Raw genomic sequence first — 552,048 nt, forward strand, 5'->3', positions numbered from 1 at the left:
CTCATTCATCCAATCTTAGTCTTGACCACACATAAAATTCTTTCCCAAATACTCCTCTTCAAAAATTTTCTACAACTTTTTTTTTAAAACATTCAGATTTTTCCCTAAGCTTTCTCTCTCTAAAAAACCAGTCTCCTCTTAGAACAAAATTACTTTTCCCCCCTCAATAAAAATGTATCCCATTCCTCAATCTTTATCAAAAACACATCTTACTGCCCCTTCATAGAGAGTTGCTCTCCTTATCATTTCTAGCAGGCTTATCTACATTTAGCAGAATTTTAGTCCTTAGAAACCTTAGTTTCTAATGAAAACTAAGTAGTAACTAATCACGAACCATCTGTTAAGCTAGAATTCTTTAGACTCTTGAGTTTATAAATATGTCAACATCTTTAGCAACGTGTTTTTCACACTACACCTCTCAATAAAGCATAAGACATGTTTACTAGCAGAGCCACGTATCTTTAGTTTCTCTGTAATAAAAAGCCAAAAGCAGATAAACCTATATTTAGTAACTAGTGTTTCAGTATTTATCTTATTTGGAAAAGACTTAGAAATCCAATGAATTCAACCCAATTAATCATTTGATAGCAAAACTTCAAAGTTTCAGGTCACCAAAGATTTTGAAAGCTATTCAAAAGTTTACCTATAAACCTTTTTATTTATTTAATCTATTTGCTCTGAACTGATTAGCCACGAAAACTTAGTGAGACAGACAAAACGAACCATCATTTTAAGTCATTTTTGCTGACAAATTGCAGCAGATGTAACATGAGCTTATTTGACCTTTAGTAAACCTTGGCAAAACAAGTTTCATATTTAATACTGATAATTCTAAAGACATGTGTATTTTAATTAAACCAACAACCTTGGCTTAGCTTTAGTATCAAATATGTTGTCCCTACGTTCGCTAAGAGGGCAATCTGTTCCTCACGGTCAATTTTACCTGGGGCTCTTGTGGGGAAATCTGAAGTGGGAAGTCCAGGGGAGGCCCCGGGCCCCTACATGCTGATGTGGGAGGTTCTTCAGCTTGGACCCCAGGAGGAGGTAGCCTGACAGCTTGGGTGCCTTTTGCTCCTTGAGAGTGAAGGTAGGAGGAGCAGGAACCCATGGCGTCGCAGACACGGATGACAGTATAGGAGCCAACTGTGTAGGCCCCCCAGGTGGTGGGGTTGGGGGGAGGCAGGGGTGATGCTAGCAAGATGGGAGATGGAGTCAAAGTTTGGACTAACGTTCCTTTATTTCTGTCCCCACCTCTCCCTCCTGCAAAACAGGCTCTCTGGTTGCTTTTCGGGCCTCTGCACCTTTACTGGGAGTACGTCCTGCTGGACTTCCTTTGGGAGCAGAGGAGCAACCCCATGTTCCTGGGCAAAGGCTCAGAAAGAACACGGAAGAAGCCGCTATGACCACATGAGGCCAGAGCACCTCTGTTAGCACGTGTCCTGCCTTAAGCGTTGGGGCTTCGCTGACTGAGCCAGAGGGCTCCCCACACGAGGGACGAGAGCCGAGTCAACAGCCGCCAGTTGGAGACAGCCCGACGTGAGGAAGAAGGGCAGGGAGCCTTCGGGGGCGACGTCCCCGCCTGACCTCCCCGCAGGCCGTGGTTACAGCAGAGCAGCTCCCTGGGAGGCCTGGGACCAGCTGGAGGCTGCGGGCGGGAGACACCCCTCGGCAGACCCGGAGAGGGGCCCCGACGGGTGCCCACTTGCCCCCACCCAGAGCCACCAGGCCTCTCACGCTGGCTCTCCTTCGAAGAGGAGCCTGGCACCGTCTCTCTGGAGCCATGTCCCTTAGCAGTGACGCCACCGGTTGACTCAGAAGGCCCCAAGTGGCCGGGCCTCAGGCCTACCCAGTGCCCAGCCGGCAGCTGACCCCGGGGCACCCCTCTGCCCCCCCTCGAGGCCCGCACCTGAGGCAGGGGCGGGAGGCCGAGCCCCACAGCCAAACCAAGCATCTGTAGGCCCCTGGGACCCGCCTTGGAGCCACAGCCACGCCACCAGCTCGGGCAAGCGGCGGTGGCCTGGCGTGTGGCCGAGGACAACTGCTGCCCCCAGTCCGGGACCAGGTGAGGCCTGGCGTCGCCGTCACAGCCAGCCGCTCCTTCCTGGGGAGACCCAGGGGGGGGTGCACGTGATGGGGGCAGAGCCACCAAAGTCTATTACCGAGACCCGAGTTCGGCTGCTCAGCACTCAAAAGCCAACACTCGGGAGAAAAGTGTTGGTTGGAAAGAAAACGTTTCCTTACTCAAGAGGCTGAGCAGCCTGAGAAGGTGGAGGACTAATGTCCAGGAGCGTCTCCCAAGTCCTGGGCCAAGCCCAGAGGCACGGGGGTGCCGAGGGCCAGCAGGTTGACAGAGCCTTCTCGGTCTCGGGCAGACTTGCTGGCATCAGGGAAGGCTATTATCTAGCGGGGTCAAGCTGGATCTTCTGGAAACATCGGGCTCCCTGTTGGCCTCGGCTCTGTGTTCTGTTGAAATCTCCAAGAAGCTGTAATTACTCGGGCTCTAGGCTCCAAGTCAAGCGAGGCACAGGTGGGGGGTTAGAGGCGGGCAGCCTGCAGCTGCTTGGTGCACCGTTGCGTCCTCTTTCACTCTCCAAAGTGTCCTAGTCTGGGCCATGAGTGTCATTGTCACCTCAATGATAAAGCCGCATCTGAGATCTGCTGCAAGAAGCGTCGTGATCCCTTAGCAATGTCTGCTATAAGGGAGGGGCCCTGGAGAATTTTCTAATTTTGGCAATTCTTGCTGAAGACCAAGAGTGACGCTTAATCCCTACTTGTCCTGTATGAAGGAGAAGATGCTCCTATGCCAGTGCTGGCGCGAAAGGAAGCCCCAAAGGGGGATTTTCCCTAAAGTCTCCCCTAATGCGGTTCTTCTTGTAGGGCAGAGATTCTCATTTTAGTCTTGGGAACCAGTTACAAGAGTCACATATCAGAAAAATGTCAGTGTCATCTGGATTCTGTGATTTTTTTTTTTCCTAAGATTTTGTGTATTTGAGAGAGAGAAGACTATATCTAACCAGTGTGCGCACACTTGGGGAGTTGGAGCCGATTTTTTATAAAGGGTAGTTTGTTGAATTTGTATTTTTACAGGCTGCTCCAAAGTACTTCTGAATGTGGTCAAGGTGTTATTTATCATGATCTAATGAATTAGTGGCTTTTATGTTTATATACTGATTATCATGCCCTGTATGCGTAGGGCCGGGGGAGGACGGTCAGATCCCAGTTTGCAGCCTCCGTGGAGGCCTGTTACCACTGCTACTCCTTTAGAATCCGGATCACCCTGTTTCTATGTAGCTTAAAGCAGAAATTGGCCAATACTCGGTTATTTGTGCACTTTAAATGACTCAGCAGAATCATTACACGTCCGCAGTTGTTTATTTGTTTGTTCGTGGAGCCAGTGTTGGATTTGGAGTGGGTCAGTGATGGAGCGGCTTTCGCACTTGAAGACAAACGCTCTGCTGGTGGAATGGGGTTGAGAGGATGTAATAAATATCAAGACACTTCTCTTCAGTGATAATTAAGCATTTCTCAAAGGGAAGAGTCTTTGAGACAGTGGGCAGTTTTTTTCCTACACACGTGGAAATCCAAGGGGGATTAGTGGGACCGATTCAGGGCCTGTGCTTGCCCACATAAGTCTTCAGTATAAAAAGGACAAAACCCTAGCACTGCTGAAGGCAAACTGTCCAAAAGAAGATTCCACTTGGCCTCAGGGCCAAGCATTGGCATTGCTGAATCTTGGGCTTTCTGGGCCATCCATATCCTCTCCCACCATGGGAATCAGCACAGCAGATGGTGGTGCAGATTGGAACAGAGAAACGGAAGCATTTTCATTTTGTTTTCAGGGCCTCCATCAACCAGCAAGTGAAGTGAATGTGAAGCCCCAGAGCCTTGGCTGGCTCAAAATTAGGAGCCCAGGAGGAGATGTCTGAATGTCTTATGTGTGGAGAATGTCTTTACTGTCTCTTTTCCTTCTTTCCTTTTTTTTTTCTTTTTTCTTTTTTTTTTTTTTTTTGTTTTTTTTTGTGTTGTTTTTTTTTTGTTGTTATTGGTGGTGGTGGTGGTGGTGGTGGTGTTTTTAGCAAAAGATAGAGGAAGGCATTTTTCAGGCTGTGGGCTGAGGCCAAATCGTTCAATATCTATCCTCCACCCCTTCATCTCAGTTGAGCAAGGGCTACACATTTCTTGAAGATTGACACCCCCAGTTTTATGCTGGGGATTAAAGGCCCTGACCAGTGGGATCTACTCAGGTGTCTACTGTATCTTCATTGCTCCCATGCCTGTCCCTGACCTCCAGCAATCTCACCTAGTGCTCATCTCCGTGTAGGCTCTGCATCATCTTCTTTTTATTTTTTCATTTAACAAATATTTATTATGCTCTCATATGTACCTGGATAATAGGAATAAAGTAATAAAGTTCAGGTCTTTATAAAGTTGACATTCCAGTGAGAGAGATGGGTAATAAATAACATTTGATCATCTGCATTTTTAGATGTCTAAAAAAATGTTAATCCAACGTAAATTATAACATTTGAGAAACTACCAATGTGAACATTTTGTGATCATTTTCTAGATAATTCTCCGTACATCAGTCACACACACACACACACACACACACCCAAAGCACACCCAGGGTCAAACACATACACACAAACACTTCTTTTTAAATTCCAGTATAATTAACATAGTGTTATACTAGGTTCAGATGTACAATATAGTGACTTAAGAATTCTGTACATTACTCCGTGTTCATCATCATAAGGGTATTTAAAAAAAAAAAGTTTTATTTTGGGTAGTCCGGGTGGCTCGGCTGTTTAGCACCGCCTTCAGCCCAGGGCCTGGCCCTGGAGACTTGGGATTGAATCCCACATAGGCTCCCTGCAGGCTCCCTTTAAAAAAAAAAAAATTTATTTATTTATTTATAAGAGACACAGAGAGAGAGAGAGGCAGAGACACAGGCAGAGGGAGAAGCAGGCTCCCTGTGGGGAGCCCAATGCAGGACTCAATCGCAGGACCCCAGGATCACCCCCTGGGTCAAAGGCAGACATTCAACCCCTGAGCCACCGAGGCATCCCTATAAGGGTGCTCTTAATCCCCTTCACCTATTTTACCCCTCCTCTCTGGTAGACATCAGTTTGTTCTCTATAGTTAAGAGTCTATTTTTTGGTTTGTCTCTTTAAATTTGTTCATTTCTTTCTAAATTTCACGTATGAGTGAAATCACATAATATTTGTCTTTCTCTGACTTATTTCCCTAGCATTATACCCTTTAGATCCATCTATGTTGTTGCAATTGGCAAGATTTCATTTTTTTTAAATAGCTGAGTATATATTCCAATATATATGCACTCGCACACGCATACAAACACACACTCACCACATGTCACATCTTCATCTTCTTTATCCATCCATCCATCCATCCATCCATCCATCAGTGGACTCTTGGGCTGCTCGCATAATTTGGCTATTATAAATGATGCTACAATAAACATAGGGATACCTAGATCTTTTTGAAATAGCATTTTCATATTCTTAGGTAAATACCCAGTAATGGAATTACTAGAGCATATGGTAATTCTTTTTTTAACTTTTTTTAAATTTTTTTTAAGAGAGAAAGAGACATGTGTGAGCATGTACACAAATCAGTGGGAATGGGAGTTGGGAGGGTGAGCAGAGGGAGAGAGAATCTTAAGCAGGTTCAATGTCCAGGATGGAGCCCAACAGGGAGCTAGATCTCACGACCTGAGATCATGACCTGAGCCAAAATTAAGAGGCAGGTGCTTAACTGACCGAGCCTCCCAGGTGCCTCACTGTTTTCAATCTTTGAGGAACCCCCATACTGCACCAGTGGCGGCACCAGTTTGCACTCCCACTGACAGCGCACAAGAGCTACTTTTTCTCCACATCCTTGCCAACATTTGTTTTGTTTTGTTTTGGATTTTAGCCTTTCTGACAGGTGGAGGTGGTATGTCGTTGTGGTTTTGATTTGCATTTCCCTGGTGATGACTGATGGTGAGCATCTTCTCATGTGTCTATTGGCCACCTGGATGTCTTCTTTGGAGAAATGTCTGTTCATGTCTTCTGCCCATTTTTAATATTGGATTATTTGTGTTTTTGTGTTGAGTTGTATAAGTTCTTTATATATTTTACATACTAACCCCTTATCAGACATATCATTTGCAATATCTCCTCCTATTCAGTAGGTTGTCTTTTTGTCTTGTTGACTCTGCTGTGCAGAAGCATTTTATTTTGATGTAGGCCCAATAGTTTACGTTTTTATTTCCCTTGCCTCAGATGACCTATCTAGAAAAATGTTTCTATGACCAATATCAGAGAAATTACTGTCTCTGCTCTCTTCCAAGATTTTCATGGTTTCAGGTCTCACATTTAGGTCCTTATTCCATTCTGAGTTTATTTTCGTATGTGTATGGTGTAAGAAAATGATCCAGTTTCATTCTTTTGTATGTGGTTATCCAGTTTTCCCAGCACTGTTTGTTGAAGAGACTGTTACTACATTGCATGTTTTTGCCTCTGGTGTCAAAAATTAATTGGCTTTGGGATGCCTGGGTGGCTCAGTGGTTGTGCGCCTGCCTTCGGCCCAGGGCATAATCCTGGAGTTCCAGGATCGAGTCCCGTATCAGGCTCCCTGCTTCTCTCTCTGCCTGTGTCTCTGTCTCACTCTCTGTGTCTCTCATGAATAAACAAATAAAATCTTTAAAAAAAAAAAAGATTAATTGGCCACATATTTGTGGGTTTATTTCTGGGCTCTATATTCTGCTCCATTAATCTATGTGTCTATTTTTTGTGCCAGTACCATACTATTTTGATTAACACAGATTTGTAGTATATCTTGAAACCTGGGATTGTGATGCCTGTAGCTTTGCTTTTCTTTTTCAAGATTGCTTTGGCTATTTGAGGTCTTTTATGGTCCCATAGAAGTTTTAGGATTATTCTAGTTCTGTGAAAAATGTTGTTGGTATATTGACAAGGATTGCATTACATTTGTAGATTGCTTTGGTTAGTATGGCCATTTTAACAATATTTGTTCTCCTAATCCATGAACATAAACTATCTTTCCATTTGTTTGTGTCATCTTCGGTTTCTTTCATCAGTGTTTTATAGTTTTTGGCGTACAGGTCTTTCACCTCCTTTAAAAAAAATTCTATTTATTTATTTGAGAGAGAGAGACAGCGAGCAAGAGAGAGCATGGGGGGAGGGGAAAAGGAGAGGTAGGCTTCCCACTGAGCAGGGAGCCCAACGTAGAATCCTGGGATCATAACATGAGCCAAAGGCAGATGCTTAACTGACTAAGGCACCCTGGTCTTTCACCTCCTAGGCTAAGTTTATTCCTAGCTATTTTATTCTTTCTGGTGCAATTATAAACTGGATTTTTTCTTAATTTCTCTTTCTGCTACTTCATTATTAGCATATAGAAATGTCATGGAGTTCTGTATATTGATTTTTATATCTTGTGACCTTACTGAATTCATTTATCAGTTCTAGCAGTTTTTGGGTGGAATCTTTGAGATTTTTCTAAATAGAATATCATGTCATATGCAAATAGTGACAGGGTTTATTTTATTTTATTTATTTATTTGAGGGGGGTGTGGAGAGAGAGAGCAAAAGCAGGGGGAGCAGCAGAAAGAGAGGGAGAAGCAGGCTCTCTGCTGAGCAGGGAGCCTGACCTGTGTCTCACTCCCAGGACTCTGGGATCATGACCTGAGCTGAAGGCACTTAACCCACTGAGCCACCCAGGGCCCATAGTAACAGTTATATTTCTTCCTTACCAATTTGGATGGATGCCTTTTATTTCATTTTCTTGTCTGATTGCTGTGGCTAAGACTTCTACTGTATGTGGAATAAAAGTGGTACGAGTGGGCATTCTTTTTTTTTTTTTTTTTTTTTTTAACGAGTGGGCATCCTTTTCTTGTTCCTGATCTTAGGGGAAAAGCTTTCAGTGATGTGATTGCACGTGATGTTAGCTGTAGGTTTCTCATAGATGGCCTTTATTATGCTGAGATATGTTGCCTCTAAACCTACTTTGTTGAGGGTTTATCATGAATAGATTCTGTATTTTGACAGATGCTTTTTCTGCACCATTAAAATAATCATATGGCTTTTATTCTTTCTCTGATTGATGCGCTGTTGATTGATTTTTCAAATATAGAACCACCCTTGCATCCCAGGAATAAATCCTACTTAATTCTGGTGAATAATTCTTTTAATGTATTGTTGGATTCAGTTTACTCATATCTTGTTGAGGATTTTTGCATCAACGTTCATCAGAGATATGATATTGGTCTATACTTCTTACTTTTTTTTTTTCTTTTGGTAGTGTCTATCTGATTTTGGTATCCTGGTAATGCTGGCCTTATAGAATGAATTTGGAAGCTTTTCTTCCTTTTCTATTTTTTGGAATAATTTCAGAAGAATAGGTTTTAACTCTTTTTTTACATGTTTGGTACAATTGACCTGTGAAGCCACCTGGTTCTGGACTTCTGTTTGTTGGAAGTTTTTGGTTATTGATTCAATTTCAATGCTGGTAGTTGGTCTGATCAAATTTTCTATTTCTTCCTGGTTCAGTTTTGGAAGATTATATGTTTCCCAGAATTCATCCACATTTTTCCTTGTTGGCTGATTTGTTGGCCTATAGTATTTCATAATACTGTCTTAACATCATTGTATTTCTGAGGTATCCTTGCTATTTCTTTTCTTTTGTCTCTGATTTTGTTTTTTGGGGACTTCTCTCTCTCTCTCTCTCTCTCTCGATTAGTCTGGCTAAAGGTTTATCAAATTTATTGATTGCTTCAAAGAATCAGCTCTTGGCTTTATTGATCTGCCCTATTGGCTTTAAGTTTCTATTTTGTTTCTGCTTTAATCTTTATTATTTCCTTCCTTCTCATTTTTTAAGTTTATTTATTTAAGTAATCTTTACACCCAACATAGGGCTCAGACTCACAACCCCAAGATCAAAAGTCTCATGTTCTTTGACTGAGCTAGCCAGACACCCTGAGTTTTGGTTTTTAATTTTTCATTTTTCTACATTGGTGGAGATTTTTCTTTTTTCTTGAGGAAGGCCTATAGTACTATAAACTTCTCTCTCAAATGATGGGTATTTGCCGTTTCTAATGGATGAGTAATAAAGAAGATGTGGTATATATATACATATATATAGCCCATATACAATGGGCTATTACTCAGCCACTAGAGTCTTGCTTTTTTTAACCCATTCTGTCACCCTATATCTTTTGATTGTAGCATGTAGTCCATTTACATTCAAAGTTACTATTGATAGGTATGTACTTACTGCCATTTTGTTGCTTCTTTTATGATTGTGTTTATAGTTCTTCTCTGTTCCTTCCTTCTCTTGCTCTCTTCTCTCACAGTTTGCTGGCTTTCTTTAGTGATATATTTGGATTCCTTTCTCTTTGTTTTTTTTTTTTTTTTTTTTTTGTATGTCTATTACTGGTTTTGGACTTGTGGTTACCATTAGGTATATCTATAACATCTTACACATATAGCAGTATGTATTAGGTTGATGGTTGCTTAAACTTAAACCCATTCTTTAATTTTTTCCTCCCACCCCTCACATTTTAGGTATAGTGTCATTCTTTACATCCTTTTATTTTGTGAATCCCTTGACCAATTTTTATAGATACACTTAATCTTACTGCTTTGTGCTTCCTATTTTTCTTTCTCCTGTGGTCTTTTCTTTCCACTCAGAGTCTCCTTGAACATTTCTTGTGGGGCTGGGTTAGTGGTCACCACTAACCTTTAGTTTTTGTTTGTGTAGGAAACTCTTCTCTCTTTCTACTGTGGATGATAACTGCTGGATAGAGTATTCTTGGTTCCGGGTTCTTTTTTTTCTCTCAGCACTTTGAATATATCCTGTCACTCCTTTCTGACCCAAAGTTTCTGCTGAGAAATCATCTGATAGCCTTATGGGGCTTCCCTTGTATGTAACTGTTTTCTTTTCTCTTGCTGCTTTTACAATTCTTTCCTTATTACTATTTTTGCCATTTTGATTACTATGTTTCTGGTGTGGACCTCCTTGGGTTACTTTTGGTAGGGGATTTTCTGTGCCTTTTGGATTTCGATTTCTGGTTCCTTGTTCAAATTCAGGAAGTTATTATTTCTTCAAATCTTCTGCCTGATTTTCTCTTTTCTGGGATCCCTCTGTGAACATGTTATTAGGCTTGATGGGCGTGCTGAGTTCTCTTAGTCTATTTTCATGTAGTAGTAGTAGTAGTAGTAGTAGTAGTAGTAGTAGTAGTATTTGTATTTTCTGTCTCCTGATCAGCTTGATTCCTCTCCATTACCCTGTCCTCCAGGTCATTGATCTGACTTTTTGCTTCCTTGAGTCTGCTATTTATTCCATTTAGTGTATTTCTAATTTCCATTATTGAGTTCTTCATCTGATTGGTTCTTTTTTTATCTCTCTGTTGAGGATCTCACTGATGTCTTCCACTCTTTTATCAAGTCTAGTATCTTTATTTCAATTACTTCATATTCTCTAATGGGCATAATATTTATCTCTGTTCTGCTTAGCTCTCTGGCTATGATTTTGTCCTGTTCTTTCATTTTGGACATTTACTCTATCTCCTCATTTTGAGTAATTCTCTGCATCTGTTTCTATGTGTCAGGAAAGCAAGCCATGCCTTCTGTTCTTGAAGGTAGTGGTGTTGGGGCCCCTGCGTGGCTCAGTCAGTTAAGCATCTGCCTTTGGCTCGTCATGATCCCAGAGTCCTGGGATTGAGCCCTGTGTCAGGCTCCCTACTCAGCAGAGAGCCTGCTTCTCCCTCTCCCTCTGCTGCTCCCCTGTTTGTTCTCTCTCTGTCTCTCTCAAATAAATAACTAAAAATCTTTTTTTTTTTTTTAAGTAGTGGTCTTATGGAGAAGTGATCCTGTAGTGCCCTGCAGTGCAATGTCCTCTGTTCACCAGAACCTGGCACTTCAAGGGTGTCTCCTGTGAGTGTTGTACGTGTCCTACTATAGTGGCTGAGCTGCTTTTGCTTTCAGTCATCTGCAATGGCTCTCTTTACCTGAGGGGAAGGTTTGATCCCTGTGCTGTTAATGGGTCAGTCTGGGGCCACCTTGGGCTTGAGTTGGGTCAGACTAGGTGTTTGCCAGAGCTGCAGTAGCACCAAACTGCAGAAACTTTTGCTGGAAGATAGGGCTTGCAGTCAGATCAATTGTCTGCTCCCAGCCCAATACTGGGGCCACAGTGGGTTTGGTGTGTGGTCATCTTCTCTTTTCCCTGGAGCAGAAGTCTCTTTGGATGGTGTTGGCCCCGGTTGGTGTTGCTTACAAACTGCCAGGCCTGTATTACTGCTTTGTATGGGCTGCAGGCAAGGCTGGATTGGAAGGGGTGGGTCTGCAGAACACAGATGTAGGGCATGGTGCCAGCAACATCTACAACATTCTGCTGTGCGAATTGGTGTATAGCTGCTTCAGAAAACTTCTGCTGAAGTTGAATTGGAGGGAGTGGGTTCAAGAAGAGCACGGTGGTGGGCGTGCCATTGGCTAGTTAGGTGGAGGTTGATCACCTGCACTGTTTCCCACAGATGTCAGTGTGTCTAGGATGGAGAGAAGGGGAAGGAAGGGACACCCACCAGCTCTTTTGTTCTTAGAGAAATCTCCCATGATAATTCCCTTCTAGCACATGCTCTGAAACTAGTAAATAAATCTCCTTTCCATATATCCCATGCATTTTTCCAAATGCTTCTATGCTGCTGAGCTCCACAGGCTTTTGGTTGTGTTGTCTCTTTAAGGGCGAGGAGTCTGTTTCCTCTTGGCCTCCGGGCTCTTCCAGAGCCACGCCTGCTGATTATTTTAAAGTTCCAGGTGTTAAGCCCCACTGATTGTAAGAATTTGTAAGGTTAATCCCCTCTGCTTTTCAAAGCCAGATGTTCTGGGGATTCATCTTCCCGATTCCCTCAGCCTGGGATGCCTGCTCCTGCCTGCGGTGTCCTCCCTCCCCAGGACAGTCTCTTGGGCCAGTTTGGTTCTTGACCATGGCTTTGCCCTTCCTACCTTTTCTACTGTGGCCTCTCGACATGTAGCTGTGGAGAGTCCGTTCCACCCGTCTTCCTGTTGTTTTCTGGGTTATTTACACTGATGTGAGTGTTATCTAGATATACCCATGGGACCAGGTCAACTTAGGATCCTCCTACTCCACCCTCTTCCTCTAAAGTCTCCACACATTTATATCAATAAGATGAACTCTACACTTATAACAATTCAAGAAATTATTAAGGAAGTCTTTCCATACTAGCAAGTACTAATAGAAATCACCTTCTCGAATATCTGCGTAGTATTTTAGTAAATGTATTGATTATAGTTTACTTAACCCGCTCTAACAGCCTTTATGTTATTTTTCTTCCTTCTCTCCTGTTCCCGCCTGAAACGCAATTCCATTCATTAACAGACATTCATATGACTTGAGCCCTCACTTGCCTCAGCCATCTGCTCAAATATCAGTAATGTGTCCCTAGGCAGCCTGTGGAGTACACTGTTTATCCCTCTTTCCCTGTTTTATTTTCCTTTATTTTGTTTATTTTTTTGTTTTTAATTTTCCTTTAAAGCACAAACCTGAAGGAATGAGGATTGAAACCATACTCCTTCTTCTTGTTAATGAATGGAAGGGCATTTCCAACTGGAAAAATACAAAAAAAAAAAATTTTTTTTTGAAAGGCCACAGAGGGGGTTGGGGAGCAGCAGAAATCAGGCAGCAGAGCCCTGACTCTTGGCCCAAGGTTTCTTTTGCCCCAAACACACCTCCTTTTTAAAAGGAGAACGTTTATCTTTACCAATTAATACTTTGTTGTCTTTGTATTAGGATCAAAATAGTGTTTATGAAGCTTTACTGAACATATGAATCACCTGGGGATCTTGTTAAAATGCAGCATCACATTCAGTAGATTTGGGGTGAGATCAGAGATACTGCATTTCTAACGAGATCCTAGATGTTGCCCGTGTTGGAGGAGCAAGAATCTAGAAGTTCCCAGATGGCTAACTAAGGTTTTAGAAAGATACCCCAAACTCCATCTGCACTGCCAGCCTTGGGCCAATTGTTTGTTCTATCATCAAAGCTTCACCAAGAAAAATTCCCTTTAGTTTCTAAATTTTTTTTTTTTATTTATTTATGATAGGCACACAGTGAGAGAGAGAGAGGCAGAGACACAGGCAGAGGGAGAAGCAGGCTCCATGCACCGGAAGCCCGACGTGGGATTCGATCCCGGGTCTCCAGGATCGCGCCCTGGGCCAAAGGCAGGCGCCAAACCGCTGCGCCACCCAGGGATCCCCCTCCCTTTAGTTTCTATTGCTCTCCCCATCCTCAGAGCCAAGGCCAGGCTTCCACATATGTGATACCAGCCCTACTTTCTTTTTATCTTCCCCATTGCTGCTTGGACTGTATTACCTGTTCTACTCCCAAGCCAAGCCTGGTTTCTTCCTGTTTAATGCTCTGGGTTTCTGTCCCTGGATCAGTATGTGGCCCCATGTGTCCTCCTTAAATATGCCCATTGACAGCAATATTTTTTTCTACAGCCATGGGTCTCAACCCTCAGATCACAGTAGAATTACTTGTGGAGGTTGTAAAAAATATTGATACCAGGGTCACGTACTAAGCCAGTAGATAAGTTTCTACACATAAATATTTTAACAGTCCCCAGTGACTGTCATATGTAGCCAGGGTTAAGAACCACTACGTTCTAAATGGATTACAAATACCATCAGTAGCTGAGGTCTCTCACCTGAACTTCCTAGATGTACTTCGTTTTCAGCAGCTTTATTGAGGAGTGATAAGTACACAATAAGCAACATATATTTCAAGTTTGGTAAGTTATCATGGCCTTCTGTTATCCCCTTCCTCCTTTGCCCCCACCTCCTGGCCCTGGGTAACCACTGACCTATTCTCTGCTACTGTTGAATTGTTTGGACTTTGTAAAATAGTCTATAAATGTTTATATAGTCTATAGTTTATATTTTCAATAAATGGAATCCCATAGTATCTACTTTATTCTGTTTCCTTTTAGTCAGAATAGTTATTTTGAGATCCATCTGTTTTGTTGTGTGTATCAATAGATCATGTCTTTTTATTGCTGCGTAGTGTTCCAGCACATGGATATATTGCAATCTGTTTATCCATCCATCTGTTTATGGACATTTGTGTTGTTTCCAGTCTAGAGCTGTTTTAGATAAAACTTCAAACTTTCATGTACAAGTCTCTGTACAGACATGTGGTTTGATTTCTCATGGGTAAAATCTAGGAGTGGAATGTCTGGGTTGCATGGTAGTTGTATGTTTATCTTTTAAAGCGACTGTCAAACTGCTTTCTAAAGTAGTTAGAATATTTTATATTCTTCTATAGCAGTGCGCGAGAGATCTTGCCTAACACGGCATCAGTCTTAGGTGGAGTGTGAGACCAAGAGAGGCATTGAGGACAAAACTGTGGCTTGGAGACATTAAATAATTCCCCTCAAATCAAACAGCTGGTAAGTGGTGGAGCCTGTGAACACACTTTGTGCAAATCCAGAGCTAAAGCTCACAAGATCTTTTGTACTCTTAGGCCACTTTTGTAGCATGAGAGGAACTGAGTGGGTGCCCAGCAGAGCTCAGCAAAGCCATTCCTACTTCTTCCTCATGTGTGCTAAAGATAGGAAAGTCTTGGTCTCCTGTGTTTTCTAGTTCTTCCTGAAGGACACTAAGGGCCGTGACAGCATCATGCATTCCTATTTTGACAGAGACCATCCCTCTGTCCATGAGTTCCTGTCTTCATCAGTTGGCCCCATTCCATCCAAGCACCAGAGATAAAACATCTCTCATGCAACCTACTAATGGCCACTATCTCTAAGAGACAGTTCAGAGCAGAGGTGAGCACCGTGCCTTGCTCAGAAGCCCTTTCAGGTGAAAGGGGCTCCCATTTTGGCTGAAATATCATTGTGAGCATTCTGAGTATAATGGAAGCTTTTGGACACGTATTTTTGTTGTTGTTGAGAAAGCCATTTTCAAAGAATATTCCTTTCTTCCTCCTATTTTTCCTGAAAAGAAAAAAAGGGGAAACTACTCCCACCATTTGCTACTGTATTTGGAACAATTTCAGCAGCAAGAGTTCCTGTATAAAAGCCAGTAATACAGTCAGGTTGATTGATTTTGGTTGTTACTTATATTCTAAGAATGTATCAACTAGTTAATATTTTAAGGAAGAGAGAAAATTGGAAAATTGGAAAATCTGCATGCTACATGATTACGAAAGGCTTACCAGGCAACATTTTGAATGTACTAATTGCTATTGAATTATACACTTTAAAATAATTTTGCTATGTGAATTCAACCTCAACGGAAAAATGTTTAATGGTACTCAATGCTTTTTCTAGGAGATAATTTCAAAATCTTAACATACAAAAAAGTAGCTAGAATTAAGTCTGTGTAGAAGATCTGTTTTAGTACATCCTCCTGTGTCATAACCAGAGGGGGATTGCCCCCACCAAAGGCCCTTCTCAAAAAACTTGCCTTGGCAGACATTTTTATACTACAGAATCTGTTCTTAACCCAAGTGATTCAACCAGAAATAATCATTTGACTCAAGAGTAGCTCATTCATAGGAAGATGATTTGGGCCCATTATGTTCTCTTGAGATTTTCAACTAATATACCCAGAAACCGAGATAAGCTGTACTGAGGACTAGACTTTTGAAATCTTCTGGGTCAGAGCTAAAGTTAAGGCAAATTATGTATAAGCTAAGATGCGAGGGTTTGGAAGTTATGACTAAGCAGAAAAACGAGAGGGAAAAGGAAAGGGAGATGGGAGGGGAGGAGAAAGATGGGAAGAAGGAGGAGAGAGAAGGCAAGGAGGAAGGAAGAGAGATGCCGTGATTTTGAAGATTTTCCTGGCTCTATTTTGTGGGAGGGATGGTGGCACTTAAGTCCCTGTGCCCATGAGATTACACTTTACATCTTTATTGTTGAGGGTATAACTGATTCTAAAAGTCAAAAACATTGGTAAAGACAGGCTGAAGTTTCTCTTCATGATTTCTAAAATTGAATTAATTGCTGTATGAGCACTTTGCATTTCTCATGCACTTTAAGAGGAAATTAAGCAATCCCAAAGGGAATTCTTGAACTCTCTTTGGTCGGCCAAGGAGGGCTTGTCTTGGCTCTTGGTATTTTGTAAAAGCACTGGGTTCACTAGTCCTGGTTCTTTTTCTTTCTTTCTTTCTTTCTTTCTTTCTTTCTTTCTTTCTTTCTTTCTTTCTTTTCTTTCTTTCTTTCTTTCTTTCTTTCTTTCTTCTTTCTTTTTTTCTTCTTTCTTTCTTTCTTTCTTTCTTTTTTTTAAGATTTTATTTATTCATGAGAGACACACAGAGAGAGAGAGAGAGAGAGAGAGAGGCAGAGACACAGGCAGAGGGAGAAGCAGGCTCCATGCAGGGAGCCCAATGTGGGGCTCGATCCTGGGTCTCCAGGATCACACCCTGGTTTAACTCTGCTAAACCGCTGAGCCACCCAGGCTGCCCACTAGTCCTGGTTCTTTCACTGAATGTCTCACTTTTCTCATTTGTCAGATGAGGTTAATAATAGCAGATTTAGTATTTCATAGAATCCATATGATCAAAAGACAATGAATTAAAAGCACATTGTAAATTGTAAATTGGTATTACAATGTAGAGGAATTGTAAAATATGACCATGGTAATGAGTGTATTGGGTGCAGGCACTCTTTTTTTTTTTTTTTTTTAAGATTTTATTTATTTATTCATGAAAGAGAGAGAGAGAGAGGCAGAGACACAGGCAGAGGGAGAAGCAGGCTCTCTGCAGGGAGCCCGACGTGGGAGTGGGACTAGATCCCTGGACCCCAGGATCACACCCTGGGCTGCAGGCAGCGCTAAACCGCTGCGCCACCCGGGCTGCCCATGGGTGCAGGCACTCTTGAGGAGTGTGTGGATTTCTCTGAGCATAACTTGTATTCATTAAAGCTCACTTATTGTCAAAGTTAATGATGTATTTAACATCCTCCATTATGAATCTCTCTAGAGGACTAACTAGTTTGAGATTGATGGTATTTTTCTGGTCTTGTCAGCAGCTAGCAAGATGTTTTGCACATTTTTTCCTATTGCACATTACAACCCCAGGACTTATTTATTTTATAACTACAAGTTTGTACCTTTTGACCACCTTTACCATTTCTGCCCCTACCCCCACCCCACCAACTCCCAATCTGTTAAATGTATCTTGGAGTTGAATAGTAATGGCTGTGACAAGTAGCGCGTTTACTTTCCCAGCATAACAATAACCCCGGGGAGAAAGGCTGGTTATAACTAGCAGCCCAGTCCAGGTTCCATATAGAAAACGTGCCAAGGGCAGCCCATGTGGCCCAGCGGTTTAGCGCCAACTTCGGCCCAGAGCATAATCCTGGAGACCCAGGATCGAGTCCCACGTTGGGTTCCCTGCCGGGAGCCTGCTTCTCCCTCCTCCTGTGTCTCTGCCTGTCTCTCTCATTTTCTCTCTCTCTCTCTCTCTCTCTCTCTCTCTCTCTGTCTCATGAATAAATAATAAAATCTTAAAAAAAAAAGAAAAGAAAAGAAAACATGCCAAGATCAATATAAAACTCCCTTGTGTGGACTGACCTGAGGTCACGATTTCCAGAAAACCATGGGGAGTGGGACTGAGAGTGGGCACAGAGGACATGTGAACTTCAACTTTGTCTGCAGTCACTGAAATGACTGCAAAGAAGTACCAACCGGAGCGATCCATGTAGACTAAGGATGACTCCCCGTCTTCAGCAGGATGCCTGAGGTCTTCCGTGAACTAAATGAAGCCTCCCATGACCTGATGATGCCCGAATCCATTCTTCTACTGCATTTCCCCCACTTCAGCCTCCTTTCCGGCATTCTAAAAAGTAAATGCTGATAATTCCTCCATGAAATCTCTCCTTCCCCTCCTCATCCCCTTGTTGGACTCCGCCTTCAAGGAATTGGAATATCAAGTGAAATGGGATAAGCATCATTCGTTCATCTGGTGTTTGCTGAGTATTGACTTATTCTTTAAGGCACATCTCAGATGACACTTCCTAATCCCCATCACCCCACGACCAACCCCCTTTCTCTAGGGTTCTGTAGTAGAAAGAACCTGATGCTGTTTCTCTCATTGTATTCACCAGTGAAGTAACTATCTATTTACATATCTGGCTCGACCCCCAGAAAGTCAACTCACTCAGGGGTTTTTGTCCCTAACATTTTCTCTGTACTGAAAATAGGACTTGACACAGTGAAGTGCGCCACATGTATTTGTGGAATGATTGTGGGAACACATACTAAACAAACCATGATTTTAACATTGTGTGATAGTAGTAGAAGTATCTCTGTTGAAGTATCTGTGGCACAATCTTAAAAAAAACTGACTTGATGTCTTGTCATGACTATTTACCCTAAATCTCCTAGAAAAATGAGTCTCTAGTTTCTTAATTAAAAAAAAAAAAAATTCAGCACTGCTACTTACGTCATTCTCTTCACGGTGCTTTCACACTCCCTCTCTCATCTGTCCCACAATGTCCCTGTGAAGTAGGAGCCCTCCTTGCAGTGAGCGAAGCCCAGAGCAGTTCCATAAGGTGACGTGACTTGCTGAGGTTATAAAGGTTGGCTACACAGGAATCAGGATTAGAATCTGGGATTAGTGCCACCTCTCTAAAAAGATACTCATCATTTAGAGATCAGTTTTATTGATGTCTCAAGGCTGATAAGCAGGATATGTAGGAGGGAAAAAAAATGTCCAGGGGCTACCCTCCAGGGGCACAATCCAAGGAGAAAAGAGTTGGGGGCGTGGAGAGAGCTGATGTCACGCTGCCATGCCATGCTTTCTCTAGTCCTATTACCCCTCTGTTGTCCTCCACGAAAGAATTAAAAGATGCTTTGATTATTCAGTGATGTGTTCCAGTTCAAATGCATTCATAGTCATAAATGTCAATGGATACCACAAAACCCTGGGGTAGGTGCTGTGGGAAACAAAAAGATGTGTTCTCTGCCATAGTGGATAATTAGACGAACAAAAGCGATATGGCAGGCATGGTTTACGTATTTATATACAAACTTGCTCATTGGGTAACCATTTATTAAGTACCCAGGCACTACATTCTAGGCAATGTTCTAGGTACTAGGGATGATGAAAAAGTGGTGAAAAGAAAAATTTATGCCCTTGTGGTACTTCCATTTTCCTGAAGAAGAATCAGGATAGATAAACATTTATCCACCCTAAGGAATCTGCCCAAGGAACAGCGATAATGGAGCAGAATTCAAACCTCAGCAGTCTGATTCCAGATCCTTGCTCTTAGCCGCCATCCTATTTGACCTAAAGCCTAAAATTCCTGAAATGGTTTCCAGGACCCAAGGACATCTTTGCAGAATTGGAAGCAAAATACGACTGACCACATCAGCAGTGAAATAGAGAAGTGAGAGCCCACCCCCGGAATTCACATCGTTTGTGATACTGTATCACCAGGTCTCCAGCTGGTGAAGTAACGAACATCAAATAATGAAATAGGAGATGTGCGATAGCTTGTGGCTGTTCCCGGGGACCTAGTCTGCTTATGATTATCAAATGATGCACGTTTGCTGTTTCACAACGATATCCCACTACTCTGGCCTGTGTGAATCTGCTGTTTGGGGAAAGCAGGGGACAAACTGGAGAAGAGAAAAAAGAGAATCCGCAGGATTTAGGAATACGGTGAGGAAGAGCTGGCTGTCGCTGCTGATGCTATAAAACCATTGCCTTGGTCTTGGGTGGCCTGCCTGGGTTCCAGACACTTGACTCCTCTGGAGTAGCTAATGCATGAGAGAAAACACAGCATCACTCCTCAGGCAAGGCTCCCGGAGAGTGACCACCATGGGGCGAGGAGGGGTCTTCGGTGAAGATTGTGCCGATCGCTCATGTTAAGAATGTGGACGCAGCTCAAGAATATTCGAGAAGAAACCTAGCAGTGACATAGCAATGGAGGGGATGGACATGCTGCTCCCTTTTGATAGGAAGATAAGCTGCCCAGTGTAGACCCTGGTGACAAGGGAGTAAGAACAAACAGAGGTACTGACCGAATGGTATTTAAAATGGGCATTGTTGACTGGAGGGCAGCCTTGTTTTCTTGGCTCAGGAGTAACGATTCAGCCATGTAGAGCCCAGGGGGAAAACAGATCTGAGCGCAGGACCCATGATCTTGGTGTGGCTTAGGTTTCAATTCAGGCAGGATTTGTGACTTCACTGCATGGTGCTAATGAAGCCCAGGGCACATTGACTCATCTCTGCTTGACATTTAATTTGCTTCATGACTCCTAGCATGTTCTGCTGAGTGTTGATACAGGTGTTTTCAGGATGGATAAGAGCATTCAAGAAGATGCCATATTGTGTAGAGAGGTGCTGATGCTGATACTGAAAAGAAAGCGCTAAAGACTTTAAGATCCATGTTCTAAATAAAAAAAAAAAAAAAAAAAAAAAAAAAGAGCCATGTTCTGAGCAAGTTTAAACTTTCAACTCTGCTAAATTCATGATTTTCTCAATCCTAACAGGCCATTTACCCAGCCAGGGTCCATCGTGCTTTTGGCCTCCTCAAGTTTAAGACGCCTGACAAAAATCCATAAAAGAAATATGAAGACTCAGGTAATTTCTGCCTCATGTATGTAAGAAGAGCACACCGTCTTTTCCTCAAAGCCTAGAAATTGAAGGCTTTTTGACTTACCAAGAATTAAAATAATAAGATGTGACTGGTCGATTGTATGGAAGGCTTACTTGGCAATAATGTGATAAAGTGTTTGCTCCCATCTCTGGGTTTTGGCGATGTTGGACAATGACCTATTGATAGGATGTAAATTTGCCAGGAAGTGGAAGAGAAAACAGAAGTGAAAAGAAGGCATCTACCCAACAAGTAGGTCTAATATTTGTTCAGCAAATGCCCTGGTAGAACCTGTGCTAGGCTTGGGGGAATATCCAGGACAATGATAGGCTCCAGAGTCTTCCAAATGTCATTTGCATCCTACCTCTGAGGCTCTGCGACGTTGTCAGGCTATCCTGATTGTCGTTGCTACCTAACGGAGTATCCTAAAATTTGATGCAAAGCAACAGCTCTTCCATTTTGCTACCGATTATGTGAGTCAGAACTTCCAGAAGGGCAAGTTCTTGAGAGGGCTCCCAGGAATATGCAGTCAGGTACCGGCTGGGCCTACAGTCACCTGCAAGACGGACCAGACTGAACCAGATACAAGAACAAGAGGCTCACCTAGACGTTGGCTGCCGGCTGGGACCTCAGCCACACTCCGGGGATGCTCCAGCATGAACCGGCTTCTGCTAGAGCAAGTGTTCCGACGGATGCAGGTGGTGGACACACACGTGGCATTTTATAGCAAAGGCACACAGAGCCATTTCAGCCATATCCTACCGGCATAAGCAGTCACAACCCCGAGCGAGGGCAGAGAATCAGACTCTGCCCTTTGACAGGGAATGGAAAGGTCACACTGTGGAAGCAGGAGACAGGGTTGCAGCCACCCTTCTAAGCTAAAATCTGCTGCAGTGGCCTTGAGAAAATGACCTCTCTGAAGCTCAGCTTCCCTGTCTGTGAAATGAAAATCACAATATCCTATAAAAGGCTGTTGTGACAACTAAAAGAAATAATCCTCCTAAGAGTCTTAGTTCTGGGCCCAAAACCCAGGAAGTGCTTCCTAAGTGTTTGCCGTTGACTGAGAAGCCTGGACATCGTGGCCCTTACGCCAGCCCCCACTTTACAGGCCCCGGATAGAAAATCCCAAATCCCATCCCATCTCTTTGTGATTATCCTCAACGCATAAGTGCCTCTAATCCCCTCTTGCGTATTCTGGAGGAGACTTTGCTCTCCTTCTTGGGGCCTGACCTCCCGTAATGTCAAAATCTTTGTCGAGTCCTTTTGTTCACTTTCTTGTCACTGCTCCTTGGGTCCCATCTTTGCTGGAGTAAACTGCTTATTGCCAACAGGCATCTCTGCAAAGGCTGCTGCGCACTTCTAACCCCCGTCTTCTTTCCCCAAGCTCCAAACCAGGCCCCTGGGCCCGTCACTCGCCCCATAGCTCATGCCTTCTCTCACCCTCTCCTCTATTTCCACAGCCAGCTATGCCTTCTCCTACCATTGTCTTCCCACCTTTTGTCTCAAAATGAAGACCCGTCTCTCCTGGTTTCAAAGGCTAAGTTCCCCAGTGGTGTACTCAGTCCTTTCTCTTTCCGTCTTTATGGGACCTCACTACGCTGATGATATCGTCTGGGTCTTCAACTGCAATCTCTAGGTTAGCACCTTCTCCCGATGTATTACATGCCGAAGCCTTTCCTAGTTTCCTAAATCAAAATCAACCAACCAACCACACCTTTCTTCAGTCTTGCTTTCCTTCACTGTGGACCTCACTGCCTACGAGTCAGCCTCATCACCGATCATTCTTCGCTCTCTGTAACTGTCTTCTGCCCTGACTTTTTGGAAACTGCTCTTGCAAAGAACTCCTAGGGCTTTTTGATTCTATTAAGCCACTGAGTTTGAAAGGGCGCCTGGGTTGGTTAGGCCTCAGACTCCTGATTTCGGCTCAGGTCATCATCTCGGGGTTGTGAGATCGAGCTCCGTGTTGGGCTCCACACCCCAGTGTGGAGCCTGCTTAAGATTCTCTCCTTCTCCCTCTGCCCCTCCCACACACGCCCAAAACAAATAGTGGCTTGTTACATAGAAATATGTAATACCGTTGTCAAATCAGGATCTTGATTCATGTGAAGATTGCAAAACTCAGTGTCTTTTCATGTTAGCAGGTAATGAGGAGCAAGACTAATGCATTCTTTGAAGGGTTTTTCTCTTATTTTAATTGCAGTATAGCTGACATAGAGCATTATATTAATTTCAGGTGTACGATAAAGTAGTTCAACAGTTCTACACATTACTCCATGTTCATCATCATACGTGTACTCTTAATCCACTTACTTCAACCCTTTAATTTCTATTTCATTTCTTTCTGCTCTAATGTTTATTTCCTTTCTCCTACTAGTTTTTTTTTTTTTAAGATTTTATTATTTATTTATGAGAGACACAGAAAGAGAGAGGCAGAGACACAGGCAGAGGGAGAAGCAGGCTACATGCAGGGAGCCCGACATGGGATTCGATCCCGGGCCTCCAGGATCACACCCTGGGCTGAAGGTGGTGCTAAACCGCTGAGCCACCCAGGCTGCCCTAGTTTGGGTTTTTTAAGCTTTCTACTTTTTTTTTTTTTTTTAAGCTCCTTTAGGTGTCAGGTTACATCACTGAAGAGTTTTCTTCCTCCTTGAGGCAGGCCTGTATTGCTATAAACTTCCCTCTTAGAACACAAAGAGATGGAAAAATATTCCATGCTCATGGATTGGCAGAATTAATATTGTGAAAATGTCAATGTTACCCAGGGCAATTTACACGTTTAATGCAATCCCTATCAAAATACCATGGACTTTCTTCAGAGAGTTAGAACAAATTATTTTAAGATTTGTGTGGAATCAGAAAAGACCCCGAATAGTCAGGGGAACTTTAAAAAAGAAAACCATAGCTGGGGGCATCACAATGCCAGATTTCAGGTTGTACTACAAAGCTGTGGTCATCAAGACAGTGTGGTACTGGCACAAAAACAGACACACAGATCAATGGAACAGAATAGAGAACCCAGAAGTGGACCCTGAACTTTATGGTCAACTAATATTTGATAAAGGAGGAAAGACTATCCACTGGAAGAAAGACAGTCTCTTCAATAAATGGTGCTGGGAAAATTGGACATCCACATGCAGAAGAATGAAACTAGACCACTCTCTTTCACCATACACAAAGATAAACTCAAAATGGATGAGAGATCTAAATGTGAGACAAGATTCCATCAAAATCCTAGAGGAGAACACAGGCAACACCCTTTTTGAACTTGGCCACAGTAATTTCTTGCAAGATACATCCATAAAGGCAAAAGAAACAAAAGCAAAAATGAACTATTGGGACTTCATCAAGATAAGAAGCTTTTGCACAGCAAAGGATACAGTCAACAAAACTAAAAGACAATCTACAGAATGGGAGAAGATATTTGCAAATGACATATCAGATAAAGGGCTAGTTTCCAAAATCTATAAAGAACTTATTAAACTCAACACCAAAGAAACAAACAATCCAATCATGAAATGGGCAAAAGACATGAAGAGGAATCTCACAGAGGAAGACATAGACATGGCCAACCTGCACATGAGAAAATGCTCCGCATCACTGGCCATCAGGGAAATACAAATCAAAACCACAGTGAGATCCCACCTCACACCAGTGAGAATGGGGGAAATTAACAAGGCAGGAAACAATAAATGTTGGAGAGGATGCGGAGAAAGGGGAACCCTCTTACACTGTTGGTGGGAATGGGAAATGGTGCAGCCACTCTGGAGAACTGTGTGGAGGTTCCTCAAAGAGTTAAAAATGGACCTGCCCTACGACCCAGCAATTGCACTGTTGGGGATTTACCCCAAAGATTCAGATGCAATGAAACGCCGGGACACCTGCACCCCGATGTTTCTAGCAGCAATGTCCACAATAGCCAAAATGTGGAAGGAGCCTCGGTGTCCATCGACAGATGATGGATAAAGAAGATGTGGTCTATGTATACAATGGAATATTCCTCAGCCATTAGAAATGACAAATACCCACCATTTGCTTCAACGTGGATGGAACTGGAGGGTATTATGCTGAGTGCAGTAAGTCAATCGAGAAGGACAAACAGTGTATGTTCTCATTCATTTGGGGAATATAAATAATAGTGAAAGGGAATATAAGGGAAGGGAGAAGAAATGTGTGGGAAATATCAGGAAGGGAGACAGAACATGAGAGACTCCTAACTCTGGGAAAAGAACTAGGGGTGGTGGAAGGGGAGGAGGGCGGGGGTGGGGGTGAATGGGTGACGGGCACTGAGGGGAGCACTTGACGGGATGAGCACTGGGTGTTATTCTGTATGTTGGTAAATTGAACACCAATAAAAATTAATTTATTATTATTATTATTTTTTAAATTAATTTATTAAAATAAAAAAGAAAGAACAGCTTTGCTGCATTTTGGACCATTGTATTTTCATGTTCATTTGTCTCTATGTATTTTTTTTTTACTTCCTATTTGATTCCTTGATTGACCTGTTAATTATTTAGTAGCATGTGATTTAACCTACATGTATTTGTGTTCTTTCCAGCTCTTTTCCTGTGGCTGACTTCTAGTTTCAGAGCATTGTGATCAGAAAATATGCAGGGTGTGACTTCAGTCTCTTTGAATTTGTTGAGACTTGTTTTGTGACTAACGTGTGGTCTGTTCTGGAGAATGTGCCACGTGTACTTGTAAAGAATGTGTATTCTGTGTTTTAGGATGGAGTGTTCTGGATATATCTGTTAGACTCATCTGACCCAATGTGTCATTGAAAGCCATTGCTTCCTTGTTGATTTTATGGGTCATCTATCCATTGATGTTAGTGGGTTGTTAAAGTCCCTTACTATTACTATGCTACTGCCAATAACGTCCTTTGTATTTGTTATTCCTTGTTTCATGTATTTGGTTGCTGTCTTCTTTGTCTCTTGTCACAGTCTTTGTTTTAAAGTCGATTTTGGGGATCCCTGGGTGGCTCAGTGGTTTAGCGCCTACTTTCGGCCCAGGCCATGATCCTGGAACCTGGGATCGAGTCCCACATTGGGATCCCTGCAGAGAGCCTGCTTCTCTCACTGCTTGTGTCTCTGCCTCTCTCTCTCTCTCTCTCTCTCTCTCTCTCTGTCTCTCATGAATAAATAAATAAAATCATTAAAAAATAATAATAAAGTTGATTTTGTCCAATATAGGTCTTGCTGCCCTGACTTTCTTTTCACTTCCAGTTGCATGACAAATGCTTGTCTATTCCTGCACTTTTGATCTGCCAGTGTCTTTAGGTCTGAAATTAGTCTCTTATAGGCAGATGAGTCTTCCCTATATCTTTTCTGTCACCGGATATCCTTTGATTGCAGCATGTAGCCCATTTACATTCAAAGTTACTATTGATAGGTACGTACTTACTGCCATTTTGTTACTTGTTTTATGGTTGTTTTTGTAGTTCCTCCCTGTTCCTTCCTTCTCTTGTTCTCTTCTCTCACAGTTTGCTGGCTTTCTTCCTACTTTTTTTTTTTCTCCTGTAGTCTTTCCTTTCCACTCAGAGTCCTTTTGAATATTTTTCCTGCTTTTAAAATTCTTTATGAGTAACTTTGGCATTTTACCCTATGTGTTTTGGTGTGGACCTCTTTGGGTTGATTTTGTTGAGGGCTCTTGTGCCTCTTGGATCTGGATTTCTGTTTCTATTCTCAGAATCAGGAGGTTCTTCTGGTATAATTTCTTCAAATAAATTTTCTTTCCCCTTTTCTTTCTCTTCTTTTCTCCTTCTGGATTCCCTATAACGCGAATGTGGTTATTAATAGTGTTGATGCTTTCCCTAAGTCTACTGTCATTTATTCTATTATGTCATTTATTCTATTTTGTGTATTTTTTATTTCAGTTATTGAGTTTTCCATCTCTGATAGGTTCTTTTTTAAGAACCTTGTCAAGTCTGGTGAAGATCTTTGTGATGATTAAATTCTTTATTAGGCATGTGACTTATCTCATTTCACTTACCTCTCTTGCTGTGATTTTGTCCTGTGGTTTGTTTGCTTGTTTTCATTTAGGATCCAGCCCTCTGTCCTCATTTTGTCTAACTCTGTATCAGTTTCTGCGTGTTAGGCAAGTCAGCTATGTCTCCTGCTCTTGAAAATAGTGGCCTTATGAAGAAGAGATCCTGTACCCCTCAAATGCAATGTTCTCTGTCAATCAGAAGCTGGCACTTCGGGGGTGTCTCCTCTGTGTGCTGCATGCTCCCTGCTATTGTGGCTGAGCTTCCTTTGTCTTTAGTCCAGGCATCTGTAATGGCTCTCTTTGCCTGTTGTGGGCAGTATTTTGTCTTTGTGTTAGTGGGCCAGTTTGGAGCCACCTGGGGCTTGAGTTGAGTCAGACCAGGTGTTTGCCCGAGATGCCATAGCACCAAACTGGTGCCAAAGCACCAGTGTTTTCTCTGTGTTGTCCCCTGAGAAGTTATTGTTGGTGGGAGGGGCTTATAGTCAGAATGGAAGACTAGCATAGCTCACTGCTGGGGCTGCAGTCAGACTGGGGTGTGTAGAGATCTTCCTCTCTTTCCAGGGCAGGAGTCATTTTGGAGTGGTGCTGGCCTCTACTGGGGCTGCTTACACACTGCCAGCACTGCTATAGATGATTCAGGACCAAGGGCAGGTTGGAGGGTGCAGATCTGCAGGAGAACATGGGGTGGGTTGCCTGGTGTTAGCGGGGTTTGCACAGGTCCATTATGGGAGGAGACTAGGGGACTAGACCTATCTGGAGGAGGCATATTTGTAGAAGAACATGGAGGCAGGGTGTTAGCAAGTTAGGTAGAATGCTGGCACTGTGTTGTTCCTGTGGGTGTCTGTGTGTCTTAAGTTGGGGGGCATGATGTCTTCCAGCCCCTTGTTCCTGGAGAAATCTCCTGAAGATCCCTTCCCCTGCAACACACACTCTGAGATTCGTAAACAAACCTCCTTCCTGTACACTCTAGGCCTTTTTCAAACTGCTACTTCTATTCTGTACCTTAAGAGGATGTTCGCTGTATTGTGTCTTGGGGTGGGGGAGCTCCATTTTCTCTTGCCTTCCTGGCTTTGAGCTGAGCCTGCTGATTTTTAAACTTCCAGATATTAGACCTCCTGATTGTAAAAACTTGGGAAATTATGCCCCTCTGGTTTTCAAAGGTTAAAGTTATGGGGATTCATCTTCCTCATGTGGGTTCCCTGTGCCTGAGGATCTGTTTCTTTCCCTTCTTGGTTCCTGCTGTGTCCCTCCCTCCTGCAGACAGTCCTGTGGGTTTATTAGCTCCCATGTTCTCCACCCTCCAACCCTCTTTCGTGTGGCCTCTTCTCTATATTTAGCTGTGGAGTTCATTCTGCCAATGTTTGGGTCATTTCTAGGTTATTTATACCGATGTGGGTGTCATCCAGCCATATCCATGGGATGTGATGTCAGTGAGTTTAGGTGAGTTTAGGGTCCTCCTACTCTGCTATCTTCACTGAACCTCCCAGGTGGTTTGACTTTTTTTGTTTGTTTAAGTGAAGGACCTGTACAGAATATCTAAAATAATTTTTTGTTTTTGCATCTGAAAGTCTTACATTAGAGAGCATTATGGGTAAAGGGAACGGAAGGCAGGATATTAAAGAAGACTCCATCACCTGGGAAGCTTTTCCAAAACACTGCTGCCTGTTTTCACCTTTCTTCCAGCAATTTCTTCTTTGTTCCCTGGCATAAAATTAGTCAGGGTTGTTTGAAGTCTCTCTCTACATCCTTGTTGAGATCTGGTCCAATCAATTTTTGTCAGGAAGAAACTGAGGTCTAGGTTGGACAAAGGAATTGCTTAAGGTCTCGAGCCTGCTGAATGCCAGGATTTTGTACTTGATTTTAATGTATGTATGTATTTATATGCATCTATTCATATGTATTTACTCGATTTTAACTGAGGTAATATTAAGAGCTTGATAGGGGTGACTGGGTGGTTCAGTTGGTTGAGCATCTGGCTCTTGGTTTTGGCTCAGGTCATGATCTCATGGATTGTGAGGCTCTGTACTCTGCAGGGAGTCTTCTTGAAGTTTTATCTCTCTGCCCCCTCCCCACGTGCACATGCTTGCACATGCACATATGCACTCTCTCTCTCTCTAAAATCTTAAAGTGTCATTAAAAATGGTTGAATTTATTTTTTCCATTTTCAAATTAAGATACAATTGACATGCCATAAAATGTACCTGCGTAAAGTATATAATTCAGTGGTCTTTAGTATATTCACAAGATTGTATATGTCACCTTATCTAATTCTAGAACATTTTCATTTTCATCACTCCAAAAGGAAACTCTGTACCCATCAGCAGTCACTTCTTATTTTTCCTTCCTCAACCCTGGTAGCTACTAATCTACTTTTTGTCTTTATAGATTATGTATTCTAAACATTTCATATGAATGGAATCACACAATATATGGCCTTTTTTTTTTAATGTGGCCTTTTATATGTGGATTCTTTCACTTAGCATGTTTTCAAGGTTCATCTTATAGTGTCAAAACTTTTTTTTTATGGCCAAATATGTCATTGTATGGATATATCAATTTGTTTATCCATTCAAAATTGATAGACATGAATAATGCCGCTATGAATGTTTATGTACATACAAGTTTCATGTAGACTTTTGTCATTTCTCTTAGGTGGAATTGCTGGGTTTATGATAATTTTATCCTTTTGAGGAATTCTCAAATTGTGTTCTAAATCAGCTGTGCCATTTTACATTTCCACCAACAATGTATGAGGGTTCCAATTTCTCCACATCCTTCTAGTATTTGTTATAGTCTTTTTGTCTATAGCTATCCTAGTGGGTCTAAAGTGATATTTCATTAGAGTTTTGATTTACACTTCCCTAATGACTATTGATTGGCCATTTGTGTATTTTCTTTGGAGGAATGTCTATTCAAATCCTTTGTTAATATTTTGAAACTGGATTGTCTTATTATTGAGTTGTAATAGTTCTTTATATTTTCTGGATAGCTGTCCCTGATCAGATATATAATTTGCAAATATTTTCTTCCATTCTAGGGGTTGTATTTTTATATAAATTTTTTAGTATCTGTGCTGTCAAAGCCAGAACATAGTTTTACATTAAAAAAAAAAGGCTTTATTATTTTTTTTTTTAGAGAGAGCACACACAGAGGAAGCAGTGGAGGGAGAAGTAGGCTCCTCATCAAGCAGGGAGTCCAATGAAGGGCTTGATCCGAGTAGCTTGGGATCATGATCTGAGCCAAAGGCAGACAGTTAACTGAGTCACCCAGGTGCCCCTTACATTCTTGATAGTGTCCTTGAAGCACAACAGTTTTAAAATTATGATAAACTCTAATTTATTGTGTGTGTGTGCGTGTACACGCACGCATAAATGTGTGTTTGTGGTGTCATATCTAAGAAATTACCTAACCCAAGGTCATGAAACTTTACCCCTATGTTATCTTCTAGATATTTTGCAGCTTTAGCTCTTAGACTTAGGTCTTTGTTCCATTCTGAGCTTATTTTGGTAAATAGGGTGAAGTAGGGTTCCAGGTTTATTCTTTTGCATGTGTATTTCCAGTTATGCTGGCACCATTGGTTAAAAAACTGTCCTTCCCCATTGAATGATCTTGGCACTCTTATTGAAAGTCAACTGACCATAGTTATATGGGTTTATATTTGGATTCTAGGTGCTATTCATTTATATGTTTATCCTTAGGCCAGTACCAGGCTGCTTTAATTATTGAAGGTTTGTAATAAATTCTGAAGTTAGGAAGCATGAGACTTCCAACTTTATTCTTTTTTTTTCTATTTTTTTATATAAATTTTTTATTGGTGTTCAATTTGCCAACATATAGAATAACACCCAGTGCTCATCCCATCAAGTGCCCCCCTCAGTGCCTGTCACCCAGTCACTCCCACCCCCTGCCCACCTCCCCTTCCACCACCCCTAGTTCGTTTCCCAGAGTTAGGAGTCTCTCATATTCTGTCTCCCTTTCTGATATTTCCCACTCATTTTTTCTCCTTTCCCCTTTATTCCCTTTCACTATTTTTTATATTCCCCAAATGAATGAGACCATATAATGATTGTCCTTCTTGATTGACTTATTTCACTCAGCATAGTACCCTCTAGTTCCATCCATGTCGAAGCAAATGGTGGGTATTTGTCGTTTCTAATGGCTGAGTAACATTCCATTGTATACATAGACCACATCTTCTTTATCCATCATCTTTCGATGGACACCGAGGCTCCTTCCACAGTTTGGCTATTGTGGCCATTGCTGCTATAAACATTGGGGTGCAGGTGTCCCAGTGTTTCACTGCATCTATATCTTTGGGGTAAATCCCCAGCAGTGCAATTGCTGGGTGGTAGGGCAGATATTTTTAACTCTTTGAGGAACCACCACACAGTTTTCCAGAGCAGCTACACCAGTTCACATTCCCACCAACAGTGCAGGAGGGTTCCCCTTTCCCCACATCCTCTCCAACATTTGCTGTTTCCTGCCTTGTTAATTTTCCCCATTCTCACTGGTGTGAGGTGGGATCTCATTGTGGTTTTGATTTGTATTTCCCTGATGGCAAGGGATGCGGAGCATTTTCTCATGTGCTTGTTGGCCATGTCTATGTCTTCCTCTGTGAGATTTCTGTTCATGTCTTTTGCCCATTTCATGATTGGATTGTTTATTCTTTTGTAGGATTCTTTTGGCAAACCCAAGTCGCTGAACTTCTGTATGAATTTTAACATATTGTCATTTTTTTTAAATTAAAAAAAGAGGCATGTGGAGTTTTAATGGGGATTGTGTTGAATCTGTAAATCAGTTTGAGAAAATCTGGCATTTTAATAATTTTAAGACTATCAATCCATGAACATGGGATATCTTTTTGTTTGTTCTTTTAACAGTATTTTGTGGTTTTCAGTGTACAAGTTTTATGCTCTTTTGTTAAATTTAGTCCTAAATATTCTTTTTGGTGCTATTGTAAAGGAAATTTAAAAAATTTTATTTGTTAAAAGGCTCATTGTTGGAGTATACACATGCAATTAACTTTTGTATACTGATATATCCTTCAGCCCTGCTGAAGTGGTTAATTAGTTTACTAGTTTTTTGGTTTTTTTTTTTTTTTTTTTTTGTCTAGATTCCTTAGGATTTTCTATATATAAGATAAAGTCAACTGGAAATATAGTTTTATTTCTTCCTTTCCAATCTGGATCCTTTTACTTCTTTTTCCTTATTATCCTAGTTAGAACCTTCAGTACCATGTGGAATAGAGGTAGCAAGAAAGAATATTTCTGATTTGTTCCTTATCTTAGGGGGAAAGCTTTGGCTTTTACCATTACGGATGAAGCTTTACTATGGGTTTTTCATAGATCCTTTTTATCAGGTTGAGGAAGGTCCTGTCTTCCCAGTTTATTGAGTGTTTATCATGTAGGACTGTTGGATTTTATGATATGCTTCTAAGGTGTTTGTTGAGATGATCATATTGTTATGTCACCCATTAATATGATGTATTACATCAGTTGATTATTATATGTTGATCTTGCATTCCTGAGAAACATCCATTTACCAGGGATTTATACTCCTTTTTACATGTTACTAGATTCTGCTTGCCGTCATTGTGTTGAGGGTTTTTGCATCTATAGTTCTCTTAAGGACTAGTGATCTTTTCTTGTGGTAATAGCTTATTTTTAATAGACCAAAGGTAGTCTGAAATGTAAATGCATTGCTCTGTTGAGGGATATTTGAATTGCCTTTTTTTTTTGGTTTTGTTTTGTTTTGGTAATAAGCAGTGCTAAAATAAACATCCTTTCACATATCTGTATACATATTCATTTTATTTCTTCAGACTTTTAAGTATATGGTTGCTTAGTCAAATGGTATGTTCATTATAAATGTTAATATTGCCAGATTACAGGGGACCCCTGGGTGGCTCAGCTGTTTAGCTCCTGCCTTTGGCCCAGGGCACGATCCTGGAGACTGGGGATTGAGTCCCTCGTCAGGCTCCCTGCATGGAGCCTGCTTCTCCCTCTGCCTGTGTCTCTGCCTCTCTCTCACTTTCTTTCTGTCTTTCATTAATAAATAAATAAAATCTTAAAAAAATATTGCCAGATTACCTTCCAAAAGTGTTATAGCAATTTACATCTTCCCAGAGAGATATGTGATTATTTCTCCATACTTTCTCCTGTGTATGATACCTTTTTACATTTTTTCCCGTGTCAAATACTTTTCATTACTTGCATTTTAATTTTTGTAACATGTACCAAGGTTGAACATTGTTCCCTATGATAGTTGCAATTTATATTTCTTCTATAAATTGCTCATTTATTTGCCTTGTCTGCTTTTTAAAATTGGGTTGCTTTTGTATAATGTATAGGAGCTTTTGTGCATTAGGGATAGTCACCCTTTATCAATGATGTTTTGCAATTATTTCCTCTATTTTTAATTAGGTAAGTGTATCAGTCTTTTCCTTTCTAGATTGCAGGTTTCTTTTTACAATTGTGACCTCATGCATCCCAAGGTTATATAAATATTGTGTATATTTTGTAAAAATATTAAAATTTCTATTGTCTAACAACTGACCACAAGTCCCTTTTAATTAAACAAGCTCAATAAACCAATCCAGAAAGATGCTTAGAAGGTGCTTGTGACAACTCTGCTTTGATGACAGAGGCAAAGAAATCCCAGGGCTTGGTTTTGAAGGGCTTGGCATTATTGCAAGGCTGAAGATCTCAGGAGGGCAGGCACATGGATGAACGGGTCCACTTCCTGGAGATCAGGACTCCTGTGGAGAGATCTAGCAAGAATTCTTAGGGTTCCTCAGATGACTCCCTTGGCCTCCCAACACTGCTTCCAAGCAGCTAGCCATGCAGGCTCTTGACCCAAAGTCATGATGAGATCACGTGTGTTGTGTTAAGCTGCAAAACCAAACCACCTTCAGAACCCACGCCTGCATTCCCTTTCTCTTTACTCCCTGAGTCCGTTTACTCTTTTCTATGCTATTTCTTAGTCCCCAACCCCTGGGTGGTAGCATCTGAAATAAGCTTGTAGAAACATGGAGCAGCAGTGCTGGGGAGGGGAGGGGGGGCTGGACAGCCTTCCTGACTGGCAGTTCTGTAATCCAAGTTCCAGAAGTTTATAGCGTGTGGTACTGGTTTTTTTCCATCCGAGTTGGAGGCTGCACATGTGTGGAGGACCTTGCAGACTCTTCTCTGATTATTTCATTTAGGGACTTATTTCATACAAGGACAACCCTCCCTTACTCACACATCTGATCCTGGATGGGCATAGCTGGCCCCTTTTCCTTTACCAGGAGGGGAGAGTGGCAGTAAAGGGATGGACTAAAGCCAGGAGGTCAAAGCTATAGCTGCTGGTGCTTTATATTTGTTTATATCTTATGTTACCACCACATGTATGAGATAAAGTCTAATGCTTGTACCATGTGGGTCGCATCTTTTAAATACAACAGCAGAGGAGATCTAGAAGGGTTCTCGGCAGGCTGTGCAGCACAGGGCTGGAGTAGCCAGCCTCGGAAATGAGCTAGAGCTGGACTTGAATCCTCCACCAACACCGCTAGGCCTGTGCTTCAGGAGGATACCTGGACTCACCTCAAAGTGGTGTGAGGAGTCGTAAGTGAGATAATGCATGTCAGGTGCTTGGCAGTGCTGCAGGGGCTCATAAATAAGGGCTCAAATTCAGCACCTTTTTATTTTGATTTTAATTTTAAGAAAATATAGCTTTCCTAAGTTCAGTGTATATTGCTTAAAAAGTAAAAACAAAACAAAACAAAAAACACCCTCCTCCCCCCAACACATAGAGCAAAAGGCCAACTCTGCTTGATTTCCCAGCCTAGCAATCCTTTTTTTTTTTTTTTTTTAAGATTTTATTTATTCATGAGAGACAGAGAGAGAGAGAGAGAGAGAGAGAGAGAGAGAGAGAGAGAGAGGCAGAGACAGAGGCAGAGGATGAAGCAGGAACCCTGCAGGAAGCCTGATGTGGGACTCAATCCCGGGACTCCAGGATCACGCCCTGGGCCAAAGGCAGGCGCTCAACTGCTGAACCACCCAAGTGTCCCCCCAGCCTAGGAATCCTTGAGGTCGTGCATTTCACGCATTAAACATTCTACCCGAAACAGGCCCTCTATGCACTATGAAATGGGTTTTCAGTGCTTTCTGTCTTTGTTGGGAATGTTCTGGTCCTTCAAGTAAGAAACCCAAGTTGAATTAGCTTAGACACAAAGGGTCATTAGGAAACTGTCCAAGGGGCCAGCGAACCTAAGGACAGAAAGGATTAGGCCCTCTTGGCCCAGCTGCCCTTTTATGCTCTTCCGAGATCATCCTCTCGCTCACTGAACACCGGCTTTCTCTACATCATGAAAAACAGCTGCTCGGGATTTTCAAGGTTTTCCTCTTGGAGCTCCAGCCGCTAGAGCAAGACCACCTTGAGTCGTAATCCCAAATGGCTGGAGCCAGCCCTAGATGAACGTAGTGGAGTCTGAGCCAGCGGTTTCAGGACGCAGCAACTTGTGGAGAGCTAAGGGGAAGGGGTGGGAGGGGGTGTTCGTAGCTCGCAGGCCCAGGACGGGGGGGGGGGGGGGGGGGGGGGGGTGGCAAGCAAACCCCTGGGGGTCCGCCAGACTTCTATGCTCTTCCCCGTGCCTCCTGAAACCAAAATGCTTCATCTCCGCTCCTGTGAAAATAACCTTCTAGAACTTTCAGGGTTTGGGCAAAAGCACCTGAACTTTAGATGAGCCAATTTTCGCTCTGGCAACTATTCCCTAAGTGCTGAGATGAAAACACCCGTGCCGGGGAGGAAGGTGCGGGCCGGTTACTGGGGCGGGCGTGCGATCAGCTGCACAAACTCCTGCAGATCAACTTCCAGTTCGGGTGGACTTTTACCCCCGCTCCCCCCCCCCCCCCCCCCCCCCCCAGAACAGAACCCTTCACATGAAGATGAAAGAACGTACTTGCAGATGTCGACTTAGTGGCAGCGCACAGGTCCAGGCCGTGGGGGGCTGCGGTGCGCTGCCTCCGTCCCCACTCACCTGTGTCTCATCCTGTGATCTCCACCAGGTGTGGGTAGCACCTGCCCCATTAGGGTCCTACTTCTTCCCTAAACTTTCGTACCACTTTAATCTCATCTGCTTTTCTTGGACACGCCAGATACCATTTGTCCTAGCTCAGTCCACAGAAAGCACAGAAGTCACAGGGGGTAAACCCCGTCCCCTTGCGGGCGTCTTGCGTACCTCCCCACCCTGGAGGCCAGGCTCTGGTGGGGAGCCATCAGCACCAGTAGCTCATAAACTCAAACCCTGTGAATGTGGATCAACATGTTTCTCATATAACTCGTTTGACTAGGAAACAAAAAAACCTGTGCCTCCGGTCCTGGGGGGAAAAACCAAACCAAACCAGAAGCATCCTTTATTTATCCTTTGTCTCAGAAACGGGGAGGGAAATGGATCCCTTTGACGTGGTTTTGTCAACCATAAAATTGATTTTTATTACATAACACGTACATGCATTTTTTTTTTTTTTTTTTTTTTTTTATCTAAAAGGCCAAAATATTATAGTTAAGGCCAAACTCCTCTTTGATCGTCCCCGTCCCACTTCCCGTCCGGGCAGATCCGAGTCTGGGATTCAGACTGTGTCCTTCCAGACTTCCTTGTCGCCGGCCCCAGAATCTCTGTTGGTTTAGTGTCCGCTCAGGCCGCTCCCAGGTTCCTTCTGTGCCTTGAACCCCTTAGTCTTCGCCTCCTCTTCGAGGGGCCTGTGTGCCGGAGGACGCTGGATTCCAGATTGGGGAAGCTGAGCCCTCCGCCCTAGCCCTCCTCCCCTGCTCACACAATGCCTTGGGACCAGGAGTGAGGAGCCAGGGGACTCCCCGGGGACTGTGCCACAGGCCTCAGCTGCCCCCCCCCCCCCCCCCCCCCGGTACTGCGGCCTCATGCATAGGCACTGAGGAGATTTTTTTTTCATTTGTTTTTATTGAAGTTTGATTTGCCAACAGAGTATAACCCCCCAGTGCTCATCCCATCAAGTGCCCTCCTCAGGGCCATCACCCAGTCACCCTATCCCCACCCCCCCACTTCGGCAACCCTTTGTGTTTCCCAGAGTTAGGGGTTTCTCATGGTTTGTATCCCTCTCTCTTTCCCCACTCAGTTCCCCTCCTTTCCCCTATAATCCCTTTCACTGTTTCTTACAGTTCCGGATGAGTGATGTTTCTACAAAGGCCCCCCAGAAGGTTCTTCCCACAGCATGAGCTCTGGGTCAGCTTAGGTAGTGACAGGGCTCTGAAGAGCACCTCCGTGTGCTCCTCCTGGTAGCTGCAGGGGGACAGTCAGGGCTCCTGTGGAGCTCCTGAGGAGGGGAGTGGATTGAGCGGGGGGACACCACAGAACCTGCTCTTCTGACCAAGGCTCCGACTGAGACAAGGCTTCGGTGGAAGTCCTGAGCTCTGATGAAGTTGATGTCGGCATTTTTCTCTTTGCCACTGCTTGGGCTGGTATTGTGCAGTGGGTGTACAGACGGTCTCCATCAACACCCGTGTGGCCACGTGCACAGCAAATGCCCCAGCCCACGGGGACGGCAGTTATTCACCTCCGTTGAGCGTCATCATTCCCGGAGAAGACCTAGAGTTGCCAGGTCTTTCGAAATTTTAGTAGAATCTGGAATTCTGGTATTTGGATGCATCTTCCACATTTTAAATGGTACATTAATAACTGCTTAATTATGGTACATTGTTAATAACTGATTAAAATCAAAATATTGTCCCCAAAATAACACAGCCGTGGCAAAAAGACTGTGGTTTGACGCAGCAAGTCTTATGGGTGCTATCACTGCTCTGTGAACTGTTCCTCCACAAATCTTTTTTGTGGCGTCTATGATGTGCCAGGCCATGGACTCACGCTGCAGGGCTGACGGGGACTTGCCGCCCCAAGCACTCCCTCCCTCTCTCCAGTCCAGCAGCAGTGGCGGGAACCTCCTTGGGTCGCCACTCTGAATAAAGGCTGCCTGTCCACGTACCCAATGGCTAGTTTTAATTAGCACAAGGCAAGAGATCCGGGTTTAAGAGGGTCATTTAGAGTCCCTGGCTTGGGGTGCATATGTGGGCGGCAGCTACACAAACACGGTGACTGGGGTAGGAGTAAAAGGCCTTTGGGACAAAGGGCCAGGCAGCCAATTTCCGACCTGCATGAAAATCACTGGGGGCAGATCCCGACGGATTCTTCTTTTTTGGTTTATTCGCTTATATGGGAGAGCAGATCCTCTAGTAGCTTTGGAGAAAAGGTGTGTGGGAGGCAAATTTGTGAGATCTCACTTTTCTAAAAATGTCTTCGTGATACTTCACACTTGGCCAAGAGTGAGCAGGTGAGAGATCTTTCTTTCAAATCTCAACATACTTGCCTCACTGATTTCCAACTTTCAGTGTTGCTACCGAGAAGTATAAAGCTTTTGGATTTCTAATCCTATGCGACCAGTTTGCTATTTTGGGGAGCTTCTCTTGGTCCTCGTGTTTCAAAATTTCAAGATGGCGTGCCTTGGGGGGGTCCATTTCTATTTATCGTGTTGGGTACCCCACCACCCTTTCATTCTGGAAACACGTGCTTCCTGATTTCTTCTCATTTTTTTGTTTTTTTCTCAAGTTCCTATTACTTGGATAATGAACGTCCTGGTCTGATCCTAATCTTCTATCTTTTCATTTCTGTTTTCTCTATTTTGGGGGTTATTCTCTTAATTCTAGCTTCTAACCCTTCTACTGAACTTTTAATTTGGGGAGTAGTTTCATGTTCTTCAAGCATTCTTTTCCAATAGCATTCTATCCTCGGTCTAAGGATGATTCATTTTTTTCTCTCGTCTCTCTGGAGGTAACGATTGTTTTCTGAAGCTTCCCTTAGTCTCTGATTCTTCCAAGTTGTTGGCTTCCGGCTTTCCATTCAGGTTGAGCAGAGGTCAGGTCACTCTTCATTACGCTGGAGACTAAAGAGCTGACGGGATTGCTGAGTGAGAGTTTCACCTTAGGGCCCTGGTCCTCAATACTGGAGGCAGGGTGGAATCACCTGGGGGGGCTTTAAAAAACACTGCCGCTCCAGAAATGCTCATTTTATTGGTTTAGAGTATGATCTGGCTGTAGGGGTTCTGAGAAGCTCTCTCCCGGTGCTATAACTGAGCAGCCCAGACTGAGAAGAACCACCCAAGGACGCTCCAGCTGAACCACTTCATTGATGATCTTTAGATCTTTTTGGCCCACGAGGCTCTCTAGGTACAACTCTTCATATTCTCCTGTATGCGCATGTTCATTGGATCCCATTTTTGGTCTGGTACCTTTACTGTCAACTGGGGTGGATGGTGTCTTCCAGTCTAGGGGCTATTTTCACCTTCTGAGGGTAAACTGATAGTCTTCTGCAGGGTTGCAGCTGTCCAGCTGAAAATAAAACGAAACAGGGAGGAATTTTATGGATCTAATGCCTTTTTAAACAGCTTTCCACTAGTAGTATTTTAGGCTCCTTTCCCTCCACATCACTTCCAAAGGACATGCCTCTGCCAGTCTTCGAGCCCTCAGAGTACTTCGCATGTCAGCTGAAGGGGTGGATCATTTCTCCCCTTGCAAAATTAGAATTCAGCTTTCTTCACTTAGGTGTCCAAAATTCTGGTGCTAGCAAGCTCTCTGCCAGTCTTCCCAGTGTCAAGGGGAGTTGGGACTTAAAAAACAAAAAAAAATCCTTTACTGTATTTTCAGTGGAGTGTTACAGGAGCATGCAAAATCCGATGTGTTCAACTGGTCACTCTTGCCCATAATAACAGCTACCGTTCTTTATGACACAAAGCTCACTTTCTTATATGAAGTTTTTCCATATTTTTTTCCAGAAATTAAAAAAAAAAAAAAAAAGAAAATAGGGATTCCTAGCGAAAACAATCAAAACATAATGAAACCATGGCCCTAGCAAGGATTCTGGTGCTTTATTGCTCTTGTTGTCGAATGAGGCCCAGAGGAGGGAAGAAGGAAGTCATAATGGTGGTTCTTGGTCACGGAGAAGGGAGCGTTCTGGGTCTTGGCGTCCAGAGGTAGACCCGGGCTCCTAAGGTTTGGCATTTGGATACTAACCAGCAGCTCCTGCACCTGTATAGTGCACGATCACATTTTAGTTGTCCCGTGTAGGGAAGTGTGAACTTTTAGCTTCTTTTGCAACATTAGCATATGCGATTGTGGCCTGGGATCTTGCAGGACCTCAACCAGCAGGAGCCGGGCTGCAGCTGCCCTCTTAGGTGGTAGAGGACGGCATCATGCACTGGGCCACCTGCCTGGCCTCCAAAGGCATTTGAATTTGCAACTTTGGGGATGTGGTTCGAGTTTTTAAAAGTAACAACAGCAGCAGCAATCCTATTCATGGCAGAAAAACCCTACTTAAGTCAGAAAGAATTAAAACATTTATTGGGCATAAATATATTACATATACACTACGATACAGTTAGGTATTACATAGAGCATAGTATTTGCAAAATCTATACATTAAAATTGATATGGCAGTTTTAATACAATGTATATGAAATAGTCTAAAATTTACAATACAGGAAAACATGATTATTTTTTTTTTTCTCCTAAAGTTGAAAAGCTTGGAATGTATGTCCAACAGTGAGGTAAAACATTTTGTCTTTCAATTTAAAGAACTGTGCAAGGATAACATTCAAACACATTCAATTAGGGCACTTTTCAATTTTGACAGGAATACTGAATTACTGTAGCCAACAAAACACAGTTAGAAAATGCCAACATTTCAAGTTGATAAGAACAAGGCAGATAATATCAAATCTTTTAAAAAAACTTTTCTTTTGAAACAATTTCTTTGAGGACAAAGGGCAGTTTGCTTCACATGACTGGAATTTCTTGTGCCAGGGAGGAGTCTGACATACAGAGCATCGGAAGCCAGCCACTCACTCATTCCTACACATCGCAAAAGGGCAAAGAAATAAGGTTAATATGACACTTTATTTTATTGTTCGTGCGTAACGGCAATATATATAGCTATGTATCAATGTCACATATACATATTTGTGATAGAAAACCATGCCAGATGGAGCAGTAATTTTTTGACTGAAGGGATTATAATGAATACCGACTCATGGAGAACAATAAAATAAAGTGCTGTCAGCTGGTATGTGACACACTTCAGCTTTCTGGTGGTTCAACAGGATGAAAATCTCAAAAATATGATAAAGTACTCCTAGCAATCGTGGCCTAACATATTATTGCATTTAAAACATTTCAACCAATTCTGAGAATTTCTTCATAGCAGCAGTTCTGAAGTGTTTCCAAAAAGGGACTCCCCCCCTGCATACAGAGATTTTGTACTCAGTTGAATCTTCATTGCTTAAAAATAATGCCTTTTCCCCACTTCCCACCCACCCCCCCTTCCCCGCCCCCCGCCAAACACCTGCACGAGATGGGTCTCAGAAAATGCAGATGCAATGTTATTAGTGGGTCAAAATGCATAATTAGGTAGAGGGCTGAGTTTTTGGAAGGCCAGAACTTTGGCAAAAATATATTTACCTTGATGCCATCACTTTGCAAGGCTAATTAAACTAATTATTATAGTCAATAACAAAATACAAAACTCTCTAGTACTTACTACATCAATATAGGCACACAGAATAATTCATTGATCTTAGCACTTTCTTTCAAGAGATGATTATGGTTTTTTGGGTACATGTAAACGTTTCAATCACTGATAATGGATTTTTTTTGTTTTTTTGGCATTTAATGCACTAGATGCTCTTATCTTTTAAAAACACAAGAAAGTGTCAGAAGATTGATAATACTACAGATGTTGCCAAGGAACAAACTGACCTAAAATTACAAAAGTATAAAACACACAAAAAAAATAACATGCTACAAGGGAAAATTAGTACATAAGTACATTTAAAAAATTTTACAATAAATAAAGATTGCACTGTAATTGGCATTTTAAAGTACTGTATGCAGAATATAGTATAAATAAACCAAAAACAAAATAATGTTGGTTTCCCCATGACTTTGGTATGGGAATATTATAAGCTAGTACAGGATACTGCATCTTAAGACAACATAGACCAAGCACAAAATTGCTATGATCAAGAAAAACCAAGTAGCAAAAATATACAAAAACAGAAGCAGGGGGATACACTGTGTCTGTTGCACCCTTTTGGAATATATTTGCACCTCCAACTCTTAAATGTCCCTGAGGTACGCGAACATTATGGACTTTATATAAATAATCCAATGACTTTGGGTTAAAATTGATTATCTCATGACTCAGAATAAACATGCAAGAGTAACACTTTGCACTCCAATAGCACCTGTTGATCAAGGATCTCAAAGCACTTACAAACATTAGAATCCCCATTTTATTTTATTTCATTTTATTTTTAATGCACGGGAAACTGAGGCACAGAGAGGTAAAGTGACGTGTTCAGGTCACGCAGCAAGTTAGTGACAGATCCAGGGAGAGAATCTAGGCTCCTTCACCCCCAAACATCATCCCTCTCCACACACACGGCCAGGTCATCCCCACAAAAGTAGGAACTACAAATTTAGAGGACTCTCTTTTGGGTTTTATCAGTTTTGATCTGCTGTTAGATCACCATGATGTGCACTGAATTAAGGGACTGAAATTCAATCACTTCGTTGATACCTCAAAGAACAGCCTAACGGCAAATCTTTCCAAAAACAATGAGCTGACATGTAAGAAGATTGCTCACAATTAGTGTAAATCATGGACAATGGGCAGAGGCACTAAACTGTCACCAGTTCTCGTCATATAACTCTGGTCAAACAACAACAGAATATAATAACTCTAGTGATTAGATTAGAAGTAGTTATACACAAAGACAAACACACAAGTTAAAGCAGCTTTTAAAATAGCCGAACAAGGAAACAACTAACTATTGCACAATGCCCTCTTAAAGTTACTGCTATGAATCGCTGGGGGAAAATCGACAATGCTCCATCATTTACAGGTGCATTTTGGTTACTTGATTTCTTAGGCAGCTCATAGTGTTAAAATCATAAGAGATACAGATGATTAAAACATTTTAGATTAAAGTACACATTTTGATCGGAAGGAGCTAAACACAGTTAAATAACTGAGTGACAGAAGGGCTGTTTAGGGCAGCCTTATCTGAGTGAACACATCTTCTGTACGTTGTTGCTGTTGTGGCTGTAGTTGTGTGGTAAATACTATGACAACACTGAAATCCTCGACCTGTAAGTACACACACTGTGATTCACGTTCACAGATACAGATGGTCAGGACAAAAGAAGTGACTGGTGAATATAAATTACTGAACCGTAACATGGAAAAAAAAAAAAAAAAGAGGCTTGCAAAAGACATCAGTGAGAACGGAATAAAGGCAAATCTGAAAATTTAAAAGAAAACATAAGAAAGCTAGCTTTTGGTATCTGGTTTGCTTTTCTTTTTTTTTTTTCTTTTTTTTTTTTAAAAAAAAAATCCAGTTTAATCTCTTCCTAGTTTTGCATTTCAAAAAGGTGCACCAAAACACTGATATTTTTTTTTCCTAGCTAAATCTGTAAAACAAGAGAAGTATATAAATCAAAGAACAGAAGGGCTTAAAAAGGGGAGTATCTGAATAAATGTGTGTATTAAAATGTGTAGCATTAATTAAATTCATACCTCTAGTTTTGTTGGGTTTGTTTACTTCATTAAGAAGTACTGTAATATAAAGGCAAATAAAATGGACAAAGTTGCGAAGCCAACCACAATGAGGGCTGCAAACTGTTCATCAGTAGGCATCATGCTCTTCATTTTGGGATCGTCTAAGCTCCCCGTGTCCCCTGTAAGCATGACCTCACTTCGTTGTAATACAAAAGCCGCAGAGGGGCTGAAAGCTCCGCTTAGCTCCTGAGAGGTGTCTAAACAGCGGCGGCACACACACACGCGGAACCTGTAGTCTGTGTTGGTCTGGAGGCCTGAGATTTGGAATGTTGCTTCTTCTCCCTTGTATACCTTCAGGGACAAACAAACAAAAGTCCTGGTCAATTCATTTGTAATGAATTTAGAGTATGATCTGAGGCATGACTTAACGTAATAATTTGTGGTCTCTAAAGTAATAATTTGGTAACACCGGGGGCCTGGTGGACCAGGCTTTATTCCATGCTGACCGTAACAACAAAAATTGTGTAGAAAGGCCTTTCTCCTAACGAAGGTGTGCCAACCCATTGTGAACCAACAGAATTCAGAATGCGGTGATACTGGGTATAAGTTATATACATCTAATGAAACACTTTAAACTACAGATTAGAAGATGACTTAATTCTCACAAAGGACTCATGATCTTGGTCCACAGAACACTTTTTTTTTTTTTTTTACACAGAACAATTAAAAACGGTTGTGCAAGCAATAAAATGCCAAGTTTCGGTGGGATGATTCTGACAGTTGCGTATACCATGGAACAGCACACCATGAAGATATCCCAAAGTACACACACTTCTTTCTATAGTTAGCTTGGCCTATTCTAGAAGTTCATGTAAGTGGAATCCTACTTCATGCCCACGCTTGTGCTTACAAGACTCATCCATGTTATGGATTCAGTAGTTGTTCCTTTTACTGTGGGGTAGTGTTCCATCACCGACCTGTACTTTGGGGTGTCCATTCTCTTTTTGTTGGACATTTGTATTTTTTTCCAGTTTGGAGCTTTTATATAATAAGACTGCTATGAGCATTTTTGTATAAATCTTTGAGGACTTCTGTTTTTTGAACAAATACCTAGGAGTAGGAGTACTGGGTCACAGGGAAAGTCTATATGTAATTTCCCAAAAATGGTTTTCCCAAGTGATTCTATCACTTTGTACTCCCGCCAGTGGAGTATGCGAGTTCAGGTTGCTCCACATCCTCATCAACATTTGTTACTGTCAGTCATTTACATTTTAGCCATTCCGATGGGTGATAATGCCATGTCATTTGCATTTGCCTGATGCTTAATGATGTTTCCAACCTTTTCACGTGCTTATTGGTCATTCATGGATCTTCTTTTGGAGGAGTATTTTCAAGTCTTTTGTTAATTTGTAGGAGCTCTTTTTGTAATCTAGATATGAGTCCTTTGTCAAGATATGCATTGCAAATATCTTCTCCCAGTTTTGTGGGAGATATTTGCCTAATTGTTTTCTTGAAAAAATGTTTTTTGATGCAGTCCAATTTATCACAAATTAACACAAATAATTTAATGGTCTATTCTGGTCATACAGAGTAAACACTTAAGAAAATCCTCCTACCCCCACCCTGCCCCATTAAAGTTCTGGGATAATTTCTTTCCCTTTGTTAACTCTGATATAATCACCATGAGGCCTACCATTACAGGGACTTGAAAACTACCAGTTTAGTTTCCATCACCCTTTGAGTTGACTGAAGCTAACGAGTCTATAAGGAAGGATGGGAGGTCTCATAAGGTTCTTGTGTCAAAGTGGTAAGTGAGATTCAAAGTTAGAGAAAATGATAACCACAGTAAAATTACATAAAAATTCATAGCTTAAATGAGAGTCAACGAATAAAGACAAGAAAATGGTACCTGGAATTCAATCAAATCAGTAAGAGATTTGGCTGATGAACAGTTAAAGTAAAACTGACTCCTTCCTGTATGAGTGGCCCTGAGCGTCTATAAAGCACTTAAGTCATGCCTCGTACCTAGTCACTGCAAGTAAAAGTAAGCCACTCTACTACTTAGAATTTTAAAACACCTCCAAGCATATTACTAAAACAGCAATTAAACGTGACAGGCATAAGCATTTTCAACCGCTACAGGCTGACGTGGTAAAGCTGTCAATTTTAAGCATTAATACAAATCCCCTAGGAAATACCAAGTATATCTCATCGTCTCAGTGTTGTCTGAAACACTCGCCAGCTATAAGGTGTTTTTAAAGCCTGGTGTGTAAACTTCTACCAAAGTGCACTGGCCATGCATTTAGTGTTGGGCAAAAGGGCCTCACAGTTTAGAAAGGGACCCAACTTCCAATGTTTAACTGATATTTAGCCTTTTTCTTAAGGTTTTTTCCCCTCTCTCCTTTTCAAACTTTACAAGTAGACTTTAAGTGTCTTATCATACTTTTGTTTTGTGCCAAAGTGCCAGAAAACCAACTGTCTGTTTCTTATGCTTACCCAGATTCAACTTTGCTTTTGCTGTTCCATTTGTAAGATTTTTAAGCATGCTCGCTGCTCCCCGAGTTACCCTATTTCTTTAAAGAGTGTAGCAAGAGCACTGGCAACTGGAGTCCTAGACAGAGCGAGGCTGGAGCAGCAACCAAGTATGAAAGAGTTGTAAGAAGACCCCCCACCCCGCGGTACTGAGACCACTCCTTCCTTACTGTTCCAAAGAGGAGTTAGTTGAATGCATGGTTTAATACAAGCTTGCTGCTATGGTGATTGCCCCCAGCCCACACCCTGCCAACTATACCACGATGGAACCATCTATGAATCATTTCCCGACACGTGAGTGGTCTCAAGAAAACAGTGGTATATATTTATTTTTCTTTAAAGAGCTCTTTTAACTGTGAATTTTTTTTTCTTTTAAAGATTTTATTTACTTATTCAGAGAGGCAGAGACACAGGCAGAGGGAGAAGCAGGTTCCCTGCCGGAAGCCCAATGTGGGACTTGATGCCAGGACCCTGGGATTACAACCTCAGCCAAAGGCTCAACCACTGAGCCACCCCAGGTGCCCTTGCTCTTTACTTTCTTAATCTAGATTTAATTTCTCAAGTTAAAATGCTCGAGTTGCTATTTTCTGAGAAAAGTCTTGTCTTGGAAATTGCTGGGACTGCTCCTGAAGGGAATGATTTTCAGCCCACGGGACCAGCACACCAGTTTGATAAAGATGATCCCTCCACCGTTGCCATCAGAGATTTGGGTTCTCATCTGCACTGTCTCAGAAAACAATGCTTTGTGATTCTACGGTGTAAGTTAGCACTGGGGTATTCATTAAGTTGGGGAGAAGCTGCCATCTATACCTCAAGCTGCAAGATTTCCTGCTCTACCTCCTTTCATTGATTCGTCTGGATGCCACACCTGAAATATTTGTCTGCACTTCTCAAAGGGTGAAAGACTGTAGCTGTTGGAGCTCTCCTCTGTGCAACCCTGGGGAACTGGGTCTGGTCTGACTGGGAGGCCCTGGGCAGATTCTTCTCAAGCATGGAAACTGGAATCAGGATCCCAGGTCTAAGTCCTTGCTCTGTTACTTTCTAGTTTGTGAACTGAGGGAACTAACGGCTCTGAGTCTTAGTTTTTCTCCTCTTTAACATGGGGATAGTAACAGTACCTAACCTAATCCTAAAGAGGGTCGAGGGTTAAATGAGAAACTGGACGTGAAGAGTGCTCTGTGAGGCAATACCCTGAAGGTAAGCCAACTTTGTGAAGTGTAATCCTCCTGATTAGAGATAAACTGAGGATTGGAGAGGCTGCTCATCTCTTAAGGACTTATGAGAAATAATGGCAGGGGTAGCCCCCCGATGAGATCCCGCTCCTAACTCAAACGCCTGCGCTCACCATTGGAACTCCCCGAGCTTTGCTTCTCCTACTGCCTTTGGTCGGTAGTGACACCACCACCCGACCTCCGCGCTAGTCCTAGTCTAACCACCACAGTCCGACCTGGGGTCCAGTTCTCTGCGCCTGGACCATCCCGGTTCCTGCTGTCTCAGAAGGAAGACACTGCCTTTCCTTTATGTGGTACGGAAGCAGTTCCTCTACTCTATTTGTGCCAAGCCAAGGCTTGGGCAGTGTTTCTGTGATGTGGCCTCTGAATTTCTGCCATCAAACAATGACCTTGTTGCAGAAAACCAGCTAAAAACCTATCCCCACAGACGTTCTGGAGACTTTTGGAAAGTGGGTGGCTATAGATGTTCACTTACGTCTATTTAAGTGAATCCTATGGTTTCCAGAATTTGCATCGCTAGAGCTTTTGAAGAAAGCTGGCCCAGTAGTGTATTTAATTTCTTAGGAACCCAATTCATGGAATCTTGAATGGTGACTGCATATATTCATTTTGATGGCTCTGCTCAACTCTAACTCCCTGGAATGAAGATCTCAGGAAGCGTATTTAGAGAGAAAAGGAATGCAACTTTTCTCATACCATTTGCTAAAAGCTTAATGAAGGAAACATGGATATCTAATTGCAAGGAACTTTCTTAATGACAAGTCCAATTAAAACTTTGGGTAAAGGAAAAACATTTGCAAATTAAACACTTTCTTGTAGTTTTAATTGGAACAGCTCCCCTCTTACGAGCAGTGCCAACACAAAAAATCTTTTTAAAAAAACACGACCCACATATTGAGTGTGGGCCTGTGGTCTATTAGCACCACAGATGGTGGCCTGGGCTAAGTAGATGCTCAGTGAATGTTCTCTAACTAGAACCCTCAACTACTTAAGAATGGATATTCTTATACCACAGGGCTTGAAAAGAGAGGATAATTACCAGAAACAAATGTACAAACCACAGAGGTAACCGAAAAGAGTGTTCAGTACAGGGGTGCAGCCATCATGGCAAAAAAAAAAAAAAAAAAAAAAAAAAAAAAAAAAAATTAAAAAATGGAATCATTAAGTTGTTCTCAGTGTGTTGGTAGAAAAAAAATTTCTAATATATTTTAGAAATAACAATGCTGTTTAAAGCCTTTTGGATTCTTAGGAAAAATGAAAACAAGTCCCAATAGCCCCCTCTTTCCCCGAGGATTCTGGTTCCTGAGGTTTGAGCTAATGGACTTGTTTTGGTGTAAACAGTCACAGGCAGGGGAATCACAAGACCACAAGTTCATCTGTCTGCCACACAGCTGGGCCTCCGCTGAAGTGACTTTTCACGGGACCCGGGCAGCTCTCCACTTCAGGATGGCAGGCCGTGGCCTGGTGTCCCTTTATTTTCATTCATTTTGACAGAGGCACCATTATGGGTTTTTCCTCCTGCCTCAACCCAATTTAAAAGGCATGGCTCCATGTAAGACTGTCTTTATTGAAGTAACCAATCATAATATCGCAAGAAGTGTATCAGCCATATTATTTTTATAAAGACTATTTTTCTGTTCTTGATTTGATGTACATTTTAAAGTAATTTTGACATGTTTATTCCAACCAGGAGGATTTACAGTAATACCCAGATAACTAAAATGAAGAATCTGCGACCCTGAATTCAGAACAACATCCTGTGTCGCTGGAATCCTTTCTCCCAGCGAGTCTTTGGGGAGGATCTCTGGAGGCCCGCATCGGGGCCAATGCCTGTGTCTCTATTAATGATGCCTCTCTCCTGGACTGCAAGGGGAGACATAACTGTACAGCCTCATCGCTCACGAAGCGTGTCCTCATTACTGACGGGGCTGAAGCTCACAGGGACCCTGAGATAGAGGATGAGTAGCCCAGCTTTTGCCACACAGCAGCCAAGGTTCAGTGAGGTGAATTAATTCTTCCAATATCACATGGCTGTGGGATACCCCCAGCTCAAGAGGGAACCCACCGACCTGCAATATTACCCCCTCTGCAGAAGGTACAGGTATGGGTGTTACTAACGTGCTTCTGGAGGGTCTGCTGTTTTCACCCCAATGGGCCTATCAGCTCTGAGAGCACTGACCACGCTCTTGTGTTATATGCCGGGCATCCCTCATAGTACGAGTACTTAACCGTTTCTCAATAAACCAGGGTCCTATGCCTGGGCTCCATGAAACTGAGTATGTATTTGTCTCATGAATTTTAAATGGATGTAGGAGCACTTTTCTGATGGCCTTCATCAGTTATTTTTAAAGGAACCTAAAAATCTCAGGAAGTTAAGAATCTGTAGAATGACAGCTTTTAAATACCTCTATGTTGATCTATTATTTTGCTCTGGGTTAGGACCCTTTATTCAGGCCAAAATTAAAAACAAAACCAAAAAAATATAAAAACCCAAAAACCACATTAGGGAATTGAATTGAAAGCCAATGAAAAATACGTTAAGCCCCAAGACTTTCAAATAGTTGTATTAAAAGAACTTTCCTCATGGCACCTAATGTGATGCCATAAAGAAGCAATTTAAGTCCCAATACTATATTCTAAAAAATGACACAAAATGAAAATTTATACAGAGATGCCATCAAATTAACTGTCAAGGCCCATAAATTTGCAGATGCTTTAAAGGTTTTCTTAATGCAACAAATCTTAGCACCAAGAATATTAACGACCTGCCACAAATCTTGTTTCCCTAATAATTTGTTAGTTTGTTGCTCTTTTCTCAGCTTCCTTAACTATTCTCTGTAAAAGTTCTTGCAGTGTGAACAGGGATATGAATGTGAATCCTCTTGCTTTACATTCTTACATACGGATCACACTCTGTTATATCTTGTGCAAAAAAAAAAAAAAAAAAAAAAAAAAGTCACCTGTATATACATACAATTTCCAGCCTTTTCCAGAATAGAATGCTCCATAATTAATAGCGTCTGAAAAGAAGTTTTAAGCTTCTTGGAAAAAAACATTTATTAATGGCAGAAAAGCCTAATTAATATATGTAAGCATTCTAACCTAGAGTACAATCGTGGGTGAGGACTCACTACTTTAATAAGAGATTGTTTTATAATTAAGGCCAGCTGCTCGCCTCATATTGTGATAATTGAACAAAAGAAAGCTAATAAGCTAGAACCAAGGTGAAGTTAAAGTCAATGTTTCAAGCAAAACATCAGAGAAAGCCTTGGTGCCGTATTTGCCTGTAAACCCAAGTCTGGGAAGCAGAAAAACGCCCCCCCCCCCCCCCTTACAGGGGATTTTTTTCCCCCACCGAAGTTACACCCTTGTAACCCCCCCCCCCCCCCCCCCCCGCTTACTCTTCTGTCACCACCACAGCTGTAAGTAACCCTGTTCCTTGAAACCGCCTCTTTCACGTATGCAAGAAGCAGCTACTGAGCGCCAGAGCTGAGAAAACACAAACGAGCACCGCCAGCCCGTGCGTGAGTGGCTGCTTCTGGCTGGTGCTGGGACCGAGCACACGGTGCTCCCTACGAGCGCGGGTACACGCTTGGCAATAATTACCTCCCATTTTCTTTTGCTTTGCTTCTACGTGTTCAGAGCCTGTTATCTCTGGACCATAATGATTTTAACCATTACTCTGCACCCATAATAGAAAGAGGCTTGATTCCCTATTTCATGTTCAGAACAAGTGAATGAAATACTCAAAACATCATGTTTAAGTTAATGCTTATTGAACAGGGAGAAGCACAGAAACGGAGTACAAAGAGTTCCTGACTCAACTCTGGCTTTTTATGTACCACTACCCAGCTTAATTGTTTCTTGGGAAATGTAGTAAACACACGGTTACGTAAAGAATGCTAATCCCCATCTACTGAGCCTGCCCCGAGGTACTATGTTCTCATCTATTTCCAACAAGAAACTCGTTTGTAACTACAATGAGAAATTCTGAGGTATACACATGGGATTATGTACCATATTAGGATTGATATGTCCATGGGTCTAAATATATAACATTAAGCAAACTAAAAACACTTTTAAAAAAACTAAAGATATTAAGCAATCTCTACTCCCAACATGGAGCTTGAACTCACGACCCTGAGATTGAGAAATCACATGCTCTCCAGACTAAGCCAGCCAGTGTTCCCAAACAGCTGATGAAAAAGAGCTGACCTGCTGATAAGATCTAAACTACTGAATGGATTTACCTGTTTTAGCAATGCTTGCAATGTATAGCTACTGATCAAATAATGCTGCTTTTTCAATGTCAAACATCAATCACTATCGTTTAAGCAGCAGAATATTTTTCTAAGAACAGGTGGAAAAGCATGGTGCGTGGATAGAACGTTTGTAAAATAACAATGACGAACATGCAATGAATGTACTGTTTGGACATGAATCATTCTTAGGTATGATAACCTTAGGTTAAACGATAGGCTGTGAGATCCTGTAACATTTTATCTTTTAACCATTATCACATTGCTGTGGAACAGGACAATGCTACTGGCATTAAGATGACTAAATCCAGTGGGAAAAACCCTCTGCTCGCTGAGCTGAGACCCATTTTTCTGGTGAGCTGAAACAAATACATGAAATTATTTACTCTGAAATGGGATATGCCTTATAGAATGAGATTGGGAAGTCAGACGATACACCAGTGTTTTGCTCTTACAGAGGAATGATGGAAACTGGATGACATCATCCACAGATGTTAATCAATACTTGGTAGATGTCATAGTTAAAAAAAATACAGGTTTTTTTTGCAAAGTGTAGCTAAAGTAATTCATTCTAGGTTTTGTTGTTGTTGTTGTTGTTTTTAAGATTGAGAGCACGAGTAGAGTGAGAGGCAGAGGGAGAAGCAGGCTCCCCACTAGCAGGGAGCCCGAAGTGAAGCTCAATCCTGAGAGCCCAGGATCATGACCTGAGCCCAAGGCAGACGCTTAACCAACTGAGCCACCCAGACGCCCCACAATTATATTCTTTTATCTGATTCTTTGTTAACAAAGTACATGAAGTGTACCAAAATTTTGTTTTATACATTTACAAGTATTCTTTATTATTAAGTAAGGAATGTGAGCCAGCAATGTAACAAAAACTCCGAATCAAATTATTTTCTACCTGTTTTGTATATCTGGAGCCTCTAGAGCTAAAGAGGCAGATCTTTACAAATTGCTAATGTTTCAGAAGACAGTTTCTGAGTTGGACACACACGCATGCCTCCATTAAAAGTTCTGGTAAGGAATGGGCCTCACCTTTTCTTAGGGTAAATGGTTCATATCCTGATTTCACAAAAATAGTTACTGAGTTCCTGGAAACACGACCAAACCAACAGAGTATCTGAACCTTTCATAGCCAGTGACTGGTAATGTGTAGTTTTGGAAGAATTAAGGACCAAAAAGTGTTGTGAAAAGTAATAAAAGCAAATTCTTTATCTGGCTCTATTCCCGTTACACTCTCTCTTGCATGGGTTTTTCATGTGATCTCTATAGCCTTGCCGACTCATATGATGGTTCTTGAGCCCTCACCTCACACCTACTGAATCAGAATCTGCATTTAACAGACTCCTGGGGATTCCCTGCATATTAAAGGGTGACAAACAGTGATGACCTGGAGCTGCTAAATCACAGGCCTCAAGAGCTGATAAGTCACAACCCTTCCTCTGTTATAACTCCTATAGAAAAGGCAGATGGGTGGGGGCCCTAGGGGGCTGAGGCAGTTAAGCATCTGACACTAGATCTCAGCTCAGGTCTTTTTTTTTTTTTTTTTTTTAAGGCTGGGGGCGGGGATGCAGAGAGAGAGAGAGAGAGAGAGAAAGAGAGAGAGAGAGAGAGAATGCCAAGCAGGCTCCATGCCCAGTGAGGAGCCCGTTCCCAAGACCCTGAGATCATGACCTGAGCTGAAATCAGAAGTCAGATGCTTCACCTACTGGGCCACCCAAGGGCCCCTTAGCTCAGGCCTTGATCTGAAGGTATGGGTTCTGGCCTAGCCTCTTGAAAAGAAAAAAAAGAAAAGGCAGGACACAGGCTTCAGTAGTTCAGTTGAAATTACTTCTCTATAGTCAAACCATTGGCCCCTTGGTTTTCAACTGCATAAAGATTTTGATATTTGTAAACATTACTGCCAATATCAAATACAACTATGGAATTTAAAGTTCTTTATAGGGTCATGCCTGAGAACTGAAGATTTAATACCTCCACAGACAAAATGTAAACGAGGGCATATAAATGAGTACACGTCACGCAGATTCTATGGCTGATTTTTAAGAAAAATGCCGCCCACCAGTCACTGAACTGTTCATGGCAAGAGGCAGAGGCTTGACTGATAAGCCGAACATGTGCCATACATACTGGTTCTTACCTGTTTGTACTCAGATTCTCTTCCAACCAATACCTGCAGAATGTAGTTGACAGGGTCACCTTTCATGGGTGGTACCGTCTCCCATAAAATTTCACATGAATTTCCTTCCAACTGTGTCACTCGAGGTGCTGAAATACAAACCCACAAGTCCAAGCTCAAAACTCAAAGCATCACAATAACCACCCATATTTTGGTGATATTAGAGGGGGAGTGCTTGTGTCCACTCAGACAGAGGGGCTTGCCCAGCCTCTTGTAACACCTGCACTGCACCCTTGACACAGAACTAGCAAGCTATTGGTGAAAAAATCCTGTGCTCTTTATCCTAGTAATAACTTCTTGACCTGGATTGCATTTTTGTTAGGTTTTCTTTTCTTTTCAGATTTTATTTATTCATGAGAGAGACACAGACGCAGAGACACAGGCAGAGGGAGAAGCAGGCTCCCCATGGGGAGCCCGATGTGGGACTCGATCCCAGTACCCTGGGATCACGCCCTGAGCTGAAGGCAGACGCTCAACCGTTTTTTTTTGTTACGTTTGTTATGTTTTCAATAATAATATTGAACATGTTCTATGATGAGGCCTTGAGCTGGAGACTTTTGGAGAATGCAAAAATGGGGACGTAAACTCTGCTTTCAAGGGAATTAAGATTGAGTTGAGGAACGGGGCAAGCAAGGTAGGAGACAAATGCAGAGAGAAACATCACGTAAAGGAGAGTAAGCTGGGGTGTACGAACAAAGTGGGAAGGAGAGTCTCATCTGTGTGTGAGTCTAAGGAAGGTTTGAGGAGCGTGTGACGTATGAGAGTAAGTCCAAGAGAATGGCCAGCATTGAGAGAAAGCCTTTAAAAAATCAAGTTATCTCATATTTATATATTTTTTTTAGTTTATTTTTCACCTGTTGGACTCATAATTCTGGCTTAGAGGAAAGTTGTATTAGTTGGTAGTAAAGCATTACAACGTTAAGGGAATTTTAAAAGATTTTCTCATAGCTTATGCTATACCTCTATAGCTTAATTCGATACCTGGTATTTTATTACTTTGTAACCAGAATGCCTAACTCCTTTCTGAACCCCCTTTACTCTTCACATTTTTTTAGAGGAGGTGGTTTCTGCTTGCAATTCTATACAACACTGTTTCAGAAAAATAAAGGTCTTTTTAAAAATAAGTTGCAGTTAGTTGGCCAAAACACCATGCAATTTACGGAAAAAAGATAAGGGATCTTTATCAGACAAAACGGTCTTCCAGCCAAGACAACAATTTCCTGAACCTAAGAGTAAGAAGATCTGATCAAGGGGCAGCGTTAGGAACTGCCCTTCTGAAGAAAACGTACGTGGAATTCAAGTGCTTTCAACTCTGTGCTCCAACGTCCACAAGCACACACTCAGAGGGGCACAGAATCACGGAGACCCTCAACGTGGCCAGCCGTCCTTGGGAAGGCGAGTCCATCAGCCCCAGTTGAGCGCGGAGGGGCTGGCGGGGAGGGCCTGGCCTGGAGAGACGGGCTCACCAGACCCAGGGGAGGCAGGGCCTGGGAACAGGGCCTTCTGCTCACTCCCTGTCCCCACGAAGGGGTGGAATGAACTGGGCACCGGCAGGCCTCCGGACAAATACTCAGGGAGCCGAGACCAGGCCACTGCTGCACTTTTTCGAAGGCCCCTCTGCACCGTAAGGGCTGGGGCCCGGGGCACAGGCTACGGAAGGGGCCGGGGTCGGGCACCAGAGTCATCCCAAGGCGGATCCCAACCTCGGTTCCTCCTGACAGTCCCTGGGCAGGGCGATCCTCAACCCCCCCACAAACCCCTCACGGTCCCACCCAAGGCGTGTCACTCCAGACTGTTCCTCTTCCTTAGCTGTGCCCTGGGGGGAGGAGCCTACCACCTGATTTGCAGTCCGTCTTCCCACGGACTTGAGGAAAGGCCTCCTGGGGAGGTGCCCTCCTTCCCGCAGAAGACCCGCCCGCAGCCTCTCTCCTGGTAGGTGGCTGGGCTTCAAGGGTGCTGACCGAGGGGAGTGTACGTAAGGTAATTTCCCGTCCGCCCACAGAAGAACTTGCCAGGGTTCACTGCCTACAAACCTTTGATGGCCGGGGGGACGCTCTTGGTCGTGCTGAACGTATAGGTTTCGGAGAAGGGCCCTTCCCCAGCCTCACTGGCGGCCTGGATTCTGAAGGAGTAGCACGTGAATTCCGTCAGTCTCTGCACCTTGTAGGTGTGGCTGGGTCCTCTGTAGATGGAAATAAACCTGGAGGAAGGAGCAGAAGCCATCAGCCGCCTGAACTTCCATTAGCGAAGAGAAGCTCGTCATCACTGTGAGCTCACCTTCGACTCGGGGTTAGGCCACGACAGTAACGCTACCTGGGCACCTGAGAAATGCGCTCTTGACCTGAATTTCCCAAATAACTGAGGCGTGGCCAGAAAATCCCTTAAATTTTAACCTCGATCTTTTGCAAGAGCGTCCAAAGCCCCTTCCCAAACCAGCAAGATGACATTAGAGACTACAGATCTTTGAGAAGACATTTTAGAAGGAGGAAAAAAGATGCTCTGCTCCGAATCATCCATCAGGCTAAAATGATGGAAAAGCCGGCACAGGTGAACTGGGCAGTGTATAAACTGGCAGCTTCTGGATCCTCCTCCTCCCGGAACCCGGACTCTTCCGGACTCTGCTAGTTGTGATCTCTAGGGGGCGTAAGCACGGAAGGCAGGTAGGTAGAAAGCAAGGCCTTCCGGCCTCAGGTCTCCCCCGGGGTCTTGAGAAATGTGCCCTTTTACAGTGAAACTGGATTACCTGGAACTAGCGTGTACTATCGTCGTTTGTCGTTTTACAGTTAAAGGTAGAACCTCTGGAAGTACCCCCCCCCCCCCTCCAGATTATCCAGGATTTCTGTAGGTTCGGGATTTGAGTCCTGCCAGCCTGGGGGCATTCTGAGAACCGCCGACAGGCCTGTCAATGCTCCCAGGTGCCAGAGTCTGAGGACAACGCGCCGTCTTCAGATACTGCTGGAAGTTGGTCAGATTGAATCATGACGGAAAATGTCTCGACTCTTAGGCTGACATGGCCGGGGGGGGGTGGGGAGGCAGCAACTATGAATCCATTTAGAAAACGTCTCTTGAACATCTGCTGTGTGCCAGGCCCTGTGGCTTCAAGGATGACTAAGAGCAAATCCCTGCGGGCTGGCTGGTCCTGTGCACGGTCAGGGCTGTCGGAAAGCAGCAGCGTTTCCCTGTGCCAGAGAAAGGTCCCTCTGGAGGGAGGGAGGCAGGGATGGAAGGAGGAATGGAGGGAGGGAAGGATGGAGGGATGGAGGGAGGGATGGAGGGAGGGAAGGAGAGATGGAGGGAGGGATGGATGGAGGGAGGGATGGAAGGAGGGAAGGATGGAAGGAGGGAAGGATGGAAGGAGGGAGGGATAGAGAGATGGATAGAGGGAGGGATGGATGGATGGAGGGAGGGATGGAAGGTTGGAGGGAGGGAGGGATGGAAGGATGGAGGGAGGGAGGGATGGATGGAAGGAGGGATGGAAGAGTCTAAAATTCAACAACTTTTTTAGAGAACTCGCAGAGCCCATCCTTATTTTAAAAAGGCACTCAGCAGCCTTCACAATTTGGGTCCCTGAGCCCCAGTCATGTCACTATTTAACACCCCCTCTGCTCTGCCGGGCAAGGAAGCACCTTCTACTGAGGGCTGAACACCAGCGATTTCCGGGAAAGCCAGAGTCCACTCCGACCCGGCGAATACCATGGCAACCTGCCCAGGGCCCGCCACGTCCCTCCGTGCCGAGGGCACCCGTGCTGATGCCCGAGGCAACAGCTCCTCGTTCACGTGGCCTCACCTGGGCCGGTCTCCGCCCAGAGCAACCGCCCTTGGTTACGCAGCACAGCGGAACCCCCGGTTTAAGTAGACAAACTTGCCATATGAGCCCGGGCCTCGGGCACATCTGGAGAGGACAGCGAGCACCAGCACCGCTTCCCCGCCACGCCCCGCTCTAGGGAGGCCGCGTCCTTTCGAAAATAAGGTCAACCCATCTGCGTGGACAGGAGCACTCACGGTCACAGAGAACTGTACGGAGGCAGTTCAGGACTCTAACTCGCCGGTGTCATCTAAGTTGGGCAAAGAGCATACACCTCAATTTTCTAATACATCAAAACCTGCTTATGGACTGGGCTGGGGTCCCCCCCTCCTTTAATTTATTGTTTGGCTCTTTTACTGCCACATTTCAAGTTTTTAAAAATTGAAACGCGGCACCCCAACGTATAGTATAGAAGGCACCATGGAAACAGGTGCTACAACGAAGGACCTTAAAAATCACCATGAGAGCACGGGGTTAAGTCTGGGGACAGCGCTACTGGCAAACGGGAGAGGCTGCGTCTGCTTTTAGGGAAAAAAGCTCAAGGTCGACATCTACGCCCTGGCTGTCCGGGCCGGTTCACTGGGCCCGTTGCGTTCAGGGAAGGTGGCTTTAGGCAGGCAGGGGAGGCCCACCCTGTCGCCGGGACTTCCCCTGGAGAGGAAGCTGGGGACGGGGCCAGGCAGCCTGGCGCGGCCAGCGGAGCAGCCGAGGGCAGGAGGGAAGGGGCAGCCCTTTCTCCCTCCCGTCCTTTCTAGAATGAGCACGTGTCTGACCGGTTCTCTAGTCTCACCCTCTGTCTACTTTGGCAACAAGAAGTCATGACTTGCTTGCTGCCCTGCTTTGTGACCTCTTAGAACAGGCGCGCAAGGAGCCCGGGGCCTGTCACTGTGCCAGCCAGGGACGGAGCCCTGTGTGAGAGGAGGGAGGCGATGGACGCCCAGGCTCTCTCCTGAGTGCAAGGGGCACGGCGGCCAGGGGAGACACCAGGAAGCCTCGCAGCTTTGGGAGGAACATTCCCGAACAGCTGGCGGGGCCAACCCCAGCCCCAACACCCGCTCGGAGAAGAGGCGGTGTCCTGCCCTCTTGAGGCCTGGTCCTGAGCTGGACACACGGGCCCAGGTCAGAGGGAGCCGACGGGCGGCCTAGGGCCACGGGGGCCACTGAAGACACGGACGGCAAGTGTGCAAAGGATTGAGAGGTTCATACGTTTATCATGTTAAGGTCTCCTGTGGCCGCCTCCTCCCCGAGGAGACGCGAGAGGTAGAGCGAAGGCAGGGAGTGCGAGGCGAGGCTGTGGGCGGGAGAGGAGGAAGGTGGGAAAGCGGTCACCACAGTCGGGCCTGGTCTCCGGCCTCTTTACTTTGAACAAAGGGCGATCCGGCCTAGGTCCGCTGACCCCAGCGACGTGCCGCGTCCCGCCAGCCCGCGAGCCACAGGATCCTTCACGGAAGCCCCGCGCCCTTCAGGCCTCCGGACAGCGCTTCCACCCCTAACAGCCGTCCCGCGCTTTTACTCCGACCCTCGGGGCTTCGAAGGGTTTCAATTTTGAGAACTCGAAGGGCTAACACTGGTCCCACGCTGCCTCCCCGGCCACCCGGGCGCCCCCCGCACCCTCATCGGCGCAGCGCACCCGCGCACCACGGCTTCGCCTGGTCCGTGTCCTCAGTTCCCTCCTCTGAGCGGTACCTTCTGATTCAAGCGAGGGCGACCACTGCCACCCAGAGAGCTCACACGCCAACACGGAAAGGACAGTCCCTCTTGTACCGCAGCCCTCTACTTATTTTCCATCATCCCAAGATGGCGGGAGAAGAAAGAATCTTCTTTCTTTGGAGCCAGTGATTTATGCCAGTTGCATGGTGGCCTCTGTAGGAGGCTCCGTAGGTTAACACCCTGTGGCTAGGACCACCCGGGGAGAGATTAAAAATTTTCATCAAATATTTGTTTTACAAAGACCAACTGAATTTTTTCTCCTAAATCTTTTTTTTTTTTTTTTTTTTTAAGCCACCTTCATTTTAAAACCCATTAATAAGTCAGCCAGAGGCCTCTGGTGATAGAATTAAACGCATGCTACGCGCCAAGACACAATGATCGAAGGCGACACGTTTTATATGGAATCAAGCACCTAGAGCACGTCTCTGCCATGGAAAGGGGACAGGAGCCATCCAGCTTTGCAGATTCCACCCCCCTCCACTGCCCGCCCCCCGCCCCGGGTCAGCGTCTGGGCTCCACAGGGCCTGGGATTCAGAGTCGCCACCAGGGGTCAACAGGCCCAGACCCAGATCACTTCAGCGTGCCTTGCCCCAAGCTTGGGGGAAAAAAATCAGCTGGGAATGGGGAGAATCTGGAGCAGCTGAGGTGCCTACATAATCAACAGACGGCCAAAAGTCTCTCCCCAAGACCTCAATCCCTTGACTTCTGAGGGTGAGAGGGTGGCCCAGGCAACAAGGGACCCACTCTGTGGAGATGTTCCGATGCTACAGAAACGCAATGAAATATGCGTAGCAGGTGGCACGGTTCCTGGACTATAGGAACTGCTCAGTGAAGTCACTGGGCACTTTCAGTGTCAGTTCAGGCTGAGGCATATGCAGCCACGGCACCCCTGTGGAGCCACAGCTCCTTACCAGTCACCCCGAGCTGGGGGCCTAGACTGGCACAGCCTCTGAGGGGTCTTCTGCTCTGTTCTCTACCCCTGCTGCCCATGGCCACGTACCTTGGGTGGCATCAGCCCCATGACCCAGGGCTCCTGGGAAGACCAAGTAAGAGGACTGCAGTGGGAACACCTGTAAAGCTGCCCCATCGGCTCAGGAACAGAAGGTACAGTGGGTATAAAGAATCTCTGCAGGCCACAGGCTTGAGTTTGAATTTAGGTTCAACAGCCTGGCGATCGTGGGCTCTACGGCAGCCATGTGAGCTGTCTCCATCTGCGTAGAATGGTGCGATGACGAACACTGTCCCCCCTCAGAGGCGGTTGTGAGAATCCAACAGGATAATGCAGGCAGGCAGCACTTGTTACGAAATGCCTACTCCTTGTCGTGATACTAATACTAATGTTATTAATGATGAGACACCAAGGTTGATGAGCAATTTACCCTGTTTTTCAATGTTGGAGAAGCCTGACGGATGCCCCCAGGATGGTATCCCTTACTTGCATCCCCTTAGGCTTTCCTGAGCCAGAGAGAAAGCTGTCCACGTGGGTACCTTCCGCCCCCCGCCACCACCGCCCCCCAACACAGTCCCGGTGAACCCAGGCGGCTGAAGGCACATGAAGATGGGGTTCTGTATCGGTGCAGCCCATTAATGGAACCTAGGGAAAGGACAAATGGGAAGAAATGCTCTCTCATACTAAAAATATTTACTCGGAAGGGGAAACATAAGTCAAAGGTCAGGTGGGTCACTGAAAGTTTACAGTCTAGATGAATTCTTTATGGCTCTGCCTCCAACTTGCTTCAGCCTTGACAGTAAACCCTTCTAACGTAGCGAGCACGCATGGATTTTTGTGTTGCCAATTTAATAGTTATTTTAAAAAAACTGTTCTACTACAAAGACGCATAAAAGCCTTGGCCACAAGGCACAGTCTGTTACCTTCACTACGGACTCGGACAAGCTGATTACTCTCCAGGCTGAGCTTCCAGACATTTGGGATAATAATAACCATCTTGTTCACCTGGCAGGAACGTTTATGAGATCCTAAATGAGAGGAGCAAGTAAATTCTACGATTTCTTATTAAATTTACGCTAGGAAGGCAGAAACAACAGATTCTTGACAGTTTCAAGAAATTGTAGGGGAAGGTCATACTTTTAACCTCGATATTTTAGGCTTTAACATATTATGAAAGATTCCTTTTTTGCAGTGAAGTGCAACTGAAGGAAGAAATTCAGACACGTTACGTCTTTGTTTATTTTAAACCACGTTCGAGTAAAATGATATATAAAGAACTGAATTTAAAAATCTATTTCCTCAAAAGTTTGGTTTAAAAAAAAAAAAGGAAAAGAAAAATCACCCAGGAATGCCCTGGATGGCCCATCACTTAAGTTCATAGTAGAAAATGAGGTAAGAGTAAGGTTTTTGTGTGTTTACTACCTTGTTGCTACCTTATAAGCCCGAGAGGCCCATTACAGGCTAACAGTAGCTCGTTAATATTAACGCCCCACAATGATCTACCTGTTGACCTAAACTGACCTCTAGTGTCCTAAAGGCTGAAGATGCACATTTCAAAAGTTGCTCTACAACACCACAAATCCACAGTAAGCTCAGTACAGCCCAGTCCCGAACTGTAACAGTCCTTAACATGACATGTCACTGCCTCCATTTTCTCTTGATCCCCCTGGACATGGGCCATGTGCATGGAGAGGAGAGAGGGACAATCTCCTACATTACTGAACCCATGTTTGGGAATGGAGAAGTTCAAAACAGGAATGGGCAGTATGTGTCCTCATTCCACCAAGAACACGGAGTCCCGTCATGTCTATGCAGAAGCAGATGGGAGCAGATGGCATCATGTGGGGACACCTGAAGCAGGGAAGGTGCATTTCCTAAACTAGCTTTGATGTCGGGGAGCATCTCCCCACGTTCTCAGCTGCGTATAGGCCTACTGGCTTGTGGGTGACCCGGCTGTAATACTTTTTCGTTAGAAAAGGGAGCATGCAACGAAACCTAAGAAATAAAATGTCAGTATAGGTACCGATGAGCACTCTACAAAGAATAATAGGTAATTCCTTTTTTCAATTTTTTTTGTTCAAACTGTACTTAGTTATCCATATATTAAAAAAGAGACTTATTTTTCAAAAAAAGGATCTCAGGATGAAGACCACCTGAGAACCCTGAAACCTCCCATTCTGCTTTCTTTTCAAGTAAGCATATGCAGGGAATCTCATCTTCAAGGATACTCTTCCCAGAGTCTTTCAAATTTCGGTTGTCTATTTCTATTTTAATGGGCTTGCCTCAATCTTACCTGACTTAGGAAAAAAATGCTGAGAAAATTGCTATCCAATTCCATTCTATTTATGTTGAAATAGATTAAAAAAAAATCTATTTTCAAATAGGGGAAAAAAAAAAAAACCCTGTAATCTGAATTTTTTACTTCTGGTCCAATTAAGATCTCTAACAGTTCATTCAGCATCACTTAGCTCTGCCCATACCTGACATTTCAGCCTGAAAACCGACCAAGCTAGCATTACTCTTTATTTTGTAGGCTTAATTTTTATGCTTTTCTAAGACATAGGATGCTCCCCCCCCCCCCCCCAATCCTTCAGGGACTGGAGACAGGCATCATTAGTTCCATTTTGCAGAGGTAGAAACTAAGGCAAAAAGAAGTTAAGGGACATGCCTCCAGCCATCTAGAAGCTCAGTAACAGATCAGGGATTACAGCAGAGATCTGATACCCCTGTGGAGAACCACAATTGCCTTCTGGTGATGGAAGGTTATATCACAGTGTCATTTACCCAACAAGGGTGATCATGTGCATCCGGACTATTCCAGAAAAGCAAACTAATACCGAGGGTCTCCGCAGGCCCTGAGCTAGTTGCCTGGCATCTTGTATCTATTCAGCAATATGCTCTGAGAAACAGAAGCAGGGGTTTGTTCTGTAACAGGCACACATTAAGAAAGTTCAATTCTCCTGTAGTGCTCATCCACTCTGGCGACTTTTATTAATCGCCTAGTGTGTATTTCTTCAGGGTTTCTTCCTATAGATTATTTTCTGTCCCTAACAGTAAACAGTCATATTGGGCACATTAACAAAGGCCCCCTCCCCCGCCCAATTTTGTCTGATGAGGGGAAAAGTGTCATGGGCACAAGGGCAGAGTTAAATGGAGAGCAACCGGTAATTATCCAGTCTTATTAGCGCCCTCTCTCCCATCCCTGTTTTGCTGGAAATGCATGGGCTGTAAAAGACATTGGCTATCTGGCTAAACCCGAACAACAGATTAGCCGTAAATGCATTCCTGGAACTTAAGTTCCTCTCATCTCGATGCTGTGTACAATTATCAGGAACATGGACCCATGAGGGTCAGGACGAGAATCAGCATCAACTCAAATTCTGTTAGGGCAGCATAACGTTTCATTTCAATAACACAGACAAATGCACCTTAAAAATCGTCAGTACAGCCTTACGATCTTAAAAGGCATGAGTTGATCTTGTTATTCTAATCCTTGTATTAGGTTAATGCAGCATTATGAAAATGTTTACTTTGGGTGTATACCCTTCTTGCATACACAGGAACTAAAGACATTCAGATCTTCTGTGCTAGACTGGCTAAGAATAATAGACTTAATCACTGTATGGTCACACTAGGATAATTTTTGTTTTTCTGCTGAAATTGAATAAAATCTCTTGTGCTGTATGCTCATTGTGTCCCATTAACTTATTTTCTCAGCAAGATAAGTTCCTTACAGGGAGTCACATACTTCAAAAGACTTGGCACATTATAGTCAATCAGGAAAAAAATGATGATTGAATGATTATATTCTAACTGCAAGGAATAAACTCAGCCATATAAATATAAAGCGCGGCTCTGAAGCTGCTACATCAATATGTAGTCAGTGACCTTGGGCTGGGAGCCTTGTGAGTCAAAAGCTTGAATACAGGGAAAACAAATGTCCTGCTCAAGGGGGAAAAAAATTTCAACACTGCAAGTCCAGGTGACTGAGATGAGTTCTAGGTTGACTTACCTTGAGGCAAGGATCCTTTTCGGGATCCCTTCTATTTTACATGAAATAGCCCCAAATTTAAAAAGAAATATCTGTGCTTTGGAGATTGTATCCTTGGTTTCCACCCAATCCTGAGTCTTTATCACTGGTCTCCAACCTAAAGGCTCTTTTGCAGAAGATGATAAGATTGGAACCCTTTTAAGATTCACACACCCTCTTATCTCCTCTGAGAAACCTTCTCTGCTCATTTAATTTTAAGCTTATAATCATAAGTTGAAATCATAATAATCATTAAAATTAAATTCAAGTCAACTTATCAAAAACAACCCATTTTTTTCATTTAGCTGGTAGAAGTTTTTGGGAGAAATCCTATCAGCATAGAAAATATTTCACTTTTTTATTCAAAAACTAGATAATGCAGACAAAAGCTCTCAATGTCTGGCACTTTGTAGGTGCTCGATAAATAGAACTGTCCTTTAGGAAGTTTGGAAATACATTTTTGGCCTAACGTTATACTTAGAAATCTCTGGCTCATTTCAGATTTTTTTGACTGAGAGGTGAATAAATACAGAAACAAAGCAGCACAGAGGTCACTTTTAAAGAAGTTAGTAGCTTTCCCATTCTTTTCTTATTTGCCCAAAGCAGAGACTGAGAAGTGAAGGAAAAATAGACCGTGTGCCCTAATCATTTACAAGAGACACCCTTTTGTAAAGGATTTTGCTCACACATGACCTACACAGATTCAGTGCTTTCATGTGAAAAAGGTAGGAAGGGACTCAGTTCACCTCCTAGTGTAGCCTCTGTTTTATGGATGAGGAGAAAGACCAATACTTCAGAGGCCAAATCAAGCCAATTTTAATTTCATCATTGCCAAGCACGGGGTTATTAGTTTTTGCTGTGCTTCTGTTGCAAAATGTTTTAAGACTAACATTACTTTCATAGCTGACCAGGACAGCTGCACAACTCCCACTTTGGCGGCTCTCCCTTTCAATGCCGAGTGCCGGTGCGGAAAAGAAATTAAACCCACAATTAAGTCTACCTCTGGTTCTCACCTCAGCCACAAGCAGGGCACGTAATATTTTTGCCACACACACGATAAGAACTTATTCGTAGTTAATGAAATCAATGCATATGCTGGGGAATGTGTGTACTCTTCCCAAAAGTCACAACTGGAAATCACTGTGGCAACAAGTTCAATGAAAAAATCTGCTCCTTGAATGAATGTAGGTACTTTCAACTGGACAAGGCAGGTCCAAGTCGCAAAGAACCTCGAGGAGACTAGCGGGGACAGAAACTATGCTAATCACGAGAATTCTAACATATCCAACTCAGATGATTTCTCCCTAATCCTTGTGAATTGAAGATCCAGAGTTAAAGGCAGGCTTGGATTTAAGGGCCAATCGATACAAGAGTTCAGTTTCAAGACACTAAGGAAGGTCATCTTCAAACTCAAATTAGGCCAAGTTTCATCCTCTTAAATCACAGGAAAATTGTTCCACAAATAGAACGAGAACTTATTATGTTCTATACTCCCATCACTTTAATAACTTTCTGAGAGCACCGACAAATCTAATTTAAAAAAGATAGATTTGGTCTCCAGATCATAAAATTAAGAAAAATAATGCTCCTAATGGTAAGTTTTCTTAAATTGCCATTTAAATTTAGGCAAGTCATTTATTTGATTAACAGTGCCATCTCTGGGCCTCCTCCCCCCCCCCCTTTTTTTTTAAATAGCATGAATTGATCACTGGATTCGGCACCCTTTTCTGTCTGACGTCTATTTTTATTTATACATCTCATGACAGCATACTCATTTGGATCAGCATTCACGGGCATCTGTACAGTTTTGCATCCGAGATGCCCCCCGCAGACACCCCGCCTGTGCAGGGCAGGGCTACAGCAGGGCGCAGAGCCTCTGCTCTCCCCGCATTCCTGGGGGTAATGACAGAGGCAACCGCACAAGAAACCAGGCAGGCCTCCCTGTGATCCCAATTCTGCTACCAGTGTGAATCGTTTCTGGGCTTTGCTTTTTCTAAAGCAGTACACTAACTAGAGGATGCCCTCTAATGGAGATTCTCTCTACCACCAAAGGGCAGCCAAAAACCCAGGGGAAAAAACCAGAAGGCTCCTTTACAAATTTCCCCAAATGCTAGGTTTAAATATTTATCCAGGATTTCTGTTAGTCCATAATTCTCGTTCTTGCCAGCCCTCTCCAGTCGAGGAGTCCCCTGCCAGTAAAATAATGAACATGCATCCAAAGGTACAGAGCACAGTGAGATGAATGATCTTGTCTACGAGCGAGAATGCATTTGATCTCTAATGGACCTACCAAAAGCAGCCTCATTTTCTCTGTGCTTTCCACACCAGGACTAATTTCAAATAGGACAATCACTTTTTGTTCTTTTATAGTCAAATGACTGGGCTTGAAACGTCCTTCAAAGTCAAGTTGAAATGTCACCTGTCTCAAAAGAGCCATTCCTGGTCTTTGCAACCAGATGGCCCCTGCCTCCTCCAGCCTCCCAGAGCACTTCTCTCCACGGGCATTAATGTTCTGAGACCACTTGTGGGTTGGGATTATGCTGCTGGAGGCAGGGGCTTGTTCTTCCTTGATCTTGGTCTCCACTGGAGGTCCCCCACTCAAACAGGGCCTTCCCCCCAGCAGGGCTCCATTGCACTGAAAGGAATCAAAGCAGCTGAGTCCAGAGTTAGGGGGTGAAGACTGGATGGGGGTTTCTGTGCTAACTACACCAGTTCCCTGTGTGAAGGAGCAAGAGGCTGTGCTGCACGAAGTGGGAAGATAGAAAGGGTTTTGTGTTTAGCAGATGGGCCACAGGGACGTAGAAGCAGGTACCTGCTCCGTCAGGGTGTCTCGGATTTTTGGTCACCCCCCCACCCCCGCCATACACACCCCCCCCACCTCCTTCACCTGATTCTCTGATTTGGACTTTTGGTCACAGAACATTCGGTCATCATTACCTTTTATTCTGCATCTGAATTATTCCTACATACAGTTCAGAGGCCCAGCTTCTGATAGGCCATTTTCAGAGGAAATGAAGTTAGGCTCAATAAATACTATGTGAAAGGTTGGATTTGATTTCTATGGCCAAGAGTATTTCCTGGGCGTGGAGTCTTATAAAGAACCTCCTGTTTGCTCTGGTTAATTTGATCTTGCATTACCCATAGTTACAGAGTACAATCCCCCTCTGTACATCACCACAGCTATTTCAGATTGGTAAACATGTTTGTCCTGATGGTCGCTGAATATTTAAAAAGCTAACATCTCTTCCTGAGTTTTATTTTTCCCTCCGTGCTTGTGACTAATAGAACGCTGTCACGTAGCATGGACTTAAATGTGACAGTTTTCTTTTTTGGGTCATTTCTCTCCATTACCTGGCTTGGCGAAAGGAAAAAAAAAACACATAAAGATTCTCACATGTCGACAAATCAGGGTCTTCAGAATGTCAGTCTGTAACATTTTCAACGGAGAACAGAGGGTACAAAGTGCAGGACCCCCATACATAGGAAATCTTTTTCAACCAGGAGGAAGAGTGTTTTATCAGAGGCCCAATGAACAGGTGAGGATGCTCTGCAAGCTGCAGCCACAGAACGTCCCGCATTCCCTGCTGCCGTCTCACCTCTTATTTCTGTCCTCCAGCTGCAGTGTGTACACCATGTCCTCGGCTGCGTGGGTCTTGGTGTTACTGTCTCCCCACTTCAGCTTCAGGCTCTGCGGCCCTGCTGCAGCACATTCCAGCCTCGGAGGCAAGGGTGGTAACGGCCGAGTCTTTGCCCTAATGAACTGACTAAACGGTCCAACTCCGATTTCATTTATGGCCTGAATTCTGATCCTGGGTAAAGGGAAAAAAAAAACAAACCACAAACATCGCAGGTGTAAGTAGCAGCGATTCCTCATTTGAAATAAATAAACGTTGTGTGGGGGTATTCCATGTATGTGCCCCTAGAACAATACCATGGAGTAAAGAGAAAAACAAGTAATTTGGGACAAATCAAGCCTATGGCGGCTTGGCAAACAGATTATATTCTCCCCTCAAAAAAATAGCAAAAAGAAAGCAATTACCAAGGTATCTCTTAGTTCTTTACTTAAAAAAAAAAAAAAAGAGTCTATTGTCAGAGGGAAGACATCCTAAAACATGCTATTATATTTCGTTCCAGTTCCCTGTTAATTAATTGCCTCCAAGTCAGTTTTAGGAGTGAGAAGGGCTACAAAGAATACGTGAAATAGGAAAGCAAAAAGAGTATCCTTCAGGGTTTAAAAACAAAGTACAACTCTTCAACAGCCTTCCTCTCTTCTTCCGTATGGTGTGGACAGTTTTCTCAATAACCTGACATTTCCACAGCTCCACTCACATGAAGACCACTCACTCTCAGGTCTGCCTCTCCTCCACCTTTTCATGCCCCACAGATAGGTCTCTAGGGGAAACCTTCACCCAGGCCCCAAAACACATGATCATAAAAAATAAAGTCAGAGATAAATTCTTAGGAAACATATCAATTTAAACTATTCCTATAATTTAGTTTGATGGGCTTTTCACTTATAGTGATTATTGCTCACACTCAACTAAAAAATACTACTTAGGTCCTATAATACCTAAAATTCATCTTGTAACCTCAAATTAGCATTAATTTTTCAACATGTACAGGTTACATAATTCAGCAAACCAGTCTAATCATATGCCTGCTGCTGGTGGAGAAGGAAGCAAAGGCGGGTTAATTACAGGTGAAGGGAAGCAAGTACAGTCCATGCAGCCATTAAACTGGGACAAAAGAAACGCAGGAGCCATTTAAAAACTCCAAAAAAGTCCATCCTGGCTGAAGGGTCTGGGGAAGAATGTAAACCACCACCAAATCAGCACAGCAGAGAGTTCACCAGTGTTTCCCCTCCACTGTCCCCAGACTGGACTCAATGCAGTCTGAAATCTGGGAGCAGACATCTGCACGAACTGAGGGCTCTAGCGGAAGGAAGCCTGGCTCAGGGAAAGGGCTTTCTGGATGCTCAGAGTACATGGGGAAAATCCCCCATTTTTTTCTTTTTCTTTTCTGGATTCTCTCACTCCCCAGCCCTTACACGATTCCTTCAGATTAACAGACGAAAGAAGAAAAAACACACGAGCCTATCAAATGGTATAGAAAAAGCACCTGGTGAAATGCAACTTCTATTCATAATAGAAAAATTCTCTGAAAATCAAGGGTAGAAGGGAATTTTCTCAACCTGAAAAGGGTGTCTATAGAAATACCTACCGGCAACATTGTATTGAATGATGAAAGACTAAATAATTTCTAAGACTGGGAACCATGTGAGGATGTCTACTCTCAACACTCCAACTCAACATCAGGTACTAGAAATCCCAGCCAGTGGCGGGAAAAATGGCATGGAGACAAGAAAGAAAGAAACTAATACTACAAGACACTGCTGAAAATCTTAAAGAAGAACCTAAATAGAGAGAGACATTATGTGTTCATGAATTGGAAGACTGCACAGAAAACAATGTTAATTCTTGCCAAATTGATCTATAGGTACAATGCAATTCTAATCAAATTCTAACAGGATTTTTCTTAGTAGATCCAGAGAAGTTGATTCTAAAAGTTATGTGGAAAGGCCAAAGAGCTAAAATTGCTAAACACAAAATTGAAAAGTAAGAAAAAGTTGAAAGAATCACACTGATTTAGGACTTACTATAAAGCTACAGTAATCAAGACAGTGTGGTACTAGTAAGAGACAGACACACAGATCAATATAAGAGAATACAGACTCCAGAAATAGATCCACACAAATATGAATGATTGATTTTTGACAAATGTGCAAAAGTAATTCAATGGGGGAAAGAATAGTCTTTCTAACGAATAGTGCTAGAACAACTGGATTAGCAATAGGAAAACAAAATTCGATCTAAAACCATGTATCTTATTCTAAACTTACTTCAGAGTGGATACAACATAGATCTAAACATAAAATATAAAATATAAAACTTTTAAGAAGAAAACAAACAGTATTTGTTACCTAAAATTAGGTAAAGGGTTTTTACCTATGATGTGAAAACCTGAAAACCAGAACAAAAAAAAACAAAAAAACAAAAAAAAAAAAACCTGGACTTCATCAAAATTTAAACCATTTGTACTGTTAGGAGAATGAAGGTAAGCTACAGACTGGGAGGAAATATGTGTAAATTATATAACTGACAAAAGCCCTGTATTCAAAATGTATAAAAACCTCTAAAAGTCAATAGTAAGAAAATAACCAACCCAATGAAAAAATGGGCAAAAGACTGGAACAGACACTCCGACCAAAGGGGATACACTTGATGGCAAATAAGCACATGGAAAGGTAGTTAACTCGCTGCGAGTCAGATGATGAGACTCAGAACTACGAGGTACCACTATATCCCTATTCAACTGATTTTAAAAAAACACCTGAGTACCATGCTGGCGAGGACGAGAACAACTGCAACTCTCACATGCTGCCAGTGAGAATGCAGATGGTGTAGCCACCTTGGAAAACAGTTGTAATATGAAACTCCTTATCAAGCTTAATACACACGTACATGACCCAGCAGCCCTGCTTCTTGGTCTTAAGAGAAATTACAACTTATGTTCGTATAAAACCTGCACACAAAAACGGTTTTGGCAGTTCTAGTCATACTCAGCCCAAACTAGAAAAATATCTGCCTCATTGTTTGGAATGTAGCAAATACTCATCTCTGATAAAGTATAGCAAGAATCCCATTAAAGAGAGTCTGTCTTTTCCCAGATTCTATTAAGCCTCTTTGGAAATCCTGCTTATCACTTTGGTGTGACCTTGGGGAAATTACCTAACACCTTTAAGTAATAGTTTCCTTATTGATACAATGGGTATAGTAATATCTTTGCTGCATTTAGGAACAAATCTGATTACTTAGTAAAGATAAGGTTTATGAAAAGCATTTTCAATTTTTTAAAATTTTATATTATATGACCAGAAAAGGATTCACGATGGCCAAAAGCACTTTGGTGAACCTAAAAGTGCTAATTTATGGAGTTGCCATTCTTATGACTTCTTTTGAGACTGTTATTCCTTTCGCAAGGGAAGAAGACGTGCTGAGCATCTGTGAGGAGTGCACTGCACTAGGCCTGCAAACGTGCGGCCTCATTTTACTTGATTACCTACAAACTCACTTTATAATTTGAGTAATTTGTCAACACCACCTATGTTTTCCAATCCTCCACATTAGGTGAAGGAACCAGCAACACCTAAAAGGATTAACTTCTCTGTAAAGCATCCTCAGAAGGTGAGGCGGAGACATGGTGCTGGGAGACAGATGGGGAAGCGTTAATGACCGCCCCAACGAGCAACACCGAGAACTGGCTCTGCTCACAGGACCGGGCTCTGGAGCAGGAGCTGGTACTTCCTCTTGCTTTCAGAGATGAGAAAACTGCAGTTAAACCCAAAGAGGTTAAATAACTCAACACAGTCATTCTTGGTGTTGAAGCCTAGATTTGCTATGTATGATAGTGACCCTAACTTCTAGGCTGAACCCATGAGGCAGGAATTACTCCATTTTACAAATGAAGAAACTGAGGCCTGGAGAGGCTCAGCCATGTGCACTGACCTACACAACAGATGGAGGTCAGATCTGCTGTGAACTTGGTCTTTTCTTAGGCTCCAAGTCTTTCCTTTATTCTGGGACATATATTCTCCTCCTAGCATAACTAGAACCACACACAGTTTCTAATCCAATCAAAAGGTAATTTTAATTCAGATCATGCTTTCGGTTCCACAACTGCTGTTTGCCAGTAAAGTGGGCATCTATAACAGTTAAAAAATGTGTTTTCACATTATTTAAACAACTTTTGGCCTCAGAGTCAACCACTTACATTTTAAAATATCTCAACTTTTTTATCTACATTTTTATACAACACATTTTGCTTCAGTAAAAATGCATAAGAAACATTTTTCTGTGTAGTTGACGCACTGAACTATGTTACTTAGTTCTAATGATAAGCTAAAACTTGAAACTGAAATACAACTGAGGAACTGATAAAATGAAAGGAGGCCACAGGGCACTTGGTTGACTCAGTCCAGTCAGCGTATAGCTCTTGACTTCAGGGTTGTAAGTTTGAGCCCTACACTGGGTGCAGAGATTACTTAAAAATAAAACTTAAAGAAAAGAAAAAAGAAATGAAGCCATGTCTTCTTGCATTCTGGTAAAAATATTACATACTCTGAGTCTAGGAAGCTGAGAAAGCTGAACAAGGACTATGATAGTTGCTGTTTGTTTGGGGGTCAAAATAACTTCCTAATTCAGGGAGAGGTCACTCAAGCCTAATGAGCAAAACAAACACTGACCTGAGGAACAATGCCAAGAATTCACTTCAGAAAAAAATCGACTTACAAGTTTTGTTAGATTTATTAAAGTCTACCCCAAACCCAAACTCGAGAAGTTTTCTCTTTAGCTCAAGTAACATGTTAATCTTGAAATTTAGATCGTATCAGATCTCCAGGTTTGGCTTTTTTTTTAATGCATTGTATCAGTTTCTGAAATCTTAAACTCTACAAATTAAGTATACAGGAAATGGAATTTAGCTCAACAATGAAGGGAAATGATATATAACTCTTGAGAAACTCTATCTTGGCCAGGCTGATGTGAAAAACCTCAAGTGCCTGGCAGTCTGCAATACCCATCAGTACATTGATAATACTGATCAAATATATTCACTAGGCTTCTTAATGAAGCATATTTTTATAGCTTTTGATTGAAAATCCACTATTAACATATCTACTACTACTACTAATTGTAGATACTAAGTATATTCCTGCTTCAGAAGATCATAGCCTTCCAGGGGCCCTGGGTGGCTCAGTCAGTTAAACGTGACTTCTGCTTTCAGCTCAGGTGGTGAGATCCAGCCCCGCGTCAGGCTCCACACTCAGCGTGGAGTCTGCTTGAGTTTCTTTCTCTTACTCCCTCTGCCCCCCTCCTTATGCTTGCTTGCTCTAAAATAAATCAATCTTTCTAAAAAACGATTATTTTATTTCTTATTTTTTTAAAGATTTTATTTATTCATGAGAGACAGAGAGGCAGAGACACAGGCAGAGGGAGAAGCAGGCTCCATGCAGGGAGCCCGATATGGGAACCGATCCTGGGACCCCAGGATCACGCCCTGAGCTGAAGGTAGGTGCTCAACCACTGAGCCACCCAGACGTCCCCCAAAAGTTTTTTTAAAAAAGAAAAGATCACAGCCTTCCACAATGCACTTTATTTACACACACACACACACACACACATGCTCAAATTTCTGACGCTCTGTATGTTAAAAGAAGAATGACTTCCCAAATGAAGCTTCCTCAACTAGGGAAGCTGACTTCTCAATCCTAGTTAGCCATCCCCGTACTCAGGGTGTCTCCAGTGTGAGGGTGAGGGGCAGTGAGGACAGCTGGGAAGAGTTGAGGGAGGAGAGGCCTAAGAGCAAAAGATGCACTTTTTATACCGTCCCCCCCTCAACCTACCATCTAATCATCTAGGACAAAAAATATGAAAGAAGGGAATAATCGTCAGATAACTTCCAAAGGAATATAAAATAATAGCTGAAAGACAGGAAGTCTCTGGGGGAAATGACGCAGTTGGGGCAATGGGACTCAGGAGAGGGCATCCTGGATGGCTCCTGAGGTACCCGTGCTGTCATCCAATGCCAGGCACTTAGACTTCCCTTTGACAGGAAACCAAACTTTCAAGGTCTCCTGCTGCTTAAGAAATAACACCAGATTTCCCCAGACCTATAATTTGGTCACAACCCACTTGGCGGCTCATTTCTTCCCCACCAATGTTAGCAACAGATCATTTATTGAGTGTGACTTACTGTGCGTCAGGTCCCACATGAGGTGCCTGGAATCTTATCTAAAAACACATCCTTCGAGGTAGCTGAAGTTATTATCCCCATTTTACAGATCAGAAAACTGAGGCACAGAGCGAATGTAACTAACTTGCCAAAGGTCACAGAGACAGTAAGTGAGAGACCCAGGACTGCAGTCAAGCTGTTTGACTCCAATCTGCTACTTTTGAACAACTTAGAATTTGTCTCCTAACGCAGCCCACCTCATCTTGTTATAATGAAATGATTTATGATTCATTTTTTGGCAGGCTAATGGAGTGCCTGACATACAGTAAGGACTCAATACATGTTATTTTCATCTCTGTTTTACCCAGCACAAGGGGCATAAATGGGCATAATGAACAAATCTACCTTCAGTTTTAGTTGTCGGGTAGCTCGGTATGAGTCAGACACATAATGAGGTTGTCAAAAAAAGTAATCTTAGGCAACTTTACTAACTGCTCAATGGAGAACATGTAAGGTGACAGTCTTGCTCTGCTGAGCCAGCCAACCAGACCCTTCCTGGAGGTGTGGACATCGCTCATTAAAGAGTCTGTCAAGAAACGGAACTCACCCAATGAAGAGGATGGAGGAGGTAATAGAAAACCCATGCTAGTGAAGACAGATGTGAATGAAGTGCGGATGGTTAAGTAGAGGACAGCTGACACGATAGGACAGTGACGTCTAGACCCCCTGGGTCCTACTAAACCACAGTCTACAGGAATGGGGCTCAGACTTCTGTGGATTGGGTGATGCTTACATACACCAACACCCAAGAATCACTGCTCTAAGGCAAAAGTTCTTAACCTTCAGCATGCAACAAAATCTCCTGCAGGGCAAATTAAAGCAGAGGGCCAGGCCTTACTCTTGGAGTTTCTGACTTAGCAGGTCTAGAGTAGAGCCTGACAATCTGCATTTCAGGAAGTTTCTAGGTGATGCTGCTGTTTGCTGCTGCTGGTCCAGGAATCACACTGTGATAACCACTGCACTAAAGGGAGGCTCTTGCAACTGAGCAGATGTTAAATATACAGAAGTTTGACAAAACATAATGGGAACACTATAACAACAGTTATTCACGGACTGCCTGGTGAGCAGACGCTGGAACCACACTGCCCGGTCACTGGAGACACTCAAGCCAGAGCACTGGGAGGGGTGACACCAGGAGATCTTTTCTCTCTGCTCACAGAGCCTAAAGAAAGCCACGTCTCTGTTTTCAATAATGTTTCCTTCTCCTGAAACCAAAACGCAAACACAATTCCAAACTCAGTTCTAAGCTCAAAAGTAATACCCTTAAAAACTGCATTGTAAATTCCAATCAAATTCCATACAGGGTGTCAGTAAGCCAGCGGGTTGTTTTTGTAAGCACCAATGGAAAAGCCACAAATCCACTGAAACCTCTTTCTGTGGCAGTGGGTGTGCTTACAGAGGGGCACATTTCTGTTCTGGCAAAAGAGAGAAAGACAAACTCAGCATGAGAACAAAGTGTAACTGCAGAAGTTTAAAAATAAACAAACAAACAAAAGAAACAAGTCCTTTCTCCAAACCCCATAGCCTGCTTGAAATGTTTCATTCCACACTTTTGTCTAGAACATCATGATCTGTTCACTTATCTTTTAACCAATTTATGGAACAGAAAAAGGTGAGGTAAAAGTTGATTGCACCAAAATTACACCCTTAGTTACTTGAAATACTCATTTTGTATTTCATTATAATTATTGCAATTGTGTGTTTGAAACGTACAGAGAACAAGACTGTGGGCTGGTCAGACTTCTACAAAAGAGCTCCCAATTATGTACTACAGAAACTAAAGTTCTTTAAAAAAAAGACCTTAAATATAAATAATGACCGTAATATCTTAAATAGAAGACATCTAATTTATTTATTGCTTGGCCAGCAATGACGGGGGGGGGGGGGGGGGGGGGGGGGGGCAGCAGGAACACACAGTTTACCTTTCCTAAAGCTATTCCATTCTCAACCAATCCATCTAAAATGGGATCATTGAAACTACCCTGTTCAGGTTGGAAAGTGACTTTCTACACTCAGCTCAATGTACCAGCCCTGCATATCAATACTGAATTGTTTATGTTACATCCATTAAATATTTCTAAAATAGTCCTGAAGTTTTATGACCCAAACCTAAACTCTTGCTTCCATAGTCCCTACATTACTAAAACAGCTCATCCTCTCTAAAATAGAATTACCCTGAGAGGGACTTTTAGACATTAAATCAACCACATCTCTGGGAGATATTTTTGGTAATTTCCATTGTAAATGCCATTTCATCATTATCTGTTCCTTCCTTCAAGTCTTTGAGCTCTGGATTTCTTTCTTGAAGTCACTGGACTGTGTGTGGAGTAAGAAGAGTCGGCATTACCCTATCATCATATCCTTCCATGAGCCCTGACATTTTAAAGTACGTCACCTTTCAGGTAGACACGATGTCTGAAAGGAGGAAAATTCTTGGGCTAACAACTTGCCCTAAGAGGCCTTTCCTGATTTCTGATCCAAACATTCAGAGGGCTGACCTGAGGGTCTGAGTTCACTCTGGAGTAGACATGGATGTGGATCAGAATGGACACAAAACCTTTTTGGGAGTCCCTGAACCAGTGTGGCTTCTTCTGAGGTCTTCCTCGGATTAGGGATTAGGTCAGGCAATATTCTGGATGGTGGGGGCTGCCATTTCCTTAATCATTCTTCCTCACGGTGAGGTTTCCTTAGAGTGTCATCACTGGGGAAATTCCCTGAGGTCAAGGTGTGGACTTAGTCATTCCTGGATTTCCTCAGCACCTGGTTAGAGTGCTCTAGACACAACAGGCACTTGGCATGCGGTCAGCAAACACGACTCAAGACTGGTTTTTTTGAGAATGGCTAAAGAGGCTAGAAATCAAAGAATGCCCTTGGCCTGCCTCTTCATCTAAGTAAGTCATAGCCCTCTTTATTTAGTGTCTATCTCAAGTCCCGCTTCAAAGCACCCTGACCACTCTAAACCTGGGTCTTCCTCTCTGAAATACCAACAGGATTCTGTACAGTTTTATTTTCAGCCTGTGATGTCACGATAACCTACTATCCTACGATGGCTATGTAAGTGTCCCTCAACCCTGTGAGTGCTCGGAGGGCAAAGACTGGGTCTGTTTTTATTTCACAGGCCCATGCCTTATGTAGTACTGTCCCCAGAAGAGGTTTTTTTTTTTTTTTTTTTTTTAATAATGAAAGAGTAAAAACAAACAAAAAACCCCATCATTGTTTTAGAAAAGTAAAGTAAGTCTAGTTGCAGAAGTCAAAAATGCATTTAATACACCTGACTACTGAGCATTGGGGCTTAGCCTAGCCAATTTAAACACGCTCAGAACATTTCCCTTAGCCTACAGTTGTGCAAAATCCTCTAATGCAAAGCCTATTTTATAACCAAGTATGGACTATCTCCTGTAGTGGACTGAGTAATGGACTGAAAGTGAAAACGAGAAAGACTGTGTGGGTACAGAATAGCTGTGGGTGCAATGGGTGCTGACTTTCCCGATCTTGGGGCTGACTGTGTGCGGAGGCTCGCTGCTGCTGCCTGACGTCCCAAGAGACAGGATCATACCACGCCACCGTAAGCCCAGGAAAAGATCCAAGCTCAAAATCTGAAGTGCGGCTCCTACTCCATGTGCACTGCTTTCCCACCACCCTGAATCAAGAGTGTCTGGAACAGATGCTCTGAAGGGGGCACACCTGAGTAACCACGAATCATACACTTTTCCTTTTGAGGGAGTGAAGGCAACTTGGAGACAGAGGAAAGTAATTTGCAATTTTAAGAGGCCATGTTGGAGAAGATGATGGGTGAGCAGAGGAAGGGGAGGTCACTAGCTCCTGGAGAAGAACTCCGGGCAGGGGATGCAGATGCTAACAGCTTTGCTCAGTAATGTGTAATCTAACTTTTTTCCTCTGGACCCTTGCAAAAACCTTGAGTAAAAGCTACAACACAAATGCTACGTAAGGCTGTGTCTGCTTCTGGGGAATCACAAGAATGGTGGAGCCCTGCTTCAGAGGTGTCCAAGTACATGCTGAGGACAGACGGTGTCCACAGAATGACATGAGTCACAGTAAAATACAAGGAGTGGCTGCTAAGAGACCAAGAGGGAAGAACTAATTTAAAGCAGTAGGTGAAATTCCCCCTCAAGGGTTAGGAAATGTATAGATTTGTAACTGACTCACAAAGGACAGAACAATACGAGTTTTAAAGATGTATCTGCATTGAGGACCCTTAAATTATATTAAGGAAAAATGATTTGAATTCACTCGTTTGGCCTTTAGAACCTGAAGGGTCTACAGCTCCAAGAACTGATGTGTTGGATGCAACTTTAGTTCTGTTTTCCTGCACTCACCGGTAGGTGGTTTCTGGAAGGAGGCCTTTCAAAACGTGGGTGGTGGTGTTGCCCACGGTGATGATAGTGTCTCCAAGATCAATATTGTAAGCAAGGATTTCAGATCCATTATTGCACGGCTCTTCCCAGTTCAGTACAAGGCACACAAAAGGTGAATCAGGGTAGGCATTGAGGGTCTCCTCTTCCAGGACAGAGAGAGTGGAGACAGGGTCAGGGGCAGATGCTGGCGTCTGGCAAAGGACAAGCTCACTATACGGTCCTGCTCCAGCTTGATTGACAGCCTAAAAAGATAACAGCAAGACAAAGTCCACATTACACCAATGCAAATTCTAATGCCCCGTGTTAGGTGCTGCTGCATCAATCTAACGCAACAGACAAAGTTACTTCTAGAACACAGTTAGAAATAAATTAAAGAAAATGCTCACTTTCACAATGACTTTCTTTTTTTTTTTTTAATTTTTATTTATTTATGATAGTCACAGAGAGATAGAGAGAGGCAGAGACACAGGCAGAGGGAGAAGCAGGCTCCATGCACCAGGAGCCCGACGTGGGATTCGATCCCGGGTCTCCAGGATCGCGCCCTGGGCCAAAGGCAGGCGCCAAACCGCTGCGCCACCCAAGGATCCCTCACAATGACTTTCAAAAAAAAAAGGCAATAACAACTTTTCTAAAGCAGAAGATAACATCACCATCATCACCATTTACGAAAAATAATTTTAAAATAACACTTTGTATTTGCACAGCCCACTTCAGGTTATACGTGGTCTTGTGATATCCTGTGACATCCACAAAACCTGTCTGGGGTAGACAGTAAATGGCAAGTATTCAACAGTTTTCCATGTGAATGATAAACTCCTCTCAGAAGTCAATTCTCGGTGCTTTCTGATTTTACCTGAGAGCTACAGCTGAGACCTTCGTTATTCACTGCTCTATCAAATATTTATTCACTTGGGCTCCAGGGCCATACTCTTGATTCTACTTACCTGCTGCTGCTTCTCAATCACCTTTGCCCGTTGCTACTTATCACCTCTCAACACTGGAGGCCGCCAGGGCTCAGGCCGTGGCCACCTCTTCCTTGTTTAATCTCTGCTCTATCTCCTTCTCTTGGGGACAAAATGTCACTCATATCATATCTCGGGGGTAAGTACCATATTATATCCTAATGCCATTTATATCCTACTCCCAAATTTATTTGTGTGGCTCTAGCCCGATACAATGTATTCACCAAGCACAGTACGGTACTGCTCATATCCCATCAGTGGCCTCCCACCATATTCAGAATAAACTTCAAAGTCCTCACAAAGCCCTCAAGACCTTATCTGATCGGCTCACCACCACCACCCTGCCATAAAAACCCACCGCCACTCTGACTTCATCACCTAATGTTCCCCCCTCACTTACTCTGCTCCAGCCACGCTGGCTTCCTTGCTGTTTCACAGGGACATCAAGTCTACTCCCAACTCAGGGCCTTTCCAGTTTGCTGCCCTTCTGTCCAGGAAACATTTTCCCTAGACATCTGCACAGCTCACTCAATCATCTCAAGGGCTGCCTTTCAGTGAGCCCTCTCCTACCACCGTATTTAAATTTGTAGCCACCCTACCCCTCTTCACCCTCCGTGATCCTCTTCATTTCCTATTTCTCTTCTTTGCTTTATTTTTCATCATAGTATTTATCACCACCATAGGATATACTTCATTTCTCCCAGATGAGAATGTACCCTCTATAAGGGCAAAGATGTCTGTTTGGCTCACTGCTATCTCCCCAGCAACTAGAACAGTACCTGATACAGAATATGTGCTCAATAAATGTTATTAAGTGTCTATTTTTTTCCCTTAGAAACAGAAAAACATTTAGCAGCCTCCTTACAAAAGTGAATGTACTCTAAAATCTAGTTCTCATTGAATTCATAAGAGGGGTTATGAGGACACATTATAAAATTAAAGCAGTCTGAACTCTTTAATCAAAGGTTTGAAACAGAAGTTGTAACATTATTTTTTAATGTTTTATTTAATTTTAAAAGATTTATTTATGAGAGAAAAAAAATGAAGAGGGGAAAGAGGGGGGTAGAGAGAGACGGAGAAGCAGACTCCCTGCTGCATAGGAAGCCTGATCAATCCCAGGACCCTGAGATCACCACCTGAGCCAAAGGCAAACGCTTAGCCGAGTGAGCCACCCGGGCTCCTCTATAACATTTATATATTACTGTTGATTTCAAAGAAGTTCAGAGCATTCATTTGCTAACAAATCACTCTTGAAACTCTACTGTAATATTTTGTCCTATCTAGTCCTATTTCATGACAATACCTAACTCTCTTTTTGGTAAAATTCTTTTTTTTTTTTTAAGATTTATGAAAGACACAGAATGAGAGAGAGAGAGAGAGAGAGAGAGAGAGAGAGAGGCAGAGACACAGGCAGAGGGAGAAGCAGGCTCCATGCAGGGAGCACGACCTGGGACTTGATCCCGGGTCTCCAGGAACACACCCTGGGCTGAAGGTGGCGCTAAACCTCTGGGCCACCGGGGCTGCCCTCTTTTTGGTAAAATTCTTAATGTCACGATTTATTTTAAGAGCATATATTTAGAGATTTTATTTTTTTTAAATACAAATTGATCACACATGGATAGAAAAATAAGACATCATGGAGCTCAATGTTCATATTAATTGAGGCTTTATATCACCATGTAATAGAAGGAAAAGAGATGGCTTTTAGAGTTGGAGCTTAGTTCAAATCTGGATTCTATTACTTATTAACTGTACAGTTAGCATGCACATACATATGTATGTATATTGTGTGATCTTAGGCAATTTACTATCTCAGAGCCTGTTTCCTCAGATATAAAATGGGGACAGATCCTAATCCATAGGATCATTGTAAAGATTAAATTGATCAACATGGAAGATCCTGGCCAACAGCCCAGCGCTTCCCTTCTGGGGAAGATCGAGAACAAAACAGCAACCACAAAATTATCATTGACATGACACTATTAACTACATACAGACCTGATTCCAACCTTCCCAGTTTCTTCAATAATGTTCTTTTTCTACTCCAGGATCCCACTTTCTTTTACTAGCTTTCTTTTATGGGAAATGTTTTCTTGATTTATACTATTTATCATCATCAGTTTCCAAAAAACAAAACAATTTGGAAGACTCTTTTAATAAAATAAATAAAAGTATGCCTATAATATACAACAGGCCTCACATGTGAATGGAACTGTTTTGGTCCTTGTTAATTAAAATACTCTTAAGGAAGAATATAAAATAGCAGAAGTTCTTGAGCAAAACAAATGCTTCACCCGAGTTTTATAAAAAACACAATGTGAGTATCACAGTGATTTAATTTTTAAGATGCCAAATATTCAAAGAGACTATTTGGGTTTAGCCTGACTTTGCAGTAAGTCAAATGAAAATAATTCATATCTGGTCCATATGTGCCAAGGAAATCAATACGGATTTGAGGAGACCTTTTTCCTGACAATACATTTTTTTTTTGCATAGCAATGGTGGTTCTTAAAAGAATGCCTTGGGGTACCTGGGTGGCTCAGTCAGTTAAGTGTTGATTTTGGCTCAGGTCATGATCTCAGGGTCTTGACATCAAATCCCCATGTTGGGTTCCTCACTCAGCAGAGTCTGCTTGAGATTCTTTCCCTCTTCCTCTGCTCCTGTGCTCGCTTTCTCCCTCTCCCTCTCTCTCTCTCTCTCTCTCTCTCTCTCTCTCTCTCAGCTCTAACAAGTAAATAAATCTTAAAGAAAAAAACTGTACTATATCCCTTCACAAGGTCTCATTCAATTTATGACAAACAAGTATGACATTTGAAAATACTTTTTACCTCTAAACTTTCAAAACAGAGAGGCAAGATGATTCTGCAGGCTCTCTTCTTACTCTGGTCAATGTATCTTTTGAAATCAGTTTGGGGGAGAGAGTGGGTGCTAAACGACAACATATACCCCGAAAGGAGGAAACGAAGTAGAAGAACATTTTAAGGGGATCAAAACTCGTAAAGTGTAGTGAAGTTCTTTCCTGTGGTGGCAGACAGTTCTTTATTTATATCCTGCCTTGTTCCAAAAACAGGAGTGTAGCACATATTTTGTAACCTTTTCCCAGTGACTCAGCACTGCTATTATAAAGATCAGATAATGTGCTGTGACCCTGACTCATTGACAAAGAGTTAATTATGTCCCAGGTGCTCCATTCAAGAAGGAAGGAAGGTGTATAACAAAAGAGTTTAATCAGAATGTTTATAATAAAGCAGGATTCAGAATTCAAGAGAGAAGCCTCGGTTGATCTGGAAAATTAATTTGGGAAGGGAATATTTTCTCCAATGAGACACCGATAGGCTGATGCACTTGTAATAAGCAATTTGATTCATCACTTAAATCGGGTAGAAACCTAAATCTGGCTTAAATCTAAACATGTGTGAAGACAGACGTCTCCAAGGTCAAGAACCATGTCTGACTAATCTTTGTATCTCTCCTCTTGATCATCCTTTGATTCTGGGATAAAGTTGTGCCCAAAAATGTTAATAAACAAACGGAAAGAAATGGACAGAGAACTCTGTTTTCTCAGGAAAATAAGGCTTTACAAAGGGGGAAAAATAACCAAATCAATAAAGTAAAAGTCAAGAGTAGAGTAAACTCATGACTACCTTCACTGTTAGGGGTTAGGCTAAGAGCCAACTGTTGTTGATGTTATTCCATTTGGACTCCCAAGTCAAAGCTTCCAGCTAACCGTCCTTGGGAATGGTCATTGAGAAGTGGGAGGTGGATCCCGTAATCTAATACAGACTAGTCCAAATCACTCTAATGTTTGTTTCTGGCTCCATTTAGCAACCAGCACATACATCTTCTGCCTTTTGTCATTTTTAAGCGTCTGCCCCACTGAACTGTGCATCTCAGGAGAACGCAGACAGAAGGAGCCTTCCCTAAGGAGCCGTGACACCTCTGCCTTGGATTTGGTCATTTATTCAGTGAATTCACAAGACATAAGTGTGGTGAGAAGCAGAAATTAATTTTAATAATGTATATATAAATAACATGTATAATAATAATATATATAAATAATATATAATTAATTATAAGACACCAAACTGAATTTGTTTTTATTTAAAAGCACTCTTTTTCCAGATCATCCCTCGATAGCCTCCATCACAAGTCGTTAAGTTCCCCAGAGTCTTTTGTGAACACCAGGGTCTACTAGTAACATCTAAGTAATGTCAACCTACCTGTAGTCTACAGCAATATTGTGCAGCGGGCAACAGATCCCTTATCTCAAAGCCGGTGTCCGTCCCGTGATAAATGAGTTCTAAGGATTCTTCATCTTCTCCCCATTCCAACCTGTACTCTGAGATGTCAGCACCAGAGCTTTCAGGACTCTGGAAAGCAAAAACTCAAGTAGTTAATTTCGTTGAGAAGAAAATCCTCTAACGTTTGTGTCCAACTACGTAACTGGGCAAAAAAGCCACATGCCCCTGGGTATTCAGATACAAAAGAAAGAAGCATGAAAGAGAAACTCAGGTCTGACAAGTGATAAAATTTCCACAACTCTAAGTGACATAAGCAAGTGCCAAGGGAGATTAATGTGTAAAAATCACCTACATGTGAATTTTAGCTTTGTAGGTTTCTCGTAACTTGCATTTGGGGGCAGACGAAGTACAAGAAACAGAAGCCGATGCAGAACACACGCCTGACTTACCTCCCAACCCACTAGGACACAGCCATCAGGTGTAAAAGAAATACAAGGTGCTTTGCATTGTCCAGGAGGCCCTGCAGCAGTGGTGATTTCTGAGACATCAGAATAGGGGCCGTACTGAAAGAGAAGAACACACACATGCCTGCATGGACACTGTGCACACACGTGTGTCCGTGTGCATATGTAAGGGCCAGGCTAACACCACCAGCAGAACGGATTGAAAAATATCACCTAATGGCTTTCACCTTCAATGGAATGTGCCCCGGCTTTTTCCCACATACATTCCCTGAGTGGTAAACGCCTATTATATACGTAATCTTTTTATTCCAAAAGATCAGGTTTACCAAACATTCTTCCTTTACTGTGACACCAGAAACAAAAACATGCTGATTTCTTTCACAGCACAGTATTCTGTTTTAACATTTCTCACAGGACGTCAAAGAAAACGAAGTCAGATGTACACCGCAGCTTAATTGTTAACACACAAAAATCTGCTTGAAACTGGTGGTTAACAAATTCTGAGCTAATTCTTCTAGTTATTGGTATTTTCTACTTAGAAATGAATGCTCCTGTTAACCTGTTCTCGGTACGACCCCACCGTCTCGACCATCTCCAGGTTTATGCTGCACTCCTCTGTTCTTCATAGGGCCTTGGGTGATCACACTATTCACAGGCAACCACCATCATTCTGAGAGAACCATAATCACCCATTTTAATAGTGGAATTTGGGATACCACACATAGTTGGGGCAAAGAATAAAAGAAAATAATTTCCAGGCTAATGAAGCGTGTGACTCTGTTTTTCCAAAATGGGGGGGAAAAACCCAAAACACAACAACGAAAAAAACCACTCAAATTTTCCAAGATAACTTGCAAAGATGCCGGGCAGCGGGGGCAGATGGGAGAGATGCTCTCTGGAATAGACCTCAGATGCTGACTACAGTCAGATCTATGGATAACTTTCAATGTAATGGGAATAAACCAAGGCCGCTGACAGTTTTTTAGATGATAAATTAGTGAAAGGAGACAGAAAGTAAAACTCAGAGCAACAGAGCTGCACATCCATCTTTGTTATGCCAGAGATGCCCTGACCAGCTGATGGGAAAGAGAGCAAAACCAGTACGACAGTTGCTGTGGCATCTGTGGTCATCCTCTTCCACACTATTTTTAATTATATAAACTTGGGTGCATAAGCTTCCTTCTCATTGAAACATTTTTGTTTAGTTTCACAGTCATTCCCCCCCCTCCCCCCCCCGGAAGGAGTCTGAAATTCCTTCCCAACTGGGACTTGGAAGAAAGTCAGCTCTTGCTAAAGGTTTGGGATCCCACTTTGGAGCCAATGTCTTCACACAGAGTGTGGCCAACAGGCAAGGGACTGGAGACTAACAGGTTTCCCTCTGCCAGGCTCACGCAGGGCTGCCGAAAGCGAGGAAAAGTCACTGCCAACTCTGTGCTATCAGTTGTGCTTTCTTATTTTTAAAAATTCCATCAAAAATAAAATAAAAATTCCATCAATTAATTTCCCCTACTTATTTGTATGGAACTCAAGCGTACGACCCCCAGGCACGCCTGGGGGGCTGAGGGTGCACTGGAGAGCCTGACCGTTGCTGGTTACCTTGCTCTTACCATGACTCTCCCCCAACCTACGTTACTGTGCAACTTAAAAATAAAGGCGTAACACAGACACAGACTTTCGGTCTCTGCTGGACCATCTCCACACCTCCCAGGGAAGCAGCAGAAGGCGGAGAAGCGTTTCTCCGTCTTTGCTTGAAACAAACACAAGAAGCTGGCCTCCCTGGCCTCTACCCCACTCGGGTTCTGAAAACAGACCTAAGATACTGCTGGGTCATTTAGACACACTAAAGGAGTCATTACGTGGTCCTCACCGCCTGGAACCGAGCAACACCGTCAACGAGCGAGTGCAAGATTATTTTTAAAGTGGCCAAAAGCTTCAAAAGGGTGATCTTACCGACGTTGAACCCTTTCTTAATAGGATGATAGGACAGGGCCTGGAACCGAGCAACACCGTCAACGAGCGAGTGCAAGATTATTTTTAAAGTGGCCAAAAGCTTCAAAAGGGTGATCTTACCGACGTTGAACCCTTTCTTAATAGGATGATAGGACAGGGCGCCTGGGTGGCTCAGCGGCAGAGCATCTGCCTTTGGCTCAGGTCATGATCCTGGAGTCCTGGGATCGAGCCCCCCATCGGGCTCCCTGCCCAGCGAGTCTGCTTCTCCCTCTAACCTCTGCTCCTCCCCCCTGCCCTTGCTCGTGGGCTTGCTCGCTCTCTAATAAAATCTTTAAAAAAAAATGATATAAGGGTAAAATGAGATTTCCAATGCTGGGTTCAACAGATTTTACACACGCTTCTTGCATGGGTGTCGAGGCTGGAGAGACACTGTCGCGGACTCCGGAGGGGGCTGGGAGGGGAGAGCCCCGGATCCCGAGTACGTACGGCGTACAAGCTTGCACTCACCCCGCCGTCGTTCAGAGCCCTCACCCGGAAGCGGTACACGGTCCCCGGGAGCAGGTTGCCGACGGTGCACTGGAGCTCCGGCCCGTGGTACACCTCGGAGGCCACGTCCTCGGGTTCAGTCATCTCCACGCTGTACTCCGAGACCTCGCAGCCACTTTCGGAGGCAGGAACATCTGGGAACGGAGGATGCTTTGCATCTTACAACACTTTCCTGCCTGCACCTGACCAGCTCGCACGTGGTTTCCCACCGAGTTTGGGGTGGGGAGTCCCCAGCACCTTTCTTACACAAGACCTCCCTCCTCCCCCAAAGAAAAGAGATAAAGAAGCTTCTGAATGCTATCATCCGTACTAGCCCAAGCAAGTACACTGAACTACAGGAACGAAATAATTTGAAAACAACAGAATCATTAGGCAAAGTTCTTTACACCCTTAAGGAGAGGAAGCTACCGAAGGAATAAGTTAAAACCAGAGGTCGCGTGCAATCAAGATAAACGACCCAAAGCTGGTACCGTATGACATTATTTTGTAGACCTACGTGGTGGGGAAAGCAGTCTGATAGACTGGTGCGCGCTTCTCTCTGCGACTTTCCATGCTGTGGACAGGAGACGCTCACACAGCCTCAGTTAATACTGCAAAGTGCCGGGACCCCCAGGACAAAAGACGAGGAGAACGAGACGTCACCGTTCGGACCTCCTCTCGCTCTCCTCTCTCAATTGCACACAACTTTGCTTTTATGACTAAAGTGGAAAAGTTCCTGAAGAAGACTGGCTGCTCTGAGCGCGCCTCTAGGAAGGTGCCCTCGGAAGGACAGGGGGTGCCCGTGTGCGGCCCCAACAGGAGTGGGAGGCCCAGAGGCGGTGCACAGGGGAACACAAACCCGGGCTGGCACACGCTCAACAGGACGTGGGCATCTTTAACCCAAGGCACCGGGGTTTAGGGGACACGGCCGACCTCCTAACAAGGCCTTAAATCTTAAACCTCAGTCTCCAACCGTCCGGTTGCCAACGTGGAGATCCGCTCACTCACCCCACTCTAAGTGGACTTCTTTGTGCTTCGGTCGACCCAGGACCCTCGGGGGCCGGCACTGACCGGGGGCGATGCTCAGCGTGCGTGCGGGGAGGCTCTCGGAGCACTGCGGGAGAAACAGCGGACAGGCGGCTCTCAGCTACCGGAACTCGCTGGGCCTCCCCGTGCCAGGCAAGGCTACCCTGTGACTCAACAGCCACCACAATGGGATCACACGTGGGATGTGGACACCTGAGTGTTCTCAACGAGACCCCTCGCGCGTGCGATGGTAAAAATGATCACGTCCGAGGTCGGAGTCACAGACGTGGTTGCGTATTCTGAGCACACACTTGCTTTCCCTTCAACTACAATCCGAGAGATCCTCTGTGAGGACAGAAGGGGACACGGCACAGCAGCGGGATGACGTTTTTAAGCGGTGTCGCGAGTGGCTGGCCATCCACATACAGAGCAGAAAGGCTAATAGGACTAATATTAATCAGCTGAGTCTGACGTTGAGCAGCAGGCTCTGCTAATAACAGTTGGCCTTTCCGCAGGACGTGGCCGCATGAGGCCAGTGATGCGGAAGCCGAGCATCTCTGAGATGGGAGGGGGGGTGCTATGTTGCTCAGCCACACGCATCCTGTGTCCCGAGGACTCGTCCTCCGTACAGCCAGGCAGCACAGCCTCTGTGCCGGGCCTCACCCCAGGAGGGGCCGGCTGACCATCCGTGGCTTTGAGGGGAGGCATCCTAGAGGGCGCTGGCTCTGGAGGCCGGTCCAGCGCTCCCTCCATGCGGGTAGCCTCGACATCACGGTGCCGCTATCCTTGCGGGGCGGGGACACGGAGGAAACACCAGACGGCACTGGAGGTACGCTGACCGCTGACTGCACAGCCAGGCGCCCCGGCCGCAAGGATCCCCGTGAAAAATAAATCCACACAAGCCACCATCTCTCAGTCGCTCTTAGTGTTAATGGTTTCAAACCACAGTGTTAAATATTCCTCCCAGGAAAACGGCTTTTTACTATCCTGCCTTTCACTCGCTTTCTGAATGTCAGGTAAAGCCACCAGACAACTATCTTGCTTCTAGGGCCCTCCCTGTAGGTCTATAAGGTTATTCTGAGCCCAGGACAACACCGTGTGATCGAAACCAAGGCCCCTGACATGTTAAGTGGGCTGCTCTAAGGTCAAATAAACAGCAGATGTTAAGGGACAGGCTGCTGCGTACAGCTGTGTAGGTTGGGCACTGTCACACGGCTTTTGTGATGACTTTCCAGCAGATGGCAGTAAAGTACCTTGGGGAAGGTGTGTCTCTCTCACAAAGGCTGCCAGAAGGGGTAGCAGCAGAGCCCTACAAGAGGTCACATCTTTTGACTCTAAAGTCTATGCTTTTCTATTTTTTTTGATTTTTTATAAATTTATTTTTTGTTTGTGTTCAATTTGTCAACATATAGAATAACACCCAGTGCTCATCCTGTCAAGTACCCTCCTCAGTGCCCGTCACCCAGTCACCCCCACCCCCCGCCCACCTCCCCTTCTACCACCCCTAGTTCGTTTCCCAGAGTTAGGAGTCTCTCATGTTCTGTCTCCCTTTCTGATATTTCCCACTTATTTTTTTCTGCCCTATGCTTTTCTATTGTTGCAATTACGGAGGCTCCTTAGCTAATGTGAATGCCAGGTGACATTCAATTTTCAGCTGTCACATGTGATCACACCAAAGTCTTCCAGGAAACAGCTAAGTGACAAATGTACCTGGCAACACGGTAATTCAGCGGAGAATATTCTGGGCCTATTTTTTTTTTTTTTTTTTTTTTTTGTCCTCTAAAGAACAATTTAAAAAACAGCCTAGTTTCCATTCCCTGATGCGATACCGTGGCAGGTGGCATTACCACAATACATGCTGAGACCGTAATTTCATTCTGATGTTATTGACTGGTTGTCTGGATTTGACCCAAGAAGCTTGCGTCTACACCGGAGCAGAACCAACCTGACTGTGTCCACCAGTACTGATGCAGCATGCTCGGAGTTTGTACAAAGTGCCTGGTTTCAGGTGGGTGAAGGTGTACTCTGTAGCCGATCCACTGTACGCCACTTCCCACTGACTCGCTGTAAAACAAGGCTCGTGCATGAGTTTATGCCTTCTGCGAAAATGTAATAGTATTGACTGTTACTGATGAGAAAATGCTCCAAGGGGATTCCATGAGAACCGACGTCTCCTATATGTGTGTGTGTGTGTGTGTGTATATATATATATATTTTTTCTTTTTAATAGCCAAGGGCCCTCTTTCCATTTCCTTCACAAAGTTAAATATTTAAAATAACATGGAGTCATTCTTACTACTTAGTACTGCCGGCCAGACTACTTAATACTGCCCTTATTACATCTCCTGGCTATGAGGTCTGGATGCTGGAAACTACACAAGGTCTGTAGGTGGCACAGGGTGGGGGGGTGGGGGGTGACAAGCAGCGACCGAGGACAGTGTCAAGCAAGCTGTGAAGTGGGAGGCAGCCTTGGGCCCAGCCAGGTAGGGGGCAGGTGGCAGGAGGTGCCTGGGCAGGCTGGGACACACTGCAGTCTCTCCCATGGCCCACGGTGGGTGCGGTCCCCCTGCTGTCCTCGCAGAGCTCTCTCCAGCACAGAGACACCGGAAGGTGACAACAACGAGGCACTTGGTGGCGTGGCCTGGTTATTGGACCACCCCTTGGGGTCAGAGAAGCCGGTGGGGCCGCGAGAGGGCTCCTGATGTCTGGGGAGGTTGCTGACATGGAGGTGGGGGGGTGGGGGGGGTGGGCATCAGGGGCCTCCTGCCTCACAAATCTGAGCAGCTGGGCGCTCTCCCCCTAGGGCTGGGAGCTCTCCCTCCAGGGCTAGGTGCTCTCCCCCACCCAGGGCTTGGTGCTCTCCCCCTAGGGCTGGGTGCTCTCCCTCCAGGGCTGGGTGCTCTCCCCCACCCTAGAGCTGGGCGCTCTCCCCCTAAGGCTGGGTGCTCCCCCCTAGGGCTGGGCGCTCTCCCTCCAGGGCTAGGTGCTCTCCCCCACCCAGGGCTAGGTGCTCTCCCCCACCCAGGGCTAGGTGCTCTCCCCCACCCAGGGCTAGGTGCTCTCCCCCACCCAGGGCTTGGTGCTCTCCCCCACCCAGGGCTTCGTGCTCTCCCCCTAAGGCTGGGCGCTCTCCCCCTAGGGCTAGGTGCTCTCCTCCCCTAGGGCTGGGTGCTCTCCTCCCCTAGGGCTGGGCGCTCTCCCCCTAGGGCTAGGTGCTCTCTTCCTAGGGCTATACAGCCAGGTGACTATTTCACAAAAGCCGTTTCTCCACGAAGTTGTTTTAGGGAACATATTTTTGCCCTATTCCATGATATTTTACTCAAGTAACTTTTCCTCAGCTGCTTCTTATGACATATTTAGAATGAAGTCACAGGCACCAGGGCCAAGGGGCGGTGGGTGGGTGGGTGTGCATGTGCGGGTGTGTGTGATTAAAAAGCATTATTCTGACCCTGCTGGTCAAAAACTTGTGATGGGGCAAATGGGAACAGGGACCAGCTGAGGAGACTGCATTAAGCACTCGCTTCCTGCGCCAGCAGAACTGTTCACTTTAAGTAGAGAACGGCGTCTGCTTCTGATCTATCAGAGATCCACGAACATTCCAAATACACTTAGGTTCTCACAAGCAGCCGCTGCATACACCTGATTTCTCTCCTAGGTAGGTTTTCTAACATAAAAAATGAAATCAGGATTTTAGCCCAGGATATGATTTTAAGATCAGAACAGCTGTGCTCATCTCAAAGCATTCTCCTGTTTTCAGTTTAAAATAGGAGCTGACTGACGTGAAAACCAAAGTACTCCAGGTGGCTACTGTGGGACAGAATAAAAGGCAAGCACACACCTGCACTTTGCCTGTTTGCAAAAGGCACTGTTAATGCTCTTTTTTTGCCATATGCCATAAGTCACTTTTTTTTTTAAGTGAGTGGTTAAAGGGATTATCGGAGTGGCAAAATATGTCATTTTAAAAGTTCTGATGATTATACTTTTTTCTATTAAAACCCAATGAATTTTATTGGAAAAAAGATTCAAGAATTATTAAAAAGGCACTATTTAGGGAATTCTATCTTTAACACTGTACTACTTTAATCCACATAGAGTGGCAAGTGATGACTACTCTGACTCAGATGTTACAAATACCGAAAGACACTTGCTAAACTTGTTATAAAAGCGTGACACTGTCACTAGCTCCCGATAATACTATGTTCCGTTTGCTCTCACTGTACATGGGAATTTATAGATTACCGAACTCCTTTGCTGTCTCCACCTCATCCTTCCTGCTGATTGCTTCTGACTCTCTCTGCTTATAAGAGTTTCCAGAGAAAGCATGCCAAGACAGGGGGTAAAAATGTAATTATTCTATTAATTAGGGCCTCTGGTTTAAAGAAATGACATGGAAAATTTAAAGACATGATAAAAATGTATATTTTAAGTATATCTGATCCCTGATGGTGTCTGTACAAGAGAAAACTAGATTAGAGTAAAACAATTTCCCAAAACTTCACCTTCAGAATTTCCATCAGTAATCTCCAGCAAGTACTTGAGTATTTCTGAACCACCGTTGTCCTTTGGAGGATCTGGAAAGTAAGCAAATGTCGTATTAGGTATGAAAGGGCGTTAGTTTTTATTGGCCGATATTAGAACACAGAGAGTCACATCACATTATACTGCCTTAATTCTGGATTTAGTAAGCAAAAGACAAAATTGTTACTGCACTATTCTTGAAAAACAAAAGAAACAAAAACGTCAAGAGACCCTGAATGCTATCAGATATTCCAAGTCCTGGAAATGTGAAAAGAGTTATTTAGTGGAACATGAGCAAAATTCAAAATATGAATTGATTTTTCTAGCAGTTAATAAATCTACTTCGAGAATTCTGTTTTCTGCTCTTTAACATTTAGTAATTCTTATATAAGATGAAATCTATATTCCTCTTATTTTTATTCTTTACCTCACTTAGGTTACCAGTGACCAGGTTCTTTTCAGACAGAGAGAGAAGGAAAGTACAAAGTTTACTGGCAAGGCAAGGAAAACATCAGAATGTAATAAATCTGTTCCAGCAGTTTGCTACTAAGCCTACGGTATATCCCAAGCGAACCTGACACGCAGCCGAAGTTGCGGATCAATCAGTACGTGCACCAAAGAGGCGTTTTGAGAAGGGGTGCTGGCTTATTACTGGAGCCCTGTGGACTCGGTATTTACTCCACTGCTAACTTCGTGCCTACAAGTTTCCTTTTGATGAGAAAAATACTCTGCATTCTAATTTTGCAAGACTACGCAGAATTTACCTTTCCTGTCTGCCACCCCTCTATTTTAGATACAGATTTAGGAACTTTACTTCCCTTCTTTCACTTGGTGTTTCCATTAATGTGTACACACTTCAGTAGGAAGATACTTAAAACAGTAATGATGAAGTTCAATATTCTACAATATAGCTAATGAAAGTACACATTTAGCATTTATAGGACTTTGTAGGATCTTCTGAGAAAAAAGCTTCACAATCTGGCAAAAAGCACACCTGGATTTTTAGTTTCTCTTAATCATATCCATCCTCCAAGGAAATAGATACTCTAGTAATTGTGCATCAAAATTATTAGGTAACTTGAAACAGCTTTATGTCTCGATGGTTGATCCCTCAGTAGCAATTTAATAATACTGTATTTAAAATAAATACTTATGTAAGTAATCTCTACACCTAACTGGAGGCGCAAACTCATGACCCCAAGATCAAGAGTCATCTGCTCTTCCGACTGAGCCAGCTGGGGGCCCAAAGAGTTGAATACTTTAAATTCCCATGATTTGGCTGCCAAGTAAAATCTTATTTTAAATTTATCCTTTTATTTTTTGCCTTTTGGGTAGCTATGATGACACTTGAGTGATAATTATATACATCATAACAGTTTTACATATAATTGTAAATGTTTATCAGCATTCTAATGGCATTCATTTCTTTTTTCTTTTAAGTTTTATTTGTTTGAGAGAGAGAAAGAGATAGAGAGCACGTGTGCATGCGTGTGGGGGAAGCGCAGAGGAAGAAGGAGAGAGAAAGTCAAGCAGCCTCCAGCTGAGTGCAGAGCCCAATGCCAGCCTCGATCTATGACCCCTGAGATCACGACCTGAGCAGAAACCAAGAGTGAGAGGCTTAACCAAATGTGCAACCAGGCACCCCTCTGCTGGCCTTGATTTCATTGAAGTAATCCATGATGCAGAGGTGAACCACAATAGCCTTCTAGTTAATTCCCCCAAACACCAGATTTCTGGTTCCATGCAAATAATAACAAAAACTAAAGTTTCCCTAGTTCCTAACTTAAACATTCTGTACGTCAAAATTTACTTATGATGACATACCTAAAGCTTCAAATTTATTTTCAATATTAATTTATAAATCAATTTTTTATGCTAAAAATAAGCATTGGTATTGGTAAGGGCAAGCTACTGAAGAAATGAATATATATTCAGCGATTGTATAGGAGGAAAAACACAACACGGTAGAAATCATAAAGCAAGTAAAATGCTCTTAGAATTGTCTGTTTTACCAGTTGGTGGAACTGTCTGGATGTTTCTCATACATATATTCCAAATCTGTAAAACTCCCACAAATAATACCTTTTATTTCTTATTTTGGTTTGTCACTACTGAAGTTAGTTTTTAAAAACCTGTCAAAAATAAGCAACAGCAACAATAGCAAAACATACCCCATTTGACACTAAAGCCATGAGATGTAACTGGTCCTTTAATGAGGGGTCTTGTGGGAGGCCCAGGCCGGTCAGGACTTGTCGTACACACCAGAACTTCGCTTGGACAACTTTTCCCTTCCACATTCGAAGCCGTCAGCTAGAACACAACCGAAAAAAAAAAATATTAACATGCTTTAGATATCAGGTGTTGAAGAAATGGGAACTTTTTAACACGGCAAGATCACGGCATCTGTAAACTCACACAGACAGACACGCACATACGTTTCCTCTGTCTCCGTCTCAAACAGCTGAGTTACAAGTGTTTCCTTCCTGAGGTACTTATTTTCTGTAGGGTTAGCTATTAGCAATTAAAAATACAGCAATAAAGGCAAGTTTCAGCTAAAGACATTTTGTACCGTTTCAAGAAGACATAAAAAACATAACCGGTTATGTTACTGCCTGGCTCTTGGGAAGGAGAATAAGGCGAGGGGAAAGCAGGTGGAAATGCCCTTATTCAAGAGTAGGGCAATGCCACCTTGTGGAGAAATGCTAGCGCTTCCCTATGGTCTCAGAGCCAGCTCCAAATAACAAGGGTTTGTTAAAAATCAGAAACTATCGTTTTCCTCACACACTTCACTTGATCACCTGATAGCTACTTATTTATTTATTTTTTTAGATTTTATTTATTTATTCATGAGAGAGAGAGAGAGAGAGACATAGGCAGAAGGAGAAGCAGGTTCCCTGCAGGGAGGCCGATGTGGGACTCAATCCCAGGACCCTGGGATCACGACCTGAGCCAAAGGCAGATGCTCAACCACTGATGATAGCTACTTACTGAAGGACCACTACACGCCCAACACCATTTGGCCCCCGGATCAGAGAGGGCTGGGTACAATCAGAAGACATGCTTCTCTCACCAACAGGCACACACACAGGGCTGTGTGCACATCAGTAAATAGAGCTTTTCTATCTTAACTCTAGTAAAGCGCAGTGAACTCTAACGGTTAACCCACAGGGTCCATTCGGAATGGTAAATGGCACAACGTAAGACAGCCTCTCTTCTATACCTCTCTTCTATACCAAAATGACGGACTTCTATACCAGCCTCTCTTCTATACCAAAATGACGGACTCACCCTGAATTTATACTGTGTGCTTCTCTTGAGATTTTTCACAGTACAGGTTAAATCCTCTCCAGTGTATTTCGGGTGGAAAAGGTTATCCTGCAAAGGCAAAGCCAGAAAGAAACATCAGTGTCATCGAATCCCGGGCATTACTAAATACCTCTGTGTTTAGGATTTTTCCATTGCCTCTTTCCAACACCACCAGCGGTCAGAGGTCTGGCAGGGCCTGCAGAGAAGAGTATCAGCGTCCACCGTGCTGTGCATAGCACTCTAGCTTGAAGTAAAAATTTGACTCTATCCCACTGTAATTTCTCCTGGGTGCACTGAAGTTTACTGTGAGGCTAATACTAATGTGAAGGAGAACAATGCTCTCCCCGTGAGAGGATGCAAATCTGCTTTGGGACAGAGCAGACTTCTCTGGTTACTCAATAAGCATCTTAAACAAAGGACGAAACCACCAAGCAGCTCTATGTGACAGAGCAGTATGTGCTTTCAAAAAAAAAAAATGTATTTAATGTTGTTATTAAAAAAAGCCTCATCTTTCGAGGTCTTTCACCGTCTAGCTGCAATGTGCTATTTAACAAACTGCGGCTGAGGTTTCTGACCACACAGTGTCCTCTTCTGGCCAAGGAGGAAAGGACACTTTGGATGGGACAGGCACGATCCTTCAAAGGGACAAATAAGCCACTAGAAGCTGTGCATCCAGGACTCATTCCACGTATTCTTGATCGCGCATCCCTCCATCTCTCCATCTCTCCATCTCTCCCTCCATCTCTCCATCAAGTTTTCCCGAGCGCCTTCTCTGCATCAGGACTCCCCCACATGTTCCCGGGGTTCAGCACCACCCAAGAACAGACAAAGCCTTGCCCACCTGGTAGTGGTGGACAGGTGGACACAGTGATCAGAAACATAAAACCTGCACAGAAACATGAAGCATGTGGTACGGGGTTAGTGCTACGACGAAAATGACCAAGCCGGTGAGAGGACACAGCAGCGGGTCTGCTGGGCTGCCGGTTACGTAAGGCAGTCACACGGGGCTCCCGGAGTTTAAACTACGTATAATTAAAAATTCAGTTCCTTGGGCCCACAGCCATACTTCAAGTGCTCAATTGTCACATGTGACTAGGTGCGACCTTCAATGGATAGCACAGACTACAGATCGTTTCCATCTTTGTGACAAGTTCTATTGGGTAGTGCTGTTTTACAGGGGGGTCAAGGAAGGGCTCTCCACAAGTGACCCGTGAGAGGAGACCTGAAGGAAAAGAGGGAAATGAGGCCCAGGTAAGTGGAAGGGCCTTCGAGCTACAGGGCACAGAAAGTGCAAAGGCCCTGAGGCCAGAAACAAGGACACGCAAGAAAGGTCTAATGGCACAGGACCCTGCAGGCATCCTGAGGGCTCTGGCTTTTATTCTGGAAGGGAGGGGAGGCCCAGAGATAGGAGAGTTCCGAGCAGAGCCCGGACACCCTCTATTCTACGTGACATTACCCAGGCTTCCTGTGGAGAACAAACTATGGTTAGTAAGGGAGAGGGGAGGGAAAATACTTAAAGAGAGCACCTCGATAATCCAAGGATGGGGTGATGGTGGCTTGGGAAAGGGTAGTAGCCTTAGATATTGAGAAACGGCCCGATGTCTGGTCTCCCAATTTCCTGGCTTCCCCAAGCAGGAGGACAGGAGTGTTGCTCCCTGAGGTGGGGAAGACGTGGGAAGCACCGGCTGCTGCTGGCGGTGGGAGCAGTAGAGATTAGGAGCTACTGTGGTTTTCATGGTGTTCTGTCCGTTACGATAATACCGACTTACACAGAACAGACGCACGCGTGTAGAATCTGCAAAGCTTACATTTTCATCCTCCTGGATTTCCAAGGTGTAGGTGACCACTTCCTCAGGTGAACAGCCTTCCGGTTTGTTCCACTGCAACGTGACCCATGTGACCCCAGCTCGAACAAGTCTTGGTGCAGAGGGCATCTGAGGAATGTTTCCTAATGTGTAACACACCACCTCCTGGCTATAACCACTGCAGAGAGAGACCCGGTAGGACACACAGTTAGGAACATGGGAGGGCTCTTGGCATTTTAAAAGAGGACGGATCGGCTTACCTACTGCCCCGCTTGCTCAGGTTGGAAAGTCTGGGGCACGACAGATTCAGCAAACCAAGGCAAGCATCCTTTATGTGACATTCCCTACCCCGACTCCCAATTTGCCTGACTGCTTGCCTTAGTCTGTGACGACAAAAGCACACGACACTGCGGGACCACATAGTTAGGAAGGTATTTCCCCTGCAAGCACCAAGGAGAAAGCATAACACCGCAAGGTCACTGAGCTATGACCCACGGCCACCAAGGGACCTTCAAATCAATGTGGGCACAAACAGTTGTCTGTTGACGAAACAGAGATCTTACAAATATATACGGTGCTGTATTTCCAGAAATCTATGCTGCTTCCAAGGCACTGACAAACCCCTGGAGCCTTTATCATCATGACTTTTCAACCAGCAGACTGAAAATGCACCACTGGCTATCACGGGTTGGGGGAAGAGGGGGCCATAAAACCCTGCGATACTCTTGAGGCTGGAAAAGAGCCGGAGGACCAATGATGTGCTGAACCTTTAAGATTTTCAATATGTGGTGATGAAAGAAAAAAGAATTTCCCCTTCATCGAGAGTTACCCAGGAAGGGCAAGTGAAATATGGTCTTTTCAAAGTGTCTTTAACCCCCGGGTACCCCCCTGGACACCTGTTTTGGCTTTCCTTCCGCAGCTCGGAGGCGAGCCGTGTACCCCAGGCAGTGTGGGTTTTCTCCAGTCCTGTGAGGCCTGTGTGCCCAGGGCTTGCCCACCAGGGCTGGCCCAGCACCCCTTCCTCTCGATCAGACAACCTCAAATGCAACTGCATGAGTCGCTTACTAAAGTGATGTAAGGACAAGGCAAGTGTTCTGAAAAAAAAAAATAAAGCCTCAATAGGGATTTCTTTCAAAATCTGAATTGCTACCTTCATCTGGGCCTCCAGGGACCCCTCGTGGGGTCTTTGCTTCACAGCTTGTGGGGCTGCACAGAGGCCACCTGAGACCCATTCTACCCTCCGATTAGCGGGCTTCCAAGGTGGCTGGGTGTGGGACACGTGGATTCACGCCTTCCAGCATCACCACATGAGAGCTGAACAGTGCGAGGGCAAGGGACCGTCATACCTGGTGCCAATGTCATTCCGAGCAGCCAGCCTGAACGTGTACCCCATTGCCGGACAGAGCTTTGTCAACTTGCAGTGCTTCTGACTCCCAAAGAAGCACTGTCTGAAGCCACTGTTTCTTTTTCCCTGAAAGAGAACAGGGAGACAATGCGCGTGATTTTTAAAAAATAAATGAATAAATGAGGTCGAAGGTGTTTGGAATATTGCTTCGTTTCCTGGTTTGGGTGAACAAAACCAAGAGGAGGAAAGCTCCTAGGGGGAGTGTTCGTTTGCACACGAAGGCCTTGACAACGCAGCGTCATCCTTAACGTGAAGGCACTACAGAAAAGTCCAAGACGGAGACCAGACCAGTCCCACATCATCCTTGTGGTCTTTCTGAAGTGGCTCTGGTAACAAAGTTAAAACAAAAAAACAAAAAAAAGGGCCTCTCAGGTATAAGGCAATGCTCAATTTCTAAGATCTCCCTCACTTGGGTCGGTCAAGTTGCCCAGTCTGACCAACCGAGAGTGAGCCTGCAGCCTTATCTCAGGGATGGCGAGTTCTGGAAAGGCAGAGTCATTGCTGAGTACCCGAGGCTCAGTCTAATGGGCTGAGTGAGCCTGAGAAAGCAAGGCCTCCCCCAGTCTCCTCCCTCCTTTCCCACTTTGCCCCATGTCCCTCGTCCCTGAACACATGCATCCATGCAATGGGGACCTGCTTGTTGGTTGGTCCCTGAACCCTGGTCACATGCCTGTGACTCAGTTGCCCTCCTCTGCTCCCCTCATGACCAGGCCTTGGACAATCAGGGAGCTCAGTCACTGCTGACGGACTTCAACATCCGGCAAGCGCGTGAAACGTCGGCTGAGTTCACCTCTGTGTATTAGCACTAACTCTTTAAGTTTCTTACCAGGCTGGATATATGTTTTTAATACCTTTCTAGCCTCATGTGATGCTTCAAATTCTTTGCAGTAAAAAGAAAATGCTCTGGAGGGTTGTGTTAATAGACCTACAAGTAAGAAAAAACCCCAGCTGCCCTGCACCCTGCTCAGGTGTAGGATCCTCACGTCGGCGGTGGGACACAACAAATATTTCACGCTCATAATCCCTGGTACTTTATCGATGCTCGTGCAAAGAAAACCACAGGCTAACCCTGAGTGAATCTTAGCAGTCTGGTCAGACGGCTGGGCCCTGGGCCTTCCGAAACATGTTTGAAGTTCTCGATTTATTTTATAAAGAGGGATGAAAGCACATTTTTCTCCTAGGCAAATTTAAGCATTTCCTTCCTTGAAGCGGGCCTCCGAATGCTTACCACTAAAACACGTTCCAGGTGAAGTTTAATTAAAAATAAAATAAACATACAACGAGCTTGAAGGGTCACAAGGGCGAACGGATTAAAAATCACCCCGGCACATTCATCCTCAGCCGAATACCCCGCCCTCCCCTCCACAGGCAAGGCGGTGCCCTTTCCAGGAAGGGAGCGGAAGTCCTTTTAATCTTTAAGATTCAAAGTTCACATGATCAAGGTTCCAGAGCCCACGCAGATGCAAACAGGAGAGCGTAACGGTCCCCTGCTGCTGCGTGCGCAGAGTCACCGGGCGGCTGGCCTGTCGTGCCCTCCTGCTTGCGTTAACCATGACTGTGGAGGCTGCTGCAGACTAGGTGTTCAGAGAAAACCATTGACACGTACATCTGCATAATCACACCCAGGGTCTGATTATGCTGTGTGCACGCCCCGCTATGCTCTGTACCCATCTCACGCTGTAGCGTGATCTACCTTCTTTCCTCTTCTATTTCGGAGCTCAGAGTAAACAGTGCAAGAAAGGCACATCCTGCCGCCACGGAAGCCTCATCCCTTCCAAACCCGACACTGGCTCCCCTTCAATGCCTCATTTTTCCTATTTCTTTGTTTGGTCTCCTTTGCCCATTTCTGGTGCTTAGAACTACAGCCAGTAAATAAAAGTCAGTCTGTTCCCTGCTAGGTTGATTTGCTTTAATATGGTAAAAACCGGACTGTCTGTGGCTTAAATGAGAAAAAAAGAATGGGGAAGATGGATGATGGGGACTAGACTTTTCTTTTAAAGGGGCCAAAGCACTGGGGCTCACGGGAGAATTGGGGGGAAGACGCACTCCATGACCTTCAAGACGTTTTTCCTATGTTGCTAACATTTTTCCCCTCCTACTTCAGTATCAAGAACAATTACTAAATAAGCTCCGACTTGTTTAGATAAAGCACGCCAAATTTTCCATTTTAATACCTGTCAAGATGTCCTACTATGCGCACAGTCCTTAACAACAGGTGGACAGGCTCAGAGTTGCTGGAACCTTAGAGCCAAGTTCCAGAAACAGTACCTGTGGAGTCTGGAGGGGTAAGAGTACAAAGAGCTCACAGCACGAAGGGAGCAAGCTTGTTGGTAAATGTTTAGAAGTCACTGAGAACAAAGTAAAAACAAGGGGAAGCGGGTTCAAACTACTTCAAGACACGAGAGAAGTTTGGAGTAAAAGGAAATACTCACGTGTGACATGGAGTTTAATATAAAAGGGTATCTGGGAAGGAAAAAGAATTGTTCACAAAAGTCCACGCGGCACAAAAGTGAACTACAGCTGCGAGGTCAGCAAAGGAAGGCAGGGGATGCCACGGGTGCCAGCGTCACCCTGGGCTTCTGGGGCAGGGGCAGGTGCGTGCAGAGCTCCGGGGCTTGGGCTCCGGGGTGAGAACATGTGATGCGGAGAATTGCTCTGTAAACCAAGGAGGCGGCCAGGTTGCAAACGGCTTTTCTAAAGGAAATATTATCCAGTTTTTCTTGTTGATAGAAAGGAGTAGGGTTTAAAAAAAAAAAAAAAAGGTAATGTTTTAGAAGAATGAAGGATTCTGATGAACTGATGGGGGCAGTAATGTGTTTATCCTTGTTTAGCAGAAACTGTATGTCATGATGTCTAAGCATCATGTCAGTGAAGTTTTACAGAAGGAAAATCCTAACTTCCGTATTTTTTAGGTAGCGTGGCTCCAAATGATTTTGAGAGATTATGATCTCTGGCAGGTACTCCCTTCTAGGAAGGCCTAATTTAAGCTACACAGGATTACTGAGATATACTAGCTTTCCTTGGAAACTTACTTTCTAATCATTTAAGGTCAGCCGTGCAAAGTTTCCTACTAAAACACGGTCCTAAGAGGAATGAGCATCTCTCGACGCTTTTTAGGTCTGCTGCCAATAGTGTGGTCAAGCGCAGCCGGCAGGGACACCCGTGGCCCCGGCCTTGTCCTGGGCAGCTGCCACGGGTAGGCCCCATGTGCTGTGTCATACAGAGGAGAGAGAAAGAGGGGGGTCCCCGGGCCTAGCTGTTGGTGGGTCTACAAGGGAAGGGCTGAGACGTGGATGCTCAGAAGCTCCCGACGTCTGCACGTGGGGCGGGGAGATGGGCAGCGCGCGGGCAGCCAGCATCAGAACCCCCGGGCATGAGCAAGAAGTTCCTGCCTCCCGAGGAATGAACCTTCACCCCAGTGAGACAAAGCGCAGAAAGGAGGCTCCGAGCGCACGCCCACCGTTGTTCTGGAACAGGGCCAGGCACGGGGCTCCCAGCCCAGGTTTCTATCGCCAGCGTCCACACACCACAGAGGGCAGATCTCAGGGCCCCCGGGCTGGTTTCCACCCCAGCACCCAGGCACCCCCAGATGCTTGCTTCTCCAGCAAAACTGGGCTCAAGGACCAGATTCAGCTTTCCTAAACGTGAGGAAACGTCGGGAGCACGAAGCCGCGGTGTGCTGCTACCTGCAAGGCACGCTGTCCCCCTCCTTTCAGCAGAGTCTCCTCCTCGCGGTCCCCTGGGCCCACGGGTCTGGCTCATCTGTCATCAGCCCATACCCACAGCAGCCTGGGCGCCCCAGATCCACACCCACGGCCCTGAGACAAAGGAGCTGGGTCCTGGCCAGGGCGCGGGTGCTGAGCTCCCGGTCACAAGCACCCCCCGCCCCCACCCCGGGAGGCAGCCAGCTGCGCAGACACAGGGCTTCTGAGCACATGGGTCCTCCCGGGCCCCAGCTGCTCACTTTTGCCTCCACCTCCCCTCAGCACAAAACCAGAAGCACGTTGCGTATTAGGTATGTTCTAGGCCCCAGGGACGGCCTCCTCTCCGTTCCAGCCAGCCGGGCTCCTTCAGGCAGCCCACCCCCAAAACACAACCCTCACTTTGCAGGAAGGTCGCCCACTTGGTTCCCAGCCCCGATAATAACCATCAGAGCCCTTCCAGTCCTGCAAGCTTCCTGCGGAGCGGTGAAGAGCGTCAGTGCTCGGTCACCTGCACCCGCCCCGTTGGACCGAGGAAGGGCAGGGACGGAGAAGGAACCACGGGGAAGCTTCGGGAACGGGGACTTCTGCGCGGCTGAACAGCAGAGACGGACCCTCCCTCAAACTCTGGGAGGAGTAGGGGGAAAGGAGATGCCTCCTTAAACAGGTGATTCTTTAAAATAAAACTCAGAGATAAATTATAAGTGTAAAAGGCCTCAAATATTCTTAAAGAACAGTTTCTATTTTCCTAACTTATTTTCTGCCCTTTTCCTATTCACTTAAGTATTTTCCCCTTTCTTTCTAATCTATAGTTTAGATTTTTGAAAAAAATTTCATAGCTCTTAAATCAACTCACAACGTATTTCCTAATCATCTTCTCCCCACCCCCCCCCGATAAACATTTTGCTGACCGCCTGCCTGCTGAGTTACCAAGGGAAGAGGACACAAGCTCCTGCTTTACAAGTGTGACACGTGGCAGGAGAACTGTTCATCCCGGGGGTTCCCTGTCCTTATCACTAAGGGAACAGGCGGGGATCTCTTCCATCTGTGAGCGGAGAAGGGCCTGCGTGTCCCCGGGCCGCACCCTGCTGGCTAGCAGGCGGTGTCGGTGCCGGGTCAAGGATGAGTCCCCGCCTACCTACCACTGCACCTCTGGGCACACAGTTGTTTTCCTGCTCCCAGAACACTTGGAAGAGGAGCAGGAGCAGGAGCAGGAGCAAGAGCTCTATCACTTTTCCAAGCCCACGACCTTGTACGTGATCACCACAGGCATAGTACCCAAGACGCTCTGTACGTGCCATACAAAGAGGAAGGATTTGTAATGGTTTCTCACGACTAAGAAAGTCCTTTCCCTTGAATTTGAGTGGGCGTGGACAGGCCTGTAATGGGCAGAGTAGAGGAGAAATGAAGCTGTGCGACTTGCAGACATGGGTATGAAGAGGTGATGAGGCTTCTGACTACCCCCCCGCCCCCAACACTCACCTTCTCAATTCTGACTCCCCCGGGGCTGCCGTGGTGTGAGGCAGCCCCCGCTGAGGTTCCGCCCAAGCCAGCAGTGACCGCTAGACTCGCGAGCGAAGAGTCCAAGAGTCCGGCCCCCGCCGATGAGCCTCCCCGCCCACGTGGAGCTCACGTGGAAGACACACAAGCCGTTCTCCCAGCACCCGGGTCCAAGTTCCCGGCCGAGAGTCCGTGAGCGTAAGAAAGTGATTGTTTTAAGCCATTAGGTTTTGAGGTCATCTGTGACGCAGTATCACACGCATCTATTTTGATGTCCATATATGTTGAAGAGTGTGACCTTTTCAGTAAACTTTTATAAATTCCTCTTGTGCTGTAAATACCTAGCAGGTAAGGGGGTGGACGTGTACGCGCTACACCTGAAGTGTTTGACGTCTGACTGAATAAAAGGTTCCATTTTCTACATGCACTCGGTACATGCCTTTTTTTTTTAAGATTTGATTTATTTATTCATGAGAGACACAGAGAGAGAGAGGCAGAGACAGAGGCAGAGGGAGAAGCAGGCTCCCTGCAGGGAGCCCGGTGTGGGACTCGATCCCAGGACCCCGGGGTCATGCCTTGAGCCGAAGGCAGGCACCGAACCGCTGAGCCACCCAGGTATCCCAAGTACATGCCTTTTTTCCTCAAAGCCAACAGAGTAAGGCCTCTGAAGAGATTTTAAGAATTTTTGTAGAAGCTAAAAAATGTAATCAGATTCCTAGATGATAAAACCAACCAAAACCGTCACGCACTTACTTCATCCAACGGAGGAACATGTAATAGCACTATCCTAAAAGCTGTAGAGAACCGTGGGAAGGTTTTTAAATACAGACACGCAACGGTCTTTGGGGGATTGTTCAGGTATGACATGGCTCAAGGCCACTGGAGTGAGCAAATTAAATAACCTTGCACAGGACCCTCCACGTGTATCCAGGTTTCCACCTCTCTGTGGTCTGTTACGAACACATAAAGGAATAAAGTTCCCGTGGAGAAATCAATTTACGGTGGGTCTGCTTATTTAAAGACTGCTATCCAAGTATATTAAAAGTATTTGATCCATTTCATAAAATGCAACTGATTTTTAAAGTTAAAAACATGTTTGAAAGCAAATGTGTTAGGGACGTCTGGGTGATCCTGGGGTCTTGCGATCAAGTCCCACATCGGGCTCCCCTTGAGGAGCCTGCTTCTCCCTCTGCCTGTGTCTCTGCCTCTTGTGAATCAATGAATAAAATGTTAAAAAAAAAAAAAAAAAAGCAATGTGTTAATTTGTAAAACTATGTAACTAAAAGGCTGAAAACAGAACTTGTTTCTCAGGTCGGTTCTCCTTCTTTATTAACTCATGGGTCTTCATCAAGCTGTCCTCAGTTCTTAGGAAGACGAATCCCCTAAATGGGTTGGTTTCCCATTAAGGACTTCATCGATCCACGGCCGGTTCTGTACAGAGAACTCGCGCATAATATTCAGGCTACGGTATTTTTCTGCCAAGAGTGATTCTGTAGACGGTGGGGAATGTGGTTGCTCTAACATTTCCAATTAGCCTGGCACTAACAACCCTGGGAGCTGGTATTCCCAACACTGGCACTAACAGATGAATTTGGCTGATATTTTCAATTGCCTTCTAATTAATAGGTTGGAAAGGACCCTTCCTGTTCCTCTTTATGACAGCTTCATTCCTGGCACAAGGAGGTCCGGATGGCCACCACCAGGGCGTTGGAACCCACGGTGAACCACCGCCCTCTGGTCATGGGAACTCTCCCCGCGGTGTCTTGATCTGTGGCCTCCTTCCATGGACCTTCTCTTACAGGTTCTTTTGCAGTCATGCCCGCTGCCTTCCGGGCTTGCTCTCACCAAGCCCAGAGCTGCCTGCTAACTAAGTTACACCAATTTGGTTATCGCGTGTCCTGTGCTCATGGCCCAGGGGCTGCTAGAGCCAGACGTGGGCTGAGTGACGCTGGGCCGGGCACTCTCTGTGACAGTCTACTTTAATCTGTCAAAAATGGCAATGATAAATCAAATAAAAAATAAAGTTGCACTCGCCAACTGAACTCCTGCCAGCCTCCAAGATTCCGTCTGCTAGTACGTCTATATTTAGAAGTTGTTCTAGCATTGGCCGACCCTAGGCAACATCAAAGATAAATGTTGGCTTGAGAAGTAAAAGAGCATGGATGCGTTCAGCATAACCATATAGAAGGAGGGGTTCCTAACAAGGCCGGGGGGGGGGGGCACTCCCCATCTGGGTGGATTCAAAGGTTCCTGGTGCCAAACCTCACTCTCCCCCTCGGTCACGGCTCTTTCCTTTTGAGCACTCTGGCACAGAGGAACTTTCAAAGGTAAGAAAAGGGGGTGGGATAGTTTGTGTTGCATGTTCCTAAATAAATACTGCATGCATTTTATCCTTTGGCATGCTGGTGTTTTGCTCTTGGTTTTTCTACACCCCCCCCCCGCCCCGCCCATTAGGGGGAGAGGCTGAGCTCCCTGAAATAGTCCCGGATAATCATCAGGTCCTTGGATTTCAAACAAACCAACACAATGTTCCTATACATCCCTCCAAATATGGGGGATCATCTGATGTCCAGTGCTTTGGTAAGACCAGAATGTTGAGACCGGCCCAGAGAAGGGAAAGGAAGGAACAAGGGAAGGCGACTGTGGAACAGGCTGCCGGCAGTATTTACGTGCGTGAACCAAGGCAGGGATGGACTCAGCCCACCACGGGTCACCGGCCACCTTCCAGCTGGCAGCCAACAAGCACGAAAAACAGGAGTTGATAAATTAGGTGCCATGGACCAAGATGGGTATGTGTCATCTCAAAGCAGCCAGAAGCTGCCCACAGAGTCTGCTACCCAAACACATCCTAACCCATCCTGTATACATGGGACAAATACATGGGACACAAGGCAGGGGAGAGATCAGCTTCCGGGGTACACAGGTCTGGGGCTGAGGTCCCTAAAACGGAGGGCTCCTTTGACCTCAGCTCTACCCTTGGTACCTGACCCTCCCTGAGTTCTCAAGCCCCTGCTGGCCTACGTCCCTCCGACAAGCTCTCGTGGAGGAAGCTGTTCCTCTGAAGCCACCCTCGAACGTGGCAGTGAAGGTCTGTGACGTGCCAACAGTTGGCCTCTCTGCGGGGGTGCTGATTGGGCTGGAGACACTCCTGTGAAGGATGCTGCATGATGGACAAAGCACGAAGGACCCTGGGACCCTGCTCGCCAGTCTCCGTGAGGCCGTCCCCCAAGAAGGACTAAAAGGGCACCGGGCCTGGCACAGGGCACCTTCCCTCACACTTTGGTCAGGCGTTGGAGACGGCCTGGGGGGTGCCACAGGCCTTCCCGGGTTTCTCGCTGGACCAGTGCTAGGCTACCTACGGCAGCGTGCATCTTGGAGGAGGAAGTGGGGGCCGTGTTCTCGGAGGAGGGCTCTCCTTCCGCACTGGGGGAGACCCAGGAAGTTACTCGGCTTGCTAAAGCTTCAGGACCTCTGACGACGACTGCTGTGCCACCAGAGGGGACATGGGCAAATTCACTCATGCCGAGGAGCACTCTGAAAGACTATCGATACGAACGATGCGACCCCTAAGCTAAAAAGCAATCTGTTTAGTCAACTGGGTACCCAGCACCTCCTGGGGGCCAGCTCAACCCCTAAATGAGCTAAGCAGACTCCTCCTGAACTAGGTGTCTGGGAAGCGACCCCCCACAGCCTGCTGTTGGCCCCCCGTGGTCTCTGCAAGAGGACCGTTGAGCATGGTCTGGCTTGCTCACGGGTCCCCAGGGCCTTCAGGGGGCCCTACCTACCACTGGCCTTTTCTGCTCTTCCTACTTCAAATGACAGTTTCCTCGACTTCCGTGGCATTTATGTCATTCTTCGTTGCCTGTGTTTTACAGCGGTGTTGGCTCCTTAGTCACTGCAACAGCCAGATGTGAAATTCCTATTCGGACTAGCTGAGTCACATGTGAGAAAGATTCTTGGGAACTGTACTAGTCACATTCCCACAAAGCTATTTTTCTGGTTCTCTCGTATGTCTCCTCCATGTCACGTCCGGAAGCCAAGCTAATGGCAAATTAACATCTATATATAGCGTGGACATCCGTGTTTGTTTAGTGCAAGCCAGAGACATTTAGGGTCCCTCTGTCAAAGTTCCACAGAAGAATGTCACAGTCTTCTCAGACAATCCCTTGTCGTGGCCGACTTCTCCTACCCCAGACCCTAATGCGTGTTTACATAGGTGGCATCTGCTATGGCCCGGGCTCACCCAACCCGCCTGGGAGGTACAGGCTCTGATTTCAAGAGGGGGAGCCGAGGCTTGGGGGCTAAGTGACTTGCTTGGCTGGTTACAGGCAAAGCCAAGACTATTAATCCAGGTCCCTTCAGGTGGACACCAGGGGACTGACACACAGCATCAATACTGAGTCTGTGTCACGCAATCACTGCAAGACCGTGGGAGACCTGCATTCGCTCTGAGGCACCAGCTGCAGTGGCACCCCCTAGACTTCGGTATGGCTCTCTAAGAGTAAGACTCTCGGTGGGTTTCCTTTACAGAACTTATGGTTCCTAAAATGGAAGAGAAAGTTCCTAACCTGACGTGAAGTTTGTTCTTTTATTCAAGTCCCCCCCCGCCCCCAAAAAGGCCAGATCACCATTCCTGAGAACCACACACTGGCCAGGCACTGAAGTGCAAGTCAAGGCAAGCTTCCTAATTCTTTTCTTCATAAAAGCTCCTCCCTGCCCTAGAGATATGTGTGTCCTCAATTCCTCCTTCCCAGCTGCTTCTAGGGAAAAACTCCTACCCCTAAGCAGACACCTCAGGGTCATCCAGTGGATAAGGCAGCAGGAGGAGCCAGGTCAGCTCAAGCCAGAGCCCAAGGAGGAGATATGGGCAGGTCAGGGCTGGCACCCGAAAGGGGTAGTGAGCTGCACGCCCTGGCTCCTCTTCCCAATCTCTGCCTTGTGGGCAAGAACATTCTACCTTGAGAAATCTAGCATCTAAGCCTTGTTTTGCTATTAAAAAGTTAAAAGAAAAACTTTTCTCCTGTTCATAATTGTGGATCAAACTAAACTGAATTCATGACAGTAAGTTTCTTGACGTCCCTTTAAAGCCAGCGCTACATGGAATACTCAGAGCTTGCAGAAGAGAGAAACCCTCGTGGGGCTTCGGCCTGCTTTCTGCCAGCCTTCAGAATGATGGTGACGGTGACTTGCAAACGACGATGCAAACATGAGGGTAAATGGGGGGGGGGGGGGGGGTGTAGGGACCACACCGGGAGCAGGTCGGGGTTAAGCTATAACGTCCAGGCTCGTCCAGTGCCTTGAACCACCTTGAAAGTGGCCTTCTGCCTTTTGATGGGAAGCTCCTGGAGGGGAGCACAGGGGTGGGGGACCTATAAAACTGCAAGGTCAGCCCTCAGGTCCCACAGCGGGGAACACTACTACTCCCCTCAGTTGCCACAGTGGGGACGGGGGCAGGCTAGTGCGTACCTTTCCTCGTTATGAAAACTGACCTGTTTCAGTGGAAGATGGAAACTGATGGCTGCAGCCGAGACGCCAGTGACACCTGTGTGTTCCATTTTTAGTGGCTCATTACAATCTCCCTGTCAGTCACTTCCCACACTGACTTAAAGCTTAAGGGCCTGTCTAGGTAAAATTATTAACAGAGGAGGAAAGTAGGCAGCTAGATCTCTTGCAGAACTATTAGTGAGTAATTTCCAAGTGAATTCTTGGACCGATGATGCGGCATCAATGACCATGAGTTTAGGAGAGAAAGTCCACTTCACTTCCCTCTAAGTGGTAACAGGCTTCTGTTTTCTCTTGCCCACTGGGGCCACATCTGCTCTTAGAGACGAGCAGGTTTTACTGGGATGGTGATTAAAAACTGAACAAAAGAATAAAATATCCTGGGAACTCCAACCAGTGCTGGAATACTATAAAAAGAAAAAAAAAATAGGAGGACACTTGCACAGGGATGGGGCCATCTCACTCCAAGCTGTGATTCTCAGAGCAGGTGTCAAGAGCAGGAACGGGGCAGAGAGCTACTCCCGAACAGAACCTTCTTCAGGACTCTGAGTCGTACCCATCCCCTTCTCAGGTAGGGATCTACTCCCCTGTGTACCTGACTGTCCTCCTGCCCTTTGAGTTTGTTTAGACAGCTCCTTGGACAACAGCATATGGGTGTGTGGCTGGGCCAGGTGCCCTGGGAGAGAAGAGCTCTGGCCCTGGAGAGGGTTGGCTGTGGGGAGGGGAGTGACTGCAGCAAAACCCTCCCTCCCATTCTGTTGCCCCACACCACACTCCACTGGGGTGGATTCTAGAAAGAGTCCCTGTTATACCAGGCATACTTGACTCGAGAGACTACCAGGAGGTTTTGCAGCGACAGCCTGAGTCTCACAGGTTCATGCCTCGTGGGGGTCGGATGTCGTTCTCTGTGCATTTGATTTTCTTCCTTTGTGAAGTCACGGCTTGAGTAGCATGGGAATACGGGATGCAAGATCCAACCCCAGTGAGCTGCCTCAGGAGGACTACGGATCCCTAACCTAGCCCCGAATTTAGAAACACAAACTGTTAGATTGTTCAGTTTAGAAACTTAACTTCTGAAATGATAGAACAGGCAGGAACGAATTGGTTACTATCGCTTCTATTTTTCCTGCCAGGAAACCCAATGATAACCATTTTAAAATCTTTTTTTGAGGGACTAAAAAGGAAGAAGCACAGTATCAAGCAAAGAGGCTACGGGATGGAAAAATCTGAGAAGCATGTGGTTAGGTTTGTTTTATTTATGGCTGTTTAAGAAAAACACAAGAGGACAGCATTCCATTATTTTTCCAGCTCTCAGAGTAAGAACATTACCTTCCCTAGGTCACGGATCCCTCACAGGACGGTGTACATAAAGTGTTGAGGCACTGAGGGTACGCTCCACAAACGCTGAAATATTTAATAAACGAACATACCAAACAGCAGTGAAAAGGATCCTAAAACATACTGTGATCACAAGGGACAATCTTAAGGAGTTTTGAGAGAGCATCGATGATGTAAACACACATGAGCTAATGGATAACCTGAGGACTGCATGGGGCAAGCTGCTCATATAAAACCTGGAACAGAACCCACAGCTCCTGATCGTGGTGTCCTTTCAAACATACTGTCCTCCCAGGGAGCTCACGGTACTGAAGGTCAGGGAGCAGTTACATAGACTTTGGGGTCCAGGAGTTTTTCAACGAAGTGAATATTAAGGCCCACGATACCAAAGGATTCCTATGTTAGCAAAATGCCCATAGCCGGGGAGAGTCCACTCACCTGGAGTCTTCGGTAAAGCTCAAGAGAGCTGACACCAGCGGAAGTTAGAAGGTGGGAGAGAAGATGAAGGGGAAGGGGAAGGCTGAAGAATTAAGATGGGAGCAAAGAAAGGATGGGAAGAGAGCAAGCAGGGAAAAGGCAGGAGAAGGCCCAAAATGAACCATTTGACATTGTGCGGTCACCAGCCTATAGTGGGTGCAACTGATTACACATGGTCATTAGACAAAGCTTCCCCATTTCATCCGAGGCTGTAGCTTATTTCCTCCACGCATCCTGCCAGGACACTTTCAATCCAAATTCAAAGGGAAAGAGGCCAACAACTGAGTCACCATTACCATTTCCTGTAGCACCTGGGTTTTCCTTGGAGGTTTCTCATTCAAATACTCAACTTCTCTGACCTTACTTAACTTACAAGGCCACAGGCCAAAACAAAACAAAACAAAACAAAAACATAGGACACACACCACACACACATGCAGAGCTCAGAGAGGAGATCTGAAAGGAAAAATGCTTCCTCTCTGGTGGTAAACTCTATCTTGATATAAAACCTCAAGATATGAGAAAGGTCAGTGCCAGGCAGGTCAGTGCCACAAACCAACACATGCTTAAAAACGTCTTCAGTCAACATTCACTTGTCCTTAGGAGGAAGAGGGGATGGTAAGATGGTGCCACGCGCTCACAGGGCAGCCAGGCTCCTCCTTTCCGACCTTCTGGACGGCCTATAGAAATCTCTTTCCACGAGGGCCAGAGGGGTGGGTTTGCTTTCCAGTCAAATCATCTTAAAATGAAACCCACCTAAATCTGTAAAATCTCCCGGTCAGGTGTAAGATGTCACCAATCTGCACGTAGGACCTAATCACAGGGATCCCCAGAACAATAGATCGTTGTCTTTGGTAACTTGGAACTCCAGCTTTCAGATGCAACCCAGATGGGAAAACACGCTAACGCAGAAAGTGATGAAGGGCCCCCTTTTTCACATCAAAATTTCACCCTGAGAGTTTCGTCCAATTTCATTTTACATTTGGTGAAAATATTTTTCTCCACACTCGACAAGTCACTTTTTGCCTAAGTCTGCATTCTGGATCTTTAAAATCTCCCTCGATTCAAGTCACAGAGACTAGTTAACTCCCATTTCCACATTCCAATCCCACATTTCCTTCTCTTGAAATCCTGTGTCTGTTTGCTCGCTCACAGAAAGACTAGCGCAAGGGCAAGTGAATGAATAGAATTAACATCTATAGGAATAAAAAGCACAGTTCCCTTTTAGAAACGAAAGGCTTCTTTCTGCACCCAGTTATTTCCTGCCTGCGATTCTGTGGGTGGTGTTAGCAAGGCCAGAAAGGCACAAGGTCACCCATTTAGCAGAGTGGGCTGGAGAATAAGGCAGCTTCACCACAGATACCACGCTAGGGCCCCTGGTGAGGGAAACAGCAGAGGGGGCGCCTGTTATAGGGCGGTCTAGTGGGCAGGGTGATCACACCCCCCCCCATGTTAGAGTGAGACCTCCGGGCAGGGCTCCAACCCCCCCTCCCCCCCAGAACGCCCGACAGTGCACCACCAAAGTACATCCGTGGCTTCAACTCGAAGAAACAAATTACACGCTGCCCAAGGCGTGTGCTTTACCTTATCAACGCCATCTATGCAGAATGGCCCTGAGCAGTCAAGATAACAAAGCGCTCGATTCTTCATACAAATTGATGGCTGGCCAGGCTCTGGGGACTCCCCAAGAGGTCAGACCTTGTCTTTTCTTTCAGTAGCATTTCTTGCAAATAAGCCAAGTAAATACATTTAATGCCACTTAATACAATTCATTACACTACTTTAGTCTGTCTTCCTTTTCCACGGTCAATACCATAGGTTTCCATTTTTTTTTCTACTTATGCTTTTTTTTCCTCCCCATGTGTTTAGCACATCTTAAAGAATAAAAAGGCATTTGTTCAGCAATTTTATTTTTGAAATGCTGTTTTAGATGGATGGATATGAAAATATGCTTACCTCATCCCATTCTAAAAGGTAGTTGGTGATTTTTGAACCATTATCAATTGGTGCCTAAAAATAGAAAAAAAATAAAGTAAGAAGAGATTAGAGAAAGCAGTTCACAGACAAAATTATGAGCTCTCAACTCGGCTCAAAGACAGTATCTATGCTAGTCCTGTGCTCTCCCCTCGGGCAGATAACCCTGGTGGCTCCAGTGTTTCCTTGGGAAACAGTATCCTACAAATGAATTTTAATATAATCCAACGGTAGAGAAAGCCCCACTAATAATAAATCATGCCCCACAAAGACCCAAACCTGCTTTCCCCTCCACCTCGACCTTTACACCCTCATGGTGCCCTACTTCCTTGGGGATAAGACTTTCAAGAGGTACTTAAAGAACAGAGGGAGAAAAAAGGCAGCTGAGAAATGTAGATGCTGCTTGGAGTCTGGTGGGTAAACCTGACCCAGCCAGGTTCAGGGTTAAGAGTATGTATTTTTTGTAACTTCCTCCATACTTTTTTTTTTTTTTAAGTGCTTAAGATTAGAAAGTCTTCTGTGCCTTTGAGATTTCCCTTAAAAAAAAAAAAAAAAAAAAAAAAAAAGATTCCCCCAGATTACCAGGAGCAATTAGCCCTTCACATGTTAGCAAAAAGAAGTTTCATCATTTGCTTTCCTCTTAGAAGCACGCAGAGATCTACTTCACCGAGAAAACAGGCCTTGGACTACGGGAAGGGGAGTGGAGAAGCCGGAGAAGAGTGCCTGGCAGGGTCAGCCCCGCCTCCTGGAAGGGGGTGCTGCCCTGGGGTCCCTCACTGCACGGGGGCAGTAAGATGGAGGGAGGGAGGGGGCAGCTGGAAGGCGCAGACCAGGGCTCCCACCCCACAATGTGACAGCTGGGCCCCTCCCCAGGAAGCAGCGGGAGCCCCACACACTGCGCTGTCCTGGCCCCTGGCAAAGGCAGCCGGGGCAGCAGAGCTGCGTCGAAAGCCCCGTTTGGCTGTTTGTCACATAAGGTCCTTTGTCCGTCACTCAATATCACTGTTTAATTTTGTGTTCCAAGAATAAATGGGTGTGATAAGTAATTGGGAGAATATATAAAAATCACCTACTCAACTGCTGGGCACCCGGGAAGCACCCGGGAAACAATAGCAGTTGTTTTATTTTTGTTAATAATAAATCATCATCAAGGGCCCAGTAAATACTAGTTACATTTGTGAAGAGACTCTTCTCCCTCCTTTCACCTTCTGGGTCGTATCACCTCGGAGTGTCAAGCCCAATTTCTGGGGAGTGCTCTATGTTCTACTGAACTGTAATTTCAGGCTTTTGTGGGCTCCCTTTGGTTTGGGAGATACCCCTGAAGTTCTAAATAATAGACACAAAGTTTTAGATGAGAACCCATTTCTGGAGTAAGAACTATGTTTATGGTGTTGATAAATTTCTCTAGAGAAACTGTTCTTTCAGCAGTTTCTTCTATGATATCCTGCCCCACCGCCAAGCTCTTAATTCCTTGAGGGTGGAAACCCTGGCTTTGGGATTTGTATTGCCCTCTCTCCTACTGCTGACTAACAAGGAGTTCGAAGATCTCGAGCTCTGTGTGCGTTTGTGGGTTCAAGGACAGGTGGGCAGTCGGAGCCCTGTCTTCCTGTCCTTGTGCCCCCGGCTGGAGCACTGTGATCACAAAATCCGTTCTAAAAGGACACTGAAATGCAAATGGAACAAAATCCAGAACTTTCAAGTTTGTACGTGACTTAATGGAACAAGAGTATGTTTCCGATTCACAATTCAATAAAGGGAGAAAGAAAATGTGAAATATTTTTCTCCTGATAAGCCAACTTTATCCTTGAAGTCGCTGGTCTGCCTAAGACCTGAATTACACCCGGGTTTTAAGCACAGTATGTATCAGTGATTCCCAACTTTAGGTTTATAAGACCCCGGGGTCCCTCGGGTAATCTTAAGATTTCTTAGATTTTCCAAAGTGAATTTTAATTCTTTCCTTTAGAAAAAAAAAAGATATGTTTATGTATGTATATGTGCAAATAGAGAACATGTTTTAAAATGGATGCGTATCTCCAAGGACTTAAACAATGATGACCAGTTGGGTGTTACAACTCTGAAAAGGTAGGGAATCACTGACCTGGATTATCCCTGGAAGCCAGGAAGGAAAATAAAATAGTTCAGATTCTAAGCCAGTCTAAGCTTTGCCTTTGCCAAGTAACACACTCCATGTTGGCCAGTGGCTATGAGAACGCAGCTGCCCACATGAGAGGGGTCTCCAGAAGCCCGTGCTTTACTGCTAACCACTGCTCTCAAGGGCTTCTATGGATGCCCGGGATAAATTCAACCTCCTGGACTAGGAACCAAAGAACAACATATATCTTCACCAATACTAGATCTCCCTAACCATCTTATTATTTTCACACATTAGTGTATTCCCCAAACCCCACAAATCTTTATCTCTGCCTCTAAAAATTTCACATCTTAAACTATATTTTAAAATATAAACATAGATGGGTGCCTGGGTGGCTCAGAGGTTGAGCATCTGCCTTCAGCTCTGATCATGACCCCAGGGTCCTGGGATGGAGTCCCACTTCGGGCTCCCTGCTCAGTGGGGAGACTGCTTCTCCCCCTCCCTCTGCCTGCCGCCACCCCCCCTCCCCCGCTTATGCTCTGTCAAATAAATAAAATCTTTTTATTTTTTTTAAATTTTTTAAATCTTTAAAAAATGTATAAACATAGAGAAATGATTATGATAGGTATTGATAACAAGATTCAATTCTTTTTGCGAACATACAAACTGTGACTAATAAGCTAAGGATACAGCGTAAGGACTGCTCTTTGGCAAGTTATTTGTAGCCAGTAAATTGTATTTTATGAAAACTACTATATATTTTAGACTTCAAAAAATTAGTAACCCTAAGTGATCTAAGGCCTAATCAGTAAAAGTTAGTGAAGCCTTAACATAGTTTAGAACACTAAACATTCTAGGCAGTTTTAAATATTGAACATTTCAGAGTTGCCACTGAAAGAAGCCAAAGGAGCCAAAACCTGACTTATTCTAAATCTCTTTATAAAACCTTTTTATTGAAATCTTCAAATGTTTGTTGAATAAACAAAACCACTGGAAAGTGATGAAATTCAGGTATCAAGTATATATGCACTTAATACTATACAGTATTGCTTATGAACCTAAAAGATTTACCTCTGCAGAGAGCTAAAACTTTTTGCACTCCTACCTCCTATCACTTTGCCCAATTTTTATAGACATATAAAAGACATGCATACATACATATCGACATATATTCAATATCACAACATTTTGTTTCACATAGTTACTATGTAGAAAAATCAAACATTATCACCAGACTGGAGTAGTGCTAAATAAAAACGTTTCCAACGGCTAGACTTCAGACTGTTCCCGGCACTGAGCTACCCACCTTCCACTGCAAGGTTAGTGAACTTTTGCTCCTGTGTGCCAGCTTAGGTGGGAAGGGACACTCAGGTGCACAGCTGTGGGTGGTGAAGCTAACTGGCTCGGAGCAGGATCCCTTTACGGAATTGTACATGGCATATACCCTGAAAACAAACAGATAAAGACAGTCAGTGGCAGTGGCCCATCCTAGAAGACCAGAGTTTTTTTTTTTTTTTAATTTTTTTTTTTTTTTTATTTATTTATCTATGATAGTCGCAGAGAGAGAGAGAGAGAGAGAGAGGCAGAGAAACAGGCTCCATGCACCGGGAGCCCGACGCGGGACCCGATCCCGGGTCTCCAGGATCGCGCCCTGGGCCAAAGGCAGGCGCCAAACCGCTGCGCCACCCAGGGATCCCCAAGACCAGAGTTTTTAGCTCAGGTTTACACCAGGGCTTTCCAAGGAAGAGAATTTATGTAGCACACACCATGGTTCTTTTCTTCTTATCTACTGGTCTTGTCCTGACCTAACTATGGCCAGCATCTCCAGGAGATAATCACCCGAGCAGGGAATGTGCCTCTCCTTCCACTAAGTGTCAGAACTCTCAGCCCCCAATTAAGACAGGCAAGGTCTACTGACTGGAAAACAATATGCTGAATGAGAAAATATCCTCAGGGTGCCCGACTCCTGACTCCTGGTTTTGGCTTAGGTTGAGCCCCATTGTCAGGCTCTGCACTCAGCTCAGAGTCGGCTAGTTTCTCTCTTCTTCTCCCTCTGCTCCTGCAGCACTCTTTGCCTCTCTGAAATAAATAAACGCAAGCAAGCAAGCAAGCTTATCCCCAAACTGGTCTTCAAATATACATTCTAAAACCATTGAGCCGGGCAGTGCTGGTGGCGCAGCAGTTTGGCGCCGCCTGCAGCCTGGGGTGTGATCCTGGAGACCCGGGACAGAGTCCCACATCGGGGGATCCCTGGGTGGCTCAGCGGTTTGGCGCCTGCCTTCAGCCTAGGGTGTGATCCTGGGGTCCCGGGATCGGGTCCCACATCGGGCTCCCTGCATGGAGCCTGCTTGTGTCTCTGCCTCTCTCTCTCTCTATGAATAAATAAATAAATAATTAAAAAAAAAAAAACCATTGAGCCACTCTCCAGTTGACTTGGTGGGAAGGAGGATGAAAAATAGTTAAGGGTTGGCTGAGAAGAGACAAGAAGCAGTGAAAGGAGTCTACAAACTGGAGAGAGAAGTATAAACCCTGGGGTAGAACAGATACCATCTTTAAACTTTTTCGAACATTGCAGATATTTAAGTAGGAATATAGATGTTTCACACACAGAAACATGCCTGCTACTGCCAAGTGTGCCTCGAACTCAAGAAAAACAATGTTCAGGTACAGTTTATCCATGTGAACGTTTTAGTTTTGCACCTGGCGCCGAGATTAAAGATGTGTACTCTGTGCATTAAAATGCCTGGCTCAGTGCTGAACATATGGGCCCGATTTCTCCAGAGAAGCTATGAAGGAAAAGCACGTAACACGCTATTATAAAACGATACTTCTTTCAAATAGCATAAAATAGGGTTATGTTGATTTTTATCTTCTTCCTTCCTTTCTGTTTCTCCATTTTTAAAAATACTGAGCATTTAAAAAAAAAAAAAACAACAACCTGAAAACCTACTCTTTTAAAAAGACAACACAGAAACTTTTGCTGCCTAAACAAGATGTAAGGATGAAGCTAATCGGAGTTGGTAAATATATCAAGCCCTTAACTCTTGAGGTCCCGCTAAAAAGATAGAAGAAAACTCAGAATCAAGAGAACAAGTAAACTTCCCAAAGCCACACAGCTAGAGAGTTGCCTCAAGTGAACAGTCACGGAAATCCAACCGCTATACTCCACGGCCTACTGTCCTTATTCTCTGAATACCCACAATCCATCTCCCCTCTCCCTACCCAACGAACATAAACAACAGCTAAAGATAACATTATGGAAAACAGGACCTAATTAGGATTTCTCCTCAAGGTCTGTCACAAGGGATTTAAAGAGGTCATGCACATTAAAAGTTCTAATGCCTATTTCTATCTTAAAAGGTAAGACACATATGTACTGGAAATTTGACTTGTTTGCCTTGTGGGAAGGCACAATGATGACATTTGGTCCAAACAAAGGATACTTATCAGGATGCTCTTCACCCAACCTGATAAAAGTCCCTTTTTTGCATTCACTGTAAGTAGGAACAGGAGAATATAAAAGCGAATGGTTGACTTGGCAAAGATCATTTCTTTGTATCAGGACAGGCTCACTAGGAATAAGTTACTTAAAATGAATCACAGAACATTCCAGACATGGGCAGAATTTCTGCCTAAACTTTAATAGATTGGCTGGATTCTATAGCTGGTGGCTCATAGGTTACATCTGGCCCAAGATATGCATGGGGGAGAGGGAAGAAATATAGTGTTTTAAAATATCACAGCCATCCCTGCATGAATGGAAGGACATAGGCAATGGTCAGTACAGAAAAATATAAGCAGACATTATGTACTCCTAATGAAAGACAACGCCATGATCTATAAAACCCTTGCCAGAAAAAAACTGAACCTATATCAGATTAAGCCTCTTTGCTACTATATAGAAAACACACAGAGAACCTATTAAGTCAAACTATAGGAATACAGTCAGCCTAATTCATACTGTGGAAAATTCTACAGGACCCCCCAAAAAAATTATTCCAAGAAATAAATTGCAAAGGGACAGGAAAGAAAGGGAGGGAAAACCTACAGATTAAAAGAAATTCATGAGATACCAGCCAAATAGAATATTCAGACCAAGTCTGAATTTCAATTACAACAATCTGAAGAAACAAAGCTTTCATTTTTAGGACAGTTGAAGAAATGGAAACAGTCCCTGAATTTTAAAGACATGAAGGAATGTATCCTTTTTGCTTATTTTGGATGGGCACGTGATGATGGTAATGTGGTGCGCAGATGAACTATTAGAATGTCTGGACTTCAACATAGCAGTGGGGGCAGGGAGGGTAGGTGAGTGCAGCAAGGAAATTAAGAGGTTGGGTGACGGGTCTATGAGAATCCATCAGTTACTGTCCACTTTTGACTGCATCTGAGATTTTCTGAAATAAAAAATTAAAGATCAAGCCAATGCTTAAAGTTCTGGAGAGCTCTCATTTAGAAAAATGAATGTCAGGTCTCTCTTAACAATTAGAAGTTCTAGTGACAGCTGCATACCTGTAAGGTGGTAACTAGATAAAGATGAGAGCAATGAGGAGGCGTGGGTCCTGTCCAATTCAGTCCTCATCACTTCCTACTGTCTCCTCAGCACTGAGATCGCTTCTCAGCTTCCCTTTACCTAGCTCTTCACCCACAGAGGTTCCTAGGAGGAATTTTACTGTTCAATCACTGGACCTTTGTTTACAAATTCAGACTATACTCAGGTAGACTGGGTCCTGCATGTTCACAAAACAAAAAACAAACAAACAAAAAAAAAACAGCACCAAAAATCTACATGGAAAACAGAGCAGGGGAAAAGAGGCAGGGACAGGGCCTACCAAAGGCTGGCTGACTGCAGTTCGTGATCTCGGGAGATCTGGACTCAGTCAAGTTCATTCTGGGTCTTTAAGAATCGATTCTTGGGAGTCACAAAGCCCACATTTATCAGGCTAGAGAAACCTAACAGCCAGGTTGGCAGGATGGCTACTGCTGGGATGAACGGAAAATCCTGGTGAAAGAATAAAAATTTGAGGTAGTTGAGGATGTACAGTTGTATGGGCCACAGAGGAGTTATTCTTCTTGTCTCACAACTCAGAGAATGTTAATAGTTTAAATCAGGAGTCAGCACTTTACACTTATAAAGTCTGTCCACAGAGGAAACGAGATCCGTCTTATATGGTGATGGAAAATGCTGCATATGATAGGTATCTAGAAGCTGATATAGTATCTAAGTATCCCACGATTATACCCGTCCATTAACGGTGGCCAGTAAATAGCAACTAATTACTCTGTTTTTACCACTAGCTTTTACAGAAAAGTCTCCAGAAATGTACTTTATTTTCAAGAATGTTGCAATACTCTTTTTTCAAAGGATGGTGATGTGTTTTCTCTAAATATCATCGTGTGATAGGAGGATCTGTGGAAGGGGATAAGTTTTTTAGGTTAAATAAATCAGGAGACACTTCAGTTCCTTCTGCATTTATCCCAGCAAAGAAGAATACATTTTTCTAATGATATGATTAATCTTGTGTTGGGTTTTCACATTTGTTTCAGTTTAAATATTGACTAAATGCTTATGAAACAGGTGCTCCAAGAATTTCAGAAATTTGCCTCCAACTTCCTCCAGCACATCTGTGACATAGTAGGAGCCAGTGTCTAGTCAGTAACACCTATTTCATAATTCTGTACCGAGACGGTCAACCATATTTTTGGAAATATTTCATCATGTAATTTTTCTGAGAAATGTTATTACGTACTATCATTTCTGGGCAACTTCTCTGCCAAACTGCTAATGCCAATGACTGGAAAACTGCTTCAAAGTTTGTCATGCATTTGCAATCCATTCCATCACTCAAACTCCTGATTACCCCATTGCTGTTCTTGATTCCCACAATAAAATAGTTACTTCAATGTCATTTTAATTCTAGAACTACCAATTAGAACAGGAAAATGGTATTTTTGTGTACTTATAAATAACTAGAGATAAATGAATATAAATGTTTATGTATATAAACTTATATTTAAGTCATAAAATAGTTACTTATGTATGACGTATGTGCGGGATTTTTCTCATTTCTCCCTTTTCTTCAACATGTGATCACACACACACAATCTTTCTGTCTCTCTCCATCTCTGTGTCTCTCTCTCATACACAGACAAGATTTTGTATTGGTGGCTTTATACAATCAGCAATACAATGCCCTATATGGAAGTGCTGAATAAATACACTTTAGTAATTGCAAATTGAATCTTTTTAAACATTCAACCAACATTAAAATGCAAAAAGCAATTTGTGTTAGAACTTGGTAACAAATAAAAAAGTGATGACTTTAATAAGAATCTAACCCAAGACCCAACACCTAAGTTTCTCAAATCAATGTAATAGGAGTTATTACTGTCCTCAGTCACAAGAAAAAAAAAAGATTGAATAGTTAGATGTGCAGAAATGAAACAAAAATTCATAGCAAAAAATGATCTTTAAAACCTAAAATATCTCAGTATACAATTTTCCATGTGGAATTTTGGCCTAAACGGCATGGTCAGTGCCAATCTAAACAGCCACAGATGCATGCACCTGTAGCACTGCCCTAAGGATGCCACTGGTCTCCTAGTCCAAGATTCCTAATCCCAGTGGGGTGATGGTAAGAGGTCACGAGCTATCTTGCCCAGAACTGATGCTAAGCACCAGACAGTCAATGACATAATCCATGATTGAGAGACTGCTACTTAAAAAAAAAAAGGTTTGTGTGTCTGATTGGTGACCGCAAGCAATGCTCACTAACGTGAGGGGGCGGGGGGAAACATTGAAAATGAAAAAAAGCACTGAATAAAGATATGGAACGATCAGAACGAAGGGGATGGAATCAGAGTAACAAATCTAAGGCAACTAGAAAAGTAAGAACAGAAGCCCTAGATGGGACTTTAGCACACGACTTGAGAAAGAAACCTTTCACTCTTCTGAAGAGTGATGAACGGAGGCTTCTGCAGGCCTTCATCCAAATGTGCAATATTAAGAACTAGAAGGAGAAGGTAGCCTGCTTGGAACTGCTGAAAGAAATATCTCGTTGTTTCCCCTCATTGGCTCTACAGACTTCCACCAGGGCAACGCGTTCTAAATTGGTAACACACAAATAAATAAAAATGGCAATGAACATAATTGCTTATTTCGTAGTCATGCAGTAATGGAATTCTTCTGCAGCTTCTATTATGGAAATTTAGTGAGAAAATTATTTCCACACAGCCTTTTGAGGCCTTAGAAGTGACTGTTAAATTTAAAATTTTATTTGAGGCTACTGTGTTTGATACGAGCTTAACATTCCTGGAACTAAGACTCTGCAAATGTGAACTCAACTGCATCATAAAAAGAGATTTTCCTCCTTTTTTTCAGTGCCAAGTATGACATATCTTTATCCCAATAAAACAGTAAGTGATGTGGTCTAGCCATACATAGGTTTTGAACCTATGTCATGAAGTCTTTTTTACCATCAGAGTATGGAAACACTGCCACGACTCTAGAAAAACAAACTAGAACAAAAACAACATTTATATACTTGCAGATTTAGAATCGGTTTGCATATACACTTCATTTGTTCTCACACCATCTTCCTGAGGCTAGTATCATTATCATCCTCATTTTGTAAGTGAGTAAACAAGGTCATTTAAGTTTAAATGGCCTGCCTAATAAGTACACGCCCTTACTAAGTGACTGAGCCATTAACCCCAAATTCCAAGCAATGTCCACTACGTGCCACTCTGCCTCACCAAAGCAATTCAAGGCAGAGGAAGCTAAATCTAAGCAGGAGTTACAAGCATTTTGATTCTTCTCTAGCTTGAAAAATGAAAGACTATATAAGGCAAGACAGTGAACAATCTACAGGAACTGTGGACCAGGCAAGGGAAAAATAAAATCTAGACTGTAGACATTTTTATTAAGAGAGAATTTTTTTTTTTTAAATACAAAAATAGATTACGACCAAAGACAGGAAGAATTTTCTATGTGGCAAGCTGAAGAAAGGGACCAAATACCAGTCGGTGGTGCCTTAGGCTGTTGTGTGGTGTCACATAGGTGTCATTCTTGAGTGAGGTCCTCAATGTGTCAGGGAAAAGTCTGGATCCAAAGCCTCTAGAGAGTAACTACACTTCATGTTCCTATTCCTCTTGGGGCATCCATTGATTATTCCTTTTATCTGCCCAGAAGTTCAAGATGCTCATAAGACACGGCAGCAAAAAAGAACCAAGGAGCCAATGTTGTCAGAATTTACCCTTTGTAAGAAGAGTTAAAAAGAAATGAAGGGAACAACAGACAGAATGGCAAATACAGGGCAGACTCTTTATGACATTTAGGTTTCTTTAAAAAGACATTGTTAGCTCATGAATGAGCAGGAAATTAATAAAGTAAACCTTTATAAAGCAATAACAATAAACTGTTAAAAGATGGAGAGAAAAGGAAACATATGTTAACAATGACTCATGGAGAACGTTTACACGGCTCCCTATATGGTGGTACATTTTCTGGTTCGTTGTTAAGTCAACCGTTAGAAAGAATACAGTATTTCTATTATCCCAGTATCACAGATTACACCAATCTTTTTGTTTGCGCAGACTGTGAAAAGTTCAATATGTTTGGGCTGAAGCTAACTGATTCAAAATCCAAATGTTTTGATTTAAACAGGAAGAGATAGTTGCAACAGAGTTCTTCTAAACAATAAAACAACCAGGCAGATAAGCACGTTGAGACTGAATATAAAACACCTTGCTCGTTTACATATTGTTTGAAACTTAGTTTGAAGCACTTATGTGGCTAATAGGGTTTTATAATCCGAACACATCCCTACTTCTCTGCCTTTGTCTCAGAGAAAACTGTGGCCTCGATTCTTTTTAAGTATAGTTAAAACAGTCCGTTCACAGCAAAACCAGACTAGAACTCACGCCTCCTCATAATCAATATATGCTCCTCCTATTAGGTTATGCTCTCTCCACGCCATCCCAAAGGAACCTCCGGAAAGGATAATAAAGAACGTGGGCTTGATATTTCAACTCTATTAGACAATTTGATACTCACATCCATAGATGAAGAATGACAGATGCCGCTGTTGTGTATTCATTTCAGATAAAATTACAACTTCTGGTCGCTTATAAACTAAATAAAATTTTAAGTTAAAATTTAAATTTTAAAAATGGCACAGGCCACATTCGGAAACCTGTTTATTTGTAAACGGATACGTGAATATAACTTTACATAATTAGATGAGCTCTGTAAAAGTTCATTATATTTACTTTCCTTGTCACAAGTCTATGGTTGGCTGGGTTTCTTCCTAAGATTAACTAGCTCTGCCTTTCATAGTAGTCACAGCAGGGATTCCAGAAAAATCAGAGTAGAGATTTCAGTCTACATATACGGATTTACTACAGACTACATAGATTATACGGATTTACTGTTTTGCCAAGTTGGGTTAATTCTTATCAGAGATAATTTGAAATTTGCAGTTCGTCTCATTTTAAAGCCTAATGTCTTTTAAGGTCCAAAGGTGTTCTTGCATTGTGGCAGGACTTATTCATTTTGAATAGAGTTTATGTGTATGGGTTAGAACAAACTTATAATCCATTGTTAACATATGTTTCCTTTTCTCTCCATCTTTTAACAGTTATAAAGTTATTGTTATAAAGTTTATTTTATAACATTTTTTTTTTTTGGGCGAACCTAAGGGAAACTTTATTTACTCTTCTTCCTAAAGTAATCTAATTTAAAAACCAGAGGTTAAGTGAGAGAAAAGAACACAAAACCTTCCCCAGACAGACAGACAGACAGAGATACAGAAAGGAGGGGCGGGGCTTTGGGTCAGATCTTCTCCATCTTGGAAATGAGGGCATCACAGATACATTAATATCAAAAAAATCTTTTCTTTTACAGAAAGGAAATATATTAAACCATACAGTCCAGCAGATCTTAGAAGATGATATAAAAGTTATTTTAAAAATAATTTCTAAAATTCAGTTCACCGTATCACCGATTTCTCTTTTACCAGAAGCTGTTCTGTGTACTCCTCAGTCACTGTGCCCTCAAGCACAGAACAGTAAGGAATGGCCAAGCTCCGGTACTTCAACTTTTGGTTAGCAAGTGCCCTTAACCAAAAGCTTTTTAAAAGGAGCACATGATTTATCTCAGCAATCCCAATTCTCCAACACAGGCCAGTGCTCATATCCTAACTTACCTCACATGATAATCAGTTGCTGGTCTGAGATCTTTCAGGTTACATTCTAATTCTTCTCCACTGCAAAGAAAAATCACTTATTAGGCAATGATACTAGTTACAACAGTGAAGACAGGTTTTGGATTTGGGTCTCACAGTCACGAAGGGCAACGATTCGAGAACTCTCATGTCCGATTCCACCACGAACCAGAAATAAACGTGCCTATTTGGTATATTACCCATTTGGACTACAAAATTAGGTTCCTTTTAACAATGCCATCTTAGATCGGGAAAATGGCCAGATTAACTCAGTAATGAGGTTCCAAAAGGTCTTATCAGTTCCTTAAGCTAAGTACATGAAAACAAATAAATAAGCAAGGAAATTAAAGAGATAAATGCAAGTGTAAAATAACTATACCAGCTGTCAACTGAAGGTAGCTCACACTCACCTTGGCAGGAACCCCACATGCTTCAACGTCTCAACTCCCTGGAAAAGACCTCAGTGTGCGTCCCTCACATCTCAATACTAATGGTTTTCAGATATAAACACATACAATACAAATCAATAGCTCTCTTACATACAGCGAAACCAGTTATATGATCAGATCTTGTAAACGAAACTCAACTTAATCATGAGGCAACGGCCAACATAAAATAAGGAATGTTCCATTAAAAGTTTTTAAAAGATGAGGGATGAGGGCATGAGTGTATTCTTTAAAAAAAAAAAAAGTCAGGGTCACAAAAGACAAGCACTGTGTTAGTGTTCCAAGTTAAAGGTGAAAGGCATATGACCACGAACTATAATATCTGACCCTGGACAGGATTCTATCCTAGAGGGGAAGACGTGATTAAATGGACGGTGAACTAGATGTATTTTGTCAATGTCAATTTAAGAAGCTGGTAACTGCATTGTGGCTATGTAAGAAAAGATCCTTATTCCTGGGAAATATACTGAAGTATTTAGCAGTAAAAGGCCTGACTATATACAACTAATGGGGGAAAAATACAGGTTGGTCGCAGAGCAGAAAGGCAGAGAATAACTGCAATAGTAAAACCAAATAGGATAAAAAGATACCAATAGGTGACATCTGGGTAAAGGATATACAGATATTCCTTGATTTCTGCAACATTTTATAAGTCTGAACTTATTTCAAATAAAAAGTTTCTGAAGTTGCAAACTGGAGGCCAACGTCCACACCGTGCCTACAGTTCGGACATCTGACCTGCACCGTATCTTTGCCTTTCTAAATTTGCTGAATGAGTCTGACATTAGTAAAGCTTACATAACAATTCACATTTTCAGTATTTCTTGGGGAAAAAAAAAATCCAAAGAAATCAGCAACTCTAGGCCTTATGGCAACAACCTATTTTCGGCTGCTCCTTTCAGAGGAGGACAGGAGTGCTCTTGGAGCACCGCATCCCCAACCTGCCTCCTTTCTTCCCTTCCGTCATCTGCCTCGCCCCTCCGGGCACTGGAGGCCAGCTCCTGCCACCCATGGTCATCCTGCGTCATTTCTTGGCGTGGCTGGGGCAGACGGTGCTCTGTATCTCTTCACCAACGGGGACTTCTCAGAATAGAACCGAATGGCTGTGAGCTGGCGTAGGGAGTTCGGATTTTACTCTCAGTACGACGGGGAGTCACCGCAGTGTCCTCCTGGGGGAGTGACCCGGGGCGCCCTGGTTTCTACAGTGTGGAAGCTCGGAGTAGACACCGAGGGAGCTGAGGGGACCCCTGCGGGAGTCCAGAGACCAGAGGGTAGTGCGCCTCCTCCTTAGTCTCTTACGTACCCTCACAGTCCCGAAGAAGACCTGTCCTGGAGCAAGTTAAGAACTCAGAACAGGGCCGGGGAGACCCCAGGTCGGCAGCACTGGTACGGCAGGGAGATGGGAGACAGGACCAGCCCCTGGCAGGGGAGGAGTTGGGGTGTGGAGCACACCAGCTGGGCTCTGGGGGGCCTCACACAGGGAGGTCAAACAACAGGGAGAGCAAGACCCATGTTCTGATCTCCTGCCTTACAGATCTGGGCGGTACCAGCCATACCAAAGGAGACACAGCTTGACCCTACGAATTTTTCATCACATTTAGGTCATGGCTATAAATCATTTAGATGGCTAATATCTGGAAGTCCGTGAGGCAGAAGGGATGATCCCTTACCCTGAGCTAAATTTACTTAAGAGCCTTGGAATGAAATGCTTTAAAGGACTCTTTCCTCAAGCCTAGAGAACTCTTGTGAAGGGTAAGAAATAGAATGAAATGGAAGGAAACCATTAATACAGAAGAATTTCAAAACACAAGACTAGAAAACGGTCTGGGTCTAAAACGCAGTAATCACGTTAAGTGCAAGACTGATGTAGATAAAAACTGGAGGTCGTTCTCACTTTTTACCCCGATAGGCATCAATGGAAATTTTTCTTTAGCACTGACACAAGCCAACATAACCAAGTGATAGCTCATCAACACCAACGAGCTCTATAAAAGTCATTTCTGATTGTAATTACTCTGGACAAAAATAACTCTTGACATTATAATTATCACTAATTCTTAAAAGGAACTATTTAAAGAAAATTTTGCAAAGCCTCTAAGTTTTTCCTGTTTCTGATTTTCCTTAATGACTCCAATGTCGCAGTTTAGCAGCAGAGAAAACACGTGGGAATATAAGCTACCTGTAAATTATCTTGTACTTTCCATCCCGTCCTTTGTCTGATAAGGCGACCTCATAACTGTAGGGGAAAGAAAGACCGCTGTGGGGTCCACACGGAAGTCCAACAGGGGGAGCCCAGGACAGCACAACTGCTCTCGCCTGAATATTAGAAACCTGAGGGGGCGGGAAAAAAAAACAAGAAAACACAGATAAAATTACTCAAATCCATTTTATAGACATTGGACACTACTTCTTCCAGTAACATTTTTGTGATGATGGGTAGTGGCATGAAAGTGGCTCGGGAGTTAACGTAAGGTAAACACTTTTAATTATAATGAACAAAGCATCATAAATAGTATCTCGTGTCTAAGTCCTGATGTCCAAAAGAGTTCCTGAAACACCTATCCTCGCAACGTAATTCATATTCTATCCTCCGGAAAGTAAAATCGTCAGTCTTGTTTGGAAGTCTTGTTTTTTTTTTTTTTTTTTAAAGGTAAGGAGTTGACTGTGAGACTGTAATGAAGTGAGGGCCATCGATCTGCGCGGGAGGAGCCGTACTGCACTCTGTGGTGGCCTCTTGGCCTCGCCAGCCAGTACTTTTCCGACCAGGCTCCTTGAAGGACTCCATTCCCAGAGAACCCAGTGGTGGGGGTATAGAACCCAGGCCCAGGCTGAAATGGGTGCTGAGGTGATGCTTCATCTCTCCCAGCTCCGTTTTTTCTTTTCTTGCTGGTGTAGCCTGTGTAAGACTTCATTAGAACAGCGGACTCCGGCACCTTCTAACACTCCAGCTTTCTTCCCCACTGAGGACCACGCTGAGGCACGTCCCAGTCCACCTGCCAGGCTGTTCCCAGCAGGCCTGGCTCCTGCCGCCGCCACCCCCTACCCACCTCCCCACCGTAACCTGCTCAGGAGGGGATCTGCGGTGGGCATCCTGCCCTTCCATCCCAGGCGCTCGCTCGACATGGTGCCTGCAGCAGCCCTGCCTTCCAGATCTACTATCTGCGCTCCCATCCTTGTTTTAGAGTCACGCATAGTCTAATTATTTACGTCAGCTGAACTTTGATGTTCTAATTTTTTAAAGGTTATTTTGCTGCTCTCTGGATACTGGTCAGAATAGCATATTAAGAAACAACAGTTAATAGAGATGCCAACGCTTCATGTTCACAAAGACTTTATTTAGTGGTAGATTGTTGTTAGTATTCTGTTAGTTTGTGGGTGGAGATACGTAAACTATCCAGTTTCCTTTTTTTTTTTTTCCCCATTTTTGTCACCTCCTGATCTATACAGAGCATTAAAATTTAATACAAAATAATTTTTAAAACATGAATAGCCTGGAATGTGAATACTGAATCTTTCTTTCCAGTTTGTCATTCATTCTGTTCTTTGCTGAAAGCCCTCATTTCTGCTCAGATCCCTCCGTATCATTTCTGCTCGTTATAGACATAGAATCATAATACATTTAACCAATTCTTTAGTCAAACTCCTACTCAACATTCAAGACCCCGGCTGGGCCTCACTTCCCCAAGGAACCTTCCCTGAAGTGTTTCGTCTACCACCCGCCCTCTGTTCCACAGCGACTTGCTGGTATCTCTTTCGTTACAAATCACGTTTATGGCAATCGTCTACCTTTCCAACAGGATGGTGGGACTCCCTAAGGCCAGGACTCAAAGGCAAATTTAACTATGAGTAATAGTTGCTTCATAAATGTTTGCTGAATGAAAGATAAAAATCAAAGGGAACAGGATAGTCTGCGTTTCTGATACAGGTGACATCGTGGATGGTAGACAGCACTACGCATCCCTTTAAAAAAAAAATCTGAGATACTGGTTCAGAATCAAAGTCCACCCTTTTTGCTGTGGCTCCACACTAACATCTCCCTCTAGCACCCTTTCAGGATGTCATTCCCTCTCACGTCCCCATACCTTAGCTTTTGACTTTCCTACTTTCCAACCGAGGACCTCTGCCTCAAAGAGCACCAACCCGGTGAAGAGAGACACATGCAGGAGAGACGGCCTCGCAGCGGACACACAGCACACAGACACCCACGGCAGCCTGAGACCAAGTCAGGAAAGGCCTCTGTGCATTCCTGCCTGAACCCCCGCTCAGAATCAACCACTGTTTGCTTTGTGCTCTGGCCACATTCTGCTGGTACCTACGCTGGGCAGTCACTTTGTGATATTGTCCTTATTTGGTTACTTGTGTGCTGCTTCTTGTGACTAGATTTCGAGGCAGCGTTTCTACAACGTACACAGGGCATCTGCTGAATTCTTGGACGCAGCATTAGTGGGCAATCTGGAGTTACTGGGTATTATATTTTATTTTTAACTTATAGATGTTTTGCTCTGAAGAGTTTAGTTTGCAATTAAACAGAAGGCTGGGTAGGTACTGAAAAACGTTCAGCCGAGGTGACAATTGGCTGCCGTGCGCCATTCCAAGAACACAGTGTGTTGTGACACAGATTCTATGAATGGTGGTGTGAAATAACATCATGTTTCAAAATAGCTCGGCAAACGCTAGCGCTTTAGATCCTGCACCAGCGTCCAGAGATTCGCATCTCTTTAAATTGCTTTTCAGTAGCTATTAACGACTTACACGTGGTTAAATTATTAACTGAATAGTGACGTACAGCACTTGAAGCCTCAACTCCAGCAACGCTCCTCCTTTTCTCCAGGCTCCCTGAGCAAGCCTGAAGGAGGCCACGGGTTCTCTGAGCACAGACCTCTGCGGTGCGCTCTTCCAGGCCAGGCCATCAGAGGTGCTCTGGGAACGTTCTGAGAACGCTGTGACTGTGTCGTTTTCGCTGTGACTGTGTCGTTTTCGAAGAACAGCAGCCTCAGCTTCTGGGAATGCGCTCCTAGAGCTAAGCAGCTGCCACCTCGATCACTCCTCCCTCCTGTGCTCCCGCTCCCTCCCTTTCACCGACTCCAGGCTCTCCCATTTCCTTTCTTTAGGCCCTGGGATCCCCTCAGAGAGGGACTGCTTTGTCTCTGGGAGAACTTGGAACTCACTTCCATTCCCAGGACGATTCCAGGAGATCACATGGTGCCCACACGGTGCCCTTGGAGAGAATGTCACGTAAAGGGGAGTCCTCAGCACGAGACACAGCCTCCAGGTGTGCAGCCCCAACAGGAGACTGGCGCTCTGGGCACTCTGGCTGGTGCAGGCCTACTTAAGAGTGAAAGCATTCCCACCCGAGCTTCACCTTCCAGGTCTTCCTCTCTCATTCTCTCTGGAGGAAACCTTCTCGCCAGCAGTGACCAATGAAGTAAAGAGGGACGGCGCATTGCAAGAATCGTCACGGCTGATACCCAGAAACAGAAGTCTAGAAGCCATGAAACCGACTTCCTGGTATTTAATTATCCTACTGTAAACTGAAGTCAATCTCCTTAACGATGATGATAAAAGTGGTGACTTCTAGTCACAAAATAGCTGGCCAAGATCCAAGCGGCCACTTGTTTTGGCAACAGAGATGGAAAAGGGTCCGCTGTGTGGGTTACCAGCGCAAGCCTGCGTAGAAATTAAACTGTCTTGAAGTACCTTGAAGGATTCATAACATCATCCTTTATTTCTAAATAACTACATACGGATTAGAAGTTGTTGTCGTCTACGTATTTATTAAATGCACACTCCCAACTGGAGGGACGGGGCTAGGTAAAAGCACATCCATGTGCATCCCCATTAGGAAGTAAATGACTCCCTGCATGAGCTTGTAGCTCTTTGATACACAGTCTTTAGCTCTTTTTCTCCTTGTCCCTTTTTCTCTCCTGTTCCTTCAGTATTTTAATACTTTCCTGCAAAATTTTACTATCTTAATTCTTGGACTGTATTATATGCAAATGATACTCATTACTTGCATCAAAAATACAATCTACTCTCATGAAACTACTAAAACGATTCCTCCCACGTTAAAAAAAAAATATTTCTATGTAAGTTCGTGGCTTCTAAATTTGGTCAGAACTTTGGAGTTAACTATGTGGGAGGCCTGCAGATCCAATTAGGGAGCACGTTAAGGAAATATTACCATGGAGATATTGGCTTCACTTCAAAAGTACCATCAAGAAAAACAATACCACGATGGAAAATTGAAAAGGAAAAGGTCAGAGATCATTATAAAACAAAAATGCTCAAATCTAGGATTTCACAATCCTCTGTTTCTGTAGCTCCTTAAGTGCTTGCTAAAGACCTCAAATCTTTTCAGGTATACAGCTGTTTATTTTTTCGAGGAATGGCTTCTTGGAGGGGCAGTTGTTTCTCTTAGGCCAGTTTACTCCCTTCTGGAACCGGCAAAGCAATTGTTTCCAGAAGCTAAACATTAGCGGATGGAAACAATGCAGGTTACGTTTATTTACATCCTGAAAATAAACAGCTCAGCAGTATGTGGGGGACAACATGTAGCACCATCACCCGGGCAGATTCAATCCTGCGGGGCTGGCGGCGGCACGTGCTGATAGAGGTTTAGTCCAAAACCGCTCGGAGTAACAGCCGCCTTGTTTCTGTGATGGAGCAGCGGCCAGGCCTGCGGATCGCGAGGCACCTAAGTCACCGCCTCAGGACAAATATCTCGTAACTTCATACCCTGATTTACTCAATGACCAAGCCAGCTGGATCTTTATAGTATCCAGGTTTTTGAAGAGTCAATGACTTGCTTAATTCAGGTGGCCCCGAAGTTCTAGAAAGATGCCTAGAACCCACACATCCTAAATATTGTTTCTATAGCAAAAACAAATCATCTACAGAATCTCAAAAGGGAAATATGTGCCTTGGGAGCCTGGGTGGCTCAGGCGGTTAAGTGTCTGCTTTCAGCTCAGGTCATGGTCCTGGGGTCCCGGGATTGAGTCCTGCATCAGGCTCCCTGCTCAGCAGCATGGCTTCTCCATGAGCCTCCCCTGTGATCATCGTCTCTCTCTCTCTCTCTCTCTCTCTCTCTCAAATAAATAAAAATCTTAAAAAAGAAAAGAAAAACATGTGCCGGGATCCCTGGGTGGCGCAACGGTTTGGCGCCTGCCTTTGGCCCAGGGCGCGATCCCGGAGACCCGGGATCGAATCCCACATAGGGCTCCCGGTGCATGGAGCCTGCTTCTCCCTCTGCCTGTGTCTCTGCCTCTCTCTCCCTCTCTGTGTGACTATCATAAATAAATAAAATAAAAATTTAAAAAAAAAAAAAAAGAAAAACATGTGCCTTTTATTTAGAGGTGTTATCAGATGTGGCTAAAAGAAAAAAGAAATTCCCCAAGTGCCCGACTGCTGCAGCTCTGCTCCTTTCCCTGGAAAGCAGCCGGACCCCCGTCCCATTCCGGGGTGGAGCAGGGAATTTCGCTTTCCCATCGTGATACCCTATAAACTACAGGGCAATACTCCATTCCAAGCCCTGTGCACACAGTACGTAACTCACATCTCACATAGTCCCCCGTGGCAGTTATCATCCCACCTTTCCAAAGTGAGGAAACCGAGGCCCGGGGAGCTTGACGGGGGGCCAAGACCACAGACGGTTATGGCCCCGAGGGCCAGACTGCAAAGCAAAGGCCCTTCCTCTCCGTGCTGCTGCCTCGAGCTCTGGCACCCGGCTGTCCCCACATTCCCCCAGGCTGGCTGGACCGCATCGGATGCCGGCCAGCCTTCAGGCATCTGTCGCCCTTGCCAGAACCTCGCTGCAGCCACTGCAGCCTGCCACACATCGACTCAGCAAATATTTGTTAGGGGCTCACTAAGTGCCAAGGACAGTGCTGGGTATTAGAGGCACAAAGATAAATAAGACACAGTCATGAATAGGAACTTCAGGCAGAGACAGGGGAGGAGAGGCAGGGAGGGAGAAAAAAAATGTGTGAACCACTAACCAGGCTAGGAAGGACGAGGGGGAGATCACCAGGCAGACAAGGTTATGTGGGGGCCAGGGGTAAGAACGACCCCCGAAATACGTCCACGTTGCGATCCCTAGAGCCTATGAATACACTGCCCTGCAAGGTAAAAGGGACTTTGCAGACGTGAGGAATGTGAGGACCTTGTGAGACAGGGACAGTCCTGGACATTTCGGGTAGGCTCCGAGAAGGAGCCACAAGCCAAAGAATGCAGGCGACCTCAGGAAGCAGCTAGAGAAGATGAGGAAACAGAGTCACCCCAGAGGCTCTGGAGAGAGCCCTCCCAACGCCCGGACTTTCTCCTCGTGAGGCCCACTGTGACTTTCTGGCCACTCGGATGACAATCTCGCCCATTCTACACCGCGTGCCCTATCTGTTCACATAAAAGCTAGACTATCGATCCTGCTCTAAAAGAGCCTACAGTTAAATGCCTAATACATGCTGAATCAGGAAAGGACTAGCGCACTTCAACAGTGCTTTAATCTTGCCAGAGCCACACGACTGTCGCTTCTGGGGTAAAGAAACGACAAGGAAAACACTGTGTGTGTTCACACGAGGGAAAGACAGGGCTGTGCAGTCTTGTGCTGACATCTGGGCCACTGCACTCACCTGTCTCTCTGCCCCCTCGCTCTGCCCACGACTCAGAGTGGTTTCCTCATTCTGCTGTGCCTTTCCCATGTCTCTGTTCCCCAGCCTTTTCTCACCTCTCCCCATGCTCACTCCTCCAGCCCCACGGCTGTCACCCCCTGCTCTGCTTGAACCCTAAGTCCAGGCCCTGTGCTCTGACCCCATCCGGCCCCTGTCCCCCTAACACTGCCCTGTCACGGCCCGCTGCGTTCACCCTCCCAGGTGCCCCGCTAGGGAAACTAACTCAACACGTCTAAAACTGTCATCCAAGTCATACAAAAGACACAGACACCAGCCCATCCTAGAGGAACCCACAGATTACCAGGAGACTCAGACCCGATGAGTATCGGGTATCACACACCTCCACACAGGCATGGTGAAGCTAGGATGGGACCAGAGCTCTAAGGACCATGTGGAGAATCCCACTCAAGGACAGGGGCAGCAATCCAGGGAGACTCCAAGGAAGCCACTCTTCAGGGGCGGCATCTAAGCCTAAAAGCCCAGCTACCTGGGACACCAAGTACCTGACAGGTTCTAAACCTTACTGACGTCTCTCCGTGGCTCCAGCATTCACCTTCCCCTTGCCACGCACGCGGGGGCCACCACCCAAATTCTGACTCCTCTGTAGCCTGTCACCAACACGACAGCACCAGCTTCCTGACGCTTGCCTTCCTGGGATCATCCTCTTCTCAATCCCGTGCATCTGTCAACTGTTTCATCATCCTGGAAGTAGAGCCCTGACCAGGTACCTTCTCTGCTCAAACACGCTCGACGGCCACCTGCTCCTTAACCAGCCTTCAATACAGATCCCACGGCTCAATGTCGACACCCCACAGGTTCCACTGCCCAACTTGATGTCCCACAGTCCCACCACTCAACGTCCACACTCCATAGGTCCTACCGCCCAACGTAGACGCCCCACAGGTCCCACCACCGACCAATGTTGACGCCCCACAGGTCCCACCACCGACCAATGTTGACGCCCCACTGGTCCCACCACCACCCAATATCGATGCCCCACAGGTCCCACCACCGACCAACGTCGATGTCCCACAGGTCCCACCGCCCAACGTCGACGCCCCATTCCTCTCCCCGTTCCCTACTGGACCTGTCCTCCAACATGCTTCATGCTTTCAGGTTTAGTCAAACTCAACTGTGCGTACCCTGAGGCATGTTAGAACTCTTCTGTTAAAAAGCCTCAGTGTTTTAAAACACACCAAGGATCAAGGTTTTCCAATTAGGCCAGAAAACATCCCAAGAACTTTGGCTCTCTGACCACACATGAAAGGCTGAGTCAACATTTTGAATTTTTCACTTGAATTTCAAAGCATGTGGCAACATCAAACTGAAAACCTCACAATATCACCACTCCTACCAATTTTTTTTCCCCTTGCCATTACACTTCAGTATTTTAGACTCCCCCCCCCCCCCAGCTAATATTTAAATACCTTTTTGAAATTTACCTGGAAAAATACTTGTGGAGTCACTGAGGTTTTCAAAAATTATTACTACATTTACACAGGCTAAAGGAAATCACCAAAAAAGAAAAACGTTCTGTAGATCTGTGGCGGGCGAGGGTGTGAGGGGGATGATATGTATCCTTGAAACTAGGGAAGAATATCTAATTGCGTTCAGAGTATCTAAACAGAGAAGACATTCTGGTGGATTCTGGATGAATAGAAGGCTGCTGTTCTATATTTTCATGCTCCATTAATAACAACACTGCTTCATAGTTTATAAATAATCGGCAATAGAAAGGGGCCCTTTTGTTTACCTCCCATGTGGTGAAAGAAAAGTACACTTGAAATGCTTAAGAATGTGTCATTTATGCTGAGAAATCCAGAAGACATACCTGTGGTTTCTCTATTCCTGAAAGAATGTCTTGCACCCTCTTTACTTCCAACTCATACTCTGTGTGGAAAAAGAGAAAAAAGAAGAACCGTTAATTCCAGTAGAAGGCAATAACGTCAAGTTCCTTCTCCAAGGCCTCCTCTCCAGAGCCATGAGGTCAGTTGCCAGTTACCGCGACCGTTTGGTACCAAGCACGGGATCATGAAAATTCAGGAATGGGCATAATGATGCAGGGGTGGGGACTTCACTGTGGTCGTGGTAACTCGCCACCCTACTGGTTTACACAGTCACAAAGTCGGCAAGAGTAACGCTGAGTTCCATCTAATAACGCAACAGGCAGCAGAAAATAAAAGGTCCAAGAAGAAAGGGGGAGACTGGAGCGGTTACACGCGGAGAGCAATGGAGAGATGAGGTTGAAGGACAGTGGCCAATTCATCCAGGGCTGTGAGTTCAGATTTTTTTAGTTCAACTTTTATTCTAAGTTTAAGTGGAGGGACTGACACGGTCTTTTTTTTTTTTTTTTTTTTTTGAAGTCTTAAAAGCTCTGTTTGGCTTCTCATGAATAATGGACATACAGGGAGTGGGAGAGAACACAGAGACATCAGTCAGAACATTGCTGCACTGGCCTGGGTAAAGCACAGAGCTTGCCTAGGCCAGGGATGGTAGCGAGGATGGGGAGGAGAGAACTGGTTTTAGAGGTAAAGGTGTTGAAGGACTGGGTAAGAAAATGACAAGAATCAAGGATGCTCCTCAGTGTTTGGCTTGATCAACTGGAAGGATGAGGATATCTTTTAAATAAGATGGGGAAGTTGGAAGTTTTGCAGTACAGCAGGAACTGTTTTAGAAATGGAAAAGGGAGAGTGCTTGAAGTAGAGAGGATGGGGAGTGAAGAATGGGTATTAAGAAAAGATAAAGACTCTAAACTTAGGACTACATTTTGTAGAGGAACCCCTTGACTTTCACAGCCTACTCGATGTAATCTAATTTTGATTTTTACAGATTTATTCAAATGGTAAACCTAATGATGTAGGACGTAAATGCTGGAGTTACATGATTGTCAAGACATAGGTCCTCACCCTCAAACAGTTCAAGTCTAGTGGGGGGAAAACGAAAGCAATGCCATGTGATAGGTGCTTTGGTCAAGGTGACCCAAGACAGATCCTTCTAGAAGACTTCCCGAGAACCAGCATCTCACTGCCCCTGTGGACAAACAGGCATTTGGAGGTGACGAGGGACGCAGAACTAGGGGGTGAGAGGTTAGTAGGCCTAGCTCCTCACAGGGCCGTTGAGACTCATTGCTCGGGTGTAATCTCAAAAGCCGCCTTTTCACAGAATCCTACCCTCAACCCCACCCTGTGCCCAGCCTCCACTCATTCTCATATCCTACTTATTTCCTTTCTATCCATTACCAAAATCTAAAATTTCTCTTGTTTATTGTCTTTCCTACGAAAATATGCACTTCAGGAAGGCAGTCATCCTACAGACTCAAAATAAATTTCCTTCTGTAAAGAACCAGATAGTGAATATTTTTGTTGCCTAAATGAGTGAGCCAAGCCTAAGTAAAGAATAATAAGACTTCAAGTTGGCACCACCCTAACCTTTAAAAGGATCAGTCCTTCATTTTTTCCTATTGCATTCTATTTAGTACAACCTGTTTACCTCTATTTTGGTGAGAAAAAGAAACAGGCTGGTGGCAAATTACAACTGCAAGAAATTTCACATTCAAAAGACCAAGTGACATCCTTATTTATAATCATGTATTCAGGTTACGATACAGGTAATAGTTTGTACCCCTAAGTCAAACATGTACATACGCTCATACTTTCGGGAAGCTTCTACTAAGGAAACTATAAATAAGTGTAACTGAGACGTTAACTGTCCACCAAAAAAAAATAAATAAAATAAAATAAGCACACTTGTAATAAACGAACTGGTTCAGGTGTTAAAAACAAAGTTTTCTCAATCTCTGGTTATTCTAGAGTTTGTAGGACCCCGTGGTTTCAAGCACTCACACACATAGGTGCATTCCTACAGCTCGCTGAAGGAGGTCACTGCTTCCTTCGGCCACCACGGACACAAGGCTAAGGAGCCAGGGGCCAGACACCATCCTTGAGGTGATAAAGGTTTAGGCTAGAATGGAGACAATCACCTATCCAACAAAGAAGGAGGGAAGAACTAAAGAGCTCGGCAAGAGAAGAATCCTCCGGACCATGTGGTAGATACAGGGCATGAGAGAAAGGCGTGAGAAAGGACGCCTCGTCCCACAAGAAACTGAAGGCCCTTCCCCCTTGCTTTGGGCCCACGGGCTAGCCTCTAGCCAGCTTTCAAGCACAGTCAAGGACAGATGCTCAGGCTTTTGACAGGAAAAGGAAAAATGAGAAAGGAGGTTGGATTAGAGGGGCTGGGGGGGGGGGGGGGCAGCGGGGCAGATTGGTTTAAGACAGAAAAGAACGGGTTTCAGGTAAGAGCCAGAAATCTAAGTGAAAGGTCCTGACTGGGATAAAAACAAGTGCCAAGGGGTGGTCACTCAGGACTGGCCTCGTCTGTCTTTGCTTAGAGCGACGAAGGCTGACCTTGCCGGAGCCCCCAGGACCAACGTGCGAGGTGGACGGCCCGTACCCCAGGGCCTGGCAGGCCCATCCTGTACACCGTGGGTGCTCACCTGGTGCGGAGGAGCGGGGCCGGGGGGACCGGGACTGCGGCCAGCCTGTGGGCCCAAAGCAAGCAGAACCTCCGACTGCATGGTGACAGACTCGCAGCACCTGGGGGCTGGGGGCCCAGGGAGAGCACGTGGCGGAGAGCGGTGGGCGTCCGCGCTGGCTGGCGTGCCCGGGGGGGGGGGGGGGGCAGGCGGTGCAAGAAGCCCTCCGGCCAGGTCCCCCAGCACGGCCTGTGTTGTTGGGCTGGTTTCTTTTATTTATTTATTTTTTTTCTCATCTGGGAGAGGAGCTGTCAAATAAATGGAGCAAAGGCCTTTGGATCTGGGAGAAGGTATGTGAGAAAAGGAAGAAAAAGTAGGCCATGAATGGAGCCAAATAAACAAAGGATTCTGAGAAGATCAAAAATAAAAAGGGCAGGGCGAGGGGAGGAAAGGTAGTGACAGGACAATCACTGCCCTATTATATCAGGAGAAATGCAGTTTCAAAGCCAGACCGGATTCTTTCTTTCGTGATTCTAAATTGTGAATACAGAAAAAGAAGAGAAAAATGCATTCACACCACATTTACTGAACGCTTTGCCATTTGCGCTGCCCCAGACGAAGAGAAAAGGGTAAATAAATGCCGGGCATACAGCTTGCACACACAAGAGTGAAAACAAAATCCGCTGAACTGAGCTAAAGTGACCGTTACTTACCCCATATAAAATAAACTCCTGTACAAATGCTAGCAGCCCGGAATGAAATGCCAAAATTCGCAAGTCTACCACCTAAACAAGCGACTTCCCTCGGGCCTCGGCCTACCTCTCCGAAGCAAGATTTAGCTACGCCTCGGAGAAGTCTGCGAATTACCACCCTTTCCGTTAAAGAGCTTTGGAGCTCAGCGACCCAGGATATTTCAGAGTTTGGATCCAGCTTTCGCCCTGCTTTCTTTTTCTCTGTGGCTCCGTCTCTCTCCCTCTCTTATGCTCATGCATACACAGACGGTGTTGTGAATACGGAAAAATAAATAGTAGCTAATGCTCTCACTAAAATTTACAAACAAAACCAAAAAGGAGAGTTCTGGTGATCTGCCTTCAGGAAATCTTTTGTATCAAGGTAAAAAGAAAATAGGTCTCATTTTTGTTTCTGTTTCTACCTCCTTAAAGAAAGAATCTGGTTTGCAACAACTGAACAGCAGATTGTCCTAGAAGAGGCAAAAAAAACAAAAAACAAAAATCAAAAAACAAAAAACAACCAAGGTTCTGGCACAAGGTTGTCAGATGAGGTTTTTTTCATTCTTCCCTCTGGTTTGCAGCAAGTCAGTAAATCCAGAGGCAAATCTTAGAGGCCAACTTTGTATTTCTTTCTCCTCACATTGAAGCTGCCATGAGCTAAGCAAACAGATTAAAATTATTTTCCACCTGCTTTAATTTTGTTGCCACCATGGCTGACGTGGACGGACATGACAACTCAGCTTTCACATCACTACCTTCATAATATTTGGAAGCCTTTTCCTTGTAATGAAGACTGCTGATCAGGAAAGAAGAATCATAGGGTACTCTGAGACACTGCCAGAGAATGGGCATTTGTCTTATAGATACAGACACCTCTGGGGGGTACGTAATTTCCTAAAAAAGAGTGAAGAGGGAAGCCCCTAGTTTAAACATGTCTCAATGAGTTGAGAACCACCCAATTTGCAAATGCCAAAGAAAAGGGGTGTGGGGGGGTTCAGCTCAGTGACTTACATTTTCCTTCTCCCAAAACCAAATCTCCTCCCAAGAAAATAAAGCATTTTTTAGCAAAGGGAACGTTAAAATAAAAATATACAAGCAAGCAAATACTTTAAAAAAAAGAAAGAAAAGAAAAGAATACCAAACAAAACAACAACCCACACACATAGAGGGAATATGTGTCATGTGAAATTTAAACTTTCCACAAATAATGGTTTTCATGTTTGCTCCAAAAAGAACTGTAAGTTCAGACTGTTTGAATAACAGTAAGGCCTAAACTAATTAAAATATCCCCCTTTATAAACACAATTTACTTCTTTGGTTTGCTTCACATTTTTTCCATCTTAGAAAAGAAATACAGCTAGACACTTAGCTGCTCGCTATAGAATGTACTTATGGTTGTAAGAGCCCCTTCATTCCAATGGGATGACATCAGCATTATTTCTCTGTAAACCTTCTGTCTCGTTCTCATCCGCACGGCTCATTTACAGATATGCCCGGCATAACATAATATGCTTTCTCAAATCTGCCAAAGAGCTGACTTTGCTACTATCTTTAATACATTATATACAATAAACTAGGGGCAAGGAAAATATGCAACTTCTGGTCATGCCCATTTTTGGGATAAGAGGCTTAAAAGCACTCAATACTCAATAAGGAACTAAATGAATGGAAATGAATACTTTTGGATAAAAAAGAAAAATATGACTAAGTAAGGAAGAGTTAAATATCCAATCACGGCCTACCAATGCTATCAAGAATGAGTGGGGATGAGGCAAGATGGTTTAAGAATGCTTGCTGAATTGCTTTTCTAATCAGAAAAAAAAAAATCTGCTATCTTCATTTTTACACTATTACCTATGCTGAGAAAAAAAAGAAGAATCAATAAATGCATACAAAAGTAACACTAATTACTGAAGAACTTCCATTTAGTGATTATAATCCAGAGTTAATGGTGTTAAAATCAAATATTAAAAATGTACAAAATCGCAAGGAATAAATTTGCATAATCTAGGACAATGCAGTTGGTCCCCAAGGACAAATATTCCAGAAATACCTTCGGGTATCAATCATCCTGATGCTAAAAATGCAAAAGCAGACATCTCTCTAGGCATTTCGCTGGTTAAGTGGTTGGTTACTCTACTGAAAATTCTGAAAGATAGCCAAGGGAATTTCAGGCTCTCAACACTAAAGAGAAAGCAGCAAGCGGGTGAACATACGTTGTGGGAAGCTGCCTTCCAGTCTAGGAAAGTATTTTCAAGAGAACTTGGGTTCCCAATAGATTCTGGAGCCTTAAGAGAAAGAGCAGAGGAGAAGTGAATTCCTTTTGCAGGTGGAGTGCCCGGCTGGACAGGAGGGGTGGCCAGAGAATGTAAATGGGACAAGGAGGGCTCATTTCCTCTGAGCTTTTGTCAATATTTCTGAAACTAAATAGTAAAGAATGATTTTCTTGCCTGGCCCAGGATTTGAGCAAAGTCCTATTGGGAATATTCACATGAATCCACTCGTAGGCAAAAATGGGTCTCTCTGGACAAAAGCTATCTAACACCTGTTACATAGTAGGAGGGGCAACACAGAAGGGTTAGGTCTGGGACTTGAATGAAAGGGAAAGCACCAGATAAAACAGCTTTGTTGACCCCCCAGGGTCAACTCAAAGTTTATTTCTCAACCACCTTCTTGGAATGCCAACTAAACTGGGTTGGTTCTCCCTGAAATACTAGGAAATTCTACATTCACTTCTGTCAAGTTCCTGAAGGAAAAAAATCCTTGTGTTTACTTCACAAAAATCACATTCATACACAGAACTGGAGAGACATAGCTAGTACTTTTAAGAACATCAAATTAAACAGGGATGAAAACCCCACAAAAATGGATAAAGTATTATATAGATATGCTTGCCAGGCAGGCTGGACTCTAGGCCAGTCCCATCCTTTCCCTCACTCTGTTGTGTTTGAGACATTTCACTGGCTAGCTGAGTCCTAACCTGTGCCAGATATAGCTCTTTTATTTTGGGGGAAGGCTCAACTCCATGATTATCCGGTAAGAGTTGGTACCCTCCCTGGGTGTGTAACAGGAAGGCAATCGCTTAAACACAGGATAGAACGACTTACAAAGGTAATTAAAGTTTATACACTACTTTCTGCATTGGCATCTGTAAATGTTTCCACAAAATGTTTTTTCATTAAAATCTGACATGTCACGTTGAAAACTTCTCAAGTGGCTTATTCAGAACCTTTGTAAGACTGTGTCAACTGACATGCAGAATCCAGAGAGAACAATTTTATAATACATTAAATCTGAAAGAGAACTTTAATATTTATGCCACCTATACAGCATGTTTTGAACACTGTTTACACCTACATTTTCTTAATTGGTGTCCCATATGACTAACAGATGTTTGGGGAGGAGGATGGATATTCAGGCAATGGCCAAAGAACCCAGTGAAGCTCATCAGCTGATATGGAGACCTAATTCAGAGCTAACTTCATGTACTATGACTCCAAATAATTCCCCAGAGTTTTAGCACATGGAAAAGTCATTACTACCAGTGGTACAACCAACCTCACCCAGGAAATCAGCAAAGGATGTGCCTGGGTATGTAATCAAATCCATATTAGACACCAGGCAGGTAACATCAATGAGTAAAAGAAGGTGGTCATATTGGGCAAAAGGGAAGGGTAAAGACTGTGGAAAACTGCAAAAGCCCTCACCCTATTTTACAGGGGAAGCTGCTACGTATGGCAGTTATCACCAGGCAGGATCATTGGTCTAAGTTGGACAGATATTGCCATTTTTCCAAAAAATCTAGAAATGGAAAAATTTTCATGACATTTGGATAAGCAAACCTTGCAAAACATTTTTAATATATAGAAAAGTGAAGGGGTTAGTACTGTGAACACGTGCACGCCCTTCACCTAGACTAATCTATTGCTAACATTTTGCTACGCTTGCACACTCACATTTTGTCTCTCCATATACAAACACACAGTTTTTGAGAACCACTTAAAGGAAGCTGATCTTATGACAAGATCTTAAGTTTACCCTAAAAGCTTCGGCACATCTTTCCTAAGAATTAGGACCTTCTCATACATAACCATGACAACGTCACAACCAAAAAATTTAACGCTGATAAAATAAAATCTAAAATACATCCCATATTCAAATATTCAAATTACCCCAATTATCCCAATATCTTTAGTGTTTTCTCCCCTAATCTAAGCTCCAATCAAGGAACACATGTTGGATTCATCTGTCAGGTTTCGTGAGTCTCCTTTAATCTAGAACAGAAGTCCCCATGTTTTTCTGTCTTCCTAAAGTTGGTATTTTTGAAAGTCTAGACCAGTTTTCTTCTAGCATGTAGTATTATCTGAACTGTGTGACTATTTCCTCATAATTAGATTCAAATTAAAAACTTTTGGCAAGAATCCTATATAGATGCACTTCCCATCCATTACGTGAGGAAGCACATAGTACCAGTTTGAATCTCTTGGTGATGTGCTACTCTGTGATCACGGGGTTACAGTGAGGTGTAACCGGTTTCCCCATGGTGAAAGCACATTATCCTCCTTTCGCTTAATGCTTAAACACTAATGATCTTTGCCAGAAGATATTATTACATGAATAATTGCAAGATGGTGATATTTCCAATTTGATCATTCTTTCAATGTTAACTAGTTCATTCTTCACTTTAAGTACTATGAGTTCATGGATTCTTTTTTTTCTTTTTAATTAAAAAAATTAGAATACTCCATTGCAACCACTCTTTCCAACGCTAAAAGTATACCAAAAGTACCCAGGGGGAGGCCCTTCAAGCTGTTTTCTATGCCCCTTTGTCCTTTTCTTTAGAATTCTGTTTTGTACACCTGTTAAATATTCTGGCTTAAGGTCACTTGGCCAATAGCACAAAAATGTGCAGACTGCTGGTTGGAGATTTTAGTAGCATAAAGTAGAATTTATCCAAATTATTTGGATTTGTCAAAAGCCACTATTAACCTAGGATTTTCTTATTTAAAAGTAACTATAAAGAAAAACATGCAAATATTTCTGGTTTCTAAATATTTTAGAAATTAAAGTTAAAACAAAGTAGCCCAATAACCCAAAAATGAGCCATCTTAAATGACATGTTAAAATACAACAAACTTGGGACCCCTGGGTGGCTCAGTGGTTGAGCACCTGCCTTTGGCTCAGGGCATGATCCCAGGGTCCTGGGATCGAGTCCCACATTGGGCTCCTTGTGGGGAGCCTGCTTCTCCCTCTGCCCATGTCTCTGCCTCTGTGTTTCTCATTAATAAATAAATAAAAATCTTAAAAAGCCAAAAGACACAGCAAACTTGAAACAACCATTGGGTAAAAGAAGAAATCAAAGGGGAAAAAATAATAAATTATCCCAAAAATGAAACACAACTAATTAAATATTATGGGATGCAGCAAAAGTAGTTATGAGAAGAAAGTTTACAGCAATAAACATGTATATTAAGAAGTTAGAAAGACCTCAAGTAAACAACTTTCAACTTCAGAAACTAGAAGAAGAACAAACTAAGCCCAAACTTAGCAGAAGGAAGGAAATATTAAGGATCAGAGCAGAAATAAGTGAAGCATGAATCAGAAAATAGAATCAATGGACTCACGAGCTAGTCTTCAAAAAAGATAGTTATTAAACCTTTAGCTAGACTAAGAAAAAAAGACTCAAAATTAGAAATTAAAAAATTACACGACACTACAGAAATACATAGTATCATAAGAGATTATTATGAACAATTACCAACAATTTACATAACCAAGAAGGAATGGATGGATTTCTAGAAACATACAACCATGGGGATCCCTGGGTGGCTCAGCAGTTTAGCACCTGCCTTTGGCCCAGGATGTGATCCTGGAGACTTGCGATCAAGTCCCACATTGGGCTCCCTGCATGGAGCCTGCTTCTTCTCTCACTGCCTGTGTCTCTGCTTGTGTCTCTCTCTGTGTCTCTCATGAATAAATAAAATCTTAAAAAAAAAAAAGAAAAGAAAAGAAACATATAACCTACCAAGACTGAATCAAGAACAAAAAAATCTGAACAGACCAATTATAAGAGATGAAATCAGTAATTAAAAAACTCCCAACATAGAAAACTGCAGGACCAGATGACTTCATTGGAGAACATTTAAAGAATTAATACCAGTCCACCTCAAACTTTTCCAAAATACTGAAGAGGAGGGAACGCTCTCAAACTTATTTTTAATACCAAAATCAGATAGATACTACAAGCAAACTGCAGGCCAATATCTCTAATGAATATAAATGCAAAAATTTTCAATATCAGCAAACCAAATTCAAGAACACATTAAAAGGTTTATACACCATGACCATGTGGGATTTATCCTTGAGATGTAAGAATGGTTCAATATACATGAGTCAATAAACATAACACATCAATAAAATGAAATATAAAAATTACACAATCATCTCAATACTTGCAGAAAAAGCATCTGATAAAATACAACATCCTTTCACAAAAAAAAAAAAAAAAAAGAAGAAGAAAAAAAAACTTAACAGATTGAGTACAGGACTATACCTCAACCTAATAAAGGCCATTCAAACATAACAAGCATTATACACAATGGAGAGAAATTCAAAGTAGTTTTTTTTTTTTAAGAATTAATTAATTAATTAATTAAAGATTTTTTTTTTTTTTTTTCATGAAAGACACACAAAGAGGGAGAAGGCAGAGATATAGGCAGAGGAAGAAGCAGGCTCCCCATGGAGAGCCCAATGCAGGACTTGATCCTGGGACTCTGGGATCACACCGTGAGTGGAAGGCAGATACTCACCACGGAGCCACCCAGGTGTCCCAGATTTTATTTATTTATTTGACAGAGAGAGGGAGAGAGGGAAAAGCAGGCTCCCTGATGAGCAGGGATCCTGATGAGGCGCTCGAGCCCAGGAATCTGGGATCATGACCTGAGCCAAAGGCAGACATCCAACTGACTGAGCCAACCAAGATACCCCCATAGTGTTTCTACTCAGCTCAGGAACAAAATAAGGCTGCCCATTTTCACCACTCCCATTCTATATAGTACTGGATGCCCAAGTTAGAGCAATTAGGCAAAACAAGGAAATAAAAGGCATGCAAGCTGAAATGGAAGAAGCAAAATTATCATTATCTGCTGATGATATGATCCTATACACAGAAAATTCTGTACAATCAGTCCAAAGCTGTTAGAATTAATCAACAATTTCAGCAAACTAGCAGGATACAAAATCAAAAGACGGAAATCAGCTGCATTTCTTTACACTAATGGGGAAACATCTGAAAAAGAAATACAATATTCCAATCATAATAGCATCAAAAACAAAATACTTAGGAATAAATCTGACCAAGGAAGTGAAAAATGTGTATAATGCAAACTACAAAATTTTGCTGAAAGAAATCAAAAGCAGAAATGACATCCCAGGGCAGCCCGGGTGGCTCAGTGGTTTAGCACCAGGTTTAGCACCAGTGGTTTAGCACCAGGGCGTGGATCCCGGAGTCCCAGGATCGAGTCCCATGTCGGGCTCCCTGCATAGAGCCTGCTTCTCCCTCTGCCTGTGTCTCTGCCCCCCCCCCCGCCGTGTCTCTCATAAATAAATAAATAAAATCTTAAAAAGAGAGAAAGAAATGACATCCCATATGCATAAATAAGAATTGATATTATTAAAATGGCCATACTACCCAAAGATCAACATTATCCCCAACAAAATACTAAAGGAGTTCCTCACAGAAAGAGAGAAACAATCCTCAAATTTGTGTGGAACCACAAAAGATCTCGAGTAGCTAAAGCAATCCTGAGGAAAAAAGAACAAAATTGGAGGTATAACACTTCCAAATTTCAAACTATACCACAAGGTCACAGTAATAAAAACAGAATGGCACTGTCACAAAAACAGATACATTGACCACTGGAACAATTGAGAGAGGCTAGAATTAAACTCTGGCATATATGATCAACTAATATTTATCAAGAATATCAAATGGAGAAAGGATAATCTTTTCATTCAACAAATGATGCTGGGAAACCTGGAAAAACATGATCTGAATAATGAAATTGGACCCCTACCTCAAACCACTCAAAAATTAACTCAAAATGGGAGTAGAATCTGGAACGAAGGAAAAAAAAAGGAATAAGCAAAAAGCAGAATCAGACCTATAAATGCAGAAAACTGATAGTTGTCAGAGAGGGGAGGGACTGGGCAAAACAGGAGAGAGGCAGTGGGAGATACAGGCTTCCAGTTATGGAATAAGTCTTAAGAATAATAGGCACAGTACAAGGAATACAGTCAATGATATTTTAATGGTGGTACGTAAGGGCAGATAGTAACTGTACTTGGGGTGAACATGGCATAGTCCCTAAACTTGTCCCATCACTATGGTGTACACTTGAAATTAATGTAACACTGTGTGTCTACCATACTCAAATAAAGAAATAAACAAACAATGGATGCTACAGCTTCTAGCTGGCTTCAAGGTACCGGGGATAGCATAATGGTCCCCAGAGAGGTCTACATGCTACTCCTTAGAGTGGGTGAATATGTTCAGTTACATGGTAAAGGAGAATTAAGGTAGCAGGAAAAATTAAGGTTTAAAATACAGGTCTTAAAAATAGGGAGATTATCCTAGATTATCCTGGTGGGCCCAATGTAATCACAAGGGTCTTTAAAAATAGAAGAAAGCAGAAGAGAACGTCGGAGAGATGCAATGTGAGAAGGACTTGATTGGCTATTGCTGGCTCTGAAGGAAGAGGAGAGGGGCCACGAGCCAAAAGACACAAGAAATAAGCTGTTCAAGGTTAGGAAATGGATTCTCTCCTAGAGCCTCCAGAAGGAAACACAGCCCTGCCAACACCTTGATTTTCCACCTGTCTTGGACTTCAGATGTACAGACCTATAAAATGATAAATTTATATATTAAAAAAAACACACACACACACCTCAAGGGCAGCCCCAGTGGCACAGCGATTTAGCACCGCCTGCAGCCCGGGGTGTGATTCTGGAGACCCGGGATCGAGTCCCATGTTGGGCTCCCTGCATGGAGCCTGCTTCTCCCTCTGCCGGTGTCTCTGCCTCCCTCTCTGGATGGATGGATGGATGGATAGATAGATAGATAGATAGATAGATAATATTTTTTTAAAAATCCTCGAAATGGATCAGAGGTCAAAACATAAGATGTGATACCATAAAGCTCCGAGAAGAAAACATAGGGAAGAAGCACATTGAAATTGGTCTCGGAAATAATTTGGGAGGCATGACATAAAAAACGTAAACAACAAAGGGGAAAAAAAAAATCAATAAATGGGACTACATCAACTCAAAAGCAAAAGAAATAACAAAATGAAAATACAACCTATGGAAGGAGAGAAAGTTTTGCAAATGATTTATCAAATAAGGGGTTAATATCCACAATATAAAAAAGAATTTAGTCAACTCAGTAACAACAACAAAAATCCGATTAAAAAATAGGAAGAGTTACGCAGACATTTCTCCAATGAGGACATCAAAATGGCCAAAAGACACATGAAAATATGCTCAGTGTCACTATTCCTCAGGTAAATAAAAATAAAAAACACAATGAGCTATTATCTCACACCTGTTAGAATGGCTATCTTCAAGAAGACAAGACAGCAACAGGTGCTGGCAAGGATGTGGTGAAAAGGAAATCCTTAATCAATGTTGATGGGAATGTAAACTGGGCCAACTACTATGGAAGACAATATGGAGAGATTCTTCAAAAAGTAAAAAATAGACTTCCCATATGATCCAGCAATTCCACCTCTGGGAATTTACCCAAAGGAAATGAAAACAGGATTCTGAAGAGATATATGCACTTTCATGTTTATCACAGCATGATTCACAATAGCCAAGATATGAAAACAACCCAAATGCCCATCAGTAGATGAACAGATTTAAAAAGATGTGGTGTATACGCTCCATGGGGGCATTACTAGTCCGTGAGAAAGAATGACATCTTTCCATTTGTGACAACATGGATAAACCCGGAGCACATTATGCTAAGCAAGAGGTAAGTCAGACAAACACCAGTACTATGTATCACTTACAGAGAAGCTAAAAGTTAAAAACCAAGAAAAAAAAATGAAGTAAAATGGTGGTACAAGGGGATTGGGAAAAGGGGAGTAGAAGGGGAGGAGAGTGGTTGAGGAGATAAAAGTGATGGTATTTAAGGGTACAAGCTTATAAAGTGTAATAATTAAGCCATAGGGATCTAATGCACAGTACAATGAAAACGGACAATATGTGCTATAATTATGTGACGTGATAAATATCACTAATTGGCCAAAGGTATTACAAAAGATAAACGTATCACAGTAACACACTATACACCTTAAACTTACACAATGTAACACACCAAACCCATAAATAACAAAGACATAATCCAGATTAAATACAAATCTCAAGCCATTATCTGATTTAGCAGGTTATAAATTCTGGAAAACGACTCCTTAGTCCCTGACCATAATAAACCTAAGGAAACGAGAACAAACACACTATAGCAAACTTGAACTCTGGAAAGTCAAATAAGAATCACGGTAAACTTTAAGTAAAAAAACACTGAACACATTTGGCTCTTCTCAGACTGTACAATTTCTGCTCTCAATTTAATCTGGCCACGTTTCACTTCTTGTTCTTCCTAATCAACATTTCCCTTTAAAAAACAGATAATCAAAAGAGACAGCACCATCTGCCCCAGTCCAGAAAAGAAGACGGACTATATTCTAAACACATCACAGAGGAATAAACTAAAATGGAAAGTTAGATTGGGCAGAAAAAGTCTACACGGAGCAGACAACGTCTACATGGAGGATGCTATCAGAGATTCTTCTCCAAGACTAGTATCACTCCTTGACGACCAGAAGCCCTCTACTCCTAAGGCTTTGTGATTTTACTCTCTCAAATATCTATGGCAGAGCAGATGTCTCACAAATCCAAGCTCAACATGAAAGAAGTTGTGCGTTATTTTCAAGCAAACTATATACTCTGTACCAAAGTCACATGCGCTGATCTTGGTGTCTCATTCTAAGTCTTTCATAAAATTAAATCACTTGGAATTTAACATATTTAGTTTTTGTACAAAATAAAGGATTCTTTTAAGCTATGCAGCTGGTGACTGTTGTTCAAATGGACCGGCCTAGTTAATCAAAGCAGGGCAGTCACAGGCCTTAATACAGAGAAGCCTTTTGCAGGTACGTGGAAAAATTCAGTTACAAGGTCTGAGAACTGCAATTATTACATTTATGCCCCAAACTAGCATTACAAGGGGCACTCCTTACGAGGCCCATTTTCATGTCTGCAGATGATCAGCCATGCTCCTCTGATCTCCATCTCCTAGTAGCTAAGGTTGTACAAGCCTTGGATTCTGGTGAGCTCATCAGGTCTGGGGAAAACCCATCATCAAGAGCAGCATTTTATTTGGGTCACAGAGCAAACTGGACAAGAAGTAAAGATGCACAAGAAAAAACAAGATAGCACAGAAGGAAAAAATAGAAGAGATCCGGCCAAAAAAAAGTAGAGCGGGGTGGGGGGGGGGGGGGGGGGACCGAAAACATTATGAAAGATAAAGAGATTCACAATATGGCTCTCAGCAAATACATCAAACTGACAACCCCTCATCTAGGCAATTTTATAATGATAAAATTCCTATTATGCAACACCAAAATATAAGAGGGTAATTTGTAACAGACACTCTTTTAAGTTACCCAAAGGCGGAAGAAGCAGCACATGAGTCTGTCCATCCCTTCCTGGTCTAGCTGATGCCTCCCTCCTGTCTCTGCTGAGAGATCAATTCTTCCAGGCAGTGTTGTCTTTATCCCCCAGGCACAACGGTGTTCTTTGTAGGATCTCCTCTCACATCCTGTCCTCCTCTCCAGGGCCCACTGTATGTTCTTATTCACAGTAAGCCCCTTCGCCTCTACAAAAAATGGTTAAGGGTGAGCTTCTTGAGCACAGGAGCCAGGTCTGTGCCCTGAGTCACTGATTCCCCAGGGCCTAGGCTCTGTGCTCAGCACTGGAACATTTACTGAACGAATGGCTGAATAAATGGAGAGAAGCACTACCTATAAATGCACATACTCTGCTTTTAATCTCTGCTTAATCTCTTAATCTCTGCTTTAAAAAAATCTCTGCTTAATCTTTTAAGTACACGATAGACATCATGATGGGGAGAGTTGCAAGGGGAAAACACTTGGATAGCTCATGACATTATTCCAGATAACATATTATGACCCAACTGTGTCAAACACCTGTAGATCTTCATTTTTACACAGGAAACCAGCATGCACATATTAAATAAATTCCGTAAGAATCCTAAATTTCTTGTGGTTTAGAAACATTTCTATAACTAAAGCTAAGTCTGCCGGACACACAACTCAACAAAGCCATCAAGCTTGCTGTGATGATAATGCAACTGAGTACATAACTAATCAAGCAACGGAGAATTCCTGGATCTCACTCTGGACAGTATCTTGGAAAAGAACGGAGCATTTTATCTACTCATGGTAACTTTTTAATTTGTTATGTACTAATCTAATTGCAGAAAATTAAATCAGAATGCACGAGGTTGTTTTTAGTGGCTAAAATGCCCTGGTTTTGTTTAGTCAAGTTAGTTGTTTTCCAGCTTTCCTGTTCCACAATAGTTTTTTTGTGTGTGTGTGCACAAATCCTGCATCTCTAAAGAACCATTTGAGATGACTCTATTATGTCTATTTAGCAATTAATTACTCAGCCACAGAGGCAAATGTGACCTGCAAAAGTATTTGCAAGTCTCCCTCTTTGCAATCTTAATGCATGCTTCCAATTGCCCTGACTACCCTTTCTCCTTTTCGCCTTGCAGTATGTGACCATCTGGTTGCCTTTCTTCCCATAATTAACAGTCCTCCGACTGCAATCCCAGTAAACGAAAAGCTCAGCAATTTCCATTAAGGGATCTCATTCTTTGCATTGCTCTCTATCCCAGGCCCACAAAGTCTTTGGCTTCGCTGCAGGCTCAGTCTTTACCAGCTTACCACCTGTATAGCAAGCAGTCTAGGAGTTAGATACTTTGAGTAAAATGGTGCCATTTGCTCAAACTTTAACGACGAAATGAGAGTCTATCTACCCTTAAGCAAAAAATTAATTTAGATTTGATGCTGTTGGCAGTAAGCAATTCAACTCACTGAAACTTCCCCCATAAAATCCCAGATAATCCTCTACAACTAAGAGTCAAGCAAAAAAATGTCCTAAGAGATAGGAACCAGAATGGTGTGTGCACAGAAGTTCCATCTAATGCCTACAGAGTAAAAGGTGCATCATTTCACTTGCAAATTAACCGTAAAGAAAGAAAACATCAGTGAGTCTTAAACATCAAGTACAGTCTAAGAATATTCGTTTGTAATTAGATAGGCCTCTATACGGTATTGTTATTAGCTGAACTGCGTTCCCTCTCAAATTCATATATTGAAGTCCTAACCCTCAGTATCTCAGAAAGTGACTATATCTGGAGACCGTGTTTTTTGCAGGGGTAACTAAGTTAAAATGAGGTCGTTAGGGTGTGCCCAAACCCAATCTGACTAATGTCATAACTTGTAAGAGGAAGAAATTTGGACATAGGCACATACAAAGGGAAGACAATATGAAGACACAGGGAGAAGACAGCTATCTAAAAGCCAAGGAGAGAGATCTGGAAAAGATCCTTCCCTCACAGCCATCGGAAAGAATCAACCCTGCCAAGACTCTGATCTTGGACTTCTAGACTCTAGCACTGTGGGAAGATTTCTGTTGGTGAAACTGCCTAGTTTGTGGTGCTCAGTTACAGCAGCCCTAGGAATCAAATACGTGTACCATATATTTGCAAATATAATAATTGGCATCAGTACCCATTTTCTAGATACAGACTCTGCCAACCAGAGATTTTAAGAATTTGAAGATCACACAGGCGAAATCAAAAAGAGCCCCCAGTATGAACCCTCGGTCTTCTGATTCTCAGTCTATTTTTTCTTGGGGAACCTCCAAAACCTCCTCTCATCCTGCCATCTACTACATCCAAAGGGAATAAGAGAAGGGTGGGGAGAACAATTTTACTTAGGATAGATAAATAAATCAGTTTGAAGGGACTGCTAGACTACTTGGTTCAGTACAAAATAATTACACTGAAAGTTAAAATGTGTTTATACTATGCTTCCATAAGAGGTCACATCCAATGACAGAGGCCAATTTAGAAATCCAAAAAGAAGCTACCAAAAATCATTTGTAAAGCAGATCCAAAAAAAAGACCACTTCTTATAATTCTACAGACTACTCCATGCCAATGCATCAGTAACATAGTATTTTCTCCCCTTCCCCTCCCCCCGCCCCCATGTATAGAAATGGATCATTCAGGATGTTTTGAGGCTAGAACGCTATTATGCAGTAATTGCTTCCAAAACACATGTTACAATATTTTTGCAGCTGACTGTGGCTTTAGAGAAGAAGCACAAACTGGTTCCAGAAGAACAGAGACTATGTTGGCCCATAAACTACAGCTGTTTGCTGTGCAGGGCCACCTGAAATATCTGTGTGTTGTTTTCTTCCCAACTAGCTAGTACAGAGTGTATCCAGACTACTCAACTTATTTATGGCTCCAGCTGCTTTGCTATATTTTCAGACACTCAGTATTAGCTCCAAAGGAGAGCAGCCATTTTTCTTAAGTCTTTCATCAGTAAGGATCAAGAAGTGGCTCAACTGTGTAGCAGATATGAAACCTGTTCTTAGATGAAGTAACAGCCATTAAAACATAAATTAACACAGTTGCGTAGTCATAGCAGAATGGAGCTCCCAATCTGACCTTCTTAAAACCACTGAGCAAAAAAAGCCCCAAATACCTTCCTTTGTGAACAGTGTGGCCCAGGCCTGTGTTCCTGAGAGGAACAGATGCTCTGTTGGAAGGCCCCCATCATAAGCCGGCACAAACAGAGAGGAACTGGACCTGGGGGTTGGGGGTGTGAGGGCAGTGGCCTATGATTAGGCTATGGGGTACTTGAAGGTGGCTGGCCTAGAAGGACTTTTCTGACTGCATGGAAAAGGAATTTCTAATGGAGTGAACACACTGAAAAAGAGCCAAAGAAATGGATTCAAGAGTTTCTTTCAGCAGCAAATGGTTGAACAACTTAGTTGTAATTACTGAAATGTGAACTACTCTTCATCATCTTGTAATTATTCTACGTTGGTCATGTTATTGCAAAGTAGTCTTCACTTCTACATCTCGGATGAAATGGAAAAGTCTTCATCTCTCGTCTCTATCTACTGAGCCTTAGAGAAGTACATTATTAACAGTGGTTACTACAGTGCAGTGGGGATAGAAATTGCATGACCGAATCACGAACGACATCACCTATTAAGGCTTATCACCTACAACAATTAAGGTATCACAGTCAACCAGGGTTTTTTTTTCCAGCAGGATAGAGTGAAATGAACTAGAGAAAACCCAAATAGGTTTTGTGCAGATTTAGGTTTACCGCTACCTAAGATTGTGAAATTATAAGCATTCCATCTGCTCACCAGCTGTGGTCCCTAATCCTCTTTAATAACTTCAGCTTGCACAACTCCATGAGAATCCGGGCGTCTTCCAAATTTTACTTTACATTAGTTGCCAGGACTGATTCTGAGACACCAGTATCCAGTGAAAGCAGCATACAGTTGATCTCGCTGGCAGGTGTTAATTTTCAGAGGAGTGAAAGGAAGTCGGAAGAGAGATTAAGGATAGGAAGACAAATTAAGAAGGTTCCAAGATCACCACATTGAGGTTTTAGGGTTCCGTGCTCTCTAGCAAAACCCAAAGGCTCAAATAAAGAATATTTGCCCAAAATATGAAATTAAAAATTCCCTGAAACTTTTAAGAGGTAACACCTAAAAAAAAAAAAAAGACCACATCCAGTTGTGTCTAGAATGAGGTTGTGTCTTTTGCAGTAGTCCTTTCCCCCACTGCAATCCCATAACCTCTGTTAATTACCAACCAGACACAGGATCAGGGTGCTGGAAACTGCTCCCCATTGTCACAAAACTCAGCTACTTTTCCGTTAAGGCTCTAACGGCACTAAAGGCACCTCTAGCCAGACTCTATGGAGTGGTCACCACAGCTCAATGTAGGAACAGAAAAAGTGTTCTAACCAAACAAAACATCCAAATTTTATTAAAGTCACAAGCATGACTCACGGTACTGTTTTATTTCTTTTAAGCACTGAAATACCTTTCCATCATCCCCCACCTTCAGAGTTATTGCCGAGAGCAGAAGGAATGATTCTGACTCCTGATCTTGGTGACAACATGGTTTTCAAGCAAACACAGGTTTATAATATCTCCTGTATCTTGAGTTCAGACTGCTAGAATCTTTTGAGCTGTAACTAAGGTCTCTGCTCCAGCCAAGTGGTAATGTGGACCTCAGTGACGGTATCATAAGGGCCAGGATTTTGCTTCTTATTCAGATGGGCTCTTCCAGAACAAGCATATCTCCTAGGCTACATATCACAGAGGCTTTCTTTCCTAGAATGCTATTACTGGGGGATAACACTCTAAAAGTCAACCGTGCTGCTCTCTCATTCTATTAACATCTGGAAGGTGATATATCCCCACTTTTATTTCTGGCCCAGACTGGAAGTCCACTTAAGAGCTTCCTCAAAGGAGCAGGGTAACCATGTGAGGAAGCCCTGGCTGAGAAAGCCAAGTGGGAGCAAGTGGGGCAAACAGCCCCTAACACTGGTACAGGGTGGTTAAAAAGTCAGGATCCTTGGGGGATACCTGAGTGGCTCAGCGGTTTGGCACCTGCCTTCAGCCCAGGGCATAATCCTGTAGACCCAGGATCCAGTCCCATGTTGGGCTCCTTGCATGGTGCCTGCTTTTCCCTCTGCCTGTGTCCCTGCCTCTCTCTCTCATGAGTAAATGAATAAAATCTTAAAAAAAAAAAAAAAAAAAAAAAAAAAAAAAAAAGCCAGGATCCACAGTGTTTCCCAACAGAAAAAAGTATTTTCATCTTATCTTTCTATAGAATAAGAGTGTATAAAACTACTGTGGGTGCCAAAGGTGCTAAGTAACACAAAAGAAGTTGTAACATCATTTTTTAAAAAGATTTTTTAGTAAAAGTGTTAAGAGAAACAGTCTACTAAAAGCTGTTGTCTGAAAAACACCCCCAAACTATGGAAGAAATCAACAGTTTCAAACCAAAGGTTGAATCAGTTTCCATATAAAAACTTTAACATTCTGAAATATATCTACTTCCATGCAGTCGGGAGTATCTGAATGAAGTTATAATTTTAACTTATGAATTACACGAAACTCAATGAAAATTGCGTAACACAAAGTCCAGATTCCACCAAAGGGTAAGAACTAATGACAGCAGAAATGATACTGGACTGCCCATGACTCTGAAACCCCCTCCAAACAGGGTAACTCTTAGTAAACGAAAATGGGGGAGAGGGGATATGGTGATGACAGTTTATGTATTTAGCAGGAGGGAAATAGAAGACTTCATTTATAGAAAAGGTCTTTATCTGTGGGGCTGAAATAGGCGTAGCTTAAAATTCTTACCTGGCAGTTCAGTTCCTCAAAAAAGCATTCAACGCTACATGCTGTGCAATTCTGGCATACGAACGTTCGTAATAAACTATCTGCTAACTCCTTCCAACTGCAATGGAATTCCATATTTTAACTCAAACCTTATAAAAATGAAAAATTTTAAATAAAAAACAAACTCAGCAATTCATATTATCCAAAAACAGGTCTGAAAGTCCCTTTGAATGAGCTCTGCATTTAAACTTCTGACAACTCCAATCCATTTCTAATACGTTCAGGGTGAACTCTGGGGGTGCATATAGACAACACACATGCCCATGAACAAACACGACGAGCTCAGCCAGTGGTAGGCGCCAGGAAGAATATTTTTGAAAGGGTGATGTGACGGGGTCATCCAACAAGGCCTCACTGGCTCTGAAGACTCCCGGAGTCTTGGGGGACTCCGGGAAGGATGAGGGGGACCTTCCAGACGCAAAGAACAAGAGAACTTTGGAAGCAGAGGGAATAGAAAAAAGGAAGGCTCTGCCATGTTAGAAAAACTAGAGGACAACCCTGTACGGCCTGAGCCCAGAGGGCTGGACTAGGCCCGGAAGCAGCTGAGGTAGCAGCCAGGTGAGACTGACTTCGGATTTGGGGTAAAAGGTCTGCACTTCACGTTCAATTCGAGAGGAAAACACAGAGGGTTTAAACAAGGTCTCCCTGGTTGCTGTGGTAAGAATGAACTGTAAGGGAACAAAAGTTAAAGCAGAGAGACTAGCTCGGGGAATAAAGACTCTATGGAAGTGTGTACACACACATACACGCACAGATATAAAAACAAGCCCTGTGGGCGCCTGGGTGGCTCAGTCAGTTGAGTGTCTTTGCCTCTGACACTGAGCCTTTGGCTCAGATCGGGTCCTTTGACTGGTTCCCTGCTCAGTGGGGAGCCTGCTTCTCCTCTGTCCCTCTTCCCCCGCCGGCCCCCACTTATGCTAGCACGTGTATGTGTCCTTTTTCTCTCCAAAAATAAACAAAATCTTTAAATAAATATAATATAATATAATATAATATAATATAATATAATATAATATAATATAATATAACATAACATAATATAATATAATATATCAAGTGCTGTACATGGGAAGTCTCTGTACTTTCTTCTCCATTTTGCCTATGAACCTAAAACTGCTCTTTAAAAAGTAAGCAAGGCCTACAGTAACACTGAAAATGTAGGAAAATGGTCACATTTGATAAAATGTGTTTTAGGGATCCAGAAACCTAGGACTTGTTTTGAAATCATCAATGTGATTTTCTAGACCCAAGTTTTAGTAGATGGGACTAATATCTTAAAGTTACGACTTAAGTGACAGAGAATACGCACTCAATACCCCATAGAAAAACACAGGTCTGTAGCATACTTGCTCTACAATCAAAAGAATCCACAACAGAAAGTTGTGGATCATGATAAGAATGCTTCACTGTGGTCTGAATGCTGCTGGTCAGAGACATATAGTAGTGTAGCCTGTAACATCACTTTGGACAGCAAGTAATACCAAAAGAAAGAAGTCATTCTCTACATTTAAGATTTCAACATATTTCCACGAATGTTGTGGCTCACAAAAAAAGCCAAATTCTACTAAATGGAAAATATATTTTGGTCTCCAGAGTTGTTCTCAAATAGTAAAACAACTTACCAGACATACTTAAATACTTTTTCCCAAAGTCCTTTATTTTTCTCATTTAAATTGGTTCCAAAAGGAACTGGCAGGGTATAGTATATGCTGTGAGTGAGTGATTGATATTCTTATGGAAAAAACACGTAAGTAGCTAAAACTAAAGGCTCATGACTATGGGCAGAGTTAAGTGGTTTAAATTGGACAGACTTAATGTTTTAAAATCATTAAAAGTGAGATTAGAGAAACTATTCCAAGCAGGTAACATGATGTGATTCCCTCAGCTTCTTTCCCCCTTTATTAATACCTTAAGAGCTGGTTACCCGACTAAACTAGCACATTTGATACAGCTTCAACCTGGCTACAGGCAAGACTGGGAGCTACATGACTGGTACTTTAATTTCTCGATTTCCTATCTGCAGACTGGCATGGCATCTGCACCTATTTTCTGTCATGTATCATCTTGGCAGATACTGGATAATCCAGCTGAGTTTTCCAGGTCTTGTCAAAACTTCATTCCTTCCCCCCCCCCACCCCGCCCAGCAGGATCTTCTTTTCTCTTCACTTAACCAATCCAGGCTCTGTACTTCATTATTCTCATTAACCTCTTGTTTTAGAACTCCTTATAACTGTCCAGGTCATTTTTGAAAACCTACAGCAGATACAGGGTCCTAATTTCCTCATCCAACAGTGATCTGCTTTAAACTCTACAGTTACACAGAAGACACGTAACGTTGATACATTATTTCCCACCAAGTCCCTGAAGCAGGTAAGAACCTTTACGGATTTAAAATACTATCTTATATGAAGTTTAAAACCCTCCATGTCCTTCCGTTCCAGGCAGGATGCCCACCAAAAGGGGAAAAAGGAAATCTGTGAGACACAAGTTTTATTACCCCAGGCAGTAATCTAAAACCCAGCAAGACAGACAAGGATGCACGACTTATAACCCCCATGACAACTCACTCTGCATTTAATTCTTCTTCAGAATTAAACCAAAAAAAAAAAAAAAAAAAAAAAAGAATTAAACCAATTAGGAGACCTCACCTACATAACAGTCACCACAAAAGGGACGTACGTAACTGATCTATAACATCAGCTATTCAGTCAATACCTAACAAGCACGAGTATGTGGAATCTCTTTAGGAGCATTCTATAACAGGTAGTCATTACCACCACAGAATGACTAGGAATTCTTTTAAAAGCTTGGTGAGTCTGATCGCACGCTAGGTGAAAACTATCTTAGTTTCTTTTTGTTTCTGTTTTGTTTTAAAGATTTTATTTATTTACTCATAAGAGACAGAGAGAGAGAGAGAGAGAGAGAGAGGGAGGCAGAGACACAGGCAGAGGGAGAAGCAGGCTCCATGCAGGGAGCCCAACATGGAACTCGATCCCGGGTCTCCAGGATCAGGCCCTGGGCTGAAGGCGGTGCTAAACCACTGGGCCACCGGGGCTGCCCTTAGTTTCCTTTTGTAAAAAAACAAGTTCCAAATAGGTTTCTTTCACTTCTTGGGAAATGCCACTAACTAATCATCTCTTAAAAGTAATTAATTATACAGGGGCACCTGGATGCCTCAATCGGCTAAACGTCTGCCTTTGACTCAGGTAATGGTCTCTGGGTCCTGGGAGTGAGCCCCGCATCAGGCTCTCCACTCAACAGGGAGTCTGCTTCTCCCTCCGCCCCTCCCCTGCAGGTACGTGTGAGTGTGTCTGCACTCTCTCTCCAGTAAATAAATCTTTAAAAAGAAAATAATTATCCAGACCCTGACCTTTAACTTCTATTAAATATGTCCTGAAAATACACAACCACCATTTTACATGTTTATACACACGTACAACCATGAGACTAATCACTTGTACTTTCAGAGTTAAAGTGAACAGTTGTTACAGCATTTAACTTGGTGACTCGACTTCACTAGCTTAACTTACTGTGCAGAAATTTCCCCAAAGCAACCTACCTTAGGGAGGAGGTAGCTCTGCTTAATGCTTCTTGGCCTATGTTACGAGAAATAGATACTCGGTACTGCTAGCGGCCATTTACATTAACTGTAGGTCACCAAAGAGGCTGTGGCTGGTGCTGAGAAAGGTGAGGGACGGCCTCAATCAGACCTGACAGCAGGCAGGCCAAGGGGCTGGCTCTGGCCAGGGTTTTAGCCTGATGAGATTGAAAGGAGCCTGGGGTAAGGCTGAAAACAGCCCCCAAAGGCTATCCACATCCCCATCTCTGGAACCAGGAATACTGCCTTTACACGGCCAAATCTTTGGAGATATGATTAAGGACTCAGAGATGTGACAATTACCCTGGATTACTTGAGTGGGCTTCATTCAAATAGTATCTATTTGTGTAAGGAGGCAGCAGAAAAAGATCTGACACACTGAGAGGAGAAGATGGGGCAGAGAGAGGTTGGAGGATGCTGGTCTTGAAGACGAGAGTGATGCGGCCACAAGCCAAGGCACGCGGCAACCAGTGGCTGGAAGAGCTAACCAACAGATTCTTCCCTAGAGCTTCTGGAGGGAGCTCGACCTGTCACCACCTTGGTTTCGGTCCAGTGACACTGGCTTCAGGCTTCTGACCTACAAAATGGTCCTCTCTAGATTCTCTCCAGAACTGTGGAGGTCAGGGAAGCGAATACCTAGGCTATCAGAGGTAGATGCTCCGTTGTACTAAGCTTCTTCACAGACAGCAGTAAATCAGTATGAAGACAGAACAAAGCAGAACTAAATAAACTGAGTTCATACTGTGTGCCAGGGCTGTGCTGGAGCTTAATCACAAACTTTCACTGAGTCCATTCTCCTACTGATACAGACCTGGAATTTGCTACTGAATCTTTGGGGTGTGACAGCAGACTTTCACTACACTGTATTATCCCAAATCTAGCACAGGGATAAAAAAAAAAAAAAAAAAAAGATGGAATATACTGACATCTATTCCTGCTCAAAAGCAGTTTCTTTGTCACAGAAACTGATGCCTATCTTTCTCTTTTGATTTTCCTTTTTTTTTTCCATCTTGTGCATTAAAATAATTCCAAAATGCTGAGGGAACATCTGCTCACAACAGTATAACAGAAAGAAAGACAAGATGCTTTCCAATGAGCCTGATGGCAAAATGTTCTTTTGGTAGCAGATACTATGTACAGCCCCATAAATCTAGGCCTGAAAATATTCCCTGTAGACCTCTGAAGTCGGATAAAACTGAAAAATTACACACAGGAGTTTCCACAAAACATTCAACTCTCTAATGCCTCAAATTTTGGGGAAAAAAAAAAGTAATTTTCCAGGAACAAAACCACCAACTAAATAAAGTATAATTAACATAATCGTTACCTATGATTACCACTTGTCTAGGGATGGTTTATTTTTCATTTTGGTGTCTCATTCACCAGCATTAATCAATAGGACTCTAGCCACTGTTTTCAAGTAAACATCCTGGGCACTGTGATCTTATTCCAGCTTATGCCTTGGTATCTTTCTAAAACCCATCAATAACTTGCCTTAAATGGGTAACTGATCCACTGCACCCCAAAAACATCACTTGTGGGGTGCCCGCATGACACAGTGCTAAACTATGAAGCGTCTGCCTTCGGTTCAGGTCATGATGAGGGGTCCTGGATTGAGCCCCAGGTTAGGCTCCCTGCTCAGCGGGGGGTCCGCTTCTCCCACTGGCCCTCCCCTCACCACGTGTACCCGCTCTCTCTCAAATAAATAAAATCTTAAGAAATCACTTGTCATATGCTGACTACAAAAACTAACCTATTCATTGGGCAAATCATCTGCATTCCTCAGGGTTCACGGTTTTCTCTTCCCAAGCCTCTTAGTCTTTCTTGACATTTAAAGAGGAAAATAACACTGAAAGAGCATCGCAATAGGAGAAAAATAGAACAGAGATACACCTCGCAGGATACTTAGGATTATCAACCACTGGGGATCTGGAACGCAATATGAGTTGAATCATAAAATTTCTTTTTTTTAAATCCTACAGTTTCTAATATTCAATTGTTTTTGGCCAAAAAACAAAACAAAACCAAAAACAAGAAACAAGTTTCCTATGGGCCTATTCAATATGATGAATGAACCCTGCAGATAGTTCTGAGCGTCACTCTAAGTATCAGGCTCTCCTCACACACCAAACCTCTACTGGAGCTATGAACACCAGCCACCTGGACACATCCTCCCTATCCTCCTCCCCAGGGCTGTTTACTCACTGGGGAGGAGATTGCCGAAGAACAACATGGACAAAGGGGGTGAGCAGGAAGGAACAGAAAAAATAAGGGGGCACAGATAACCAACCATGTGGATCACGCTCCTGTAAAAGAAGGGCCAGGAACTTATACTGAAGAGCTCTCTCTATCCCTTTCTTCCGATGAACTCAATGAGCCTGAAACCCAGTCTTAAGAGCAAGTCTTGAACTTTTATTCTTCAAAAGTAACAATCAAGTAGTGGAAAACATTCTTCTACTTCCTTGAAAGCAAAACGAAATGAAAACACCCCAGTAGTAAATGAACAAATGAATGAATTAAAAAGTTCTGGATTTTAAAAGGCCACTTAGAGTATTAGTGATGAATAAATAAGGCAGGTCAAGGAAGGCAGGTATACAGAGTAGGGGGAGAAAAGAATTCACAGAATTTTAAAATGCAAGGAATAAGTAAAGTAGGACAAAAAGAGAAGAATGTGTGAGAATCCTAATTTCTGGATATAAAACATCCCATGGATTATCCAGTTCAGGACACCAAACTTCTGAAAGCTTAAGTAGAGAGACTAATGTATAAAAGAGGACTGTGAGTATCTCCCATTCCAACTATGGGTAGCATGAACACAGAATGCTAATCAACTGGCCTTGAAATGATTTAGAAGAAATGATGCAGAAAACAGGCATATATGCACTGCAGAATCGTGCAAATCAGGAGAAAATCCTACTGATTCTACAAGGTATGGATCTTTACTACCTAAAATATAACCTTTCTTTGTGAAACACTAATACAGTAGTTACTTAACAAACCTAATAGAGACAGCTCTGCCCTCATGCATGATCTTCTAGACAGTGTTGAACCCACTAAATCCAGAGAAACTGATGGAGAATAACACTTCACAGACATGGAAACCTTCAAGGAGATGCCTCACTTCAAACTGAAAACTGCAATCAAATTGGAGCCATCCTTTCATGGGTGATACTGTGAACAGTAAATAATATTAATGGTGTTAGAGCATTTCAAAAAAAAAAAAAACTTGATCGCTGAAGAATTAAGGCATTAATAACCATTTCTCACTGAAGTAACACATGATTTTTAGCAGCTTTCAAGAGATGCTGATATATTATGAATTTCCTGGAGCAACAGTCCACCAAAATATAAATCTTCGTGAAAGACTAAATATTTTTTTTAATGTGCTTGGCAAAATACTTAAATAGTTTTGAGGAACTCAGTGAACCAAAATATGGCAATTTCTCCATTCCTCCCGGTTTTAAGGATCTTGCTGTTCCATATAATAATTTGTCTTTTCAAATAATAGGGGAAAATAGGTCAATGTAAGTTTGCTGTGTGAATTAAAACTAGCAGTAATAAATGCATTTCTGAAAATTCAACGACGACGACGACAACTGCTAGTAGACACAGCTCTTCCCTCCTTTTCCTCATCTTGCTTTCATAGTGTAGTTCTAACATGTCTAGAAAGTGAAATTTGGTCATTTAATAGAAATGCCATCCATACTACTTCCTACTATATACAAAGGTAAGTAAAAGAGAACTTTTTCCATTCAGAAAAAAAAAAAAAACCAAACTGCATTTCCAGTCACCTCAGTTACTAAAGTCACTTCAGTAACAGGACCTGATAGTAATTACACCATCTTCAATTAAAGCAGGTTACTTTGAACAAAATCACAGTAACTCAAGAAGAAGGGCTAGGAACTTATACTGAGTTAGTTAGAACTTATCCTTGTTAGTTTTTTAGCTAAAACCAAAAAAGGGGGGGAAACTGCTGAATTTCCAGCTTTTAAGCACATCCCAACTCTGAAAATATCACTTTAACTACATGTCACTATTCAAAAACCTAATACTTCAATCTAATGTACTGCTAACTCCTTTCAGATGTCTATGCAGAAGACTTCATTTCTAATTTGCTTATCAAATCAACATACCCTGGCAGGAGATGCTCTAAGCCAGCACAGGAGGAAGGCCTGTTAGGAAAGTCCAGATAGGAAAAGCGTTTTATTCACACGGAAATTTGTTCAAAGTGGAGCCGCCAATAAAAGGGCTCAAGGACCACAAAAGAGCAAACAGGCTTTCCCCTCTCCACCCTACTCTGCCGGAAAATGTTAACCTAGCAAGCAAGAGAAGTGGAAGGTACAGAAATAAAACCATGAATCCCCTCTGATTTTCTATCTCTTTGTTTTTCCTAAATTAATGTTATTCCACATTCCATCTAATCTTCCCTGTCTACTGCATTTTATTCCTTTCATTCTACTTGTTTTCCTACTTTTACCACTTCCTTTTATTTCACTGTTGCCATTCCCCCGAGATCCTTCTCATTTCAATCTGGCCTCCTTATTTTCCAGTCTTCCTAAACCATCACAATTCCCTTTTGTGCCTGGAACAAATCATCCCCACCACTTTGACCTGGTCTTTCCTGCCCCCTTTCTGAGCAGAACACCTACATGGAAAAGCCCCATTCTTCTGATGCAGCTGGAAAGGAGTGCCGATCTTGGCGGGAAGCAGAGTTAGTTTTTTGAAATGCAAATTCAGCACCAGAGGGGGGGAAAAAAAGAGGAAATCTTATAATCAACTACAGAGACATTTACACTGTTGACTTTGTAAATCCTCAATCAGAAGCACTAAGCTAGCATCACCATTGTTTCCCTTGGACCGGTCCTATTTCACATGTGTATTCCACTCTTCTTAACAGAATTTCAAGGTCTTATTAAAGCACCCCAAACTGGAACAGGGTGATACAGTCTGTGACACGGTGGTGTGTTGGGTTGGGCAAATTAAATTTAAACTAAAAGCCAAGGCTGCTCATGGCAAAAAAAGATGCTCTATATAATAAATGCACTTGCAATGTGACTACAACTGTCACACTATAATGAGCTGGGCCTCCAAAGCCCTCTTCATATAGCAGTTACAGGAGGGATACCAGAGGACCCTTCCACAGAAGGAGATCCAGTGACAGGATCGAGGCCGACATAACAGTTGGAAAGTTGCCAAAATTCCATCACAAAGGGGGAGACTATTTCAGATGGAGTATTAATAGAAACGGTTTCTGGTTCCACACAGCATGTGGTGGCCAGCCTCTGTGATGCCACCCTACCCCATGACGATCTTCTCCTGGTATTCATTACCTCTGGGCCTTCCACAATGTACCAACAGACACAATATATGACCAACAGGATATGAGCAATGGGATGTGGAAGTGATGGCTGAACGACTTCTGAGGTGTAAGGAAAAATTGTGAAAGATTATGAAACCTAGTGGGTTTCCTAGTTAGCTTACCCTCTTGGATTAACTAACTATGCTGCAGCAAGTAGTATCAGTGTTGGCAAAATAAATATAGGCCAGCTGTCGTTAGCCCGAATCATCTCCGGCTAACCTCCTTCCCTTTTTTGTCCAACACTAGCAAAAAGTGATTTGGAGCAGTCAATATGTTGAGCAAGTTCAAACATGGACTCAGGCTGGCCCAGCATGCTCTGCTCCTCAGTCTCAGAAGGAGGCAGGGGAATGATGAGGAGAAAGGACGGAACTGCCTTCTTGCTCAGGATTCTTCGGGTTGTTAGGAGTAGCAATGGTGAAGAGAATTTTGGGGGGACTGGATGCTCCACAGAATCCTCTTGAATCTCAAGTCCTTGGCAGTCAGTATTACTCAATGCTGACCCAGCCTGCAGGATGCTCGCCCTTCGGCACTCTGAGGGGTACGCTCCCAGGAAGCTGGGGTTCTGCTAACATGATGCACAGGAGGCAGTTCTCAGAAGCAGAAAAATGTCATGGTCTTTCTTCCCCCGTGCCCTGTAACGCTGTTAAAGCACATAGTGACGGAAATCGTGTGGACAGCTCGCGATAGTCTCTGAAGTAAGTGCTATTATTACCCCCATTTTAGACACACGAGAAGAAATTGAAGCTTTGGGAGATGAACTCTCTTGCTCAGAGGCACAGAGCTCACAAGCGGCAGAGCTGGGACAAAACCTAGACCGGCTTCTAAGTCTGGCACATTTGTGATGATGACCTCTGATCCCGGTAAAATCAGAATTCAACGTCACTAAATGAGAGAACAGCATATAAAAGTTCCAATTCAATAAAATTGAAGGTTATGTATGTACCAGAAACAAACCATATCATCACTTATACCTGCTGTTTAAAGGGCTCTTGGGAATGCCATGTATTTTGCCAACACGGGTTCTGATGTCATCTAAGTGCCTCTGCGACCAGTTCCCAATAAAGCAAAAAGGCAGAGAAAATAATATGGGTGTGCGGAGTTAAGTACTACATATGGTAGAAACTAATCAAAATTCTGCCCTCAGTCTTCGGGTGAACGTTCATTTCAAAAGAGAACTCAAAGAATGTTTTCACATGTTATCTGTCTTTTCCTATGCAAGGGAAAAATGTCAGCCTTCAAGTATGATTTAATGGGTTAAGACTTCTTAAATTGACATGGCAAAAATATCTCATCCTGTCTGTTCAGAGAATCATGTCGTTAACATCTTTAAAACATTCCAGACTGTGAGAACAATGCGGGGGGGGGGGGGGGGGGGGGGAGGGAGGGAGGGCAAAAGGCAAAGAGATAAGTGATGCGGCTCGATAAAGACACACCTACACACACTACTCATCAGCAACAACTTGGGCCACCCTAGTTTCCTCTTTGTGGAGCCACCAGTGGGCCTTTGCACTAGCAAAGTCAGTCAAACACCTCCGTAAGGGAAAAAAAAAAATCTGGCACCCTGGAATCCTAGCAGAAAAATGAGTTATTCGCCCTTTGATTTCTCCAGCTATGGCCTTGAGCGGATAATGCCCAGGTCGGAAAGCACATGTCAACAAGCAGCACATTCCTTCTGCAGACTTCTATCCCCGGGCTCGTCTCCTCTGCATCCCACACGTAGGCAGCTGTTGCAGGAAGTCTGCTCAGACCTCAAGCAGCACTGCTCAGAGGCCTCCAAGACCTGGACGGTGCTGGCTGGCCACATTTGAAATGGAAAAGAGGGTGTTAACTGCCCAGTTTCCTGCTAGAAAGAATGTCTCTTGCATTTTGAGCCAGGGGTCCACATAGCATCCTTCAAAAGAAAAAAAAAATAGAAGTTATTTGGGCTTGTTTGGACTATTTTCACTTTCAGACTGTACTTGGCAGAAAGATGGGGTGAATTCCACTGACCTGAGCTCACTTCTAATTTTTTTCGTGTTTTCTTGATATTTTTGCCATGCTTAGGATTCATCCACAGCTGCAGACAAGTGAAAACACACAGGATTTATCTGCAACTACAGACCTGAGAGATGAAGCCCTGATGGGAATCCATCTAGAGGGCTGCACGTTTTCAAGTGCAGTGGAGAAAGCACGTAGCACAGGAGGAAGGAACGAGCCCCCTGCCCTTCCACAACCAAACACCCTGCCTGAGCACACCTAGAGGGGTACGTGCTCTGGAGACAGAAGAGGTTGCAGGTGTAGGGAGCTATCAGCCACTTGCGAAGTGTGCGAGTCCCCTACGTAGCTTACACAGAAAAGCACCAGTGTTGTCTCTTACAGGGAGCCAAGACCAGAAGAGATTCCAGAACAAAATCTGCCTCGACTCCCAACATTCCAGACCTTATTAACATTAGGTTCCTCCTTCCAAACAAAGGGGACCACTGTGGCCCTCCGCAGGTGCATGCAGTCACCCCCTCCGGGGCCTGTGCCATCCAGCAGGAGGATAAACTCCAAGGCCTCCCTAATGTCCACAATCTCAGACCTCTAGAGGAAAACACCACCCCCAAACTTACTACTGTAACTCTCCTAGGCGGAATGAATAAGCTTTCCAGCTAAGTTTGGGTAAACAGACCCTGGGGGCAGGTTCTGCTTTCTGAGCAGGGATAGCAAAATATAAGAGATTAAAAAAAAAAAAAAAGTCGGGGAAGAGGAGGAATTAGGATACAAGACCCTGATAATAGGGGAAACTTGTTAAGGTCAGAAGGCAATTTGTGATGTCCAAAGGAGAAAAGCCTAAGAATAATGCTTTTGTCACCAGCTTCCAGTGTTACAATCAGAAATTATGACTCTCTGTGGTGGAATTTCATCTAAAGTATAACTGAATCTTTGGATTGTCAACAATTCCAAAGGGCAAAGGTCAAATGCCAAAAGTATGCTGTATCCTCATTTTCTTCTATATTTGGAATTCTTAGCATTTTGTCCCAATTCTTTTCCACACGACAGTAAAAATTCTAGAGGTCTCCACATCAGTTACTACCTCTAGGTTGGCGGCACACATGGAACTCTTGCACCAACAGTATAGGCTGAGGGCCCTACCGGTGTACCACAAAAGGCCTATGCTTCCGCTTAAATCAGGCATTTTAACTGAATGCCTCCTGGAGTCCCCTCCCTTTTAAAATCTCACTCACAAATTGTGTGGCATTCAAAGGGCCAGAGGCTCTCAAGTGTTACTGTCCTCACTCCCCATCTTTTAAGAGCCTAGGGAAACACAGAGAGCTGGGTTTGGGTCTGGGCAGACCATGAGTGTATGTGTATCTTACCAGCCCCTCCCTGGTGCTGAGGCCCAGATGAGGGCCTCACCTCAGGGGAAGCCTTATGGATGCTAACAAGGACCCAGGTCCCCTGCTCCAACCGTAGTGGCACCCACTCTACCTGCTTTCAGGTATATATGTGCCCAAATGTATAGGAGGGTGGTATGGGATAAGGATCTGTATTTAGATAAGGATCTACACAAGACTGATAAAGGAGGAGCTCCTCATGGGTAAGATTTTGAAAACCATTGACCCTAATTCACCAGTTCATCTTACTAAGGGAAAACTGAGGCCTAGGGAAACATAACTACCATCTCTCACAATTCTGCTAGGGTTTTAAGATGAACAAGTAATGAGTGAGAAAGATATCCTCACTCCTGGGGTAAACCCACAGATGAGGTAAAGGTCAGCAGACATAGACACAAAGTGGAGATTGTGATTCCACAATCAAACATGTACTCCCTTTCTTCCCCTGTCCTATCCCAGTATCCCAGACACAGACAGACAGACACAGACACACACACCCATAATTAAAGACACTGCTTAGGTCTCTTTCATTTTACTAGACAGTGGAACCTCACAAAGTTTTTATTTTTCACTCTGGACTCCCTTAGTCCTTTCCAAAACAGTATCAGCAGATAACCTTGTTCGCCTTTCTGAAGATGTATGTAATGGGACTACAATTCTGATCGAAAATTGCAGGATTTCAGTTTCAAACCCATAACCACTGGGTAACTTCCTTACTGTCATATGCTTAGGTTCTTACTGAGGATAAAAGGGAAGGAATGAAACTTCCCTCCCACCCAGTGACGCACACCAGTAAGTTCTTTAGTCTCCGTGATGAAAGATGACAGGACAATTTTAACTGGGTCTTGGCCACAGAATAGTCTCGAGGCCCATCAATTGGGCAATATTCTGCTGATGAGAACAAATTTTTCCATAGCCTATGATTCAGCAATTCCACTTTGGAGTATTCATCCAAAGAAAACAAAACCACTAATTTGAAAAGATATATGCAGCCCTGTGTTCACTGCAGCATTACCTATAGTAGCTACAACATGGAAGCAACCCAAATGTTCACTGACAGGTGAACAGAAGAGAGTATGTGGTGTGTACGTATGTACACACACACACACACACACACACACACAGAGGAACATTACTCAACCATAAAAAGGAATGAAATCTTGCCATTTGCAACAACATGAATGCCCCTAGAAGGTACCGTGTGAGTTAGATAGAAACGACAAATATTGTATTTTACTTATATGTGGAATCTTAAAAAAAAATACAAACAAATGAACAAATAAAACCAAACCAATACAGAGAATAGACTGGTGGTTGCCAGAGAGGAAGAGGGTTAGTTGATGAGGGAAATTGTTGAAGGGGATCGAGGTGCACAGACTTGCAGCTATAACATAGGTAAGTTACAGGGAGGCAATGTGTGGCATGGTGACTACAGCCAAGAATGTTGTATTGCAGGCACGTGGCTGGCTCAGTCAGTTAAGCGTCAGCCTTCACTGCAGGTCATGATCTCAGAGTCCTGGGATCAAGCCCCACATCAAGCTCATCCCTGCTCATTGGGGAGCCTGCTTCTTCTTCCTCCTCTGACCCTCCCCCCCTGCTCGTGCCCACACTCTCTCAAATAAATAAATAAATAATCTTTTTAAAAAAAAGATTAAAAAAAAAAAAGAACACCGTATTGCAAATTTGAGAATTGCTAAGAAAGTGAATCTTTAAAGTTCTCATGACAAGAAAATCTTTTTTTAACTTTATGTGGTGACAGACAGTGACCAGACTGACTGTCGTGACCATTTAGCAATGTACGCAAATGTCCAGGAATGCAGGGTGTAGCCTTCCAAGTGTTAGAAGGAAGGCGCTTCTGGCTTACAGGGGAAGGAGCTGCAGGAGGAGGGCTTGAAAGGGAAGAAAGAAGGCAGAGAGATCCCGGTTTAGAGAACGGGATGTCCTGGATGCAAGGTGATCCTACGACTACAGGAGGGAGACAGCAACAAGGGTGACCGTTATGTTGAGGTGTTAAGAACTGAACTAGGCTACTTTTAATATTTAATAAAGAGTTAAAATACCAATTTTACAGATGATGATACAGAGATTCAGGGAATACTAAAAGCAAATAGTTAGCAAGTGACAAAGCTGGATCTATTCTAGGCCAAGTATGCCTGCTAACAAAGTCCCACCACCCTATGCCCACAACACACCATTAACTCCAAGGTAATACAAAGAAACATGAAGCCTACATGTCCCTGAGGGTGACATGGGCCTCTGTCCTGCCTCGGCTGTTTTCCTGAAGGTAACAGTAAATGAAAGGAGGGGCTAGCTGCAGAGCAGTACCCTTAGAGGTACAGCAGCTCTTCCTAGGGACAGAAACGGTACAACAGCTCCGTGTGTGTGTTCAAACAGAAGACCTGTTCTAGAAAACAAACCAATTAAGAATACAGAATTCATTCCACAAATATTTGCTGTGTACCTACTGTGTACCAGACACAGTTTCAGTAGGTGAGAATGGTGAAGTAAAGTTCCTACCTCCTATCGTGCGCAACTTACTGAACCACAGCTACCCATAACCATCCTTAATTTTAGGACAGTAGTTCTTTATGTTGGCAGACATTATTCCCAGGGGAGGCCTGATTAAAACAACAAGTACCATGAAGCCAGATCAGGTGAAGAGATTCTGATTTAGTAAGTCTGAAAATGAGGTTTAGAGATCTACTTTGGTTTTTTTGTTTGTTTCTGAATCCAGAATGTGATTTTATTTCATTCTACTATATTTTCTTCAATTATATTCTTGTCTATACATTGATTCATTTGCTTATTCTTTAGTACTTTATTCTATCTTTAAAAAATAGCTGACTCATTTGTTTTGTTTTGTTTTGTTTTTTTAATATTTACAACTGAAGTTTGCACCTCCTAATCCTCTTTATGTATCCCACCCCCATGCCCCCTCTGGCAACCACCAGTTTCTTCTCTGTATTTAAGAGTCTATTTATTGTTTTTTAGATTCCACATACAAGTGAAATCATATGGTTATTTGTCTTTCTCTGATTTATTTTACTTAGCATAATGCCCTCCATGTTGTTCCAAGTGGCAAGATCTCATTCTTTTTTATGGCTGGGTAATATTCCATTTTATGGATTATATATACCACTCTTCTCTCTCTATCCATACATCTATCAATGGATATGTGGGCTGCTTCCATATCTTGGCTAATGTACATAGCACTGCAATAAATACAGGGGTATGTATTGTTCCGAATTAGTGTTTTTCTTTGGGTAAACAGTCACAAGTTTTAATTTTTTGAGGAACACCCATAGCGTTTTCCACAATGGCTGCACCAGTTTACACTTCCATAAGCAGTGCTTAAGGGTTCCTTTCTCTCTTTGTGCTCGCCAACACTTGCTATTTCTCGTCTTTTTGATATTAGTCATTCTGACTGGTATGAGTCCACATCTCACGGTTTTGATTTGTGTTTCCTAATGAGCATCTTTTCAGGCACCTGTTGGCCATCTTTATGTCTTCTTTGGAAAAAAAGTCCATGCAGGTCCTCTGCCTATTTTTTCATCAGATTGTTTTTGGGTGTTGAGTCATATAAGTTCTTTATATATTTTGGATATGAACCCTTTATCGGACGTATCCTTTGCAAATGTCTTCTATTCAGTAAATTGTCTTTTACTTTTTGTTCGCAAAAGCTTTTCATTTTTGTGTAGTCCCAATCGTTCATTTTTGTTTTTGTTTCTCTCTTGCCTGAGGAGACATGTTCATAAATACACTAAGGCCCAAATCCAACAGATTATTGCTTATGTCTTCTTTTTAAGAGTGTTATGGTTTAGGGTCTCACATTTAGGTCTTTAATCCATTTTTAATTTATTTTGTGTATGGTATAAGAAAGTGCTCCAGCTTCATTCTTTCTCATGTAACTGTCTAGTTTTCCCAGCACCATTTATAATTATACATTCCTCATTGTATATTCTTGTCTTCTTTGTCATAGATCAGCTGATCATAGGGATGCCTGGGTGGCTCAGTGGTTGGGCTTCTGCCTGTGGCTCAGGGTGTGATCCTGGAGTCCCGGGATCGAGTCCCACATCGGGCTCCTTGCATGGAGCCTGCTTCTCCCTCTGCCTGTGTCTCTGCCTCTCTCTCTCTCTCTCTCTCTCTCTGTGTGTGTGTGTCTTTCATGAATATAAAATCTTAAAAAGATTAATTGACCATAAGCATAGATTTATTTTTGCACTCTTTATTCTGTTGCACTGATCTATTTTTCTGCTAATACCAGACTGTTTTGATTATTATAGCATTGTAGTGTATCTTGAAATCTGGGTTTGTGATACATTCAGCTTTGTTGTTCTTTCTCAAGATTTCTCTATTTGAGATCCACACAAATGTTAGGATTATTTGTTCTCGTTTCTGTGAAAAATGTTATTGTTATTTTGATAGGGATTGCACTGAATCTGTATATGGGTAGTTTGAACATTTTAATTTTTAATTCTTCAATCTCTAAGTATAGAATATCTTTCCATTTCCATCAATTTCTTTTTTAGTGTCTTCTTCAATTCCTTCCATCAATGTCTTAGCTTTCAGAATAGAGGTCTTTTACCTCCTTGGAATGTGGTCTTCTCAGATTGGCAAGTTTTTTCAGTAATATGCATTTAAGGTGGCTTTACCTCTTTTCATGCTTTAACAGCATTAGGAAATATTCCATTGTCTGCATATACCACAGTTCGTTTACTTACTGGAGGACATCTAAGTTGCTTCCAAGTTTTGCCAATTATGAATACTGCTGCTGTAAACACTTCTGTGTCAGTTTTTGTCAGGACTTGAGTTTTCATTTTTGAAAATGAATCCTCAGTTTTTAAATCCAATGTGTAAACCTCTCAGATCCTTATGGAAATGAGGCAGAAAACATAATATTCTATCTGATTATTTCGTGGCTAAACCATATGGAGTGTTGTACTTAGAGTGGTTTTGAGGAGGTAAATAATGCAATGAGAAAAGAAGCAATAGACCAAGTTCAGACTAAATCTGAGAAAATAATTTTTTTCTAATTTTTCATTGTAAAACACACACTCTTCCCCACATTAACCGATCCACAGCCCCAAGAGTAATCAACAAAAACAAAGCCAAAAAAACACATGCCCTTTGGAGCTGATGTCTCATATACAGTGACCTTACTTCTTCCATCTCACACCTGGGCAGTGAATACTTTATTCAGCAGGCAAAGGTGGTGGTAAGCAAGAACGGATGCCTGAAACTAAGCAGACATGTATTCCTATTCCACAATGATAAATTTCACTACAGAACCAAGTAATTACATGTGGTTTTATGAGGTGTAATTATTTTCGGAGTTAAACTAGCCCTACACTTCTCAGAAAGGCTCTTTTACTTTGGATCTCCTCCCTGTCTGTCTATTTGGAGGGAGACAACAGGAAGTGGGCTAATGTGACAAAACCCATTCGGGTCCTGTTTTCCGAGGTTACGTAAAATGTCACATGGCACTTGTGACCAAAGGATATTTCTGCCACAAACTATTAATTTAAAAAAAGGGGGGGGGGGAGATACAATATTCTGCTCTTATTCAGAAAATGATCTGAGAAGGGCTCCCCAGTCATTGCTGGGAGAAAGACCAACGACATGACACTGGGATGGAAAAGAGGTGTTTTTCAGGCTCCGTCTCCATGGTTTACTCTGTATGGCAAGCATCTCTGCACATTACCTTGCAAATCTGAATCATTCGACTTTGGACTGCTTCTTGCTCGCCGCTCTGTCTTCTTGATTCCCGGCCCGCCTCCACTGCCACCTCCGCTGCCACCACCGCCACCAGCGCTGTGGCCCTTCCCGTAACCATTGTACACGGTTGTGCAGTTGCTCTTGTAGATAGAAGACGGAGGACTGTTGAGACGGTTCTGGCGGTCGATCTGGCGGTCTTTCAGTTTTTTGTGTGGAGGCTTGCTGTACTGGTCTTCCCGGGTAATGTAGCTCGACATTCCATACAGTGGTATAATTTCTGAAACAGACGATTAGGACAAATGCAGGCTCAGTTTACACTCTCAACAAGAAATCTTATGTGATCAAAAGACCTGGCTCCTGAAGGAAGACATTTAAAATACTACTGGAGTAAACAGTTTTCTAAATCCCATAGATATACAAAATACATGTTTTAAAATATTCCCATTGGGATCCCTGGGTGGCGCAGCGGTTTGGCGCCTGCCCTTGGCCCAGGGCGCGATCCTGGAGACCCGGGATCGAATCCCATGTCGGGCTCCCAGTGCATGGAGCCTGCTTCTCCCTCTGCCTGTGTCTCTGCCTCTCTCTCTCTCTCTGTGACTATCATAAATAAATTTAAAAAAAATTAAAAAAAAAAAAATAAATAAAATAAAATAAAATAAAATAAAATATTCCCATTCATTTTGAACCAATCAAGGGACAATTGTTAAAAAACCGTATTGTGTGAAAAAACAACTACATTGTGTGTTCATGAACATTCTAGAAATTATGGAAAATACTGAAGACAAGGTTACTGTCCATAAAGAGTTCATGATCTAGTTGAATTTATATATAAATTTGATTTTGCTATCAAAGCCATGGTCAAAATGTTTTTAGTTGCAATATGTATTTTCAAAAAATCAGAAAAAAACAAAATACCCCCATAAATGTGTCCTTAGAATCAAGATACTTAAAGGTATACTCATCCTTACAGACAAGATAGCATTTCTACTGAAAGGTGTATAGCAACCAGAATCTAAGGAGTTGGTTGTGGCATCTGAAAGAGGCAACATTTGAATAAAACTTACTAAGATGATGAGATAAAAAATTCCATTAAAAATAACCAAAGCTCATGGAATCAAGGGAAATGCTCAAGGAGAAACAGTAGGGGTAAACACAAGCCATCTCTGCAGCCTGGTGCCACACATAATAAGCTGTGGTCTCAAACTTCTATTTTGGACTAATTAAGAGGCAAGACAAAAACGGACTAGTAGAATGTCACCTGGCTTCCCTACGTAGAATGGGAGCCTACAAAACAAATTCATGATCTGAGCGGAAAACATTTATTTTAAATTAAAAATGTTAAATCAATTAAAAATATTTAGGCACTAATAAAAATGACAATATATAAGAGAAATTGGGTCCTTAAATGTTTATAAGAAAAAAAGGGCCTGACTAAATAGAATGACCAAATAAATTAGCATTCCAAACTAAATACTTTGGAGAGCAAAAAGGTAGCATTCCTAATCATGTTTCTGGACAAGAGATCTAAACCAGGACTGTTTTAAGCATACCAGGACCGTGCATACTGACGTTTCAATTATCAGTGGTAGAGCTCCACTTTTCTTTCTGTTCATATAGCTTAAGGAAGATCTTTAAAAAGCAAATCTTCACAAGGTAACAAATTTGCACTAAAACAAAAGTAAAAAAAACAAATGCAACCCGATTCAAAGAGCCTATGCCTAGGGCTCTGGGGTGGCTCAGTTGGTTAAGCATTGGACTACTGATTTCAGCTCAGGTCATGATCTCACAGTCATGAGATCATCAACCCCAAGTTAGGCTCCCCACTCAGAAGGGAGTCGGCTTAAGATTCTTTCCCTCTGTCCCTCCCCACCCCACTCACGCTCACTTTCTCGCTCTAATCTAAAATAATCTTTAAAAAAGAGACCATGCCCAATTAAATCATATCCAAATATACATAAAGGATGGCAAATGTTTTAAGTATCACGACGCATTACACTTGAGATTTAAGATATTCACCGTGGACACTAACATAATAATCTCTTAAAACATGTTGAAATTTTACTCCTATGGTGTGGGAAATTAAATGTTAATTTGTTTTTAGATATGCACATCGGGAAGTAAGGTAAGGAAATGTATAAATGGGTTTTTATCTATAAAGCAAACAAAAGGATTTTGTTTTTTGCTTTAATTTGAAATCAATGAGGCACTTTTATCTGTACATTAACGTACTGTGTTATTATAATGAAATTAAAGCAAAATATCCTATGAAACAAAGATGCTATTTGTTTCTTAATTCTAATGACCATTTAAACCATACTGTCTAAATTTGCAGAGGATAACATTTACAAAACATTAACTATGTGGCATCCTACTAACACACTGCTGACCTAATGGAGATCACACATTCTCCAGCAAGCAATTAGACAGTCACCAAGGCTTTTGGTCGTTAAGCTCAGACCAAATCAGAAAACTCTGCCAATACTCAAATATTTAATGGACATTGTGTCAAAGCATTGAATACTTTTTAAAAAATGACAGTTAATTTTTTTCAGATTTTATCCAAATGTTTTCAAGGCATCTCCTCACTACTCTGATATTTTAGGGTGTTATGTCACTAGGCAGGAAGATTACACTAATACAAAACTACTGATGCCATCATTTCTCCATGCCCCACCATAATAGCACTTGGTTCTTTTGAATTTTATATTAAATTTCTAAGTACTAAACAACCAACCAGCCAACCAAAACAACAAAAACAAATTCTATCCCTAAACTGGAATAGAAAATTCCACTTATAATAACCATCTCAAGTTTTTCTTTGGCTAATAAAATAATTATAATGTGAGATAAACACATAGGGAAATATATATGCATACACACACATATATAATTAGTAAGAGAAAGTGAAGTGATAACTTGCTATGGTGTAACAGCAATCCTTGTGTTCAAACCAATATAAAAAATGTCTGAAGTGATAAAATGCTTCAATTCATAGAAGAAAATCACTTTGCAAAGCCTTAGACAACTTAAACGTTAAAGTCTGATTTTTACCCTCACTTATCTGGTTTCTTAGACTTATCCTTTTTAGGCTAAACCAACACCAAGGACAAAACTAGAAAGACACAATGGCATGGATGCCTAGGCAACAATGTGCCACAGTTCTGCCTCAGGCCACTGTCACATTAAAATATGTAGTGGGAACAAGAACATGTGATACATCACTTATTTCTCACTACAGTAAGAAGTGGCTATCCCACTCCCTTTTCTTTGTGTGGTGGGTGCAACAGGGGGCAGAATTTTGGAAAATATAAAGAGCTGCAACCCACAAAGGAACCTTAGCAAGACATGCTTTGAGACAAAGAAAGCTAGGAATTTCTTGGGAGCTGACTACACAGCAGGTAGATCCCCTTCCAGCAGGCTCATTACAGAAGATACAAGGGGGGCTCTCTGGTTCTCCTAAGCTACTTCCATGTTGTGACCAGTTTCAACAGCTCCCAGTGCCAGCAATAATCTACTCACCTTGCTCACCGTATATTGTAGGGGGAATATGGTGCTGAGGAAAAAATTGAGGCGGCATATCTCCAGGTCCAGTAACAGGTGGGTAGTAAGCCGTGTGTGAGTTATGAATAAAATGGGGGTGGTGAGTCAGGTAGGGGGGTAGGTGATGGGTTGGAGACATGGCTGAGGGGTAGCTTGGAGGGTAACACTCAGGAGACTGGGGTGTGACCACCACCCGGCGGACTCCAGTATTGTCTTCGATCACCTAAAGAAAACAGCAGAAAGAAAGAGTGTTGTATGTATTATCAGCAAACATCCTGTGAAAAAATATATGTTACTTCCCTTAATATATTACTTCCCTTAATTTTCTCCCCTTATGGAGAAAAAAAAATTGGTGCATGTTGAATTCTGGTTCTCTAACTAGTTAAATGAGTTTTAGAAATAATACCATTTAACAAAATTTATGAAAATCAACTTTTCATCAACCACTTGATTCTGATTACACAAAACTTTTTGGAGAGATCAACGGCTTGATAGTAAATCTTGTGTGTCTCACAAACTTTTCCAAGAACACTTGGAAGACAACTTCTGAAGATTTCATCCAAGACAAGCAAATTTAATGTGTGATTTAGTTGATCTGAGGAATGACTTTGAATATAACTAATGGTTCAGTGGTTCTCCAGAAAGAAGAGATTTCTGAGGAACATAAATGTGCTTCACTGGGCAGAGCTTTCCAGATGGGCCTGATGACACTTGACCCATTTCTGCCTTAGCATGACAGTTCCATTCGTACAAGGGCTTCAGGAAATAAAGGGAAGATTAACTTCAGAGGCCATAGGAGTATCAAAGGTTCATTTAATCTGGAACCAAGGGGGTGCCAGGGTGGCTCAGTGGTTGAGCATCTGCCTTTGGCTCAGTTCATGATCCCGGAGTCCTGGGATCGAGTCCCACATCGGGCTCCGCACAGGGAACCTGCTTCTCCCTCTGCCTATGTCTCTGCCTCTCTGTGTCTCTCATGAATAAGTAAAATCTTAAAAAGAAAAAAAGAAAAAAAGAAAAAAAAACTGTGACCAAGGATACAGATGAAATGAGGGGATTCCAACTAATAAAAAACTTGAACAATATCAAATCAAGATGGGCACCTTTGCTCCCAAGATGTCCTGATGATGTAATGGGTGCTGTGAAGGGAGACACTAGGACGAGGGACCTACTCTGAACAGAGTGAGCCCATCAACACTCTACCCATGCTGTCTTCAAATGCTTTCTAATTCCCCCAAGGAAGGTAGCTAAGGCAGTACAGTAACAATGTTTCTTGCCTCTCTGGCCAACTCCATGCAACCTGCTCTAAAAACAAACATATTTGTTGAGATGTAAGATAAGAAATAATACAACAGAAACCATAATCAAGCGGGCAAGCTGAGGAACGCAGAGAGCAAGAGCAGAGAAAGGCAGAATCACAGGGATGCTTTAGGGATGTGAAAGAATTGGTGGTGCTGGGACAGCTTCAGGGAAAGGCCTCTGGGTCAGGGCCATGTCAGGAAGGGGACAATCGGGGCCTAAGAGTAGACCTAGAAGCTAAGGACACCAGCTGGTCTAATCAAGTATTTAAAACAATCAGGCACACACATTGGTAGGCAGCTTGTTTTTTGTTTTTTTTGTTTTTTTTTTTTTTAAGATTTTAAAAAATCTATTTATTCATGACAGACACAGAGAGTGAGAGGCAGAGACAGGGGCAGAGGGAGAAGCAGGGTCCATGCAGGGAGCCCGATGGCGGGACTCAATCCCAGGATCCCGGGATCATGACCTAAGCCAAAGGCAGATACTCAGCTACTGAGTTACCCAGACATCCCTATCTTTTTTTTTTTTAAGATTTTTAAAAATTTATTTATTCATGAAAAACAGAGAAGGAAGCTTGCTTTAAAAAAAAAAAAAAAGTAAAACCACCACCATCACCAAAAAACACTGCAAATCAAATTTGTATATTGAAATGGATATCTCATTACACCTCAGAAGGCTGATTATGGACCAAAAGAAAATGACTTAATCATGTCTAAAACTAATAAAAAAAATATTATAAGCTTGGTTTTTTTAAAATACCATTTAATACAAGATGTCAAGTTTATCAATGTTAGTCTGTGTGTGTGCAGACAAGACAGTCTCATATGAGTTCATAGCTATTCATCTTTATGTTAAGAAAACAAAAATCTTTATTAATGAACCAATTAACATAATAGTTTCAGAATTAACCATGTTAACAATTCATTAAGAAAGCAGTATTAACTCCTTAAAATTAAGAATCTGAGTCATACTCCTTACTAAAGCTCAAGACATGGTTTTTTATGTATTCTTTAATAAATGTAACCTCTTCGGGGTTTTGGCAAGCTAATCACATTAACCTTATTTATGAAGGCATGGCTGTTAATCTAAGGTAGATGTGAAATGATGCTTAAACTATGACATCAGAAATTCTAATGCAGAATATGCTAGTATCTTCTGTATTATCCAAATTGCAGGGCATGAAAATAACATTTGGTAGCATACTTTGTATAATTTTTGTATACATACAGATTTTTCTTACTATCTGATATAAATATGCATTATTCTATAGTGTCTTTTCTCCTCCCCCACCCTGCCACTGGCTAGTAAGAAAAAAGTAAGGTATATTCCAGATGTTCCTCTTTCATGGAGCTTTCGATTCAATCCTGTGCTAGATACTGGAAGGCCCACAGAAACCAAATATTTGTTTTCTTGAAACTTGCAACATTCATTATTTTCATTACTGTAAAACTTCCAATGATCAACCCACCACATAGACTCAGCCAATACAGTAAAAGAAGAACAGGGCCCTCACTAAGTATAAAGAACTCTGGGCTGGGAAACAGGAACAATTATAGTGAAAAGAAATTATTTTCATTTCATCATAATTTCTGACTTCTTAAAGCACTTCAAAAACGAGGTGAACAGAGAGCACTTACAAAGATAAGGATTCTACTAAGTGAAAAAAACAGATATAAGAGATGCATAGTTAAAACATCAGCTTTTACCACTACATTTTAAAAGTATTGCCACTAATTCAAAAAATTAATAAATCTGATGCATAAATTACTCTTAATACAGAAAAAAATAGGTTTCCTGTCAGAAAAAAAGCTTTTTAAAACCACAAATTGCCTACATACATGAAAACTGCTTGACAGCCCCATTTTTAATTATCTTAAATTATTCTGTGGTATTTATGAAAGACATCTATTTACATGTACATGAATAACGGGACTCTTACAGATGTCTGCTCCCTTACCAGTCAAGGCCTACCTCATCATCAAAACCAGTTTAAGAAATGAAACATTAATTCCAAAATAATCAGAAAAAATTTTAAAAATATGAATATTTTGTTCATTGTTCTTCCATAGCACAAACTGCAATATATTCAATTATCAAGTTTAGTTTTGAATCTACGTCTAAGGAAATTATGCCTATGATCCCCCAAAGAATAAGAAAGTCCAAGGAGCAAGAAAGATGTACAAAATAATAAGCAACTCAAGAAATCTTGGTAACAGTACTCTGTTTCAAAATTAGGTTCATAAAAAAATAGTACTAGAGAAGAATTCAGACATTTGAAAAAGTTCAGCCCAAAAATCCTGGGATGGTAAAATGTGCCTTCAGAAGTGACCACTGAAAAGACAGATTCATTTGCTTTTCTTTTTTTCAAGATTTTTTTTGAGAGAGAGAGTGTGAATGAGAGAGAACATGAGTGGGAAAGGGGCAGAGGGAGAGGGAGAAGCAGACTCCCCACTGACTTTGGATCATGACCTGAGTCGAAGGCAGATGCTTAACCCACTGAGCCATCCAGGTGCCCTGGATTCATTTGCTTCTTGGAGTGAATGAGATTGCGACAACATCCAGAGGCAGACAAATCACACCTGTATTCAATTATTTCCTAACGTAGACTACGAGCTAAGCACTGGATATTCAAAAGTGAGAAAAAAAATAGGTAGGACTCATCTATCTACTCTAAGAATCATATCAAGATAAATATCAGACTAAGTTCTGGTAAATGCTATTCAAAAATCAGTACATAGTATTGTTGTTGTTGTTGTTTCCCCCACAAATCACAACAAAGCATCCGTCATTTAGATTTTTTTTCCGGCTCTGACTCAACAAGAGTCACTCACATATCTTTTCTAGAGAAGCAGAAAGCCTTGGAAAAGATCACTGCACTAGTTTCTCAGTCACCCATTCTGAGCTGAATTGTGCACCAACACCCCCCACTCTTCATCAATTCATACACTGAAGTCCTAACTCCCCAGTAGCTCAGCATGTGACTACTTGGGAGATGGGGGCTTTAAAGAGGTAATTGAGGTAAAACAAGTTTCCGTGGCTGGGCCCTCATCCAATATGACTGGGGTTGCTGTAGGAGTAGCAAATCAGGAGAGACGCAGAGGGCAGGGGAAGACCATGTGGGAACACCAAGGGAAGCTGGCCACCTACAAGCCAAAGAGGAAGGCCTTACGAAACGTACAGCCTCCAGAATTGTGAGGGAATGACTTTCATTGTTGAAGCCACCCAGTCTGTGGCACCCCGTTATGGTAGCTCTAGTAAATAACACACCATCGATCAGAGCCTGATGGCAAATACAAGCTGGCTTGATTCTTGACCACGTCACTTACTCTGCTCAGTAAATATTCGGAGAAACTTCTATGTGCCTAGTGTTCTTACAAATCAGTGGTCTAGACACAAGGACCAGAGGCTGGAGGACAAGGTGTTCACAACAGGGAGAATCTTTGTCCTACATGTGGTGTCCTGAGTGTTTTTAGATGTAGGACCAAGAGAGCCATTGAAACAAAATGACATATCCTGGAGGCAAGAGCAAGAGAGTGGTAGGGGAGCAGCTTGGGGAGGGAGAAGAGAAAGAAACTCACAGGCCTGTGGTGCCAGCAGCTTGACATGGATGATCTCATTTAATGTCCTTAACTCCTACACAAGCAGGTATCGGCATCCCTTGTTGCACGCCAGGAAACCAAGTCACGGCATGATTAAAACATAGAGCTAGTTCAGCTGCAGAACCCAATTTTCATTCTGATCTGTACTCTGATCTGATCAGTTTTCATTGTGTGGAGAATTATACAGAAGTTAGGTATGCTGAGAAATAAATACCTAAATAACGAACCACAGGAAACAATACTTAGGTGATTAAGAGATGGGAGAGGATTCAAGGCAAACCAGTATTTACTGACAACTTGCTGCTCTGCTTTAATACCCTTTATCTGAAAATAAATAAATAAATAATAATAATAATAATAATAATAATACCTTTATAATAATAATAATAATAATAATAATAATAATAATAATAATAATACCTTTATCTGGAATAAGGCCACACACGGTAAGGCCCTGGGACAGTAACTGGTACTTGAGAGAAAAATCTTACCCAGCCATTACTACTAAGTTACGTAACACCTCATTAAGTCCTCCCAACAATCCTGTGACACATACCCAGTTATCCCCATTTTAGAGATTAAGAGGAACGAAGCTCAGGAAAGTTCAGTGAACTGGCCCAAGGTCAGAGAGCAGTGGGGGAAGGGAGGGAACAATTTTAAGTCCCAAGAACTAAAACAGATCTCTTAATAACACTTATGTGTTGGGTGTATTTTCCCATTGCCCACAGAGGAGGAAGGTAGTAATTCCCCTTACTGAAATAAAATGCTCCCCAGGAAACGTTTTTTAAAAGATTTATTCATTTAGTTGAGAGAGAGAGAGAACACAAGTGAGAACCCGGGGGTGGGGGGGGGGATCTCCAGCAGACTCCCTGCTGAGCATGGAGCCTGACATGAGGCTCCATCTCACCACCTTGAGACCAGGACCTGAGCCAAAATCAAGAGTGGGATGCTTAACCCACTGGGCCACCCACTGGGTGGTCCTCCACAAGAAATTTTAATTAACTCCTCAGTTCCAACAACTGTCTCCCTTCTACTTTTGGGTTGGAAGCGACAACAATCAAAAAGAAGAGCTTCAGTGGTAGGTAACAAAAGAAAAATTTTAAAAGGTTGTTCCAGAAGGCCAAGGATGATCCAGGAAGTGGGCAGAGCAGAATGCACGTGGACACGCATGAACCCACATGCATCCAGGTGCTGTGTGGGGCCGGCCAGCCGGCCTGCTGCAGGGTCAAGAGCGCTGAGCTGACTGCACACTGGAAACCCAGACCAGCTCGATCCCTAACTGCTGCCAACACACTTGAAATGGGTTCCCAGGCCGTTCCAGGAAGGGAAGAAGTCTCCGCTAGAACTGAGCACGCACGCAGTGAACAAGGAAAGAAAAAGGCCAGGCGACAGCAAACACTCACAGGGACAGAGGACCGAGCAAGCCACCCGCTCAGGCTCCCCCGACCAGATGGGTGCCCCCGCCTTCTGTCCCGTAGCACAGGCTACGGATCTGTCCCTTGCACCCACTGCAAGTCCCCCAAGGGCACCTGGACACACAGGGGGCTTGTGATGAAGGCTAAGGGAACAAAGAAGGGAGGGAAGAAGGAGGGTGGGTGGGTAGCTTCCCTGCTTAGATTTGATTTCCACCAAGCTTACTTACACATTCATTATCAAATGTTCTCCCTTAATTCAGGTAAGTCTCTGACAACCTATTCTAAAATTTCACTTAATCTAAACCCAGTTAATTCCAGACCTGTCATTCCTGACCTTCTTATTTTACCTAAGTGTGATTTTACCAAAAGACAGACACAGAAAAATGTACATTTCCAGTGTAAGCTCTACTTCAGTCCCAAATGCAGCTGAGGAATTTTATTCAATGCCAACCAGGAGTAGAAAAGCGTTAGCTCCCACATTTGCTTCTTGCACTGACTCTTCAGGCTGCATTTTCTAATAGAGTGAATAACACAAAAGAGTAAAAGCAGTAAAAATTGGTGGCAGCATTGAATGTATTTTCCAAATCTCTGGACTTGCTTCTTCCTATCTTCTTAAATTTAATGGATTACAACTGTGGCTGAAAACACCAAACACACAGGCTTGCTCCAGAGGTGACCAGTATAAAGAGATAACCTCATAAACAGTAATCACTCTTCTGCTGGCTTTGTAAATGCCAACACTTTCATACACAGAGAAACAAGCCAAGCTACTCAACGCTTATGTAAATCTTGAATCCGGAAAAAACACAATGAAGGCCCATATAAATGAAATCAACACGTAGTCCTTTACTACACACACTTAGCTCTTTTCTGGGTAACTACCCAGTGACTCATAACTAAGACTGCTGAGGGCTAGAGAGAAGGATGGAAACAGGTACCTTGTCTCTAGCATCTCTTTAACCCACCGACTTTGGTAAAGCATGTGACTGCTGTAGTTGGAAAGGACACTGGCAGTAATTTAAGACCTTCCAAAATAAAGAGGATGCCCAGCAAAGGTTTGAGAAACACCTCAGGAGCCGAAGAACCAAGGTCCTACCTGCTCCGTCCTACCACACTCAGCTGCCACAACGTGAGGATCCCACAGGGAGACAGAGGTCACTGCTTAGAAAGAGCTAAGCATCTTAAGACACTGCTAACAGGCAGGAGGCCTGCCTCTTCTCCGAGCAGAAATATAGCACTGTCACTGATGCTGAGGGCAAAATGGCAAATGGATTTATTTGGTGTAACAATTAAAGGTGACAGTAACAACTCCTGGCCTTTGTATATCATTTACTGGCTTATAAAGTGCTCAGCACAGAACTTAACTCTCATAACATTCAGCAAACCTCTAACCTCTCACATGGGCAACATCATAGTCCTCAAGGATTCAAGGGGAAGTACCTTTAGGAGCAATTAAGTTACTTAACCTAAGGCTAGCTAAGTACGTGTCAAGATTCATAACCAAGTTCTCTGGAAATGCTATGCCTTTTCCTATCATATTTTATTGTTTATCACCAACCTAAAAAGAACCACATTTGAAGATCAAAAATCAAATCTAATCCTCCCCCAATGTGCACACAAGCACACTGGACAAGTGAGAATAGTTACATCTACAGAGTTTCAATCAGTAACATCGACCAAATGAGTATTTCAGACTCAATGGAAATGCTATTTTAAGGACCAGAATATGTGTCAGAAGACAAAACAGTAAGTAGAGATCTGATGGTGCAATTTGTGCCAAACTGAGCTGCCTTTAACATATTAATAAAGATATCACTGTAGCCTGCAGGTAGTCAGTGTTTGTTAAGTCTCTGTGGATCTGCCCAGGAGAGCTAATCACATCTCTTCACTCCAGCATCTCAGACACACTCATGCTCATGGCAACACAGATTATTCTAGATTGGATCTTACGTATTCTAGATTGGATTTTACGTATTATATTTAAAAATGCCTTTCCAGTCTGTCAGTAGGCTCCATGGCACAAGGATTAAGACTCTGTTCTGATGGTACTCAGATCCTATTTATCACAGCAAAATAACTCTATCATTATGAAAGTTCAAGTAAACCGGATGGATTTCAAAGAGTGTGCAGGAATATAAAATCCACCTAACCTTGCTAAAGTTTTGTACCCGGCAAGTTGAGCAAAGGTATTTTTCCAAGAAAATTTGTTATACATGACATATGTGGATGACTAATTTAGAAAGACAAATTGTGCAATCAAGTTAAATGTAGTATAATGTGCATAATTTAATACTCATTGATTCAGAAGTCATTTCTACATGTGGCACTGTCTCAATATTATTTTTTAAAGATTTGAGAGAGTATGTGCAAATGAGGGGACCCAGGCAGTGGGGCAGAGAAGCAGACACCCTGTTGAGCATGGGGCCCAACACATGGCTGAAGCCCTCAACCTGAGAACATGACTGAGCTGAAATTCAGAATCAGACACTTAATCTACTGAGCCACTTGGGCACTCCCGTCTCAATATTATTATGATGAAAATCAACTATCATTTTCCTATTGAAGTAAAATATAGCGTTCTAGTCAACAGAATGCTAAACACCAAGGGAGTGAGTCACACTGTTTTGGTATTGCTTATGGAAACTCACTTGTATTCTTATTTGGTCTACAAACAGTAGAGGTGAATCACCTACTTTAGCTCAGAAAAGAACCTGAGATCCTCACACATTTTCCTTTCCCTTCTCTCTACAAGATGAAAATGACACCGGCCGGCCGGCCGGCCACATTTCAATAATGGCCTGTTTATGTGCTGGGCACCTTTCAAGGAACTGGAGATCCAGGGATGCACAGCACACACATAGGATCCCTGGACTTGTAAAGCTTACATTACATGCTAACCGGGGGGGGGGGAGGGGGAACAGACCCCAATTACCAAGTAAACAAACAAGGGGAACACCAAATAAATAACTTGAAAATACTCCTAATATGTAAGTGATGAATCACTAAATTCTACTCCTGAAACCAATATTACAGCAATGTTAACTAACACCAAACCAATGTTAACTAACGAGAATTTAAATGGAAATTAGAAAAAACAAAAACAAACAAAACCCTAAAATTACACAAGGGGTTGGACACAGGGCCCACCAAGCTCACATTTCCCCCTGTTAATCCTGTGTTCTACACTGTGCCACAACGTCAGGTTCTCAGAAATGAAAGAAATTCAAGAGAAAAGACAGAACTGGGAGACCAAGAAAAACCTCAGAAAGAGGAAAGCCACACAATGCTTTGAGGGAGGGTACGTCCCTGCTATATTTCTTTAATGTAACACTGCCAACTGCGTCTGTAATTCATTCCTCAGACAAAATAAGCTATAAAATGAAAAATAAAGTTGCTGTGAATCTGTTAATAATGGAACTAACACAGAATGGACATATAAATCCTCTCTGATCTTTTCCACAGAAGCTCCCAACCACTCTGCATAGTCTTCGTTGTGGAAATTTTCCTAACTTTCTATAAAAAAAACAAAAAAACTATTCTTCTAAAGGACTTAAAGTCTTGGATGGCTACCAAATGGGTCTGATTCTCAGACTGCCAGGGCACAGGGCAATCCTCTATGCTCCTTTCTGCTCATCGTTTTCATAATCCTGAAGGTAGAACCCAGCACTGGTTTAATCCCAGGTTGGAATTTACCAAAGGGAAGCAGTTGGGGCTAATATTTACAGCTCTCAGCTGGCTTCACTGAGCAAAATGGAGGAAAGCATTCTACGCCTTCCATCTAACAGACCCCATTATTTCTTCACAGGGGCTCTGATTTCTGGCCAACTCTTGAAACAATCCCCAATGGAGAATGATCAACCAAAATATAAATGCATTTTTCAACAGATTAATCTTCTTGCCTCTCCCTGGTCAAGGGAAAGGAAATATATATAATTTCAACAGGTACCGACCCATTAACAAATCCCCAAAACACTGAATCAAGGTAAAGTGTGTACTTGTGCCATAACAACAAAAACACTTAACTTTGATTACTATTTGAAGTTTTTGAGTTATGTCAGTTAATCTGAAAAAAAAAAAAAAAAAGCGATTGCCCAAATGACAACATGAACTTGAAAGTTTCGCTTTTTCTTTTCATGGGCTTAAATAAATCTTTTGGTCTACATGAAATTTTTTCCCGTAACAGCTGAAAGATATTTCGTAAATTACCAAGGAAGCATGGAAAATAAAACTCAAGGCGTCTGCTTAAGAAATTTTTACATATAAATTATTCATAAAGTTAATATGGAGGTTAAAAAACTGAGGGAAACCACGGCCAGTATACAGCGAAAGGAAAAATTTGCATCACACAGTGCAATCTCAGTAGGCATCGAGGAAGGTAGAATCTGCCAAACTTTCTTCGAAATTGTTCTAACAGTCTTCTTCACAATAGTATCTACCACTTTCTGAATGCCCACTGTGGACTACATACCACATAACATTTATCTGAATCCTTACTGCTACGTATGTGGCAAAAGAATTTGTCCAAGCTACATGGAAAGTAGCCATGGTGAAATGTGGTGGGATTTGAAGGCAGGCCTCTTCAAGTAATGTCCATATTCTTCCCAGCTGTAGTCCTTGCCCTTACCCCATGGTTTCAACCCTAATCACACACAATCATTTTTACGGAATAGAAATAATGCTGATGAGAGTGGTAAGACTAAATGCCCTCTTACCTAAGTCTACTTTTTATAGTTGGGGGAAAAAAAAACAACAACATTTTAGCCTCTATTTTCTCTTAAGTTGAAAAGGTCAGGTTACTATTTCCTCAGACCTCTCCCAGCCTCTCACCAAAAAGTAAGGCACATGTTTTAACACTTAAAAACCGGAGCTATCAGAGACCACGGAGTGAAGTGACAAGATTCCATGGCTCTCCCATCCCACTCCAAGTCTACACGATCTTTAGATCTTTAGGTCCATGGCTTCAGTCCTTCTCAATCCCACCCCCGCCCCCCACACCAAAAAGACTGCAAAGCTGTCTTCCAAAGCTAGATGTTTATCTTTCTATAAGATGATGATCTCTTCATTACTGACATTTGTATTGATCAAACTGGCCAATTGTCTTTAAAGCACTTTCAGTACTAAATTATCTAATGAGGGGCCCCTGGGGGACTCAGCAGTTGAGTGTCTGCCTTCAGCCTAGGGCATGATCCTGGGGTCCCGGGATCAAGTCCCACATCAGGCTCCCTGCATGGAGCCTGCTTCCCCCTCTGCCTGTGTCTCTGCCTTTCTCTGTGTCTCTCATGAATAAATAAATAAAATCTTTAAAAAAAAATTATCTAACGAATGCTATAATCAAGATTTTCTCCACTGATTCCGATTAGTGTTACTAATGTCACATCTTTAATCATTCACCTGCCTCCCTCTTCAGTTTTCTTCCATTGATGGACCACCTTATTTATATGTGAGCAGCTGGTATTTTAGCACTGGAAATGCACGAGCAGCCATGCCACACATCCACCCGTGCATTGGCAGAAAGTAATGTCACAAAGCAAATACATGTATCAAGGCAGGCTTCTGATGCTGACTCTGAAATCACATTTCAGAGGAAACTAAGTCTGTGAACTGAGAAACACCTAGGTCACAATCCTGGTTCTACTTGGGACCTCAGTTTCCTCATATGTGAAGTTAAGATGGTGAAAACTAGTGAAGTCAGGAAAGCCTTTAGCACAGTGCACACCACACAGTAGTCACTCACACCGTCACAGGCTGCACCAACACAGGCTGGCCCATGTTTCCCAGCTGTGCCATAATAAATAACTAGGACCAGTCACCATCTTCCCCACACCACCCCCTTCCCTTCTCTTTTATAAAAGCTTTACTGGAATAGAATTTACATACCATAAAATCTTTTTAAAGTACCTCATTCAGTGGTTTTTAGTATATTCACAGAACACAATGACCATTCATTCACCACTACTTTAAGTTCCAGAACAATTTCATCACTCCTGAAGAAGTACCATACCCACTAGCAGTCATTCCCTAATACTGTCTCCCCCAGCTCCTGGCAATAATTAATCTACTTTTCAGTGTCTATGGATTTACTCCTTCCTGACATTATAAATAAGTAGAATGATACCGTGTCTAAGCTTCTTTCACTTAGCATAGTATTTTCCAGGTTCATCAACATTTTAGGATTTTCAGTACTTCCTTCTCATGGCTGAATAATATTCCATTGCATGCATATATATCATATCATGTTTATCCATTCATAAAGCTGAGGCCATTTGGTTTGTTTCCACTGAGGGGCAACGATGAATAATCCTGCTATGAACACCTCAAAGTTTTTGTGTTAACATGTGTTCCTTCCTCTTGAGTACACGCCTAGGAGTGGAAGAGCTGAGTCATGTGATAACTCTATTTAACTCCAAGCAAATGCTTTTCTTTCCAAAGCAGCTGTACCATTTCATATCGCCACATGCAGTGTATAACAGTTCCAATTTTTCCACACCCTTGTCGACACTTGTTATCATCAACCCTAACTACAGCCATCCTGGTACCTGTGAAGTGTATTTCACTGTGGTTTTGATGGGCATTTCCCTGATGGTTAACAATGTTCGGCATCCTTTCATATGCTGACAATTTACACATCTTCTTTGTAGAGATGTCTATTCTGATCCTTTGCTCATTTTTAAATTGGGTTGCCTTTTTATTCTTAAGATTTCCTATATAAATACTAGGCCCTTCTGAAATCTATGATTTGCATATATGTTCTTCCATACTTTCAGTTCCCTTTGCACTTTGTTGATAGTGTCAAAAAGTTCGGATTGAGCACCTAAAATTTCATTTGGATGGCATCAAATTTATTTTTTTCTTTTGCTGCTTGTGCCTTTAGTGTCATATCTAAGAATCAATTGCCTAATCCAAGATTATGAAATTTTACTTCTAGAGTTAGTTTTAGCTCTGACACACTTATGTCTATAACCTGCTTTAATTTTTGAATATGGTATGAGGTAGAGGTCCAACTTCATTTTTCTGCATTTGTATATCCAGTTGCCCAGCACCATTTGAAGAGACTATAATTCCCTCTTCTGCACTGTCTTGACATTCCTTTCTCTCTGAAATCCACATTCAGAGAATTTCATTCTTGTAGGTATCCATCCCTCTGATCTTAGTACTTTTCCAACTATCAGGCATTTTATTACTCCACTTGAACCTCCAAATCGTTGAAGCAAACCTATGCTATATTTACTTTATTTCAGCTTGGCCAGTCACTTACATTTAAAAACATTTATCAAGTACCTACGATTATAGGCCAGGCAGTATTCTAGATTCTCAGATGTAATACCAGAGGCAAAAAAAAAAAAAAAACCCAGAGGCACCAGGAGTTCTTGAGGATGGATATAAAACTGTATCATACTTCATGATGGAGACAGGGATGAAGCAACAAAGACGTAGAAAAAACAGAACCACCATCATTTCTGTGTTGGAGGTTCTTGAAAGGGTCACACTGAAGGGGGCCATCTGAACAAGAAAGGGGACTGAACTGTTCAGATGAAGAAGAGTTCTAGAGTATTCCAAGAAGAGGGAAATAATGGGCACAAAAGTAGGTAGTTGAGAAAAGGCCAGATATATCCAAGGGACAGAAGAAGTTTAAGGTGGTAGCAATGTAGGCCAACAGAAAAAAACTTTACTCTCCTAGGAACGAGAGTAAAGTTGACTATTAAAGATCCATCCGTTATACTTGAGAACTTGAATTCTGCTTTGATGCTATGTACACCCAGAAGAACTGTGGGGATACAATGCAGAGTTGATAGGCACAGGGACAGACTAGTATGGGGCACTTCTCAAATATGCCCAGCTGGGAGGAGAATTTGTGTGTGTGGGACTCTTTCCACAACTACATGACAAAATGTCCTCTGCTCCTTAGATCTCTTGGTGATAACAAGTCTCCTAAGACATTTTACACTTGGCTCCCCTCCCTCCTCATTTCTTTGAACGATACATGCCATGAGCTTTAAAAAGGTGTTGTACACACATTCTACCAGATTCTCAGTCTTCTTCCAAATTAATCATCTGTTTTACACAGACACTTCACTGTCTGACATCATTAAAGAGAGAGCGCTACCACGGAAGGTCATTTAACTCTGGGCCCATCTTCTGATCCGGGAACCCATCTAAATGAAATTGAATACATGCCTTAACAGATGGCTTTTTTCCCTTTTCTCAACTCAGAATCCAAATTATTCCATTTCTACTCTTCTTCCAATATCCTCTAGCATTTTCTGCCCTAATTGTCAGTTGAGAAAGTGCTTCACAATGTAATGTTTCCATCGTCAGTTTTACCAAAGTGAGTTTACAGCTCTGCTAGTAATCCTTTTACTTGGATTTTCTATAGAAGTTTTTATAGAATCAGAAAGATACCACAGCCTAAACTTCTCTATTTCTCCTAGGACTCTCAATAAATGTTTTGCAATTAATGCAATCACAGGGAAAAAAAAAAAACAAAAAACACTCTGCAGCTTCTCTTCACTAGAAATGTCCCAACTTTTAACTGCTATTCCTTAAATGGGCCTTTAGTATAAAAAGAGGTGTTATTTCTGCTATCACAATTGTGAGAACTGTACTCGGTTCAATGGAATGAAACACTTCCTCAAAATAAATGAGCGGGAGACATAATGGAATTCTACATTCCTTGTTCTTTTCTGTTAATTGACTGGTGACGTGAATGTGATCCATCATTACGTGTCCTGGCTGGACAGGCCTGCTCTGCACCCTTTCTCCTTCCAGTGATTCTTATTTACAAAGACTTGTGTAAAACAAGTCATTTATTTGCAACAGTGGGGAGACGGGCCAACATTTTGACTATTCAAAAAAAAAAAAAAAAAGAAAGAGAAAGAAAGAAAGAAAGAAAGAAAGAAAGAAAGAAAGAGAAAGAAAGAAAAAGAAAGATGTCAAATTGGCTCACGTAGAAGTAGGGATGGAAAAAATGAAATTATAGTGGCTGCACTACAGTTTAGACAGTGAAGAAATGGCTAAGTTTTAACATCAGAGAAGGATAAATCTTTGATTCCTGCCTGCACTTTAGCAAGTTTCCTATGCAGCTGCCAATTTTTTTCGCCTTAGCAAAATCATTAAATACTGAAAATTATACATTTTTAAACCACTTCAAAAGTGGAGAGACAGAGGAAAAATAGAAAGGAAAAAATCCAGAAGGATATAATCCAAAAAAATGTTTATGCAATGATTCTTCTGTGGGTAGTAAAATTATAAATATTTTCTTCTCTATTCTCTTCTGTCTTTTCTGATTTTTTTTTTTCCTAAGGAGTAAAGGATGCCCTTATAATCACACACACACAGACACACAAAAAAAGGGCAGGGAGAGAAAAAAAAATAGTCCGGCACCTGGAAAAGAAGCTGTACAGGAAGACAGTCAAAGAAGTGCACATTCCACACTGAGCACAGGTCAAAATGAAAGTATGTACAAACATCCACATTCTAGGTACCCTGAACACTGGAAACCTTGTCTAGTTTACCATTTAATATATTTTTTTAATTCTTCCAGTGTACCTCTGAAATTGCTGTTACTTTTTAAATTGCTATTGCTATTTTACTTAAGGAAAAAAGTCAAATTTCAGAGAAATTGAAGTACAAATAGCCAAGTTCTCACATCATACTCAGCAATTCACCAAGCCCAGGTGGGGCCACAGTACAGAGAAATGGGACTCCAATAATAAAGGGTGATCCCTATTTGCTTTAACAATGTCTCCTTTGGTATTTTACCAATTAAGTCTACAAACTCTTTTTTTCCAACAAATTGTGGTACAGATGGAAGGAAATCTCTACAGCACAACCGAGTGTGAACACACCTTGGCTGAGGACTGCCTAACAGCCTACCGTGTTTCTCTCCCTCTGGCTCTCTGACAAGTCAAGAGAGCAAGACTTGGGAGGGGCCATGTGGTGCTACCAAAATGAGGACAACTCTCGCCTTACCCTAACTCAGTGAACCTTGGAATAAGTTTTGGAAGCCTCAGCATATATTCTCTTGGAACAATGATAGTGCTTATAGTGAGTGGAGAAGCCTGTCCAGTGGTTTACCTGTGAGATATAACCTGGAGGCACATGGATGGGAGGAATGGACCCATTAGGTGACATCATGGGAACTTCAGCAGGTCCTATGAAAGACAAAAATAAGACATTAACAGCTGAAGGAATACACATTATTCAAAATAATTATTGGTATTTTAAAAATATCAAGAATGAAGACAATTACTTTGACTATTTTCTCTTCAATAATTGGGACACATGCCTAAGAATTGAAATCATGGATAAAAATGAATTCTCCAGCTATATAAGGAGGAAAAAAAAAAACCCAACAACACAAAACTATGAGCATCTTTATAAATATTTAATGATTCCCAGAGCCTCAAGTTCCATAAACCAAGGCTGTTCAGTTAAGAATCATCTAACAAAGTACAGCAAAATGATTTTTTTTTGCCTTTAAAAGAATGTATTGGTAATAAATGCTTAAACAAATGTTTAAATGTGTTTGTCTCCTCTAATTTATATCTATCTATCTATCTCTCTCTCTCTCTCTCTCTCTCTCTCTCCTCTGGTTTAAAAGGCTCCTGTACACTTTGGGTTTATAATTTTCATTTCAATTATTTTCAATAAGTTACTATAACATACCAACTATTTGAAACAGAAGAAACCTTTAAAATACTCCAAATGAGTTTGTTATGCCTCTTACGTTATAAGACGGGGAAAAATAGATCACGTTTTAAAACTAGGCATTATCAGAATCAGGCATATCAGAATACTCATGTCAAATTTACTTGGATTATTTCAAAGTAAAGCATTCAGTGAACAAGATGTTAGTTTCAAAAAATTAAATTCAATATATGTTAATCACACATCTATGGCAAACAAAGAATAGAAAGGCAGCACTCAGTTATCTAAGACACAGTCTGAGTGAATAATTACAAAGAAACTGATGGTCATAACATTAAAATCAACTTCTAACACCCTTCCCATGACCCTCTGATGAAATGTTTTCCGAGGAAGTGCAAGCACCTCACGGTCACTGGTTTTCGTTTGGGTGCCTGGCTCCCCTAGTTAGCAACCCACTGCCCGGGTGTCAATCCAAAGCTGTGTTTCTAGTCTGAGATGCGACTTCCTGGCTCCAAGTGCCTCGTATTGTTTATTTGCTTTCTCCTAATGCGTGTTGTGCTGCCGGCGATTAAAATTGTTCGGTTGTAACAAAACCCAAGAAAAACACAACACTTTCCTTGGCAAAAAAAAAAAAAAAAAAAAAGACCGATGCCTCCACCCAGTGCTGCATCTACACTATAAGCATGATGCACCTTTCTCCTCAGAGGGCAATCCAGTGTGATGTCGCAGCAGAGAGCCAGTGCAGCGTGTGGAGGGACAAGGATACTGGCTGCCTACTAGCAGGTCTGCAAGTATAGGAGGGAAAAAACTAGGGGCAGGGCAGAAAAGATGCTAATATTCATGCAACACTCCTCATGACTAGAGTTCACTCCAACTCCATGGACAATACACCCAAACAACTAAACTATCTGTGAGGCTCTAATACACACAAAACCACAGCAGTTGCTCACATGCTAACACACTAGTAGGCAATTAAAGCAAAAGGCAACAACAACATGAGTGGATAATTGCATGAAACCATTCCCTTTTAAAGTATGATTTAAACGGATACATCCACCAGCCCCGGAGGCACTTTCCAAATCATCTTCCAGATCCGTCTTTCTCATCAGCCTTAACATTTTGGTCATAGCCATCAAGACATTTAGGTGTTTACTAAACATTTTTACTTGATTTGACTCACCGGGAAAAAAAAGAATCCTAGGCAAGGACACCAGCCTTAGCACTCCCTGAAACCTGAGTCAATGCTCTCGGCTCCATAAGCAGGCATCAGAGGCCTCCGCCTGGGTTTCAGGCCCCAGCTCACTATTCATACGGATTCGGTGACCTTAGACAATTTTGACTTTCTGAGCTTCACTTCTCAACAGGTGCACATGAGAATGACAATTCTTACCCCCCTGAATTGGGTTTAAAGATTAAATTCAATAATACATGCAAAAGTGCTTAAATCACTGCATGGTACAGCAATCACTCATGAAAAAGTTAGCGATCTTCACAATTTTTTTTCATTTGATTTACAACTTTTTGCTTTTTCTTGTTTGTTGCAATTACACTGAGTACATTTTTTTAAATACTCCATGTTCCTATAATACATAAAATCAACAAGTGTACACTTTGTACGATACCGACCCAGGAGGCAAAGCTTGCTCCTGCGATAAATACAGTACAGACTGTGAACAGAAATGCTTCCATCTCCATAAAGTATTGCTTTTTAATCACCGAACTATATACCAGGCAAACAGTCTCTTAACCCTAGGCATGACCCCTAAAACTGTTAAAGTCATTTGTATAAAATGCTTTAAAGCATGTAGGACAAGTAAGTGATTTACAGCCAGAAAATGTTTTCTTCCTGGCCTTGATTTCAAAAGTAGCCAAATGACTTTACCATGCTGGTTCCCCCTTCCTCTTGTCACCGTCATCAAACCCTTTCAAAGGGCATTGCGAAATATATAGCCATGGCTCCCAAAACTCAACTATGCCTTGGAACCCTAAGTTCCTCTCCTTTCTGAAGCAACCCACTGCACCCACAGGCATCTAGGAGTGTAAAAGCTAGCAAAATTAAATCCATTCACAATGGTAGTATGAGAAGTTCCTGTTTCTCTTAAGTACTTAACCTCAAAAACTGAGTTTACTGCCTCTGCACAACTGTTAGCGTTTGAGAACCTTCTGGTATTATTACAAACCTTCCCTAATTAAAACAAACTTCTCTTCCTAAACTTCTAGGGCTACTTGGTTCCTTTTGATTTTTTAATTGATGTCCTTTAATCACACAGGACTTAAATGATAAGCCTCTTAGAATACGGTGAAAATGCTCTCTTCTTGTTCAAACTAATACTGGATAGGTTAGGCGGGGAAGCCACATAATTTTCTTAAACAAGCCAACCTCTGACTTTACTGGGAAATCACTGAACTATTAAACTTTTGGGGGGGAAAGAAAAAAAAAAAACTTTAAATCTCTGAGGCATTTGGAAACTCCTTTAATTAAACCCTTGTGTTACATCTAGATGGGTCTACACAGATATATGCATTCATAGATTAAATAATTTGAAAACCAAAGTAAACAAACATATAACTCCAAACTACAGTCAGATTTTTTTTTTTTTGAGAAAATAATTAAGCAAGCTCAGCTAGAGACCACATGAACTCTTCCATAGACAGATGAAAAATGTCACATGCACAATTTTTAGAATGGAAGCAGAATGTTCGCTAAAAGCCAAGTAACTCCATGAAAAAATGCCTTGGGAAATGTGATCGATTTCAGGTTTTAGCCTATGACTTTCAAATGTCAAGAATTCCTTTTTTTAGTTGAACAAGATGTTAGACACAAACAAGAACTATGATTGCTTATAGTCCTTAAAAAATTAAAGTGCAATATGTAAGTACGTCATCTAACATCTTAAAATTCTGCTAGCATTTGTTAACAAATTGATTTTTGGTTTGCTTATAGCAAACCTTAAACAAGAAAGGTTGGAGAACAGTTTAGTCAACCAACAGTCATTCCTGCAAGGATGCTAGGACTTCACTCCCACATCAAAGAGGCTGAAGGAAAGCCCAGCAGTGTTGTATTTTTAGGACCACACATGGCCCTGGAGAGTTTCTGAGCTCCTGCCAAGGCTGTGAGTAAGGACATCCTATTTCCCTCTGTGCTTCCTCCTGCTACCAGTGACTCTCAGAGCTCACATACGTAGATAACCCAGGTTCTGATGCTAAACTCAGCATTTTCACCTATTCTGGGAGCAAGGTTACCCAGACTGACTTGAGGTGAGCGTACAAAGGAGAGTCAGAAATCTGAAAGGGGTGGAAAATCGGAATACGGGGTATTAAGTATCATTCAAACCAGCTTTAGAAAAAGACCAGCTATAAATAAATAATTACACCACAACTCTGGACAATTTTAAATGGTATTTTAAAAAGCTGAGTATTCACCAATAGGTAAACAAGTAGTGAATAAATAGTACATCTGTCTACAAACTAGTACTTGTGTGTTCAAATGGCTATTTTCAACAACAGCCCTTAGTAGCGATCGATCACATTCTTATCTTGATATTTAAATATTATCTTATTCAGGGACCCCTGGGTGGCTCAGTGGTTGAACATCTGCCTTTGACTCAGGTCATGATCCTGGGGTTCTGGGATCGAGTCCCACACTGGGCTCCCTGCCGGGAGCCTGCTTCTCCCTCTGCCTGTGTCTCTGCCTCTCTCTCTGTATTTCTCATGAATAAATGGATAGAATTAACAAATATACATTATCTTATTGAAAATGATGTAAAAGAGGCTGAGACGACAAACAGCAAGGTAAAAGAAAGAGAAAAAAAAAAGCAAAGGCACAGTAATGATGTGACAAAAATCCAACAAACCCTATGAAAGTGACCACTGTGTCTTTCTAAATAGCCGAAAGAAAAATTCCTGGTGGCAGCAGTAGTCCTAAGGATACGTCCATAGGTAGCAGGTAAGCAGACACTTAGAGTGAAAGTAATTATCAGAATAAATGGTCTAAATTAAAGTGTACTTGTGTTATTTGCCGTTGATCTAAAACTGAATATGAAATATGAGGTTTTCTGATGAATGCTGTGAATAACCAATAATGAATCTCCAATTATTTATGGTGACACAAGACATGTAGACAAGGTAAGAGATTGTGTAGGCACTTTGGGAAACTCTAACATTCTTTTTTTAATTTTTATTATTTTTTAAAAACTATTCAACATGGATTAATCTCACAAGAGAGCTAAAAAGAATACAAAGAAATAAAGCAGGTCTTCAAAACACATGTCCTAACCTCAAAGAAACTCAAAATGGAGCACAATCATTCTTAAACTTCAGCGTATACCAGAGTCATCTGGAGGGTTTCTTAAAATCCAGACGGCTAAACTCTAGAGCCGGTGGCAAGTATTAGTGTTTCTAGCCAGTTTTCAGGTGATATACAAGCTGCTGGCCAAGGGCCACACTTTGATAACCTCTGACTTGGTGGGTTGAAAAATGATAAGCATCCATAGCTAACACCATACTCAATGGGTAAAGAAATCTTTCCCCCTACCACCAGGAACAAGACAAGAACGCTCACTCTCACCACCACTCTTCAACAGAACAATTGAGGGGTGGGGAGGACAGGCATCCAAATTGTAAACGAGGAAATAAAACTATATGTACTCACAATACATAATCCCTATGTGGAAAATCCTACAGATCCATAAAAAAAAATTAGAGCTAATAAATGAATTCAGTACATTTGTAGGTTACAACAGCAACGCATCAGTCAACTGAGTTTTTCTATACCAACAATGAACAATCCTGAAAAGGAAATTTTAAAAGGACCAATCCCCATTTACAACAGCATCGAAAAGAATACCTAGAAATAAATTTAACCAAGGCGTGGATGTGTGAAAATCTTATTCCTGAAATAAATTAAAAAGAAATCCAACTACAGAACACCTAAATAAAGACATGGAATGAAGACTTAATATTGTTAGGATGGTAATATACTCCAAGTGACCGACAGAGGCAGCAACGTAACCATCAAAATTCCAATGGCCTTTTCGGTAGAAATGAAAAGGCTGATCCCTAAAGTCATATGGAATTGCCAAATGCCTCCAAACAGACAAAAAGAATGAAGTTGGGCCTCTATTTGCCGTCACATACAAAAATTAACTGAAAATGGATCAGAGACTTGAATATAAGGCCTAAAGCTATAGAACTCTTAGAAGAAAACAGGGTGCATTTCATGATATTGAATTTGACAATCGACTCTGAGATAATACCAAAAGCACAAGCAAAAAAAGGGAAAATACTCTGGAATTCATCAAAATTACAAACTTTCGTGTAGAGGACATTTTTAAGAAAGTGAATACAGAAATTACAGAAGGAGGAAGAATATTTACAAATCATGTATCTTGTAAGAGACCTGTATCCCAAGTATGTAAAAGATTCTTACAACAGAACAACAACAACAACAACAAAAACCAGCCCAATTTAAAAAGGGGCAAAAGGCTGGAAGAGACATTTCACCCAAGATGTACAGTCAACAAGTATGACATGTTCAATGCCATTAGTCATTAGGGAAACACAAATCAAAACCACAGTGAGATACCAATTCACATCCACTGCAATGGCTCTTCTCAGAAAAATGGAAAATAAGTGTTGGGGAGGATGTGGAGAAATTGCAACTCTTATACATTGCTGGTAGGAATGTTAAATGGTACAGCCCCTATGGAAAGCAGTTCGGTGCTTCCTCAAAAAGTTAAATATAAAATTATTATATAGTCCATCAATACAACCCCTAGGTATATAACCAGAAGAAGAAAAAATAGGAACTCAAATATGCATGCACACCTGTTCCCAGCAGCACTACTGACAATAACCAAAAGATGGAAACAGCCAAAATGTCCATTCAAGGATGAAGGGGTAAATAAAATATGATATAATGCAATGAAATATTACTCAGCCATAAAGCGATCAAATAGTGATACATGATCTCATGCTATGAAGACGAACCTTGAAAACATGTTAATTAAAAGTCAGACACAAAAGATCACATATTGTACGATGATTCCATTTATGAAATATCCAGAGTAAATAAATCAGTAGAGACAGAACTCAGACTTGAGGTCTCCAAGGGCTGAGGGGTAGGAAGGATCTGGAGAGAAACTGCTTACGGGGTGGGGTGCAGGGTTTCTTTTTGAGATGATGAAAATGTTTAAGAATAGAAGCAGTGATTGCACAACACTGTGATTTACTAAATGCCAATGAATTAAAATAGTTAAATTTACATTATGTGCATTCACTTCATTTTTTTAAGATATGAACATCTAACCAAAAAAAAAAAAAATGTAGGGGTGCCTGGGTGGCTCAGTTGATTAAACATCGGCCTTCTGCTTAGGTCATGATCTCAGAGTCCTGGGATGGAGCTCCAGGGTCAGGCTCCCTGCTCAAGTCTGCTTCTCCCTCTGCTCCTCCTCCCTCTTCTGCACCCCCCCCCCAAAATAAATAAATAAAATCTTTTTTAAAAATGTAAAATAGGGCAGCCCGGTGACTCAGTGGTTTAGTGCCACCTTCGGCCCAGGGCGTGATCCTGGAGACCCGGGATCTCCCAGTCGAGCTCCCTGTGTGGAGCCTGCTTCTCCCTCTGCCTGTGTCTCGGCCCCCCTCCCCTCTCTGTCTCTCATTAATAAATAAAATCTTTTAAAAAATCTAAAATAGGAAAATTGGGGTTACTAATAAACTACCAGAGGCAATGGAGTATAAATCTCCTATAGCACAACTTCATTCCTGATACATTAGTATTTGGGAGGATGCTATTTCGAGATGCTGTGCTCAGCAAAGACCAGTAAGATACATTCTCTCTCCGCAAAGGACTGATAGTCTAATTACAGGGATGCAGACATATAAACAAATAAACACAAGGAGGCATTTCAGGCACTGTCTAAATTTAGCAAAATTTTAAGAGATTGTCATCCCATGGACATGATAGTAATTACAGAAATGAACGTTTATAAGGCCCTTTGGATTTAGTAGAGTAGTTCGGTTGTTTCTAATTTTACTTTCCTTTGGGAGTAAGACGTGTTATTCCTGAAAATGTTGCTGCTAAGTAAGTCATTTTCCTTCCAGGTGTAAGTTTCCTATAGAAGCCAGGTAGAGAGGGCACATTTCTGTGGCTCAGATAAGCTGCTCTGTCTGTGACCTGTAACTACTTCTTCCCAAAGGCATCCTGCCAGAGAGGAAACAGGCTGGGAAGAGTAGAATCTGAGGCCTGCAAAGAGCAAAAACGCCTTGAAGCTAAGGAGGCCTGGGTTTGAAAGAACCTCACCACTTTCTAGCATGACCTTGGGCAAGTTTCTTAAAATCTCTCTGATTAGCAGTTTTCTGACCTAAAAAAAGGGATGACCAAAGGCTATTGTCAAGAGTTGTTCTGAGGACTACAAGGTGTCATGTACAGAAAAGTACCCAGCCTCCTGGTGCCTGGTCAGATACCGGTGTTTTAACAATGTTAACATTGTGCAACTAGAAGAAAAATACTGTATGAACAAAAAGATTAATAGTGTGCAATCATTTACCACAGAGACAAATGAAGAATTACAGTCTCTCAAATGAGCAAGTTAATTGTTTGTTTTTGGCATTTTTTCTCTTAAAAACAGTCCCATCTTGTAGCTTGGAAACAGTACCCTCCATTGAAAAATGTAATGCACTCTAGATATATTCATTATGATGAAAAAATAAGAACCAAATTTGAAAAAGGGAAGGAAGGATGCTTTCCCATGGTCATCTACTTCTCCATCCTAATCCTAGCTCTCTACCTTTCCCTCAAATTACCTGCTATCTTTCCCTAATTTCTAGGAAACCTTAGAAAGTTGAGTGTGCCTAACTTCCAAAAGTCCTGAGACAGCTCTAAGTCAAAGGACCAGCCCTTGTTTTCTGAAAGTCAATCCTCTACACGTCTCTGACATTGGCTTTCTTACAAGAATTTCTAGTCTGGCTCAGCCATTGTCCTTAAAAGTAGCAAGTGACCATAACAACAAATTGCCTAATGACTAAACATTCCTGCTGAAACCTTCTTGAAGTTAACTGCTATACCGAGAACCAAAACTGAGTCACTGATAGAATTCATAAATAACGGGTCACCGCCTCTTATCACTTAACCATTTCAACACACAAGGAGGTGGCGTGTTAGTTATTAAGCCTGTTTTGCCGATTTGAAACGCAAGTCTTTCCTTTCCAAATATTACTCTTGGAATTTGCCTTGCTGCTTAGCTGTAACAAGGGCTTTAGGAATTGGGGAGACAAGGATTTAACTCTCACATGAGACTAAACTTCCTGAATCCCAATTTTCTTCAATTTCAATAAAACTGAGATATCTACCCAATTTACCTTATCAAGTTGTTTCTAGGCCTAAATGTTAATAAAATCCATATAATTACTGTGTGATCAGAGTGCTCCAGTTACGTTAGTTAATATTTTTTTGGACTCCATTCAATAAACCCTTATCGTACAAGATGCTGTAAGGAATTAAAAGCCACAGAGAGGATTTTACAACAGCTATGTTAGCAATAAACTACTATATAAATAAGCAGCAATTGCTTTATTAGAGGCCAAGAGCTCTAGAGCTGGACAATAAAAATCATCCAGAGGGTAGGTAAGGGAAGCGTACTGCAAGCTCCCAGTGATTGGCAAGGAAGAGTGAAGTGAGCTGCTGAATCCATTCACTACAGGCGTCATGATCTGACAGTTTTAAAAAAGAACCTGATTTAAATCCAGGGCTTCAGAAATACAAACTCATACTGTCAAAGATATCAGGTACTAGGAGAGGCCAGTAGGACAGCCCTCAGCTCCCGATTTCAGGACCCTTGCCTGCTGCTTTGTTCAGTTCCACAAACCTTTGCTGAACCCGATCTAGCTGCCAGACCCCGCGCAGGATGCCAAGGACACAATGACATTGAAGAGAACAAGCATTTCTGGTCTTAATTATGGAGAGAATGGCATGCAGAATGAGTAATGCACAGGTGCACAGGCGTGCGTGGGAGAGGGGACAGCCCAGCTTTGTGGCCTGAGGCTTCTGGGACAGACACTGTGCATCTAGGCATGGAGTCAGGCGCATAGCCCAGACATCCCAAGCAGCAGGACTATTTGGTGCAACCGTAGTCTAGCAATAGAGATGATTCAAGAATTAGGTAGAAGGCCTAGGAGGAACAGTTCAAGAAGTTGCTCTTTGGAAACAAAACAAAACAAAAACAAACAGTGGGTTCACCCTGCTGCTGAAGCTGGACCTCCCAAGGCCTCGGGAGGCCTTGCTTTCAAGGGTCCCTTTATTGTCTTATCCAAATTCAGGATAGAATTTACCAGTCTGCAAATGAAGCACGTTGACTATCACCCTGTTAGTGAAACTATCTAAGCGAATAGTATCATTCGGTCTGTCTCTGTTTTGATTTTTAATGTCAGGTTTTAATGTCAGATAATCCAGGAATTTGCTTGTATATACTTAAACCCAGACCCTTCTAAACTTCAGAGCTCTCAGGAATGATGCTAATACAACTCAACAGTATTAAGGAAGGACTTCTGATATGTTTTAAGTCTCTACAAATATTAGCAGTGAAATTAAAATAAAGGGATCAAAAGGGGTAGGATGCCCTTTATTTCAAAGCCTTCTTCCCCAGCATATTTCCTATTGTGCCCATTAAGGGCACTGGAGGCCTGCACCCCTCCCCCACAGAGCCAAGAGGACCATATCGCCCAACAGCTGGTATTCCTGCTAATAAGGGACCCAAGGGGGAGTCACCAGGAACACCGAACTGCCCAAAAGGGCTCAGCAGAATTCCCGTGAGCCCCTCAGGCAGTCTCCTTGAGGGCAACAATTTACTAGAGCAAAGTATTTCACATTTTATTCTAAACATCCTACAACAAAACACAAACTGTTGTCTTTTAAAGACAATCAGGAAAGCCTATTAGTTTTGTAGGGGAAAGAAAGAATCAGAAAGATTACTCTTTAAAAGCTGATGGCAGGGGGACACCTGGGTGGCTCAAGCGGTTGGGCGCCTGCCTTCCGCTTAGGTCGTGACCCTGGGGTCCTGGGATCAAGTCCCCTGTTGGGCTCCCTGCGTGGAGCCTGCTTCTCCCTCTGCCTGTGTCTCTGCCTCTCTCTCTCTCTCATCTTTAAAAAAATAAAAATAAATAAAAAAAAAAAAAGCTGATGGCAGGAAAGCAGCATGCCAGCAGGAACGGGTTTCCAGGGGTTGCCTTCATTCTATCGACCAGCTTCCTCCGCTCTCCGGAAGGGCCCTGAAGGGGAGGGGGGTGGAGGACACGTCCGCTCTTCCTCCCAGGCCCCCCCACTCCCACCCCATTGGGCTGGCCACAGGCCCTCTTCTTGCAGGACGGATGAACAGCGAGCAAACCCCAAGACAGCCAACAGCTATTGTCCTGACAACTCTGAAGAGCCTCTCGAGCCGTGCTCGGCTTCACGATCCCAAGGTCATGCGCTAGGGGGACAAGTCTGAAAACAGTCCCGAGATTATTAACCAGGCGATCTGCGACCGCATTCCTTATAAGCTGTTGGACACTGCTCACATTACACGTGAGAACACGGACCCCCACCCACCAGAGGGCTGGACTACAAAGGGTGACGGGCGCCCCCCAGTACACGGGGACAGGCAGTCACCGGTGCCCTCACGAGGTTTGCAAGACAAACCAAAGAGGACCCCCTTTGAAACTACTCTCGGGTTGGCTCCTCGGCGGCCCCCGCAGGAGGCCTGCCATCAAGGAAAGCCTCGGGCTGCCCACATCCCAACACGGCTTACGGCTTCGTTCTGTTAACACACCTCAGAAACATCTGAGATCCTGGAACGGGGCTACTTTTTAAAAAGCAATGGTTATCATGGAAACGGAAAAAAAGGAGCTTCGACATGTCAGGAGACACAAGGGACGGCTGAGCTTCCCGATGCCATTTGCGCTCCAGTCGAGGAGGCCGCTCCCTCACGCAGCCGCCCAACGTCAGGCTGGATAGGGTCTCTCCCAACCAAGACCTGCACTCTTCTGAATCAACCTGATTTTTCAAAAGCGTTTTGATTGCTAATAAAAATTCTCTCAATTGTCCCGCGGCTGGGATCTAATGATGGGTTTTGGAATGACGAGCTGGATGTGGAGCTCTCGCCTCTGCCTTACCTACAGCACCTCACAGGGGAAGCCCGGGAAGTAAAGGAGAGTCCTACAGACCAGCCGTGTTTACACAGCCTGCTGCTTTTACTCCTGTGTTTGTAGGGGAAAAACAAAGGGCAGGCCCGGACTGACAGTAAACAACCACCACAAATGGGAGAGACTCTCTCATTTGAAGTCTGATCAAAGGCAGTCAGTAAACACCTCTGGGTAACTGTGGGAAGGCTGGGTCACCCTGGCCAGCTATTTTCTCAGCTATAAAAATGTGCTGACATAGTTACTGTTGGAGGGGCAGCAGCCTGCTTTATGGCATCAATACTTTCTAGTCCTGGCACACTGGTTCCACAGAAACAATTCTGCCCAGCAGTCTACAATTTCACTTTTAAATATCAACCCTCCCCGCACTAAGGGTCAAATGAAACTAAAGGGTCTATGCTTAGGGAAGAGGTCACCCGGAAAGGTTGACTCCTCGCTGACTCACTGCTGTTTTTTTTCTATGCTGAAAAGCAGCAGGCTTCTCACGAGAATGGATATATTTTATTTAAATTTTACTTTTTAAAGAGGATTTCTTTTTTTTTTTTGATTTTAGAATGAGAGAGAGTGAGAAGGGGGGTGGAAGGGAGACACAGAATCTCAAGCAGACCTATGCAGGGTCAATCTCACCCAAAATCAAACGTCAGATGCTTAACTGACTGAGTCACCAGGGCAGGGCGTCCCAGAGAATGGATGGATTTTAAAGTTATGTCATCCAGACAACTACGGGCCCTCAGTTTGCTTAACGAGGAATGGCCAAGACTATGCCTACAGCCTAATAGGATAGGTCAGAAGGGAAGAAGGCAAAATTATCAATGTGCTCAGTAAAAACGAACAAATTATATCCAAATGGGAATCTCACATACAGTACTCATGCTCAGTGGTTATTAAACAAGAGCAGAGCCACAAACAGATATGCAACACATACAAACACATGGGCAACTCCTGTAAAGTCCCTCAAGGTAAAATGTGAGGACTGTACCCACCCCTCCCTTTCCAAACACTCCTACTCAGACTGAACTGTGAGCATGAATATTTGTCTTTTCCTCCATCGCTGCCTCTGAGAAACCACTGTTGCTTTGTGACTCCTCTTCATATAACCCCCAGGTATATATGTGCACCTGTCCCGAGGTTCGACAAGACACACCTTCCCGCCATGTACACTTTTGGTGAACTTAAACATCAAAACATTCAATTAAAAATTTTCTGGCCACAGATAGGAGGTCAGGTCTGTTAGGCCGCGTGCTACTAGAACAAAGTGAATAGCAGATACAGAGAAGGAAGGGTTTGGGGTAGAAAGCTGACCCTCTCTTTGAAAAGAGGGGAGGATCTAAACAGCCTAACATGGAATAAGGGGCAGGGAAAGCAGGAAGAGAAAATAATCTTGTGGGCTTGGGGCATTGGTTTTGGTGGGGAGGGGAGTAGAATACAAACCACGCAGAGAACCACACTCAGTACAGGGCCCCAATTAATCTCAAATGAATTGTTTTCCAATCAAGGTGACACAGGGACTAGACAGTCCATGGTGTCAGGAGCATGATATTCAAGATGGCAATATATAAACAGCATCACTGGAATACACCAGTCACTGGTTCACTTTAGCTTTTGAGGGGTATTTTTTTAAAGTTCTTCTCTTCAACATGCCCCTCAGCCCCAAACCAATGGTGCTTAGGGGAGATACAAGTTCCAGTCTGCAGGGCTTCAGGCAAGTCACTTCACTGTCCATATTAACTGCCTCAAATGCAAAGTAAAAGAAACCTAAGAAATTCTATGCTTTCTTGAAGAGTAATACACTACATGGCATCGTTGCCGTGTACATCTATGTGTACATTTATTCATGATAGAGAGAGAGAGAGAGAGAGAGAGGCAGAGGGAGAAGCAGGCTCCATGCTAGGAGCCCAACGCGGGACTCGATCCCAGGACTCCAGGATTGCACCTGGGCCAAAGGCATGTGCTAAACCGCTGAGCCACCCAGGGGATCCCCAGCTTTGCAGATTCTAGAAAATAGCTGTTGGTTGACAATCCCTAAAATCCTTCCAGTTGTAAACCTCAAATGTGAGCTACATTAGAATCCCTGGGGCCTTCTGAAAATGTAGATTTCCAGACCTCTGGTATCTGCTTTTTTTCCCCCACAGGCTGGCCACCTCTCCTTGTCGCTGCCACCCCCCAACCTCCCACCAACCACACACTTCACTGATTTTGATATAGGTGCTCTATGGATGAGTCTGGGAAATAGTAAGCTAGACAGAACACAATAAAAATAAGTAAAAGAAGCAAGCACCTTCAAGATCCTTGAGCACATCTCATCTGTACTTACTATAAGCAAAAGTAGCAGAGTCTTCCTTTCAACATAATGTTAAAAAGTGAAGAGGGAAAATAAGTCAGCAGAGTTCTATACGTCTTATCCCACCGATGGGTATTTAGCTGAATATATTTTAACTAACAAAGATGACTATAATTTGGCAAAAACTAATCCTCTAGTTTTAATCATAATAAAGCAACTATCAGTTATACTTCAAGGCAACAACAAATGACCCTAAGGTTTCCTATAATATAGAATAATAAGCACTGTGAAGAAATAGTCTTATATAATCACTGCATTCATTTACATGATTCCTGGCCACCAGTCATAGTTCACTATGAAACTCTATACACCTAAGAATAGGTAAACAGGGGACGCCCGGGTGCCTCAGTTAAGCATCTGCCTTGGGCTCAGGTCATGATCTCAGGGTCCTGAGATCCAGTCCCACGTCACAAGGAGTCTCCCAGCGCATAGGGCTCCTTGCTCAGCAGGGAGCCTGCTTCTCCCTCTGCCTGCCCTTCCCCCTGTGAGTGCACGTGCTCTGACAAATAAATAAAATCTTGGGGAAAAAAAAAAAAAGAATAGGTAAACAGGTAGAGCAGATAGATCAAATCTTTATAAATGTTTTCAGCTGCCTGCCAAAATCACAGAAATCAGACTTCCCCTCGGGGTGGGAAGGATCTTAAAGGTTATTGGATCCAGTTCCCCATCTGAGAATTGAACTGCTAAACAAACTACCTAGCAAGTGGCCAGAATACTTCAAGTAATGTGGAGTTCGCATCCTCAAAATGCACCAAATCCATTTTTCCGCAATCTTACTTGATAAATGGTTTTCCCTTTGTTAAAAAGAAAACCACAGGCCCAAATGGCATCACTTAGGTTAAGGCCTCAAATCAGAACACCAAGACTTAATACCTAACCTAATTGTAGTTTCAACCCCTTAGGAATGTAACCTTTAACCAGTCAGTCAGGAATTTTCTGGTCAGCACCAATAAGGTAATCCTTCACGTGGGCCCTCTTCATCCCCCAAAGGAAAATGATGTAATGTAACCTCCTAAGACCCTTTTGTCCCCAAATGAAGGTGACCTCACCTGAAATAATCCTTTTTTTCTGTTTATGACTCCAGTGTCTTGGCTTTTAAAACCTTTCCCTTTCTGTAGCCCTTTGGGGTGCCCTTCTACTTGCTGTCTGTTTTATTAATCACTTAAGAAAGCCAATTAAATCTTTAAAATTTACTCAGTTGAATTTTTGTTATTCTTAATAATCTTTTAACAAGCAGAGAACCGAATTCTGTTCCTAAGAGATAAAAAGAGACTAAATGTAACCTCAATCCCATAAAATAATCCTTCAGATATTTGAAAGTTCAATCTCATCAGGCCTCCTCTTCATAGACAAATCCACTTGGGATTTCCAGGAAATGGCTTCCAACTGCATTCCCCCGGGGTCATTCTTTCTACCTTTCTATGGTCTTTTTAAAATTAGGTTCTAAAAACACTAGTCTATTACTCTGTAAGCACCAAGTGAGGATTATCATTGTTCCATTCTGTTTGTGGTTATGCTCTTGTTTAACCACTCATAGTACTATATGTGAGATTCCCACTTGGATGTATTTTTGTTTTTACTGAACATGTTGGTAATTTTGTCTTCTCCCCTTCTTACCTATCCTAATATTGTGTAGACATAGTCTTCGCCATTCCTGATTAACAAACTAGGGCTGGTAGTTGTCTGGATAAGTTTAAAATATATAAAATATGTATCTGTTCTCTTGAGAAGCCTATTGCTTTTCAGCTTAGGAAAAAAAAAAAAAAAAAACAAACAACCAGCAATCAATCAGTAAAGAGGAAGAGACCCTTCTAGTAACCTACGCATAATTTGGGTGTTCATAAAGCAAATCTTTTCATTTTTTGCACATGGCTAGAAAGTTTTTCAAAAGTATCACAAAAGGGGTGCCTGAGTGACTTAGGCTCAGGTCATGATCCCAGGGTCGTAGGATGGAGCCCCACATGGGGCTCCCTGCTCAGCAGGGAGTCTGCTTCTCCCTTTCCCTCAGCTGTTCCCCCCTCCACTTGCACACCCTCGCTCTGTCAAATAAATTCTTTAAAAAAAAAAAAAGTATACAAAACATGTAGAATCTTAAGAAAAAGAGATAATAAATAGAACATCTTACAATGTAGCAAGGAGGTCTGTAAATACTTTCCTAGGTAAATTTCACAAATATTTTTGAAAGTGCCAAAATAATTCATGAAATATTCTAGAAAGGTTTTATTGAGATGCTTGCCTCTATTTGATTTTGTCACTTTAAGAAATAAAATTTTCCTTCCATGAGAACTCATTTCTTTATTTTACCCCAGTGTGTTTATGAAGACTGTTCATATAATCATACTGCTCTGAGCTTATAGCAACATATAAAACTCTTAAACTGATGAGGTTCACAGAGGGATTACCCATTCAAAAAATAAAACATAATTCATTTAATGCTTATTAGTAGTCCAAAGTCTAGAATTCCTACTATGGCCCAACAGAGTAAGAGGGGAGGAAAATGATGCAGCTTTTTATGTGTAGTACAAGGCCATTTTTTTTTTTATAAGTATCATATTACTTCACCAAATCTGTGATACCATCAGTAGGATGCAAAAAGATTTACATGTTACTAAAAAAGACAAAACCACTGCCTAAACTGGATTCAACTGACATTCAATCAATTGTAAGATGCTTGCCAATTTAAAAGATGTTAAAATGGGAACAGAAGCGTCCTTTTTTAAATTAATGAAACACAGTATATAATTTGAGAATAAACTGAAAAAAAAAATCAGCAAGTTCAAAAACCTAAGGCAAAGAGCTATTCAATGGTCCAATGATGCCCAGTAGGCATGTAAGAGCTTTGTGGACACGATCACATAATGTGGCTGCGAACGACCCAACCTGGGTCTATCATAAGACCCAGCTTTAAGTCTAATGTCTCAGAATCTATCACCAAAAGTCATTTCCTACACAAACCTTTCAAAATGTAATGATGGGGTAGCTCATCTAAATAAGTGCACTTGACCCCTTTCTCCTTTTAACTTCAAATTAGGATCTGTTATACTTCAGCTGAACTCAGTATCCCTATAACTAACTCATTCATTTTACTTTAAATATCAAGGAATTTTTAAGTTTGTAAATATTCAAAATTTACAAAAAGATGGGTCACTACCCTAGTAGAGACTGGCAGTCTCATTACCCACTAAATCTAAAATTGAAGATAATTTCTGAGCAGTCATGAACCCAGTGTCCTCATATTCTGAACTCATCCAACCCCTGGTTCTGAAGTCTTAGCACAACTGGTCAGTAGAGCAAAAAAATCTGCTCTCAAAAAGTCTGGCGTCTTTGGACAGATGGAGTGTAAACAGTCTTAGGAAAGTTCCGTCATCCCATAAACTCTACAATACATCTGATTTGCATTAAAATGCCGTGTCTTATAAATACATGTGTTTTCAAAAACCCAGTCTCAACATAATGAAAAATACTGCTTGATCCCGTGTGTTAAAGGGTTCTACATCCCCCTAGTCTCATTAATTCTTGGAATGTAATAACCAATAAACAATACTCTCCACTAAAAAAATTAAATTGTCCTCTGCCTTCTCCATTTCTTCCCACCTACCCCTGGCCCTGTCCCCCTATCCACAACCTCTAGAAGAAGGCTGTATGGGGGCTGGGACTGGGGGGGTGCAGTGCGCTTGGGTGGCTCAGTAGGTAAAGCATCTGCCTTTGTCCCAGGTCGTCCTGGGATTGAGCCCCCATATGGCTTCCTGCTCAGCAAGGGAGTCTGCTTCTCCCTCTGCCTCTCACCCAGCTCATGTACACTCTCTCTCTCTCTCTCTCTCAAATATAAATGAAATCTTGAAGAAGAAGAAGGAGAAGGAGAAGAAGAAAGAAGAAGAAAGAAGAAGGAGGAGGAGGCAGCGGCGGCGGCTATATGGGGAGGAGCTTAAGATAAATACATGTATGGGGGCACCTGGGTGGCTTCGTCAGTTGAGCATCTAAGCTGTTTTCGGTGGGGTCATGGTCTCTGGGTTGTGGAATCTGGTCAGGGTCTCTGGCATAAGCATCTGCACTCAGCACAGAGTCTGGCTAGAAATTTCTATCCTTCTCCCTTTCCCCTGCTTCTGCTCCCAACCCCCGCCCCTCTCTCAGATAAATAATTGTTTTAAAGAAGATAAATACATATACTATTATTCATATTTTGAAAAAGCCATTTCTGACGGTGGACAGCAAGGATGTACACCTATGGCTGCTATAACCGCGTGGTAAATTAACATTTGAACTATTGTTCTCCAGTAGTTGGGAGAAATGCCAGATTCCTTCAATCTGAGCTTTATCATACCCTCTGTTTTTCTTGCTCCCAGGTGCTCATATCTAAATATTCTTATTAACGTCAGCCAAATGAAAGGAAATGAAAGTCAGATTTTAACTGGCAACATGCAGTCCTAACCTGGGCTTTGCAGAATGAAAATTACCAGGAAATTAAAAAACAAATCTTCCCTCTCAAGACTCTGGAAAAAGAATCACTGTTAATGCCAAAGTTTTATTTAGTTATCTTTTACTCTCCTAATTTTTACTGAATTCACTACTCCCAAAATGATTCAAGACATCTGGAGGAGTCTAGCCTACCAAAATTTACCAAACAGAAACATAGAAGTCTGAAGCATATGTACCCAAAAGCAAAAAGTGGTCACAACTGATCACAGGGTGCTTGAGTCACTTTTCCCCCCCAGTTATTTCTATTGTTTATTTGATAATCAGGGTCCATTTGCTTTCCATGATTGGGGAGCGAGTGCTAATAATGCTATCAACTACTACTTTTGAGCGGATAGATAATCAGGCAAAACTAACACCAAACAAGTTTTCCCATTTCTCCAGGTTTTCACATAAATTAACATCTCAGCTGCATTTCAGATTAATCCTAAACCAAACAGAAAAGACTGCTGAAAAGTACTGGCTCGCAACGTGGGACTATTAAGGTAGTGATCGGAGATTCCTTCAGAAAGCTAGGGCTGGGAATTCTCTGGGTGTGACGTCACAGCTCCACAAAAACAGGTTCAAAACAGGTGAGACAGACCCAAGACGTGTAAAAGCTACAAAACTAACAAACAAAGGCAAAGGTGGCCAAAACAAAGATTCCTCTAATAAGGCAGACAGCCGAGCTATACTTTTCTGTCACAATTTCTCTCTCAAGGGAAACTTGAACAAATGTTAGTTTTAGAGCAAACCCAAAACTAAAAATCCTGTAGACGATTCATGTGCATGACACATTTGCACAATTTTTTATATCAGCTACAGGGCTTGCAAATACATAAAACATCATTAATAGGTGATCTATTTTTATTTTTTATACCTAGTTTTGCGGAACACAGACTCTAGGGTATACCCCTAAATAAGCTTACTTTGTGATGGGCTCCTAGAAATAAGTAAGACTTGCCTTATGTTATTCACGCAAAATATTCTGACTCTATTGAGGAGTCCTAGGACTTCCTCTTTACTTGGTGCAACATTTCAATTGACCGCTAACTACTAAAATAGCATTAATGAGTGGCAATAAATATAACTCCTATAAAAATCATCTTAAACGGGTCGATTTCAATCAGTCCTACAGTCCCACGAGCAAAACTAATTATGCTGCCAATAGTCCTATCACCTCACAGTAGTAAAAATCTGAAAACACTGCTTCCAAGCCTTATTTATACTCCTTATTACTTTCTTATAAAGAAACATATGACTGAATTTATATATCTGCTTTTCATTTTTTATACACAGCATGCAAGTTTACGTAAACATCCTGATTTTATACTAAGACACTTCATAATGATTCTTTGGTTTTAAGTTTAAAATCAAGATGCCAATTAAGCATTGAACAAAATGTATCATCATTCAGCCCTATCCATGAGACCACAATGCCAATCAATTTGTAATTATCACTACTAAGGAATAAGTTAAATATGGAACATCTCTCTGATAAAAACAGATACAGGACAGAGGCAAATTCCTTTACCTAGAGAATACATGATTTCTCTGAAGTGATCTCCACTTCCTAGTACTTGCATTTTGAGCAACTTTAAATACATATCCAAAACCACAGTGCAAGCAAAGGTAAATTGAAAACGCTTCAAGGAGAATGCAGGTGTTTTTTGTTTTCTGGTTTGTTTGTTTTTCTAACCTAGTGTTTTATTAGCTTCAGCTGTACAATACAGCGATCCCACAGTTCCACCCATCACCCAGTGCTCATCAGGGCAAGTGCACTCCTTATTCCCCCCATCACCTATTTAACCCATCTCCCCAGTCCACCCCATCCCCTATGGTAACCATTAGTTTTTTCTCCATAGTTATACAGAATCTGTTTGATTTCTCTCTCTCACTCTTCCCTCCTCCCCTTTGCTCATTTGTTTCTTAAATTCCACATACATATGAAAGAGATCATATGGTATGTGTCTTTCTCTGAATGACCTTCTTTCACTTAGCATAATGCCCTGTAGGTTCATTCACATTATTGCCAATGACAGAATTTCATTCCTTTTTATGGCTGAGTACTATTCCATTGTGTATATACACCACCTCTTGATATAGGGGATTGCTGAGAGTAGGTTTGTGATGACAGCTGCTCCTCAAAAGGGTATTTGTCCTCATAGTAGGACATAACCTATAAATGCTGTGGCTGTAGTTGCAAATAAAAGGATGATTCCAATTATTTCATGTTTCTATGAATACATAAGAGCCGTAGCATAGTCCCCATCCTATGTGTATAAATAGGCAGGTGAAGAATATGGAGGCTCCGTTTGCACGTATATAATGAATGATTCAACCGTAGCTGACATCTCGACAGATGTGGGTAACTGATGAGAAGGCTGTTGCTGTATCTGATGTGTAATGTGTGGCTAAGAATAAACCTGAGATATCTGTCTACTGATGGGCACTCGGGCTGCTTCCGGAGAACCCAGGGGTCTTTACCGGCCAACCAGAGTAAAGTAGTTGTGGCAGAGATACGGGAGCCATACTCTGAGAGATTTCCTTCCAAGCTCCTTCAGTTCTTAGTGAGGAACCATAGGCAGATTACTAACCCCTCTCCCTGCCTCACTTCCTTACCTACACAATGAAAAAGCAATGGTGCCAAATCTCTCGAGACGGTGGGAAGAACTGAGTTAGACATGAAAGGCTTCAAAGGAGGCCTGGCACGTACCAAGGGCTCCAGGTGGGTGTGCTGGGACCGTTACCATTACACCACAGCCACAGGTGCCACGTCCTCTCCTGCCCTGACCATACCTACTTCTAGTCCTGTTACATTCCAGTTTTCACCGGTAAAGTTAGGGACCCAGACTTTTCTAGGGGGGACATGTAATTATGAATAAAAACATCCAGACAACAAATGATTAATACCAGAGCTTAGGATGGGGTGATGATTCTGATTCTAAGCTTTTTAGTAGGTGAAGTAAAAAAAAAAAAAAAAAAAAAAATCACAACTCCAGTAGTCAAATCAATGCAGATTTCTCATTGACTAAGGGAAAGCAATATAGTTTATTGCTGCATGGAATCTCCCTTCCCCTTCCAAAAAGCTTCTGACCTTCCCGACAACACCAACCACCCTCGGCATTTCCCCCACAAAGCCAAGCAAGGTTTGCTCAGGGTTTCACAGGGTCTTAGTAATAAGTCAGGCCAAAATGGGCACATCCTGTCCAGGCCAGGGGCTTACTTAGCTCCTCAACGTTGTTAGTTCTCATCCACCCCCACTCAGTCAAGGCTTCTAAACCTTAAGACAAACGATGGGTAATTGCAGGGAATGTCCAACCTTGTCCCTCTGAGCTGTGTCCTCCTTTCACACAGCTAATACGAGACCCTGTGGGAAAGTAGACTTTGGGAGAGAAAATGACTGAAGTGACTACAATGACAACGGCAGCAACGGTTTTATTTGTACTCTTTAATACAGAAGAAGTTCGGAGCTCTAAAATTAAAAGAGTTTATAAAGTAATGAAAACTCTGTATGTCAATTAACCTTTTTAAAGAAGCTTTCTGGTGGAATAAAACTCTATCACCCCTTCAGTAACAGATCATGACCGCATCACATGCTCTGGGAGGTGTGTGTAGGTAAAAGTGAACAGACACGAATCATGAGCTGGAAGCTCAGTGCTGAGAGTTTTCTTTTGCTCAGGAGAAATCAGGAATATTCTCACAAACCTTTCTATGTACCAAGGCGGCCTGGTTTATTTACAAAAACTCGGCCACAAGTGGCCAGAATAAAGGCATTTCAATGGGGCTGTCTTTTACTTTCTTCCTTATTCTCTACCCCTTTCTCTTTCATTCTCCTTAAGAAGCGTCTCTGGTGCATGCTTGGTTTCTAAAGGTCTGATGAGACTATGGATGCTACAGTGAATGCTGAAGTCTGAAAGAAATATTTCTCTCTCCCTCTCTTTGAGTCAGAAAATTCTGAACACAAGAGGATCCATTCAAGGCATGATGGAGTGCCTCACAGAGGCAGCAATATGTTCACAGTTGGCAAACAGAGATCTGTTTGGACAGTGAGCACAGCCATCCACTCAGCAAACATCAGCTTTCCTATTAGTTCACAGCAGAAAGAACCAGACGCTGGAGGCCCTTCTTTCAGACTCCAACACCACTTTGGGACAAGCCTTCTAAACAAAATGCCTTTGTCCAACAGTCACAATTCAGTGGGTCCCAACGGCTTTCCTAGAAGCCATGTCTGACTATTCACAATTGCATTCGGGCCCCAAAAATCATTTGGAAAGGTCGGGAGGAAAAAAAAAAGTAATGGGAAATACCCCGGTTTCCATTTACAATAACAGATGAGGAATGACTGAACAGCTTTATGCCCATCAGCAAGAACTGTGGCAGGAGAGGTAGAAAGTGTATGATGACTCTGACGGGCTCTCTCTCCCCTTGGGGTGCTTAGGGAGCACGGATGCCGCTGCCACTGCAGCCTAGAAGAACATCAAGTATAACCTTTTGAAGGGAAGTCAGAAGGAAGATGGAGTAGATTATGTAGGTGAATGTGACCATCCCCTCCCACAAGGTCTCCAAATAATATGCTCATGCAGTTTAAGAACCGTCAGTCCTGAAAGGCTCCATAGCTCACCAAGACGTCCACTTCTACCCAAATCCTGCCTGAGTAAAACAAAACAAAAACACCTAAAGACAGAAGACAAACTCATGGCCTGTCGGGCTTTCTCCCACTTTGGGCGTGAATTTGCTGTATTACTTATTCCCATATACCTGATAAGAGAAATCCATCAGAATGTCACTTTGTTTCATATAAAGGTGAAATCAAATGAAAATATGATACAGTGTCCCAGAGGGAGGTCAGTGGACAGGACAGTGTCCCCCAGGATGTCATACTGCCCACAGCTCATGACCTATCCTTCTAAGTATTCATCTGTACCTTACTTGGCCATCGACATCACTTCTATATACGTCAGAAATGAAGGCTAAAATCTCAGAACCCAGAAAATTCTCCATACGATAGATTTCTAAGAGTAAACTCTCCTACTTAGGAAAACTACTATAAGCCCATGGCTTGTTTTTGGGGTTTGTTTTTGTTTTTGTTTTGGTAAACCCTAGGAGCTAAAAATGCTCTTCACATTTTTAAAGGCTGTAAAAGAAATAAAGAGGAATATGCATCAGAGACCATACATCTGCAAGATATTTACTATCTTGTCCTTTACGGAGAGTTTGCCAATCCTCCAGCAAATCATTAAAAGGATTATAACTCCAGATTCTATTTAAGTCAATCATGGATGTGAAGCCCGCTTATGAATATGCTTGCAAACCATCTCTTCCAAGGGTCAAGGACCAGAGACCCAGGGCAGGATGAAAAGGAGGACAGAAGTGCTCCCACCAGGATACTACTCTTCCAACAACACAGGCTTCATAAGACAAACATAAGACTTTGTAAGACAAACTCTTAATCCTCTGGAAACATACCTAACAAATCATTCAAGTTGGGGGAATTTCTAACTTACAAAATTAGGAATAATAACCACCTGCCCTTATAAGAGGGTGTTAGTTGAATCCAGTACCTAAGAGAGAGTGAGACAGATCTCTGGTCTTCTTGTAGAATATGCCAAAGGAAATACTGAACAAATAAAAGAAAAAGGCAGAGGCTTTACAAAACCGTTTTATTTCCTACCTGCACAAATACCCAAACACGACAGCTAGCTTTTTCAGTGAATAAAGGAAAGAAGTTTTCTACAAAGAGAATGCTTAGGGAGCCCAAACATCTAACTTACAAGCTGAAGAGGCATTAAAGAGAGGGAGAAATTAAAAGATAAATAGAAATTCTGACACTTTAACTTCAAGCTCCTACCTCAAGATGGCCAACCTAACTGGAATCCAGCAAATGAGATCTGCCAGTGCAACTGCAGTTAAGTTGCCTTTTAAGGAGGGCTAAGATCGAGCCTCAAATTTTTGTACACCCGAGGGCTTATGTGTGAAGGCTGCCAATTTTCTAGAAGCTGATTTTATGTGTGTATATGTATATCTGCATACATATATATCCACAACTGTAAGTACAACTCGGATCCAAGTTATTGCATCATGCAAAACCTCATGAAGTAGGGTTTGCCAAATAAAAGACCATAGTCAGGACACGCGCAGTTAAATTGGAATTTCAGATACGAAATAATATTTCATGTAACTGTGTTCCAAATACTGCCTGGTTCATATACTAAAAATTATTTGTATATATGAAGTTTACCGGGGATCCCTGGGTGGCGCAGCGGTTTGGCGCCTGCCTTTGGCCCAGGGCGCGATCCTGGAGACCCGGGATCGAATCCCACATCAGGCTCCCGGTGCATGGAGCCTGCTTCTCCCTCCGCCTGTGTCTCTGCCTCTCTCTCTCTCTCTCTGTGACTATCATAAATAAATAAAAATTAAAAAAAAAAAAATTTATTGAAGTTTACCTTTAGCTAGGCATCCTGCATTTTTATTTGCTAAATCTGGCATCTGTACATAAAGACGTGACGGGAAACCTGGTATTTGTTAAACAGCTGCCATTTTGAAATAATCCATAGGCTGGAAGGTGAAAAACAGGTGAGGATGACTTAGACTCTCCGTAGGTCAGCAGCCTGCAAAGAATGCTACAGAGAAGGAGCCGAAGACACAGCAGGAGATGCTCGCTGCCTTACTCAGGGAACCACAGGGAAATAAAATGCCCGTGACTGGGAACCCCTCCAGAGGCCCAGACTTACCTTGCAGCGAGCCCTACCACGAGTTCTCATGAGGTCACCCGCAGAAGAAAAACGGGGGCAGAAGAGCCCCGCCAGGGAGCTAGCAGAAAGGCCCACCTTACCCACCCCCCCAAACACAGTGCCCACATTCCTAATGTGGCCAAGCAGTAGTGTTACAGTATTTTTTTAAAGGGAGAAAGAAAAGAGAAGGAACTCCACAGACACTAAAAGGTCTGGCAAGCAGCCAGAATCTGGGTGGAAAAACTCCACCCTGCACTTTCCCCGCTGGGCCTACGGCTTTCTCCAGGGGCACGCGGCCAGAACCAGCCCCCGTGATAGGTTTCCAATGGAAGCGTTAACAGAACTTCACCGTAGGAGCCCTGAGCCAGGGAGCTCTGAAAACGTGGCTGGCCCCAACAGCCACACAGGGGTAAGATCGTAAGTGTAAAAACTTCTGAAGCATCGTTCAAATAAATCCACTAAGAGGCTGGTTTTAGCGAACAAGTGCTGTTCAAGCTCTAACTTTGTACCCACATATGCATATGGAAGCAATTATGTTGACAGCAACTGCCACAAAGATAGCCTTTTTATTAAAAACTAAATAAAAGCAAAGGTACTTAGGTACACCTTTGAAAATAAATACTCACCGCTTCAAGGGCTCCTCTCCCCAAACTACAAGGCCATTTTTTACCCAGTTTTCAGGTAGAGTTTCACGTTTCAAACTAAGCCAATAAACTCAGGGCACACATACTACTGCATTCATTTGTTTAAACTCAACTCAAATGACAAAAGAACAATTACTAGTATGATAGTGTGGTCAATGACAGTGTGGGCTAAAATGAAATACTCTAAATAGTCATCCATCCTTCACTTGGCAGGTTTAAAACATGAAAATAGCGCCTCATTTACTTCCTCCTCTTCTTATTCCCTATCCCCAAGGCCAGCACCCCAGGGTCAGGGGGTCAGCCTGGCATAGGGAATGACAGCTGGAGAGGATGCGGAGGATGTCCAGGGATGGAGGCAGCCCAGATGGAGTGTCCACATAAAAGTGCAGCCCAGCACGGAAATCTGGAGGCCAGGTTGAAGAAAATGTCAAGCATGGTGGCAACCTGGCACTGGTGTCGGAGTCGGAGCAGGGCAAGGAGGAAGTCTGGCATGTGGTACCAGAACCCAAAGGATGACGCAGAAGCATTAGGAGGCTGACTCCATATGGAGGGAGCCAGATTTGTCACAGTCATAGACATGGTAGGAAAATTAAAATGAACCCTTAGTTTTAGATTAAAACTGAATATATCAGTACAATAAATATAAAATATGCACAATTATATCTATGTGACTGTGCAAGCCTATACATTTATACAATACATTCTTCAGTTCCATCCACTGACAGTCTTGGAGATGTACAACCCCCCAGAAACAGACACACGTATTACCCAGATGTCAGCCATTTTCTACTAAAAGAAACCAGGACTTCCTAGGAAAATATTTAATTCAGGACGATGGCAGGAAAATTTCAGATAAGCCTGGAAAATCTTTTTTTTTTTTTAAAGATTTTATTTATTTATTTATTTATTTATTTATTTATTTATTTATTTATTTATTCATGGAGGGCGGGGTGGAGACACAGGCAGAGGGAGAAGCAGGCTCCATGCAGGGAGCCCAACTTGGGACTTGATCCCAGGTCTCCAAGATCACGCCCTGGGCTGAAGGCAGGTGCTAAACCGCTGAGCCACCCAGGGCTCCCCTGGAAGATCTTTTTGTACCAGAAAGGAAGTACTCAGAGAATGGTGGGGATACGTTCAAAGGACATGTAAGATGGCTGGAAGAGATTTTATTTGAGCATTAAAATAAATAATGTCACTAATGGATTATAACCCACTGAAACTAAAACCATGAGTCCATGCAACTCTTAACCTCAGGGTTGTGAGTTTAAGCCCCATGTTGGGCATGGAGCCTACTTCTAAAAAAAAAAAAAAAAATTAAATAAGCAAACCGAAACCATGAGTCCAGACTAGAAATGAATAAACGAGTCAACAGACATTTTGACACTGATTTATTTACACCCCTACAAAATGCCTATTACAAAGGGAAAATGAGAAAATCTGTAATAGAGAAGACTGGCAGATACCACCCCTTCATCAACTGATCAAAATGATCATCATCAGTAATGGGACAAATCAAAATCTTAAACACCTGATAAGAGACAATTAGATCACTTCTGTGATGTTCCCGCTAAAGATGGATAACCTGAATCTAAGATATATCAAGAAACCAAATAGGACAGTCTACAAAATAACTGGCCGGTCATCTTCAAAAGTGTGAAGTTTGCAGAATTCTAAGAAAGACTGTCCCAGTCCCAAAGAGATTAAACAGATATACCAACTAAAGGCCACACGTGATTCTGAACCAAATCTTTCAGTTTTCATAGGATTCAATCCCACCCCCTACAAAATACTTGGTTTTAGCTAACAAGCGCAACAAAGTATTCGGTACCGTGTTTGCAACAGTTCTAGTAATTATGAGGTTGTTCCATGAATTTTGAAGAATTACTTTTTAAAAAGAGGAAAGTAATGGTTTGAAGCATGTATTTAACCCAGACGTGTAGGGAATGTTGTTGGAGGCCCCTTGAGAGCGCCTGCTGCCTTCCTAGGGAAAGACAAGAGGGACATGCTCTCATGTGCGTGGCCCATTCCGACTTGATCGGACCTTGGGGCCGTCCTTAAACCCAGGTCCCTTCCTCCGTCCAGGCTGGAACCGCTCACCCCACCGCCCGGAGGCCGGGGGGGGGGGGGGGGGGGGCACTGCTGGCGACTCCCACCGAACCCCACCCGCACCCCTCCATTTTACGGCTCAGAAAACAGACCCCAGAAAGGCCAGGCCTCAGGGCCACGTGGAATGGGAGGAGGAAGGACGAAGGGAAAGGAGGTCCCAAGAGGAAAACCTCAACACACACCGGCGAACGGACAAGCTCTTCTCAGCAACTGCCCGCTTCCTGGGGGGCCAGCCCAACGCCCCCCCGCCCCCACCCCGGCAACGCTGGCCGCTGGCCGGGGCTCCCAGCGCGGGCCGCCAACCCTGCCAGGCACCGCACGTCGTCTCGTGGACCCTCCCGGCTCCCGCAGGTACAGGCTTCTCATCCCTCCTTTACCGCAGAGGAAATTAAGGATTAGGGTCATTACGCAACTCATTTCAGAAAACCTGAGGCAGAAGGCCCCAAACCGGGCCCAAGCCCGAGCCCAGACAGTCTGGCCTCCCAGGCCGGGCCGGCGCCGAGGGCCTCACCTGCCGGGGTCAAAGGGCAAGGAGCTCCTCCGGATTCCTCCAGCCCGACAGGTCCAGAACCAGGTGCTTGATGTGCCGGACACAAGCCCATCGACAACGTGGGAATGAGAAGACAAGACCTCGGAGGGAACTCCAGGCACCCACGCAGCCACTGGGCGGCCCAGGCCCCGGCTCTCGAGCCTCGCCGCCTCGCACGCGGTGGTGACAAGCTGCTCTCCCGGCCCATTGCCAAAGCCAGGTCCCTGCCCTGAACAGAATTCTGCACCCAGCAACACGTCTTGGCACATTTAAAAAATAAAAAAAAAAATTAAAAAGCAACAACAAAAAAACAGCGACATACTATAGCATTTGTTTTCTCAAACTCATTTCATAGCAAGATAATGTCACGCCTTTTTTTCCCCTCAGTCTCAATTCACACACTCATGTGTACATTGTAAAGGCACTGCCAAGTCACTCTGAGAAAACAAAAACGGAATGCAAAGTTAAGGAGGAAGAGAACTACATACCCTTCAATGCACACAGGGCTCTAATCTAACGCTAGTAAGGATAGCTTTGTACCTTGGGTCACGACTTTAAAAAACAAAAACAAACAAACAAACAAAAAAACAGAGGTCGTGATTTAATTTAACTTTCTTCTAGGCCAACTTTTATAGACCCAGGTTTGGTTCCCTTCCTGATGAAAAATTAGTTACAACCTGGGAAACAAATTCTGTGAAGGTCCCTTCGCAACTCTGATTAACCACCTCCCAGCAGTGCTAAGGAGGCCCAAGAAGCCATTGCTTCACCAAGGCAACCTGATAACATAACGGGTTTCTTAGCAACATGGTAGTCACAGTAACCATTCACCATGGCATTAGAATTAGGTTACCCATCCGGGTAGAGGCCAAAGGAATAATTTAAACTCATTAAATCTATAGGCCCAAGGTAACAAGAAAAACACCATTTTTTAAAATGCCACTTGTGATTCACCTATGAAATTAATAAGCTCTTATGCGACTTTTCAGTGCCAGACTGGATGAGTGGATATTTAGAAACGTAATTCCCAATTGTAAAACAATCCTTCATGTTTTTAATACTTTAAAAAAAAAAAAAAAAAGAAATCTGGAGCTAGGTGTATGATCTATGTTACAATTAGATTCTTTTCAATAGTGTATTTTCACCAATGGTGAAAACTTAATGGCACAATGTATAATTTTGATGAGGTGATTTTATAGGAGCAGAAAGTTATAATTCAAACATGAAAAACAAAACTTTAGAGTATATATGAAAATATTCTTAAATTCCGTTAACAAGTAACAAAAAAAAAATCACGATGTCCAATTCATTAAAAATATTTGTGAAATGAGTGATAATCTGCTTCTGAAGTCAAATATGTATATAACCATTTGCTCACATATTATAGAAGGTTAATAAATGTTCTATAGGTGGAAAGAAAAATTCAGAATTTATATAAATACCACTTTCCAAAATCTACAGCAGACATTGCTTGGGAAAAGATATATTTAACACTGCAATCAAGAGTGACGTGAGCTATTCAATTTTCCAGTACTTGCAACGCCAGTCATTTCCACTGTATCTAACATCACTTAATAATTCATAAAAACAGAATGTTTTCCAAAAAAGCTAGGCTTTTGTGTTAGGAGCTTTTCGGTCTCATCCCACCCACTAAAATAATATTCCACAAGAAATATAAGCCTGGTTATCAAATGGGACCGTTATCCTTAATAGAGATGCATGGTCCCATTCATAACTGTATAGTATAGATCCTGTTTATGTCTTATTTCACGTGGCAGGAAAGCTCATCTGAGGCAAGAATAATGCATTTCCATTTTTATAGCTTCTCAAAATACCTACTGGAGTACCTGGCAAACAGCAGGAGCTCACCAAGGGCTGCTGGTTGGACAAATGCTTGAATCAGTACTACTCCCTAACACTGTAACTCTTATTATGACTGTGTAAATGTTGCTTATTCACCCGTAATTAGTGTAATCTTTTTGCCATTCGCCTTTCAGTGTGGGCACTTCTGCTATTACAAGGATGATGCAATTTTTGAAAAGCTTTATTTGATCTTCCTTTTGTGAGCACCACCTCGAGTTATTGTAGTTTCCTCACAAGGACTCATTTCTAGACATCAAAAACATCTTCTCTTCCAGCAGAGTCCCAGCATGAGAAGGAAGCAGGATATCAGGCCAAGCAAACCCAGACAGAATCCAGGCATCCCAAATCCTAGACAAAGTCCAGCAGTGGTGAATGGCTGAGACGCCCCCACCCAGCAACCAAAATGCTATGGAGCATGTGGAGCAGGAAAACACCACCGAGCACAAAATTACAAGTCAATAATTATGCGCTACCAGCCAAATGAAAAGCCATTCAAAATAATCAGTCTACTAAAAATGGAGTAATGTGACCCGTACTCTGCATTTGAATAGTACTCTGCAATAGCTTCGAATATATTTGAGACTAAAAACCCAAGTATCATGAAAAAAAAATGACAGTACAAGTAAGAAGGAAGGTCAGAGGAAGAGGACGGAGAAAAGGCAGACTGTGGCCTAGTGTGGAATACTGGGAACCCAACATTAGAGATGTGGAGAGGACTCAAGAGACAGAAAGGAGGAATGAACAGACCATTGCGAGTGGACATTTAAGACAGTCACTTATTTGCAAATAAACTGCATGCTTCTGGATACTGAAACTCTATAGATCATGAATTCTTTCCAATAATTATCGGAGTTTTGAAGACACTGTTGTTTCTAGCCTGAAATAAAGTTGCATTCGATAAAATTATTATCCATCAAGGTTGGATGTGTCTGCAGAGCCCTGCAGTTAAGTCCTTGTTACCATAATAAGTACACTGGGGGCTCTAGACTCTTCCTAGAGGAAATACCAAAAGTAAGACGAAGTCAGAAATTGTAATGACCTATAATTAGAGATTATAATAGTCAAAATAAGATAGAAGGTAAGACATTTATGGAATTAATCCTTCCTGAATAAATACATATGAGTACACTCAATAATGGGAAGGCAAAAACAAACTATGGAACTGGTACTAGTACTTACAAAACAGTCCTCTGTGAATTTGATTAATTGGAGTTGGTTTCCCGAGCCTGTTCACAAACCCTATCTCCATCTTCCCACGTAAGCTTAAAAATCAGTCTTCTATCCCGTGAAACCAAGAATCAGATTGTTACGTGAGGAGAGACAGTCCATTTGGCAACGTATATGTCACATGTACCACCTCAGACCCCAATCTGGGACCACGGCAGCCTTGCCCACCGAGCCCAGATCCTGTTTCTGGATCCCGCACTCAGCACTCCCATCGACTACAATTTCAATAAGTCAAGCAGCGGCAGAAAAGCCGAAACCTCCTTTCCCTTGCTGCAAAACAGACAATACTTGAAAATTAGAATTTGAAACCTCAATCCACCACTTAAATCATTGAAGCTCTGAAAAACTCAGGCCTTCTGACCTCTGGAATGGGGCTGATGAGGAGGACAGCGATGACCACGTCAGTTCTCATAGTATTAGTGGTGATGGCTCAGATTAAGGGTAAAATTTGCCCGGCAGAACAAATGTTTACTCGATGTTAAATTCCTCTAAATACACTCCCACTGGCCCCCAAATACACCGCTGTGATGAGATTAACAACAGCACCTACGCCAAATACTGAAACAGGAGGAAGGGAGTCTGTAAGTGTAACAGTGAGGACCAGGACTAAATTACAAACACTAACTATCCACAGGACCCAGCTGAGAGCTCAGGGACATGAGACCGAAAGGACTGAGTCTCCAGTAGCAGCAGCAGCAGCAGCAGCGGTGTGGGCGCGATCCCAGGCAAACAGCATTCGCTTCTCGGAGCCTCAGTCCCCTCACCTGGAAAATGAGGAGGGCTGCGTATGTTCTCTGCTCTCATTTACTTCTCATACTGCATGGCCTTATAAGTGAAGTGAGATTACAGGTAAAGATAATTGTAAATTCAATGTTTTATCATGAAACGAGATGCAAAAGGTTATCAAACCACAATCAAATTTTTGAAGATTTAATCCTCCACCTCCCTGCACCCTCCACATGTTACCACTGAATAAACTTACCCACTATGGTTTAGTGGAACCTATCCGTTTACACCTACTCATACCTACAGGGATGGGATTTACAAGTTGACTACAAAAGGAATGGAATTTTCTAACAGATGCTGTGTGATACAGATGCTGCGATCAAATTCCAACCTTATCGTTTGGAAGAACACTAAAAACATTTCCACCTCACCGTCTGATACCCCCCCCCCCCCCCCCCCCCAGTTTGGGAGCCACCTGCAGCCTCTACCCGCAGGGTTACACTGCACACCATACGGGACGGCTCACTACACGGAATCCCAAGGTGTCTCTGAATCACCACCCTTCCCACAGCCCCATGCTCCCCGCCATTCTGTTCACCCCAGTCCTGCCCGCGTGGGGCCACACACCTTACAAAGCGCCTTATAAAGCGCCTTCATAAAGGGCCACACACTTGGAGTAGGGGCACCAGAGCGGCTCAGTTGGTAAAGCGTCTGCCTTCGGCTCAGGTCGTGATCTCAGGGACCTGGGATCGAGCCCCACAGCAGGGCCCCTTGCTCAGCGGAGTCTGCTTCTCCCCCTACTTGTGCGCTCTCATGCACATGCGTACACTCTCCTCTCAAATAATTTTTTAAAAAATAAAAATAAATAAAGGAGCAGACACTCGGAGTAGGCTGGATGCACAAGGCCCCAGCAGGACAGAGACATGGCTTCGAGTCGCCCACCCGAGGTCGTGCTGCCTGGGCTGGCGTTCCAATTCCTCTCCTTGCCAGCTCAGTGAATTTCATCAAGGTGCCTGACTACTGAGCTTCAGCTTCCCCACCTGTGCCACAGGAATAAACACACTACACCGTCAAGACACACGAAGCAACTAGGCCGCTGACAATACTAAAAGTCAGTATGCTGTCAGTTGCTAGGCCGCTGACAATACTAAAAGATCACAACTAAATAGGTCCCTGGTACCTCCCATTCCAAACAATGTAAGAAATGTGACTGCATGATATGATCTTAAAGGAAGCGAAGCGCCAATTTTATTCAAAACACTCGTTTTCTAGGACTATTACTTACTAGATTTAAGAAGGTGCTGCTTTCACACTCCAGAAATGACAAAGACTACGTCGTTGCCATGGTGAGCACCTGTTGAGGTGGGGGTGCCCTGTGGCACAAAATTTGAAACAGAAAGCAGCTGATTCTCAATGAAGGGTGCTGCAGAGGAGACGCCAACAGAGAGCTGGAGAGGGGATCAGATGCCCTCAAACAAACCTGCACTGAGTGAAGATGTGGTTTTAGGACACCCAGAAAAATAAAGAGTGTGCAAATGCACAATATTCTAATTGAGCCTTTTTTAAAAAACATATTTCCCCCTCTAAACTGGTACCGTGGTAGAAAGGAAACTGTATCTTACAAATAAGTGAACATTACAAACTGTGAATATCCCATCATTATGACTGAAATTTACAAAGTTTCGACAAGTTCACTGTTCTTTGAAAGCAAATATTAATGCTAATAAAAATACTCACAGTTCCCTGACTATAAAAATACATGGTAAATAAACTTTAAATGCTTCCCTTCCCACTGAGACAGCTCATTCTTACAGCCCTTCTTCCAACAGTAGGGGAAACACCTGGCAGTGATAAAACAAGAGCGAACAAAATAAAATGATGTAACTGAGTGCAAAATTATACAATGCACTGTAAAACATCGCAAGGTAGGAAGATACCTGGGGCACAGTGAAGGAAGGGGCGTGGGAAGAGCTTCACGTTTAAGGACAGGGTGGGACACTTGAGGCATGGAACCTACAACAAAGATCGGAAGACAAAATGTACAGCATGTGTGCTCAGTATAGCTCACAGACTTGAAATCTTTTCAACTTAAATTCAGTAACATCCCTTGATACATGAAAAAGCAAGGGTAAATTTTGTCACAGCAGTACTGCCTAACGGTGCTTACAAAACTTTGATTAAAAATAAAAATGAGGTTTTATTTATTTATTTTGAAGATTTTTAGTTATTTACTTGAGAGAGAGAGAGAGAGAGAGAGAACAGTGGGAGGGGCAGAGGGAGAGGGAGAAGCAAACTCCTTGCTGAGCCAGAAGCCTGACTCAGGGCTCATGGGTATCACGACTCGAGCCGAGAGCCAAAGGCAGACACTCAACCGACTGAGTCACCCAGATGCTGTCCCAAAAATGAAGTTTTAATTATAACTCAATTTATATTCTTCCTATAGTTCAATTCTAATTAATAAAAACAGAGTAACCAAACACGTCAGTAGTATGTTTTCAGGCTTAAAGTCCACCAAAGTTGGTTTAGGAGTTGTAGACGTAACTGAATTAATGATGTCTGAAATTTTGTTTGTTCAATCATACATCCTCTAGAAATGATCTCTGATTCCTGTATTAAGACAATCATTCTGGGGCACCTGGGTGGTTCCGTTGATTAAGCATCTGATTTTGGCTCAGGTCATGATCTCTTTCTCCCTCTCAAAGAAATAAGTAAAATCTTTAAAAACAAAAACAAACAACATGCACTGAGTGCCCATGTGTCAACCACCCCTGAGTACCAAGGAGGTGAACAAAACTGCCAACATCCTACTCACAGGAAGCTCACCTTTTTGGCTGGGCTGATGAGAGTGTTCAAAAGGTCAGTAACTAATAAAGTAATTCTGTTACACATTACTACTACCCAATAAATAAGCAGAGGTCAAGTAAGGTGCTCACCTAAAACAACTGCATTTGTTTTTCAAAGCAAATAGGATTCTTTATAACAGGATTTTAAGATGTTATCTTAGAAGGAGCAACACAAACATTCAAAAGGAAAGACCTGGGCAGCCCCAGTGGCTCAATGGTTTGGTGCTGCCTTCAGCCCAGGGCGTGATCCTGGAGTCCCGGCTCCCTGCATGGAGCCTGCTTCTCTCTCTGCCTGTGTCTCTGCCTCTCTCTCTCTCTCTGTCTCTCTTTCTGAATCTGTCATGAATAAATAAATAAAATCTTAAAAAAAACAAAAACAAAAGGAAGGACGTTTTACAAACACTTTTGGACAGATGAACACATATAGAGCTGACCACCCCAACTACAACGTGGGGAAGTCAACCCAGTGTTTCTACTCTTTGCCATATACTTCTGATACCTCTGGAGAAGCAATAGGACACGGAAGGAACACTTCTGTGGGGGTAGGCAACTGTGCAATAACCCAGAAGACCTCACTTAGAAAAACCAAGCATTATATCCCTACCTTAAACAATGATGGAGACAAGACTTTACAATAGTTCCCTACCTCTAGCTGCTAAATAAAAATTAGTCAGAAAAAAAAAAAAAAAAGTTAAATCACGTTGTCATTGACAACTTTGGTTCTGAAACTCAAGTCACACAAATTTCGGGCATGTAATCCCCTCTGGTTGTTGACGACATGGACAAGCCACGCTGAGGTGCTTGCGTAAAGGTATGTTGATAACGCAGCTGACCAAGTATGAGAGAGAACAGGGTAAGGAAGAGAATGCTGAGACAGAAAAGTCTTCACCCTCAGCCTCTCCTCACCATCTCATCCATTAAAGACAAAAACAAAGACAGCAGAGATGCTAAATGAGGACACTCAGAACATCCATTATTCTCCTCCCATCTACTTTACTTCTCATGCTGGCGTAGGATTTGTAAAACAGGAATAAAAATAGCATAGTTCCAAAGCACTAGAAATCAGAGACTTTGGGAAATGGCATGTGCATCTTCTCTTCCCCCCGGTCAAGTTTATGCAGTTTGTTGGGCCTTTCCAAGGCTGTGGAGACTGGGAGTTGTTTCGGGGGAGGGGGACACACAAATGTGTCCTATCTATAAATCTATAAATTCTTAACAGAATAAAGCAGGCATTTTAGATAGATGCTTTTCAAAGGACTTTGCCACAATGATCAAATCCCAAATTTGGAGTTTTTTAAACAAAATATTACCAATGGAGGTGAGGAGAAGAGCATATGCAATCCCAAATTTTATTCAGACATCAAAAAGAAACACATGACACTTTATGAACTCAACTATTTACTTCTCCTAGTTTCCATAAACTAAAAAACTATAGCAGATGGAACAACGCAGAAAAAGTACCATTGCTGGAGGAGGGCAGTGAGGCAAGTGATTCTAAGAACACTTATTTCATGGAAATTCTTAAAGCTCCCCAACTTTTGAAAGTCCTACTTCAGCTTTCACAGCTCTCTTCCTCTCTCAGCATCAACATCTGTCGATTATAGTCACTCTTTTCGTTGCCTCGTCTTTTAACATCTTAGTCTCTGAGTAAAACAGAAGGTATAAGGTATGGTCACCAAAAGCTGTGATGGCTTCCAAGAGCTAGCAATTCAGTAAGAATTCAACATACACTTACTAACTTTTTTTTAGAGAAGAAAAGAAGGCACAAAATCTACACTAGCTTAGTGCAGTATAATTAGTTCCTTGCAATTAGAAAACAGTGAATACATTAGACAAATTATCTTTCTTCGTAAGGAAATAAATTACCAATACAAAGTTCACAGAACCCTTTGGCCTGTTTTCTGGCAACAGTTGCTAAATTTTCCTGTCACTACTATCAACATATTCTAAAATAAAATGATACAAGTTAACATGACATACTGCAAACAGGCAGGAATTAAGTTTTCTTCCCCCTGAGTTTTTAAAATAAAACATTTTCTCTCAAATCTCAGTGAGGAATAGAGGACAAAAGAACATCTTTAAACACCTGAAAATAAGAGAAATGCATTCTGTAAAAGAACTAAGTATCTCCAACTTTCCCAAAATAAGAATATGAGTAATAAAAACAGAAATGTTCTGCTTTCTATAGCACAAATAATTTTTCAGAGGTGAGGCCTTACATAGGATTAGGGGTCTTCGGTGTCTACCTGGATTGCTGGTCTATGGATTTCTAGGCTATGAGGCCAATCAATGGGTATGGTGAGAGGAAGAAAAGGGGCCAGAAAGAGGCCACGATATTTTTTTAAGTCTACCTATGGAAAGAAATGGGAAATCCCTTCTCCAACCTTTTATAAATGAAAGGCTATCTATCAAGTGCAAGATGCTAAGTGAAAGAAACTACCAGAGAAGAACTAAACCAAATAGATAATGGAGCTGCACTGGGTCTTCTGTGACAGACTGGTATTCAAGACAGAGTCATTGATAAAAGAACACAACTTCAAAATGGTAAATAGTACTGGCCTTTGTCTACCATCCCAGGGAAAAAAAAAATTCAAAGGTAGCATTTCACTGCTCGGACACCAATTTCCAGACCACTCATAGCACGGCATTCTTGATATTTGAATTTCGAGGTTTTTTTTCCTCCTTTACTTCCAAATCTTAAAAACTTCATTTGTGGAACAGGTGGTTGACAGTGTTTATGAAGTGATCCAACTGAAAGGCTGCACATCCTGGACTTCTAGACTGTCTGGGCAATTTTGGCAGAAAGGTATTATGAAGAATCGTAGGCAGGTGGATCCAATTTCCACCATGATAAAAGGTCTCTACGGAACCAAAGAGGACGTCTTCCTTGGTGTTCCTTGCACCGTGGACAGAAGGGAAGCTCAGATGTTGTGAGGGGGATGGCCTCCCGAGGAAGGGGCCCATTAGAAGAAGAGCACAGAAACACCTGGAGGGATCCAAACAGAGCTGGCGGTTGGGCGTACTGTCCTTTTTATCTCATCAGTGATGCAAGCAGTAATATGAACAGGGTATAACCGATTTCCCAATGCTACAAAAGAGGAATGGTTCACAAAACTGGGCAATTATATAGCCCGATGCCGCATGGTACCTACCCGGTGTAGTCCTGAACTAATTACCGTCGAACAATCCAGAACGCCTCAGAGGCACCACGGCCCAGGCTGCATGTGCTCCAGCTGCTCTTCACACCATCTGTGCGTTCTCTGTGTGTTTATGGAACCTCTGGTCCCCTCACCCAACATATCTAGGCCTACTTTTCCCCCAATCACAACTTGGGATCTTATGTATAAATCCAATATTGCCTGTATGATGCACAACCGCTCTAAAGGAGGTTATTTTGTGTACTTTATGTACCAGAATAGCATACAGTGCCCTACAGCATTAAGCAAAAAATCTGCACCTAAACAATGCAATCAATTATGCAGGTGTCATACCAACCAAAACAAACACTCAACAGTGAAAAAAAAATTAATATATGAGAATTATCAAAAAGGCTAACAGTGAAGGATCTGTGAAATAATTTTAAAAGAAGTGTTTCCTAAAGAAAAGGAAAACCCCAGAAGAAAATTTTCCACAACTATTATCTGCAAGACTGGTATTTATTATGCTCAGAAATAACTGGACCGTTGGTGCTCCCAGCCTGCAAACCTTCGGCTCCTTCACATTTACTGTCTGGCTGGTCATGCCGTCCTGTGAGGGATACAATCAGCCTTTCCAGTTTGTAGGGCTGGCAAGCCAGCCTGCCAGTAAAATCACCATTTCATTTAAGGTTTGAAACTTTACTGGTCCCAATTTTTTTTTTTTTTTAAGGCTTAAATTTTTCTTTTTCTTGCTTTTGGTCACACTGTTCTAGGATGTTAAACAGAACCAATGACTAGAAGAGTGATCTCTTATTTTTATCATAAGTTTTGCCAGAAAGCATACCCCCGTCATCCCTCTAATCCAACCACATTTTCTTCATAGCCATAGTCGGTAATGGTATTATGTCTATTCATTCAGTTCTTTATTGTCTGTATCCTGTTTGCTCCACTTGCTGTGGTCTTCTCAACATGAAGAACCATACGTGGCAATGGTCAGAGCTCATTAGTATGATGAGCTGAATAAAAGAACAAAGCAAGAGGCAGCAGAGATTTAAAGTCAAGGCTTTGAGGTCAAAAGAGACCTTGGTTCAAATTTCCACTCCATCCCTTAATAGCTATTCGGCTTGAGATGAATTACTCATATTTTCTACGTCTTCCTTTGTATTTTAAATAATAGCACTTCTCTCAAAGTAAGTATGGGGATCAGAAGAAGGTTACACACCTAGCCATACACCTAGTACACATTATAATGACCAGAAGTTGGCTAGTTAGTATTAGTGCAAATCACTATGCCAAGATGGGGGTGTGGGGAGGGGGACGGGGAGAGAACACCACAAGAAATGCTTAGTCTCAGGGTAACTGGTTGAAATCCTGGAAGGCTACCAGACTCAACAGATGATTGGACCTCCAGCCTTGCATCTCCAAAGTGGAAGAGCTGCTGAGTGAGGGAAGGAAGAAAATACATCTCTGCTACAGTTCAATCATCTTATAATTAGTTGAATTTGTTAACACTGAAAGGGTTATCGTAGTTAAAAACTAGAATAGACCGGGCACAGGAAGTGCTAAGACTAGCAACGCTTGGATAAGTGGAAAAATGAAAATGCCACTAGGGACCAAGAGAAACGTAATGTCAACCAAAGACAAAGTTTCTCAAAAGTAAACCGGCAGTCAGGTCAATAAAACAGCCTCACTGTATTTCCAACAACAACCAATCGTGGATTAAGATGATACACAACAACAACAACAACAACAACAAAAGATGACACACAACCTGACAAAGCTCGAAGAGCCACAGCAGACCTATAATTAAGCAAGGCACCTCGCTGCAATGACACAGCCAAACAGAAATAAAAATTGGTCTTTTAAGTATACTGCAAAGTAGAGGAGAAACTCCAGGTGTTGGTACATGGCGATGATAAACCCCTGGAAATGAAAGTGGGAGCAGGGGGGCAATGTTCGTCTACTCCATCGGATATTATAAATGTGAATTTTGTGAAACAAACTGTGTTTTTAAAAATCATCAAACGGGAAAGCTATCAGACAGGAATTCTGACTCTCTAATCAGAAAGTCTCACTTCTTAAAAAGCACAGGGAAGTGTACGGATGACCTGGATCTGTCCACACAGACTCCAAAGAGCTACCGCCCAGGGGCTGCTTCTTTTTTTATATTTAGAACCTTCATGTCACAGAAAGCGAAAGCAATCTAGAATACTCATCTTTCAGCTTGCTGTGTCTTGCTTTGACTTGCCAAATAGACAACACAATCAGCTTTCTGTCATTTCTCTGCCTCTCGTGCGGCAACAGGGTGGGGTCTGGGAGCAGAAAATTTTGTATAACACTCTGAGTTCCTTTTTAACCCTTTCTTAAACTAATAAACTATGGCACCTCGATTCCTCATTCTCACACCTAAAGTTCATTACGTCCCGGCACCAAATTAAGCAGATTCTATGAGAACATTTGAAAGTTATTCCAGGTATCACCATGTTTTTACTTGCACTGGCATTACAAACACAGAGGACACCTCAAGGGACAGAGCCTTCTCAAGATCCCATGCCAGAAGTCCCTGCTGCGGGGACTCCACGGTGGTGCCTAAGGAACACTGCTGATGTGGTCAAACGCAAATCACATCCTGACCACTCGTCTTGCAAATACCTTTAGCGGAAGCGTGTCCAGAACTGCCACCAAGCTCAGCCTGGGCTGACGCCCTGGACGGGGAAGGGGTCACACCCCGCAAGGTGTGGATTACTGGTTCCCCACAAGAGGAAAAGGCCAGGAAGCTGAGTCTCAGGAAGTCCACTTGGAGTCTGGCACACCGTACCCACCGTGCTGTCCCGACCCCAGGCCGGGAGGCTCTGACTCAGTGTTCGGACCCCGCTCTCCAGCTGCTGGTGGGAGGAGGCCAAGGACAGTCACCAGGCTGACTCACGCTTCCTCCTGACTCTCTCCGTCCTGGGACCAAAGAAGCACCATGAATTGTTCACCCAGCCTTCGCTCGCTGCCTCCCATCCTGTTGGCAAAGGGCTTCCCGCCATCTACCTTGCTGATTCTGGTGGGTCAAAGGAAGTCACTGCCCCAGGTGCAAAAGCACCTCCATGCTGAGGTCACCACTGTTGAGAAGGGAACACACATGGAAAACTACCTCTGGTGTTGGAAACTCAAGGCCCTTTTCAACTCAATAGGCTACTCTGCACCCTCTCAGGCCACAGCAAGGAAAAACACAATCACACACACCCTTCATTTGTTACGTAGTCTAGGAAAACACGATGAGGCTTCCCAGGGACATCCGCTCAGGGGTGAGCGGCGGTCTATTCCCTGCGAAGGCCTGGGGAGCAGCTCTCTTTCTCAGCTTCAGGAGGGAGGCAGGTACTGAGTGGTTATCTTTAAAGAAGACAAACCAACACTACTTGACCAACCACACAGTACATCCTAAAAGCAGCCCCTCCCCCCCCCCCCCCCCCCCCCCCCCGACATCAAATAAATATATGCTAGGAATGCCTGTCTCATTGCAGATCTTACTTCCAGGTTATTCTGGTGGAGATCCAAAATCAATTAGAGATTATGAAGGAAATCAGCTCCTGTCATGTGGGAGAGGAAAGGTCAGCTCTACCCCTAGTGGCTTCCCTCGTTATTCCCACCCCACCCCCACCCCCCTGCCCGCCACCTAAACCACAGCCTCCACATGGCATCAGGTTTTCCTGCTTCTGAGCAGACTGAACAGGGTCCTCCAACGACCTCCCAACTCTAAGACACTACGACTCTAAGTACCAGTAGGTTTATAACTGGTTTCAGAAATGCAGGCATATTTGATCCTCACCCTGCGGGTTCCCATTTATACAGGCATCTCCTCTCCCAAAGCTGCTGCTTGCTCTCCCTGCAAACCCATTTCTCTCAGGGGTACAGCTAGAGTCCCAGGCCCAGCCATAGGCCGGCTCTGACCTCTCCTCACGGCCCTATCCCATCCTGGCTCCACTCCCACCGCGACGACACAGGGCTGTGTGCGCAGCGAGCTGCAAATATTTTTATATGAATAAATGAACTAGATGATTACAACTTATTCTCAGAAGTTTCATTTATACACACACAGCATGGCTGCTGCTCTCAGGGCACCTCGGGTTCTACCTGAAGCCCACAGCGCCCACTCAGAGGTGCATCATTTAGGCTCTCCAAGTGCACTGCACCCAAAGGTCACTCTGGAGGCTTGTTAAAATACAGACACAATCACACACACTCTTCGTCTGTTACGCATTCTAGGAAAACACAATGAGGCTCCCTAGGGACATCCGCTCAGGGCAGAGAGCCGTCCCTCCAGAGGCTTATCCTCAATAGGTCAGAGGTCCAGGAATCTGTACTTGTGCCAAACGCCCAGGAGACCCACCGCCCACATTTGAGGAACACCATTGAGCTGGGCAGATGGTAGGAGCACAAACAGAGTCGAGGGACACCACTGGCTGCCCACACCCACTTCCATGGGCTGCGGAGGGAGACACGCTTGTTTGGCCTGGGGACCCACTAAGTCCAAGGAACAAATGCCATCAAAATAGGCCAACGTGGAGAGAGGAAAAAGACAAGAGACGTTTCCGTAAGTCACTAGGTCATGATGGGGTCAAAGGGTCACCACAAGATTATAGCTGATGACTACGGAAGGTAAAAACCCGAAAGAGGTCATTCAATCATCAGAGGAGAACAGGGCCCAGGGGAGAGAATTACCCTCTCTACACCCTTATATTTGGGGACTGCGTGCACATTGCCAGCGGGGAGGGGATGGCACAAAACCTAGATAGTTAGATAATCCCACTTCATACCATCTCCTCTTAGATATGGAGCGCTTTGTTTTACTACAGATGTTTTAATGGCCTCAAAGTAATTTCTGACCTTACCCCCTACCTTTACCTTGATCTCAACAGTTATTTTTATGAGACCCCATGGTCCACCGGTCTCCAGAGAACATCAAATACATTAACTGTCTGAAAACTCTGCACTCCAAAACCAGACCAATTTTCTGATCAAACACTAATATTTATGGAATTCATATTTAAGTCATGAGGCAGAAAGATGAAAATCACAAATGCTTACCCATTGGGTATGGGAAGGAGCTGAACTTAACGGGCGATGTGGAAGGAAAAGGCCCTGAGGTTTGCAGAACGTGGCAAAGGCTTTTACCCAGAAACAGCTTCAGACTTCTTCCAATTCTCCTCATCTGTGGGCTTCTATTATAATTTGCATTTCTATCCCAGAGATACCACTCTCTACAGGTATCTTTGGTCCTAAGACATAATTTAACAAGCATATGGGACCGGGGATGCCTGGGTGGCTCAGCGATTGATCATCTGCCTTTGGCTCAGGTTATGACCCTGGGGTCCTGGGATTGAGTCCCACATGGGGCTCCCTGTGTGGAGCCTGCTTCTCCCTCTGCCTGTGTCTCTGCCTCTCTCTGTGTCTCTCATGAATAAATTAGAAATCTTAAAAAAAAAAAAAAAAGACTGTAGGACTGCAGGGATATTCCTGCTCCCTGGGTTTCTACATATCACGGTTTGTTGCCTTTTGCTCCTCCCATTTTCCTGTTGTTCCCACAGGGATGGTCTTGATCCCCTGCAAAACTGCAGCTCCTTAACTCTTACCAGACTGTCCTAGCATCTGTCAAGGAAAAACATGATGAGTGTTGATTTGAAAAGTCTCATCAAAAGTTCCTGGGAAGTTTTAAGTAAAGCTGGTAATCTTCTCTTTCCACCTGCTTTAGAAAGTAAGTACGTGAGCTTTCAGGTGACAAGGCAGCCAGCTTCTCACTAGTGTTTCCTAGGCCTCAAATTTACCCATCGACATATCAAGCCTCATGGGTGTGCCAGGATTTTAGTTTGTCTGGCTTCCATAGCCAGCATCCTGGCTGTACTAGCCTGCTGCTGCAGAGATGTGTTAGCCTCTGCCCGCCTCCCCTCACTCTGTCCCATCCCCACAGGCTGGGACCATCCACACTCAGCAATCTAGAACAGACTGAGGCGGAGAGCTTGGGCCTCAGTCTCTGGTTAGATTCAAGTTCATCTCCTTCGTGACTAGTTGTGTGGCTAGTTACCTAGCCTTTCTGACCTTCAACTTACCCCCATGTAAAACACAGGGGCTATAAAAATCCTACCTCCCCCCAGAGCTATTGGGAAAACCGTATCATATAAGCAAATTACAGAGAGCACATAACAGGCTTTCCAGTGGAAGGTCTTTCACACCTATTTCCAAGACAAGAGATGTTTGAAAACCCCTCCATGTACTAACACCGTGGTCACTCTGAGCTATATCCGCACTCCCCTGCTATCCAACAGCAAAGTTTCACAACTGGCAACCACAAACTTCAAAAGGCTGTAACTTCTAGTGTAAGAAGCTCTAGTGCAAAAATGCCCAACAAGTGTGTTAAAATGCAGATTCTCAGATCCCTATCCTCAGAGATCCTGATTCAGTAGACTCAGGATTAGGCCTAGGAACCTAAATATTTAACAGTCACTACAGGTCGTTCAGAAAAGTAACATCAGCCACACTTTAATAAATACTGGACTAGTTTCAGATTAAACTCATGATTCCTCTAGCACTTTCCAACTATACTGCACTCTCACATGATCTCACTTGACCATCACCACCCTGGACAAGAATTCTAAAGGGAGGCACCAAAATCATCTCCAGCCCCTGGACCCTCCCTCATCCTCCCCGTGCAATCTGTAGTTACAGCAGGAACTAAGTCTTCTACCCCAACTCAGAGATTATTTTTATTTGGCTCATATTTTAGGGTCACAAAAACATCTCATTAACACAAAGAATGAACTGAGATATTCCATGGAAGGTTAAATAAGCCCCATAAAGCATCAAACTTTAAATAGAAACCTCACTGCAAGCTACCATGCTCTCAAAATCCTTGGACTACCTGGAAGTAGTTCCAGGTTTTCAGCTTATTGTTACCTGGTCTCTCACAGCTCCCCTTCCTTAAGATTTGCGGCGTTCCATCTTGCTGGGTCTGAGTAACCAAAAGCTTCGGTGGGACCGCAAGCAAACCAAATGCCACCAGGCAGAGGTGAAGGAACAAAGGACTCTTCTATGAATCCGATGCACATGGCTTTCAGGTTGATTGATCTGAACTCGGAGTGGCTAATCAAAGGCCCTGCAACCAGTTACCTGGCTTATAACTGGTTTGGGAACTGAACACAAGACGGTGCTCCTTTAACCAACATTTCAGCTAAGTAAGGCCTGACTATCTATAGTAAGCTCTCACGTGATGGGAGAAAATTTCTGTTATGTGACCAAAATGGGTGCATAAAAATTACCTAGATAAAACTATTTGGGGCAGGAGAGTTTTCATTCCCATCCCCTCAGTGCAGAAACAGAATATTATGGCAGAGGTTTTTTTTACATCTCTACTAACTTTGCCCCTCAACCTGCCCACCCCCAAGGAGAAACAATGTCCTCCTGGGAGGGCCCTAACACCTCATCTACATTCAACAAGTTTCTCACATATTATGGTAATCAAGTGTTTATGAATTGGCTTTGGATTTATGGTTTTTCAGGGCACCTGAGTGGCTCAGTGATTGAGCATCTGCTTCTGGCTCAGATCGTGATCCTGGGATCAAGTCCCACATCAGGCTCCCTGCAGGGAGCCTGCTTCTCCCTCTGCCTGTGTCTCTGCTTCTCTCTCTGGGGATCTCATGAATAAATCAAATCTTAAAAAAAAAAAAAAGGTTTATGATTTTTCTGTGTAGACACTCTTAGATTTATTTAAACCTCTTTAAAAGAAAGAACATAGGTCAAATTCATTTTCTCTCTTCCGCATTAATCAAAATATAAGAACATTCACTAACTTAGGTATTTGGCTCAATGAAGAACCAACCACCCAACACTATTCTTACTGTCGTAGCTGTTAAGTCCATCCCAAAGGTGGATTTTCCTCAGATGAACATACTCCAAATGGCCTCTTTCTAGATGTGTTTGCCTTTCTGCAATGGGACGGAGAAATGTCCAAGGTGAGAAAATGAAGGGTGGAAAGACTAAGCATGCAGCTATCATACCTCCTCCCCAGGACTTTAAGTCTTGAAGAAACCATTTCAAACAGCAGCTCAGAAACTCCCCTTAGGGAAAAATCCTCCCTCTAGTCCATCTCCCCTCCTTTACTCTGCAAATGCCCACAGCTGATGGGAGCAGAAACGGGGGGCAACGGACATCATCTTCTCCAGGATTCTTCCCTGACAATCACTAGCTCCTCTGTCACGAACCGGCGATAACTGAGCCCCAAACGCGGTAGGAGACAGGAGCCTCGGACTGTCAGGTAAATTCAGGGAACATAGCAGGTAAAGCAAAGCCGCAGGGGCCTGAGAAGGGAACAGAAATGAAAATGAGGAGAGCAGCTGGGAACCCCTCTGAGAAAGCATGGCGAGAGAGGAAATTGGACCAGGGGACCGGATGGCCGCCAAATGGAGGGGGGCAGGGTGGTCTGCGCAGGAAAGGTCTCCAAAGTCCATAGAGAATCAGCAATTTGGCCAAAGCACGTATGAATAATCGGGAATTAACTGTATACGCAAGAGACTTCACCTCATTTACCACAGCAGTTAGATAAACACCGTACTAAATCCAGTAAGGCGCTGCTGGGCCGCGGCCTACCCGGACCATTTGTCCTCCCTCTCCTCCAGGACCCTAGAGAAACCTCCCCGTGCCTTCAGTCACCCTGGGATTCGCAATGAGGCTTCTGTTTGTTTTGAAGAGGCTGGTTCCACTTCCCAAGACTGAGGCTTGAACAGGACTACCTTAATCCAGATGCTCTTCCTAAAAATCTTCCCGAATCCACCGATTCAAAACATTAACATAAAAATAATCAGACCAGCTGTTGCAATTAACAAACTGTTTATTGGTTCCCTTCCACTGGCTTAAAAGCCCTCCAAGGAACTTCAAGCCAGGGGAGATTGCCATTCAGCTGTAGGAGTTCTCAAATACATGGTCTTCAGGATGTTCAGGCTAAAATAATAATAGCCCGTCTATCGGACTCCGTGTCGGATAAACAGGCTTCAGTCCACGAGACTAAACTAAACAGGGGTCTCACCCTGCGGGAGAAACCGAGGCAGGCAGAAACTGAGTAAGGTTCAGGATTTGGAAACTTCTGGTCCGACAGAATTTTCCCACTAGAACACCAGAGTAGTCTTCCCCAAATACGTTCAAAGGCTTCTGGCCATAGGGCATGGAGTGAGGAGTCCGCCCTTCAGGCAGGGAGAAGGGGAGTCCTCCAGCACCCACAGGTGCCTTCAGAGCCCTCACCAAGAGCCTCGGGGCCCCGGAAACACTCCCCAAAGGGCAGCATCTGCAGGGCCAGACTGGGCTCCCGGCTGGCCAGATGACTCGGACTTTCCGTGTCAATGAGCCGCACGGCGTCAGCACCCCACGAGCCCCACTGGCAGCTCCGCGGGTGCCCCCCAGCGCTCGGGCCACAGCGACAGCCCCTCTCCCGGGCGGTGCGAGGCTCCAGCATCTTCAGCACGGCTCGCGCAGGTGCTCCAAAATTACGCACCACATCTTCTATCAACAGGGGGCTCAGGAACCCATCAGAATTGCTGGCCACCTCTTGTATCCGAACAGAGCAACTCCCACTCAGGTGTGTGGTTATCCGCGGGCTTGATTTTTAAAATAGTGATGGTCAAGTTCAGGACCCTTGTAATAGTGATACGAGCCCAGGGACCACCGCCCAGGAGATGTCCAAAGGAAGAAACAGATAACCTCTACCAGGCAGAAAGGAGATTTCGACAAATTCCTTATCATTTACCCCCTAGCAAAAGGCTCATAACATCCCTCCTTCACTTTACTGTATTCGTTTCTTTTTCTCTAACTTGATGCAAAAGGGAAAGAAAAAGTCCCTTAAGAGACTTCTTAAGAAAAGTTAATAATTTTAAAACTTTTCTATAAATGACTTTACAAACTAAAGAATCCTTTCAATGCCCACATTCTATGGATGAGAGACATTAAGATAGAAGATTAATTACAGCTGTAGGAAAACTGACATCAGAGTAGAATAAAGCCTTAGTGATCCACTCCTGGGCTTGCCTTTCATCTTTCATTGAAGAATTTCAGAAAATGAAAGAAAGGAGAAGAAATAGGATCCTTATATTCAAATCGTGATCGTTTTTTTTAAAACCATGACTTCATGGAACAACTGGAAAACAGAAGACCTAGGTGATATAAATGCAAACAAAAATAGGTATTGAACCATTAAACCGGGGGCGCCTGGGTGGCTCAGTTGGCGAAGCACCTGCCTTTGGCTCAGATCATGATCGAGGGTCCTGGGATCGAGTCCTGCATCGGGCTCCCTGCTCAGTGACCATCTGCTTCTCCCTCTCCCCTTGCCCCCCCCCCATCCTGCTCATGCACTCTCTCTCTAAAATAAATAATCTTTATAAAAAAAAAAAAAAAGAAAAAAAAAGAAAAGAAACATCAAACCAGTTTGTCTAAACCTACATTTATATTAAGCTATCTGACATGCAAGGTTTCAAAAATCTGGGAATTCCCCAGCAGAGTTTTTGGAAATGTATTTTTGCTGTGTTGCCATAGAAAGATTCTTCTTCAATACAAGTTCTACTTCATTTCTTCCCCAGGACCAGTCAGGAAATGCTCCCTTTCCCCAGGAACATACTGCTTTGGAATTTAAAAAAGGAAGAGGAGGAAGGATCTTTGAATTTTCCCTCAGATTTTTGAACTTAGATATCCCTTAGTCACACAAAAAAAATCCAGAAATTGAGACCTAAGGATCTAGATAGTCCTACTCCTAATTTGAGATATTCCTTATTTGGTCACTATTTAAAAAAAAAAAAAAATCCAGGAATTGGGGCACCTGGGTGGCTCAGTCCATTAAGCGTCTGCCTGTGGCTCAGGTCATGATCCCGGGGTCCTGGGATCGAGCCCCACAGGGGGTTCCCCGCTCAGTGGGGAGCCTGCTTCTCCCTCTGCCCCTCCCTACACTGCTGTGCTCTCTCTCTTGCTCATTCTCTCCCAAATAAATAAATAAAACCTTTATTTAAAAAATCCAGAAATGCAAATATAGATAGCCTTTGATCATGGGTTTAAATACACTTAAACAAAAGTACAGAAATTCCCACAGGCATCACAGAGAAAATGTCCATTTCCAGAGATGCCTTAGAAAACATCTATCAAATTGTCGATCCCTCAAACTCTCATTTACCTCCTGACAGCACTAAAAGCTGCTAAATGATTTAGACCAGGGGGTGTCAGAATCCCGATAGGAGAGTGTATTTTTGCAGGCACACAATGTTTTCTTTTTGTAAGAAGGCCAGGCAGCAACTGGCTCTCCTTAAAATAATAAACCTTAAAATGTTTCTAGTCAACCACAACATACCTATTTTGCTACAAACATATCTACTTTCACCACATGTCTACCTCTCAAATGCTGGCTTCCATTTATATCCCTGAACAATGGTGCTAAAATACAGGGCAGACGCAGGGTAAAACCCCTGTACACATCTGGTGTTTATAGGGGAAAACACTATTGGATTTTTTTATTTCAAAGTACTTTCATTACTAATGTATACAGCTGTTTTCTGTTGGCTAATAATCAGAAGTGTAACACACACGCACCCTGGCCCCAGGCATAGCTGTGCCAAGCTGTCTGCGCTCAGCTGTAAAGAGCTGGAATTCTGAGTGTCAGGGGAGATGCCCTTGTACTTCCCTCCTCACCCCACCCCCCAAAAGAGAGGGGGGGGGGTTAATACAGCTGTTTTCCTCTGAGGAATGCCCAAAGAATGCAATTCCTCCCTCCAAGCCTCCCCCAAGCCCATCTCCACCAGGATTATGTTCCCTGTTCATACTAATATGTGAAGAGAGCTTTAAAAAGGTATCCCGTTCTTTAATAAAAAGAATGGAGGGAAAAAATGCTGGGCATCCAAGTTTCCAGTGGTGATATGTGCCACATCTACAGCAAGGAAAACACAGACACCAAGCAGAGTTTTCTACTAAATAAGAATGTGCGTGCTACATCATACTCCCATAAAATGGCAGTTAATTTCAGAGAAGGTGAATGTGTGCTTTTGAACCATGTGTTTTTAAAGGTCGTTTTAAGCCTGTCTTAATATAATCATATGGAATGTTTATGTACTTGTAGGGTGTGGCACTTTGTTTCCTAAATCAAAGAGCAACTTCATTTTGAAATAAAGGACATAGGAGTTTCAGCTTTGCTTTTCCGAAGCCTTCCCCTCTCAGCTCGGCTTACCACCTTTGTAGAGCCAGAGAGACCCAGCACAGAAGGCCTTTGTGCATAGGTCTCAGCCACGTATCTTCATACAGCCACTGGCAAAGGCCTCCAAGGAGTCCCTTTCTTTCCCAACTAAACACAAAGGTTTTATCTTACAGTAAACAGAGAAGACTTTTAACATTAGAGCAATACTACGGCACTGATGCCATACAAATGGCTCAAAGATTTGCATAATGAAATTCTGTCGTCTTGGTTTGAACTCAAAACTAGCTATTAAAAAAAAAGAGGGGGGGGGGGGGGTCAATAGTGGGAAGGGCATGTTGCAATACCTGAAAGCTGCAGGTACAAAATGTGTTTCATTCCAGCCGTGCGTTTCTGCTGGTTTATCTAGGGAGTGTGGAGAAGATCAAGCGAAAGGAACAGAAGCTCTACATGGCCCTGTTTCTAGGACATTCCCAATAGTCTCCATCCACGTGGCTCCTTCACATTCCCCAGCAAGCCCACTTGGCTCCTGGAGTAGAAGAGGAACAAGTCAGGATATCCTTCCTTCCTCTCTCTCCATCGGCTTTCAATGTCACCACGGAATGGAGACTGGGGGCAACTCCAGGCAGGAAAAGAAGTGAATTATCTCTTGGTGCCCCCCTCCCCAACTCCAACTGTCACCACAGCAGAGGTCAAGTTTTGGTGTCTGCCCTGACTCACCAAAGTCCTCTCTTCTATGTGGCACCTGTGGCCTTGATCATGGGGGGGAGGGGGGGATGTTGTCCCATGGGTGACCATAAATATATGATTTGTCCACAATTCTACACCCAACTGAAGAGTGACACAGAAAGCAATGCCACCTCCTTGGAAAGAAAATGCTACAGGAATCTACAGGATCAGGAAATAATTTTCCCCTCTAGCCTCATATTTCTAATTTTTAATAAAAGTCATGGGGGGGGGGAGAATAGAACTTGACTAATCTTTTGAAACATATCAACTGAATAACAAAGATAATGAAATTCAAACAAAGAAAACTTAGATTTGAATGTTAAGTATCCTACTTGAAGGGAGGGAGATGGCAAAGCCTGACGGGAAGTCAGTGTGTACAAAGCAGCAGGAGCAGGACAGGGCCTGACCACAGGCTTAAACTGAAATCAGAATGGCTTTTAGGTTCCTTCAGTTTTCAAACATCCCAATGTTTAAGTCTAATTAAGCACTGAATTTCCTTCTTCGTGGGAAGCATAAAATGTAAGATACTACGTGAGCGTTTTCATGAAGTGCCGTTTAAATGGGAATAGGAGCAGTGCGCTTTCAGAACGGGGGACAAGGTGACGTGTCCAAAAGAAGTGAATGGACCAGAGCCACCTATTTGGCACACACGCTGCTTTCATCATTCAGTGTTACGTGGCATGCTTCCTAATGAGGACAAGCTACATTCAAGCCCGCTCTTTTCAAAAAGTGGGTATCATAAAGTCAGTTCCTGTAGAAGGTTTTCTGGCTGGATGGCCCTATCCACGAAATGGTTCTTAATTATTTGATATCAGCTACGTAGCCAGGAAATATATGACTCATCTCTACTGTTCTTCCATGATGTTTCCCAACAAAGTCCCCTAATCTCTGCAGTAAACAAAACTGGCCGGCTTAAAAAACAACAACAACAAAACCATCCCTTTAGGAAGCATTTAACCCTGCATTTATTTTCATATTTAGCAACTGCTTTGTGAGCACACACAAGCACCAAGTCCCCCCACCCCCACCCCTGCCCCCAATTCCCAAGTGCACCAACGGGCCTCATTCTACAAGCAGGCCTTGCGCTCAGCAATGTGCATTCAGCAGAAGGCTGCGGGACATTCCAGAGCCCTGCTCAGGCAACCCCTTCAGTTGCTCCTCTAAAGGGCTGTTGTGCACCTCTGGCAGCATCGATGAAGCTTTCGGTGTTCTACAAGTGTTTGAGGCACCTTTGGAACAGAAGGGACGATGGGTGCTGACATGGGCAAACCTCAAACATCAAGGATTGCACTCTGGGAAGTCACTCCAGAAAATATGGCTGGGTGGCATAAGAAAAGCTTTTACATTGAGGCAGGAGCTGGGGGGCGGGTAACCTGAGCAATCTAGCTTAGCTGTTTGACTCTGAGGCCCATATACATGTATCTACCAATAGGACTACACTATGAAATGCTGAATTACTAGTTACGCACCAATATACCTCCAACGCCAAGTAAATAAAAATGAGTAAAGATATCAAATTGTGTCTCAAAAGCCAGCCTGACTCCCTGGGCTCTAAAAGTTTATGAAACTGGGGGTGTCTGGGTGGCTCAGGTGGTTAAGTATCCAACTTTTGATTTCAGCTCAGGTCATGATCTCATGGGTCGTAAGATCGAGCCCCACATCGGGCTCTACCCTCAACAGGGAGTCCACTTGAAGATTCTCTCTCTGCCCCTCCCTCTGCACTCTGTCTTTCAAATAAATAAATCTTTAAAATAAATCCCACTTATTTAAAAAATATTCTATAGTTTATGAACTTATTCTAGATCTGTTTATATAACATCTATGCACAAAAAAACTGAATAATTATGATAAATGGCTTTCAGCTAAGGAGGAGACATTAGGTAATTACCGTTTTACAATGCTCTATTTTTTTTGAAAGAAAGTTTTCTAAAAATAGCCTTTAATGCCAGTAAATAAATCAGTACAGTTTGCCACACACATACATCTGAGTTGGTTCTAGGTTTGCTTCGGTGCTAAGCTGTGCCTCTATGCCTCAACTTTCTTCCTCACTGCTGTCTCCTTATCTCCTAGCTGTTTCTTTCCCTCATTGTGACTAAATATCATTATCAAGAGAACCAAACAAATAACACAAAAGATGACAGTATCAATCTCCTTCTCGTTTCTAGGCATCCCACTGAGTGTGTGCTGGTAAATATTTAATAACAAATGGCTCTCCAGGAAAAAATAAAGGGGGGGATTGGGTGGGGGAAGGTATGTCCTGGGTTGCAGTGTGTGCCAACTTCCTCCATATAAATAGTCCCACTGTGGCCAGGATCAGCCCACCCACATGACACCACTGAACATGGACTTGGGAAGACAAGTACAGCAACACTCTGCTAACCAGCATTTCTGCCATCTGGATACAACAGACCTAAAACACCTCAAGAGTACAGATCTATCTGCATGGACTAAAATAACCAGGAAGTTAGAAGTTTTAAGGACTTAGGATCTCTGTTATTAAATATTAAACTGTAAATCTGTATCGTTTAACGATGGCCATGGGTAATAACTGGCTCAGGGATTGTCTGAAAACTTGACAACCAGCTCTTGTGAGATGGTCCAAGCCCTCTGCAGCACTCCAGTAACGTGATCCGCTCAGTCCCATTGCATCACCCTGGGCAAAGGTGCAGTGGAATGGTAGGGAAATAGCAACGCCTTCCCTGGTTCCCACAACTTCAAAACAGGTGTCAAAGAGTGGAAGAAAAGAAGGGCTACTCTGGCAAAGTCCTTTAATAACATAGTAGGAAAGTAGGAGGGACAGACTATTGTCTGCAACGACCCAGCTCATAGGAGCAAACCGTGCCAGGATATGGCAATATGTGTCCTAAGGGCCAGTATCAGTTATTTTCTAGTTATTTTCACTGACTATAATGATGTGAAACTGTAACTTGAAAAATGAGGGTAAATAGTGCATTACATAAGATTTATTCATGAACATACCACAAGTGGCCAACACACACAGTCAGAAGCATGTTCTGTGTAGGGAAAAGATCTATGCCACACCATGAAAACAGGTGCTAAGCCAAAATCCTGTCCATGTTAGGAAATACAGGATAAGCACGCCACTGGAATAGGACCACTTTTGTCAGAAAGGTAGAACTCAAAATAATCTCTCAGAAACCTTAAAGGAACTACAGTGAAAAGAAGAAAACTACATGCAGTGTCATTTGAGTGACTATGTAAAGAAATGACTGTTGTGATCTCCAAGAGTTCTTACAGATTTTGATTATTTAGCTATTACCTTGGACAGTCATATTCTTTTTTTTTCTTAAGATTTATTTACGTATTTGAGAGAGAAAGAAAGAGTGAGAGCACAAGCAGGATTGGGGGGGGGGGGGGGGGATCTGAAGCAGACTGTGCCGAGAGCAGAGCCCAAAGTGGGACTTGAGCTCACGACCATGAGATTACAAACTGAGTCAAAATCAAGAGTTAGATGTTTAACCAACTGTACCACCCTCGTGCCCTATGGACACTCATTATTATTCCTAAAAGAGAAAGGCATATAGGAGAGCTATGGATCTAGATTCTAGAGTGCGTGGAGAGGCAGACTGTGACGAGAGCACATGCATTCAAGAGAATCACTTCTGACTAGACTCACAAGAACCACTTCAACGGGGAGAGATCAAACAACTCAACATACCACACATGCTCTCAAACGATCAAAGAAAGGCTGATAATCACTTATTCATTCCTTCTTTCACTCCACGAAGTTATTCAATAAAAATTTAGAGGGCATGCTCTGAAGCACTAGAAATACAGTAGTGATCAAAACAGTCTACTACATACTGAAAAAAAGCCAAAGATTCACAAGTTTAGCTGTAAGATTATAATCCTAATTCAGAATGAAATAGGTAGCTTTGATATGTTGACTTTTCTCCCCAAAGTCAACGCAGGCACACGCTGTGCTCTAGATTTTAATTCATCTAGAATGCAAAAATCTGAAATAAACCTCAGAGATGTTTACTCTGAAATGTACAGATTTTAGTCCCTGGATTCCATATAATTTAAATCTCTTCTGTTTCCACTTCAACAATCTGCAATGTGCCTGGCATAACTTGTCTCTGGCAAGATACAATATAGCTTAAGTAAATTATCTATTGAAATTAATTAAATATAATTTCCTAATTTTATATATATTTTTTCCTAATTAATATAAATCAGTATTTTCAAATGTATCAAATAATACTGAGAAGACATCCTCAAACTCCCATAGTCTCAACCTTCCACAGTACTCATTCACCTGGGAAACAGAAATATCCTCCAAATAATAAAAGTAAGCACTTCTCAAAAGAACAGAATGAAACCATCTGTCCTGAAGACCAAATTATTTTCTAATAAAAATAGATGTATGTTGGAATATTACTGTATTTCTTGACCTAATATGATTCACGAACACTACAGCAAAATTCAAATCTGTGAACATCCAGGTCCTATAAGTAAACAATTTCTGGCAGTCTTTCTTTTTTCATTTTTTTGTATCTACCACCATCTTTTGTAAATGTTGTTCTATAATATGGACATTTTTATGACACAATTTATAAAATAGGATTTCTGTAGAAAACAGAATAAAAATGTATATATTACATTAGAACTAAAATTCAGCATACTGAAAAACAGACTAATTCTGCTCTTTATGGTATAGTGTGAATTTTCAATTTAGAGAAAATCTGTAAAATATATTGCAATTGTATATATGAGGAAACAAATTAATTTGGTCAAAAATATATTTAATTATAAAAACAAAAAATGTAAAGCGATTCAACAGTACTATTTAGATTTCCAGTATCAACGAGAAAAACTGCTTTGAGACCACCCCTTCTCTCCCACAAAAATACAGAATTCACTTTTGGGTTAATTTTTCTTACAGCAGTAAGAGTGCAATATTCCTGGGATATCTTGAAAAATACATAATACTCAAGAGTAAGGTATGAAATAATTTATGCTACTAACCAAAAACTGTAATAAAATACTTGATGTGGTGAGACAGAAGGTATTATCCACCAAATAGCAAACTTATATTCACCTATATTCCAAGAACTGAAAGTAAGGGCAGTAATTCATTAATTTTTCTCTCACAGAGCACTAGGCCAACCCCCCGACCCCCAAGATGATGCTCACTCATGGCTATTTTTTTAAAGTTGAAAACACACACACACACACACACACACACACACACACACAAAACCCCCAAGTAGAATGTACTACAATGAAATTTTCCTCTTCTATAAGTCATATTCGTAATTCTTTTAATTTCGTACCAAAAAAATTCTGCTTTCAGCAGATTTCCTCACATTTGAAGTGATAATCTTTTTCTCATTAAATTCAGCAAGATTTGCTTGTAGGTTTGCTGTTAAGTTTTCAAATGATTAGTTTTCCCCTCTAAAAACATTAACTTTCTGCCTCTGGCACCAAATAACCAAAAAGATAAAAATGTCACATCTTTCAGTACTTCCTTGCACATATACAGACAACATACACAATACATGTACACACACTGATACACATCATACACACACACAAAAGGTAGTATTACTTCCAGTATCTAGAATCTTTTAAACTAGATGTTGTGAATTCCTCTGAAGTGGAAGTTCTCAATTCACCATAAAAAAGAAAAAAAGTACAATTTATATAAAGTGGGCTTAGAAGCACCTGGGCAGCTCAGTAGGTTAAGCATCAAAAGCTTGACTTGAGCTCAGGTCACAATCTCATGATTGTGGAGCCTCCTTGGGATTCTCTCCACCACTCCATTTGCACACACTCCCAAAAACACATTAATTTTTTTTTTAAGTGGGCTTAGAATAGATAGTGGAAAACCACAGACTTATTGCTTGTAGTTGCCTGTAAGTTAGGTAAAACATACTAAGCAACTAATAAACAATTCCATACATTTTTAACTTTTTTACATGGCAAGAGAAAAATCACGGACCAAAAAAATCAGATGATATTCACCCAAGTGATCTAGTATTAAGTTGTAATATATATAAGGAATATATCCTCACAATGATTTTTCAACACAGATAAAATTATCACGTAACTCAATGCCAGCTTCCCTTCTAAGAAATAGAAAATATAACTGCATCTGTAGAATTGGTGAAATTTTAAAAATAGTAAGACACTTAGGGATATGCCAATTAAAAACCATGATGAGATACCATTAGTGAGCTACTTACTAGACTGGCAAAATGCTTATGTATGTGAGCTTATTTTTAAAATGAAGTCTATGCCCAATATGGAGCTTGAACTCATGACCCTGAGATCAAGAGTCACACACTCCCCTGACTGAGCCAGCCAGGTGCCCCTGACAAAATGTTTAAAGTCTGAAATTATTAAAGGTTGGTAAGGCTGGGGGAGAAAGCACTGCAGCATTTTGGGGAAAGTTTGGTATTATTTAGTAAAAGTGTATACCTAATTCCAGAGAAACTCCTGTAGATCTGGAGACACAAATGGGAATGTCTGTGGCTTCACCGTTCATAATACCAACAACCCAAATGTTCATCAAGAGAGGAACATGGAGGGCAGGCCGGGTGGCTCAGCGGTTTAGCGCCGCCTTCAGCCCAGGGCCTGATCCTGAAGACCTGGGATCGAGTCCCATGTCGGGCTCCCTGCATGGAGCCTGCTTCTCCCTCTGCCTGTGTCTCTGCCTCTCTCATGAATAAATTAATTAAAAAAAAGAGAGAGAGAAAGAAAGGAGAGACAAACATGGAAATAAGGAACTCAAACCATATATGATAACCAAAGCATGAACAAAGATCTACACATAATCTTTGAAGTTCATAAACTAAAGTTTAGCAAAAGAAGTCAGGGAAGAATGCATATAGTATGGTTTCATTTAGGTAAATATTAAAAATAAGCAAACTAAACTACATTTCTCTGTGTGTGTGTGTGTGTGTGCCTTCATGGGCGTCTACGAGAGCTTATGTGCATACAGTAAAGCTACAAAGAAAAACAAGAAAAATGGTTATCCCCAAAGGTAAGTGATGGGGGGTAGGGAGGCAGGAGGGATCAGATTTGATAAGGAAAGGCACAGAGGTTTATTTATTTGTTAATGATTATTCATGTTTACAGTATTTATATACTTTCTCAGTCATCTTCCTTATTTACTGTTAGCTAGAACTGTAGATTTCTATTTTATGGTCTAGGTGGGTTATACGGGTATTTAGAATTGTTAACCATACATAAAATATATATATGCATTTTATGTATATATTTTACATATGAACACATTTTATATATTTTTTATGCATTCTCAGGTATGTCTGATAGCTCAAGATTACATTAAAAAGATCAAATTTGATCTTCCAAAAAAGAATTATTTTTTGTGTTACCACTGTGGTTTTGTCCATACTGTGATTTGGGGTCAAGGTCAGAAACAAGGAAGCATGCTGGCTCTGGCACAGAGCTTCATTAGAGCTCAAACCACACCATAGCTAACCACAGTCTACTTCCTTTAGTATGTAAATACCCATCCCCCAGAAGGAACAAATGCTAACAATGCAAAGGGGGGAAAATGTAAAATTGCACCAAAGGAAAAAGAAAATATAGCGGCCCTCCCCCACTGTTCCCTTCACAACAAGTGTTGGTGGTAATGTAAACTGGTGCTGGTGCCTTGGAAAACAGTCTAGCGGTTCTTCAAAAAGTTAAATACTGAGTTTCCATATCACCCAGCTAATCCGACTCCTAGGTATATACTTAAGAGGAATAAAAACATCTATCCACACAAAAGCTTGTACACACTGCTCCTAGGACCATCATGAATAATAGTGACAAAGGGGAAACAACTAGTCCATCAGTTAATGAATGGATTAATAAAATATAGTATATCTACACCGTGAAGTATTAATCTGGCCATTAAAAGAAAATCAAGTATTGATACATTATAAAACAGATGAACTTTAAATCTATGCTAAGTGAAAAAAAGCCTATTGCAAAAGACCACATATGATACGATTCCTTTAATATGAAATGCCCAGAATAAGCAACTCCCTAGAGATAGAAGGAGATTCATGGTTGCCTAGGGCTGGGGATATGGGAAAGTTGGAGGTGACTGCTAATGGCCTATTGGGCTTTTTGCAAGTGATGAAAATGTTCCAAAATTAATTGCAGTGATAGTTATACACTGTGAATACACTGAACGACTGAACTGTACGTTTAAATAGGCAAACTATAAGGTATATGAATTATAGCTCGGTAACACTGTTATTTAAAAAAAAAAATGTATTACAGGTGATCCCCACTGTAAATAATACACGACAGTCCTTAGAATTGCCAGGCTTTGGTAAACACATGCACGCATCAAATGAACTTCTAAGGATGCCTGGGTGGCTCAGCAGTTGAGCACCTGCCCCTGGCTCAGGGCATGATCCTGCGGTCTCAGGATCGAGTCCCACATCAGGCTCCCTGCCTGGAGCCTGCTTCTCCTTTTGCCTGTGTCTCTGCCTTTCTCTGTGTCTTTCATGAATCAATAAACAAAATCTTAAAAAAAAAAAAAAAAAAGAAGAAGAAGAAGAAGAAAGAAAGAACTTCTATATTTTCAAGTCTGGAGAAATCTGACTAGTCATAAACCTAAAGGCTGCACAAAATGGCTTTGTTTCCAATTCTTGGTATGGTAATCAATAGGTTTTGATTCTATCCATCAGAGGTTGGGCAAGAATCCACTGTAGCCTGCACGATGTGCGAAGTCTTATAAGTCTTATATGCACACCAAGCAGTTTCTTCTATAAGTGACCCATAACCTCTTTTCTGAAGTGATTTTCCAGGACTCTCCGCAAGAGGAAAATCTGAAACTCACTAAATTCGTTAACCAGAAGGCTTCCTTGTGCTTTCTTGACTTCATATGTAGAGACTTTTTTTTTTCCAAACCACACTGGAAAATAACAGGATTGGAAAAGCGATCAGTTAGTTCACATTCCACCCCACCAATATCCAACAGCCTGCCCGAATGCAGACGTGAAAGCAAAAGCGTCCCAATGTCGTTTGGCGCTATTTGTAATGAAAGTTCTATCTAACAGTTAAAAATGAACACAGCTGAAAAAGTATAGAAATACTGTCCCAAGAATAATCATTGGCAGAAACAAGAATGAGATTTTTGAGAACTTCCTAAAGATAAACATCAGAATCACTCCTGGTTTCCTCTCTGGTGGACTTTGGTGGCCTCGTTTTCTAAACATCCCCTTTTTTCTACCACTTTTAAATTTGTTTTCTTCCAACATATAGAGTGCATAACTGTAGGCTGCCATCAATCCTCCCAACGGCAAGTTGGGGGTGAAAAGACAGGGATTCTTCCCATTGTTCTGCATTTATAATAGCCACAGCCCACATAAATGTTCCATAATAGTTTACTATTAGGCAGCTTCTTTATTTTAAGAACACAATTTTTTTAAAAAGCCAACATTATAAAAATGTAACCATCATCTTTATAGACACTGAGTACACTCTAAAAAAATACAATCCTATAAATTTTTCTATTAATCTTACTCCACTATTGGATCCTGCCTCCCTAGCTCATCAAACTGACACTTCTGATTTATAGTTGGCCTTTTCATTTCTCTGTTCTAGGATGATCCTGGAAGGAGCAGATCAATATTCTTCAGAAGACAGTTTCAATTTTAATGTTTTTTAGCATTTCCTCCATAACATTTATTATGATTCTCAGAGTTGGGGGTCTGAACCCTAGATGTTAACATAAACCACAGCAAGGACCAGACAGACTCAAGTTAGCAAGCTGGTGACCATAAAGAATAGAAGATCGCAGAGAAGAACTTGAGGAAATGTGAAGTCGACAGCCACTGGGCACAGGAGTAGCGCCTGCCCAGCAGGTAGAAGCCAAATCCACAATGGGCACAGTCCAAAGGGCACAGCCAAACTTCCATCTAATTCCAGGCACAGGTCTACGAACAGGGGTTCCGTTCAGGGGGAAAGGATGCAGGCTTCATTTTGTGTAGTGTGTAGTATTGCCGAGCAGGGGTCCCCATTTGTGGGCTTGCCTTCAGGACCACATCGGATGAAACAGAAGAGGCAGAAGGCCAACACGCTCCTCAAAAGGCGCACCCCAGGACAGGCCCCAGATACGCAGACTGGACCCCAAGAAGCACTTAGTACAACCACAACACGGATGCAAGAAGGCACCCACCTCCCGGTAATGCTGTCCTCCAAGCTGGTGGCCCTTGGGTGTGGATTCCCAGAAACTATCTCTAGGTTGTTGAGGCTACAGCTCCTGAACCAGTTTCCATGCTCGGTACCCACATCAACAGTCAGGTTACGACCCCAGAGAGGTGAAGGGGAGGCCCTGGGAGACGGCAGGGACTGGTGGGCTGTCCACCAAGTTTGGTATCCGTTAAAGCTAGTGGGTGAGGGATGGGTTCCGAGGGACGGAGACATACCCATCAGGCCCCTCTTTTGTCTGTAGCGCATCCTTGCAAGACAATGTCTCTGCTGGACCCACAGGGGAGGGGCTTCCCTGTGTAATTGCCAGTAAGGTGAACGTGCGAGTGTTCACAGGACCCTGCCACCTGCCCCGGATCAACACGCCCTGTCCACACAGGGGCTGTCTGCCCTGCATGATGTACCCGCCCCCTTACAGAAAGACCCTGTTTCTTACCTGTAAAATGGGAAGGAGAAACTAACTGACCTTTGCCTCCCCTCTAAGTCTGAAATGTTAGAGAATCTGTGCTCTCTGAAGAGTACAGAACATAGAGAAGGCTTACGTGCGGGTGAGGTACCTCAAAATCTACACATAACGGGTGAGCTTTTTAAAATGCACTTGAAAAAATAAATAAATAAAATGCACTTGAATTTTTTTTTTTTTTTTTTTTTTACCCTTTCTACTACTGCAGTTCCTTTTTGATCATCAACAGCTGGTATTTCAAGCCAAACAGACCCGCGCCCCCCCTCCCCCCCCCCCCAAAAAAAACAGACCCAAAGATCTGGTCTTCATGGTCACTCTAGATTGAAAGTCGCTCGGGGACATCAGTGACAGCTGTACAGAACTTCAGACCAACAAAGCAATTATTATTTAACCTGCCTTCACGTTTTTGCACACTTCCTTTGTGGTCTTCCTACTGATTTTCTCAGAGTAAGTCAGAGCTGAACCAAAACTCCTAAATGAAAACTCATATTTACAAGTATTTATTTTAAAAGAACGGACATGCCTCTTTCAGGTCCTTTATCCTAAGTACCTAGTCATTTTTAACAACCATTTTAAAATAAACATCATTTTTAAAAATACCAGGAGCCAATGTTAATGCTTACAATCATAGCAACAGTAATCAAGACAGTACAGTAATGAAGACAGATACATAGATCAATGGAACAGGAACAGATAATCCAGAAATAGACATACATAAATACATACAAATGATTTTTAACAGAGGTGCAAAAGCAAATGCAATGGGAAAAAAATAATTTCACCAAATGGTGCTGGAATAACTGATCACTGATTGGGGAGGAGAGAGCTTAGTGATAAGACAATGCTGGCAAGGATGAGGAGAACCTGGACCACTCACACACTACCGGGAAATGTAAAATAGTATAGAGCCACTCTGGAAAGGACTGTAAGTTTCTTATAAAATTCAGTATGGAGTTGACATACAACATAGTACCATACATCCCAGAGAAATGAAAAACACATCCACACAAAAATCTGTACACATATGTTCATAGCAGTTTTATTTCTAATTCCCAAATGTCCTCCAACAGGTGAACTGTCAAGCTGCGACTCATCCATACCAAGGAGTATCTACTCAGAAATAAAGAGGAACTATTGGTACACACACCTTGGGCGGATTTCAAATTGTGCTCAGAGGAAAAAAGGCCGATCTTTAAAAAATTATATACTGTGTGATTCTATATATTGGATAGTCTTTACGTAAAAGGACCAAGGAGATGGAAAATAGATGAGAGGTGGTTAAGAGAATAAGAGAGAGGATATAATATTAACACAAGGCAGCCTTTTTGTGAAATAACATCCCTGACTATGGTAAGGACTAGAGAGACCTACACACACACACACACAAAAATGAGTCTCTGCAAAGCTCGTAAAATCTGAATAAACTCTGGACGGTACCAATGTTATTTCCTGCTTTTGAGACCGTACTATAGCCATGCAAGAGCGTTACCATTAGGCATAACTGGATCAAAAATAGAGGGGGTCTCCCTGCTTTTTTCCCTCTCAACTTCCTGTGCATTTCAAATTTTAAAAAAATATCTTTTTTAAATACCAGAAGGTTCAGAATCATCTTGAGGTCAAATTCTAGTTCTGCTACTTACTACTGTAGATAAGTTATTTGGCCATTCTGAATTTTTGCTTCTTCATATTTTAAATAAGCTTAATAATATTAGCTGGCAGCTTAATGAGAATTAAAGGGAGGGGGGAGTAGCTTGTCTACAATAAAAGGGACCAGGCGGCAAGACAGTTCTTAACAATGTCTCCAGGGATCCCTGGGTGGCGCAGCGGTTTGGCGCCTGCCTTTGGCCCAGGGCGCGATCCTGGAGACCCGGGATCGAATCCCACATCGGGCTCCCGGTGCATGGAGCCTGCTTCTCCCTCTGCCTGTGTCTTTGCCTCTCTCTCTCTCTCTGTGACTATCATAAGTAAATAAAAATTAAAAAAAAAAAATTAAAAAAAAAAATGTCTCCATACGTAGTACTGCTTATATGATTAAGTCACACGCTGTACCTACAACTTTTTACAGTCCATTGTAAATGTGACTTTCCTTATTTGTAGACAAAATTAGGTTTACATTTAAGAGCATTATTAGAGCACTAGCCATGCCACCATGTAGATTAGAAAATTGAAGATAAACTTTCAATAGTCCATAAGCTGATGAAATAAACCTCAAAAGGTTATGCAAACACTCTACCAGGGAAAGCGATTTGACCTGGAATTTGATATGGTTCATTTCCACATGAAGATCAAACAGATTAATTAGCTGCTCTTTAACCAAATAAATTCCAGTTGCTCTGGAGAAATAAAATGAAATAAAATGCCAAGCATCAGCAACGGCCACTCTGCGCTGTGGATCCTCCGTCCAAAGCAAGGCTTTCCAGGCTCGAGCAGGAAACAATGTCGAGGCCTGTTCCAGGTCTGGGCTGGCAGCGTGACCCTGTCCGGTCTACCCATCCCCTCCCGCCCTGGAGCGGACTTCCCTGTGGCCGGCCCTTGCCGGCAGCCGCTGTCAACGCCCACCCGCTATCAGCCGCCGAGCCTCCCAGCAACACCGCTGGGCCCACCCTGAACACCGCCTCTTGCCTTCCTCCACCACCACCTGGCAGCTGCCACTCAAGCTGGGTGGCTAAGGGTGGGAACAGCAGCAACTCTTGTCCAGACTTACTCCAACCATATTTGGGGAAGAGACGGAAAAGAGACGAGAGACACCAAACAGATGAAGGCCTAAGTTCTTCTTTGCAAAATAATTGCATTAGTTGATGCAACTGATGACAGCAAAACATATGAAATTAATAAAGACTTTTTTTTCCCAATAAAGCAAAGAGGCTTGTTAATGTGGCTCTGCAAAGACTCTGAAGTTTCATTTCAACAAAGAATGTCCTGAAAATTTGTAATGCACAAATTATCTCATTACCATCACACAAAAGAATGATCACTCCCACTGCCCTGGCTTCCTACTCACAGTTGTATTTGAAGAAGAGATTTACCAAGAACATTTGGAAATAAGGGTCTCTGGTTATTTATTTTTTCCACAGTCTGAGCTGAGAGGAAAAATAGTCTATGAATTACATATACGGCACCTCTACCACTGAAACTGGATTAACAGATAAGCCGTTTCTCCATGTCTAGTCCTTCACAAAGCGTAAGCCCGGCCAACAACAGCAGCAACAAGACGCCATGGACGGTTCTGGGTAACTTTCTAATTCCACCAGCGTATGGCCTATGCAAAACAGATCTGAGCCTCTTTAGAGGAAATCAGATGACTTCACTGAAAACCTAAGTACACCCATTATTACACATTTTTATGGAGTTATTATACATCCTCTCTAGGCCCCCCCTTAACTGGCTTGCTTCTCCTGTGAATTCATTCGCTATGGGCAGAGGCTTCTGTTTAATGAGCTGAGGTTCTGCTCAGGGAGCAAGGCTTACAGGGAAGAAGAAATGCCACATATATGGCCAACGTAAAGGACTTCCAAAACGTGCTGGAAGTACAAGGTCATCTCCAATCGGCATTGAAGCAGGAATGAGATCAGGTGCTACGCCTGAACCTGCCTCAGCTTATTCCATAACCCAGGGTCAGCAGCCCACCAAACGAATTCAAGTGCGTTGTAGAAACAAGTGGTACACCCGGAATTCAGGGTGACAACGCAAGCCACCCAGCAATCTTGGAGGGATGCTATGACAACAACCAAAAAAGTGGGTATCAAATTGCTTGCCATCCCCAGAGTCCTCAATGAGAGGAACTCCTTGGAGCTTAAAAGATCAAGAGAACTTTTTGAAAGCTGAGAGTCGTCCCAGTCTCTGTGGCAGGTGGGCTCCACGCTCTCCCTCTCGCCCTGGCTGAGCGCTTGAGGGTCATCTCCGACTTTCTCTTTGTAATTTTCCAACCTCTGTTAATTTAAACCAAACTTCAAGATCTAAACCAGGCTCTAAAGGTGCTGACGGGTCTTGCTGTCAAAGGTCTCCTTTCATCTGCTCTCCTACTGCTCCCCCCCTCACCCCGGTCACCTCACACCTCGAGGGGTGCCACCATCTGGGTCACGCTCCACGACCTCTAGCCCACGAACACATACGGCACGTTCTACCAGCAGCGCGCGTCCGAAAGCCGTGCTGGAGGCACAGAGACCAGGAGGGGCTTGTACCCGGAGAGATGACGGCTCCAGGGCCGGAGCCGGGGACCGGGACTCCAAGACGCCTCCTCCATGGTGCTACCTACCAAACTGGCTGCCCGAGAGGCGAAATGTTCTCATCCACAGAAGGAGACCGGGGACTAGCCGGGTGATTTACCAACGTATGTGTGTTAGGAGCACAAGGGGGGCGGGGGGGCTGAAGGGGGGCTGGCAGAAGAAAGAGGAGCAGGTGTGTCCGGCTCCCCGCCCCCAGCCGCCCCCTCCCGTGGAACTGCGCTCCACGGAGCAGGGGCAACGGGACCAGAAGAAAAGGTTCTCGGACAACTTTCAGCAACAGACGAAGCCACCAAAGGTCTGGCTCAGGACAGAAGTCTCCTCTCATCCGAAACTCCACAGCGACTTGGTTTTTACGGTCCTGCTGAAAGGCAACAAGGATGGGGTGCCCGGTGGCTCAGCCGTTGAGCATCTGCCTTGGGCTCAGGGCGTCACCCCGGGGTCCCGGGACGAGTCCTGCTCCCCGCAGGGGGCCTGCTTCTCCCTCGGCCTGTGCCTCTGCCTCTCTCTCTCTCTGTGCGTCTCTCATGAGTAAATAAAATCTTAAATAACCAAAAGAAGGCCGCAAGGAGCTGGCCTCGGACCTCCTCGAGGAAGCAGAGCAGCGCCAGGCCGCGGGTGCCAGGCCGACGCGGACCTCAGGGGCCCCTGGAACGGCCGCAGCGCCCGGTGCGCCCCCGGCCCTCTCCACGGTGCCTGCCACGTGCAAAGAGCAGCCTCGCCCAGGACGCAGAGCCCGGGGGTGGGGGGGTGGGGGCCCCAACCCCGGCCGCCTGGACCCCCCGGAGGCCTTGGGCCCAGGGGGCTCACCCAGGGGGTCACTCCTGCTGCCAAGAAACCCCTCCTGCGGCCCAACAAATCGCCCCTGCTGTTTTTCTTCCTCCTCCTCCCTTCCTATGAAAAGAAAAAAAAAGGTGTCTTTTAAGTCTATCTAGAAGGAAACCCGAGCAGCCAGGCGCTTTCCGTCTCAGTTTGTCCCCGTCCCGCTGGTGAGTCACGGCCGCCGCTCCCCCTCAGGCTCCCCCTCGGCACTGAGGCGGCTCTGTCCTGCTCCCTCGGGGCAGGGCCACGTCAGCAGGAAGGCGCGCCGGCCCACGGCCCCACGGCCCCACGGCCGGCCCATGGCCCACGGCTCCACGGCCCACGGCCCCACGGCCCCACAGCCGGCCCACAGCGCACGGCCCCACGGCCCCACGGCCCCACGGCCGGCCCATGGCCCACGGCTCCACGGCCCCACGGCCCACGGCCCCACGGCCGGCCCACAGCCCACGGCCCCACGGCCCCACGGCCGGCCCATGGCCCACGGCTCCACGGCCCACGGCCGGCCCACAGCCCACGGCCCATGGCCCCACGGCCCCACAGCCGGCCCACAGCCCACGGCCCACGGCCCCACGGCCCACGGCCCGGGCACAGGCAGCTCTGTGGCTTCTCCCAAGCGGATGCAGCAGCGCTCGGCCCAGGGGGAGGCACGGGCCTGGCCACCTGGGGGAGACTCCAGACACAAGGGTCACGTCCCCGTCGCCCCACGTTCCCCCCAGATATTCCCAGTTACAGTGACTGGTCCCCCTTCTCCTGCCCTTCTTAGAGGACTTACTGTACTGCCTCCAAACTCCTATTTGGAAAAGGCGGCCACGAGCCAAAGCAAACCTGGTGGTGGCTTTCTGGCTCCTGAGCCCGACGGGGGAAACCGCACCGCCGACCAACCTGGCCGAGGACGGAAAGGCTGACCCGAGGGGCTGCCCCGCAGAGGGGTCGCTTGGGCCCTTTTTTCCTTCTAAACACACAGTAAAAACAGCAAACAAAGAAGGCACGCCGGGTGTCACCATGATAGCCCCCAGGACGGGCTCGGGCAACTGGCCCGTGAGTCACCCTGGACAGGGAGACACGAGGAATTAAGGGTTCTGCAGCGGGCCCCCTTACCCAAGGTGGTGTTCAGCAGACCTCGTTACCCACAAAGCAGAGGACCCTCCCTCGGACCTGTCCGACGGCCTAACGCTCCATCACAGGGCCTGCGTCATTGCTTCGCCTCATCCTGTATCTCGCACCATCAAGGAAGGATGAGCACAGAAGAAGATACGCTAAGAGACCACATTCGCATGACTTCTGTAGAGGATGTTGTCACAACTGTTCTACCTTATTATTACTCATTGCTGTTAAGCTCTTTCTCAGCCCAGTTTAGAAATTCAACCTTATTGTAGGTACCATGGATTGGAAAACACATAGTATGTACAGGGTCTGGTACTCTCTGCAGCATCAGGCCTCCTCTGGGGATCTTTGGGCGTATCCCGGAGCACAAGGGGGGGGGGGGGGGGGCGGGGAGGCTGCTGCACCATATTTTATGTCGCCGGTCCAGTAAGTTCCCAAATCAATCCTGCTCGTGTAAGCCAACAGGATTAAGGTTAACATGCTAAAAATAGTAGGGCTCCAATGCACCAAGGATGCAAACAAAGTTTCTGGATTTCCTGCAAATGAGAACAGAAATTCTGTGAAAAGTAGAAACGTTATTTTTTTTTTCCCCTCAGAAAGCTCCTAAATTGAGGGCTCTCCCCTCCACTCTTTGAAGGTCTTCCTAAATGGACAGCCCAAAAGTCAAATCTTTCTCCTCGGAAACACCACGTGTGCGCAAGAAAATATCCCTTCCTGCGGAGAATATTAATAGAAGAAAATAGGAGAGGAAGGAAGTGAAGACAGAGTAGCTCAGGACACAGAGGAGGGCGTGCTCATGTGAGAGGAGGCACAGAACGGAGGACAGTGACGCGCCTCAACACTGCAAAGACACGGCAAAGGCAGTCTGATCCTGTCAGTTCTGGGAGGCGCTGGGCTACGGCGCAGAGAAGGCGTGAACGCCCCCAAGCACACGTGTGCGCACACAAACCCAAATGCAAAAGGATCGATGTGGCTGCCAAGAGGAGTCCATAGGAATAGAAACATTAGGAACAAACCAGAAAAGGAAGGAAACCACACAGAGCCAGGAGGCTCCATACGGCTGCAACACTAATTTTTCCACGAGGAACTAGAGACTAAAACAAAGACCAAATGTTGTAAGCACTTATTGGAGAGTTAGTGATACAGAAGGTACTCTTAATCCTCAGCCGCTGGGAGAATGAGCGGCAACAGCACACCTATTCTGAGTGGCATCTCAAACCTGGTCTTCAGACAGGAACTGAGTATCTTAAGCAGATGCCACCGGCACCTCCTTATGGGGGAGAAAGAAAATAGGAGATTTGGCCACCTAATTCATTGACTGAAAAAACACCAAACAAATATTCTAAGTTCAACTGGCTACCTCAAGCTTTAGCATAAATCTAACATTTTCACCAAAGAAAAATGCTCGGATGCCCTGATAAACTACAATGAAGCTTTAAAACCATCTCCAAAATAAAAATTACCAAACCTCATATACTACTTGTACACTTGGGGTACACCTCGTTCTTACACAAGGAAGGTACTTAGAGGTGGATGGTCTAGATCCAAAGGTAATGTATTTCTTGGTTAGCAATGGAGGCCAAAAAAAAAAAAAAAAAAAGCAAAGAAGGTGAGGGGCAGGGATGAGTAACAAGAACTAAATGTTTTCCTTGTAAATGTTAGAAGCACATGATAAGATTGCTGAACTGGGTCATACTGTTTTTTAATAGGAGGAACCACAGAGGAGCCCTGGAAATTGTAAAAAGGAAACCCAAAGTGAAAATCTTACCAAAAGTTTTCAACAAAACAGAACATGCACAAGTGGTAACACTGGCAGACAAATGCATGTGTGTGTGTGTGTGTGTGTGTGTGTGTGTGTGTGTTCGTACATAAATACACATTTTTTAAGAAGCCTTTTGGCAAAACGAGACCAACATTTGGTGAGAAGCTAAACCGAACAAAGAACATCACAAGATGATGATTTGCATATAAATCCTCCAGGACATACTCAGAAGGGATAATGGCTAAACAAATGAGTCACATTTCTACAACTGAAAAGGAGAACAGTAAGCTATTTCAATTTTTACACACACGAGGATACGTGAAATGACAATGCAAACACAGAATTAGGAAAAGCCCATATTACTCTGTGATGTCTAAGGACCTAATTAAATCTAGAAGAGAAATTTAAAACTAAATTAGCATATTTCATTGATTCCAAGTAACTCTCTTTCCTCATGTTAACATGTGAAATAGGAAAGCGTTTTAGGTTAATGGCAAGTCATCATCTGAAGACGCAGTCTCCTCTTTTATGGAGACATGTAAAATAATGGCGTATCTTAAAATCAAGTATACTCTAGATTCAAAAACGTGATGGCAAATCATCCTATGAAACCAATGCAAAAAGAGCAAGCATGGGTGCTGCTCTGTAGATGAGAGATAAGCAGCAGGGCCACGTCATCCAGTTCGCGGAGCACAGGCCGACACAGGATGGGAGCCACCACACACAAAGGGACCCTTTAGCAGAGGCAGTATACCTACAATGAGAAAGCACCACTTTTTCATGCTTTTAGGAAGTTTTCCATTCACAAGTAATTTAATACCTAAAATAGTTGATGACATAAAAATAAAATTTACCAAATGCAATGTAAATTAATGACATGTTAGACAATTCTACCTTTAAAATCATACTGGGTACCAATCACATCTAATTCTCTGGAGGTAGGGACCCAAGTATCCCTTGTTTTAAAGCCCAGATGATTCAGCTGGACAGCCAGGGATGACCACCAGTGGTGTAAAGCATCCAGCAGGTGCACAAATACTTTTCTTTTTTAATTTTATTTATTTGACAGAGAGAAAGAAAGAGCACAAGGGGAACAGCAGGCAGAAGGAGAGGGAGAAGCAGGCTCCCCGCTGAGGAGGGAGCCTGACAAAGGGCTGGCTGGATTCCAGGACACCAGGATCATGACCTGAGCCAAAGGGTCACACCTAACCAACTGAGCACCCAGGCATCCCCACAAATACATTTGAAAATGTGGCAATTATTAAGAAGCTAATTAAAAAATGGTGCCAGGTACTGCAACAGTAACACAACTTTGCTGTTTTCTGGAGTTTTGTGAGTTTTATTTTTTATTTTTTAATTAATGGAGTGTGCTAGATGTCTCCACAATTGCATTGAAATCACTACAGAACCTTTATGTTTTTGCTATTGATAACATACTGCTACTGGTCTCTTTATATAAATACATACATACACATGCATTTATATAAATACACACACATATATACATTTATATAATTTGAATTTTTGCAAACATTAGCTGTTGTGTCATCTTTAGGAAAAGTATCCCAGTTATACCATATTGAGTTGGCACTGTACAGAAATTAAGTCATATTGATCTAGAAATGTTAAACATAATTTTCTCCATTTGTACAGGGGTAACGCACTGCATTAAATATGTAAGGTTTTACCCACGTGGGTCTGATTACAGAAACTAATAGTCTCTAAATCTTAAAAAATATGGCAATTATTGAAACAAGAAAAAAAATTACCCTGGGTAATTTTCTTTCCCTTTTTTGTTCCGAGTAAAGATTAACTTACTGCTAATAAATTTTAGAGCAATTCACGTACTATCTAAAGAGTCTCAAATGATAATTTACCATCTCACTTGCAAATAGAAAACCCTTGATAATTAAGCTCTTGAAATCTGCCCACACTTGAACCTCTTCGAGAAGAGCTTAGTCTTTTCATGAAAATTAGAAACATATAAATGGCAGAGAACTCCAGAGGAATTCAAGTGAGAGAGGAACGAGAAGTTGAAAGGTTAAGAATTTTAGACATGATCTGATCCAATCCTCTTCTTCTCAGGTGAGGAAAGTGAGGCTCTGATCAACGGAACTAGACTGAATGGGAAGGAAGTTAACCTTGTATCCAGGGACTCTTCCTGTCATCAGAGCCACAAGGTTTTGTCAGGTTTCTTCTTTTAAAAGGGAAGAAGAAAACCATATAATCAGCTGATTTTTACTCAACGAGTTCAAGTCCAGTGACTTGGACGTGAATGTGAGTCAACAACAACAAAAAGCTGCCCAAAACAGAGGGTCCGTGGAAGGGGCAAAGTGAAGAATTACATCAACAAAAGGAAACAGGCTCGACATACATTTAAAGAGGCCAGGTTAGCAAGGCTATTTCACCCTTCTGCTGAGCCATTCCCCAGATCTCCTAAACACATCACCCAGGGCCACTTTGCAGCACTCTGGCTCAGATTCGAAAGACTCTCATTTTCTCCAAAGTCGGCTCTGTGGTTAATGACTTGCCTTCTGACTACCCTGGGTAAAGCCCAGAAACAGGTAGAATGTACCTGTTGTTCTTGAGCTCCATCTGAGATGGAGGCTGGCATTCTACTTGCCTCTGAGGAATGTTAATTGCTGATACCAGCATGACAGGTGCAATGAGGAGGAGAAAAATGATCAATGAATTCAAGTCGCAGAACAGCAGCAGAACTAGAGAGCATGAGAAAGCTCCCCAAGAGCTGTAACTTTAATTACTAATAATCGGTCTGGAATTCAATTTGACCCTTGAAAACAGATTTTTTTAAACAGGGCACAAAGTTCTAAATTTCTACAATGGTACCCTGTCCGCAGGAGAAAAAAAAAAAAAGAAAGAAAAGAAACAACATGTATAATCCTGTTTTCCACGTTACTATGGAGTCCTCCACCAACCCCAACGGCCTCCCATGGCTCCCTTCTCCTCTTCTGCAGACGCGGTTCCTCCATTCCAGATCCTTACTGGTGCGGAGTCCTCTCTATTTTGAATTGAGTCACTTCCTTTCCCCCTAGTTTTATGATCTAAAATCTTCCTGTTTCTTTAGAATACACATGCCGAAGCCAATTTCCATATCGGTCTACCCATTTTTTTTCCCCTCCCCTTTAGGTTTTTTCTTTCACTATGACACAGCCAAGTGGGGGAGGGAATGCACTTGCTGGTTACCTGCATAAAGTGTGGTACAGTTTCTCTGTTTGGAATACTTTCCATATTTAAAGTTTCATAACTCCATGATCCCTAATATAATGTTACATTCATTAAATTTAAAAATATTCCTAAGATATCTTTGCCAATCATATTTATTCTCAGTATGCGGGAATGGAGGCACAAAGAAACAGGAATTCCTGATAAAATGGCAATTGATTTAGAAGAGGTAAACTTGAAAGACTATTTAAAATAGAGTCCCTGATTCAGACATCAGTTCATTAAAATTCTAGAAGAGGAAGGGGAAAAAAAAAATTTCAGACCAAGAAAAAAATTCTACCTTTGAGCTTATGACTAAAGAATTTGAGCCAATTCTTTCTTAGTTTTCTGCATTCACATGCACTTTTTTCCACCCTTTTGTCCATTTTGTGACCAGAATGTATCTCAAGTGTTCTCTCTTTTGTTTAAGGGCATTACTTTTGTAAACCCCATTTCCTTCCAAGGGCCCCCTCACCCTGACAATCTCCTACTTCACCTCAGCTGTTCTTAAAGCCTGGTGTCAGAACCCAGAACATCAGTATCGCCTGGGGAACTTCTTAGAAATGCAAATTATCAGTACAACTCCACCACTACCACCACCACCCCAAACCTAAATCAAAAACCCAGGGGGTGGTACCAGCAATCTGTATTTTAACAAGCCCTCCATGCTCAAGTTCTTGGTAATTATCAGCATCTGACACCAGATATAATACCCTGGATTCAGATATGCTGTGAGGACCACCTGAGTCTAATGCCAAGATGTTTCCTGGGTACTTACATCCTTTCCAACATACTAGGCAAAATCTAGAACGAAGGAAACAAAAGAGGGAAGCAACCGTGCCAGCCCCAATTCTTTCATACATAGAAAGAGGCTAAAAGCAGCTTCTGCGAGCACCAAGTTGTAAAATGGTTCTTTTCCATCTCACTTTTCAAATCCATCCACCCTGCACAATCTTATGTGTTCTAATCAACTCTGAATTGTATTAGTTTATAACAGAATAGGTGAACAAATAATTGTGTTTACATCTAAATAAAAGTAAAACAAATCTGTACTCTGCAAGAGGAATGACTTCAAATTCCTCTTTTGATGATCCTTGTTTAAATACTTACAGAAGTGTATAAAAACTAAAGAGCAATTTTAATTAATAAGTATATGAATGCAAGATAAAAGATCTTTAAGCACTTAGAAAAAATGCAAAACCATCCAAGGAACACTAACCTGAATGAAATGGACAGACACAGATATGCAGCACCTGCAGTGTGATGTACTAGGAAATGCATGGCCTAGGGGTTTAAACTAGCCTGAGGATTAGGGGAACCAGAGATTCTCAATCTCCACGGCATATTAGAATCAATGGTGAAACTTTTTGAAACTATAATCGCCCAGGCCTTACCCTTCTATGATCTACAATTTCCTAAAAACTAGCCTAAAGATCAACTGCCTATTTTTTTTTTAAGTTCCCTAGGTAGTCTGATGTGCAAAATTTGCAAACCACTATGTTAATACAATGGGCTTTAAAACTCTAAAATAAATAAATTTAAATTTAAAATATTAATAAAATTCTGACAGGTCAGAGATGTTATCTTAAGCATATGATGTAGGAACTAGGTCACTCAAAATGTGAATGCTTGACCAACAGAATAAATACCATCTTGATCGTGAAGAATAAATTAACCAGGGGTGCCTGGGTGGCTCAGTTAAGTGTCTGCCTTCAGCTCAGGTTGTGATTTCAGGGTCCTGGGATGGAGCTGGAGGGCTGGCATCAGGCTCCCTGCTCATCGAGGAGTCTGCTCCTCACTCCTTCACTCTCCCTCTCTCAAATAAATAATTAAAAAAAAAAAAAGACTAAAATTAACCAAATTAACTCAGATCTTCATTTCTAATTGATAGGATAACAGTCATGCTTGAGCTATTATTTTCTTAACATTCTGTGACTATTTCATGCTTATACTCAAAGACAATTTAAGTACAGGGATGCCTGAGTGGCTGAGTCGGTTAAGGGTCCAACTCAGATTGGATGGTGAGATGGAGCCCTGCAGTAGGCCCCCTGCTCGGCATGGAGCCCACTTAAGATATTCTCTCTCTCTCTCTCTCTCTCTCTCTCTGCCCTCTCTCCCTGTCCCTCCCCACAAAAAAAGACAACTTAAGTATAAAGGTTGATTACACTACCAGCAAAGATTTTCTTCCTCAACAAGAGGAGACAAATTCTAGTTGTGCCAAAGTACTCGTTTCATCCACACTGTTTCTATGCTGGTCCAACAGCCACAGAAAATTGACACTGCTCATCTAGTGAACCACCCCACCCAACAGATGTTAAAAGATCCAATCCCGGATAACCAAAATAATCCAATCCTGGACAACTGTTAAAGACTTGGCACTTCAAGAAAAGAACAAGCAAACCAGAGTTTAATAGGACATTTACATAAGCTAAGTGTATATATCCACTTTAATGAGAACTGCAAAACAAAACAGAATTCATATAGTCAGTCCTCTAACAGAATAACACTTTCAATCAAAAATACACTAAGAATGAGGCACCTGGGTGGCTCAGTCGGTTAAGCCTCCAACTGTTGGGTTTTGGCTCAGGTCATCTCAGGGTTGTGAGATGGAGCCCCGCATCAGGCTCCACACTCAGTGTGGGGTCTGCCTGAGATTCCCTCTCTCCCTCCCTCTCTCTAAAATAAATACATGTTTTTTAAAAAATAGAAATTACCATTTGCTAATAATTGGAAGCTTTTAAAATTAAGTAAAAATGTGGAGATTCCTATAGCTAGAAAGTTACCACAAAACGGGTGTTAATTATGGCTCTATAATGTAACCTATAAAGTGTCCATAAAGGTATCGTATTTAAAGTATGAAATGCTTCCATTTTAACTCAAGATACAGGAAGACTTGAAGAGTTGAAAAAAACTTTTCTCTCCAAACTGTAAAAGGAGTGTCAGGGAGGGGAGAGGAGGTTACTCGGAACCATGTAAGAAATGTAGGTATATTCAGAGAACCCCAAACCAAGCATCATTAAGGAAAGGCACTGATGTGGGTTAATTCCGGGGCCAGCTTTTAGATGGTCCCAGAAAGAAGCATTAAAACATACTCCCCTTTTACCAAGCTGTCTTCACATCCTCAAAAATAGTCTGCAAAATGACTTTCGACTCACTGAAAACTGCCTCAGAGAAGCAATAGCCAAGTTGACAAGCAGAAAAAAGTATTTACTTTTTTTTTTAAACCTTTTTTGTTCATCCTATTGCTTGTCCAATGAGGATGGAGTACAACATGTTCACTATTAAAGGACAAAAATTTTTCTAAAAGACCAGATTCCTCCTATCTTAGAATGTACAATTCACTTAGTGCCCATCGCTCGCTCCCTCTCTTCAGTGTGTCTCCCATTGGCCAGCAAGTCATGATCACCTCCTAAGCACCTCTGATTTCTGTTCCCATTTCTACACACCCGCCACCCACCCCCACCCTCACCCCAGCTCCCCTGGCTGACCCTCCCCCTCCCCCATCTCACCTCCCCCGCAATCCCTCCCATCACACTGGTGGTAGAGAAAAATCACTCCATTTAATTCAGTAACCAGACTCCTTTACAATTTAAAGTGTGCTCTATTCCTGGGTCTGACGCAGAGTTTGAGGGTGTACTACTACAGACAAATACAGTAATTATTAACTGCATAAAAACATTTATAAAACATTAATGAGTAATCTACACAAAAATATTTTCTAATACAAAAGATAAAGTTGGTCTTTTACTATTAAACAGCCTTAAAATATTTTCTAAGATATTCTCAGCCTACTCTTCACAAAAGGAAAAAAATTCTAAGAATGAATAATCATCCCCTCACACTTTGACAGGTAAGCAGATCTAACCCATATAATGGACTTCTTCAGAACTGCTCTGTGATTTTTGAAAAGACTCTTACCTGCATTCATTGTCCTAATTTGAAAAACCGAGAGTAAATATAATTAAGTAGGACAACAAGCAAAAAGAAAAAAAGAACCTCTGTGAAGTAACTGAATTTTTCCATCACTTTGACATGAATTTTTAGCAACTCATTAGTGACTTTCCTTTCTTCTGGATGCCTAGTAGGTGCTGGATAGGCACTGAGATACGAAGATCACTAGATCTGACCCCTACCCTGAAGAATCTTGCCTCTAAGGAACCCTTTACAGTCTTCCTTAAAGACACTTCCAATGCTTTCCATTTCAAGTTGTAGGAGTAAAAATACAGAAAGAAGACAGACCCCAAAGACTACAAGCTATGAAATGTGGCAGACAGATGACATAATGGGACCCTGATGCCTTTTCTTAAAGATCTGCGACATTTAAGGAACTCCAAGCAGTGGTGTACCTTCAGAAATGATATTTTAACCATTGTTCAACAATCCGAAAGGCAAAAGGGCGCCCAAGCTAAATTCTCATTGCATAATTTTTGAATGCGTTATTTTGAAGCATTACGACAAGAATGTGAAGACATCTAAAAAAAAAAAAAATCCTAGCCAATCCCCTTACATAGGCTTTCCTGGAATGCTTTAAAAATGACAGGTAACAAAAATGAAGTCATTCCAGGTCTGGCCATAATGGGGACGGAGGGCCTAACAACAGCTCCTACCTACTGGAACTTACAATGACTCTAAAACTTTCTACACAATGTATCATTTAATCCTTAGGGTAACCCTTCAAGATCCATAATGTCATTCCACTTCTACAGATAAGGAAACAGAGGTGTAGAGAAGTAACTAATTTTGTGATATACGAGTAAGATGCAAGAAGTTTCTAAACCAGGTCACCTCACTCCAAAACCCACAAAGATCTTACCCATACACCTTACAGCCCCTCAGTACTGCCTAACAGCAGGATGCACAAATGAAGATTAAAAGTAATAGGAGAGTAGTATGAAATGTGGATCTTCTGCTGGCTCAGTGGAGCATGTGACTCTTGATCTGAGGGGGTCTTGAGTTCAAGCCCCACAATGGGAGTGGAGCCTACTTAAAAAAAAAAAATTAAAAAAAAATAAAAATAGTGTGGAATTTAATCAAAACGTAGAAGGCAAGGCACACCCAGAATCACAGCTTTATAGGTCTGTCTGAATATGGCCACTCAGGCGCGTTGTGAGAGCTAACTACTTATTACCCCAAAGAAAAGCAGCATCTCAAGCTTGACCTACAACAGAGCTTAGTGTAAATGTCTGGAACAGTGGGTCCATGGTTTTATCCACAACCTGCCTCTGAACAATCTATACATTCCCATACATCTTTATCAAAAACATTTGATCTGCTGCCATCACCATCAACCTCATGAAAGCAAGCCTGGGATATGCAAGCAATACAATAGAGGTCAGGCATTCCACTGATTTCCATGAGTCCAATGACCAAGCCATTGCCTACAATTTATCATGACCTCTCCCTAGAACAGAATAACCAGCAAAGCTGTGTACATTACTAGATAATGGTGATGACGACGGCAACGAAGGCTCTTACGATGATAGGTATTAGCATTATCCCCCCTTTATGAAAGAAAATGGAGACTAAGAGGTTAAGCATTCGCTAGCAAACAACCAGGAGTCATACTACATAGCACTGACTCTTGAAACATCATCCTCATAATTTCTAACTCAAATCACTAATACTTTACTGGGAGAAAAAGGCCAAAGTCTGACGACATAGTATTGGGTGAAGGTTTTGAATTCATTATGTAAATTATGTAAATACAAGAACAGATATAAACCTTCAAGCTAACTGTCAAGGGCAGAAGGAGAAGGGCAGAAAGCAGCAGACACACTGGGTACCTCCCTTGAGAGGGACTTTACACCTCCTGGGAAGCAACATCATTGGCCCTGATGTAACCCAGGCTCATGACATTACTCAATCCCAGCATGACAGCTGCATGTGTGATCACAGACCTTCCTCCCAGCCCTTCCATAAACTGGACTTTCTGCTCTAGGCCATTCACTACTTACCAGCTCTTGTGGAGACCATGCTCCTGGTCAACTTCTAGTTGCTCAGCACCAAGCTATGGTCTCAAAGAGGCCTGTCAGGTCCACCTCCAGAATGCCTATTTGCAACAAATGGCTGTACATGTCTATGTAGTGACAGAAAAGCCAAGTCATCCCGTTCAGAAGAGAGCTCTCAAACAATTCAGAGGTCAGATATACTCCAAAATGCTAAAAGTGACCTGTGACCCAGTATTACACACATACACAGACGCACACAGGCCAAAAGACTGCCTTGCCCTGAAGCTAGCATTTAAGAGCAAGAAGATGAACTGGCAAATGGAGAGGAATTCAGTCTTCCTCAAAACTTAGACTCTCCCAGCTTAGAACCTCACTGGAGGACTGTGAGCTCACTCTCACCAAATACAGTTCTGGATCAATCAGAAAGACAGGCAGGACGCTGGGGCTAGCCTGGGCAATCCTCAAAGATTTTCGAGGGAGGCCTACCTCTTCACAATAACATTTCAGATTAGCAATCACTCACAAACCGCCCTCCTCCACCACTGCAAAATTAGGGAGTCTCCCAGGGAGTTTCTTGCATAGCCAAAGAACCCCTCAACATCCTAGTCTTGTAATAAGAAAAAAATTTTCCACTTATAATGCATTCTACAAATATACGCAAATAACAATTATGTGTTCAATGCAATGAAAATTTGCGAAGATTCCGAGCCAGCTAAGGCACTCACACTTCACCTTCAAATCACCTAAATATTTTTGTTGAGAAACTTGTTTGCAGATGTAAGCCAAGGCGAGGGTTCAATCAACCTTAGAAGACAGACTTCATTTACCACAGGTCTTCTCCCTACGTCCTAAGCCACTGAAACAAGAATTTCTCACTTATATGCAGAGTCTGCTTTAAAGGAGTGGATCATATAGAAGCTCTGCTTGTGAAATTATAGTCTACCTCAGCTTGTAAACCCTCGCCCCAACACCATTCATGTCATTTCTCGGTACACAAAGCAAGAGACGAGAGTTCCCCAGGACCTGTCATAAAATTCTCAGCAAGAATGACAGGTCAGTGTTTTAATGTGCCAAACAAGTCTAATAAATGCACTTAAAGTACCAAATAAGGGAATGGGGGTGGGGGGAGTAACATTAAAGTCCCCGTGGCAGTCTGGGTGCTGAATCATACAAAGAGGGGAGGGGGGGATGGGAGACAAACGAAGAGATTCAGAAATGTGGAATGGCTCTCAATGGTGTCATTCACAGAGTCCCTGAGCAGAGCGTGGTCTTCATCAATGATACGGTTCCCACACTCAGTGGGGCAGGAGGAGAATCAGCCACAGAGCTGAAGAAGGCCTGCAGAGAATAAGGCCAGGGGCGGGGGGGAGGGGGGGGCACACTCTAATGGCGGCCCAGCTACAGCCCAGCTACAGCCGTGTCAGGGCTTCACACATTCTGCTGGCCTTTCAAGGACTCAGTCCACTCAATACAAGCCAGCAGAGTAAACCCCATCTGTAAAAGGTGTCTACACTATTGTGGGCAAAACATACCAGCAATTAGGTATCCTTAAATAGAACTCTTTATTAAAAATAATGGTGCTTCCCAAGCACTTTACTTTGTTTTCTCTTCTATCACCATGACATCCACTGCTTTTCTTCGGGCTTACAGTTTTGTATAGATGTCTTCAAACAGGAATTAAAACACACACACACACACACACACACACAAAAATTGCAGTTTTAATATTGGGTCAACATGAAAGTATTTTAGATTCTAAACATGCTTCTCCAAAGGACACTGATTAGCTTCAATGATCCAATGTTTTTGAAATGTGGAAGTTCTTCTATGGAGACTTTAGAGACCATGAAAAGTATTGACCTAATAAACATCTTTAAGCTCCCAGCACAATAATAAGATTTAAAAGCAAAAATAAAAATAAAAAATCACAACTGATGGGATGCCAGAGTCAGTCAAGGATCTGGTTAGCAACTATCAAGAGGCTGCGGGGCTGGGTGGGAGGGTGAGGATGCTCTGTCACGACTGGGTTCACAGTGTAATTCAAGAGCTCTAGAAAGGTCCACACATAACCGGCCTGCTCTATACAATGCCACCTCCACCTGTCCTCCGGGAACGCAGAAGTCGAAACGGAACGGAGTGGTCTAAGAGGGCTTCTGGAGGAGACAGACCTGGAGCCCTAAAGGAAGTGTGCTATTTGTTTTGGCTGAAGGATTTTACAGGGAACAGAGAAATGGCCCAGATAAAAAGATGGCATGTGTGGACAGGAAGGAAGGCTGTGTTGCCAGCACCTCAGCCCAGACAAGGATACGAAAATAATGGGAGAGACCCGCAGCTGCCCTCTATTAATTCCTGAATTTAAGCAAAGGCAAGAATTCATATTGATTGCTAAGATTCTTTTTTTCCCCCCTAACAATTGGCTCTTTATACTTTCATCTGGCCTAGGAAAGAAAAATCTTTTGTCTAGGATGCCATAGGTACAGGGCTGCCTCCAAGTGAGAATAAACTATGACCTTCTGTGGCCCCCTCAAGACCTATGATTCATGTTTCGTGGAAAATATTGAGAAATATTCCATTAGAAATGAATCTGCTTTCACAGCATATTGTATGTTTCCTGTGTTTTTCTTCCTTCATTATCACCAAGGACATTTTCATGAAAACAAAATCTTGTTTTTCCCCCCAGAGTAACCATATTCTTTATACTAATTTGAATTTCCAAACTGCCTCTTCATGGCATCACAGTGAGCTTCTGGTGTCCTGCTGGTGACGTCATAAATGTCCTACAGAGAACATTACTAGGCTAACAAATTCAACTATGAGTAAAGAGGGTTGACCTCAAATGGTGTCACTTCAAAGTCTCCAGGAAGGCCCAGCACCCACCTCGGCTCCCTGCCCCTAACTGGCCCCCTCCCTCCCCACCCCCAGCAGCAATCCCTAACCTGCTGAAATAGCAGTGTGGCAATAGCAAACCTATTAAACTGACAGTTTCAACCATGGTATAAGCAATGGTTAGGACTTCCAAATTTCCAGATAGGCCACTTGGAACTACCACTCCTCCCATCCCCACCCCAGCCCCAAAACCACCTCCCCACCTGCTGGCTGGTGCTGAAAGAGCACAACTAGGGCTCCACTCACTTAACTATAATCTCTAGTACAATGCAAATGCTTCTTTCAGAAAGTTCCTTTACAATATGATTCAATTTCAGATCTTTTCCTGATCGGTTTCTTAAAGGTAGGCAGGAAGACTGCCTTCCACATTACCAGCCCTCTCCCACTCTACCCTGCCTCTTCCAGCAGCTGGAGCTAGAAGCCCCACCTGGACGCTCAGCCCACCCCAATGTTGGGCCCAGTCCTAACTTTGGGCAGAAATAACTTAAGGAACTCTAAATCAGTACTGCTGTGTCACACTGTCTGCTCTTAGTCCTGGGAACAGGATATCTGTCTCCTCCCAAAGACCCAGCCTCTACCATATACTTTTGCTCTGCAAACCATCTCTCCTCCATCTTTGGCCATCTGAGTTCTGCTGCTATCCCACCCAGAATCCTCTTATTGCAGGAATAGGAACCAGGCCCCCACTTCACTCTTGTCACATGCCCAAGACAACGGAGCCCTACTGCTGGAGTCCCCTGATGTAAAGGCACAGGGTCACACAATAAAGAGCTCGTGCCCTCCAGCCAGACAAACCAGGAATGAAAAGAACCCCGCCTCTTCTAATGATGTGAATTCAGACGGGTGGATTAACCTCCGCGGGCCTCAGCCTCCTGTTTAGGTCATACCCATTGAGGGAATACAGAGCGCAGCATAAGAGCCAAATATTAGCAACGACAGGGATGTTAATAATGGTGAAAGGATAAGATGTCACAATTTATACTGGAATTTACAAACTTATTGCCTATTCCCACATTCTAGGTTGACCTGCTCTAACCACCTGGAATGAGAATTCCCCAACTCACACTGGAACTCACAAGAAGGCTTATTTTAGTCTGGGGGCCGGCGGAGGTGCTCAACGACCGCCTGTTATGCAGTGGTAACAGTCCATGGGTCCTTGGAGACTCCAGGTTCCTTCCAGCTCCCGCAGTTCATCTTGTCGCCCCAGGGCTTCTCAAGCCCCAGCAAACCAATTAGTCCCCCGTCCTAGGCCCTGGCATCTATCCTGTGTCATTTCAAGTCATCGGGCCAGGTACCACGATGCCCCAAGTGCAGATAACCATAGCATCTGGGTGTTCAGAAGAGAACAAAGGATAGGAAGGCTGGGGACGCCAAAGATAAGTGGCTCCACAATTCTGCTTTAGTCAAAGGCATTTCTGAAATCACTGGAAGGGGGTGTTAATGTCACTTATCTCAAAGTATCATCATGAATAAATACAAAGCTCCATTGTGAACACGGTGATATACTTGCAACATTCCCTGCAGAATACACCAGTTACTGACATGAACCAAAAAAAAAAAAAAAGTGGGAGAGAGGCTAACCTGATGAACACACGCACACAACAATAAAAGCAGGCAGCATAAGGAGTGGATTTCATATATGTAGATCTATTCAGCAATTTGCTTTTATGGATTCTATTACACACACTTGGTTGTAGAGGAACACAGTCTACCTGCCAATTAATTCATGGGGCTCCACTGTTAACCAGGGTCAAGCTCAAATGCTTTCCTACTGAGCTGAAAGTACCAGGTTCATTCTACATAGGTGCAATGACTTTTTTTTTTCTAGCAGGATTTTTTTTTTTTTTTACTTTAAATTAGAATTTAAAAGTGGATTTTGAGGTTTTATTTGTTGCCAATATCTATTTATTATAAAACGACAAGTAAGTAGATTTTATATCCCATACTATTTTAAAATATCTATTTCCTTTCTTTTACCTGAAGTTTCTCTGTATGATTCATCACGAAAGCCTAGTTTCAGGTTTTAAATGACTCAGAACACCAAAGATCAATTTCAGGAACATAATGGTCAGAGAAATGCAGTCAGTAAAAATCATTAATAAAACGGTTAAGCCATTTCAGATTATCAAACTGCAGTCAGAATTCATTAGGCGTGAATTCTTGAAAACACACTCCTTTCTCCAAAAGTAAGTTTTCCTAAATTTTGTTCTTATAGGTACAAAAACAAGTAGCACAACTACAAAGCGGCATGCTCTGCTATTAAAGCAGGAGAAAAATCATCTTTTTCCATGCTGCTCATTATGGGAAACTGAATCTAAAGGGCATTTTCATCCATTCATTTATGTATTGGTGAGCAAGTCCAGGAATTAAAAATAAGGCCTCTGATCAAATTCTTGACCAATCGATAACCTAGTATCAAACTCTATTACATGCCAGTTTGCCATCTGCCCTATAATCCCAATGACTGCCAGAAAGAGCGGCCACGAACAGTGCCCTCCAACACAGCAGTGTACACAGGCTGTGGACTGAACTTCTTATGGTTCAACACCTAAGTCACTTCTTTCTACAGTGAACTACAGAGAGGAGGCACTGTACATACAACTAGAGACTGAGATGCCCTGGCAGTCGTACTGAAAGAACTAAACCCAAGGAATGTCACCTACACCTGGAACTTACTTAGATGACAAGATTCGGGATTCAAAGCTAAGGCTGTAATGGAATAAGACATTTAGAGAATGTGCAAGGGAATATTTTGCAAATGGAGGGACATGAATTATTAGGGACCGAAGGCGGACGGTGGTGGGTAGCTTCCGAAAATGACCCCCAGTGATTCCCACCTGCCAATGTCCCCACACTGTGCAAATTCCCTTTCTTGAGTGGGCTGGACCTAGTACCGCCCCCTTGCCCTCCAGTTGCTGCCCCGATGAAGCTGGCTGTCTCATGCAGAAGCCACTTAGCCAGGAACTAAGGGAAGCTTCTTGCCGACAGCCCACAAAAACCGAAATCCTACCAACAAACTCCGTCAAGCAAGCCTGGAAACAGACGGACCCATTCATGCCTTACAAAGATGGCAGCTCTAACCCCCACCTGGATTTCGGCATCTTGAGAGGCACAGGGCCGTGGGACACAGCAAATTCCTGACCCACAAAAACTGTGGGATAATTCATGTTGTTATTTTAAGCCACTAAATTTTGGAATAATCTGTTAATCAGTAACAAATAACAGACACTTAGAGACTTTTACCTCGAAAATCATCAACTAGTTAGCATCCCAATATATACTTGAAACCTTGAACTAGCTTGAAAAAGTTCCTGTTCTCAGCTGAAAATTTCAAGTCTTTCAAAATCTCAAACATTTTCCAAATTCCGTAACTTATTAAAAGACACTACAAGCTTTCCGAAGTTAAATTAACTCACTGAAAAGTCAACAGAATACTAGACGCATTTCACTTTGTCCCTCATATATCATAGGCCTACATTAACATCAAGACCCTATTTTACAGAAAAATTTAAGTTTCTGAAAATCCAAGATAGATTTTACTTCCGGAAAAAAACACACAGACACAAAGAAAAACTTTACTTCCTTTAAACAATAAATAAAAGAGGAACTCCTTTGATTGGAAGGCTGACAAGAATTTCCTTACCTTGAATGCACTGAAGTGTTCCATCCTCCGCTCTTATTGTAAATGTCTCACCTGGATTAACTTGAACGAGAATGACCTGCACAGAAAAACATTAATTTCAATTTAATACTAGAGCATCTGGGGTTTCTCTTCAACGGTTTTATTACTTGAATTTATGTAGTCGACAGGAAGTATGTGGCACAGAATCCTGTATAAACACACGACTTAGGCTACGTCTTAGACCTGGTTCAAATGTGAAGGGGGTAAGTACATGCATTTGAATTTAGCTAAACTGAATTCTCCTGTGTTGGTTACGATGCAGTAAACCTAAAAAACTCCATTTTTTTCTTTCACTAATGTAGAAACAACAAATCAAGAAGAGAATAGACCAGAAACTCTAAGGACAGAAGCTTAGGACAAAGGCACAGAAAAATGTGGCTCTGGCCAAACACTGTTGCGCATACTCTTCCCAAGTGTCCGTTACTGACTTGAGTTATAGGATTCTACTGTGTAACAAAAGGAGGCAATTTATAAGAAAAATGTTTGGGAAACAGAGTTCTGGAACTAACAATAAACCCTATAAAATAAATGAGTAATATTAGAAATAGGCCTCAACGCTTGTATCTTTAAATCTATTATCTAAGTATCAGTGAACATTAATATTTGCTTATTTTAAAAATTTTATTTACCTATTTTGAGAGAGCATGCAAGAGTATACACGAGCAGAGGAGGTGAATTTTTCAAGCAGGCACCCCACTGAAGTGAGAAGCCCCACACAGCACTCAATCCCCCAACCCATGAGATCATGACCTGAGCCAAAACCATGAGCTGGATGCTCAATGGATTGAGCCACTCAAGCACCCCTAATATTTAATATAAGTAGACAACTTCTAAGACTAGACCAAAGACTACAGTATGCAGAGGAACAACCAAGGATGTCCTTTCAGGAGCTTCAGTTTTAGATCTCATCTAGTTCCTTTAGGTAACAAAAGGAAAAAAAAAAAAAATCACTAATTTGTATCTAACTACGTATCAAAGGATGTAATCCGAATTTGAAAACTGTACATAAAAATCACCGTGTGCGAGGTTAACACTATTAAAATAATTACTGTACACTTCTGGAAATAGGAAGGATGTGGGTGTCACATTCATTTTAGGGTTCCTGGAGCAAGCCAAGCCCTGTCCCCTGCACCGAAACCATCAAGCATACCGTTCCCTCTATCTGCAATGGTTTCCCTGGCCTGCTGCACCTCTGCCGACCACCCACCTTACTCCTTCTCTGACCAGTGACGAATGCCTAGTCATTCTTGTCAGCTTAAGAAGTGGCATCTGCTTCCCAGGACAGGTTGGGTCTCCCACTGTATGTGCTAATACAGGCACGTGAGCCCACACATCTATGCTTCTCCTTCCCAGGATCTACAACTGCAATCAGTTAAGCAGTCATTTTAGGGTCTGTCTTTGCTTCTTTAATATTGGCCCTGAAGGACAAGTTCTGGCATAAAATAAGTGCTCAAAAGTATACACAGCACAAAATGAAGTCCTCGATAACTATTTCTACTGAATGAATGAAAGTCATATAACAAAACCACTGCAGACAGTATTCTAACTTAGAAATTAAGCTTTCATAATATTCAATTTAGAAAAACCAACTTTAAAAAAAACCCTCAACTTTATTTACTGTATGTCCCATAATTTCTATTCTCTAGAAATATTTGAGATCAAAGCGTTTCATCTTTAAAACTCAAACCTTTAATATCCATGTATTTTGCTGCTTCTAATAATTCACCACAGGAGACACCGCTGGGATATTAAAATTATTTAAATCAGGAAATACACTAACTGGAGAAAACAAGATCATTCAGGAAAAAGCAGTCCAAGCATCATCCCTGGTGCTTCTCATTATCTTGAATTACAACGGTGGTTTCAAGGCAATTTATTTTTCCTGTACAGTAACTATGTCAATAATCTTTCAGTCTTAGGTATTCAAATTCTCACCAATGTAAACACAATGTGCCATTTTAAGAACTCAAAAGGAAATCCCTTCAGATCTGTACAGAGTGATTAAAACATTTCTATTGCTTTCTTGAAACTGAGCTTTTAAAGTTATTCCTAACACGAAAATAGTTTTAACTTCATTTCTACATAAACATAGAACAGAACTCGACTACAACGGAATAAAAAAAAAAAAACACTCCAATAAAGAAAATTATTCATGTCTTTTTAAAAGTCCTTAGACCAATTCCAACATTACTGTAACAGAGCAGAGATCAGCTGCTTGTGTTGAAACCTCCAGGGATAAGACCTATAATACAGGCCTGTAGAATTAGAGAGAAAAAAAAAAAAAAATCAAAGGACACCAAGACTATGCCCCAGATAGTGTCTGACAATCCCAAATTCATGTACTGCCTCTCTCTTGCCCCCTCTCCCAGGTGTCCCACGTGTCCTGGGCGCAGGGTCTCAAAGTACAACTGACCAGTATCGTGGGAAGTCCTGGGCAAGAACAGGGATTTCTGAATGGGGCCGCGCTCCAGATTCTGGCTTTACCTGCAGCCCGCAGGCCCGGAAAGGGTCTAACGGTCCCTTAGCGGCCACGGACGTCAGGCCGCGGTTCAGAGCCTCCAGAAGCCACCGACGCCGTCCCCCTGCTCTCACGGCGACCCCTGCCCCCTCCCTGCTCCTTCAGGGAGAAGGACCATAGGTAAAGAGCTTTTAAGCGTCCAACTAAAATACCTCTCTTCAAATGTTTAGTTCCTGTGACTTTCCCTGCTGCCGGGTTGCTGTGACAACCAGATTGTCACCTCCCGAGTCGCCGCAGGAACCAGGCAAGTCTCCTGTGCAAGAGCCAGAGCCGTCATGGAGCAAGGTGCCTTCCTCCCGGCCTGGACCTGCTCTCAAAGAAAGCACTCTGTCACCCGGAGGTCGCCGGGCCAGGGCCACAAAATAAAGTCTTGACACACAGCAGCCCGGTGCGCTGGTCCTGACGACAGGCCTGAGGAAGCGCCGCGGCGGCACCCGCCTGGTCAGACAGAGCTGGTACCAGTTCCCATAACTGCACGGCGGAGAACTGCCCATCACTGTCCAGACCTCATCATCATCATCATCTTTTTTTTGGGGGGGGGGGGGTCCACTCGCGAAGCATTTCCTGCTTTCCCAAAGTCGGCGTTAAAGCAATGCCCGCCGCGTCCTGGGGCCGGCCGGAGGGGGACCGATTTCAGCCGCTGAGAGATCCTCCTTCCCCAGGGAGGTTGAAACAGAACCGCGTTCACCAAGTCAGAAGAGCAAACCTCAGGCTACGCTGGCTTGTCACCTCGGTGGCCAGCGTGTCAGGGCCACAGCCACAGCCCAGAATAGCCAGAGGCAAGTTTGTCAAAACCTAATGAACAGGAAGTGACCATTATTCCAAAGTCTTAAGCAATAAAGTAAGAGGTAGAACTCACACAATTAAGCAAAAGGCTAACACAGCAAGGCGAGAGCGTCGCCCCACAAGGCCGCTCAACAGGCGTTAACCGGCCTTTCCTTAAAGCTGCGGCTCTAACCCGCTTCTTACCCGGTAGACGAGGCAGGGGAAAGCTCCAGTTGCCGACTGAAATCACGGGTGCCTGATTAACCAGATCAATGATTATCTAAGATTATTCCTGGAGGCAAATTCCTAATTTCTGCCTCAAATAAAATATTACCAGCCCCCTGACCAGACAGGCCCTGCCACGTATGTGTCCATCACAGAAGCTTCTGTGGGGAGAACGGGGCTGCCTAACGATGGAATGTTACAGCTGCAGTTTTCTTAAAAGTTAAATCCAACAGCCAGACAATCAAGACCTAAACTGTGCCAGGAGAGGGGATCCTGTTTCATTTTTGGAGCTTCCTCCACTTGCCACACGCTGTGAGGCTTGTCTTACTCTTCGCTGTAGTAGGTAAAAACGAGCACTTCTCACCGGCAGCCAGATTTATGCTTATCCAACGGATTATCTTTAGGGGGAACAAACGATACAACCTAAAAGCTGCAGAAGAGTTAGTTCCACATAAGGACGGAGTCTATCGAAGAATATCTAATAATTTTTTTAAGACTATTTATTTGAGAGAGAGAGAGAGAACATAAGCAGGGGGTGGTGAGGCAGAGGGAGAGAAGCAGGCTCTCCACTGGCCAGGGAGCAGGAGTGGGGCTCAATCCCAGGACCCCTGAGATCATGATCGGAGCCGAAGGCAGACACTTAAACGAATGAGCCACCCAGGTGCCCCAAGAATACCTAGTACCTTTTAAAAAGTGACTTCTGATTACATGAGAGGAAGAATAGCATTTTTTTTTCTGGTAATACACATGCACACTCCAGATGCCCAAACTCCAGAGAAATCCTGGCAAGCTCTACCCAGGCCCTTGAAGGCCCAAACCATCTATCAGTACACACTTTTGAGACCCTGGTGTCTGGGCTAGAGACCAGAGTTGGTCTCAGGCAAACTGGAAAAGTGGGCATCATACGTTTTGAGTCCCTTCTCTTTGCTCCAAATCAGGAAAAAGAAGATGAGCTTCAAATAACCAACAATTATCTTTATAGTAATAACATACACAAAGGAAATTTCCCAAGATTAAAACGTGACGGGTAAAATAGAAAGGTACTAGAAGATGGAAAACCACTGGTGGTCTCACCTGCTCACCTGTCCTACCTGATGCCTGACTCCAAAGCTGGCAGGAAAAACACACACACACAAGACCAGGAAGCCTCCAAAAGTACTTACACCCTGGGTCACGGCAAGGGGATACGCGTGGTATGTGAAACTGCTGCTCAGTCTACAGCACTGATAGGACAAACAGTCTTGTTTTGTTTCTTCCTGGGCATTAGGACTTGTTCAGCTTTTTTTTTTTTTTTTAATTTCTTAAAGATTTTAACACCCAACATGAGGCTTAAACTTACAACCCCGAGATCAAGAGTCGCACCCTCCATCAACTGAGCCAACTAGGTGCCCCTGGACCTGTTCAGTTTAAAGCAAGGAGCACGAACACTCCAAAGATCCAAGATTTTTAATACTCTGATTTCTCCAAAGAACATAAGTTTCAAAAGTCGTTGCCCTCAAAAGACCATTACATATCTCTAAAATTAACTCAGAATGATGCAGGCTACTTTATCAACTCCTTTCAATAGCTTTTTTTCCCCTAGGTTTTATATAATAAATAACAGTTATCACTAAATCCCTATGGTCTGCCAGAGAGGTATTATTATATAGATTATATAGATGGGGAACTGAGGCTTCTAGAGGGTAAATGACTGGTCTAATGTCACAAAACTACAAAATGACTGAGTGAGCACTGGAATCCAGCCCCATCTGACCAAAATGCACACTCAGCTCTCTTACCCAGGTTCCCTCCTCTGACAGGCATGGGCTTCAGAGTCAATTCTTTATGAAGATACGTTAATAAACAGCTATAAGGAGAGAACTCACTTCCCTGGGTCAAAGGCATGTCTCCAAGGCAGGCTCTGAGGACGAGTTCTGTTCTAGGAAATCCAAGCCCACTCCCTGAGCCAGAGCCCATAATTCCCAATATGACAGTTAGGTGGTAAGGGAACCCTTAACTAACAACTAACAGTGGCTTTTATACATAGGAGGTTTTAATCTCATAAAATCCTTGCCAAGTCCTTGAATTCCACTCGAACCCTAAGATGGACCAAGTTGCTAATCACTGACTATCACAATCACTAGATGCCACTTCTCATGGCCCAAGAGTAGGCATAAGAAAAATAAAAGGGGGCTCTGGGGACAATGGCATCTCTAGCTTCTATGCTTCCCAAAGTCACCCATCATTAACAAAAAAGACAAGAATGGATTAATAGGTAACCAAGGGAAGAGAAATCAGACAAACCAAGGAGGACATTTTTATGCACTGAAATCATGCCACTGCCTGCTGAAAATCTAGAATTCAAGAGTTCAAAAAGTCCATTTCACGAAACAAGCGGCCTCAGAAGAATTACTGCTACATCTCTATTAATTCAGCAAATATCAGTAAGTGACCAGTAAGGGTCAGACATTAGGAATAGAGCGTTAGATAGTACAGTTTGGCCCACGTCAGGCTGATGAACAGAACTTCCACGGGATGAGGAAGGGTAGTGCAGGGGAAGGGAGGGTGTAGAGTTTAAACAAAAAGAAAACATTTATAGATAGTGGTAAGCTATAAAGAGAATACAATAGCAGCTTGTAACAAGTCATACATTGCTACTTTAATTGTACACTGCCTTGAATAAAGAGATTCTATTACAAAAAAGAGCTGCTGGTTGCTAAGAATAAAAATATAGCCTTAACTTAAATGGAAAAAATGCAAAATGTAATATAGATGGCCAAATGTAGGTTAAAAGCCTCTTTTAAGAGAGCCACAAATGCCAGAGTCTAAGGTTTCAACTACAGGACTTTCAAGATAAAAACCAAGAATCTAAAAGACCAAAATTCTATGTAAGCTTAAGTATAGTTTTTCCCTGGCTAAAAGTAACAGCTACCATATATCCTTGGGCACTTGAAGCACCATGACATCTACTTCACTAATTTTTGTTTTATTAAATGTATTTTTCACATAGCTCTTCACCAAAAATATAATTCTTTCTTTTCCTTTAGTTGAAAATTATGCTCACAGAAAACAAAATCTGGTTACTGTCAATACCACTTCAGGGTTAATCTTTCTCAAAAATGTCCATCAGGTGAGGGATGCCTGGGTGGCTCAGTCGGTTGGCCATGTAAATCTTCACTTCAGCTCAGGGCATGATCTTAGGGTCATGAGATTGAGCCCAGAGCTCAGAGTCTGCTTGAGGTTATCACTCCCTCTCCCTCTGCTTCTACTCATGCTCCCACTGTCTCTCTCTCTCTCTAAATAAATAAATAAATGAAATCTTTTAAAAAAAAAAAAAAACTGTCCAAATGAGATACAACTTCTTCTACCCCTCACTTCCATCAACGCACCCCATGCCCATAGGCTGGGCTCTGGCCACACTCACAGGGAATGAGCAGTTTAAACTGCTTTTCACCTAACCAGCCCCACCGTGAATATGGTTTGCACACTGATTCGAAAATGTTTCCCACCATTTAGATCCAGCTACCCCATATCTAGTTTTGACTGGCTAAGGAGGAGTAATATGACCCATGCTGCTGTGGTACTTCAGGTCACGCACCTCTGGTAAGCTATGCATTGAACCTGAACAAACTATCGGAATCTCAAGGTCAGTTCAGTGAAGAAACATTTAACTGCCTATAGTCCCAATATTCCAATATTTTTTAAACCTATTTCCATGTTGGCCATATCCTTCAGTTAACACTGTTCTTCCCCCTAAGACATAATCAAGAAATTATATACCCACAAAGAATGTTCTCATCCTTTTGATAGGAAATCAGTCCCCACTATTTTGTCATTAAATATTCTAGAGCTAACTTTTTCTTTTTTTTTTTTTTTTTTTTAAGATTTTATTTATATATTTGACAGAGAAGAGAAAGAGCACAAGCAGGGGGAATGGCAGGGAGAGGGAGAAGCAGACTCTGCTGAGCATAGAGCCTAATGCAGGGCTCAATCCCAGGACTCTAGGATCATGTGACCTTAGCTGAAGGCAGACGCTTAACCGACTGAGCCACCCAGGCATCCCCAAAGCTAACTTTTCTATATTACTCTATTTTTTCAATTGCTTAACACTACTTAATTAACACTACTATTGCCTGGTGGCTTACACCCACTGACATAAAATCAGAAGGGAGTACTAATAGGTCATATTCCAGGGTTTGGGAAGGATTTTACAGAACAGAGAGTGCTCTCTCTCCCCCCACTGTACAGTATGTTGTCACTTATTCATCCCTTGACTTTCCATCCATTAAACTTATTCAAATCAAAGCCCAATGCAATTATTGAAGCCTTGATTTTTTGAAAACATTTGCTGAGTAGTTACTATATGTCAGGCCCTTTATAAAGCACTGATGATTCTAAGATGAGAAAGAGGACATCCTACTTATTTGTGTGCTGGTACAAGGGTAGAAAATACAATTAACTGTAATAACATATGACTATTTGGCTTCTAAGAGCTATGGACACCAAAGAAAGCACTGAGAAATCAGAGAAAATCACAGATGGGAGGGACACTGAAGGCGGGAGCAAGAGACTGCAAGCAGATAAGCAAAAGAACAATCGCGCAAGCAAACACATGCACGGAGGCCTGCACGGGAGGATGTGTTTAGAGTTCCGACGTGGCCCTAGAGGCATACGTGTGGCACAGAGGGGTACAGGTGAGCCTGCAGAGCAGGGATACCTAGGAAAAGTCTTTGTTCACCCCACTTAGAAGCCTGGACCTAATCCTGTGAACAGCAGTCCTTCCCGGTGGGAAAGCAACACTACTAAAATGACTCTGAGAGCAAGGAGAAACTCAAACTGAGATGGGAGACACTGAACACATGGAGACCAGTGAAAACATTAATGGAAAAAAATCCACTTGTGATATAATTCAGGGATCGTGTTGTGCAAAGGTTAAGTTTTCAAAAATAACTGAATACGGCGAGCCAGGTCCCAGGGTTTGCTGCGGACAAGTCCTGCCCTACCTCTTTACCAACATTGAAGTTTCTAAGATTATGGATGTATTGTAATGTCTATGGCTCTACTTCCTTTTTTTCCTACTTCCCATCACTCTAGTTCTGTTCTCTGTGACTCCGCCACTTCCATTTCCACCCTGCTACCATTGACAGGCATCCATAGTCAGCCCCTGGCTCATGCCTCCTCCTCAACTTTTTCTGTTATTTCTTCTCTTCAGGTTCTTGGCCCTTACTCTAAAAAGCTAAGCCCAAGAGCATTCAACAGGCAATCTAGCATTCCCTTCCTTTGTATCTAGTCAACTCACTGAGCAGTCACAGTAGATTATGTTGTCCACCTACCACACTTGTATTGTAATGGGTTTGCGCACCGCGAACAGAGGACTTGTAGGATACTGGGGAACCAGATCTAATTAGGAGTCAAGGAGAACCATTACTCATTTCCAAGGGTCCAAAATTAATCATATCCCCCAAACACTGGCTTTCTGATTCTTCAATAATTCCATTTCAAACTAGTTAATTCATCGTTTAAATCCCGAAGTTAGAGTTTGCCTTTTATCATACTGTACATACACAAAGAGGTTTGAAAAGGACTCAGAATTTTAGATAAAACCATACCACCTACACCATCTTTAAATTTAAAAAAGCCAATCTTAAGCACTTCAAAGATTTTTTAAAAATGAGTACGCAACAGCACATATTTCTTCCACGTGTTTAAGCGTCTTCTCCTGCCATGCTAGATGTCGAGATAAAATTAAATGGAACTCAGGCCAGAGCTGTCTTCTAAACAACATGCCAGATTGTAAATATTGAGTAGTTAGGTCACTCTCTGCTACTTTTAGGTCAAAAATGAGTTGAAATTAAAATAAGAGTCTAAAAAAAAAAAAAATCAACAAAGATAGCCAAGCCATACAGTGAGAAGAGCAAATCAGATGGATAGCAGGTGAGTCCTGGTCTGCTCTATAGGGCACTAAATGTTCTATCTCCATAGGCCTTCATCCAGAAGAGAGAGAGAGAGAGAGAGAGGGAGAGAGAGAGAGAGAGAGAGAATACCTCACATGTGCACTTGGAGAAAAAAGGAACCCTAATGCAGCCCTGGTATTAGGCCTTACACGTAATATGTGCTCAGTAAACAACTATTAGTGCTTCTTTTTCTTCAAATTTCTACCAGGGACCAATCTCAAAGAAAAAAGTGGCCTCTAAAGAGAGAGTATGTTTAAAAAAAAAAAAAAAAAAAACCAAAACCAGAATCTTTGTTTCATCTTCTAAAACAAAACAAAAACAAAAACAAAAAAGGCCTCAACAAACAAAAAAATGCAACAACAACAACAAAACCCACAACCTTAAAACCAGCCAATTCTCACCTCTGACCAGATTTTCTGAGACACATTCTGGCTTTCCTTAAAGGTTCACCTCCCAACTCATTCACATTCCATTGTCTGGTCAGCTTCCGTGGATTCGGGCAAGAATAGTGACTTTGGAATCCATTCCCAGAAGTTCTGAAATCTAAGCCCTTTACATCCACATAACATTTTGGGTTAATTGGAAATATGTCTAATTAAGATTATCATAACGAAAGTCAGCAACAAAAAGTAATAAAGTAATGCCACAGTAGGTGGAAATTTCCTACTAACTATTCAGAATTCCAGGAAACCCTTTTCTTTACCCATCAGCTGCCTTCTCCAAGAACACAGGAAGAATTAAACTTGGCCAGATCCTCCAAGGAGCATCAGGCCTTTGCCTTTTCAAACACTTAAGCAAGTAGCCTGAGAGGTTATCCACCATACATTCCAGGAAAACAGAATCATACAGCTGGATACTTAAGACCATTAAAAAGTTTAAAGAAGCTGTCCAGATTTAAGGTTTCAAGACAAACAGACTGCAAGCACTCCTCAAAAATGTAATGCTTTAAGATTTTCCTTTCTAGATCTTGGTAGCAGAGCTCCGCAAGCAAAGCTTTTGGAAAGCTGGGCGCACGTTCGTCCTCCCGGGCTTGAAATGAGGCTCTCCCTGGGTGCGCACACATACCGAGCTGTACCAATGGACGGATTAGTCCAATTCTTCCCTCATTCTGCACCAAGTCCAAATTCAGGGCTGACACTAGTCTCTGCAGACAACGAAGGAAAAAATGTGACAAAGATTTTCCGGCCAGCCCCTGCCCGCCTGCCCCCGCCCTCGGCACACACCAGCACACAGCGGGTTCTGTGCACAGCTCTGATTCGGGGCCAGTCTGTGCGCCATGACATCAGTGCAGGAGAATGAGCCAAGTTTAAACTCCATCTGGGACAAATAATGTCCAGGCACACTGTGACTTCTTTTGTTTATATACACTGACTAAATATGTCTTGGTGGTAAATGAACTAACGCTTAAGATTTATTTCCCAAGGCCTCCAAAACAATATTCTGCACCCCTGAAGCAACTCCCGGCCTCTGCGTCTCCTTCCAAGGCTATGCGTAAGTGATTTTTAACAGAACACATGATTTTGAAACATATAATTAACATCTTGAGGAGAGACAAAGTCCAAGCAGCCCTTCATCAATCTAAAACAAAGGGAACGAGGACCTGGCTAGCGAACGGGTGTGGTGTCCTGGCTCGTGGTGCAAATGCTGCGGGACACTCACTTCTGTAGTGGCCCGGAGAGCCAGCATAAGCCGAAGTGGGAGGCTTAAGAAGTGCCCAAGCAGCAGAGGGGCCGTTTTCTTTCCCTTTGAAGGATAAACTTAGGGTGGGTTTTTTTCTCTTGTAATTTTGGCATTACTTGAGAGACATAATTATAAATGCAGAATGGAAAACAAACAACCTAATAGGTTCAAGTCTTACAATAAGTTTTTAGACTTCTCCAGACACAAAAACTCTGCCTCTGGGCTGATGTAATTTTTGAATGGAAATGAAAGGCGGGGCTTGGGAGGAAAAGCAGGCAGACAAAAAGGTCATCTCCTTAGCTCCCGGGGTGAGCCTCCCTAGGACAAGGAACCCCTGCTTCCCTTCCTTGTCATCAAGGGCTCAGGCTCTCTCTCTGAAGTTGCTGACAACCCCAGGGGGGAATCTCCAGGAAAGAACCATTCCCCCAAGGAAAGAAAGGGAGGAGCTCTGGTGACCTGGGCCTCCGATGACTTCACTCCCAGCTCCTCCTCCAAGCTCAACCCAGGCCTCCAGGCCTCAGACTCCACCACTACCACCTGGTCGGCAATTTTCAGAAGCTCTAGATCCAGGATCACTGCCACCTTCCAGAGCTACTGGGAAGATGACAGAACAGGAACACTCTTCGCAACGAACTGTATAATTTACTATCAGGCAAAAACCCAGTCCCCAGAGTCTCTCCCAACTGTTTACCTGAACAAGACAATATAATATGCTTAACCCAAGCAACCCCGCCCTTCCTGGAAGGTAAGTTCTGCATGGACTCAAATCCCAGTTCTGTGATTTGCCAGATGCAAGTACTTAACCTTTCTTGCCTCCGGTTCTGTCCGTAAAAATGATCACCACCTTATGGGGTGTGTGATTACTGGATGAAATGATGTATATAAGTGCTTAGCACCATTCCTAGCACCTCATAAGCCCTCAGTTATTATTCACTCCCTCCACCACAGAGGGAACAAAAGGAATCAAAATATCAAACAATAGCCATTCTTTCCAACAACCCAACTTACAAGCCCACAAATAACCACTCAACTAAAAGTGGAGACCAAAAGCCCACTGGTGATCGGCAAGCTAACAGAGTAACAACATTTAGGTTTGAGGTAAACGCCAAAAACTCAGATATTTGGAATTCTTTCAGTGTCAAACCTCTGACCTTTAATCAATCTTCTACATTGCCCTGGACGAGGCAACCTTATAGAATCTTTTCCCCTTGGTGTTACAATAATGGTCAGAAAATGAGCCACTGCTTCCCTCCAAAGGAGGAGCACACAGCCCGGTGTGGTGCCTGTCCTCAAGGCTCCTTATGGGAGGCTCTGTTAAGTTCCAAGGCCGCTTGAAGAAGCAGGATGTGCAGAGGCAGTTGATAAAAAAAAAAAAAAATGGGAAAACTCCTCAGTGCCTGACCCTGAGAAAAAACACTTTAAAAATGAGACAATGGGGGCTCTTGAAAAGTAAACTAGTTGTGAACACTCCTCTATTAAGGGATAATGTCCTCCATCACCCAACTCTACCTTCAATGGACTCCCCGGGTCTTTAAGACAGGCGTTATTCACAGACAGGGTATATAAAGCCTCAGGTCCAATTTCCCTTCACAATCCCTAAAGAAAAATATGGATGCTATTCCTTCATAATTCATATTATATTCATATTTCTATTACTTTTATTTTCAGTCATGATTAAAGTCAACAAATACATTAAAAATAAACAGCCATTTTTTGAGGATGCTTTTTATATGGACTTTGTACAAGGTAATAAGATGGGTCTCAAACAGACCCATTCTGACAATACAAAATAAACATTAAAATGGTGATGTCAGGGGCACCTGGGTGGCTCAATTGGTTGAACGTCTGCCTGCCTTTGGCTCAGGCCATGATCCCAGGGTCCTGGGATCAAGCCCCGCTTCGGCTCCCTGCTCAGAGGGGAGCCTGCTTTTCCTCTCCCTCTGCTCCTCTGCCAGCTTACGTGCTTGTGCGCTCTCTCTCTCTACAATAAATAAAATCTTGGGGAAAAAATGGTGAACTCAGAAAAGAAGTATGAGGTGCACGACTCTGACCAATTCAGCTACCAAACCACATCACTAAACGAAGCACACGATTCAGTCTGTCAAGGTTTCATTCTCCCAAGAACTAAAACAATCCAATACAAAGACCAAAGAAACTTCTGTCTGAAGTAGTAATACATTTCAGTCAATGCTGAATTTTTCTAATCCTTAGAAAACACAAGAACATCTCAACACCTCTTAAAAACTTAAGTCATGAAACATAACCAGGTAACAAACACAAGTCCATTTCTCTCCAAATCTAAGATCTGGCTCACATAATTTAATTTCCATTTCTTGAAAACAATAGGAATGGAACCCCGATGGCAGCTTTACTGATTCACACTTTCTGGTCAACCTGTCCCCAAAGCTAGACCAGTCAGCTCCAGCTCTGTGCTGTCTCCATGTAACTGCCCAATTATTTGCCAAGCAAAAACCTCTAATGAAGTAATTTTCTAAACGCAGGCTGTCCATTTTATCCAAATGCAAACCTACTCTACCGCAAAGGGGTAAGGAATGGGCAATAAAGAGTGGATCTAGGAGAGGCAGGGTCAAGTTATTCTAATTAATGATCGTGCTAAACACACCTGCTGCCCATAAAACACATTCCCTCTCAGCAATGATCTGATCTGATGGTCTCCTATTAAGGAAAAAGGCCCAGGGCTGAGAAGCAACACTGACATAGGAATTAACGCTAAAGTGGCCCGTGAATTCCGCTTTTTTCTGGAGGCCCACTAGCGCTCAGCTTCAATTTATTCTCAAGGTAGAGCTGACTGGAAAATTACTAAGAGGCACCTAGTTCTGGCCATTCCCAATTTAAACGGGGAAATAAATGTGGTCTGAAGGCAGCTAAACCCAGAATTACCTTGATAGAATACTGTCGCTTCAGCAGCTGGCTCCTCGGCAGGCTGCTTACTTTACACACAGGCATTTTGAACTTAAAGATTCATGTTACTAATTTTATACAGTTTGCTCACTATTGCCTTGTTTGGAGTGGAACATGTATCATTTCTATATGAGCTTATTTTTAAAATCAATCATTTGAACAAAAATAGAGAAAAGGCTACCAACGTGAAAACGCTTGTATGCAAACATATATATATGTCTTAACACATGTAGATGGAGAACTGTCCCATCTTTCCTTCCTCTGTGTCTATTATTTTTACTGCGCTAGGAGATCCAGCAAGTCACATCACACTTTAACAGGACAAATACACATCAAAAGTAAACAGACCTTAGAGGCTGGGAAACCATCACAGTTCATCTTATCTAAAGATAAAATTAAGATACAAATGGTATTAAATGCTTCATCTAGGTAACACCAGGAAAGTCTGCTTTTAAAAAAAAAATCTGTTTCAGGAAGTATTTAAGGAATTCTCAATTCTTGGAGCCTCTAAAACGAGATCATAAACACAAGTATTTGCATCTCTGCCCTTGGAACGCTGATAGCTTGCATCTGTGTTTAATGTCCCCCAACTAGTCTGTAAACAGCAAAAGCAAGGCGCCTCCTGCCTTTCCTAAGCTTTAGTGAGTGCTCAATGTGGCACCGAATGGGGGCTCAAATTCTGTTCACTAAAAAGCAGAGGCCAAAAGAAACAATACATGGACCCTAACTTGTAAGACGTATAATTGAAATCCTCCCAACTAAAGCCAGATGAACCAGAGCCCACACCAGTTCATTTCACAAGCCACAAGCAGAAAACTAAGAAGCTTAAAATCCTAAGTATGAGACACAAATGAGCATGCCTGAAAAACCAAACATTTTTGCTCTAAATAAAACACGAGAAGAGTGAGCACAAAATGCAGTTGTTTTTTTTTTTAAAAAGATTTTCTTTATTTGAGAGAAAGAGAGAAAAAGGTCACAAGTAGAGGTGAGGGGAAGAGAGAGAAGCAGACTCCCCACTTAGCAGGGAGCTGGATGTGGGGCTCGATCCCAGGACTCCAGGGTCATGACCTGAGCCGAAGGCAGACGCTTAACCGACTGAGCCACCCAGGCGCCTCACAAAATGCGATTTCAAAGATAAAATGTTACCAGTTTCCAGGTGCCAAACTCAGACAGCCACTTGCACAGGCAAGTGCAGAAGCTGAGTAAAGTGGTCGGAGTACAGCTCCCGTCTAGCCTGGGCTGCTGCCACTCTTTGCCAATCAACTGTTGCCACGTGGGCAGACCAGCCCGGTGTTACTGGAGCTGCTGGGTTTTCCAGATTAACAGAAAGATCCAGAATTTTAAGTAAAGCTTCCAGTCTCTTTGTACCGCCACCTGATTATTTCTCTTCATAATTGTATCAACTGTACAGAAGTGGGGAGGAGGACAAGGCCTGTATGATAAATGCAACAGGTGGCCAGTTTTCAAGGCCTGGTTTAGATGAATTAACTGCTCATTTCAGCCATCCTTCACTCGTTCTGGGGGACTGACCCAACGCCACCTCAGACGCCAAGCAGAGCGTGAAAAAGAGACGCAGTGCCTGCTCCTGGAGTTCACAGCGCGAAAGACAGTCTAGCTCAAAACAATCATAATGTTAAGGCCATGGGAGAGTTTAAAATTGCCGTTATTTTGCAGCGCAACTTTGCCATGCCAGTGTTTTTCCTTAATCCTCTCCTTTTTGAAGGCGGCTCAATTTCTACCATTTGAAGGCTACAGACTAGAGTTTGTCTCGTATTATTACTGCCTTTGGCTAATTAAATTCTGAAGTGTCTCTCAACCCAGACAGCTCAGAGCTGTCATAATTATATGTCATACGTTGTAATTATTGTGGGTGCCACGTATAACAACACCCCCTGATAATATGGCATCAACATTTTCCTTCATGAGACGGAGATTATGCAGAGGCTATGACTTTTCAGAAGCCTTTGTAGTGAGGGAATTGGCAAACCTAAGGCAGAGAGGACTGTAAGCTCAGTCCACAGGCCTAGATAAACTCACACCTTTTTATTTCCAGTTAGAAGCAGGCCCTCAGCAGCAGAGGGGGCTTGTCTGTGATGCTGGCCAAGAGCTCTGGTTGAGGGGTGCTTGCAATCGGCATCTCTATGGGATCGGCAGCCCTGGGGACAGACCTCGAGGGGGTGGACAGCCACGCTGGATGCATCCAGGACAAAAAGTTTCATTAAGAAGGGACGCCTGGGTGGCTCAATGTTGAGCATCTGCCTTTGGCTCAGATCACGATCCTGGGGCCCTGGGACTGAGTCCCACGTTGGGCTCCCCGCATGGAGCCTGCTTCTCCCTCTGCCTGTGTCTCTGCCCCTCTCTCTCTCTCTCTCTCTGTGTGTGTCTCTCAGGAATAAATAAATAAAATCTTAAAAAAAAAAAAAAAGATGATGACAGCTGAACAGCCAAAGTTCAGAGAAAAGAGGGTAGAATGTGCAGACACGGCCTGTCTGGGGTGCTACTCACACGAGCTCTGCACTGAGCCTGCTATCCCTAACACAGCAGTCCCACTTCGTAAAACAAACTGGTCACATGATCCACAGAGCTGAGCCACAGCCCTAGACTTGGCTTCAAGTGTGATGCCTGTCCAGGCTCAGCCTCCCCACAGACGCTCCCAACCCGGCCTGGGCCCCCGCCTGCCGGTTCCCCTCCCGTGTGCTCCCAGGCCAAGGCACATCCTGCAATCCAAGCACTTCTCCTGGGGCTCTACGTATGTGTACGTTCAGTCTTTGTATTTTGGCAAGCCACTGTTTTGCTCCCCAACTCGGCTGCTCATTCCTTCAGGGTGAGAACAGTTGTCTTATTTATCTTCGCGTTGCCAACACCCAGCAGCACCTAATACAGTGCCTGCATGCAAGACATTTGACAAATACTCATTAAAATGAACAAATCGGGCTCCTGGGTGGCTCAGTGGGTTAGGTGTCTGCTTCGGCTCAGGTCACAATCCCAGGGTCCTGGGACTGAGCCCCACATCAGGCTCCCTGCTCAGCGGGGTATCTGTTTTTCCCTCTCCCTCTGTGGCTCCCGGCTGCTCATGCTCTCTCAAATACATAAAATCTTTAAAAAATAAATAAATAAAAAAGAAAATGAGCAAATCTATTACTAAATTCAGTTGTAAATCCTGCCCTCTCGCTCCTTTCCATCCCAAACCTTGAAGACAAGATGACAGCATCTGGGCACCTGAGGCCTTTATGAGCGTGAGTGGCAGACAGCAGGTGGATGGCAGTTTGTGATGGCCATTTTCTTACAACACTGGCACAAACCGCACGCTTCTCATACGTCTTGATGCTAAAGAGTCTGCCCAAAGACCAAGCCTCCCCACGCTGAGCTTGCCAAACCCAACACCTGACCAACCTCTTTCCATTTTCAACCCAAACCCCAGCCTCTTACATAATGTTCAGCAATAACAGCTACAGCCTCTATTTTAACTGCCAGTCCCATTCTCATCTGAATATCTCTCTTCTTCTGGGCAAACTTCCCAAGAACCGTTTATTCATTGGTCTACGCTATACTGATTGTAAAATGCCTTCTGGGTCTCCCTGACACGGTGGCTATAGGGATATTTAAAGAGTAAACCTGCGTGGTGAGAGGATTTGAACTCCTGAATGCAAGACGGGAGCCATCAAGAAAAAGTTATTAAGAAGATATCAACCCGAAAAGAAAAAGTCACTGGATTAGGAGGAGGAGCACATTTGATGTCAAAGACACGCCGATGACGAGCACCATCTGAATGTGGAAAGTTTTAATATGTTTAACGCGCTGTCTGGAAACGTGTACTCAAAAGAATGCTCCAGGAAATCTCTGGCCGTGTATTCCATCTAGGAGAAACAGAGGCGTTTGGAAAGAAACAAAAGGAGGGGGGGGGAAAAAAACCTCAACTCTTGATAAAATGACATGCTCAATGCTGATAAAAAGGCAGGGACAAAGTCAAGAGAACTGTGGACACGGCTGAGGTACTTTAACCTTCTGGCTTCCAGGGCAAGCCTGTTCGCATGTCACCCTGAACTGCTGGGAGAAACAAGTTTTCTGTTTACATTTAAGGAGATCTACTTCCTGAAGAGGAGGTAGTAGGAACACTCATTTGGCAATTAATACCTGCAAGCTTAAAAGGGGGGGAAAAAAAATGAAGACGACGTAAGAAATATGACAAAACATGTGCTAGTTGCCCTCTAAGAACAGTAGGACGGAGAGGCATCTGACTCTCTCCCTACCCCACTGGTCCCCTAATGAACATACATAGGAGAAGAGTCCCCAACAGTACAAGAATATAAAGCAGCAGACGTACCACCCTCCAGGAGGGTATAACTATCCCACATTAAATAAGCAAATCAGCAAAGTCTACATTAACACTTCTGTCCTTAACTTAATGGTTTCCTTACTTAAACACTGGTGACTGTTGTAATTCTTCTTCAGAGATTATTAAAATACTAAAACCAAGAGAAGAACACATGGGTGAGTCAATCAGTTAAGCATCCAACTCCTGATTTCAGCTCAAGTCATGATCGCAGGGTCGCAGGATGGAGAACCCTGCATCAGGCTCCCTGCCCAGCACGGAGTCTGAGTTTCTTGCCCTCTGCCCCTCCCCCAACTTGTGTGCTCACATGTGCTTGTGTGCTCACGCGTGCTCCCTCCCTCTCTCTCTCTCTCTCTCTCTCTCTCATCTTTAAATAAAAAAATAAAACACGAAACCAATAGAAAAAAGTTGGAAATTTGGCTGATATTTAATTCTTTCTTTTCATTCTTCAAACTAGCAGTTACCTTTTTATTTTATTTTGTTTAAACCTCTAAAACAAAAGACAGTTAAATTTATGTACCATAGATTCTGAAAATGTAGACACCAATATTCTGATTGCTGATGGGCATTCACTATGGTTTATATAGCTATACACAAAACCTCAGGTCAGGAAACCTGGCAAGCATAGTACATTGTCAGGCATATGAAGGGAAGCAAAACTTTATTTAGCTACACTGATCTATTCAGAGGTAGGAGAAATTATAGTGAGAGGAGCAGAGGTACTTTATTTAGAAAACAATAATTCAAAATACAGCTGTTCCATTTCACTCCTCGTTAGATATCCAAGAGAAATGAAAATATAAATCCACACAAAAATTTGCACACAAAGGTTCACAGCAGCATTATTCATAAAAGCCAGAGCAAAACAACCCAAATGTCCATCAACTGATGAATGGATAAACAAAGTGTAATAAGCCCATGTGACGGAGTTTCACTTGCCAGTAAAAAGGGTTTAATGTAGTGATCATGCCATTACATGGATGAACCTTGAAAACACTATGCTAGGTCAAAGAAGCCAGACACAAAAGACCACATGTTGCAGGATTTCATTTATATGAAATGTCCAGATTGGGCAAAAGACCTACAGAGAGAGAGTCGGTTAGTGGTTGCCTAGGAGTATGGGGAAGGAAGAACTGGGAAGCAACAACACCAGAGTTTCTTTTTATCGTGATTAGAAGGTTCTAAAATTGTGGTCATGGTTGCACAACCATATAGCAAATTCCATTGGATTGTATACTTTAAAAGTAAGTGAATTACATGGCGTGTGGAGGATATCTCAATAAAGCTGTTGAATAAGCAAAGCTGCTGAGTTGCTTCTGTCCACACTGTGTGTTCACTATTGTTCTTATTCATTTAGCTGAGAATATATATATTTTTAATCTTCATTCATAATGAGGATGACTTTTCATGTTAAGGAAAGAATCATCCTTTCACTGCTACCCCTATAAAATGACCAACCAAAGTTTCGAACTTAACATGACTCTGGATAATGAAAATTAACAGTCTCTTATTTAGAGGGCCAGAACAGAGCAGCATATCTTGGCAAGAACTTGTACTAACTAAATCCAGAAACCATCAGGACAAAAATCGGGAGGAGGCGGTGGCCTGTGGGGGACTAGAGAGCTTTCTCATGACTGTGGTGGTTCTTTTGCATATACGGAAATGTTCAGAATGTCCTCTGCACAGCTGCAAAGTATTAAGGATGCTGTAAACACACACAAGGTAAGCTTTGCCATATATACTCCTGACACATGTAGAGACATAGTTCCGTGGCCAGTGGGCAGCTCTCTGTGACGGTATTATCCAACAGGTGGTTCAAATGCAGACCCTCCCTTAAAATGTCACCCACCCCCAAGGGTGTGCCAGGCAGGGCCTGCGTTGTCCCTCATTGAGGTCAACCCTGTGTCTCCACAGGTCCTGGTTGAGATGCAAAGGTAATGAACGCCTCAGATGCACAGCACAGTGAAAGCCTCAAAGCATGAGTAGAGCTCTCCATGCCAATAGTGCTCTTGCAAACATGGTGAACATCCTAAAACCCATCGGGCTTTGTGCAAGAAGGGTGGCAGGCACCAATCTCACAAAATGGCACAGTACAAAAAAGGCAAAGATCCCTTTATGCCCAAGCAAAAGTGGCATTAGGAGAGGAAACACAGTGCCTCTGGTGGGCCAACTATGCCGATTTTCTGCAAAAAGGATAAAACTACAGAGAAGATTGTGCTAGGCTTGGACGTGTTGGGCCTACCTTCAGAACTAAGAGAATGCCGGCTATCGAGTGACACAAGCCAGGGCAGCTGGCTGGCTCAGTCAGTAGAGCATGCTGCTCTTGATCCGGGGTTATAAGCTTGAGCCCCAAGTTGGGTTTAGAGATTGGTTAAAAATTAAAAGAGATGAAGCCTTTTGAACTGGGAGTAGATGAGAAAGGGCCAAGAGATCTAGTTCTAAGCTTCTATTTTGTTATATTATGAAGACAATAAAATCTTGAGGGTATGCTCAGAAAAGTAATTAAAAAAAAAAAAAAACAGAAAACATTTGGAGAGCTCATTCTCTGAGGAGTCCTGATCCTTGAACACAGATCCCCTGAGCATCATACCACCGGGCCCTTAAGAGGAGGCAGCAAATACCAACAAGTGTCTCAGGAAAGTACTCAAAACTCATGCAGACTTTTGGACCCTTGGCCTTTGTTCTTTTTGGTTAACCCCCCATGCCTCCTCTCTCCCAACCTCCTCTCCGGTATTTTCCCATTGATTTTGGTTTGCTTGCTCCTTGGGTCTGTCTTCCCCTTCGTCTTAGCCCAGGTTCCACACAAGGCCCCCGAGGATACTGCTATACGTAACAAGGTCAAAGCTAAATGTTGGAGCCAAAAGGAAAGAGCAGAGGAAATGAGGGAGACACAGATGGAGCCCCGGGGTGGGGCAGGGAGAAGAAAAATGTCAGGCACAGAGGCTGCTGCCCAGGCCGAGGCCCAAGGACATAGAGGCAACCTCAAGGCAGGATAAATCTTGGGTTGACCCTGCTAAGATGGCTATTTTCAAACCACTCTGCCCACTTAACAACTGTGTCCCAATAAGAGAAACTTAACCTATAAATGTTCATGCTGTTAGATCATACCTGATTAGAAAGACAAATATTTCCTTTCAGTGAGAATTTTTATTTCTTATTTATTTATTCATGAGAGACACAGGCAGAGGGGGAAGCAGGCTCCCTGCAGGGAGCCCGATGTGGGACTCGATCTCAGAACCCCGGGGTCATGCCCTGAGCTGAAGGCAGACGCTCAACCACTGAGCCACCCAAGTGACCCCCCCAGTGAGATTTTTAGAATACACATAGCTCCAGTTTGAGAAGTTTGAGATTCAATGGTGTATAAAACAAATGAGCAGCTTTTCTCATTCCAGGCTTTAAAGACTGCTTCCTAGATAAAATATAAAAATGTGATTTTATTAACTAAGATTAATAAGCAGCTTCTACTTAGAGCTGAGGTAGACATGGAGAGCAGTGAAATGCTGCATGGCCTGAAGATGACCAAAATCTGAAAAGACTATGGACATTTGTAGGTGCAATAAAGTTTACTTCTGAAGAGAGAATTAGAAAACTCTAAGGCTGCTGGAGATCATAAACTACAAAAGGGTGTTCTGTGCACACCAAATTACAGCAATGAGGAAGAAACCATCAAAACACAGAAATAGAGCGCAAGAATATGGACAGGTGGGCAGCCCCTGTGGTGCAGCAGTTTAGCGCCGCCTGCAGCCTGGAGTGTGATCCTGGAGACCCGGGATCGAGTCCCACGTCAGGCTCCCTGCATGGAGCCTGCTTCTCCCTCTGCCTGTGTCTCTGCCTCTCTCTGTGTCTCTATGAATAAATAAAATATTAAAAAAATATATGGACAGGTGGTCTCAGGGCTCCAAGTACATATGCGAACAGGAATTAGGTGATTGAGCAGAGTCCCACGATGCTTTCCAAGTTGAGTCACATCTGAATACCTTGGGTTTTTTCTCCTTTTAGTTAGTGAAAAGGGAGACCAGACGCCACACTTTAAACTATTCATGGCACTTTGGAGATCTTCCTGGGAGCAGAGCACAGGGAGAATGATGAAGGGACAAGGGCTAAACCCAGAAGGCTGACAGCCACCACCCTGCACTTGGATGTTACTCCAGGTGTGACAGGACAGCTCTGAGGGGGGGCACTGACATGATGTGGGTGTTTTTCAAGATTTTATTTACGTATTTGTTTGAAAAAGAGAGCGAGAAAGAGAGCAAGCATGCATACATGTGCAAGCAGGGGGAGTGGCAGAAGGAGAGAGAGAAAATCTCAAGCAGACTCCTCACTGAGTGCAGAGCCCAACCCGGGGTTGGATCTCATGACCCTCGGATCAAGACCTGAGCCAAAACCAAGAGTCGGATGCTTTTGAGCCACCCAGGTGCCCCTGATGTGGATATTTTTGGAAACTCTCTCAAACGATCTCTATATGGCAAATATCTTCTGCTGGCAAAAGTAGAAGCAGAAGAAATCAGTGAGAAGGCGTGTCCAACCCTGGTGAGAGATGCCGGCTTGGGAGTCCAGCAGCAGCAGCGGAAATGAAATAGACGTGGCAAATTATGGCTTCAGCAAATGCTCCTGAAACAAAGCCAACAGGCCTTGCTGACAGGCTCGAGAGAGGAAGACGACAAGATGCAAGGGAAGACTCTGGGCTTGATGCGCAATGGAGCTGAGGAAGCAGAGGCTCTACTCAGAGAACACCCAGGGTAAGGGGGCAGGGACAGGAAGTGGTAACTACACAGGGATGAGGAGTCAGGGGAGAGCATCTTGTTCTGTTGGGTGATGGAAAGGCATAGTTGTTTGTGGGTTTGAGGTAAAAGATACTACAGTATGTCTGGCGGAAATGACCCAGAGAGAGATTAAAGAGTCAGGAAGGGAGATGACTGTATCCGTGGTAAGAAGGGGTGACATGCATTCCATTTACATTTACATTTACTGAGCACCTATTAGGTATTCTTTGTTCTTGAGAGGTTCATGGCCTAAAGCAGAGAAAGTAATATAAATAAGTCAGGCAGCAAAGTAAGACCCAATAGAAACACAAAGTATGACTGTACGATGGTGGATAAAGGCTGTTCAGGTACCAGGATAGAGTGTAGGGAGGAAAAGCAAGCACATACGGATATCAGGTGAATGGCTGATTAACTGATTTGAATTAGTGATCCAGTTTGGGTAAGTATTTCTCAAGCCATTGTTCCCAATTTTACTTTTCATAAGACAGACTTTTACTTTCATGCTCCTAAGGAACTTCGCAGAGACAAAGGATATCTGTGTGGTGTAAAATGGAGCAAACCCAGTTTTCGTAGTCAAGAAAAAATCTGTTATCAGAACAGTTCATCTAGTAATCTTTTTTTAAGGCTTTACTTACCACTTAAACTTCTTCCCAAGTGCTACATAAATGAGTTCCGAAATCTCTTTTCTATTTTGGGACATTCAGTAATACTGACAAGTTTTACAGAAAATAAGTACTGTCCCTTTGTGAGCAGCGGGCTCTACGTTTGGCAGCACCGCTCGAGGGGCCAGGCGGGGTCCCTGTGGGCCTGGGCATCTTGCCGAGGTCGGTCAGCCCCGGTGTGAGATCAAAACCTGACTCACCTGCTGAGTGTCCTGCTCTGACCAACTGGGCCAACCAGTCAAGTACAACAGAGGACACGAATACACAGTCCTTGTATTCCAAAGATTTGTACACATTGTCAAAATGATCCATCAAAAAAAAAAATCAGACTTTTTTTGATGCTTCAACAGTAATATCAACTGAATGAGGCAAGATTTCCTGTTAACAAAGACTGTAATTGGATATTTTTAAAAATCATCTAGTAATTCTACAATGAAAATGCTTACCTCCAGAACTATTAGTGTTCACCATCACAGATCCCTGAATCGCAAGCTAAAACGATGCCTGGGTTAGTGTTTTCCACTTGCACAGTTTGACTTATATTTCCCTCTTCCCACACCCACCTGCTGGGCTGCGTCTCCATTCACCAAGTGAGGCATCATGGCTACTTCTCCGTTCAGCAATGGTGGCAGTTCCAGTGGGATCTGGTCGGTCATCATCATTGTGACGTACATTCATGGAGAATTTCCCTCAACTGGCTTCCTGCAAAAGAACCACCATTTCTTAGAAAGGACTCAGACCCCCAAAAGTCACTTATAAGAACATCAGCAACTTCAGTGCACCATCACGAAGTCAGCTGAAAATCAAATTATCCTAATCCCATAGTGCTGCATTATTGTGCCAGGTCCGAGGCAGGTGGGGCGGGGGAGTGGAAATCAAGCAAAAGCAGGGAAACAGCTTGGACTAAACCACCAACTCCAGTCTCCAAGCAGCCGTGTGAACATAACCTCCCGGACCTAGACTTGATCATTGTTATAAAAATTTTTTAAACGTATGAATAATAGTAACTACCCTACCCCAGGGATCTTTCTGGGGCTAAAATGAGAAAATACCGTGAGAGGGTCAAGTGTCAAACAAAAACTGGTGGTATCATTATCTTTAATTACAGAAAATAAGGCCAAAGAGGATGGCCTATAAAAACAGGTGTTCCCTTTCATTAGGATCAAAACACTGTTCATAAGCAGTTAATCCAAGTAAGTTAACAAAGGTTGGACTGCAATTGTTGCAATTTCTGACCTTGTCACTAATTTGGTAATTAATCATGTTCTAATTCTCTCTGCCCTCGTCATTTCCTTGAATTGAATGCACCTGCTGTGCATTTATACATTTATCACCGTGCAGCTCTTGAACCTCCTTGTATCTCAGAGAGAGCCCACGGATCTGGTGTGGAGGAAGGCTGAGGCTTCCAGGTAGAACACCTTGCCTCTGCAGAATGATTTTCATATAAATACTCAAAACAGCACAAACCCCAGTCTTATTTCAAAATGGTACTTGCTACCAATAACTACCTTTCCAATTCAACAGTGGGGAAAATGACAAATTCCTATTTAGAATTATAACTTGTTCTTCAAGAAGCACTTATATATCCTTCACTTATGCCTAAGAACTTAGGGCACAAAAAGTTTAATATCACATGCAAAGAAGAGTAAACAAAGACACATATTTTAAATCCATACAGAAATAAATAGACATATACATTCATCATTCATAATGAAGACCCTCCCCCCAATATCAAATTCGAGGGTATCTGATCAATGAATCCTTTAATACTCAATATCCAAATCAGGCAAAACAGTGGGACAAATCATTTAATGATTGTCTCAAATTTGTCTTAGACACGTGACAGAAAATATTTTTTCTCATTCTTAAACCCCTCCATTCTGAACATTAAATATACTTCCCTCTCCTGCAATCCCACCCAAAAGAAACTCCTTCCCTGGAAGTATCAAATGATGCATAAAAGCCGCCCAAGAGATTGTAAAGTTTTTTATTTTAAAAAGGTAAAATTTTACACTATTCATTATAACCCCATTTGGAGAAACTAATTATTTTAAGCACCAAACAACGAAGTCTTGTCCCAACTAGGAAAGCACATTCTATAATAACAGGTCTTATAATTCAGTGTTAATAGTACCATCATGCTGTTTTATGAGGCAATTACTCAGTTCCTAAGCAAATAAAAAGTACAAAACCCAAAGCCCAATAGTTTATCCTGATGAAGGAAACAGATTCTTACACAATAAAATTAACGAAGATAATTCCATTGACACTATCATGACATCACTGTTTGACTGAGTAGGTCAAATAAGGGAGAACTGATGTCTATTTCAATTTTATTCCTAATATACTTAATCCTCCTAGTGCATGAGGACAGGACAGCTACTTTCCCCAGACTGCTGATGCTACACAGGCTTGTTTCTTAAGTGGAATGTTTTATTTCATGCTTCTTCCAAACTGCAGGTTGGATAAACAGGGCAGTAATTTACATCAGGGTCTGAGTATAAAGCCCCCGGGGTGAAGTAGCACTCTCTTCCCCCCTTTCCGACTCCCCCTAGGAGCAGTTCCAAGGCATCTGCTGGTGAGGCTGTGGTGCGGGTTATGGCTCGGACTTCCCTCCCTTCCCTGCTAGAGCTGGGCCAAAGCCCTTTGCCACATGAGCAGCCCCGGTCATCTCAGGGACAAGTGCAGGGATGGAACCCGCTTCTTTTTTTCTCACCCCGAGAGGCAGCGGGAGCAAACAGACTTCAGGGCCTGCCCCTACATACTTGGAGCCTCTCAGAGCTTCCATTAGGCCAGAGAATAGCAAATAATGATCCCCTCCCCCCATCCCACCCACCCCACACAGGACTGAGGTCCTCAGTTCAGGACCTACTTTGGGGTGTAGCTCCTTATGCTCCACGGGGTCCAACCCAGCTGCCAGATTTTGCAGTACTGAGGCTTGAGACTCAGATCCTATTAGCCAGTGTTACTGTACTCCTAGTTCTCACTGCCTCTTGGGGATAACTGCAGGTACTGGGTGGCAGGAGACAGTCGTAATCTGAAACAAAATTCAGGCGTTCCTGGTCTCCTGTCCCTAATACCAAAGACCATCTCAAAGCCAACATATCTAACGGTGACAATTCCAATTTAAGAAAACTTCTGGTGGGTGCCAAGTTAAACAATGGCACTTGCTATTAACAGGAACGCTCTCAAGCACAAATGTCAGGTCCAAATTATGGAGTTAAACTCCAGGCTCTGCCAACTGGGGGCTTAAGGGGATAGAAACTCATGAGGCTTAGAAAGGTCCTATAGATGTAGGATGGGAGAGGAGGGGACTCACACAGAGTCACAAAAACACCCAGAGAAACCACGCCCACTGGCAAAAAGGAGATAATTATTATATTTGCTTTTGAAAACTGTACAGGCAACTTTGGGTAATGCAGCTATTCTATAAAGAAAAAAAGATGCCTGAATCCTTTTTCCCCCCACTACAATGGATTATCTACCTCATAGATATTATAGCGGTTATTGCAGATGACCCGGAGGGGGGCCGGGAGGGGAAGATGGGGGGGAACTGTACATAAAAGAAAGCCAACTATAATATGACAATCACCCAGACAGCAATCAGTGAGAATTTATAAACATCACACACTCCTAATGTCTAAACTCAACCACACTGTTAATCACAGAGGAAACTGAAGAATGAATAAAGTGAATAAAAGCCACCCTGAACTCTGGCACGGAGCCTCACTTCTCCATAACCGAAGCTGTTGATCCTCTTTCCCCTAGGCCACCGGCTTGCTAAAATCCACGGCCTTTTTCTAATCCCTACAGAGTTTTATCAGAGGTAAACCAGACTTTATCCTAAGTGGAATATCAGGTAAAGATTCACGGGGGGGGGGGGGGGGGGGGGGGACAAGCAGCAGACAGTATCTAAATTCTCATTTCTAGGCTCTGTGCACACACATAGAATAGCTTCATTTGCCTGGAATGCAAGAGATATATTGAAAAAAGTAAGTTATCTCGAGACAGGATAGCGCCCGCTATTTAGCAAGGCAACTGCCAAGCTGGCCTTTAAAATTATCACGGGATACAAACAATTTAGTGCCACAGACTGAAGAAAGGACAAGAGAAAAAGCAAGAAGGGGATTTATAAAAGAATGAAAAGCACGGATGCAAAACGTAAAACTTAGGATCCATACTAGTATCTTTTTGGTCATTTCCCAGTGATGGGTGCAGGGCAAAGAGAAGTAGAGAGTTTTCCCAATACCAGTGCCAAGTCAAGTATTCAGGTCATAAACTGGGAAAACCACACCTCCCGAACCATTGACAGTTAAAGACTGAGTGGAGCCAGAAGGCTAGGAAGGCTTGCTAGGCATCAATCATTCGATCAATCAGCTCCTGAAAAGTGAGTCTCCACTGTTTTGACTGGTAACCCAAACAAACAGTACAGGTCCTCCAGTTAAGCAGGTGTGCCTCAACCCCACCGCTTGGAGGAGGCAAACCAGACACCTGACAACTTTGTAAATGGAAGGAAGACATGAAGCAATAAACGTGGAAGGCCTATTACACCGACAGTTAACTCGGGAGACCAAAACGTACTCTATTCGTAATGACTGCGGATGGAAAGGACACATCTCCTTCATGATAGAGCAGGCTGGCCACAACTTTATTTTTTTCTTAGGGATGTGGGGCTATGGTTTATGACAATACCGTGTACACATCACAAGGTGAGGTGTTAAGGACATACAGAAGCATTCAGACCTGATACATCCAGAGATACTCAGCCCTACTTTGAGATCTTATGTGTAATTTTTGTTTTATTTCCCCCCTTTCTCATTAGGGCAATACCGTAAACCACATCCCCTCGCGTTTCAGGACCATATCCTAAATGTGCTGCCTTACATCTTCCCTGGGCTAAGAAGCCAGATTGCTAGTCATGTACACACACGGAAGAGGAATGATCCCTGTGGGGTCACTGAAGCTCCCCTACGTGCTTTCAACCATCTTCCTTGATCATTTGCTGATTATCAGCTCTAAGGGAAGCTGAGTGGCCAGATGGGTAATCCCTGGAAAACTGAGCTATGACTGTTTTTTGTTATAGTCAGAAAGTCTCGGGAGAAACCACCCTGACAAGACCCTTATTTTCCTGGTCTGGGTTCCTTCTCCTCTAGACAGATGTGTATCTGAGCTGGCCAAATGGATCCCAGAACTCATGTATTTTATTCAAGGCTGTACCACAGTCACATTGTCCCCCTCGCACACAACCGAGTTCTTGCAAGGACCCCCTTCTTTAGACCCCACTAGCCTTCACACATGAAGAATAAACATGGGCCGTAAAACTAACACGGATTAAAAAATGGAAAATAGACGACCCCTACTACAATGCTTTTTTTCCCCTCATTCTCTGAACTTTTTTATCCTCCCCACCACTACCACCTACAGAGCTCCTATTCTTCATTTTGTTCTTTATACCCATACTTCCATTTCAAAGAATTTGGTAACAACCACAGGCCTTCACAACCTCTCCCCCTAACCACACATCCGAACACTAAAACCACAAATGCTTCATGCCCAGTCCGTTCTAGTCTTGACTGACAGGGTGGGACGCCACGTGAGCACTTGTGGTTACCTTCCCCCTCTCCTACAAGAGCAAGTCCTTTGCCATCTCCGTTACCTGCTAGCAAGGCCCAGCATTAAGAGAAGACATCCCGAGCTAAGGGCAGGCAGGGGTGGGGGCTGGGCCCTCTGAGAAACAAAATGAACAGATCCTCACTGTTAGTAAGACATTTAACTCCGTCCAAATATGCCCCAAAGCTTTTAAAGAACACCTTATTTTAAAAGACTGTTACAAAAGGTCTTCAGTTTTTACATTACTCTAGGCAACTGGCTTATTACTTTTTCCTCGTATTTTGCTTCCCCTACTCCAAGTCTAAAAAGGTTTTCCATGGTATTTTGGCCCGAGCCTATACCAAGAAACATACTGGCCAAATTCATGAAAAACCTGATTCTCAGGAGAGAACCGCAGATCCATTTCCAAAGGCCAGAGAAAGCAATTATATACCAGGAAGCTTTTCTAACTTGAAAAAACCAAAGCCCTAATCACTGCTAGGAGAGTTTTAAGTCACTGGACCTGGCCTTCAAATTAGTAACAAAATGTCCCGGTCCCTCACTCCGTGGGCCAATGACCCAAATTTCCTTACATTAATTCAAGATGTGAATTAGCAGTACAGTACCCAAATTAGTTTCAGATGACAAGAGAAAAAGAAACGTTAACACCACCAAAAGGAACAAAGTATAACCATCAGAACCGAACAGGCCAGCCCAGCTGCACGCAAACGAGGGGACTCTCCCTGTTAAATCTCAACTCAGCACTGAGGCACAGGCTCCCCAGCTCGCTTTACGCACACTGTGATGTGGTTTTTGACTGACTTCTAGACTATCCCAGGGAAGTGTCTAAAAAGGCAGATGCAGGAAGAATGCATCTGATCTGTGTTAACTTTTTGCTTCCCTTCTGCAGTTTAAAATGCACTTTCCGAAACCAAACGGGTTCCTTGACGAAAGGGAAATTGATGGGAACCCATCGATTACAGGAAGCTTTTATATAGCGACTGGACGAATAAATAATCTAATAAATATTAATTATCTTTAAAATTCATACCAAAGATAACCGGGATTCCATAACGTTTGTGCGTTTTCCAACAAAATACACCGTGAACCAATCCCATTTGCATAATCTAAACAGCAGGTGAACATTTTGCTGGCAGCATGCTGGTTCTACAGCCTGAGAAAAATACCATCATGGGCACATTAGCAAAATCAAAGATTGATTCACACTTCAAGAAAATTTCCTTCTCGACTAAAAATATCAATTGATTTCTAATAGCGAGAAGCTATTGTGGGCTTGGTTTCAGAAAACTGTCACAAACGTATCAGGTAAAGGTTCTAGCGATTTATATAATAGTAGTAAGGGGGAAAAAAACTTTTTCCTGTTGCAAAGGCAAAAACAAAACAAAACAGAACAACCCAGCAGTAGTCAGAAAGACAACAGGACAAACTTCTCAATCAGAGAAACCAGGGGTTTTGCTTTGCTGGGTTATGTATGGGGCACAGGGGTTTGAGAGGTTACTGAGAAATTACTGTATTCTCTTTTAAAACAATGTAACTATTAGGCAGCTAATGCTTTATGAGTGATTACAAGTTTCTAAATGGCTTCCAACATAAAACTTATAAGTCTAATAAAAATTTATTATGACAAACGTTTGTGCAGCTGATTTGCACTTGTTTGCACCACAGCTGTAGGAACAAATAAAAATGCAGAAAAGTCAAATTTTGACAAGAGAATCACAGAGCATAGAAAAAAAGAAACAATAACTATGTTCCTGAACCTCCTCTCATAGCCATGGCCTTTATGCACGTATGCCAACAGGCAAGAAGACTGACAGCTCCCTAATGTGTGGTCTTCCTTTGTAAGCTCTATGAGCAAGATTTAGAAAGACAAGGGGCGGGGGGATGGAGAAATGAGGAGAGAGAAGGAAAAGTTAGCTGTACACATTCCTACAACCACTGTAATGTCGCCATTATCGTTTGCTATTTTATTCTCCTCCTCAAAAAACTCTTTCCCTAGTGCTCCACACTGGGTTTAAAATACCTTGACTGGTATTTCAAGACCTAGAAACTGAAAATGCCTGTCATTTCTGGCCTTCTGAGCAAAACTAGAAACAGCTTTCTAATGATAACTATGGAAACACCAACAGCAACATGAGGGGGAGAAAAGGATTCAAACAAAATACTGTGCAATCATCTTTACCTCTGAAATTGAGAAAAATCTGCTCAATCAACACACATCTGTTTTAAACACTTGCCCACGACAATGAGAGCAGAGCTTTTCTTTCCCTTCCCAGCAACATGAAACCAGTGCCCTGCGCCTGGCTCTGCCCATGCAGGTTAGCCTGTGGCCATTTATGAACCTGGACACAAGAAAACTGGGGTGGTTTTAGTGCTTTTGCTTGCACTCACCTCTCCCATACTCTGTGAGCTGGGAAGGTGCTTGGGTACAGGTAAACATACTCTTCTCTCTTTTTGGGGTTTTTTTTTTTAATAAATCAAATTATTAAAAAAAAAAAAAAAGACATGGAGAGGGACTAAAGAATTTGATCAGATTTTTCACAGCCCCTCTGCAATCAAGAGCTCAAAGGACTAGTGAATTGTAGTAAACAGCATTACAGTAGAGCGACCCCAGGACTGAGTATTGCAAAATCTGAGTTTTAATCCAGGGTTTGACCATTTACTCTGAATTTGACTTAATTTCTCCTTTTATAAAATGACAAGATTAGAGATTAGCCTTTAAGGTTCCTTTCTGCTCTTAACAGACCATGTTTCAAACACCATTGCCAACTTAATACACATTAAACTCAAGCTAGGAAAAGTTTACTCAAACTCTGAAAACCTATAGTTACTCTTACTTATAAAAGTAGAACCTGAGCCTTCTGCATAAAAGAGAGGAAGAATCTAAGTAAATGTTGGAAAAAGAATGTATTGAGCAAATAGTGATGGTAATCACTGTGTTTTTATGCCAATGAAATCTAATTTTACAGCTGAGTTCCACACAGCTGTGGAAGAAAGACTCTTGCCATGGCTTGCCACTTGAATGAAAGAAGGAGTGGTGATAACTGCTCATGCAGAAAAACCTCTTGAGACATGAGCAGTACCTGGAGGTATGCACCCAGCTGGTCGGTTGAGGCACAAATTGTCTGGAATTTGTCTTCTTGTCTGATATGGGTTCATTAGCGAAGTTAAATCACAGTTGTCTAAAAAAGTTCTCAACCTTAAAAACACTCTTGCTTTTTGCATCCAATTATAAACACAGGATATTTAGGTACAGCGTTTAAATCCACAAAAGAAATCCTAGGAAATCGAGTTTGGATTCAAAACACCACCATGTTGCTGCTGCCCCAGATTAGAATATATAATGGTTTATGCGACAAATAAAAAAGAATTGTCCATGGTGGTCTGGGGAACAAGGAGGGATACCAAGTAATCTAATGTAGGCCCTGCCTTCAAGAGTACCTAGATGCTTTTTCTGTGTGCTTTTAATTTGCTTTGTTTAAATGGCAAAGCATAGCCATGTCCGAACTCAAATTTACTATACAGAAGGCACTGTTTTAGTGGGGGCGGGGAGAGAGGTGTCTATGTATCTAAGGATTATATGTAAACATTAGAGTCATCTGAGACTACTTTTATAATTCTCCATAAATATTGCTTCCATAGCACCCAATTCCCAAGATGTCCCAAATCTTTAAGGAAACCTAAAACCTGAAGGGGAAAAAAATTATGTCATGTATATTTACAATCTCTGGACCTGAGATCCATATCCATGTATATATAAGTAACAACTTGGTTCTGCAAATATTAACTAAAAGGAAAAAGGGCCGACCTACCAAAAACAAAACAAAAAAAAACAGTTGACCAAATGTTTGTTTGCTTTGTTCATTGTTTTTAGATGATGTTTAAAGAAGTTTACAGGTGTAATTAGACATTTTTACTAGAACACCTCAACTCTAGCTACAGTCCTCACAATAAATCTGACATCCCAAGGATAGTCTAGCACCTACAAGGAAACATTCCAAAGCTATGAGCTCTTTTTTACACATATATCTAAGCTAATTTTCTCATATACTTTAGCCATGGATGAGAATAACTGAAAATATGTATTTTCAATGACATTTGGACTGTGCGGTCATTTCTTTATATCCCTTTCTGCAGAACTTTGAAGGAAAGTCTCGAAAACTACAGGCCAAGAATGGAAAGGTCATTTCTCAAGGCCCCTTCAGTTCCAGGCCTCACTCCCCTCCCCCCACAGCCCCACCCATCTATCTCCCAGCTGCCAGAGAAGGTAGAAAGAGATGAGAGGGAAGTCAAAGACATGCTCCCCTCCCCAGGACCAGAATCTCACTCCCCACCCAGCTCTGGGGCACGACCACCTGCCTGGAACCCCCACAGCACTGCCTGTCATCTGTGGTACTCCTGCACAGGTTCTCTGCGTCTCAGTTTCTTCGTCTGTAATATGGGTTCCTTAACACAACTTCTATATTCTCCTTAAAAAAAAAAAAAAAAAATGTACCTTTACTACTCTGTTTTCAGATACATATCATGAATTACATTCACTCTTGTGAAACCACTGAGTATCTAACAGCCATGCCTAACACCTTTTATTTGGGGGGAAATGTATGTTACACGCACCAAACCACTGACTGCTTTCTGGAAGACAGAGGAGCTCTGACCAATGCTCTTCCTTCAGCCTCGTGGGGCAAGGGCAGTGGGTGAAGCATCTGTACATTAATGCTCGTCCAGCCTCGTGATTTCCACCTGAAGTAGGAGGCGTTCTCCTTTGCCAGATGCATCAGCCAGTGAGTACTCAGCCCAAGGGGACTCAAACAGAAAGCGACCGTAGGAGTCATTGCTCTCTTAGCCAGCTGGTTAGAATATTCAAGAATCTCACAACCAACACAGAACTGGAAAAGCCAATGAAGAATTCATAGGTCTTAAAAATTAGATAATGACGGTGTTTCCCAATGTACATCATTGTTGAGTAGTGTTGTGCACCTGCAACTAATAGGCTACTCTGTGTCAATTCTTTTTCCCCCTTTTTTATTTTTATTTTTTTTAAGAGTTTATTTATTCATAGAGACGCAGAGAGAGAGAGAGGCAGAGGCACAGACAGAGGGAGAAGCAAGCTCTATGCAGGGAGCCCGATGTGGGACTAGATCCCAGGTCCCCAGGATCAAACCCCGGGCTGCAGGCGAAGCTAAACCGCTGCACCACCGAGACTGCCCTTCCCCCTTTTTCAAACTGAACAAGCACAGGATACAAAATTCAAAAAGTAACTTTCAAAGACATTTGATGAAAGTACATTTCTCTCCTGTCCATTCAGCTGCTCCCCTACACAAAGGCAACTCTGAGGGTTTTTTTGTGTAACCTTACCCAGATGCAGATTTTAACAATTTTTAAAACCTTTTTAAAGCAACTTAAGGAAGGTTAAGCAAATTCACTGTATTATCATGTAGTCTAGGTGGTTAAAACTTAACCAGGGAGGAACAACAACAACAAAAAACCCCTGCATAAATCAGATTTTAAACTCCTGAAGGGATATCCTCCTCCTCGGTGATTTTTAATGAGATGGGCCCTGACTAAATACAAAAGCAAAATTACTTTCACAAGGGAAGGCAGCTTAGCAAGTTATTGAGGAGGCTGTTAGAACAAGGCCTTTGCTACAAAGGGTCTCAGGATTCCATTATTTTCCATATCTCAAAAGGACTTAATTGAAAAATACCTTCTAGGGGCACCTGGGTGGCTCAGTGGTTTAGCGGCTGCCTTTGGCTCAGGTCATGATCCCAGGTCCTGGGATGGAGCGCCCCCCCCCCCCCCCCCCCGACCCCGCAGGGAGCCTGCTTCTCCCTCTGCCTGTGTCTCTGCCTCTTTCTGTGTCTCTCATGAATAAAGTCTTTATTTTTTTAAAAAAAATCTTCCAAAATAGCATCAAACAAAAGGACCTGAACAAAATTATCATCCATTTGTTGCAACAAATATTTATTGAGCACCCACTATATGCCAGGCACTGAACTAGAATTCTAGGATTCTAGAAATACAAGCATGGGGTTAAACAGCATACAGTGAAACATTATACTCAGTAAATCCACACTGGACACTTCTGATGAAACAACACAAAGTCAACAGACCTCCATGCTCTATGAAACCTTTCATCTGAGATAAGCTCCAGTGTCTAAATTTGGTTTCCCAGCTGTGGCCTCTTTTCTAGTCTTAAGTGTTCCAGAAGATGAATTTGTCTTCAAAACATGCCCCCTACACCTCAATCTTCACTTCTGATCAGCCAGGAGGATACTCAAATTATTTCTTTAATCAGCTCATATAAAATTCAACCGTGCTTGTTTTATAAACTCAGTTTTGTTTACTGATAAAGATGTCATGTAACACATTCATTATAAGGAAAACAATCTGCACCATTAAAATCATTGATGTCTGACTTATTCTTAAATACGTATTTAAAGATTTCTGACATTTCATTACTAACTGTAGATGCTGGTTCAATTTTTTTTTTTTTTAATATGATTCTTTTCTTCACCTCTGTGGGAAGGAGGTGGGTGTCAATGAGAGCACAGTATATGATACACTGAAAATCAGTTTATAAGCAGGGTGTTATTTCTGAAAAAAATCACTACAATTGATGACATTCATATAAGCAGCTTAGTATTTCACTTAATGTGACTGAACATAAAGCAAACACCAGGTGTTTCTTAAACCTTATAATGTACTGAAACAGAAAATTCACATGAAATGACAAACCTTGCATAGAAACAAATTAGCAGGTGTAAAGATTTCTGTAAGAGAACACCTATTTACAATTTCAGAATTAGCCCATTACTATAAAATTTTAATATGAGATAATGCACGCAAACCACATTACTAATTCAAACTAATATTTTAAAAACACAGAAATGTGGAATTCTTTAGGAAAAAAAAAATTTCTTTTCAAGGGGGGTAAAAAAAACCCTGTCACATACCACAGAGCATTAAGGAGGCTGGTTTTAACAGATGAAAAGTAATGACTGGTGTACACACATGGTTTTACATGCAAATGGATGAATCTAAATGTTTGTATGGTGCTTGCCTATATTCTAAATATACCCTGTGAATAATGAGGACATCATTAATTAATATAAGTTGTTAAGAAAATGTAAGGGGCAGGATTCATGTATTTAATGAATATATATCTAGGTTCTGCTCTGTGCAAGATACTTTTAAGCTGAAATCATGCAAATTCTAAATCTGAAGAGTCTGTTAACAGACTTCAAAATTTTCCCAACAAAAAAAAATTTAAATTTCAACTCTGATACAAAAGCCGTGTTCTCAAATTTTCATATTTCCCCATCTGAAAATGCATGAAAAACACACCATTAATTCCATTAATGTGACTGAAGAACTCAGAGGAACAGAGAAGGAAAAAGACAAATAACATTTTAGAGTTAGTAATAGTTAGGATCTCACAAACCTCACAAAAGGGTCTTAGGAATGCCCAAGATCCCCCACGCCACACTTTGAGAACCAATGCATCAAACCAAGCTGCTCAGATGTAAAAAGAAGAAAACTTAAATTCACTGTCTAGTAGACAGGGATGGCTGTCCTTATTGTATATTCTGTACATCCACAATTCACCTGACAGAGTCTGAACAAGAAACATATTAACACAAATGAAGAGCTATCCAAATTCTAGCATGGATTTCTCACTCTACGACTTCATGTTACATTCTTTAAAGCACTTTGGTGAGACAAATTCATTTGGTAAAATCTTGAAGGAAGAGCAGTAGGCTGGAGGGATAAGAAGATGGAGTCAAGGGCCAGGTCCTCCCCTGCAGGGACAGTTCACAAAGCTAGAGTTCAGGAAGAGGGTAGGACCTGACTCCAATAAATCCAGGTCCACTAGATGGAACTCCCATTCAAACTCCCCTGATCAGACTCACGCCCTGCATTCAAAGCAAATGATCAACTCACACCACAATTATGGAGGACCTGATGGACCAATGCCCAGGTCACGCATCAGCGCCAGCACGCTAGCTTATTAGTTCATTGACCGGCTGGTCTGCTTCACAAGGAGGCTGGTAAAGGGTATATCCTACTGGAAAAATGGTTATTCTTTCCAATGGAGAAGTAAAGTATGGGACCACCGAGTTGAGAGTCCCTTAAAGAAATCCCTGGAATTGTGGCAATAGTTGTAAGAATAACAGCCAAGGCAACCATGATGTGTGCATCTTAAGTCCAGTTTAGAGAAAATAACCATCATTTTGATCTTGGACTTTTCAATGGAGCTGTGAAAATACCCATGAGTTTCCTCAGTTTTCCTCTGGGGCTTGTGCAATAATGATTGATCTTGATGAATTTTTTATGATTGCAAATGAGCTACACTGGAGCCTGTTAAAGGAGGTCCCTGATATTTAAGGGAGAGTTTTCTGTGTTTAATATTTGTTTTCTTTTTAATTTTATTTATCTAACTTTATTAGAGATTGTAATATCCCCACTTTTGATAGAACCTGTATATTCACAGTTCTCAAGTCCTCATCAAGAATCACTGCTCTGGAATATGGTGGGATAAGATGCAAGAACAAAGCAGTTGCATTGAGTTTAGTTTTGTTTGATTAATAAAAGTTTAAATGGTTAAAAAAAAAAAAATCAAGTCCAAGGAACAAAGACAAAAAAAACTGTGTTGCCGTTCCTCAGGAAGAATCATACCCGCTCTAATCTCTAGACCTTCACTTACTGCTCAATGAGCCCATCCTAAACCCAGACTACTTGATCTAGTATTTTCTGGGGTCAATAACTTATTTTCTTTTGCCATGGCCTATTCCGTCTTTCATCAAAGAATCAAAAAAAAAAAAAAAAGTTTTCTGTTGCCTACGTAGAACTCTTAAAACAAGAAATTCAAGTTTCAAATACAGACAAGTCAGCCAGACTGTGAAATTCATCTCCTAGAGCAACAAATTAGCAAAATTAAAATATGGCACAGCTAATTGATTTGCATTCAACAAACAATACCCCATAGGAGGCTTCCCTTTTATTTTTAAAAATAGATTTAACGGGCATATTCATTTTCCACTGGCCACTATAAATAAATGGAACTCCAAAATATCTTTCTTTGCGAGGGCGGGCCTCCTGGCCAGTCACTGTTAGCCTGACCCAGAGTGGAATGTGTATTTACACTGCGGAGAGGCAGCATTGTGTGCTGGTGGGAAACCACTTCTCACAGACCTCCCATTCCACCGAGGCTCCACAATAGGTACTCACACAGGAAGCAGGCCTTGCTGAGAGCACCTCTGGCTGGTCCAGGGACAACTTTCACAGGGCAGCAGGTCGGTGAACCGCTGTGAATGCCATGGTCACAGGCCCTGACTGCTACACTTCCAGGTCCGCAAAGCTAGTGTGGTCCACAACCACAGGCCAGAGTCCTTCCCAGGGTGAAACTGAAAATTGCCAACCATTGCATTTCATTCTTATAGCTAACGTCTCAGGATATCACTTTGTTTAAAAAAAAAAAAAAAAAAAAACTCACAAAACCATAATATTCCTTTTCTCAAATACACTGTAAAATACTCTAAGCATCTACTACTTTGCAAAGGCCTATGAAAAGTGTTTATACTGAGTATGTGATTTAAAATACCAAAACTTCAAAAATCACTTATCTCCACTGAAAATTATGCTTCCTTAAATATTGATTTTCTTTTTTTTAACTGCAGAGGAAAAAATAATTATTTAATTCTTCGCAGAAAAGCAGGCATGGTCAACATCAATCAATAATGACTTCCGGGGCCGCCTGGGTGGCTCAGTCGGTTAAGTGTCTGCCTTCATTCAGCTCAGGTCATAATCCCAGGGTCTTGGGATCTTGCAAGCCCTGTGTAGGGCTCCCTTTTCAGCAAGGAGTTGGCTTCTCCCTCTCTCTCTGTCCCTCCCCTAGCTCATGTGTGTGGGCACTCTCTCTCAAATAATGAAAATCTTAAAAAAAAAAAAAAAAAAAAAAGGAGGGGGGATCCCTGGATGGCTCAGAGGTTTAGCGCCTGCCTTTGGCCCAGGGCACGATCCTGGAGTCCTGGGATCGAGTCCTGCATCGGGCTCCCTGCATGGAGCCTGCTTCTCCCTCTGCCTGTGTCTCTGCCTCTCTCTCGCTCTCTCAAATAAATAAATAAATAAATAAATAAATAAATAAATAAATAAATAAATCTATCTATCTATCTATCTATCTTAAAAAAAAAAAAAAAAAGACTTCTGCACACATATGTGAGGGAATAATGGTGACCACGTATATACTCCATCAAATCCACCAAATGGTAGCTAAAAAAATACTTAATAAGTAGGCTTTGCCAGTTCAATACTAAACTACTGAACTACTGCTAATTCTCTTTCCTCCCCACTTAACACCATGTAAAAAACACAACCTGGTTCTTTCAAAACTGTGTTCATTAAATCCTCAATGCCCCAGTTTCTCAACCTGCAAAAGGGAGGTAACAGCTGTTTCCTACAGTAATATTTTTAGGCTATTAAATAATTTAATGATATTGGGCAAAGGGCAACTCTTCTGGATGGTTTTTCTCATTTCTCTAATTAAAGGACTGAACTCCACGATCAAGGTCCCTGCCAGCTCGAATAATCTATCAATTTGGGTCCAGCAACAAAGAATATCACAATTAACACATACCTGGATTTATTGGAAGTGTTAATACTTAAGGCAGCCACCGTAAAAATAAAAGGTATCTGCACTCATGCCAACCATAAATAATACCACTTACTAGCCACAGGAAGTCACTTTTACAAAACAGAACCAGAAATACTGCGAGAAAATGCTCACAACACAATGTTTAGTGACAGACACCTAGTCAGAATATGTATGTATATCCAATTGTTTAAGACACCTGAAATGAAACAGAATCAAAATGTTAACAATGGTTAACCTACATGGATAATGAGATGAGTGATATTTTTTCCTTTGTACTTACTATAATTTTTAAAGTATCCTACCATGAGCAACTGTAATTTTTATTGTGATAAAAGGTAACTTTTGGTAACTTGATAGAATTCCATTTATTTTATTCCGTATGATGGTTTAAATTTTTGTAATGAAAATAGTATCAGGGCACCTGGGTGGCTCAGAGGTTGAGCATTTGCCTTCAGCTCAGGGCGTGACCCTGGGGTCCTGGGATTGAGTCCTGCTTTGGGCTCCCTGTGGAGAGCCTGCTTCTCCCTCTGCCTGTGTGTGTGTCTCGTGAATAAATAAAATCTTTTAAAAAAGGGGGGGGGGGGGGAGAAAGAAAAGAAAAAAGAAAGAAAAAAATATTTTCAAATCATTGCCCAACAAAGCGAAGACCTAAGGGATGAGTTTATCTCAGTCTCACAGAACTGGTTTCCACCCTAACTCTGGACCTAACCCTAACTCTGGGACACAACCAAGGGAAGAACATCTATGGTTAAGTAACAGATTTGGTAACATTAACAAAACCAGCCCTCAGGTCATGCTTGCTACATAATCCCTAGATTAGGCATGCTCACCAGGACCAACCCAAACAGTTTTGTTGGCTTTTTTTTTTTTTTTTTTTTTTTTAATATGGGGAGTAGGGAAAAGGCAGGTTCCCCAACCTTCCTTTTTTTCAGATAACAAGCACTCCAAAGAATCCTCTTCCAACTGCCAAAACAAATCAAACTTTCTGGGTGGAGAACTCTCTGTCAATCAAGTGAGACTCAGCAAAGATAAACTAATAATAGAAATCTGTTACATACTTACTTAGCTGTGCTAACTATGCTAGTCCTTAACTAGCACAAAGGATTTCAAAAACCCTGGCTCTGAGAAGTACAGGGTGGAGTCAGAGAGCTCCCTCCGGGTTGGCAGGCCTCCTACTCAGTGGAAAAGTAACTACCCACTCCTATCTTTGTGGGTTCTCTCCACCGCACCCTCCCTCATGTGAAACCTTCTAAAAATATTTGTCCCATATTTTCATTCCCTCATCCCCATATATTATAACATATAACACATGTTCACTCTAGGAATCTGGAACTACAGAAAAGTAGGAAGAAAGTTTCGATGCTTCAGAATCCTATCACCCAGAAACATCCACTGTTAAAATGGTGATGTAGTTCATTTTCAGCTTTTTTCTACTCCCATGAAATGTATACAGTTCGATGGCTATGATCTACCCAGTACAGATCAATCTGCCTATTTTTCACTTGATACTTCATGATCACAACAGTGACATTGACAACTTTAAAAAATAAAGAACTGGTTCCTAAAAAACACATTTTCAGAGATAGTGACAAAATCCTCTTCTAAAAAAAAAAAAAAATCGTCTTCTAGGGTCCTTGACCTTGGCAGAAAGACAGGAGAGGGAAAACATATTTAGTCCATACACCCAACGTGCACCTAACCCAGTGTGCAGCCAGAGGCTCAACTTCCTCCTAGAAGGTATCAGGTCACAAGGACATAATGCTCTTAGATTGTGTGCAAGTATTCAACAAGAATTATGAAGTGAATGATCCCCACGAATTACTGTGAATTCAATTTGCTTCCATGCTTATATACATTTAAGTTTCTAAAGAGTCAAGTCTTATTCTCTACTTCCTAAGAGCTACAGGATGTTTCATGTTACCTGTGCAGGACACTTCCTTCACAACTATAAACCTACCCTGTCCTCTCAGCAGAACGTATACACTAGGAATCAAGGTCAACTGCACTATGCCCCCAAAACACTTACCCCTGAGCATCTAGGTGTAGGGTGCCAGAAAAATTATTAACAAGAGAATCAAACTGGCCAAGACTCTGATGTGATGTAAAATATTTTAAAGTATTAAGTCTGAACACATATATCACAGCAAAGAATACTGAAAAGTTGGAAACGCTCTCAATCATACAACAGAACACTAATTTTAAATGCTGCAGAAATGAATCTGTTAACAAAAGGAAGACGTTCACAACCCACTGTTATTTCTTTAGGGAAATAACACCATAAGGGCATCACATAGTAAATAAAAGGTCTATGCCGTGGCCTTGTTTTTTGCGAAACTAGGAATATGTTTATTTTTTACAGAAAAAAAAAAATAGAAGAATATACCCTAAAGTGTTCACAGTGGTTATGGTGAGAAGGCAGGATGAAGAACTGTTTTATTGACATGTTCAGATTTTTTTTTTTTAATGATGCTTTTGTTGGGAGTAGGAACAGAAGTGTATAGAATACAGAGCATCTTAGGGGTAATCACATTCTATCTGTCAAAGAATCTACTGGAAAAATGAGAAACGGATCATGGATATCTGGTCAATGACAATCCTATTACACAAAACAACAGCTCTACGACTTCCTGATCAGGGCCTCGAATTGGAACAGCCCCATACTGTAAAGTGCTGCAACAGCTCACAGGTGTGGTTTCCCCCTTCACTGTAGGCACAGCTGGGAGACCAGCAGCCAGGCCGAGGGCTGTGAACCTCCTAGAAGCTATTCTCAGTTTCAAGAGATCAGAGAATTCTAAGTCTAAAAAGGAACCCTGAAAAGTTCAGTTCTGACTCAGACTTGTACAATATCCAAACATCTCTAACAGAGCAGAGGCTTGAAAATATCATCACCCCCCAACCTTTTTTTTTATTACACGCTATCCCCTTCAGTTAGTGATCCCAGGATATCCTCTCCCAAACAGTAAAAATACAGTCCTTTGGAATAACAGGATGATGGGAATAGATAAGGTCAGAATTAGACAGAATGGTGTCTGAGTCAGTGAAAAACATAAACTGTTGATTATTTTCAAGTCACCGCTATTAAAAGGATTCTTCCTTTGATGTATGTTATCCCTCACCCTTCCTTTCCATTACTACCACAAGCATAAGCACCCTCACTGAGGAATTACATCACTTCTAGATTTCTGGAAGCGTCGGAGACCAACTCATCCTGCCCATCGTCTCTCTAGGGCCCCTCCCCCATCTGGTCCTCCGGCACACACAGACTCTGGAATTCACTTCTGGAACATCACCGGCACTACGTCACTGCTCGCTCAAACCCAGGGATTCCTCAAGCAGAGGCCAGAGCAGCACTCGCAGGGGAGGAGCAATGGGGGGACCTCACTGTAGGAGACGCCGATCCACAGCACTAACCACCAGGGTCATGTTTCTCCAAGTGTGAAGCAGGAACCCTGTGGCCCAATCAAGTGAGGAGCTCGCTAAGGAATGGAGCTTCCTCACAATCGCCTGTACGGGCATTATTCACAGGAGCCAACCAAGGAGAGACCACCCAAACATGTCAACCTTAGAGTAAATGAAATGGGGTACATCCATACATTAGAATATGCTTTGGTGATCAAAAGAAATGAAGTACTGACACATGCTACAACGTACACCTTAAAAATAGTGTGCTAAGGGGCTTGCCTATGGTCTTGCCATAGTTTGCGTGACCCAGACTGCAATTCTCTGCTATTCCCCCCCCCAAAAAAACCATTTTTGTGAGCAGGGGAGTGTTCTAAGTGAAAAAGGCCAGTCACAAAAGGTCACATACTATGTGATTTCCTTTGATTTTTTTTTTCTTAAGATTTTATTTATTCATGAGAGACACAGAGGCAGAGACACAGGCAGAGGGAGAAGCAGGCTCCCTGCGGGTAGCCCAATGCAGGACTCGATCCCAGGACCCCAGGGTCACGACCTGAGCCAGAGGCGGATGCTCAGCCACTAAGCCACCCAGGTGTCCTGTGTGATTTCCTTCATACAAAATGTCCAAAATAGGTGAACTTCTAGAAACAGAAAGTAGATTGGTGGCTGCCTGGGGCCACTGGGTATGGGAGTAGAGTCGGGAATGACAGCTAACTGGTAGGACAGGCTTTCTTTTAGAAGGTACAAAAATGTTCTAGAACAACTACCTGGAATAGTGGTGATGGCTGTATAATCCTATGAATATGCTTTTAAAATACCGAATTTTACATCCTGAATGAGTAAACAGTATGGCATACGAATTACACCTCAATACAATTGTTTAAAAATACAGATCCCTCAGCTCCACCACAGAGCAGAATCTCTGGAGGGAGGCCGGGATACCTGCCCTCTATCAAGGGTAGAGGCTGTCCCCAGCCTCCCCAGAGAAGTCCTAAAGGCACTAAAGTTGACACTGCCTCAGCTTTTCTCCAAAAAATCTGTGGATTCTGTACCTCAAAGATGGGTCTCAGGCCCACAAGATCTGCCGCAGTCACCGTCCCGCATAAACCCACGTCACACGCACCTGCACAACCAGCCCTCCCACCCCGGACTCCCCCCAGCAGCAGCTGCTGGGCCACAGCTCCTTACTGTCCTCCAGGGACATCCAAGCGACCTTAGCCGCAAGTACCCCCAGCTACCACAGGGTCACTCCAGGTCACAAGACCTCTGCTGAGGGCACTGGGGCATTCGGACCTGGGGGGGGGGGGGTGAGGAGTGTGATGGGCTACAGGACTCTCCCCCATGTCCGACAGCTTGAGGCTCCTCCGAGGAGACACTCAAGAGAAATTCTAGACAAGCGGGCTGTCTTCCAGTTTACTGGTTAAATCCACACTGTGTCTTGTGCAACTTTTCGCCCTACTTGGGGAAGTTAAATAGCTTGGGTTTTTTGTTTTGTTTTTATTTTTTAAAGGCTAGAGAAAGTGGACCTGTTAGAGGGTCCTTGGCATTCTGGAATAGGATCTGGCCTATGGAAAGGGCTCAGGTGACCGACGAGGTGACAGCTACCAAGTCCCTCCTGCAGCTCGCCTAGTCACAGGCTCCTGGATGGCTGAGGCATCCATACAGATCTTTGGTGTGGGGAGACCTATAATTTCTGTACGGCTTCTGTGTCACGTATGATGCTTGCCATCCTTTTCCAATACTACCAACCCGGATCAGAAACACCTATAACGTGTTGGTTTTCCTACCAGTAAGGATGGCTTTGAGACAGCATTTGAGAGAAAGTGGTTAAGGTTAGAGGTACATTCCACGGCACGAAATGAACAAAAATAACTGGCCCATCTTGTGAGCAATCTGCCACCTCTTTCTCCCAGGCAGGCTACAGCCATCCATTCCAGCCCTCTCCCCCACAACGCAAGGTCAGTAAACGCCAGGGCGCTCAGTAACATCACTGGAAGCAACACAATTTTGAAAATTGCTCTTCAGTGACTACTCTTATCAAGATGAATAAACACAAATTCCACATGAAAATGTGTGTCAAAAGGCACTGCCTAGTAAGAAACGCCAACCTTTTGAAGAAGTAACTTTTGAATCACATTTTATAGGTCACAGATAAGCATTTTATCTCCAGCAACTAGAGTGACAAAGTTAACTTTGTAAAACTGAACTCCAAGATGGTCCAGAAGAAAGACCCAGGGACACACACACAGAGACATACAGGCACACACGCACACTCTCTCTCTCTCCCAACGAGGAAATCAGTGCTTGATATTACAATGCCATTTCTAAATCTACAAAATACCTCACTTCCATAATTTCTAGTATTTTTTCAGATGCTTGCAAATTAAGAGAGAACATCCACTTCTTCAGATTATACTACTACTGTCTTTTCACATATTATTATATAGATAAAACAGCACTTTAGTAATTCAAATTAATTGAGGAAAGCCCACCTAAATATGTGAAAAGAAGCATCCGCAATAGCAAATTCAAATGCAGCTAACCCCTTCCACTTGGTTTCCAAGTGGAACCCAACCTGCTCTACTTAACAAGACATACTTGGACCTCTAACAACTGCTACTTAAAAATTACTCCCCCCAGTAGTTCAGAAGTTGTATTCTATTCTGTTCCTGCTCCCCAGTTTCCCAGTCCCAGCCTAATTTTGCTAAATTATTTTTCACTCTTCATATACAATGAAGAGATGATCAGGATAGATGAAAAATTAAATTTGCTACATTATCTCCTTACCCAGATTAAACAAGGTAAAGAATGACTTAGTTTCAGATTTGCAAGCTGGGCCCTAAGGAAAGGTATCAATTTATGTTCATAAACCTATCCTGCTGCATGAGAAAGCAAAGTGATAGTAAAAAAACTATCCTGGAGAATCAGGAAACCAGAAGTCCCTGGATTCCACTGAGAACTTTCTCCGTTCCTAGGCACAGATCCTTCTCCAGGTTGGTGAGAGCCCTTGGTTTCTCCTCACGTGCCCACCCCAATTAACTTGGTGCCTGCCTAGAGAACAGTGTTGAGAAAGATTCACTGCACCGGTTTAGTGATAATTGGAGAAGGCTGCCAAGGTCCTGGGATTAAGGATGGAGGAGAACCATGTCACATGTTTGCCACCCATTAGTCAGAAAAAAGCACCACAGACCTCCCACTTAGGTGTTCTCAGCAGATCAAGAGCTGCGGTGCTTTGGGTGTCCAGCGAGAAGCAGTGATAAAGTCTCCGGTCTCTGCCTCTAATTCATTCACCATTTCATGGACAATATTAATATGTGACCATTCAAAAGTGACTAATTCTTTTTTAATGTGAAGCTATGTCCAGTAAGAGTTCAGATGGTGGGTGGGAGGATGGGTGAAATAAAGGGGAGTACAAGGTACAAACTTCCAGTTATAAAACAAGTAAGTGGCAGAGACGTAAAGTCCAGCATTGGGAACATAGTCCGTAAGACTGTAAAAACATTTGGTGAGGATGAAGACTATACTTACCATAGCAATCACTGAGAAATGTACAGAACTGTTGAATCATTATGTCATACACTTGAAACTAATATAACACTCTACCCTAAATACACTTCAATAAAAAAAGTTTTATAACTGTTAAAAAAACAACAACAACAAATTTAGGATTAAACACACCCACTCAACTCATTGACCAAATGGCAGCTGACAGATACCACGACCAGAGCACCACTGCAAATGAATGATATACCTGGAAATCGTATGTGTGACTGAAGTCCTAACTAGTTGAGAGGACCGATCTGGAAATTCATTCCCTCGGCTGTACAAACACATCCTGGGTACCTTACCTACCTGGCACTGGGCAGACATGAAATCCAGCTTTGCGCACTTGGCCAATTATACCTGAGCTAAGATCTCAATAGTAATGAATGGTGAGTGAGAGTTGCAAAGCTCCAGGTTTTGGATCTTTACAGGACAACCTTATTGGAATCTTTTTTTTTTTTTTTAAGTGTTCCAAGATCTTTCTGTCATAGGTATTAGGATATTCCTATGATTGAAATTATGATCTAAAAATCTTACTGCTGAGGGCTTAATAAATCTGATATTCAACTTGCCGGCTACCCCATACCTTCAATCAACTGATGACTCAGTTGTGACTGTCCCGTGGAAATCCTCCGAACTGCCGCAGACAGCTGTGCCACATCGCACTCTGTTTCCAACACTCACTAAGAAAGTTTCCTCACCCCTAATAAATTCTTACCATTTTTTTCCAGGGTTTAAGAAAATCCTGTGGTAAAACATCTTGTCCCAAATTCCTGTTTATACTCCTATAACATATATTCTAAAAGATGTTTTTGCACATTCTTGATTCATATGCTTAACTCAGAAATAAGAATAAAAGAAATCATTTGTTCAAAACTAAGTTTTACTTTGCAGAGTCCTACAGAGATTAATTACTCGCTGTGAGTTTAAACACAAGGAGCATCTGGCTGACGCATTCCATAGAGCATGCAACTCTTGATCTCAGGGTTGTGAGTTCGAGCCCCATGTTGGGTGGAGAGATTACTTAAAAATAAGGATTTTTTTAAAAAATAAATAAAATCAAATAACTCACAGCACAGTGAAAATACTATTTATTCAAAGCTAATCCCATGAAATTCAACAAGTCAAAGCACGTCTTTCCCAGTGCCCCTTCAGTCCATAAGAAAGCTTATTCCCCCCCCCCCACAAAAATAAAAGAAAGAAAGCTTATTTCCCTATCACTTTAATCAGAACCCTGAATATTATTTGGCCATTGTCTATATATCTTATAAGTCTAATTGCTGGATAAGTGAGCAAAAACACTACTTTTTTAAACCTTCTGCATAAGCTGATCATTTTAAATATCACATATATCCTAAGAGAATGCTATGAATCCAAATAAGATCATACTCTCGGACCATGACAGCTATCTTTTTGTACAATTTTTAAAAATCGTTTTTATATGATCAATTACATTTCAAAATATACTCATGAAGATGCAGATCTGTGTAACCTGCTGTATGTACATTATTCTCTTCCAATGTTTTAAAAATATTTCATAAACTCTAGCACTAGATAGCCTGCCTGAACTCTACATGAGATGAGGAAAGAGGATCTGGATGGCAATCCGAAGATCTGGATTTAATTCAAGTTCTATCACGTACACCAGCCCTGTCACTTAGGTTTCTTAAAGCCTGTGTGTATCTGCAACATGATGTGGCTGGACTAGACGAGCTCTGATTCCCTTCTAATTCTAAATTCTGTTTAGATGCCAGTTTCACCAATTTCAGATACATCCTAAGTAAAGGTCTAGTTAGAAGAAATTTTCCCTAGAAAGTACTTTGTTTAGCCATATGTCTTTAAAGAAAAATTACAATAGCTGTACAACACTCATTCGGGTCACACCTTGAATGATAAGCATTTTTAGGCTGCCGGCTTTTCCAGGAACAAGATGAGGCAAGCACTTCTCTGGAGCTAAGCTTCTCATTACTTACTCTAAAATTGAGCGGTTGGTTGATGAATGTTAAAAACTTCAAGATCTGAAGGCAGAAGTGGTATACACTAGACTATCGATCATTTCTTCCTATAGTGCACTGTGTCCTGAAGACCTCTGAATAAGGTCTGCCTACAACTTCAAATTTTCCTGCAGCTTTCACGTGGTATAAGAAGGTCACAAGTACAGAACCGCTTAAATCTTGTAGCCCCCGGCAAATACCAAAGATTCCACATCATATTTTTACATCAGCATTAACTTTTCTGCCATGAGGATTTGATTTCCCTTCTAGCGTGTTACAACCTACACAAATTTCAAAAATGCAACCTTAGCATTTAAAATTTGCAATGAAATTTTTTTAAGTTTGTTTCTAAATCAGCAGCACCTTCAAGATTATCCAATCTATCCCTTATTTTTGAGATTTTCCACTGATGAATGGAAGGGTAAGGTCTCTCGCCTCTCCAATCACTTCAAATTTCTCAACGTATTTTCTACTGAAGTTTATAAAGACAACTTAACCAAGTTATGAGCTCTTTACCACACCCACACAACATACACCAACTCTTGGTTGTTCATCATCCTCCCACCTTCCCCTCCCATACCCCACTCCCATCCATCAGCTTCTATCCTAAACCAGGCAACTACTGAGGCTCTCAGAGAAAACAGGTAATTACCTGTTAATATCAGGAAAGAGCAACAGCACAAGGAAAAGATGACGACATCTAATAATGGTGGTTTACAATACAGGTAAGTTATGTGCCTTAATTAGAAACACATTCCCTAAAAATTTGGAATACGAATCTATCTGTAGTGACTTCCCTAACAAACAAACAAGAGGACTCAAAATTATCCACTACATTCCATTTAGATTCTAGGCTAAGTGTTTTTAACCATGTCATTGCAAAATATTCCTGGGAGTAGAATGGAAGAAAAGTAATTGCAAACCTGAGTAAAAGTAAGGCAAACAGATAAATCCGTATGGAAACAAGAGCCGACTACATGTTATATCAGTTTTGTTTTGTTTTTTTTTTTAAATCCCTCCAGGTAGAAATTTTTAAAGTATATGACCTGGAACAAATATTCTGCTTCGTACTTACACATCTTATATGGAAAAAGAATTCTATCAACCAAGCTTGAAAAGTCTAAATGGAATAGCTAGAGGTTCCATAATACCAGACTTCAAAGAACAAATATGCACGGAGAAGCTCAACAAGGTCAAACTGTTTTGAACACACAAACTTGTCTCAAGAGCTAGCTAGCACGCACCAGATAATGCTCTTGGGTCATACTGCGCTAGCGAGCTAATTACACTAGCTAATGAAATCACGTGAAACCTCTTATAAAGTCATCTAATAACATGAGACGTTATTAGCACTTCACTTACACTGTTTCTTCCCATAAAAACTTAGCCCAACTATTAGGTAAAGAGTTAAAGAAAATTGGATCCACTGGTTAACTCCATAATCAAGTAAGCAATTCACAAGTCTAAAGGACTGACTGCACAATCATCTTCACTCCTATAATATCAGAATATAAGTCACATTTCCACATTAAACATGGTTTGAAACTGTCTAGTTATTCAAATTTCCCCTAAGAATAGCAGGCCATTTGTTCTATTAAAAGGGATCCAAGGCTCAACGTACAAGGCAAAAACAAATCGGCAACATTCACTTACCCTGAATGAAGTTATCACTTTTCCCAAATAATAAAAGGTTTTCTCAACCTTTTGCATTTCAGGCCACCACTACAAACAGAAAAACAGTGTCTTTCCAGTGGACAGGAAATGTACAGAGGGACAACATATACCTGGAGGGCCCTTCTAATGCCATACCTGAGCACTCAGCAATGTGGCTGTGCACTTTCAACATCTGAACCAATTATGCATTAACAGTTCAACAAAGGAAGCATTTTTCCCCAGACTCACATTCCATGCTACCACTTCACAATCAAAGCACTGAAGTTCATTCCTCTAAGTCTGAGCAGCTAGCTCTTCCCCCTTGCATGCCATCAGCAATCACAGCTACAATCATAAAAAGGCTGGACCTGAAAGAGGGAGAGATCTTAGATAACCATTATATCAAGAGGCACCGTGATGTTCAAATGCCCACAAGAGCCAAGGAGATGACGTTGAGGACTAACGGGGCCTACCTTTCCTCTTTCCCCCCCCTTTTGGAAAACATGGCTAGAGAGAAAGACCTCTTCACATTTTAAAATTGAAAAGTTAAAGTACACAAAAGGCAACTGGCAAGCTTCAATACAGAGAAGTCAACACAGCGCAGTGGGGCCTGCTATGAACTGGAGCGTGCCCCCTGTAAATGGGGAGCTCAGGGGTGCCTGGGTGGCTCAGTGGGTTCAGTGTGTCTGCCTTCCACTCAGGTCAGGATCCTGGGGCAGGGGGTGGGGCAGGTGGGAGGTGGTCCTGCTTTTCCCTCTCTCCGTTCATGTTCTCTCTCCATCTCTAACAAATAAATAAAGTCTTAAAAAACCAAAAAACCAGGGAGCTCAGCTCAGTCCTCGCTACTATGCAGGAATGCGTGCCCTCGCTGCCAGATTTTCAAGAAAAACCAGAAATTTCACTTTATATGAATTCTCATTTCCAAGTGTTGCTTCCAAATTAAAAAACACACACACACTTCGCGCAAAGCCAAAAAAACAAAATCTGCAGGCCACACCTTCCAGCCCAGTTTACAAATCCAATCTCATCAAATCAGGTGGAGCAACCGATGTCACCCAGAGATGTCCAGAGATGTCCAGCTTTAGGCTGGAAACATAATCTAAGAACTAAGTCTCAACACTCGGCAGCGCCATCTATACACCACCTGCTGATTCATTTAATCACCAATCTACTGAGCACCTATTGTGAGTTAGATGCTCTTGCAGACTTTGGAAATTCACCAATGAACAGGAAGAAAACAAAAAAACAAAAACCCCCCTTCTAGAGTTTACATTCTAGTAAGAGGAAGCAATAAACATAAGACATAAGTTATGCAGTGATACATAAGTGATACTTAATGTTCAAAAACCAGCAGGGTAAGTGGTAACAAGAGTACCACATGTTTAGTTTCATGTGGTCCAAAGATTTTTTTGGGACCCAAATGTTTTCTAAGCAGTTTCAGAGTCTAAAAAACACGGCTGACATATATAACTGGGAATATAATGTTTATAGGCTTCAGTTCCCTTATTCCTCAAATAAAGATACTGTTACCCGGCCTAGTTGACACCCACTATTATATGACACTCTTCAGCTATTTGAGAAAAGTGAACATATTATAATAATATTTTAGCAATAGAATCCTAACACTGCCTCTAAAGCCTTTCTAGGCATGCAGAAGACCTCCTGAGTCTTATTAGATCCTAGCCTTCAGATGCAACAAGTAGCCACTACAGCTGTTATTAACATTTCCTCTACCTTCCCATGTGGCCTGGTCCAAGGGCCACACAAGTGTGGCAACCTCTATGCACTTGGAGCCGGGTGGGAAGTGTGTGGTGAAAAGCAGGCTTTTACTTTTTTATACCTTCCTAATGTTTAAATCTTTTTTTAAAGATTTTATTTACTCATTTATCTGAGACAGAGACAGAGAGAGAGAAGGCAGGAGATGGAAAGAGAGAGAATCTCAAACAAACTCCAGGCCCGGCTCGAATTCATGACTCTGAGATCATGACCTTAATGGACTGAAACCATCCAGGCACCCCGTTTAAATTTTTTTTTCACCAAATATGAATAATAATAAAACCTAAGGCCACAAGGCAGTGAAGAAACAGAGTGAAACCTAGACCTAGGTCCATCCACGTGGCCATTACCACTTTCATTTCACAAAGGATACATGGACTTAACAGTGTAGAAACAAGATTTATGGTCCCTGAAGTTTTGGTTGTGATCATTTTTAGTATGATCACACCACATCCTGATATAGCATAAGAAGACGTCAATTTATGGAAGAAATAAAATGAAGTTGTTCGTATTTTCCTCCCATTTTCACTCTGATTACCCAGCACTGACCATTTTCTCTTACTATGAATCTGCTTCCTAACAGCTACATAGGTCTTTTACTCTCCGTGAAGTTGCTAGTGATGCATTCTTATTTGATCATCTCTTTCTGACAACACAGAAATGGACAGAAATCACAGGGCATCACTCCGTCTCCTTCACGGCCTACCAGGTTTCTTGGGCTCCTACACATCCTGCCGGGTGACCAAAAATGCAAATCCCTGGCTGTCCTGTACGCAGGCTGTTTCTCAGAGTTCCCTGTGCAGCGAACAACTTGGACAGGTGGGATGATGTCTCTGCTCTGGATGAAGAGCAAGTTTGCTCACTGCACCCTACAAAAGCAGCGGATGCCCCCCAGGCCTAGAGTTCCTCAGCAGAAACACAATCCCATGTGCGCGCAGCTTCATCCGGACACTCCGTATCACCCCCACGGGCCTTGGGGATAAGGGGGAAAGGATACAAGCACGCTGGTGTGTGGACCACCTGGCATGCCCGTGTGTGTGGCACAGGAGCCTAGAGCAAACAGCAAGGGTAACTCTTAGCTTCCGGCCCATCAATTGAACCCCAGGCAATGCCAAATCTAGTTAAAGAATCACATCTTTCTTTGAAGAGGTCATTCCCAGTCAGCTTATGTACGACACTTGCAAACCATCTTGTCCTAAGCACAGGCCTAATTTCTCCTGTACGTTAGAACTACCGTCCACAAACATATACGCATATTACTACATAATCAAGTACCTCTGCATTAGGTTTCAGAAATAGCTCTTAAGTTCCCATCAAACCCAGCTATCACTAATCTTTAACCTCGTCTAAAGTAACTAGAGAGCTACATCGGAACCTCTACCCAGCATTTCCCATCAAGTCCACCACCCTGTCTCCCTCAGCACAGGCCACCTCAGGAGACAGCAGAGGAAGTTCTGGGCAAGGAGTTCTAAAAACCCAGCTCAAGTCAAACTTCTCAGGGCCTGAATCTGTTTACCCATAAAGTAAGAGGGCTGGACCAGAGGATTCATCTTTTCCCCAGTTATAATTCTGATGATTCTACATGCAGCCTATACATGGGTGGAACATTCTTTGCTGCTTTGTTCAGTGCTGGAGTGGTTTATGAAGTGTGGTCCTGCTGAAAAGCTGGAGAATGAACTACATGTCCTCTCAAGATACCTCCTGGCCCTATAATCCCATGATGTGCTTATAATGGAATTTGGCTATCCTTATAATTAGAAATGTAACTTGCTGGTCACACATCTGGATCAGATAAATCTGCACAAATAGCATTTCACCAGAAGCAGAAATGCCAAGCATATAACAGCTGTGCTGTTACATCAGCCTTGCAAATAACAAGGAATACTATTTATCCATAGAAAGTAAATGACTACAACAGACAGGAATAAAGCAGACTTTATTCAAATGACTTGGGTATGGGAGAAATGTTTATAAAAGAAAAAACATATATACATATAGGTTGAACTTCCTCATTAGTTTGTAAGACTGGTACAGAAAAGAATTCCTATACATACCTCATATGCCAAAACACTATTTCCTTATTTCCTGCAATCCTAGTTAATGATGAGTTTCTAGTTACTGAACTTTTATAAATATAATGGGCTCCTCTGACTTGAATGTCAACATATCACATGGAACCATGAACCTAATCCACAATTAAGTATTATCAAAGTGTCAAACGTACTCTGGGAGCATTCACATCCATAGAAAATAAATGTGTTTCAAGTTAACAATTAATTTCACTCAACCAACATGCTGGATAATGCGAACGAGAGGAAATTTTTTTCCAAAAAGAAAGAAAAGCTCTTCCTAGCCAATTAGGTAAGCATTAACTACCTTACACTTTGAAGCACATTTCTTAAACCCAAAAACTGAACGTTGTTAATCCAATTGCTCTGAGGAACAACTGACAAAATACACAACTAATGGCAAACAGGTATGAATACAAAATCTGTCACCAATTACTGAACTTAGCAACACAGCCATCCGCTCTTCTCATGTACAACACTGTTCATGATTTTACTTTCTGCATTCAACATTATATTCAGACTGTGGGTGATAATGATGTGTCAATGTGGTGTCAATCAGTTATAACATAACAAGTGTACCACTCTGGTGAGGGAAGCTGTGTGTGTGGAGGGCCAGGGGTATTTACAAAATCTCTATATCTTCCTCTCAATTTTGCCAGGAGTCAAAAATTGCTCCAAAAACACACAAAAAAAAACACGAAAACCTCTAAAGTGTCTTTGCTATATCATAGATTTAGGAAAAGTAACTTTTATATCAAGCCAATGCCCTATTTTGAAATATGTGTATGAAACAAGATCCTAAGATTTTATCCTATAAACCTACAAAGCACAGATATGGAAAAGCACACTATTACCATAATGAACTTTACCTCAAATTCTAGACTCAGGTCAATATTTGTGCCACATAAAGAAAAAACAAAGAGAACAAAGATCAGAGAGACAATGAAACTAAAGATATACCACAGGAACCAGGGTTACATTCCTGATTAATGGAGAAAACAGATGATTGAGGAGGTAAAGTAAGACACAAGCATATTTCTTTGGCCGCCAAATGGGGGAATCCAGAAGGTAATCTGACCCTTCATGTTTTCTAATATCAACTGAAAACTACTAGGAAGAACCAGTGTCTTTGACTCAGAACTGAAAGAGTACAGGGATTTAAAAAAAAAAAAAAAAAAAAAGGTTGACTAAACAAATGAATCTTTGGAAAAACAGAGTTAATAAATCACAACCTCCAACTTTTATATAGCAATCTTTAAGCTAAAACCATAAGACTAATATGACATCCTGACGGTCAGTTAATCAATTTTCAAAAAAGCATTCAACAGCTATTTCCAAATACTGGGAAACAACTTTATTAGCTGAAGTCCTAACTGATTCTGATTCCTAAGGAAGTTACTATAAGGAAACTAAGTTAGCTCTTCAAAAAACCTAACTGCCAGATTCAGAGATTCTAATAGACACACACATTTTAGGCATAATCATGGGGTGTCCTTAACAAACACAACTAACAGGAGAGCACCATTCTAACCCGTCTTAGGGGCCTCGAAGCTTCTTACTAAGTAAATACCAACTTTGAACCTGTGATGGGTTTACCAGTAAATCACCTTTAAATTACAGGCAAGAACAGAGCCTTCCAGCCTTATGTCAAAATAAAACATCACATGGGCAGTCCTCACCCCCTTCAAGTTATTGCTAAAAATTCTAAAATTCAAAAGGGTGCCTTCAACCTAAAAGGGCAAGAAGTCTCAGGATGAGGTAGCTGAACCACAGTCCACCTCAATAATCTATGGGACAGCCAATGGTCTACCAAAGCCCCAGACACAAGGCAATTAGTGAAACTGGGTAATGCCTCCCCCCCCCCCTTCCTAATAATCCTTTCAGGTAACTGAACATCATTTGCAACTAGGCCTAAGAATGAAGTATGAACTTTTTATAAGATAAACCTCATTTTTCTGATGAGTTTCTTTCAAAGTTCTGTTTTCTGGATTTAGGAGTTTAAACAACCTCCTCGTTCATACTTTGTAAAATAATAATAATAATCATCATCATCATCACTGGCCTATTTATCAATCTTTTTTCTTTCTCCACCCTCTATTATTCTAAAGCCATTCTTTTGTTTTAGAACCCTGTTTGTGACTTCAGATTTGAAACCAAGCACTGGAGATCTTGCACAGCCACGTAGCGAGGATCTCAGTTACAGAGGCTGCCAAATCAACAGCTCGGCCAGCACTGCAAAATTCCAGCCTCTATCTTTTTTTTTTTTTTTTTTTTTTTTTTTTTTTTTTTTTTTTTTAAGAAATAGATTTCTGCCTCCATGCTTTCCATTTCCAGGAATAATTCTTCTCTCATGAATAGCAGAAGCCTAAAAAACAAGGAGCAGAGCCCTGATCAGAACTCAGCCTTCCCTCACCCAACACCTCACTTTGAAAAATGCTCTGAGGTCCTGTCTTTCCTCACTAGAAACTGAATGTCACCATCGTCAAGAACACTGACAAGTGTCCCACACGGTGGCTGGCTGGCCATTACTTGCCATCTCTACATGTTTTCGTGCCTACAGACTTGAGTGCTCCAGACAGACCTCGACAGAGACAACACAGGAACAATCCCAACACCTCTACTTTGGTGGTAAAAATGTCCTGAAATGCAAAATTCCTTTCCAACTGTCTAAGAGGTTTGTGTCCATCTCCGTCCAACTCACCTGCCAGCTTGCTCTTCCTGGTCCCTCCTCCTATTACGCTAGCAGGAGCCCTTGGACTTGCAGCTCCCAAACCAAATCCCACCAAGGACAAACTTAAGCAACTTTGGAAGAAGGCAGAGACCTGTTCCGGATTCAAAAGGCACCTTCTTAGATTCCTGCATACACACAGATGCATTCCTCTACCCTCACACGACCCAAGATCCTGAGGCCTCATCTCAGATTCCAACTGTGCAGCTTTGCAGCGTGACATTTATAGTACTTAATGTAAGAAATCACAAATTCCTATTTTTGATGTCTCTCTGAGCCTGGAGAGTCACTGATCTATACAAATGTCAATCCCTGCCCTGGCTGTACGACACAGCATTTCTATAGGGTATGGGTTCCATGATCTCAAACGTGGCTAAAATACCTACAGAGGAGTTGGGGTGGGGCAGGAGGGGGGGGGTGTGAGGCGGGGGGGGGGGGGGGGGGGGGGAAGGAAGAGGTTACTGTGTCCTTTATCTCCTGTATCAAAGTGTCAACAGATAGTCAAGTAAACACATTCCCGTGGCAATCATGTGACACTCATCACCAGAAGAACTTCCTGTGAAAGGCTACCTAGGCCACAAATCTCCAAAACTATTCTCTGAATTTCCTCAACCAAAAAAGCACTGGAGTTTTCATCTGCCACAACCTAAATGCTTCAGGACACTCAAATATTGACCTCAATCAATCTACTGCTCACAGTGACGCTAGGATGAAAAGGTAGATTCCTTCTTAATCTGAAAGTTACTATTTCCACGAAAATGAAAATGAATACTTTGTACAGACACTGTCATAGTGGTCAAATGGCGCCTCTTCCCTTCTCTTGAGGCAGAGATCTGCATTCCGTTGGACATGGACATCTGTGCTCACCCTCCCAAACCCCCAAATCCATTTATGGGACAATATTAAAAAAAAATAACTGTTTTCACATATTAATGGAGGGGAGGGGGATTTTAAGAATTAGTGCAAAGTGTCAATTGACTTTAAAGAATGTTAAGTGGAAGTTCACAGAAAAAGTTTAAAATATGAAATCTAATTTGGATCTTTGCTTGAAATCCTACAATCAGACAGATTCTCCTTTTCTGTGTCTTTTATTTGGGTTACCTCTTTTGGCTCTGAGGCTTCATTCTCTCTGAAGACAAAAATATGATTTTTTTTTTCCTAAGGTGATTTTAATACTAATTGCTTAACTACTTTTTCAGTTCACGTCTGTGAACTTAAATTACTAGGCAACTTAAACATATTCCAGTTTTCTTCTTTGGGAAAAAAAGAAAAGTCAAATATTTCCATAGTGGGAGCCTTTTTACATGAGATCACAGAAAAGAATCCATTAATTCTCTCTCAGACAACTACACTGAAGGCCAAAATCTTTGTCCAGGGAAGGGAGAGAGAATTCATCAATTAAGGGTAGTTACATCCTAAAGCTTTGTTATAAGTCCAGCATAAATTGTCACCTATTAACTTAGACTAGAAAGCTTTAATTGATATACATGTAGTTCAGAATAAAGTAAAGGAAGAGGCAGGCCTGTGTGAAAATGCCACCTCATAAAGATTTTCCTGCCTCTAAATCAATTCAATCCCAATCTGACTGAATAATGTCACATGTAAGGTTTACTTTCCTTGTTCCTTCATTCTACACATTCGTTTTCTCACGTTATTAATATATTTACAACTTCCATTTTAAAAAGTCCTGTTAATTTTTTAAATAGAAAAAATTCCATTTTTAAATTCCATTTTTATGTAAATATGCAACTTTACCTAAGCACAGATTTTTTTTAAGTGTTCCAGATCCCTTAAATTACATTTAGCTTAGAACAGACATGATTTTTTTTTAACCAATCCATTCCCATCTACTTCAAATGCTAAGTCTCCAGTTAATCTCTCTTGAATAATTCTATTTACCTACAATCATATTCGAGTTGTACTTAAGCAGCTTGATCACTCATTTACGTAATTTTGTATATGTGGATTGTATTTCCTAAGATGAATGCAAACTTTGAAGAGCTACATTTTTATTTTGATCACTTAAACCTTTTCCCCCTAATATGTAACTTTACAGACATTTTTAAAATGCAATCTCTAAAACTATTAATGTTGGTCCACATTTACCCATGCCAAAGTCACTCTAGAAATAGCTGTAATTTTATTTTAAAAGTATACTCCATTGTCCTAAAAAGTTAAAGACCTCTCTTGATGCCCCTGTGGCCTGAAGAGAATTTACAAGCTTTCATCACATATAATGGAAACTTTCAACCTTCCCTTACCCACCCTGAAACTCAGGAAAAATAATTTAGTATTTCCGAACTTTGATCATTTTTTAAGTCTCTAATTTCCACTTAATTCTTTTAATGAGTTCAAATAAAGGAAAACTTCATACATGTACTCTCTCTTGGACACTGACCTCTCATCTTTGCTGAGATGTGCACTCAAGTGGAAAGGCAGGAAGAGCTCACAATCAAAAGGGAGATACCTCACAAGCACACAACACAGAGCTATAAAAGGCCACGTGCAAGTGAGCCCTAAACGAGAGCCCTATGGGCAAGGACTCATGGTCCTACGCCTAGCAGCGAGCACAGTTCTCTACAACGTACACTCTCTGAAAGCTGAAATTTTTGTTTTGCACTCTGCTGATCTCCACTGCTAATGACGCTCTGTAAATGTGTGCAGAAAAAAAAAAAGTATAACACACAGCAGACATTAGCAGAAAAGCAGACAGGTAAAAGACCTGGCAGCAGTTACATTTTGAGATTATATTTCTTCTAGGCACCATTACTTTAAGTATGGATGGGCAGATAACCATGATGCTGGGGAATCGAAATATACAAGGAAAACCATCAAAAACTAGGGATCTTAAAGCCTTACAGAAGAACTAAAGGCAAATAAGCCAACTCTAGTTGAATCTGAGTGGAATTTGAAGACACAAACTTATTCTAGGTTGCTATGGAGTGGTGTTTTTTGAACTAGAGGTCAAGACCCATTCTTGGGTCATATAATCAATTTAGTGGGTCACTGACTGGCATTCTTTGAAAGAAAATAGAATAGTATAGAATTGCATCAAAGGCAAGTATTGATTTAGGAAACTTCTGATTCAGCTACACATATCTAAGTATTTCTGAGTCTGTGTATTTATGAGCTACTGTGTGTCTCAAAGTACGTCCTGCTCAAAATATGGGGGGAAAAAAACTAGCCATGCATTAGAAAGCCTATTTTAACCATGACAATTTGGGTTCAATATAAAAATGAAATAGGTCAAAAAAAAAAAAACAACTACTTGTTAAACACATTCTGTCAATGAATATTCAGGAGATCAAGAACTAAAAGAAACCTTAGTAACCACCTGGTCCGATTCTTTCATTTCACAAAAGGTAGATCCTCACACCACACTGGTAGTTAGGGGCACACCCAGAAGTAGAAGGGAGTCTGCAGGCTCCTAGTACAGCTGTCCTGTTAGTGGATCACAATGATTCCAGCGCACACTGGTGACCATGTGTCAAGATGTCATGTGGGTGGCCTTGACACCAAGTTGGAATAAAGAATTAGATGGCCTCTCTGGTGCCTACAGATCAAAACTCTTTAATGTAAAGCTACAATAAAATACTGCACTTATCTTTTAACAATCAGATCTATAAATTTTCTGTATAAAAGATAATGGGGACTCCATTTGCGTAGAAGTCATGATATAGAGAACTTCAAACATGATAAAAATCATTAAGGAAAAAAATAAAAGCCTCTCCTTTTGAAGTAGAAGACACAAAGACGAGGAAAACATTTTTTAACAAAAAAAAGTTTTGATAACCTTTAAATAAAAGAAATTCCAGGGGTACTTGGGTGGCTCAGCCAGTTAAGCGTCTGCCTTTGGCCCAAGTCATGAGCTCAGGGTCCTGGGATTGAGCCCCTACATCAGGTTCCAGGCTCAGTGGGGAATCTGCTTGTCCCTCTCCCTTTGCCCCTTTCCTACCTCTGCTCATGCTCTCTTGTTCTCAAGGAAATAAAATCTTAAAGAGAAAAAGCGATGCATCTTGAGATAGGTTACAAAACTTAAAATCTCTGAAATCAGAATGCCCCTTGCCACATTCTCCCCATAAAAAGAAATTAACTCCCAATCTTTAAGTATGCGCAGAGAAGTAGAAAGGAAGTATTAACGAGACCCGCTCATCCAATTTTCAATCAGGCCAATCCCACCATTTTCACCCCAACCTCCATTTCCTTTCATAAGAGCACAAAATGACAGAGCAAACCCCTCAGGAAACAACCACTTCCATGAACATTTAAAACTCTATTAATTCACGCTTTTAAGTCACTAAGTTTTGGAGGCCTGTCCGTCCCTGTAGTATTTAAGACCCTGGGTACAAGATGACATGATTTGGGGAAATCTTTCTTCTTTCTCTTCACTTGGTAGAAAGAAGTCACAGGTGTGCCTAATAGAGAGTGGAGAAGTATGGAATCTTCAATGTATTTGAACTTGTTGGTTTTAATAAGACAAGCACACCTCATTTGACTCCACAGATACTATGTGGGGTTGTTTTGGGTTTGGTTTTTTTTTGTTTGTTTGTTTTTTTGTCTGTTTGTTTTTGTTTTGCCTCAAACTGAAGGACTGTGGCAACCCTGCAACAAGCAAGTATACCAGCACTCTTTATCCAAAAAGTGACCCATTTGTTCACTTTGTGTCTCTGCATCACATTCTGTATAATTCTCAGTGTTTCAAACTTTTTATTATTACATTTGTTGTGGTCATCTGTGATCAGTGATCTTTGATGTTATTATTGTGATCATTTGGGGGTTGACAAACCACACCCATATGAGATGGTGAACTTAATCTATAAATGTTGTGTATACTGATTGCTCTGCCTACCAGCCACTCCTCCACCTCTCTCTCTCTCTGCTCACACCTCTGTACTCCCTGAGACATGACAATATTGAAACAACCCCAATTAATACCCCTACAATGGCCTTTAAGTGTTCAAGTAAAAAGAAGAGCCACAAGTCTCTCATTAGAAATCACAAGCCAGGGGCTCCTGGGTGGCTCAGTTGGCTAAGCATCTGCCTTCGGCTCAGGTCATGATCTCAGGGTCCTGGGATCAAGCCTCACATCGGACTCTCTGCTCAGCGGGGAGTCTGCTTCTCCTTTTCCCTCTGTGCTCTCTCTCTCTCTCTCTCTCTCTCTCTCTCGCACACAGGCCCTCTCTCTCAAATAAATAAAATCTTTAAAGAAAAAGAAATCAAAAACTAGAAATGATTAAAACTAGAGAGGAAAAAATGCTGAAAGCCGAAAGCTAAGCCTCTTGGACCAGTTAGCCGAGTTGTGAATGCAAAGGACAAGTTCTAAAGGAAACAAAAAGTGCTATTCCAGTGAACACGCAAATGATAAGAAGGAGAAACAGCCTTATTGCTGATATAGAGAAACTTTTAGTGGTCTGGATAAAAGATCAAACCAGCCACCACATTCCCTTAAGCCAAAAGTTAATCCAGGGCAAGGGCCTAACTCTCGTTAATTCTGTGAAGGCCGAGGGGTTTTTTGTTTTGTTTTTTTTAAAAAAAAAAAGAGCTGCAGAAGAAAAGTCTGAAGCTGGCAGAGGTCGTTGGTTCGTGAGGTTGAAGGAAAGACGCGGTCTCCATGACAGAAAAGGACAAGGGGAAACAGCAGGTATTGAGGGAGAAGCTGCAGCAAGTGATCCAGAATATCTAGCTCAGATCATTCATGGTGGTGGCCACACTAAATGGCAGATTTTCAGTGTAGACAAAACAGCCTTATATTGGAAGGAGAGGTTATCTACGGCTTTCGTGGGTAGAAAGAAGTCAAAGCCTGGCTTCAAAGCTTCAAAGGACAGGCTGCCTCTCTTGCTAGGAGCTAGTGCAGCTGGTGACTTTCAACTGAAGCCAATGCTCATTGACCATTCTGAAAATCCTAGGGCTCTTCAGAATCATGCTAGATCTACTAGTCCTGTGCTCTATCAACAGCCTGGATGACTATCTATTTACAACATGGTATGCTGAATATTTTAAGCCCACTGTTGACACCTATCCTGCAGAAAAAAAGAGATTCCTTTCAAAATATTACCACCACACCCGATCACCCAAGAGCTCTGATGGAAATGTATGATGAGATTAATATTTTTCCATGTCTGTTAAAACAACACCCATTCTGCAGCCCAGGAATCAGGAGTAGTTTGACTTTCAAGTCTTATTATTTAAGGACTACATTCCATAAGGCTACAGTTGTCAGAGACAGTGATTCCCCTGATGGAACTGGGCAAAGTAAACTGAAAACCTTCGGGAAAGTATTCACCACACTAGACTCCATGAAGAACATTCATGATTCATGGGAAGAGATCAAAATATCAACATATGCAGGAATTTTGAAAGAAGTTGATTCCCACCCTCACAGAGAGGACTTTGTGGAGTTCAAGACTCCAGTGGATGAAGTAACTAGAAATGGTAGAAAGAGCAAGGAAACTAAAGTTAGACATGGAGGGGCACCTGGGTGGCTCAGTCGGTGAAGATGCTGTGAAGGCTGTGGAAATGATAACAAAAAAATTTAGAATATTACATAAACTTAGTTGATAAAGCACTGTCTGGGTTAGACAGGGTTGATTCCAATTTTGAAAGAAGTTCTACTTTAGATAAAACACCATCAAACAGCATCACATGCTACAGAGAAATCATTTGTGAACAAAGAGTCAATGCATGTGGCAGATTTCATTACTGTCCTATTTTAAGAAACTGCCACAGCCACCCAACCTTCAGCAAGCACCACCCCGATCGGTCAGCAGCCAGCAACATCAAGGCAACAGCCTCCACCAGCAAAAAGATCACAACTCACTGAAAGTTCACATGGTTAGCATTTTTCTTTTTTTAGCAGTAAAGTACTTTTTAATTAAGGTATAGACATTTTCTTAGACATAATGCAACTGCACACTTCACAGACTACAGGATAGTAAAAACATAACTTTTCTATGCACTGAGAAACCAAAAACTTCACTTCATTGTGATATTCGCTTTACTGTGGTGGTCTGGAACCAAACCAGTAATATCTCCAAAGTAGGCCTGCCGTTGTGATTGGATCATGGCTAAAAACTCTCTAATTCCATACACATAGTCACTCATACTTTCACACATGCAAGGCAAGAAACTTTTGTTATTGGAAGGAAGTTGGCAGAACAGGGTGAGTAGTTTGACACTGATGACAACATCAATTATGCCAGATGTAGGTCTGCAATAAGCTAACTATAGTTCCCAACTGGTAATCAATCATGTGACTGTGGCCACTAATGGCCTTGGGCCTGCCAAGCTTCATGTGCCCCACAGTTACGCAATAGCTTCCTTTGCATGTGTCTCAAAACAGACTTAAATTACCTTTTTTTCCAGGCCTTAAAGCATAACCCATGCTATCAAGTAGCAAACTAACATATCTGAGACATCTTCCACCATGAAATCATCCCCAACAGCAAGAAAGCAAGATTCTACAGTCGTATACACCAAATCTCACGAAAACAAGTCACTAACGTGCAAAAGCACATGGTAAAGGGCTGCTCTTAAACAGAACTAATCTGCAGTCTTTAAATTAGTAATGTTTTAACTTTATGCTTACTTTTCCTTTTTAAGAAGAGCACAAGGTTCAAGTGTCCTTGGTACAGGCTGCAGTATACGTGTAGCAACACATACCCATATGTTTTGGTGGTGTTGTTTTTTTTTTTAATATTTTATTTATTTGGGGGGCACCTGGGTGGCTCAGTGGTTTGGCACCTGCCTTTGGCCCATGGCATGATCCTAGAGACCCGGGATCAAGTCCCACGTCGGGCTCCCTGCAGGGAGCCTGCTTCTCCCTCTGCCTGTGTCTCTGCCTCTGTTTCTCTCTCTGTATCTCTCATGAATAAATAAATAAAATCTTTTTTAAAAAATTGATTTGAGAGAGAGAGATCGCAAGCAGGGAGTAGGGGAAAGAGGAAAAAGCAGACTCCCCACTAAGCAGGAAGCCCATGCAGGGCTCGATCCCAGGACGCTGGGATCATGACCTGAGCTAAAGGCAGATGCTTAACCAATGGAACCACTCAGGCGCTCGTGTATGGTTTCTAAGTTACAGAATACACAGGATTTGTCAACAGAGAACTAGATCTGCATGCTGGCCGAGGGGAATTTTAGAATTGTTGCTACCACTAGCAGAACAAGACGGCCACCTTGGTGGCTGTTACGATAGTCACAGCTATACTTCAGCACCAATGCGCAACCAACCGTATAAAGACCTCTCTCAAGACAGAGGCACACACTCTGTTACAACGGGGCCAACCTGTGTCTGTTCATGGGTAGGCAGCTACTTCAATACATCTTTTGCATGGTCATAACCCGACGACGTCCTTCTCTGGATTCATCATCCTGTGATACCACCCTGACTTGAGATGCAGCACAGCATTGTCCAAAATTCATGAGGGAAGGCCTAGTTTCCAGGAAGAGAACAATTTTGTTGTTTTGTTCTTTTTAAAGATTTTATTTATCCGTGAGAGACACACAGAGAGAGAGAGGCAGAGACACAGGCAGAGGGAGAAGCAGGCTCCATGCAGGGAATCCGATGTGGGACTCGATCTCGGGACTCCAGGATCAACGCCCTATCCCGAGGCAGACACTCAACCACTGAGCCACCCATGCGTCCCAAGAGAACAGTTCTTAAAGTTTATGTGGGAAGGAAAGCAGGCCCAGTGGAAACACAAAAGAAAGGTGATTTTACTTCCTGGCTAAAGCATGGAGAGCTTCTCAGTGAAAAGGACGTAAAGCAAGTCAGCCAGGAAATTCACCTAAGCTGTGCAGTCACTCCCCTTCACAAGGCCAACTTAGTCCTAAAGCTTCGGTGAAGAAGGTAGCTAGCTCCAAAATATATCGTACGGTAACCCGCACGAGCAAAACTCATCCCAAATGTCTCTAAATGATGCTCACCTGCTCCTTAAGTCATCATTAAAAGTGTTAAATGGGGAGCTTACTGGCAATGGGGCAGGTAAACATGGGAACTCACCCCTTGCAGCTTTTATTCTACAAATAAACCCTAGTTCTCTTTTCAAGAAGTCAAATCACTTTCTCATGATATGTGGTCTCCCATCCCCGAAGAAGTTTTACCAAGTGGAGAAGTCAATACCCACAGTAACTGAATGATCCGCTCAACTTCAAACAGAAGCCAGGACCAGAGCCAGGAAGAGGGCACATCGAGCTACCATTCCATCCTTTTTGCCTTCAAGTCCCAATCCACTTTCACATCCAATCCCTCCCGACTCTCCACAGTCTAACTTTGCTACCTTTGAGAATCACAAATAGGAACTGGGCAAACAAGACCTGCTGAAAACACCCCACAGCCATCCTAATTCCCAAATGTTTGCGGAAACTTTTCCATACAAACCTTTCAAAGCAGAGCTCCAGACCCAGTACTTAAGACAGTAGCTGATAGAGCACCTGGCTATAGTACTTCAAGTCCTTCACTTAAACGCTAATGATAACAGTTCAATCCCATAAACAAAGAAAAGGTCTGTTTTAGAGCTGCAGACATGGTTAATTATGTCTGCTGAGTGGCGAAGGTCCAAAACCCGCCACCATCTGGAGCCTCTGCTCGCCTGCATTTCAGATCCTCACCGTTGCTGATGGAAACAACCACTCTGGCCCTTTTCATCAACATAAAGGAAAGATTAAAATAATTAGGTTTAAGTGCCCCATAAAGACTTAGATGAAAGCACATTACAGGAGGCATCAGTGCCATAGTTTATGTGGTCTCATTTGAAATGAAACCTGGCTTCGTTACCAGTGAGTTTTCTTGTTGTATTTTCATCGATGGGAGCTCTGTCAACATGATTTGACTGGGGCGGAGGCTATAGGAGAGAGATGAAAAGCTCCACACTTGCTTCCTAAGAGCTGCCTTTGGCCCACAAAGTCCATTTTACTATCTTATCATTCCTTGATGGTAAGCTTGACCAAGGAGCTGGACTCTTTACAAGAACTCCTCTCCAAGGCTGAAAAGCATAAAGGAACGTCAAAGCAATTTCTGCTCTGCTAGAGGAATTAACGAGGGGAGGCCTCCAGATGTGGTAGGCTGACCACGTCTCATGTTAGTGATCAAATGGGATTTGGTCGTTAGGTATTACGGTTCTAAACATTCAATTATCTGATTTGTAAAAATATGTTCACTCATTAAAATCATTACTATTTAATGATACAATCACTGACTATCCTAGTGAGGTCAAGATGCTGAATCATAAAATGTCAAGAAGTTGTCGGTTCCCCAGGCAAACACAAACTATGAACTCTCTCAGGTCTCTTGGACTCTAAAACTTCAGTGTCCAATAGTGAAGCCACTACAGCTACACATAGCTATTAAAATTAAATAGAACTTAAAATGTCACCCTTCAGGGGCATCGGAGTGTCTCAGTGGTTGAGCGTCTACCTTTGTCTCAGGTTGAGATCCTGAGGTCCTGGGATCGAGTCCCACATCAGGCTCCCCATAGGGAGCCTCCTTCTCCCTCTGCCTGTGTCTCTGCCTCTCTCTCTCTGAGTCTCTCATGAATAAATAAAATCTTAAAATGTCACATTTATTTATTTATTCACATTAGTCATATTTCAAATGCTCAATGCAATTAGTGTTTATCCTACTGGATAATGCAGATAGGGTACCTCAATCATTTCAGAAAATTCCATCAGACAGCAGTGCTTTAAAATGACATGTTCTCATTGACGAAAATGCAAGGTCTATGAACTATTAGCATTTCACCTTATAAACCAAGTGAAGCACTCTAGCAGAACTGTTAAGAGCCTAAACCCTAGAGCCTAGCTGCTGAATTCTGACAACTTACTGACTGGGGCTGGGACGAGTACCTATGAGCATCCCTGTGCCTTAGTTCCCTATCTATAAAACAAGGATAGTTACAACACCTATCCTCATAGGACTATGGGAGCAATTGAATGAGGTAGTTAAGTGCTCAGAACAGCAAGTACTAAGCTAATATTTGCTGTTATTATTAAGCCTGACAGTATGCTTCAGAGCCTTAAAAATGCTCATAGCTGTTAATAGTTAATGAGTATTTTGGTCTTTTTAGTATGTGTGACTACCTGTTACAGTCTCTCCAGGCTATCCTGGGACACTAGAGAAAAGGGCCTCCTAAGTTTGACTACCGCTCACGAAGTAAGCTCCTCACCTACAAAAAATAAAGATTAATTTTTGATTCTTTATTACATACAATAAAATTAAGATTTTAATGAATCAATTGATCATATATAATCAAGGTTAGTTTTCCCAACGCAGGTTAAATTCATTGCATATAAACATTTTTTAAACACATACATACACATATAAATAAGGCCTGTAAAGCCATTTACTTATTCTATAAAACCTGGGAATTCTCCTGAATAAGCACCTGCAATTAGCAAATACAGTCCTTGAATGGAAACCTGCTATTAAAGTTATATCCAACTTACTGAAAATTCCCTACCAGTAGAGCCTAAATGATTGCAGAAGCTTAAGGTACAGTATTTAGCCTGTTTGAAATAGCTGGGAAATATAAAGCTTGAAAGCACCCAAAGCTGAAGAACATGAATGGTGCTACACAACAGTTCAAAAGTTTATGAAGCAATTTTTGTTCAATAAGAACAAAAATTGTCTGAAAAATAAATTTTTAGCACTACCAAGGCACACATTTGTTTGTTACTGTGAATAACTTTTCCCCCTGTTTCAGAAAGTTTGTCAGCCAAAAATCTGAAAAGTGCTGATTAGTTAGAAATTGCATAATCTCAACCACAAATTTATACAGCAAAAATTCCAATGTTTCATCTGTAAAACTCTTCTAAATAAGAAAATAAACTTTGGAAAGACCTTATCTGAAAAGAATACTGAAATATGTAGAGATTAAATGATAAGAGATCTGGGATTTGCTTTCCAATCTTACTGCAGGAAGTGGGGAAGGCACGAGGGTGAGGGTAAAGTGAAACCAGACTGACCATGAGGTACTGGTTGTTGAGACAAAGACAAGAACACAGGGACCCACCACTATGCTCTACTTTTATATAGGTTTGCTACTTTTCATAACTGTAATCTAAAACCAACAACAACAACTCACCCAAGTATGAGGTTCTTTTGCTTAAAGTAAAATGTAAAGGTTAAACGTCATAACAGATGGTCACCTGGTCCAAGGTCAACAGCCAAGTGCTACCATTTTCCTATTCCCCTCCTTGTAGCCACTGTGGGCAGCAGAATTTATGATTTTCCCAAACAACTGTATGTCCAAAGGAGTGTTAATTCTTTCATGTGACTTGGTTTTGGATTTTGTCTCTTCACCAATTCCACTGAAAGAAAACCACAAGGTAGATGAGCTAACCTACTCCAGAACTAGCCAACGGCCCTATTTAATATAATTCTTTACTCAAGATGGGCCTTTTTTATTTTTTTAAGGCTGCATTCTGTTGATGGATCCCAGTTTAGTATTTGAACATCTAAAATTACACAATTATGGTGACCTAAGTGATTTCTAGCTCTATCCGTCATTTATAAAAATGTCAAGATACTCTACTAACAGTCAAGGAAAATGTCAGCACGGTAAAAATATTTCAACGCTCTTATCATTAAAAATGCAGAAGACATATGCACCTATGGATTTTCAGTTAGAGGAGCTTCACTTTTGAAATCATAGCATGCCCTGGAACGTGCGAGGGGGATCTGGAACCAGGAAACTGCAATTGGACTTATCGCCCGATTGTTCGCTCTATTTGCTAGGCACCCTGGTCCTTAGCAATAGCATGCCCCTCGCGTTAGGTCTTCCTGTCTGTAAACTGGGACAATCCTCACTTTGTTTACTTCGCAGGGTCCTGTGAAAATGACACGATAAATAACATAGAAAACGGCTTGGCTTGGTCAATAAAGTGCTGTCTGAATAGACGGCCTCAGCCTGTAAACTGCTTCAGTAGCCCCACTAAAAAAAGTGGTTCCAGGCTATTCCCCTACTTAGGACAGAGGACAAAAGGGCCCGACCGATGAAGGACACTGCGGGGTGCTGGCAGGGGAGGCGTCGAGGAGGGCTGGGTGCTGAAGGCGAAGGGGGTCCGGGCGCCCACTACCTGAGGCCGGCCACTGAGGTTAAGGGTCCTGGACAAGAACTTCTCAGACTCACTAGTTCTTTGAGGAGCCAACCTCTTTGTGTCCACCCTGCATCTGCTCACTGGGGCTTCAGGCTGTGTAAGAGCCAGCAAACATTTTACAAAACGTTCTGCTTAGCAAGGTCCCACGAATAAATAAATACCAAAGAAATCCTGCTGGGATCCCATTCAGATACACAAAACCAGCCCAACAAGGCCACCTCCTGAGGCTTGACTGGGGCGACCTTCCTTGCAGGGCGGGCAGTGAGCAGTGGCCAGGTAGGTCAAGGACGCTGACAACGACCTTTCTCAGCAAAAACACAAGTTGACCCACGTAATGCGAGGAACAACGCATATGTGACACAGTAACATTTTTATTCTGGCTGTAAACTGAAGGACTCGGGGCTGCCTGGGGGCTCAGTGGTTTGGTGCCGCCTTCGACCCAGGGCGTGACCCTGGAGACCCGGGATCGAGTCCCACATCGGGCTCCCTGGATGGAGCCTGCTTCTCCCTCTGCCTGGGTCTCTACCTCTCTCTCTCTCTCTGTCTCTCATGAATAAATAAAATCTTAAAAAAAACAAAAACAAAAACAACTTCAGTACTCCTCGGAAACCTCTGGCGCAAACCCCCGCCCAGCAGCTTGGAAGCAGAGCCCTCACCCAAGTGGGATGCTGGAGGGCAGCGCGCCGGTCACCCGCGGAGGCAGTCGCGGGCGGCGGCTGGGATGCTGCGGACAGGGACACGACAGGTGAGCCTCCAATCGCTCCAGAGGAGCCCCCAGCCCGAGGGGGGAGGGGGGGGAGAACCAGCAGGTAGGTGCGGACAGCGAAGGAGCGCCTGGAAAGTGCTGTGGGGCTGGAACGGGGGTTCCACTCGGTGGGCCCGTGAGGGAACGGGGGTCACAGTGCTCGCGGGCAGGGCGGGAGCAGGACACCCCCCCCCGGGACACCACAGCACCCAACCTGACACCCCACGATGCCACACCCCCCGGGGGGCCTAAAAACCAGTGTTTTACCATCCATCCTCAGAGGAAGGCTCTTCGAAACAAACAGGAAGGGGAAACCCTTTAAAACGTGTTGAATAAGTCATGAGGGGAAGTCGTAGGGAAGATTCCTGGTTTCCCAAGGGCTCTGAGGGAGCCTGTTCTGCAGGACGGCCTCCTCGACCACAGTCACCAAGAAGCCACAGTCTTCGGCGCCTGGGTGGCTGTCAGCTGAGCAGCTGCCTTTGGCTCAGGCCCCATCCCGATCCCGGGGTCCTGGGATGGAGCCCCACACCAGGCCCCCTGGGGGGGCGGTCCTGCTTCTCTCCCTCCCTCTGCCCTCCCCCTGCTTGTGTTTGCTCACAAGTTCACACGTATTCTCTCCCTCTCATGAATAAATAAAATCATTAAAAAAAAAAAAAAAAAACTATAATCTTCTACAGACACTTAATAGGCCTCAAGTCATTTTTCCTAAGGGTGAGGACATTCCAGTCCCCTGATACAGGGAGACTGCACCAAAAACCCACCCGAAACGGTTTCAGATAAAAAAATTCCTGATGTAACTGTAGCTCTAGGACTCATGGTAGCTGTCTTTAAAAAAAAAAAAAAAAAATGTACATTTTCTGATCTTTTATAAAATAACAGCACTGATGTGCCATTCATAATTACAATTCAGTAACAGCAACTAAAAGGAAAGCCCTGATCTGGGCCTCTGTGGCTGTGGAGAAGCCTCAGAGATCCGATTTACATTAAGCCAGACCAACCCACCTCCACTCCACTTTGATCCTCCTCATCAAAAAGGTAGCAGGACTTCAAAAAGCACACCAACTGGAACAGGGTATCCCTGCAGTTCAGGATCCAAACCCAAAAGAACTCATGAACTAATTACAGTGTCATAATCTACAGAAAAAAATAATACCACCTAAACAACATCTCGACAGCAGATTTAAGAAGACAAAATTAAGAAGCAGAGTAATGACTTAGAGGATGCTTCTGGAAGCTCGTGGAAGACTGAACCAGAGGGGAAAAAACTGCTAACAGGGTCTCAGGTCCGCAGAGAAAAATCTCCCATTTAGAAACTACCCCACGCAAAGCCGGGACTCAGGAGGAGCTACCGGCTAGGAGAAGGCCAAGCCGGCACAAGGCCCAGGTGAAGGACCACTGTGTGCTTGCCGGCGGCTGCTTCTCCACCAAGTGCTTCAAAAAAGCTGCCTCCGTCAAACACCTGGACCATCCTGAGAACGTGAGAACCAAAATGATCAATTTTTTTTCATTGTCCTCAATTTACATACCAACATCTCAAAAGAGACCGAAATTTCTTCGTGTGGTATGCAAACTGAAGGCCACTTCCCCATGGGTAGCATTTTCTTCGAGGACAGACGCTTCGCTAGTGTTCTTCGGACTCACCCCGTTACCCAATAACCACAAGGGTAACCGAAAACTGTGTGGGAGCAGCAGCCTGCCTGGGGGCTTAGATCTTAATCTGAGCCTTGTGACCAAGCTTTACTAAAGGGATCCAGCTTCAACCATCTCCAGGTTTCCAGAGGAAAATGAGCTGTATTTCCTGAAGCCTGTGGTCACCTCTAACCTGAAGGGGCAGGAAACTTCTAATAAAATTTCTCTAAAATTGTATATAAGCAGGCAGCAAAAGAGAACTATCTAGTTATTAATGGGGTTGGGGGGTGGGGGCAGATTATCCTCTCTTGGGAATCTCAGTTTCCTCATCTAGAAAATAGGACTCCCATCGTTCCCCTTCCAGGACAGGAAGAGAGGTAGGTAAGGTCAGGCGTGGAAGGTAAGCTCTTGCGCCCAGGGGACCCAAGCCTGGGAAGCGCTGGTGAACACCCTGACCTCTCCCCAGCCCCACCTCACACCCATACTGGAACACCTACACTTCACTGTTACTCTATCAACCACAGAATCATGGGGAAACATGAGAAGAGATGAAGTAACACCAGCTCCCATCAGAGATGGGCCAAACGACCAAGGAAAGCCGCTAAACAACAGTTGTGGGCTAACAGCCAGTTTATCACATCAGCACACACACCAAATGAAGCTTCTGGCCAGAATTTCCCAAATCAACCAGAATGGTCTTGGCATAGCTCTACATTCCAACTCTTCATGCATCCTCTGTAAATACTAAATATCAGGGGTACCGAGGCCGACAAAACAAGGAGAAAGACCACATACCCCACCTCTGAGTCACTATCCCCAAGAACAAAGGTATTCCAAACATCAGATTCCATATTCCACCCGCCTCCTCAGGGGGGGGAAAATTAAGTAAGAACTTCAGCGAGGGATAAAGTAAGAAGTCAGTGCTCTAATATAAACGCGACAAGCCCAATTCTATCACTGCAATATACTCTTTGACTTCAGTACAAAAATCTTTTCTGACCATCTGGAGCTACTCCAGGCATGAGGCCAAAACTTTGCAATGCCTTTTCAAAGTAAATGACAGATCAGTAACTGCCACGTTGCTAATGCGCAGCCAAAGGGAGCACCTCCTATCCTAGCCGGTGTTCCCTGGAGTTTTACACACGTAGTAAAAACAAAGTGCTTCCACATAAACCTGCCCGCTGACCAATATTCCAAACTGGAGAGCGATCCTGTGGCTTTTGAACCAGGTGGCACTTTCAGGGTGCGATGTTATCACCCTAGCTCACAGGCAGGAAGTAGGATCTTCTGCAAGTTTCACTAAGAAGAGCCATCTCTAAACCAGAAGGAGACCTATGTATGTCAACAGTTCAGTTCTCCAGAAACAGTGTGTGCAGATCTGCTAGACATTTTGAGTCTGTCCCCTGCAGTGACTGGGATGCGGTAAGGTTGCAATAATCGTGGGGTCACATGATACACAGAGCAAACAGGGGTGAACCCAAGATCAATGGTGATCAATCAAGTCGGTACAGACTTCTTTTTCCACCAAAAAAGACCAAACAGCAGCACCTCGTTCTTCATACATCCAACAGACCAAATGGAGAGCCTACTATATGCCAGGTACACACAATAATGGTGAATGGAAATAGAACTTCCCAACGCCTCTGCCAAAAACGTAAATATGAGAAGTTCAAAGCCAGTTTCATGTAGTATGCTCATAAGAGTAATATGAAAGCTCAGGGGCTTCACTTTGGTCACCCTCCCCCAGAGCATACTGAGCCCAATGATGTCGACCAGCAGTGGCGATGGACTTCCTCCAAGTATTTTTTTTCCAGATTTCAAAGACATGGAAGTTATCTCTAAAGTCACACTTTCCATTGGCGAACTAGCTTATCCCTTAAGAAAAACATTTTAAAGTTGAACAATCTGAAAATGTGTCTGGTAGCAGACGGTTTCTTACAGAGAAGTTACAAAGAGGTTTACATACAAGGAAACAAGAGCTAAACACTGATCACAAAATTAAACTGCAGATAGATCACAAATAAATAGAAAATAGGCAATTATGGGTCTCACTCTTCTGATGAACACACTCCTCCTTGAGGATGAATTCAGACTCAGAGGGAAGAGCTCCGGAAAACTCATTAGTACTAATGACAGTCCCGTCGGTCTCCGCCACCCCCACCACCCCCACCCCCCCATTCGACCCAGCTCACCTCTTAAAGAAGCTATTTTGTGTGTTTGCCTTCAAAGCATCAAGTAATCATTACCAAATTATTGGTATCTGAGTGTCCTGACCCAACTTCCAAAGGAACCCTCACGTCCTGTGCTGAGAACAGGGAGGAAGGAGATGGGCAATCTCATCAGGCACAGTGGCAAGAGGTGGCAAGAGAATTCAGATCCTTGTAAGAAAACAGGAGCAGAAACTAAAGCCCGAGAATCCTCAGCAGAGAATGCAGAAAGGGAGGATTCTTTGTCCTAAGTCATTTGGAACCAGAGAAAGAGAAGTGAATGCTGACAGGATTACCTTTCCCGAAGGGTTTAACAGGCTCCAGGGGAAATTCCAAGGCAAGTATCACCATCAAAGGAAACTTCTGGGAGGAATGGTGTAGGAGGAGAGGGCATCGACAACTGCAAGATTCTGAACAGGAGGAAGACTTATAAGGAAAAGCAGGACTTTTTGAAGACCTTCTGGGGTGAGGCAGGTGATCTGGTAAAGTGCAAAGAACAGGCTGCAAGCACGAAAAGACCAAGAATGCTATGTAATTTTATAAGACTATGGAACATTTGAAGAAAAAGGACAAAAATACACAAAAATCCAGGGTTTGTCCTTTAGGTTTGTCCTAAATATTGAACAAGGAAGAAAGGGAGAAGATACAAGCAAACAAGTAGTGGCTGGGGCTCACTCCAAAGGGAAACCCTAATGATTTAAAGAGAACACATGTGATTTTGCCACAGTAGCTAATACAGCAATCTTACTTCTTCCAAAGGAGTCACCAGTAACTAACATTTCAGAGAGGGGAACTACCTTCTGACTCCACCTAAATTCACCTCTTTGTTCATTCTCCTCTCATTTTTATCTCTATTAGTTATTCGCTTCGCTTAGTTAAGAGTGTATTTTTTCTCCGTGATCTATGGACTTCAGGAAATAATTAACAGAAATCAAGATGAGAGAAGGATGCATGAATGAATGAGTGAACGCGCAAATGAGAAAAGCACTTAGAAATATTATACATATAAATCAGCTCTGCTCACATGGCAAAGGGTCCATCATAATGCTTAATGACTCATCAAGCAGTGACAGGGAGAAAAATCTCACTTTCAGGATTTCAGCAGAAAAGTAGAAGATCGGGGTACTAGAGACAGGTTAAGAGGCATGAACATAGGGGTGGGGAGGGGGAACGTGCCAACCACAGAAGAGAAAAAGCCTAAATTTACAACCGGCCTGCAAGAACGGGTGGGGGACCCAGGGGGACCCGACTCTTCAAGGTAATGCCAACAGTGCACCAGCTTGACTTCTTTATTGCATGCATAAGAAACTGTTAAGAAGGAAGTAAAACTTAACTGCACAAACTTAACCTCCACACCAGCATGAGCATCTCATGCAACCACTTTTCTCAGAATCCTGAAACAGGCAGCCATTCTGACACTTAAATAAAGGAGGCTTTTTGATAAGTGTCCCCCAGTAACCAGGTTCATGCATCATGCAAGCGTTTGTGGAACAGAAAAGTTAATTCTGGGGGGAAAAAAAAAAAAGATCAGAGATCTCCTTGGTTCTTTGCTCCAACTTAGTCAAGATTGTGTAACTTGTACAAACATAACCACTTCCTGCCCATTGAACAAAGCAATTAATGGACTGGGCACGGTTTCTGAGAGGACTTAAGGGAAGAAATCAACCTGGCCATGTCTCACTGCAGTTCATTTTAAAGAAACAAGAAACGGGAAAATATAGATATCATTGTTTGCTTGAATAGTGGGCATTCTTTCTTTACATAAGTTTCCTCCCACAGACAGACTGTAAATGACACACTGGGAAAAGAATTTGCTTCAGAATGGCTGTAACAATATATCTACCAGCAATGCCTTCGGTTCATTATTAAGAGGTAATGTGCAGGCTCTGCCGTTTTGGAAGGAAAAAAATAAAAACTGATAAACCTTTATGAGTTCAGAAGCATCGACCATTCATGGAGGATGGACTCCACAGAGGAAGCAGAAGATCACAAAGGAAGGAGAGAGCGGAGAGAAAGAAAAGCAACCATAGCAAAGCTCCTGGCAACTTCTCGGGGCTGGTTCCTTGACCTCAAGAGGCCCAGGAACACGGTCTTCGTTTGTTGTCCAAAAGATTCAACTTTTTTGCTTAAGCTCATTTGAGTGGGTTTTTTATTTGCCAGACAAGTAATTCCTGACTATCATTAAACACCCAAAAATCGCTCGATCGTCACATATTTTCAGGCAATTCAGTAATTTCATCTATTTTTAAATGATTTTGTTTTTAAATAATCTCCACACCCAATGTGGGGCACAGACCTGAAACCCCGCCATCAAGAGTCACATGCTCTGTTGACTGCGCCAGCCAGGTCTCCCACCTCAGTTATTTTATTTTTTTAAGCAACTTGGGAATTTTTTTTTTTGTAAAGATTTTTATTTGAGAGAGAGAATATGGGGATGGGGGAGGGACCCTGAGATCAGGGCCTGAGCCAAAGTCAGATGCTTAAGCAGCCTGAGCCACCCAGGTGCCCATACCCCCCCACCCCGACCTCAGTTCCCTTAAAGTACAAATCTCATATACTTCCAAGAATTAGAACTGGAACACAGCTTTAAAATCAAACAAGTCTGAATATCAAACAAGTTTCTTCCTGGTTCAAACACATGGGATATTGGTGTCAATGTCTTGCTGTCATAAATGCCACCAAGTCGTTGATTCAGTAAACACTTACGCACACTACTTGTTTGCCAGACACCATATAAAAAGAAAGGGGCGGTGGGGGGTGGCACGCCTGGGTGGCTCAGTCAGTTGAGCTGCCAACTACTGATTTCCACTTTGGTCATGATCTCTGAGTCCTGGGATCAAACCGGGGTCAGGCTTCCCAGCAACATGGGGTCTGCTTGTCCCTCTCCTCCCTCCCCCCACTCCTGCATGCTGGCTCTCTAATAAAATCTTGAAAGAAAAAAAAAAAAAAAGGAAAGGCATGGTCCCTGCCCTCAAGGAATCTGTGTTAGTGGAGAACCCAGAGGGGAATCAGAAGGCTCCCTGCCCCTAACTTTCCACACACCTGGAGAGCTGGACTCCAAGGCTACAGCTGACTGAACCGAAGCCTCCCTAAGCTTCAGGTACCGGTTCATGCAAGGCCATCCGTTCCGACAACCTTCTACTTCTAAAGGGGAAATGAGAAGTACGATGTGGGCCACTAGGGTTTTCTCTCACCACAGTGGGTCATCAACCTTATAACCTGGGGACACCGAAGAACGCCTGGGCAGGGGCCCGACTCATGAATGTGCCTTACCCTCCTCTTCTACGCCCCGACTCTCACCTACAGCTGTGAACATACCACTACCACCCCCCTATGGTCACAGTCTATATTGGGTTATGCATTATGTATAGATTATTAACCGACTGGCTGGAATTTGTTATAGATTGTCTAACCTATTTCTTTGAAATACACCTGGTGCGTTTAAGCTTGGCAAGAAATCAGGGCAAGGATACAAAGTTAGGCGTTATTGTTTATTTTTCTTAATCAGTAACGCAATTCGTGTTTTGCCATGGAAAAGTAATCATTGGAAACATTACACCTGATAGCCTATATAAACTTGCTTAACCTTTAGCGTAATGATATTTTTTTCCAGGATACTAAACGGATGATTGCGTATAAGGATGTTTATCTATAGTTCAGTGAATTTAAACTTTTAGACAAACAGAAGCCGTGGAGCACTTATTCCTAGCGCTGTTCTTTTGAACAATTTGGTTCAGAAGAATCTTCATTCTGAAATGTTTTAAACCAGGCGCCTGGGTGGCTCAGTCAGTTTTGTTGCTTATTAAATGTTGTGTAGTGTGCTACCATCTTGAAGGGAGGACCCCCATAATGAGCCACTTGGCATTTAATTCCCAAATGTTCTCCCTTAGGTTAGGATTCTTGTGACTCAGTTTTATAGTGAATCTCTGAAAATGTAAAAGTGAAAGATGGTTGGGGTGCCCGGCTGGTTCAGTCAGTAGAGCGTGTGACTCTTGATCTTGAAGTTGTGCGTTCGGGCCCTACATCGGGTTACAGGGATTACTAAAAATCTTAAAAAAAAAAAAGTGAAAGATAGTGGGATTTTATTTTTAAAGATTTTATTTATTCATTCATTCATGAGAGCCCAATGTGAGACTTGATCCCAAGACCCCAGGATCACGCCCTGAGCCAAGGGCCGGTGCTCAACCACTGAGCCACCCAGGCACCCATGAAAACAATTTTTCAGATGAAAACATTTTACTTCCAAACACTCACTGAATATCAGGTGAAATTTCTCAAAGCCCTTTAATTCTATTTTTATATGGAAGTTTCAAATTCCCCATGCCAAAGGGTACAATTAGTGTCAGGAGTCCTAAGGAGAACTAATCTCAGGGTTGTCAAAGAAAAAAAACAAAAAAACAAAAAACAACACAAACCTGAAGGAGAGGGAGTCTATGGTTCTTGAGACCCTTATTATGGAAAAAGCTAACAGAAAGCCAGATCCTTTTTATAAATGAAATATAAATATGGATTTTAAAAATGTCCCCAAAATATGTTCAATGTCATGTGCTACTGCTAAGATGTAATTTTACAAAACACACATATAAGCTACATATGCTACAATTACCACGAAAAAATCCCATGCGTTGCTTATTCTTATACATAATTACGGTGACGAATGAATGAGGAAAATAAACATCATGAAAAATGTTGGTATTGATGACAACCAGAAGCAACCTATTAGGAGCCAAATGGTCACCACTGAAGGCAAACTGCCAAAAAGTTTTAGGAATTAAGACAAAGGGAAAGGACAACCTTCAGAAAGGCTCCCCTGGTTCACCGTTCTCTTCCCATAAAGATATTACAGACTCCTTTCTAAGAGATCATTTTAGAAAGCAAAGAAAAAGTTCTAAGTATATGGTCAATGCAACAAATATGACAACCTTAAATTATGGTGCTTCAGCCACAGAACCCAAGACGTTCTGTTCTACATGAATGACAGATCCATTAAATAGAATGGTTTCTTTAACCTCCTCTAGACACAAAGACTGAAACATCTGCTTCTTCAAGTGCTGGCTACTCCTGTGATTCTAAGCAAGTCCCTTCAACTTAAGATTCTCCTTTTCATCACGTATTTCTGGGAAAATCCAATAGCTTTTGAAGGTCTTAGGAGAATGAATTATGTACCAACTGAGAATCTGTAACAGAACATCCCAATAAAGCAAATATCAAATAGCAATAAAGAGCTTTTGCCTTGTTCAAAAAAAGAAAAGATACAGGAGGGGTATCAGCTTGCTTAAAAAAAAAATATATCACATTTTAAAAGATCGTCTAAAACAAAGACACAAAAATATATGATTACAATATGCAGGGACAGGCTGACGTATTTTCTCTGTAACGTGAACTGATACCAAATTTCTCTTCTTGTTATTAAGTGTTATTAAGACGACAAAGTAATTGACTGCCCTAATGAATAAACAGATTTTCTTTAACATGAATGTTGCTTTTCAAAAGCGAACTTATCTTCTGAAAGAAAGCTGTGACAAAGCCTTCCTTCAAGCAAGTTTCCAACAGCCAGCCACTGGGAGATGTGAGAAGCTGGGCAAGTTTGCAAACCTGTGGCATGACGTCTAGAACTGAGCCGGTTCTGACAATATTCAGAAAGGCTCTCTATACACCTAACGTGCAGGAATCCACTCACAAGGGGCGCCTGGGTGGCTCAGTGGGTTAAGTGTCTGCTTTGGGCTCAGGTCCTGATCTCCAGGGCCTGGGATGGAGCCCCGTGTTGGGCTCCAAGCTCAGCAGGGAGCCTGCCTCTTCCTCTGCCCCTCACCCCCACTCTTGCGCAAGCACGCTCTTTCTCTCCTCTCTTGGATAAATAAAATCTTAAAAAAAAAAAAAAATCCATTCATGATTTCAACGTGGATAAAGGCCAAATGTCCGTATAATAGAGATGAAGAATATCAAGGTGATTCTTTTTTAATGACATTGTTCTTGTCCCAGACCAACAGTCACCTTCTATGCTGCACTGTAGGATTTTTTTTCCCCTCCCTGCAAGTTAGAAAATTTAATTTTCTACATTTCCAGCCAGGGGGCACTCAAACAAATCTAATGGGTGTAGACAGCATTTCCTGCCTTCAGTAAGAAAATAATAGGATTGCCATTATTAACATGGCCTGAGGCATGCACTGAGGTGGGGCAACGAAGAAACTGACCTTTAATTTTCATCAGTTAGCCTACACTCACTGCCTGGGTTTTGTTTTTGTTTTTCTAATAAAGGTGAAGGTTATTTTTTCCCTCCAACGTTAAGGTCTAACAGTGGCTCATTCACTCTCATGGAGCAAGACAGGCTCCAATCCCTATTATCCTTTCCATTCAACTGTGTTTATGTCTAGAAAAACCCTGCCAGTAAACAACCAGGCAAAACTCAGTTTTGTTTTTCTTCTCTTACTTTTTCAGACCCCTGCTTCCAATTTTTAGGAAGTTGGTGAGGTTTAGGAACTGCCAAAGCAGAGAAAACTATTCTATTCACGGACACCTCTGCCAAACACCCCATGTCATTCTAAAGAAATGGGCATCCCAACGATGAGTGGCAAAAGCAGCTAAAATTTCCAGAAATACTTCAAGGTCTCAACCTGCGGCGCACTGTTCCCCAGCAGTGGCGGATTTACGCCATCACAGAAATGGGGGACACTGTCTGAGGTGGTGACCCAGAGATGAAAGGCAGGTCTTGGGAGCCCCATGGTTTCACCCACTGATGTCAAGGTCTGATCTCCTCTCTTAAAAACGGTTAGAACAACATCCACAAGAAAAGCGAGAAGGAATGGGAGGGAGGGATTCTCCTTTATGACAACTCTCCTTTGATCCTACACTTTAGGAGAGGAAGCAGAGCTGTCATATATCTACTTTAAAAGGGACCACCTCTCTGAGCGGGCAGGAAGGAAGAAAAATACTGGCAGAAGTAACACTTGGAATAATTAGTACTGCTTGGCATTCAGACATGCTTCTTTCTCCCCCCAAAGGGCTACTTACACATATTATTTCATTTTCTGCCCATACTACTACTACCAAGGCAAAGAGCTCCGAGCATGGCTTCAGAGAAGAGCTACAAGGCTGTCACGTACACAAGAATATCCAAAGAGCCAGTGGCAAGGCCAAGAGAAAACCGAAGGCTGACGTTCATATACACTTAAAATAACTGGGAAGGTTTTTTAAATAACGATCATCCTATTAAGAAGTATGTCCAACAGTTAAATTTGTCTGTAGTCAGTGAACAAAATATTAAAATAGCAGCTATCACTTGCTAAGCCCTTGTTTAAAGCTGTGCACCAAGCCGGAGAGTCCTAATAATTCCCGTTTAAGAAGCCACTGAGGAGGCACCTGGGTGGCTCAGTGGTAGAGCACCTGCCTTGGGCTCAGGGCGTGACCCCTGAGTCCTGGGATCGAGTCCCACATCGGGCTTCCCGCATGGAACCTGCTTCTCTAAGTCTCTGCCTCTCTCTGTGCATCTCATGAGTAAATAAATAAAATCTTAAAAAAAAAAAAAGGCCACTGAGATTGAGTAATTTAACCAAAGTCCAAGATCTACCCGGTGCAGTCTCAAACTCTGGTCTTATTCTCCAGAGCCCACAGGTTCAATCATTCCACTATAAATGATGATTAAGGATCTACCTTATTACCAAAAATATTAATTCCAAGTTGAATCAGTTTCTCATGCCCTCCTAATATAAAAGTCATAGGGATAATCTGCTTTTACAGACAGCAGCTGAAGAAGTCCCAAGAATGATTTTCTTTAAAAGGTATTTCCTTTTCATCTACCTTACCTTACCACCAAACTTTCTAGAAAATTATTGTATACTTTTTCATGAAAAATGTTATAAAAGTTATTTTTTTATGAAAGTTATTTCTTGAAACCTTATTAACTGAAGATATACAAACGTAGCTATCTGTATTAAAAAAAAAACACTTTTAAAAAAAGAAAAAGGTTCTTCATTCATCTGCCAAGGAGAACACCTGACAGCAGACAGGAACTGTCCCTCTCCTGAACTCATGGATGACTCAGTGGAAACTAGAATTTGGAAAACTTGCCATCCCACATGAAATATAATAGGAACAAACTCGCTCACCTTTGTTGGTGCTACCTCCTTCCCAAATCCTGGCCTCCCCTCCTCGGGCTATAATCCCCGCTGTTCACAAAGAGCAAAGAAGGAAAACCTGCAAAACTAGCAACTTAATGGCAAACACTTGGGACCCCAAGTGACTCCAAATAAAATGAAGCTTAGGTAATCTAGTACTGAAATTTATTTGACTCCGTCATTCTTTCAAGATTTAGCCAACTACTATGCCCTGATAGGTCTGAACAAACTTCTGAGAACCCTGAACTAATTCAGGAGAATCAGAAAGTGAAACATAAATAGGAAGTGACACTGTTTCCATGTTTAAATTTAATATAACAAGCAAATGGCAAAGTCTAAAAAGCTGGGTTTTAAAATTCTTCGGATTCTTACAGGTATCATTAAGATCCAGTTAAAGCTACGGCTCAGTAATCACATAGTGGGATTAAAATATGTCAAAAGCAAATAGAACTGGAAATAACTGTTTCTTCATTAATGAAGAAATGTTTTGGTAAATGAAGACATGTGCTGTTAAAGGCTTAAATAAAATATAAAATATAAATATAAAACCCTTTATAAGTTGCTACCCATTTCTTCTCTCTCCTCCCAAATCTCTTAAAAAAAAAAAAAAAACATTTTAACAATTAGACTTACTTCCTTTCTAAGAGGCTCAAAACTACTGATTGTATTTCTCTGAACATGAGACTACATACCTGGGCTACTTGTGGTATCCCTTACCCCAAATTAAGTAAATGTCCACCTTTGGGGTGATGATGGCGAAAGCGTATGAGGGTGAGAGAAGATGGTCCCAGCAATTTAAAACAAAAATAAGCAAATAAAACGTCCAAATCTCAAAATCAACACATTCTTTTCTTTAAATAGTTGCTTGAAACTGTTCTCTTTACATTTTAAGGGATTATAATAGATTTTTAAAAGTTAAGTATTCTCCTGACTTGCAGCCAGGGTAACCTGCAGACCTGCCCCCAGCCGGCCTAGAATGCGGGGAGCACGCTGAGACGTCCCAGGCCCCAGCTGCCCAGACAGGAGGCCCACACTCTCCCCACCGACAGCCCCCCCTCCTGGGCAGAGGAGAAAGAAGGAAAGCAGGTTCTAACGGGGCCCTCCCCATTCTGTGGAAACACAATCCCCAGAGCAGCACCGAGCTAGCCAGCTAGCCCGTTCTGGGCCCTTCTGGGAAGCAGCAGCACCCGCGGAGGGAAGAGACCCTGAGGGCGGCATCTTCATTAGCCTCTTGGTCCACACCGCCCCGCACGCAGGAGGAAGGCAAGTCAGGCCCCACTTCAGAGCCTTGTCCTCAACTCACCTCAGTGAACTCACTTTCTAAAGATGGAGTAGAGAACTAAATGATTTCTAACAAAGGAAGCATTTAGGGTTGCCAGCTCCCCAGGTTTAGCCTGGGCCGTCTGGGAAAGCACAGGGCTCCTCTGAATCCTGAGGTCACCTTTCATTAAACCACAGGAGCTGAGCTTTGAGCTCAGAGACCAGGCTCCCTCTAGTCCGTTCTGTGCTGGTCCCATCTCTGCGGCTGCTTCTGGGACGACCCAAACACCACAGACTATTAGCCTTAAAAGGAGAGAAAGGGTTAGTATTAGGAGGAGCAGGCTCTGCTTTTCCAGGTGCAAATTAGAAGTACAGGATCTTGCTCTGTGTAAATTAACTTAAATGAAAGGCTTCGAGGGGAGGGATGGAAGATGAACAAAACTGAACTGCCACTCAGTGAAAAACCTCCCAGAGTTTTTCAAATGCCTGAATAAGGTAAAAACTTCACTACCATTTCCCAACCAACTGCTCTAGATTTTTTTTTTTCCATTCACTATAATGGGTTTCTTCTATATCACTTTCTACAAAGTATACTTTTATTCTCTGGTTTCTCTCATCCCAAGATTAAGTTGCTATTACAGAAAACAAGCTAGGAATATCTCTTGGGAAAGGTCCAGAATATTATTATGGTTTCAAAAATGAATTTTAGGTTTCTGGGCAATAAACAGGTTGAGCACGTGGAAGGCCTTAGAATCCAGCTAGCTACCTGGGGACACAGACAGACAGTACTCCAAGCCTGGAGATACAGATGAGGCATAGGTCATGTGAACTACTGAGTCGTGTGAGGCAGCTGAAAAAAGTTCAAGAATCAGTCTAGGTGACATTTTGAACCTTCTCGAGCATGCCTTCCTCATCTTCAATTCACTTAACATTTATAGGGCACCTGGTATGCACCAGCTTCTGCTGAAGATACTGGAAACACACAAAAACAGAAAATAATATCTACCTTCCAGAGTTAGGCTTATGAATATGGGATATATATACATATGGAAATGCCTGGTGCATAGTATGTGCCTGGGAATTACTGGTCACTATTATTATGTTTTACATCTGACTTGTGGTCACAGAGTGTTTTGTAAGTTTAGTGCACAAATGACAAGTGTCCTAAACTCATTTCTATATAAAACTGCCAAGAGCTGGTTATCGTTTTACCTCAAAGAATGTGAGGATAAAGTCATTTTAAGTCTGAACCCTTCAGTTCTGCCCTAATTCTAACTGGAGTCCCTCTGGTCTCCAAAGCTCACCCTCCACCTCACTTCTTTCCAGCCACTGGTCAATAAGGTCAATCTCCCAAAATTGTCTGATTACATCATTCACCTGAAACACTTAATAAACTAAGGACTCCCAGATGCTACCCCGAACATAAGGAGTAAGAGCCCCTTGCACCCTCCAACCCACTCATGGTTATACATGCTTTAAGAGATTCTTCTCTTCTCCAGCATACTTTAACTCCATCTTCTGAATAAGGTAAAACTCACCTTCAAATAGCTGAGGTCACTCTCCTCAGGTTTCCATGATAGGCTCTTTGACCCTTTCTCCATGGCTTAGTTTTAGACCAAACGGTTTGGCCACAATCTAACAGAATCAACTATCTCAGCTGGGCCCCCAACACCTCAGCAAGGCACATTTTGGTTTAGTTCTATCCCTTCCTGTCACCGTTCTAGAATTTCCCTATAAAAGGATTATTTTAAATTACTACAAATCTCTAAAAAGTTACCTTTTTCATAAAATAACTTTCTTAGTTTATCAATTCCCAAACTGAGTCCAATGGATATGCAAAATAAACATAATCAAGGACCACAGTTTTAGGGAACAGAAATGGAAGCTATTTGTTAAAATTTTCAAAATCAGTGATCAACCTAACATAGACATGGAAAAGTCCATTTATTCTTTAGAAGACTTTTTTTTTTTTTTTTTTTTTTTTTTTAGGTAAACTACACCCAACATGGGGCTTGAACTCACAACCCCGTGATTAAGAGTTGCATGCTCTATTGACTGAGCCAGCCAGGCGCCCCTTTCATTTCTTTAAAATAGTAATAAATGCAAAGCCAGACCTGCATTGAAGGTGACTCATGCCTCTGTTTTCTTTGTTTAAATATTTATTAGATCCTTACTATGAGGGAAAAAACCCCAGGAACACTGTTGGAAACAAAAATGTCCACATCATGGCCCATGCTTCAAAGAGGCCAACTTCAGTAGAAGATATACTGACGGGGCACCTGAGGAGAGGCATGAGGTGTAAATGGCACGTTCAACCCGGGAATCCATCCATTCAACCATCCAAGGAACATTTACTATGCACTCACCATGCAAGACCCTCAATTAGTAATCATCCCTACATTCAAGTAAGGGGGTGGGGGGCGGACAAGGAGACAATCGGACAACACTGAAAAGGACAAGTGTTCTCAAAAGTACAGATAAAGTGCTAGACAAATTTAAAGAAAATTACAGACGACCTAAAATAAAGCTCTGGAACGTAATGAGGATATGCAGAATGGAAAGGGCCATTTTTTTCTTTCATGGAGGCCAAAATCAATGAAGAGCATTCTGAAAACATGTTATAATTCTTTATACCCCTGCTAGATATAAACAGATCACGGGTTCTCATTGCCTTTTGATATCAGTTGGTAAGGAGAGTACCTCTGGAGTAATTAGTGGGCCACGAAAATGGCCTGCCCTGGCATGAATGCTATTTCCATACACAGCAAAAAAATACAGCATTACCCACACAGCAGAGCACACACTCACTACCATCATATACCCTTGCAACTTCATACTGTTTACCAGGAGTCCAGGAATTAATGAGCTATGATGGATGACAAAGCCTTTTTTAATTACTTTAATTACATACACATATAATTAATATAATTTTCCCCATAACTTATTTGTATATGTACTCAAATCTTTCCACTTGAATTTGTATAGTTCCAGTATTCCTAACATGCGCTTTCTACCCGATGTTTAAGTTTCATACTTAATCGCCTAAATGAAAATCCTGCCATCTTTTTATAACCGACCTACCCAAATTCAACACCAATATTCCAGAAGAAAAAAACAAAAACAAAAAAGAAACCCACCAACATTCAGGGTGCAAGAACTACCACAAAATTATTAGCTGCCTGGGACAAGTTCAGATGAATAAAACAGAATACTACATCCTTTCACTCTATCCCTTCCAACAGGGTTTAGTCTAAGGAACTGAAGAATGTTAGCACCTAAACACTGCCAACAGGAGTACAAACTGAGAGGACTTAGAACGTTTTTCTGAGTGGAAATCAAACTTTTTCCTAAAGTACTGAAGATGATCAAATGGAATAGAAAATATGACAAGTCTAATTGTACATCCCTGGTTTTTAGATGACTCAGTGAAATTCAGGATCGATTACGTTGCCTTTATGTGCCTACGTGGTCTGAAGATATTAATAAACTACCTAGTTCGTCTAAATATTAAAATGTCTTTTTTTATTCCCCCTCCAGAGATCTATTACTTTTAAACAGTCTCTTAAATTCAAGTCCGTTAATAAAATGAAGACACTCTCATCTCTAAAAACAGCCTAGGGGAATCTCTCTTTAGAATGCAAAAGAAAGAGATGGGGGGGGGGGGGGGACACAACTACCTACAAACCAGCAAGGAGGCAGACCAAGGGGGAGCAAAGAGACAAACTGAGATGGTGTGGAATAAATTTCCTTCCATATTTTTCTTTGTTTTTTATTGTGGTAAAATATACATAACAAAACATGTATCATTTTGACCATTTTTAAGCACACAGTTCAGTGGCATTAAGTACATTCACAATGTTGTGCAACCACCACCAAGATTCATTTCCAAAACTTTATTACCCCAAATGGAATCTCTATACCCATTAAACAGTAACTTCTATGCCCCCCTCCCCTTAGCCCACCGTTCATCTCTATTCTACTCTGTGACTGTGAATTTACCTCTTCCAGGTACCTTACAGAAGTGGAAACACACAGTATTTGTCCTTTTGTAAGCAGTTTATTTCACTTAGCATACCGTTTTCAAGGTTCATCCATGTTGTAGCATGTAGAGGAATTCCAGGCCTTTTTACGGCTCAATAATATTCCACTGTAAGTGTACACCATTCGTCTGTGAATGGACACTTGGGCTGTTTCCACCATTCTGATATTGTCAATGCTGCTGCTATAAACACTGGCGTACAAGAATCTGTTGGAGTCCCTGCTTTCAATTATTTCAGGGGGTACATACCTAAGAATGGAGTTGCTACATAATTATATATTTAATTTCTCAAGAAACCACAAAACTGTTTTCCATGAAGCTCTACCTTCTGCATTCTCAACAGGGATACAAGAGGGTTCCAATCCAATGTACTTTTAAGTCTTTTCTGATTCACTAATTCAGAATAATGTTTACTTCTATTACTCTAAATTGGAATTATTTCTCTTGAGACAAGAAAAGCCCCCAGAAAAACCAGAAACAACAATATCTAAAGACAGTATTTTCTGCCTAAACAACTTACACAACAAAAAATAGTTTGAAAAAAAAAAAAAACTTCAAAATATAAAAGGAAGCATAATATCCTAAAAATATATTAAGCATCCCACACATACAACTTGTACTATAAAAACTGGTCAATGTGACCCCTAGAGAGTCACATACTAGAAAACTTCATTGTCTGAGTAATTGGACGTAAATATACAGAGATCTTTTTAAAGACCCTTACTCTTCTTACCAGTCAGTTCGTTCAGTGCCTGGAGTTAAACAGCCCAGGAAGGTCTTGCTTTAGGAAAAGCAGAGGAGGAGGGTGCCTAAAAGGCTTATTTAAATACTACTCCCAGGCCTTTCCACAAGGCAGGGGAGATGGGCAACTAAAAGCAATAATGATGTTCTTAAACCTTTAACACCTGCTCTCACCGATCTGTCATCAAGTCCTTACAGGTGATAAAAGAACTTTAACAAGTAGGGAAGCGAATGTCAACAGAAAAACTCCAAAACAAATCAACAGGCCTAACTGGAGTCTACTGGTGGGAGGAGGGGGTGACAGATATTTGCTTGTTGTTGTGATTTACTCTGCATACAAAAATATAGTTCTAACTTTTACTAGTAAACTGTTCCTAGCCTGGATAGCACTGAGTAAGCCCCCAGTGTCCAAAGGCTCCTATGATTCGATGAAAGGCCCAGCAGAACTAGCTCCAACCCCTACTGCAGTTTTACACTGTTTTTAAGTAAACTGATTTTTCCAAAGTGCTTAAAAGTAGCTTGTTCTCCTAATTTGGGAAATATTCCCTCTTATAATCTATTTAAGCCCCTGTTACAGTAAAACCTTTTCATATAGAGTAGGAAACCAAACTGTATCCTAGACTTGCCTGGATAATTGCAAATTCCTAATTAGTTACATCAAGAACAATGCAGTTATTTTTAATAGAGACCCCTCTTTCACCAGTTGTGGAGAAGCTGAGTCCCTTAAGAGTAAATTAAATCATGCTATTTCCTGGGATTTTAGGGTTTTCAATTACTTCTCAAACGTACTACATTTGCTTGTGTATAAAGACAATTTTCTAACAATTACTTCAACAGAAAGCTTTTCATAATTGAAGACTATGAGTTGGTATTCTACTTAGTTTAAGTAAACTTCTCTGATTGGTTGCCTTTACAAAAATCTTTGTCTTCCAGAGTCAAAACAGGGATGTATCAGAAGCTTTAAATTCAAATATAAATTTAGGTTTTTTTAAACATAGCCTGTAAGTCCTCCAATTTTAACAATTCTCAAATTTCAGAAAGGATCAAAGAATCGAAGTTGCCACCACCCTGCCCTAAGTGTCTGGTGACAGACACTATTCTCTACACAACATTCCAAAAATATGAGCAAAATACCCCTATGCATTAATTTTTTTAAAAAAATGCTTTGCATTTGCCCCCCCAAAAAAAAAAGTCATTGTAGAATATTCCATTAACAAAGAATCTAGCCTAGAACTTAATAAATGCCGTCTGAGGCCATAAACAAGTGAATGAAATAAAATTAATTTTAAACTCAAATACAACCATTTAAAACAGATACTTACTAGAATCTCAAATACTGCTAACCTTGGCTCAATACCATCTCACTAAAATCTTCTCCCTCCAGCTATTTAAAACTGACAAGCAGTTGTCAAGATATCAAAGAAACAAAACACTGGGAGCCAGTGCCTGAAACAACAATGAGTACTGCCAAGGGCATCTCATCGGTCAAGGGCACTGAAAATTACAATCCAGGAGCTTCAGAATGCTAACCTTGCACATCTCAACTACGGGCAAAAAAGACAAAGACTCAAAGATGGATCCACTTCCAAAATGAGAAGTACCCCCACCGGTAGATGGCTCAACACTGTATCTACCTTTTCTATTTACATTTGGTGGCTTAAAAACTTTCCGTTCCCCTATCGCCTCTCCCAACCCCACATACTTTTGGTCCACAAGGACTGATCCTAGACCCTAAACCTGCACCATAGACAACTCCCCTCCGGAGAAGCTAGGGACCAGCCAGCCTCTCCAGAGATGTACCTTGCAAAGCACCCATCAAGTCCTCCTCCCAGTGAACCTGGGCTTGACTTCTACAGAGCCCTGCCTCGAACTAACCACAATGATTCAAGTATTTTCTGCCTTGCTGAAACACAGAACACCATATAGGCTTTACACTTTTCTAATGATTTATTTGAGAGACAGAGGGAGAGAGAGAGAAAAAGTGCGAGAGTGCGGGGAAGAGCAGAGGGAGAGACAAAGAAAAACTTGAGCAGACTCCTTGCTGAGCACAAAGCCTAAGCAGGGCTTGATCCCATAACCCTGAGATCATGACCTGAGCTGAAACCAAGAGAGTCGGATGCTTAACCTACTGCGCCACCCACGGACCCCACCATACTTTATATTTTAAGGCAAAAAAGTGTGTGTGTACGCACTTATGAACATTTTCTTATATTCAAAGGCGTTCCGAGTAAACTAAAGAATAAAGCTTCTCCTCAAGCACTTAAGTGCATTCCCAATTGCCACAAGGATGAGAATTTAGGTTTGCTTGAAAATATCTCACCACAAAAAACTCTCATTTAATGGATTAACCTCACTGATGTTAAGAAATGGCAATTATGATTTCTAAAATGGAAACACAGGTAAGTTGCAAAGCTCCCCCTACCCTGAAAATATTCTCCTCCCCCCCATTCTCAGCTGTAATTACTGAAAGCTCAAATAATAGGCTAAGATAATATACAATGACTAAAGCCTCTATCATTCAGTATTCAAAGTTCCTCTGAAAGATTGCACACTTTCCCCCGATCTCAAGAAAAACCCCATATCAAGCACACTGTCGTGTCCACGTCAGCAAAGCCAGCCAGCTATTAGCTACATCTAAGGAAACACTTCTCCAAAACATGGAGCGGGATGACTTAACGCACAGTACAATCTGTGAGAGGTCACAAATCAACTATTCTATCAGGACAGGGAGAAAATGAACACAGCAATCCAAAGCTTTAAGCTTTATTTAGTCATCAAAAATAGAAAAATTATTTTTCAAACTGTCCACTTGCAATTTGGAGGTCCCTCAAAAGGTGCAAAGTAATAAATCAGGAACGTCTATTTAAAAGTTTGGAATATAACGGACCGTGGAGTTTGCATAAGGCTTTACCACACACTTTTCAGTACTAACTCATTAATCCCTTGGATGACCATTAAAAAAAAAAAAAAAAAAAAGTATGGATGAGATGTCTTCTCTTTATAATAAAATCAGGAAGCCCAAACTGAGAGAGGTTCAGAAGTCTATGAAAAATACACAGCTAAAAAGTAAAGTAAGTCCTTGGCAGCTCTCACTAGACATTTAAGATTTCTAATGCCTGCCCATTATTTGCCCATCTTTCAACATCTTTTAAGATTTTAGTAAGTCTCTCATCTGTATTAAGCGCCTTGACGTTCGAAAACTGGAACCATGTATCATGAGTTAAATGGTGTTTCCCATACTGGTCACACTCACGAGAACACTGTAGTCCTATTTATAACGTGGTCTTTATCCTGGTTCCTTGAAAATAACTATGCTCCCAAGGGTCAGGAATGGGTATGAAAAGGGTGTTGCAGCTATCTCAACAGTGTCATTAACTAATGACTTACCTGTAATTGAATTTACAAGTCTGAGAGAGCTGGAGGCCATGCAATTCACATTACACTAAAGTAATACAGATCAATTTAAAACTGATTTACAAGTGTAGGTCTTTCAGGATCCTGTAATGCTCTAGCATCAGGATCATGAACTGCAATTAATCCTAGGAAGTACAATAACTATGAAAGGCAAACAGATTCAGATAGATTTATAATGAACCTAGAAGCTACTTCTTTAAAAATTCTAATAAAAAGATTACTTTATCATTTGTCTTTTCCTGAAAATAGTATGCCCTCCCCCCCCCAAAAAAAAACACGACGTATTCAGTTACTGGACATTTATGGATAGAATCCAGATAAATGCTCACTTTAACAGAAGCTCGAATTTCCACTATTTCACTCAAAATCAAGAAAGTCGTTGAAATTCCTTCTTATCAAATGAATTCTAAAATGAAACAGAGATAAATTAAACTCACTAATCAGAAAACTACTTGACCATTTGCCACCAAGAGTATTTCTGGCTGTTTGCTTTCTTCTTAAATACATTCTTCCCAAGTCATAGATGAAATCTATTGTTTTATATTTGAATTTATTCTCTGATAGTAAAGCAATGGTTTTAATTCTTTGGATTAATTCTGCAACTTCATTAGGAAACGTGAACGATGGTTCCTCTGTATTATTTACCTGCTACTTATGGAGTCCTATGAAACATGGTTAACAGGTAAACATGGTTATTAGCAGACCATTTTTTTTTTAGCCTCCCATCAATGATATCTCATATTGCCTGTTTACACTCCTTTATTATGCTAAAATAATCCACATGCTCTGCCTTTTCAGCAATTCCAAACAAGAAAATGTCATTTAAATTTCCATCCATCAGTTTAAACTATGTTACGTAAGCACTAAAAAAAAAAGTGTTCATTTTATCCACTCAAGGTATAAAAGCAAAACTGAGCTATAGCTAACTCAGGATTTAACTTCCATTAGAAGGTGGAATCTAAGCATCTTCTGGTGGTAAAAAAAAAAAAAAAAAAAGAATAAAAAACCAGTGAACTAGATCTAAATAGCAGCATGATCCAGTTAAACGTGAACATACTGGGGAGTCAGAAAGTTCTACGTTGTGATTTCCATATGGTAACCACGAGCCACAAGTAGCAGTTTAAAATGATTAAAAGTAAATACATATATTTCTTAAAAGTAAATAAAATGTAAAATGGAATTCCTCAGTTGCACCGGCCACATCTCAAAGGCACAACAGCTAAGGAGCCTTGCGGCTGCCACACTGGATGTGGACAGCACAGGTCCAGGGCCACTTCCCTCACCAAAGAAAACCCTGCTGTCGGGAGCACTGTGATCTTAGACAAACTAGTTTAATTCCTGTGACCCTCAATACCCTTGTCTGTAAAATGTCCGTAGGATCACATAAATTTAAAGACTGTTAATATATCTTAAAAAGCACACACAGGGCTTAGGACACGTTAGATATCCAAGGAAGAGTAGTTACCCATACAACCCTCTATCACACTTTGGCCAATGATGGCAACCCCGAAAAAGCCACTTTCCCCCCGGGGCCTCATTTTCCTAAACTGCAAAGTTTAAGAAGTTCTCCTGGGGAACTTCGAAGGGCACTACCAGGTCCTACCACGTTAAATGAAGTGTGAGGCAAAAGGGGCACAATCTCCTTCTGAATAAATTACTACCTAGGCTCCTGTAGCCTTGCAACCAATCTCAAGCTTTCTTCCAAAAACCCCAGAAGCCTGGCTCTCCAACAGTCCACAGTCCGATGTGGGCTATTTATAAAGTCTGTCTTAAAAGGTTACGGGAATATCCTTCTGAAACTGTATATACTGTAATTAGAAACTACAACCCTTATTCCATGATGGTATCTTGCACTTTTAACATCTCTTTTAAGTGAACACTATCTTTACAGCAAGTTTTTCTTAGTATTTAAACCAAAACGCTTTCAACGCATACATTATGAGTTTAAGCACAACTTTTTAATGATTTTTTTTTTTTTTACCAGCGAGGCCTCGTTCTTAACCAGTTTGTGGGTGACCCTCTCGTGCCTAAACAATGTAAGAATGAACACCCTCACGGATGAGGTCTCCTTGCAGGGCCACAAACATGCCCAGAGACTTCTTACTCTGTTTAAGGGCTGCTCCCTGGGAACCAGGAAACTGAAGGCCCCCCCACAAGGCACACAACCAGGACCCCTGGCCACCTTGGGATATGGGGCTCCCCCCTGGCCCCCGCCCATCCAGGCCCCCAGAGTCACAGCTTTAACTTGAAGAGTGGAAGAGCAACTCTGGAGAGGAGAAATCAGAACAGAGCAGTGCATTTTTGCCCAAGGCCTGTAGCCTCAAAAAAAAAAAAAAAAAAAAGTGTTATTCCAGAGCAGATTCCTTTTCTTCCGGGTCCGTCTGCTCCCTCTGACTCTTTGCCCACAACCGCGGTGCCTCCCCTTTCCTAATGCCCCACCTCTCGCCACTCGTCCAAAAAAAAAAAAAAAAGTGGCTTACTCCTCTCCTTTAGTTTTCCCTAGCAGGACCTGGAAACTGGAGGAAATGCAAATCAAATTAGCTGCACATTAAAAACTAAGCGGGCAAGCAATCAAAGGTGCCCACCCAACAAAGAGGTGTCCCGTTCCAGAACGTGCTCGAGCCTGGGTGTCGGGAGGGAAGGGAGACTAGAAGCCCACCGGGATGGGGAGATGGGGGGGCTGGGGGGAGTGGGGGTGGGGGTGGGGGTGGGAGTGGGGGTGGGATGAGGATGGGGATGGGGGTGGGGATGGGTGGGGATGGGGGTGGGGATGGGTGGGGGTGGGAGTGGGGATGGGATGAGGATGCGGATGGGAGTGGGGGTGGGAGTGGGGATGGGTGGGGGTGGGAGTGGGGATGGGATGAGGATGGGGATGGGAGTGGGGGTGGGGGTGGGGAGGGGATGGGGATGGGGATGGGAGTGGGGGTGGGGGTGGGGATGGGGTGAGTGGGGATGGGAGTGGGGATGGGGTGAGTGGGGATGGGAGTGGGGGTGGGGCGGGGTTGGGGGCGGGAGTGGGAGTGGGGCTGGCCTGGGATGGGGTGCGCATGGGGCGGGGGGCGCGCTGAGCGTCGGCGCGTCCCGACCAAATTCCATAACGTTTCAAGGAAACGCGGGGCTGAAGGGAGAATAAAAAGTTGCGACTCTGGAGGCGGCGCGCGGACGGCGGCGCCGGGCTCCGCGCAGGGAGGGAGCGGGGCCGCGGCTCCGAGCCCCCCGCGCTGCGAGCCGCCCCCGAGCGGCGCCGCCCGCCCCCGCCCCCGCCCCCGCTCCCCTGACCCCCGGGCCCTTGCACCGCCGCGGGCCGGCCCCCGCCCTCCCCCCCCCCGCGGCCGGGCGCCCCTCGGGGAGGCCGACTGGCCCGGGCTGCGCCGCCCGCTCTCCGGGGCCCCGCCGCTCCCCGCCCGGCCTGCAGCGCTGGGCTCGCCGCCCCCAGCCCGGGGGGAGCGGGGCGCGGGGCGCGGGGCGCGGGGCGCGGGGGCAGGCCCGGCGGGGAGGACGTGGCGCGCGGAGGTGGCCGGCGGCGGGGCGGGGGAGTGTCCTCCCCGCGGGCAGCCCGGGCCGACCCCCCCCCCCCCCGCCCAGCCCCGGCCCGGCCCGGCCCGGCCCCCGCCCTCCGGCCTCGGAAAGTGACACGTCGGAGCTTCCCCGGCCCCGCGCCCCCCCCACCCGCCGCGATCCTGCCGCGGGGACCCGGGGGGGGCGGACTCCTCGGACCGAGTCTGCGGGAGGGATGGGGGGGGGGGGCGCTGCCCGGGTTTTTCCTTTTTTTTTTTTTTTCAGCAAGAAAAATGTGCCCGCTCCTTCCGCCGTCCGCTCGGAGCGCAGGCCCGGCCCGGACCCCGCGGGGACCCCGAGGCGGCGGCCGACCCCCCCCCCCCCCCCCGGCCCGGGCCAAGTGTGGCGCCAAGTTTCCCCGGGAAGCCGGAGCGCTCGGGGCCGCGCCGCAGTCGGGCCGGACCGGGCTTCCCGCGCGCGGGGGTCCCGCGCCCCCCGGCCCCCCCGCGCCCCCCTGGACCCCCCCCGGCCCCCCCGGGCCCCCCGGACCCCCCCGGCCCTACCTGCCCGCGGGCCGAACGCGGGGCTCGGGGCGCGCCACCCGCGGGCCGCCCACGCCTTCCCGGCCGGCAGCCGAGGACCCGCCGCGCCGCTGCTCCCGCCGCCGCCGCCGCCGCCGCGCTCCCGCCTCCTCCCGCCGCCGCCGCCGCCGCCGCTCCAATAACTACCGGGCGGGCTTGCAGGGCGACTCCGCCATGTCAGTGATGTCGGGACCACATGGGGCCGCCGGCCCCGCCCCTGCCGTAAACCGCCGAGTAGCGCCGCCGCCTCCCGGCCGCCGGCCCCGCTGGCCGCTCTGCCCCGACGCTGCCTTCCCTGCTCCTCGCCTCTCCCTTAGGATTTCGCTCATTTATTCATTCGTGAGACAGAGACGGGGAGACGGGGAGACGCGGGCGGAGGGAGGGGCGGGCTCCCCGCGGGGGCCCGACGGGGCCTCGATCCCGGGACCCGGGACCCGGGACCCGCGACCGCGCCCGGGGCCGACGGCAGGTGCTCAGCCGAGGGCCGCCCGGTCCCGCTTTCCTTTGCTTTTATTTTTTTTCCTTTCCCTTCCCCTCTTTTACGTTCTTTTCTTTCCCTTCCTTTCCTCTACTTCTCTTCTTTTCTCTTTGCTCTTTTCTTTCCTTCCCTTTCCTTTTCTTTTCTTCTCTTTTCTTTTTTCTCTTTTCTTCCCTTTTCTTTCCTTTCCTTTCCTTCTCTTCTTTTCTTTCCTCCCCTTTTCTTTTTTCTTTTCTTCCCTTTCCTTCTCTTTTCTTTTTTTTCTTTCTTTTCCTTTCCTTTCCTTTCCTTCTCTTCTCTTTTCTTTTCTTTTTTCTCTTTTCTTTCCTTCCTTTTCCTTTTTTTCTTTCCTTTCCTTTTCTTCTCTTTTTTCTTTCCTTCTCTTCTCTTTTCTTCTCTTTTCTTTTTTCTTTATCTTTCCTTTCCTTCTCTTCTCTTTTCTCTTTTTTCCTTTCTTTCCTTCTCTTCTCTTTTCTCCTCTTTTCTTTTCTTTCTTCTTTCTCTTTCCTTTCCTTCTCTTCTTTTCTTTTTTCTTTTCTTTCCTTCCTTTTCCTTTTCTTTCCTTTCCCTTTCTTCTCTTTTCTCTTTTCTTTTTTCTTTTCTTTCCTTTCCTTTCCTTCTTTTCTTTTTTCTTTTCCTTCCTTCCCTTTTCTTTCCTTTCCTTCTCTTTTCTTTTTTCCTTTCTTTGCCTTCCTTTCCTTTCCTTCTCTTTTCTTCTCGTTTTTTCTTTCCTTCTCTTCTCTTTTCTTTTTTCTTTTCTTTTCCTTCCTTTCCTTTCCTTCTCTTCTCTTTTCTTCTCTTTTTTCTTTCCTTTCCTTCCCTTCTCTTCTCTTTTCTTTTTTCTTTCTTTTCTTTTTTCCACCCAAGCTAAAGAAGTCTGAGGCTTAAGAGGGGAACAAACAGCTCAAAAAAAAAAAAAAAAAAAAAAAAACCAGGACGGCACGACCTGCCACGCAGAGGTGGCCAAACGCCAGGATGCATGCAGCGTGTGCTGAGTAATAACCAGAGCTCAGACTCTAAGACGCTTTTTTTTTTTTTTTTTGCATTTGCAAGTTACATCGTAACTTTCCTTTTCCTTACATCCCCACAACCTTGTGAGCTATCCTGTCACTCCCTTGTCTGTTCCAATACCGCGCACCTGTCCGCGCCCCAGCACGGCGGGGCCAGCCCGGCTGCACCGAGGCCACAAGGTCTGGCTTCCCCTTGCGGTGCCCGCACCGACCCGGCCTGTGCTCCTGCGGAACGTGACTCCTGGGTGACTCTTGAGTGTCTATTAATTAAGTGGGTAACGTATTCCTGTTGTAGAGGCTCCAAAATGATCAACAGGCTGCCTCCCATCTCCCTCCCTTCCTCCCTCCCCCCCCCCCATTATCCAGGAGGCGAGAAGGCAGAGGTCCTCCCACAGAGGCCCCTCCTCTCCTCAGCTTCCCAGGTATTCCAAAGGAACACATTGGGCATCAACTGTTGGTCACCAAGCCCTGCTCAGCACTGACCCCAAGCAATGCCTTCCTTTCAGTGACCTAAAAAATAACAATCATTTATCAGATAATGCACATAGGACCACACTGAGGCCCGAGAAACAAGAAAACTGAGATGAAAAAACGTTCATAGCACTCAGGTCTTAGCTCAGACATGCAGAGAGATGGAAGTAGCATCGCAATTGCCTGTTGAAGGGGGCCTGCGGGGTGTGGGGAGAGGAGAAAGACAAGAGAGGAAGAGGACGCATCCAGATTTCTCATGAATGCGTTTTCTTGAACCTGGCAGAGGACCGAGGTTCCAGGGCAAGCAACTAACCCGAGGCTTCTCCATTCCTCTTGCCTGCTTTCACCTCCTTGCCAAGCCCGTCCCTCCACGCTTGAATCTAACCTTCTTGCCCTCTCAACTTTGTCAAAGTGTCTACTCATTCGGGTTCTTCCCCATAGTTTATAAATGATTTATTCAACAAATATGTATCAGGGATACCTCATTCAAAGCACAAAGCTTAGGTTGGTTGATGCTGGGGATGCAAAAATGAAGGAGACCCGGTCAATAGCTTCAGAGCAATGCGAGAAGCACTGAAAAGAATTAGGAGTTTCTGGGGGAAAGAGCTATGAGACTGTGGGGAGGCCGGGAGTGATGTTAGCTGGAGCTCAAAGCCCAGTACGAGATCTTAGGACAGGGAAGAGGAAGATGAGTGCTCCAGACAGGGAAAGCATGCAGGCGAGGACAGAGGTGTGCTTCGGGGTCAGGAGAGTTCAGGGGGCTGGAGGGCATGGCCCCCAGGGAAGCTGGAGAAGCTCAGGAGGGAGCTAGGGAGCCACCGCTTTTTCTTTTTTTTCCCCTCCCCGTGCAGGACCATCATCCAGGATCAGAATCATGTTTTAGGAAGAAGGCTTCAAGAGCCCCTTGGGAGACATGTGGTGAGAGAAGCCAATTAGGACAGAGGGCCCCATTTCGCTGATTTCACTAATATCCCACACAGCTCCAGAATCAAACTGGGAATTCCAGAAAGAAAGGACCTATTTCTCAGTCGTTGTCTTCTTCTTTTTTTAAGATTTTATTTATTCATGAGAGACACATGAGAGAGAGAGGGAGAGGCAGAGACACAGGTGGGGGGAGAAGCAGGCTCCCTGCGGGGAGCCCGATGTGGGACTCGATCCCAGGACCCCGGGATCATGACCTGAGCCAAAGGCAGGCACCAAACTGCTGAGCCATTCAAGTGTCCTTCTTTTCCTCTTCTTCTTCTTCTTCTTCTTCTTCTTCTTCTTCTTCTTCTTCTTCTTCTTCTTCTTCTTCTTCTTCTCCTCCTCCTCCTCCTCCTCCTCCTCCTTCTCTTCTTCTTCTCCTTCTTCCTCCTCCTCTTCCTCTTCCTCTTCCTCTTCCACCACCTCCTCCTCTTCTTTTTCTTCTTCTTTTTCTTTTCTTCGTCCTAAAACAGCAAACTCTTGAATCTTACTTCTCTTTGCACACTCCTGTTTCTCTCCAGATCTTGTTATTTCTGCCTACTTCTTCTACTAGACTGATTTTGTTTTAATTAAGAATCAACATACACAAAAAGGCCTTAAAATTTTAAACGTATGCTCATGATGCTCATGCTCAGATGACCTCAGTGTTTCATTCATCTTCCTATCCTAGCACCTTATACCAGTGTTGGCACAGCACAGAAACCACAATAACTGTTGCAAAATAAGAGGAAGTATGGTGTAGTTGCAAAGAGCATGGAAATTATAATTAGACAAAAGCCAGTGATGTTGGGCAAGTTATTAAAGTTCTCTGAGTCCTCTCTTAAACATTCAAAAACATTTTATTTGTTAAATGGTGATAGTGCCTTCTGTTCAGGTCCTAAGAATTAAAAGCCTCAAACATCTGATACCCAGTAAATAAAAAATGGTTCATCTTTGAATGAATGAATGAATGAATGAATGAATGAATGAATTAATGAAGATGTCTTCCCTGGAGGGAATTAAAAGAACAGGAATTGGAAACTACAAGGAAAAGATGGGACCTTTGAGAGAGCTCTTAACTACACATTGAAGGATTTAAATTTAATACAATGAGGTTATAGAGGCATGGAGTGATTGAAGTAGGTTTCAAAGCTGACTATTCTGGAAGCAGGATATAGAACAAGGCTCTTGTCAGAAAACCATGACCTGACTCCAGCCGAGGTGGGAGATGATAGACTTAAGCTAGAGTGATGGTCTGCGAGTGGGAAAAAGAGCCTCAATACGAGGCGACGAGTCTCACTATACAGAGTTGACAACCCAAGTCACCTGCCACGCTAGGTCCTAAATTATGGAGAACCATAGTCATAACTTTGCTCCAAAAGCAGGTCAGGATTTGCTCAAATACAAAAATTAAAATTCAAATGGAGATGCCGGGAAGTTAAGGCGTGTCACAAAAATATACAGACGTGTAAGCCTCTCTATTGTCCATGTAAGATGAGTCTATTAAAAAAAAAAAAAAAAAGATCCAAAGTGATACTTCCTGATTTCAAATACCTTATAACAAAAGAAATGCAACTTTAACATATATAAGAAAGCATTGGTTATGGGGGCACCTGGGTGGCTCAGTGGTTGAGCGTCTGCCTTCCACTCGGGTCTTATCCCAGGTCCTGGGATCAAGTCATCCCACATCAGGCTCCCTGCAGGGCGCCTGCTTCTCCCTCTGCCTGTGTCTCTGCCTCTCTCTGTGTGTCTCTCATGGATAAATAAATAAAATCTTAAAAAAGAAGAGAAGAAGAAAGCATGAGTTTTGAACTTAACACTGAAAAAAATCTCAAAGCATTAAACCTCTGAATACTTCTCTAAATCTAAAATGTTTAAATTTGAACTTCTTTCTCAGCGATGACTATAGCCAGCAAGGCATAGTGTCTAGAAGTTCCAGCCAGGTTCTCAGTCTCAATATCCTTCCTTCCTCGCTTTGCCCATGGCGAGGGTCACTAGATGCTTGCAGGCAGGCCCAGTCTTGCTTCTAATCTTGAAACCCAGTCTTGGCCGTAGATCGAGGGCATTAACTCTTTGCATTTACTTTTTGTCTGACGTCCTGAGCCAGATCTGATACCAGCTTCAATACGAACACTGACAAAAAGCCGATTGATCCTGTTTTGAAGAGCGTTCAGAACTTACTAGAGTCCTAACTGGTGTAAAGGACAGCCAGCTCAGTCAATAAGCCAGTCGAAGAGCCACACTGCAACTTCGGCCAAACCCACTTCTCCAGAACAATGTAACCGGTCAAGGGGGCAGCTTCACCTTCCTCACGGTTGTTCAAGCCGAGACACAGGCAAATTGTAGTTCAACGTCTGTCTATTCTTGAAGTCATTTCAAACGAGAACATCCATCCCACAGTTATCGGAAGCTCTTCAGGTGGAAGCCGTACGACCGCCTGCCGGGGCCCACAGTAAGATCGCAGAGTTGGAAGGAGCTAAAGGTTTTCAGCCCGCTTGTCCTCCCCAAAGCAGAATCCTTGTTCCCACGTCCATGACAGCTAAGCACCTGCCCAGCCTGAACACACCAGGAAGAAGGAAACGTTTCTTGCCCAGACAGCCCTTTATCAGCAACTCCAGATCTATCCCCAGTCTTCTGACACCTGCCTCCTTGCAAACTTTCCCCCAGTGGCCCTGTTTCTGCCCTCTGGAGGCAGACAAAATAATAACAGTGGCCTTCCACCTGACTTCCCTTCCAATGAGCTGGCCACCCCTGTCACATGCTCCCTAAAGACTCTCTTTTCCTGGATAAAGATCTCAGACATGCTGAATTCTTATCTCATCACATGGCTTCCAGATCTCTCTCCTCCCTTTCTTCTGCTATCTCTGCAGGTCTACTTGTTCGACATCACTGAAAGGTGGGTACCCGTAGTCTATTCATAGTCCGGGGGTCATCAGAACACGACCAGAGCCTCAGCTTGGACAGAATGCTGTGTCATTCCAAGTTACTATTGGGCTGATTTCCTTAGCTGCCTCCCCATCCTATTAAATCATGTTTCTTCTTCCATGAAAAGTGGTCAAGCTGGGTGCATTAGGAACGCAACTGATTTCCTCTTACTTGATTTTAATGAATGTTAATTAGACGACCATTCAATTTCATGACACTGAGTCTTTCACCAAACAACCTCTACCGGCTTTGCAACATTGGTAAGTATGACAAGCATGCTTTCCATGTTGCCGTCCAAGTCACTAATAAAAACACAAAACAGGACAAGGCCAAGGACTCCCACTAGCAATTTTTCTCCAGGTGGAGGCAAATTTGAGGCAACGTTTTTTAAGAAGCTGTGAATGTGTCCATCCCCCTGACCTACCCGAACCACGGCACCATAGAGGATCAGGTGGGGGTCTGATTTTCTTCATTGCCATTGTCGCCACCCTTGTCCCACTCTCACACCCGATTGACACCTGTGGTCACTTTCTCTACCTAAGAGATCAGGAGCTCTATGTGATACCTGAGTCTCTTCATAACAAACATGCTAAATACGGTCTTCCTCAAACAAATTCGAAATTTGCCCGGAATAGAAACGCTTGGAGATAGAGATATAGATACAGATATAGATCGATATAATGCATCTTTCACAGAGAAAGGAAGCAAAAAAAAAAAAAAAAAAGTCTTTAGCTTAGCTACGTGCACTTAGGATACAAACCATTTTGATCAAGGAAAGATTCTGAAATTTGACCAAGAAGCAAGGAGTTGAAAGCAGAGTAAACTTACTACAGAGACTACTGTGCCCGTTCTGTTTGTGAAGGGTAGGGTATTATATTTGAAATCATTTCTACTCTTTTATGTGGTTATCACAACATTTCTTTTATTTATTTTTTTTTAATTTTTATTTATTTATGATAGTCACACAGAGAGAGAGAGAGAGGAGAGACATAGGCAGAGGGAGAAGCAGGCTCCATGCACCGGGAGCCCGACGTGGGATTCGATCCCGGGTCTCCAGGATCGCGCCCTGGGCCAAAGGCAGGCGCTAAACCGCTGCGCCACCCAGGGATCCCACAACATTTCTTTTAGTTCTTGGAAGCATACCCTTTGGTATAGTACACGCAACCTCTGTGTCTCAGACCTCACTAGGGAGGAGGTTACGTTTTGGTCACGTTAACAAACACCCCTTCTCTGACTCTGGCAGCCACCATTATTGTAGGGTTTCTCACTCCCCTTGTCTTCTTCCCAATTCTTTCTAGAAGGTTCCTGTGAATTTCTGAGCGAGTTCTTCAGCTTGCTTCAGTAACGTGTTCGCCCAGCCAGAGCAGCTAATATTGCACTTGCCACTGTGCTATTGGTAGAATTGTAGCAAGTCCACCCCAGTTACCCCATGAGGCCGGCACTGCAGATGCCCTTCCTCTCCCTGGACAAACTCTGTTTTACTGATCACCAAACAGAGGTTCCTTGGATCTTAGTGTCTCCTGGTCTATAAATCACACTCTGTTTCCACGAATTTGGCTTTTTTAGATTCCACATATAGGTGATATCACACAGTATTTGTTTCTCTGTCTGACTTATTTCACTTAGCATAACGCCCTCAAGCCCCATCCGTGTGGTCACAAACAGCAAGATTTCCTTCTTTCTGATGGCTGAATAATAGTTCATTATCTTGATGAAGAAATAGGCTTCTTTTATTTGACAATGACAATAAGGTAATTTATTGAGGTTCCCTTTATCCTTGGTTGCTAAGAAAATCAAGATAAATTTTGTTCTCAATTATGGCAATTATCCTTAGCCTAGAATTTCTGGTAAGACCATTCTTCCTCCCTTTTTATTACATAACTCATATTTATGTAATCCTTATTTTAATGAACCTGTCTTATTATATGCTGTTCTATCTTTATGGGAGGTAGGTATATTATTTAGAGCTCTTCGGCTTCAAGGAACAGGAAACCAATTCAAGCTACATTGAAGGAAAAAAATACTAGGTTTAGAATGGAACAGTTTAAAATTCCTGAACCAAGCACTCACCTCAGCAGTACAGATACTAAAATTGGAATGATACAGAGATTAGCATGGCCCCTGCACAAGGATGGCACACAAATCCATGAAACATTCCATAATAAATAAATAAATAAATAAATAAATAAATAAATAAATAAATTTTAAATGATACTCATACAAATAAAACAAACTGTAATCATTTCTTTAATTCCACAGTTTATAGTGACACATCAACAAATACATTGTTTATGCTTCTTAGGATACATTAATATTCTTTCACTTGCTTTTCATGAATTAACTAACAACATTTTCTATCCAGCTTTATGATAATTATTCCAAAGAAGATTGAATGAATTTAAACACCTCTCTCCTTAAAGAATTTGTAATCTAAGTGACATCATCACACATTGAGAAATAAATGTCGAGCTTGATCATGTACTGTATTTGATTAATTGGGGTTTTCCAGAGAAAATTGAGCCAATCGAATAGATACAGAGAGAAAGAGAGAGAGAGAGAGAGAGAGAGAGAGACTGAAGATAGATAAAAAGATTGAAATTTAAAAAATATTTATTTTAAGAAATTGGTTCATGGGGGCACCTGGGATGCTCAGTGGTTGAGCCTCTGTCTTTGGCTCAGGTCGTGATCCCGGGGTTCTGGGATCGAGACCCACATCAGGCTCCCCAAAGGGAGCCTACTTCTCCTTCTGCCTGTGTCTCTCATGAATAAATAATTAAAAAAAAAAAAAAGAAATCGGCTCATGTGATATGAGCGCAGCAGGCAGGAGACCAAGGGAAAAGTTAATGTTTCAGCTTGAGTCTGAAAGCAATTTGGAGGTAGACTCTTCCTTTGGATATGTCAGCCATTTTTCCATTAAAGCCTTCAACTGATTGGATGAGGCCTACCCGCATTATAAAAACTAATCTATTTTACTCAAAGTCTACTGATTTAAATGTTAACTTACCTGAAAAGTACCTTCACAATGACATCTAGACTGGTGTTTGACCAAACGTCTGGTCACTATGGCATAGCTAAGTTAGAAAATAAAATGAATCATCATATGCACTTTAAGAGCAACTACACTGAGAGTATAATTGATATCATATGGGTCTTAGTTAATTCCAATATGGCTAGCCCTGCCTTACAAATAATAGATGCTTAATAAATATTTGTTGAATTATCAAATTGGAAATGGTATTATCTCTATCATGAAAGCCAAGCTAAAATTTTTTTCCTGTGAGTTAAGTTCATTAAAATCCCAGGTGGGGGCACCTGGCTGGCTTAGTTGGTAGAGCATGCAACTCTTGATCTCTGGATTGTGAGTTTGAGCCCCATGGTAGGTATAGGTATTTCTTTAAAATGAAATCTTTAAAAACAATTCAGGCAGAAATTTATTTTTATTTATCCTATAAAGGACTCAGTGCACTTATCCAACTTGAGGATCTGAGTCCCTCATCAGTTCTGAAAAATTCTCAGTCATTATCACTTCAAATATCATCTCTCCTCCATTATCTCTATTTTCTCTGAAACTTTTATTAGGTAAATGTAGGATTTTGTTTTCTCGTATATTTCTTTCTTTGTCTCCTTTTGTTGTCTCTCAATATCCTTAAATCTATCTTCTAGTTCACCAATTCTCCCTTCATCTGTGTCTCCTTTCCTCTTTAACTTGCTACTGAACTTTCAATTCTATGCTTATACTTTCTCAAAGGATTAAACATAGAATTACTGACCCAGCAATTCCTCTCTTAGTTGTAGTCAAGAGACGTGAAAACATGAATTTTCAGCATTAGCTTTGTCCACTGCTTTCCCGTAAGTGAAAATCTCTACAACTAATATATACTGTTCTTATTCCCCTTTCAAAGGTAAGGAAAACAGGTGTGGAAAACTTAAGGAATTTTCCTTACATCATACACCTAGACAGTGGCACTTCCAGGACTTAAATATAGTAAAATCTTTAAATCTAGCCATAAGCTCTAATGCAATATGGGGTATTATCCTATTATAATATTAATAAACAACCATGCCCGTTATCTAGCGATATGATTTAGTACTAAAGTACTGAAGTCTGTGGTAAAGGGAATGAGAGATAATGTTGATTTTGCTGTTTAGCTGGTTTCCCTCTTGGCAACAAAATGTGTGCTGTAGTTCTAGACCTCAAATCTTCCTATCACATCCTCCAGAAGATAGGAGGATGTGCCTCTTTTCCAGTCGGCCCAGAGAGAAAGCAAGGAAGTGACTCTTTCCCAGAATCTGTAACAAATGAAATCAGCACCTCATTGGCTCTGACTGGGTTATGTATCAATCCTTAAACTAATCATGGTGATTTGGGCAAAGGGCTATAGTGATTGCTTTAAGTCGGGCCTACCTCTCGAGCTATGAATAGAGGCAATTCCACCAAGACCAGTGACAAAAATAGGGGAGGAGCCTTCTCAAAACATATTTGGTGAAATATTCCCAGAAGTGGAGGAATGAACATTTGGTAGCAAAGGACATTGGGGAAGCAGGGAGGATAGGGAGGGCGTTCCAGGAATAGATAAGCAAAGGAAGAGTGTGAGGTAAGCATGATAGAGTGTTAAAAAGGGCATGAAGTATATTTTTTATTGTTAAAATACAGGAACATTTTCCATGTAAAGAGCCAAGTGGAACTTTTTTTCCTGATTTTTTTTCTTTCTAAAGAGAATATATTTTGCTCTAAGACCAAACATGTGCTTCAGAACCACCGTCTCTGTGATCACAATCATTCCTCATCGTTGATTTACTGCAATCAGACGCTCCTCTCAGCACTCGCTGGAACTGGTTTCTCTCTCCTAATCAAGGCCTCCCAGAGGCTGAGAGAGGTGTGGGCACCAGAGCCTCAGCCAATGGGGAGCAGGAGGAGAGGATCCCCCTCTAAAAAGCAGCAGCCTTCAATGACAGTAGCAGTAGAAGTGGGGGTGACACAAGAGCCCGGGTGTTCACTATGTTTACAGCAGGGCTGAGATCATGTGCCAGATGGCAAGAGGGAGTCAGAATGGGGGACCTTTTGAATGCAATGATCTCCTCACCCATTAATGGTGTGGCTCTGGCCCCCCACTCAGGTCTCTTCAGTCTCTCCCATCCGATGGTAAAAACTGGCTATTTATTGTGAGCATGTTTTCATCTGCTGAGGATCTGGGTATAGTCAAAATTAAGGAACAACAACAACAACAACAACAAAAAAAAAAACGGGTTATAAAAGTTGTGGGATATTTTATATTTACATTTAACAAATAAATGCCTTTTATACTCACAAAGATGCCTGTGTTAACGGAATGTGAAACCTCTGCCTTACCGCATCCATCCACAATCCCCTTCTCGAAGCTCCCTGACCTTGACCTTGGTACCTGATGCTACATGTTCTTGTTTTCTCCCCATCTTGGTCTCACTTAATAATTCTACACATGTATTAAGGTGGTACTTACCATGCATCAGGCACAGTGCTCAGGAGGTGAGTGGTGAACAAGACAGACACCATCCTGCCTTCATGGACCCATTTTCCTTGCCTGGTTCCCAAGACTCATCACATTCCAGCTTGTCTACCTTTTCAGTCTCACCTGCTTCCTCCCATCCCAAGCTCCAGCAGTAACAAACTGCACATGGTACACGGAGAACACCAAGGTGTTTCATGCCCCCAATGCCCTCCCTTTCCTCAAGTTTTGTTCAATTAGTAATCTATCTAGCCTTCACATCCCTCCTCTATGAGATCTTCCCTGACCTGCTGAGGTTCTTTCTTTCTTTCTTTCTTTTTCTTTCTTTCTTTCTTTCTTTCTTTCTTTCTTTCTTTCTTTCTTTCTTCCTTTCTTTCTTCCTTTCTTTCTTTCTTCTTTCTCTTTCTTTCTTTTCTTCTTTCTTTCTTTCTTTCTTTCTTTCTTTTTTCTTTTTCTTTTTCTCTCTTTCAAAGATTTTATTTATTTATCCAGGAGAGACACACAGAAAGAGGCAGAGACACAGGCAGAGGGAGGAGCAGGCTCCCTGTGGTGAGCCTGATATGGGATCACTGCCCGAGACAAAGGCAGACACTCAACTACTGAGTCACCAGGAACCCCTTATTTATTTATTTATTGAAGTCATCTCTAAATCCAACGTGGGGCTTTAACTCGTGACCCCAGATGAAAAGTCACATGCTCTTCTGACTGAGCCAACCAGATGTCCCACTATTCCTGATTTTTAAGTATGACTTGAAGTAGTATCAAGACTTCCTTTATCTTTCCTTAGACTTTTATTAAATGTTGTCCTTTAAAATTGTTAAACTTTTTCTATAGAATAATACATCTTCAAAGAATACATTCAAACAATATAGAAGTACACAAAATGTACAATTTTCTGTATTTATGCCCCACGCACACTTCCATATCTTTCCCTCAGAAGTAACCATAATAATTATTTTGTGCAAGCTTCTGGAAATTTTTTGTGTATTGCAAAAATATAGAAGGTGTGATCAATATATTATACAAATGGGGCATACATTATGTCTATTCTTAGAATTAAACAATCTAATTTCTTAACCCCTTCCAAAGCTGTTTCATTCTTATACTTCAATCAATCAATTCTGTTTCTTTCCTAATGTCACACTCAAAGCCAAATCTATTTTCTAATACATTGTGTCTCTAACTTGACCTTGTTTCTCTCAATGCTTTGCAATGCATAGGTTGGTTAAAAATGCAAGAGAGGTTGTTTTGCCTAAAATATCTGAAAAATTGATTTAATTCTTGGTTGTTTATCAGAGAAATCTTGACTTTCATTCTTCATGCATCCAATACTTAGCCCAACTCCTCCCTCCTCCAGTAGTCACATCTGCATTTCTGTTATATAATTTTACTGTTCATCCTATTATAAGTTTATTCTAGGCCACATTTTATGAGGTGCCTGCCTGGCTAAGTTGGAAGAATGTGTGACTCTTGACTTTGGGGTTGCAAATTCGAGCCCCATGTTGGGTATAGAGATTACTTAATAAATATATAAGTAAATAAACTATGCCTGGGTGGCTCAGTCAGTTAAACATCCAACTCTTGTTTTCGGTTCAGGTCATGATCTCACTGGGCATGGAGTCTGCTTAAGATTCTCTCTCTTGGGACGCCTGGGTGTCTCAGTGGCTGAGCATCTGCCTTTGGCTCAGGGCCTGATCCTAGGGTCCCAGGATCGAGTCCCACATCGGGCTCCCTGCATGGAGCCTGCTTCTCCCTCTGACTGTGTCTCTGCCTCTCTCTGTGTGTCTCTCATGAATAAATAAATAAGTAAAAGCTTTTTTTAAAAAAAAAAAAAAGATTCTCTCTCTCCTTCCCTCTACCCTTCCCCCATCTCACACACTCTCTCTCTCTCTAAAAAAAAAGTAAATAAACTAAACTAAATAGATGAACCACATTTTATTAAATTTCATGAACCTCTGAGTATATCCCACTAATCCCCACCATTGGCCTTGCCATATCTGAGCTCCTCATTTGTTTCCATTTTGCATTTGTTCTGTAATTAATAGTTTACACAGATTTTGAAGTAATTTGGCAAAGCCATACTAGTGGGCTAATTTCACCCAGAGTAAACAGATGCTTATATTGGACAACTGACACTTCTCTCACCATCCACATACCATACTGCCTAATATTTTACCAATAAAAACTCACTGCTTCAGGGTAAATATTGCCCTATTTCTGCTCTTTTCTCTTAAAATGTAAGTAATGTAAGGAAGGGTAGCACACTGGAAACCAAAACTGAAGTAAGAACATTCATATGACTTTAGGTAACTTACTAGCTCCATCAGAAAAATTCTGAGTGAAATAGAACATAAAAGTTGTTATTTTGCCCGATGGCAAGGGCACAGAAAAGGGGATTTGAAGAACAATATTACCTGATTCCTGGTAATCCAAGGTTTGCCTTATTTTCAACTTGTTAAGATTTTTTGCAGTGAAGTGAGTTGTGTCCACTTGGTATTCACAACATAAGGTACTCCGATGGCTCTAGGTCTCTAGGAGAGATCTGTCCTCCTCCTCTTTCTTCTTTTCTTTCTTGCTACAAATATTTATTGAATATCTACTTTGTGCCAGTTCTAGGCACTGAGGATACAATGCTAAAACAGAAGAACATTCCTGTTCTTGTTGACCTTACATTATAATAGGAAGGAAGTAGACAATAAATGATAAACATAATGAATAAGTAATGACATACTATATCAGGTGCCACTGAGATATAAATGGGCAGTTTGCAGGGCACCTGGGTGGCTCAGCAGCTGAGCATCTGCCTCCGGCTCAGGGCATGATCCCGGGGTCCTGGGATCGAGTCTCACAACAGGCTTCCTTCGTGGAGCCTGCTTCTCTCTCTGCCTGTGTATCTACCTCTCTCTGTGTGTCTCATGAATAAATAAATAAAATCTTTTTTAAAAAATGGGCAGTTTATGATTTTCGATAAGATTAATATAGAATCATCGAGAAGATGCCTTTTGAACAAAGATGATGGAACTAACTGTGGGGATATCTAGAGGAAGTGTTCCCAGCAAGGAGAGAGACAGTAAAAGACCATCAGGTGGGGATGTGCCTGGCTTTCTCAAGAAATAGCAGGAAGATCACTACATTCAGAGTGTAGCAAGCAAGGGATGGAGTAGTAGAAGTCAAGTTTGGGGCAAATGGAGGTCAAACGGTGGAGGGTTCTGTAAGTACTACCTGAGTGAAATGGGGGAGTTAAAACACATTTTGGGATGGAGCACAAGAATGGCAAGAACTGGTTGACTCAGTCACTGGAGCATGTGACTCTTAGTCTCAGGGTCATGAGGTCAAGCCTCATGTTGGGTATGGAGCCTACAAAAAAAAAAAAAAAAACGAATGGCAAGAACCAACTTAGGTTTAAAGGGATCACTCTGGCTACTGATTGAGAGTAGATGATTGGGAGGAAGAGCAGGAGCAGGGAGACCGGTTAGGAGACTGCTGTATTCTAGGAGTGACATGATGGCCACTTGCACGAGTGTGGTAGATATAAAGGTAGTAGGATCTCATATCTATCTCAGAGGTGGAGCAAACAAGATTTGTTGACAGATTAGACATGGGGGTGTAAAAGAAAAGAAGATAAGGATGACTCCAAGGTTTTTGGTGTGAGCAATTGGCAGGATGATGTCATGAGCCAAGACGGGGCGGGCTGTGGGAGGAACAGGATTGGGGGAACAACAGGAGTTCAGTTTGGGGCATGTTGAGTGTAAGACGCCTATTAGATACAATTATTTCTGAATTTAATTGGTTGTCTGATCTGAGGGAGGTCACTTAACCTCTAGAGGCTTCATCTGTAGAGTCAGAAGTTTGGACTAGAAGAACTGCAAAGTCTCTCTAACATTTTTTTTTTTTAAGTTTTACTTGGATATGTCATTTTTGTGCTGATGGACACAATTACTTGTACATTTTGTCACACACTACATTTCACTTTTGTAATTTGAACTAGGGTGGTCAAGGTAGGCCTCATTGAAAAGGTGACTTTCAAACAAAGGGAATAAAGAAGTCAGCCGTGAAGGTATCCAGAAAGGAATGTTCCAGGAGGAGAAAAGCACCAGTGCAAGGACACTGAGTGAGAAGAAGCCAGTTCAAGCAATCGCTCAGTTTGATAAGTATGGGTTAAATACAAGGCACAATAATTGACTGATAAAACCCACAAAGAGAGCAAAAAGTCTTTAATGAGGCGTAAAAAAAAAGACATTAAAAGTTGTAAAGGATTGAAAAGCTAGTGGAACATCAAATAGCTTTTAAAAAAACCAACAATTTGATGACCCAAGCATAAATGAATCAGAAACATAACAATTACCTTTTCCCTTAAATTGCTGTAAAAAAATTCAGACATAAAACTCTTGGCAAACATGCTTTAGATTTTTTTTTTTACTTTTTCCTCCTCTTCAAAAAAAAAAGTCTAAATTTTCAAATTGCTGTTTTCGTAAACAATCCCAAATTTAGCAATAATGAAATCATTTATTTTTTAAAGAAATAAGGCCAATCAAATCACAGGGTAACTAGAAAAAATAGTACAAATCACAAAACAATGAACTTTCCAGTTGTATGAAATCCTTTTAGATATAGTTAGGAGTTTAAAAATTCAAAGCAATGGAGATTTCCTCATGAAACAGGCTAAACCTTTTCTGGTATTTTTCCAGGATTCTTACACTTCCTAAGATTTTTGGTAGGCCAATTTATTCTCTTTTTGTCCTACTTCCCTAATCGAAGGCTGTTGATAGCTAGCACAAACCTGGCCAAATTGGGAGAGATAGTCCATTAATTTAGATGGAATGTGACTTCCTGGCTTCCTAGGGCTGGAACAATTGAAATCTAAGTGAAGAAAGAACAGAGAGGAGGGCGGGTCAGGTGAAGGAGTGGCAGTGGGTGGTGTGTACAGAACGGGAGCGGAAAGATAGTTCTAATGCAGGAAGGTGGACTGGAAGTCTCAGATCATGGTCCTAATAGCAACAGAAAACCCTTATAGCGTGCTTACTATGGGGTGAGGAAATGCATTTTGCATGTATGTAATAATATCTTTCATTCTGACAGGTGAAATATATAGCAACTGGTCACAGGATCTTTAATTTTGAAATGCATTCAGCGACCTTGTACCTTCTAATGTTGCAAAGAAGAATTTCACGGCCAGCCTCTTCCTCCTCCGGCCCCACTCCTACCCTCTTTACGGATAACCTGTTCATCCTGTGTAGAAGCTTATAAGATTTTCCTCCCTGAAGTGCCTGGGTGGTTCAGCTGATTGAATGCTGGACTCTTCGTTTCAACTTGGGTCATGATCTCAGGGTCAGGAGACTTAGCCCCACGTGGGGCTCCTCACTGGGCATGGAGGCTGCTTCAAATTCTCTCTCTCCCTCTCCCTCTGCCCCTTCCCTGCTCTCTATTTTTCTTAAAAAAAAAAAAAAAAGATTTTCCTCCTTTATCCTTGGGCAAAGAACAACAGAAAATACTTAAAGAGTGCTTTAAGAGGAATTATTCAAAGCATTTCACGTATAATAATACATGTAGTCATCATAGCAACACTTTGAAAGTATTGCAATTGTTATCTTTATTTTACAAGTGGGAAAACAGAGCCGTTAAATAACCTACACATAATTGAGCCAGGATAGCTGCTCAAGAGATGAGAACACAGGAGGTAAAACAAAACGCAAATACTGCTTTAAAGATACTGTTCTTCATAGGGCACAGGAAATTGGAAAAGAGAAATCGTGGTGAGGATGACGGGCTGCTTAGATATTAGTACCCTGATGTGTGCAACCAAGGAAACTGAGAGAAATTCTCAGAGCCCAATGCAGGGACACGATCCTGGGACAGATTCATCTCTCTTTCCTTCAAAAACCTGCTTCAGGGGAAACGAAATGTTGCCCGTGCCTTGCGTGCCTGCCACGATCTGGGTCCCTGTACACCTTTCCACTGTAAACACTCACAGTTTTGTTTGTTTGGTTCTGCTCGCCCTTTTAATGCTCTCCCTAGGTTGGGAATATTCACCACCCTTCCAGATCTTGCGGCCCTGCACAAGCCACCCAGCTTTCCCAGTTCTGCTTTTATCAAGAGTAGAAGCGACATCAGATGTGAACGGCTAAAGAACTGGAAATGTTTAACCCGCAGGAGAGAAGACTTTGGTGGGGGAGGTTGGCGAAGGAACCCACTGATAGAGACCTCTCCAAATATTTGGAGAGCCGGCAAATGAAAGAAGGCTGTGGCTTAAGAGCAGAGACTGGGGGTGGGAGAGGAGACGTGGGAGGAGAGAGAACAAGACAGCCAAGTGCACCGTGAGGGAAACAACTCAAGCTTCCTCCAAAACCATTGCCTTCTGTACAATTTTTCTAACAATTCTACAATTTTTCTACAATTCTAAAACTCGACGTTTGAGATATTGCCTACGTATGATAAAAATGCATACGGTAAAAATGTTCATTTCCATGGATTTTTAAAAAAGGATTTTATTTATTTATTCATGAGAGAGAGGCATGGACAGAGAGGCAGAGACCCAGGCAGAGGGAGAAGCAGGCTCCTTGCAGGGGGGCTTGATGCGGGACTCAATCTCAGGACCCCAGGATCACGCCTTGAGCTGAAAGCAGATGCTCAACTGCTCACCCACCGTCCCTCATTTTCATGGATTTTAACAAATGAAAACACCCATGTAACTACTGTCATCAAGATACACGACATTCCCATCACCCCACAAAATTCTCTTTCCTCTATGGCAGTCTCCTACTCCTGCACCTGGCCCTAGCCTGATCTGATTTTGGTCACTAGATTTAGAATTTCATATAAAGGCAATCCTATATTTTAAGTGTGTGGTTTTTTTTCCCTAGGCATGTTTTTGTTTGAGATTCATCACTGTCATAGCACGTGTCAGTTGTTCATGTGTAGTTACCACTCGGTGGTGGTCTACTGAATGGATATACCAAATTTGTTCATCCATTCATTTGTTGGTGGACATTTGGCTTGTCTCCAAATTTGTGGGTTTTTTATTTTATTTTATTCATGAGAAACAGAGAGAGAGAGAGAGAGAGAGAGAGAGAGAGGCAGAGACACAGGCAGAGGGAGAAGCAGGCACCCCGCTGATGCCGGGACTCGATCCCAGGACCCTGGGATCACGACTTGAGACGAAGGCAGATGCTCAACCACTGAGCCACCCAGGCGCCCCTAAATTTTTGTTATCTTGAAGCTGCTATGACCATTCATGTACAAATGTTTTTGTGGACATCTGTTTTCATTTCTCTTGGGTAAATACTTAGGAATGAGATCGTTAGGTTACATGGTCAGCGCATATTTCACTTTTTAAGAAATCGTCAAGCTCTTTGCCAGAATGGGTGTGCTATTTTACATTCCTACCAGCAACATATGAGATTTCCTGTTGCTCCACACCCTTGCCAACATTTAGTATTGGAGTCTTTAAATTGGAGCTCTTCTCACAGACCTGCAGGGGTAGATGATCACAGTTTCAATTTGTACTCCCTTAATGGTTTTGGCTGTTGAGCATTTTTTCATGTGCTTATTTTTACACTTAGGTCTAGATCTGTATGAAGGTAGGTTTGTTTTTTTTTTTAAATATGGTATAAAAGTCAACATACATGCCTTTGCAACCGGAAATACAATTGTTCCATCATCATTTGTTAAAAATACAATTATTTCATTACTGAGTTATCTTGGTACATCTTTGTCAAAATTCAAATGGTCTTTTATGTGTGAGTCTATCTTTGGATGCTTTATTCTGTTCTATTTATCTCTTTGTCTATTCTTATGCTGGCACCGTAATCTTGATTAATGTAGCTTTATAGTAAATTTTGAAACAGTAAATCTCTTCCAACTTTGTTCTTCTTTTCCAAAATTGTTTTTCCTATTTTAGGTTTTTTTGCATTTCCATATAGAATTTATGTTTTTTAAGATTTTATTTATTTATTCATGAGAGAGAGAGAGAGGCAGAGACAAAGGCAGAAGCAGGCTCCCTGCTTGGAGCCCAATGGAGGACTTGATCCCTGGAGTCCAGGATCACGCCCGAGCTGAAGGCAGATCACGCCCTCAGCTCAACCGCTGAGCCACCCAGGTGCCCCTCCATGTAGAATTTATAATCAGCTTTTCAATTTCTTAACAAAAAGTCTTCTGGGGTTTTGAACAGCATTGCATTGAATCTAGAGGTAAGTTTGAGAAAAATTGACATCTTAACACTGATAAATAATATTGGACATAGTATATCCCTCTAATTCTGGAGGCCTTTAAATTTTCGAAGTAGGTTTTTGTAGTTTTCAGTGCACAAGTCTAGTACATTTTTTTTTTGTTGTTAAAGTTTCCCTGAAATATGTTTTTGATGCTGTTGCAAACGGTATTTAAAATTTCAGTTTCTAATTGTTTGTTGCTAGTATAACAATTATTTTTTGTAAACAGACATTGTTTCCAGTACTATTGTTAAACTCACTTATTAGATTGACTAGTGTTTTTGGAGATTTCTTAACCTTTTCTATGTACATAATCATGTTCTCTGTGAGTATATATAGTTTTACTTCTCTCTTTGCAATCTCTTTGCCTTTCATTTCTTTTTCTTACTTTTCCTCTGATGATTAGGACTCCCAGGTCAATAATGAATAGAAGTGAAAGGAGGAGACATCCTTGCTTCTTACCTGAAAGAAGGGGAAAACATTCAGTTTTCACCATTCAATGTGGTGTCCTCTATGAGGATGTCAGCTATAGAGATGCTCTTTTATCAAGTTCTGGAAGTTTATGTTTGTAGTTTGCAGTGAGTTCTTATTTATTTAGTTATAAAAAATGAGCATTGAATTTTGTCAAATAATTTTCCTGTATCTACTGAGATGGTCATATGGATTTTTTTTCAAGTCTACTGAAATGGTTGACTTTCAAATATTAAGCCAACCCTTTTACTACCCCTAATCAAAAAGACAGACAATAACAAGTGTCAGTAAGGATGTAGGGAAAGTGAAACACTCATGCATTGTTGAGGAAAATGTACAATGGTGTAGCCACTTTGGAAAACAGTTTGGTAGTCCCTCAAAAAGTTGAACATAGTGTTACCATATGACCTAACAATTCTACTCTAGATGGATACTTAAAAAAATGAAACCATAAATCCACATGAAAACTGTATGTGCATGTTCATGGCAGTAATACTCATAATAGTCTCCAAAGTGGAAACAACCCAAATGTCCAGCAACTGATGGATAAATAAGCAAAATGTGACATATCCATACAATGGAATCATATTCAGCTGTAAAAAAGAACTGAGACATGCTACAAACTGACCGTTTTGGATAAGCCTCAAAAACATTATGTGATGAAAGAAGCCAGTCAGAACAGGCCACATGTTGTACAATCCCTCTGAGATAACATGTCCCCAATAGGCAAACACGTGGAGACAGAGAGCCGATTAGTGGTTTGCAGGGACAGGGAAGAGACAAGTGGGGAGCGACCACTAATGGACACAGGGTTTCCTATTTAGGGTGATAGAAATGTTCTGGAAGTAGATTGATTACACAATTTTGTAAATATGCTAAATAAATACCATTGCATTGTACACCTTAAAATGAGTGAATTTTATGGTATACAAATTACCTCTCAATTAAAAAAGAATAAAACAACCTTACATTCCAGAGATAAACTTTACTTAGATATGAATACTATCATTTTGATATATTGCTGGATTTGATATATTAACGTTTTGGTAAAGGTTTTTCTGCCTATTGACATATATAGTCTTTTCTTGTAATGCTTTTGGCTTTAAACTCAGCACGACACTGGTTTCAGAAAAACAATTGTATTGAATTGATATTTTATCTTTTAAATTTTTTTGTAGAATTCACCAGTGAAACCATTTGAAATTGGAATTTGTAAAAACGTTTTTAACTAGAAACTCAATTTCTTTAATAGATACAGATAATCTATTTTGTCCAATGAGTTTTGGTAGCTTGTATTTTTCTTTTTCCTTTTTCCTTTTTTTTTTTAGATTTTATTTATTTTAGAGAGAGACAGTGCAAGAGCACGGGTTTGTGGGGAGAGGCAGAGGGAAAGAGAAAGAGAGATTCAAGTGGACTCTATGCTGAGCATGGAACCTGATGCAGGTCTCAATCCCAGGACCCTGAGATCACAACCTGAGCTGAAAGCAAGACTCAGATGCTTAACAGACTGTGCCACCCAAGTGCCCCCGTAGTCTGTATTTTTCCAAGAATTTTTCCATTTTGCCTAAGCTGCCAAATTTGTTGGCATGAAGTTGTTCATAAATTCCCTTTTTATTCTGTAGTCTGAGGGATCTATGATGGTATTCCTGTTTTCATTACAGATATTGATAACTTACATCTTCTCTTTCTTTCATGATCAGTGAAGCTAGAGATTTATCAATTTTGCTGAATATTTTAGGAGAAATACTTTTTTTGGGGGATCCAATTTTAGTATATGTGCTGCTGAAATGAGCACTTAATTGTTTTCTGGTGTCATTAATTTTTACTGTTCTACTTCAGTGATTACTGTTCTTAGCTTTATCATTACTATCACTCTGCTTATTTCAAATTTAACTACTTCTATTTTTAGTTTATCCAAGTAGAAACTTAGATTATTTATTTAGGCATTTAAAGCTATAAATTTCCCTCTGCACACTGCTTTAGCTGCCTCCCCTAAATTTTTATATATTGTATTTAATTCTTATTGAGTTCAAAATACATGCTAATTCCTTTGTGATTCCTTCTTTGAGTTATTTAGAAATGTGCTGTTCAGTTCTCAAATGTTTGGGAAGTTTCCCAAAATCTTTTTCATAGTTATTTCTAATTTTGTTGTAATTGAGAATATGTATTCAATATTTTAAATGCTTTTAAATTTATTGAGGCTTCTTTTCAGATCTAGAATATAGCCGATCTTTGTACACATTCCATTGGCCCTTAAAAAGGATATGTGTTCTATTACAGTTTGATGAAGTGTTTAAGCAGAATGTTATGTTCAAGTTATAAGTGTTGCTAGTGCTAGCTACTTGTCCTATCAATTACTGAAAAAGGAGTAAACTCTCCAGCTATAATTGTAGATTTGTCTGTTTTTCTCTTCCATTTTATCAATTTTTGCTTTATGTATTTTTTTTTTGAAGGAGGCTCTAGGCCCAGCATGGAGCCCAACACAAGGCTTGAACTCATGACCCTGAGATCAAGACCTGAACTGAGATCAAGAGTCGAAGACTTAACTGACTGTGCCACCCAGGTGCTTTATATATTTTGAATCTCTGTTTTTAAGTGCATGGATATTTAAGATTATTATATCTTTCTGATAAATTAATGTCACTATAATTATAAAGAATTCTTTTTTATCTCTTGTTCTGAATTCTAACTTATCTTATATAAATAGAACAATTTCAACTATTTTTTCTTTTTTTTTTTAATTTTTTTTTAAATTTTTTATTTATTTATGATAGTCACAGAGAGAGAGAGAGAGGCAGAGACACAGGCGGAGGGAGAAGCAGGCTCCATGCACCGGGAGCCTGATGTGGGATTCGATCCCGGGTCTCCAGGATCGCGCCCTGGGCCAAAGGCAGGCGCCAAACCGCTGCGCCACCCAGGGATCCCTCAACTATTTTTTCAACTATTTTTTCATTAGCATCTGCATAGTATATTGTTTTATTATACTCATTTAAAATTACCTCTGTCTCTATATTTAAAATGGGCTTACTAAGGTGGCATATAGTTGGGTCTTGCTCTTTTTTATATTTTTATTTTATTTAATGCTTTAAATTTTTTTTTATTCACTTGAGAGAGAGAGAGAGAGAGAGAGAGAGAGAGCACAAGCAAGAGGGGCAGAGGGAGAGAGATTCCCAGACTCAGTGCTGAGCATGGAGCCCTCGGGAGGGCTCCATCCCATAACTATGAGATCACCACTTGAGCTGAAACCAAGAGTTGGATGTTCAGCCAACTGCACCACCCAGGTGCCCCTTTAAAAAAAATTTTTTTTTAAATTTTTATTTATTTATGATAGGCACACAGTGAGAGAGAGAGAGAGGCAGAGACACAGGCAGAGGGAGAAGCAGGCTCCACGCACCGGGAGCCTGACGTGGGATTCGATCCCGGGCCTCCAGGATCGCGCCCTGGGCCAAAGGCAGGCGCTAAACCACTGCACCACCCAGGATCCCCTAAAAAATATTTTTAAATGAAAAATATAAATAACATAAAATACTGTGGTATTATGTGGTAAAATATACATAACATAAACTTTACCATTTTAGCCATTTTAAGAATATATTTCAGTGGCATGAGCTACATTTACATTGTTGTGACCATCACTACTCTATCCACTTTCAGAATTTTAAAATCAATCCAATCAGAAACTCGATACTTATTAAATAATAATTCCTCACTCTCTCCAACTCCTAGTTCCTGATAACCTTTCACTCTTTTGAGTTCCATCCACCCTTACTCCCAGTTTCCCAGACCAACTGCCTATGCGCTCTTCTCCTATCCGTTCTAGATCTCTTCTAAGGCCCTTTATGATCTGAAGGTTCTACTTTTTAAAATGCCTTTGGACTTAAGAAAAAAAAATTGCTGTCTATATGACATCTCACTATTCACAAAGATTGATGAAGTTCTCTAAGTTTGGTTATCCTCATTGGTTTTCCCTTCCTATGGAGCTGTGCATCCTTTAGAACTTATGCTACTATGCACTTAGTAAAAATATTTTACAATTACTTTGAAACTCAAGAATCCATGGCCAAAGGCAATTAAGAATCAATCTGAACACAATGACAATAAACTCTATAAAGATTTTTGACGTTCCCCTAAGTGTATCATATTGCTAGAGGTTTTTTTTTTTTTTTTTTTGGATTTCTGGTCCTACCCATTTGGACTTCTTGATTTGCTGAAAGGCAGTATACATTAATTACCAGTTTCCATATTTGTACAAGAGGAATCACTCTTCTGTAAGTGCAAACTAGAAACCAGCAAAAAGGGATTCCCTCTCTCAGTCTTCGAGCTAATCGGAGTGCTATGGTTTTTGCTATGTTCACAAGCTGACAAACCGGACAGTACATTTTTCACATTGTTTCAGCCCATGTAAATTTTTCTAAATAAATGGTTCTCGTTTGCCAAGCCTCAGTGAATAACACTGACTTTTTCTCAGTCCACGAAGCTTACCACATGGATTACATATATGCGGACTCACACAACACGATCATTGGCCCATATGCCAGAATGAAATACAATTTTACAGTTGCCTCCAGAGCACAGATTTCCAGATTCGGTTCCACATCGAAGGAGACAGATTTGCAGTTTTTATTTCCTTACACAGATTCAAACACTTTCACCGCCAGCAGGAGTCTATGCGCCATAGGCTAGTTCTTTTGTTGTAGGAAGCTCTTGCTTCTTTTCAGACAATCTGTCACACACATATATATAAAAGAGCAACACTGCACTGTTTGTGTTGTTAAAACTGAAAACAGGTCCAAAAGAAAATGTGCCTTGGAAATCCTTCACTGATTTGTTTTTGTAGAACAGCTGGAGGTGAGGCTCACTGTGCTAATCACACCCAGTTGCTGGTGGTCAAGTTGCACATTCAGGAAATTCATAATTAGGTAGATCTATCCCCCGAGTTTCCCCGGAAGCACTCTTTACAACTCTCAATTTGTCTTCTTCTTTGTTATTCAAAACAACTAAAAAAGAAGAAGGAAAAGAAGAAGAATAAAGAAAAAAAGAGAGAGAGAGACACGTGAGGGAAAATGGAAATTGAAATACAGTTTTAAATAGTGGCGCCTCTAAAATAAACCAAATTGCCTTATGACTGCTGGCTGCCTCTTAAAAAGACACAAAAACAAACAGCCACAGCATGTGTCTGTGTTGGTGTGTGTATGAGCGTGTGGTTCTCAGAAACATTTAGAAAGGGTTAAAACCATTTCAAAAAGGAGCTGTTCTCCTCAGAAATGATGTTCTGAAAAGTTCACCCGCACCTGCTTATGTTTTAATTTTGAGGAGTGTGGATTTAAGGTCAACTGGTGAACTTCAAGGACTACATTGTAACATTTAATTTTATAAAATTTCATCTTGTTTTATTACATTTTATATATTTACTTATTCTATCTGCTTTTCTCTCCTCCTCCCCCCAGCTTGGACTTACTTGATAATTAACACAACGTTAGAATTTGTAGCTTGAGTGTTTGACAATCCCTTATTGATTATTAGCAAGTTTCTTAGTTCAATATTGGAAGATCTGGCTTTTATTTTTATTTTCTTACTATATTGTAGCAATCTCTACCTCCCAACGTGGGGCTAGAACTCATGACCCTGAAATCGAGAGTAGGATGCTCTACTGTCTGAGCCAGCCAAGCAGCCCTGAAGAGTTGTCTTTTAGTGTATACTTGGGAACAGCAGGGTTTCTTAGGAACTTTGATTCTTTAGGAGGCAGTTTTAGAGAAAATGAGGAAAGTGTGGTGCCGAAGTGTGGTAAGGAATATGTATCAATATCTTCCTAATAATACTGTACTACTAACCGATAATTCTTTGACCTAACAGAAACAAAGAGAGGTTCAAGTTAAGTGCTACATGCTAGTTAAAGCAAAATTAAAACCAAATAGAATTCCTCAAAAAGCCAGACATAGAACTATCATATGATCCAGTAATTTCACTTCTAGATAACAAGAAATATTGAAAATAGATACTCAAATACTTGTACACAAAATTTTCCTAGCATCATTATTTTCAATAGTCCAAAGGTGGAAACCATCCAAATGTCCAGCAATGGATGAGTGGATAAGCAAATTGGGGCGTATGCATACAATGGGATATTATTCAGCCATACAAAGGAATGAAGTCCTGATCCATGCTACAGTGTAGAGGTATCTCGAAAACGTGCAAAGTGAGAGAAGCCAGACACAAAAGTTACATATTGTATGATTCCATTTTTATGAAATATTCAGGATAGGTAAATCTGTAGAGACAGACATCCAATGGGTAGTTGCCAAGGGCTGAGGGAAGGGGAGATGATGGAGTAGCTGCTTAATGGATACAGAGTTGCATTTTGGGGTGATGAAAATGGTTTGGAAGTAGATGGAGGTGGTGGTTACCCAACATTGTGAATATGCTTAAGGCCAGTGAATTGTTCACTTTAAAATAGTTAATTTTAGGAGCACCTGGGTGTCTCAGTCGGTTAAGCATCTGTCTTTGATGTGGGTTGTGATCCCAGGGTCCTGGAATGGAGCCCCACAAACAAGGGGCTCCCTAGGCAGCAGGGAGTCTGCTTCTCTCTCTGCCCCTCCTCCTGCTCGTGCTCTTTCTCTCTCTTAAAGAAATACATAAAATCTCTAAAATAAAAAAAAATAGTTATTTTTAGGGGCATCTGGCTGGGTCAGTCCATAGAACATGCGATGCTTGATCTTGGGATTTTGAGTTCAAGCCCCATGTTGGGTGTAGAGATTACTTAAAAATACTAAAATCTTAAAAAAATGGTTAATTTTATGTTGCATGAATCTCACCTTAATTTAAAAAAAAAGCAAAAGTAAAAGAGAGAGAAAGAAAGAAAAAAAGAAAAATACCATGTTTTCTTTAAGGTTCCAGTCCTTGGAAGCTACAAAATTTGATGTCCTTAACAAAGCTGTAGGTAGAACCATCATTTGGCAGAACAGTCTAGCTGTGCTTGGCTTTTTTCAAAAGTAATCTAAAATGCTAATTCATATGTTAAAAATAAACCTTATAAACATGGCAATAATCATTTAGGTGAATTATAGGTGAATTCTGGGCTTCGCTCTCAAATTCTATGTCCAATCCTTCCTTAAACTTCTTTCATTGGTACATGTGAAACCAGTATATTACTGAGGCTTCATGTAACTTCAACATGTCTCTCTTATTAAGCGATACCTCCTCATATCAAACAGAAACTCTTCCTCTCCCAGAAACCCTTTCTGCCCCTCCTTAATTTCACTAAATGCCAATTGGTAACAGAGGAATTCCACTACAGTCTTTTTTTTTTTTTTTTTTTTTTTAATTTATGATAGTCACAGAGAGAGAGAGAGGCAGAGACATAGGCAGAGGGAGAGGCAGGCTCCATGCACCAGGAACCCGATGTGGGATTCGATCCCGAGTCTCCAGGATCGTGCCCTGGGCCAAAGGCAGGCGCCAAACCGCTGCACCACCCAGGGATCCCCCACTACAGTCTTTTTGTGAGGAGTAAGAGAGCTTAAAAGTCAAGGAAGGGCAGTAACATTTCAGATTAACTGTTTCCCCCCCAAAAAACCTACAACTAAATTTGTAGAAAAAATAAAGAAAATAGACATCAGCAAAAGAATAAAAGGGTAAAGTTAGGCATGAGAAATTCCCTCAGTCCAGGGGAATCGTTCTGGCCTCAGGTGGAGCCAGACAGGTAAACTGAGTCATCTCTCCTGGGAAACCGTAAGGAGGGGTGCAGACAGCCTTCCTCTGCTGCCTTAGCAGGACACTGACAGCCCGCCCGATGTCACCAGGCAGGTCCTCATGGGCAGGGACTTCCAGGCAGGCCTCCATTCACTCAACTGTCACTGTGTGACGTGTGCCAGCAGCTGGAGCTGAGCCTCGACAGGCGGATCACCCGAGACCAAGCAGCCAGAGTGAGAAAGAGCGAGCTCAAGGTTCAGATGGGCTCTCTATGAATTCGACTGGCTGGAGGGCGGAGGGCATAACTTACACTTGAACAGAAGAGGTAGTACAAGTCCCTGGTAGGATACATGGGATACACAGAATAGACTTTCCGGATTTACAAACAAAAACAAGAGTTTTAAATGTAAAATCGCTGGTGAAGAAAATGGTTAATGGTTGAAATCCAACCAATCACCTAGAAGCCGGATGCAAGAAATACTACAAAGCTCAGAGCAAAAAAAAAAAAAAAAAAAAAAAAAAAAAAAAAAAAAAAAAAAGTAAATCATGAGTAAAGAGAGGAAAGAGAGAGGTGCCATGAGAATGTTTGGGGTCCCAGAAAGAGAATATGATGCCAGTGAAGGAGAGGATGTATTTAAGCAAAACAAAAGGAAGCATACAGAAAAGATTTCTCTGGATTGAAGAAAAGACCCCAAGTTTCAGGCAGGAATGGTATGACAATTGATTTATTTATGTAGATAGATATGGACATATATATCTATGTATATATATATATCCTATTTATTTATAAGTGTATATAGACACATATATGGGCAGGCATATTCTGGTATAATTTTTGGACTCCAAAGATAAAGTGGAAAATCTAATTCTTTCTGTGTGGAAGCTTCGTAAGTTATTTATAGAAGAAAAAGATTGGATCATCACTGAAATTCTCCTTTGCAACACTGGAAGCAAGGAGACAATCAATACATTTTCAACTTAAAAATGTTATCTCCCCTGTTAGGGTGCAAGATAGATGTTTGCGGATATGTATGAATTCAGAGAAGTCACACATTTCATTATTCATCTGGAGAAAATACTAGAAAAATATTTTAATAATCATCATAATAATAAAGAATAATAAAAACCCAAATGAATAAAACACAGCCTTGAGCAGCAGAGCGACAGAAACACTGCTATAGTGAGCAATGAATTTGTGACAGCTAATTTAAAACAAGTGAACAAGGACAGAGTGGGAACGTGGAACGTAAGTACTAAATAAGGATCCTAGAAATAGAGAAGTGTACTAAAAAGGAAACTTCTAATAATAATCTTGGATTTCAAGAACTGAACGACCTCAGCAAAACTAAAGAATTGTGAGGAGGGGCATGAGGAGGAAGGAAGCACAAATATTCCGAAGGCTTTATCTCTTGGGAGGGGAGCGGGGAGGAAATTGCAGTGGATGTTTTCCTCCAGTTGTGTATGGTGGGTGGGGAGTATCCGTGGGGTAATAAAACCTCTCAGTTGGGGAAAAGTTGGTAGTTTTTTTTTTTTTCCCATGCAATACTAGGGAAACATTGATTTTCTATGAGGGCTGGGAAAGGCAAGTGACCATTCACACAGTGTGAAAGGAGAGCAAACTCTCAGGGCAGGTGTCCTAATATTAATATACCGCGGAGCAGGGGGCTTAAGTTTCAAATCTCTAAACAGAAAAAAGAGGGACCCTATATAATGAGAAAAGGCATAATTTATGAAGAAAATTAAACAGTGCTAAGTTTTTATGCATGAAGCAAAACATAGCGAAACACATTGAAAAAATATTAGAAATGCGATGTAATATTTCATATAAGCAAGAAGTACTTGAGTCTGTAAGTAAACAACTAGAATATCAGAGTTGGCCAGTTCTTTTTCTTTTTTTTTTTTTAAGATTTTATTTATGTATTCATGAGACACACACAGAGAGAGAGAGAGAGAGAGAGAGAGAGAGAGAGAGGCAGTGACACAGGCAGAGGGAGAAGCAGGCTCCATGCAGGGAGCCCAATGCGGGACTCGATCCCAGGATCCCGGGATCACACCCTGGACTGAAGGCAGATGCTCAACCACTGAGCCATCTAGGTGCCCACAGAATTGGCCAGTTCTGATAGACAGATAGATATAAGTAGACCGACAGACAGATAAAGACATGGAGGAATTAAGTATCACAATCATTACGCTTGTTTTATATGGATGTGATCATCCTTGTTATTTGCAGACTCCGTCGTTGTGAATTTGCCCACTTGTTAAAATGCATTTGCAGCCATCAAATCAATATTCGTGGCACTTTCGCAGTCACTCATGGACATGTGGCAAGGCAGCAAAAAATTCAAGTTGCCCGCTGGGCACATTTCCAGTTCAAGTCAAACAAGGCCACACTCTGCCTCCTTGTTTCAGTTCTCAGATTCTAAGCAAGTATCTTCTTTTTCCTAGGATATTTAGCATCATGTTTTTCACATTTTTATGCATTTTGCTGGTGATTTCACTGTTTAAAATGGCTCTCAAGCCTAGTGCTGCAGTGCTGTCTAATGTCCTATGCAAAAGAAAGCTGGAATGGGCCTTATGGAGATAATATGCATCGTAGATACACTTCATTCAAGCATGACTTACTGTGCTGTTGGCTGTGCATTCAACCCTAATGAATCACCAATACCTATTTAAAAATCTGTCTTTAAAAAGAAATACAAATAAAGGAAATTTATATATATTTTTAATTTAAATTCAACTTGCCAACATACAGTAAAACACCCTGAGTGCTCCTCTCATCAGGTGCCCTCCTTAATGCCCGTTACCAGCTACCCTATCCCCCACCCCCTTCCCCTTCTGCAACCCTTCGTTTGTTTCCCAGAGTCAGGAGTCTCTCATGGTTTGTCTCCCTCTCACCCTTCCCTTACGGTTTCTTTCGCTATTTCTTATATTCCACAGATGAGTGAAGCCATATGATGATTGCCTTCCTCCAAATGACTCATTTCACTCAGCATAATACCCTCCAGTTCCATCCACATCAATGTAAATGGTGGGTATTTGTACGTTCTGAAGGCTGAGTGATATTCCGTTGTATATAGACCACATCTTCCTTATCCAGTCATCTGTTGAAGGACATCTTAGCTCAGAAGGTTACATATTGATTGGTTGGTGAAAATGTTGTAACCAGAGGCTCACGGGCGCCTAACCCTGTGTTTCCCCTAGAAGCAATGGTTCACAGCAACTTTATAGAACATAGCTACTCTACTGGGAAAAAGGAGAATCACCTGTATATAGATTTAGAGAGAACGTGAAGTTCTTCAAATATAGAATATCCAGGATGCCTGGGTGGCTCAGTGATTGAGCATCTAGCTTCAGCTCAGGGTGTGATCCTGGGGTCCTGGGATCAAGTCCCACATCGGGTTCCCTGCAGGAAGCCTGCTTCTCCTTCTGCCTGTGTCTCTCTCTCTGTTTCTCTCATGAATAAATGAATAAAATCTTTAAAAAATATATAGAATAGCCACTTTTTTATATTCTATGGAAATTTCTAAAAATTACTATGTATATTTCCTTAAAGAACACCTAATTATGGTTTTCTGATCATAATTTAATTAATTTAATTAATTAATTCTGATCATAATTTAATAACTTTAGAAATAAATACAAGTGATATAAAAATCTTAAGTACATTGGAATTGAGAAGTACATATCTATTTTTTTAAGATTATTTGCGAGAGAGAGAGCGCGCACATATGTGCATGTACACAAACTGGGGGAGGGGCAGAGGGACAAGCAGACTTCCTGATGGGAGTGGAGGCCAACTTGGGGCTTGATCCTGGAACTCTGAGATAATGACCTGAGCCAAAGTCAGACTAACTGGGTGAGCCACCCAGGTGCCCCAGTACATATCTACATCTTTTTCTTTTCTTTTCTTTGTTTTGGGAGGGAGAGAAACAGAGAGAGAAAGAGGGGGAAGGGCAGAGGGAGAGGGAGAGAGAGAATCTCAACCAGGCTCCACACCCAGTGAGGAGCCTGATGTGAGGCTGGATCTCATGACTCTGAGATCATGACCTGAACTGAAATCAAGAGTCAGACACTTGACCCAGTCACCCAGCTTGATTTGCTTTAAAAGAAAATTTATTTAGAAGCCGAGATCTGAGTAGTAGGTGTGGTGATTGCTTTCACTGCTTGTAGATTCTCTAACTGGACGGAGCTAAGAAATACACAGATTAAAATCACAACCACGAGATACCACTTCAAATCCACTAAAATGAGCATAATAAAAAAGACAGCCGATATCAAATGTTGGAGAGGCTATGGAGAAACTGGAACTCTCCTACATTGATAATGGGAATGTAAAATGGTATAGTCTCTATAGAAAACAGTTTGGCAATAACTAAAAAGATTAAACATAGAGTAACTCTAAGACTCGGCGATTCCACTTCTAGATATATAAAGAAAGAAAGAAAGAAAGAAAGAAAGAAAGAAAGAAAGAAAGAAAGAAAGAAAGAAATTTCAAGAAAATGAAATGCATGTCCATGCAAAAACTTGCACATGAATGTTCATAGCAGCATTGCTCGTAATAAAAGCCCCAAAGCAGAAACAATCCAAATGTCAACTAGCCAAAGAGTGAATAAAAACTGCAGTGTATCATCTGCACAATGGACTATTATTTGGCAATTAAAAGGAATGAGGTATGTTACACACTTTACCATGGATTAGCCTGTGTAGTGAGTTGAATGGTGGCCTCCCACAAAGGATTGTCCTAATCTTTGTTTCTGGAACCTGTGAGCGCTACTTTATTTAGAAAAAAATGTCTTTGCAGATAGAATTCAGTGATGGATCCTCCCTCGAAGAGAACATCCTTTATACAGGGGGCCTTGAATCCGATGGCAAGTGACAAATGTCCTTATAAGAGAAAGGCAGAAGGAGATTTGAGAGACAGAAGAGGGAAAGACACAGACCCATGCAGAAGAAGGTGATACAAAGACTGAGACAGAGATTGGAGTGATGTGGCCACAGGCCAAGAACGCCCAGGAACTCTGGCAGCCACCAGGAGCGGGAAGAGGCAAAGATTCTCCCCTCGAGCCTCCAGAGGGAGTGCAGCACTGCTGATACCTTGATTTTGGACACTGGCCTCCAGAACTATGAGATAATAAATTTCTGTTGTTTGAAGCTACCTGGTTGGTAGTAATTTGTTATGGCAGCCTTGGGAAACTAGTTTCGCCTCAATAACATCAAGGTAAGACAATGAAGCTAGAAGCATTAAAAAAAAAAAACCCACATATCGTATGATTCCATTTATATGAAAGTTTCAGAAAAGGCAAATCTGTAGACAGAAAGATCAGTGGTTGCCAGGGGCTGAGATGAAAGAAGGGATTGACTGAATGGCCAGAGGCAACATTTGGAGGGGGATGAAAATGGTCTAGAAATGGATAGTAGTGATGGGTGTACGATTATATAAATTCACTAAAAACATTGAATTTTTAGTTCAAAATTCAATGAATTTTGAATTCATTCATTACATTCATTGAATTATATACATTTACTTTGGGTTATTTATGGTACGTATGTTATACCTCAATACAACTATTATTAAGAAATGAAAAATTCAGAAATATATTTGACAAGGAAAGCAAAGAACTTACATAAAGAAAACTGTAAAATCATTTTTTCCCCTCTGTGGGCGTGGGAGGCATTTTTGTTAACTAAGATAGGAAGTCCTAGAGTATATTTCTATATTTATATCAGTATATACTCATACAAAAAATTAAAAACTTTTACGGCTGAAGATGCCATAAATGATATGAACTGAGAAAATAATATATTTGAATAAAATTTTCAGCAGGTGATAAAGCATGAATACTTTTGATGAAACAAGGTAATCTTAGGGTCATCTGGGCGGCTCAGTTGGTTGAGCTTCCGACTCTTGGTTTCTGCTCAGGTCACGATCTCAGGGTTGTAGGATCAAGCCCCACGAGGGCTCCGCGCTAGGTGGGGAGTCCGCTTCTCTCTCTTTCCCTCTGCCCCTTCCCCCACTTTCTCTTTCTCAAATAAATAAATATACTCTAAAAAACCAAAAAGACTCCCCTCCATAAAACACCCCAAGGTAATCTTAGATGTTAACAAGAAAATGGCAAACAATCCAAAAGAAAATAAGGCAAAGAATATGAAGAGCAAAGACAAATGGTCAAGAGATAGACAGGTGGGTAGGTCAACAGATAGATAAATAGAGAGCTAATTGATAGATAATTAAGTACATGCATAAACTGAAGCACGATGAGAGAATGCAAATTAAAGCATCGATGAGGAAATCACTTTCTACTCCACCAAAGTGGAAAAAATTAGAGAACAATGGTATCTAGTGTTGGTGGGCGTAAGATTAAGGAAGAATGATAATCTCATATTTCCTGTGGAAATACTGCAAACTGTTACAGGCCATTGAAAGCAATTTGGGAACGTGCATTAGTGTAAAATACAGACACACCATGACCCATTCTCACATGCTTCATTGGCATAAAGGACCAGCATATGTGAAATACGTACAAGGAGGCTTATTTCACAGCCTTTTCCATCCAGATGACAGATTGGGGGCGGGGGAAGAAAACGCACCTCAATGGAGGAATCGGTTGAAATAGTCACATTTATATCTACAACCACAGAAGGTTTTCTAGTCACTGAAAAGGGCAGAGATAGCACAGCAGAGATAGAGATACGAGGTGATTGGGAAATTCTTTCAAGTATTACTCCCTGAGAAAAGCAAATTGCACAAAAGTATTATACATTTTTTAAAGTTATGTATTTAGCCTGTATATGTATGAATGCGGAGTGTCTGCTGCATCTTTCCCTTATAAAAGTACTGTTTCCCAGGGATCCCTGGGTGGCTCAGTGGTTTGGAGCCTGCTTTTAGCCCAGGGCGTGACCCTGGAGTCCCGGGATCGAGTCCCACATCAGGCTCCCTGCATGGAGCCTGCTTCTCCCTCTGCCTGGGTCTCTGCCTCTCTCTCTTTCTGTGTGTGTGTCTCTTGTGAATAAATAAGTAAAATCTTAAAAAAAAAAAAGTACCATTTCCCATGATACTTCATAGTGATATATGAGATGCTTCTTTGAGGCCAGATGCATACCCTGTTCCCCAAATACCTTTCAACCAGTGAGTTTTGTATCCTTGCCCAAAGGAGGTACATTGGGTGGTTGCAAGTGGATCTTTTACATTATTTAAAATAAACTTGATTGAAGTATATTGAATCATTTTTAAAACCCTGTTTTCAAAAAAACAAAACAAAACAAAACAAAAAAAACCAAACCCAACTCCCCCCCCCCCCCCCCCCCCCCCCCCCCGTTTTCATTCCTTGGTGGGTTTTGAAGTTTGAATGATCTACACAATGGCTTCCTTTCTTTTTGTCTTGGCCTGTGTAGACCTGAAGTAAATAGGCTTACTTCATGCTTGCTCATTGTCTGCATGACCAAACTGAATACAGATGATAGTTTCTGTTTTCTCTTAGACTATCTGACACTTCCAGGAAAAAAAAAAAAAAAAACATATTAGCCAATGAGACAAGTAAATTATACTTTTGATTTTGGCACCTGCATTAGCAGTATTGATTAGTAAAACTTAGCAGAATAAAATTTTATTAATCTGGTCTCTATTTTTCTGCACTTGACAGTTTCCTTTTAAAGTTTCTGCCAAAGCCTGGGTCAGTGATATTACCCAAAAGGAGTATTTTTCTGAGTATGACATTCAAAATCTGTCTCTATAAAATAAATTAGGAAATTCGCAATACTGCACCTTTTTCTGTCTGGTTTTTGACGTTAAATACTTAGATTCTTTGAAAATAAAGTAGACTCTTTTGAGTACCGCTGCCCAGCACAACAGAAATTTATTTCAGTTCAAATTGTTTCATCTGAAATCATTTTGCAAGGAAATTTCCATGTCGATAAAAGAGCTTTAAAGTTTGTTCAAATGATAAAGTTTATGTTTCATTGCTCTATTAAAGATTTATCTGAAAAGAAGCAGAGTAACTTTTTGCTTAGAGTGAGAGGAACAGAACCTAAATCCCATGCTGTTTTTTTTTTCAGAGTTACTTTTGAAGTAAGCACAATCTGTACCCCTTAGTATTTCATCAAATAAAAATACAGAATTAAAAAGTAAAAATTTTACTCAGAACGTTTCATATAATGTCCTCTAGTTAGAAGGATTGAGAAATGACACCGAGGGATTAGGTGAATAATTTATCTTAACATCATGAAAAAAAAAAATCTCGGATTTTTCTCTGATTTGAACTGGAGGTGATTATAGGTCCGTAGAGTTCCATGAAAGCAAATGTTTTCATATCCTAGAATGTTGCGGTGGTTAAAATGAAGAACTCCGCTTCAGATATTTGATTTCTGATCCCAGCTCAGTTATGTGGCAAATCTCCCCAGGCTATGGCTGGACGGATTATCCAAAGAGGTAGTTGAATTAGTGGAAAGATTATCCTCTCTTTTCATACTAGAAATTCTATGCTGTTAAGGTCACTGAGGCTTGTGTACATACAAAAACGGCACCGTGTGATTCAGTCGTTCCAAAAAACAATGTTCATTGAGCACCTACTAGGTGCCAGGGATCGTTCTAGCTGCTGGGAAACAGATAACCTGCCCTCTCAAAGACGGAAGAAGCACAAACAAAACCAGTTAACGCAGCAGGCATCTAACACATCCTGACCAGGACACGTTATACTCTTTCCATAAATCATGCTCCTGCCCCACCATTCTACCAAAACCACTCTCGTCAGTGACCGTGTCGCCAAATCTAATCACCACCTCAGTTTTCATCAACCCCATCTGTCTCTAGCGTTTGACCCAGCGGATCATCCCCTCCTGGTTCCTAGGACACTATCCCACGGTTCTGTTCCCGTAATGGCACTTATCTGTAGCTTCCTTTGCTGTTTCCTTCCATCCTTGCTAATCTCCAAGTGTTGGAGAGGCCCCAAATCTCCAAGTGTTAGAGGGGCCCCAAATCTCCAAGTGTTGGAGAGGCCCCAAATCTCCAAGTGTTGGAGAGGCCCCAAATCTCCAAGTGTTGGAGGGCCCCAAATCTCTAAGTGTTAGAGGGGCCCCAAATCTCCAAGTGTTGGAGGGGCCCCAAATCTCCAAGTGTTGGAGGGGCCCCAAATCTCCAAGTGTTAGAGGGGCCCCAAAGCTCCAAGTGTTGGAGGGGCCCCAAATCTCCAAGTGTTGGAGGGGCCCCAAATCTCTAAGTGTTAGAGGGGCCCCAAATCTCCAAGTGTTAGAGAGGCCCCAAAACATCCAAATGTTGGAGGCGCTCCCAATCTCCAAGTGTTAGAGGGGCCCCAAATCTCCAAGTGTTGGGCCTCTTTTATTCTCTATTTAGACTTGCTCCCCTGATGATTTTTATCTAGTCCTATGGCTTTAACCACCACTGACAGCTGCCAAGTTTCTCTCCACCGCTCTGCTTCTTCCCCGAGCTCCAGAACCACAGGCCAGTACCTATCTGACAGCTCTCCCCCCTTGCTGGCTGGGAGATTTACATGAGGAGGCTTGGGGGGAGCACACTGGGGAGCAGTCTCCGTGATGGGGGGGGGGAGGCCGTGCTGGGAGCCACAGCACCCCGGAGGCAGGCCCTAGCGGATCCCATGGGGGCTCCAGAGAACTGTTCCAGTTGAGGCAGGAAATCCGCACACCCCATGAGCCCTGCCCCAGGGGGCATAACCAGGCCAGGCAGCCTCATCCTACCTGGAGGGGAGTCAGCGGGATGGTCAGCAGCCAGTACTCAAGGCAGCTGGGGAGTGGGGGCCTCCCCCCAAGGGGGATCTAGGTATCACAGCTTCCAGAGACTTCCACCCAGTACCCATCTCACGCCCATCACTTCACCTCCCTCATGCAGCTTTCTTTCTCAGTGTACTGGGTGCTCGACCTCTTGGTTTGTGAGAATAAAACTCCACGAGAGCAGAGACTTTCTTTTCCTCTTTCTTGGGTAATCCCGTATCCCCAGCGTCTAGACACAGTGCCAGCCACGGGGTGGGTGCTCGGTCAAGAGAGGTCAGTGAATAAATAAAGGCATCGCTGGCTTGCTGGATGCTAGACTCCGTCTGTGTTCGGGGCTAGGGAAGTGAGCAGGACGGGCTCCGTAGACCTTGCACGCCCGTGGGAATCCTGGACATCTGCGCACACGTGGACGGAACACGCACCTGTGTGCACCATCGCCCAACGGGTGATTCAGCCAAAGGCCATTATCCAGTATTGTCCCAATCTATCTAGATTCAGAGCATCTGAGAGTTCTTCATCTAAAACTTTTTAGTGAATGGCAACGTTGGAAGACCACCGAAAGAGTGGGAACTTCACCCAGACAGCTCCTTTTTTTTTTAAATTAATTAATTTATTTATGATAGTCACACACAGAGAGAGAGAGGCAGAGACATAGGCAGAGGGAGAAGCAGGCTCCATGCACCGGAAGCCCGATGTGGGATTCGATCCCGGGTCTCCAGGATCGCGCCCTGGGCCAAAGGCAGGCGCCAAACCGCTGCTCCACCCAGGGATCCCACCCAGACAGCTCCTTATTGCTCTTGCTAATTTTTGAAAAGGAAAGTCAGGTCACTGGGACACGTCCCTTGCCTAGTTTAGGAGGAAAGAATGAGGGACAAAGCAAGAGTGAGGCTTCGCTCCGAGAAAATGAATACTTAACTTTTAACTGGAATTTTTATTAACCAACATCCTGTTTTCTAACACGCTGGAGAGCAAGGCTATAATTGTGCCTACATAGATAAGGGATAAAATGTTCTGTAATGAATGGATAATTTATAGTCACTCCGTACGTAGGAATATAATGTTTCCATTACTTTAGTCTCGGGGATGGCTAACATGTAATGAGGACAAGGAAACCACACTTCGGCTTCCAAGTCATGGCTGGGGAATCACAGGTTCATCTTCTAAAAAGCAGATCATCTCGCTCAAAGTTATGTTTTCTGCTCTCTCTAGACAACCTTATTTTTTTTTAAAGATTTTATTTATTTATTCATGAGAAACACAGAGAGGAGAGAGAGGCAGAGAGAGAGAAGCAGGCTCCATGCCGGGAGCCCAACATGGGACTCGATCCCGGGTCTCCAGGATCACGCCCTGGGCTGAAGGCGGCCCTGAACCGCTGAGCCACCCGGGCCGCCCTACATCCCTATTTTTATTTCCATTCACAACCAGCTAAAGAATTTTGCCTGACGGAGCTTCTGCAAGATGAATCCTGCTCCCTCCACCGCCCTGTGTGTATTTTCCCCCCTGTGTGTATTTTACTTGAAACGTGAGAGCCTTTCACTGTGCGTTTTCTGTGCAGTAGAGACCATGACAACTAACATTTCAAGTTCCTGGTTTGCCATCAACAAGATATTCAGCGTTTCTAGAATAACGTGTATGGAAGACCTCAGATTGCTCTATGCTTGTGTGTTCACGCATCTCCTTGCTTCCTTGCACGTTCCTGGCACAGTGCATGGAATATAAACTGGGCCTGCGTGAGTCTATGTGCCGAGGTTCCGCGTGTCACTTCGCCCTAGGAGCAAGGTGAGCCTTGAGAAGAAGAATCTCTACCTTAAAAGTGAAAAAATAAAAAAAAAAAAGCAAGATTTTTTATGCTCATGGATAAGAAAACCCTTGTTTCTGACTTCAGACAGCGTGATGCGGTCCTGTTAGAATACGTTTCAGGTTCCTGGAGAAGACCTTCACTGTCAATTTACAGTCACCTGCTGAGGTGTCGCCTCTATTCCTGGGTATGTTTTAGAAAAGAGCAGACAATGATTAGCCTGGTGTCGTAGTGCACAGATCCAGCTTAATTATGTCATTGCTTTGACGACTGAAGGTCAAGGAGAGGACAGAGTCCTTACGGCAGGTCACAGAGCACAACAAATGTTAGGACACTACAGATTATCCCTGTTGATAATTAATTAATCCTTTTCTCACAATTGGAGGTGACCCTTGAGCACCTCTAAGCACGAAAGGGCTGGGTGCCCCTCAATCCTAGGCTCAGCAATATTTGATGCGAACAGGCGACGCGCCACGCTGGTCAGGGAGGAGTGCAGAAGCTCACAGAGTGGCAGGGACTGACCGTCCCATGCGCTAGACGACGGCAGGGGTGGCAGAAGCGGCGCTGGCCTGTCAATACCTCCCCCCACTGCATCTGTGTCTGCCTCGGGGTCTCCGTATCTCTGTCTCTCCTCTGTTCACCTCTCACCACCTCGTCCTTCGGCTGCTTCCTTGAGCCTGCCCGCTTCTTCCTGGTTTTGTGCATTTTTCTTCCTTTCCCGATCCCAGGTTGTTCATGTCAACTGACGGCAAAGTAGATTTCCAGTGGATATTTTATGGCTTCTAATATTTCTCTATACATTTTTGTTGGTTAATTTTGTTTCTCAGCTTTAAAAACAGAAGAGTAGAGACGCCTGGGTAGCGCAGCGGTTGAGCATCTGCCTTCGGCCCAGGGTGTGACCCTGGAGTCCCCAGATCAAGTCCCGCATCGGGCTCCCCGCAGGGAGCCTGCTTCTCCCTCAGCCTGGGTCTCTGCCTCTCTCTGTGTGTCTCTCATGGATAAATAAATAAAATCTTTTAAAAAGCAAACAAACAAAACCCAGAAGAGTAAAGTTCTTTAAATTTCTTTATTTAAAGTTTCCCTTATTTCAACTACACGTAGACTTTGACTTTTATGGGCTGGTGTACTCTTAGCAGAAAAAAAAAAAAGATTGCTAACTCCCAGTTTGGTTTTTCCTGAGAATAGAGCTCTGCTCGTAATATGTGTCTAATAGGTGATTTGGGGTTGAATGCTCAATATACAAAACTAAATTCTTGCTCGGGTACTCAGGACGTGCTCTCGGAGCATGCAGCAGCAGCCCCCAGACACAGACAGGCATTTAGGATGTAAACCTGAGGGTGATACTTATCTTTTTTGCTCATCTACAAATCAAAATTTTCTGTAATGGCCTGGTAGAGGTCACCTGCATGAAATTTTTCTTTCTTTCTTTCTTTCTTTCTTTTTCTTTCTTCTTTCTCTTCCTTCCTTTTCCTTCCTTCCTTCCTTCCTTCCTTCCTTCCTTCCTTCCTTCCTTCCTTCCTCCTTCCCTCCTTCCTCCCTTCCTCCCTTCCTCTACATTCTCTCTCTCTCTCTTTTTTTAAAATATTTTATTTCTTTCTTCATGAGAAACACAGAGACATTAGGCAGAGGGAGAAGCCCGATACAGGACCCCAGGATCACACCCTGAGCCCAAGGCCGAACCTCAACCTGTATTAAATTTCTACAGGTAACAATACCTAGAGGGGTTCTAGCATCAGGAATCCTGTGGACACTCAAAAGCCCAGGTGATACCTGCACCTACTTTACCTTACATGCCTGTTCAGTGAGCTCCAGAACAGAGCTTCCCCAAGTGCAGCATACAACGGGCCGCCCTGGGATTGTGCAGGGTGCAGGTTCGGGTTCAGCAGGTCTAAGGGGGAGCTGCAGATGCTGTGTCTCCAATGAACTCTGGAGGGTCACACCTCAGCGGTGAGGGACCCAGGCACCAGGGCTTCGTTGGCACCCCTGAGTTCCTTCACGTTAGGGAGCTGCGGGTGCGCCCCCTGCAGAAGGGGTCTGGCCTGGTTTCCTCCCATCCCCTGGCCCGTCCTGGGCGTCCGTGGCTGCTGTAGGCCCTTGCTACCCAGGGCACAGGTCCCTCGGGCTGGGGACAGTCACTGGTGCCCAGGTGGGTGCCGTGCAGGTGCGGGTGCTGGTCCTTCAGCTCCCTCTGTTTTGCTGGATGGGGGCGGAGGGAGAGAGGAACCGAGCCTTCTAGCATGGGCTGCACAGCACGTCATACTCTGTGGGGGCCCTCCGCGGCGACCTGGGCCATCCCCAGCAACCCCAGGCCCTGTGTGCCTTGAGGCCTCCGGCAGTGCGGGGTGCAGGCAGTCTTGACGTGGCCCTTTCCCTTGTCTGGGTGACAAAGCTGAGACGTAAGGAGGTCAGGAACTCCTCCAAGGGACCTCCACCAAGGAAGCAGGCAGCAAAACAGGGTTCGCGCCTCACTGGGCGACTCCAAGTCCAGCGGGAAGATGGCCCGTTGAAGCTTTGGGGGGTCTCCCTAGGTCCCTACACACCCACGGATTTATTTTTCTTTGGTTGTCCATCGGCACGCCACAGTCCCGGCCCCCTTTCCCGAAGAGTTAGAGCAAGAACAGCCTGGACTGGACCTCTTGACGTCTGTTGACTTCAGTTTGAGAAAGATTATTTCTTGGTTTTAAGAGAATGTGGAAGAAACACATAGCTGGAGAACAAGGAGGCAAAATCACAATGAGGATAAGTGCCAAGAAGTGGAAGTAGCATCCTCTCCAATTTACCTCTTCCTTGTCCCTTTCGTATTGCACAATGGAATGGAAGACGGTTTTGTAGTCACGTAGACCTCTGGCTTCTGCCACTTTAGGTAAATTTATTAGTTTTTGAGACCTTTCCCCATTTTATTAGGAGATGATTTTTCTTTTTATTATTTTTTAATTATTTATTTATTTATTTATTTATTTATTTATTTATTCATGAGAGACACACAGAGAGAGGCAGAGACACAGGCAGAGGGAGAAGCAGCCTCCCTGCAGGAGCCCGATGTGGGACTCGATCCTGGGACCCTGGGATCACGCCCTGAGCCAAAGGCAGACGCCCAATTGCTGAGCCACCCAGGGATCCCTCTTTCTTTTCCTTTTTTTTTAAAAAATATTTTGACACAGAGAGAGAGAGAGAGAGAGAGAGAGAGAGAGAGAACAAGCAGCAGGCTCCCTGCTCTGGGATCCCCAGGACCCTGGGATCATGACACCAGCTGAACGCAGACACTTAACCGACTGAGCCTCTCAGGCATCCCGGAAATAATTTTTCTACTGTGGTCAATGGTCATGTTATTTAAAGTTCAGAATGCACGATATTGCTCGTATTCACTTACATTAGACGATAGGCTTGGGGCAACTGATTGCACGGGGGCAAGGGAACACCGCGTTTGCATTAAGTGTTTTTAAAAAATTTTCAGAGGGAAAGAATCAGGCAATTGCTGTAATTACTACATTGATGTTTCAGTGAGTGCAAAAACATAGCCCACTGGGGGAGGGGGGCTGGGTGGCTCAGTCGGTTAAGTGCCCGACTCTTGGTTTGGGCTCAGGCTGTGATCTCAGGGTGGTGGGATCAAACCTCCTGTCAGGCTCCATGCTCAGTATAAAGCCTGTTTGAGATTCTCTCTTCCTCTCCCTCTGCCCCTCCTCCCATTCCCCCACTTTTGTGCTCTCTCTCTGAAAAAAAAAAAAAAGAACATATATATATATATATATATATATATATATATATATATATATAACCCACTGCAAGTTGGAATGTGCAAAAAAAAAAGGTGTAGCAAATTTCTCTGCAAACTATTTCTTATAGCTCTGTAGTCTACTCCATGAGCAGCTAGGAGGGGGCATAAACTTGTCGGTTAAAGACATTTTAATATCTTTCATTTTAAAATAGGCTTTTTGGTAATTCATGCATTTCAAGTAGATATTCATTATTTCCAGACACCCTCCCCCAACCCTGGGTCTTCTCTTAATGATTCTGGAGGTGACGCTGGGAGATTGGGGTGCTGGTCCTTAGCTCTCCTAGAGCTGTTGGGTTAAAACTGGGCCTTGAGGACATACAGGATGATGCCCCTTCTCCCTCCTGGTTCTAGGCATGCCCTGCTGACATCTGCTGCTGAAATCTCTGGTTATGAAACTGGTGTGCATTCTCTTGATTGAGCCAAGATCTAGACTATTGCTGGCGCGGCAGGTCCTCTGGTTGCATCTCGAGCCAACATGGTTGGGAAAGTCCATTCTGACCCCAGGCCTCGGCAACCTCCTGGCAGGCCACTGGCTCTCTTCTCAGTCATCCCAGCGACAGGCATGTGGGAACTTCACATGGAAGCCAAGGGAGACCTTTTGGGCACTTCTCTGGCCTTCTCTCCTCACGTCTTTCCAACCTGGATCTGCTCCTCAGCTATTTCCAACCAGCCTGGACTGGGCTATGTCAAAGCCGGAGTTCCCCTAAGGAACTTGAAAGTTGTCGCAGGGTGTATCCAGAGAAGTTAGGGAAGGCCTCCTGCTCTGGAAAACCTCTAAACACACCTGATTATCTCCATTTCTCATTTTTATGATCCATAAGTAGACAGAGAGGCGACTAGTCCACGTAGATTCTTTATGAAAACGAGGAAATGACGTGCGTCTGGTGAATACACCTTTGGGCCAGGCTGCTAGACTTGGCGAGTAGAACCAGGCCTGACATCTTTACCTGGTTCCCCGGCAAAGTATCCGTGTGCAGCAAGCAAATTGCACAACCACTTCTAGTGGCTCTGGAGGAAGAAGCTAGAACCCAATATCTGGATGCTTTCTTTTCTTCTCCTTCTCTTATCTTCTCAACCCCTCCACAAAGAGCTCCCACTTCCCCTTTCTCTTTAAGTAGTCACAAACTCCCTTTATGTCACATCCTCAGTTACCATTCTTACGGCTCATGTTGGAGCCCTATGAACTGAGTCTACTGGGTGTGGCTGTTGAGTCAAGTCCGGCCATGAGCTAAATTACCCCCCAAATTTAGCAATTAAAACAACAAAGGTTTATAACCTCACACAGTTTCTGAGGGCCAAAGTACCCCAAAGTAGCTTAGTTGAGTGGGTTGCAGTCAAACTGCATCCAGGACCGTTGCCTCTGAAGCCTTGACTGGGACTGGAAGATTCTCTTCCAAGCTCAGCCATGTGGCTGCTGGAAGGAGGCTTCAGCTCCTCACCGGTGGGCCTCTTGGGAGGGCTGCCCATGACATGGCTCCCACCAGAGTGGGCAACTGAGCATAGTCTAGTCTCAGGAGTGACATGCTATTGCCTCTGCCATGCGCTACGGGTCACACAGACCAACCCAACACCTGCATGGGAGGGACAAGAGAAGGGTGTAAACACCAGGAGATAAGGAGCGACCGGGCCCATCTTGGAGGCTGGCTGCTGCATTATTCGGCCAGCCTTGGGAGCAGCACTGACGCGGGGGGTAAGACACTGTTGATTGGGTAGGACTGTCCTGGCATCCTCCACCCCCTGCATGCTGGCAGCCCTTCAGAGTTGATGTGACAATCCACAGCGCCCCTGTGACATCCTAAGGTGGGCAGGATTGACCCCTCGTTGACACCCTACCTAGTGTGCATCTGGAGGACCTACACTTTGGGAGTCCATCAGGATAAAAAGAGATCAGTTTACTATTTTCAAAAACCACGATGGTCGCACTGGCATCTCCCCACGTGGATTCAAGCGCCGGAGCAGCTGAGGGCCCTATAGCACCCCGGAGCCAGTCCCTGAGGCCTCCGAGCCTCCCCCGCGACTGGGACGCAGGCTGCTCATCACACGAGGTGACAGGAAGGAGATCAGAGCACCTCGGAGCCACAGCTGGCTCACTCCCGGCCCGAGCCCTGGGGTCCCCCGGGCCCAGGAACCAGCTCGCCCAGCCAGCTGGGCTGCGCCCCTTCCCCGAGGCCCGAGGCTGCCTTGCTCCAAAGTGACCGCTGGGCTGTATTTTGAGGAGACACCTGGGTGGCAGCCCAACCCACCATTGCTTCTACCTTCCACCTTGTTGGCATCTCGGGTCTTGGACCAAAGTGTGACTCTCTTGGGACAAGTGTTTTCTCCCATTTCACCCCCCTGGTTCTGGGTTTCCTCTTCCCTAACGCAAAGTCCGCTGCTCCTCTCCTCCGGAGCATTTCCATGTTCTTTCTGGAAGGTGATCACACCCACCTTCCACTTCTCCACGGACCGCCTCCCTTTCCAGAAACGCGGCCGCATTCTCAGGCTGACTTTTCCCTCGGAGCGTCCAGGCCAGAACCCTTCCCGTCGAGCCGTCTGCCCCCTGGGGCTCCGGGCTAGGGAGCCCCGCTGGAGAAAGTCAGCCAGCTTTCCAGAAGCAAACTGGACATGGCTTGCCCTGGAGCTCCTGCGTCCCGGTCAGCACGTTCCTTCGGCCCCCATTCCACCTCGCGTGGGCCTTGTCCTCCATCCACCTCAGACCTTCTACTTTGCCCCTTGGTACTTTCGACTCCCCCCTGTCCTCAGATGACCTGCTCCTGCCACTTTGCAACAACACAGAAGCCAGGTGAGAATGCCTACAACTTCCTGTCCCCCTCCCGTCAGCTCCCCTGTCCCTTTACCTGTGCCTGCCTCCCCCTGTGTGACCTCTCTACCTCAAGCCAGGCTCTTCCCTCCAAGAATTCTCCTCTCTCCCATATTCCCATCTTGACATTTCCACTGGATCCTTCCCGTGAACTCTCCTCAAGTCTGTTCCATCTTAAGAAAAAAAACCCAAAAGCAAAACCCACTCCCTCCAGCTCTTCCCTTCCCTCCCTGCCCCACGCGTTCCTCATGTCCCTCCTCCCTGTCACAGCCCAAGTTCTTGAAATAACTGTTATCATTTTCTGCAATTTCCTCACCTCCCTTTCCTCTCAATCGACTGCAATCTGTTTCTGCCCACACCTCTCCTCAGAAACTGCTCTCACCCAGGTCATAAACTATCCCCATATCGCCGAATCTCACGAACAAGTGCTCATTTCTTATCTGACCTGACCTCTGAACATTTGACCCTGTCCACCACTCCCTTCTCTGCTGGAAGACTCTTCCCTTGTCTTCCGTCCAACCACATTTTCCACCCATAGTGATCTTCCTGAATCTTTAATCACGTCCCTCCCGTCGCTCCTACTTAAAATTCTCCGTTGACTTCCTCCTGTCTTTTCCATGGTCTGTTCTCTCCCACAGTGACTTGCCACGGCCACCCCCAACTTATCCTTCAACTACAGGGAACTATTTGTAGTTCTATCAGGTTGTTTGCTGTGTCTTCCTCTGGACTTTTGCACATGTTTTCCCCTGTTCTTTTCCTCTTGGCAGGTTAACTCCTATTCGTCACTTTTTCCATGAGGCCTTCTGTGACCTCCTTGTAACACTTAGATGTTCCTCCCATCTTCTCTCATGCGTTCGCATCCGTCATAGCACTGGGTTTGCTTTAACTGTCCATCCACCCTTGGACTTTAGGGAAGAGAACTTCTCTTCTTTGTGGTTTTAACTCTGGAATCTGGGCAGTGCCTGGTGCATATTAGGAGCTCAATAGCTATTAAGCAAAGGAATACTTTACTTTATCCTCTTTAAATCCATCTCTTATCTCCCTAATATTTCCCTCACTTAAAGTTCAAATTCAGCTAATTTTTATGTGTCCATCATTTGCCATTCGTGTGATACATATTAATAGAATATTAATAAAGGACCAAAGAGACTTTCCTCCTTGCATCTTGTGTCCCAGCGGGAAGACCAGATGCTCTCCTACCCTTACCCTTTATCTTCTTCGATAGGAGAAAAACACCTGCCACTTGGAGAAGCCCCTGCTGACCTTGGCGTTACCCTTTCAAGATGAGCTCTTCAAAAAAGAACCAGGATGGGAGAAATAATTCTTTTCTGATTTTCATAACTCTGGTAGAAAAGAAGGACAAACTCAAATGGAAGAGGAGAAAATACCCTGCCCCCCCCCCCCACCAAAGTGCAGCAGATATCCTGAGCTGAAATTTCAGAAATATTTACTGCTCAGAATTTTTAACGTTTATTTAGGTCGGTATCTTGAAACCAACAGGCTAATTACTTTATCCCGCAAGTTAAAAAAACAAAGGCAAATCAATATATTTTCTAATGGCAAGGTCCCACTTGCCTTATTTATTGAAGGAAAGAGTGTACAGTTGCTAGTAACACCCACACATAAGTAAATGAAACACGATTATGCAAGAATGCAGGGAATGCCAACTAAAGAACAGCCTGGTGTTAAGAAATAAATAGAAATGAGTCCTTCCCTTGTAAGCCACATGTACTTTCCCTTGCACCTCGGATCTCCAACAGCTTCCATTTCCATCTGGTTTGTCCCCAGAACTGGGCAGGAGAAATCCTGGGTCTGGCCGATGCTGAGCTTGGAACCCACACTCCCCCAAGCAGTGCTGTTGGGTCAGAAGACTCTTGAGACCAGTTACACTTCCAGCCCCAGGGAAACCTCTGTTGCGAATTTTTCTCTCATTCCCCAAGGGAGCCCTTTTTGCAAAAGGCTTTGGCTGTCCCTAAAGCTTTCTCGCGTTTTGTCTTTTGAAAAGTATTTTGTGGGGTTGGAACATTGCAGGTCCCCCCCACCCCCCGCCGCCCCCTTCACCCAGATGTTTCTGGTTCTCAGGATGTACACCTGTGAAGCCGGGTCACTTGGGAGAAATGTTTGAGTTTTATTTACAGCAGAGAAGAATGCGATCTTCACATGCAAATGTTAAAAATGGCCATTTTGTTCTCAGGAATCAAACACAAGACCTGCTAGGGTAGAGTCTTTGCAGGGACACGAAAAGAAAACCCTAAGGTAAAATCACCTAATCATTCCACATATTTGAGTGCCCGCTCTGGCTCACCAGCACTCTTCTAGGTCCTGGGAATCTGGTGGTGGAAAGAAAAAAAAGGGGGAAAAGGAAGACAGAAAGAGATAAATCTATTCTAGCCGGGGAAGGAGGTAGGGTAAGATGGACAATATAAAAAAAAACAATAAATCAGCAAGTGCGTTTATAGTCTTCTAGACACAATTGTTCCGAATACTGAAAAAAAAATGATGCCGAGAATCCTGCCGTGGGCCACGCGGGTGGTCTCCTTGCTTCGAGGAGAGATGCTGTGAGCGATGCCAGCCCCGTGTCTGCAGCACGTGCTCAATACCACTAGTTCTTGGTCTCTTCCCAGCTGGAGCCACGAACCCTTGAAGGTGGTCTTGCACGCCAAGGCTTGCTTTTAGCAAAATGCATCGCTTAACTTCAGTCTAGAGGGACTCTCAGATACAGCGGTGACGCAATAACTCACAGCGACAAAAGGTACTGTCACTCAATTAGTTTTCAATCGTTTTCATAATAAATATAAGAAGCTACCGCTCGTCGAGCACAATGATAGGCAGTAGGGACCCAGGAATTATGAAGCCACCACCCCTGTTGTCAGGAGTGACTAGACCGGGCAGCAGAAATTCTAAGACAAGACGGTGTAGGATAAGGCCCAAGCGATCAGAGCAAATAGATTCTCTCAGGGGCCCAAAGAAGGAAAGGTGGTTCTTCACCTCGGGAGGAGCAGGGAAGAAGAGCATCGGTGGGGGTGAGGGGGGGCTCCTACAGGTGCATGACCTTGGAGGTGAGCCACAGTTTGCGGGAGAGGGAAGGGGGCCGGGAGAGCCTGGGGAGGCTCCAGGCCCCCCGCCTTGGCCTGTTTGCTTACAACAAAACGTGCAAGGGGTGAGGGGTGGGGGGAGCTGGGCCCAGAGGGGGCCTGGGGATCACTGCGCGAGTGTCTCCTGTGGCAGGGTGAGCACCAGGGTTTCACACGGCGGCCACTTGGGCACATGGTGAGATTTGGGGGGCGAGTGGTCACATGACAGGGAACGGGAAGGCCAGTGAGAAGTGAGCACCATCAGCCAACTGAGAAGGAAGGAAGATCACAGACACCAGGTGATCCCCTGTTACTGGGTGTGCGGCCCCATCACGGGTTGGGATGACCCTGCGTCTATGTCCACGTGGCTGTGGTTGCCTCCACCCCATCTGCGGGTAAACCCCAGGGGAGCAGGGACCGTGGATCCCTCCTCTCGCTCACGGCCACCTGGCGCCCACCGTGGCTCCGGGCCCACAGCAGGGGTTCAACGAGCATGTGCTGAGCGACCGCGCGACTCGGGTGGAAATAGAAGTGATGGGACTTGACACATGACTGATGCAGGACAGGTGGGGGACAGAAGCAGTGAGAAGCTTTGGGGACGCTTTCCAGCCTGGCCGCCGGAAGAATGTTGAACACATGGCTGGGCCGCTCTCCCACAGATCAGCTTACGGCCTCGTGCACTCATGTGTCTGTAAGGGACGAGCCTACCTTGCCAGGCGACTCCCGTCGCGCTTGTGTTGTTGACGCTGACCACTGCCTCTTTTTTTTTTTTTTAAATAGTCAATCTTTGATTTCCCTTCCGATGATCTCCCTCTGTTGCGTACTTTATGGTCGGAGGCTTGACAGGGAAGTTTGTCATGCATTTTGTATCAAGAGTGTTTTCCAGGGAGGGGGGCCCTTCCCTCTTCTGTCTTCAAGAGAGGACGTCCTGATATTTTATCGATAAATCAGCAGGGCCCTTGGAGGTGTGTACAGAGAATCGGAAGGATTTCTCTGCAATCAGTAGGAACCTGGGGCTTGGCTGGCTGCGGATTCCTGCACGTAACGAAACTTTCTAGCTGTGATGTCTACTGCTTCCAAGCCTCAGTTTTTTGTTATTTAATTTAAAGAGGGAGTACATTTTCTGAGTTACTGTTACATTAAAAAGCAGAGAGGAAAGATGGATTTTCACACCTGATGAAGAAGGGGAGGGCAGGTCAAAGGAGAAATCATCATGAAACTGGAAGAAATTGAAGGCCGTGGGACTCGAGGGTGATTTTTTGAAGAGGAAATGGGTAGCCTCTAGGAAAATGGGGATATGAAGGCTTCTGGGGCAAGAATCATGGAGCCAGGATTTGGGTAGAAACAACTGGCCCCCATTGGCTGCAAGAAGATGCTGTGGCCTTGTTCCACCTGGAGACTGAGCTAGAAGATTCTCTACAGAGAAGGTGGTACTTGCATCATGGAGATGGGGACCCAGAGAAGGGAAAATACTAGAGGAACGGAACATCCTCTTAGAGGCATTTCATGAGAAGTGGCCGTGGTGGGGGTGGGAAGGAAGCTCGAGGAGAGGTGGGCTTCCCTAAACCCCGGCAGCAGCAGGTACGTGGAGAGATCAGTGGTGGTGATGGGTATGCAAGGGGGGCGGTTAGGATCCCTTCCATTGTCACATTGCACAATTCCGGGGGCGCCCCTCGCAGGTAGCTTCTGTAAGGGGCATGCTCCAGGTGGCGGCAGTCACACAGACGCCGCCCCAGCCCCCAGCAGGTGCTCCTCATTGCACTACTGCGGTCTGCCCCGTTCCAGGACGGCGCAAGGAGGAGTAATGTCTAGGAAGGAGATGAACATCTTGAGATTTGGTGTTAGGATGCTTTTGGTTGCAAGTCACAGCAACTCTCCTCGGACGGCGTACTCAGTAGAGGTGATAGACTGGCTCGCTCCGCGCACCCTAGGGATACAGCTGGTCTCTGCCTCCATCTCTGGGCATCTCCGTCTCCTACTCCTGGGTTTGCCCTGTGCTTCGGGTGTGATGCGGGCAGGAGCAGGTGCACGTGTGTGTTGGGACGAGCCGCGGTGGGGTATGTACGTACATGTGACGCTTCCTCTGGCACCGTCCGCCCCCAGAGCCACATGGAAAAAAGCAGAGAAAAGCAGTTTCTCCTAGGGAAGGAATATTGTTATCTTCTGGATCACAGAGAATGTGAAGACCACAAATAAAATGTCCACGAGCAGGCTGGCCCGGAGCTGCTGGGGAGCCACTAAGGATCACATCTCCCCCTCCCCACCCCTATGATTTATTTATTTGAGAGAGAGTTTTGAGCAGCAGGAGGGACAGAGGGAGAAGTAGACTCTCTGTTGGACAGGGGGCCTGACGTGGGCTCCATTCCAGGACCCTGAGGTCATGACCTGAGCCAAAGTCAGACGCTTGACAGCCTGGGCCACCCAGGCGCCCCAATGATTACATCTTTTAAACAGTATGAAAGGGGCGCCTGGGGGGCACAGCTGGTTGAGTGTCTGACTCTTGGTTTTGGCTCAGGTCACGATCTCAGGATCAAGAGATTGAGCCCAGCACTGGGCTCAGTGCAGGGAGTCCGCTTGAGATTCTCTCCCTCCCTCCTTCCACCCCTCCCAACCCCCCCCACTCCTCTCTCAAATAAATACATCTTAAAAAACAAAAACAAAACCTGTGTGCTAAAAATCACTTCCTTAAAGCAACTTTCTTCTTCCTTGTTGAATTAATTCCATTATAGTCTTAAAAAAAAAAAAAGAAGTCAGCATGAAAAATTCTGTTTAAAAATCTTCTTTCAAGGTCAATTTACAAATTCAATTAATATGGATTGGTAAGTGATTATGCAATTCTAGAAATGAATGTTAGTGGATTAGGCTGTAATGAGTATTTTATAGAGAAAGTCAATACATGGTGTGTGTTTTCAGTCTTTGTCATCTGGTTCTAGTCTCTGTTTGGCAACAGCATTTTATACGTGGCTCTGCGAGCGCAGCCAAAAAACCTTGCATACTTCACAACTTGCCACTCTTCTCGAAGATTTAGTTAGAGGCTGCAACTTATAGCACATGCTGCTGGATTCAGCTTCTAAAGTGAGAGTCTCATGGGCCCAGAATATCTCCTGTACCCACACATTTCCTGGTAGGCCAAACTTCACAAAATAAACATAGATGACCTCTCATCCATCCAGTCTTCCGGAAAGTTTAGAAATGATGCAACCCCTTGGCAAGATGACATGACACATTGCTTTACTTGTGCAGAGCATGAACTTCCTTCATTCTGCGCCACCCGGACAAACAAGCATTTACATTAGCGCTGCCCCAGACTCTGAAACACATTCTCATCAGCTTAAACGCAACCAGACGTTAAATAAATGGCCTTGGCTTGGGGGAAGAGTGAGTCAACAGGAGACAACAGGGGAAGTGTCGCGGTTGCTTCATAGTGACATCCAAGACATTTGAGAAAGTAGAAGCTGGTTTTTCTGTCAATACCTCGGTTTCCTTTCCTTTCTTCGTCCCCCCTGCACGCAGGAATAACAATGTCTGGAATCAATATAGGGCTCCTCTTCTGAGAGGTTGAGTGTTTTCCCACACGTGAAGCTGGCTGGCCTGGCGCTTCCCCTCTGCGGGAGTGTGAGCTGCGAGGTTTCCTACCGCGCCGCGGCCTGCCTCGTCTGTCTCCTGCACCACTAACCTGGCTCCCGACTGTTTCTCTTCCCGGGATGGCTTCTTCTGGATTCTCTTCTTCAGTACATAGAAACGAGCCTTTGCATGTCCGTCAGCCTGCTCCACACCTCTTGTGACCCTTTGGATTGTTCCACCTAGACCTGTCGCTGACTCCGAGAGGTGTAGATATGCCCTGACTCGCTTCCCAGGGGGGCTGGTTTGGTTTTGTATCTAAAGGCTTTTCTGTCCCCTACAATTGCCCCATTGCTCTGCTTTCTCCAGGCCTCACCGGCAATCCGTGCTTTAAAGTGCCACGATGTCACAACAACGGTACACGACGGGGGATGCCTCGTTTAAAGAGCTCTGGACAAAGGGGTGATCCCGAACTATTTTAGCAACGAGACCCTTCACACATCGTTCCCAACATGCTTCTCCGGCCTGTACTCCTTAGAATGCATCCCATAGGATAGCGCTTCTCAAACTGTACAGAATGAGGAACCACCTGGTTCACTCCCCGTCCATCGGGGTAGGCCAGGTGGTCCTACGGCGCAGGGCTGGTGTGCAGCTTGGGTGACACGCCACTCGCCACTGACCTTCACCACACCTGGTCCCCACCCAGGCCCAGGACCAGCGGCCCCTGGCCGTACAGTGTCCGGTTGCCAATATTTCTATAGGTTACTCACTCACCGTTTCTTTCCTTATATGGTCAGAGAGAGTAACAATTCACAGTCCACTGACCACCATAGCACAGCCATAGGCCTTGTGGGATGGAGCCCCACGTCGGGCTCTGTGCTCAGCGACGAGGAAAGAAACCAGGTTCTTCACACATACGTACACGTTTCGAATAAACCTTGGTTGTTACTTCATTTGAACTTCGACCCTAGGTTTTCCTTCAGCCTGGGTGCCCCTGTTCTCCTACCTTTGCTTGGCCTATCCCGATTTGTCTTTGAAAGCCCACCTTAAATCTTTTGAGAAATGATTCACAGATGTTTATCATTTTAATGGCAAAATCTAGTGGTTCTAGTACATCTACAGTTTTGCACAACTGTCACCACTACCTAATTTTAGAACATTCCTGTCACTCAGCAAAGAAGCCCTCTACCCATGAGCAGTCACTGTCCACTCCCTGCTCCCCACGGCACCTACAACCACTGCTTTATGTCTCCATGGATTTCCTTCTTCTGGATGTTTTGTATCAATGGAATCCTCATAGGTGGCCTTTTGTGACTGGCTTATCTCACCTGGTGAAATTCTTTCAAGGTTCATCCATGTTGTAACATATCAGTTCTTTGTTCCCCTTTATGACTGAATCATTTTCTACCGTGTGGATATATCACATTTTGTTTATACTTTCATCAATTAATGGACGTTTGGGTTGTTCCTGCGTGTTGGCTATCAAGAACAAAACTGCTCGTAATAACTACTAGTTTTATCGTGGATGTGTTTCCATTTCTCTTGGGTATATGCTTATGAATGGAATTGCAGGGTTGTATCATACCTCTGTGTTTGACTTTTTGAGGAACTGTCAAACTGATTTCTCCACATTTTTGCCCATACTTTGTTATTTCCTTTTTAAAACAACTGTAGGGATGCCTGGGCGGCTCAGGCAGTCGAGCATCTGACTTCTGATTTTTCATGAGATCATGATCTCAGGGCCATGAGATGGAGCCTTGCATCAGGTTTCACGCTCAGCAGGGCGTCTGTTTGAGGTTCTTTCCCTCTGCCCTTCCCTCCCCCACCCCCCACACTCATGTGCATGTTTTCTTTCTCTCTAAAAAAGAAATAAACCTTAAAAAAAGTTATAGCTATCCTAGTGGGCATTATACATATTTTTCTTCTGTGAATTCATTTCTGATTCTTTCTCTTTCCAGAATCAACCCCTTTTTCCTTTCTGTTCTCACAAGAATGAATAATACAAGTGATTATAAGAATAGCTAATTTTGGAGACTTTGTGGCTGCTAGGTATTATGCTATGTGCTTTACATGTGTGAGCTCATTAAACCCTCATATGATCTTTTGTGAAGTTGGTGGTATTAGTTCTTCTATTTTATGTATGAGGGCAGAGAGAGAGAGAGAGAGAGTAAATTGCCCCAAATCCTGCACCTGCAAGAGTGAACACTGGAATTTCAACTCCTGGGCATATTTGACCCCAAAGCCAATGCTTTGAACTATTGGGCCTTTAGTAAATAGAAGCTATTAATATTAAAATCTTTTATAGGGGCACCTGACTGGCTCAGTGAGAGGAGTGTGCGGGTCTTGATCTTGGGGTTAGGAGACCAAGCCCCACGTTGGGTAGAGAGATTACATATACAAATTCACACATACATACATAGACTTTAAAAAAAAAAAGAGCAAAGTTTAAGAAAATAAACGTTCTTCTTTTAGAGCAGGCCCATGCTATCCAATTAGAACTAGCAATATTTCGTTGCTAAAGATTTGGTGGAGTGTTATCCCTGGTTTACTCAAGAGTATTCCTACAAAGTATGGTCAACGGTTCTCATTTTTCCATTGAGGGTCTTACAAAATAAAAGCAAACTCTCCCATTCCAGAAGCTCTCATGATATGCAGCATCTCAAACCCCGCAGTATCATTTGTCACTGGCCCATCCTATCATACACAAGGAGGCACTTTTTAATTTCACCTTTGAATTTGACCTAGAAGAAGACTACTTGAAATTCATTGAACACACATTTATTAGCATGTCTTTGCCACTTGATATGTACCATAAAGATATTCTGTTCTCTCTACTGATTTTTTCTCTTCTGGGGAAATGAGAGAATTCAACATACCCCTTCACTGCTAGAAAAGTCTTTGTCATTTTTTTTTCTCATGCTTATTTTTCATCACACACAAACCCTAATTATTTTGTCACTCGGTGTCTCCCGGTAGGTGACCATAGGCTGTGCCACTTATTAGAGGTGTGTGTGTACGTGTGTGTCTGTATCTGTTTATATAGACATATTTTGCAAGGATCTCAGTAATGATATGAGGCATGTTTTACTATCTCTGATCTATAGCTAAACCAATAGAAGTGTAGAGAGATTAAGACACTTACCTAAAATCACACCTGTAATAGTAAAAGTAAATCTTGTAGTAAAGGGCCTGTTTAAATTCTTTGATCATGGAACCCTCTCCTCCTTACGTTTTAAAAAACAGCACTTCTATAGATAATTCAGGAGTCTGTGTAATACAGTCTCCCTGCCCCCATCTTTGTCATCCCTGCAAAGCCTTCCCAGAAGGAGTTAATCACTTCCTCCTCCTTCCTGCCCTGGCCGCAGTGTGTCATGGCAGTTAGGATGCTGTGTTGTAATTTGTTTACACATCTGCCGCTTTCTGAGGGCAGGGTCCATGTCTTATTTTCTTTGTGTCTTCAAGTGATACCCCAAACCTAAAAGGTGTCCAATCAATGTTTATTGATTTGAATACTTCGTCACAGCCACATCTGACATGGGCACACTACTGAGAGCCCCAGCTGAGGACAGCAATGCACATTGCTCTGAAATAGGAAAGAAGCTCATCAATTCCCAGTGTTTCTTGGGATAAAAATCCAACATACGTAAATGTTTTTAGGTAAAGGCACCCTATGGGTTGGCGTGGGCTTCGGGGTAGCACGTGTTCTCACCAAATCAATCTGCTGGGATGGATGAGTCAACTGATTTGAGTGAACATACATCAACAAGGCTTCAAAAAAGATGCTCATCTGCCATCTTGTCTTTAAAACATTCTTTTCTATCCAAAAATGCTTTGTTTTCTTCTCGTGATTTGACCCAGCAGCAGAAGATTGCTTATTCTTAAGGTTCTGGAGAAAGCTGGGGCAAAACTATGTTGGGCTTCCCACATTTGTCTCTGTGCTGACAATTCCTTTTCTTGCCCATATCCTTTTTCTGTACACTGGTCCGTGACCTGGTTCCCTTCTCCCCCCAGCCTCTGCCTTTTTGTCAGTTCATTTCTGTATTTGCTATCAAAAAATATTTTGGCGGGCACCTGGTTGGCTCAGTCAGGGAGCGTGCGACTCTTGATCTTGGGGTCATGAGTCGGAGCCCCACGTTGGGCATGCAGCTTACTTGAAAAAAGGTATTTTAGGTCACCCTTCTCTTTTCATGACACATATCAACAGTGCATATTCCTGTGAATTAATGCAGTATCTCCAAGGAGAAGGACATTTCACAGAGGTCAACTGAGGGTCCTCAGATCGCCTAGGAAGATGAAAACTAAACCCAGAATCCAGATTTCCGGATCTGTGTTGCCCTAGTTTTCACTCTCACTGTCTGTTTGTTATTGCTAAAGCTTCATGTGTGACCCTCCTCACCCCTAAAATTTTAGAGAGAGATGGGAGAGGTTCTCTCTTCACAGGGCATTAAGGGAATGGAAATTGTGAAGAAAGCTATGAAGAACCTCCAAGTTCTACTCACTATTTGCCCAAATTGCTAGGTTAAGTACACAGGAAAGGGTAGTCTTCCTACCTCCTGAGGGTGGACCCAGTTCATCTGAAGGGGCCATTCTCTGGCCATCCTTGAGATGCACGCAGCTGGTGACCTCATCTTTCTCTGAGCAAGTGTGGCCATTACTGAAAGGGCAGATACCCCCCGGGGAGCAGGCGGGCGGGCCAGGATGTGGGGAGGGTGATTCAGCAGGTAACAGCAGTGTCTTTCATGCCACCCGCAGGAACGCCCAAGGGGCTCATCCCTCAGGCAAGTTTCAGAGGAGAGAGACCCAACTCCTAGCTGCCCGAGCTATTTTCCTTAAAGATGGATTTTGTTTCTCCTTTGAGGAGAAAATGTGCTATCCCGATTCACATAAATCACAAAATTCCCTGTGAATTTGATCACGGCAGAATGGATTCCTTTTATCATGGAAAGGATCACCCAGAAGCACATCCCAACCCAGTTGCAGCCTCTGATAAAACAGTGGGTGCTGCGGGGGGAGGAGGCCCTGGGCCCAGCAGAGTCTGGGGGGCTCCCTCCACGCGTTTGTCGAGGGAGGAGAAGACCGGAAAATTGTCAAAGAATCCCTTTTTGAACTTCCTTAATCTGCTCTGAGTTCAATACGTGTAAAAATACGATGTTTTACCAAAACTCTAAACATAACCACCCACCCGAAGGCTTGTGATAAGTGAAATGAGTCTGGGAGGGTTGATGAGGCCCTTTTCTTACTGCTGGGCGCTTGGGTCACAAGAATTGCAAGGTTGTTCCCTTGAAGCATATTTTAAAGCGTGTTTTTTCCCTCTGGCAGTGAATATTTTTAGACCGGACATTAACATGCAAATTATATGGATCAAACACTCCCCACCCCCGCCTCGCAACCTCCTTGGGCCACAGAGGCACAAAGACCGTCCTATTGCTTTTAACCTTTGGGGGAAGCGGCTTCCTCCACTGCTCAGGGTTCACTTGGGTGTCGAACTCAGAACATACCTAGGCCCCCAAAAGGCCCTGCCAGGTGCCCCCCATGCACATGCCGAGGAGCTCTTTGGACTCTGCTCTGGGGAGGGCCCAGAAATTAGCGACACAGACTGAGGAGGACAGAGCGGGGGAAGGGGTTCCTGAGATGTCCGGGCCTCCCTCCTGCTGACACTTTCCTAATAGCTTGTCAGGGGCTTTCTCTGTGGCCCTGGAGCTGGATTTTCCCAGTGGGTATTCGGGGCCCACTGCGGACTCTGTTTCTCTTGGAGGCCCCAGCGTGTGATCTGGAACCCGGATGGGGGCTGGGAGGCCACCTGATGTTGGCTGCTTAGGCCTGAAGGGCCAGGGCGGTGCTGGGAGTCGAGGAGGGGAGGGGAGGTTTGGGGCTGCCAATGGTCCCTCGGTCCCAGCCCTATTTTTCTCCCTGTTTCTGAAGAGAGAAATCTGATTCCTGTCGTTCCCCTGCTTTAAAACCAAATCTGGACCTTTATTACCCATAGTCAAAGTCTGAATGACTGAGTGTCGCACGAAGAATCTTAAGAAACTGGCTCCAACCCACATTTCCTTTCTCCTTTTTTGGCACTCACCACTTGTTTGCCCCCAAGACCCTCCACAATAGGCCACCACAGACCTCTGCTGGTCCCCACATGCCCAGGTTCTCTTCCTGGACCCACCTGCCCCACTGATGGTGCCTGGCCAACTTGTCCAGGGGACCCACTCGGCCATTAGCCATTGCCCAGCTCCCTCTAGACTTGTTTAAAGTCTTCATTGTGACATTTATCCTGATAGAGCGTGATTGATTTTTTTCAACAAGACTATGAATCTTCAACAAGACTATGAACGCCTTGAAGGTGGGATCTGAATCCATTTCTCTCTGAATGTCCATCTTCCACGCAGGCCCTGGTAAGGGCAGTTATTTTGGTGCAAGACATATACATTATACTCTAGTCAGATGCACTTTGCTCTTGTCCTGGGGACAGACAACGAGGTGGCAAGACCCCAGGGAGGATGCGCCAGCCCTCCCATCTACTCTGCCTGGGATTCCATCCCTGTAGCAGGGTAGGAGTGAAATAAGGTTGGATTTCTTTCCCACCGGCAAATAATGTCAAGTCCAATCGGAAGGCAGTATTGAAACAAAGACTGTGGTGTGGGATCAATCAGTTTGGAGCTCAGCCCCAGCTCTGGCACTAACTAGTTGTGCATCTCAGGAGAGATCACTTGGCCTCCCTGACCTTCAGTGTCTTCTTCATCTACAAAATTAAGAATTTGTCCTGGGTGAGGTTATTTCCTAAGGAACACCCATGGTCACCTATGGGGCAACAATCTTCAAGCAGGGGTGGGGGTTGAGGAAAAGGCAAAGTGAAAAGGAAGCAAGTGATCCAGCTGTTCAGATAGAAGATGATCACAAAAGTGCCCAGTACAGGCCTGGTGCACAGAGAGCCTCGGGAGAGATGAGAGATTTATTCCTTCCTGATACCTGTATGTCTACACCCCCGAAAAACCGGTCTTAGCCTGTTGGTTCCACTACCCTGATCTAGAGGTTCATCTTCCTTGAGAAATTCTTCTTCTCTACCCTGTTATATACTGTGGGCAAACTTTGAGGAGGTAAGCACAACGTAGTGGGAGGTGCTTCCCAGATGTGGGCCTGTTAGGGGTTGAATTGCCCCATCTAGAAAAGGTATGTTGAAGTCCTAATCCCTAGTACCCCAGAATGGGCCTTATTTGAAAATAGGATGATTCCAGCGAATTGAATTGAAATAAAGTCCTTAGGGTGGGCCCCTAATCCAAAAAGACTGGTGTCCTCATGAAAAGGAGAAATTTGGACACAGAGAGAGACATGCGGAGGGAGGATGAGGGGAGGACTCAAGGGGGAAGATGGTTATGTGGCCGGGGTGATGCATCGACAAGCAGAGGAACGCCAAGGATTGTTGGCAAACCCCAGAAGCTGGAAGATTCTCCCCTAGAACTGTCAGGGAGAGCCTGGCCAATGCCTTAATTTTGGACTTCTAGCCTCCAGAACCGTGAGCCACCCAATTTCTTGGCACTCTGTGAAAGTGGCTCTGGGAAACGAATGCAGGATTCAGGCCGAGCCACGTGGGAGAGTGGGGCGTGTGTGCCCGTGTGCTCGTGCTTGTGCGTGTTGGGAAAGGGCTGCTGGTGCCCGACGGTGGTCGCATCACGGGCAGGTCGTGGGGAGCTCCCAGGGAGCTCAGCTGACCCCCTTCTCTGAAATGACTGGAGCCCACCGGCAGAGTGTGCTTCTCCTTTCTGCCCCGTCTTGCTCGCGTCCCTCCTTGCCTGGCTGCCACCTCCAAGCCCTCCCTCACCTCCTCTCCGCATTGGCTCCTCTAAAAGGGACATTTTATTCTGGTGTTTACTTAGAAATGTTAGTGCTACAGTTGGGCCTGGTTGGGGAGGCCTCCAGTGAGGGAGGGAGGGAGACGGGCCTCCTGCTTGGAGGACATTTGGGGAGGCTCAGACCCTGGTGGCACCAGTAAAAGGAGCCAACTAAGGTAAACTTCTTTTTTTTTTCCTCCTCCCCCCCAGTTCGTAAATCCTCCTTGTGAAGCTGGCATAATAGAGGCTGTATAAGAGCTGGGCCGGGCTCCCCGCCTTCTGGAATCCCCAGGGCGCCTGCGGGAGCCCGGGCCCTGCACTCGGTGGGGGGCGGGGGGCCTCCCCCTGTGCGCCCCCTCGCAGCCCCCCTGGGCCCGGGGTGGGGCTGCTGGATGTGAATGGAGGATTGTTCGCCGTGGCCACTGGCCGCCAGGGCTGCCGGGGCCAACACTTAAAAAATACAGTGCTGCTTTCAAAGTAGAGCAGGAGGGCGTTGAAGCAGGGGTGCAGGGGTGCAGGGGTTCTTGTCCAACACACTGCCCATCTGTGCAGGCTCCCCAGGTGGAGGAAGGGCACCCCTGGCCTCCACTTCCAAGCCAGCAGAGGAGGCCCACTTGGGCTCCGAGCCCTCCAGCAGGCCGCTTGCTGGGCAGAGTCAAAGCGACGGTCCCTCTCACATGAGCTCAGCCCCGACGTGGGTGTCAGCGGGGCTGAGCTGGGCACCTTGGCACCTGCTGGGTGCCCCGCGAGCGCTGCGGGGACAGAGCGCCCGGGCCAGCTGCAGGGCTCTCCGCGCTCCCCCAACCGCACAGAAATCCTGCCCATCGTTTTCCTCTGGGACGGAGCGCGGTGATACAATTAAACATTCACGGTTTAATTATTGGAAAGAAATACATTAAAGGACCATTATTGAAATATTTTCCATCGAGCTTCAAGTAGGAAAACCTAAAGAGCGAGGCTTCTCTGTACTTGCCATGAAATGATCCCATTGTTGACGGCGGGAGCGTTTATATAAAAGGACTGAAATGATGCAGTTGCCTGAGTGGCTCGACCACCACCTAGTGAACCCCAGGCTGGGAGGCCATGTGGCCACCACCCCCCCCCCCCCCCCCCCCCCCCCCCCCCCCGCTCAGCTTCAGAATTCCCCAGGAGTGTTTGGATGCAAAGGAACTAGAGATTCCCTAAAGAGGATCCCTTTTGTTTTCCTGGTGATGGGTAGAGGGTAGAGTGGGTTGATTCCTCTCCAGGCTCCAGACAGTTCACTTAAAAAACAAAACACACCTCCAGCAGTTTTGTTTCCATGTCTCCAGGAAGTGCTCTCATGTGTGCTGAGCCTCCCTCTGCTCAGCCACTGGTAATATCCTTCATGGGATGGGTTAAACTAAAGCCTTAGGAATGGCTCCTCTGCCAGTCCTCAGGGCAAAACCCCCAGAAGGTAGACATTGTAACACCTTGACTTTCTAGGTGAGCCCCGGGGGCACAGAAGTGATGATGTTCTCCTGAGAGCAGAAGGCACACCGTGGATGGGTCCCCTAAAAGCAAAATAGCAAGACCACGAACACACCTCATTGCAAAGGAGGTGCATTTTCCCATTGTTCTAAGTATAATGTGAGGCAGGAAGGTGGAGAATAATATTCAAGGCATCTACAAAGGAAATGAGACTCCAAATCGCCTTTTTTGGTGCGTTAGTCTGAAAGGACACCTGCCTCATTCACCAAATAAGCAGGTTCGCCCCCCACCCCAGCCTTTTTTTTTTTTAACAAGGTCAAGCCCCGCTGCTCTGAGGAATGAATCAGAGGCATTACAGTTACCCCAAAAATAACTCATTGAAGGAAGCGATTTACCTCTTTCTTATCTGATCACATCAGAAGGAGCAAAGATTACAAATAAGATCTAATTCTTCTTGCCTTATTGATCATGTCTGCACGCTGACCATGTTTTTACAAAAGAAACAATGCTATGTTCTCAAATTCTCAAAATGAGTCGGCCAGAATTACTTAATCAAATCTATACTAGGAAGTGCAGACTGAACAATGCACTAGCTTGTGTGTTTTGACTTCACTGTCTCCATGGTAACGTGCACGAACAAATTAAGAAAAATATGAGCGATTTGTCTTTAGGGTGGAACTTGCCAAATCTTATTTAGTCTAATTGGTTTTTAAATTAATGATATTTTAGATGCTTAAAATGTTTTCCCAAGAATTCTCATGCAAAAAACTGCCATATTTACTGACTTTGGTATAATTAAATGTCCATATTTTTAGACCAAACCAGTTGTGGAGTGAGAATTACTAACTTGCATAAATTAAAGTAGTAAGCATTTCAACAAAGGCTGTGCTGGTAAGAAGCTGAAACAACTGTTAAAAAGTCAAAATTTTAGTTTGTTTGGTTATTTGGGACCATGGGAATGCCATTTCTTAAAAGATGGAAATATATTTTTAATTAAACGTTTTCCTTACTTTAAGCAAATCGCACCAGTCTACGAAGGCTGTGTACTCAGGGAATTAACTAGAACACAATGAGGGGCAAAGCCACTGGAATCAAAGGGGTGTTAAAGTTAACGCTCGGAATATTGATGTCCAAGAACTCTCTCAAACCTGTACAATCTCGAGTATCTATAAACTGTCTTCTCTCAACGGCCAAAGTGAGTTTCGTAACCGTCTCGCTGCCATGGTTTAGAGACAAGGGTACAGAAATAGCTCAAGAACCTGGCTGCTCTGCTGGGGACCCAGAACACAACTGGCACCAGGAATTGTGTGGAGTACGCAGGAGACACAGGGGCCTCCTTCTGCTCTGTACGATTAATACGAGGTTAGCGAGAAGCGAGAGTTCTGGAAAAGAGGTTGGTGAAGAGTCAAAAAGACAAAAGAAAATGAACAACCTGAGCTTTGAGCACCTGCACAGAGACAGCCAGAACCCTCTCTGCAGTTGGTGTTGAGTGTCTGAACACAAGGAAGCGATTGTTCCCACACCACTACTCCAGGATCCTGAGAAAAGGATCAACAGACAGTGCAGGACTGGCATCATGGGAAAGGAAACAAATCTGCCTGAGAGAGGAGGAGGGGGCAGGGGGAGAGAGGGAGAGAAGGAGAGAGAGAGAGAGAGAGACAGACAGACATATCCCTGAAATTCTTGAAAGTCTTTCACAGAACCCTGGAGACCTCACTGAAGAAATATCCCATGTATTTTATTATGAACACACACACACACACACACACACACACACACACACACACACACACTGTTTTTTCTACAGTGTACTGTCCTCATCCTCAGTCAATAGAACTTCATAAGGTTCCAAATTTTAAGATTATATAGTTATTGATCCAGGAATCTTTGACAATTTTAATCAAGATCCTGCTCCCCGGGGCACCTGGGTGGCTCAGTCGGTTATGTGTCTGACTCCGGCTCGGGTCATGATTTTGGGGTCCTGAGATCCAGCCCTGTGTGGGGCTCCCTGCTCAGTGATGAGTCTGCTTTTCCCTCTGCTCTTCCCCTGTTCATGCTCTCTTTCTCTCAAATAAATAAGTAAAATCTTAAAGGAAAAAAATGAAAGATTCTGCTACTCAAAGTAGGCAAACTAGCTACACAACACTTGTTGTGTACACAACACTGTGCCCGAAGCAATCCTGTGCTGCGGCGTAGGGCATGCTGCTCTGGGCACTGTCGCACTGTGGACTCCTGCCCCCAGTCAGCTCACAAACCAGGAAACATTCATTCAACAGATCGACAAGACTATAAAATGAGTTTTCTCCTGGTGTCAAGGAATGAGGAGACACTAATTGCTTCCTATTCTTTACAACAACAACGGTTTGAGGAGCATTTGGAAATACAAACTATTGGGACTTCATCAAGATAAAAAGCTTTTGCACGGCAAAGGGAACAGTCGACAAAACTAAAAGACAACCTGCAGAACGGGAGAAGATATTTGCAAATGACCTATCAGGTAAAGATCTTGTACCCAAGATCTACAAAGAACTTGTCAAACTCAACACCCAAAATTGGTGTTGTTTTTGTTTAATCCAGTCAAGAAATGGAAGACACGAACAGACCTTTCTCCAAAGAAGACCTACACGTGGCCAACAAGCACATGAAGAAATGCTCCACAGCACTGGCCATCAGAGAAATACAAATCAAAACCACTTTACGTGAGATACCACTTTACACTGGTGAGAATGGTGAAAATTAACAAGATAGGGAACAAATGTTGGCGAGGACGTGGAGAGAGGGGAACCCTCGTGCACTGTTGGCGGGAGTGCAAGCTGGTGCAGCCGCTCTGGAAAACAGTGTGGAGGTTCCTCCAGAAGTTAAAAACAGAGCTACTCTACAACCCAGCAACTGCACTGCTGGGGATTTGCCCCGAAGATACAGATGTAGTGAAATGCAGGGACACCTGCACCCCGAGGTTCACAGCAGCAATGTCTACAATAACGAATCTATGGAAGGAGCCATGATGTCCTTCGACAGATGAGTGAATAAAGAAAATGTCTATTTATACATTGGGATATTACTCAGCCCTCAGAAAGGATGGATAGCTACCACTTATACTGATGTGGATGGAACTGGAGGGTATTATGTTGAGTGAAATAAGTCAATCAGAGAAAGACAATTGTCTTATGGTCTCACTCATGTGGAATATAAGAAATAGTCAAGGGAATTATAAGGGAAAGGAGGGAAACTGAGTGAGGAAAAATTAGAGAGGAAGGCAAACCATGAGAGACTCCTGACTCAGAAAAAAAAGAAGGATTGCAGCAGGGGAGGTGGTTGGGGGACATGAGGGTGGTGTGACTGGGTGAGGGCCACTGAGGAGGGCACATGATCAGATGAGCACTGGGTCTTATACTATATGTTGGCAAATTTAATTTAAATAAAATAAAAAATAAAATGTATAACAGACATAGAAAAGAAAGAAATATAAACAAATAGTTTGAAAGAATAAAGAAGATATAGAATTAAGATACTGAACTTAGCTGTTGGTTCTCACTTCTGTATATTACCAATACATATATCAGGAGTGTTTTCTGGACTTTAGAAAAGGCTTTTACAATTACCTTGCTAAATGCAAATGCTAAAGCTATAATGCTTCCAGAAGATAACAGGGAAATTTTTGCAACCGTTGAATTGGCAAAGTTTTCTTAAATACAACAAAGAAAGTGTTAGCCACACACACACAAAAATAATAAACTAGACTCCATCAGAATGAAAACAGCTCATCAAAAGACAGTTAAAAAAATAAAAAGGCAAGTCACGGACTGGGAGAAAATATTTTGAAATATATGTCTGATAGAATATAGAAAGAACTTATACAATCCAACAATAAAAATAAACTGGAAATAAACTGGGTATGGAAAATGGGACAACTGCTTTACACGCAGTCCCACAGTTGTACGACAAACTGTATACCTACTCTACGACCTAGTAATTCCATTCCTAGATCTTTAAGAGAAATGAAAATGGAAAGATCTGTATAAGAATATTTGTAAAAAGGAATACCTGGCTGGTTTAGTTGGATGAGCATGTGACTCTTGGTCTCAGCATCATAGGTTCAAGCCTCATGTTGGGTGTAGAGATTACTTAAATACAATTTTTAAAAAAAGAATATTACAAAAGCTTTATTTGTAATAGCATCAAACTGAAAATAGCCCAGGTGTCCATGAACAGAAGAATGGCCAAAAAAGTGTGTGGTATATCCATTCAAAGGAACACCCCTTGGCCGCCCTCCCCCAAAAGAGTAACAACCCCTATACATGCAACGTAAAACCATTGTGCTGAGTCAAAGAAGCCTTACCCCCAAAAGTACATGTGATATGATTCCATTTATATAAAATTCTACAATAGGCAAAACTAATTTATGATAAAAAGAATTCATAACAGTGGTTGCGTATGGTTAATGAAAGTGGGGATTAAGTGAGAAGAGGGAACTTTCTTGAGAGAACTTTCTGGCATGATGGGAATGTTCTTTATCTTGGTAAAAGTCTGGGTTATATTTGCCTGGATTCATTAAAAGCACCCTAAAGGTTGGTGCATGTCACTGTATGTAAACTATATCGAAAAAATAAAGTGAATACTGAACTCTAGTCAGTGAGATACATGCTGAAGCGTTTTCGGAGTAGACTGCTGTCTGCAACTGACTTTGAAATGCTTCAGAAAATACAATGAACTGATGGGTGAATAGAGGAATAGATATGTGATACAGGATAAAGCAAATTAGCAAAAATGCTACTTGTAGTGTTTAGGTATTAGGTACTATAAAAGAGTTGTCCACTGTACAGCTTTTGCCACTTTTTCTGTATATTTGAAATTTTTCATTAAAAAATATTGAAGAAAAAATTAGGTGTATCCTATGACCCAGCAGTGCCATTCCTAGGTACTTGCCCCAAAGAAATGAAAAAATATGTTCACACAGACTTAGCCAAGAATAGTTACAGTAGCTTTCATTGTACTAGTTCCAAGCTAGGAACCATGTAGGTGTCTATCACCAGGAGTACTGGTGTGCAAGTTGTGGTGTCTGTATACACTGGAGTGCTACTCAGCAGTAAAAAGGAAGGAACCACTAACACATAGGCCGAGATGGCTAAATCCCCAAAACTGTATGTTGAGCCAAAAAAAATCAGGGACAAAACTTGGAATCAGGCATTTAGAACAGGGATTGCCTGGGAGGGATTGGAATTGATTGGAAGGGACATGAGACAACCCTCTGGGGTGATGGAATGTTTTATTTTGTGATTGTGATGATGGATATTCAGACGTATACATTGATCCAAGCTCATGGAGTTGTACACTTAGGATCTGCGCATTCCCGTTTATGAGGTCTACCCACAGTGGGAGGAGGGGGAAGGCTAGGGAAGAAGGATCCCAAGTTTTTGGACTCAGTTGTCTTTCTCAGTGTGACTACAGATGACAATTTAGAAGCAAAGGAGAACTGAATAGGAGGGGGCATAGGTGTCAGATTTCATGTCGGGAATCCCACTCTGAATAGTGGGATGGGTCTATTCTTGGGGAAGTCTTGAGATAGGAAAAAAGACCCTCTTAATACTTCAAGGTGTTGTAAGAGGAGAGGAAACAGTAATATCTTAGCCAGTTTGTGGACAACGTAGCTCTCGGCCCCAACTTCAATGGTAAGGGGATGGGAGCCACGGTGGTACCTTTCCCCTTTTGTCTTAGGAAATGTACAGATTAGGCTCCAGTAGGGAAATGAGCCGTCAGAATTGATGGATTGGAATCGCTGCCCTTTAACTCCCCCCAGGCCCTCTCTCTGAGTCTATTTTATACAGGAGGCGAAGAAGGTGGGCTAGCTGCTTTGTTTCCTAGCCCTCAGCAGGTTGGAAGCAGCAAATTAGAAATGGGGAGGAGACAGTGACATAGCCGGAGGCCGTCACTTAGACAGCAAGTGACAGCTCACAGCAGGCACGAAGGGTGAAGTTAGGGGAGAAATAGAAAAAGCCAACCTAAATACTCAGGCACACAACAGTAAGCGGAGGATCCCCACAGCTCAATTTATTTAAGTAACTCCTCGGTGCACCGCAGCATTTTACAGATCGGTCTAAAGTCCTAAAAGAAGAACCAGGGGTGTGATAGCATCATGTATTTTCTAAGTCAGGGAATTGCTCTATTTTCTCAAATTGTTGATGTAATTAGAATGATATTTAAACATTTTTGATTAGAGGGATAAACTCTACTTAGTAACAAAAATGCTTCTGTAAAATGCTTATTCCTTGACAACAGTGAATCATAAATATACTTTTTACTTCTTAAGACTAGTGAAGGTTGACCCATCAAAATCATACAACTTTAGGTGATCATCTCTCGATAAAGAAAAATAATAACACTTACCTCTGTGACCAAAGCTGAGGTCTTGAACTTTCTATCTTTGCAGACTCCTGAGTTGGTGAAATGTCATCCCTATTATCCATAAGGGCTTTATATATTGAGACATGTCTTGGAATGCCTTTCTTCTGGATGCCAATCATTATATCAGACCAGACCTTGAAAAGTTTTTGAGCGGTTTTGTGAAAAGGCGATCCATTTTGTGCTTTTTTTTTTTTTTACTCAGAGTCGCGAGAGCCCACTGTGGCATCCCTTCCCAAGACTGAGTTCAGAGACTTCACATTGTTGGCTTCAAAGTGGCCACGGTGGGAGTATTTGTACCATGAAATCAACAAACACTATAAATCAGGGTTATTTTCTTTTCTTTTCGGGGAGATGGTGGTTAAACATTTACCAGCACACCACTGGTTTTATCAGATGCTTTAGATACGTCGGATGGGTCTTAGATTCAATTGCCACCACCTATGGCTCTTTCCTTAAATAAGCAATGAAAATTGTTACAGCTGGTGGATCCTTGATCCTCGACACAAGTGGCACGGTAGGGAAGTCTGTTTTGTCCCTTACATTTTATTGGGATCCCCGCAATCCAGTTTAATTATTAAATTATTTGAGCAATGGTGACAAAATAGATAGAAATGTGCCGAAATTAAAAGAGAATAAAGCTTGTAGGGTCAGTACTGTTATACAATATGATCCTGATAATGCTTGCTTCAAGAAATCATATCATTTGTCAGATCCTTATAGGTCTTGGAAGAAATAGACAAGTAATTGAAGCAAATATTAGGCTTCAGGCTTCATATTCGGAATAGAAGTGCATCCCAAGTCTCCACAGAGACAGTTGTTTTTATCACGGAGGGTATAAGCCCTTCTATTATCTGGATATTTGATGCCCTTGAGATAGGCAAGCTCATTTAAAGAACTCACTCTACCAGCGAGTAATATTTGTGATTGTAGGGAATTCCTAAATGTCACTGCTTATGTAAATCCAACCTGATGACTCATATAACCTATTTGGGATTTGAGCTTTGACATGTGCTGACCTGTAGGCACCTATGTTTTTTGACCAGGTGTTATTGCTTTGTAACAACCATGAACCATTGACCAGGGATAGAGCTGTTATTATGGGGGGAAAATGTTCAAATAGCTTTTTTCTTTCCTCTGTAAAGCTAAGAGAGGACTATTTATATGCTTTCAAAGAGTTCGATTGGCTATTCACTCCAGTGTCGTATTTGATCCTGAAAAGCAACAGAGAATTTAGGGTGAAAAATATCTGTTTATCTAATAATTCTGGTGTTTAATGCAGTCAGTTCATCAAATTCGCTGAATAATTCCAACCAAAAACTTGAATTCACAAGTGTTTATTGAGGGCCTGTTATAAGCAAAGCACTGTGCTGTCATTACAGAAATATAAAAGGATGGTCGAGATATGGGTCCTTCCTTCAAGGGCTGTAATACATAGTGAAGCATAGACACTTAGCATGTTATAATCAATTGCCAATTAAAAAAATTTTAATATAATAAAGTATTCAACTCCAAAGATATGGACAGACTATTTCATGATCAGAAATATCTGAGAAAGCAGACTGAAATGTCTGCTTCCTAAGGGCAGGAGCTTCTCTATCATGGTTTCAGCTGTGCCCGGTGAACCTTTATCAAGCTTATTTGTCCAATGAATCTTGTTGTTCCTTTGTGTTATTTTTATAAACCTCTATCACTGAGTCTGAAAGTTAATAACTAAAGATCACTGAATAGTAGGATGTCAAATCAACTACTTTATTTCCTAGTGGTCTGTGCTATAAAGTTTTCTAGGGTATTGTTTATCCTTTTTTTTTTTCATTTTTCAATTTTACTGGGACGCTTAAATTTCATCTGAAGAAAATAAAAATCAAAATGATTTGCCATCATGTTCAAAATAGTGATTCTACCTATAAAGCGCTAATCCCATTACTTAAATGTTTTTCGTTAAAATAACTTTATACTTCCCAGGTATTAATAAATATTAAAATACATACACGAAGAAGGAAATCTGAATTTCATGTTTTCGTAATTTGCCAACTTCCTCAAATTGGAATTTTATCAAAAAATAGAGAAAACAGGAAAAACTGAAGCCAAAAAAAAAAAAAAAAGGCATATTGAAATCAAGAAAAAAATTGGGTGAGTCCCAAAAATGCTCCTTGTGAATTTGCCAAAACATTTAAAAATCTCATATGAGATTTCATTCCCTCTTCAATGTGATTTATTTAACTCTAACCCAACAAATGGAGCTGCGAACACAGGCACTAAATCTTTGGTGCCACAGTTGACCAGAGGCAAAAGCCATACTCCATTCTCAGGATTTCTTTGCTGCCCCACTGCCCCCCCTCAACACAGACCTCTACCTTCTCACTCCTACTCCCCTCCTATGCTCACCTCCTACCCCCAGCAGAACAAAATAGATTGGGGGTGAGCCATACGGGGCCAGAGCTGCTCCGTAAGAACTTACAGTACAAGGGTGCCTGGGTGGCACAGTTGGCTGAGGGGGTTGACTCTTGGTTTCAGCTCAGTTCATGATCTCATGGGTCATGATCTCAGGTCTTGGGATTGAGTTCCGTGTTGTCTCCACACTCCGTGGGCAGTCTTCTTGGGATTCTCTCCCTCTGCCCCTCCCCCCAACATGTGCACGTGCGCATGCCCTCTCCCTCAAATAAATAAATCTTAAAAAAAACCCCAAAAAACAAAACTTGCCGTACCATGAGGCTGTCACTTCACTGCTATGGGCCTCGGTTTCCTCATTTGTAAAACACAGGTGAACATATCTGACCTTCCTGACTCACAGTTTTTCTAAAGTTCAGTGTCTTGATGTATGAGAAAAAGACACACGAAACCCTTTGCAAATGTGGTTATTGTTTATTTCAGATTATCTAATTTCCAAACACATTAAAGAAAGTTTAGATTTATGAAACCACACGATTGCAGGGTCGTTTCCCTTGGCTATATAGGGAAGTTCCAAAATTTCCCATGTTTCATCCATTTATTACGTTACTTCATTAAGGACAAGGTTGAGTGGGTTAGTGGTTAGGTTATGGACGAGACCTAATACTTCCTGCATTCTTATCTGACTTGGCCATTGTTTTGTTATTGCCTCAGGGAAAATCTTAATGCCTTAATTTGCTGGAAAAACAAATACATATCAGGAATATTTACTTTGAAACAGGGTTATGAGACTTTGAATGGATTCATATGAGAGGGCTTTCTACGTGCGTCTTGTTCTTTGGAGCCAAATTATGTTGTGTAATTCAAAATCGATAGGAAAGGAACTAATTTTAATTGAGTTTTGCTTCATCTTGAGCACTGTGCTTACATTCTCATTCAGTCTTTACAAGCCACAAGGTATATCACATTATGGCCATTTTTACAGATAAGGAAGCGGAGTTTGAGGAATTTACCCAAACATCACCAACGATGGGAGATTAGGGCCGCGCTTCTCTCATTTCCCTAAACCTCTGCTCCTCACAGTGTGGTCTGTGGAGAAGCAGCGAGGGAATCAGCTGGATCTAGTTAGAAATGCAGACTCTCAGGCTTCGCCCCTCCGCCTACCAAATCACCACCTGCATTCTAGTAAGGTTCCCACATTAAGGTTTGAGAATCAGTTGCTAGACCACCTGACCTCTCAGCCACACTACCAACATGATTGCTCATCTCCACAGCTGACCTGGTTTGGCACGAGCCCCCAAAACCCACACTTGCCTCCATACCCTTATCTCAGCTCAAGTCCAGGCAAACTTAGCCACCACTTCATTTATGGCACTGGCTCGTTCCACCGTTATAACTTCCCAGTATTGTTTCATAATTAATTGCATACATGATCTTTTTCTGTGCTGCAGTACACACTCTGTGAGAGCACGCTTGGTCTTGTCCATCTTTATATCCGTGCTCCTGTGACTAAACTGGGGATGATTAAATGAATAAATTAAGGAGCGTTTCTTTAATGTCTCAAAATTCTCCCTTTGTTATCTCTTCCCCAAATGTAAAGGCCCGATGCTCCTCACTCTGAGAGGCACAACTATCATCCGTTGGAAGAACTGTTAATAAGTCAAGCAGGCTGGAGTTTAATCCAGCCCTGGAGAAAGGCTACTGTGTGGGGGAATGTCAGTGCCAGGATGCTTCCCCTGTCTTTGCCACTGGGAAGCCTCATGACTCTTGGCCAATCCTTTTAATTCCCCGGATTTCCATTTCCCATCAAAGACAGATGAAGTATGAATTCTAAAGCACGGGGATTTTTCACCTATTATGATCTGCTCTTGGCGTTTCCATCACCCCCAAACCTTCCAACCCCAAACCTGCTCTTGACGCAAAGCCTTAAATCGAAAGAGAGTGAAGAACAGGAAAGAAGATGAATATGTTTCATTGATTTTAAGCCAGAAAGGAAGGGACTTGAGGTAAAGTCGTTCATGCTGATGAACTTCTGGAGCTTTTCTTAATCATGACCATCCCCTGTTCTGGCAGCAATTAGATACTACCTCCCGAGTATGCTGCTTTGTGTTTAGTACTTGGATGTCCTCTGCAAAAGATACTCAATTGGCCAGTTGTTGGAAAACTGTGAGCAGCTGTGGAAAAGTAGAGGGAGAGAGAGATACATGAATATACATACCCTCGGGTCTCTATGGCAATGCTCTACTACGTCCAGTCAATGACATGGTTGCAAAGTGTCTCAAATACTTCTTATTAGTAAAGGTCATAAGAAATTGGAGTTTGCAAATGATTTACTCTCTTTCTCTCTCTTTTTTAAAGTGTTAGAGTGGATTTTGGTATCCCAGCCATGGTCATTAATTTCAATTATCTTGTGCTTTTTTGAATGAGAGGAGGAAATGAAGTTATAGAAATTTCTGAAGGAATATCACATAACCCAAGACCCAGATATGGCCAAAGGTCTGTGTGGTTTCAGACTCACGTGAACATCATTTCTCTTGTGTGTTCTAGGAGTAAAAGGGTCAAGACATTGGAAACATTGACATGCTAGTTTTGCAGATAGGTTCCTCGTGAGTTTTCCTGGCCTGTTGAAGAAAGGAACATGTTTGGAACACAATCCCAGGCGGAACTAAGAGAATGGATGGTATTTATTTAAGATGCTTTCTATTGGTAACAGATTTGATAGTTGTGGTTTCTCCTACTACCATTAGAACGGTGGCTTTTAAATTATTTTGACTGTGACATACAGTGAGAAAGACATTGTTCAAAGTAACCACGGAACATGTGCATTATATATAGAGAGGAGAGGTTTATATATGTATATGTATAAATTACATCTATATCCACATGTAATGACTTATATATGAGTGTGGATATAAATAAAACTTGTTTCACAAAACCGTGCTTATTTTACGGTGTTGATAATGTTTTTCTTTAGTCTATTTCAGTTTCTAAAAAATGCTGAATGCAACCCACTAAATTGATTTCGTGACCATTAATGGATTGCGGCTCAGGGGTTAAAGATATTGCTTCAGAAGTATCCTCATTCTACAGCTGTGAACAGTTGCTTTCTGCCAATTAGCTGAAAATGATCAGTCGAGTGTCCTCTTTCACAGATATGGCCTAGAGTTCTGGCCAACCAACCATGACAGCTGCCGTAGCACTAGATGACGGGTTTGACCATGATAAAGTAAAAACACTGCTTCCCATTTAGTGGAACTCAGTGAATTCTACAAAACATTTAGTCGAGCAGCTGTGGTTAAGGCAGTCACAGATAGGTTGTCCTACTTTATCCCAAATTTATAAACCACTACGCTATTGTGTTGATCAAGTCAGTTGGAAAGAAAACATCACCGAGATAGCAGTGTAACCTCGCAGTGTGCATTCTTATTAATAAGGCAGTGGCTGGAATTTTAGTGTTGTGTTTCTCTAGCGTGTGTAAAAATCCAATACAAAAGGATATGATCCTTTTCAAACTTTTCGCATCTATTTTTGCCTAAATGGGAGTTCAAATTACAGGCTAACAATTTTTTAAGTCTTAGAAGTTTCCCACTCTACATCATCAAGATGGGTTTTTATCTTTTATTCTACTCCGAAAACGTTTCTTTTTGAAAAAATTTTATTTATTTGAGGGAGAAAGAGAACATGGGCAGGGGAGGGGCAGAGGAAGAAGCGGGCTCCCCACTGAGCAGAGAGCACCTTCCTTACATGGGGCTTGATTCCAGGGCCCCCAGGATCAGAACCAGAGCTGAAGGCAGATGCTTCACTGACTGAGCCACCCAGGCGCCCTTCCTGATACGTTTCTATGCTGAAAGAAACTTTGCCAAATTTTTGTCATTTGTGTTAATTCGCTATTTGTTCTCAGTGTGATTTTCTCAAACAAAAACAAACAAGGAGGAAAAAGATGCTGCTTTTCTTTTATTTGAAATGAGTTTCTTTTCTGGCAGTTTCTTTAAAAGCCACTCGGAGGTTTAGACTCAGGGCCATGTACCGATTCTGACCAGTGGAACCCAGGAGACAACCATTGCAGAAAATAAGAGCGATCTGGGATAACTTTTTATACATGCAACAAAGAGCTTTCTAGAAGTAGCGAGGCTGTTGTTTTGGAGGTGGCAATGATTTCTGCATTATGGGGTGGAAACTGGATTTTGTGACTTAAAAAAAAAAATCCAGCTGATTTTTGCACTTGGGGAAGGACCGAGTGTAGGAAAGTAATCCAGCACAGCTGCTTAAGTGGGAACATTTTAGTATTTTATTTTTGTAAAGCTTATTTATTTTTTAGTAATCTTTATACCGAATGTGGGGCTCGAACTCATGTCCCTGAGATCAAGAGTTGCACACTCTAACAACTGAGCCAGCTAGGTGCCCAAGCAGGAGCATTTTAATGTTCTGTTTTGGAATGTAAATTGGGTGTCTTGGTAGGACCCTACCCTGTGTGATTTGAGATTTGTTTTTTAACCATTATCTGAATGTAGACTCTTCTAAGAACCAGGATGGGGGCGGGGGGGGGGGAGTGGCTCAGCGGCGATGGAGAGAGATGTGCATGGTACAGAGCAGGGGTGGTAGTAAAAGGATCACAGTGTGTGGGGCCTCTTCCTCTGGTCATAAGCCATGGAGGCAGTAGTGTGATGGTCGCATGGGGAGGTTGGCGTGGAAGTCCTGGTTAGACCTGGTCAGGAAAACGCATGGGGTGGTTCACTGGAAATTCTCAAGTAACGTGGAGACCTGCAGGGAGCTCATTTCTGGCTATTTTGGAATGAGAAGGTGAAGTCAGGTACATATAGATTGAATCAACATTGGAACACTTCTTTTGTAATGTCACAAAATATTTGCGTAGGCAATTATCGTGATCACGTTGGAATAAGATCGCCCTTTGCCTTTCCTAGCAGAGGTGCAAAGATTCACCAGCTAAATGTGAACTCGCTGAGGAAGAAACAAACTCACCTTCTGTTCTCATATGGCTTAGCAAAACAAGGCATTCTTCTTTGCATCTCATCTCAGAGTCCCTGTCTCCGGGGATTATTCCATAGTTTTTAAAAGATGGTGGAGAGCTGGGGAACTAGATAGAACGGAAGGGTGAACTGTTGAAGATTTTTTTAAGGTGAAAGAGATTTCCACCCCCTGCTCTGTCCTCTGTAAGCCCGATCCTAGAAACTCTGGGAAACTCCAAGTTGCTTTGGTTTCCCGCACACACACAGAGCTCTCTGTTAACAAGCCGATTTGTAGCCGGGCCAGTCAGTGGAGACAAATGATAGCAACATGATAAAGAACAGTAGACACCTGCAACTTATTTTCTTTTTCTCTTTTTCCTTCCTTTTTAAAAATTTTATTATTAAGTAATCTCTACCCCTAGCGTGGGGCTTGAGCTCATGACCCCAAGATCAAGAGTCTCCCGCTCCTCTGACTGAGCCAGCTGGGTACCCCAAGACTGCAACTTATTTTTAAACAACGTGGCCACAAACATTAAAATAAGCTAAGTGTGTATTTATTACCTATATATATATACATATATATACACACACACACGGATATGTCTATTTATGTAGCAGATTGGTAAATCTAAACTTAAAGTTGTTATATTCGTTTTTCAACTTTTCAAGTTTGAAATTTTTCAAAATAAACAGTGTTTGTGTAGGAGAAAACAGTGACAGAGGTGATAATCAGAGCATAGATGTTACATTTAAAGAGATTATTACTTTCTTTAAAAAGCATTTATTTATTTGAGAGGGAGAGAGAGAGCACAAGCAGAGGGAGGCACAGAGGGGGAGGGAGGAGAAGCAGGCTCCCCACTGAGCAGGGAGCCTGACAGGGGGCTCGATCCCAGGATCCTGGGATCATGACCTGAGCCCAAGGCAGATGCCTACGACCAACTAAGCCATCCAGGTGCCCCTAAAGAGATGATTATCTTTAAATTACACGGTATTATGTTATCCAGTACCTAGCTTGGGACTTTGAATTTAGGAGGGACTCACCTATTTTGGGGTTAGCACAGATTAAACTCCTTTCCACCCCGCTGTGAGAACATGCCAAGAGGAGCTCTGGGGGGTCCAGGGCCTTCCCCGCCGTCTTGGGGCCGTGTGGCTCCGGGTGCCACCGTCCCACCCTTGAATGGAGGCCGGGGGGAAGTCCTGTACCCTCTTCTGCATTCTCCGTGTGCTCCTGGACCCACAGCATCCATCCCGGGGCGCTTGTTAGAGACGCAGACTATCACTCTAGCCCCAGAGCCACTAAAGCCAGATCTGATTCATATGCACCTTAGTTTTGCCCTGTTTAGATAAAAATGGGCTAAAGCCATTTACCTGCTTTAAATGTCTCCACCATTGCTTATAAGTCAATGTAAGATTACAGCCCAAAAAGATTTCTCAAGACTGAAGTCTTTTTCTTTGCCAACACTTTGAAGAGAAATGTTTTCCTAATCAAATAGAAGTAGCTTATGTTTCCAAAACTTTTTTTTTTTTTTTTAATTGTTGGTGATAATGATTTTCCGCCTGGGAGCTGAGTGTCTCCCACAGTTACTCTCATCACGGTGACAGGACACTTTTAGCTTATAGGTCATGTAAACGAAAGGCTTCTTTAGCCCTAGAAAATACTATTAGAAAATAGAAAATTATACCAACTAGGATGCTTTAGTTTTAAAAATATAAAACTATGCCGTGGGTTGTAAGAGTCTGCTGAAAAGTCTTCTTGACATTTATAATGCTCTTCCCAGTAGCCCTTTAACGAGAGACAATTTAAAAGTAGTTTGCGGAGAGTTCAAGAGTTTAGAAATCTGTTTCCCCCTCACTTTTATTATCCTGCAGTCTGTGCTACGGCGGCTGAGGAAGAGGCGAGGAAGAGGAGCCTTCTCGTATCTTCTGCAGCGTCCAGGTGGGGTTGAAAACGCAAGTCTTCCGGGGCGACAGCTTCAGGAGAAAGATCAAGTGTGCAAATTATATTTGCGACTCGGAGATTTTTGTGAGGTCCTTGTTAGCATGGGAACTGTGGCCTTTCTTCCGGATAAATATGTCCAGTGTAACTATTAGACTTTAAACGTGCCTAAAGAGAAAGAGGGGAAAAAAACCCAAAAACAACCCCTCACATTGGAGTCCTGCATCTGGAAGCCTTTTTCTCCCCTTAGGAGATATTTGTGGCTGGTTCCGTCCAGGAGGAAAACGTGCTTGTAAATTTGGCTCATCTTTGCGGCCACCGCGTCGGGAAGGAATAGAGACAATCCCACAAACATAGGCCCAAATCTCCAGAAATCTGACCACAGGCTGGGGACGGGGAGGGGCTGGGAGGGTGGACATCTGCTCAGAAAGCAGTCCAGCCTGGAAAGTTCCTCCAGGAGGCCGCCTGCGTGGGTCTTGGCCTCTAGGACAAGCTCCCCCCCGCCCCCCGGCCAGGTTGCTGGGCCCGCAGGGAGGGCAGGCCACACCGGGCCTCGACGTCCCTGCGCACGAGGCCTGCTGGGGAGCCAGAGCAGACGGGCCCCACAGCCCGCACACCGGTCTCTACCGCCGGGCCCGGCTGGGCCGGGGAAGTCAGGTCAGGGTTCCTGTGATGGCCTATTGGGGGCCTGAGCCTCAGCCCCTCCCAGTCCTTCCCTTCCGGCCAGTGTTGGAGTCGCCCCATCGCCTCCTGGTGATGCCAACCAACTCCACAGCGGGGGACATCCAAGCCCAGGGTGCTCTGTTGCACCCAAACCCACCCGAGGCCCTGCTGCCAGCACGGCCCCGCGGTGATGATGGGGAGCAGAGAGGGTGATCCTCAAGCAGGTGCATCCATCATTCCTGCTGCCGCTCTTCCTTGTTCCTACTTCTTGGGGTGTGTGTGTGGGGGGGGGTGAACTGTTTTCACGTCAACAAGAAGTGTTTGCTCGCCGGGTGAGGCGGGTGGGAAGAACTGAGATTAGACACTTTATTATGCTTTGCGTCCTTTGCTTTTGGATGGCGAGGATGGTCTCTGGCGGGATTCCTCACTGGTGGTTCCCCCCATTTTGGGGGATGAGACCCCTTCTTGAATGGGGGCTGCTGGATATCAAGCGTTGCCTTGCCAGTTAGGGCCCCAGTTGCACCCAGTTGCTTGAGAGCCCGCCGATCACTGCATATTTTCAATGCCCACCCCCCCCCCCAACCTCTACAATTAGAATACTTTACACTTAAATGCTTCCTGAGGTGAAACCCTCTACTTCAACCAGAAGTCTCAAGGGAAGCATTTATTGCATTAGCCTTAAAAAGCCACTCCTAACGATTAGTTAAATCTGTTACCTTGAATATTTAATTCCTACCATACCTAATTTAACGATCCCTTCAAAACAATTTGTTCCTTTATTTTTATTTTTTTAAGATTTTACTTATTTATTTGAGAGAGAGAGAGAGACAGAAAGAAAGCATAAGTGTTGGCGGGGGGTGGGGGCGGGAGCAGAGGGAGAGGGAGACAAGCAGACTCCGTGCTGAACGTAGAACCCAACGTGGGACTCGATCCCAGGACCCCGAGATCATGACCTGAGCCGAAGGCAGACACTTAAGCGACCGAGCCGCCCAGGCGCCCCAAAACAACTTGTTTTCATCACCGGGCTTAACGACCCTCTCCTCCTGCTGGAATCACACTGGTCCTTTAGGAGGGAAATCTGGGTATCACCCCAGCAATACTAAAAAGAGCTCAGCAGTTAGAGGTGAACTGGGGAACCTTCGCTTTGTTGGTTCTGCGTAGCTCACACCTGGGCTTGAGGCCTGTGCGTGTGAGACAGGTGCACACACACGCCTCACGGAGGCCGAAGCTGGCAAGTCTGAGCGGCCCTGATTCATACTTCCTGGCTTGTGCTCCAGCTTCTGAGGCTCCTGACCTCGGGTTTCTGCAGCGGCCAAGCAGGAACTATCTGTGCACGAGGCTGGGAATGGCAGTGGAACATTTGAAAAGCATCTGGGGCTCTTGAGAAAACCTCCCTCTAGATTGCGTCTTTGGCCCTGTTGGCGTCCTTCAATCTCTGCCTGCCCCCCCCCCCCAGACTCCCTCCTCCCTCCTGAGGCATCTCCACGGGGGGGGGGGGGCAGCTCTGCTCCCCACATGCGTCCCACAGTCTTTAGAGATCAGTCTTCTTGCCTCGACCTCCTGCCCTGTCCCCCCCCTCCCCACCCTTGTCCCCAACTCAACTTCTCTTCTAGTTCTTCCTTGGTAGCAAAATTATAATAACTAATATTTTTTGGCACTTGCGGCTTACAAAATGTAGATAATCATGTTGAGCACCAACAACCCAGGCGGGGTGGTGTAATTACCCCCACGTGAACATAAAAACAAACGCAAGGCTCAGAGGGACACGAGAGAGCTTCGTTCCAGGGCTCCATGTTCCGAAGGGCACGGATACGCGCACATGTACCCACATGCACACCGACGTTCACGGTGGGAGCCCGTGACTCATGGCTACTTGGGGTCCTGTAAATACTGCTGTCATCTCACCGTTCCTTAGAGTCACATGACAGCCTCACTCCTGCTAGGGATAAGCCAGTTTCTCCTCAATCATTTCGGCCACTGGGGCCTCCTTTCAGGTGGGGAAGGCCTGGCTCTTGCTGCTGAGCAGGAGGCCCGTCTGCGGTAATGGGGTGACAGAGGCCCCAGCCCCACCATCAGCCAGGGCTGCTGAGAAATCTCAGTAGGGCTTCTGGTCAACCTCCAGGTTTTCATAAACAACGTAGGCACCGCACATTCCCGATTACTGTTTTTGGGGAGAAAAAGAAAGGGGTTTATTTGTCCACATAATACAGCGGTTACAGGTAGGTGTTCCCTGGGCACGACTGCCCACCTGACCCCAGCTTTGTCAGCCCCCCCGTCGGGCGGATGACTGAGGAAGTGGAGGCTTGAGGCCTGTGACCGAGTCCCTGTGGGCCGCAGGCATGGAGGCGGGCTGGCTCCTCTGGTAGAGTTGACACAAAGAAAATGAGGGGAGAGTGAATTTTCCACCAGTGTATTTCCTCATTCTTTGTCCCCACAGAGACAAGGCTGTGTGACTGAGCAGAAGCCAACTGGGCTGAATTCCTCACCCAATGGCCCCGGGGTGACAGCCGTGGGGGACACGGCTGAGGAGGACAGAGGCGGGGTGCACAGGGGGCTCTGACTGCGGGGGCCAGGGCCACCCCCTGCTAGGAACACCTCCTCCCCCTGCTCTGCGGGAATCCCAGCTCCACCCCCACTGGGACCCAGGGCCCAGTGTTTGACCCCGGGAGCCCCAGCTTTGTCCCCTGCAAACTGGGGAGTGTGGGACCCCCGCAGACGTGGCTGGGAGAAAGGAAAGAGGAGCACATAGGCCAGACCCCCGCACAAGCGGTATCCCCCGTTAACAGGACCTGCCATGGTTTGGGAGGCCCTTGCATTTATTTATACCTGAGCTGGCATTAGTTTTTACTGAGCTTTTATCTTCCTTTAGTTACAAGTTGTTTTCCTTTTTTTTGAGGATTCTTATCTTTTGCTGAGCTAGGAGCCCCCAGTCCTGAGCTCATTTTTGGCTCGGGAGGGGGTGCGGTTTCTGCTTTGTGCATTTCTGTGTCAGGATGTCTATTTACTGTACTTATCACAGGGCATTTGAATGGTCCTTTTGTCTCCTGCCCTAACTTACTTTTTTTTAAAGATTTTATTTATTTATTCATGAGAGACACAGAGAGAGAGAGGCAGAGACACAGGCAGAGGGAGAAGCAGGCTCCATGCAGGGAGCCTGACGTGGGACTCGATCTCGGAACCCCAGGATCACACACTGGGCTGAAGGCGGCGCTAAACCACTGAGCCACCCGGGCTGCCTCCTGCACTAACTTCCGGATGGCTGGGGTGTGGGTGGCTGAGTGGGTTAAGCAGCCAACTCTAGATTTCGGCTCAGGTCATGATCTCGGGATTCTCGGATGGAGGCCCACGGTTGGTGGTTGGTCAGTCGGTCCGGCTCTGCGCTCAACAGGGAGTCGGCTTGGGATTGTCTCTCTCCATCCCCCTGTGGCCTCCCATCCCCCTGCTCTCACACAGGCATCCTCTCTCTTAAATAAATAAATAAAACTTTAAATCAGTCAATCAATCTCTAAATAAATCTTTAGAAAAATTCTGGATTGCTTGAGGAAGGGAGGCTCTGTTCCTAGAACCCAGCACTTAGTAGGCTTTCACGGAATACTCGTTAGATAAGTGTACAAGTGAAGAGTCACCTTATCTAGAAGGAATTTTGATGTACAAGGAGATAAAGCCTTAGGAACCCTATCCTCCGTAGGTATCAGACTATGAGTGGCCCAGGCTAAAGCTGACCTGTGGGCCTAAACGAAGCCGTCTGGCCCACGTCGTCTGCCTCCAGTAGGAGTGGCTAACCCCGAGGCTGTCCTTTGAACCACCAGGCCGACCTGGAAGGTGCTCTCCCAGCTTCAGTATAGTCTCCGAAGAGAAAATAGCAGCCTTGGGACTGCTTTATAGAAAATGAAGAGCTCGGGATCCCTGGGTGGCGCAGCGGTTTGGCGCCTGCCTTTGGCCCAGGGCGGGATCCTGGAGACCTGGGATCGAATCCCACATCAGGCTCCCGGTGCATGGAGCCTGCTTCTTCCTCCGCCTGTGTCTCTGCCTCTCTATCTCTCTCTGTGACTATCATAAAAAAAAAAAAAATGAAGAGCTCCTGCTCAGAAACGGTAGCTACCTGAGGCACTGAACGTGACTCTTCCCTCTGCAACTGCTTTGGCTTCCAGATTTTACACCCTCCCTTCTGCTTTGTTCCCGTAATCCTGGCTTTACTTCAATTTCTCATGGTTTCTTGCCCGAATTACTGAATCACCAGGCTGGCTTATTGGGCTCTTCCATCCCATCCCGTTCTCCATAGTGCTTCTGAGGGGAGCATTCTCTAGAACAGATCTGTCCCTGTTCCTTCTCTCTCCCTCACCTATTATCCTTGTTCAGGGACTATCAGCGCCCCCACCGCTCCCTGGATAAAGGCTGAATGCCCTCCTGGGGCTCCCTAACCCTTTCAGGGCGGGTCCCAGCTTTCTGGCCATTTTCTCCTTTTCCAACACTGCCCCTACTCCCCTCTTCCTTTTATCTCCAGACATACTAAGCTACAGGATGTTCCAGAGCAGGCCCCTCTCTCAAGTCCATGTTTTCATGCCTTCTAGAAAGTACTCCTTGTTTCCCGCCCCATCAATTATTGGACACAAGGAGGTCTCCAGATCACTCCTCCACCATGGCAATAATCGTATTGGGTTGCAATGAGCTAATTGCATTCATTCATCTAACTTCCATTCATTCATTGTCTTTTTCAATGCTCCTGGAGTGTGCCTACTAGACACTCTTCGATGTTAGAGATACATGTGCCCATAAACCAGGCAGGAAAAAAATCCTGCTCTCATGGAATTTGCATTCTAGTGGAAGAAAATCAACAATAAATATGTGGGCAATTTATTTTCCAAGAAAAATGTGATACGAATCTTTAAACGAAATAAATAGGGTGAAATGCTGGTTAGCTGGTGTTGCGCGTATGTGAGTGGGAATGAGGGAAGGCTTCTCTGAGGGAGGTGATACTCAGGTAGAGTCCAGAAGCATAGTGAGAGGAAAATTATACGCAGAACTGGGGATGGATCATGAGTCCTCCAGGAAGGACTGCGCTTGGCCTGCTGGAGGAAAGAGAGAGGCCACTCTTGGGGAGCACAGCATGAGCCTCCACTAGATGGTGTGCTCTTGAGACCCTGCACAGAATCTCATACCTTCCCATAATCATGGGCTCTAGACTGGCGTTGAGGATGTTAATAAGTATCAGAATGAATAAATACGATTCTAGAATTATATTTTCTTTGGTGTTTCACCTCAAAAGCTAAAAAGGTCCTAAATTTTTTTAGAGCTTTTGTGCTAGAAACTATAGTAATATCCTATTTTTTCTCCAGCTTTACTGATATATAATTGACATATGAAGTTGTATAAATTCAAGATGCTCAACGTGATGATTTGCTAGATCAATGCATTATGAAATGATTACCACAACAAGCTTAGTTAACACATCCATCACCTCGTATAGTTATCTTCCTTTTTCCCCCCTTTTTTTGTTATGGGAACATTTAAGATCTAGCCACTTGGCAAAATTTCAAGTATACAATATTGTTAAGTATAGTCACCATACTGCACATTCGAGTCTCGCAACTCATTCATCTAATAATCAAAAGTTCGTATGCCTTTGATCGGCATCTCCGCGTTTCCCCTCAATGTTCGGCCACTAGCAGCCACCATTCTGCTGTTTCTACAAGTTTGACTTTTTAAAATATCACCTATGAAGAGCACTTTCAACAAAACTCCACGTATATTAGAGTAATTCAGGAGAAATTTCCACTGAGAATCAAGGAGAAAAAGTTATTATTAAGAAATTTGAAAGCTCTCCCATAAAGATGCTCAGTGGGGGAAAATTCTATAAAATAAAAATCATAGGGCAGGCCGGGTGGCTCAGCGGTTTAGCGCCGCCTTCAGCCCAGGGCATGTTCCTGGAGTCCGGGGATCGAGTCCCATGTCGGGCTCCCTGCATGGAGCCTGCTTCTCCCTCTGCCTGTGTCTCTGCCTCAATCTCTTTCTCTCTGTGTCTCATGAATAAATGAATAAAAATCTTTAAAAAAAATAAAAATGATAGAATTGGAAGGAGAAGTTGGTTTCACTTAGAAAAATTTTGCTTCAGAAGGAGGGATCTTTCAGGAAATAAAAACATTGGCTGCCAAGAAAATTAAGGAATAAGCAAGCCACAGATTTTCAAGACCTTGTGAAGCTAGGGGGTGGGAATAGGAAGTTCCCTTGAATCTCTATCTCAGTATCTTAATATGGAAAGATCACAGGATTTTGATTGATTAGAAGACAACTTAAAAAGGATGTGGTTAAGAGATAATAGAGTCAAATTTTTTTTTTTTTTTGGATTCACATACCTCACAATGCTTTGTTTGTTTGTTTTAGGTCTTTAGGGGCCAAGCGCTTTCCTCACCATTCCCAGGAGTTTTTTGTTTGTTTGTTCCTATATTTTGGCAATGCATCTATTTATATTTATAAGAAGAAATACCTAACTAGCCACCTCACTAGGTGAGTAAAATGCATTTTAACCCCAGGATGATTTTATGCAGTACTAGCCCAAGTAGCAATCTTCTTTAGAATGAGAACCAACACAGAATAGAGTCCAGAAACCACAAATAACTCCCGAGAGTGAGACTGATAATGGGTAACTCAGTGGCTTGATAATGTGCTATTTTAAAAAGACTAGATTTATCTTTATTCACAACAAATCCATTAAAATAAACTTGTCCAACACGAAATAACTAAACATTTCTTTATATGGAGCATGTAGCCTTTTTGGAGTGGGAGTGCAACAGGAGTCCCAGGCTGGGTCTAAGGAACTTCGGACTTTGGAGGGGAGGGAAGAAGGAGTTCAGGGAGGTGGTTGTCATTAGATTTCACTCCAGGCCCAAGCCCCACTGGAATCATATCTGAGCCGCGTAGAGAAGAGAGAGCAGGGTTATCAGAAGACATGAAGCTGAGGCAGGAGCCAACCTGGCTGGCTGCAAAAATGGCAAGAGAGGAATGAAATGTTCTTGCCTACTTCCTAACACAACACTCGGAAGCTTGAAGCCTTTGGCCAGGAAGGACTTGGTTACCTCCACTGTGCCAAAAGGCGGTGGGACTCAGGACAGGGCAGGGTGCCGGGGTTGCCCAGGGAGCGATGGCACAGCAGGAAGTGCAAGCAGCAAAGGCAGACCCTGGGAGCATGTGTAGCATACACCCAGGGGCATCTAGAAGTTCTCACGAGACAGGCGATCGAGGTCCTGCAGAAGGTACCCATGGAAGATAGTTTGGGGGCCCACAGAATTTGGATTCTCATTAATGTGACTCCATTAGTACCCTGAGGCTATGGAAGCCTGGGGAAACATGGGTTAGATAAAATCCCGGGTTCTGTGTGGGGAAGAAGTAAGGAATAATTGAAGTAAAATGAAAAGGACGGTATGACTCTGTACAGGGTTCTTCATATCAAAATTGGATAGTTGGATGGAAAATACATGGAGACCACAGTCCTGCCACAAGTAATGTATGCTTTTATATGTTTTGACTGAATAAAAAGCAAATCCGAGATGTTACTCGGTGGCCTCGCATCTCCAAAAGAACTTGTAAAGCAAATTAATTACAGAATTTATAGTTGTAAGCACATTTTCCCAAGTTCTTCTGGTTTCAGGTGTTTTACTCCTAAATCTTGTTAACTTCTAATATACTTGTGATGTGGATTCCTTCTTAATGCAGAACACATTTTAATATTCTTGTTTTTGGCAAGATTTTACACAAACATGTTACTTCCAGAAAGTGACTTAGTAAGAAATGTTAATAGAAACACCTTTATAATAGTCATAGGTGTTTAGTCTTCAAAAATATGTGGGAATGGATTTTGAAAATCCTGTAATCGCTAAAATTAGCACATTAAAAAGGAACTTTTATCCTGGGTAGTAAATAAGCGCTATGGAATTGCACAGAAGATAAAAGGGAGATGAATATTAATTTAAAATTTTGGTGTCCATGGGTTTCTCTGAATTACAAAAAACAGCATTCTGATCATGAAACATTTAGAAAAAGTTGAGACACATTAATAAAAAAACAAACCGCAAACTCCTTAATCCCAACCTGTTGAAGACAACCAGCGTTCGGATGTTTCTTTTTTGTATTTTTTAATATGCGTTATATAAACGTACATAAAAATGGGATCATACATTATAATAGTTTTTATATCCTGCTATCTTTTCACCAACTGTATGTTCTCTTCGCTCTTATTTCTCTAGTAGTTTAAACCTATAATCACATTTTTCTATTAGTGAGAACCTTTTTGTTATTAAAAGCAGTTTGAAATAGGTTTCTGTCCGCTTATCAAGCTTAAGAACGTGACTATCTATTAATTATCATCTGTGTAAAACGAGAACTCTTTCAGGCTTTTACTCCCCAGCTCACAATTTTAATTGATGTACTTTGGAATTTAGATCTAAATTAAATTTTTTTTTTTTTTTTTTTTAAGGGAGAGAAAAAGGGTGAATGGCCTGGGTGGAGGAGGGCCAGAGGGAGAAGGGGAGAGAATCTCAAGCAGGCTCTGCACCGATCGAGGACCCCAACTCGAGAACTGGACCTCACCACCCTGCGGTCGTGGTCTGAGCCAAAATCAAGAGTCAGACGATTAACCAACTGAGCCCCCTGGGCGCCCCAGTTCTACGTTTTGATTGTTATTTTACATTGTTAACTTTTCTTTGGAGATTGATTTTTGAAATTTGTTTTGTCTTATAACGATATTAATGACAGTTTTCCAGACACTACTCTCGGTGTACTTGGTTTCCATTGCTCCCTACCATCTCTTTTTATCAGTTACCCTCATGCTTGAGGTCTTTATCTTGATCCATCGGATCTCTAAACTGTGAGTGCAATACTTTCAGAGCCTCAGCCCACAGGAGGATATTAATCTTCCCTACAAATGATCTCTTGACTTGAGTATATCACGCTTTTCCTCCCCAGCTTGGAAGCCAGTCTCCATTTACTGCTGCTCTTTGGTTCCCTGGAGGAGAAGTGGATGACTTTTCTTCCCCTGGGGCGGCGGTTCTCAACCCCGACTTCTGCACATTCAAATCACTGAGGGAGATTTTTTAAACCTCAGTGCCCAGGTTCCATCCCAGAGTAATTAAGTTAGAATGTTCGAGGATGGAGTCCAGACAGTAGTATTTTTTAAAGGCTCGCCCAATGATTTTAATACATAGCTGATTTTAGTTCTCAGCTGGGGTTGAGAACCACTGCTTGAGAAAATAAGCTGTTCTTTCTTGCCTTAGATGCTAGTAGAGGTTTTTTTTTTTTTCCTTTCTCCTTAAATCTTGAAATATTCAACAGGATATGTCTGGCAATCTTTAATTCTATAAACTCAGCAATTTCCCCCGGTTATTCCTTTGAATATTGCTTCTATTGTATCTCTTCTCTTTTCTCTTTCTTGGATCCTTAGGACATGTTGATTGTATTTCTGGGATCTCTTCCTTATATTTTCCTTATTTTCTCGTATCATTTTATCACTGTGTGTTTACAAAGCCATCAGTACTGGTTCTGGGTCTTTTGCGGGGGTGACTTAGTAAGAAAGAGTCTCCACAGACTCTTTGGAGAACTCAATGGGAGTTGGATTCCATTCCCCCGCTCCCCTCTCCCAAATGGCCACACCGTAAAGCTACATATCACTTCACAAACTAGCTCTTCAGAGGTCTGTGATTCCTACATGAAAGCTCCTGTCCCCGTGATAGACCTCCGGCCTAAAAGATGTTCTATCCTTGCTCAGGGTCAAAGGGCAGGGGAGAGAGACAGGCTCAGAAACCGAGTGTGTGTTCCTGTACACACATGAAGTCCACTTGGGGTGGTGGTACTGCCACTGCTCTAGGTTCGGTTTGATGACACTTATTTAAGTTACAGGGTTTTCACAGTGTTCCGACAGGGTGTCGACCTTTATTTTCCAGCCGCTGGTTCTTGCGCAGTAGGGCTCATCAACTGCATGATAGCTGGCACAAATCGCTTGGATTTTCTAGCGGCTCCCGGTCTATCCCCAACTTCTAAGTTTTTACTAGAAATGTGAGATAAACGGATCAATCAAGAAAGCGAGCATCACTCTCTTTAACACAAGGGTCCCCCCATCCACATCCCCATCCCGCTAAGTCACCCACGGGATTAGCTCTTCCGGCTCTCGCCTTTTTCATTCCGTAGATGTCGCTCCATTATGTTTAGGCTTCAAATAAAGCAAGGGAGAAATCTAAGAAAAAATTATTTTCCTTTCTTTCTGGGTGAACGATATTTTCCTTCTGCCCGGATTCTCATAGGAATCTTTATTTTACCTTATTTTTAAGGTAAAAATCCATATTTGGTAAAAAACCATATTTTTACCTTGAAATTCAGATTTTCACCAGCATGTGTCCAGATTTCTTTTCATTTATTATTTTATTTTCCCCGGGATCTAGGAAGCTATGTTGATCCGCAGATTAAATCCCACCTTATTTAGCTTATAAACATTTTTCTTTGTGCCTTTAAGTATTGCTCCTCTTCCACTGGTTTAGATCTTTTCTTCAAAACGACCACAGTGGCCCTTCAGGGTTGGTGCTCCACGTCTGTGCTCTCTCCGAATGTACATCTCTCCCGTCTACTTTCCCTCCCCGGTTTGCCCCGCAAAAGTTCGTCAAGCTCGTCGCCTGTATTAATGATGCAGTTGTCTACGCTGTCGGTTCTGCTCCCCACCGCTTCTGATGAAGTATGAAACCTCACAAAGGCAGAATTAATTTCAAGATGCTTTTGCCCTTGGTCATCCAGTTCCCTTTTCATCTTTATTTCTCAACGGACTCCTTCCTGAACTCCATCTGTTCAATTTATCTTGGATCATTCATTTTCAAATGTGCAGCATTAAAAAAAAAAGATTTATTTATTTGAGAGAGAGAGAGAGAGAGAGAGAGAGAGAGAATGACGAGCAGGAGGCGCAGAAGGAGAGGGAACCAGAATGTCTAGCTGACCCCGTGCTGCCTGCGGAGCCTGACACGGGGCTTGACCTCAAGACCCCCCAGATCAGGAACCGATGGGAAACTGAGAATCAGACCTTGAACCCTACTGCGCCACCCAGGTACCCCTTGAGCATACAGCATTCTTTTAAACATTAAGAGCATAATACAGATGCATCTAAAAAGTTTTGCTCTTAAAGCATGTACGTGTCTCGGATATGGTCCTCTCCTGTCTTGGGCATGCTCTGTTTCCTCTCCCTTACATTACATATCCTTCTGGGGGTTATGCTCGAACGAGCGTGGTGTCTCTCAGCGTCTGTTTGCCTGTGTCTTTAGTCCTAGAACTCTGCCATCTAGCTGGGCACCTGGCACCCGAAATGTGTGTCGCGGCTGCCCTGTGGCTGGGGTGCTCAGACCAGCCCCGTCCAGTGGGAGGCACGTGCGGTGCTGTGTGCAACTTCTGGGTAGTGTCTCTACATGGAAGGGAGAGTGTCCCTTTGCCATTTTTGCTTGTAGCTAGAATGCAGATGTGGTGATTGCAGCTAAAGCAGCCCTCTTGGACAGGTTGGTGAAAACCATGAGCCAAGGATGGCCCATGAGCAGCAGCAAATTAGGACGGGACTGCCTACCTCTGGACTTCTTCTAGGTGATAGCGAGATCAATTCAGTCTTATTTGAGTCAGTATTACTTTGGGTTGTCTGTGATAGCCAAACCTAGTCCTGCCCGATATGGGACTTTTCTGTTTATTTTAAACAGTGAGACTTCTTCTTAGCTATTGCCATCAGAAACCAGGTAAGGGGACTGAAAAAAAAATCTTTTTACTCTTTTTCTTAAAACTACTTTCAGGGACCTCTTAAGTCTAAAAAGGAGGTGTGTGGCTAGTGCCTTAGATAAACACCCTCGTGGAGTCAGGGCCACGTGCAATCTTGGAAAGGAAACCTCGCCTCTATCATTCCCTCCCCTTCTCAACAGAAGTATATAACCTCCATATCATAGATTGCATAAATTATATAGATGCAAATATATATATATCTCTATATTTACCATCCAACTCTAGAAATAGCTTATTTCCTACAATCTAGCAGGCTCCCTCCTGCCCCCCTCCCAGTCATAATCCTTGCTTTTCTGGCTTCTGTCACTGTGGATTAGATTCGATTAGACAGCTCTGGACTTCCAACACATGCAATTATTTGGTGTGTACCTGTGGCAGCCACGCGGGCGTGTCACTCAGGTCACCCACACCGGGAGTACAGTTGGTTGACAATCTCAGGGTGTGTATGTGTGTCTCAGCTTTGGTTGTTGATATATATTTATTTATACCGAAGTATGGTTTGACACCTGATGTTACGTTGGTTTTAGGTGGACAACATAGCGATTCGATGAGCCTATAGGTTACGCTATGCTCACGGCAGTGTGGCTGCCATCTGTCACCCTACAACACCATTCCAATACGATTGACCATATTCCCTAAGCTGGGCCTTTTATCCGGGTGATGCTTCAGCTTTTGAGTTAAGGTCACGTACTCCCTGGGTAGCACCAGTCAATGACTGAACATGGTGGGACCAGGGCTTTCCCTTTCTGGCAACCCACAGACCCCTCTAGGGGTCACCGTTAGTTGAAGCTCCTCGCTGAGCTCACCAAGATGTTCCTGGAGCTGTACTGAAGGCTGAGGCTCTTTCTACCTAGCTTGTATCCTTTCTCTTCTAAATGTCAGGCTTGGAGGCTCCCCCCGCCCATTCCTGTTTCCAGCAAATCCTGTGTGCTTCCAACTCAGTCTTGGCTTCTGCTCCTTGGAGGACACAACTGTCATCTTAGTTTTTTGAGCCTGGCTTGTTTTGCTCAATATTATGCTGAGACTCATCCATGTTTCTGCCTATAGAAATAGTTTGTTTTTCTTTCACATGGATATGGATATTCCAAAATACATATATTTGTTCCACAAATTCCATAGATATTTGGCTTCATAAACAAAGTTATGATCATCCTTGCATATGTATTTTGGTAGATACAAGCATTTATTTCTGTAGGATGTAAACCTAAAAGTGGGATTCTGAGCCCTAGGGTATGCATAAGTTTAGTTTTAGTGGGCACTGTCAAACATCTTCCTAAAGTGATTTTTTAAAATCAGTTTACACTTACACCCACGATTTATGAGTGTTTTGGTTGCTATACCTCTTTGCCAAAACTTGGTATTTTTAGCTGTTTGCTTTCCTGTGACTAATAATGTTCATACTTATTGGTCATTTTCTAAAGTGATTGTTAAAGTATTTTACCCATTTTTAGTTTGTTTTCCTGTCTTATTCTTATTGATTGGTGAGAATTCTTTACATAGTGTGAATATGAGTCCTTTGTCAGGTGTACGTATTGCAAATTATCTTCTCCCCACCTGCAGCTTGGCTTATTATTCTCTTAATATTGTCTTTTGACAAATGTAAATTCTTCGTTTCAACGAGGTTCAGTTCTTCCAATCTTTTATTTTCTGGATGGCCCGTTGATGTTATTTTTAAGAAATTCTAGTCCAGAGATCATGAAGACATTATGTTCTCCTCCAGAAGTTTTACTGGTTTACTTTTCACATTTACATCTATGATCCATCTCAAATTAATTCTTATGTACTACATGAGGTTGAAGACTAAATTTCTACTTATAAATTTTCTTCTTTGCATTTGGTGGAAGGGCTGTGCTATTTGACAGATTTTGTGGCGGGCTTCCTATCTAGGGCTTCCAGAGGCACCCCCGAGCTCACTGCGAATGTGTGATAGAACTACCCAGGCCAAGGTTCCTAGCCCACTTCCCACTGCATGGTCAAGGAATACCGCTGCTGGGGACAGCCTGCTGCCTGGGGGGGCCACATAGGCCTTGTCTTCGTGCCCAGCTCTGCAGAGGCAGTGAAGGTCTCCGAAGTTTGGGGAAAACATCCAATAATATAACTGTGGCCACCAAGCTTTCTGCTTGAAGCCTTTGCTGTTGTTTGCCACCTTTGCTACCCTCAAACTCGCACAATGTTCCAGAGCCAGAAGAATCGCTGATGTGGTCCTGCAAGTCGGCCTGCAGGTTAAGCTGTTCCTTTGGTGTTTGGCAAATTGGCCTTGGATGTCTTTTTTAAATCTGGTCCCAACTGCACAGGATTTAGAAGAAATTCTTTGAAGTTTCTGGCATTTGTGTGGTTTCCTTCCCTAGCTTCCAGGACTGATTTAGGGTTTTGCATATTTTTAAATTTTCTAGGTCATTGTGGATAGGACTGGGAGGCAGGTGGTTCAAATATGTGCCCTCAGTCTCCCATATTTCTCCTGAAATAAAGTAAGATTTTTTTTTTACTTTTAGTCTTACAGGGATCATGGAAAAAAAAAACCCTGCATTAGTTCTAGGAGAATATATATTTATTCATAGTAAACTATTTATTAATACTGGCAGTTAGAAATTACCAGTCATCCATTTACACATTTATTATGTATTTCACTCTGGTTTTTTTTTCCCAGGCACTTTTTGAAAAGTAATTGAGATCTTGCTATATATCACATTTATATATTATTTATAAAACTTTTTATTGTACTATGAGGATTTCTCCATGTTATTGATAATTTTTCTTTTATATATGTAGTATAATTCAATTTTAAAAAGCCTTGTAAATGTGAATTCATATCCGTATTTGTTTGTACAGACAAAGAAAGAATTATAGAAAGTCTATATACACTAGACTGTCAACAGTTAGGAGTGAGGATGTCATAGTAGGAGAGGGAGATTATTGCTTTTCCCTCATAAACTTCTATATTTTTAAATTGTTACCACAAAATGCTTTTTAAGATAAAAATGTTCCTTGTTCCTTTAATTTCTGAATTCAATGAATATATAATATTTCATTACCTATGCCATTATGTTGCTATTTAAGTAGTTTCTATTTTTCTTATAAATGTCTCTGCTGTTAAAGCTTCACGCACACACACATGTGCGCACGCGCTCATGCAAATTCCTTACGATGTGTTTCTGCAAATAGAATTACTCTATAAGAACATTTACAAACCAAATCATTTTCCAGAATTATGTTTTCACTTTCCATTTTACCTGCACACCATAAAATAATCCATTTGTTTGGATTATAATTAGGTTTGGCAGTTTATAATAGAAAATAAAAACTAACAGTGGCAAAAACAAAGAAATGAACACGCAAATAAATAAATGAAGTCACTGTAATAGACACATCAAAAAAATAAAGCAGGGTGCCTGAGTGGCTCAGTGGGTTAAGTACCTGCTTGCAGCTCAGGTCATGACCCTGGGGTCCTCGGATGAGCCTGCATAGGGCTCTCTGCTCAGCACGGAGTTTGCTTCTCCCTCTTGCTCTGCACATACCCCTCCCCAGCTTGTGCTTGCTCTCTCTTGCTCTCTATCTTAAGTAAATAAAATATTTTTTAAAAAAAGATACTGAAAGTTAAAAAAACTAAACTAAACTAAACTAAGTGGCTAAAATACCTAAGGTTGGCAAAGTCTTATTTATAAGACTCCTAAAGGGCTTGGGATTTTGTTAGGTAGCGATACAGATGATACGGTGCTTCATGAAATAGGCGCCCAGCTCCTCTATTTGTTTCACTGCGGCTGCCATCCTTCGGGTCCCAGCGTGATCGCTGCAGCTCTAGTTATTATATCCCCATTCCAGTCAGCGGGAAAGAGGAGGGGAGCTGCCAAAAGAGGAATACTTACTGAGTTTACTTTCCTAAAGGCTCAGTCGGTTACAAGCCCGACCCTTGACTTTGGCTCAGATCGTGATTTCAGGGTGGCAGGATCAAGCCCTGCACTGGGGGGCAGGAGGTAACCTGCTGAAGATTCTCTCTCTTCTTCTCCCCCTGCCTCCCTCTCCCACTCTCTATTTCTCTCTCTAAAATAAATACATAAATAATAAATAAAAGAGCCTATCTGGAAGTCCAGCAATACTCTGATTGACATTTCAATAGCTTTGTCTTAAGATGTCAGTGTGAATGTAATATAACGTATGATGTAATATAATGTCACATAAATACCTAGCTACAAGGGAGGCCGGAAAATATATCATTCCTTATATGACACTGCTGCCTCCAATAAAACTGGTTTAAATTTGAGCTTTTTTGTTGTTGTTAGTGAGATCTTATATTTAATGCATACATATATGTCATATATGGAGTTTCCCAGAATTCACATCCTGAGATGGAGATTTGTTTTGTTGTTTTGTTTTTGAAATATTTTATTTATTTATTCATGAGAGATACAGAGAGAGAGAGGCAGAGACACAGGCAGAGGGAGAAGCAGGCTCCCTGTGGGGAGCCAAATACAGGACTCGGTCCCAGGACCCCGGGATCACGATCTGAGCCGAAGGCAGATGCTCAACCGCTGAGCCACCCAGGTGTCCCCCAGGATGAGATTTGTGATCAGGAAAGTTCTTGGGGTCAATACCTGTGGGAGAGGGGGAGAAAGCAGGACTCAGACATGGGAGAAGTTGGGCTGAGGGGCAGTCTCACAAAAGTCTCAGATGAACCTTAGGGAATTTTGAAGCTGGGATGTCTCTTCAAAACTGTTCCAAGTTTGGGCAAGGGGAACAGGCTTTCATACCTGCACCAACCAATGATTGGATGAAGGGTGACTGAGTAAGGGGAGCATGCTCATGGGGGAGGCAGCTTTCTTTAACCAAAGCAATTCCTGAAGCTAGGGGAGTAAGTCTCGCAGTCTAGAAGGGTAGTTAGGGTGGGGCAATTTCATTTCCTCTTTGTAATTTGTTCACTTCCTTCACTTATTATCATAACATTAAATTTAAAAGGCACCGCATCAAACTTCTACGTTGCTTTTATTTAAATATTCCCTGTTTTGATCTGCCCATCAAAATTAGACACTCAAGAATGTTCTACCCAAATTTTACACATTAACATGAAGGCCACATTTGCTTCAAACTTCTGTCTTCCTCTCTTTAAAAAACAAACAAACAAATCTTTATCCATGCAACTAACATTCTACCTCCAATTCTTTCCCACTCTCCTGAAACAACTATTATTCTGTTTGTATCCCTCCCATGTATGTTTTTATTCTCTTAGTGCAGATAAGTAATTTAATATATATTAATGAAGGTTTAAAATAAATAGGAATAGTATTTATAAATATTATTTCTAAATTTTCTTGCAATTTATAACAAAAAGTTTTCTTTCTTTCAAAGATTTTATTTATTTATTCATGAGAGACACAGAGAGAAAGGCAGAGACACAGGCAGAGGGAGAAGCAGGCTCCATGCAGGGAGCCTGATGCGGGACTTGATCCCAGGACTCAAGGATCATGCCCTTGGGTCAAAGGCAGGCACTCAACCGCTGAGTCACCCAGGAGTCCCACAAAAAGTTTTCTTCATGAAGCTATGACTGTTCAATTTTCACGGATATCTATGTCTCTGATTCTTTGTTAGAAAAGATTGAAAATCCTCACTTGGCAAAAACACCAGAGAGAATGTTGGAAATCACTTTTGAGGTCAGTGAACAAATCATATTCAATCTCCTCTACAGTGATTCTTCTCCTCAATCTCAGGCCAAAAGGAGTTGATGTAGAATGGGATTCTGGAGAGCATGAATCATTCTATATTTATTAGGAAGCAAGAAAAGAATTCACCATTAAAGTCATATACTCAAAAATATTCTGCAAAGAAAATCTCAGGCCCAGATGGCTTCATTGGTGATTTTTACCAAATATTTAGAGAAGAATTACATAAATCCTTCATAGACTCTTTCAAAAAATGGAAGAGGAAGGAGTTCTTCCCAACTCATTACATGAGACCAGTATTGCCCTAAAACCAAAATTAGGCAAGGTCATCATAAGGAAAGACAAAAAGCCAATATCCTTCATGAATATAGTTCTTAAAATCTTCAACAAAATACCAAGAAACCAAATCCAGCAACATATGAAAAGGATTATACACCCTGACCAAGTCAGTTTTATCCCAGGAATGCAAGGTTAGCTCAACATGTGAATATCAATTAATATAATACGTCACATAAATAAAATAAAGGATAAAAACCATGTGATCATCACAATAGACAGAGAAAAAGCATTTGAGGAAAACCCAACACACTTCATGTTAAAAAACATTCAACAAACTAGAAATGACCAGGAACTTCCTCAAGCAGATAAAGGACATCTACAAAATACCTGTGGCTAACATGCACAATTGTGAAAGGCTGAAAGCTCTCCTCCTATGATCAGAAATAAGATAAGGATGTCTGCTCTTACCACTTCTATTTAACACTGTACTTGTGGGTATAGCCAAGGAAATTAAGCAATAAAAGAGAAAAAATGCATCCAGAGTAGAAAGAAAGAAGTAAAGGTATCTCTATTTGCAGGTGACATGATCTTATCGGAACCTGTGAATTCAAAGTGTCTGTCAGTGTTGGTTTTTTTGTTTTTTGTTTTTTAAATATAGTTAGGAATAAAGATCAGAGGTAAATAGTTCCTCTGTTTGAGCAGGGCTTGTGATGGCAGTGTGATTGTCATCCGTAAGCCTTTAGGCCATACCCCGGAAGTTGGAGATGGAAGAGAGGAAAAGAATAACGACACCGGGTAATAACGTAAAGGTCTATTTTTCAGAGTTTATTTCAAGGTAAGTCATTGCAGATTATCAGAACATTTTGAAAGCTTTGTCTATGCTTTAGACAATATGATCTCTAAGAATTATTATTTATCTTTCAAAAGTGTGTGGGTGTGTATTTACCCATAGGGCACACAGAGTCAAGATCAGAAGATCACAAAGAGAATGAAAAGTCATGTCTCCACTTGACCCCGGCAGAGGGAATCCTGAAAATATTGAGAAATGGGTTGGCAGAGGCCATCCTGGCTTACTGTTGTTCTAGATAACAATTTTATAATGCTTATTCTAGATGGAATCATTCCGATTTCGAGAACTAGACTTCTGTTGATTATTGTGTCCTCTGGGTTGTTGTGGTCATTGAAACAGATCATAGGTGAAGCATAGGTATGGTGTCTGCGGCCAGGAGGTTGGGGTTTCTGTGAATGAATGGAGATTCTCGTTGTAGGAGTTGGAATGGGACTCTTCCTGGGAGTAGAGGGTGATCCTAAGATGAAAAGGTCAGATCCGGAACTGAGGTATGCCAGTGACTACAGCTCTGCAAGATGCTTCCCTTATTTGGACTCTGGAAACAGTCATATACAGTATTCATGGCTTTATTTTAGTTTTTACTTTTGAATAAGTAATAAACACACCAAATACAAAATTCAAAAGGTACGCAGTAGGTACACAGAAGCCTTCTCCTCCCCCTTCACCCACAGACATTCAGGATTTGAATCAACCTCAAATCCTAACTAGATCGGTCGTGTTCAGCGGTGCCATGAGGACCGAGGGCTGAGACAGTGAAGACACATGTAGCCTTGCCGCCCGTCCCCTCCTCTGAAGCCAGCTTGGCAGTGGCAGCATGATGTGGGGTAGATGGGTGGGGGGTAGCTGTCCAGGAGTTTGGGAGAGTACCCAGCAGCAGGGTTAGCAGAAGACCATGGCATGGCTTGGACGCATCATTAAAAATCTAGTGAAGGTGCAAGTCGCAGTGTGCACCTTCCCGAATCTGGTGTGAGGCTCAAGCCCTCTGTCTCCAAACGTACAACTAAAAAGTGACCCCTGGAGGGAAGGGGCGGGGTGAGGGGCTACATGGAGAGTGAGGGGGATGGCTTCCTCCTGTTCTTACAAGAACAGAGGCAAGCCTGCCAGCAAACAGCCTGCACGTAGATCAAATCAGGAGACAACGTGCCCCCCCCCCCCACACACACAATGAGCACTTTTAAGAGGACAGGGCTACAAAATTATTTTCTTCCTACAACCTCTGCCTTTTGATACCTCTCTCTGCTCACCCATTCTCCTTTACCTCCGCTCTGCTGTCTCACCACCCACCCCCTTACTAGACCAACACATATACTTCCCTTATTACAGTTTCCTTTATCTTTACCTCAAGAGGAGAGTAATTTTGACAGAAATGAGAGTTCTCATTTGATTCTCTAAGATATCATTTTCTGTCTATTTAAGGCAAGTCATTTAACCTTTCTGAACCTTCATTCCCACATCTGTAAAACTGATGACTACTCACATATTTCCCAGGCTTGCTGAGTAAAGCAATTATAACATACTCAGCCATGTAAAAATTACTGTAGAAATTAAGAAATCTGCCAATTCCTGCTTGGAGCATTTTGGGTGCTGCAGACTGGGAGCTTCCAGGTAAGCTCTTGATGTAGGACGGCGAGCCGTGGAGAAGACACGCTACTGGAGATTCTCTGGTCTCCTAAGACGTGTGCACGTCTACACAAGCCTGTGTCTTCCCCAGGGAGAAAGAAGAGAAAATCGGAGAATAAGATCTGTGGCTTGGAGGGGGAGGCCCCTGGGAGGACAGGGCTGCTACGGGGTGGCTGCTGGCATTATCTAGAAGCTGAGATTTGGGCTGGCCTCAATGTGGGGAAGGATGGCCTGGGACTTTGTGCTGAGACAAGAGCTTCGCCAGGATCAAATGACTTACAGTAACCCTAGAGCACATTTCCTCTGGAAGGAATAACCATATAAGCTTAAATCCCTGTAATGGTGTAAGCTTCGTGACCACGTAAAGCTAACATAAATGAGAAAAAGTTAAAATCAAATCTGTACGTCTGTATAGCACAATGTCACATATGGGGGGTTTCTGTTATTTTCCTTAGAGTCCAAATTTTCCACAGTTAGAATCTTTATTTACATAAGCAGAAAAAAAATGAGTTAGAAACAATTTTATAATGGAAGCAATCTCAAGCCCCCAAGATCCAAATGGTAATATGATTAAGGAACTTAGGAATCATTTTTTTAATTCTTTTTTTAAAAGATTTTATTTATTTATTCATGAGAGACACAGAGAGAAAGGCAGAGACACAGGCAGAGGGAGAAGCAGGCCCCATGCAGGGAGCCCGATGTGGGACTTGATCCCAGGACTCTAAGATCATGCCTTGAGCCAAAGGCAGACGCTCAACCACTGAGCCACCCAGGTGTCCCAAGGAATCATTAAAATAAAATAAAATAAAATAAAATAAAATAAAATAAAATAAAATAAAATAAAATAAAATAAAATAAAAAAGGGTACACGGTACACAAGTCACTATGAAAACATAACAATGACATACTCAGTGTGACAAAAAGATGGTATATGCATATTCAGTAGGATTAAGACGAGGTAACATATATGATATATAAACACTGGGAGAAAGAATATACAAAAACACTAATAGTCAATGTTCTCAGAAGGTTTTTAAGACCTAGGAGCAATTTCAAAACTTGCTTCTAATTTCAACCTTTCTTAAAGGTTGCTTATTACTTCAAAATATAAAATATTAGTCAAAAGGATGCAACCACTTTTTTTTTTTTCTTTTTAGAATCCCCCAGGGGACCCAGAGGGCTACCGTGACTCCAGAGTCCGGATGGTTGGCAGGGAAAGCTGGGGCCCAGGAGTGGCGGGTGTGGGAGCCGGGGTCCAGCAAGGGACAGGAGGGGAGGCCAAGGAGGGGGTGCAGGGCGTTCCTGCCTCTGCCCCGGAGCCCGTGAGGGTGACATGGGCTGCGTGACCCACGGGAGTGGGCTGTGTCCCCCGAGTTTGGCGGACTCACGTTGTTCTCTGACCTTGTTTTATCTTCTGCAGTCCCCAGGCCTTCAGTAAAGTCGTGTTGAGACTGGCCTCGCCTGGGCTTGGAGCAGCAAGGGCAGGTGCCCGCGCCCGGCTCAGGGCGAGCCTTGCCCCCGGGCCAGCGCCGAGCAGGGACAAGAGGTGCCCTGTGCAGGGCAGCTTTGCTCTCCTGGGGTCGGCGTGAGGAGAGCTCTGGAAGCTCTGCAGCTTTGTTTTTGCTCCGGCTGCAGGCATTTGCCGCCCGCTGTGCGGGGGGGGGGGGGGGGGGGGGGGGGGGAAGAAGGAGGCCTGGAGGCCTGGAGGCTGGAGGCCCAGGAGGGCTGAGGGCTGAGGTCTCTAAGTCTGCGGCCCTAAGTGGCCAGCGCTGGGTCTCAGCAGCCTTCAGGTCTGTCTACTTCCAGAGCGACACCCAGGCTGCTCCAGCGCCTCGGGGAAGCCCAGCCACTTCAAGGGAGGCTGCAGGTGGGGTAGCCCAAGGTCACTCTCAGCAACGGCGCTTCTCACCCCGTGGTCCCTAACTGGCTGCCTCCTGCGTGGCCCTTGCCTCCGCAGCGGTTCTCCATTCCTGCTCCCACCACCTGAGTTGTCCTGAGATGTTACGTCTGCTTATTGCAACGAATTGGGAACTGCCTTCCCCGCCCCAAACTACCCGAGCGCTGTTTTGAAACAGACTTGGCCACGTTACTGCAGAATTTTAATGTTTTGTGGCTCTTCATGGATTCCAGGAGAGTCTAAGTGTCTTAGTCTGACCTTTAAAGGCAGATGGGGGAGGGCTGAAGCCTCCGTCTCCCCCGGTGACCCCTCCCCCCAAGAGCACAGCCTCCAGCGGTAGGTACAGGCTTAGAGCATCTGACAGGCCTCACTTGCTATATGATCTTGAGCAATGTACTTAACTTCCCTAAATGTTCATTGTTTTTCATCTGAAATGCTGATAACCATCCTACCTACTAGGTTGTCGTCATGATTAGAGGAAATGTGAAGCGTCTGGCTCATAGTAGGCACCCAGGTGAGGGTAGTTGTCATTAGTATTATTGCCTTTGAAGATGAACACAAAGGAAAGATGAGGTGAGGACAAAAATGGGCACCACCAACAAATCACTCAGCCTGTGATGATTGTTGTCCTTTGGGGGGTTTGAAAAGCAGATCGTCGCTTGATTTCACGATACTGCCCTTCCCGAGGCCCCACAAAGTATCGTGTGACATGTTTATTAGCTTAAATGATTTTAGCTGCTTGAGATCTAGGATTTTGTAACACCCTTTGTGCTACTGAAGGTCCTCCGGGGAGTTACAAAATCAAGACTGAGGTTTCCTTTAAAATATTAACAAAAAAGTAAACAAATAAAGTATCCTCTTCCTCATGTAAGATAACGTGAAATAAATGGCTGGCTTCATGTGGTGGCGGACACCAGAGACTGATTTCTTCCCTTGACCCTACCATTCTCAGGAAACCTGAGGACCAGGCCCAGCTCCGCCGGCAATGGTCTGGGAGAGCTTCAGGACATTATCTCTTTGAACCTCAGCGCCCTCATTTGCATTCTTCTGTTTAACAAATTTTTGTAGAGCACCTAGCGGGTGCCAGGTATTGTGATTCACCCTGAAGATAAAACAGAGAATGGGAGAGACCGGGCCTTGGACTTTATGATGCTCATTGGGTACCACAGGTAGACGGAAAACAAATAAACAGCTAAATGAATAATTACAAATGATGGTGGGTCCCTCAGGGAGGCGAAGAAGGAGCATTCAGGCCAAAGTAGCAGGGTAGAGACCCCAAGGCTGGCAAGTTAGGTGAGCATCCGGCCCGCAGCCAGCCGAGGGAGTGCCAGGGGGTGGGGGAGAGGAGACATGGGGGGTTGAAGAGGCTGCCCGGTGGGAGGAGGCTGCAGAGGCACGCACATGGGGGAACCAGGACATGAGTTTCCCCGGAAGACCAGTGGAAAAAGCCCCTGGAAGATTCTAAGCAGAGAGGACAGATCTCTGTGTGGTTTATCCCCATGCTGTCAGCTTGAAAATTCTATTCTAACCACCCGCTTCTAGTTTCTTTGGTCCAAGGAGCCCCTTAGTAGAAGAGAAAATCTCTGATCTGAAGAGGAGTCCTTGGATTGGGCAATCCCTTCCTAGGTGTCTGCTGACCTCCCATCACGTCTGCTCCCATTTGCCTGGAAGGTGCCCCCCTCTGCGATGGTAGCAAATCCCCACATTTGAATTCTCTAGGCATTTCCCTACAAATCCCGTGTCGCGGTGCATCCCCGGTCCCTTACTGACTTTAATGACCTGTGCTCCAACTTGTCTTCAATTCGCTCTAAACCTAGAGGGTCACGTGACCGAAGCCTTCGGCCTCAGCATTCTGAACCACCACGATTCTTCATGAAATCATCTGCCTTCCCGTACCATCTGCTTGAGAACTGTTTGGTGAGCTCTTTGTCAGCAAAAAGAGAAGGGATCTGACAAACATTTGTGTTGTGTCCTGCATCTCTCACAAAGATAAAGCTGTTCTCTCCAAATTATGGCCTACAAAGACATCCTAAACCCTTCAGGCTTAAGTGTTTTAGGATATCCAGAAAGAGCTCAGCAAACCCCATGTGGCAGGGACCATAACCACAATGTCTGCTTTTAAGCCATTTTAAGGCATTTGACTCATGGGATCTGAGCAAAGAACTGGTCTCTCCAGACTCCCTTTTCTCCCAGAAGTGCGGGTGATTTCTTCCCCACGCCTTCCTTTAAGTCTGGCAATATATTGCAGTAATTGTGCGGCGTCTGTGTTTGGCAGGTTGACTTGAGAAAAGGAGAAGTGAAGCCTCTGATACCTTTGGATGGTGTCTGAGAGGTGGGCGCCCCACATCGACCTTTCCCAGCAGCCGGTAACCAGCTTTCAGATTCAGGACCTCTTCTTTTTATTCTCATTTGCCTGGAGAGCCATCAGGGTCAGTCTGGTAACTTCCTCACAAACAAGGCCCATTGGTAAGTCAGGAGAAGCAGGTGGCACGTGAGCCGAGAATAAGCACGGGAGACACTTCATTCCCTTGTTTCCCAGGGGTGCGGGGACCCAGTGGGCAACCGGCCTGCCCAGCGCACCTGGGAAAGCTCAGTTGAAAGATGCACTTAGCATTCAACGGCAACAGGCAAGTGAGATGAAAGGGCCCTTCTCATCAAGGTTTTTCTACAGTTTGAAGGGTTTGGAATTAAGAAGATTGGATTCTTAGGTCAGAAATGAGGGCAATTGCAGCGCGTAGACCGTCTTCTTCGGATGGTTGTACTTATGGCACAGGAGTTAAAAAACCAAATTTCTTTCCTTGCTTTTTTACATTTATTCTCCTCTTCTCTAAAAACTCTCATTCCACACTCAACTTATTCCTGGAGGATTATGTCTAAGTTGAAATTATTTTAAAATTTCACTCTCTTCAGAGTTATCTGTCAGAGTTTTTCTTTTTTTTCTCCTTCCCCTAGAATGTTAAGTCCTCCTGGCAAAGCCTTACAATCTGTTTTCCTTGAACCTACAAGAACCTTGTTAACTGTGTGATATGGAGTAAACCAAACATTTGTGTAGTGTCTGTCTGCCTGGGAGATAAAGCTGTTCTTGCAATTAAAGTCCTGGAAGACATCAATAACTCCCTTTGGTTTTAGGCATTTGAGAAAACTTGCCTCAAAAAAAAAAAAAAAAAAGTAAGAAAGAAAGAAAAAGAAAAGGCAGTTTGGGGAATCTCATTGTAAGATTCTGAGTATACTTCTGGTTCAAATAAACGAACGAAAGAAAAGACTCATATAGAAACGAACATGTTAGGGACATAACAATAAAAATTCTACAAAATTAATTATTTTTGACCAGGTCTTTAAGATTAAAAGCACTGCTTGATCCTGCTTGATTGAATGCCACAATCTCTTAATTTTCCCATTTTAGGTTCATGTGTTAAGTTTTTCTAAAAGAATAAAAACTGCTAATTCCAATCAATTCGTAGTTTAAAAGAAACAACAATTTATAATAAAGTTCTTAGTTTGTACCAAAGGTGATGGAAATAACCAGGCCTAATTCTGGATTTTAACAGAATGTACTTTTTCACATGTTATAATTCAAATGACTAAAATTCAGTGTTAAAGGCTTCTACACTTCCCTGAGTTTCGTTCAGGTCTTGTACCCAGGGTTATGCCAGTTTGTAAACTGTCCTGAAAAGCACGATTACCCACAAATCCCCTCTGAGGACTGAAATGTTTTACTTAAGGAGCAAAGGATATGTTTTGTGAAGAACTCGTCCATTAAAGAACACAATTATTACAACAGCATGATTTATAAGAAGTAGCTTGCCTATTGTTTGGTGAATGCTAGTTTTCTGTTATTCTAGGAATGAGTCGCAGTTTCTTCCTTTTCTGGATTGGAATCCCCCCTGTATGTAACGTGTTGGGGGTGGGGGTGGGACCTCCTTCTGCGCGGACATGACGGGGTGGGGATGTTGGAGGGAATATGACACATTCAGGTCTAAGTAGAGCTTGGGAGAGAGTCAAACCTGGAAGCGCCATACTAGTGTGCCCCAAATTTAAGTGTCCAGCCAGCTGACTTGGCTATTATTTCTAAGTATTACAGAATATGAATCTAAGGAACACGACCTCTATGGCACCTCAACTCACATTTTGGGGAATTTCCTAGAAGAAATCCTTTATTAAAAGCATTCCCTTCCCTCCTCTCCCCTCTTCTCTCCTGTCCTTCCTTGATGTCCACTGGCCAGAATCAAGGAAGACACCACAGTGGATGCAACTGGTGTCCTGTGAGCTGTGGCCTGCTCTTGAATTTGAAATTAGATCTTCAAAATGATGCTATCCACATTTCCCCAAAATACAGCACTGATGTGTAATAACTTAATACAAACAATAAATGGCAAAAAAAAAAAAATTGATCACAAGCGGAGAGTCTTAGATTTAGTTTCTGTACAAAGTAGGTTGAAGGGTCCCCAGAGGTCTTTTCTTCTAACGGCATCAAAGCCATATTAGGAATGGGCCAGAAAGTCATGCGTGTTGTTGCAAGGGTTCAGTGTCAGGAACTAAGTGGCTCCTTTGTTGGTAGGATTCTGTGGTTCTGAGACCCAGAGCCTTGGAATTCCCCAGGAGCGGCTGCAAGAATTTCTAGTCTTGTGTGGTGCCCCAGGACAGTTGAGAGTGACCAGTGCTCCAATTCCTAAGCAGACTAGGGCTAAGGAGGGAAGGAAGAGAAAGAGGGGGAGGACAAGAAGGAAGGGAAAATAAGTTCAATGGAAATTTGTTTAATATTTAAGGGTCAAAATGTAAGACATGCTGACCTCTGAGCACTTCCTTCCCTTAGTTTTTGTGTGCTTGAGAGAGAGAGAGAGAGAGAGAGAGAGGAGAGAATTGGTACAGTCGGCTTATATATATATTTTAAAGATTTTATTTATTTATTCATGAGAGACACACAGAGAGAGGCAGAGACACAGACAGAGGGGGAAGCAGGCTCCCTGAGGGGAGCTCGATGGGGGACTTGATCCCAGGACCCCGGGATCACGACCTGAGCTGAAGGCAGATGCTCAACTGCTTACCCCCCCCCCAGGCGTCCCATGGCTTATATTTTAACCATTTCATTTACTTCACACAATCATCCTTAGATTCATTCTTCTCCTCGATCCCTTCCCAACACCCCCACCCCCACCCCAATACCCTAAGATCCAGTGCTTATCCTGATTGTCCTCGGAAGGCTTCCCTGACCACCCCAGCTGGGGACAGTTTGCCCCGTTGGTCTCTCACTATTTGAACTAGCCATTTGGCCCATATCAATGACAGCCTGGTGGTGCCACTTATCTCGCCCCATGTGTATGTCTTATCTGTCCAATTAGATTCCGAGCTCTTAAGAGCCAGAGCAACTATCTTTTGTTTTTTTATTTTATTTTTTAGAAGACTGTATCATACATAGCAATTTAGTGCAATGCTTTACACATAGTAGTAGGTGGCCAATAAATACTTGTTAATTGATGAAAAATTTGGGGAAGTAACAGGTTTTGCAAGACCATCTTCTTGGCCCAGAGAAGATGAAGGTTTAACAATCTTCATGCACAGATATTTTACTTTGTGGAGAACTGAACTCCTTCAAGGTTTAAATTTGTGATTTCAGGATGAGGAATATTCCACTTCTGCTCTTGTTGTAATGCCTTACATTTAATTGGCAAAATACTCACCGTACCTGTAGTATCCATTTCAAGTTATATATTTTAACAAAAGAGAAGTTTTGGGGAAATATGTGTTGAAGTGGTTAGAGGGAAAGAAGGAATCAGTGGCTGGAGTAGCATTATTTGTGCTTTCATATCCCCCTTTCCATATATCAAAGTTTGCTTCTTCAAATCTCTCTTGAGAGCACCATTCTTCACAGTAGCCAAAGATCTACTAAGGATTAATTTTCCTTTTTGCTATATTTTTGTCCAGATAATACCATTAAGCTTAGACTAAAAGTCAGGGAAGATTTTTTTTTTTTTTTAAATCCTGGATGGGTTTAAAACAGAGTTTGTCACAACAAGCAGTAATTATGGGGCACTTAGTATTTGTAAAGTGCTTACCAATCTTTTACCAGTTTGCTTTGAAACAGCACTGTTGGTGGAGGGTGGAGGCTACTTATCTTCTGAATTTCCAGATGGAGAAAGAGCAAAGTGGTTAAGTGGTTTGCCTGCAATTTAATAGTATGTTACTAGTTAGTGCTCCAGTACTAATGCTCCACGATTCGTAAGAGGAAAATGTTATCCATGTTTCCTTTATAGTTTTGAAGGAAAAATAATCCCAGAGCTTCCCATTATCTACTGATTTGTAGGGTGGCAGTAGTATTCAGTTCCTGGTTTTTCTTTGGTAAGAGATCAAAAGGTACTTTAGCAAAATAATACTGATTAGAGAAGTTTTAAGTAACGTAGTGCATGAAGAGAATCATTTTGTGGTATAGCGGTGCATATAAAGCTACAGTAAGACCTTTTCACCACAGTAGCCCAATAATCAAAACTCCATTTAAAAGCTAACAGTGGAGCTCTCCTTTGCTAAACAATTTTTTTTAAGACAATATGCTTTCTGCTGTATTTGAGATAACTTCATTGAGAGAAGTGGGGGGATGGGGTCAGACGACTGGTGTTGTGGAGGGTGTTGGTGAGGTGACTGGCCCTCACCTGATCTCAGTTTCCAGAGGCCAATCCCAGGACCCAATGCTATTGACTTGTCCCTTCTAAATTCAGTAGGTGACCTGGAATGACCTGGAGCCTTAGATTTCTTCTTCTCCAGATCCATCCAGGTGATTCATAGATGCTTCTTTGCACACAACCAAAGAAATCCATCTTGGGATGCTATCTTGCTCCGAGTAGGCCTCTTGTGCTGTGATTGGCTTCCCTTTAGGGAGATGGACTGTAACTGGAGAGTGAAACTCTTAATATTAAAAAATTTTTTTTTTATTAGAGTTCAATTTGCCAACATATTGCATAACACCCAGTGCTCATCCCGTCAAGTGCTCCCCTCAGTGCCCATCACCCAGTCACCCTAACCCCCAACCAACTCCTCTTCTACTACCCCTTGTTCATTTCCCAGAGTTAGGAGTCTCTCATGTTTTGTCACCCTCACTGATATTTTCACTCATTTCCCTTTATTCCCCTTCACTAATTTTTGTTCTCCAAATGAATGACACCATATAATGTTTGTCCTTTTCCAATTGACTTATTTCACTCAGTATAATACCCTCTAGGTCCATCCACGTCCAAGCAAATGGTGGGTATTTGTCATTTCTAATGGCTGAGTAACATTCCATTGTATACATAGACCACAGCTTCTTTATCCATTCATCTTTCGACAGACACTGAGGCTCCTTCCACAGTCTGGCTATTGTGGACATTGCTGCTAGGAACATCGGGGTGCAGGTGTCTTGGTCTTTCACTGCATCTGTATCTTTGGGGTAAATCCCCAACAGTGCAATTGCTGGGTCGTAGGGCAGGTCTATTTTTAACTCTTTGAGGAACCTCCACACAGTTTTCCAGAGTGGCTGCACCAGTTCACATTCCCACCAACAGTGTAAGAGGGTTCCCTTTTCTCCACATCCTCTCCAACATTTGTGGTTTCCTGCCTTGTTAATTTTCCCCATTCTCACTGGTGTGAGGTGGGATCTCATTGTGGTTTTGATTTGTATTTCCCTGATGGCAAGTGATGCGGAGCATTTCCTCATGTGCGTGTTGGCCATGTCCATGTCTTCCTCTGTGAGATTTCTCTTCATGTCTTTTGCCCATTTCATGATTGGATTGTTTGTTTCTTTGCTGTTGAGTTTCATAAGTTCTTTATAGATCTTGGATACTGAAACTCATAATAAACTGGATTTTTATCAAAGTTAAATCCTATCTCTGCTCAGATATGCCTGGTTTTCGGTTTGTTGCTCACCTGCTCGTGGAGCAGGGTTATATGCCTCTAACTTAAACATCATTGATGAAGCTTTATATTGAGTCCCTGTCAATATTTAAATTCTTGGCCCACAAGCCCAATAGGGCTAAAGAATCCCACCCTTTTACAAATTCACTAGCCAAGAATCACCTTAACCGGGTTTTAAGGGAATCTTCTCTTCGGTGGGGCTCTGGAAAAGCCGAATGGAGAGTTAACTCTTTTCATTCCTCTGTTTCACTATATACACAGAAATGTTTTAGAAGGAAAAGAAGTTTATATGCTTAATAAAGTCTTCACAGCTCAGATAGTCTTGGCCTCATCTTTGCAACTATTCATCAAGTAGGTGTTGGGAACCCTAGATATATTTGGGGGAAAGAAAAGGATCAAATAAGGCAAAGCACAAGGTCATTCAAAAGTTAATTCCAGAGAAAAGATAAGTGTTCTTATCTGAAGTGGCCAGTCTCCTTCATTCTCTGAAGAAAGATTTTTTAGCTACCTTAGTTAATTAAGTTCACAATAACACTTTAGGTTTGGAAGAAAAAGTAAAAGTTGTCTTTTGATGGCTACATTTTTGATAGCTACATTTATCTTCTGCCTGCATAAAGGCACATCTTTTTATTTATTCATGAGAGACATTGAGAGAGAGGCAGAGACACAGGCAGAGGGAGAAGCAGGCTCCCTGTGGGGAGCCGGATGTGGGACTTGATCCCAGGACCCCGGGATCACTATCTGAGCCAAAGGCAGACGCTCAACCACTGAGCCACCCAGGTGTCCTAGTCTGAGAGATTTTATAAGCTTAATACTGACTTATTTTTGATGACTATAATTATTCTCTCCCCTCCCCACCATACTGTTAAAGGCCTATTCAATTAGAGAGGACTTTCCTTTCCTTGGAGATTTAGAGTCAAATGAAAAAGTCACTTTGGAAGTGATACCCTAAAGCAATGTCACTATGATAATCCAGGGAGAATGTAACCAAAGAACACATTTCTTTTCCATTTTACTGCTGGCATGTTTATTGCCTATTTACTTCACTCTGTCGATCTCTGGAGAAAGCTTGACATTAAAGATGTTTTTCTTTTTTTCAAAGTGTGTCATTGGGTTGTGAGGAAGAAACCTGAGAACTTAACGTGGGGCATTTGGCTATGTGTACACTAACAAAAAATAGCATTTCACCTCTTTATAATAGTTTTTCCCTTTGTGGAGAGCCCCTAGGATGAAGATTAGTTGGGCTTCTGCATTAATAGCAGAAAATAAGAGTAATTGACATTTATTAGGTGAAGATTATATAAGAGGCAAGGGGATCACCACTTTACATGAAATATTCTGCACAGCAACCCTATGATAATACTAATAGAGAGCCCGTGATAATACTGGGGTTGCATTATCCTGAGGGAGCAGATGAATGAGACTGAGCTTTGGATGGCTAAGGGAATTGCATACGGTCACATTGCTCATGGGAAATAGAATTGGAATCCAAACTCGGACAGTTTTATCCAGAGACAGGACTTGGCCCTTCCACAGCTAAATCTAGCTGCTTCCTTGTGGGTCCTCATTTGGGAGGTAAGAGAACATCTTCCCATACTAAGAGGCTGTGGGCCACTATTTACTGAATACTGCCTCCGTGTAGACTACTAGAACTCATAAACTCAAGAAACAAAATACTTTCACAAAATACTGAGGAAGAGAATGTAACTTAATTTATGATAAAGAGCATATGTTTGCTGGTGGCCTGAAAGGACCAGAAGGACAGACGGTCTTTATTTTGGCGGACAAAAATTATTGTTATCTCCTCAAAGCCTTGCAGCTGCTGGCTAGGGTGGAAGTACCAGCCGGCCAATCTCTAGGAATAATGATAAGGAGGCATAATTGTTTCTCCCCACTCCTGACCAATAAAATGATTCCAGGAAACCATGAGGAGTTTTCAACAGAGGCTGCCACTTTATGGTCAGTGGCTTGGGAACCTCAAGAATGATATAATAACCTTAGGGAAATTGAGATTTGAGAAATAATTAATGTGTTTAATGGATTAAATTACACCATCTACTCTATCTAAGTGAAAAATAAATCTTGACCCCTGACCTCACACCATACTAAAAAAGCAATTCTGGATGGATTATAGAACTAAATGTAAAAAGAAAAACAATAAAGTTCCTAGAAAATAACAGGGAAATATCTTTGAAGTAGAAAATTATTTCTGAAACAAGGCATAGAAAATATTAACAATAAAGGAAACATTGGTGTATTAAACATTGATAAAAGTAAGAGTTTCTGTCATTCAAAGGCACCATGAAGAGAATAAAAAGGCAAGCCACAAGACAGAAGAACATATCTGCAATGCATTGAACTAAAAAATGACACAGAGTGAGAAGTTTTTAAAAACTTCTAAAAATCTATAAGAAATAAAGCAGACAATCTAATAAAAAATGCAGAAAAGACTGGAACAGGGTTGTACCAAAGAAGATACTCAAAAGGCCAGTAAATATTACTATCCATCAGGGACACACATAGGTGATTTCACGACACTTTTACTAGAATGGCTAAAATTAAGAGCCTGACAATATGAAGAGCTGACAAAGATACAAAATAACATATACAGCAAGTAGAAGTGCAAATTGGTATAATCACTGCAGACAGCGGTTTGGCAGGATCTCCTAAAACAGGACACGTGTATATTACCTGCCAGATTTCATCCCTGCATATAAATGCAACAGAAAGGCTTTTGTATGTGTACAAAGGACTTTTCTTAGCAGCATTATCTATAACAGCCAAAAACTGACCATCAACATGAAAGTGGAGAAAGGAACTGTGGGTGTGATCGTACAACGTATACTGCAGAGCAGCAGAAAGGAATGTATTACCAATACATGCAACAGGATAAATGAATCTCATAAATGTAATGCCAAGCAGGAGAAGCTAGACACACACAAAAATATACTGTAAGATTATATTTATATGAAGTTCACAGACAGGCAAGATTCGCTGACCGTCACGGTAACAGAAATCAAGATGGGGGTATGCAGCATAATGTCACCCACCCTGACTGGGACATTACCAAAAATGACACCTTCTCCCTGATGTTCTCCTTCTGCAATGACAAAGGAATATTGTTTATGTTTCTACTTAAAATTCATATCATTCTGCCTTTCTTAATAATTAGCTTTCTTGTTAGATGTCTGCTTTCTTCTTCTATCATCAACTACCTTTTCATCATACACTTAAATATATATTACCTCATTTCAATAAATGTACTCAGATAGTGATAAAACAAGGTTGAGATTATTTAAGGATACTCCCAATAAATGTCTAAAAAGAATCTTTTACTGTAGTGTAGCATACGTAGAAAAAAGTGCACAGATCATACAGACCAATTAATTTTCACAAAGTGAACAATCCCATATAATGGACACAGATCAAGAAATAGCACCTTTTTTAGCACTCCGGTTATGACCTCTGCAAACTTCAAATTACAAACTATTATGGTCATTTCTCAAAAGCAGGATGGGGCCTCCTACCCCAAATTTGGTTCAGATGTCAAGTCTAATAATGCCACACACATAGCAAGATGATATGAGAAGACTTGTCACATAGTGAGGCTTTCTGGGGGGAGTAGGGAAGTTTTCCCAAACTGATCTGAAAATGGCTTGAGCGAACCAGAAAAGGAGACTAGCCCGAGATTTTAATAATAGTTAGAAGGTGGGCCAGAGGGAGTGCTCCTTCATGCAAGAAGGGGCTTGCATGGTCTGAACTTCCACCAAAGAGAGGCGCACCCAGGTTTTTTATCAGCTTGTGCAGATGTGGGACCAAAGGGAAGAGGGAGGGGTGAGGTTTAAAAGATGTCAGCAGTTCGGCATCAAAAAATGGAGTCAGACCTTTTATTATGTGAAGACAGCCTGCATTTATTTCTTGCTCATGTTACTTGTCCATCATGGTGCGAGGGGAAGCTTTGGTCCATGACATCTTTATGCTAGACTGTCAGAGTAACCGTCATCTGGACGTTGCCAACCACTTGAGTGAAAAAAAGAAAAAAGAAAAAAGAAGAAAGAAAAAAATACCCCATCTCACATTAAATGATAGAGCTTCTGTCCAGAAGTGTCATGTGTCCCTGTACTATATTTCACGGGCCAAAGTGAGTCACGTGACTCTGCCGGATGCAGAGGGGTAAGAAGATTGCAATCCACCATGTATTTAGCAGGGGGAGAACCAAAAATAGTTGATGGACCATGCTGCTGTCTACCACCAGTGGATCTTAAAGATGAGTGGAGTATTGACAGGTAATGAAGGAACACTGTTGAAACGGAGGAAGTAAGATGAGCAGAGGTGTGGAGGCTCAACACCTCCACAGGTGTGGTGTGGCTCAACCAGAGAAGGTCTGAAACGAGTATATGGGAGATAAGGTTAGAAAGAAGGGTTGAGTTTAGTAATAGAAAGTCTTGAAAATGAAGTATTTTGGATTTAGAGCATGGGATGTAATGAACAATTTTGAGAGTAGTGAACATGTATTTTTTGGTAAGATGGCTTAGATGAAATAAATAAGAAATTGAGATATTATTGTGACAGGGAAGAGTGGATGAAGTTCTGAACCAGAACAGTGGCAGCTGCCATAGAAAAGTGCAGACTGGGGTCTTTGGAGGTCCAACTGGATTTGAAGCAAAAATGAATAGTGAAAGTTATTCCATTTTCTTTTACTCTGGATGCCTGGGAGAATGGTGGTGACATTTCCTAGGGCACAGAGGACAACATGGAGTAAATCAATACATTTGCTTCTGAAAATACTGAGTTTCTGATGATGGAAGGACATTGCTATAGGCTGAATGTTTGTGTCCTCTCCCAAATTCATACGCTGGAATTCTAATGCCCAGGGTGATGGTATGTGGAGGTGGGAGTCTTTGGGAGGTGGTTAGGTCATGAGAGTGAAGCTCTCATGAATGAGATTAGCATCCTTATTGAGGAGACCTCAGGGAGTGAGGTCTTTACCCCTTCTGCTACCAGCAAGGGGGTCTTCGCCAGACGCTGAATCCGCTGGTGCCTTGATCTTGGACTTCGTGTCCTCTACAACTATTACTTCGAGCCCCCATGCCCCGGTCTTCTGTCACAGTAGCCCAGACACACTAAGACAGACATCAAAGTGTAAAGGGGCACCAAAAACTTATTGTCCAACACCCAAGAAGAGGCAGAGGATGAAATTTAGAGATCCTAAAGTCAACATCAAACAGCAGAAGGTTGGGCCATGCAACTGAACGAAGGTGCCCCCAGTGAGAGACTCTAAAGTCAGAAGGGAAGAAGACCGAGGCCTGAACCTTGGCCAATATGTATGTTTAGGGAGGTTGCTGCACATGAGCAGAGGCTGGGAGAGAAAACCAAGAAGAATCTATCAGAGAAAAAGAAGGAGGCCAAGCTGCAGGATGGAGGGAGCCAAGAAAAGGGGGGTTGGCTCAGAGTGTCTAATGCTGCCAGGTGGACGAGCCCAGGAGACAAAAAGATGCCATGGGATTTGGCCCTGGAGAGGTGATGAGTGGTGGCAGGAAAGCCATTTCAGTAGAGAAGCGAGGTGGGATGGCAGGAGGGTCGCGGCAGGAAAGGGGAACGGGCAAGCACAGTTGAGTCTGGCATTGGAAAGGGGGTGATGTATGGGCACCCAGCTTCGGGGAAAGGCAGACTTTCTGGAAGGCTGAGCTGGGCCGCGTGGCCCGCCAGCGTTGCCACTGTCTGTGAAGCAGAGGTTGGGCTGGACGGCCAAGCGTGCTGGACCCCAGCTCCGGCCTGGGGCGAGTTCCAAAACGCGTCCTCAGGCTCCCCCAGGTGTGGCCGAGGGGGAGGCCACACAGGTGGGCACGGGCCTGGGGGGCCAGGGGGCATCGGGCCCGGCCTGGGTCCCAAGAGCCCCGGAATCGGCCTCCGGGATGCGGGCCCACCTGTGACAGGTGCCAAGCAGCACCGAGGGCAGCCGGGGGGAGCCAGGGCCTGGAGCTGGGAGGCCCCATCGCCCCCCTTGCAGCTGCCCCCGCGGCCCCCTGATGTGCAAGCGGCCTGATTCCGTTTTGGGTTAAATAGAGGTGACTCATGTGCCCCGACCTTGGCCACCGAGAGCCTTGAACCCCAGCATCACCTCCTCAGGCGCCCTGTGCGTCTGTCCCCGGGGGTTTCCAGGGGCTGGCACGGGCTAGAATCTGTGAAGCTGCGACTAGGAGACATTCTGAGCAACACTGCACGCGGCGCTGTCTTCCCTTCGAGTTTTCACGGGGTTCGCTGCAGGGACACCAAAAAGGTAAGAAGAGGAGCATGATTCGCTTTTGAGCCATCGGTGTACACGGTTCGCCTTGAGCTACGGTTTGTGGAGGGCACACGGGCCGGGTTGGTCCTCTGTTTTCCTCGGTGTCTCTTAAAAACATAATGACATCATCGCTACAAAAGGCTAATTAGCATCTGTGATGTTTTTCAGGGGAAAATGTCTCCATCCTTCTCAGGTTTAGCGGCAGAGTCCCAAAATCTAGAAGAATCTCTTCCCCTGCATGAGCCGCTCTTCCTTATTTGCTTTTCGGATTCGTGCCCAGCTGACATCAGATACAGACCCTCTCCCTCTGTGCTATTGGGAGGCATCAGTCTGCGAGCGCCAAACACCCAAACTCTGTCCTGGACAGTAGCCTTAACGAAGTGGCCCTGGGGCCAAGACATGAGGAATTCTTCCTCTACTTGAAGAATTAAAAAAAAGAAAAAAAAAGGAAAAAAAGAAAAAGAATCTAACTTTCAAAAGGAACAGGAAGCAGCTTGTCCCTAATCAATCACCAGCAAGCAAGTGTCTGCGGAGGAAAAGGTGGATATTCATAGAGGCGGCACTTTTCTTTCAGCAGAAAAGATCTTTTGGTGAATTTGGACCTGACGGCCTTGAAAACGGAGGCAGCTAAGAATCCGAGTGCCACGGACTTGAGAAGAGATGTTACCGTGTTTGGGATTCTCGAACAGGCCTCTTCCTCTAACCGGGAGGTGGCCGCACTCAAATGTCCAAATCGGCCGCAGCGTGGGTGAGCTCCGCGCGCGGGAGGCCACAGTTTGCTTTTTGTTGATACGTCAAGGAGTTTGGCTAATCCGTGAATCATCAGTGGGAAGAAAGCAACCGTGGGGGCAAAATCACGGCGTGACAGAGTTGTTCTCTGGACCTGCATATGATTGAACAGAAATTTTTCCTGATGCATTATCATATATTAGGAAGAAAAAGGCAATGGCCTGGGGGTCAGAGGATTAGTTCCCGCGTAGGCTGCGCCTTACTGCTGCCGATTTAGAAACAGGGTTAAACAAGCTGATGTCTCTGGGTCTTGGTCTCTTCCATGGGGGGTGGGGGGAGAGATTCGGGAGGATTCCACTGAGACTTTGGTTGATGTGCCAGCCACCGCTGCTATTAACAAATCATTCCAAATTGACTGGCATAAACCAAAAGCCACTTTATTGTCCAGAAGATTCTATGAGTTAGATATTCAGGCTGGGCTCAGCTGGACAATTCCTTTGCTTCTTGAGGCAATTACTAAGACCACTCAAAGGCACTCAGCTGGCAGATGAGATGGTCTCAAGGGTTCAGGATGACCTGGCTCATCTTTTTTTTGGCAGAGCTGAGCTCAGTCTGTCAACTAGAAGGTCCAGGAAGATGGCTCCTTGGGCCTGGTGGTCTCGAGGTGGCCACGCTTTTTTGCACGGTAGCTGGCTTCTCCCAGAGCGAGCGTAGTAAGAGAACCAAGTAGTTTCAAATCTAACCTCAGAAATCACGCACCATCATCTTCACTGCTTTCTGCAAGGCTGCTCAGGTTCAAGGGCAAAGGCTATCGATCCCACTTCTCAAGGAGAGCAAAGTCAAAAGAATGTTGCAGCCGTATTTTAAAACCACCGCACCTACTTCTAAGTTCCCAGGTATTATTTCTCATTATTCTTCTCCAGCAATGTGTCTATTCCCCCATTTCTTTTTTTAAAAAAGATTTTATTTATTTATTCATGAGAGACACAGAGAGAGAGAGAGAGAGAGGCAGAGACACAGGCAGAGGGAGAAGCAGGCTCCATGCAGGGAGCCCGACATGGGACTTGATTCCAGGACCCTGGGATCACGCCTTGAGCCGAAGGCAGATGCTCAACCCCTGAGCCACCCAGGTGCCCCTATTCCCGTGTTTCTTTGTTTCCTCCTTTCTTTCTTTCTTTCTTTCTTTCTTTCTTTCTTTCTTTCTTTCTTTCTTTTCTTTCTGTCCTCCTTCCTTCCATCCTTCCTTGTATTCATTCATTCATCAAACATTTCAGTCCCTCGGGGTCGCCTTTATTGAGCAGCCTACAGAAAAATCGAAGACAAACACATAACCCCTGCCTTCATGGAGCTTACAGCCCACTGAGGGACTCACACACAAATCAAATGAAGGCAAGTGTGCAATTACAAACCCTGTGAAGGACTGTGAAGGAAAAGGTACGAGGATCTCTGTGGCTCCACAGCAGGGAGACGTGGTTCAACCAGGGTGCAGGGCGGCTGTCCTGAGGGAGAAATGCTCACTTTGATATGTAAAGAATGTGTTGGACTTGGCTAGGTGAAGAGCATCCATACATCCCACACAAGACTTCTTGTTGCCCTGTAGCCCCTGAATCTCCGAATTAGAAGACTCTTTTTTTCTACCCTGCTTAATTCCTCTTCAGCAGTAGCTCATTTCAGAAGTTTCATGTTTGATATCGAGCATTGTCCAGGCCCCTGTTCGTACCCTTACAAGCCTCTCCTGACTCCCTGCTGTTAGCTGCATAGGATCAGCAGGTTTAAGATTGCGGCATCGGAGGACTTCCATGTGCCGGCTCCATCCTAAATTCCTGGCCTCCCCTCGCCCTATTCTCTCTGGATAGCATGCTCCAGCCATAGCAGGCTACTTGCTATTCCCAGCGCATACATTAATTTTCATGCCTCTGTTCTCACTGAATTCTCTTTCTGAGATGACCTTCCCCTTTGTCTCCACCATTAAAATGCTTTTCATCTTGCCTGCTCAAGGGCCATCTCCACCAGGAGGCTTTCCTAACCTCTGGGCGTAATTACTCTGTCCTGGAAGTGTTCTCTAGCCCTTCACTGATGCTTCCTTTCCATGCTGCTTTGTTAGCTGTTTCCTCTAAATTGCCACTACATTTTAAGATCCTTGAAGACAGGAATCATTAGGAAATCATGCCTCTGTCCTCCAAAATGCCTATCACTGTGCTTTTGCCATAGTAAGCACTCAGTAATTGTTTGCAGAATGAATGAATAAATAAATGAATGAGTATCCTTTTAATTAGATGATAAGGGTATAAAGTGCATAAAGGGTATAAATGATCTTCGTTATCATCTTTGGTCAGCATTTAGCATAGGGGATAGTACTCAATATTGATATTTCACTATAAATGAATGTGTAGCTTTCATATGGACGTATTTCAAATATCACTGAACCTACTAAAATGTTCTGCACACCATGCTGGTTACGTTTTCAGGCCCTTCTGCTGGATCGTAAGTTCTCCGGGGCAGAAATTGTGTCTTCCCTTTATTTGTGTCTGTTATACTCTCAGATGTTTGCTTTATATATAAATCATGGATATGAGATAAAAATGTTTATAAACCTCTTCCTAAGTTCACAAGTTATCCCGATTCTTTTCACATTTATTCTAGACACACTGCTGTGCTAATATGTGAACGTGGACACAGTGATACGTGCCCAGTAAGACTCGGTGTGAACAGCTTGCCTTGGGTTGGGATATGCTACGAAGGAAATGATCTATCCTGAAAAGCGACCACATCCAGTAAGTCTTTGCCGTGGCTCAATAATCCTCCGGTAGGTCTCAAGCTTGTCTTGCAGTGTTGCCATTATACCCGTGTCACCAGCGTACTTGTTTGCATGTTGCTTTTTATTAGTTCCGAAGAGGATGATAATGGTGACTCTCTGGGCGGAGAGGAGGAGCCAAAGGGCTGGACGGAGAACCGGGCCATATGGGGCCAGGTGATGAGAGCGAGAAGGGGCTAGAAAACTGGGAAGTCCAGCTCCTTTCTTCTGCAGAGGGGGGAAGCTGAAACTCAAGTTCGTACCCTTGCCTATGCACTCCACTGTGCTCAATTTTGGGGAGTCTGACATAAAAAAAGAAGACTTCTTGGATTAAGAGCAGGACAAAGCATATTGACTGTGTTTTCCTCGAGGGTCTTTTCCAAGGCGCACTGTTCCGGAACACACCTGTTGGGGCCCGGTCAGAGCTTAGTCAGCACACACTTATTTATACCACAGATGACATCATCCATCCATCCATCTCGGAAGCCGCAGTGCTCACCCCCGTTGGCTGTCAGCGGTTTCTAAGATGTCCCCTGATTTCATTGACCTCTGTGTGTCCTGGAGCCTTGACCTCTAAGGCTCCCTGGTGCCAGAATGTCTGCAGCTGTAGGATCAAAGACCCTCAGGGGAAAAATCCACTCCTAACTGAGATGAAATGGAGTGAGTTATTAGGAAAACTGGCTCTATGTCCCAGAACCCTGGCTCATCTGGCAAATGCTTGAACTGTATCCCAAATATAAACACGAAGCCCTAAGACCTAAACACAGCACAAGCCAGAGACAGAGTCTCCTGACGGCCAGGCCACAGCCACATTCCACCTGCCCTCCGAAATGACTGGACGTGCCTGGCACGTAATAAATACTTTCTAAATAATCTGTGAAATAAATGGATGACGGAGGTGGCACGGAATTAAAGATACAGCTCTCACAGAATTGCTAAGCGCCAAAGATCAGGCCAGAGGTTCACACATTTTATTTATTTATTTATTTATTTATTTATTTTAAGGTCACACATTTTAAAACAGTAGGTTAGAAATGGAAGTGGAGGGATGCCCGGGTGGCTCAGTGGTTTGACATCTGCCTTCGGCCCAGCGCCTGATCCTGGAGACCCGGGATCGAGTCCCACATCAGGCTCCCTGCATGGAGCCTGCTTCCCCCTCTGCCTGTGTCTCTGCCTCTCTCTCTGTGTCTCTCATGAATAAATAAATAAAATCTTAAAAAAAAAAAAAAAAAAGAAAAGAAAAGAAATGGAAGTGGAAGTCCTGAAATGGAGTCTCAGTTCTGTCTCCAGATTCCCAGTAAGCAGAGCAAACAGGGCAAGGAGGGGGCCTCCCCTCGTTCCCACTGAGGAAGAGAACACAGCGTGGTGGGGCGCGGAGGCTTTTTCTATCTCTGAGAGAAATGAGTCCTGTGGGAAAGCTTTCTATGACAGCAAAGTGCCATTTATGTCTTGAGGACATGTGGAGATTCCTCCCTGGTTGGCAGTCTGCCTCGTTGCTTGCGGCAGTTTGGGGACACCCTTCCCAAATGGTGGTTGTCCCAAGTCTTTGCTGAAGGAGAGTTCAGTCCATTTGGGGTACCGTCCCCCCGCTGCCTGTAGCTGCTGTTTCTTCACTGTCCTTAGCCAGGACCCTCTGTTTGAAGCTGAACCTCAGAGCATTCTTAAAATATTTTCTAAGCCCTCTTTACTTACAGATGCCCTTCCTCCGCTGGTCTTGGAGAGCTGGATGCTAGGATATTTTTGCAGTCTTCTATACTTAGCATGGCTTATAATCCTTGGCCATGTTATCTCAGGCGCCCCCTTAAGAATCCCTTAACAAATAAAGTAACCCGAGTAGAATAAAATCCTTGTTGATTGATTGATCTGAGACCTGCAGTGCACTTAGCCCCATCCTGCTTTACAGCTCTCTGCGCTGGCTCCCTCTGGGCCAGTCTGTCCTCTCCATTTGGATATTTTCTCCTACTTATGGCCAAGCTCCATAGTTTTCCTCCTGATGTTCACTGCGTCTGTTGTAGCACCCATCTCCCTATCGGTGGTTATAATTCGGATCTGAGCTTATCTCCCTCGGGATATTCGCCAAACAAGGCTTGTGAGGGTTTGCACTTTTTCAATTTGCTTTTAGCCTCAGCACATATTTATTTTAGTCCCAGACTTTTAGAGCTAAAGGGACCGTGCGATGAAGTCTGGCTCCTCTGTTTCGTAGATGAGAAAACTAAGACCAAGAAAGGTGAAATGATTGGCCTTTCAGTCCTAGGTCTGGAGAGTATTGCACCCGCATAGTCTTTGTGGGTTTGTTTCTGAATCATCTCTGTTTCGTGAACTAGGAGATTTCATTTCCCGAGTCATTGCTCCTTGTCCTCTGCCGGTCACTCCGTGTATTCTTAATCAATAATAAGTGAGTGAACAAAGTGAAACAATATACCATGGTTTATTTTACATTCTACTTCAACCCAAAGGAACTAATAAAATCAACAAATAAATACAGAAAGCCATTTGGTCATTTGGTTAGTTCCTGGCAGAACTGACAACAGATGAGTTTCCCCTCCTTGTTCTATATCAGTCTTATCATTATAGCCTATTGATTACAAATACCTTTTTTTAAAAAATCTAATTCTGACAATTCTTTCTTCTAAAACATGTGTTTTAAATACTACGATTTTAGAGAGCCATTATAAAGGGGAGAATCTATCCACATAGGTAAGTTCCCTCTTCTAGGAGGCCTTAATGGGCCACAACAGTCTTGCATGTATACCAAGCAGATTTATGGAATTCCGTCTTTGCAGAAGCTTCCACAAATAGGAGATGTGAGAAGTGTTCAGAACAAAGAAGGGGTCATCCCTAAAAAGTACAGGAAGCTTTGATCTTTCTCCTCGCCCGGAGCAAGGTGAAAGGGTAGAGTCTTCAGCAAGTCTGAGCCGTGTATTCAGGTGAAATGACACTTGCGGCATGTGTGGGCAAGCAGAAGGTTTACTCAAATGGTGAAAAATGCAAGTCCCAGATCTTGTGACTCTACAAATGTACAAAATGTGAAACAAATTCCATTTTTTCCTCATGAGTTTAACTCTGGGAAACAATGAGTCCTTAAAAGGGAGTGATTAGATAGTATAAGAATGCAAATTGGGCAGAGTACTAAAACCCCAGTAATTTTGGACACTTTACATTCTATACTCTTTTCTAGGCATGTCATGCTCCCCAGATTGTAACCACTGATACTTTGAACAGAACTGGGAAATAGTTACTCACTTAAGAAGACCGCATACCTCTGAGAGAACACCCAGAGGGTGATGAGGAAGAGGTGTGACAACTATGCTTGTGTTTTGAATCATCCTAAAGATATGGATTAGCCCTTCAGATGTTTGCTAATTTTTCCAGAGAAGGCATATTCGTCACTGTGTCCAGTTACCGTGTAATGATTTATAGAAGCCCTCCCCATTTTGGGGCGCTGTGTAAACCATGCCTCAAAGCCTCCCTGCCACGGATCCACTCAACCGCCACAGAAAGCTTAAATCTGTCTGGTAAACCGAGTGCAACACCTAGAAACATTGCTTCCAGCATCCAAATCCGCCATGGATACCAGGACTTCACATTTCTGAAGTCATAACTGATTCTTTTGTAGTAGAAACTTCCCCTGCTGACTCTCCTCCACCGTAAAAGTGACTTAGTATGAATTTTGTTTTGAGATGGACAAAGGAAGCATCGGGAAGCTGTTAGCAGATTCCACTAGCCCCCGAGAGGATCCAAGCAGGGCGACAAGCAGAAGAAAAATGACAGAAGGTTCTAAGCCTGGACTCCTCATTCTGTTGTTTATGGGGCCGCCCGGAGGTCTCTAGAAGAGGCACTGTAAGGGAATCAAGGGATCAGGGCTCAGTTGCAGGCGGCACTCCCCAGGCACCCAGGCACTTGAACTCACCTTTGGCAGGAACCCAGGAGCCAAGTAAAAAGGCCACAGATGGAAAAGCTAGGACAGTTTGCTGTCCCAGGACTGGTACGAGCCCTTAAATTCTCCTTGCCTTGATTCAGGTCTCTAAATCGATCTTAAGACCTGGAGCAGTTCTAGCTGCACGGGGAGCCCAGAGCAATGACTGTCATACTGGAGGCCAGTAGTGCCATTACGGGGTTATAATTTGAGTGTAAAATTACTTGGCCAGCCTGACACCTAGCTCAGAGCCTCTACTCACCAAGCCATGTACCTCACATAGCCCGTGGGGGCTCACCGGGAGCCCTTGTTTATAAGTCCCCTCAAAAGGCCCTCTGTGTGCTGGGGTGATGCTGCCAGGAGACTCCTTTGCCCAGAATTTGAAATCAGGCAGGTCCTCAGATTTGCACTTCTGGAGACTCTTCTGCAAGATGTTACACCTACAGCTACAGAGACACCCAGGATGGAAAGCAGAAGACGGATTCATCATTCAACTTAAACCTGTGCTTCTTACAAGACCATCTGTCACTGGTGGTAACATGTGTGTGAATCAGAAAAAGGCAGACCTAGTATTGCACCAGCAAGCATGGTGTGGCAATCGGAGACTGAGCCAGACTTTAATCCCTGCTCTTCCCTTTGACCAGCACGTACAATCATCCCTCGGGGCTCTGCCTATGTGTTGCTTTTATTTTTATTTTTTATTTTTTTAATTTTTATTTATTTATGATAGTCACAGAGAGAGAGAGAGGCAAAGACACAGGCAGAGGGAGAAGCAGGCTCCATGCACCGGGAGCCCGACGTGGGATTCGATCCCGGGTCTCCAGGATCGCGTCCTGGGCCAAAGGCAGGCGCCAAACCGCTGCGCCACCCAGGGATCCCCTATGTATCGCTTTTAATAGTAGATCTAGCAACTGTTCTGTAAATGGCAAAATTATGTTTTGTTTGAAAGCGCTAATTGCTTGAACAGTTAAGATATTCCACAATTTTTGTAACTAAATTTTAGCATACCTTCATTTTAAACCTATCAGGACTGTCGTAAAATCAAAGTGGCTTGGGTCTCTCCTCTCTCTCTCTCTCTCTCTCTCTCCCTCTGACCTTTGAGAAGCTCCAGCCCAGGGGCAGGAGGAAGGGAGGCAGGAGCTGGAGCGAGTGAGCCCTGACACTTCCCACTGCAAGGAACGGAGGCCGCCTGTCAGCTCGAATCATTTTCCTGTAGGAAATGTCATTGCATCAGTGCATTGTAAGAAAGTGATGTCATAGTGTGGGGCCCTGATCCGCTTCCTGACTTTTAACCTGAGTCTTGCAACCTTTTTCAGCTGTGCTGCACCCAGAGAAAATGAAACACATTGAAATGGAAAGGCCAGAGGGTCTCATAAAGACCTTTGAGGCCCCAGGGTGGGGTTCACTTCTGCACACGTATTAACGATCAAAAAGCAGTTTTGTTTGGGCGTCACATCCTGGATCTGACATGGACCTAGTACCTAGGAAAGTAAATGCAAAAGAAACAGTCTTCAGGATGTGTCTGTAATTTCTCGGCAGAAACCCTTCCTTTTTCCCATGTTGGGTTTAATTAGTGGGGACAACGTTAAAATTTAATTAGGATGCATTGCTTGGTTTGTGTCGTGGTGGTGTTTTTGTTGTTAAACTCTCCGTGAAAATGAATCATGGCTCCTGAGCTGATATTTTAAATCTTACATACGGCATTTGTGTCTCCATGTCTTCGGATTGGTTACAACCCCAGCCCAAATGACATTATTAAGCTATTTCCTGGAATGTCAAGGGCTGAAATTGCCCTGTCAAGAACGACTCTGTTCTTTCAGGGATTTCAGAGAGCAAGGGCTCGGATTGCATTCTTGCTCTGTTATTATAAGTTTTTGCCTGGCAGGAAACCACTGGGTCTCAGACAATTTGCATATATCCAATAAGAGTGATCCACTGTTCTATGGAGGTTTTCAAGATTGCATGACAGCACTGCGGAAGAATCTCATATGGAGAAAGGGGATTTTTCCCCCCTTTCCCTAAGCCCCATTTTAAATAGTTTCCTTCCCACAAGCTGATGTGTCCACATTCAAAGAGTTATAAGTAACCCAGTCTATTTTCCTGCCTTGGCCTCTGTCACTAGTCCAGTAATATCACCAGCCACACACAACTGGAAACAGGCTGTCTGAAAGTATAGGTGCCTTATTCCTTCCGCAAGGCCTGTAAAGCAGACCCTTTTTTTAATTTTTTTTTTTGGCATGTGATGGTGAGCATTAACAATTTAGTTCTCCCCGGCAAGGGCATAGCAAAATGTCTGCTCGTTTCTCTGTGAAAGCAAGGGCAAGAAAGAACCCCACATATTTCTTGATAACTGAATATAGTTTTGTGCACGTTATCCATGGGATTTGGGTTAGCCCAAAGCACTCGGTATTAGACCACTTCCTTTACGCATCAGTTTGGGATCTTCAGGACCGTGCACATTTGGTTGAGCACAGAAGTTCTGGGAAGCAATCATTGCACCTCACTGGTTCCACAGTGGGTGCCGTATCGGCCGGAACTCCACGTCTTGATAGAATGTCCAAGGATCATCTTAAACCCTCTCAGAACGGAGAGGGATACAAATCAGAAAGGAAAATGGGAGTAAATTAAGAAATAGCCAGGGCACTAGGTACTGGGTGGATATGTTCCAATAAGATTGAGATTGATTAAGACAATGTGCTGCTAAAACTTAAATCCCTACTTGTGTAATCACCAGGCCCAGAACTAGACGTCTCACAGCTTCATTAGGTGACAGAGGAGCATGCGTCGATTGAGGAACAGAGGCCTGGGTGGCACCTACAGGACTTCCAGACACCAACGACTGAGCTATGTGTTCTGGAACATGTCATTTAGTTTCTGAAAAAATACCATATTTTTCATGAAATATCTAAAATGTTCATTCTGTACTTGCGTATTCTCAAATGAATGGAGTCTATAGAGACTGATATTCGAAGGCATCTAATAAATGTGCTGAATCGAATCAATAATACTAGACACTATTTTTATGCTTAAGTTGTGTTAGATTTTCTGCTCTGTGGTTTACCTCTATAGTGCCATTGAAGTCTTTTTTTTTTTTTAAGATTTTATTTATTTATTCATGAGACACACACACACACACACACACACACACAGAGGCAGAGACACAGGCAGAGGGAGAAGCAGGCTCCATGCAGGGAGCCCAACATGGGACTCGATCCCTGGTCTCCAGGATCAGGCCCTGGGCTGAAGGCGGCGCTAAACTGCTAAGCCCCCCAGGGATCCCCAGTGCCATTGAATTCTCGCAGGAAGCCTGGGAGTAAGCTATCCTCATCAGTACCATTGGACCACAGAGGGATTGAGGCTATTGCCTAAAACCGCAAGAGGGCCAGGATCTGAATCCAGATGTTTCTCATTCTGAGGTCCCACCCACTTTCTGCTACACCCCATGGGTGCTTCTTACACTTCAGCATGCATCAGGATCAGTGGGAGGAGGGCTTCTAGATGCAGACTGTTGGGACCCAACCCCTAAGTTTCCAGTTCATACAAGTTCCTGGATGATGTTGATGCTGCTGGCATTGGAATCACTCTTGAAAACCACGGCACTGTACTATTAAGAGTTGCAGGCTTAAAGGCATAGAGACATATAAGAATGTGGCATAGAGGGGGGGCTGGGTGGCTCAGGAAGTTGGGCAGCTGACTCTTGATTTCGGCTTAGGTCATGATCTCAGGTCCTGGGATCCAGCCCCGTGTGGGGCTCTGTGCTCCTTGGGGAGTCTGCTTCTTCCTCTTTCTCTGCTACTCCCCCTTCTTGTGCTCTCTTGCTCAAATAAATCTTTTAAAACAAAGAATATAAGACATAGAGAGTACAAGAAGCAAATCTCTGGCCAGATTAAGAAAGACCTCTTACAATTTTTTAAAAAAATATTTTATTTTTGAGTAATCTCTACACCCAACATGGGGCTTAAACTCACAACCCCAAGATCAAGAGTCACGTGCTCTACCAACTGAGCCAGCTGGGCACCTCAAGACCTCTTCCCTTTAGAGACAGTCAATAGTGGAATAAATGAGGTTGCCTCTTGGGAATGGTTCAACTATTAGGGGCATTTAGATCTTGGGACATGTGATGAGAAGCTGGCCTAGAGGATAACTAATGTCCCTTCTAACAATTAAGCTGTCATGAGTGCCATAGACAAGCTACAGAGAGCCCAGGAGAGAAGGTCATTCTTTCCCTGCAGAAGGCTCTTCTCATTATGGCTACTATTCCATGTTTTAATTGTGTTTGAAGGACTACAGTTGCCTTGGTAATGGCAATGAAGAAATGCTGAGAAAAATGGTTTTAGGTAATTTAGAATTATAGTTTAATAAAACACCACACAGGGACAAGGGGAATTTAAAGAAAACATTCATTCACTGAAAATTTTATATTTCAGATTTGAACATTTCTGTGACAATGATGGTAAAATTTCTATTTTTTAATTTTTTAAAAGATTTTATTTATTTATTTATGATAGACGTAGAGAGAGAGAGAAAGCAGAGACACAGGCAGAGGGAGAAGCAGGCTCCATGCAGGGAGCCCGACGCAGGACTTGATCCCGTGACTCCAGGATCAGGCCCTGGGCCGAAGGCAAGCGTTAAATCACTGAGCCATCCAGGGATCCCAAAATTTCTATTTTTAAAATCATAATATGTAAATCAGGAAAAACAGGGTTAACAATCTAAAAGGGCTACAATGTACAATTATCTCAATTTTTATTTCATAAGAACATGGAGAAAAAAGTTTGGAGATAAAAATTATTTTGCAAGTATTTCAAAATAATGGCCACAAATATAACAAATTTAAGAGGAACACAGCTTCAAATTTATTGTCCATTCTTTTGACCCTAGGAAGAAAAAAAATAAAGTAGTGTTTATTTCTACAATTTATCAAAGAAAATAGAGTGTCACTTCTGACATTTAATTTAGCCTTTTTTATGTCACAGGAACCCAGTGAAGGATGACTCAAGTAACAGGACCATGGTACCACTTAAGGATTTAAGAGGAATCACCAGAGAGAACAATATTGGTGATATTGGTGGAGGGGGATAGCAGAGAGATATAAAAAAGAAATATATGTGTAATAAAACATCTGGCATAAGCATAAAACAATTCAGAGGAACCATTACTTTTGTGGGCAGGGACTGTCTAAGGAAGTGAGGGATCTCTCGGTTGAATATCTTTTTTTGGTCATTTGCTATTTGTTTTGTCTGGTTTGTGTTGGTTTGGGTTTTTTGAAAATTAACAGAAGGTTAAAGGGTGCTTTCTAAAAATCTTTAAATGAGAGCCAAGAATTTAAATTTGATTAGAAGTAAAGGGAAGAAAGCAAGCATTTCTTGAGCAACTATCAAGTGCCAAGCTCATGTAGGTCTCTTACTAGTATTTATGTCATTTCATTTGGCAACATGTGAGGTACGTGTTATCTCTTAGGCTCAAAGAGGTTCAATATTGATTTGCTCAGGGCCGCTCAGATGGTAGGTGTTGGAGGAAACAATTACACATCAAACTGTCTGACTTTAAAAGTACCGTGGCGTATCAGGTTCTCCATGTGTCATAAATAATGCTGAACCCAATGCTTCTTCAATAAGGCACTGGTCCTTGGAATGGAAATTCCAATCTTCTTTTTTCTCTATAGCCTTTCCCGGAGACTCTTCTTGGATTCCAGGACCACAGTAAACTCCCCCATGATGTGTGAATTATTTTTAAATTTGAAATGGTCCTGACATAGACATTTAGATAAGATTTTAGCAATGGCTAGGGAGCCATAGAAGTGACATCTAGTATTGCAACCTGCCACTCCGCTACTCTTTTGACTCCCACGCTCTCAGTCCCACCTTTTCTGCTCACCTTAGTCAGTCCATGTTCTTGGAGAGGAGCTGCACACACATGAACATCACATGAAGGAGCTCGGCTGTATCTTGATTGTTAAGGGGAGCCACAGAAGGATGTAATAAGATAATATTTATTACTTATACTCTTACTGTTATTCCACAGGGGAGTAATAAGAGCAGATCTGAACTTGAGAGAGCTCATTCTAGAGCCTGTGTGGAGGATACTTCTTCAGAAAGACAAGATTGGAAGCAAAGATGTCTGAGTGTGAAAAGAGGGAGGGCTGAACCAGGGCCATCCCAGTCAGCACAGAGAAAGGGGGACACCGTGAATAAATATTTAAGAGGTGTAGTTGCCAGAACATGGTGATCAAGTCAGGTATGAGAAGTCAAGGACAACTCCAGGTTTCAGGCTTGTCCTGAGTGCATGAGTGCTGGCAACCGAGCTGGAGATATAGGAAGAAGAGCAGGTGTTGGGGACAAGGAGATCATCAGCTCCATTTGATGTGTTTGTGGGACACCCAGGAGAGTGTCCAGAAAATAGCCCGAGGTAGAGCTTGATAGGGCAGGAGAGGGGACTGGGAGATAAATATGGATGTGTGCGGTATCAGCCCAAAGGTGATAATTGAAGCCACCAGCCTGTAAGGAATGAGCAGAGCAAAGGAGCCTGCAAATAGACCGAGGAAGAAAAAGCCATGGAAAAGGAAGAAAAGTAAAGCAAATAGTGTGTGGAAGTCAAAGGGGAGAGGATTTTGTGAAGAAAGTGGTTAATAGTTTCAAAGGCTGTGGAGAAGTCAAGGAAAATGCAGATTGAAAGGACTCCATTGGGCTTGGCTACGTGTAGGTCATTCACTGGCGATCTTTGCCATGGGACCGTCAGTAGAAGAAGAGAAAAGTTGTTAAATATGGCCTAGTGGTTTAATATGTTAAACTGTCTTATAGTTCATGCTCTTCAGCACTAGATTTATTATGAACGCAGAGCACGGTATCACTTGTATCTGATATGGGGTGTCCGGTGGCAAGCTTCAGTACCTCATTGGCTACAATCCCAGGCAGATATCCTCTTGACACCTGCTATTAGGTTCTTAAAATGGCTTATTATTAATGATGAGATGTGAAACTGAATTAACTCTAAACGACAAGAGTACGACTCACACATTAAATCCAATCACCCCATCTTGTCTCTCCTGGTCAAGAAACCACTTTACATCTCCCTGGACTCCTTCCTTGTCTCGCACGCTACCTACTACTAAGTCCTGCTGATTCTACTTTCTAAACATCTCTCAAACATATCACCTCTTCTCCATGCCCACTAGCACTACCTCGTTCCTATCTCATTATTCTTCATCTGAGCTCTAGGTCCTCCCGGCCCAGGTGACGTTTCCCCTCAGTCCCTATGAGTCAATGGAGGACTAGACTGTGCCTTGTTCATCCTTCTGTCTCTACCTTTAACCTTCAGCACGATATCTGGCACATAATATATGCTCAATAAATGCTGAGAGGCAAGAATAAATAATGAATGTTGTATTTGGGGCTTTGGAGCCATATTCCTCAAGAGGTGACAAGGGGAAAGTCACATAATAGTGAACACAAGATATTCCTCTTGCCCAATAGGTACTAATTACCATCCAGTACCTAGGAATTCTATTGCTTTAAGTAGTAGCTTCCTTTTTCACCCATGACACTAGGGTAGTTATGTGAAATAAGAGGAAAAAATATTTAGAGCAATATTTTTGCAAATAAACTGGAATTTGAAGTTCCTTACTTATTTAGAAATATAATGGTAAGTTCTGCAGCAACGCCTATGGATCTAGAGGGTATCATGCTAAGGGAATAGGTCAATCAGAGGAAGACAAATATACAATTTAATTCATGTGCGGAATTTAAGAAACAGAAAAAACAAAGAGACAAATGAAAAAAATTCTTAAACACAGAACAAATATACAGAAGGAAGATGGGTGGGGGAATGGATGAAATAGATAAGAGGGACCGAGAGCACAAAAAATATACTTTTCTTGATGAGCACTGAGAAATGTATAGAATAGTTGAATCATTGTATCATACACCTAAAATTAATGTAACACTGTGTGTTACTTATACTTGAATAATTTTTTAAAAAGACAACCAACAAGAACTAACTGGTTGATATGAGATTGAATTGGTTGGTCTGATATGCGATTGAATTTTTTTTTTTTTTTAAGAGAGAGTGCAAATGGGGAGCAGCAAAGGGAGAAGGAGAGAGAGGATCTTAAGCAAATCCCATGCCCAACGCAGAGCCCTTCTTGGGGCTTGATCTCACGACCCTAAGATCATGACCTGAGCCAAGATCAAGAGTTGGACACTTAACCAACTGAGCCACTCAGGTGCCCCGACAGATTGAATATTGAGCAAAGAAAGTTGTTTTCCTAAAGCTATTTAAAGCGACCTGTGTATCTGTCACAACTCTCACACCACCTTGCTTGAGTAAGGTTGTTGGCACGTATCACTCCCTGAGCTAGCAGAGTAAAGGCCGTACATGTGTGTACCCCAGCGACACATCCGCATGGCTTAGAACAAGTGCCACTCCTTGCTACTAACAGTCCTCCCTTCTGATTATTAATTTTCTCCAATGGAATAAAGTTTTCTTTGAAAATAGCAGACTGAGGGGCTCCTGGGTGGCTCAGTTGGTTAAGCATCTGCCTTCGGCTCAGGTCATGATCTCAGGGTTCTGGGATCGAGCCTGTGTCCGGCTCCCTGCTCGGCGAGGAGCCTGTTCCTCCCTTTCCCTCTGCCCCCTGGTGCTGCTCATGCTCTCTCTCAAATAAATAAAATCTAAAAAAGAAAGAGAGAAAGAATGAAAGAAAATCACAGACGGAGACAGAGATGGAAAGGTCTTTGGATGTGCCTGGCCAAGCCCCAAGGCCTTGGAGATGAGGAAGCTCGAGTATACGACCACTGATGGGGAAGTGACACTGTGTCATTGGTCACCCCTCACAGCCTTCTTTGTATTTTACCTTAATTACTTCATCTGTGTCTCTCATTCTTTCCTGGGGGAATGAACCCAGTAACACCCAGTAACGACCACAGCATAGTCTCCTGGTTAATAAAACACAAAGCATCCAACCAACGCTGTTACCTTCCTAAATGGTTTTGTGTTCATGCATTAGCACCATTATGGCCATTCTGAAATATTCACCAGTAATTAATTCCGTTTTCTTTGTTGAAATCAAATTTACCTGATTATAGAGAGAGGAGGCTTCTTCCTCTTCTTCTTTTTTTTATTTATGATAGTCACACACACACAGAGAGAGAGGCAGAGACACAGGCAGAGGGAGAAGCAGGCTCCATGCACCGGGAGCCCGACGTGGGATTCGATCCCGGGTCTCCAGGATCGCGCCCTGGGCCAAAGGCAGGCGCCAAACTGCTGCGCCACCCAGGGATCCCCAGGCTTCTGATTTCTATTTAAGTTTCTGCCCTTTTGTGAAGCCAAATTTTATTCTGCGTTTTAAATATATATTTTATTTGTTTTAAATACAGCATTTAAAATTTGTTGAAAAATATATTCATAATAATAACATTTTGGATAAACAGTATGGAGTAAGGCGGGGGGGAACCCAGTAGGATATTTTATTTTATTTTATTTATTTTTTATTTTATTTTTAATTTTTAAGGATATTTTATATTAAAGGATTAAACTGACCAAACGTCAAAAGGAAAATATGCTTACAATGATGATCAAGTAAAAACTTTTTTTATAAAGTAAAAATTGATCAAAAAGCTCAAATAAAATTAAAGCTCAAATTAAAGCTAAATAAAATAAAGCTCAAATTTTTTATAAAGTAAAAATTGATCAAATAGCTCAAATAAAATTTTTTTTTATAAAGTAAAAATTGATCAAATAGCTCCCCACCTATTTCTCTGCTTTGACAAAATATCAAGCTTATTTTAATACAGCACAATAGACACTTTGGCCTCATTTCTTCTCTTCGTAAGCTGCTATCACCCTTGGCGTGGTCTTACTGATTGAATGAAATGAAAATAGCCTGGGAAAATATAGCTTCCATTTCTAAGGGATGAGTTAACTTTTGTCTGTGAGAAACAGAAGAAAGACCCTCCACAAAGTGCAAGCCTATGCAAAGCCACTTGGAGTCTGTAAAACCGAAGAAACACCGTCTAAGAGGAGTGGGCCAGCAGTGAGAGGCCTGGCCTCCAGGGAGCGGACCCTGACGCCGCATGGCCTGCTCGACGTGGTCACCTGTGGAACAGGGACAGTGAGCTTTGCCGTGTTGTGAGGAATGAAGGAGGTGGGCACCTGACAAGGGGTAGCTGCCCATTAAATGGCACCTACTTTCCCTCTGCTCCTATCCAGCCTTCTGGCAGCACCACTGTCATTCCACAGAACACAGTGAGATAAAGGGAATGCTAATGCCCTGAACTGCAATTATTTTCCTAGATTCTCATTTTTCTGTTGACCAATTTGGGGAGGCCACATGAAGGAACTTGTGAGGAAGAAACAGTGAATTCTGACTGTTGTGTGGTCCTGCTTGAGGTTTGCTTGGCTCTCCCCGAGGGGATTTAGTTCCCAGAAGCCCCAGAGAGATCTTGGTAAAGCCCAACATGAGGTTTCAGACCTTTAGGATGAGAATCCTAATGAAGTTGTTGCAAAACACATTTCTATTGCTAGTGATGCGGGGTATATCCGCTAGAAGACGTGAAGCCAACGTATTTCTGCAGATTTGTCTTTTGTTTGGAGGAAGAGGCTCCTCCACTGATAAATATTCTGTCCTCATATGTTTTTGAACTGTTTAAAGGATTTACCTACATCTTGTGTGGGAAGCAAATATTTCTCAATTCACTGAAAAAAAAAAAAAAGAAAAAGAAAACCACTATATCACATGATAGGGGGGAAAATATTTTCTTTCCCCTTTCATTAAAAAAAAAAACAAAAGCCCAAACATAACAATGAATAATGAAAGGAAAACAGACGGAGCCGTTCCATTCCATGCAGGAGGGGCGGAGTAGCTGCAGGGGACAGCTGCAGCGCGTCTGGTGTCCCAATTCCTTCCTTTCCCATCACTTTATTACTTACTGGACCAAGAATGTAGACAATTTCGGCTATGGTTGTTTTGCATTTTAGTTTCTCAGCTTAATCCTACATGGTGCTCCTTTGGCCCCTGCACTGAGTCCTAAGCCGATGGGGTCAATTCAGTCTGTTGTGTGTAGCCACACATGGGGGGCTCCTATTCCTTTACCAGCTCTGCCTCTTCCCATGAGGCCCTGGAAATTTGGAAGGACTTGAGGTCTTGGCTTGGGCTGCTGTTACAGGTCGAGTGGCTTAAACAACAAACATTTCTCACAGTTCTAGAGGCTGGAAGGCCAAGATCAAGGTGTCAGCAGATTCAGCGTCTGGTGAGAGCCCTCTTCCTATCTGGCAGATGGCCACCTTCTTGCTGTATCCTGACATGGCGGAGAGAGAAAACTCTGGCCTCCTCATCTTCTTCTAAGGGCATCGTGGAAACTAATCCCATCAAGGGAGGTCTACCCTCCTGACCTCACTAAGCCTAATTATCTCCCAAAGGGCCCACCTCCTCATGCCATCACAGGAAGGAGTAGAGAGTTTTGCAGAGATACCAACATTCAGCCTGTAGCACTCATATTTGCTTTTATCAAAATCACCAAGACCTTTATGTCTCTTTCAAGCATTTCTCACTGTGGTTTTGGTTGAGGACCAACTGACTGCATGCTCACACACCAACACCGTGTCACCTTCAGTGAGATGCTATCAGCTGTTAGGGCCTCCCTCCCAAATCCATAGAGTGAAGCCCTAATCCCCATGGGACAGTCTTTAGAGGTGAGTCTTTTGGGAGATTATTAAGTGTAAGTGAGGTCATGAGGATGAGACCCCCATGATGGGATTAGTGCCCTTATGAGAAGAGGACAGAGATCTTCTCTGTCCAGGAGCAGGCCCAGGAAGGGCCATGTGAGCACAGTGAGGTGACTGTCCACAAGCCAGGACAAGAGGCTTCACCAAAGACCGACCACGCTAGTACCTTGATCTTGGACCTCTAGGCTCCAGCACTGAGCAAAATAAATGTGTTGGTTGAGCCACCAAATCTATGGTATTTTTGTGATAATAGCTTGAGCTGACTGGGATGCAAGATGACTTTAATTCTCTTAAACTGAAAAGGCACAGAGAGCAGAGAAATAATGAATGTGCTGCTTCCTAAGGGAGTGTTTGATTCGTTTCTGAAAACCTGCTTCTGAACCTACAGAAAAACTCTTAGAAGGGAAGATTTCCATCATAATATTGACTGTTATAGATCTGAAGAAAAAAGATTCTGTTCTATAATATAATTACAATCTCCCTTCCCCAATTCTTCCTTCAAACTATCACTTTTTTCTTATTTTTACAAATTTTCATAGCTCTTGAGTTTCCTGATAGGTGATGGGCACTAAGGAGGGCACTCGAAGTAATGAGCACTAGGTGTTATATGCAACTATGAATCACTGACTTCTACCTCTGAAAACTAATAATAATACGGCATATGTTAATTAAACTGAATTCAAATAAAATATTAAAAAATAAACCAAAAAATAAAAATATTACTTATCTCTCTTAGCATGCAAGGAACCTAATACTATAACTATATGGAAACTCATTAAATGCAGAATCACCATGTAGAATTCTATATCCTTACTAGTGATATGCCATTTCTTCTAAGAAAGTTGTGTGTTTCCGAGAATTTTGACAAAGGATACATTATTTCACTGCTGGAAATTGGGCCTAATATAGCTGAGATTTCTACATGGTTACATGGCAACACAGGTTTTTTTTTTTTTTTCTAATATTTTACTTATTTATTTTGGAAGAGCAAGAGAGCGTGTGTGTGCTTGTGTGTGTGTGCGTGCACAAGTCGGGGAGGGACAGAGGCAGGGAGAGAGAGAATCTTTTTTTTCTTTTTGTATATTTTTTAATTGGAGTTCGATTTGTCAACATATAGCATAACACCCCTTGCTCATCCCGTCAAGTGCCCCCCTCAGTGCCCATCACCCAGTCACCCCAACCCCCAGCCCACCTCTCCTTCCATTACCCCTTGTTGGTTTCCCAGAGTTAGGAGTCTCTCATGTTTTGTCACCGAGAGAGAGAGAGAGAATCTCAGGCCGACTCCACGTCTGTCTCTGTCTGACATAGTGCTCTCCCCTACAACCATGAGATGGTGAACTGAGCCAAAATCAGGAGCCAGACACCTAACTGACTGAGCCACTGAGGTGCGCTCATGGTAACAAAGTTTTGCTCAAGCTACACGTGCTCCTTGTGGGCTCAGGGGGCAGGGGTGCATTTATTAATACAGAAACTCATATCCCATTATGACTCATATCCCATTATGTCAGCCACTCACCCTTGCTAATGAAACGTGATCTGCTGCCATCATGGATTAAGTGGTGTCAAGTCATTCAAACACACTTTTACCAAAAATTTCGTGCTTATTACATTTATCGAGAACTCTCACCCAAGCCAGTGCTGCATTTTATGCAAATGGGAAAACTGAGATTTGGGCCAGAAGTTACACTAAGAAAATCCCGTGCTAGGAAGAGAATTTGCCCCAGAACCTCGTGGGGCATGTGTTAAAAATGCATATTCCCTGCCTCCAGACCCAGAATTTCTGCCCTAAGAATTGGGCAGGATGGAAGCCAGAAATCTGGTTTAACAAGAACTGTGGGTGATTCTGAGGTCTTTGATCCACTTGAAAAACATGTTGTAGTTGTGTTGGGTCCTATATGGAGTTTAGAAATCACAAACAAAGAAACTACTCTGAGCAAGATGGGCAAAGGCAAAATTCTGAAGTTGGAACACTGTGCTCTGTTTTCAATTAATTTTCTCTCTTTTCAGGCACTTTAGGTGGCCTCGCTATTGGGTTTCCATGAGGCTCTTACCAAGCTCTGCAGATATTTTTTCATCCTTTTCTCTCTGTCCTCCCTCCCATGTTAAGCCTTGGGTGTCATGGCCAAGTTGGCAGCCAGATGTCTGATTAGCTCTCCATGCCAAGGGGTTATGAGTAGCCAATGCTTTAATGTGTGGTTCTCCAGAGTTTGTGTTCTTTTTAACAAAGGGCTCTAGGAAGTTGGGATGGTCTCTACAAGGGAGAAATCTCAAATTCTAAACTTCTAGATGCACTGGCAGTACAGCAGGGGAGGTCATTTTAGTCTGCTAGCCTCAATTCTCAGTGGGCCCCCTTGTGAAATCAACTCTGTTCCTAAGAATGTACAGGATTTCCTTTGCAGACTTATGTAGAAGTTGAAGAGGACAAGACTGACCACAAAAGGTATCGAGAGTGCCAAGTTCTTGTCTTCTAGCTTTGCTGATTTGTGTTGATAGGATCAAACTAGGAAAAAAAAAAATTGGCTAACATAACCCAAATTCACCTGACCTTAATATAATACTAACTTGACTCATAAAGCCAGTATAAGAGTTTGTTGTGGGAAATACCTCTTTCCAGGAGGAGGCTGTTCGACTCACAATGGAGTGACCCAGTTTCAGACATAGGAATTTGGAATCAGCAATCACTTGTGCTGTTCTCCCAGTGATTCTCTCTAACCCTCCTAGAGGCTGGAACCAAGCACCTTGATGATCTAGCAGAGGAGCAGAGGGTACAAGGTGGGTGACAAGGGGGCCCAGGATAACTCTGGCCTGTTAAAGAGAACTAGGTCTGGGTTCTCAATCTGGCCCTACTGCTCCTTAGCTGTGTGACCTTGGGTAAGTTACACGAGCTCCTTAGCCTCTGTCTACTGTCTGTAAAAATGGGAAGAACACTGGCACGTAGTAAACATTCAGCTCCTATTTCTATTACTGTCATATTATTGATTGAATTATTGAATGAGCCATTTTGGAAAAAGTTAGAGAGCTAAATTTGATGTTGGTGTACCAGCCTCTCTACAGGGGCAGACGTGGAAAGAGCGGGGAAATTTTGGTTACGCAAGAGACAACGGTGAGTAAGGGAGGCAGATGAAGTGCCAACATGCAGACTTTCCATTGTAGCATTCGGGATGGAACAAGACCTGGTTCCCCCTTTCTGGAAACTTCCCTGTGAGTGTCTATTCCAGATACGTCCTGCAGAAAGCTTGATGAGCACTGTCAGGGACACACAGAGCATGGCAAAGCTCAGGCACAGGTCAAAGACTTGAAGCGCCAGGTGGTACTCTTCGTAGTGTGGTGGGTCCACACAAACTGATGGGAATTTTGCATATGGAAACGGAAAGGCAACCGCATAACCGAGGTAGTCGGTCCCTGCAATCCCTGAAAGCGAGTAGAAGCCATATGGGCCAAGGAGGGCAGATTCCAATGCTACTGCAAGGTGGAGTGGACATCCCACCACGCTCAGAATCACAAAGGTGAAACTAGCTTCCCACTGGAAATAAAGCAAAAACAAATCGTTACCTTGGGGACTAAGCTCTTCAAAAGCTCCTCAGCAATATGAAGAAAGAAAGAAATGTCGGGCATTCATTCATCTCTTTCGCTGGGACGCGAGGGAGAGATGGGTTACGTCACAGCTTTCTCTTTTGGGCTCTTTGGTTCTCCTCCTGAATCTGCACTATGGAAGAATAATGTATCAACCAACCGGGCCAAAAGTGAAATGAATGCCATTGAACATCATGTGTTTATGTATCTTCTATCATGTGGACAGCCGGTGTGGGGTGAGAAAAACAAACACGAGTACACAGAATCCTTGCCTCATGCTGGCACTTGGGAGTCGGGGCATGCTCCAGGGCCCAGCAGCGCTCCATCCGGGGGCGTTCGTTAGAGATGTGGAATCTCACACCTCACCCAGATCGACTGAATCAGAATTTGCATATTAGCCGGATTCCCGGGTGATTCCCGGGTACACTGAAGTTTGAGCCGTGGGAAGGTGCATGATCGGATCAAGGTCGTCCTTCCATACCGTGGGATCGCTTGGCTCCATACTATTGAAAGGCAAGATAGCATAGATATTTCTCTCATTTCCCCTCATTTTCCCTCATCTGGGGGGAGAAGTAACCAAGACATTGGAAAGAGACCCCAAACTGAGGGGCTGAGCCTTAAAAGTTGATTAGACACAGAGGAGCCTGTAGATCCACTTCTTCAAAATGAAATTCAGGAGGATTCATGTCGGTTGTGTCCTCCCCAAACCATAATACTTAAATATTTACAAGTTTCCTAGTTTATTACTGAAACCCATCATTGTGGGGCATCAATCAGAGAGAATTCAGTGATAATCGGAAATCACGTTCTCTATGTTCCATCCCGACCCGGCAGAGATTTGACCTTCAAACCTACTCACCCATCGCACTCGGTGTCTGTGTCTTTACCAGGTACGTCCCGGTGCGCTCTCTGTGAGCCAACGGCAGAAGCGTGCCCGTCCTGATGGCCTGTGGGAGGAAAATGGAAAAATAACATCCGTGATAGAGTGTGCCCCTGGAAAGAGTTCAATCCGTCTCATGGTTTGACAACTTTATTATGAACTAGAAAGAACAGCAAATGGCTAAATGGATTTATGGCTCGCATCTCCTCCTCATCTGGGATGACAATGAGGAAAAGAAGCCATCAGTGTCATGAAGACATGATTCATACGCGCTCATTTTTTGATTTTCGGCGTTGCCTTTGCCATCACAATTATAACCTTCACTACTGTAAGGTGTCACTGCGGTAAAAGCTTGGCTTTATAACCCTCGCCATATGTTTTATTTTGATTAATTGTCGATTGTTCATCTTTCTCGCACATTGCTAAAATTGCAAAGGGGAGGAGCCGGAAAGGAAACATGTCACAGAACCCTGAAAACCTGCCCAGCGACGGCATGATCTTTGATTTTCCGCTTTTCTTTTGAGATTCCGCAGCCTCAGCCTGCTGGTGGGATGCAACTATGTGATTCTTGTTTGCTAGGAACAAAGATTATAATTAGAGGGACATTAATCGTTCTGGGTGCAGTGGTGTTCAGCTGTTCAAGAGGCTTTTTTTTGTTTTTGTTTTTTTTTAGTCTCCTTCCAGGGAAAAAGACCCAACTTGCAGAATGAAGACAGTTAAACAAAGGAAGGAATGGTGTCACCAGAACTGAGCAATATATAACAACAACAACAAAAATCCTAGGCTCATCTTTGAATCAGCTCTGGGTCCGATGAAGGAGACCTTTGTGGTCACTGAGCCTGGAAACCGCTTATTCCCGACCCATAAATCACTTGTTCCTGGTCAAGGAATGTTTTGAGGTTGACAGAGAAAACCAGGAAGAGGCTGAAATAAGATACAGAATGAGGGCAGGAGCAAAAGTAGTTACAAATTAGGTTTTCGACAGAGAAATCAATATAATTATATGTATAGTATACATACAAATGCATGCAAATTTAAGGGAGAAAAAAATATCAGAGTTTTTTACTAATACGGTTCTGGGGTATGCTGCTTCTGGAGCTTCTGTGTCCAGCCTGTTTTTTTTTTTTTTAAACAATATTTTATTTAAATTCAATTTGCCTGGATCCCTGGGTGGCGCAGCGGTTTGGCGCCTGCCTTTGGCCCAGGGCGCGATCCTGGAGACCCGGGATCGAATCCCACGTTAGGCTCCCGGTGCATGGAGCCTGCTTCTCCCTCTGCCTGTGTCTCTGCCTCTCTCTCTCTCTCTCTGTGACTATCATAAATAAATAAAAAAAAATTTAAATTCAATTTGCCAACATTTAGTATAACACCCTGCGCTCATCCCATCGGCTGCCCTCCTCAGGACCTGTCCCCCTGTTACCCCTCCGCCTCCCTCCACCCACCTCCCATCGGGCCTGTTTTTGTTGTTATTGCTGTTTGAGTTTGGTTTTTGTTTTTGTTTTTGAGTTCCAGCTCTTGATTTTCCTGGCATGTTTTATTTTGAACGTCCGACTTAGAGAATTTAGTTGTTGGGGGGTGTGTGTGTCTGTGTGTGTGCGCACACACGTTTGCACAAAACCTCTCGTGCAGCTAAGTCTGAAATTCCAGACGTGGTGGGGCCATAGCATAACACTCCCGTGGATAAAAACAGAACCATCTGTAGTCAGAAGAGGTTGGCTTGATTCTGCAAGAGGAAAGTTTCCAAGGGAGCCTGCAGAGGTCGAGCCAGCATAACTAGCACAACCAAACAGGGGAATTATGAGGAGCAGCCGAACCCTGATGCTGAGCCCGGGGCTCGTCTTTGCTTTCAGAGGCAAGGTGCTCTCCATGGACACGTCACTCCCGGGTGGGAGAGAAACCCTGGCCCCAGCAAGAACAACCCGGCTGGTGCAACTCCCGGGGGATGGCTGGCATCACTAGATGCTTAGATTCCAGGTTGCCTTAACTACTTTGGCGTCAACTGTTGCTTTCCTTTCAAAAGTTGAAAAATGCTGCAGGATGGCAGTGGCCTGTTATTTCTGTTGCAGCTGCCAGCTTGAATTTTGCTTTGTTTACACAAAACTTTGAAAAGATCTTTCATGGAGTGGGCTGGTGTATGAATGCCATTCAGTAACTTGTGAAATCCACCCTGTGGATGGCGGCGGCTCAGGAGCGAGCACACCCATCTCTCGTGGTGCCCCCGAGACTGAGGGTCAGGGGTCCCCTGAGTCACAGCCTCCCTTTTCTTGCTTTTTTTTTTTAAGTTTTATTTATTTATTTGAGAGATGGAGCGTGCACAAGTGCGTGGGGGTGTGGAGCAGAGGGGCAGGGAGAGGCCCGGCCGACTGTGGGCTGGGCAGGGACTGGGCTGCTGGGCTGCTGGGCTGCATCCCCCCCCCCCCCACCCCAGGTCATCACGGCCTGAGCCACAACCAGCACTGGGATGCTCACCTGACTGGGCCACCCAAGCACCCACTCTTTTCCTTTTTAGAAACCTTGTATTTAGAGAGGGGGAGGGAAAAGAATGCAAAAGGAAGAGTTTTGGGGGGTAGGGAAGAGAAGTCAAGTGGGAAAGGCAATGTGGGAGGCAAGAGCCGGGAGCCAGGCCTCATCCTCCCCCAGCGCCTTTGGCCTTGGCCAGCTTTCTGCTCCGCGGGCAGCTCCTGGGCCATCACTTGGGTTTGGCCAGAGTAGCTGATGGCACGACCATCGGGGTCCCCCCACCCAATCTTCAAAGCACCCCCACGAAGGACACAGTACCCAGGAGCCGATGAACTGGAGGAAGCGGGGAGGAGGCACAACAGACAGAGAGGAATCATTTTAAAACGGGCTAATTTATTCACTTGCAAACATCTAGCGGGGGTCTCCTACGAACACAGCTGCTGTGGGCACCGTGCGGCCCGTACACCGACGAACACTTGCTGAGCGCTCGCTTGGTGCCAGGCACGACGCTCCACGCTTCAGTACGCTCACTCACCTAACCCTGCTAACCATGGAGATCGTCTCCTACTTTTTAAACGAGGCACAGAGAGGCTCAATCTGATGAGCAGGCTCACGAAGTAATAGTCGTAGACATACTGGTTCCAACTTTCCCTGGAAGTTACAGTCCAGAGGCGACAATCATGCGCTTCGATGAATGTCCACCAAAGGAGGCAAGATGCTTTCCGTGTGAGAGGAGCCCAGGGACAAGATCCCGCTCCCAGGGGGAGGATCGCTGATGAAAGCATCGTGGGATGGGGATCCCTGGGGGGCTCAGGGGTTTGACCCCTGCCTTCGGCCCAGGACGTGGTCCTGGGGTCCCGGGATCCAGTCCTGCATTGGGCTCCCTGCATGGAGCCTGCTTCTCCCTCTTCCTGTGTCCCTGCCTCTCTCTCTGTGTGTCTCTCATGAATGCATAAATAAAATCTTTAAAAATAAATAAAAAATAAAAATGCACATAAACACAACTATTAAAAAAACATCTTCCATCATAACTTAAAAAAAAAAAAAGAAGATGAAGCATCGTGTGTTGAAGGGTGGATGTGATTCCAGGGGGAGAGGGCAGAGGGAAGGACTTTCTGGGCAGCCCGAGCACCCTGTGCCACAGGGAAGCCAGGCTCGGGGAACAGCGAGACAGGTGCCCAGAGGGGGGACAGGCTGGTTCTATGTACAAATGAGTAGATCAGGCTTGAGAGCCACCTTGGGGCCAGGTTGAGAAGGGCTTGGAAATTCAGGCTAACATATCTGGCCTTTGAACCACGAAGTCACACTGAAGGCTCTTGAAGAAGGAGCCTGACTGTCACAGCAGAGGTTTAGGAAGCTGAGCCTGTGGTCATGTGCACGATGGACTGGGAGGCAGGGAGGCCTGACGTCTCCATGGGAACTTGGTCTTCAAGCTTTAAACACATTATTTTATTTACTTTTTTTTTTTTTTTTTAAAGATTTCACCTTTTTAAAAGTAATCTCTACACCCAACGTGGAGCTTGAACCCACAGCCCGGAGATCAAGAGTCGTTAGCTCCACCGATGGAGCCAGCCAAGCATCCCCAGGCTTTATTTTAAAACCTCTATCCATAGCAAGAAATATATTTTGCATGATGGTCAAGATATAAATATTTTTATATCTAACCAAAATCATAATACCGTTATTATGTGTGATACACTCTGATTCTATTCTATTCTATTCTATTCTATTCTATTCTATTCTATTCTATTCTATTCTATTCTATTCTATTCTGGTTTTATAAGTGCTGCTAGCTTCCCAATAGATTGATTTCATAACTCATTAATGAATGGGTTCTCACAGTTTGGCTATTGACGTTATCCTGGTGTAAAACCCGGTGCGGGTGGGAAGTGATAAGGAGTGAGGGGGAGGTGGTGCACAGCGACGCTGAGAGGGAAGCGTGCACAGGGATGTGCTTTGCAGGACAGAGAAGGGTCAGGGCAATGGGATGGCCGGTGGGGTAGGAGCGGGGCCGAGGGCAGGCTGGTGTAGGGCACTGGCGCCCACATCACAGCCGCGGTGCATCCCTTGGCGACTGAGGCAGGCGGAGTCTCGTGCCTCATCCCGCATTTACTGAATCTGCGTTCACGGTTTAACAAGACCTGCAGGTGATTCATACGCACCTTATGGTTTGAGAAGCGCTAGTTTGGAGGGAAGGATCGAGTCAAAAGTCACTCTAGGGTTTGAAATTGGGTTCAGAGCCAGGAAAGTTAGGAAAAGAAATCATTGCTCTTGCTGGCGAGATGATTTGGGAGGGACAAGCTGAGCTTGGAGAGATAGAGGAGATCCAGGGGTACCTGGGGGGCTCAGGGGGTTGAACGTCTGCCTTCGGCTTGGGTCATGATCTCGGGATCCTGGGATCAAGCCCGCCCTCGGGCTCCCTGCTCAGCTCCCAGTCCGCTTCTCCCTCCCCCTCTGCACAACCCAGCCCCATGCACGTGTATGTGCACGCTCTCTCTCTAGTGAATGAATCAAAATCTTTTAAAATAATAATAATAATAGCAATAATCAAAATGAAAGAAATTTAGGGTATCCAAGTGGAAAACCGGCCATCAGGTGTTTGGGAATCATGGGACAGTTGAAGCTGTAAGAGGCTTGAGTGATGGTGTAATCAAGCCCCTTATCTGGCAGAGGAGGACCCGAGGGCCTCTCTCCGCAGGCCCCGGCTCCAGGCGGGGTCCAGGGCACAGCACTGCTGCTTGCTATTACCGAAGCCACTGGAGTTGCCAAGCCGCGTGCTCCAGGATTCAAGTCGAGCCCAGGCCGCAAGGCACTGTGACCTCCTCGCTGCATACTTTCTAGCAGCTGATGCCTTTAAATAGCCGGGGCCCGAAATGATAGGAAATCTGCTTATCACGTGGCTGTCAGAACAGAGCTAGGAGAGTCTGAGGACCAATGTTCGTGAAGAATTTAGAAAGTCTGGAATGAAGGCACTGAACACAGTACGTATCCCTTGTGGAAATCCATCTTCTATAAATCTCAAAAGAGAGAGGGAATCTTTTGCAAAAGGAAACATCAGTGTGATTGAAACATATAAATGGTTTTGCCACCAGAGCAGGATTCACTCTGCAGGCACGTTGAGAAGCTGGTGGGGTGGTAGCGGCGTCTGGGTGGCTCAGTTGGTTAAGCGTCTGACGTTGATTTTGTTACGATGTCAGGGCTGTGAGATGGAGCTTGGCGTAGGCCCCGGGTGCTCACCGGGGCGTTCGCTGGAGGGTCTCTCCCGCTCCTGCTCCCTCTGCCCTGCCCCCCATGCCCTCCCTCTCTGTCTCAAAAAAAAAAAAAATCTTTAAAAATAAAACAAAACCAAAAAAGTGACTGGTAAGGAAGGTTGTGGACTGAGTCAGAGACCTTTTAAAGTTGACCCCCATCAAAAAGAGCTGTGGTTTGCAAGGAAACTCACGATGAAAAGAAAAAAAAAATCATTGTTCCAAACTTAGACATCATAGAAAGAGTGAGCATTCTTATTGCTTTCCTTCTCATGAGGATTTTTTTTTCCTGCTTTAGTATAAATACCAGCTTGACTTTTGGTCCTTGCCGCCTAATCGGAGTTCAATGGTATGAAAAATTTTGGGCCGCCAGAGCACGGGACTCATTCACTTATTCAACCACATTTATTGAATATTTATTGAACCTGGTATGTGACTCTTTGTCCCAAGTGCTAGAGGTACAGCAGTAAAGAAAAAGAAAAAAAAATCCCACCCTTGTACATTATACACTTTTGGGGGAGGGGTATAAACAAACAAACAATAAATATATTATATAGTATATTACATGGTGATAAGGGTCATGGGGAACAGAATAGAACAGGGAATGAGAGGTTGGGGATGCTGGTTGTGGGGGAGATTTACAATTTTAAATCGGGTAGTGAGGGTAATGAAGGAAGGCATCAATGAGAAAGTGACTTTTCTTCAAAGAATTAGGGAACCAGGGAAGAATTAGGGAAGTTAGGGAACGAGCCATGTGTGGGAAGAGGCTTCAGGCAGAGAACAGACAGTGCAAAGGCCCTGAGGCAAATAGCACACCTTGGAATATTTGCAAACAACAAGGAGTCAGCATAGTGGTTAAGGGAATGGGAAGAGCTAAGGGAAGAGTGGTAGGAGATGAGGTCCCGAGGGTAACAGAATGGACAACTCAGCTGCTTACCTGGGAGTGGAACGGGAAGGCCAGCGGATGGCAAAAGAATAGGAAGGAAGGGTTTGATCAGAGGTTGGGCCCTGACCGATGGGATTCAGGGCAGGTGGCCTCCACATAGGCAACCCTGGCATATTGATTATTTTGAATTAAAGTTATTTAAGAAACAACTTGTACAAGAAGAACACGGAGACTCCTCCGTCCCCCCGAAAGAAGGAAACGGATCCCCATGTGAGGGGGGTACTCTCTCTGCACCCGGAGGGGAGCAGCTTTCCTCCCTCGCAGCACGGACCAAAGGCATGGTACCAACTCGCGTATGCACTGGGCTTTGAAAATTGGCAAAGCTCTTTACCACACAACCCGTGTTCAAACTGGATCATTCTCGCTGAGCATCTTAGGGTTAGTTTCGCACACACTCTCTTTACCTGCCAAATTCCTCATGTTAGAGGGAAAAGCACTGGAGAACTAGCCGACTGCAGGTCCTGCGCCTCACGACATACCAAGAACGTCAGAGTCGGGACTTGAACGTGGGCCCCATCTCACCCATCCCTCCTTTTGGATTCCAATTCCCCAGGCTGTCAATCTCAAAATCAAAAAGTCGCCCTGCCGGACACGGATCTTGTCATTTCTCTGGGTCTGACTGATAAAATAGATATTGGTGTAGAACAAGCCTATGTTCAATAATTTTTTTTATCCTAATTAAATCTCAGTATCTGTTGAATGTCCTATGAGAGACTGTAGGGATAGGCAAACCCATTGTAAGAAGGGGATACAGGGTTGGACTGTCATTGTGGTGTTGTCAAACTTTGGATCTGTTCTGAAGACAGAATTTTTAAAAATTAATAGAAAGTATCAGAATCCGTTTCACACAGAAGGCTAAATATTTTGTGGAACTTTTGTTATATGGATTCAGTTATACGAATATATCAAAATCTATTTACCTAGAGAGAATTATATAGATGTATTGACGTACTCTCTAGGTCCCGATGTAAAATGTTTTTCTTGCTCTGGGTCATCAACCAGGAGTGTGGCAGCTGCTTGGATAAATGTAACTGTCATCTTTGCATTCCAGTAGATGTTTAACAGATAATTCTTTGAAAGGACGTACGGGTTTAGGCAGGAGATGGGGAAAAGAGCAGATTGGCAAGACTGGGGAGGGAGACGTGGAAGAGTGTTTTGGAAAAGAAAAGAAAAAAGAGAAACCCTATACCATGCTTCCCCTGTTCAGTTCCACACTCTCATCATTCTGCTTTCCCCCATCTACCCACCATCCTCGAACCCCACGAGATGGAATATTTAAAAAATTGAGACCTTGTTCTTTTGTTTTTTTTTTTTCCTTTGTAACTCAAGCACGCAGTAGGCTATCAATGCGTATTTAATAAATAGGTTAAAATGATATGTTCTGGGGTCTTACTTTTAAGTGATATCCAAGTTAAAGCTAGATTTTTTTTAAGACTGAAAATGTTGCCTCTCTCAAGAGTAGCTACATTTTAATGGAAAGACTTTAAAGTCCAAATTCTCTAGTGTCCAATGGTGAACATCAGGCATCACGGGAAACAATGGGAGAGGGATTTGTTGCAAGTGTCTGTAACTCCCCTTAAATCATCCTGCTGGAGGACATCTATGTGCAAGGCTAGCTGTGTCCACATCCTTGCCCCAGAGAGCTGGGGTGCCAGCCCCACCCTCGTTTGTGCCATCATCCAACAAGCAGGCCTGGAGCACCTACCTGGTACCGGCTTGTACTGGGCACACGCACCCTTTCCTAATGAACCGCAAAGTTAGCGAGGAACGTCCTCCAACTTCTTGAATTACGTTCGGTTTAGACAGTTGTGTGCAAGGAAAAATGTGGGAGAATGAATATTTGGGGCTTGCAAATCTGTGGATCATGACGACACACCTCAGTGTTTGTAGTGAGAGCGTTCGTCTGAAAATTATTTTACGTTCTTCTCCATTTTTACGTTATTGTTGAAGGTTTACATTTTTCCCCCTAAATCCAAATTTCAAAAGATAGATCCCACTTTCTGAGACCATGAAGGTGAGAAGATTAAAGTAACGTTTTAAGAATTTCTTGAACAACAACAACAAAAAGATTTCTTGAACAGCATTTCAGTAGAGCACCCACGGTAGTAGAACCATAACACCATAGTAAGAAAGACCCTACACTTAGGAGGCAACTGGTAGAAATCAATGTTCTCCGGTAAGTGCTAATCTTCTGTAGGATTTTCACTTCTTTGTATCGTTGGAAAACTTAAACAGGCCATGTTACTCTTTTTCTACCTTCTCTCCCTTCTTTCTTTACCCTCTCAATATAGGTAATAAAATACTTTCCTACCAAAGCTCCATTCCAGATGGGGCAAGCAATCCAGACACTCCATCCTGTGAACCAAAGCTTGTACGAAAAGACAGGGAAGAAAGCAGTAACTCCAGAGGATACACTGAGAGCCCCCAGAGAAATGAGAATTCGGCCTGCGGCCTGGTATAGGCTCTGCATTTTCGTCCGTGACCTGGGTCCTGGTCCTGGATCTCAAAGATGTTTTGTTACCAAAACATGAGAGTATGTCAGGCCTCAGTAAACAGAAGTTTCTTAGAGACAGTAGCCATGACATGTGTGCACTGTTGATCTACTTGGAAACAAGCTTTTATTTGTTTCACCCAAGATAATGAAATGTAATGAAATAATCCTTGACATGAATTTGACACAATAAATTCTAATACTAGTTTACTGAGAATGAGAGAGAGAGAGAGAGAGAGGAGAGGGAAATCATTCCTCGTTTTGGATTACGGCCTCCATTCCCTTCATTCTGCTCTGGCGTGGGGAGTGCCCACTTCCTGGCTTAATCAGATTCAAAGGCTTGCTGACTGAGCTAATTGTTTCTCAACTCAACCTGCCTGGTGGTTCCAGCATAAAGCCAACATCCTTTGTGCACAATAGATCCACATTCCCAGCACAATTTCCCACAAACCAAAGTAAAAATAAGCACTCTGATCACTTTGCATCACATTTAATTTAAATGATTTAAAGCAAAAAAAACGAGACTTCTCCCCATCTTTCACAGTTCAATTCTACTACAATTGTGCTTGAAGTTTTGTTAAAGATTTCTGATGTGGCTTCACTCCCAAAGAGGCATAAGCTGCATTATATGGAGTCACGCCTCGTTTTAAGAAACCGGCTTCACCTTAGTTATTTTACTATAATTTAATCATCAAGTAGAGGACAAGGATGGAAGGGGATGTAGTTGTAACATAAACGCTGACGAGCAATTTATTAGTTGACCAAAATACCAATCTCCAATCATTCTTGGATCATAATTCAAATTCTAGATGTTGGGCTTATTCAAGCAACTGTAAAAGTTTATTTCTTAATTTCTCACGTACTTGTGAAAGTGGTGCATATTTGCTTTTGACTAGTAGGACACGTTTGTCTCTTCTAAGATAATATCTTGAAAACTCAGACCACTTGGGACGCCTGAGTGGCTCAGTGGTTGAACATCTGCCTTTGGCTCAGGTCATGACCCCCAGGGTCCCAGGATCGAGTCCCGCATCTCCCTCCCCGCAGGGAACCTGCTTCTCCCTGCCTGTGTCTCTGCCCTTCTCTGTGTGTCTCTCAGGAATAAATAAATAAAATCCTTTTTTTTTTTTTTTAATAAATAAAATCCTTAAAAAAGAAAACTCAGACCACTTTCTGAAGATATCTGAATACTTTTCCTATTCAATATTAATACCTTTTCTCCTAAAGGAGAATGATGAAAAATCATTTTATGAATGGAAATGTAGGTTTAGAACACACGTTTGGGCCTGAGACAGAGCTGGGATCCATTACCTGCCAGGTATGTGTCCTTGGGCAAGAGCAAGTTACCTGATGTTCCAGGACTGTTTCTTCCTATGGGAATAAAATCCGTGTTTATCGCACAGGTGGTGATTGAGAAAAGTAAATGAGCCACTACATGTGAGAGGCTCAGCACCGAGCTCTGCATAGGGAAGAAGCTTAGTTATCTACCAACTGTTACGTGGGGGTCGGTCTTGGGGGTTCTTTCAGCTGGGACAGAGGCGCTGTCATTACTGTTGCTTCTGTGCATCATCATATTGTGTCTTGATGCCTCTTAGGCAGCTCCCAAAGGCCCCTTCCATGTATGAGGAGGAGGGAAGCTTCTCTCGGATGCTCTGCTTTTTCCCCTTCTGCCTTTCTGCCCTTAACGGCCATGCCACTGCGCGCCCCAGATTCTGAAGCAGTTGCTTTCCTGGACATACAGGACCCAGGAAACCAGCCCAGGCTTTCTGCTATAGCTGTTCTTTCCCAGATCCTCTCAACACTGCGGGAGCATATTCTCTTTCTCTTTCTTCCTGAAGCCACCGGGTAAGCTCCACGAGGGCAGAGGCCTTCCAAGTCTTAGGCGTCCCCTAGCCATACGGGATGCTCCCAATACCTAGAATTGTGTCTGGCCCAGAGTAGATACTTAATATACAGTTGTTGAATTCATTAATTCACCAGCTAATTCATTAGGTCATTGGTGCTGGGCCCTTGCGGCCCCGAGGGTCTGCCCCCGTGTAGAGCTCCGTGTGCCCCCCATGCCACCGTGTGCCCAGCTAGTGTGTTCCCCTTGCTACAGAGGGAAGGGGGTCTGGGCTGAAGAAAGACTTGTTTGTTGTTGGTATTTGGTTTGGGCTGTTTTGACTTTTTCCTTTACTTTTTATCTCAAGGTTATAGCTACATAACATGTCAATATACTGTGGGTCAGATCATTCTCTCCTGTTTGCATGTTTGGAAAATAAAGACTGTTGAAATACTCATGTTAAACAGTACAAAGATGGCAAACAAAGAGAATTTTTTTTGTTGTTGTTTTAATCTGGGGCGAGGGGCCTTTTTTAAGCGTTTGTAACACTGACAGGCTAACCCTGACATTGCCAGTGTGACTTAGAAACCCGGATGTAGTCATGATTGGAAGAGTTGTTGCCCCCGAATGCAACGAAGAGAAGGGGCAGAGGTAGAGCTAGGGATTTCTTTGTGTGTGTGTGTGTGTGTGTGTGTGTGTGTATTTTTCTATGAACTAGGGATTTCTTGCTGGGAGTTTTCCCAGATGCACCTTTCTGCAAGAACCTATCTGTGCTCATGGCCTTAGAGCATAGAGACTTCCAGGGAGGGCAGCTACTGGGAAAGACGAGAAAGTCTAATTTCTGCTTCTGACCAGGGCTTCCTCCAAGCTCAGCCACGTCAGCTGGGTTCCTAGGACCCACCCCAAGACCCCTCCAGGACCTCTGGCCACTCCAGGGCTCCCTGCCTCCCACTGGGCACCACTGGAAGGTGGGTCTGTAATCCTCCCTGAAGGTGGTGGAGTCAAGATCTTTGCTGGCTGCTTTGCAGACCCTCCCTTCCCTCTTACCCAAGGGGATCCAGCAATCTTTGCTCAGGAAAGAATGGCGGAAGTTGCACCAAAGTCTTCAATCCAGCCTTGCTACAAACAAAAACAAAAGCAACAAAAACAAAACAAAACAAAAAGGGAAATGTGGCCTGGACCCTCCAGAAGAGGTGGGATAATGCCAGTGATGCTGACCTAGGGAGAGAAGCAGATGTGGTCACTCTCTACCTCTTCAGATACGTTCCTTTACATGTGAGCCCTGGAAGTAGCTCTGCATGTGCTAAAGGGCCTTGGGTTTTCTTAAAAGTCCGTTTCAAAGTTACAGACAGGGTCTGTTTTCGCCAAGATAAAAGAGAACGGAGCTCTAAACAAGAGATGAAATTCAACTGCTTTATTGTTCCAGTGGCTTCTGGGGACGGGCTTCATTTGTTTACATAGCAGAGAGTTAGCTCCTGCAGCACAAAGAGCATGAACTTTGACATCAGAAAGACCTGGGTTTGGTGCTAAGGATTCCATCTACTATATACAAAAGGAGTGAAAAATTAGAAAACTTACACTCTGCTAACCCCGCCGCAGTAACCGATTCAAACACAGTGGAAAAAATGACAGTTCTCAGATGGAAAATATGGCACTCGCCACCTTCACCAAGCCATCGAGCTTCATATCACCCCTTCCAGGACAAACTGACATCCCGGACTCCTGATATCACACCGTGGAAGGACACGCCTTCACTCACGTACTGTTTCTGGCAAAAATGCTTAGCTTGAGTCTCATCACAAAGAAACAGTCAGACAAATTCAGATCACAGGGACATTTTAAAAAGCACCAGCCTGGGCCCTTCAAAACTGTCCACGTCACAAAAGATAACAAAATATTCCTGAGACACTTGGGGAAACTTGAATATGGGTTTCAGGGGGCGCCCCGAGTGGCTGGGTCACTTGATCTCCTGACTCTTGCTTTCGGCTCAGGTCATGACCTCAGGGCTGTGGTGGGATCAAGCCCTGTATGGGGCTCAGCTCAGAGTCTGCAGGAGATTCCCTCTCTCCCTCTGCTCCTCTCCCCACCCCCGCTCTCTCTCTCAATAAATAAAGTCTTTAAAAAATAATAAAATAAAAATAAATATGGGTTTTATATTAGATAACAGTGTGTATCAGCGCTGAGTATCCTGGAGTACGAGTGACACGATAGTTATATGAGATAATGTCCCGTTGGTGAAACTAGTTAAGTCAGTGTTCCTTATGCTTTTTTTCGACATTTCTATAGGTCTGCAATTTTTAAGTTAAAATGTGAGGCAACAAAAGGAAAAAAAAATCAGCTTTCGTAACTGCATAAAATGAAAGGCCTAACGTTTACACAGACATACTGGCTCAATAATCCTTGAGAATATTGATGCCTGCAGGTCACGGTGTAAGGAATGTAAGGAAGAGCTGCTCTGAGCCCCCTTTTAGCACCAAGATGGCACCTGTCTTCCTGGAATAGGGACGATGGAACAGGTATGTTAGGTTGCCCTGTGAAGCTACACCTCTCATGTAGACACAGCGATGGGCACCTTTTATATACTCTTTTATCTTTCCAGCGATTCCAGTTTCTTCACTGCATTACAATCCTTTCTAAGGCTCCCTCCTAATGCACATTTCCTTCTGCTTTTTCCTAGCCGTTCGACTTCAACTTTGAGTGAACCCTCTCTTCTCATAATGGCTTGGGGTTTAAGGAGAGCAAAGTTCAATTTTTATCATCCCTAACTGGGAATTGTCAAATTTAAAGCCTTCCAATCTGCAAGATGTTGGAGCCCAAAGAGAGATTTGTGCACCAGCTTGTGCTTACCTAGTTTAGATTTTATCTGCCTTTTGTATATCTGACCCTCAAATGTGTTTTGGAATCATCTGGAATTTATCAGAATTTTCCCATGTTTTTGCAAAGCAAAACAACTTCAGTCTGTCACCGGCGAACTTGTGCAGCTAGCTGTCAGTTTGCTCTCCCAAGCCCTCCAGCTGCAAGGAAATGCTCTTATTGGCAGACTTGACCTCACCAGGCAGCCTCCCACAGGCTACTGTGGAGATTGTCTGCCTTTTGGGAAGGCTGCTCCTATCTTGTTTAATCACGGAGATAGAGGAGCCGCAGATAGAACTGAGATTGTGACAGCGGCTGTGACTGATCGGTGCTCTGGCCACCACCGAGCGGGGTGGGGGGAAGAAACTAAGAAAACAGGAAGAGAGAAACAGTGGGGGTGTCTGGGGAAGAGAGGTGGAGAGAAGATGGAGAGGGAAGAAGGACAACAAGAGAGGAGTCAGAACACAGAGGAAAACATTCCTGAAGCCAAAAACAGCTTCTTGCGTCACTCGCAGATCCAAAGCCTGGGTCTGGACAGAGTTGATTCCGGGACAGAGGAGCGATGGAAGCCATGGGCCATTCATGTCCACTTTACAAAAGATATTTGTAGGGCGGACAAAGGGGGAAATAAATAGGAGGAAAGGGCAAAAAAGTGGAATGAGAAAGTAGGAGCTCTAAGTATCCTGAAATGTGCTCAGGTTACGCGTGTCTTAAAGTTGCTCTGCAGGACAAACCTTTAAATCCTCTTACGCAGGAGATGTATATTCATTTAGTCCTTCTCTCAGCCCTTTTGAAAAAGGAGAGAACCAAACTCTTCAGTGAGAAACTAAACGCACTTTTTGATCCAATCGCATCCATGTGAAAGGCGAAAGAGAGGCAGGAATGGTGAGGCTGGCCTCCCCAAAGCCCTCGACAGCTGCCCTCCTTTTTTCCGTTTTACAGATGACAAAGCTGAGGTTCTAAGATGTTCAATGACGGAGATGGCACAGCGAATCAGCGTTGAACCCTGGTGCGAACCTACGAATGCTTGACTCCCAAGTTGGCGAGTTTGGGTTTTCACTACTAGAGCAGGACACGAGGTATCACACCTGTTAAAACGCATATGCACATATGAAAACTGACCCACAATGTGTACCCAATAGGGCTGTCCTCAACCCAAGGACATAACAGGAATGGAGATGATGCTGCATGTGTGCAAAGGAGACATTTTCAGAACTGTTGATTCTACTCCCAGTTACAGAGAGAGAGACAGAGACAAAGAGAGAGCGTTTCCTCGTCCTTTCTTTTTATAAAATCAGGACAAAGGAGAGAAGGACAACCAAAGTTTCATTCCTATGTATTGAGGTAAAAATCTGGAAGCATCTGGAGCGTTGCTGTGTCTAGTTTCCATTTTTCAGTGTTTCCTGTGTGTGCTCTTGCCTTGAGTGTGGAGATGGACTATGCGGATGGTTGCATGCGCTGTTCCCAGTGGCTGGGTGAAGGGGCATGGGCTGAAACACAGGAATAAGAGGAGGAGCAGTGTAATGCAGTAGGAAGAGACCACAGCTGTGTGACCTTGAGTAAATCAAAACCTCTCATAATCTTGGTGTCCTTCTCAGCAACATGTGGAGGTTGGACTAGATAATTTCTAAGATTCCTCCCATATCTAAGATTCCGTGACTTGAAATAAATCCCCAAGGAGCTAAAGTGCCTGCGTGGCCAAAATGCCTGTCTCTAAGAAGCCTTTATCAGTAAGAATGTTATCTCCTTGAGGACCGGGAACCACCAACTAGATCCACCTCTGTCTGGTGTAAGCAATGGAAACAAAACAAGCGCAGCACGTTGTCTGTTGGTCAACTGGATTCCTCTTGGAGAGATTTCATGGAGAGTTCCCCTATGGGGGCCTCTTTTTGCCCCTGTGGCACACAAGCAGCCATGAGGCCCCCATCCACCAGCTGGGAGCCAGCCTCCACCAGCTGGGTAATTAACAGCCTTTGAGCAACAAGTTGGTGATCTCAGCCCAGCTCTTGTGACTGTGTCATAAAATAATTAAAACTTGTCATCCAACACAGCAGAGGCCTGGAAGGACAAGGACTGAGGGAGCATAAAGCCAAGTCATTCTTCTTTTCTAGCTCCTCATAAAAGGATGAAAAAGTGGGAGGGAATTGATGACATCTGAAGTCATGGAGTGCCTGGTGTCAGTAGATGTAGAGGTGAGGCGTCAGTGAGGCTCTGGGCATGCGCAGAACTCAAAGACAGCTAGTCCTCCGTAGGCTTAGAGCGGCCAGGTAGGGTTAACCTCATAAATCAGCTTTTTTTTTTTTTTTTTCTTAAGAGAAAGAGAGAGAGAGCGCGCACTTGGGAGGGGGTAGGGGCAGAGGGAGAGGGGGAGAGAATCTTAAGTCGATGCTCCTCGCCTGATGCAGGAGCCCAACAGAGGCTGCCTCTTGGCTTAGCCAACTAGGCACCCTGGCGTCTCTCTACATCAACTTCTGATTGGCCAGGAGACAAAGTCCTTCCTTTGTTTTTCAAGCAACGGTTAAAATATGAGGAACCTCAGTTTTCTGTATATTTATAACACAGGAAAACAAGGTGAGCAAAGACTGGTACAACAGTTGATTCACTCCCTCAGTTCATCCAGGTCTCTGATCAAAAAGCCCCTCAGCACAGACCTTTCTCATCAACCTCATTCCCCATCTCTCTGTTCAGTTTACTGCATGTTTTCCCAACTAGAACAAAAGCTCCATGAAGGCAAGGACTTTGTTTGGTTCTCTGCTACATTCCAGAGTCCGGAACAATGCCTGGCCCCTAGAAGATGCTTAGGAAGTGGATGGATGGATGGATGGATGGATGGATGGATGGGTGGGTGGGTGGATGGATGAATTAAACTGCTTATCACGGTAACTAGTTTATTTATCCTCAGGCCTTCACTTAGAAACATTTAATATCTTGGTACCTTGAATCTCTCCATGCCCCTCTCCATGAAAATCCACACAGAAAAACAAAGGAAATCTTCCAGGTTGGCTCACTCAGCTGTGAGACTGCCCGGTAAATGCATGTGCGGTGTATGTGGCTCTACGGGAGAGGCGTGCCCTTGCTGGGATTATTTTGGCCTCGCTGTACCCGCATGTGACATACTGCCACATGACTCTGTGTTAAATAGAGGAAGACACAAGGTCACAGACTAACCGCGTGAGTCTAGCAAGAACTTCCGCCTCTGGGAGAAAGCTCTAATGTGCTTTTTCATCCAGGGTGATGCCAACTCTTAAAGCAGCTCACGTTCCCCGGTGATCTAATTGAATAGTTTTTACGTTATCTCTGTATATTCGAAGGTTGTATCTACTGCTTCGTCTGATCTCTTTTCATAGATAACAAATAGCTTCCCCTACTCTGTAGAAAAATGAAACAGCAAAGATATTAAAATTTTTATTCACGAGAATTTGATGACACAAACTTATGCTCCTATTGTGTTTCCATACAGATGATACTGTGATCTTTTCTGAGATAGGACAGGACAACTGATCAACTAAGTGCATCCTTCTGATATTAAGGACCTGGGTAGCATAGGATAAACATCACCCACTTTTACCAGATGATGGTATCATTTTTGTATACAAAGACCTACACTTCCCTTTATCTTTTCAATAATGCAGGTAGCCTACCCTGGTGTGCGTGTGTGTATTTTTTTTTTTTTTTTAAAGAGGAGAAAAGAGCATTTTTTTGATAATTCCCCATCTCCCTGTCCCAGTACATAAACCTTTCTGTTTCTTTCTCGTGATCCATACAAAGCTAATTGACATTAAAGATAAAAGCTAGACTACGAGGCAAGCCTCCTTTGTCCAATGGACAAATTCACTGAAAAGCATGTGGGGCAATGAGAATGAAAAGTGCATGGTAGTAATGACCCACCTGGAGAATCACAGAGTGAAACAGGTCCTGAGAGATGAGCCAGTCCATGCCTGTCATTTCACAGACAAATTCCACAGTTAAAATATCAATACAAAGAGCTGTCTAACCGAAACCTTCACCTAAAATTTAATAAGCCCCTTGTGACCGATGGTCTTTCTGCTATATCTACGTTTAGCACTAGGTGTTGCTCTACTGCTATTTATAGACCAGAATTCTTTGATATGCAGCCGAAGCTGAGCCTCCTAATTCGAGTTCCATCCTGCAAATGCTGTTTTTGAGATGATACCCTGCTAGTATTTGATATGTTTCATTGAGCCAGCTTCATTTAAATGGTTCAGGTATGGCATACAAATCCACTGAGACAGCCACTCTGGAAAGAAGGGATCAATACATGCCAGGGAAAGGCTACTCCAAAGTCAAATTTTTCAAATTGTCCTAATTCAAATATTTACTTAAACTCTGTTTTTATATTATGTGCAACACAAGGGGAATGACATTGTTGCTGTGGGTTTCCTGGAACTGACTGTGGGCTACAAGGCCACAGATAAAGTTTGTTTATAGAAAAACAAAATATGAAAAAAAAAAGTTTAGCACGGTTCTATTTGGGGTTTAATACTCCCACACATACCAAGGGGGAGAAAGGACAACTTTCTAGAACCTTACTTTCCCCATGGCAACAGAGGACAGAAATGCTTTAACCCCCTCTAGTGACAGATGTGTCATTACTCAGGGAAGTTCAGTTGTTGGGTTTGAATGCTAATACCATAGGGAGAAACAGGTCCTGCTTTAAGAATTTCATTGCTTAGGAAGAGGACAGATTTTCAATTCACCTTTAAGTTTTAAAGGGAATAAAATTCAGCTATTAAATATGAATCTTCAACATCATTACTCAGTTGTTTCAAATTGGATAAATTTTTTTTTAAAAGATTTTATTTATTTACTTGAAAGAGAAAGAGAGAGCATGTGCATGCAAGCGGGGGGCGGGATTGAGAGCGAGGAAGAGAGGGTATGGAGCAGACTCTGCACCAGAGCCTGAGTCGGGCCTCAATCCCACAACCTCGAGATCATGACTGGAGCCGAGATCAAGAGTTGGATGCTCAACGGACTGAGCTACCCAGGCGCCCCTCAACTTGGGCAAATGTCACATAAACTCAGCATAAATGTTCAAATTCTACAGGTCAAATGTTATAACCATCTAATACGGAGTTTAAAATCATCATTCGTGGAGCAAAACAGTGGCTAGTACATCGTTTCTAAACATTTTTTTTTTCAGTTTTGGTATTTACCAGTAACTATAATACCAATCATCAGGCAATGATGCTAATAACGGTCCTAGATTTTTAGCAGGAGGGAAAGTGGAAGAAGGAAGCCAGAGCAGAAGCATCCTAATCCCATTACCAAGCTTAGTGTAGAAGGAGACAAGTAGCTCACACAAAGGTAGTTGTCAAGGATCCATGATATAGACTCTTTGGTCTAGTCCTAAAGAGAAGAAGGTTCCTTCCAGTTTTTATAGTCCAGGCCTCAGGCTGAGGAAACTAAGTCTTTGGTTGAAGCTTGACTATCTTCTAGAAGGTTCTTTTCAGCTTTCTCCCCAGCACAAATCAGCCAAGTAGCATCCACTACGACCTTTGCGATTCATTTGTTATGCTCTGTGTTGAAGATGGGCAACTTTTCAAAAGGGATAGGTCAACCTCCCGACCCATGTCCCTGTCAACATGGGGTAAGAGGCATTTATGTGTTAGGAAAACTGCCTATTTCCTACAAAAGGGAGGGAGAGAAGAGTTTTTGAAAGCATGCATTTTGGAAATCATGTTTAGTGAGTGGCAGGAAGGAGAGGTGGTAGGCACTGAGGAAGCTTCTGTGTCTTTAGTGAGATCCCCTTCCATCTGGACCATTTTTGGGAAGTCTACCGGCGTGTGCAGGGGTAAGAAACGTAGGAGCTATGAAAATAGACTTGTCATTTACACAAGCAGACGTGCGCACACAAATCACAACATGTTTACTCTTTGTTTTTCTTCATGCTAACCTGACCAAAGTTTTTTTTTTTTTAATGCCATTTTATGAGTTCTTCTAATGTCATCTTCTAATCTCTTCCATCCCTTTGTATTCTCTAAGCAGGTTACATTTGCATAATTCCAAGAAGGTGAACGTAGCTCACGCTTTTGCTTAAAAATTGTTTCCAGCCTAGCTTAACAACCTCTATTTTTTCAAGTTCGTTCCAAGATTGAGACAAAAATCTCTCTACGAAAAGCAAAATAAAAGCCAAATTCCTATGCTTTTGCCTCATTTCATGTTTTATTATTCTATGTTCCCTAATAATACATTCTGTAAATATTGAAATGGGCACACGTTCTGTGGATGGAAAGCAAGGCTATGTAGTTAATGCAAGTTGTGATCTCCAGAAGATGTCCATTTTAGGCCACATGCGACTTATATTTTTTCTCCTCTCTTGATAGAGAAAAAAGAAAAAAAAAACCATGGAAAAAATTATAGAACCCAACTATATGCATTTTGGGGCCAATGATAGACCATAAGTTTTTAATGCTCCCAGCAGGCTTGGAGCTGGCCTGAACTGAAGCCTGGGGATATGCTCGCTGAGGTCCACAAATGAGAAAATGTAGTGATGAAGGAAGCCCATATTATTGCAAGGTGCAACTAAAAAGCTTATGAAAGTCTAGGATTGTTGAAGTCTAGAAATGTTTGCTTACAACCAGCTAAGCCCACACACACTGTGGAGAATTCATTTTATGCGTTTGTAATACTAGCAATAAAAAACTTCCCCAAATCTAGTTACTTTTTTCTTGTTAATTCTGGGTTAAAGACAGTAATTATAAGAAAGACATTTCAAAGAGCACATGCACTTTTGTTGAATGAAAGAAGTATTTACAACACAGATTTAATTATGTTTTGAAAATTATAATAATTTCAGTTAGGCAAACTTGGTGCTCTATTTCCTTAGAGGAGAGAGGCAACAACGTTTTCGGGGGCGCTTTTAAGCGAGCAAGAGCCTTCCTTTTGAACGCCCATAGCAGAGTAACTTTGGAATGAGCGAGCCATAGGTTCTCCTCAATCTAAGGGTGGTGTTTGTAAACAGAGGACTACTTCTAGAGCAAAAGCGAGTTGCCTTTCATCAACATTTTCTCATGATGAATGATAAGGGAATGTGCACTTTGATGTAACATCAGTTCTCCCTTCAGATTTTTTCTTGAATATTTGGAGACACTGATTCCTCAGGGTATACCATTTTCCTCGGACTTTACTCTCTTCTGGAGAATTCAGCAGGAGAACAAACGTCTCCTGTCTTCTGGAAGTCAGCTTTTCCTGCCACCCGAGCTCCCACATTCATTTCCTCCAGCTGCCTCTAGGCGGCCCTGGGCCCTGGGCCTTCATCCAGCAGCTGATGTGACGCTCCTGCTGCTGCACTTCCTTAGCAGATGGTCTTAGTATGGTCAAGCCCATGATCTCTGGACAAGGCTTCTGCCCTTGACTCTCTTTCCTTGTGAGTTTTCTTCCCCAGGGAACTCCTCAACCTCACACAAATACAGCTGGCCCTGGAACTTCCTTAGGCCTGTCTGGATTTGCAACAGTTTAGGCTGGCCTGGGGGGTCCTCCGTTACATAAAGATTGGGGCCATCACTCTCAGTCATCAATTGCTTTGTGTTCAGTACTATTTGACTCTATAAAAAGATAGAAGGAAGGAAGGTGGGAAGAAATGAAGAAGAAAAGGAAATAAAGAAAGGAAGGAAAGAGAAGAAAGAAAATAAGAAAGAGGAAATTTTTAAAAATAAATTTATTTTTTATTGGTGCTCAATTTGCCAACATATAGAATAACACCCAGTGCTCATCCCATCAAGTGCCCCCCTTAGTACCCGTCACCCAGTCTCCCCCACTCCCCGCCCACCTCCCCTTCCACCACCCCTAGTTCGTTTCCCAGAGTTAGGAGTCTTTCGTGTTCTGTCTCCCTTTCTGATACTTCCCACTCATTTAGAAAGAGGAAATTTTAAAAAAGATGAAAGGACTGGAAATGAAAATCCTAAAAGGTACATGTTTCCTGCCTGTAAAAAGTTTACTATCTACTTGGTTGTAACTATTCATAGCTAAATACACTGCAGATTTGATAATAAGATAACTAAATCAGAGAGCTTATCTAGATGTCAACCTAAACACTTTTGGCAAACAGTCAAGCAATTAAATTAAGCTAGTCCGTAAGCTTCCTTTATAGGAGATGTCATTGCATAGAACATCTCTGCCCAGGACCAAATCCAGGTTCATGGTTTTAGCAAATGAGGGTCGAAAACATCTTCGATCCATCAATCTCAAATTCAGCTGTGGCCTGGACTTCAGAAACAAGCTTAACTTTAACAATGTTTAAAAGTCCTTGTGCAATATTTTTGCACAAATAGTCTCAATGGGGAGGAAGTTACAAGTTAGGGAAATTGCATAAAACTATCTGTTCTTCAGCTGATCTGAGTATTGGGTCCAAACAAATGTGTGAACATCAAGAACCAGCACTGGAAGAAAATGTCTCCCAAATTCCCTGAGATGAGGGACATCTCTCCTTTCCCTCCTCTCCCACTCAATGCAGTTGGGCCTGTTGGACACAAATAAACAAGTAGTGAAGGTTGCCACCTACTCAGAGAACGGAGAACTGTTCCTCACCTTGTTCCAGGTGTGGCGTTTTCACCAACGCTGCCTAACATCACAGTGACTGTGGGCCGGAGAAGTGTTTGCAGATCTCCCTGGGCCTGCGGGCAGCTCAGCCTCTCTGCCCTGTACCCCTTTCTCCAGGCGTCTCCCATCCTGCACGCGGAGAGCTGATTTGTCCAACTGGACACATACCCCCTCTTGGTATTTTGGTAATTTGACTTGCTCTCCTGTTCCACTGAAGTCATTGTGAATCTCAATGCTGATATTTTCCCTCAGTTTCCATCTGCAAATTTAACAAACACAAAGTAGTGATTTTCGTGTAAGTCATTAGATGAAAGTGCGCAGAGTCTGGCGGAAATCGCCTAAAGACATTGCTCCAGGTTGATCGTCGCACATTATAATAAACACTTTTTGGATATGATTATTCAATCAGTTTTGGTTCCGTATAATAAAATAATCAGAAATGCCATGTATATGCATTCCCCTGATTTATCCACCCAATAGCTCTATTCAAATATTATATCAGGCTTATTTATGATAACTAATTCCTGGGGAACTCTTGCTGGCTCATTGTGATTCTTCCCCATTTGAGAAAAAATAATAATATTCATGAGTAGTTTTCTATTTATAAAATAAGTGGCTCTTTGCAAACAGGTTTTAAAAATAGATGCATAAAGGGCAGCTCTGGTGGTGCAGTGGTTTAGCGCCGCCTGCAGCTCGGGGCATCGTCCTGGAGACCGAGGATCAAGTCCCACGTCCCGCTCCCTGCATGGAGCCTGCTTCTCCCTCTGCCTGTGTCTCTATGAATAAATAAATAAAATCTTAAAAAAATAAAATAGATGCATAAAAAAGAAAACAAAAGCCACTCAAAATCTTACTACTAAGCCCCGTACAGTTTGACGAATTTCCTTTCAGTTGGCTTCCTAGCTCTACACCCCCCACCCCCGTCTTCTCCCACGCACACATCTTACTCAGTCCCCTCCACCGTTCATTTTGTTGCCTTCCCTTCCTCCAGCTCAAAGAAGCAGACAATAGTCACCTGGCACTTTGAGGGGATATGAGTACCAAAAAACCAGAAAAAAAAAGAGTAAGAGAATGTTGGCCCTTAAGGTCAAAAACTGGAAGACTAACTCTAAAATAGAAAACTCTGCATGCATACCTGCAGAGTGAGTATGGACAAGTATTGGACAAGTCAGAGGAAGTCAAGGAAGGCTGAGGTGTAGACCTGGGGATGCCACCATCACGAAAACTCTAGCTCAAGAGAATACAACCTCAGCCTGTCACGTGCACAAGAGAGCCACATGGGGGCCAAGGCAGGGCCCAGGTGTTCTTGTTGATGTCCTGTGGAAACTACCAGTCAGTAGTGGCCAGTCAACTGCCTTGAGGTCATATCCTTCTGTGGCCAAGGCTTTGCCCCATTTGACACAGTGCTCTCTTCAATGGCTCCGAAAAACATCTGGGTAACAGATAACTCAACTTTCATTAGCTTAAAGCCCTACCTGCATTAAATTAATTTGACACCCCCCCAACTAAAACCATCATCATGTGCCCTCCAACATATTTATGTTTAGTCTGACATATGAATCAGAAGCCAGCTGCAGGTGACTGTTGCCAGAACTTTCCCCACTCTGAAGATTATCTTTCTTCTACATTCATCAGAAGAAACTTTGATCCCATGTTCTCCTTGCTTCTTCCTCATTCTTCTTCCCTAGCATTTTCACCCATCAGCTGGTGAAGGTCAGTCTCACTATCCACACCTGAGTCCTGTCTACCTCTCGAGGTAGGGTTAGGCTGTCCCTCCCCGCACTTGCACAGCACCCATTTCCGGTCTCCCCTGTAACACTGATCTCTACTACAGCACTGTAACTGTTCATGTCTAATCTGGAGCCACCCCCCAGAACGTAAGCTACCTGCAGGCTAGGGATTCTATTTTCTTCTGGTAACCCCAGACCACGCTCAGAGTTCAGCATAGGTTAGGTGTTCAAGAAATTATGCTGAAAAATTAGTTCGTATTATCTAGAGCCACATTTTTTTCCTCTTGCTGAACACTTGGACATCAGTTTTTTGTTTTCCAGTCTCCTGGTGATTTCCATCTTCTTCCTGATTCTTCATTACCCAGCACAGACTCTGCAAATGCAACTACAATGTTTTTAGTCTCCTGGAATGTCAAACATCTAGGTTTAGAAACTGGAACTTAGGAGAGCTAAGAATTATCTTCTTATCTGATTCTTCACTTACCTTAGCTTTAACCCTTGTGGCTGTTCTCTAATTTTTTAGCTTGGGAGTTATTCCCTTTCATAAAGACAGGGCTTAAATAGAAATTAAATTCTTTTCTTTCTTTTTGCCCTGTTTGACCCAGCAATGATCTCATCTCTTCCTCCTCCAACTACTGCTTTAGGAAATAGTCTTTTAAATTTGAACTTAGTTTTTTGAGTCTCCTTATTCAGGCTTGAGACTTTCTGATAAAATTCTGACTCTTCTGAATTTTGGGTCCCTCTTTCCATCTTTTCTATCTCTGCTTTGGAGGGCCAAGAAACTCTAAGAACATTCCCTGAAGAGTCTCTTGCTATGCAATCATGTCAGAGTTTCTCTAAGTGTTTTTTGATATTTGCTTTTCAAATGTTTAGAGTGTGTGTGTGAGTATATCCAGGCTTTCCATTTTTGGCTGTTCTAAATGTTCAGAAAAAAAAATACACTTTCTGATCTCAAATTGACAACCCGACTTATAACTTAGGGAACTAGAAAAAGAACAAATTAAACCCAAAGCTAGCAGAGGGAAGGAAATACTAAATTGTAGAGCAGAGATAAGTGAAATAGAGATGAAAAAAAGGCAATAGAGAAAAATCAATGAGACCGAAATTGGTTCTTTGAAAAGATCAACAGAGTTGACAACCCTTTACCTAGATGGAGTGAGAAAAAAGAGAAAAAACACAAATTATTAAAATCAGAGATGAAAGTGGGGACAATACTATTGATTCTGCAGACACAGAATGATGAGAGAGTACTATAAACACTGTACATCAAAAAAATTGGATAGTCTAGATGAAATGAACAAATTACAAGAAACACGAAACCTACCAAAATGCAAAACGTGATATGACATATATTATATATGATATCTATAAGACATAAATATGAATATATATAGGAATACTATTCAGTCTTAAAAAGGAAGGAAATTCTGTAATATGCCACATGAAACTTTAGAACATTACCCAAGTGAAGTAAGCCAGACACAAAAAGTCAGCACCTTATTAACTTTGGGCTTTGTTCTTTTTCTAATTAGTTTAGGTGTAAGGCTAGATCATTTATTTGAGATTTTTGTTTCTTGAGGGAGACCAGTATCACCTTAAACTTCGCTCCTAGAACTGCTCTTGTTGTGTACCAAAGATTTTGGAATGTTCTGTTTTCATTTTCCTTTGTCTCAAAGTATTCTTAAAATGTTCTCTTTGATTTCTTCATTGACCCACTGGTTGTTTAGTGGCATGTTGTTTAGCCTCTGTGTCTGTTTTTCTCCAGTTTTTCTTCTTTAAATTGATTTCTAGCTTCATGCTGTTGTCAGAAAAGATGATTTCAATCTTAAATTTATTGGGACTCTTGTAGCTTAACATGATCTATGCTAAAGAACAACCATGTGCACTTGAATGTATATTCTGCTGGTTTTGGATGGAATGTTCTGTATATAACTGATAAGTTCATCTGGTTTAATGTATTGTTCAAAGCCACTGTATCTTTATTCATTTTCCATCTGGATGATCTACCCATTGATATTAAGTGTGGTAAGTGTGGTGTTCAAGACCCCTAATACCCTTGTATTACTGTCAGTTTCTCTTTGTAGGTTAAAATTTGCTTTATGTATTTAGGTGCTCCTAATGTTGGGTGCATAGATATTTATAATTGTTAAAACCTCCTGTTGGAGCGATCCCTTTTTTATTATGCATTGCCCTTCTTTTTTTTTTTTTTTTTTTTTAAAGATTTATTTATTTATTTATTCAGAGAGAGCGAAAGAGAGGCAGAGACAAAGGCAGAGAGAGAAGCAGGCTCCATGCAGGGAGCCCTACGCGGGACTCAATCCCCGGTCTCCAGGATCACACCCGGGCTGCAGGCAGTGCTAAACTGCTGCGCCACCAGGGCTGCCCCCTTCTTTGTTCTTGCTAGTTAGTTTTACAGTCTATTTTGCCTGATAAAACTAGTGCTACCCCAGCTTTTTGTTAGTTTTTTCCATTGCATGAAATCTTTTCCCATTCTTCCACTTTTAGCCCGTATGTCTTTAGAAACTCTGAAGTGAGCCTCTTGTAGGCAGTGTTTAGATGGGTCTTGTTTTTTTTTTTTTAGCATTTAGCCACTCTATATCTCTGATACAGAGCATCTGATAGGAGCATTTAGTCCATTTACATTTAAAGTAATTATTGAGAAGTATGTACCTATTACCATTTTGTTAATTGTTTCTGGTTATTTTTGTAGTTTCCCCTATTTCTTCTTCTCTTATAATTTGATGACTTTCTTTAATAATATTCTCTGATTTCTTTCTTCTTATTTTTTATTTATCTATTCTAGGTTTTTAGTTTGTGGTTACCATGAGGTTCACATATAATACCCTGTAGATAGTAGTCTATTTTAAGTCGCTTAAGTTCAAACACATTCTAAAAGCACTACATTTTTACTTCCCCCACCACAATTTATGAATTTGATGTCGTTTTAATCTTTTATTTTGTGTATTCCTTAACTAATTTTTTTTTCAGTTTTATATCATTATCTGACAATCAGTGTTTCTCATCCACATTAATTGCCTGTAGATTTTTGAAAATGATGACAGGTACACAGGTAACCAACGTATAGAGCTTGTTTGATTAATCTTCATCCCTGTTACGTCTTCTGGACAACCACACAAATACTGTATGGAATATTCCTTATTCCTTTGGCCTAGACGGCTTTGGTGAGCCTAGTGTCAATGCAAGCATCTGGGGTTCCCACCTCCTTCAGAGCAAATTTCCACATCTCTTTGAGTGTTCAAGGGGCACGCTTCTTGAAACCCACTCTATGGATGCACTTGTGAATGTGAGTGGTATGTTCTCTGGTCACTACCTCCTTGATGGTAGAATGGCCCTTCTTCTTCCTGCCACCCTTATTTTGGGAGCCATTCCGCCAGGCCCTGGTTGGAAAGGAAGAGTGAGAAGTATTGTGGGAGAGGGAAAGTAGCATGGCCTCCTTAACTTATTTTATAGATGCAGTTGATTTTACCACTTTTGTCTTTTAACCTTCATAGGAGCTTCACAAGTGATTGAACTACTACCTTTACTATATGTTTGCTTCTACCAATGAAATTTTTTCTTTCGTAATTACCTTCTACTTATGGCTTTTTTTTTTTTTTCCTTAAGCCAGTAAGCCTGGCTTAGTTGTGATAAATTCCTCTAACTTTTGTTTGCCTGGGGAACTCTTTCTCTCTCTTTCAATTCTGAATAATAACCTTGCCAGGCAGAGTATTCTTGTTTGGAAGCTTTTCTCCTTCCAGTACTTTGAATGTATTGTGCCAATCTTTTCTAGCCTGCAGACTTTCTGCTGAAAAATCAGCTGATAGCCTTATGGGTGTTCCTTGTATATAACTCGTTGCCTCACTTTATTTCCTTGAACAGATTTTAACTTATTTATTGTTGTCTTCAATATTTATATGCAAAATTTTGGTGGTACATATGTAATTTGTGTAAAATTAAAAATTTACATTGCTTACTATCCATATGCTATAATTGGTGTACATCTAGCTTAATTATATAAAAACAAAGCTCAAAGAAAAAAAGAAGTCAATATATTCCTCATTTTTAATTATTGAATCTAAATTGCATTCTAACATTTATTGCAAATGTCAATCTCTGTTAAGTGCTAGCCTAACAGATTTCTTAAAGTTCTGGCTTTATAAACAAAGTTATGAGAAAAGATTCCTTGGTTTGTATATATTATAATCAACCCATTTGCATAAGACTGAAGCCTATAGAAATTATCCTATAGTGATTAATTGAGAGAAGAGGATTAATATAAGAATATATTCTATAACTTATTACCTAAAAATCAGAATTTCCGAGAGCAAACTTTTTAATTGTATAACCCAAAGGAAGTAATTCGCTTTACACTTTTGAGAAGAGTAGAAGAGTAGGAGGAAAAGATTAAATTCTTATTTATTTTTCAATCAGAAAATTGTTATTTATTTATTTATTTATTTAAGTTTTTTGAGAGAGCGCATGTGCTCTCTCTCTAGAAATTGTGACTGGAGCAGGGTTAGTGGCTGAGGGAGAGGGAGAGAGAGAATCCCAAGCAGGCTCCATGTCCAGGGCAGAGGCTGATGAGGGGCTGGATCTAACTACTCTGAGATCATGACCTGAGCTGAAACCAAGAGTTAGATGCTTAACCGACTGAGCCACCCAAGGGCCCCAAGGAAAAAATTTTTTCAGTGAAATATTTTAGTAGATGCAGGCATCCTCCCTCAAGTTTTTCTGAAAGAAAAATAATTAAGATAATGTGAAGAAAACAATACATCAACCAAATATTAGCAAATAATTGCAGAAGATACATAAATCAAATTGTGGAAGAATTTGAGAAACAAGTATTAGAATGAATTACACAGTGTGGGGAGGCTTGCTATATATTTGGAGGAAAGAATAAATGTTTCTGTGATGTCTAGGTTTCTGTTGGATCCCACTTTAATTAAAAGCTAAAAGTAACTTTTGGGTTTCACTTAAGCAGTGGCAATCAATCAGCAGAGGTCATATTGCCTGTCTCACTGGAATATTTTGGAAAGGGGGGTGCATTTTTGATCAACAGTGATTGGGCGTCACTTACTGGCATGTAATGGGTAGAGATCAGGGAAGCTAGAAGACTGCTAGTGTGGAATGGTTTTGTATAATGAAGAGTTATCTCTTGTCCCACACAACTTTCAGTGGTCTTGTTGGACATTTGTGCAAGTGAAAAACCTGCTAAAAGCCTAGAGCCTAAACTCTGTTTTATGTATAAATTCAAAATATTGTTTTCATATAAACTGCACTTCTGGAGAATGTAAGTAGTGTACACATTGTGGAAAAACCGTACTTGTTTGGAACTTTGCTAGGAACCATTTACCAACAACTCTTGTCCATTCAATAATCACGAATGGATTGTCTGTAATTCATCTTAGCAGCAAAATATAACCTGAATTGATTTGAGGCTGTTTGGAAAATTCTGTCACTCACGGCAATACCTTTATCAGTCAACAGTTGTGGGGATCCCTGGGTGGCTCAGCGGTTTAGTGCCTGCCTTCAGCCCAGGGCGTGGTCCTGGAATCGAGTCCCACATCGGGTTCCCTGCATGGAGCCTGCTTCTCCCTCTGCCTGTGTCTCTACCTCTCCTTCCCTCTCTCATGAATAAATAAATAAATAAAATCTAAAAAAAAAACAAAACAGTTGTAACTGTCACATTCCAATGTCAATATAAAGAAATTGTGTTGAGTCTTGCTATTCAAGATGACCAGCTTTCAGGGGACTGGTAGCTCTGTAATCATTTGTGAACTTACTAGAAATGCTCTGTCCTACACCTGTGAAATCAGGATCCATATTTTCACAGGAACCACAGGTGACTTGTATGCACATCAAAATTTGAGGAGCAATTATGTAGGCAATAATTTGACAGAAATCTGTCTTAAAAACATATTCACTAAAGGTAATAACAACACCTGATCCTTTTATTTTTGCTGTCTAGTGTGGTTTGTCTGAGAATTTTCCAAATAGAGAGATAGTCTATTTGACTATAGTTTACTTTCTCTTATTTTTCCTTTACTGCCAATACATCATATGTAATTTTTGAAACTATGAATTAATTCCTTTTCAAGATAGTAAAGGGGATGTTGCCACAATAAAAAGGGTGTGTTGCTCTGATAGAGCTGAGAGCTACTTGAATGATGGGAAGCTGTACTGACAGAGAAAAATATATTCCCACTGTATATGAATTCCATAACAAAAACAATGTTTTATTGGAAAGTGGTGTCAATGTCACCACTGACGGAAGAAGTGCTTTGTCTGGAATAAAATATGGATTCTGGGATAAAGATACAGAAATAGCTTCAAAAATAAGTTTATTCACTGCCTCATTCAGAGGCAAGAAGCTCTTGCAGCAAAGGAAGTGAAGCCAGAAGTGTACAAATTGCTACAAGATGTCACTGATAGAGATAATATTATAAAAGCCAGATCTTTAAACTATTGTAAACTATTCACTGTTCTTGGTAGAGATGATGAGTGATGTTGAAAGCATTTTGTATCATGGACAAGGTGTCCAATTTTATCATGGCTGAGCATCTTTCAGGATTGTCCAATTTAAAGAAATGACATGCTCTTATTTTTAAAAACACTAGCGTTCCACATTCTGTGTTTGCTATGACAACAAGTGCCTAGCTATCCTTATCCTACAGAATTTAAAAATACGCTGTACCTTCAAAATAAAAGTATTGCTTTAATGATAAGTGGGAGTTTCTGCTTTTGAAGGAAAAATTGGACTGTGTTGTGAGCTTAATAACAGACCTTTGCGAATGCTTCTTCCTGATTGACTTGAGAAAAACGTGTCACCTATAAAAATGCTCATATTTGCACACTTTAAACACTTGGAGGTAGACATTAATAATTCATTTTAGAAATCTTCCCCCAAATGACTACCAAATGGGTTTGGGATCTCCTTGCTAAATACAAATTTTAAAACTATAAAACTATAAAAACTAACCTCTGATGAGTTGACAAAAAATATTGCTCCTTAAGATACTGAATGAATTGGTGAGAGTAGGAAAAGGCTTTTAAAGTATTCTTCGGCTATAGAGTCTATTAAATTCTGCTTTAATTCAGATTCCCCTGATGCCTTATCTGTGATTCTAAACCTCAAAAGACTCTGAAAACCAAGTTTTTGCTCATAACTCACTTGACAGCCAAACCTGACCTGCATTGATTTAAGGCTATTAACAGTCTTTGTAACACCTTTTTCTGCAGAAATATAAGCTGTGCCAGTATGGCACAGCTTATTGTACCTTCCAGGCCTTGCTGGAGGTACAATATAATATATGCCATAAGAATTTTCCAAAATTTATAAAATTCTGAATATCCTAGTTTTTTTCTGGTCCTCAGGGTTTTGGAGCTTTTGGGCCTATGCAGATTCCCAGCAGTGAACAGGAGATAAGTAAAGAATTGGAAAGTATTTTTGATGTTATGCAGGGGTCTTTTTCACTGTTTTTTTTGTTTTTTTGTTTTTTTTAAGATTTATTTAACAGAGAGAGAGAGAGGGAGAGAACGTGCACAAGCAGGGGAAAGGCAGAAGGAGAGGGAGAGGAAGATTCCCTGCTGAGCAGGGAGCCCAATGTGGGGCTCGATCTCAGGAACCTGGGATCATGATCTGAGCCTGAAGCAGATGTTTAACCGACTGAGCAACCCAGGCACCCCTCATTGTGTTTTTAGGTTAAGAATCTATAATTCTGAAATTGGTTTCCTGATTTTTTTGGTTGTTAAAAGGGTAGGACAGTTTCATTTTTTACAGATTTTTAAAAAAGATTTTTAATTTATTTATTCATGAGAGAGAGAGAGAGAGAGAGGCAGAGACACAGGCAGAGGGAGAAGCAGGCTCCATGCAGTGAGCCTGATGTGGGACTCGATCCTGGGACTCCAGGATCACGCTCTGGGCTGAAGGCAGGCGCTAAACTGCTAAGCCACCCGGGCTGCCCCAGGCAGTTCCATTTTTGAGCAAAGACTCTGAAATTCAAAGTTAGCATGTCAGCCAAAGAAATTGTCCTAATAAAGAAACCACTGGTTTGTTGGTTGGTTGGTTGGTTGGTTGGTTGGTTCGTTCATTCATTCATTCATTCATTCATTCCACTTTGTCCTTACAGGGAAGTTCTGACTTCTGGGAACACTCTGAGCTCTACTGAAGCTGCGAGCTAAGTGTGTTTTGAGAGCTACTTTGGCTCTATCTGGGGTGTGAGTGTGGGGGTATCCTGACTGGCCTTACAAACTAGCCGAGGGCACGAGTTCAAAAGTGCGCATTTGATTCAACCGATTGTACAAGTGTGAGAACCTATACCAGCAACAATTTAGTATTTGAGTCCATAGGATTTAGGTCCATAGGATTACATTTCTACTAGAAAATGAAAAATGATGCAAGGAGATGAAAATGTTTTCCAAACCCCTTAGCTATTAGCAAATGTTTGCCAAGAAAACACTTCCATAATTCTCTGGAGGTCCTAAAAGATTAGAAGGCACATGGGCAGGGTTCCAAGTGGCTTTCACCCTGGGAAGTTTCGCCTTTCTTACTATCATTAAAGAAACCTTTTATAACAAGTCCTTCCATTTCTAGTCTAAGCAAAAACATTTGCGAGTATAACAAACATAACTTTCTAAATCTAAACCGATCTAGGAAAGTATAAAACCAAACACATGTTTGCTGAAATATTTTTCTTGAAAAATGCAAAGAACGCTAACTATAAGGGAGTAGAAGGGAGTCTGAAGCTAGATGATGTTGAGCCTGAAGGTGTCATCTCTGATTTCAACCAGCACTGCAGGTAGGAACTAAAATGCCGAATGGGTTGAATGTTTATTTAGTAGAAAGCTCAAAAACTTGATGGGAAAGAAATCTGTAATTTTGAAATAGGAATTTGCATGGTATAGGAGCTGGTCTCAAGGCAGTAGGATGGAGTTTTACAGAGCAACATTGCAAGAGCTCAAACTTAGATTTCGCAAAGAGAACGTTCGCCTAGCTAAAAAAAAAAAAAAAAAAAAAAAAAAAAAAGCAATATTAATGCAACTAATTGCCCCCCCCCCCCCCACCAAAGCCTTCACTAATTCATCTCCCCAGGATCTCTTTATCTTCAGGGAATAACAACTGATACCCCTGCCAAATAAGGCTCATCCTGAATATTTGGTTTTCCTGAATCCTGGTTTCTCTCCTATCTGTACCAAGATACAGAACCTGAGCACTTCCAACACCTGCACGACTCTCACTCGCAGCTACCCTTGCTTGGAAGGCCGCTTCTTCAAGCTTCAAGCTTCTGCCCTCCCCGCCATGCAGTCTGTTCTCCATATAGTCAGCGTGGTCCTTCTGAAACAAAAGTCAGATGAATGTCATTCTCTGGTCCATCAATTAACATTAAATTCAAACTTCTTCCTTTCAGGAACTTGCTCCCTGTGGCCCCTCTGATTCCAGTCTCCGGTGTTTTCTCGTTGCTCACACCACTCGATTCACCTTTGCCTCCTTACCCTTCCTTGAAAACACCAAACACTTTCCCACCTCATGGCCTTTGTCCCTCCTAGTCCCTTTGCCTAGACGATCCTTCCTCGGGCATCTGCAAGGCTTGCTCCTTTTGTTCTGCTGAAGGTTATCTTATCAGAGAAGTCTTCCCAGTCAATCTCCCCCTACCCCAGCAAGGAAGCTTTTTCATTTACGGTGGTTTATAGTTCTTTATTGCACCCCTGGTCTCCTATAGATGTCAGGTCTGTCTTGCTACAGAACTGCAGGGGCTTCTGTTCTGTTGGTGCAGGATCCTCAGCTCCTGTAACAGTACCTGTAAAACAGTGGGTTTTCAGGATGCATGATTGGATAAATACTCATATTTGATGTTAAGTCTAAAAGTAAAAAATATAAGAGTATGTTTGGATAAAATCACTTGAAAGAAAAAGTCTGTTTTTCTTTATTATGGATTTCTAGAGCCACTACTTTCTTGGGATCATCTTTTACTGTGCAATTTATGGATCTTTTTGGAAACTCAGTACAGTTGCTTTTCTAGTTACTTTAACACAATTGTAGCCATCCGTTGACCGACATTCGTCATATTCTAAACACATATTCATGCTTTAAGTTATTTGTTTTCTCATTTAGTATTCATGCTACTTTATGTGTTTGTACAGATCCGTGAAAATGAGCACAGTTTTATTTATTTTTTTATTTAAGTTTTTTTAAAAATTCATTCATGAGAGGCACAGAGAGAGAGGCAGAGACACAGCCAGAGGGAGAAGCAGGCTCCATGCATGGAGCCCGATGTGGGACTCAATCCTGGGTCTCTAGGATCACGCCCTGGGCCGAAGGCAGATGCTCAACTGCTGAGCCACCCAGGCGCCCCCATGAGCACAGTTTTAAACAGCAAGTCAACACTGAAAGTATAGAGATATTGTAAACAAGTTATTACATTTACTTAATGACTGTCGGATAAGGAAACCCTTCGAAGGAACTCACTATGGGCAACCGAGAAGATTCATCTCCGGTGTTTCAGTTGGGGCTGGAGGTGTCAAATATGGTCCCCTTTTTAAAGAGTCACGTGCTAGGCAGTCCACAAGCTGAACATTGTTGGGAGAAATTATAAGATATGAATGGTCCACAGAAAGTTAAAATGAAGATAGAGAGACACAGAGCTTTTACATGCCTTGGCAATATGCACTGTGTTCCTCATTCTCTCTGAGATTTTTGGTCCTAGCCATGGTCATGCATTTTCAGAAATTGTTAAGTCTTGATAACCACACTGTTCTCATCTTTCCGTCACTGTTATGATGGTTGAACTGATTTATGTCAGCAGGTGATCAAGGATAAAGTATCTTCCTCCGTTCTTTGTGTTTTCGGAGTAGCTATGTGCTCGGGTTAATTAGCATTAGGAATTTAACATTTATAAGTGAATAAATGAAGTGAATGGTTGCTAATCAGGGGACTGACAGGTGGACGGAGAGACAGAAATCACACAGGGTACGGCAGTGAGGATTACTGGAGGCAAACCAGGGATGCAGACTCTTGATATCTGAGGGAGAGCCCCAGGGGCTCGCAGACTGGAGGCAAGGCTGGGAACACCAAATACCGAGGAAGTGCAGAAAGTTAAAAACAAAACCAAAAAAAAAAAAAAAATCAGGAAGTAGGAAACTGTCTCTCACTGGGTCACTCTGGTCAGGGCAGAGCTGCTGCTGGGGCTGCTTCTGCCTCTGCCCAGTGGGTCCCACCCCAAATATCATCTGCTCCCTGGTTCCTTGAAATTCCTTCCACCTGGCCTTTGAGGTCAAAGGAGCTGGGGTGGGAATACAGAGGAAGGATCTGCACTTTGCCTTGGAGACTGCTGCCCCAAATCGCGTTCTTGCTGAGATATGCACACTTGCGGAAGGGCTCTCTATAAGAAAATGGAACTTTCGGGGCAAGCCCGTTAAGCATCTGACTTTTCGTTTTAGGTCAGGTCATGATCTCAGGGTCATGAGCTGTGCGTGGAGTCTGCTTCAGATTCTCTCTGCCCCACCTCCCTCCCTCTCTAAAGAAAAGAAAAAAAGAAAATGGAACTATCATAAAAGATGATAGATGCTGGGCATCCTAAAATGACCTAGAAGATGTGGACAGCAGTGCACAAACACTGGCATGTTTGTAAACTGCCCAAAGGTCTGGAAACATCCTCAAAGCCATCAGTAGACAAACAGATTAAAAAACAGTTGGCATATTTCTCAACCATTAAAAATCATATTTAAAAAATTAGTGACGGTAAAAAATATAAATATCAGTGAGATAGGATTCTAGATTGTAGAGCATGCTGTCAATTTTGTAATAAACATTTGTTTATGTATAAGGCAAACAAAAAAGGAACATACCGTACTGTTAACGATGAGTAGGTTGGGGGGTTATAAGTAATTTTAATAAAAAAAATAATGCTTTCTGTTTCCTCCCAAACTTTGTATTTTTGTAAAATATAAAGGTAGAAATCATAAACATGGGCATATGTTACTTTTACCCTGAGAAGAAAAGATGAAAATGAGAGAGGATTTAGAATATCTAATTTGCCTGATAAAAATGTCATATGCGTATCCAGATGGATATATGATAGGATTTCATCGTCAGTTTTTTCTTGACATGCCTGAAGACAGGCAAGATTCGGGAAAACACCAGCAACAACCAACAAATCCCCTCAGGAAAATAGAAATAATTACATCCAGAATCATACTGCATCTAAAATTTGTCTTCGGCACTCCATAGCGGGCTGTTACTATGATCCCTCTAGCAAGAGGAAGCAGAAATTCAATTACTGCGAGGGGACTTAAATAATTTTATTTTTAATTATAGTTGCTAGAAAGACCTGTTGTCTCAGGCTAGTGCCAAATGTTTTAAGGATGACACTTAGGCATTTGGGATGCCGTCCTGGAGGCTGCTGCTTCTCTATCAAGAGCATCACAGTTTCTTTTTTTTTTGTTTTGTTTTTTGTTTTTTTTTTTTTGGCATCACAGTTTCTAAAGACAAGCTTGTAAGAGCGCAGTTCATTGTGTGCGCAACACTTACCAAATCATCTGTGACTAATAAAACTTGAGAAAGAAGAGGAGGAAAGGCTCTTCAGCCTTTTAGCAACATGCTGGTCTTACCCTTGCCAAACTCTTCTTAGGCAATACTGCGCGCGGAGGGCCATGTGCTTAATTGTAAAAACCTGTCAGTATCCGAGGATTCTTTTTCTTTTTCTTTTTCTTTTTTTTAAAGACATCAATCATTTCTGTCAACAAGGAAGCAGGGACGGCTGTGTGACTCTCCTATCATTAGGAAAAGATGCGCTCAAGAGAAAAAAATGTGGTCTTGGGAGGGATGAGCAACTATAGGTTACAGGGAAAAAAAAAAAAAAGAGTTCCA

General features: G+C 43.0%; 2 protein-coding genes, 1 long non-coding RNA gene, 1 other non-coding gene and 1 pseudogene across 6 annotated transcripts; 2 read left to right on the plus strand and 3 right to left on the minus strand.

The window, feature by feature from the left end:
- Positions 1-40,011: 40,011 nt before the first annotated feature.
- Positions 40,012-377,285, minus strand: FNDC3B (fibronectin type III domain containing 3B). Of its 3 annotated transcripts, XM_072752213.1 has the most exons (27): positions 377,146-377,285; positions 304,987-305,125; positions 280,584-280,659; positions 195,045-195,121; positions 178,640-178,883; positions 175,107-175,397; positions 136,121-136,179; positions 127,806-127,957; positions 125,163-125,222; positions 116,264-116,402; positions 112,848-112,901; positions 98,315-98,439; positions 96,972-97,146; positions 95,146-95,232; positions 94,029-94,167; positions 91,839-91,910; positions 89,285-89,403; positions 87,322-87,427; positions 86,296-86,468; positions 83,824-83,937; positions 83,354-83,503; positions 78,133-78,413; positions 67,543-67,755; positions 55,486-55,652; positions 53,414-53,541; positions 43,269-43,601; positions 40,317-40,543 (listed from the first exon to the last, which is right to left on the minus strand). In XM_072752213.1, exons 2-26 carry the CDS (start codon positions 305,095-305,097, stop codon positions 43,290-43,292), a joined length of 3,624 nt encoding a protein of 1,207 aa, XP_072608314.1. In that variant the 5' UTR covers positions 305,098-305,125; positions 377,146-377,285; the 3' UTR covers positions 40,317-40,543; positions 43,269-43,289. The 3 variants fall into 3 exon arrangements, with proteins under 3 accessions (XP_072608312.1, XP_072608313.1, XP_072608314.1); XM_072752211.1 differs by having other exon boundaries at positions 40,012-43,601; XM_072752212.1 differs by lacking the exon at positions 377,146-377,285 and adding an exon at positions 373,414-373,434 and having other exon boundaries at positions 40,012-43,601.
- LOC112926684 (replication protein A 14 kDa subunit pseudogene) lies at positions 317,981-318,338 on the plus strand (annotated as a pseudogene).
- Positions 377,286-385,051: 7,766 nt separating the features above from the next.
- Positions 385,052-385,155, plus strand: LOC112926704 (U6 spliceosomal RNA). Its single transcript, XR_003236397.1, has one exon. It is a non-coding gene; the product is annotated as a U6 spliceosomal RNA (small nuclear RNA).
- Positions 385,156-513,509: 128,354 nt separating this feature from the next.
- Positions 513,510-524,201, minus strand: TMEM212 (transmembrane protein 212). Its single transcript, XM_026007777.2, has 3 exons — positions 524,043-524,201; positions 515,085-515,144; positions 513,510-514,147 (listed from the first exon to the last, which is right to left on the minus strand). The coding sequence occupies exons 1-3, from the start codon at positions 524,199-524,201 to the stop codon at positions 513,644-513,646; spliced, it is 723 nt and encodes a 240-aa protein (XP_025863562.2). The 3' UTR covers positions 513,510-513,643.
- A 6,051-nt stretch (positions 524,202-530,252) lies between these two features.
- LOC140598116 (uncharacterized) lies at positions 530,253-534,422 on the minus strand. Its single transcript, XR_012000243.1, has 3 exons — positions 534,214-534,422; positions 532,783-532,832; positions 530,253-530,384 (listed from the first exon to the last, which is right to left on the minus strand). It is a non-coding gene; the product is annotated as an uncharacterized lncRNA (long non-coding RNA).
- Positions 534,423-552,048: the final 17,626 nt, after the last annotated feature.

Source organism: Vulpes vulpes, chromosome 3 (assembly GCF_048418805.1).
Source record: "Vulpes vulpes isolate BD-2025 chromosome 3, VulVul3, whole genome shotgun sequence".
Taxonomy (NCBI): Eukaryota; Metazoa; Chordata; class Mammalia; order Carnivora; family Canidae; genus Vulpes; species Vulpes vulpes.

What these genes read in the sequence shown, in the direction of transcription:
- TMEM212 (XM_026007777.2), bottom strand. Translation starts at nt 524,201, where the DNA reads ATGCAGAGCCTATACCAGGCCGCAGGCCGAATTCTCATTTCTCTGGGG. An exon ending in CCATCTGGAATGGAGCTTTG is followed by an intron (nt 515,145 to 524,042) that starts GTAGGAAAGTAT and finishes TTCCTCCCACAG; the next exon opens with GCCATCAGGACGGGCACGCT. An exon ending in AGCGCACCGGGACGTACCTG is followed by an intron (nt 514,148 to 515,084) that starts GTAAAGACACAG and finishes CTTTATTTCCAG; the next exon opens with TGGGAAGCTAGTTTCACCTT.
- FNDC3B (XM_072752211.1), bottom strand. Translation starts at nt 305,097, where the DNA reads ATGTACGTCACAATGATGATGACCGACCAGATCCCACTGGAACTGCCA. An exon ending in AAGTACAAGATAATTTACAG is followed by an intron (nt 125,223 to 127,805) that starts GTAGCTTATATT and finishes TTTTCTTTGCAG; the next exon opens with TGGAGAAGAATTAGAATGTA. An exon ending in CTTCCAGAAACCACCTACCG is followed by an intron (nt 67,756 to 78,132) that starts GTGAGTGCAGGA and finishes CCCTTTACCCAG; the next exon opens with GATCAGAATTCAGGCCATAA.